Consider the following 576,716-nt stretch of genomic DNA (forward strand, 5'->3'; position numbering starts at 1 on the left):
AATGTGTGCTTATGTCTGTGTACCTGTATGTGCAGATGGATATGTGTGTGTATGCGAGTGCATACCTTTCCTTTTTTCACCCTACAGTAAGTCTTTCCGCTCCCGGGATTGGAATGACTCCTTATCCTCTCCCTTAAAACCCACATCCTTTCGTCTTTCCTTCTCCTTCCCTCTTTCCTGAAGAAGCAACCGTTGGTTGCGAAAGCTAGAAATTTTGTGTGTCTGTTTGTGTGTTATTTTATTGTGCATGTCTACCGGCGCTTTCCCACTTGGTAAGTCTTGGAATCTTTGTTTTTAATATATTTTTCCCATGTGGAAGTTTCTTTCTATTTTATTTACATCACAAATTAGTTATTTCATTATTTTTGAGATATTTATTTTCTGGCCATAACAGATGTACATTTTGTTACATGAGCATCAGAATCATTCAACCAAAATAAATGTCACAGTGGCACATGTTGCACACAAAACAACACTTTTACATACTGTTGGAATGCTCAGGGAAATAAATATTTCTGTGGTTGTTAGTCTTTATTGATATTTTATTTGGTTTTTTTTAAAAAAAAGGTCACGAGAATATGTCCCTGCAGCTGGAATAAAAGTTCTCAGCTGCAAGAAATGTTCAGTACATCTGAGGATAACAATTAGCTGCATATGAAGCAAGTAGGATGCAATTTCAGGAGATACCTGCCAGCTTTATCCTTCCCGTTGTGAAGTCTACCTTCCTCTCCATAATACAAGACAACAGTATGCTGCTCCAGCACAGCGAATACCCTTGTTTCTGTCTGAGCCATCAGTCTGTCTTCTTGCTACAATTTTTCAGTCTCAACTATGACATCGTCTGTTAAAAAAAAGAAAAGTAGAGTGTTATTACTGAGCCTGTAACAGAGATATGGTAGAAAATTTTGATGATAGTAAGTGGAAACATAAAACCTGTGCATGCTCCAAGGCAAGCTAAGTAACTATGTTTTAACTAGTTGATAGATAACTGTAACAGTGCCAGTGACAACACATTTTGCAGTGTCAGTTATTGGTTACTTTAATTTTTTCAATTATTTCATGAGATATTCTATGTATTTTAATTTTTAATACAGCTTATAACAAATGTGTGCAACTGCAAACTCAGTAGTTTACTTAAGTAAGTACCACTTGATGTAGCAAGATAATAATAATAATAATAATAATAATAAAATAATAAGAATAATAACAATAAGTGTGGTGACCATTGACAATAAGAACATTAACATTCATCTTTGATGTTATGATCTTTGACTCTGCTCACTTTGTCTTTGTGTCTGGACACTTTTAAGAGTTTTTCAGTTGTATTGTGCTTCTACATTTCATTACATTTTTACAACAAATTGTTTGTTGGTGATTACTACATCAGCTGGAATTACTACATCAGTGACCCCAACTTCACTCAGTTGGTTAATCATGCAAGCGTTTTAAGTCTCCTGGACTGCTGCAAGGCTTACCACTAAATAAGCCTACGTTCACTGATGACATTCCAAAAATCCCGCTGATTACTTCGGGCTTTACAGGTGCTGTGCAATGAATTACAGCCTCAAAAATGTGGTCCAAATATGGCAGAGATTTATTGATTCCCTCTTGTTCAACCTGCCATTCGCAAGCATTTATCTTGATATTTTTATTTTGCCATCTACCATTGAGGTGCATGGATAGTCAACACTATATCAAAATGGTGGCAAAACCAATCATGAAAAGTCAATGGTGTGAAAACCAATCATGAAAAGTCACAAATGACCCATGATAGCATCATTTACCTGGGTTATACCATTTTGTCGGACTGCACCCAACCAACATCTGATCGCATTGAGCTCATTTGCAACCTACCTTTTCCTACAGATTATCATGGACTGTGTAGATTCCTCCATATCATAAATTTAAACCTCCCACATTCCACCTCTATTCAGGCCCCCTCCTTAGCAATGCTCTCATTGTTTAGCACACGTCTGGTCCTAGGATAGTGCTTTGGCCAAACAATTTGATCACAGTTTTCGAGTCACTCAAGACTTCCCCCATCGACACTACCCAATGCTCATATCTCAGTTACTGCAGACATGAGTGACACATTGATTGGCGAAGTTTTGCAGCAGTATATCGGCGGCACAACTGAGCCTCTTTGTTTTTTTTTTCTAAGAAAATTTCACCTCCTCAGCACAAGTGGTCAGCATTCAGCAACAATTTTCCCATGGCAAACACTTCTATGACAATATCTAGGGACACATGTTCACCATCTTTATGGAACACATCCTGCTAGCTGATGCTATAGCCCTGGAATGGACATTCTTCCTTGACTGCTCCAGCACATGGACCTCATCTGGCAGCATGTATGGTATAAATGTGGGTCCAATAATGTTGTAATGGACAATTTCTTCCAACTCCCCTGGACATGAGAAAGTTGGCACACTTACAGACAGAGAATCCTGAGCTAACCAAAATGATGATGGACACAAAATGCTCTTTAACACTCAAGTGTTGCCTCCTCCTGGGCTCCCCCACACCCATCATGTGTGACACTTTGGCAAGCATACTCCACACATTCATGACTGCCTCTCTGTGCCAAGAGATCACCATATCCCTGCATGGACTGGCCCATCTGGGTATCAAAGCTACCATGAAAGTAATCACTAAACGTTTCATTTGGACAGGAATAAAAGATGATTGTCGCACTTGGTTATGCAGATTTATCCTGTGTCAGAGGAGTAAGGTGAGACAGAAAGCCCAGCCCCCTCTCGGACAACTGAGCATCACAAAGGGTCACCTACATCATGTCCATATTGACATGAGACCGCTATCACTCTCAGATGTTTATTGCTACATTTTGTCTATCATCGACCGAGTTACAATGTGGGTTGAAGCCATTTCTCTCTCTCTCTCTCTCTCTCTCTCTCTCTCTCTCTCTCTCTCTCTCTCTCTCTCTGACATTATGGCCAAAACAGCTGCCCAAGCTTTTGTTAATTCCTGGATTGCCCACTTCAGCTGTCCCTCCTCAGTTACAAGTGACCTGGGCTACAAACTTGAGTCCTTGCACTTCTCAAAACTTTGCGAGCTGTGGGCTGTCAACATATTTCACACTACCACATGTCATTCAGATCAATGGTCTCTTGGAGCGATGGTACCACACACTTAAAGTAACACTCATGTGCCATGGCAGTTCCTGGTTAGAAGTGACCATTTTAGGAATATGTGCTGCTTATAAGGAGGAGCTCCAGGCATCACTTGCAGATGTCTTATATGAGAGCCCCTCATCCTATCTGTCCCTTTTACTCCCCCACAGGATGATGAGCTTCCAACAATTGTTAATCACGTATGTACTCACATCAGGCATGTTTATACTCCACCTTCACAGCCACGTTCTCTACCCTGTGTTTTGTCCCTGAAGAACTGGCTATTCGCAACTATGTGTTGCTCTGCGATGACTCTGTTCACGCATCACTCCAGCCTCCTTGTTGAGGCCCTCACTCATGCACAGAACACCTTCAACATCATACTTAATAATAAACTTCAGACAGTCTCGGTGACTTGACTGAAAGCTGCCTTGTTACTCTCTGACAACTTTACTCAGGCCATACCTACCACCCTTCTGGACCCACACAATGACCCCTCCCCAATCCCTGCATCCTCAGCTTCATCTGTTAGTGATCTGACAAATGATATGTGTGTTGACAGTGAGACAATACCTTGTGATGTAACAGACGACCAATGGTCTTTTGCATGCGCCATCTATCGCCCCTGGCCTAGCACAAATTCTAATTAAATGATGAAATTGAGTTGCGGGCTAGGATTTGTTAGTTATGTGCATAAATACTGCAGAAGTATTTGGTTTTTATATGTGCAGATAATTCAAACACCGAGCCAGCAACTGGTGTGAACTTTAGTTGATGCGGCAAGTAGCGGGCCGCCATGGAGCAAACGCAATGAGGCTGATGACATTGCTCCATGGAGGTCCAGAGTTGCAGTGTCGGGATACTCTGAGGCGGTTGTTGGACTTCAGAGGAAAAAACGAAGAATGTATAATGAGGAACTTTGTGTATAACAGCGAAAGTAGGAAGAAGCAATTTCACGGCCAGTAATGCAGTAGGCGGTACCTCAAGAGCCGACTGTACATAGGTATCAGAAATAAATAGCTGTAACTATTGTAATAAAGGAGTTCTGAATAAGAGTTATTACGAGAAGCAGTCAGACAGCTCCAGTTACTGGTGAATGATCACCATAGGTGACATTTCCTTCATCAGCTGCGCCGTCCCCTCTTTCACTGGATGAATTTAGTCAACATTAAGACAGAGCCGAACTACCCAAACAATAAAACTCATCAGTGAGAGGGGGACAGTGCAACCTCTCAAGGATCCTACTTCACTGCCAATGCTTTGACTGACATGTGCGACGAGAGTGATGTACTATGTGTCGCCCCTACCTCCGCCTCTGCACACCCAACTCTCACTGTACAGTGACCTCTCTATCCAGGTCAGGAACTGCACAGCATTCGTCTTTGTCATCTCACCACTGCCTCAACATGTTTCCCCCACCATGCACATCCAACTCTTGAACTCTTTCGAGCTTCCTCCCAATGCTGATAAGAGTCTCATTTCAGCAAAAATGGCCAACTCTCCATCATCCCCTTTTGAGCCTTGAGTATGTATATTGCTCCAGCTAACAACCTCCCCTGCACTCACAAGGGATGTCCATTTCATCCATCTGAGTGGATGCGACATTTTATCATTGATAGCATCGCTTGCTGTGCATCTCACTCATGCTCCACACTTCTCAAGGGGTGCTCTGTGGTGATCGTCGTTCACCAGAACACTGTCATTCATCTTTGATGTTAAGACCTTTGACTCTGCATCCTCTGTCTTTATGTCTGTGCACCATTACAAGTTGTTCAACTGTACTGTGCTTCTATGTTTCATTAACATTTTTGGTAACTTTAGGTTATTGGTGATTTCTATCCACTACCATACAATTTTTAGGATTGGAATTACCATATAATAATAATAGTAGCACATTAGACATACATATGTAAATATTTGCCACCATTAATATACTGCAATATAGAAAAACAGTGCTATGAGTAAATGAGTTGAGAAATCTTTTAGTGAGTCTAAAAAACTTTTCATTAACAACTGTTTCAACTTGCCCTTAAAAAGATTTCCATAGAATTGCTTTATATTATTTGACAATCTTTTCTACAATTATTGTTTTACAACAGCATGTGGTCTGTGATCTGTAGCTCTTTTATTACTCTGTATCCCATGATAATCACACTTGCTTCTTCTACTATAGAGGTAAATGTCTTTGTTTGTTACACTTATTTCTTCATTCTCTTTTAGCAAAACAATTATCTTATGAACATAAAATGAGGACACAGTCAGTAAATTATACTTGTTGAAGTAGTATCTACAGAACTGTCAATTCCTCTATTACCAATTACCCTCACTGCTCTCTTCTGAAGCACGAATATCCCTTACATGTAGGCTGTGGTCCCATGTCCCAAATTTCAATCCTGTATTGAAAATGTGGTGTATTAATCCGTACTATTCCATAATATATTTATTTTAGGCCAGAGATGATGTTATATTTCTGAGGCGTTTTAAATACTACAGCAAATCATTTTACAGAGATAGCTGATACGCTCCTTCCATGTTATGTCTAAAACTTTATGATCATCAGAAGTTTCAGCTGTACATAGTGATTCAGTATTTATGTCCCCTTGAAGCTGGTTATGATTTAATAAGAACTTGATCATAACTGTCTTATCCTTATTGAGTTGAAGATTATTCTCTTTATTGTCCACAATGCTAGTAGTTAAGTACAACTCCAATTAGCAAATAATATATCAACAGCATAGTTCACTCTGTATATGTTCAACATCCTCTGTTAGTTGTATTTGGTGGGGCCCTCTACACTGGAGCAGTATTCTAGAATGGGTCACATGAGTGATTATGAGCAATCTCTTATGCATACTGGTTGCATTTCCTTAGTTTTCTACCAAGATCCAAAGTCTGCCACTTGCTTTACCTGTGACTGAGCCTACATGATAATTCAATTTCATATTGCTATGAAGCTCTACATGCAGGTATTTATATAAGTTGACCAATCGCAGTTGTAACTCCTTGATACTGTAGTCATAGAGTACTACATTTTTCATTTTGTGAAGTGTGATATTTTATTATTGTGAACATTTAAACCAAATTACAAGCCTTTGCATCACTTTGAAATCCTATAAAGATCTGACTGAATGTCTATCCAACTTATTACAGACTATATGCTTCATTATAGATAACTGAATCATCTGTTAAAAGTCTGAGGTTGCTATTAATATTGTTTGCAAAGTCATTAATATACAATGCGAACATCAAGGGCCCCAACACATTTCCATTGAGCATAAGCAAAGCTACTTCTACATTTGCTGATGACTCTCCATCCACAATCAGATGCTGCATCTTCCCTACCAAGAAATTCTCAATCCAGTCTCAAATTTTCCTTGATAACATAGATTAATGCTTTTCAGAACTCAAGAAATACTACAAGTACCTATTAGCTCCAATCCATGCTTTTCTGGATGTCATGTGAGAAAAGCATGAACTGGTTTCACAAGACCTTTGCTTTCGTAAACCAGGCTCGAAGGTATGGAGGAAGTCACTCTGTTCAAAAGACATTATTATATTTGAGGTCAGAACTTGATATAAGAATCTAAAACAGATGGATATCAATGATATTGGACAGTAGTTTTGTGTATCACTGCTGCTGCCCTTCTTGTAGATGTAGATGGATGTAATCTGTGCTTTCTTCCAATGACTGGGTATGGTTTTTTGTTTGATGAATCTATGGTAGATTATGGTTAAAAGAGGGACTAACTCAACTGCAAGTTCAGTATAGAATCTTACAGGGGTTCCATCAGGCCCTGGAGTCTTTCTCAATTTTTGCAGTTTTGACTGATTCCCAGTGCCACGGGCACTAATATTTATAGCACTCATCTCTGCATTGATACAAGAATTTAATTGTAGAAATACCTCTGGATATTCCTCTGTAAAGATACAACTGAAAATAAAGTTCAGCATTTCTGTTTTTGCTTTGCTACCTTCAATCTCAGTCCCTGTCTCAGTCACGAGTGTTTTGACACTAACTTTTGTACCACTGACCAGCCTTTATATATGACCAGAATTTGTTTGGGTTTTGTGAGAGAGCTGTTCATAATATTCTGCTGTGGTAGTTGTTGGTGGCTTCATGCATTGCCCTCTTCACAGCCAAACACACTTCTTTCATAATCTTCCTATGCATAGCTCCATGTTTCATTTTGTGCCTATTATGTACTAGCCTCTGTTTCTTTAGAAGTTTCTTTACAGTGACTCAACATAAACTATCCTAATGGCTACATACCCATCAAGTGCAGGATGACTGTTTTCCTAACTTGTGCCACAGTTCAACATGCTATTCACCACAGCTAAATGTTTGGAATTCCTTACTGAGGTATGACCACTACATCTGTATCTAGTTTTCTGAATATATAATCATTCTACCTGTTTCATGTGCCCTTGGTACTTTGGTAACCAATGTTACTATAATTGCCTTATAGTCACCGACATCAGTTTCTATGTGGTCATTCTCAAAGATGTTGCATCTTTTTACTGCTATTAGATCTAATATACTTCCACCATGAGTGATCTGTTCTAGGTGATTATCAGAGAATGCTTTACCGGATATCTTGTTACAGCCACCACTTACATAACTGTACTTGTCCTAATGCACAGCAAGCGATGCCATCGATGATAAAATGTCGTATCCACTCAGATGGATGAAATGGACATCCCTCTTGAGTGCAGGAGAGGTTGTTGGCTGGAGCAATATACATACTCAGCACTCAAATGGGAATGATGATAGAGAGTTGGCCATTTTTTGCTGAAATGAGACTCTTATCAGCATTGGGAGGAAGCTCAAAAGAGTTAAAGAGTAGCATATAAGGATCCAACTATAAGTTAATGCCCACCCTTAATACTGAGCCTTATATAGACAGTCTCACATGCAGTTTCAAATTATATCTTAGTGGATATTGTTCCTTGTCTACCGTGATAAATAAACCACCTCTGTTCATCATAAGCCCATCCCTTCAATAAAGACAAACACTTTTTCCCAAAAATCTCACTTATTTTTCGAATTTAAACCAGCTCGCTGTACCAGGCACAATGTACCTAGTATCATGTGACCTCTGCTGCTTTTCACTTCAAATACTGGTACTTTGTTATGTTTGATGTGGCAATTAATCACTTGGATTTTAATACTCTTACCTGTAGGGAGGAGATGGGACCTGGATAAACTGCAAGAACCAGAGGTTGTACAGAGTTTCAGGGAGAGCATTAGGGGACAATTGACAGGAATGGGAGAAAGAAATACAGTAGAAGAAGAATGGGTAGCTTTGAGAGATGAAGTAGTGAAGGCAGCAGAGGATCAAGTAGGTAACAAGACGAGGGATAGTAGAAATCCTTGGGTAACAGAAGAAATATTGAATTTAATTGATGAAAGGAGAAAATATAAAAATGCAGTAAATGAAGCAGTCAAAAAGGAATACAAACATCTCAAAAATGAGATCGACAGGAAGTGCAAAATAGCTAAGCAGGGACAGCTAGAGGACAAATGTAAGGATGTAGAGGCTTACCTCACTAGGGGTAAGATAGATACTGCCTACAGGAAAATTAAAGAGACCTTTGGAGATAAGAGAAGCACTTGTATGAACATCAATAGCTCAGATGGAAACCCAGTTCTAAGCAAAGAAGGGAAAGCAGAAAGGTGGAAGGAGTATATAGAGGGCCAATACAAGGGTGATGTACTTGAAGATAATATTATGGAAATGGAAGAGGATGTAGATGAAGATGAAATGGCACATACAATACTGCATGAAGAGTTTGACAGAGCACTGAAATACCTAAGTCGAAACAAGGCCCCGGAGTAGACAACATTCCATTGGAACTACTGATGTACTTGGGAGAGCCAGTGATGACAAAACTCTACCATCTGATGAGCAAGATGTATGAAACAGGCGAAATACCCTCAGACTTCAAGAAAAATATAATTATTCCAATCCCAAAGGAAGCAGGTGTTGACAGATGTGAAAATTACAGAACTATCAGTTTAATAAGTCCCAGGTGCAAAATACTAACGCAAATTCTTTACAGACGAATGGAAAAACTAGTAGAAGCCGACCTCGGGGAAGATCAGTTTGGATTCTGTAGAAATGTTGGAACACGTGAGGCAATACTGATCCGACGACTTATCTTAGAAGCTAGATTAAGGAAGGGCAAACCTACGTTTCTAGCATTTTGAGACTTAGAGAAAGCTTTTGGCAATGTTGACTGGAATACTCTCTCTCAAATTCTGAAGGTGGCAGGGGTAAAATACAGGGAGAGAAAGGCTATTTATAATTTGTACAGAAACCAGATGGCAGTTATAAGAGTCGAGGGACATGAAAGTGAAGCAGTGGTTGGGAAGGGAGTAATACAGGGTTGTAGCCTCTCCCCAATGTTATTAAATCTGTATATTGAGCAAGCAGTGAAGGAAACAAAAGAAAAATCCGGAGTAGGTGTTAAAATCCGTGGAGAAGAAATAAAAACTTTCAGGTTCGCTGATGACATCGTAATTCTGTCAGAGACAGCAAAGGACTTGGAAGAGCAGTTGAACGGAATGGATAGTGTCTTGAAAGAAGGATATAAGATGAACATCAATGAAAGCAAAACGAGGATAATGGAATGTAGTCAAATTAAGTCAGGTGATGCTGAGGGAATTAGATTAGGTAATGAGACACTTAAAGTATTAAAGGAGTTTTGCTATTTGGGGAGCAAAATAACTGATGATGGTCGAAGTAGAGAGGATATAAAATGTAGACTAGCAAAGGCAAGGAAAGCGTTTCTGAAGAAGAGAAATTTGTTAACATCAAATATAGATTTAAGTGTCAGGAAGTCGTTTCTGAAAGTATTTGTATGGAGTGTAGCCATGTATGGAAGTGAAACATGGACGATAAATAGTTTAGACAAGAAGAGAATAGAAGCTTTCAAAATGTGGTGCTAGAGAAGAATGCTGAAGATTAGATGGGTAGATCGCATAACTAATGAGGAAGTATTGAATAGGATTGGGGAGAAGAGAAGCTTGTGGCACAACTTGACCAGAAGAAGGGATCGGTTGGTAGGACATGTTCTGAGGCATCAAGGGGTCACCAGTTTAGTACTGGAGGGCAGCGTGGAGGGTAAAAATCGTAGAGGGAGACCAAGAGATGAATACACTAAGCAGATTCAGAAGGATGTAGGTTGCAGTAGGTACTGGGATATGAAGAAGCTTGCACAGGATAGAGTAGCATGGAGAGCTGCATCAAACCAGTCTCAGGACTGAAGACCACAACAACAACCTGTAAGGGACATTAATTTGGATCTGATACTGAAACTTCTGAATCCCTTATGGCTATCATTATCTGGACTGGATGGACAGTCTCCTAATCTAGAAAAAAAGTCCTTGCATTCACTCCACATATAGTCAGCTATCTGGGTAGGAGACTCTGATGTGTAGTGCACACTTACACATTTACAGGTACTCTACAACTGTTAAAAACTATGGTGCAAATCCAGGAGTTTGCACTAAAGCTTGTCATAGAACCTTCAAAGTCTCTTGTTCAAATTTTTCACCACTCAGCTGAGAATGAGGTGACCACAATCAGTTCTGGGGACAATACTGCAAATTGTGAGCTTCACTGAAACTCCATGAGTAAGGCTGGTTTTGTCAACCTCCTCTGCCAGTCACTGGAATGGTTCACGTATGACCATATAGCTTAGACATCAGGCACTGTCTGTTACAACATGTGACACATGTAGTTGGTAATATCCTGTTCTCTCAATGGCTGCCACAACAGATCCTTCAGTGTGCTGAGTGATTCTTCCAGGAATACACCCTGTGTGCACTTGGTGGCTCTTCCTATCCCTTGCTGCCATTCCCTTGCCATTATTCACCATATTTTTTAACAGCTGACAATTAATAGACCCCACCCTTTCGCATTTGCCTCCTTCTGACACAGTAAACAGTGGGTTTCTAAAAGATAAATGAGTCACTGGTACAGTTTTGGCTTCAGTAAAAGACAGCATTTCAAGCTTGTTGATTAGGGGGACGTTATAACACCAAGTGTTTTATCTCTTCCCTGTTCTTCCTTCTATAGGGGGTCTAGCCTTACCACTGACATGCCACTCACAGTCATGTGGATGAATAGTAAAAGATCCCATACCATTTGTAGAGAAGACAGAATTCACAGGAGTGAATTTTACTTGAGGTATCTTTGTTATCTTGTACACTATTCTCAGGAGCTCTCCCTACAAATCCATTCTACACCTACACCTACATCTACATCTATTCTCTGCAAACCACTGTGAAGTATGTGTCAGAGGGCACATTACATTGTATCAGTTACTAGGTGTTTTTTTTACATTCATGTATGGAGAGAAGGGAAGAATGCTTGTCTAAATGCCTCCATGCATGCTGTAATTGATCTAATCCTTTCTCGTGATCCCTGTGGGAGTGATGTGGAGTGGATTGTAGTAAATTCTTAGTCATAATTTAAAGCCAGTTCTTGAAACTTTGTAAGCAGGCTTTCTCAGAATAGTTTGTTTTCTTAATGTCTGTGGCAGCATCCTATGGATTAGACTAACTTGTGATCATCTGTGCTCTGTATATGTTCAATATCCTCTGTTAGTCCTGTTTGGTACAGGTCCCACACATTTGAGCAATATGATTTGTCAGCAATCCCCTTTGTAGAATGATAGAATTTCCTAGTATTCTACCAATAAACCAAAGTCTGCCACTTGCTTTACTCATGACTGAGAATATGTGGTCATTCCATTTCATAACTCTACAAAGGGTTACATCCAGTTATTCATATAGTTGACTGGTCCAACTGTGATTAATTGATATTATAGTCATAATATGCTACATTTTTGCATTTTGTGAAGTTGAAAATATTACTTTCCATAAAATTTCAAGCAAATTGCCAATTTTTGCACTACTTTGAGGCAGGAGCATCCTATCATTTGATAGTGGTCAGAGTGATTTCCAGATGATTACAAATGCTACCAATTGTGATGCATCCCATATAGAAATATTAGTGCTGTGGCACCTCTTGTGCCCCTCTCAGCTTGGCACACCAAATGGCTGCATGTGCCTCTTAGTTCTTGAAGTGGCCTGAGCACAAAAAAGCATATCTTCCACTTGGGGCAGCTAACAGTGCTAACAATGATCCTGCCTTTATCATTCTAACATAGCTTGGTAAATTGCTCTTTTTGGAATGTTTTCTGGGAGTTGTTTAGTAGGTTGTACTTACACGAGAAAGATTCCATTTCATCTAGGATTACTGTTTCAAGTGCTGAAGTTGCTAATTTTCATGTCAGTTGTTACTTGCTTCTTATACTCTGGTCGTACTTCTTAAAGTAAGTTGGTGATATGTCATCCCAGCTACTAGATGTTCCTCTTTTGAGTTTTGAGATTACTTTCATTACCTCATGTTCTATTACAATCATTTACTCATTTTAGCTGAGTTTGTTAATAATGTTGATTTGTCAATTTCTTCTCTACATGGCTCACTAAAATGTTCTATGGAGGCCTCACATAATGGCTTGGGCACACTCATCAACATTCATTTTTTTCCTAATGCTACATTACTGTAACCTTGATACACTCTCTTTTCACATTTATTGTTTATTATATCCAAGACTATTTTACTAATATTAGTGGATTTATCTATACATTCAGCTTAATAAAGTGCTTTTAGATACTTAGTGATTCCCTGCAATTTTTTCTGTTGCTTTATAGTTGCTACAAAATAGTACAATTTGGTGTCTCTTAAGAACACATATATATGTTTGTCATATTTTCCTTTAATTTGTGAATTCCTGGATGCATTTTGAGAGTCTTTGCACAGACTGATTGTCCTAATGTATTTACCATCAAACATTCCTGATTAAAACTATGGTTAAATATTTCATAGCAATGGCACCACTTTTCATTAATCATCTGTGTGTATATCTTGAGTCAGTCTTTATGTGCAGTGCTCTCCGTAAACTTGTTATAGTCAGTTTTTGGTTTGTAAGTGAGTAAACCACTATGCATAACTATTCATAGACCGTATTATTCTCTATGGATAGCGCTTTATGGTCTGAGAGTTAGTTTTCAATAGTTCTCACCACTCATTCTTTCATATTTAAATTCATAATAACATGGTGATTGCAAGTCTGTGTGTCAGTTTTGGTGAAATATTTAAATTGATATGGTTACAGCAATGTAACAAGTCATAACACATAACATAATTCACTTTATAGCTTAAAAAAATCTATATTCACATCTCATATTATTTCAAGCTGTTTTTTGTATGTTGAGAGTTCATGCAAAGTTGTTCTAAATGATGAAGAATTCGTCTACACCACTGTTTGGTAGCATATACAGACTGTTCTTATTAAGCTGTTTTTGCCTAGCTTTATTTATCTTTAATTTGTGCATATTCTCTTGATCAAAGGCCATTTCCACAGTGGTGCCACATCATACCAAATGATGTTTTCACATTGAACATTATTTCTAACATAACTGTCTACATCACTGTCCTTGTGTATTTTTGTGATCATAACTTAAAACCATGAGTTCTTTCAGTCTTGCATCCAGTTTCATTCACAATATTCATCAGCTTCTTCCATTTTGTTAGTGATATCCTGAACATGCAAGACAAAAAAGAGAAGAAAAAAAAAACACAAAGAACTCTACAGCCCTTCAAAGAAAAATGTTCTTAATTACTGATAAAAAAGTAGACTGTGGAAGGAATTAATGGCAATAAAAATGATTCTCTCTATTTCCATACTGTTAAGATAAACTTTTAATTGAAACTAATACATCATAAACCCATGCTTGATAGTGTGCTCAAAATTTAGAAAATAATGCAGAGACACAAATTCTGGAAAGAATCTTTTAAGTTGTGATTCAACCATTATGATCCATATTCATTCTCTGCCATATCCTGGGTCCTAGTGGTACTGGGCCTGCAAGAGAGGCTGCAGGTTCTTGATAGCATTTGCATGGCAGGAGAGAGGCACTAGCAGATTGCCATAATGAATCAGGTCACGATGCAAGTTCAGATAGCAGAAAATGGAAGAATATTGTCTGGTAAAGCTAAGGGCCTCATTAGAAGTCCTGTTAAGCCACGAAAATTTAATCAGTCACAAAATTTGACTGCGAGGCCTGATTTCTACAAAACCATGGCACAATAGGCATTATCAAAAAAAAAAAAATGCACCACAGTGAGCCTTTAGTTTCACAACAGGATGTAGTAACCCCACCAGACATACAAATGAATAATAAAGTACATCAGTATGTGTAATGGCAACATGTCTAGTGAGAGTGCCTGTGATGAGAATACAACCACTATTGCAAGCCGATCATGCAAATTTCCACTGCAGGCAAAGATAATAGTGTGGGATGGCAGTCTCTTCCAAGTTTGCTATATTCTGACTTACCTCGTCCTGCAGACTCTGTGATACTATTACTGTTTACTGTGTGTATTATCTACTGAATCATGAACTTGTGGTTTCCACCACCGCTTGTATATCTGGATCTTTGATTACAAAATACCAATTTATGCAGATAAATCTTGCTTGGACCTTATTGTACTAATGTGGAATGATTCAACAATAATTTTTATTTGTAGCTGTGATGAATAATTCTTCAATAACTATTACCATTTGGTTTCTCAGACTAATGGACAATTTATCGTGTTGTAAAAAAAATTTCTTATGTTCAGTAAATGTTGTGGCCTGAAGTGAGGGTTAGAACACAGACATATGTGATCTTAGGCTTTCCCAGTGAATTCTTCAATAACTATTACCATTTGGTTTCTCAGACTAATGGACAATTTATCGTGTTGTAAAAAAATTTCTTATGTTCAGTAAATGTTGTGGCCTGAAGTGAGGGTTAGAACACAGACATATGTGATCTTAGGCTTTCCCAGTGAATCAACTGTTTGTACTGTTGTTTGGTGTCGCGCCAGATGCAATCATCATTGTAATATGATATTTCGACAGCATACGTTGCCGTCATCTTCAGGTGATATCTGTACAATAAGCTTCTATGTTACATCCTGCCTCCTTTTTCCTCTTATTGCCCCCAACCTTCTTCCTCCACTACTGCCCAATTGCTGCAGTTGGTTGAGTGGTGGGAGATGGATGGGGGGGGGGGGGGGGGGGGGGATGCCACCAGAATCTGGGCACAAACTCTGGTCCCTCATTACTCCTTTCGCCTGTGTTGAGCACAGATATCGCTCTCAGCTGACACTGTGATTTTAGTAGGCTGTGTGCTGGGTCCCAAGCTATGCTGAGAGTGAAGCCATGCCCCTGTTGATCAGCCTCTCAGCCCCTTGTATTTCAATTGCCTCCTTCAGAATACAGTCCCAAAATGATGAGGTCTGTCTTAGAAGTTCTGTTTCTTCATATTTCATGGGGTCCTCTGTAGCCATTTAGTATCCTACAATTTTGATGGTTGCTTGAGTTTTGTGTGTCTTCTATGTCCTCTGCATCTTTCTTCAGTTGTCCATACAGTTTCCCCAATATACACCTTATTGCATTTACATACAATGCAGTAGACACCTGGTTTACATAGACTCAAGTCATCTTTCACTACATCCAATAGGGCAAACATTTTTGGAGGTAGATGGAAAACATATTTAATGTTATGTCAAGCCAAGATTCTGCCCATTTTGTTTGATACTTTGCCGGTGTGTGGCAGGTACGCCATTGTTTTTTCCTTGTCACTTTCTGTCTGCTGGGCTTGTACTTTCTGCCGGAAAGCATGTCAGATTTCCCTCTTGTCATATCCACTCTTCATGAAAACTTTCTTAAGGTCATTTAAGCTCCCTTGGTAGGCTTTCTTTGTCCACTATTGTATGGGCCCTGTGTACCAGTATATGTAGCACACTCTCACAGTGTGAAGGATGATGTCAGCTGGCACCATGGAGATACAGATCAGTGTGAGTGGCTTTCCTGTGCACACAGTCTCCTAGTGCCATTCATTTTGCACTTGACTAAGACATCTATTCTGTTATATCTCTGTTGTGAATATGATACTGGGGTACAGAGAGTTCAGATGTTGCACCAACTGTTGAAGTCTTTCACTCCCATGTGGCCACACCACAAATGTGTCATCAACGTATCTGAAGAAGCATGTGGGCTTCTTTGCAGCTGTTTCCCAAATTTTCACTTTGAAGTCCTCCATAAACAAATTTACTACAACTGGTGACAGAAGGCACTCCATGGTGATGCCATCTGTGTATTCATAATAGCCACCTCTGAAGAGAAAAAATGTTGATGTGAGGACAAATTTGAAGAGATTACGTATTGTCTGATTGAATTTCTCCCTGATCAACTTGAGGTTGTTTGTTCATAAAAGTTGCCACTAAAGAGCAAGAATTTTAATATGAGGACAGATTTGAAGAGATTAGTCATTGTTGGGTTGAATTTATCCATGATCAAGTTGAGTGAATCAGTGTGTGGCACTCTGGTGTAGGGGGATACCACATTAAAGCCTACCATACAGTCTTGATCATGGAGACGTAGTTCTTGCACCTACTGAACGAGGTGTGCAGAGTTCCTGATATGGTGGTGATATTTACCAGTGTAGGGGCTTAATATTGCTGTTAGATGTTTGACCAGCTGGTTTGTTGGTGTGCCTATGTTGCTTGCAATAGGAGCTAGAGAACCTTTGGTAAGCCACAGAGTATTGGTGGTGCAGCAGATTGTGGTTGAAGCTTCTTGATGATTTTCTTTGGCAAGGACTGGTGCAGTAGCTCACTCTGTTGGTTAGGTCTCCCTTCAGTTTTCTGCTTGAATGCCAGCACTTCTGCTTACATTATGTTCGTTTTTGATGGGGCACCTCTAGTGTCTGCACAACATGTTTCTTGACATATCTCTTCTGTATCATTACTATGCAGGGTGGAAATTACTTGTTCCGTACCACTGATGAAATCTGCAACATGTATAGCAGTTGGTGCTTTTCCAGAACTGATTTTTCTGTGTCCTCAATCTCCTTCCCCATGAGGTTGATTACAGTTCATCATTGTTGCTCTTTTTCCAACTGTTGTTCTCTTGCTGCCACATGTTCAAATTTGGAGACTTGTTTGGTATTAGCACTGCATCAAGATCAGTCCACATCAACCCAAGTAATGGTGTCAATCCACTCCCAAGAATCAGGCAAAAGTAAGCAAGTCATCTCTTAGTGGAGTGCAAGTAATTCTTTAGGTATTGCATCCAGTCATCGATGTATGTACTGGATCATTTCCCTTACAAGTGCCAGACTAGATCCTTATGATCTGGTGGGTGGCTGCAGTTTTTATGTGGTGAATGCCTGCAAATGTTGGTATTATGCTGTGGTCATGGGACCTCATCAGGAAGGCAAGAGAGCTGAGCAGACGCTCTTTTGGGTCGCAAAGTATATCCAGCTTCTTAAGTCTCTGATGAATCTCTTCCTCATAGAGGAATTAGATGTCTTATCGTAGGGTTTCCCAGTGAGTCACCTGTTTGTATTTTTGTTGGGTATCCAGCTGAATGCAGTCATTTTTGTAACATGATGTTTGGAGAGTGTACCTTGCCATCATTTTCAAGTAATACCTATAGAATGAGCATCTTTGCTACATCCCACCTCCTTTATACTGTTAACAATCCCCACCACTTCCTCCAATGGGTCAAGTAGTTGGGGGGGGGGGGGGGGGGGAGTTGGTGGTGGTACACCGCTATCGGAACCTGGACATAAGCACTGGTGCCTCAGTACTCCTGTAGCCTGCGTCCGACATGGAAGTCACTCTCAGCCAATGCTGTGATTTTAGTTGTCTGAGTGTTGGGTCCCAAGCTTTGCTGAGAGTGAACCCAGTGCCTCTGTTGATCAGCCTATCAGCCACTCATATTTCAATTGCCTCCTTCAGAACACAGTCCCAAAACAACAAAGTCTCTCTTAGCAGTTCTGTTTCTTCATATTTCATGGTGTCCTTACTGCCTTACATGGAATATAGTAAACACCTGGTTTACAGAGTTTGGAAGAGTATTCTGAATAAAATTCATGTAGACAACTCCCCTAAGTACTCTAGCACTGGCCTCTTACTTAGCTTGCATTTATTGTGAATCTGTTGCCCAGTGCAAAGTCCCAAGCAATTGGAAAAAAGCATAGGTAACTCCTGTCTACAATGTTATGCCTTTAATAACTGGTAAAAGTAATTACAATGATATATGCTTAACAAAGAATATTTATCACAAGGAGGTCATTGAAACTTTAGATTTTCAGTGACATATAAAGATTCCAAGAATTACTATGTAAAAGAGAGACACCATATTATTTTTCTCTTATCTCATGTCTTTATGATCTTGTTGCTTAGCCTTTGTATTGCACTCAAGGTATGTATCCAATTCGGTGTATAGAGGCTTGCTGCCTATTCATGTAAATTGAATATGGTCAAATAATAATTATTAGTGTTGAATTTTAAAAAATTGTTCTTGCTGTGAAACATAAACCTTTTTCTCTCCTTACCATTTACATAAATGTGGACATTGCTTTGTATGGGTGGAAGCTTGTGCGGTATGAAGGGCAACAGGCAGATTCCATATTCCTAGATTTCTGTAAAATGTTTGACGTAGTGCCACACTGCTGACTGTTAACAAAGGTACAAGCATATGGAATAGGTTCCCAGATATGTGAGTGTCTCATAGACTTTTTAAGAAACAGAACCCAGTTTATTGCCCTCGATGGCAAGTATTCATCAGGAGTGCCAAAGGAAGTGTGATAGGACTACTGTTATTTTCTATATACATAAATGATTTGGCAGGCAGGGTAAAGAGCAGTCTGTGGCTGTTTGGAGATGATGTTGTTGTGTATGGGAAGGTGTCATTGTTGAGTAACTGTAGAAGGATATAAGAAGACTTAGACAACATTTTTAGTTGGTGTGATGAATGGCAGCTTGCTCTAAATTCACAAAAATGTAAGTTATGTGGATGAGTAGGAAAAACAAACCCATTATGTTCAAGTACAGCATTAGTAGTGTGACATACAGCATTAATACTGTGCTGTTTGACACAGTCACCTCGATTAAATATCAAGGCATAATATTGGAAAGCAGTATCAAATGGAATGAGCAATGGAGGATTGTAGTGGAGAATGCAAATGGTCAACTTTGGTTTATTGGGAGAATTTTAGGAAAGTGTGGTTCATCTGTAAAAGAGACTACATATAGGACACTAGTGTGAGCCATTGTTTTGAGTACTGTTTGAGTGTTTGGGATCTGCAACAAGTCAGATTAAAGGAAGACAAAGAATCAATTCAAAGATGGGCTGCTAGATTTGGTACCAATAGGTTCAAACAACATGGAAGTATTATGGAGATGCCTCAGGAACTCAAATGGGAAACACTGGAGGGAAGACGATGTTCTTCTCAAGCAGCACTACTGTGAAACAGTAGAGAAGCAGCATTTTATGCTGACTGCAGAGCAATTCTACTGCCACCTATGTTTATTTTGCGTAAGGGCCATGAAGATAAGATTAGAGAGATTAGGGCTTGTACAGAGGCATGCAGACAGTAGTTTTTCCCTTGCTCTATTTGTGAATGGATCAGGAAAGGAAATGACTAATAGTGGCACAGAATATCTTCTGCCATGCACCATATAGTGGCTTGTGGAGTGTGTATATAGATGTAGATAGAGATGTTGATGTAAGACATACCAGGACCACATATGGAACTACCTGATAGCCCTCTATAATTTCAGTCTGTATTTCCGACAACAAGAGTACAATGTACACATTAAGATATATCAATACGTTATTTACCAAAATTTATTTTAGTTATGAGTGTCAAATTTCACCTGAATTTTACACTGAAATACATCTAACATAATCTATCAGTAATACCTGAAAGTACAGGTGTTTTTAGCAAAATTTCATAAGGACTTTTTTATTGTATTTGTCCCAATGTTTTGTAAAAGTATATGCTGTACACTATAAAAAAATTACATTGTGGTGTTACTGCCAGACACCACACTTTCTAGGTGGTAGCCTTTAAATTGGCTGCGGTCCATTAATATACGTTGGACCCACATGTCACCACTACCAGTGATTGCAGACCGAGCGCCGCCGCACGGCAGGTATAGAGAGACTTCCTAGCACTCGCCCCAGTTGTACAACCGACTTTGTTAGCGATGGTTCACTGACAAAATACGCTCTCATTTGTCGAGACGATAGTTTAGCATAGCCTTCAGCTATGTCATTTGCTACGACCTAGTAAGGCGCCATATTCAGTTACTATTGATGTTGTGGACCATGTACCGTCAAGGACGTCGTTCATAATTAATGGATTAAAGTTAAGTATTCCACCAGCTACGTCCGTTTTTCTAAATTCTAATTTCTTTGTCCTGTTCCAGACCTCACGCCAGCCTGCGTGAGCTAAAACGCATGCATTTCGGCCTCCTCTAGTAACACGGTGTTGGCTGCATCTTTGACTACTAACAAAGAGTACGAGGTATCATGTACTACTTGAGATTTTTTAAAGCATTTTAGTATCTTTTAAAGGTCAAAAATGGAATGGGATCAGGTGCCAAATTTTGTGCAATGATTTTACTAACTTCTCCCCCATACTGACACCATGAATACCACTCTGATACTTGCTGGACAGAAACAAATGAAATCAAAAACTAAATGGAATAGAAAAGTCTTATTTGAAAAAAAGTGTAATAAAAGATAACCAGACAACTTCATTTAATTATATTGTGGACAAGATTATCAACATAACTGTTCCTACATTTCTCTCTGTAAAATATAGAAAATAAATGACCAAAAATTATGTACCTTCATGCTTCTTTTTCATGAAGCTGGGATCATTCCAGGGCTGTACTTCTGCCTTCCCAAAGATAACAAATGTCAAGTTTCCTAGGAAGTAAATTCCAGCAGCCATAAGAAATATGTAACGCCATTCCTCCTGGGTCTGAAAAAAGTAATAATGTATGAGGTACTAATTCAAGAATGCCTATAGTTTCCTCCTCACACTGTCCTCTAAAGATATTTAATTCTCTGTTGTGTTGTTGTCCATTAATAGTAATAGTAGCATCTGTGCAGTTACATGTGAAAAGTACTGTTTGATGTCCAATAGATGAAAGAGCAGTCATATTTAACTGTGGTACAGAAGTTGTGAAGTTATTTGTTAACATAACTTTCAGCATGGAAAAGCAAGAAGTAAAGAGGCAGTAAGCTATCACATGCCATCATTATTTGTTCAATTCCATATTAGCTGATGTCTCAACACTATGTCATGAACATTCTGTCAACAGGAAAATGCTCATCTACACATGGCATGTATCTCTATGAAATGTCTGTGTGATCAGATACACTCATGACCAGCAAGAGCCCAAGATCTGTCCCCAATAGAACACAAGTGTGTGTGCCAGTATCTAGGATATCAGGAACCAGCCACAACAATTGTGGACCAGCTTGCCGTAGGTGAGAATACAATGGCTTTATGGGACACTTCCCACTTGAATCAGTGCTTGCATCCAGGCCAGAGGGGGCTATGTCATCGTACTAATAAGTGGGCTCATTTTTCCAAGTTCTTTTTAAATCTGATTCATTTCTGTAATTACTGAAATAAGATCAAGCACCCTTTCAACCCATGAAGTTTCACTTCATTTTGCCTCCTCATCTGGCTACTTGACTTTCTTTGTCAGGCAGCATATATTTGGAAAACAGCAACATATGAAATCATTAATGTTGCAACAAAACTTAAGGAAATGTCCTCAAAAACTGGCAGTATTACAGATTATTTGCATTACAAACATTTCAGTTCAATTTAAGATATAAAACCATCTTATCATACAGGCATATTTTCTGACTGTCTGAAAATTGCCAAAGTCTCTTCATAAGAATGGAGACAAATCAAATTCAGAAAACTAGAGCCCAGTTGGTTTATTATCAGGCTTCAACAAAGTCAAGAAAACGTCATGAATGACAGGTTAATAAAATGTATGGACAAAAAAAAAAAAACTCTTCACAGACAGTATGACTTCATGAAAAATTAACAGACAACTAGTGACATCTATAATACTGTACTAAATGCTCTAGAGACAGCAGACAAAAAAACACAACAGTAATGTTATTTTGTAGACCTCCAAGTAAATGGCATTAACACACTACATTAAAATGGTTCACCTTTTATTTGAAAATCACAAAACTAGAAATACAATTTTTTTTTAATATGTTGCATGTTATTATGATTATGGGCTAGTCCTGAACATCAATCATATAAGAAATAATCTGTATGCAGTTTGAGGATGTTGTTTAGGAAAATATAGTTAATTCAGTGCATATAATCTGTGGAGAACGATGCATCTGAAATGTACAATCACATAATTTATGGATTAACTGCATAATATGAAGCTATGAAAATGTCAGTGGCCAAACCCCTGGTTTTCCATTAGTCTTCTTACTGATTTGATTCTAACCACCTGGATTGCTTTCTTATGCTAAGCTCTTCCTTTCAGAGTAGCACTTGCACCCTACATCCTCAATCATTTGTCAGATGTATTCCAATATTCATTTTCCCCTACAGTTTACACCCCCTAGAACTCCCCCTAATACCATGGTAGTTATTCCCTGATCACTTAACATAAGTCCTTCTATAATATCCCTTTTTCTTGTCACTATTTTTCATAGGTTCCTTTGTTCATCAGCTGTTCTGAGAACCTCCTCATTCCTTATCTTATTTCTCCATCTAATATTCAATATCCTTTTGTAGCACTACAACTCACACATTTCAGTTCTCTTTCTTTCTTGTTGCCCCATGGTCCCAGTTCAATACCACACAAAGCTATGCTCCAAATGTACATTCTCAGAAATTTCTTCCTCAGATTAAGGCTGATTTTTGATCCTTTCAGACTTCTCTTGGCCAGGAGTGTCCTACTTCCCTGTGCCAATATGCTTTTTAGTCCTTCCTTTGTCTGTCATTTATTCTGCTTCCAAGACATCAGAATTCCTTCACTTCATTAATTTTATGGTCCTCAATTTGAATTTTAAGTTTATTGATAATCTCATTTTCACTAATCCTCATTACATTTGTCTTTCTTTGGTTTACTCTCAATTCATATTCTGTAAACATTAGGCTGTTTGTTCCATTCAGTACATTCTGTAATTTTTCTTCACTTTCACTGAGGATAGCAATACCATCAATGAATCTTATCATTGATATCCTTTCACCTCAAATTTTAATCCTACTCTTGAACATTTCTTTTATTCCCACCAATGCTTCTTTGATTTATAGATTGAACAGTAGTAGTGAAGGACTATATCCCTGTCTTACACCCCTTTTAGTCCAAATACTTCGTTCTTGGTCTTCCATTCTCATTGTTACCTCTTGATTCTCATACAAATTGTATATTATCCATCTTTCCCTAATTTACTCCTATTTTTCTAAAATTTCAAACTTCTCGCAGAATTTTATATTGTTGATTGCTTTTCTTAGGTTGACAAATCCTATGAAGGTGTCTTGATCTTTCTTAAATTTTGCTTCCATTATCAATCACAGCATCCGATCTGCCTCTAGGGTGTCCTTACTTTTTCAAAAGCCAGAGTGTTTGTCATCTAACAAATCATCAACTTTCTTCTCCATTCTTATATATATAATTCTTTTTGGCATCTTGGATGTCTGAGTCATTAATCTGATTGTACCCTTTCTATCTTCAGGATTGTGTAGAATATATTTTTACAGAGCCTGGTCATATGTCTCCAGACTCATAGATTCTGTGCAGCAACTTGAGTAATCGCTGGATTGCCTTTCCGAACCATTTCAGAAATTTTGAAGGAAGTTGTCCATCCCTTCTGCATTATTTCATCGCAGGTTTTCCAAAGCTCTCTTAATTTCTGACTCTAATACAAGTCCTCCCCCCCCCTGCCCCCTGCCCGCCCTCATAGAGGCCTTTAGTATACTCTGTCCACATATCCACAGTGGAATTCCCATTGCAATATTAATATTGCCATCCTCACTTTTAATTTTTTTTGTCTTTTCTATATGCTGAATCAGTCCTTCTGATTGTCATTTCTTTTTTTGATTCTTCATATTTTTCCTGCATACATTTCATCTTAGCTTCCCTGCACTTCCTACTTATTGATGACCTAAGTGGCTTATATTTCTGCCTTACTGAGTTTCCCTGAACATTGCAGTACTTCCTTCTTTTGTTGGTCAGTTGAAGTATTTCTTTCTGCTACCAAAGGCTTCTTTGCAGTTGCTGCCCTTGTACCTATGTTTTTCTTTGCAACTTCTGTGAAGGCTCTTTTTAGAAATGTCTTCTACAACTGAACCACCTACTAAGGTATTCATTATCACAATTTCCATAGCCTCAGAGAACTTCAAACATATCTCATTATTCCTTAACAATATTATGAAAAGAAAAGTTGTCACTCACCATATAGTGAAGATGCTGAGTCACAGATAGGAACAACAAAAAGACTGTCACAAATTCCACCCTGGAGTTTCTGTTGTTTCATTATTCCTAAGTATTTCACTATCCCAATTGTTTACTGTGGACTGGTCTCACAAACTTCAGTTTACTCTTCATCATTACTAAACTGTGATCTGGGTCTACATCTGCTTTTGGGTATGCCTTACAATCCAATATCTGATTTTGGAATCTGTGTCTCCCTAGGGTGTAATCCAATGGAATTTTCCTGTATCTCCAGTCCTATTCCACATATACATCCTGATCGTGTGATTTTTGAACAATTAATTTGCTATTACTAACTCAAATTGTTTGTAGCACTCAATCTTTCTTCTCTGTCGTTCCTACCACCAAGCCTATATTCTCTTTCAATTCTTTCAATTCCTTCTCCTAGTACCGCATTCCAATCCCCCCATGATTATTAGGTTATCATATCCTTTTATGCACTAAACTACCCATTCAATATCCTTGTGTACTTTCTGTCTCTTCATTTTCTGCTAGTGAAGCTGACACTTATGCCCAAACCATTGCTGTTAGTGTTGGTTTGTTGCTAATTCCGATGAGAACAACCCTGTTACCGTTTCCTATTCATAATGAATCTTATTCCTGTTATGTAAGTTTCTGCTGTTGTTGATATTATGCTATAGTCATCTGACCAGAAATCCTTATATTCTTTCCATTTTACTTCAATGGCCCCCTTTATATCTAGATTGAGCCTTTGCAGTTCCCTTTTCAGATGTTCTAGCTTTCCTACCACATTCAAACTTCTGGTATTCTACAATCTGTCTTCCAGTATGTTACCCTTTCATTGGGTCTTCAATTTTTTTCTCCTGATTAACTTGCCTTAACAGCCTCTTCTTGGAGATCCAAATGGGGGACTATTCTTGAATCTTCTGCCTGTGGAGGGATCATCATGACAATTTTTTCAATTACAAGCTACATGTCACGTGAATACACTCTGTCTGTCCTTAATGTAGAGTTTCCATTGCCTTCTGCATCTTCATGCCATTGATTTGTGCTGAATCTTCCACCTTATAGGGCAGTTTCCTATCCTATGAGTAAGAGGTTGCTCTGAAAATCTCTCTGCTCCTCTGCCCCCTTTTTCAAGCCCTTTCACAGAATAAGGAAAACACTTTGTACCAGGAGTCATCGGTCACCATTGCTTATGATTTTTATTCACAATTAAAGCAGTGGCTCGGTTCAAACCCAGGACTCAGAATTAATGGTCAAATACGTCATCCTTTGACCATGGGCTAGAGTCATTGTGTATATTCTTAATGTTTCTGCATTGTCACCAGTGTTTGATGGAGTCAATGAAAATTACATTATTGGTAGACATAAATCAGTTGTAGATGCTTAGGTCAGCAGGCTCCCTGATACTATTTGAGAGGAGTAGAATATGCTTTACACTGTTTTCCTGCTCTCCCTTCATCATCAAAACAAAACAAATAATGTAACTACAATCTACATACCTGTATTATGGCTAGAAATACTATACTGGTGTACAGGTGCCACATTTAATATGCAAAGTGCTGAAATGGTTTTTAGTAGAAATGCTGCTTAAGACATAAGCCATTTCAAACATGAAGTAAGTCAGTAGAACTGTTATATTGTTGGTAAATATGATTGTCTGAACACAATACTTTACAATAACTACTATGATTCATATTTATTTAAAATCAAACAATGGAAACTCCAGGATGGAATATCACCAATATAAGGAAAAGATAACTTGCTGCTCACAGTAAAGGTGACGTGTTGAGTTACAGAAAGGCACAACAAATAGACACTTGCACATTAGCTTAACCCTTCTTCAGAAAAGGAAACACAGATACATAAATTCACACCAGCAAGCGCTCCTGATGCGTACATGACTGCCATCTTGGACCTAAAAGCAATTGTCACGATGAACGGACACAGCAATCTGGAGGGGATGGGTAAAGGAAAGGGCTAGCAGTGTGTGGTTGGGGGAAGAGAAGAGCACTGTCTGGCACAGCATGCAAGGACTACATTGAAAACAGGTGCAGCATTGGGAGGCTGTGGGGCAGAGGGCTGCAATCATTGCACAGCTTTTTATATTGGTATGACTACCAACCAGCTGTCCACCAGGATGGATGGCCACTGCCAAACTGTATCCCATGGAACAACATACAACTGAGCATAACATGCTGAATAACAATGGCTGCTTCACTACTCAAGCCAACTATATACTCCCCTCCAACAGCAGCTTTTCTGAACTGTGCAAATTTGAGTTACCCTTACAACACATTCTCTATTCCCAAAATTATCCTGGCCTCAACCTATGATAACCTACTGCCCTCACACCATCTACCCAACAGTTTTCACCCCATCAGCTCCTCCTTATTCTGTGCCTCTCATCCTCTTTTCGTACTGCTCTCTGCCACCTGTCATTCCCCTTCCCAGCTATCCTGCTTTTCTGCTTTACATTTCCCACCCACCACCTGCCAGCCACACAGCCTCTCGATGCTGTGCCTATTGGCAGTCTTGTCATGCCTCCATCTAGCAACTTTTACACAATATGATGATGCCCCAAACTGGAGAAATGCATTACTGACATTAAATAATTTTGCAACCAAGACTGTTTCTATCCTGAATTAATTTTAAACTGGGTGCTGTAACACACTGCCACATTGGAATGGAATAATTTTTACAAAAAAATATTGATTTGCAAGATTCATTTTCTACATAATCAGGGCAGCATGGAATGATGTAAAAGACCAGAATTTGAATAAAACCTGGAATAAAATTTTGTATAGGGTGGAACGTTCTCTGAGTCTAATTGAAAATGACAAATAGAGTGATACACTCCTGGAAATTGAAATAAGAACACCGTGAATTCATTGTCCCAGGAAGGGGAAACTTTATTGACACATTCCTGGGGTCAGATACATCACATGATCACACTGACAGAACCACAGGCACATAGACACAGGCAACAGAGCATGCACAATGTCGGCACTAGTACAGTGTATATCCACCTTTCGCAGCAATGCAGGCTGCCATTCTCCCATGGAGACGATCGTAGAGATGCTGGATGTAGTCCTGTGGAATGGCTTGCCATGCCATTTCCACCTGGCGCCTCAGTTGGACCAGCGTTCGTGCTGGACGTGCAGACTGCGTGAGACGACGCTTCATCCAGTCCCAAACATGCTCAATGGGGGACAGATCCGGAGATCTTGCTGGCCAGGGTATTTGACTTACACCTTCTAGAGCACGTTGGGTGGCACGGGATACATGCGGACATGCATTGTCCTGTTGGAACAGCAAGTTCCCTTGCCGGTCTAGGAATGGTAGAACGATGGGTTCGATGACGGTTTGGATGTACCGTGCACTATTCAGTGTCCCCTCGATGATCACCAGAGGTGTACGGCCAGTGTAGGAGATCGCCCCCCCACACCATGATGCCGGGTGTTGGCCCTGTGTGCCTCGGTCGTATGCAGTCTTGATTGTGGCGCTCACCTGCACGGCGCCAAACATGCATACGACCATCATTGGCACCAAGGCAGAAGCGACTCTCATCGCTGAAGACGACACGTCTCCATTCGTCCCTCCATTCACGCCTGTCGCGACACCACTGGAGGCAGGCTGCACGATGTTGGGGCGTGAGCGGAAGACGGCCTAACGGTGTGCGGGACCGTAGCGCAGCTTCATGGAGATGGTTGCGAATGGTCCTCGCCGATACCCCAGGAGCAACAGTGTCCCTAATTTGCTGGGAAGTGGCGGTGCGGTCCCATATGGCACTGCGTAGGATCCTACGGTCTTGGCGTGCATCCGTACGTCGCTGCGGTCCGGTCACAGGTCAACGGGCACGTGCACCTTCTGCCGACCACTGTCGACAACATCGATGTACTGTGGAGACCTCACGCCCCACGTGTTGAGCAATTCGGCGGTACGTCCACCCGGCCTCCCGCATGCCCACTATACGCCCTCGCTCAAAGTCCGTCAACTGCACATACAGTTCACGTCCACGCTGTCGCGGCATGCTACCAGTGTTAAAGACTGCGATGGAGCTCCGTATGCCACAGCAAACTGGTTGACACTGACGGCGGCGGTGCACAAATGCTGCGCAGCTAGCGCCATTCAACGGCCAACACCGCGGTTCCTGGTGTGTCCGCTGTGCTGTGCGTGTTATCATTGCTTGTACAGCCCTCTCGCAGTGTCCGGAGCAAGTATGCTGGGTCTGACACACTGGTGACAATGTGTTCTTTTTTCCATTTCCTGGAGTGTATGTCAAAAATGCTTGGTATGCTAAAAGAACTCAGTTGCTTTGAATGTGATGAAGAAGATGTTCAAGAAATGCACAAGTGTCAATGAAGCAGATCCAGGCACCAAATCATGCGGGGTGGCAAAACTGTGAACCTCTTCACTGATAATGGTGATGCCTCCAGCATCTCATCAACTAGTGGTGCAGAAAATGAAGATGAATATATATCAGCTGCTTCTGAAGCATTTAGACATTTAGATACTGCCTTTTGATGGTATGAAGCTCATGATGAAAGTGACCAGTATCAGATATCTGTTTTGAAAGAAGTGTGTCACTTAGCTGCTCATAAGTATGCTTCTTTAGTTTGAAATAATTTAAAAGACACAAATAAAATCTTTAATATCCATAAACATAATACAAGACAAATGGGAAAGCTTCATGTCTGTCCAGTAAGGACTTCAGTTTTAAGACTTCCACTGAAAATAGTGCTATACAAATTTACAATAGTCTTCCACACAAGGTAAAAATTATATTATTATTCTCACTTTCTTCATAAAACAAAAAGGCCAATCTTATTAGATCATTGTTTCTATTCAGTAGCTGAATTCCTAGAACATGTTAAAAGCAAGAGAGCCGAAAAATGGCAGTGGAAAGAGTTTTTGAATGAATTCATAAATGATAACAGAAAGAGAGCACTTTATATCTATAATCCACTTTGCTACATCTCGAATGGCTTCAGTTTCATATGACATGGCTGCAGTAACTAATGGGGTCCATTTCTTGCCAAATTAAGGCTATTATAAAATACTAGATGCAATGTTACACAGTATCAATATGATACCTCCTGGAGGTGATTACAATCTGATGCATGAATGCACATGGCTTGAGAGATAGAAGAGGATTGCATTGTTGCTAGTTGCAAGTGACAGTCATGGTAAGCACTTACATGTGCTCTGCACTTGAAGAATGTATACTGAAAATTATGTCTCTCCCTTGCTTGTGCAGAATTTGTCGCTTACTGCCACCATTGCCTGTGACAACCCACAACAAATGGAATAAAAATTCACTAAATAACTTCAACAATCATGCCCAACAATTGCACTGGCTATGACATTCACACCAGAGTGCTGAGAACACTGCTGAATGCTCACTGGTTGTTCGAAAATGTGTGATATAGATGTGCAGAACAAGCCGAAACTTGACTGCTGCTGTTTGTGACTCCAACTATAATGTTTTATACAATGTGCTTAGTTTTACTTCATGTTTTTCTTACATTCTTAAAAAAAGAACTTGTATCAGAAAAAATTGAATCATGAACTAAATGACACACTCCAGTATTCAGTTAAGTCATTAATTAAGTATATGCATAAGATAACATAATTTCAGAGATGTTAATCATATTTATAAAAAGGTAAGTCATAGCAAAGGCATACTAAATAGTTCTCTAATCTTTTTCAGCTATTTTAACTAACCACATAATATGTAAGCTATTTTTGGAGCATATAGCTCATTTGCAACAGTAAATTCTTACCTTAAAGTTTTATAAATTAATATATATCTACTGAAATCATAAAATATCCTTTTGCCTGTCTCTAAATATTGCCCCCTCCCCAAAAATCTAGAATTCCAGCTTCACAGTAATAGTGCCAACATCATATACTGGTAGTACCTCACATTGTAATTTATTTGTGCCTTTCTGTGAGTCTGCACAAGTAACAACCTGGATAACATCTTCATGAAAGTTTGTGGTGCACATTATGGAAAATATATCAAAGCTTGCAAGCAATTACCAAGCTAAATTATCTGTGAGAGTTGGTGGCCACTCAGGTCTCATTATATAGCAAAATGTTTGAAAGTCAGTCTGCTGTCAGAACTGTTTCAACTAACATCTGTGTGTTATTTAGTATCTTTCTAAAGTTTTCTAGTTGATATGAACAAAAACTGTGTGTGTTAGTATGACCCTTACAGATGTATTATTGGCTTGTGCCATACTAAATGTCTGTAGAGCAGGGAATTGTCCTTATCTGATTATGTTTCTCTGAAGTGTGATAAGTTGGAGGATGAGTTCTATGATACATGTGTCACCACTGACTGGTCATTAACTGTGTGGGCTAGTCTAGTTTTTGTTTGATAAGTGAATAGAAGAGCTAAGAAGCTGGTCAATTTAAATTTAATAAATGTGTGAACACATGAAATTAAAAACAGTGATGTTGTGTCTGTGTTTTGACTCACCGATCTTTCAAAGTGCCACCGCACAGTTATGCGCATCCTCTACATGCGGCGCTGTCTGCCAGCCATGCAGCAGCAGCGCCACCTAAGCGGCCAGCCAGCCAGCGGCCGCTAGTCATGGATTCAGTTATGATTTGACTGTTAAAGTGACACACGTCTTACTCTGTTAACTTGATCTGTGACTTTCATGTACTGTGTTGTCCTTGAAATATATTTGTTCAACTTGAAGTTATAACAGCCTGTAATTTTTTAAAACCATTCAACACCTGAAAAAGTTTTCAGTTTTGAGGTGATAGGCATATGGTGCTAGCATAAGAAGAAGCTACAACCACACTAGTCCTTCACATATTCTTTTTGTTAGTCATCTTTTCTTCATGTGGATTATTACACAGCCATATGACCAGTAGAAATTTTCCCCTGTTTAGTAATTTTTCATGTGCTTTTTACCAAGTGTACAATAACTGAGTCCGATTTGTTTTTAAGAGGTGCACTTACATCATTCTTCACAAACAATCCAACCATAAGAGGTCCTATGATAGACATGATGTTAGCTGCACAGTTGGTTATGCCCATCATAGTTCCAGCAAAATTTGGAGACAGATCGATGTGATTTATCTGGTAGCCTACATAGACACCAGCATTGATGCCAACAGCCACTGTGAGTAGAACAACTGCAGCAGTGGGATCTGACACATGAGTATAGCTCAGCACAACAAGAGCAATTCCAGGACCCCAGTGGGCTGTAAAATATTACATTAATTTGTCAAACAATGGTAATAAATTTATAAAAATATTTGAAAATTTAATTTATTGAATAAGAAATACATTTTTCAGTATTTATTTGCAATTTATTTTAAAGCTAGATCATTACCAAAAAGTAAAACATTTTTCTGTTACATAATGCTTAGCTCTATTAGAATAACTGCCAAATGAACCAATATTACTGTGTTCCTAAATGATGTTTCACTTTGCTCTTTTAATGCTTTTGTAACTGCATACAGATATGATCCAGAAGTTGTTAAGTAAATAGCATAGTTACCTTCATAGTCACAGAATGTTTGTCAGAATAACAGTCACAGGCTGCTGCCTTCTTTTTCTTTTGTATTTTTGTAAAAACTGATATTTATACAAGTTATCTATATATTTGATAAAAACGTGACCTTTAATTGTTAAAAGGGCAAAAAACTTACAGAAATATATGAACAACACTGAATGGAGTATATCTTCAAGTTTTATTCCTACCTAACACTTTTAGCTCCTGATATTTCCACAAGACAGGGCATTAAACTCTACTCTTCCTCCCTAATTCTTAATATAACGAAAAATAGATGTCAGTTTAATGGTAGTTAACTGTTGATTCAGCCAACATAATTATGTTATGCTCTGTAGATTCCAACAATATTCAGTGATGTGGAATCAGCCTATTTACACTAATGAAGGGGCTGTCACTGTCGAGGAAAAAAAATCAGTACACTGTTTTCACAAAACACCAGCTCACTGCTAAGTAATGGTTATGCTTAAACAGGTTATATTTAAAATGCTGAAATTTATAGATAAGTAACTACTTTGAAATAAGCTACTGATTTCTGAGCTATAGTAAATAGCTACTAGACTCATTGTCATAGCATTACATTATCCATGGTAATGATAATTGAACTGTATGACTGTAGATTAAATTATTGAACAAATACAGCAACTGATGACCTTTTATGTAATATTATTTATGCCAAGAGACATTTAGGATTTTCACCCATCTTCAATTTGTGTAATCTTCATGAATACTATAACTTTGCTTGTTGCGGTTTGAACATTGCAGCTGCCTTTGTTCCTGCAACTTGCAGCTCCTTGTTTCACATTTATGTGCATATTACAAAGTTTTAGCTTCAGTGATGCACAGTTACAGTGCGGCATTCACCATGTGATGAATGCTGTACTGCATCAGTAAATCAGTGAATCTAAAAGGTAGTTACATGTAGAATAAGCACTGTCAGGAAAATTTTGTGAGAAATAACTCATAATTATTATACTACTCACGAAAGGAAGGACAGGTGGAAGCAATTACAAATAACATACCTTCGTAATAACTATCAGAGGTTAGAAAAGACTTAGAAAGTTAAAATTAATGAAGTGCACACACACACACACACACACACACACACACACACACACACACACACACACACACAGAGAGAGAGAGAGAGAGAGAGAGAGAGAGAGAGAGAGAGAAAATTAGTTTGTGTAGTTAACTATTTGACAGACAAAAACTTAACTATTTTTATTGTACTGTACCGATGGAATTGAAGAGCTTCCTGAGTGTTCCTAAGGATAGACACTTCTTCCGTTCCAAGACATAAGATACCCCACTAAACACAAAGCTGAGTCCCCACATCACAAGATATGGCAGAGCTGACAGCAAACTGTTCTGAAAAGATTTTTCATGATAGCACAAGACTCACTTTTGAGAGAAGCAGTAATTGTGAAGTTCTCTAGTGATGTGAACTTACTGATTGGATGTTGAAACCCAGTACTCTATCCATATATGTGGGCATCTGCGTCAGTAAAGTCCAGAAGCCCCAGTTTTGTGTGCAGTGGGCTATTATGAGAGATATCATTGGTGGAGAAGTGAATATGGCCTTCCATGGCGTGGGCAGCTTCTGTAAGCACATCAGAAATTTACAACATTATGCAATATTAAGCTGAATGTGAGATCTCCATTCTGTTGTGATTCTGTCTCTCTGCAGTAGAGAGTCTGAAAACAATAGTAAACAGATAAAAATCATCTGGACACAAATAAACAATAAAGGCTACTATGAAAATAAGAGTGAAACAATATTAGAAGTAGTGATGTAAAGGGTACTGAATATTAAATAAAAAAATAAAAGCAAATAAGAAACACGAAATCTATGGAGAAATAGAACTATGATACTGAAAGAAGGAAAATCTGTGTTATTTCTTTATTTCTTTATCATTTCAACAGATTTTTCAGAAATTAAAATATCATTTATTACTTTTTTGTGGCTACATACCTGAAAGAACTATGTGCAAACTAATGCATCTAAATCATAGTTTTTTGTATGTTCATTGTTTCTCTGCCAACTCCACTTGCAAATTTTGCAGTGGCATCTACATTGTTTTCATTGATCAATACTGTTGCATTTACCACACCATATTCCCAACCTAAACTGGATCCACTAGCACTTTTCTACAACTTGTCTGTTATTTTTTGTTTATTGGAAACACCATGAACAATGTACTTCTGTTTAGTCACCTTTGTAAAAAAACACAATAACAGCATGCTTGACTAAATGAACATTATACACAAACATGAAAAATATGCAAACAGACAGAGGGACTGGCCAGTATATACCTTAGCTCAGTACAGCTGACAGCTATAAAAAAAATCCAACAAAAATAAATAATAAACATAGCTTTTAGAAACTTATTCTTCATCAGGGAGGAGAGAACTGGGAAGAAGTAGAAAGAAAGGAAAGTTGATCTATGTCACTCAGAATATGTATTATGAGGTAACAAAGGGTAAGTAAGCAAAGATGAAATAAAGTGTCAAAGGGAAATCAAAGAAAGCACATCGTAAGTACTGTGCTAGTTTCAAAGCAAAGATAGCTGAGTAATACTAAGTAAGAAGTGAAAGAGACCAATGTAAATGGACATACAGTGACCACATGTCAGTTGATAAATGGCGTGTTGGTTCGCATGTGGCCCTGCCTTAAATGATATATGTTTTGCCAGTGGTGGGCTGGGGTAACTGGTTATGGGGGTACGCAGGTGGCAGGTTTTACTGTGGTTTCAGTTACAGTGGTAGGCACCTGCAGTTAGGGAAGGTGGTTTGGGAATGTCATAAGATTCGACAAGGATGTGGTCAGGCTGGTCCTCTTTATGGAATTTTGGTGATAGGTAGAAAGTACAGGTGTGTGGTTCAGGTGGAGTTAGTAGATCTGTGGAGGCAGTTGTCAGACCTTGTGAGAGGTGTAAGGTTTTTAGGATTTTCTCTATCTCAACCTACATCTACATCCATACTCTGCAAGCCACCTGATAGTGTGTGGTGGAGGGTACTTTGAGCACCTCTATCGGTCCTCCCTTCTATTCCAGTCTCGTATTGTCCGTGGAAAAAAAAATATTGTTGGTATGCCTCTGTGTGGGCTCTAATCTCTCTCATTTTATCCTCATGGTCTCTTCACGAGATATACATAGGAGGGAGAAATATATTGCTTGACTCCTCAGTGAAGGCATGTTCTTGAAACTTCAAGAAAAGCCCCTATCGAGCTACTGAGCATCTCTCTTGCAGAGTCTTCCACTGGAGTTTATCTATAATCTACGTAATGCTTTTGCAATTAATAAATGATCCTGTAACGAAGCACACTGCTCTCCGTTGTATCTTCCCTGTCTCTTCTATCACCCCTGTCTGGTATGGATCCCACACTGGTGAGCAGTATTCAAGCAGTGGGCAAACAAGTGTACTGTAACCTACTTCCTTTGTTTTTGGATTGCATTTCCTTAGGCTTCTTCCAATGAATCTCAGTCTGGCATCTGCTTTACCGACTATTAATTTTATATGGTCATTCCATTTTAATTACTCCTAATGCCTACTCCCAGATAATTTATGGAATTAACTGCTTCTAGTTGCTGACCTAGATGGAGGGAATGAGGTCTCGTGGAACAGCTGTGCAGGTTGAGTTTTCTCTCTATACAAACACCACACACATCATGGTCCTCTGCCTTTGAGCACTACCTCTCCCAACACCTACCTGAATGCCTTCTGATAACCTCATTTCTTTCATCACTTACAAACTTCATCTTCACCTTTAAATACTTCATTTTTGAGGATCAGACTTAGAAAAAAATTAGGAGGACAGCAATGGGAACTTTTTTATGGGCCTAATTGAAGAGGCACTCCTTAAGACCCAGCTGTTGCATCCCCTGGCTTGATATAGGTTTACTGATGACATGTTTGTGGTTTGGGATCATGGTGAAGAAAACTTCATTAACTTACTTCAAAATCTCAACTCCTTTTCTAACCTTAATTTCACATGGTCCTTCTCCAGAACCCAGGCCATCTTCTTGGATGTTGACCACCTCATTGAGGCTCATGTCCAATCCCTTGTGTATATCAAACCCACAAACAAACAACAGTAGCTCGACTTTGACAGCTACTATCTTTTCCACATCAAATTCTCCCTTCTTTACGGCCTAGGTATCTGTGTTAAACTTATCTGCTCCAGTCACAAATCCCTCAAAAGCTACATCAATTACCTTCCTAATGCCTTCCTCTCTGACAGTTACCCTGCAGGCCCTGTCCATAAGCAAATCTCCTGAGAAGTTTACTCCTCTCCTTCTGGCAACTATGTTCCTACCTCCAGGCCACACAGAAGTATCCCCTTCATCACCCAGTACCAACCTAGCCTCGAATGCCTCGACACATTGGTCTACCAGAGCTATAACTTTCTCAAGTTGAGCCTGAAATGAGATCATCCTTCCAAATATCCTACTCACATCACCCATAGTGGCCTTTCATAGTCCTCCTAACCTCTGCTACAGCCTTGTCAAAGTGTATGACATTTGCAAACCACCTTCCATACCTACAGGTTCCTATCCCTGTAACCTACCCAATGCAAAACCTGTCCCGTGCATCCCCCCCACAACCACCTACTCCAATCCCAGTATTGACGAAACACGTACAATTCAAGGCAGGGTCACATGTGGAACAACACATCATTTTTCAGCTGGTGTGTGTTCACTGCACAGTCTTCTACATAGTTATGACAACCCCAAAACTATCTGAGCTAATGAAAGGGGGATGATCAATACACAGTGGCAAAGCATGCCCTCCACTATAACTCTTGTGACCTAGGAGCCTGCTGCACCACAGGAACCATTTGGATCCTCCCAGTCAACATAAGTCCTCCAGAGCCACACAGATGGGAACTTGCTCTCCAACGTATCCTTTCATATTGCCACCCCCTGGACTCAACCTAAATAACCTACTCTATCCTTCTCTTTGGTCATTTACTCATTTATTTACTTTTCATTTTTCATCTTATTATTTTTCATCTTTTTCCATTAGTTATTTAATTTATCTCACTATCTTTCTCTTCTTACTTAGTATCATTCATCTATCTTCTGTGCTTTGAAGTTGGCACATTATTTATGATGCACTATATAACAATACAGCCCGACCCGTGGGTTAACTGAAATGACTGATACCAACTGTTTTTTGATATGTAACTGTGTAGTTATTGGACAATACAGTGCCCTAGGGATTTGTATGTGTACCTATGTGTATTTATATATCAGTCTGTCGCATTTACTAGTAATATTCTGTATTCGTTGTGAAAAGACTTATTGTCGTCATTAACGGAATTACATAATAAATGCCAAATTAAATGATTCATCAGCAGGGTGAGCTAAGAAATGTAAAGTAACGGATAATAAGATACTGTAGAAGTATTGGTATAAGTGGTCAGAGCCACTAATTACGATCATTTGGAACAAGAAATGTATTAGTATAGAAAAAGCTTCATTATCTTGAGAAACAGCTTTTTAAGTGATTACCAAGCAATGTATTCGTACTTGTTATTCATTTTATATCCTATTTTGAAATTAATGTACTTTGTAAACACATTTTGATTAACTCTCCAATTGTTTGCATCACACAATGTTCAGATTTTTCGTATTTCAGGGCGTATTTGTAACTTCCTTGTATACAGTCTGATAGAAAGCAGAATTTGTGATGTCATTAAATGTTAGTATCTGAAACCGAACTGTAATTAATTAAATAACTCAAAATTCACAAAAGACATTATTGTAATTAGAACCATATCGATTTTTAATATTTAAACCTAGTGATGACACTACAAAAATTACGTCAACTAATATTGTTAATTTTTCCTTATTCGGGTGTAATGTCTGTTCGCAAACATTTTGTACATTTTAATTGTAACTTTGAAATTCTTCAGAATTAATAATGCAATATTTTGTGAGTGATTGTTAAAATTCTATATAAGCAGAGATGATGCGAGGTCAAAGTCAGTCAGTTGTTTGTGATGATTTCGGCTGGAGAGTCTGTAAAAGTGACGCCTGTAAATAAATAATGTGAAGTGTGAAGAATTCTCCGATTTCTTCATCTAAAAATGAACCCCCAAAAGTTAAGTTTATAAATATAAAGCTGCTCGACGAACAAGTAGCTTTATAAGTGGTGGTGTGAGCTGGGATTTGATGATTGAAATCGGAACTGTTTTTAAAAAGTAATTGTTTCAGGTGACCGCAAGACGAATACTAAACATAAATTGTGAAGAAATTTTTGTGTTTATGGACGCACAGAACGAGTGGATGTTGCTGCATGAGAAGAGTTGGTGTGGAAAAGAAATACAAAGAAAATCATCACCTGCATGGGGAGATCGTAAATCATAACAACTGATCTGATGATAATGGACCAAATTCTCGGACTGCACCGCTGGAATTCAGATGAGTAACAGTTTTTTTTAATTAATTTGTGTTTTTTTTTTGTTTTTGTGAGGAAAAGATTTTACTATGGCTGATAAAAAGTGTGTAGGCGGTGAATCAATTGAAAACACTTCGGACCTAGGATCGAGTATCAGTGAACTAAGTGTAGATCGAGGTTTTGGTGGAGAGGGTTCCAGTGAAAATGTCGCCACAAGTACTCCAATTGCACAGGGAAGAGTAGGCGGAGACGATCTGTTAATGTTATTAATGCAACATATGAAAGAAGCGAAGAAACAGATGGGACAGATTAGGCAGGATACTAGTAAGATAAGGGAAATCCAGGATGGTTTGGCAGCACTAAAAATGACTGTCGAGACAGGGCAGGGTGAACTCAATACTCGTGTAGGAGCAGTGGAAGAACTGGTTGATGTATTAGAAACTAATTTCACACAAGAGTTGTCCAAAAATGAGGAAAGGTTCAAAAAACTAGATAAGCATGTAGAAGTAGAAAATTCAAAACTGAAAGTAGAGGTTGTTCAGACTAAGAGAATCTTAGAAGAAAAACTTGAATCCAATAAAAAGAATTCAGAGTTAAAATTTGCAGAAATTTCCAATCAAATAAGTAATGTAGATCTAAAGTGTGATGAAAAAATAGATTTGTGTAAAAATAATGTTGTAGGTTTAAGTAAGAAAGTTGTAGAGTTACAAGAAGGTGTAGCCCAAAGAAATTTTGTTAGCAATTTTAATTGTGTATGGGGTGGCATACCTTTAAAATGCTTTCCAGGAGATGGGAAATTGCATCCAGTTGATTTTTTACAGCATTGTCAGGATAATTTTAGTAATGACATGACAGATAATGTAAAAATTAAATTTGTTAAACGATTTTTGGATGGAGAAGCAATCTCGTGGGCAAATCAGAATGTTAATTCTACCATGTCATATAATGAATTTGAAAGAAAGTTTTTAAATAAGTTCTGGTCAGATTCTGAGCAAGCTAGGATTAAAAGTGAGTTTTTGAATGGTCGAATGTATAGGGAAAGTGATGGTAGCTTGAAGTGTTTTTGTGAAAGTCAGTTGAGGAAATTAGTACACCTCGACAAACCTTTTGATGAACTAATACAAATAGATGCATTAAAAAGAAGACTACCAAAAAGAGTACAGTGGGAGTTGATTTATGGACCAGATGATTCTGTAGATCAGTTCTTGAGGTATGTAGATAAGTTGGATAGAGCTTTTGAGAGAAATGAGAGGTTAAACAATGGCAGATTTGGCAATCAACCAACTGGGGGGTGGAACCAAAGCAGGAATCAAGGCAGGAGTAATAATAGTGATAACAGATGGATCAACCATAGTAATGGGGATGGAAACAGAGGGCACAATAGCAGGGAGAGACCTTGGGAAAATAATAACAGACAATTTGATAATCACCAATCAGGACAAGGCAATTTAAACTGACAGATGCCTCATTGGGAGCCTGTCAGTTTGGGGCAAGAAATGTGTACCGAAATCAGGCTAAACACCACTGGTCTAGAGACACCGAAAATAATTACAGAAGACAGAATAATCGAAGATGTTGGAGTGGAAGTGACAGTACTAATGTAAGACGAGTGCATCAAATTGGCAAATTGCAGTTTAACAGTAAACTCTGGAAATGTATGAATGAAAGTGTTGTAGATAGAAGTAATAGCATCTGTAAGAATGTTGAGGAAGTTCCGTTAGAGGAAGAAACTATTTCAAGTCTATATAATCAGTGTGGTAATGAAGTTTGCAAGGAAAATGTTGGTTCTGATAGTAATCTTGATGAGTTTGGATTAAGTAAATTAATGAAAGAAGAACCTATCCCTGTTAAGCACTTAAGTGATGATACCTGTACTAGTGTACATGTCAACAATTCTGATGGTCATAGTAAAGATGTTGTAGAAGTGTTCAGTGTTGGAAATGATAGCATATGTAGTAATATTGATAGTGAAAGTGTTGGAAGTAATGATGAATGTGAGGAAGAATTAGATGACATGGTGTATTTGGAGGTTAAAGAAGATTTAATTAGTAGTGAAGAAGATGATATCAGTAGTATTTGTGAAGAATATGAAGATCAGATTGTGCCAATGAAAACTGGGAAGGTATCATCAGATAAGGAACATGCAGAGAGCCATCATAATGTAGATGAGATGCTAGAAATGTTATGGGATACTTACAAGGATTATAGTGACAGTGACAGAATAAAAAGGGTCATCAAGATTATTTGTGAAGAATTGCATTCCAACTGGCAAGGTAGAACCAATCAACAGGCTTACAGTGGGATCAGTTCCGGGAAAAACAGACAGTGTGTTAAGGACAGACGTGACATCAAGCAATCATCTGATATAGCATTAAGTAAAATTCAGACAAGTAAGAGAAATTGTACAGGCAAAAATGGTACAAATTACTTGGACTTTAGAGATATTGAAGAAGATCTGTTGGATGAAAATGAGGACAGTAAGAAGGAAAAAGTTTTAGGTTGCCCGTATATACGTATAAAAGTTGCAAATTATGAAGGACTTTGCCTCTTAGACACGGGTAGTCCTGTCTGTGCTATTTCTGAAAAATTTAGAGACCAGATAAGACATAGTGATGACTTTGAAGAATATCCTGTTATTGGAATCAAAATTAAGGGAGCAACTGGTAGGCACAGCAAAGTTGTAAACAGGCAAGCCTTAATATCTTTCACTATTAATGATGTACAGTATAACCAAGGATGCTTTGTAGTACCTGATCTCAATGAGAATATTTTGTTTGGAATGAATTGGATACAAGGAGTAAATGCAGATTTTGACTGGAATAACAAAAAGTTAAAGCTCACCAAGCCAAAGGCAGATGGAACACATGTGACTGAACTAATTATCCAAAATTGCCTAGAGAATAATTTTCAGATTAGAAGAGTGATTTGTACAGATGAGAAGATCGACATTAACAAGGAAGACAATGAAGAAGACTGCAGTGAAGCCAAGTATGCTGAATTAGTGGCCACCAAACTAAAAGAAGCTGGTAATTTAAATGAAGAACAGACAGATCAACTAGGCAGTTTGTTGTGGGAATACAAAGATGTGTTTAGTGAGAAACCTGGGAAAGTGAAGAACTATGAATGTAGACTTAAACTAAAACCTCACGAACCATTTTTCATCAAACCCTATGGAGTACCCATTTCAAAAAGAAAAGCTGTGGAGGAAGAACTACAAAAGATGGAAGAGTGGAGAGTAATTGAAAGATGTAATAGTGCATACAATAACCCGTTGGTGGTGGTTTCCAAACGTGATGGTGGAGTAAGACTTGTGCTCGATTCAAGACATTTAAACAAATACCTTGAGAGGGAAACTGATCACCCTGAAAATATAGATGAGTTATTACATAAGTTTGAACATATGAAGTACATGTCTAGCTTAGACTTAACAGCTGGTTTCCATCAGATACCATTAGAGATTCAGTCTAGAAAATATACTGCGTTTTTATATAGAGGAAGATGTTATTGCTATTGTGTTGTACCATTTGGCCTTAATGTATCAATTGCAGAATTTATTCGAGCATTGGATTTTGTTCTAGGAAAAGAACTGTTAAGAAAACTAATCCTTTATGTTGATGACATACTTGTAACAGGAAAAAGTTGGGAAGAACATATACATTTGTTGGGTGAAGTGTGTTACAAATTAAGACAGGGAGGCATGTCATTAAAACTAGAGAAGTGCAAATTCGGAGTTAAACAGCTCAAATTTTTAGGCCATACCATATCAGAAGAAGGAATCTTACCTGATGAAGAAAAACTTGAAGCCATTGCAAAATTTCCTGCACCCAAGACTAAGAAACAACTTAAATCATTCTATGGAATTTGTGGCTACTACCGGAAGTTTGTCAGCAATCAAGCTTTAAATGTACCGTGTTTGAACAACTTGTTGAAGAAGAAGAACACCATTTGGGTATGGGACAAGGATTGTCAGGAAGCATTCGACAACATCAAGAAACAGATGTGCAACAGTAAAATGTTATACAGACCTGACCTTACAGAACCATTTTGTATCATGACCGACAGCAGTGACTATGGACTGGGAGCTCATTTGTTCCAAGAAAAGATTGTAGATGGTGTGACGGAGCACAGGTCAATAGCTTTTGCCAGTAGAACTTTACAGAAACATGAGAAGTCATACACTGTCACCGAAAAAGAAGTGTTAGCAGTCTATTGGGCTTTCATCAAGTTCAAGAATTACCTATTAGGACATCAAGTGGTAGTATACACAGACCATAAGGCTTTGATCTACATACAAGAGTGTACTTTGCATCACAGCAGGATAACCAGGTGGGCACTATTCCTCCAGCAGTTCGACTATACAGTAAAATATATAAAAGGTGAAGAAAATCAAATCGCAGATGCTCTATCAAGGTTGCCAATGGGAGGAGAAGGTGAAAATAACAGTGATGAGTGTGAAAGGGAGTTTCGGATTATGTATCTAAAAGGGGTGAAAGATGAGAATGAAATCAGGAAAATTTGTAATGACATCCGTAGATATCAAAACCATGATTCCAACTGGAAGTTAGTTAAAAGTTATCTAGGTAAAAGAGGATATGAGAAAGTAGAGCAGTATTACAAAGTGCATAAGGGTATACTATTCAGAAGATACAGTGCAGACAGTGACACTTGGAGATTGTGTTGGCCAGAACAGTATATTGAAGTGTTGATAAAGTATGTACATGAAAGTTTCGGGCATTGTGGGACACTGAAATGTATCCAAAAGATTCAAGAAAATGTGTACTTCTACAACATTGCTAGGAGAGTGAGAAAGCAAATATCTACATGTGACAGGTGTCAGAGAGTAAAAGTTAGCAATCAAACTTGCAGAGGATATATGCAAAACATCTTGCCAAAGGAACAACTACAACTTGTAGCAGTTGACCTTTATGGATCATTGCCTAAGGCTAAAGGAGGATTTTGTTACATATTTGTCATGGTGGATCTTTTTTCAAAATTCATTAAACTATATCCATTGAAGAAAGCAACAAGTAAGAACATCATTTTGAAAATTAGAAGAGACTATTTCACAAAGGTGGGAAAACCAAAGAGCATGCTCTCTGACAATGGAGCACAATTTACTTCTAAAATTTGGAAAACATTTGTGGAGGATGAGAACATAAACCATATTCTGATCTCTGCGTATCACCCGTCCAGCAATCCGGCTGAACGTTACATGAGAGAAATAGGGAGATTATTTAGAACTTATTGCAACAAAAATCATGTGAGTTGGATAGAGTACGTAGACAGCTTTGAAGATATACTGAACAGCTTACAACATTCGTCTACTGGGTTCTGCCCATATGAAATACTGTATCATAAGAAACCGCCAAATCTGATCAACGAATTAATTGAATTCCCAGCATGTAAAGCTATGAGTCCACAGGAAAGAGAAGAAATAGTCAAGAAAGTAATGGAACAACAGGGGAAACTAAGAAAAAACAAACATGACAAGAAGTTGAAACCTACAAATTTTAAAATTGATGATCTGGTCCTGGTGAAAACACATGAAAAATCCAAAGCGATAAGCAATGAATTAAAGAAATTCTTTGACATCTATATTGGCCCATTCAAAATTCAGTCTATGCCACACCCAAATGCATATAGATTAGTGTACCCAAAGTCAGGAAGACTATTTGGTTTACGTAACATAACTGAACTGAAACCTTATAAACAAGTGTCAAATACCAAGAAAAAATAAGATAATGTAAAAGCCCTCAGGAGGATACATCCTGTATCAAGTGCGTGCCGAGCACTAGGTCTCCGAGCTATGTAGCATTCTATTTTCTTCTTTTCGTTTTCGGATGATACATCTTTTACTCATCTATAAACCTATAACGAAGTTATCTCTCACTGAAAATACTAGCCATTCTTTTAGTATAAGTTTTTTTGTATGTCATATGATTATTGAGTGACATTGTTTGAAAATAAGTAAATAAATTTAACTGTGTATAAAATTTGAATCCTCCCTTGACTAATGACTAATAATTCTTTAAGCATTTCAGGCAATAGTTATTACTATAATTCCTGATTAATATGTGGTGTAAAACTTTTCCAGATCCATATGTGTGTGTGTACTCTATGTTATGTAATATTGTAAATAAATTACTGTTAGCATTTTCATTACAGAATAGAATCCAAGGGGATATAAGATAATGGAGGTCATTGTGGTTATGGTCTGTAGAGTATGTATTTGATTTGTGGGTGGTTCTTTGAAGATTATAGGCTTGGTCATGATTTTGTTAGTTTGCCAATGAGATATACAAATGGACAATGTTAAGGATGTACACGTGTTACTAAATGGACAAGTTGTACTGTGAAAAATGAGTAAGTTTGTCATTACAAGGTGGTGTGCTAATGAACAATCAGTGAGTTTGTGTTTGATATGATAAAGAGCTAAAGGATATCTGGGACATTTAATATGCTGTATAGTGTATTATGCTGAAATATTAATCAAAAAGAAAGGATACATAAATAATTCATTTTTGTTCATTAACTTTAAGTTGTATATAGCTAAATCCTTACAGTTTAGAGATGCTTAATTTTGTGTGATTTTGTCTATAAATATACTAATAGTGTAGGATAGTATGTTAATGATTTTGATACATTTATACCTGATGTGACCTTAATTGTAACCTGCACGAGTACCTTGCGAAATGAGTTCATCCCTGTTCCTACCTAGAGAACTGTATCAAAGATCCTTACCTGACCTGAAAAAAAATTAAGAAACTGAAAAACTAATAGTGGACTGTGCTATTGCAGTGTAGAGACTGCCAGAAGCAGAGGGGCTGCAGACACAAGATGGACAGCGCATTGGGACGGATGATTGTGAGCTGCCAATTCATTAAGATATGCAACATGCACCAGTGACTGGAGTAACAGCTAAGAAAAAAAAGAAATTCTATTTTGGAGGGTATTTGGCAGCCATTCATACAAGTTACACTTGTAAGAGTGGCTGGGGGGGTGTATAACAATACAGCCCGACCCGTGGGTCCCTCTCACACCCTTTACTCCATCTTTGCGTACCTTCCCCTTGTTACCTTATAAGCTAGGTTGTGAGTGACATACACCCACTTTCCCTTCTTTCCCTTTCTTCCCTCTCTCCTCTCCAATGAAGGAACAAGAGTCTGTAAGATAGATTTTATATATTTATTTTTGTCGGCTTCTTTGTGTGACTCTCAGCTGTTCTGAATCTTCCATAGGCAGAGATTCAGGTGTCAACATAGAAGAGCAATAATGATGTTGGCATGGACTGGGAAACTGCCAAACTACCAGCTGCATGGAGTGCATACAAATTTGAATTTGCTGACTGGAACTCTTTTAGTTAACTGATGTTTCAGCAGGTTTGATATTAAAACAGGGATTGTGTGCACATACATTATCTAAGAATATAATTAATTGTTTTGAGAAATGCATAGTACAATACTGTACAGTAATGTATTTTTTAGAAAGGTAGTTTGTAAAGTTCTTGGAATGGAATAGAAAAAAATACATACCTCAGTGAAACCTCAATTGTAGTCTTCCTAGACACTAATTCATGTTCTTGGAATGGAAAGGAAAGACACAACTTACCTCGGTGAAACTTCCACTGTAGTCTCCCTGTACACTAATTCATGTTGTCCAATGCCTTGATCCCATCTCGAAAATTAGATTCCTCCAGGCCTGCAAAAAACCCTTCAACTTCAGCTTTCAGTTATTTGTTTGAAGAGAATCTGCATCCACTGGGGATAATTTTGAGCCTTGGGAAGAAATGAAAGTCTGGTGGAGCGAAACCAGGTGAATAAAATGGGCATGGCAACAATTTTTCTTAGTTAATGTATTTTTGCTATGGTAATGATCCTTGTGTGCAAGTGCACATTGTCTTCAGAATGAGATTTTTCACTCTGCAGCAGAGTGTGCACTGATATGAAACTTACTGGCACATTAAAACTGTGTGCCGGACCGAGACTCAAACTCGGGACCTTTGCCTTTCGCAGACAAGTGCTCTACCATCTGAGATACCCAAGCATGACTCACGCCCCATCCTCACAGCTTTACTTCTGCCAGTATCTCATCCCCTACCTTCCAAACTTTACAGAAGCTCTCCTGTAAACCTTCCAGAACTAGCACTCCTGAAAGAAAAGATATTGCAGAGACATGGCTTTGCCACAGCCTAGGGGATGTTTCCAGAATGAGATTTTCACTCTGCAGCAGAGTGTGTGCTGATATGAAACTCCCTGGCAGATTAAAACTGTGTGCCCGACTGAGACTTGAACTTGGGACCTTTGCCTTTTGCGGGCAGGAGAGCTTCCATAAAGTTTGGAAGGTGGGAGACAAGATACTGGCAGAAGTAAAGCTGTGAGGACAGGGTGTGAGTCATGCTTGAGTAGCCTAGATGGTAGAGCACTTGCCTGCGAAAGGCAAAGGTCCCAAGTTCGAGTCTCGGTCCAACACACGGTTTTACTCTGCCAGTAAGTTTCACATTGTCTTAATGGAAGGTGACTTGCTTCCTTGCCAAATAGGGTATTTTTTTCAAATCTTTCATTGGAGTTGGTTCAGGAGATTAGCTCAGTATTGTGCCATAATTGGTTGACCAGTGAGAAAATAATCAATCAGGAGAATTCTTTTGGCACCGCAGGAAACTGACACCTTGACCTTTCAGGATGACCATATTAACTTCGTTTTCTTTGGTGGTGACGAATCAACTAATGTTTTGTCTCTGGGATATAGTAGTGGATCAGAGTTGCATGTGTGATCACAAACCAGCCCAAAAAATGTTTTTAGTTGCTCTGAAAATCATAAAACATTCTGATGTGTTTCCGACAGTTTCTCATATCCAATTCCACAGTTGAAATGTGGTATGTTCATTCACATGACATCCCTACAGCTTAATCAATTTCTCACACTTTCATCCAGTGATCCTCCACGACCATTTTGTGCACTTTTGCAATAATTTCTGGGATAGTGGCAGGTCTTGGCTGATCACTAAGCAGATCATCATCTAAGCTGTCCTGACCAAATTTAAACTCATTTGTTTACTTGGTAACAGCTGAATGTGAAAATGCAGAGCCCCAGTGTTTTCTAAAAATTGGCATTAATTTTCTTATCTTTTATAGCTTTCTTTATGAAGTACTTAATCACTGCTTGAATCTTGATTTTATTTTTTTTTTTTTCTACCAAGAAAGAAAAGAGAGGTGTTCACATCACAGATCTCTACCAGAGCACAGATGCATCCTGTATTTACTCATAAGGATGACATACTATTACATGGTAATCCCTTTGTGCTAATGCTGACTTCAGATAGTGATTCCATGAACTTTTCAAACTGCCCTCTTATTTTTAAAACCAGTTTTGATCCTCAATGACCATCTAGCTAAGAAGGAAAACAATGAAGACTCCTTATGTCATACATAACTCCATGTAAGACGAACTACTTGAGTTCAATCAAACTAATATAGTACATCAAAAAGAACTAATTTTTTTAGAAATAAATCACTGTGACCCATTCTGTGGCAAAGGAGCTATCCCCCTGCCATTGAATTGTCCACGTCATTACACTTTTAAAAATTTTGTTTGTTTTCTTGTACACTATAAATTTGACTGTACTTAAGTATTTCCTCTTATGTGGAATTATGCAGGACATGTGAAGTCTTTGTTGGTTTCTTTTTTTTACCTGCATGAGGGTCAAGGACTGAAATCAGTTGTAATAAATAACAAATACAATAAGCACTGTGGTATGCATTTCTCAAAATATATTACTACTGCTAAGTGTCACCTGAAAAATTGTATAATTAAGTTATTGGCTTACCTCTTTACCATGAGCAGTTTGTGCTAATGATTTTTCAATATAAATTCTCTCCACTCTGGAAATGTATTTGTGCTTTGCAGGAGTGTCTGCTCCCAAAATAAAATACAATAGTGACCATGCCACAGCCACTCCACCAAATACATAGAAAATGGATGGCCAGCCCATATTGCTATTTGCTAAGAGGCCAGATGCAGGCATTGCAATCACTGTTCCCAGTTGAGAACCTATGTGAAAAGAATCAGTCAGTTAAATTATATATAATACTATTAAGCTATAACAGTTAAACAGGAGAGTCATAGGAAAGATTTGGTAGGACACGCAATTTAGAATTTGTAGTATTTTCCTCAGCATTCTTTGATGTTAAAGGTTCCCAAATTGTACTTGTCTGGTTAATTTCTATTTATTTTTTTATTTACACAGAAGTGTCAAAGAAACTGGCATGGGCATGCATATTCTAGTACACAGATACATAAACAGGCAGAATATGGTACTGTGGTCAGCAACACCTATATAAGAGAACAGGTGTCTGGCACAGTTGTTAGATCAGTTACTGCTGCTACAATGGCAGGTTATCAAGATTTACCCATAAGTGAGTTTGAACGCGGTGATATAGTTGATGCATGAGCAATGAGAGACAGCATCTCCTAGGTAATGATGAAGTGGGGATTATCCAATGTGACCATTACACAAGTGTACCATGAATACCAGGAATCTAGTAAAACATCAAATCTCTGACATCGCTGCAACTGGAAAAAGATCCTGCAATAATGGGACAAACAACAACTGAAGAGAATCATTCAATGTGACAGAAGTGCAACCCTTCTGCAAATTGCTGTAGATTTCAATGTTGGGCTATCAACAAATGTCCATGTGTGAGCCATTCAATGAAACATCACTGATATGGGCTTTCGGAGCCAAAGGCCCACTCGTGTACCCTTGATGACTGCACGGCACAAAGCTTTATGCCTCACCTGGGCCCATCAGCACTGACATAGGACTGTAGGTGACTGGAAACATGGTCGGATGAGTCTTGTTTCAAACTGTGTTGAGTTGATGGATGTGTAAGAGTAAGGAGATAATCTCATGAATCCATTGGCCATGCATGTCAGCAAGGGGGGTGTTCAAGCTGGTGAAGGCTCTGTAATGGTGTGGAGCATGTGCAGTTGGAATGATATGAGACACATGATACATACAGATATCACTCCGACAGGTGACGTGTAGGCATTCTGTCTGATCAGCTGCATCCATTCATGTCCATTGTGCATTCCAACCGACTTGGGAAATTCCAGCAAGACAATGTAACGCCCCACATGCTAATAATTGCTACAGAGTGGCTCCAGGAACAATTTTCTGAATTTAAACACTTTTTCTGGCCACAAAACTCCCTAGACATGAACATTATTGAACATATCTGGGACACCATGCAATGTGCTGTTCAGAAGAGATCTCCACTACCTTGTACTCTGACAGATTTATGGACAGACCTGCAGGATTCATGACGACAGTTCCTTCCAGCACTATGTAAGACATTAGTTGAGTCCATGCCACATCATGTTGCAGCACTTCTGCATGGTCGCAGGGTCCCTACACACTATCAGGTAGGAGTACCAGGTTCTTTGGCTCTTCAGTGTATTATTAGTCTGCAGGCAGTTTTCAGGCTAAGTAGGACAATGTCCACAACTGCATCCATATATTATTGGTAAACAACAAAAAATTTATATTATTCCTTCAATGCTTGAATATTATTTGACATACATGAGATGGTAAAAATTCTTACAGTGATCTATACATACAGGTGAAAAAACACTTTTCAAATAACATGTGAATTTACAGTTAAACATCTCAGGACTTTTCAGAAACACAGGGAAAGAAGCTATTACATTAAACCTAAATTGTAAGATCAGTTGCAGTGTGGCTCAATGGCACAAGGAGTAAGTATCCAACTACATGTTCAAAAATCTAGAGTTCAGTCCTCTGTTAGTCTTGGATTGCTACTTCCTTCACCTTTGGCATTGTGTGAAATGCCAAACTGCTCCATGGTTCAGGGTCTATTTAAAACTATATTCCCTTATAACTGCATCAGAAAGCCAAGAGAACAGGAACATACCTAATAAAGCACAATATCAAACTAACCTTCAGACTGAAGACAGCTTTAGTTTACTTGCATGCAGGATGTTGTGATTTTCTTATTCTAACATTATAGTAAGGCATTTCATTTTAGCAATAGTACATCATCTCAGTCAGTCTCTCTCTCTCTCTCTCTCTCTCTCTCTCTCTCTCTCTCTCTTCTATTAAACTGTAACAGTCTAATGCCATATTGTGGTCTGTTAAGGAAAGTTAGTTCACTATTTAGAAATCTATTCAGTTATTTTTGTATTTTGTTCAGTTTTTTACATATTTATTCATTCTTCCAGGGATCACAATCAGAATGATATATGATTTGTCATCATAAGATGCCTCAGAACATGCCCTACCAACCAGTCCCTTCTTCTTGTCAAGTTGTGACACAAACTCCTCTTCTCCCCTATTCTATTCAATACCTCCTCATTAGTTATGAAACTGAGAATTTCCTGAAACAGATGAAAAGGGGAAAGCGGCTGGAGTAGATGAGCTGACAGCAGATGTGATTGAAACCTCAGGAATCCATAGAGTGCAATGGTTACACCAGATGCTGGGGGTGATATGGAAAGAAAACAAAGTGCCAGAAGAATGGAAAAATATACCATTGTTCAGGAAAGGTGACAGATGGAAATGCACCATCTATCGAGGAACCACACTGTTATCACACTGCCTTAAGATAATGGAAAAGGTCATAGAAAAAAGATTGTGGAAAATTCTAGAACACCAATTAGAGGACAACAGCATGGGTTCAAAAGCAATAGGGGAACAATAGATCTCATTTTCTCCCTTGTCACGCGGGGTAGCCATGCAGTCTTAGGCGCCTTGCCAAGGTTCGAGCAGCTGCCTCCGTCGTAGATTAGAGTCCTCCCTTGGGCATGGCTGTTTGTGTTGTGCTTAGCACAAGTTAGTTTAAGTTAGATTAAGTAGTGTGTAAGCCTAGAGACCGATGACCTCAGCAGTTTGGTCCCATAGAACTTACCACAAATTTCCAATTTTCTCCCTCTGTCAGTTAATGGAGAAGTATTGGGAGAAAGGAAAGGACTTGATAGAAGTATTCATGGATTTGGAAAAAGTACATGATAGTGTCCCAAGGGATAAAATATGGAAATGCTTGAGAAAACATAACGTTCCTTATTAATTAATGAAAGAAGTTCGGATGCTGTATGATGGTTGTGAGAGCAGTGTACAAGTAGGAGGTGGAAAATGGTTTAAGACAAAGAGAGGTGTTCAGCAAGGCAGTTCACTCTTCCTTTTATTCTTCATTACACTTATAGACACAATCATGAAAGAAATCAAGGAAGAAGAAAATGAAGATCTCAGTGCTTTTGTTTTTGCTGATGACATCGTCATTTGGAGAGAGACAGAAATGGAGGTTCAGAGGAGACTAGATTACTGGAACACAAAATTAAAAAAAAAAAATCAAGGTAACTGTGAATAGGAACAAGACAGTGGCAATGGATATGAACAGGACACCCATACCTTGTAACATCATACTGGAGGGGGAGAAGGTTGAATGTGTGAAAAGCTTTAATTATCTGGGTAGCTTCATATCATGTGATGGAAGTTCCAAACTAGAAGTTTTAAACAGAATAACAAAAGGATCCTTGCTTTCTCCACCAAGTACAAAATCTAATCTGGGACAAGGAAGTCCCTCTAAGAGCCAAATAGCCCATGTATAAAACTTATCTCCTGGCAATCGTGATGTATAGTCTAGAGGACTGTGACATAAATAAGAGAGCAGAGAGTCAAATACAAGCATGTGAAATGAAGTTCCTTAGATCATCTCTACAAAAAACTAGGAGAGACAGAGCCAGGAATGATTATATTAGGAGACACCTGCAGGTGACATTGACTACAGAGGAGAGGATGAGTGCTTTGAGATTGAAGTGGTTTGATCATGTGAAGCGAGTGCATGCAACTCAAACTCCATGCCAGTATTTTGAGATGGAGGTACCAGGAAGAAGACCAATTAGGCAGCCTAGAAGGGAATGGATACACCAGGTTAAGGAAGATCTCAAGATGAGAGGAGTAACATGGGATATAGTGGGTAAGGAAAAGCTATACCAGGACAGAAACCAATAGAGGCTTATCATTCACCAAGTTCATTGCTGGCTCACAGGAAGGTTCAAATGGCTCTGAGCGCTATGGGACTTAACATCTTAGGTAATCAGTCACCTAGAACTTAGAACTACTTAAACCTAACTAACCTAAGAACATCACACACATCCATGCCCGAGGCAGGATCCGAACCTGCGACCATAGCAGTCCCCGCGGTTCCGGACTGAAGTGCCTAGAACCGCACGGCCACCGCAGTCGGCTCACTGGAAGGAAATCCTGATGATGATGATGATGATGATGATGATGATGATGATGATGATGTCTTAACAGTTTCACTGTCTCATTTGGTTGGTCTCTGTCACATAGTGTTTCCTCAGTCACATAATTTATGCCAAATGTCATATCATCATTCATTTCTCCATGTCTTCTCTTCAGTTCATCTGGTATAATGTGTCAGCATCCTCCCTGATGAGAGGGGTGTTGAGCTTAGGGGAATAGCAAGACTTTACTATCATGTACTATTAATCTCAGAACATTTGCTTGTTAAAGCAAAACCATTGTGCTTATGTTCTGTAATGTGAAAAGGTGACGTGATTGTTCCCTTTGGTATCAATCCCTATTCTGAGCCAAGTAATATGAAATATGTTTTGGCTACCTTTTCAAATAGACGTATGGACAGTATATATATATATATTAAAAACAAAGATTCCAAGACGTACCAAGCGGGAAAGCGCCGGTAGACAGGCACAATAAAAAAACACACACACAAAATTTCGAGCTTTAGCAACCGGCGGTTGCTTCGTCAGGAAAGAGGGAAGGAGAAGGAAAGATGAAAGGATGTGGGTTTTAAGGGAGAGGGTAAGGAGTCATTCCAATCCCAGGAGCGGAAAGACTTACCTTTTGTCTTTACAAATGTCTGCTTGTGTTTGTGTATGTGCAGATGGACATGTGTGTGTGTGCGGGTGTATACCTATCCTTTATTTCCCCTTAGGTAAGTCTTTGCACTCCCGGGATTGGAATGACTCCTTACCCTCTCCCTTAAAACCCACATCCTTTCATTTTTCCCTCTCCTTCCCTCTTTCCCGACGAAGCAACCGCCGGTTGCGAAAGCTCGAATTTTGTGTGTATGTTTGTGTTTGTTTGTGTGTCTATTGACCTGCCAGCACTTTTGTTTGGTAGTCACATCATCTTTGTTTTTATATATATAGAGTGAAACATTCCATGTGGGAAAAATATATCAAAAAACAAAGTTGAAGTGACTTACCAAACAAAAGTGCTGGCAGGTCGATAGATACACAAACAAACACAAACATACATACAAAATTCAAGCTTTCGCAACCAACGGTTGCTTCTTCAGGAAAGAGGGACGGAGAGGGAAAGACAGAAGGATGTGCGTTTTAAGGGAGAGGGTAAGGAGTCATTCCAATCCCGGGAGCGGAAAGACTTACCTTAGGGGGGAAAAAAGGACAGGTATACACTCGCACACACACACACATCCATCCACACATATACAGACACAAGCAGACATTTGTAAAGGCAAAGAGCTTCTTTTTGCCACGAGGGCTGACTGGTCTGATGCACTCCCACGTATGCCACTGGGCATCCGCATGGCACATAAACAAGACCTCAATGCCTCACTAGCTGAGGTTTTATATTAGGAGACACTATCCTTCCCCAGTGATTTCACCTCTTTCAACCACCCCTGTTTGCAACCCTGCTTCCCATCTTGGTTGACAGTGTGTGGCATCACACTGCCAAACTCCCTCCTCCCTACTAAAATTTTCACCTCCAAAGACCTTCCCATGTATGACCATGTCTTTCTGCATGATGATACTGTCCACCCCACATTTCACCCCAATGCAGCCCCAACACCTATGACATTATGCTTAATGGCAAGCCAGTCATATGCCTCAGCAACTGACTGAAACCTGCCCCCTGTGATTGCATCCCCTCCGTTCAAGATGCTACTCAGTGTCTGCTGCTTCTGCCTGGAACATCTTAGCCTCACAGCTACAGGCAAGGAGCTGATAGTTACAGGGATCTATGAAGACTACATGGGATGAATTCGAAAGTAAAGTTCTATGTACTGACTTGGCAGAAAATCATAAGAAATTTTGGTCCTATGTCAAAGCGGTAGGTGGATCAAAACAAAATGTCCAGACACTCTGTGACCAAAATGGTACTGAAACAGAGGATGACAGACTAAAGGCCGAATTACTAAATGTCTTCTTCCAAAGCTGTTTCACAGAGGAAGACTGCACTGTGCTTCCTTCTCTAGATTGTCGCACAGTTGACAAAATAGTAGATATCGAAGTAGACGACAGAGGGATAGAGAGCAATTAAAATCGCTCAAAAGAGGAAAGGCCGCTGGTCCTGATGGAATACCAGTTCGATTTTACACAGAGTACGCGAAGGAACTTGCCCCCCTTCTTGCAGCGGTGTACCGTAGGTCTCTTGAAGAGCGAAGCGTTCCAAAGGATTGGAAAAGGGCACAGGTCATCCCCGTTTTCAAGAAGGGACGTCGAACAGATGTGCAGAACTATAGACCTATATCTCTAACGTCGATCAGTTGTAGAATTTTGGAACACGTATTATGTTCGAGTATAATGTCTTTTCTGGAGACTAGAAATCTACTCTGTAGGAATCAGCATGGGTTTCGAAAAAGACGGTCGTGTGAAACCCAGCTCGCGCTATTCGTCCACGAGACTCAGAGGGCCTTAGACACGGGTTCACAGGTAGATGCCGTGTTTCTTGACTTCCGCAAGGCGTTTGACACAGTTCCCCACAGTCGTTTAATGAACAAAGTAAGAGCATACGGACTATCAGATCAATTGTGTGATTGGATTGAGGAGTTCCTAGATAACAGAACGCAGCATGTCATTCTCAATGGAGAGAAGTCTTCCGAAGTAAGAGTGATTTCAGGTGTGCCGCAGGGGAGTGTCATAGGACCGTTGCTATTCACAATATACATAAATGACCTGGTGGATGACATCGGAAGTTCACTGAGGCTTTTTGCAGATGATGCTGTGGTGTATCGAGAGGTTACAACAATGGAAAATTGTACTGAAATGCAGGAGGATCTGCAGCGAATTGACGCATGGTGCACGGAATGGCAATTGAATCTCAATGTAGACAAGTGTAATGTGATGCGAATACATAGAAAGATAGGTCCCTTATCATTTAGCTACAAAATAGCAGGTCAGCAACTGGAAGCAGTTAATTCCATAAATTATCTGGGAGTACTCATTAGGAGTGATTTAAAATGGAATGATCATATAAAGATGATCGTCGGTAAAGCAGATGCCAGACTGAGATTCATTGGAAGAATCCTAAGGAAATGCAATCCGACAACAAAGGAAGTAGGTTACAGTACGCTTGTTCGCCCAATGCTTGAATACTGCTCAGCAGTGTGGGATCCGCACCAGGTAGGGTTGATAGAAGAGATAGAGAAGATCCAACGGAGAGCAGCGCACTTCGTTACAGGATCATTTAGTAATTGCGAAAGCGTTACGGAGATGATAGATAAACTTCAGTGGAAGACTCTGCAGGAGAGACGCTCAGTAGCTCGGTACGGGCTTTTGTTAAAGTTTCGAGAACATACCTTCACCGAAGAGTCAAGCAGTATATTGCTCCCTCCTACGTATATCTCGCGAAGAGACCATGAGGATAAAATCAGAGAGATTAGAGCCCACACAGAAGCATACCGACAATCCTTCTTTCCACGTACAATACGAGACTGGAATAGAAGGGAGAACCGATAGAGGTACTCAGGGTACCCTCCGCCACACACCGTCAGGTGGCTTGCGGAGTATGGACGTAGATGTAGATGTAGATGTAGATAACTGGAGTCCCAGGTACACTATTCCCGAGAAGTTCTCACCTCACTTGATAACATCAGTGTTGAAACAGTGCACACGCAGTTAACTGATGATGGCCACCTGACCATCACTATTATTTGCCTGCCCCTCCAGGCAACGAGCTCCTCACAGACCCACCAAATGCACAAGTACTGGGGGGAGACATTTTCCTCACCTCTCCCTCTCATGCTCACCCGCGTAAGCCATGCTATCCATGCACCCACCCATTTCCATATCAAGCATCTCTATACCCTGCGCCAGACCGCACTGGCCTGCACTACAGACCCATGGTCGTTGCCTCCACATCATGCTCTGCACTATCCGGGTCGGGTGGGGTACCTCTGTGGGAACTTAAGCATATCTGGCCAGAGAAAGTGACTCACAGTCTTATCTCTTATTGTTGATGGAAGCAGTGGAGTTCGCTCTGTGACTCGAGTGTGTTACGTTGTGTGCCTTGTATGTACTGTGTTTATATAAAAAAAAGTGTTTTGTGTACTCCATACCACTGCGCCATTTATCATTCACATCACTATGTACTGGAGTTCCGCACTGTGAAATTTACCCACCTTCACAACAATTTCTGAGTTACAGTATTGTCTAGTGATAGGAAAGACAGAGTCTAGAATGTCAGTGTGATTATTTTTGCAGACTAGGTAACAAGTGAATTAATAAAATAACAAATATGACCCTGTATCCTAGCATCCTTATATAAGAACCTCCACTTTCCAAGCCATGATGATACAAGTACTGAATGGTGTGGCACAGTAAAGGGCAGGATGCTGTGGATGGCAAGGGTCAAAGCACACTCATGATCATTATTATCAGCCATAGATCACCCATTGCCAAGTAAAGGCCCTCTGCAGACCACTCCAGGCCTTATGACCTTGAGATACGGTAAAGCTGCAAGCCATGGGTTTTATATGCATAAATTAATAAGAGAGAGCAAAGGCTGGGCTGAGTGACATCTAGCTGACACACATAGTGGCTGTATAAAGTGAGACGTATGCTGGAAGGAAGGCTGGGACAGCTGAGCCACGGTTGGCTGTCCAACTACTTACAGGAAATCCCCCATTGTTAAACACATCACATGCCCAATTGCTAGCAGGCAGCATGGTCACAGGATGAGTTTATGAGTGTATCTAACACTAAATTATATATTCCCAAAAAAGAAAAAGAAAAAATCACTATATAATGACAATCCCAATAAAGATCTCACTATCTATGTACTACACTGAATTTAGTAATGTTGTTGAGATTATATATGTTGTTTATCAAAAGAAATGCTCATGATGTCATTCTTTCTACAATCGAATGACATGTCATACAAAGGACAATGAAGATAGCTATAGAAAGAGACTATGTGACATACTGTTACTCTAAAAGAGGAATTAGTTATAAACAAAAATATCCCACTACAATAGTTGTGTCCATAACAGGAAGTCCATCACAATTACAAAACAAATTAGCATCTGAATAAATAGTTTATATTGTTGCCATTTATTAGTATAATGCAATTGTGCAGAGGTGTGTTACTTGTTGTGAGTTATCGTGAACAACTGTATTGATATTTATATGTGACTGTTACTCAACTGACTGTATGAACTAGATAAATGTGGGAAATTAAACTACATTAGTGAGTTAGAGTACTGGACTGAGACACTGCTCAAGTAAAATATTACCTGTGTAGAAACTGATTGTTTGCTTGGGCTGCTGTAACATTCATGTTTAATTATTTTGAATGTTAGTTTCAGTATGATCACCAAATGAGAGAATGTTTGTTGAATGTAATGAAACTTAGTTGAGTCAAAACTTGTATCAGGATACATCATTGTCCACATGGACCATTCCCAAATTCTCATTTGATGTTACATATTGTGCTTTAAATGGCTCGTTGACTGTTCAGGAGGCTGGAGCGTTGTTATTGAATTTATATTTGGCTCATACAAAAGCACGTGACTGGCCACTAGTCTAAAAGTTGAGCTACTGAATGTAGTAAATGGTTGTGTGCCTGCCCACTGGTAGTTGTACAGAGACATAGCTATTGGTTGCTCTCACCATAGTGTCATAAGCTGTCGAATGTAATGCTGCACTGCATTACTTTAGCCAAAGTGCATGTACCGGTAGTGCTGTGTAGTTATCATATAGGTGAATATAAACAATGTTTTCTGAAGTAATTTGTGACCCAATTCAGAATCAAATAACTCAAATAACTCAACACAATGACTCTCGCAATGCTATGAATGAATACTAAAGCTGTACCACCTAATGATGCATCATTATGTGAACTGAATTTGGTAATGAGAAATAAAAATTCTACCAACACAAAAAGTGACTGTTTGCAGTCATTACTCAAAACCTCAGTCCATTACAGTCACAATGTTCACCCTGCGTAATAGATGAAAGACCTCCCATTCTTACTGCCATTTTTATTATTTTTTTTTCCTCAACCGTAGTTTTCTATATTTGTTTCCATTTACTTTCCTTTTTTATCCACATTTTATGGTTAAACTGTCTAGAACTGTTCATGCTGGTAGCATTAATCATTCAGTAACTGACACATTTATTGCAATACTGCTAAGTCTGTTCCATGTATGAAACTCAGTTTTTACTTTCAAGCAGTTCGGACTATTATGTTTTGCTACAACCTATGTTTAGAGCAATACTCTACGGAACACTATGAAATGTGTGCAGCAGAGTATTTCCCACTTATCACATATTAAGATATTTTTCTTTCCATTTGCATATGGAATGTGGGAAGAATGGCTGCTTCACTGCCACTGGGCACACTGTAATAATTTTAATCTTGTCATCAAGGTTCTTACAGGAATTATATGTAAGGGGCTGTAGCACAAGTGCTCCCTATATGACATCTCATGGGAAAAGCCTTTAGTAACAATCCACAGACTGAAAGACTAGCTCAGATGATTGAAGTAGGCAGTTTGAAACATAAAAGTAATCTTCTGAGATATCACTTAATTCCTGATCTTTCCATGAACTCTCATGCATAGACATGATGTTTAAATGTAAGTATCTGAGGACTTCAACAAATGCTAACTGTCTTAGACAGCTTGTAACGCATTACATGATCACATTCTTTAATGAAGTGCCTGATACTGGGTGTATTTTTTGTATTTACATCATTTTTCTCACAGAATTTCATTGAGTTACAGTGAGCTGTAGTTAAATGTACTCAGAATATTTCATATTTATTTTCTGTTAATTTCAGGTTAGTTTTCATAACACATTGTGTTTCAGTAATAAGTTGTTGTCAACAGAAGAAATACATTGTTTCAATAGCCTTTTATTTAATATTTGATTTTAAATTTCTGCAGTATATGCAGAAATGTAAAAAATGATGTAAAATTACTGTGAAAACACTAGTACTAAATTTTTAATGGATTTGTATGTAAATCATCAGTATGGAACATTAGAAGTGTAGCTCCACAAACCTTTATATAATTTATTAGTTATTTTTGAATATTGTTTTGTTGAATATTAAGATTGAAATTAACTCACACAACAATCTTTCAGTAATGAAAGAGGACTGGTCGGTTGGCCTCTTCGGTTTGACTCCAGTGTCTGTGTTCAGTTAGCCAGACTGATTAATAAGGCCAGGTTCCATACATCCATTTTATTTATGAAAGTTGAAAAATTTTTTTTCACTAAAATCAATCTTGCATTTTCTCAGTCCAATAAAATGTTACTAAGATGAGAAGAGAAATGGAGTGCAAATTTTAATTTGAGCTGTCATTAATTTGATCATACAGGCTTTTCTGTCATCTTCGCCCCAACAACAAATGAAAAATATTTACCAGCATATACAATTGTTGCCGAGCGACCATTCTCATCTGGTGGAACCCACCTAGCCAGCAGTGCATGGACAGATGGGTAGATGCAACCCTGTAATTGGAGAAAAGAAACTGGATTACTTTTAATTAAATATCTAGAGAATTTCCATAATTATATCTCATAATTTTCATCAATAAATAAAGACAAAACAACACTCTTACTTGTTTTCCTGTAACACTGTTATACTTACAGGGCTTGAATATCTACACTGATACAGACTTTGTGAGGTTTCACAAATTCCAGAAATAGATGCAGCTAAAAAGAGATTTTTATTACTGAAAATTATGCAGACTTCATTTTATATTGATCATACTTCACCCAAGTCATTTAAGACACTTCCTAATAATAGTTTCTTGCCTGTGAATGTTTCTATATGAAATGAAATCTAAGAAGTAGAATAGCTTTCTTCACAGAGATGCTAATAAGGCTGTTGCAAACACATAAAATGTTTGTCAATAAGATCTGAACTTTATGAAATTTAGATTGAAACATCTAGATATCAAATGAAAGGCAATCTTTATTTAATATTTCAACTCATAAAACGATTTCAGTTTCGATAATGAAAAACATTTAAGCAATTTGTACCTCTGTGCATGTCTTCTGCTTTGGCGGAATTATGACACCTCGTTACAGTGCTTCCACTGTATGAGGCATGCATTTACCCCACAATGTTCTTCTCCCCATAAAGGTCTATGCTGGAGCCAGGCTTACTTCCCCTCCCCCTTTTTTATTTATTTTTATTTTTAAACATGGGGCAATAGTCTTCTCAATTTTCTCCTCACTTTCGCAACTAATTTAGGACATTATCCAGCGTAAATTAAACAGAGCACTGATTGCACATAGAAACAATGGAAACGAATCAAAATTGTCTGTTGCAGTTGGCACCTGAGGTAACAGAACAACGTGACAACTGTGAACAGAACGAAAGCTGTGACCAAATCCATTGTCTTACTGGTGTTTGCTATGGTAGCTGTCTTACAAACAACTAGCCGTCAATGACTTTGTTATTCTGATCCTGATATAGTTGTGCAGAATGCGATCATATAAAACAGAATGTTCCATAAAACTAAAGTCGTACTCCAAGCTTCCTCCTAATCACGATCTTGGAAATATGGACATCAGAAAATACCCCACGAAGTTTGTAAAACGATCGTTTTAAATGGGCTGTTGCTGTAACACTGTAACCCAACCAGGACCTCAGGTTACACTACGGGTCTGTCTATAACCATATCCACTTTTATCCATGCCTCTGTTTGTGCCATTAATTCGTACATATTCAACCCTTTTACTGTTCCTAACTTTCCTTCGGTCTAGATGAATATACAGGTTTAGTGCAACTCTAATGTAATGAAACGAAAGTAAAAGAGGGATCGCAAAAATATTACTAAGTGAGCTAGACTGTCACTAATCATAATTGAAATGAGTAGCTGTTAGACTTTGGGGGTATTCTGATTATCCGTTTTGCTAAAGCGACCTAAATCTTTTACAGGCCAATATCCTAATTTTGGTCTGCTGCAGAATCTCTGAACATATTCTCAGTTCGAATATAAAAAACTTTCTTGAGACTGAGGAGCTTAGTCCATGAAGCAGCGTGGTTTTAGAAAGCATCGCTCTGCGAAACTCAGCTTGCCCTTTTCTCACATGATTTACTCTGAACAATGGATGAAGGGCAAAAGCCAGATTCCATATTTCTAGACTTCCGGAAAGCATTTAACACCGTGTCCCATTGCAGACTGTTAACGAAGGTACGAGCATATGGAATAAGATCAAAGGTATGTGAGAGGCTCGAAGACTTCTTAAGTAATAGATATCAGTATGTTGTCCTCAACAGCGAGTGTTCAGAGACAAGAGTATCGCCAGGAGTGCTCGAGGGAAGTGTGGTAGGACCACTGTTCTCTATATACATAAATGATTCGGTGGACAATATGTGGTAGTTTGCTGATGATGCAGTGGTGTATGGAAAGGTGTCGAAGTTAAGTAGGAAGATACAAAATGACTTAGACAAAATTTCCAGCTGATGTGATGAATGTCAGCTAGCTCTAAATGTGGAAAAATGGACGTTAATGGGAATGAGTACTAGCGCCCTGCTTGACACAGTAAAGTCGCTTAAATATCTGGGCGAAACGTTGCAAAGCGATATAAAATGGAACGAGCATGTGAGAACTATGGTAGTGAAGGCGAATGGTAGACCTCGGTTTATTGACAGAATTTTAGGAAGGAGTGGTTCACCTGTAAAAGGAGACCGCATATAGGACACTAGTGCGACCTATTCTTGAGTTCTGTTCGAGTGTTTGGGATCTGCATCAGGACGGATTCAAGGAAGACATCGAAGAAATTCAGAGGCGGACTGCTTGATTTGTTACTTGTAGGCTAGAACAACAGGCAAGTGTTGTGGAGATGCTTTGGGAACTTAAAAAGGAATCCCTGGAGAGAAGGTGACGTTCTTTTCGAGAAACACTATTGACAAAATTTAGAGAAGTGGCATTTGAAACCGACTGCCAAACGATTCTACAAACTCTAATATACATTGTGCTTAAGGACAATGAAGATAAGATACGGGAAATTAGGGCGTATACGAAGGCATATAGATAGTTGTTTTTCCCTCGCTCTATTTGCGAGTGGAACAGGAAAGGAAATGACTATTAATGGTGCAGGCTACCCACCGCCACACACCGCAAGGTTGCTTGCGGAGTGATGTAGATATAGATAGGTACCAGAGTATATCAATACGCAGTTTTTTTTTAAATGAGCATTGTTGACCACGTAAATCAAGTTCTCTCTTATCAGTGGAATTATGGGGAAATTTGCAATAATGCACAGCAGACTGGAGTGGAACTGAACATGTAAATAATACTCTCATACAAACTTTTATTCGTCAAGTGTGGTGTAATGAAACAGGACACTGACAAACTTGCAGACTTTAGTCGAGAGATGCCCTTAGAATTTTTTGGACTTGAAGAGGCCTTTGATAAAGCCAACAGGGAAAAATGGTGGAGCATAATGAAGAAAAGAGGGTACGACACCCATCCCACTTTAAAAAAAATGCTTTACTAAACCTATACGAAAACTTAGCAATGACGTTAGATATAAATGGAGAGTGGGGTCACACGAGGATGTGTCATTTAGCCTAGGCTTATTAATATATGTACACAGGATAATAATTCCCAAGTGGTAAGTACAGGCCAAAAGCAGCTAAAATGCTTCAATTAACGTGGGTTCGCAAACCAACCGCAGCCGAGGTATTGCATTAATAGGAGTTAGGAACCAACTGAAAACGTCCTGGATACCGCGGTATTTACGTTGGTATCTCCAGGTTTGGGATGGACTATCTGTTTATTTACACACGCGAAACTACTTCCTTTTGCACCCTCGTGCACTGTGCCGTACCGACTTCACAATCAGTTACGAACATGAAGGCACCACAGACAGAGGTTACACCAATGAAGAGAACGGTCACAAGCACTTCATGTATGACGAAGCGAATGGCAGTGCCCTTGAGGCTGCACGATTGTATGAAGAAACTTTTCCTCTTCGCGGGCTGCCTTACAGGCGTACATTTAGCCAGTTACATCAGCGCCGGGAGATTCGCACACCATGTACGAGAAGATCGACCCAGATCCATAGCACCCGATGTTGAGAAAAAGGGTGTTACGCATTGCACACGAACGTCTGAGTACTTTCACAAGGAGGATCGCTACCCAAGTGCGTGTCCTGAGTCATAGCAGTGTGTGGCGGGTTTTACAACGGCAAGTACTTGATCCATATCATCTTCAACGAGTGCAAGCCCTCAACAATATAGACTTCTCTCCTAGAGAGAATTTCTGCCAATGGGTACAGCAAGAATGTACGCTGAATCTTCTATTTGTAAGCAGTACTCACTTCACGGATGCGGCTGAATTTACGCGTGACGGCATTTGTAACTACATTTGGTCCGATGTCAATCCTAACGCAATACACGTGATCACGACATCAGCAGAGTTATTTTTTGAACGCCTGGGCAGCGCTGCTCGGAGGCTTCCTACCACAGAGACTAACCGAGCAGCAGTACATGCTGTTTTGCGAACTGTATTTCCAAATGGTCCACAGCTCATGGCCTCCTGGGTTCGATTCCCAGCGGGGTCAGGGATTTTTCCCTGCCTCGAGATGTCTGGGTGTTGTTGTGTCGTCTTCATCATCATCTTTCATCCCCATTACGGTTGGAGGAAGGCCATGGCAAACCACCTCCGCTAGGACCTTGCCTAGTAGCAGTGCGGGTCTCCCACATCGTTCCCTACGCTCCACGGAGCATGGGACCTCATCATTATCACTTCCAAATGAACATGATGATGTCTCACCGAACCAACGCCTGAACGTGTGGTTCATGCATGACGGTGCTTCAGCACATTTTCATTTACGAGTGCGCCGGCTTATAACTCGAAGGTACGGTCAATATTGGGTAGGTAGAGAAGGGCCTGTGCCATGGCCTCCAAGGTCTCCGGATTTAAATCCCATGGATTTCTGTCTGTGGGGTCATGTCAAAAGCCTGGTCTATGCTACCAAGATCAACTCTCTTGAGGAATTACGCTTGCGGATTGAAGCAGCCTCCCATCATTTACGGAATTCTCCAGGAGTGCCTGAGAGGATTCACAACTCATTTCAGAGACGAGTTCAGCGTGGTATTCAGACGCATGGACAACATTTACAAAGCCTACTTTAAAGTGTAGAGAAGCCCTATGGCCCTACACACTGATGAACTGCAACAGAAAATGTGTTGTTTCTCGACAACGTTTGATTTGTGGACCCGTGTTTATTGGAGCTTTTTAGCTACTTTTCTCCTGTACTTTCCATGTGTCAATTATTGACTATCACTTCTAAACACCCTGTATACAAACATGGGCGAACGTAAGCGAATGGAAAAACAGATTTCGCAAAGGTATTAGAACAGACGAAGAGACTGAATTATGTTAAGCAGATAATGTCACAATTTTCACAGAGAAAGAATGAACAAAGTGACTATCCACAAAAAATTAAAACAATGGCTTTTACAATTTAAGAGCAAAAAAGGTGAACAATAGTTGAAAAGGTCACTGATTTTAATTATCTGCGATAAAATATGACATACGGGTGTCACAAAGAACGTAACTAAATTGAAGAACATGTGTGGAAAACAAACAGTTAGGCGTACTTTAGAAGAAAGACACAAAAATTACACTAATGCAGTTTTATAAAGTAACAGCTGTCCCCAGAGTCGCAGACTAGTCTACAGAAGCGAGTCGTATATTATTTACAAACTGATACAAAAGGAAGGTCCAGGCAATTGAAGTGAGATTTCTTAGGGCTACTAGACGATGCACCAGAATAGATCAATAAAGAAACAATCACACTGGGGACGAATTAAACACATTTAACGTAAGAATCAGAACTAACGAAAACAGGAGAAAATGCAGTGATCATTTTGACAGAACAAACAGAGGCAGTCTGCCGTACACAGACATAAATTATAATCCGGTACGGTAGTTCAAAGAAGTTGGGAAGGCCATCTGTCAGGAACCTTCAAAGGCCATTGTTTTCGCTGAAAGCGGTTGGATAAATATTCTGTATTCGGAGAAGACTGCAATCTATATGCTACCTCCAACCACACTTAGGAAGCATAAGAATAAGAGAAGTCAGGAGGCGTACCGAGACACATAGTCGTTTTACCGTCGCTCTATTCGCGAATAGAACGGAACAGAAGGTGCTAATGTTGGTAATAATTTACATCCGCCACTCACGATACAGTGGTCTCCAGACTATACACACTCAGGTAAATGTAGAATCGCATTGTTATTTTCCCCTCCGTGTAAATCAATGGGAAGCTACAGAACAAACCAGAGCTTTATCCAGAGCTCGCAATCTGAGAGCTTCCTGACCTAGGAACGGCGCTATTAGAAATACATCATTCGACAAAAAAGTTCAACGAAGCTTTCAACCAGAGCCATACCGAGGGGGTAGAGATATACGAGTACACGAAGTGCACAGTGCTTAATTTTTAAAATTATAGGTGCCGGAATGCAAATCTTCATCCACGTAACACCCACCCCCAGCCATTAAAATCACAAGTTTAGATTTTTAACTTCTGACAAAACTTGATTGTAGTCCCGAAGTATGTAGTTGAGTTTACAGCGTTTAGATTTATCGTGTAACGTGTATTTAGCGGATTCGTTTTAGTGCTCATGTGGATTACTTCACATTTTTCATGGTTTAGAGTGAATTGCCACTATTTGCACCCTACACATATCTTGTCTAAATAATTTTGCAATTCGTTTTGATCATCGGGTGACTTTACAATGCAGTGAGTGACAGCATCATCTGCAAACATTCTAAAGACTGCTCAGATAGTCTCCTAAGTCGTTTACGCAGATCAGGAACAACAGAGAGTTTGCAACACTTCCTTGGGGGAATGCCAGATTTTAGTTCCGTTTTGCTCTACATCAACATATACATAGATACTCCCCAAGCCACCTTACGGTGTGTGGCGGAGGGTATCCTGTACCACTACTTGTCACTTCCCTTCCTGTTCCACTCGCAAACAGAGCGAGGGAAAAACCACTGTCTATTTGTCTTCGTACGAGCCCTAATTTCTCGTATCTTATCTTCGTGGTCCTTATGCGCAATGTATGTGGGCGGCAGTAGAGTCGTTCGACAGTCAGCTTCAAGTACCGTTTCTCTAAATTTTCGCAATAGTTTTTTCTCGAAAAGAACGTCTCCTTCCCTCCAGAGATTGCCACTTGAGTTCCTGTAGAACCCCTGTAACACCTGCGTGTTATTTGAGCCTACCGGTAACAAATCTAGCAGCCCGCCTTTGAATTGCTTCGACGTCTTCCATCAATCCGACCTGGTACGGATCACAAACACTGGAGCAGTACTCAAGAATAGTTCGCACCAGCTTCTTTACAGCTGAACCACTCTTCCCTAAAATTCTCCCAATAAATTGAAGTCGACCATTCGCCTTCCCTACCACAGTGCCCACACGCTCGTTCCTCCTCATATCTCTTTGCAACGTTGCGCCCAGATATTCAAACGCCTTGACTGTGTCAAGGAGGACACTAGTAATACTGTATCCTAACATACAGGTTTGATCTTCCTATGTTGTTGTTGTGGTCTTCAGTCCTGAGACTGGCTTGATGCAACTCTCCATCCTACTCTATCCTGCGCAACCTTCTTCATCTCAAAGTACCTACTGCAACTTCCTTGCTTCTAAATCAGCTTAGTGTATTCATCTCTTGGTCTCCCACTACGATTTTTACCCTCCAAGCTGCCCTCCAGTACTAAACTGGTGATCCCTTTGATGCCTCAGAACGTGTCCTACCAACCAGTCCCTTCTTCTTGGCAAGTTGTGCCACAAACTCCTCTTCTCCCCAATTCTATTCAATACCTCCTCATTAGTTATGTCATCTACCTATCTAATCTTCAGCATTCTTCTGTAGCACCACATTTCAAAAGCTTCTATTCTCTTCCTGTCCAAACTATCTATCGTCCATGTTTCACTTCCATACATGCCTACACTCCATACAAATACACTCCTGGAAATGGAAAAAAGAACACATTGACACCGATGTGTCAGACCCACCATACTTGCTCCGGACACTGCGAGAGGGCTGTACAAGCAATGATCACACGCACGGCACAGCGGACACACCAGGAACCGCGGTGTTGGCCGTCGAATGGCGCTAGCTGCGCAGCATTTGTGCACCGCCGCCGTCAGTGTCAGCCAGTTTGCCGTGGCATACGGAGCTCCATCGCAGTCTTTAACACTGGTAGCATGCCGCGACAGCGTGGACGTGAACCGTATGTGCAGTTGACGGACTTTGAGCGAGAGCGTATAGTGGGCATGCGGGAGGCCGGGTGGACGTACCGCCGAATTGCTCAACACGTGGGGCGTGAGGTCCCCACAGTACATCGATGTTGTCGCCAGTGGTCGGCGGAAGGTGCACGTGCCCGTCGACCTGGGACCGGACCGCAGCGACGCACGGATGCACGCCAAGACCGTACGATCCTACGCAGTGCCGTAGGGGACCGCACCGCCACTTCCCAGCAAATTAGGGACACTGTTGCTCCTGGGGTATCGGCGAGGACCATTCGCAACCGTCTCCATGAAGCTGGGCTACGGTCCCGCACACCGTTAGGCCGTCTTCCGCTCACGCCCCAACATCGTGCAGCCCGCCTCCAGTGGTGTCGCGACAGGCGTGAATGGAGGAACGAATGGAGACGTGTCGTCTTCAGCGATGAGAGTCGCTTCTGCCTTGGTGCCAATGATGGTCGTATGCGTGTTTGGCGCCGTGCAGGTGAGCGCCACAATCAGGACTGCATACGACCGAGGCACACAGGGCCAACACCCGGCATCATGGTTTGGGGAGCGATCTCCTACACTGGCCGTACACCTCTGGTGATCGTCGAGGGGACACCGAATAGTGCACGGTACATCCAAACCGTCATCGAACCCATCGCTCTACCATTCCTAGACCGGCAAGGGAACTTGCTGTTCCAACAGGACAATGCACGTTCGCATGTATCCCGTGCCACCCAACGTGCTCTAGAAGGTGTAAGTCAACTACCCTGGCCAGCAAGATCTCCGGATCTGTCCCCCATTGAGCATGTTTGGGACTGGATGAGGCGTCGTCTCACGCGGTCTGCACGTCCAGCACGAACGCTGGTCCAACTGAGGCGCCAGGTGGAAATGGCATGGCAAGCCGTTCCACAGGACTACATCCAGCATCTCTACGATCGTCTCCATGGGAGAATAGCAGCCTGCATTGCTGCGAAAGGTGGATATACACTGTACTAGTGCCGACATTGTGCATGCTCTGTTGCCTGTGTCTATGTGCCTGTGGTTCTGTCAGTGTGATCATGTGATGTATCTGACCCCAGGAATGTGTCAATAAAGTTTCCCCTTCTTGGGACAATGAATTCACGGTGTTCTTATTTCAATTTCCAGAAGTGTACTTTCAGAAACGACTTCCTGACACTCAAATCTATACTCGATGTTAACAAATTTCTCTTCTTCAGAAACGCTTTCCTTGCCGTTACCAGTCTACATTTTATATCCTCTCTACTTCGACCATCATCAGTTATTTTGCTCCCCATATAGCAAAACTCCTTTACTACGTTAAGTGTCTCATTTCCTAATTTAATTCCCTCAGCATCACCCAACTTAATTCGACTACATTCCATTATCCTCGTTTTGCTTTTGTTGGTCTTCATCTTATGTCCTCCTTTCAAGACACTATTCATTCCGTTCAACTGCTCTTCCAAGTCCTTTGCTGTCTCTGACAGAATTACAATGTCATCGGAGAACCTCAAAGTTTTTATTTCTTCTCAATGGATTTTAATTCCTACTCCGAATATTTCTTTTGTTTTCTTCACTGCTTGCTCAGTATACAGCTTGAATAACATCGGGGAGAGGCTACAACCCTGTCTCACTCCCTTCCCAACCACTGCTTCCCTTTCATGTCCCTCGACTCTTATAACTGGCACCTGGTTTCTGTACAAATTGTAAATAGCCTTTCGCTCCCTGTATTTTACCCTTACCCTCATCCGCATAATCACGAATCCAGTCACACAACTGATGCTCCATAGGCACGCAATTTACATCGTTTGTGAGAAACAGTTTCAAAGTCCTTCTGGAAATCTATAAATATGGAACCAATTTGTCGTCCCCTGTCGATAGAACACATTACTTCATGGATAATAAAGAGCTAATATAGTTTCAAACAATCGATATTACAGTCGAAATTTAGCCCCGCAAGTGCAGAAGAAAAGAAGTTACAGAGTTCAGGCGGTGATCAGACCTAGAACTCCAGAATGAGATTTTCACTCTGCAGCGGGGTGCGCGCTGAGTTTTTTTATTACAGAGGCCAACCGGCTCTCTGAACGAACACGCTGAGGTACCGTGCCAGCACCATCTGAGCTACCCAAGCATGAGTCACGCCCCGTCCTCACAGCTTTACTTCTGCCAGTACCTCGTCTCCCACCTTCCAAACTTTACAGAACCTCTCATGCGAAACCTTGCAGAACTAGCACTCCTGAAAGATAGGGTATTGCGGAGACATGGATTAGTCACAGCCTGGGGGATGTTTCCAGAATGAGATTTTCACTCTGCGGCGGAGTGTGCGCTGATATGAAACTTCCAGGCAGATTAAAACTGTGTGCCGGAACGAGACTCGAACCCGGGATCTTTGCCTTTTGCGGGCAAGTGCTCTACCAACTGAGCTACCCAAGCACGACTCACGCCCCGTCCTCACAGCTTTACTTCTGCCAGTATCTCGTCTCGTACCTTCCAAACTTTACAGAAGCTCTCTTGAGAAACCTTGCAGAACTAGCACTCCTGAAAGATAGGGTATTGCGGAGACATGGCTTAGTCACAGCCTGGGGGATGTTTCCAGAATGAGATTTTCACTCTCCAGCGGAGTGTGCGCTGATATGAAACTTCCAGGCAGATTAAAACTGTGTGTCGGACCGAGACTCGAACTCTGGACTTTTACCTTTCGCGGGCAAGTGCTCTCTCGTCCCGAGCGAGTCTCTGTCCGGCACACAGTTTTAATCTGCCATGAAGTTTCAGACCTAGAGCTGTCACACTCACCTCCTCAAGGACAGTCCAGAAGGTTCAAATGGCTCGGAGCACTATGGGACTCAACTGCTGTGGTCATTAGTCCCCTAGAACTTACAACTACTTAAACCTAACTAACCTAAGGACATCACACACATCCATGCCCGAGGCAGGATTCGAACCTGCGATCGTAGCAGTCGCACGGTTCCGGACTGCGCGCCTAGAACCGCGAGACCACCGCGGCCGGCACTGTCCAGAAGAATGGACTTTCCAAGCTAGTTGGAAATTCAAACTGCACACCCAGACAAGCAGAGGCTACTCGAGTTCCTGATCCGGGCTCAGCGCAGGGCCTTACCTGGCGGTTCTAGGAGCGCAGTCCGGAACCGTGCGACTGCTACGGTCGCAGGTTCGAATCCTGCCTCGGGCATGGATGTGTGTGGTGTCCTTAGGTTAGTTAGGTTTAAGTAGTTCTAAGTTCTAGGGGACTGATGACCACAGCAGTTGAGTCCCATAGTGCTCAGAGCCATTTGAACCATTTGAACCTTACCTGGCAGAGCCCCTGCACGAGGCGCGAGGCGCAGACGAGCTGCCAGCCGCCGATGTCGGCCGCCAGGGGCGTTAGCGCCGTGAAGAAGCCGGTGAGGCAGATGGAGCCCGCGATGAAGCGCTTCCCGCCGAAGCGCTCGGCCAGCTGGCCGCCCGGCACCTGCGTCACCACGTAGCCCCAGAAGAACGAGCTCAGGATCGTGCTCGTCTCGGACGTCGTCCAACCGAAATCCTGCAACACACACGCGCGACCAGCCCCTTAAAGCCAGTGCTGCCTGATCTGAAGGCTTAAATAACTAAACAGAAACATATGAGACGTCATGGTCGAAAGTCACAGGAAGGATTGTTCAGAAGACGATGTGCTGTAGGACCTCTGAAGTTCGCACTTAGATTCGGTGCATGATACGAGGGTAGGCACAAAATTTGAACAGTCTGTCACAGGGAGGTATACAGGGTGTTACAAAAAGGTACGGCCAAACTTTCAGGGCCAGCCGGAGTGGCCATGCGTTTCTAGACGCTACAGTCTGGAGCCGAGCGACCGCTACGGTCGCAGGTTCGAATCCTGCCTCGGGCATGGATGTGTGTGATGTCCTTAGGTTAGTTAGGTCTAATTAGTTCTAAGTTCTAGGCGACTGATGACCTCAGAAGTTAAGTCCCATAGTGCTCAGAGCCATTTGAACCATTTGAACAAAATTGTCCTCTCCCCCTCCCCTCTCCACCCATTCTGGACCCTTCTGATAATTGTTGCAGGCTGTTTGCTTTCAGAAGTTTCGAGCTGTACACGCCAATGGGCATTTGTCTGATGGTGCATAAAACGTGATACATCTGGAAAGGCAACCTGTCGCCGTTGCGACACTGGCGTGCAAATTACAGCCTTCGCTAACGAACTGCAGTCAGCATGGGTGCATGACCTGCTGCAGAGCAACGTTCGCTGAACAATCTTTGAGAAGACAGGGTTGGTAATCCCTTGGTTCATCTTGGCGATTAGTTTCTGAACAGTTGCACAGCTGTTCTCCCGTACACGTCACCACAGCCGTCATCCACCCCTGTAATCTGTGGCTAGTGGTACTAAACATTTGCCTGAGCGCCGATTTTGGATAGCACCAATTTGCCTTGCACGGTATACTTTTACCTCGGCAGTGTGCGAACAATTTACAAACTTAGCCGTATCGTAAATGCTTCTACCCTTGGCGTGAAAGCCAACGATCAGGCCCTTTTGAACGTCAGAGAAATCGCACCATCCGTGCGGCTGCCCCCGTCGGAGGTTCGAGTCCTCCCTTGGGCATGGGTGTGTGTGTAGTCCACGGCGTAAGTTAGTTTAAGTTAGATTAAGTAGTGTGTAGGCTTAGGAATCGATGACCTCAGAAGTTTGGTCGCATAAGACCTTATCTTTTTTTTTTGGTCATCAGTCTACTGACTAGTTTGATGCGGCCCGCCACGAATTCCTTTCCTGTGCTAACCTCTTCATCTCAGAGTAGCACTTGCAACCTACGTCCTCAATTATTTGCTTGACGTATTCCAATCTCTGTCTTCCTTTACAGTTTTTGCCCTCTACAGCTCCCTCTAGTACCATGGAAGTCATTCCCTCATGTCTTAGCAGATGTCCTATCATACTGTCCCTTCTCCTTATCAGTGTTTTCCACATATTCCTTTCCTCTCCGATTCTGTGTAGAATCTCCTCATTCCTTACTTTATCAGTCCACCTAATTTTGAACATTCGTCTATAGCACCACATCTCAAATGCTTCGATTCTCTTCTGATCCGGTTTTCCCACAGACCATGTTTCACTACCATACAATGCTGTACTCCAGACGTACATCCTCAGAAATTTCTTCCTCAAATTAAGACCTTATCACAAATAGCTAAAAAAAAACGCACCATTTCCGCATCACGACAACGAATACACAGTTTTTCGCATCTCCCTGACCTGCTTTATATACCCTACCTGTTAGTGCTACCACCTGCCGTCTACGGGTGGTTACAGAACGCTGAATTGAAAGTGACTGCATCGTGTATGCGGAAACTCCGCGATACATACATACTTGAACATGCATGAATATGCTACCCAAGCCTGCAGGTCGCGCTGTTGTATTTGACCACGAACGGCACGGTCGAAATGCCCTCAATAAGTTGTGAATATCTGTCATAGTCAGAATAGTATTATGTGTAGTTGTGAGTGCATTGTGTCGGAGCTAAGTGAAGTCGAATGTTGGCTGGTTGTTGGCGCCCGTATGATCGGTGCTTCCATAATCAAGGTAGCTGAAGTGTTAGGTATTTCAAGAGGCACTGTATCTACGATTTGCACCTCGTACTGGGAAAGGAGAAAAACATCACCCGATCTGTTACTATTCGAACTAAAGTCTGTGTTGACAGATTGTGTCAGACGATCATTGAAGAGGATTGTGACGGAAAATAAGAGGACGACATTTGAAGTCACTAAAAAACTTAATGTTACACTAGCGAGCCTTGTCAGCATCAAAGCAACGCAAATGCCAGGATGGTTCCTTTTAAAGGACACGACCGATTTTCTTCTCATCCTTCCCTAACCCTATGAGAGCACAACTACGCTGTTTGGTCTCTTCCCCCAAACAACCAACCCACCAATCATCAAAGCAACATTAAGGGAGGTCAATAAGCAGAGAATTGCAGGGCGAGATGGAATTCCAAAGTCACACATGAGTGATGCCTGTTAACAGGAAAACCTGGTGCGGTAAAATCTGGACAATCGAACAATTGTAGAAAGTCATTTGGTCAGGTGAGTCTTGTTCAATTCTGTTTCCAACTTCTGGCAGAGTTTACATCTGGCATTAGCCACCCAAAGCCTATGATGCTCCTGAGAGTGAAACACAGCTGGGGTTCAGTGAAGAACTGGGCCAAAATATCGTACTATTCCATGTCCCCCAAGTTTTATCTGCAAGGCCTCATAACTACCAGGCAGTATGTGATAAGTTTGGTTGATCCGATAGATCTCATGGTACAATGCTCGTTCCTTAATGGTGAAGCTGTATTCCATGACGACAGGCCCCCTGTTACACATCTCGCATCGTCCAGGACTGGTTTTGTGAGCACAAAGATTAATTGCTGCACCTTCCCTGGTCATCACAGTCACCGGATATGTTGAACCTTTGTGGTGCACGTGGGAGAGAAGGGTGCATGTTCATTATCAAATGGTTCAAATGGCTCTGAGCACTATGGGACTTAACATCTGAGGTCATCAGTCCCCTAGAACTTAGAACTACTTAAACCTAACAAACCTAAGGACACCACACACATCCATGCCAGAGGCAGGATTCGCATCTGCGACCGTAGCGGTCTCACGGTTCCAGACTGAAGCGCATAGAACCGCTCGGCCACAACGCGGCCGGCTGTTCATTATCCACCTCCACCATCGTTACCTGAATTGCCACTATTTTGGAGGAAGAATGATATCAGATTCTCTTAGAAACCGTAGAGGACCTGTATTTAACCATTCCGAAACGACTGGAAGCTCTTTTGAACGTCAACGGCTTCCCTACATCGTATTTAGTACCGTTATGTGTTGTGTTTTTGGTATTTCCGGATTTTTGTCCACCCCTGTATAAGGATTGTACAGAGACAAATTTATTGCATGAACCTCACTAGACAACAACCGACTTCTACCCCTTACCTGACACCTCAACAAAGAAGTCAATGATTGGTAGGAACTCCCGGACATCATCACTGGATCAGGGAACATGGATGATCAGGGAGGGTACGTAACACGATCCAATAATCCCAGTTTCAGGTGCATTCCACTGATGGCTGCATGAGACTGTGGCGTATGCCCCATGAAACAGTAGTTCCTGCATCTGAACAAAATTGTTCCCAGGCAGGAAGTGGCTCAATTATGGTGTGGCTATGTTTGTATACTCGCAATTGTGCTCCATTGGCCGGCCAGTGTGGCCGAGCGGTTCTAGGCGCTTCAGTCTGGAACCGCGCGACCGCTACGGTCGCAGGTTCGAATCCTGCCTCGGGTATGGATGTGTGTGATGTCCTTAGGTTTAAGTAGTTCTAAGTTCTAGGGGACTGATGACCTCAGATGTTAAGTCCCTTAGTGCTCAGAGCCATTTTGTGCTCCATTGCCTAGCTGCAGGGACCAATGACAGTCGCGCATTACGTGAACATTCTTGCAGATCACTGTGTCCTTGTCTAGTGTTAGAGTGCTCTGGTGAAGATGGACAGTGCGAGATGCCACCACTCTTTGGTCGATCGCAGGTGGCTTGATGAACGCACTCGTGAATTCGCCTCCCCAGATCACCAGCGTTTTTGAGATGATATCTACACTCAAATATGTTCACTGATTCACTGATCTCAGCAATGCTTCACAGTACTATTTGTGGGTAGCACCGAAAGATGTGTAGGTCAGTATATCTATCCAGAACGATTCCAACGCCTCATAGAGCCCTGCCCTGAAGTGTTACTTCAGATTTTAGGGCCCAGAGAGGAGCGACGGGGTATTAACTTCACATTCAGAGCCTTCTCATGCGTTTTAGCCGATCAGAATAAATTTATGGTCCATGTATACCAAGGATACAAATCTATTATTGGGTAATCAGTGTGACAGACTTGCCAAGGATTTTTAATTCGTTGGGTGAAGAATGGATAGCACTCGAGGTCATGGAGATTAATGAGGAGATACTGTTCTATTACACAACACGTGAGATATTTATTTTTGTTAGTTTATTGTTTTTACGGCGAGATTGGGCTCTTTAGGTTCTCTCTTGGACCAGAATAGACACTATATAGCGTTGGCATACATATTTTACATAACAATTAAATAAATACACACATGGGTATATAAATGCATTACACAGTAGTAACTACGTATGGCTTAGTGGCTGGAATATTGTCAGCCTGCAGATCAAGGGCCATGGATTAAATACCCCTGTCAGTGCTAGGATTTTTTCTATTATTTATTAGTTCTTTGACATCTGAAAAGATCTGTATCTGCGAAAAGTGCTATGTTGCACTATGAGTCGGAGGCCACATTAAACTAGGGGAAGATTAGGATTTAACGTCTCATCGCTTACAAGATCATTAGAGAAGAAACACAAGCTCCAGTTACGGAAGGCTAACGAAGGAAATCGACCGTATCCTTTCCGAAAGAACCATCTTGTCATTTGTCTTGAGCAATTTAGGGAAATCATGGAAAATCTAAATCTTTATGTCTGGACAGGGATTTGAAACACCGTTCTCCTGAAGGGAGTGCCGTATGTTACCACTGTATCACTTCGTCTTTCGCCACTATAAATCCATCTGCAACAAGCTGTTGAAATCAGTTCAAAGGTCGGAGGAATGGCAAGGGATACCATCTCCAAAAGGCCCTTGCCTAGTAAAGTACTAGTTGCTCAAACCACCGTTAAGGTCGGCTATAGCAATGCATGGCAGTTGCCGCCTAATCCCGTTCCGTTGGCGTATCGAGCGCGGGAAGAATGATTTGTGAAATGTGTATGTGCACGCTGTAATCAGACTAAGCTTGTCTTCGTGTCTCTAAGGGAGCGTTACACAGAGGGATTTGATACAGATGTTTTGCATTAGCTTGTGTATGTGTTTTCTTGGTGTCAGTGGTGGAGCGGAGCGATTCTGATTAAGAGTCGATTAATTAGCTCGTATTAGTAATGATCTTATTTGTATTGTACCAGGTGATACACAATCAATACTTACAAAGATGAGAAAAAAGGAAATTGAAAAAAGTAGGGAAGAGAAAAGGGAGACAGGAAGTTAAAACGCGATTTAATACTTTATGTGATAATATGGAGACTAAGAACTACTCTTTAAGTGAACTCAACGAAAAGTAAAAGGAGAGCCACCATTATTTTCAGAGATAGGATGATACTGTATTTCTGAAGCAGAAGAAATCTGTAATTTGTCTCATGTTATGAGACAGGTTGTTCAATAGTCGAGTGTTTGGAGTTCAGAAGTACTTGACATAATCTCATGGAGGAAAGACTGAAAGTGTTTTAGAATATAATGATCAGGAAGGCCATGATTTTTGTTGGTGTATGAATGTTACGTTCGAGGGTATATATTTAGAGTTGTCATGAAGCAGTCGGTATAACTTGAATGTTAATTGTGTCTTCGGACTACCGCAACGAGGATAGTAGTTACTTGGAAGAGGTAATATGACTATACAGTGGTGTGTGCCAAATCTCACACGGGATCGTAAAAAGAGGTCCAAGAGATGGTAGATGTCACTGTTTGGGCCTTGTACTCGATTATGAACAAAACTAGTCCCTCAACCATTTTCTTTTCATGTCTCTGAAAAAACTTATTGTGGGTGATTATGAGTAAGTGTTAGTTACTTGGCCTTTTAGATTATTAAAATGGATCTATTAATCGTAACCTAATAATGGATTATTCAGTTAATTATTAAGTTAGGTCTTGTTTTTATGTCTAGAAAGCGGTACTCAAACAATTTTTTTTTAATGAAAAGGTCTGTTAGAAGAAAAGCAATGCTTTCACATTATATTTCTCTTTTTGTAACCAACAAAACTTGCTCTATTTTATGAAATACATGATTACCATATTTTATTTTCGCCGAAATACTTATATAACATTTATTAATAAAATTAATTAATATATTAGCTTCTACCACAAATACTGTTGTAAATACGCTTACGTGAGGCTCGGAAGGATAGCTGCTGCTGTTTCCGCTGTCTCAGAATACAGTCTTTCAAGGAGGCCATTATACCCAGATATTTACGAGCCATAATACACAGAACACGATACGTTACCTCATTGTATTCTCAGAATTGCAAAGATGATTTTCGATGGTTACGGGTTGGTTTAAATAGAGTCGAACTTCAGTGACTAAATCCTGGCTGTTTGCTGTTACTGTGATATTACCGGAATAATTGTGTTTAATCGGTTAATTGCAATTAATCGCCCATCGCTGGGGTCTACTGGAGGTACTAAGAATCTTGAAGTAAGACATTACATGAAATGCTGATGAATATAACATGTGAGATCAATTTAGATGACATTTAAGCACAGGAAACTTGATGAGAAGAAGAATACTAACTAGAAATAGAAGAAAAGGTGATGAGAAGGAGTTATTAAGGAAGCAGTGTTCAGATTTGAAGTGAGTGAAGTTAACAATAATGTGTGATTGACGAGAAAGCCTACAAAATTATATTTCTTAGCAAGTTCCATCAAGACCTTTGGAATTTCTGTGGGAAATATTCCAGAGTTACAGTAACCAGAGTGAAATAAGTATTGTAATAATGGTGCGACATGGAATTGTTAGAGTTGACGTATTTGTTTAAAAAACAGTGACTGTGTTTATATATTTCATTCGTCGTGAATTACTGAATACGAACCATGCACATTCTTTTATCAAACTGATTTGAAATTAATAATGATGACTCTACATTTAAATCTAACAGGGAAATGGGATGGGTACTAGGCACACGGCCACATCTCTCAACCTTCACGTGTCTACCAGTACGTGAGTGTGTGAGATCCCCCCTTTCGCAACTACCTAAATAATTTTACACCGACAATGACTAAACTGATCATGATCGTTAACGTTTATTGAAATGTTGGAGGTAGAAGAGAGGTTGGAAGCTTTGCAAGTGACTTACAGCACCCAGCGACGTCATTTTCAATTCACACGCTCGCCACTTTATACCGACATAGGCAATTGTGGAACTAAAAGGGCATTTTGTATTATTCAGAACGTCATATAGGAATGTTCCCCATAAACATGGACTGATGAGTCACTGATGCATTGCGAGGATAGCTTGTGAGTTAGTAAAGCTCAGCTCGGGTTCTGTTATGTTCACCCAGTGATAAGCTGCCTGGAGATCTTCGTTAATGAAGTTGGTAGCCGCTATTAGATTGTCTAATGTGGCACGCAGACAAGAGCAGATCATCCACTTACAGGCGGTAGTTATACTGTAAGAAGATTATAAGATATAGCACCGATACAGGAGGAAAGAAGAATAATGTAGGGAAGAAAGAACATTGAGGATCTGTTAGATGACGACCAGTTCGGCTTTAGGGATGGTAGAGGTACCAGAGAGACTTAACGCTGCACGTGATAATGGAAGGAAGAATTAAGAAACGTTCACAGGATTTATCGACCCAGGAAAAGCGCTCAACAATTTAAAATTGTGCAAGACGTTTAATATTCTCATAATGTAGGGAAGATAGGCAGTACACAATCTGTACAAGAACCAAGACAAAGAAAAAAGAATGAAAGTCCAAGAATGAAGCGCTAGGATTAAAATGGGTGTACGTCAGAGATGAAACCTTCCCCCCCCCCCCTCCCCCCCAGTGCTCAAACTGTACGTCAAACAAGGAACTGCGACAATAAAGATAGGTTCAGGAGCAGGATTACAATTCAAGGTGAAAGAATATCAGCGATAAGATTCGATGATGACACTGCTATCCGTAGTGAAAGCGAGAAATAATTATATTGAATGAAATTAACGGCCTACTAGCACAGCATTTGGGCTGAGAGAAAACCGGAAAAAGACAAAAGTGATGAGGAGAAGCACAAATAAGATTAGTGACAAAACCAACATGAAAGTTGGGGACCACGAAGTAGACGAAATGAAGGAATTCTGCTACCTTCTAAGCAAAATAACGAATGACAGATGAATCAAGGAGAACATTAAAAGCAGACTACCAGAGGAAAAGCAAGCATTTCTGCACAAAAAAAATCTGCAGTTATCAAACGACTTAATTTGAGGAAGAAATTTCTGGGAGCTTTGAACTGTATGGCAGTGAATCATGGAATGTAGGGGAAGTGAATAAGAAGAGAATCGAAGCGTTTGAGATGTGGTGCTATTGAAGGAAGCTACAAATTAGGTGGACTGGTAAGACAAGAAATGAGAAGGTTCTCTGAAGAATAGGCGAGGATAGAAGTATGGATAAAACCTCAACAAGAAAAAGGGACAGGATGAGAGCACATGTGTGAAGACATAGGATGTACCTTCCATAGCGCCAGAGGGAGCTGTAGACTGAAAAAACTGTAGTGAAGGACAGAGGTTGGAATATCCAACTAATGTTTGATGCCGTTGGTTGTAAGTAATACTCTGAGATGATGAGGTTGGTACAGGAGAGGAAGTCATTGCGTGACACATTAAATAGTCAGACAACTGAATGAAAAAAAAAGAAAAATAACAATGGCTCTAACACTGATCCTTGAGGGACACTTGATATATCTTCCATAGAGTGTTCTATATTCCTTTCGTTATGTACTGCGGACATTCTGTAAGATATGATTCAATCACTGCTGAGCCACGACACACAGTAATAAGTATTTCACATTCTTGCAATCAGTATGTCAAAATTGGCAGAGGCCATACCCGAATATCGGTGTTGGATGCGTTGTGGCTGGCCATGACGACGACCGCGACGGACATGTTGACCCTGAGGGCGTAGGCGATGGTCACTGCGCCGCACATGAGCGCCACCTGGACGTGCCGCACCATCATGCACGCCCCCTCTGCAACAGCGTATCACATACGTGAAGGTCTCACGAAATTACTAACTGGCCAAACAGAGCAATAAATCCCATGACCATCACATATACCTACAAGAGCCTTTGTCATCCTATCCTAGTCTGTGCAAATCCCAGAACGTCATGCACTCTGTCTCAATTTACCGTACCCTACTGTCCTTCCCTGTACCAGCTGATCAAATTCTTCATCTTCGTCAATCTTTTGCCTCCTGTGAAATCTAATCATAAACACAACTGTATTCCTCGTACTTGAGAACTATTGCCTGCTCTTGCATCTCATTTACAAAGTCTTATCTTCCTTTCTTACAACCTCATACACTGCTTGTCCTTTCCTAGAGTAATTTCAACCACCTAACCTTCTAGGCCATGAAATCGTTTCCAAAATCGATCCATCCTCTTTACTATAATCTTTCTTCTCTTTGAAATGAAGGGTCGACCCCATCCTCTCTCTGCATAGATGTTAAGTTATAAAAAAACAGATGGTGCCTCGGGACACAGTGTTCACCGAAAGCCGACACACAGAGATTGGTATCTGCACCCTAAGAGTTGTCATCCACCACACCAATGCAGTGGCGTCCTTAGGACTTTGGTACGGAGAGCATATGCCATTCCCGACACAGACAGCTTAACCCAAGAACTTGAGCATTTGATGGCTGTTTTTAAGGAAAATGGATACACCGAGAAGCAGATTCGTCGGGCTATGGAGTTTGGACCATCTACGGAGGTGTATGAAGAGGAACATACATCTGTGGCCTTTCTTCCTTATACTGGAGGCTTATCGTTTAAGATTGGACGAAGTTTAAGGAATTTTAACATCAAGAGTGTGTTCCGTCCACCTAAGATTAGGGCTCTGCTAGGCTCTGTGAAAGATGATTTGGGGCTTAGGAAACCCGGTGTGTACAAAATACAGGGTCAATGTGGGAAAGCTTACATTGGCCGTTCGATTCGCACAGTGCATGACAGGTGTGTGGAACATCGCCGTCATATGAGGCTACAACAGCCGGAAAAATCGGCTGTAGCAGAACACTGCCTAGATGAGGGACACAGTATGAAATTTGATGAAACTGTCGTAGTTACCAACATTTCCGGTTTTTGGAACAGTGTCTATAAAGAGGCGATTGAAATTAGGTTGGCTGATAATTTAATCAACAGAGACAATGGGTTTCCTCTTGGTAAGACATGGAATCCTGCATTATCTCGCTCAAAACTGAACGTTCTTCGGTGCAGCCTTGATTGCGATATATCGTTGCCAGCAGTGTTTCACTAAGGGCGGCGCCACCTCCCTGTCTTGGAAAGCAGAAACCGTGATGGGCGGCGCATGCGCCGTGTACTGAACGGTGGCCTATATAGGACGGCGATCTGCAACCTGGCGTCAGTTCTCAGCGGGACTCATCAGTAGAAGCAGCATTCTCCTGAAGATGACGACCAGTTGGATCGCCGAAATATCGAGTCAAGTTGGTTTTAGGATCCGGCAGCAAACCTAAAGACACTTTCATGTTAGGTTATGCTCTCGTGTTACCACATATGCTGCATCTCTTGGCCTTTCCCATTAGTCATCCTACATCCTTAGTGCATAATTATCGATACATCTCCGGTCCCATCTGCATCTCAATTCTATACCTATAAAATTTTACCAGAGCTTGCGCCACCATCGTCCTCACAGGATTCAGAATCACCAACAGCTCATCTAGCGTCATACAATCGTTTTCACTCTTATCAATGTCTTTTTAATTGTTTCATCCAACTTCTGAAGAGTAAAACTGTGGTGCTGCCAGGTCACCCCTACTTTGGATAACATAAAAACAAGTACAAAAATGTGTCGGTAAGTTGCTTCAGCAAGTTCGCTGCAAATGCAAAAGCATATGTAAAGATAGTAACTGTATGAGGAGACCCATAGACACGTGGCAGCATCACGTAGGCCCCCTCTGTAACAGTGCACAGTAGAATCTCGCGCACATGCCAGGAAATGAAATGAGAGGAACCGAAGGATATAAACGGAGATACCGCTCGCCTCTGGTACCAGTTTAATATCCTAAGGGACACTACGCTGCCGACTTCGATACGTGAGCGATCGCAGAAAGCTGCAATCATTCACTAAGACAGATTTTTTCTATTCTTTGTCTACATTTCTCCTTTAGTGAGCGGCTGGCAGTGCCCAAGTTACCTCAACAAGTAATTAATTATGTGGGATGAAACAGCGATGAATTCATGGCGTAGGTAATGATTGTGATATTAATTCTTCCCATTCTATGCAAATAGCGACTTTTAATTTTTGTAATTTTTATTATAATTTGAATGGTTATTGATGTTTATAAAATACTGTCTATTTTATAAGTGGCATGGTGTGGTTTGTTCATTTTGATCAATGAATAAAACTAGGGTGTTTGCACGTCCTTGTAAAAAAAAAAATCCTTTTCTTTTAAATAGGGTGTCATTTCTCTCCTCGCGGAGTTTGACGCTGGAGCACAAGTAAGTTCCCTATTGCGGTAAAGGGCGTTATCTAAAACGAGGACAGGGTGAGATTAAATGAAACATCATGTGGCGAGAGCCTCCCGGCCGGTAGGCCCGATCGCCTGGTGAAAGTCTTTTGAGGTGAGGCCACTTCAGCGACTTAAGCGTCGTTGAGGATGAAATGATGATGATGATGAAGACGACATGCCCAGTCTCTGAGCAGAGAACATCTACGATCCAGCTGGGAATCGAGCCCGGACAACCCGGCATAAAATACCGGCGCGCTGTTCACACAGCTACTGTGGTGGACTAGAGTGAGATAATAGAAGAAGTATTAATCTCTCCCTGAGCTATTTTTGTTAATTTGTCAAGCCCATGTCGTCGTGATAATTGGCTATTTTCTGGCCACATTCAAACCTTAAATAGGTATTCGCTACGAAACTGTCCTCCCAGCTAGCATGGACGATAATAATTCTCCTTTCCTTCGAAACAGGTTTTAACAGATCCTATAGTGACCTGTCAGTCCAGCCGTACGAGGCTGTGTGAAAAGTGTGAACATACACTATGTGATCAAAAGTATCCGGACACCTAGCCGAAAATGACTTACAAGTTTGTGGCGCCCTCCATCGGTAATGCTGAAATTCAATATGCTGTTGGCCCACCCTTAGCCTTGATGACAGCTTCCACTCTCGCAGGGACTGATGACCTTAGCTTAAACATACCAACAACCAACAAAAACCACTCTCGCAGGCAAACGTTCAATCACGTGCTGGAAGGTTTCTTGGGGAATGACAGCCCATTATTATGCACAGGTATCGATGTCGGTCGGTGAGGCCTGGCACGAAGTCGGAGTTCCAAAGCATCCCAAACGTGTTCTATAGGATTCAGGTCAGGACCCGGTGCAGGCCAATCCATTACAGGTATATTATTGTCGTGTGACCGCTCCGCCACAGGCCGTGCATTATGAAGAGGTGCTCGGTCGTGTTGAAAGATGCACTCTTCAACAGTGGGAAGCAAGAAGGCGCTTAAAACGTCAATGTAGGCCTATGCCACGATAGAGTCAGGCAAAAAAACAAGGGATGCAAGCCCCCTCCATGACACCACCACCTCCGAGTTTTACTGTTTGGCACCGCACACGCTGGCAGATAACGTTCACCGGGCATTCGCCATACCCACATCCTGCCATCGGATCGCCACATTGTGTACCGTGATTCGTCACTCCACACAACGTTTTTCACTGTTAAATCGTCAAATGTTTATGCTCCTTACACCAAGCGAGGCGTCGTTTGGCATTTACCAGCGTGATGTGTGGCTTATGAGCAGCCGCTCGATCGTGAAATCCAAGTTTTCTTACCTCCCACCTAACTGCCATAGTACTTGCGGTGGAGCCTGATGCAGTTTAGCATTGCTGTGTGATGGTCTGGATAGATGTCTGCCTATTACACATTGCGAACCTCTTCAACTGTCGGCAGTCTCTGTCAGTCAACAGATGAGGTCGGCCTGTACGCTTTTGTGCTGTTCTGCTCTCTCACGATGTCTCACTACTGATGTCGCTGATATGGAGTACCAAGCAGTAGGTGGCAGCACAATCCACCTAATATGAAAAACTATGTTTTTGGTGGTGTCCGGATAGGTTTGATCACATAGTGTTTGTCTCATCCATGTAGACAATTTGGACGACACACACGTCTGTACTATCAGAGGCTTTATAGGTAAGTAATTCTTTTGTAAAGATACTACTTTGTGCTGCATAAATTTTCGGTTATCCTTCCCCTCCTTTTTCCTGTATCCTAGAGTGAAAAGAATGTTACAAAGTTTGTTTATACATCCTTCAAAATTTGTTGAACTCTGTACCTTTTTATGAACTTCCTTTAAAGTGTGTCTCTCTTGCCTCTAATGTAGAAATTATTCACCATGCGGCATTGCTTATCAAAACTGTCTATACTGGCCTTTCAAGATCTTCTGGACTTCCTCTTATGAGACGTTGAATATGTCGGAGATTCACATACCTGGATTCTTCCCGGTTCCCTCTCTATTCGCCAAAACACTATTGGCTTCGGCCACTCGTTTCAATGTGGATTTTAGTTTCAACGGAGCACCTGGCATAGCTCCTTTGTTCATAACTGGTAGACGTTTTCAGCTACGCCGCCTATCTGGCTATGATGAAATTTGCCCTTTAACTTGCCTTGCCTGGTGGCATTTTCAACTGTAAATGTGTTCTCTAAGAGTATTTAGTAATGGAGTGCTCTGCCAGACTCGGTGACAACACGACGTCCGACGCTGTCGATCAATTGACGAGAAGAACACGGCAAGTTCCGTAAGTGGATTTCCCATAAACCTCGCTCAGTGGAAGAGGAGTCAGAATAAGCCAACGCAAGTCTCGGCTTATCCGTAGATACTCGACCGTTCCTGATAAACGTTGGTCAAAGTTTTAGAAGTAATTTGCTTGCTTTTTAGCGGAGGGTAGTATCAGCCGAAATGGTGGCACAGTGGCTAGCATTATAGCCACTTACTTTTGCACCCAGTTTTTGAAATCCGATCACTCTTTTAGTTTAATTTAATTTTTTTCAATTGACTACTCATGTGCGTAGAGTGTTACTACACGAATGTGTCTTATGAAGTTAGGGGATACAAGGACATAATATTAATCACAAATTTACCACTGGGTTTCACAATAAGTATCATGCGTTTATTATGTAATATACATATACGACCGGCCATTAAAATTGCTACACCAAGAATAAATGCAGATGATAAATGGGTATTCATTAGACAAATATATCATACTAGAACTGACGTGTGATTAGATTTTCACGCAGTTGGGTGCATAGATCCTGAGAAATCAGGCCCGTACAAGACCTCCAACGTGCGGTCGTGCATTATCCAGCTGAAATGTAAGGTTTCGCAGGGATCCAATGAAGAGTAGAGCCACGGGTCGCAACACATCTGAAATGTAACGTCCACTGTTCAAAGTGCCGTCAATGGGAACAAGAGGTGACCGAGGCGTCTAACCAATGGCACCCCATACCATCATGCCGGGTGATACGCCAGTATGGCGATGACGAATACACGCTTCCAATGTGCGTTCACTGCGATGTCACCAAACACGGATGCGACCATCATGATGCTGTAAACAGAACCAGAATTCATCCGAAAAATCGACGTTTTGCCATTCGTGCACCCAGGTTCGTCGTTGAGTACACCATCGCAGGCGCTCCTGTCTGTGATGCAGCGTCAAGGGTAACCGCAGTCATGGTCTCCGAGCTGATAGTCCATGCTGCTGCAAACGTCGTCGAACTGTTGGTGCAGATGGTTGTTGTCTTGCAAACGTCCCCATCTGTTGACTCAGGGATCGAGACGTGGCTGCACGATCCGTTACAGCCATGCGGATAAGATGCCTGTCATCTCGACTGCTAGTGATACGAGGCCGTTGGGATCCAGCACGTATTACTCCCCTGAACCCATCGATTCCATATTCTGCTAACAGTCATTGGATCTCGACCAACGCGAGCAGCAATGTCGCGACACGATAAACCGCAATCGCGATAGGCTACAATCCGACCTTTATCAAAGTCGGAAACGTGATGGTACGCATTTCTCCTCCTTACACGGGGCATCACAAGAACATATCACCAGGCAACGCCTGTTAACTGCTGTTTGTGTATGAGAAATCGGTTGGAAACTTTCCTCATGTCAGCACGTTGTAGGTGTCACCACCGGCGCCAACCTTGTGTGAATGCTCTGAAAAGCTAATAATTTGTATATGACAGCATCTTCTTCCTGTCGGTTAAATTTCGCGCCTGTAGCATTTCATATTCGTGGTGTAGCAATTTTAATGGCCAGTAGTGTATGTGCCAAGGTATTCTCCGGGGTTGCAATCTCTTTAAACTCTCATATTCTTACATACTTATTTCTACCGCCCACACAAAGCACAGCTGGTCCTTGGCCTCACTCATTCCAGCCTTCCACACCTTCCTGTCAGCTGCATCGTCATGTCCTAGACCCAGCATCTGCATGTCTCCCATGGTGTTATCCTTCCATCTCGTTCCCGGTCGTCACAGTGGTCTCATTCATTGAGCTTCTTCATCTGTTACAGTCTTTATTACCTTGTTCTCCCCTCCCCTCCACACATGTCCGTACTACATGAGTCTTTTAGTTTTCACTCTGCTACGGTAGTGTGTCTAATTGTTTGAGTTCTCTGTTTTTCCTTATTCTCCATTGTTCATCTTCTTTCACTGCTCCATATATTTTTCTCAGTACTTTATTTTTATAGGTGACGCGTTTATTTACTTATTGTCAGAGTCCATGTATCGCTTGCCTAGCACACTATTGGTCTGATGATGGTGGGATATATTCTTATTTTTGCCTGCCTGGATAATAACTTAGATCTTACGATGTTATGTACAGCAAATGGTTCAAATGGCTCTGACCACAATGGCATTTAACATCTCAGGTCATCAGTACCCTAGAACTTAGTACTACTTAAACCTAACTAACATAAGGACATCACACACATTCATGCCCGATGCAGGATTCGAACCTGCTACCGTAGCAGCAGCGTAGTTCCGGACTGAAGCGCCTAGAACCGCTCGGTCACTGAGGCTGTATGTATAGCTCCTTGACATATTTCCACTGCTTGAATTCTCATTACGATGTCTTGTTTTATAAGGTTTTGTTATTTGATGTGTCTGTCTTCTGTATTGTTAGAATTGATGTTCGATGGATTGGTCCTGCCGGCCGCGGTGGTCTCTCGGTTCTAGGCGCTCAGTCCGGAACCGCGCGACTGGTACGGTCGCAGGTTTGAATCCTGCCTCGGGCATGGATGTGTGTGATGTTCTTAGGTAAGTTAGGTTTAAGTATTTCTAAGTTCTAGGGGACTGATGACCACAGATGTTAAGTCCCATAGTGCTCAGAGCCATTTGAACCAGTTTTTTGGATTGGTCCTAAATGAGCTCTTCTTGCTATTACCATGAACTTTGTTTTATTTTCATTTATACTTAGACGTAATTTCTTAGCTGCTTCCATTATTATATTTCATTCTTATATTAATTCTTATATTTTATTCTAATGTTTATTCTTCATCAGTATTTTATTCTTCCCCTTGGATGATACTGATCATAGAAACGTTCGATACATAGAAATTCCGAACACCACGTGCATCGCCCGAAAGCATGTTTGTCACACTGACATTTCTTCGTATGAATCTCTCTCGGGAAAGAAGCCTCATTAACATTTCAGAACATTTCGCGCATTGACTATAATTTCGAGCCAGATCACGCGTAACGGGTCACTTTACCGTAATCTGGCGCTGCTATTGATTATGAATCAAGATACACCACAGGAATTTCAACGGAAACAATTTCAAATAATTTTCTAACTCATTTTTCTTTTTCAATTCATTCACCAGATGCAGTTAACAGACAAATAAGGACGCCTTCATTTTGGTATGTACTGGAAAACATTCCTGCACTGTCCTTCTATGGACACGGGGATATCAATCAAAAACAAAAATAACGATAATAGCCGGGTTTCGTTAAACGGGGGACAGAAGTGTGAAACCGCGACGTTAGCCACTGTTCCACAGCTTCGACTTAACACATAAGGTACTTCGAAAACTCTGACCGTCGTTCTCTCAGCAACGGTCGAGTATCTACGGATCAGGTGCCACACGTGTTAGCTTATTTTGTCCGCTCTTCCACTGAGCGAAGTTTCTGGGAAATCAGGTTATGGCGCTCACCGTGTTCTGCTCGTGAGCGGGGTCTGTTGTGTAACTGTTTACGGTGTTCATGTCTGTTTGCATTAACTGCAATTCACCTTCGAGATCCCTTCATCGACTGCACTGACTAAAACGTAAGGCGATTCTTGTCAGGCAGTTGTCAAGCAGGAGTTTTGAAGACGGTATTGCAACGGCCTCGTCCCGCACGGAATCCCCGTGGCTTGGCTACAACACTTAATGACGGAATCCCGCTTTTCCTGGTACTGCGGCCCAGGGGACTTTCCGATGACGTTGGGGAATAAATTGGAGTTTCCGCATAGCGCACCCCATCCGGTTGTCTTCGGCAATATCGTAGAAGGCGACGAGCAATCGCAGGCCTTCCGGAGCAAACGGAGCACAGAAGTTGGTCGTCTGACCGGAGCGGAGGCCGCCATCGGATGTGGAGTTACCGAGTAATGCGTTCCGGACTGGTGTCAATCGACAAAAGTGGGAATATTCGCACTCGTGCTAATAAGATTGTAATGTCAGAATAAATGGTGTTTACAGGATGACAATTATTGAACTTCGTGAAATAAGATCGTCATAACCTCTGAACGATTTGCGTTAGGACGTTCAAACTGCACGGTTGCGCTTACATGGTTTGGTTTAGCGTCGAAGCCCACTTTCATTAGGACGGGTTCGTCAATAAGCAAAATTGGCGTGTATGGGGGACTGAGAACCCCATTTTGCGATCGGGAAGTCTCTTCACCCTCAACAGGTGACTATGTGGTGTGCAATGTCCAGTCACGTAATAATCGGTGCCATATTCCTTGATGGTACAATGACTACCGAACGGCACGTGGAGGCTTTGGAAGATGATTTCATCCCCGTTAATTAAAGTGGCCCTGATTTCGACAAGATGTGGTTCATGCAAAACGGAGCGCGATCCCATAGAAGCAGGAAAGCGTTTGATGTCCTAGAGGAGCACTTTAGGGACCGCATTCTGGTCCTGGGGTTCCCAGAGTCTACAGGCATGGGCCTTGATAGGCTAACATATTTTCCTGGTCTCATCACATGCGACTCCTTTTTGTGGGGTTATATTAGAGACAAGGTGTACAGCAATAACGCCAAAACCATTTCTGAGCTGAAAGAAGCCATTCAGAAGGTCATCGACGGCATCGATGTTCCGACACTGCAGCGCGTCATGCAGTTTCGCTATTCGCCTGCACTACATCATCACCAACGATGGCGCCGGCCTCGGTGGCCGAGCGGTTCTAGGCGCTTCAGTCCGAAACTGCGCGACTGCTACGGCCGCAGGTTCGAATCCTGCCTCGGGCATGGTTGTATGTGATGTCCTTAGGTTAGTTAGGTTTAAGTAGTTATAAGTTCTAGGGGACTGATGACCTCCGATGTTAAGTCCCATACTGCGCAGAACCATTTGAACCAACGATGGCAGGCGTATCGAACATGTCATAATCTAAATTCGAATGTCTGTAGTGAAGTTTACATGTTAAATAAAGTGTGAGCACGCAGTAGTTTGTAACTAACTTACTTTTTTTCATACATTTCAGTAATTGTCACCCTGTAGATACGTACAAGCCGTGTGCCTAGAGACGCGAAAAAAAAGTATCGCTACTTCGATTTATCGAATTCTTTCATCTCGATACCGACATTTTTCAGCTGATACAGTCAAACCAGTACTTTATAAGAGGTATCGTGTTGTGGCCCACTCTCTCAGCTATATAGGGGGACATGTAGAGGGGACAGAGCCGATTACGTTTTGCACAGGAACTCATGTCCGGAGATGTACCGTTTTCCTGCTACACGCACAATATCACAACACGCGTTGCTCTCCGACTCCTGCTGCTTGTCATCTGCGTCATCCTACAAGTAGGTCTCGACAACATCACAGATATGGTACCTCCCTACCATGCTCCAGTACGCACGATCACCAGTCCCTGGTCCTCCAGCATCCGCTGCAGACGTAACCCGCGCCAGCAGGTCTTCCTCGGATGCTACAGGGGTTTCGTAAATCAAGGGTTTCACGTGACCACAAAAGGTGTACTCTAGCGGATTCGGAGTCGTGACATCAAGTGATCGGTGAATTATATACGAAACAGCCTAGAAAGTGGCACCGAAAACGCGGTAGAACTGAACGTGTTTTGTGGTATTTTGCCTGTGGCTGGAAAATGGTACGTTTCCGGACATGAGTTTCTATGTTACATTCAATCGTGTTGGTGCCCATTGCAAGTCCTCAACGTCTGTAAAGGGAATTTAATTACACTCTATAGAAATACAGAATGTGAAACTTTTACTTAATGTTTCCATGTCACCGGAGAGCTGTCTCGTGAGCCATTTTACCAATGGTCTGCTGCTTAAAAGTGCAGATACGTTGTTTAAGTCAGCACAGACAGCACAGACAGCAGTGTAGCAGAGGTAACAGAAGACGAGTTAGACAAGCCAACAGACCGTAGATTTGGACAAACTGAAGATAATCATTTGGCTGCAATATTCTGCTTGCTTGACCCAAGATTCAAATATATACATTTTCAGACTCACAGAGCATATGTTACAACAATATCTGCAACGAGATGTTTATCAGCAACTAATCTTGCTGCTAGCGCTTGCAGCAGCAGGAACGGACGAGAAATACATATATATCTACATCTATGATCTCTAAGCCACCTTACGGTGTATGGTGGAGAGCACTTTCTTTACCAGTCTCACTAGCCCCTTTTCCTGTTCCAGTCGCGTATGATTTGCATGAGGGACGATGGACGGCAAACCTCCGTGACGGCTTGGATCTCTGTAATTTTCTCTTGGTAGCCTTTTCATGAGATATTCGCAGGAAGGAGCGATATATTGGTGTGAGACACTGCTTTTCATGATGTATACCATGTTCTAATTACTTACGGGAATACAGCCAGGTGACGTCGTCGACAACTGCCGATATTTCTACAGGTGCACGCACTGTTGTTTTCAAAGCAAAGTTGGTAGTTTTCCCTTGAAAAGAACAGGGTGTGCATCTTACGATACATCGGCGGTTGCTGACGACGTCACCCAGTTGGAATATATTGGCTGACTATTCCAGGAACGTACGCTCTCGGAACTTTAATGGTAGAACATACCGCAATAAGGAACGCATCTCTTGCAGCGTCTGCCACTAGGATTGGCTGAGCATCTCCGTGACGCTTTCGCGCTTACTAAATGAATCTGTACGAAACGAGCTTCTCTTCTTTGTATCTTCTCTATCATTCCTATCTGGTACAGAACGCATACTGATGACAATATTGAAATATTGGGCGAACAAGTTTTTTATAAGCTGGAATGAGATTTCCACTCTGCAGTGGAGAGTGCGCTGATATGAAACTTCCTGGCAGATTAAAACTGTGTGCCGGACCGACTTCGAGTCTCGGTCCGGCACACAGTTTTGATCTGGCACGAAGTTTCAAGTTTTTATAAGGTATTTCCTTTCTGGATGAACATCTGCTGTGAACTTTTCCAACGAATCTCAGGCTGACACCTGTCTCATTCGGTTTTCCGTGATTTCCCTAAAATCGTTTCAGGCGAATGCCGGGATGGTTCCTTTGAAAGGGCACGGCCGATTACCTTCCCAATCCTTCCCTACCCCGAGCTTGCGCTCCGTCTCTAATGACCTCGTTGTCGACTGGACGTTAAACAATAACCACCACCATCTGTCTCACTTGCGATTAACCTCATGTCGGCGTTCCACTTCAAATCGCTTCGTACGTAAAATCCTAGATATTTTATGGAAGTAACTGCTCCCAGTGACTGTTCTGCAATCGTGTAATCATACGATAAAGGGTCTTTTTATGTTTTCGCAATCCGCTACATTTGTTTATATCAAGGGTAAATTGCCACTCCCTGATCCACTGCAGGTGTTTCTGCATTTTCTAGGTTGCGACTTCTCTGTACACAACAGCACCATCAACAAAAAGGCTGTTGGACCTACTAGGTCATTTATACATATTAAGAGAAGTATATACATTTCTTTGCTTTTAAGAACTACCTACATAATACCGTATATAAATGAGAACACATTGTTTTGTTACTGTGAAACCGCAGAGCATCTAATGTAATATGCTTGCTGTGATCTGGACTTATGAGGCATGGCTAAAGGAGTTTCTCAGTACGGTGTCCGTTCATAGTGAGACATGCTTCTGTCCGACATTTAAGGGAATCATGTACTGTCTGAAAATCTTCAGATTTCTCAGGGTTGCGATGGCAGCAACTGGTGACGCGTTCCTGCGTTGTTCATACATCATTATAGGGCTTGCATACGCTAAAGCTTTCAAATATTCCCACAACTAAAAATCCAGGGGATTCAGATCGAGTGAACGCGATGGCCAACGTTCTTGACCTTCCCGACTATGGTAACCCATTGCCCATTAAGTATATTTGTGAGATGTTGCTGGCCATTGCAGAGAAATGGGCTGGTGCTCTTACATACTACGAAATATGCTGATTGGTGTTAGATATCGGCATCATCTCTAATGAAAAACAGCCCACAGTTGCACTAATTATGTTTATTATAAATCTTGACCATGGTTTCAATTATAAGAATATATAGCCTTCTTCAGAAGTCATGTTGTTGTTTTTGTGGTCTTCAGTCCTAAGACTGGTTTGATGCAGCTCTCCATGCTACTCTATACTGTGCAAGCTTCTTCGTCTCCCAGTACCTGCTTAGTGTATTCATCTCTTGGTCTCCCTCTACGATTTTTACCCTCCACCCTGCCCTCCAGTACTAAATTGGTGATCCCTTGATGCCTCAGATCATGTCCTACAAACCGATTCCTCCTTCTAGTCAAGATCAACAAAATGAAAATAACTTCAACAGACATAAGCCTGTTTCGATCATAAGTAAAACTGCATATGGCACCGTATGTCCTCCGCCACTACATCTGTTGCACTCAAGTACTCAAGAGTATAACAGATATAGTGGCGGGGGACATACGGTGCCATATGCAGTTTTACTTATGATCGAAACAGGCTTATATCTGTTGAAGTTATTTTCATTTTGTTGATCTTGACGCAGCCGATGGCTAGGATGTTTTTCATTTTCAAAAGATTATGACTTCAGAAGAAGGCAATATTATTATAGTTGAAACCATGGTCAAGATTTAGAATAAACATAATTAGTGTAACTGTGGGCTGTTTTTCATTCAAGACAATTTGTAACGGTTGCTGGTGTTGCTGCCATGATGTAAATAATATATCCTCATCAGTTCCTATCAAACGACTTTCCTCTCCTGCTAGATGAGGTAACATTCCAACCACGGCTGGAGATGTGGTTCATGCATAATCGAGCAACAGACCATTTTCTGCAAGATGTTCGAGAACACCTGACACAGACGTTTAATGGGCAGTGGGTGGTCGGGGAGATCCATTACGTAGACCAGGTCATTCCGCGATTTTAATCCTTTGGATTTTTGGTTGCGAGAATATTTGAAATCTCTGGTGTACGCAAGCCTCGGAATGCTGCAGAAACACTGCAGGAACACGTCATCAGTGCCTGCCAGTCAGTAGGTAATAAACCTAGAATTTTCCTTGCTTGCCAATGTCTGCTGTCGACATCGGCTCACAACCACAGACTAAGGAAGCCGAGCGCGAAGACTGCGCCGTGTGATGCTGCAACTCCTCGCTAACACGACAGAAGTTACTACCTAGAAAGTGTTTACACATCTCGTACCCCACCTTTCTTGGATTGTCTGGTTTAACCTTTTCCCGTTTCCTACATTAAAATACGCTAAAAAACATCTTAAAATGAAACCTTTTTCGAGCATTGGCACAGAATTTCTTGAGCTGCGACCCAGAGACATTTTCAGGTGTCGAATGTAGGACATTTCGAATTATTCATGTATGAAAGAGGGCATGTCGTATGATGGCACGTTCCAGTCCTGTGGTATTCCTATGATTCATATGCCATGAACAGCTGAAGGAAATTAGCTCTGACATGAAGACAGAGATTATCCGGAACCATGTCCATATCACATACAGCTTACTCACGACAATACCAAATTCAAGGAACATCAGAAAAAGTTAGAATAACAAAGAGTTCGATTCGACGGAAGCTTGGCTGAGTAAGGTGGAATTATGATAAAGTCGAAATAAGAGTACCCCTCCAAAACCATTTAAAATGGGCTGGCGCTCATTGGCATTTCTTTGAACAGGAAAGCTGAACGTAACGTAGACCTCAAATTAAAAGAACTTTAACTTTTTATCTATGCTCTTAATTTTGGTTTATCATAACATTTCAGAAGAAAGGCACATACAAATTTCCGAAAATACATAACAAAACTTCACTTTTATTTTGTAAAGTAATTAATGATCTTCTTCTGCTTCGGCGACCTCTAGCGCCCTTGGCCAAGCGCTTTTTTTATTGAGACCATAACCGAAAGGGCTTCCGTTCTAAGGATGTAACGACAGACGACCTTCCTTTTTTGTATTCATTCTTGAGCTTCTTCATCGGGTTCGTCATCGTCTTCGTTCATATAACCTCGGACTGATACAGTGTAACGTCAGTCAGGGCAGGCAGACTGCCACTTGATCGTCAAAATGCGTGATGTCATCAAATTTTACATTAGCACCTAAGTCAGGAAGAAGACACAATGTAGGCGTATCGAGAAAATCCGAGTCTATTTATCCCTGTGCTGTTGTTTAGACGTAGGTTTCATGTCTTTCATGACACTGTCGACAAACTGCACCTTGCGGCGCTAGATAATCTACATTTACGTCTACATTTATATTCTGCAAACCAGTGTGAATTGCAAGGCAGGGCACGTCCCATTGTGTCGATTATTAGGGCTATTTCCCATTCCATTCACCTATGTAGCGGGGGAGGAATGATTGAATGCTTACGCGCTTGCCATAATTAACCTAATCTTGTTCTTACGAGGGTTGCAATATTTGTTGGTGCATAAGTCTCTGCCGATTTTCCACAAGTATAATAGCCAGCCACGGTGGCCGAGCAGTTCTAGGCTCTTCAGTCCAGAACCGCGCGACTGCTACGGTCGCAGGTTCGAATCCTGCCTCGGGCATGGGTGTGTGTGATGTCCTTAGGTTACTTAGGTGTAAGTAGTTCTAAGTTTTAGGGGACTGATAACCTGAGATGTTAAGTCCCATAGTGCTCAGAGCCACAAGTTTAATAAACACAACAGAAAACATTTAACAGACAGACACTTTAGTCATCAATAATATGTTCTCCTTCACTATTTACAATAGTCTGCCAACGCAAGAGTAACTTTCAGATTCCGCGACTGTAGAGATCACGTGGTTTCTTGGCGAGGAACTGGTCGAGCCATGTTTAAAAATGGTTCAAATGGCTCTGAGCACTATGTCAATTAACATCTGAGGTCATCAGTCCCCTAGAACTTAGAACTACTTAAACCTGACTAACCTAAAGACATCACACACATCCATGCCCAAGGCAGGATTGAAACCTGCGACCGTAGCAGTCACGCGGTTCCGGATTGAAGCGCCTAGAACCGCTCGGCCACCGCGACCGGCGAGCCATGTTCGGAGCGCATTTTCATACGGAAAGGAAGTTCCTTGAAGGTTGTTCAATATAGACCGAAAAAGGTGAACATTTGAGGGCGCAAGATCAGGTGAATAAAGTGGTTGCGGATTGACTTCCCAACACAACTCATGTGTAGTGTTTCTTGCCAGTCTAGCAGACTGCGGGCGGGCGTCATGGTGGAGTAGCATCACTGCACTTAGCCTTCCTGGTCGTTGTTCAGCGATTGCGTCAGTAAGATGTCTCAGTTGTCAACAGTACATGTCAACAGTGATGGTTAAATCTCGGAGAAGCAGATTGTAGTACACCACATCGTCGCTGTTCCTAGAGATGTATAGAATTATCTTATGTGGATGCGCGCATGTCTCTGTACGGGGAGATGCTGCTTTGTTAGGGCACAACCACTCCTTTCTTTTTGTTATGTTAGCATAAAGACACCATTTCTCGTCACCAGTAACGATACTGGATAGGATGGTAGGTGTTGCTCATGAGCCAATAGATGACGAGCAAGCACAGATGCACATATGGCCACCGACTGTTTACAGCATGAGGTTCCCGTACACCTGATTTTTGAACCTTCACCACTTCATGCAAGTATGGCATGATGGTGGAATGATAACACTTCATCACATTGGCCAGTTCTTCAGTAAACTGACATATGTCATTGTAGATTAATGGTTTTAAAAGATCTTCATCAAATCCCAAAGACCTTCCTGTGCGTAGAGAGTCAGTAATGTCAACATAACCCTCCTTAAAACGAATCCCCATACACGGCGCAAATGTTTCCAGCTTCATCCGCTGCTGTGACCCCTACAATGAATTCAAACAGAAGAACATGTCGGAAATGTTCCGATTTCTCCACTTGCCACTTCATTTTCTAGCGTCCACAGCTCCACTTACTACTTACAGATGACACAATGACAACATCTAAACTCAAATAACAACAGTTAACTGCAAATAAAAAGTAATCGATAAAGAGATCCATAGCAACCGTAACACCAACATGTAAAACAAAACCACAAAGAACTTATGCACCATCCTAATATATTCCTAGAGTCATCATTTAAAGCCGGTTCATGAAACTCTGTATGTAGGCTTTCTCGGGGTAGTTTCCGTCTGACTTCAAAAGTCTGCCAGTTCAGTTTCTTCAACATTTCTGTGAGACTCTTCTGCGCATCAAACAAACCTGTGACCATTTACGCTGCCCTTCTCTTCATACGTGCAATATCACCTGTTAATTCTAATTGGTAAGGGTCCCATACACTTAAGCAATATTCTAGGATGCGTCGCACGAGTGATTTGTATATTGATTGTATTTCCCCAGTATTCTACCAACCAACTGAAGTGGTTTACCCACGACTGTGACTATGTGCTCGTTCCATTTCATATTCTCATAAAGTGTTACAGCCCGTGATCTGTATGATTTGATCGGTTCCAACTGTCAGTTACTGATATTGTAGTTACAAGCATTCTCTTGTTGTGAAGTGCTCAATTTTACATCCCTGTACGTTTAAAACAAGTTTCCAAACTTCGGACAACTTTGAAATCTTATCAAGATATGACTAAGTGTGAAGCATATGCAGCTTCTTTTAAACAGTGCGTGATTAAAGATAGGTGCATCGTCTGCAAAAGTCTGAGGTTAATATTAATATTGTTTGCAGGGTCATTAATCTACAACATGAACAGCAAGGGTCCCAAAACACACTTCTCTGGGGCACACCCGAAGTTGCTTCTACATCTATTGATGACTCTTCATCCAAGATAACTTGCTGCGTCCCCTCTACCAAAACATCCTCAATACAGTCACAGATTTCGCTTGGTGCCCCATACGATCGTACTTTTGATAATAAGCGTACATGTAGTTCAAATGCTTTTCGGACGTCAAAAATTACTGCACCTACGTGACTGCCTTGATTCATAGCTTTCAGTACGCCGCGGGAGAAATATGTGAGTTGTGTTTCACATGAGCGATGTTCCTTGTCACTTCAGGCGCGATCTTTCTGCTGGGCTAATTAAGTTTTTCCAGTATTTCCAAGTATAGAAATTAAAAAAAGTAAGTGTTTGACAGCTACCTGGTCTGGATGGCATATACACTACTGGCCATTAAAATTGCTACACCAAGAAGAAATGTAGATGATAAACGGGTATTCATTGGACAAATATATTATACGAGAACTGACCTGTGATTACATTTTCAAGCAGTTTGGGTAATACAATCCTGAGAAAACAGTACCCAGAACAACGACCTCTGGCCGTAATAACGGCCTTGATACGCCTGGGCATTGAGTCAAAAAGAGCTTGGATGGCGTGTACAGGTACAGCTGCCCAAGCAGCTTCAACACGATACCACAGTCCATCAAGAATAGTGACTGGTGTATTGTGACGAGCCAGTTGCTCGGCCACCATTGACCAGACGTTTTCAATTGGTGAGAGATCTGGATATTGTGCTGTCCAGGGCAGCAGTCGAACATTTTCTGTATCCAGAAGGGCCCGTACAGGACCTGCAACATGCTGTCGTGCATTATACTGCTGAAATGTAGGGTTTCGCAGGGATCGAATGAAGGGTAGAGCCACGGGTCGTAACACATCTGAAATGTAACGTCCACTGTTCAAAGCGCCGTCAATGCGAACAAGAGGTGACCGAGACGAGTAACCAATGGCACCCCATACCATACCGCCGGGTGATACGCCAGTATGGCAATGACGAATACACGCTTCCAATGTGCATTCGCCGCGATGTCGCCAAACACGGATGCGACCATCATGATGCTGTAAACAGATCCTGGATTCACCCGAAAAAACTACGTTTTGCCATTCGTGCACCCAGGTTCGTCGTTGAGTACACCTACCTGTGATAGAGCGTCAAGGGCAACCGCAGCTATGGTCTCAGAGCTGATAGTCCATGCTGGTGCAAACGTCATCGAACTGTTCGTGCAGATGGCTGTCGTCTTGAAAACGTCCCCATCCGTTGACTCAGGGATCGAGACGTGGCTGCACGATTCGTTACAGCAATGCGGGTAAGATGCCTGTCATCTCGACTGCTAGTGATACCAGGCCGTTGGAATCCAGCATGGCGTTCCGTATAACCTTCCTGAACACACCGATTCCATAGTCTGCTAACAGTCATTGGATCTCGACCAACGCGAGCAGCAATGTCGCGATACGAAAAACCGCAATCGTGATAGACTACAATCGGACCCTTATCAAAGTCGGAAACGTGATGGCACGCATTTCTCCTCCTTGAACGAGATATCACAATAACGTTTCACCAGGCAACGCCGGTTTGTGTATGAGAAATCGGTTGGAAACTTTCCTCATGTCAGCACGTTGTAGGTGTCGCCACCAGCGCCAACCTTGTGTGAATGCTCTGAAAAGCTAACCATTTACATATCACGGCATCTTCTTCTTGTAGGTTAAATTTCGTGTCTGTAGCACGTCATCTTCGTAGTGCAGCAATTTTAATGGCCAGTAGTGTACTAAGCTTCTCGTGATTCTCAGAATGAATTTTCACTCTGCAGCGGGGTGCGCTGCTTTGAAAATTTTGGGAGATTAAAACTGTGTGCGGGACTGAGACTCGAAGTCATGACCTTTGCCTTTCGCGGGCAAGTGCTCTGTCGACTTATTTTCCTTTCTAGCTATCTGGTTTTTCGTCCTGTTTCTTCTTTAGGGGGATGAGTTCTGTACCGGAGTCGCATTACGTATCTCAAAGTATTAACGATGAAATCTTTACTTACTTTTTAATGGAGAGTGGTAATACCCTTGCCGAACACGCTGAGCTACCGTGTCGCACATATTACGACCCGTCCTCACGGTTTTACGTCCGCCAGTACATCTCCTACCTTCCAAAGGTCCCTGGTTCGAGTCCGAGTCCGACACACAGTTTTAATTCTCCATGAAGTTTCATATCAGCTCACACTCTGTTGCAGAGTGATAAATTCGTCCTGGAAACAGTCCTCCTGTCTGTGGCCAAAAGTTGTATCCGCCATATCCTTTCTTTCAGGAGTGCTAGTCCTGAAAGCTACTCAGGAGAACTGCAGTGAAGTTTGTAAGGTAGGAGACGAAGTACTAGCGGAAGAAGAGCTGTTAGAATGGGGTGCGAGTCGTGCTTGCGTAGCTTAGTCGGCAGAGCACTTGCTAGGAAAAGATACAGAGTTCGAATCTCCGAGCGGCATACAGTTTTATTCTGCCGGAAAGTTTCTTTTTTCCGTGATTCGTTTCGTTCGGCAAATGGTTAGCGGTTTGCCCTTTTTCTGACAATCACCAGCATTGAAACTTCATGGCAGATTAAAACTGTGTGCCCGACCGAGACTCGATCCGGGATCTTTGCCTTTCGCGTGCAAGTGCTCTACCATCTGAGCCACCGAAGCACGACTCACGCCAGGTACTCACAGCTTTACTTCTGCCAGTATCTCGTCTCCTACCTTCCAAACTTTACAGAAGCTCTCCAGCATTCTTGCATGGTCCCTTATCAATACATCTTTGTGTGCTTTTTATTTGTTCGTTGCAGTTTAGATTGTTCTAAGCGAGGTCTTGGGTCAGTTGATCACTGCATTTCCCACCAGGCGTCTCGAATTGCACTTTCGTTGCTGCTGGTGGTCACCTTAGCGGGTTGAGACGTCTGATTTTGCCTTAGGCTCACACTTAACGAACATGTAACACTGTGAAATACAAATAATTACAAATACGCAAAAGCATTTCCAAACATTACCACACTTCACATCTCGGTGCTTGATATAGATGGCGCGATAATTACACTATTTGTCGAAATCAGCCGATAGTGGAACAGAAATGGTTTAAAGTATATTATTTCTAACAGTCAACATCCAGTGCAGGAACATAATTTTACTGCGCTGTCCTCTCCGAACACCTTACCATCTCATCCCAAGACTACACAGCAGGTTTGTACTGTTGCCTCGTCTTTTTGAAAATATCCGCACGTCTGCACCTACGTCTGTGCTCCACAAGTCATCTTATCGCGTACGGAAGAGGGTACTCTGTTTACCAGTGCTATTTCCTTCCTTTTCTGTTCCAGTCGCGAACGGTCTGTGGGAATAATGATTGTTGGTAAGCCTCAGAATGTGCTCGGATCTCCCTCATTTTATACTCAAAGTCACTTTGCAAGACTTACGTAGGTCGAAGCAATGTTGTGTTCCACTCTTCCAGAAACGTACGCTCTCGGGATTATAACAGTGGATGCACAACGCCTCTCTTGCACTTTCTACCACTGCAGTTGGATGAGCATCACCGTAACGCTTTCATGATTACTATACGAACATTTAACGAAACTTGCTGCCCTTATTGACATCTGCTCTACTTCCTCTGTCAATAATATCGGGTATTTCATCTCCTTTCAGTTGTTTCAAACATGAATCAGAAAAAAACTCGGAGAAATGCCGAAAATATTTTTGGATCAGTTTAGTTTTCGCGACCAGCTGTTCACAAGTATTCTGTTTGTGGTCCGAGAATTTCATCTCAGCAAGTACACGAGGGTCACTCCAAAAGAAATGCACACTATTTTTTTAAAATCCATCTTTTATTCTATATGTTTAAAAATTTTACAGTGTAGATACATCCTTTAGAAACAATGTTTTCATTTCTCCACATTATTTCCATCCCTCTCAAGTGCCTTACGCCATCTTGGAACCAGCGCCTGTATACTCGCACGGTAAAATTCTGGACCAAACTGTTGGAGCCACTGTTTGGCGGCGTGCACAAGGGAGTCGTCATCTTCAAACCTTGTTCCACGAAGAGAGTCTTTCGGTTTCCCAAAGAGATGATAGTCACATAGAGCTAGGTCAGGACTGTAAGGCGGGTCGTTTCAGTGTTGTCCATCCCAGTTTTGTGATCGCTTCCATGGTTTCTTGCCTGACATGTGGCCGTGCATTGTCGTGCAACAGCAAAACATCCTGCTTTTGCCGATGTGACCGAACACGACTCAGTCGAGCTTGAAGTTTGTTCAGTGTCGTCACATATGCATCAGAATTTATGGTGGTTTCATTTGGAATGATGTCCACATGCATGAGGCCTTCGGCATCGAAAAAACACCTTAGCCATATTTTCAAATAACTTCCGGGAATTCAGCCAGGTAACACTTTCAGCGACCGCCGATATTTCGGCGGGAGAACACCCCGCCATTTTCAAGGCAAACAGCAACGGACACGCGGCGTACATGCAAATTTAAAACCTCGGTTCTCGGACTGAAGTAGGATAGATAACACACACACTGAACACTTGTGCCACCAAAGATGCCAAAGTCAGAGCTATCGATAGTGAGACTATGAATTCGCAGGTGAGGTAGCATTGACTCTGTCCCTCTGTTTTTTGACAAGGGAGAGAGCCGGATTCCAAACAGAGTTTAAACAGAAACCTCCATCCCTGTTAACGAGGTTGCTCGCTAATTTAATTTCACTTCCTCCTTAAGGAATGTACCCGTGGTCTAGGGGTGCCGGCACGGTAGCTCAGCGTGTTCGGTCAGAGGGTTAGCTGCCCTCTGTAATAAAAAAACTGAGTTCAACGATCAACAACGAACTGAAACGGATGTCTTACGGCGTCCGCCCCGAGACAATGCAACGAACAAAAGCGAACCAAATGAGATTATAAAAAAAAAAGTGGTAGCGCCTTTGATTCATAATCAAAACGTATTCGGTTCCGGGTTCGATCCCCGCCACTGCCTAAATTTTGATAAATAATCAGCATTGGCGGCCGAAGACTTCCGGCATAAGAAGTCGGCCTCATTCTACCAACGGCCTTGTCAAAGAGGGCGGAGGAGCGGATAGAGGTTCAGGGCACTCTCTTGTCCTAGGGGTGGGAAATTGCCCCTAAAGGCGGAAGAATCAGCAATGATCAACGACATGAGGATGCAGAAGGCAATGGAAACCACTGCATTAAAGACACGTAACGTGTATCCACAGGACATGTGGCCTGTAGTTGAAGAAGTGTCATGCTGATCTCTCCATTGGCAAAAGATTCCGGAATAGTCCTCCATTCGGATCTCCGGGAGGGGACTGCCAAGGGGGAGGTTACCATGAGAAAAAGATTGAATAATCAACGTAAGGATAATGTTCTACGAGTCGGGGCGTGGAATGTCAGAAGCTTGAACGTGGTACGGAAACTAGAAAATCTGAAAAAGGGAAATGCAAAGGCTCAATCTAGATATAGTAGGGGTCAGTGAAGTGAAGTGGAAGGAAGACAAGGATTTCTGGTCAGGTAAGTATCGGGTAATATCAACAGCAGCAGAAAATGGTATAACAGGTGTAGGATTCGTTATGAATAGGAAGGTAGGGCAGAGGGTGTGTTACTGTGAACAGTTCAGTGACCGGGTTGTTCTAATCAGAATCGACAGCAGATCAACACCGACAACGATAGTTCAGGTATACATGCCGACGTCGCAAGCTGAAGATGAACAGATAGAGAAGGTATATGAGGATATTGAAAGGATAATACAGTATGTAAAGGGGGACAAAAATCTAATAGTCATGGGCCACTGGAATGCAGTTGTAGTGGAAAGAGTAGAAGAAAAGGTTACAGGAGAATATGGGCTTGGGACAAGGAATGAAAGAGGAGAAAGACTAATTGACTTCTGTAACAAGTTTCAGCTAGTAATAGCGAATACCCTCCCATGTAGGCTTTCACGGCCGGCGTCTTCATCAGTAAACACTTCCGGGCTAAATTGCCGTGGTCGATCTGTAGAACTTCTTCTCCCTGACGTTTCGTTCTCAACTACGGAGAACATCTTCCGAGGTGAGTCGACGACTCTTACTGATGCAGCGAATACCCTGTTCAAGAATCACAAGAGGAGGAGGTATACTTGGAAAAGGCCGGGAGGTACGGGAAGATTTCAATTAGATTACATCATGGCCGGACAGAGATTCCGAAATCAGATACTGGATTGTAAGGCGTACCCAGGAGCAGATATAGACTCAGATCACAATATAGTAGTGATGAAGAGTAGGCTGAAGTTCAAGACATTAGTCAGGAAGAATCAATACGCTAAGAAGTGGGATACGGAAGTTCTAAGGAATGACGAGATACGTTTGAAGTTCTCTAACGCTACAGATACAGCAATAAGGAATAGCGCAGTAGGCAACAATGTTGAAGAGGAATGGACGTCTCTAAAAAGGGCCATCACAGAAGTTGGGAAGGAAAACATAGGTAAAAAGAAGGTAGCTGCGAAGAAACCATGGGTAACAGAAGAAATACTTCAGTTGATTGATGAAAGGAGGAAGTACAAACATGTTCCGGGAAAATCAGGAATACAGAAATACAAGTCGCTGAGGAATGAAATAAATAGGAAGTGCAGGGAAGCTAAGACGAAATGGCTGCATGAAAAATGTGAAGACATCGAAAAAGATATGATTGTCGGAAGGACAGACTCAGCATACAGGAAACTCAAAACAACCTTTGGTGACATTAAAAGCAACGGTGGTAACATTAAGAGTGCAACGGGAATTCCACTGTTAAATGCAGAGGAGAGAGCAGATAGGTGGAAAGAATACATTGAAAGCCTCTATGAGGGTGAAGATTTGTCTGATGTGATAGAAGAAGAAACAGGAGTCGATTTAGAAGAGATATGGGATCCAGTATTAGAATCGGAATTTAAAAGAGCTTTGGAGGACTTACGGTCAAACAAGGCAGAAGGGATAGATAACATTCCATCAGAATTTCAAAAATCATTAGGGGAAGTGGCAACAAAACGACTATTCACGTTGGTGTGTAGAATATATGAGTCTGGTGACATACCATCTGACTTTCGGAAAAGCATCATCCACACAATTCCGAAGACGGCAAGAGCTGACAAGTGCGAGAATTATCGCACAATCAGCTTAACAGCTCATGCATCGAAGCTGCTTACAAGAATAATATACAGAAGAATGAAAAGAAAATTGAGAATGCGCTAGGTGACGATCAGTTTGGCTTTAGGAAAAGTAAAGGCACGTGAGAGGCAATTCTGACGTTACGGCTAATAATGGAAACAAGGCTAAAGAAAAATCAAGAAACGTTCATAGGATTTGTCGACCTAGAAAAAGCGTTCGACAATATAAAATGGTGCAAGCTGTTCAAGATTCTGAAAAAAGTGGGGGTAAGCTATAGGGAGAGACGGGTCATATACAATATGTACAACAACCAAGAGGGAATAATAAGAGTGGACGATCAAGAACGAAGTGCTCGTATTAAGAAGGGAGTAAGACAAGGCTGTAGCCTTTCGCCCCTACTCTTCAATCTGTACATCGAGGAAGCAATGATGGAAATAAAAGAAAGGTTCAGGAGTGGAATTAAAATACAAGGTGAAAGGATATCAATGATACGATTCGCTGATGACATTGCTATCCTGAGTGAAAGTGAAGAAGAATTAAATGATCTGCTGAACGGAATGAACAGTCTAGTGAGTACACAGTATGGTTTGAGAGTAAATAGGAGAAAGACGAAGGTAATGAGAAGTAGTAGAAATGAGAACAGCGAAAAACTTAACATCAGGATTGATGGTCACGAAGTCAATGAAGTTGAGGAATTCTGCTACCTAGGCAGTAAAATAATCAATGACGGACGGAGCAAGGAGGACATCAAAAGCAGACTCGCTATCGCAAAAAAGGCATTTCTGGTCAAGAGAAGTCCACTAATATCAAATACCGGCCTTAATTTGAGAAAGAAATTTCTGAGGATGTATGTCTGGAGTACAGCATTGTATGGTCGTGAAACATGGACTGTGGGAAAACCGGAACAGAAGAGAATCGAAGCATTTGAGATGGGGTGCTATAGACGAATGTTGAAAATTAGGTGGACTGATAAGGTAAGGAATGAGGAGGTTCTACGCAGAATCGAAGAGGAAAGGAATATGTGGAAAACACTGATAAGGAGAAGGGACAGGATGATAGGACATCTGCTAAGACATGAGGGAATGACTTACTTCCATGGTACTAGAGAGAGCTGAAGAGGGCAAAAACTGTAGAGGAAGACAGAGATTGGAATACGTCAAGCAAAGAATTGAGGACGTAGGTTGCAAGGGCTACTCTGAGATGAAGAGGTTAGCACAGGAAAGGAATTCGTGGCGGGCCGCATCAAACCAGTCAGTAGACTGATGACAAAAAAAAACTCCCTAATAACACTGTCCCAATAGCTGGACTTGCATGCCAATATCGGCGGTCGCTGAAAGTGATACCTGGCTGAATTCCCGGAAGTTATTTGAAAGCTGTATACGCCAGGAGAAACTCAGGTCTCACCTTAGCCACAACATTTCAAGCGGAGGGTGTGGTTTTGAGTTTTTTTTTTTCTTGGGCGAATTTGCATGATGCCATTCCATTGATTGCCTCTTCGTCTCTGGTGAAAAATGATGGAGCCATGCTTCATCACGTGTCACGATTCTTCCAAGAAATTCATCTCTGCCATTATCGTACTGTTCCAAAAGTTCGCTGCATACCGTTTCTCTTGTTTCTTTGTGAGCCACTGTCAACATCCTGTGAACCCACCTGGCACAAACCTTTTTTAACGCGAGCACTTTCAGTATTCTGCAAACACTTCCTTACCCTATCCGAACGTAGCGTGACAATTCTTTCAGTGTGATGCGTTTGTCAGCAGTCTCCAATTCGTTAACTCTCTGCACGTGGTCTGGAGTGTGTGCAGTGCTAGGCCTGCCGCTGCGAGGACAGTCCTCAATATTACCGTGCCCGCTTTCAGCACGTAACCTGCTTGCCCACGGACTAACTGAATTGCGTTCGACAGCAGCATCTCCATACACCTTTTTTAACATCTTGTGGATCTTTCCCAGTGTCTCGTTTTCACAGCACAGGAATGCTATGACAGCACTTTGCTTCTGACGTACGTCAAGTGTAGCAGCCATCGAAGACTTGCTGTGACGGAGCCACTCACGGGAACAGGTTAGTTGAAAACAAACGGGAAGGATGTATCTACACACTGTAAAACTTTCAAACATGCAGAATGAAAACTGTATTTTTACAAAAATAGTGTGCATTTCTTTTGGAGTGACCTTCGTACATTGCGTCTAAGCCATTTCTCCGCGGTACCGATCCTTCCAAGAGTGCTAGTTCCGCAACGTATCCAGGAGAACTTCCATGAAGTTTGGATAGTGGGAAGATGGTGTTAGCAGAAATGCAATTGTGAGGGCGGGTCGAGAATCATACTTGGATATCTCAATTGGTAAGAGAATAACCATCCTAAGCAAGGTTCCGGGTGCAAGTCCCAATCCAGCACACAGTTTCAATTAGCTAAGAAGTTTGAAAACAGCGCACACTCCACTGTAGAGTGAAAGAACAATTCAAGTATACTATCAATACACTGTCAAAATACTGCAGGATTACAAACATCTAGCCGGCCGCTGTGGTCGAGTTGTTCTAGGCGCTTCAGTCTGGAACCGTGCGACCGCTACGGTCGCAGGTTCGAATCATGCCTCGGGCATGGATGTGTGTGATGTCCTTAGGTTAGTTAGGTTTAAGTAGTTGTAAGTTCTAGGGGACTGATGACCTTAGGTGTTAAGTCCCATAGTGCTCAGAACCATTTTTTACAAACTTCTCCGAACGAATACGCCGCCGACACACTAGAACTGCGAGGTGTTGAGTTATTTCCGCGAACGTGTGCAGGGGATAGGACGACACTGTGACGCAGAGTAACTATGAGGAAATGACCAGAGATGTTTTGTCACGGGCGTCCCACGTAGAGAGCCTGCTGCAATTCCAATGAGGCGTCACGTGAGTAAACAGTGGACAGGCGGCTGGGACTCTCCACGTCCTCGGCTACAAGACCTTGCGTCTAAGCACGTCAAAGCTGCAGCACCGCGGTGTATTGCGAAGAGTGACTAGCGAGCGTAACAGTTACATCTGCATGTACACTACTGGCCATTAAAATTGCTGCACCACGAAGATGACGTGCTACAGAAGCCAAATTTAACCGACAGGAAGAAGATGCTGTGATACGCAAATGATTAGCTTTTCAGAGCGTTCACACAAGGTTGGCGCCGGTGGCGACACCTACAACGTGTTGACATGAGGAAAGTTTCCAACCGATTTCTCATACACAAACAGCAGTTGACCGCCGTTGCCTGGTGAAACGTTGTTGTGATGCCTCGTGTAAGGAGGAAAAATGCGTACCATCACGTTTCCGACTTTGATAAAGGTCGGATTGTAGCCTATCGCGATTGCGGTTTATCGTATCGCGACATTGCTGCTCGCGTTGGTCGAGATCCAATGACTGTTAGCAGAAAATGGAATCGGTGGGTTCAGGACGGTAATACGGAACGCCGTGCAGGATACCAAAGGGCTCGTATCACTAGCAGTCGAGATGACAGGCATCTTATCCGCATGGCTGTAACGGATCGTGCAGCCACGTCTTGATCCCTGAGTCAACAGATGGGGACGTTTGCAAGACAACAACCATCTGCACCAACAGTTCGACGACGTTTGCAGCAGCATGGACTATCAGCTCGGAGACCGTGGCTGCGGTTACCCTTGACGCTGCATCACACACAGGAGCGCCTGCGATGGTGTACTCAACGACAGACGTTGGTGCACGAATGGCAAAACGTCATTTTTGCGGATGAATCCAGGTTCTGTTTACAGCATCATGATGGTCGCATCCGTGCTTGGCGACATCGCGGTGAACGCACATTAGAAGCGTGTATTCGTCATCGCCATACTGGCGTATCATCCGGCGTGATGGTATGGGGTGCCATTGGTTACACGTCTCGCTCACCTCTTGCTCGCATTCACGGCACTTTGAACAGTGTACGTTACATTTCACATGAGTTACGACCCGTGGCGCTACCCTTGATTCGATCCCTATGAAACTAAATTTTTCAGCAGGGTAATGCACACCCGCATGTTGCACGTCCTGTACGGGCCTTTCTGGATACAGAAAATGTTCGACTGCTGCCCTGGCCCGCACAGTCTCCAGATCTCTCACCAACGGAAAACGTCTGGTCAATGGTGGCGGAGCAACTGGCTCGTCACAATATGCCAGTCACTACTCTTGATGAACTGTTGTATCGTGTTGAAGCTGCATGGGCAGCTGCACCTGTACACGCCATCCAAGCTCTGTTTGATTCAATGCTCAGTCGTATCAAGGCCGTTATTTCGGCCACAGGTGGTTGTTCTGGGTACTGATTTCTCAGGATCTATGCACCCAAATTGCGTGAAAATGTAATCACATATCAGTTCTAGTATGATATATTTGTCCAATGAATACCCGTTTATCATCTGCATTTCTTCTCGGTGTAGCAATTGTAATGACCAGTAGTGTATATATAGAGACCAAGAGCGGTCCTATCATACTTCTATAGGGCACTCCTGACGATATCTCTGCCTCCGATGAATACTGACCTCCAGGACAAGGTACTGGGTCCTAGTATTTAAAAAAAACTAGTTATCTAGGTCAAAATAAAGCTAGTCCTCTGTGTTCATTCAGATACCCAGGAGACAGCAGACAGTCGGCTCAAGTTGAAGCTGCGTTTCTAGCGCAAAGGGGGGACACATCTCGAAGCCGCAGAGAAGGCAGTTCGTCTAACGCAGATCAGTTCTGAAATAAAACCAGCTGTTACGAAGCTTAATGTGCAGCCCCAACACTGTCCTTGCTCTACACCCCGTTTGCGACCCGGCCTGGGAACACACATAGATTCCTAAAAATCTAAAGAAAATTTCACTCTGGACTGATCATTATATGCCGACCACCAAAGAAATAAGATAAAGAGTAAGGACAAACTATGTCTATCATGTTGTTGTTGTTGTTGGCCGGCCGCGTTGGTCTCGCGGTTCTAGGCGCGTAGTCCGGAACCGTGCCACTGCTACGGTCGCAGGTTCGAATCCTGCCTCGAGCATGGATGTGTGTGATGTCCTTAGGTTAGATCGATTTAAGCAGTTCTAAGTTCTAGGGGACTGATGACCTCAGAAGTTAAGTCCCACAGTGCTCAGAGCCATTTGAACAATTTGAATAAACACACAAATCGTACCTCATTTACATGTTTGCTTACATTTGGTATAATAGGACTGATATTTATGGAACCTCTTCTCCTGTCGGGAGGGCGGTGGTTTGCGGCGCTATTATCTTGATACAATTTCATCAAGTCCCACACAAGTCGTGTTGCTAATGACGTCTTAGAAGCTTCTTTGAAATGCCACAGAGTAAAATACATAGCTCAGTAGAAAAAAAAAAAAAAAAAAAAAAACTAAGGCCGTGTTGGGCGACTACAAACGATTAAAATTACTTACGAACGTCAGAAAATTCGCCAAGTTGTCAGATGTAACTTTGAGAATGCTGCATCTCGTTATATTTATTATTTCTCAGATATATTTGTGGTGGCCTCTCTTAGTTGCCTCACTCCATGGATGGAGAAATAAGTGAGGTAGTAAGAGAGGCTAAATTTCGAGGATGTTATTTTAAATTTTCATTGTCAGATGATGTAGAGCTAAAATTGGCCAGCTTAAGACATTTCTGTGAAACCATACAACTTGCATTAAAACTAACGTACGAAAAACTCCTGCAACTGCCTGGATAAGTCAGTTCATAGTTGTGAGGAAGGAGCGGTACACCACCTCCCACACATACAGCACAAAAATGGGTAAAAAATAATGTTATAAGGCTGTGTCATTCTCGATGTTAGTATAGCAGTTCATGGCCATTATCGACTGTAGATTCGCATTGCTTTAAGGTAATGGATACTGACGAATCTTGTTTGAAAGAGCGGAAATCTTTATTTTTATTACTTAACTAAAAATGGAGAAAATTAAAGGTTTAATTTACTATTTAATGAAATTTTTAAACCTACTAGTTGTAAAGTGGGATGTTTGATGGGCCGTTTACAATCCACCCCCAGCACTCCTCCCCCCTTCTTCCACCCAATTGTACAATAAAAGAAAATACTTTAACATTCATATTTACAATTTTGAATAGATCACACACAACATTCGAAAGTACCGACACGAGGTCGAAATTTTTAAAAAATGGCTCTGAGCACTATGGGACTTAACATCTGTGGTCATCAGTCCCCTAGACCTTAGAACTACTTAAACCTAACTAACCTAAGGACATCACACACATCCATGCCCGAGGCAGGATTCGAACCTGCGACCGTAGCAGTCGCGCGGTTCCGGACTGAGCGCCTAGAACCGCTAGACCACCGCGGATGGCCGAAATTTTTAAACGTCCCCTGCTAAATGCAGGGTCTACACATCAAACTCAGCATCACCTCAGTTTCTCAATACATTGTTCAGCTTTACAGATTTTACAGGAAAACTCAGAGCATAGAAGAAATGCTGTTATTGTGGTCTTCAGTCCTGAGACTGGTTTGATGCAGCCCTCCGTGCTACTCTACCCTGTGCAAGCTTCTTCATCTCCCAGTACCTACTGCAACCTACATCCTTCTGAATCTGCTTAGTGTATTCATCTCTTAGTTTCCCTCTACGATTTTTACCCTCCACGCTGCCCTCCAATGCTAAACTGGTGATCCCTCGATGCCTCAGAACATGTCCTACCAACCGATCCCTTCTTCTTGTCAAGTTGTGACACAAACTCCTCTTCTCCCCAATTCTATTCAATACCTCCTCATCAGTTATGTGACCTACCCATCTAATCTTCAGCATTCTTCTGTAGCACCACATTTCGAAAGCTTCTATTCTCTTCTTGCCCAAATTATTTATCGTCCATGTTTCACTTCCATACATGGCTACACTCCATACAAATACTTTCAGAAACGACTTCCTGACACTTAAATCTATACTCGATGTTAACAAAGTTCTGTTCTTCAGAAACGATTTCCTTGCCATTGCCAGTCTACATTTTATATCCTCTCTACTTTGACAATCATCAGTTATTTTGCTCCCCAAATAGCAAAACTCCTTTACTACTTTAAGTGTCTCATTTCCTAATCTAATTCCCTCAGCATCACCTGACTGGATTCGACAACATTTCATTATTCGCGTATTGCTTTTGTTGATGTTCATCTTATACCCTCCTTTCAAGACACTGTTCATTCCGTTCAGCCGCTCTTCCCTTTGCTGTCTCTGACAGAATTACAATGTCATCGGCGAACATCAAAGTTTTTATTTCTTCTTAATGGATTTTAATACCTACGCAGAATTTTTCTTTTGTTTCCTTTACTGCTTGCTCAATATACAGATTGAATAACATCGGGGAGAGACTACAACCCTGTCTCACTCGCTTCCCAACAGATGCTTCCCTTTCATGCCCCTCGACTCTTATAACCGCCATCTCGTTTCTGTACAAATTGTAAATAGCTCTTCGCTCCCTGTATTTTACCCCTGCCACCTTTACAATTACAAAGAGAGTATTCCAGTCAACATTTTCTAAGATAAGTCGTAGGGTCAGTATTGCCTCACGTGTTCCAACATTTCTACGGAATCCAAACTAATCTTCCCCGAGGTTGGCTTCTACCAGTTTTTCCATTCGTCTGTAAAGGATTCGCGTTAGTATTTTGCACTTGGGACTTATTAAACTGATAGTTCGGTAATTTTCACATCTGTCAACACCTGCTTTCTTTGAGAACAGAAGAAAGACGCCATTTAAATTATGCACAATACATTGCTGTAATCACAGCAGCGAATTAACGCGAATCTTTTACAACTTCTATGTATAATAAACCAGTGCCAAGGCCCTTAACTTAACGGTTGTTATGTATCAGTAACTTGCTCCGCTGTGGTCATGCAAACAGCTATCGGCAACAGATAACAGGTTCCTTGAGGCGATACGCACCAAAATAGATGACCCCCGGGGCCTCTGTAGCATATAGGACGGGCTAAGCGCGTCTGACGCTGATTTCTTTTGGAGGCAAATCTCGCATTACCAACTTGCGAGACACTAGTGTAGATCGATTCCTGACTGAGCGACGGAAGCGGACGACCTCTGCGTGTGTGATTTAACGCAACAAGAAGCTACATTGACCTTGACAGTTAGGTATCCGACGCGGGGGCGACAGATTTCTCCTACAGGCTGAACTGTTCATCTGACTGATAATAGCGTTGAGTAACTCAAAAAAAATATTGTAACCGTATCTATATTACTAAACGGCTAACCCAGTGCACGGTCAACAAAAAAATGTTCAAATGTGTGTGAAATCTTATGGTACTTAACTGCTAAGGTCATCAGTCCCAAAGTTTACACACTACTTAACCTAAATTATCCTAAGAACAAACACGCACATCCATGCCCCAGGGAGGATTCGAACCTCCGCCGGGACCAGCCGCACAGTCCATGACTGCACCGCCATACACCGCTGTTTTTTTCTCTTATGTTTGTTCAAATGGTTCAAATGGCTCTGATCACTATGGGACTTAACATCTATGGTCATCATCCCCTATAACTTAGAACTACTTACACCTAACTAACCTAAGGACAACACACAACACCCAGTCATCACGAGGTAGAGAAAATCTCTGACCTAGCCGGGAATCGAACCCGGGAACCCCGGCGCGGGAAGCGAGAACGCTACCGCGCGAACACGAGCTGCGGACTCTGTTTGTTGCTCGGGGCGGACGTCGTTAAGACATCCGTTTAAGTTAATTGTTGATCGATTAACTCAGTTTTTTATTACAGAGGGTAGCTAACCCTCTGACCGAACACGCTGAGCTACCGTTCCGGCACCGTTCGGCTAATCCCGCACGGCCACGGTCAACAGTTCCTAACGGCTTCCAGAGGCAAAAAGTTGATTTCAAATATTTCATATAATTCCATGTAACATACGTTATAAACCGTCTTTTGTGACCGTAATAGAGAAATAAACCATACAGGATGCGCTTTATTTCACACCTCTAACGGTCGCTGTTACGATGTTGTTTTCCTACAAATGACACATTATGCAAACGAAAATACACTCCTGGAAATGGAAAAAAGAACACATTGACACCGGTGTGTCAGACCCACCATACTTGCTCCGGACACTGCGAGAGGGCTGTACAAGCAATGATCACACGCACGGCACAGCGGACACACCAGGAACCGCGGTGTTGGCCGTCGAATGGCGCTAGCTGCGCAGCATTTGTGCACCCAGGCCGTCAGTGTCAGCCAGCTTGCCGTGGCATACGGAGCTCCATCGCAGTCTTTAACACTGGTAGCATGCCGCGACAGCGTAGACGTGAACCGTATGTGCAGTTGACGGACTTTGAGCGAGAGCGTATAGTGGGCATGCGGGAGGCCGGGTGGACGTACCGCCGAATTGCTCAACACGTGGGGCGTGAGGTCCCCACAGTACATCGATGTTGTCGCCAGTGGTCGGCGGAAGGTGCACGTGCCCGTCGACCTGGGACCGGACCGCAGCGACGCACGGATGCACGCCAAGACCGTAGGATCCTACGCAGTGCCGTAGGGGACCGCACCGCCACTTCCCAGCAAATTAGGGACACTGTTGCTCCTGGGGTATCGGCGAGGACCATTCGCAACCGTCTCCATGAAGCTGGGCTACGGTCCCGCACACCATTAGGCCGTCTTCCGCTCACGCCCCAACATCGTGCAGCCCGCCTCCAGTGGTGTCGCGACAGGCGTGAATGGAGGGACGAATGGAGACGTGTTGTCTTCAGCGATGAGTCGCTTCTGCCTTGGTGCCAATGATGGTCGTATGCGTGTTTGGCGCCGTGCAGGTGAGCGCCACAATCAGGATTGCATACGACCGAGGCACACAGGGCCAACACCCGGCATCATGGTGTGGGGATCGATCTCCTACACTGGCCGTACACCTCTGGTGATCGTCGAGGGGACACTGAATAGTGACGGTACATCCAAACCGACATCGAACCCATCGTTCTACCATTCCTAGACCGGCAAGGGAACTTGCTGTTCCAACAGGACAATGCACGTCCGCATGTATCCCGTGCCACCCAACGTGCTCTAGAAGGTGTAAGTCAACTACCCTGGCCAGCAAGATCTCCGGATCTGTCCCCCATTGAGCATGTTTGGGACTGGATGAAGCGTCGTCTCACGCGGTCTGCACGTCCAGCACGAACGCTGGTCCAACTGAGGCGCCAGGTGCAAAGGGCATGGCAAGCCGTGCCACAGGACTACATACAGCATCTCTACGATCGTCTCCATGGGAGAATAGCAGCCTGCATTGCTGCGAAACGTGGATATACACTGTACTAGTGCCGACATTGTGCATGCTCTGTTGCCTGTGTCTATGTGCCTGTGGTTCTGTCAGTGTGATCATGTGATGTATCTGACCCCAGGAATGTCTCAATAAAGTTTCCCCTTCCTGGGACAATGAATTCACGGTGTTCTTATTTCAATTTCCAGGAGTGTATATCCAGTGTCAGTGAAGGGCAGTGTTCAAAAATCGAGCACCGAGAGATGGAAAAACATTAGTAATGAAGTAGGAAGCAAAAAACCTTGAGTAATAATTGCATTTAATATATGTTCACTAGTAGTAAAGTAAAAAAAAATAGCTCTGAGCACTATGGGACTTAACATCTGAGGTCATCAGTCCCCTAGAACTTAGAACTACTTAAACCTAACTAATCTAAGGACATCACACACATCCATGCCCGAGGCAGGATTCGAAACTGCGACCGTAGCGGTCACGCGGTTCCAGACTGAAGCGCCTAGAACCGCACGGCCACAACGGCTGGCAGTAATGTAAAACATGAGAAATTTTTCAGATATTGACATGCAGATTTGTCAGAAAACCAGATTGTTACAATGATCACTGAAGATGAAAGCGAACACCGTACGGTGTAAATAAGACTTTTATTACATTCTCAAAAGTCGGTATGTAAACCTATGATAAAATCTTCTCGGGTTGACAGCCGAGTCAATGTGTTGTTCTCCAGAAACGTTTCAGCAAGTTTCTTATTTGCCATCTTCAGGTATGTAAACCTGTATTACTAGTATAACTGGGATTGCGGAAAAAGGAGACAAAAAAACAAAAACAAAAAAGTGTCATATTATTATCGACCGAATTTGAAAATTTAAAATACTGTCGTAATCTACTCGTTAATAGTTATAATCTCATGTTAAAGGTTTAAGAGAATAAGGCAGGTATCAAATTTAGCAACTGTATATGTCTCTATGCACAGAACTCATGGCGCGCAAATAACCCAGACTATATTCATTCAGTATTTGAGAATAAGTGCAATCACCGATTTGCAGCAAACTTTACGCTAAATTTTAAACTTTTTCCAAGTTTTTTCTCACTGACACTCCTCACAGAGCAATGTGAGGAAAAGAGTTTATCCGTTACTTTCGCTGTTGATGCAGTAAAACGTGTGCTTCTGGCATGGCATTTCAATTTATTACTTTCTTGCTACTAATCCTACTCGCGACGCATTTTGCAGACAGTATGAATGCATACCACTGAATGTACGTGCAAAATCATATCATTGTACGACACATAGTTAAGGAGATATGACATCATAAACACTGAGATGCGTGAAAACTTACTTTTGGTTTAAACGGAGTGCAAATTATCCAGACTTACCCATCCATTGTTGGTTAATGAGAGCACTTGGCAACTTGCAACAATTATTAAATGTAAAACGGGGTGCAAATTACCCATACTGAACCCATGTGTTGTTTGTTAATGAGAGCACTTAGCAGCTTGCAGCAAATATTAAACGTGATTTCAAACCTCTTCTAAAAAAATGTTAGCTTGTTCATCTAACGTGAAATGTTAGATGAACTCATTTTTCAAATAATCAGACGTTTGAATCTGTTTTTCTCATGGGAGTTAGATTCTCTAAAGCAGAGTTCCGCGAACTATTCCATGGGACACCCATGTTGTGTAGAAAGTGAATAAGTGCTCCATGAGAAACCGTTAATAACATGACGTTTTTTCCGACATTTTAATGATACTATTCTTTTTATTTGATTACTATTTCTGTGCGATCACTTACAATATAAAATTGAAGTAATCACTGAATAAAACAAGTTTTTATCATACTTTAACCCTTAAAGTAAGCAATGTGTTCCGCTACAACACCTGTATAGTGTTCCGTCATAGGAAAAGTTTGGAAACCACTGATCTAAGGTTTCAGGGAAGGAAGCCATAGTGGTTCTGTAATTAAATGGCGTAAAAACATTTGTTTGCATGACCATCTTCCGCAGCAGCTGTTAAAATAAATTATTATTGGTTTTCTGTCTTGGCTTACTACAATTTAATTAAAGAGAATTACACCAGAAGCATTTATTTACAAAGCATCTTCCATGGTTATTTTCCAAATTGGACACATATGTTTGTACATTTTTGGTTGTTTTAGATCAAAAACAGCGTTTTGTTTTTGAAATTGAAGTGAAAATTACTCTCGGTGTTTCTTTACATATTCATTAAACCACTGCTTCTTCCCTCCTCCTTAATAGCAGCGGACGTGGAAAGACTTCTATCCGGCAGTTTTTGTCGTTCTGCAGTATTTCTTGCGCTGCATTTGGGTTATTTACAATTCTCAGACATGTAATCAGTCCAACGTGAGGTGTGGAAGTTGTTTTGAGCCAGTATCACGTATAGGTGCGAACGCTTCTCATCATTACCTAGGTGTATAGTAGCGAGGCAGGAGCGTCCCACCAATTATCCAGCCTTACATTCAACATTTCGATTATGCGTTTTGGCTTTTGAGATGATAATGCAAGACCACATAGCTCCCATCTCGTGAACACTTCCCGCCAGAAGCTGTGAATAAACAAAATGGAATGGCCTGCGGGGTCTCCAGACGTGAACCGGAATGAGTGTGCTTGGAACTAGGATTGTTGATATTTTTTAAAAATCTTGGGAATCTGATAAGTAACGGGCGTCGATATATGGACGGAAAGAATCGATTTATCTAAGGAGAAATATATCGACATATCGACCTAAAAAATGCTGACTGCACATTGTAAATATACCGCTGGTTTTAGAGTTGTATAGTGTAGTATCGATTTTGAAAATGTTTGAGCTAATAATGGGACTTTGTGCAGACAAAAAGCTTGTATGACAATACTTCTTTGGTTGACTGTAGTGCTGTTAATTAACAACTGTGTACATGACGCATTGTCATGCAATATTTCACACAGTTAACCTCTCATACCTTATTTTCTTAATTTGTCATTGACTACAAAGCGAAATAAAACATTTTTGACGCTGATGTAGGAATATTGTTTTATGAAGCTAAACGTTGCGGTTTCTGTTGGTATCGTCGAGCGCCGATCATGCCAGCATTTCCCCTCGCAGCGTCACAAAAACTAATCTTGTTATTTAGATTTTTGTTCATCATTTTCAGCTGCTTTTTTTGAAGAACGCCCATGCGAAGAAATAGCACACTAGTTGTGTTAAAAATTGTTATCTCAACACAACTGGTGTTCTGATTTTTAATATTGGAAATCTTTTTATTCCATTCACGCCGCCACCCCAAGTGCAATCGGACTCCCACCCCAAGTGCAATCGGACTCCCACCCCAAGTGCAATCGGACTACCATCCCAAGTGCAATCGGAATCCTTCTTTTGTGCCATCTGCGAGGGGCGTTTGAAAACTCCGAGCAAAAACAAAAACTATTTACGTTTTAGGGGTAAACCTTTTTTATTTCTCGATATAGTCTCCTATTACACTAATACACTTCGTCCAATGCTTTCCTAATATGTTGTTTCCTTCCGAATAATAGGAATTGTCCAAGTCTGAAAAACAGCTATTATTTGCTGCAATCACCTCCTCGTTTGAATAAAATCTTTGTCCTGCCAGCCATTTCTTCAAATTGAGGAACAAATAGCAGTCTGAGGAAGTGAAGTCTGGATAATAGGTAGGACGCGAAACGAACTGAAATCCTATTTCCATTATTTTTGCGACCACAACTGCTGAGGTGTGTGCTGGTGCATTGTTGTGATGGAAAGGTACTTTTTTGTGGTCCAATGGCCGGCGTTTTTCTTGCAGCTCGGTTTTATGACGGTCCAATAGCGATGAATAATATCCACCTGTAATAGGTTTACCCTTTTCCAGATAGTCGATGAGGATTATCCCTTGCGAATCCCAAAAAAAAAAAAAAAAAAAAACAGTCTCCATAACCTTTCTGGCCGAAGGAATGGTCTTCGCCTTTTTGGTGCAGATTCTCCCTTGGTAACCCATTGTTTAGATTCTTGTTCGGTCTCAGGAGTATAGTAATGTATCCGTGTTTCATCCACAGTGACCAAACGACGCTTAAAGTCCTGCAAATTCTTCCTGAACAACTGCAAATCATCCTTGCAACACTTCACACGATTCCGGTTTTGAGCAAGCATGAGCAATCGCGGAACCCATCTTGCAAATAGCTTTTTCATGTCCAAATGTCCATGCAAAATATTATGCACCCGTTCATTCGAGATGCCCACAGCATTATCAATCTCACGCACCTTATCTCTTCTGTCATCAATCACTGTATCATGGATTTTATCAATGATTTCTGGAGTCGTAACCTCCACAGGGCGTCCAGAACGTTCACCATCACTTGTGCCCATATGGCCACTCCGACAATTTTGAAAACCACTTAGAACTGTTCTAATTGAAGGTCCAGAGTCACCGTAATGTTTATCAAGCTTCCCTTTAGTCTTCCGAGGCGTTTTTCCTTTCATAAGTAATGTTTAATCACCAGACGAACTTCTTTTTCGTCCAGTTTTTGACAATCGCTCTACTTCCTTGATTTACTGATGCCAAACAGAATGAAGTATACCAATATGGTTGAAACTTGATGTGAGTTCTTTCCAAAGATGCTACTAACTAAACATGACCTCGATACACGCCTCTGGTGCCATCTCTCGGACTTTGCACACAGTCAAAGAGAAAGACTGGACGTATTGAACGCACAAAAAGTAGTAAGACTCCTTCACACATTGAAACTGAAATTATGTTCTACTACAGTTTCAGAAGAACAATTTCAAGTATTTACCGAAAATTGCGAGAAAATCATAATAAAAAATAAAAGTGTCATCACTCGATATTGCCATTTGGTATCGACATATCAATATCGGGGAAGAACATTCAAAGTTATACATAGATATTCTCTGGAAGGAATATCGAGAATCGATATTTTTATCAACAGCCCTACTTGGACACCGCTGAAACCTGAAGTGAGCTGCCCGATTCCCTCCTGACACAATATTTGGCAATCCTGAGCAGCGACGTACCGATCACCATATGGACAGCATGGCAAAGAGGATCCCAGTGTTTCAGTGCAGTGGCTGGAGTACCAAGGTACTGAATGTTACGCTACAGGAGATTTCTATTTCACAGATGTGGCAACATGCCACTTTCAAAATGACCATCTTGGTTCTAGTCTGCCTTTGTTTTGTTTTTATTTCACAGCAACGTTACTTTTCGGTTTTGATAAAACATATTCTTTCATTCCATGCCCCCCACACATGTTTGCAGATATGCAGCTGATGCAAAAGTTGTTTTGAGCAGTTTATACATCGTGTTGTGATCTCGACTTTAACAGTGGAGTATTTCGAGCTCCTACAGAATATTACCGACTACCATTCATTATGCTTGCTTGCGACATGTAGATACTGGCAGCGTGTCGTCGCAGGGATACCCCCCAATACACTGGATGATCTCGGAAGGGCCGCTCGCGAGGATAGGTTCAGGTTAGAGGATCACCGTCTCGGCTGTGTGCCAAGAAATATCCAAGCGTGTTACAGTACACGGCTGTAACAACATGTACTGATTGTGACCCAGTAACAGACTTCGATTTTGCTGATGTGCAGCAGGCGTGCACCTTCGAACAGATCACCTTTATTTCGGTAGCGTTTCGTTTTTATCTCATACTAAAGACAGTCTTATTTTCATATACCTTACTCTTTCATTGCCTGTTCCCTTTAACCATAAGCCCAAATGCATTTCCAGACTTGGAACTGGTTTGAAACTACTTCGAGCCGTTTGTATTAAAGAAGGAGCTTCTGCTCTGTTATATAAGAAGTTTAATATGAATAATACATGTCAACCACATGATTATTGAATGTCAGTAGTTTCGTGGTTAAAACTTCAAATAGGATAAGCAACATTTTAAAAGCAAAGGGTTTCTCTGTGTTGTCCTGTGTCCCATAGGCAGTAGCTGGGCCGTTTTTACGCTCAAGCGACACAAGATCCGTTTGGGGCTCCAAGGTGAAAGAGGCACCAGGGTCGTCACAACTTTAAGATTTCTGTACAGTGCGTAACACAGTTAGTAGCAAAAAACTGACAAAAGTGAAATTCGGTGCATATTGTGGAAGGTTTCGGTCGCGAACAACACTACTGGTCATTAAAATTACTACACCACGAAGATGACGTGATACAAACGCGAAATTTAACCGACAGGAAGGAGATGCTATGATATGCAAATGATAAGCTTTTCAGAGTATTCACACAAGGTTGGCGCCGGTGGCGACACCTACAACGTGCTGACATGAGGAAAGTGTCCAACCGATTTCTCATACACAAACAGCAGTTGACCAGCGTTGCCTGGTAAAACGTTGTTGTGATGCCTCGTGTAAGGGGGAGAAATGCGTACCATCACGTTTCCGACTTTCATAAAGGTCGAATTGTAGCCTATCGCGATTGCGGTTTATCGTATCGCGACATTGCTTCTCGCGTTGGTCGAGTTCCAATGACTGTTAGCAGAATATGGCATCGGTGTGTTCAGGAAGGTTATACGTGCTGGATCCCAACGGCCTCGTATCACTAGCAGTCGAGATGACAGGCATCTTATCCGAATGGCTGTAACGGATCGTGCAACCACGTCTTGATCCCTGAGTCAACAGATGGGGACGTTTGCAAAACAACAACCATCTGCAGGAACAGTTCGACAACGTTTGCCGCAGCATGGAGACCATGGCTGCGGTTACCCTTGACGCTGCATTACAGACAGGAGCTCCTACGATGGCGTACTCATAGACGAACCTGGGTGCACGAGTGGCAAAACGTCATTTTTTCGGATGAATCCAGGTTCTGTTTAGAGCATCATGATGATCGCATCCGTGTTTGGCGACATCGCGGTTAACGCACATTGGAAGCGTGTATTCGTCATCGCCATACTGGCGTATCATCCGGCTTGATGGTATGGGGTGCCATTGGTTACACGTCTTGGTCACCTCTTTTTCGCATTGACGGCACTTTGAACAGTGGACGTTACATTTCAGATGTGTTACGACCTGTGGCTCTACCCTTCATTCGATCCCTGTGAAACCCTACATTTCAGCAGGATAATGCACGACCGCATGTTGCATGTCCTGTACGGGCCTTTCTGGATACAGGAGATGTCCGACTGCTGCCCTGGCCAGCACATTCTCCAGATCTCTTACCAACTGGAAACGTCTGGTCAATGGTGGCGGAGCAACTGGCTGGTCACAATACGCCAGTCACTACTTTTGATGAATTGTGGTATCGTGTTGAAGCTGCATGGGCAGCTGTACCTGTACACGCCATCCAATCTCTGTTTGACTCAATGCCCAGGCGTGGTAGTTCTGGGTACTGATTTCTCAGGATCTGTGCACCCAAAGTGCGTGAAAATGTATCACATGTCAGTTCTAGTATAATATATTTGTCCAATTACTACCGGTTTACCATCTGCATTTCTTCTTGGTGCAGCAATTTTAATGACCAGTAGTGTAATATATTGACCCGTTTCAATACGTTATCGTTTGATGTAGCTGTGCTAAGAACAAAGAAATACAGTATAAAAGGCCCCTCGGGAAAAATATGTGCAACACTGGCGAACAATATCTATCAATACTTACAATGAAGTACAAAAACAGACAACACCAAAGTGGATACTTAAGGTACTGAAAATATAGCTCTCACGTATGTGGAACCAGGTGACAAACTCTCCGTACATCCAGAAGGTAGTGGTAATGAAAACAATTGCAGTCAAAAGATGGCGATAGTAACCACAGAGATAATAGTTGGCTGTCAAGGAACGCAAACAGTGGAAAGTATACAATTAATATGTCGATTATGTACTGTACGAACCTGAAAGGAATTCTGGAACCACGCAGACATTAAAAAATGCGAATTATATAATTTTGCCTTTGCAGAGGTTGCTACGATATGGAAATTATTAATTTCTTGTAATGGTGTGACACTGCACCATCATACGATTCGCTTCCGATTCAGGTCAGGAACGGCGTACCGGAATGGCATTTAGTCTACGTTGCGCTGCGTGTATGTTGCCATGGACACATAGCTCATACAATATTTCTGTTTGTACTTCTTCAAGGTCCACATAATTTTAGTTCATATTTTGACACTAGCTCATGATTACTTGTTGTTGTTGTGGTCTTCATCTCCCAGTACTTACTGCAAATTACATCCTTCTGAATTTGTTGAGTGTATTCATCTCTTGGTCTCCCTCTACGGTTTTTACCTTCCACGCTGCCCACCAATACTAAACTGGTGATCCGTTAATGCCTCAGAATATGCTCTACCCAACCGATCCCTTCTTCATGATTACTAATGTATTAAGTTTGTTTTATGTTTTCCCTGATTTTACAGTTGACACTACATGCATGTCATTTTATGGCAGGCTGATTTTTACTAACTGTACTTGGCCGACACACAATACTTCCTGCGCAATGGATTTAGCAAAGCTTCATATTTATGTTTTATCACAGTTTTTTGTGAGTTTTCTGTAAGCTACTTTATGTATATATACCGGGTGATCAAGAAGTCAGTATAAATTTGAAAACTGAATAAATCACGGAATAATGTAGATAGAGAGGAACAAATTGACACACATGCTTGGAATGACATGGGGTTTTATTAGAACCAAAAAATAGAAACGTTCAAAAAATGTCGGACAGATGGCGCTTCATTTGATCAGAATACCAACAATTAGCATAACAAAGTAAGACAAAGCAAAGATGATGTTCTTTACAGGAAATGCTCAATATGTCCACCATCGTTCCTCAACAATAGCTGCAGTCGAGGAATAATGTTGTGAACAGCACTGTAAAGCATGTCTGGAGTAATGGTAAGGCATTGGCGTCGGATGTTGTCTTTCAGCATCCCTAGAGATGTCAGTCGATCACTTGCGACTTCAGGTAACCCCACAGCCAATAATCGCACGAACTGAGGTCTGTGGACCTGGGAGGCCAAGCATGACGAAAGTGGCGGCTGAGCACACGATCATCACCAAACGACGCGCGCAAGAGATCTTTCACGCGTCTAGCAATAAGAGGTGTTTCTTTTTCTAATAAAACCCCATGTCATTCCAAGCATGTGTGTCAATTTTTTACTTCTCTATCTACATTATTCCGTTGTTTATTAAGTTTTCAAATTTATACTGACTTTTTGATCACCTGGTATTTGCATTTCTAATCGTTATTGTGTATGCTTCGGTAAATAATAAATAAATAAAACTCATGTTACGTTACCAGTGGCTATATTATAAATGTTTATGTAACTGCCTCGAATACCATGCTTATATAGTAATTATTAATAGATGTGACATGAGGTTTCTACATTTGTTTACTGCAATTTGTTTTAATTTATGGTTTTTAATAGTTCCTCTATGTTTTATAATTTTAACAGCTAATATTCTGCATCAAATTGTAAATTTTGTTGCCGGCCAGTGTGGTCGAACGGTTCTAGGCGCTTCAGTCTGGAACCGCGCGACCGCTACGGTCGCAGGTTCGAATCCTGCCTCGGGCATGGATGTGTGTGATGCCCTTAGGTTAAGTTAGGTTTAAGTAGTTCTAAGTTCTAGTGGACTGATGGCCTCAGATGTTCATTCTCATAGTGCTCGGAGCCATTTGAACCATTTTTTGTAAATTTTGTTGTTTTTATTTTCGTTCTGTACGTTACGTAATTCGCGTTTTTAAATTATGCCTGCACGAATTCCTCCATATCTTTCAGACTCGTGTAGTACGTAATGGATAAAATTAGACAATGTTACAACCCCTACAGAGGAGAAGAATCTTGGTGTCTTCATTGATGAGCAGATAATGATAAAATTTCCATTCCTGTACATAGCTCTGCTCCAATGTAAGGTTAGTCTTAGTTATTGTAAATCACGTCATAATTAATTTTGTAAATCCATATGTAATTGTGTCACAATTATCAACAGAGATAACTTATGCAGTTTAAATCAATAATTGACAGATTAAGAAAGTGACATGTTTATCTTTGCTTGGTTCTTGTCTTTGAGATCAGCTACGTACTAGTAAATGGGCTTGTAACCAGAAACCTAGATCGTACATTAATAATATAGGCTGTGAAACAAGGCTAAAAAGGTGTTTCATTTACTTAATACAAAAGTTTTAGCTGAAATATGGCAAAATACCTGTCAAATCACAATTCTACAACGCCACTTCTGATAATTTTTAAATACCTTTTAGTCTCTACCACAAAGGATGTAGCTGGCTGTTCGAGAGCCAGTTTATTATGGGACCAGTTTTTTTACTTCATCCAAATACTGGACGGGCTGACAGCAAGGCAGAGGAGATTTTACCTACGTTTAAACTTTTGTTTAGAGCCTTTTTGTGTTTGTTTATTTATGCAAGAGACTTAAGTTAATTGCTTCTACGGCTTGGGCCGTCCATCTACCTCGGTAAAGGTTATGGCTTTTAATAAAACAAAAATCTATTATGTTATTTTAATCTGTGTCTTGTCCCATAAAAGGCGCTACTTGGATGCATAATCTTTCGACATACGGCACAAAAAATTCAGTACTCTATTAATTTAAAGCTTTCTTGCCAAAGATTGTCATATGTGTTACAGCGATTACAGCGACAGCATTCTACAAAGTTTCAATTGAAACGTCGTCTGTTGCAGTGGAATATATGTAATGCTAAGAAGGACGCTGACGTAGGGCACTACCATAATTTCTGTTGTTTTCTTGATCGAAGGTACACTGTGCTATCGATGGCCCCCGTAGCTCAAGCAGGACGCGGCCGTATTTATTCTTTCCTTTCCAACTTTGTTAGAGAAACGTGTGGCCGAGGAAAGCGGGTGTTAGAAAAAAAAGAAAAAAAAAAAACGGGAGGAAGCGCAAACTCGGACTAGTCAAGGATGACAAAGACGATTTGCCGTGTAGTTTTCAAAGAAAATATTCTAGGAGGGAGCAGTCTTTTTTTATTTTTGTCATTAGTCTTCCAAGTGGTGCGGACCTCTTCTTCTCAGAGCATCACTTGCACCCAAACGCCTCGAATATTTGTTAGACATACAGTACTTCAATCTGTCTTCCACAGATTTCACCCCCTACAGCTCCCTCTAATATAATGGAAGTTATTTCTTGATGTCTTGACATGTCCTATCGTCTTGTCACTTGTGCGCGTCATTGTTTTCCACATACTGCTCTTCTCCCCGATTCTGCAGAGGTCCTCCTTGTTTATTACGTGAAGAGTCCACCTAATTTTTAGCATCCTTCTACAGCAACACATCCCTGTCACTTAGATTCTCTTCCTCTCCAGTACCCCCACAGTCCATGATTCACTTCGGTATAACACTGTGCTCCAGACGTATATTCTCGGAAATGTCGATACTAGCAGACCCCTTTTGGTCAGGAATGACCTCTTTGCCAGTGCTAGCTTGCTTAGCTCACTTCGAACGTCATGCGTTATTTTGCGTCCAAAGTGACAGAATATCTTCACTTTATGTACATCGCAGTCAACGATTTTGATGTTCAGTTTATCGCTAATCTCATTTTTGCTGCTCCTCATTATTTTCTTTTTCTCCGATTTATTGTTGAACCATATTGTTTGATCATTAGACTTTTCACTCCATTCATCAAGTTCTGTATCTCTTCCTCACTCTCACTGAGGATAGAAACATCATTACTGAGCCTTACGATTGAACTGCTTTTATCCTAGATATTAATTCCACTATTGAATCTTCCTTTAATTGCGGTCATTGCTTCTTAGATCGGTTGATTGAAAAGTAGGGGCGAAACGCTAGAGACATCTCTTATACAGTTTCTAAATCAAGCACTTCTTTCTTGGTATTCATTCCTTATATCCTTATTGCTCCTTCTTGTTTCTTTTACATATTGCATAAGCGGCACCCAGAAAGTTTTCTTTTGAAGGCGGTGCTGCAACGTATATGCAACGTAAGCGACATGTAGGCAAATAGGATCAAAGTGCTGTTATTCTTTCTTGGCTTCCGGAGGACAAACACCGTTAGACATCCATGAATGTGTATGGGGCAGCATGTCTGTCGAAAACCACCGTTCAAAATAGTTCGCCAAGCTCCGTACTGTTCGCCATTTGATACAAGGCGCCGGTTTCACTAGGAGGCCAGCAGAAATTAAAAGTGATAGATCTGTACCTACAGATTGGAAAATTGCTCAGGTCGCACCAGTGTTTAAGAAGGGTAATAGGAGTAATCCATCTAACTACAGACCTATATCATTGACGTCGGTTTGCAGTAGGGTTTTGGAGCATATACTGTATTCAAACATTATGAATCACCTCGAAGGGAACGATGTATTGATACGTAATCACCATGGCTTCAGAAAACATCGCTCTTGTGCAACGTAGCTAGCTCTTTATTCGCACGAAGTAATGGCCGCTATCGACAGGGGATCTCAAGTTGATTCCGTATTTCTAGATTTCCGGAAAGCTTTTGACACCGTTACCCACAAGCGACTTCTAATCAAGCTGTGGGCCTATGGGGTATCGTCTCAGTTGTGCGACTGGATTCGTGATTTTCTGTCAGGAAGGTCGCAATTCGTAGTAATAGACTCGAAGTGATATCAGGTGTTCCCCAGAGAAGCGTCCTCGGACCTCTGCTGTTCCTGATCTATATAAATGACCTGGGTGACAATCTGAGCAGTTCTCTCAAGTTGTTCGCAGATGATGCTGTAATTTACCGTCTAGTAAGGTCATCCGAAGACCAGTATCAGTTGCAAAGCGATTTAGAAAAGATTGCTGTATGGTGCGACAGGTGGCAGTTGACGCTAAATAACGAAAAGTGTGAGGTGATCCACATGAGTTCCAAAAGAAATCCGTTGGAATTCGATTACTCGATAAATAGTACAATTCTCAAGGCTGTCAATTCAACTAAGAACCTGGGTGTTAAAATTACGAACAACTTCAGTTGGAAAGACCACATAGATAATACTGTGGGGAAGGCGAGCCAAAGGTTGCGTTTCATTGGCAGGACACTTCGAAGATGCAAGTCCACTAAAGAGACAGCTTACACTACACTCGTTCGTCCTCTGTTAGAATATTGCTGCGCGGTGTGGGATCCTTACCAGGTGGGATTGACGGAGGACATCGAGAGGGTGCACAAGAGCGATGTTTTCTGAAGCCATGCTGATTACGTGTCAATAGATCGTTCCCTTCGGGGTGATTCATAATGTTTGAATACAGTATATGCTCCAAAACCCTACTGCAAACCGACGTCAATGATATAGGTCTGTAGTTAAATGGATTACTCCTACTACCCTTCTTGAACACTGGTGCGACCTGCGCAATTTTCCAATCTGTAGGTACAGATCTATCGGTGAGCGAGCGGTTGTATATGAGTGCTAAGTAGGGAGCTATAGTATCAGCGTAATCTGAAAGGAACCTAATCGGTATACAATCTGGACCTGAAGGCTTACCCGTATCAAGCGATTTGAGTTGCTTCGCAACCCCTAAGGTATCTACTTCTAAGAAACTCATGGTAGCAGATGTTCGTGTTTCAAATTCTGGAATATTCCATTCGTCTTCCCTGGTGAAGGAATTTCGGAAAACTGCGTTCAATAACTCCGCTTTAGCGGCACAGTCGTCGATAAGAGTACCATCGGCACTGCGCAGCGAAGGTATTGACTGCGTCTTGCCGCTTGTGTACTTTACATACGACCAGAATTTCTTCGGATTTTCTACCAAATTTCGAGACAATGTTTCGTTGTGGAACCTATTAAAGGCATCTCGCATCGAAGTACGTGCCAAATTTCGCGCGTCTGTAAATTTTAGCCCATCTTCAGGATTTCGCGTTCTTCTGAACTTCGCATGCTTTTTCCGTTGCCTCTGCAACAGCGTTCGGACCTTTTTTGTGTACCACGGGGGATCCGTTCCATCTCTTACCAATTTATGAGGTATGAATATCTCAATTGCTGTTGCTACTATATCTTTGAATTTGAGCCACATCTCGTCTACATTCGCATAGTCAGTTCGGAAGGAATGGAAATTGTCTTTTAGGAAGGCTTCTAGTGGCACTTTATCCGCTTTTTTAAATAAAATTATTTTGCGTTTGTTTCTGATGGATTTGGAAGAAATGGTATGAGCCTAGCTACAATAACCTTGTGATCACTAATCCCTGTATCAGTCATGATGCTCTCTATCAGCTCTGGATTGTTTGTGGCCAAGAGGTCAAGTGTGTTTTCGCAACCATTTACAATTGGCGTGGGTTCGTGGACTAACTGCTCGAAATAATTTTCGGAGAATGCATTTAGGACAATCTCGGAAGACGTTTTCTGCCTACCACCGGTTTTGAACAAGTATTTTTGCCAACATACCGAGGGTAGGTTGAAGTCCCCACCAACTATAACTGTATGAGTGGGGTATTTATTTGTTACGAGACTCAAACTTTCTCTGAACTGTTCCGCAACTGTATCATCGGAGTCTGGGGGACGGTAGAAGGAGCCAATTATTAACTTAATTCGGCTGTTAAGTATAACCTTCACCCACACCAATTCGCACGGAGTATCTACTTCGACTTCACTACAAGATAAACCACTACTGACAGACACCAACACTCCACCACCAATTCTGCCTAATCTATCTTTCCTGAACACCGTCTGAAACTTCGTAAAAATTTCTGCAGAACTTATTTCAGGCTTTAGCCAGCTTTCTGTACCCATAACGATATCAGCTTCTGTACTTTCTATTAGCGCTTGAAGCTCAGGGACTTTCCCAGCACAACTACAACAATTTACTACTATAATTCCGACTGTTCCTTGATCCAAGCACGTCCTGTATTTGCCATGCACCCTTTGACATTGCAACCCATCCCGTACTTTTAACCTAAAAAACCGCCCAGTCCATGCCACACAGCCTCCGCTACCCGTGTAGCCGCCAGCTGAGTGTAGTGAACTCCTGACCTATTCAGCGGAACCCGAAACCCCACCACCCTATGGCGCAAGTCAAGGAATCTGCAGCTAATACGGCCGCAAAACCGTCTGAGCCTCTGATTCAGACCCTCCACCCGGCTCTGCACCAAAGGTCCACAGTCGGTTCTGTCAACGATGCTGCAGATGGTGAGCTCTGCCTTCATCTCGTAAGCAAGACCGGCAGCCTTCACCAAATCAGATAGCCGCTGGAATCCAGAGAGAATTTCCTCAGATCCAAAGCGACACACGTCATTAGTGCCGACATGTGCCACCACCTGCAGCTGGCTGCACCCTGTGCTCTTCATGGCATCCGGAAGGTCCCTTTCCACATCAGGAATGACTCCTCCCGGAATGCACACGGAGTGCACACTGGATTTCTTCCCCTCCTTAGCCGCCGTATCCCTAAGGGGCCCCATTACGCGCCTAACATTGGAGCTGCGCGGTGTGGGATCCTTACCAGGTGGGATTGACGGAGGACATCGAAAGGGTACAAAAAAGGGCAGCTCGTTTTGTATTATCACGTAATAGGGGAGAGAGTGTGGCAGATATGATACGCGAATTGGGATGGAAGTCATTACAGCATAGACGTTTTTCGTCGCGGCGAGATCTTTTTACGAAATTTCAGTCACCAACTTTCTCTTCCGAATTCGAAAATATTTTGTTGAGACCAACCTACATAGGTAGGAATGATCATCAAAATAAAATAAGAGAAATCAGAACTCGAACAGAAAGGTTTAGGTGTTCGTTTTTCCCGCGCGTTTTAGGGAGTGAAATAGTAGAGAGATAGTATGATTGTGGTTCGATGAACCCTCTGCCAAGCACTTAAATGTGAATTGCAGAGTAGTCATGTAGATGTAGATGTAGACACCCGAGAACCACCGTCCTGTAGCCCTGATATCGCCCTATGAGAGAATCACGCATTCGGTCGCTTAAAAAAGGCCTTGAAGGGTCGCCGATACCCGTAGGACGATCATACGGACTTCGTCACGTACCAGGACACGCTGTTTTGTCAAACGAGTATTTTCAACCTGGTGCGTCAGTGGGAACGAAGAAGGTAGATTGGGTTTAACGTCGCGTCGACATCGAAGTCGTTGGAGACGGAGACTACTTCGGATTGTGTCAAGAATGGGGAAAGAAATCGGCCGTGCCTTTCGAAAGCGATCATCCCAGCATCTGCCTGGAGGATCTAGGGAGATCACAGAAAAACTGAATCTGACTGGCTGGTCGCAGGTTTGAACAGTCGTCCTGCCGAATGCGACTCCAGTGTGCTAACCACTGCGCCACCTCCTTCAACCCTCGGTGAGATGTTTGCCTCAGTGTTCAAGCACATTTTCCTTGATTGGCATACCGATTCTGGAATACACAGCCTAGAACAGAAACTTTATGGTTACCCCTTGTATATTTCCCGTCTTTCCCTATAACTTACGTGTATTTTCCTGAGAATATCGAACATTTTTCGCCATTTGACATCATCGAACACTTTTTATAGATCGACAAATCCTATGAACTTGTGACGATTTTACTTAAGGCTTGCTTCCAATATCAGTCATAACGCTGGAAATGCCTCTCTCTGGTGCCTTCCCTTTTCCTACAGCCAAATTGATTATCAACTAACAGATCTTCCATTTTTTTCATTCTTCTGAATATTTCTTTTTGTGAGGTTTCGCCTTGAGCAAAACATAATTTTTCATTTTCTTTGTGTCCCCCAGACATGTTTCGCTGAAGTTTAAGCATCATCATTGGGTTTTTGCTAATCTTACATAAAACAGAAAAAACCATTTTTTTACTACTTGTATGCATTTAACTTTGAGTTTTCAAACTAGCATTTATATATTTGAAAAACAGACAAAATTTTGTTTCTATATCTTGTTACCACACGCTATACATTTCCTAGATTTTACGTAACTTAATGCAGCTGTTTTTTTTTTTTCACAGGTTGTCATCTGCAACCATAAACAACTTAATGTAGAACAGTTATTTAGTTCGAAAATTTACGACTGGGCGTATTATAGTTATGCCTGCTATTAACTGATATTGTGTGGTAGTGTGTGTGTGTGTGTGTGTGTGTGTGTGTGTGTGTGTGTGTGTGTGTGTGTGGGTGTGTGGGTGGGTGGGTGTTTGAAATTTGGTTTCACTTACTTAATGGAGAAACCAGCAAAATTAAGTGAAACATATTGCAGCATTTAGAGTGTAGTTACGATGGCGTAAGGCTTCTGGTTTTATGTACGTCACATAAAAGAGTGTGAAGAGCACGATACACGACATATGTGCTTGATGATGGTTCACAGCCGAAATTAGCTAATACCACGATTTTAATAAAACGGATTCATCCTGCAACGGACAATGTATTCATTTGTTAAATAAAGTTTTAATTAGTATTTGTGTGTTCGCAGGTACACGTCTGCTGTGTTGATACGCACTGAAATTCCTGCGCTGCGGTACAGTACCAGGGCGTTAGAAGAGCCAAAACAAAATGGAGCAGCCCACCAATAACTTTCTTTTTTTCTCTAGTAGTTGTGTTGAGAAAATGGCTGATGAGAACCAATCAGCACAAGATACACACTCTTCTTTTAAAGTATCATGAGATACACGCTCATCGAAAAGTAGTCTTAGCTGATTCCCCTTACTGCATTCCCTATTCCAGTTCAACAAACACATTAAGTAAGAGATCGACCATACACTTCAACGCGTTCTTGCGTGTTGTCTGTGCAGTGGCCCGTAACTCGAAGGCTATCTATCGCTGGTGCTGATAGCGTGGCCAGAGAGACAGCCAACAGCTTTCGGCATAGACATTGCAGCAAACGAGGTTTGCACGCAACAGGAACAAGAATTTTTGGGCAGAGTTGCCCAAGTATCTCACATCAGCCAGAAATGTGAAAAGTCAGGTCGTGACTACAATTAGTCTTCTCTTAAATGTGACACCAACTAGAAGACGTTCAGTCACATTTCCCGGAATGACGAAATTCTACGTGAAAACACATCTGTCGCGTACGGTACAGTAACGCTGTCATGCCTTTTACAGCTTTGTTACAAAATACTTAACGTAAAGCCGATATTCTAATCTACTCTTGTTCCGTCCACTGCGCGTTTGGTCAGCTTATACTGTCAAAGAACCTGGCGCAACTCATAGACCCCATTAGCACACATGTTGAAGGCAAACCCAAATCTCTCTTCTCTAGGTTGAGATGATGCAGTACCTCCGCTGACTTGAGAGCGCCAAGCGACTGTGCCGGATCTTGTTGCCAATTCTTTCGTTAGAGGACAGGCAGCACAAACAACGTAATACATAGGGGCGATCTTCTCTTCGTTCAGGTTTAAATTCTAGGCAATGTCTTCTTAGGCGACGTTGATATGTGTCGCACGCCCACGCAAAAACAAAATTTCGGGCATCTGATGTACTACAGTCTTGGTGCCAAACTAACGCTGAAGGATGCTCTGGGTCATATAGTTTACAACGATAATCATGCCACTTGGTCCAGGGTGTGTGGCTCTGGAACCATCAAAGGATACCATTCATTCGGCATACACTGAGGCGACAAAAGTCACAGGAGACGTCCTAATATCGTGTCGTATCTCCTTTTGCCAGGCGCAGGACAGCATCGCGTTGTGGCATGGACTCAACATGTCGTTGGAACGCCACTGCAGAAATATCGAGCTATACTGCAACTATTCCCCCCAGCCCCCACCCCCACCCCCCACCCCCGAACCACGGACCTTGTCTTTGGTGGGGAGGCTTGCGTGCCTCAGCGATACAGATAGCGGCACAGTAAGTTCAACCACAATTTGTTGAGAGGCCAGACAGACGTATGGTTCCTGAAGAGGGGCAGCAGCCTTTTCAGTAGTTACAGGGGCAACAGTCTGCATGATTGACTGATCTGGCCTTGTAACAATAACCAAAACGGCCTTGCTGTGCTGGTACAGCGAATGGCCGAAAGCAAGGGGAAACTACAGCCGTAATTTTTCCCGAAGGCATGCGGCTTAAATGGTTAAATGATGATGGCGTCCACTTGGATAAAATATTCTGGAGGTAAAATAGTCCCCCATTCGGATCTCGTGGCGGGGATTACTGAGGAGGACGTCATTATCAAGAGAAAGGAAACTGGCGTTCTACGAATCGGAGCGTGGAATGTCAGATCCTTTAATCGGGCAAGTAGGCTAGAAAATTTAAAAAAGGAAATGGATAGGTTAAAGTTAGATATAGTGGGAATTAGTGAAGTTCGGTGGCAGGAGGAACAAGACTTCTGGTCAGGTGAATACGCGGTTATAAATACAAAATCAAATAGGAAGTAGGTTTAATAATGAATAAAAAAAAATAGGAGTACAGGTAAGCTACTACAAACAGCATCGTGAACGCATTATTGTGGTCAAGATAGACACGAAGCCCACGCCCACTACAGTAGTACAAGTTTATATGCCAACTAGCTCTGCAGATGATGAAATATATGATGAGATGAAAGAAATTATTCAGGTAGTGAACGGAGACGAAAATTTAATAGTCATGGGTGATTGGAATTCGACAGTAGGAAAAGGAACAGTAGGAAACACAGTAGGTGAATACGGATTGGGGCTGACAAATGAAAGAGGAAGCTGCCTGGTAGAATTTTGCACAGAGCATAACTTAATCATAGCTAACACTTGGTTCAAGAATCATGAAAGAAGGTTTATACATGGAAGAACCCTGGAGATACTAAAAGATTTCAGATAGATTATATAATGGTAAGACAGAGATTTAGGGACCGGATTTTAAATTGTAAGACATTTCCAGGGCAGATGTGGACTCTGGCCACAATCTATTGGTTAAGAACTGTAGATTAAAACTGAAGAAACTGCAAAAAGGTGGGAATTTAAGGAGATGGGACCTGCATAAACTGACTAAACCACAGATTGTACAGAGTTTCAGGGAAGCATAAGGGAACAATTGACAGGAATGGGGGAAAGAAATACAGTAGAAAAAGAATGGGTAGCTTTGAGGAATGAAATAGTGAAAGCAGCAGAGGATGAAGCAGGTAAAAAGACGAGGGCTAATACAAATCCTTGGGTAACAGAATATATAGTGAATTTAATTAATGAAAGGAGAAAATACAAAAATGCAGTAAATGAAGTAGGCAAAAAGGAATACAAACGTCTCACAAATGAGATCGACAGGAAGTGCAAAACGGCTAAGCAAGTATGGCTAGAGGACAAATGTAAGGATGTAGAGGCGTATATCACTAGAGGTAAGATAGATACTGCCTACAGGAAAATTAAAGAGACCTTTGGAGAAAAGAGAACTACTTGTATGAATATAAAGAGCTCAGACAGAAACCCGGATCTCAGCAAAGAAGGGAAAGCAGAAAGGTGGAAGGAGTATATAGAGGGCCTATACAAGGGTGATGTACTTGAGGACAATGTTATGGAAATGGAAGATGATGTACATGAAGATGAAATGGGAGATATGATACTGCGTGAAGAGTTTGACAGAGCACTGAAAGACCTGAGTCGAAACAAGGCCCCAGGCGTAGACAACATTCCATTAGAACTACTTACAGCATTGGGAGAGCCAGCACTGAAAAAAACTCTACCATTTGGTGAGCAAAATGTATGAGACAGGCGAAATACCCTTGGACTTTAAGAAGAATATAATAATTCCAATCCCAAAGAAAGCAAAAGGTGACAAATGTGAAAATAATCGAACCATCAGTTTAATAAGCCACGGCTACAAAACACTAACACGAATTCTTTACAGACGAATGGAAAAACTGGTAGAAGCCGACCTCGGGGAAGATCAGTTTGGATCCCGTAGAGATGTAAGAACACTTGAGGCAATATTGACCCTAAGACTTATCTTAGAAAATAGATTAAGTAAAGGCAAACCTACATTTCTAGCATTTGTAGACTTAGAGAAAGCCTTTTACAATGTTGACTGGAATACTCTCTTTCCAATTTTGAAGGTGGCAGGGGTAAAATACAGGGAGCGAAAGGCTATTTACAATTTGTACAGAAACTAGATGGCAGTTATAAGAGTCGAGGGGCATGAAAGGGAAGCAGTGATTGGGAAGGGAGTGAGACACGGTTGTGGCCTATCCCCGATGTTATTCAATCTGAATATTGAGCAAGCAGTAAAGGAAAGAAAAATTTGGAGTAGGAAAAAAAATCCATGAAGAAGGGATAAAAACTTTGAGGTTCGCCGATGACATTGAAATTTTGTCAGAGACAGCAGAGGACTTGGAAGAGCAGCTGAACAGAGTGTACAGTGTCTTGAAAAGAGGATATAAGATGAACATCAACAAAAGCCAAACGAGGATAATGGAAAGTAGTCAAATAAAATCGGGTGATGTTGCGGGAATTAGATTAGGATATCAGATGCTTAAAATAGTAAACGAGTTTTGATATTTGGAGAGCAAAATAACTGATGATGGTCGAAGTAGAGAGGATATAAAATGTAGAATGGCAATGGCAAGGAAAGCGTTTCTAGGGAAGAGAAATTTGTTAACATCGAGTATAGATTTAAGTGTCAGGAACTCGTTTCTAAAAGTATATGTTTGGAGTGTAGGCATGTATGGAAGTGAAACATGGACGATAGATAGTTTGGACAGGAAGAGAATATAAGCTTTCGAAATGTGGTGCTACAGAAGAATGCTGAAGATTAGATGGGTAGATCACATAACTAATGAGGAGGTACTGAATAGAATTGGGGAGAAGAGAAATTTGTGGCACTACTTGACTAGAAAAGGGATCGGTTGATAGGACATGTTCTGAGGCATCTAGGGATCACCAATTTAGTACTGGAGGGCAGCATGGAGGGTAAAAATCGTAGAGGGAGACCAAAAGGTGAATACACTAAGCAGATTCAGAAGGATGTAGGTTGCAGTGGGTACTGGGAGATGAAGAAGCTTGCACAGGATAGAGTATCATGGAGAGCTGCATCAAAGCTGGACTGAAGACCACAACAACAACAACATATCAAGTGACGGTGAAGTGCAGCCCGGAGGTAAAGATATATCATCTAACAGTCGTCCAAGTTCCTTCGACAGAAAAATTTTCGCGAAATGTGCACTTATTGCGAGTCAGTTGAAGCAAATATTTAGAGAGCGGTGCCCGTCGGTTACCAATCCCATTAATAACAGGACGTATAGGGAAATCCACCTTGTGAGTCTTTACTTGTCCATCCACGTTAGAGGCCTTAGGATTCATCATTGTAAAACTGGGTAAGAGGTCAAGGCGGATGATATATGTGCATCCCTCTAAGTAAGCTTTAAGCAGTTTAGCATAGATCTCGGTAGGATTTCGCCAATATCATTGTCCTGCAAACACTCTCGAGTTTTGTCAGTGTAGCCACTTCCATAATACGTGACCGTGGTATTCCCTTTGTAGTGCGGACTGTAATGCATCATCCGAGTGAAGCCGTTGACTTCGGGTACCAGAGCCATACGGCCATCATTATCATCCTTACAATGTGTCACATTCTCCACACGTTCACTGGCTTTTCAAGCAATTCTCGATTTATCAGATTTGTTAAAAGTTGAAGCACCAAGGGCGATTATAACGTCTGTCACCAAGGAAGCGGCAGTGACATGTCTAGCCTTGATTGGATGCTATACTTAAGGCCTTTGTTGAGCATGGTCAGAGTTGTCTTTCACTGAAAATAATATTCTTGAGGTTAACAACACACTCCGCAAAGGGAAAGTAGGCCTTGGGCCTCTTATCCTGGTCATATGCTGTATGACAAGAAATTTTCCGAAAATCTTGGCACCAATAATGACATGTTTAAAATTCTAAGCAGATCACCAAAACCGGCCTTAGTCATATGCAACACACCATTAAAGTATGCACTGAAAGCTAAAACATTAATCCTATTTTTGTACAATGTACAAGTGTCTAATTTCAAAAGACCAAAGTCTATGTGCTTATTTGCGTAAGTATGTTAGGATCCTCATTAATAGGGATATATCTAATGGCTGGCCGCAGCTGGTTGTCAAATGATGAAAATGCCCGCAAGGGTGTGCAACATTTGATACGATTAACATCACTGAGGCACAGAGTTGCTATGGTGGCTCCTACGGTGCAGTCGTTACGCTTCCAAGCGTCTCGCAACCTCCTCACGTAGATAATCAAACTCCTTACATCGCCGGCGGACTACATTATCAGATAACAAAACGTATCCTCGTACTCCAAGGCTCGCATTGTGCATAACTAGTAGTGAAGGTATTTATACACTCCTGGAGATGGAAAAAAGAACACATTGACACCGGTGTGTCAGACCCACCATACTTGCTCCGGACACTGTGAGAGGGCTGTACAAGCAATGATCACACGCACGGCACAGCGGACACACCAGGAACCGCGGTGTTTTCCGTCGAATGGCGCTAGCTGCGCAGCATTTGTGCACCGCCGCCGTCAGTGTCAGCCAGTTTGCCGTGGCATACGGAGCTCCATCGCAGTCTTTAACAGTGATAGCATGCCGCGACAGTGTGGACGTGAACCGTATGTGCAGTTGACGGACTTTGAGCGAGGGCGTATAGTGGGCATGCGGGAGGCCGGGTGGACGTACCGCCGAATTGCTCAACACGTGGGGCGTGGGGTCTCCACAGTACATCGATGTTGTCGCTAGTGGTCGGCGGAAGGTGCACGTGCCCGAGGCACACAGGGCCAACACCGGCATCATGGTGTGGGGAGCGATCTCCTACACTGGCCGTACACCTCTGGTGATCGTCGAGGGGACACTGAATAGTGCACGGTACATCCAAACCGTCATCGAACCCATCGTTCTACCATTCCTAGACCGGCAAGGGAACTTGCTGTTCCAACCGGACAATGCACGTCCGCATGTATCCCGTGCCACCCAACGTGCTCTAGAAGGTGTAAGTCAACTACCCTGGCCAGCAAGATCTCCGGATCTGTCCCCCATTGAGCATGTTTGGGACTGGATTAAGCGTCGTCTCACGCGGTCTACACGTCCAGCACGAACGCTGGTCCAACTGAGGCGCCAGGTGGAAATGGCATGGCAAGCCGTTCCACAGGACTACATCCAGCATCTCTACGATCGTCTCCATGGGAGAATAGCATCCTGCTTTGCTGCGAAAGGTGGATATACACTGTACTAGTGCCGACATTGTGCATGCTCTGTTGATGTATCTATGTGCCTGTGGTTCTGTCAGTGTGATCATGTGATGTATCTGACCCCAGGAATGTGTCAATAAAGTTTCCCCTTCCTGGGACAATGAATTCACGGTGTTCTTATTTCAATTTCCAGGAGTGTATATTTACACCTGTCAGGGAGTAAAGAATTTTTATACCAGGTTATTAATTTTGGTCAGAAAAAACTACCTACAGACCTGAGGATACACAATTTGCTAATTACACAGAGTCAGCTTATGTAAAAATGATACAGTGCAAACTAATAAGCCAAACAAATCCCGTCGTTTTTATATAAAACTACTAGACGTTTTGGCTCCATGAAGCATCTCATAAGACTCTTAACTCTAACAATTCAGTCAAGTTTGCGTCTAATAAAGCCTTTGCATCTCTCTGGGCTGAATGCATGCGCTGATGCGGTTGAGAAGGGTGTCATATCTTCTCCTAAGGCAAGCTTGTCCACGACTGTTATAGCTGATCCCTGATATCCTGGAAACTGGGAATGGAACGGAATTGACGGTCGAGTTGGCGCCACACTTGTTCTATTTGGGAAAGATATGGGTGAGTCCCGCAACAACACGCGAACAGTTCATGCAGACATGTGTCACGTGTGCTCAAGCATTGTTCTGTTGAAAAATGGCTTCACGATAATGATGAGTTAGAGGGAACAAATGAGGACACAGGATGTCTGTAGCGTATAACCGTACCATCAGAGTTCCCTTAGTCGCTGGCAGCCGTGACCTGAAATCGTATTGCCCCCCACACCGTGACGCAAGGGGTAACAATGCTGTGCCCCTCCAAAGCATAGCGAAAATAGGCCTTCTCCCTGGGTTCCCACCGTACTCGACAGCGACTGACGTGCGAAACCGTGATTGTTTGCTAAACACTATGTGATGCCATTCGTCAGCAATCCACGCTTCCCGGTCATGGCACCACAACAGAACCCGCCGTTTGTGTTGTGGTATTAACGGCACTGCCACATCTGTATGCTCCACAAACTGTATAGCTCACGATTTGACCAGACGTCGAAATGGAGACCCACAATGAGGGCCATTTCAAACTCTGTCATCTGTTGATAACACTGCCTGACAAGAGAACGGGGCATCTCCGTGTCATTCAGCCTTATGTACCCTACCACGCCTGGTAACAACTCTGAACATGAACAACACCAATATACTACGGTGGCCTTTGTACCTGTCATACAGAATTGCAACTCTAACCGTTTCCTCACCCACTTATGGTGAGAACATGTACGAAGTTATGTTGTTATCTGAGCACTCCTTCTGGGTGCTTCAGTCAGTTGACAAGCAGGTGTGTATGTTCGCAGGGGAGCTTCTGTGAAGTTTGGAAGGTAGGAGACGAGATACTAGCAGAAGTAAAGCTGTGAGGAGGGAGCGTGAGTCGTCCTTGGGTAGCTCAGTTGGTAGAGCACTTGCCCGCGAATGGCAAAGGTCCCGAGTTCAAGTCTCATCCGGCACACAGTTTTAATCTGCCAGGAAGTTTCAATATAATACCCTTTCCTACAACTTTAATGCGATTTAAAATGTATGTGGTATCAAAGGAAACGTATGTGCTACGATGAAAAATATCTGGCATGGAAATATATAACAAATATGTCAGATTTGTGCAACATATGCCAGCACTATTATGCGATTCTCGTATTGATTGTCAAATTGAGTTGGTTTTTGAACACAAAGCATAGTTTCCATATTTGTTCCATGTTAACTATGAGAGCTTGTATCTAAAAATAGGAAAGCTTATTATACACACATCAAAAATGGTTTTGCATCACCTAGATTCCGAGGATTCGGGAACCTATACTGAAAATTCGAATAGAGATCAACATAAACATCATTTCCGCCCTCTTTAATGCTCATGAAAACTACATAACGCATGTTGTACCACCATACAGCGAAATCTTCAGAGGTGATGGTCCAGACTGTTGTACACACCGATACCTCTAACACTCAGTAGCATGTCCTCTTGCACTTATGCATGCCCGTATTCGTAGTGGCATACTACTGACAAGTTCATTAAGGCACTGTTGGTCCAGATTGTCCCACTGCCAACGACGATTTGGTGTAGATCCCTCAGAGTGGTTGGTGGGTCCCGTCGTCCATAAGGAGCCCTTTTCAATCTATCCGAGGCAGGTTCGATAGGGTTCATGTCTGGAGACCATGCAGACCACTCTAGTCGAGCGTTATCGTTATCCTGAAGGAAGTTATTCACAAGATGTGCACGATGGCGGCGCGAATTGTTGTCCATGAAGACGAATGCCTGCCAAAATGCTGCCGATATGGTTGAACTATCGGTCGGACGATGGCATTAACGTATCGTACAACCGTTACGACGCCAGCGGCGTACGTCCACCCCACATAACACCACTCCAAAACAGCAGGGAGCATTCACTTTACTACGCTCAGCTGGACAGTGTGTCTAAGGCGTTCAGCCTGTCCGTGTTGCCTCCAAACACGTCTCCGTCGATTGTCTGGTTGAAGGCATATGCGACACTCATCAGTGAAGAGAACGTGATGCCAATCCTGAACGGTCCATTCGGCTTATTGTTGGGCCCATCTGTACCGCGCTGCATGGTGTCGTGGTTGCAAAGATGGACCTCGCCATGGACGTCGGGTGTGATGTTGCGCATCATGCAGTCTGTTGTGCACAGTTTGAGTCGTAATTTGGTGCCCTGTGGCTGCACGAAAAGCATTATTCAACATGGTGGCGTTTCTGTCGGGGTTCCTCCGATCCATAATCCGTAGATAGCGGTCATCCACTGCAGTAGTAAGCCTTGCGCGGCCTGAGCGAGGCATGTCATTGACAGTTCCTGTCTCTCTGTATCTTCTCCATGTCCGAACAACATCGCTTTGGTTCACTAAGAGATGCCTGGACACTTCTCTTGTAGAGAGCCCTTCCTAGCACAAAGTAACAATGCAGTGGCGATCGAACCGCGGTATTAGCCGTCTACGCGTGGTTCAACTACATACAACACGAGCAGTATACCTCCTTCCTGGTGGAATGACTGGAACTGATCTGCTGTCGGACACCCTTCGCCTAATAGGCGCTGTTCGTGCATGGTTGTTTACGTCTTTGGGCAGGTTTAGTGACATCTCCGAACAGTCAAAGGGACTGTGTCTGTGGTACAATATCCACAGTCAACGTCTATCTTTAGGAGTTCCAAGAACCAGGGTGATGCATAACTTTTTGGATTTGTGTAAATGAAAGCTTTTGTGTTAAATAAAAGCTTGTAATGACATTCGGTAATAACTGATGGTGTATTAAGGCATTTATTTGGAAAATTTATCGTTTCTCTTTACATCTGTATTTGATCTTATCTGCAAGTTAGTCAATGAAAAACCATGCAATTTCCATGTTTGGTCTTGTGTTCTAAATAACAATATTTATGTTCAAGACAAGCTTAAAATACACACGCTATAAATAGTTGCGTTACTTTAGCGGAGTTAAGTTTCGTTATTAAGAAGGTATCGATCCAATCTTAGGTACTGGCATCTAGTACTGGCAAGTCCCTAATAAGAATTCCTCCTCATTAGCGATTAAAACTCCTCCGATGGGGTTATCTAATTAAAAATTGTTGTAAGATCTATCAGTAAGTCACAAAAACTATGGATAATTTATAATTTGTTGGTATAGGTACTTTTAAGTTTCGGGCATTGCATCGTAAACACAAATGTAGCCTACTTTGGTGCAAAGCCTGTCAACTAATCCTCAACGTAGGAAATATAAACTACACTACTGGCCATTAAAATTGCAACAACAAGAAGAAATGCAGATGATAAACGGGCATTCATTGGACAAATATATTATACTAGAACTGACATGTGATTACATTTTCACGCAGTTTGGGTGCATAGATCCTGAGACATCAGTACCCAGAACAACCAACTCTAGCTGTAATAATGGCTTTGATACGCCTGGGCATTGAGTCAAACAGAGCTTGGATGGCGTGTACAGGTACAGTTGCCCATGCAACTTCAACACGATACCACAGTTCATCAAGAGTAGTGACTGACGTATTGTAACGAGCCAGTTGCTCGGCCACCATTGACGAGATGTTTTCAATTGCTGAGAGATCTGGAGAATGTGCTGGCTAGGGCAGCAGTCGAACATTTTCTGTATCCAGAAAGGCCCAAACAGGACCTGCAACATGCGGTCGTGCATTATCCTGCTGAAATGTAGGGTGTCGCAGGGATCGAATGAAGGGTAGAGCCACGGGTCGTAACACATCTCAAATGTAACGTCCACTGTTCAAAGTGCCGTCAATGCGAACAAGGGGTGACCGAGACTTGTAACCAATGGCACCCCATACCATCACGCCGGGTGATACGCCAGTATGGCGATGACGAAACTCGCTTCCAACGTGCGTTCACCGCGATGTCGCCAAACACGGATTCATCCGAAAAAATGACGTTTTGCCATTCGTGCACCCAGGTACGTCGTTGAGTACACCATCGCAGGCGCTCCTGTCTGTGTTGCAGCGTCAAGGGTAACCGCAGCCATAGTCTCCGAGTTGATAGTCCATGCTGCTGCAAACGTCGTCGAACTGTTAGTGCCGATGGTTGTTGTCTTGCAAAGTCCCCATCTGTTGACTCAGGGATCGAGACGTGGCTGGACGATCCGTTACAGCCAAGCGGATACGATGCCTGTCATCCTGACTGATACGAGGCCGTTGGAATCCATCATGGGTTTCAGCAATACCCTCCTGAACCCATATTCTGCTAACAGTCATTAGATGTGGACCAACGCGAGCAGCAATGTCGCGATGCGATAAACCGCAATCGCGATAGTCTACAATCCGACCTTTATCAAAGTTGAAAACGTAATGGTACGCATTTCTCCTCCTTAGACGAGGCATCACAACAACGATTCACCAGGCAACGCCGGTCAACTGCTGTTTGTATATGAGAAATCGGTTGGAAACTTTCCTCATGTCAGCACGTTGTAGGTGTCGCCACCGGCGCCAACCTTGTGTGAATGCTCTGAAATGCTAATCATTTGCATATTACAGCATCTTCTTCCTGACGGATAAATTTCGCGTCTGTAGCACGTCATCTTCGTGGTGTAGCAATTTTAATGGCCACTAGTGTATGTTATTTTATTAGATCATCTGAGATCAATCAAAGGAAATAATCGAAACCATCAAACATCAAGAGTTGTTCCATTTGTTTGGATAGAAATTGCCATATTCAGATGCACCCACTCCACGAGAAATTGGGGAGGGGTTTGGTATTCAATGCAGGATACTGGCGCAATGTCTGGCGGTCAGGAACTGTACGCCATAACCCCTCCTCCCTTTACCTGCCAAATATTGGTTACGAAAATGTCCTCCATCTGCTGGACTCAGACGAAATACCTCCGAGTCGGGCGCCATAACGCTATCGAGCGTAATCTCTGTTGAAATTTATGAGGAACAGAATAGAGTCAGGGAACATGCGCTTGCTATTTTCTGCGGCACTCTGGAGGGTCAGCCTGAGCCTTTGTCAACAGTAGCGGGTGAACGGATTAGTTAATTAGGAGATCGTCAGGCAACTGTAGCATATTATTCTTTCACTTGGCAGTGCTAATGAGACGCGCTAACAAACCGGAGGCTCGGCGTGCTGTTAAATGCCTCGCGGGGTCTTCCTAGTCCCTCAGCGTGTAGGAGCTGAGCTTATTTACTTTCCTCTCGGGAAATGGCTATCGTCATGTTTGGTTGTCGCTCGCTAGCCGTCTGAGTTTGCTTCGCAGCGATAACAACGCGTTAGTCGTGTTGCTGCATCGTCCAGTAGCAGCTGGTATTTCGGGTACCACATTATCAGTGCGAACAGGACGAGCAACCAAGCACTACGCCATACTAACCCAAGGAAGACCCTCATCTGTCCTTCGTTTCATTTGGCAGACAGCACTGGCCAAGGGTAACATAAAGAAAAGAACGGAAAGGTATCCGATACGTACATTGTTGAAACAAGCAGCTCAAATTAATATCGGTAGGAGTAAATGTTCGCACAATTAGTGTACTTGTTTCGGATTTTACGAACAAAGTAATGAACATGACCCGTATTAGTACCGCTACGCCGGCCGGAGTGGCCGAGCGGTCCTAGGCGCTACAGTCTGGAACCGCTCGACCGCTACGGTCGCAGGTTCGAATCCTGTCTCGGGCATGGATGTGTGTGATGTCTTTAGGTTAGTTAGGTTTAAGTAGTTCTAAGTTCTAGGGGACTGATGACCTCAGAAGTTAAGTCCCATAGTGCTCAGAGCCATTTGCAGCCAGTACCGCTACAACGATACCTAACGTCAGTGATAAGTACATGTTTCCAGCTCCACAGGCATTAGAAACATCCCAACCTCTTCGTGTGACTCAACACCAGATGGTGTTGTACATAAAACACTCATTTCGTGAGAGTGCTATCGTGACCAGCAAGTAGCTTTAGGCAAGAAACAAAGCAAATTTTGACCACAGTTTCCCAGTAAGATCAGCAGAAGACGCAACTGCTTGCATTATCTTCATGGACTTTTTAAGCTATTGTAACAAGAACATATAACGGAGCAGGTGCCCCGATGGAGAACCTAACATAGCATCTGTTAGGTGACAATACCTGACCTATAAGTAGTTTAATCTTTACATTTGTAAGACATCATAGGAGAGAGCGTTTTATCTTGAAACACTATTCAGACTTATGCTTGTAACAGAAGTTTAACATATTTTCTTATTCCGCTTTTAAACGATAGTATTCACTTTTGTATGTTACTGTTTTTTCTGAAATTACGAAAGTTGCACTGAAAAAGTAAGGCTTTTCCAAGTGTGAGAAAATATTCAAAGGAACAACATGATTAGATACCTAGGAACAAATAATCCATTGCAATTTAAAAGTAATGCAATCGATAAAAAATTTTCGGAGTATATTTAAAAATCTATCTACTACACATCAAGAAGCAGTAAATGAAATCAAATTAGTAGAAGTATTATCAAAACCCTGTTGCAAGTTAAATATGTTTTGAGCTGGAACCTCAAATTTTCACTTTCAAGACAGGTAAAGTTGCTGATCCCAGTTAATTTACAAACATCACAGGTTCCATGGTACAAGGAGTTTCTCCGTTTCGAAGTACAAGATGTAGAAGTATTATCAAAACCCTGTTGCAAGTTAAATATGTTTTGAGCTGGAACCTCAAATTTTCACTTTCAAGACAGGTAAAGTTGCTGATCCCAGTTAATTTACAAACATCACAGGTTCCATGGTACAAGGAGTTTCTCCGTTTCGAAGTACAAGATGATACACCGAGCGAGGTGGCGCAGTGGTTAGCACACTGGACTCGCATTCGGGAGGACGACGGTTCAATCCCGTCTCCGGCCATCCTGATTTAGGTTGTCCGTGATTTCCCTAAATCGTTTCAGGCATATGCCGGGATGGTTCCTTTGAAAGGGCACGGCCGATTTCCTTCCCAATCCTTCCCTAACCCGAGCTTGCGTTCCGTCTCTAATGACCTCGTTGTCGACGGGACGTTAAACACTAACCACCACCACCACCACAAGATGGTTCACAACCGCCGAAGTGATAACAAGCTTTATAAATATATAGAATTTTACCGATCATAAAATTCTGTAAGTGAAGATTTAATACTACAGTCCAAAAAGCTTTAACATATTATACAACGCTGAAATGTTCATAACTGAAAATATTTACAAATAATGCAAATGGTTCAAATGGCTCTGAGCACTATGGGACTTAACATCTGTGGTCCCCTAGAACTTAGAACTACTTAAACTTAACTAACCTAAGGACATCACACACATCCATGCCCGAGGCAGGATTCGAACCTGCGACCGTAGCAGTCGCGCGGTTCCGGACTGAGTGCCTTAACCGCGAGACCACCGGGGCTGGCTGCAAATGGTTCAAATGGAGCTGAGCACTATGGGACTTAACATCTGAGGTCATCAGTCCCCTAGAGCTTAGAACTACTTAAACCTAACTAACCTAAGGACTTCACACACATCCATGCCCGAGGCAGGATTCGAACCTGCGACCGTAGCGGTCGCGCGGTTCCAGACTGAAGCGCCTAGAACCGTTCGGCCACCTGCGGCCGGCACAAACAATGCACAAAACACAACCTCACGTCTCATAACAACGAAAACAGTAGAAATTTTCGAAAGTGCTTACGGCTGCCTCTAGTGCCCACTCCTTCATGTTATTCTAAAGTCAGTCATTAGGTTGAAACACTGACCAGAAAACATCTGTGTTCTCTAAGTAAACTACCCCTAAAGTAGAAATGAACGATAGTTTACTTGTTGTATATCCACAATATAGTGGGGAAAATACATGAATAAATTGGTAGGTGGCTTGCGGACCTAAGGGATGTAAAATTTAATACTCAGAGCTTCCTAGCTCTAAGATGGCGGGGCATAGAGTTGCAATGATCTTGGATGAGAAATACGGTTATGTCAAACATCAATTGTTCCAACAGTTGCATCATATACCTCCACAAAAAGGGTCCTCAATGTGTGGAACATGTTACGCAAGTGTAAACAGATGGGCAAATGTGCATCTTACTGTACATTGTGATTTTTAAGAATGAACAAATATCTATGAGCGCTACGTATATGGTCATGGCCATGTGCGCAAGATGCTTTTTAGCTCTGAATATTTTATTTCTGAGACACCTTTCTATAAGGTCTAACTCACAATGAACGCGTTTACTAACAACAATTTTTTGAAGATCAAAAGATGACAGTTATACCTGGCAAAATCGGTCATAAAAAAGAATGACAAATTTATGCGATTTTGGCTACTGAAATTTTTTACAAAGCTTAATTCAATATGATCATTTGTATTAAACAGGTGACGTAACAAAACACTTGTGTGCCATGTTAGATCCGCAGATTTTCTGGCCAACCCCACTGTACATTAGACAATACTCAGCGCAGCAGGGGATCATAACCTCTTTCTTTTGTTATTTCGCGCGCCATAATTGGGAATTCGTAGAGGGTCTACCGCTGAGGGCATTTAAGGCAAAACGGCCCTTCGTGCCTATCAGATTCTTCATCTGGACCAACGGCAAGAGGGGAAATGTGTCCACATTAGAGTGCCGCGTGGTGGGGCGCTAATGAGTACCCCAAACGGTAGCTCGCCCGGCTAGCCTTGCGTTCTAACGCGCTGCTTCCCGAATGGGAAGGCGTGCCGGTACCCCGGCACGTATCCGCCCGGCGGATTAGTGTCGAGGTCCGGTGTGCTGGCCAGCCTGTCGATGGTTTTTAAGGTGGTTTTCCATCTGCCTCTGCGAATGCGGGTTGGTGCCCCTTATCCTGCCTCAGTTACACTGTGCAAACACTGTCTCCACGCACGCGTACACCATAATTACTCTACCAAGCAAACATTTGGTATCACATCCGTCTGGTATGAGACGTTCTCGGGGGGTCCACTGGGGGCTGAACCGCACAATAACCCTGGGTTCAGTGTGGGGCTGCGGTGGGATGGGTTGACTGCTGTGGCCTGTTGTGGTGATGTGAACCACTGAGGGCTACGGCGGAACGAAGCCTCTGCGTCGTTTATAGGTCCCCAGTTCAATACACACAACACGCAAACACATCCCAAATGGTGGACGAGTGTATCAGCACTGCCAATAGAGACGTCCTGCTGAGCAGCGAAATGTTTCGTTGCGTCCGCACATTTCAACATTGCAGGAGTCACATATGAGTGAGGCCGGCCGGCGCCAGGAAGACTCGAGAGCCTTACACATTCTTGTTGCAGTAATGACAGATGCCACGCCCAACGACTCACCGTGCTTTTGCTCACCGCCAGGTCTCCGCAGACGTCTGGGAATATCTGCGATGGTCTGGTCTTCCGCCAAAAGAAACTTAGAGACAGTTTTCTGCTTGGAAGGCACTTCCGTTACAGATGCCAGTTTGAAGGCTACGTTTAGTGCCGCCACCTATCGTTAACTTCATGAAACTATACCGACTGAATCGGGAATGTTCCGCGATGTCCCATAACAAATTCCACATTCTTTCAACCGAAACTGATCGAGAAAAAAATGTTTTGCTTTACTTATTGAACGCTCCTCGTAGCTTGCGCTGTTATTACTCTGTGAGTTTTGGCTCAGGATTGGACCAGATGACTCTAAGGCCTTTGCACTAATTTCATTATCAGGGGCTACACGTGTAATAACTTCGCGGATTAATCATTCTGCATACGATGCACCACAGGAAAAATCACACTTCTGTGGTAAGCCTTGTCAAGCAGCAGCTCATTTTATGAATGTTTGCTTACATCGCTTAACGCAATGATTACATTTAAGCCTAGATGCAACTGTGTAGGTTAGGTGACAGTAATAGTAAACAAACCACAAATACCAGAAAATCTCACACTACAGGGGACTGTGGGCGGGCATAATTTTTGCACCACTTTGTACTATACAATACTTGAAGCCAGAAAGAATGAACTCTGACGTTCAGTGTTAGTTTTTCGACTTGCCTTGTAGCGAAGAACAAAATGACGTAAACAGACGTTCCAACTCTCATTTGTCTCGCCGGAGCGAGTGAATGACCGAGGAGGGCGCGATGGTGCTGCAACCGCATATTGTTGTTGATATTGCAGTAGCTGTAACAGCAATTCCTGCTTTTGCTGTTTTTGCTGTGGTATTCCCGCAGCTTGTTTTGCTGTTGCTGTCGCTGTTGCAGCTGCAACTGTTGCTGTCACAACTGCAGAAATTCAGGAATCATCCGTCGCAGTGTGTAGCTGCCCGGTGAGAAAGTCCTCATCGTCACTTTCCTATCTCACTCGTCACACGGCAGAACACAGTTTATCATCTCTCGAACTAGTGGTGACACAAAAATTAGTGGAACATACAGGCGGCTCCTGTAGTCGATGATGGAGGAGTTGACGAACTGAGTGGCTAGCCAGAAACAAACTCCAAAGTGTAGGAAAAGTCGTCACAGCCGTGCAATGCGAATCGCTCTGCTATCAATGGCGTGTGTCAAAGGCTTTAGAGAAATCGAGGACAGATGTGCATGCATGGTGCCGCTGTGTTTACGGACGGTTCCCGTTAGTTTGCGAGCTCACGTGACAAAACCGCAGCGGCGGCCTCGCTCTCCGCAGATGCGACTGTAGCCGTCGTATGAAAGCCTCTGACATCAATTTCGATACTTGAGCCGGGCAGGGGTTCCAATGATGGCTCTGAGCACTATGGGACTTAACATCTATGATCATCAGTCCCCTAGAACTTAGAACTACTTAAACCTAACTAACCTAAGAACATCGCACAACACCCAGTCATCACGAGGCAGGGAAAATCCCTGACCCCGCCGGAGAACGAACCCAGGAACCCGGGCGCGGGAAGCGAGAACGCTACCGCACGACCACGAGCTGCGGCCGCAGGGGTTGCGAATCACTGTCAGACACTAAAGCTTTCAGAGAAGTCATTTTGTAATTTTTCAAAGGAAACGCCCACCACTTCGTAATTATCCCAGTAATTGTTGGGTGGTTAAAGTTCCATCTGTATATGGGTGGTGATCGTACACGCTAGGGACCTGAGGTTTTCACTAGACTTTTCGGAAATCGTTAGGGAATTCGATATTCCGAGATCCGCAATGGCCGCGCGTTTTGAGGCGCCATGTCAGGGATTGCGTGGCCTCTCCCGCCGGAAGTCCGAGTTCTCCCTCGGATATGGGTGTGTGTGTGTTGTTCTTAGCACAAGTTAGTTTAAGTAGTGTATAAGTCTAGGGACCTATGACCCCATCAGTTTCGTCCCTTAGGAATTCACACACATTTGAACATTTTTTGATCCACAATGTCAAAATTTAGGGCATTACCTCTTACCACAAACTTCGCAGTGGCCAATGGCCTTCACTTAACGACCGGCAGCAGCGGCATTTGCATAGATTTGTCAGTGCTGACAGACAAGCAACGCTCCGTGAAATAACCGCAGAGATCGACGTGGGACGTACAAAGAACGTATCCGTTAGGACAGTGGGGCAAAATTTGGCGTTAATGGCCTATGGCAGCAGACGACAGATGCGGGTACCTTTTCTAACAGTACGACATCGCCTGCAGCGTCTCTCCTGGGCTCGTGACCATATCAGTTGGGCCCTAGCCGACCGGAACACCGTTTCCTTTTCAGAAGAGTCCGATTTCAGTTTGTATGAGCTGATGGTAGTGTCTGAGTGTGGCAGAGCCCCCAGGAAGCCACGCAACCAAATTGTCAAAAAGGCAAGCTGGTGGTGCCTCCGTAATGGTATGTGCTAGGTTTACATGATATGTACTGGGCCCTCTAGTCCAGCTGAACCGATCATCGCCCGGAAATAGTTATGTTTGGCTACTTCATTGCCAGGCATTCATGGACTTCATGTTCCCAAACAACGATGGATTTCTTATGGATGACATTGCGCCATGTCGCCAGGCTGCAGTAGTTCGCGGTTGGTTTGAAGAACATTCTGGATAATTCGAGCGAATGATTTGGCATCCCAGATCGCCCGATATGAGTCCCATGGAACATTTATGGGACATGACCAAGAGATGAATCCGTGCACCAAGTCCCGCACCAGCCACACTTTCGCAGTCCTAGACGCCTATAGAGGCAGCATAGCTCAAGTTTTTCTGCAGGAGACTTCCGACGACTTGAATCCATGTGATGCCGAGCAGCTGCACTATGCCAAGCAAAAGGAGGTCTGACACTATATTAGGAGGTACACCAAGACTTTTGTCACCTCAGTTTATTTTTATATGTGGTATCTTAATATGTACACACCCATGCCCGAGTGAAGAATCCAACCTCCTGCTGGAGAGGCCGCGCAATCACTCACATGGCGCCTCTAACCGCGCAGCCGGTTGCGTCTTCTCTGCTTCTAACATTTTTCCCACAAACACGTTACAAAATATACTGACCCAGAAGAAAATAGGCACTAATGGCTTGCTCTTTCCACACATAGTTGGAGGTACTAACAAACCTAAAAATGTATGACTCTTAATGGCTATAATTATTAGTCCGCAAATAACGTAAATGCTAATGTAATGTTGTTCAGTACACCATCCTTAGTCACCAATAGAAATATCTGCACATTTACTCATTACACCCTTTATACGTAAATTCCAGCAACTAAACGTGCAAAAGTATTGATTTTGTAGTTATCTGGTTTAATAACGTCATCTGCACTAGCATGTTAAAGATGAACACAGCAGCATTAGCATACCTGACTAACAAAACGTAAATTGAGAAGCATTACAAAGCACAACAGGTGCATGAGGCAGCAATTTCATTAATCTGTTATTTACATTCCCTCGTTAGAGACGAGTTGAAAACGACCACGATTTTCGCTCTTCACACTTTAAGTGAAACAAGAATACTATGATAATAATAAAAATATTATCTGACAGTATAATAATACAATTTAAAACTTAACTTCTAAGGTCATCAGTCCCCTAGAACGCAAAACTACTTAAACCTAACTAACCTAAGAACATCACACACATCCATGCCCGAGGCAGGATTCGAACCTGCGACCGTAGCGGTCGCGCGGTTCCAGACTGTAGCGCCTAGAACCGATCGGCCACTTCGGCCGGCAATTAGTTTCAAGCTACGGCGTGCACACACAGTATTCAACACGTAAACGTCACTACAGATATTCGGAATTCGGTTATGGCAGGTTCAATATGCCTGCCATCATAGGTGATGATGTGGCGCAGACGAATAGCGAAATACTGCATCACCCGCTTAAGTGTCGGAACGTCGATGTTGTCGATGACCTCCGGAATGGCTGTTTTCAGCTCAGCGATGGTATTGGAGTTATTGCTGTACACCTTGTCTTTAATGCAGCCCCACAAAAAGGAGTCACATTTATTCAGATCCAGAGAATATGGCGGCCTAATCGAGACCCATGCCAATCGCTTCTGGGTACCGCAGGACCCAAAGCGCTCTTCACAGACACCAAACACTCTCCTGCTTCGATGAAATCGAGCTCCGTCCTGCATGAACCATTCCTGTCGAAAATCAGGGCCACCTTGGATAATGGGGATGAAATCATCTTCCAAAACCTTCATGTACCGTTCGGTGGTCACCGTGCCATCAAGTAATATCGCACCGATTATTCCGTGACTGGACATGGCACACTACACAGTCACCAGTTGACGGTGAAGAGAATTCTCGATCGCGAAATAAAGGTTCTCAGTTCCCCAAATGCGCCAATTTTGGTTATTGACGAACACATCCAAATGAAAGTGGTTCGGTTCAAGTGGCTCTGAGCACCATGGGACTTAACTTCTGAGGTCATCAGTCCCCTAGAAATTAGAACTACTTAAAACTAACTAATCTAAGGACATCACACACACCCATGCCCGAGCCAGGATTCGAAACTGCGACCGAAGCGGTCGCGCGGTTGCAGACTGTAGCGCCTAGAACCTCTCGGCAGATGGTGGGCTTCGTCGCGTACGCGCATACTAATTCCCATCAAACTCCGCGACCAATCGTGCAGTTTGAACGTCCTAATGCAAACCTTTCAAGAGTTATGAAGATTTTATTTCATATAGTTCTATAATTGTCATACTGTAAATGAATGCTGATGTATTTCCTGAATTTGCAAAGTCGAAGTATTTAGCAACAGTCCTATAACTTGAGTAGCAGTATAATTTGTAAACAGCTGGACTCACTCTCGCTTTTAGTGACAATAGCTCAAATATGGGGTTAAGAACATGTCATTTCTCATTGGGAGGATTCCTAGCCATACCAAGTCTCCGAACGCTCGAATGCAGGAATGTTCGACCAGTTACAGCTTCGCGCCTTTTCTTTCACAGCGTGCGTGGTGTAGAGTGGTGTTATTGAATAATTTCGCACGCATTCATTAGCGTGGATAACATTTTCAAACACTTATTTTATCAGTTTACCCCTCCTCTTCTTTAAGAGTTTACTGACGTCCATTAGGAAATTGTACTTTCTCTTTGTTACAAATATTACGGAGATGTTGTGATAACCTCTCTTAATCGTGATGATGGAATTAGCACAGATGATTTAGAAACAAAGTCTGATAGCTGATGTCCGGACAACCGATATTTGATTGCGCTAGCAAGATCAATGCTGGGCTTAGGTGTAAACAGGACAGCGAAAATCGATTTCTGGAATCGGACTTTCGTCTTGCACAAATTGTGTCACTGTAAACTCAGTGGCAGCGCCACAGAGCATCGCACGCCGCTGGCTGTAACGTACTTGACTCGACGTATTCGGCGCCGGAGTCCCTCACATCGTCGACCTCCAGTTCCGTGGAGCTCTCTGCCTCCTTCTTGTGGTCCTCCATGTAGAGCGGTCACTTCTGCACTGCTCCACGGCCGAAGAACTACTGACTAGCAGGCTACCATCGCGTAGCAGCCGACCTCCCAAGGATGCGGCGCCGCCGACGCGTGCTGCCGTCTGCCGGCGGTACCGTACGAAGAACTGCGGGATCGCTCGTACGGAAATGCAATGCACCGCTAGGCAGCTTACCTGTATTCTGTAAGGCAGTGGTTCCCAACAGGTGGTCCGCGGACCCTCAGGGGTCCATGAGCTATGCCGGAGGGGTCCGTAAGATGCTATTAGAATAAAAAAAATATATTAAATATATTTCGTATGATAACAGATTTTTTGTTTTGGCCGCTACCTGCACGGGCAGAGCCTTAGCGAACGCTAACATCAGCGTCTAGCGTCTTCCTAGAGTGTAAAGAGATCGGCAGTGAGCATGAGGAACTTCTTATTCATACGGAAGTAATATGGATTTCTCAAGGTAGGATCTTGTCAAGATTTTTTGAACTTAGAGACGAGGTTCGTGTCTTCCTTCTTGGCACAAAGTACGCGGATTTTGTCACTAACGTCTCTTGGCTTTGCTCAGTTGCGTACTTAGCTGATGTCTTTGAACACTTGAATGTGTTAAACTTGAGTTTACAAGGAAAAAAATGTAGATATGTTCAAAGTTGAGGTTAAGATTAGTGCTATGGTCAAAAAGTGTCAGATCTGGGCGTCAAGGATAGAAATCGAGTCACAAATTAACTATTCTACTTTAAAACAATTCTTGCAATCATCAGAGAAGAGTTTGCCTGACCAGATCGAGATCAATGTAGCCGAGCATCTAAGCAGCCTGGCCACCACTTTTAGAGAGTATTTCCCTGAACCTGACCCTGACGACAGATGGATTCGAAATCCTTTCAGCTACGAAGAAATAGACAAAATCCAAGGCCTCACTGAAGAAGAGCAAGATCAACTTGTGGATCTGTCCAGCTGTGGTACTATGATAAACATTTTCATCGGTGATAAAATAAAAGACTTCTAGGCATCAGCATGCGAGGACTACAAGAAACTTGGAGATAAGGCAATGAAAAAGATCCTTCCATTTGCAACCACATATCGGTGTGAGCAACCATTCCCTTCCAAGTGTTTCATGAAAAACAAATATAGGAATCGGCTCGACATGCGGTCGGATTTCAGAGTAAAAGTTTCAAGTTTGGAACCTAACATTTCAGAAATAATGTACTCAAAGGTCAGATTGAACTCATTTCATTAAGAACTGAAAATTAAAACTGATTGTATACTGATGGAGTACTCTGTTATTGTATTTTTTCAAATAAATAATACCTTCTATGAAATTCGTGTTTTTTTATTTTTCACACATGTATACTCAATGCAATCTCAAGTGTAGTACACTTGAGAGACCAATACACTCAGTTTTAATTTTTTACTGTCATTTTCAGTTCATACTCAATTTTTATTTTTTTTAAGGAGTTTGTTATACTAAACACCCAGACTGGAAGACAAAGATTTTGAGCAATAATCAAAAATTTAACAATAACAATGATGGCTTAATTGAAAAAAGTTTTAAGCTCAATATTTTTTCAATAATGAATATGTCAATGTTTTTTCTAAGTATACGGTCGACCGGAGTAGCCAAGCGGTTCTAGGCGCTACAGTCTGGAACCATGCGACCGCTACGGTGGCAGGTTCGAATCCTGCCTCGGGTATGGATGTGTGTGGATGTCCTTAGGTTAATTACGTTTAAGTAGTTCTAAGTTCTAGGCGACTGATGACCTCAGGTACCAATCATGCTCGATGAAGGGGCCCTCGAGAAAATTTTGTTGAGAACCCCTGCTGTACGGTATCTGTATAGACTACTGATCAGCAGCATCGGAACCTCCTATGTAACACAGAATTTTGGAGAGGCTGACTCGCCAGTATTAGAGGAGGCAGGGAGTATTGGGTAAAGCAGTGACAGCTCACAAGGAACTCAGTGACTGCTACCGTGGACAAGTCATTGGATGTCACCTCAGTAACAAATCCATCAGGAAAGTTTCAATCAGAGAGAACAATTTCTTAATTCATGTCGTTTATTTTTTACAAGATTGTGTTTGTAAATCATCTGTGCCTCTTTCGTAACCATGGTTAAGCGCTGTTTTCAATACCTCCGTATATTTATAACCAGAGAGTTCAATTTGTTACTGCATGTCAGTGAAATTACGATGAGGAGAGAGGGATGGTACAAAATAAGTATGCAAATCTTATGTGCCTGCCGAAGTGGCCGAGCGGTTCTAGGTGCTACAGTATGGAACCGCGAGACCGCTACGGTCGCAGGTTCGAATCCTGCCTCGGGCATGGATGTGTGTGATGTCCTTAGGTTAGTTAGGTTAAAGTAGTTCTAAGTTCTAGGGGACTGATGACCACAGCAGTGAAGTCCCATAGTGCTCAGAGCCGAAAAGTTATGTACCCTAAATAATATGTGCGAAACTGTTCGGTAACAGCAGTCTAAATCACGCGCGTTGTGGAAAATGTGCGAAGCGATAACACAGGATTGCAAAAAAATATTTTTTGAAAGTTGTTTGAAATTTGATAACTGACTTTTATGTACTTTTCAGCGCTGATTTCAAAAATGCAGTCCATTTTTTTCTATCATGACAGGTTTTCTCACAAAAATGGGAGTATTTTTGGGAATAATAACAAAATTTAAGCAATTTATAACATTTTTTCCATCGTTATAAAATTTTATTTTATTTATAAATCATGTTTTAAACTATATTTCCAGTTTACTTCCATTTATCATTAAGCTCATAAGTTCTTATAATAACGATTACGCTTTCTGTCGATGCTTCTTTTATTGCTTTTCCGGCTGTGGACTAGTTGAGCATCATCTCTTTTTATCATCCAGCAGTAGTTAGCTATCATGATGACGTTCCATCTTCCTTGATATCGTCTTTCCATTTCTTTGATGTCTTGGTGGAATCTATTGAACTGCTCTTCACTTACATCACAAAGGTTTGCAGCGAAGTAGTCTAGATGTGAGGAGAATATTCGATTTTGAAACGTGCCATGGAACATCACTGCAAAACAACAGTAATAATATCCTTTTTGTTTTTCAAATTGAAACCTCGTACGCTGCAAGAACAAAACTAGCAGTCATCACTATGATTTTTAGGCTCCCTCCAAACCATTGGTATTCCACAACGTAAGTACTGCTTTTTACCTTGAAACCATTGCCTCAGTTCTTCAACACATACTGAACAAACTTTGCGTGGGGCCAAAGGCTTATCTTGATCGCCTAACTTTATACAAAAATAGACGAAATATACTTTTTCAACAAAATCGGAAATGTTTCTTTGTTGCATTTTAACGGTATAGTTGCCACAAATGTAGCAGAAGCAATCCGGCGAGTTAATACATCCTCTGGTACCAATTGTCCATTGTCCCTAAAACAACTTCACAACACGAGAAAACAGTCACTACTTTAAAGCACTAGTAGCAACAACACGTGAACAGCACAGAGTGAAGAGGTACTGTGTACTGAAGGACAACATCAGAAGCTCACTGCTTGGTGATGGTGGTGGATGGGGCAGCGTGACAGACAGGCACTGACATGAAAATATTACTGGTTTCTCCTAATTTCTCTTTATTTTACGTGTATTTAGTATTAAAACGGCTAAATAACAGTTTATGGACATCCTAAAAACCATAATTCAAACTCATTAGAGCGCTGAAATATCGAAAAAAGCTAAAACTAGACAAGCAGTTTGTGAAATAACTGTACGTGATGGAATTTCTTCACTATTTTTCCCGAAATCAGCGGTGAAAATACTATAAAAATCACTTAATAAATTTGAAACAATTTTTATGTCGCAGACCTGTGTAATTGGTGGAACATTGCTACGTTCCGACGTTTGGAGACTTGGAATGGCTAGAAAATGTACTAATGAGTGAAGACACATTCTTAACGCTGTAACCGAGCTTCGTCACTAAAAACGAGAGTGGGTCCAGCAGTTTACAAATTATCCTGCGACACAGGATACGGGACTGTTAATAAGCAGTTCGATTTTACAAACCCAGCAAATGTAGCAGCGTTCGTTCATCTCTTGCCACTCGATAAAAGGAGAACAGTGTTTTCGACAGTTAAATAGTGGACGTGAATAACTTCCTGATCATTCGAATATTTCTAAGCCCTCGTAACACACAAAAACAAATGGTCCACGTTAGCAAAAGTTTAAAAAGCAAGTAATAACCTAACGATCCGATCACGACTCATATGCGTCAGAGCGTTTATATGGAGCCGAAAATCGATTGTGGGAGCTCTACTAAACCAGTTACGAGAATTGATACTGGAGAACTTGCATTACAGTAGCAGGAATAGGGTATCACTTTACGGGAAAACATTTTGGGAGTCCTATGTGAACGTAATACGTGTAGGTTGCTGCGTGAGGAGGAAAAAGGTAAAAGCTAGAGGTGTAGTCACGTTTATTCCCTATACAATGAGGTACAGAAAGCATTAAGTAAATTAAACCTTCCTGGCAGATTAGAACTGTGTGTCGGACTGAGATTCGAACTCTGGATCTTTGCCTTTCACGGGCAAGTGCACTAACACTTAAAAAAAAAAAATTGTTCGGTATTGTTCATTTCGTTTGATCTAAGCGAGTCACATGACATCCGTTCAAGTTGATCGTTGATTCCTTTACTCAGTTTTTTTAGAGGGCAATCGGCCCTCTGACCGAACACGCTGAGCTACCGTGCCGTCTTTTTCCGTGCAGATCGCTCATATGCAACCACGCCCTTCAAAAATTGTTCCTATTGGTTATATTAACTCAACCACCTGTGTTGAGTAGCGCTCAACAAAGTTACCCAAGTGCCACTCACGCTGCGAGGACCGGTTATGAGTCGTGCTTGGGTAACTCAGTGGTAGACTACTTGCCCGCGAAAGGTAAAGGTCCCGACTTCGAGCTTCATTCCGGTACACAGTTTTAATCTGCCTGTAAGTTTCATAACAGCGCACATTCCGCTGCAGGGTGGAAGTCTCGTCCTGGATTAATTAAATTGTTTGTCGCCTAGAAGGCTCCAGACCAGAAAATTAAGACGCAGGCAGAAAAAATTAACGCGAAAAAAGAAGATGTGCTTCCCTAGTTGACTGTGTGTGATGAGATTGCCAAGTGGGAATGCGATGGAACAACAGCTAAACCAAGACTAGACAGAGCACATGTAGTAATGGACAGGAACCGTCGAACATTGCAGAGTGTGGCTGTAAGAAATTAAATGAAATCAACGGAAGGAATCACTCGTGGGTTCCGATGTGCTACCAGCTGTTCAGTTAGCACAATTACTGTGGGTAGGGAGTGTCAATGAATGGCGTACAACGGTCTAGTAGCTCCTCATAAGCCTCACATTTCTGTCGTCAGTGGTAAGCGACGCCACCGGACGGTGGATAACTTTAAACGAGTGATTTGGGCCGATGGGACAAGCTGTATCCTGTAGCAAGCCGATGGAACGGTTTGGATTTGAAGAAACACCCGGAGAACGTTACATTGCATTATACGAGGGTTGGAACTTTAATAGTGGCAACTATTTATTTACAGCTCGTACAAAATAGATAAGTGTTTCAATACAATGCTTGTGACCACTTTGAAGGTCAGTAAAACTTTGAAACACGTATCTATTTAGTACGAGCTCTAAATAAATAGTTGTCACTATTAAAGTTCCAACTCTAGTATGCACTGGCACCAATAAAGTACAGAGGAGGTAGCATTTCGGAATGGGTGAGTTTTTCTTGATTATAGTGTTGTCTCCCTCCCCCTATGAACCACGGACCTTGCCGTTGGTGGGGAGGCTTGCGTGCCTCAACGATACAGATAGCCGTACCGTAGGTGCAACCACAACAGAGGGGTATCTGTTAGGAGGCCAGACAGACGTGTGGTTCCTGAAGAGGGGCAGCGGCGTTTTCAGTAGTTACAGGGGCAACAGTCTGGATGATTGACTGATCTGGCCTTGTAACAATAACCAAAACGGCCTTGCTGTGCTGGTAGTGCGAACGGCTGAAAGCAAGGGCAAACTACAGCCGTAATTGTTCCCGAGGACATGCAGCTTTACTGTATGGTTAAATGATGATGGCATCCTCTTGGGTAAAATATTCCGGAGGTAAAATAGTCCCCCCATTCAGATCTCCGGGTGGGGACTACTCAAGAGGACATCGTTATCAGGAGAAAGAAAACTGGCATTCTACGGATCGGAGCGTGGAATGTCAGATCCCTTAATCGGGCAGAGAGGTTAGAAAATTTAAAAAGGGAAATGGATAGGTTAAAGTTAGATATAGTGGGAATTGGTGAAGTTTGGTGGCAGGAGGAACAAGACTTCTGGTCAGGTGAATACAGGGTTATAAACACAAAATCAAATAGGGGTACTGCAGGAGTAGGTTTAATAATGAATAGGAAAATAGGAATGCGGGTTAGCTACTACAGCCAGCATAGTGAACGCATTGTTGTGGCCAAGATAGACACGAAGCCCATGCCTGCTACAGTAGTACAAGTTTATATGCCAACTAGCTCTGCAGATGACGAAGAAATTGAAGAAATGTATGATGAGATAAAAGAATTTATTCAGGTTGTGAAGGGAGACGAAAATGTAATAGTCATGGGTGACTGGAATCCGAGTGTAGGAAAAGAAGAAAACGTAGTAGGTGAATATGGATTGGGGTAGAGAAATGAAAGAGGAAGCTACCTGGTAGAATTATGCACAGAGCACAATTTAATCATAGCTAACACTTGGTTCAAGAATCATAAAAGAAGGTTGTACACATGGAAGAATCACGGAGATACTAAAAGGTATCAGATAGATTATATAATGGTAAGACAGAGATTTAGGAACCAGGTTTTAAATTGTAGGACATTCCCAGGGGCAGATGTGGACTCTGACCACAATCTATTGGTTATGAACTGTAGATTAAAACTGAAGAAATTGCAAAAAGGTGCGGATTTAAGGATATGGGACCTGGATAAACTGACTAAACCAGAGGTTGTACAGAGTTTCAGAGAGAGCATAAGGGAACAATTGACAGGAATGGGGGACAGAAATACAGTAGAAGAAGAATGGGTAGCTCTGAGGGATGAAGTAGTGAAGTCAGCAGAGGATAAAGTGGGTAAAAAGACGAGGACTTGTAGAAATCCTTGGGTAACAGAAGAAATATTGAATTTAATTGATGAAAGGAGAAAATATAAAAATGCAGTAAATGAAGCAGTCAAAAAGGAATACAAACATCTCAAAAATGAGATCGACAGGAAGTGCAAAATGGCTAAGCAAGGATGGCTAGAGGACAAATGTAAGGAAGTGGAGGCTTATCTCACTAAGGGTAAGATACATACAGCCTACAGGAAAATTAAAGAGACTTTTGGAGAAAAGAGAGCCACTGGTATGAATATGAGGAGCTCAGATGGAAACCTGGTTCTAAGCAAACAGGGAAAAGCAGAAAGGTGGAACGAGTATATAGAAGGTCTACAATTTGTACAGAAACCAGATGGCAGTTATAAGAGTCGAGGGGCATGAAAGGGAAGCAGTGGTTGGGAAGGGAGTGAGACAGTGTTGTAGCCTCTCCCCGATGTCATTCAATCTGTATATTGAGCAAGCACTAAAGGAAACAAAAGAAAAATTCGGAGTAGGTATTAAAATCCATGGAGAAGAAATAAAAACTTTGAGGTTCGCCGATGACATTGTAATCTGTCAGAGACAGCAAAGGACTTGGAAGATCAGTTGAATGGAATGGACAGTGTCTTGAAAGGAGGATATAAGATGAACATGAACAAAAGCAAAACAAGGATAATGGACTGTAGTCGAATTAAGTCGGGTGATGCTGAGGGTATTAGATTAGGAAATGAGACACTTAAAGTAGTAAAGGAGTTTTGCTATTTGGGGAGCAAAATAACTGATGATGGTCGAAGTAGAGAGGATATAAAATGTAGACTGGCAATGGCAAGGAAAGCGTTTCTGAAGAAGAGAAGTTTGTTAACATCGAGTATAGATTTAAGTGTCAGGAAGTCGTTTCTGAAAGTATTTGTATGGAGTGTAGCCATGTATGGAAGTGAAACATGGACAATAAATAGTCTGGACAAGAAGAGAATAGAAGCTTTCGAAATGTGGTGCTACAGATGAATGTTGAAGATTAGGTGGGTATATCAGGTAACTAATGAGGAGGTATTGAATAGGATTGGGGAGAAGAGTAGTTTGTGCCACAACTTGGCTAGAAGAAGGGATCGGCTGGTAGGACATGTCCTGAGGCATGAATCACAAATTTAGCATTGGAGGGCAGTGTGGGGAGTAAAAATCGTAGAGGAAGACCAAGGGATGAATACAGTAAGCAGATTGAGAAGGATGTAGGTTGCAGTAGGTACTGGGAGATGAAGGAGCTTGCACAGGATAGATCAGCATGGAGAGCTGCATCAAACCATTCTCAGGACTGAAGACAACAACAACAACAGTGTTGTCCCGCTATTGCGCTCAAGAAAACGCTAACTGCGGTAGGATACGAACACATTTGACAGCATTCTGTCCGGCAGACAGTAAAAGAACATTTCGGAGACGTTGACTGTTTGCATCAGCACGACAATGCTCTATTCCATAAGGCAGCACCTGTGAGGCAATAGTTTGTGGACAACATTCCTGAAATGTACTGGCCTGCCTAGAGTTCCGACCTGAACGCAATGTAACACCTTTGGAATGAGTTAGAACTTCGGTTCCGATCCAGACTCCAGTGTCCAACATAACATATATTTACAACAGTGTCTTTTATTTCATGCAGATAATGGAGTATACTTTTTAGTGGAACTGACTCTATATATTTTACTTGCAGTTTGCGAAACACATCTAAGTTACAAGACTATTTTCTACATCTACATCTACCTACATCTACATCCATACTCCGCAAGCCACCCGACGGTGTGTGGCGGAGGGTACTTTGAGTACCTCTATCGGTTCTCCCTTCTATTCCAGTCTCGTGTAGTTCGGGGAAAGAAAGATTGTCGGTATGCCTCCGTGTGGGCTCTAATCTGTCTGATTTTATCCCTATGGTCTCTTCGCGAGATATACGTAGGAGGGAGCAATATACTGCTTGACTCCTCGGTGAAGGTATGTTCACGAAACTTCAACAAAAGCCTGTACCGAGCTACTGAGCGTCTCTCCTGCGAAGTCTTCCACTTTCAGTTCATCTATCATCTCCGTAACGTTTTCGCGATTAGTAAATGATCCTGTAACGAAGCGCGCTACTCTCCGTTGGATCTTCTGTATCTCCTCTCTGAACCCTATCTGGTACAGATCCCATACTGGTGAGCAATATTCAAGCAGTGGGCGAACAAGTCTACTGTAGCCTACTTCCTTTGTTATCGAATTGCATTTCCTTAGGATTCTTCCAATGAATCTCAGTCTGGCATTTGCTGTACTGACGATCAACTTTATATGATCATTCCATTTTAAATCACTTCTATTGCGTACTCCCAGATAATTTATGGAATTAACTGCTTCCAGCTGCTGACCTGCTATATTGTAGGTAAATCATAAGGATCTTTCCTTCTATGTATTCGCAGCACATTACACTTGTCTACATTGAGATTCAATTGCCATTCCCTGCACCACGCGTCAATTCGTTGCAGATCCTCCTCCATTTCAGTACAATTTTCCATTGTTACAACCTCTCGATATACCACAGCATCATCCGCAAAGAGCCTCAGTGAACTCCCGATGTTATCCACAAGCTCATTTATGTATATTCTGAATAGCAATGGTCCTGCGACACTCCCCTGCGGCACACCTTAAATCACTCTTACTTCGGAAGACTTCTCTCCATTGATAATGACACGCTGCGTTCTGTATTTTCAGTTGAGGCATTCTGTTCATTATAAGCAGTTCACTGAAAGAACATAAAATATCCATTAACACAATACGTACAATAACTACAAAAACTTTTTCCTGCTCCTTTATCAATTCAGGCATTTTAACCATATTTATTTTTCAGAAATATGCTGCCCATTTACAATGCTGGCTTTCATTACTGGCTTTCCATTTACATTGTTATTGCACATCACTATTCACTGTAGTCCTTTGATAATCATTCCATTTTACAGAATGTCCCATGCATTTCGTAGAATATCTTGTTACAACGTACATAGGTAGGAAACGTGGATGATTTACCGGACAGAGGACTAATCATCCACATTCTGAAACTTATACAGGGTAAGTCACTAACTATTGCTCCCTAGAATAACTCTCTAAGTATGATAGTGTCTGAAACGTTTCTGGGACAAATGTTGCATGCGACAATGGGGGCCATAATATGACGTTGGTTTTTCTTTGCTAGATGGAGTCGTCAGAGATATGAAGGTCCGCTTTTTTTTTTTAAAGGGATGCTTTAGTTTGGTACTTATTTTCTGATAGCACCTATCGAGACGAATCCAATGATGTGTAACAGTAAGGTTTTTGAAGGTCAACGAAGGTCAGAAAGGTGGCATGAACGTCCATTTACAGAAGGTGTTCGAAGTGATGACCGCTGGTATCAATGCAGTGCTGCAATCTTCTTGTCAAGGATTGACTGGTATTCCTTATCACTTAGGCACTTACCGATGCACATGGTCTGACAATTCTCTCTAGTATATCGTGCAAATAGTAAATATTCGCCGAATACTGCGTATCCATCTAAAGTGCCATTGACCTGTAAACACCATTTGGAGTTCTGGATTCGGCTCATGAGAAACGAGCTGCAACTTCGTCACAGCCTTCAGAGACCTCATTGAAAGTCGCTTATTAACGGCCAGTAATATATGCCCTTACACTGTACATCAGATAGTGTACTTTGTTCCCGTTTATTAATGTCACCGATCTGCTCTCTTCGCCGATTACGGCCTATGAAGGCACCATCGCACGTACGAAGAAGGTGCAAACCATTGTTCAGTAGCTCCTGTCGTTATTAAGACCAACAATGAAACGAACTCTGACTTTACCATGGACTCTCCTACGGCTACCTAATACTAAACTATAGTCTCTTTCAGACCCGCAAGATAAGCAGTCTGATCAAAAGTATGTGGACAGTGCTACAGAATGTGGAACTGGTCAACAGATGTCAAAAAAAATAAAAATAAAATACAAAAATGCTGCCGGCCGGAGTGACCGAGCGGTTCTAGGCGCTTCAGTCTGGAACCGCGCGACCGCTACGGTCGCAGGTTCGAATCGCCTCGGGCATGGATGTGTGTGATGTCCTTAGGTTAGTTAGGTTTAAGTAGTTCTAAATTCTAGGGGACTGATGACCTCAGATGTTAAGTCCCATAGTGCTCAGAGCCATTTTTGAACCAATTAAAAAGACTGGATTTCAATTGTCGGGAAGTTCCTCATAAACCACACATTCCTGCAGTCGGTGATCCGCTACACCTGAAGCGTTGTGACTTGGCTGGAAACAAGTGATATGGAGTGATGAATCACGCAATACTCTGTGGCAATTTGATGGAAGGATGCTGGTCTGGAGAAAGGCAGGAGGACGTAACCTGCCATCATGTGCAGTACAAGCGCCGGCTGGATTGGCCAGTGGTTCAAGGCGCAATACGCAATACGCAATCACGCAATACTCTGTGGCAATCTGATGGAAGGATGCTGGTCTGGAGAAAGACAGGAGGACGTAACCTGCCATCATGTGTAGTACAAGCGCCGGCTGGAGTGGCCGAACGGTTCAAGGCGCTACAGTCTGGAACCGCGCGACCGCTACAGTCGCAGGTTCGAATCCTGCCGCGGGCATGGATGTGTGTGATGTCCTTAGGTTTAAGTAGTTCTAAGTTCTAGGGGACTGATGACCTCAGAAGTTAAGTTCCATAGTGCTCAGAGCCATTTCGTAGTACAAGCAGTGGAGCAGTGGAGCGTGGTCCCCTTATTGTGCCCAAGAAAAAACTAAATGCGGGAGAATATGAACACATCTTACAGCATTGTATACTGCGTAATGCAGAGGAATAGGCCGGAGAGGACTATTGTTTGTATCAACTTGACAATGGAAACTGTCATAAAGCAGTACCAGTGGACAATAATATTGCTGAAACGCCCAGAGTCCCCACTTGAACACAGTCGAACACCTCTGGGATGTCGTAGAACGCAGACTTCCAACATTACTACCTTCTCTGGTTGCATCATTTGAGGGCAATGGGCTGTAGTTCCACCACAGACATTCATAAACGTCACTGGAAGAGTCTGCAGCAGAGTCCATGCTGTCATAAAGCGAAGGATGTAGACAACCCATGTTAATGACCAACCTACATAGGTAGGAATGATCAGCAAAATAAAATAAGAGAAATCAGAGCTCGAACAGAAAGATTTAGGTGTTCGTTTTTCACGCGCGCTGTTCGGGAGTGGAATAGTAGAGAGATAGTATGATTGCTGTTCGATGAACCCTCTGCCAAGCACTTAAATGTGAATTGCAGAGTAATCATGTAGATGTAGATGAGTGGCTGTCTCAATACTTTGCATCGGATAGTGTCCGGCCCTGGTAGGTGAGTGGTCAGCGTGACAGACTGTCAATCCTAGGGTCCCGGGTTCGATTCTCGGCTCGATCGGAGATTTTCTCCGCTCAGGGACTGGGTGTTGTGTTGTCCTAATCATCATCATTTCATCCCCATCGTCACGCAGGTCGCCGAAGTGGCGTCAACTCGAAAGACCTGCACCAGGCGAACGGTCTACCCGACGGGAGGCCCTAGCCACACGACATTTCATTTCATCGTATAGTGTACATAACGTAACACAAAATTTCTAGGAATGAATATTAACTGTCAGTCATAAGCACGAGAGCCGGGCGCGGTGGCCAAGCGGATCTAGGCGATTCAGTCTGGAACCGCGCGACTACTACGGTCGCAGGTTCGAATCCTGCCTCGGGCATGGATGTGTGTGATTTCCTTAGGTTCGTTAGGTTTAAGTAGTTTTACGATCTAGGGGACTGATGACCTCAGATGTTAAGTCCCATAGTGCTCAGAGGCATTTGAACCATAAGCACGGGAAGGAATCAAGGCAGCCAGGGAGACGCGATATTTCTTGACTTCAGAAGAGCCTTTGACTCAGTACCTCACAATGCTTATTATCGAAAGTTCGATCGTATGGGGTACCGAGCGATATGAGTGATTGGACTGAGGATTGTTAGTAGGGAGGACTAAGTACACGGGGAGTCATCTCGGATATGTACCATGGAAGTGTGTTGGGACCTTCACTACTCATATCCTGTATTAATCGCTTTGCAGACAATATTAATAGCAAGCTCAGAATTTTCGCAGATGATGCAGTTATTTATAATGAAGTAGAGACTGAAAAAATTTGCACAAATATTCAGTCGGATCTTGTTAATATTTTAACGTCGAAAGAAGATCGGAAACTTTCTTTAAATGGTCAGAAATACAAAATTGTGTCGTTTACAAAACGAAAACAAGTAGTGCCCTGTAACTACGATATCAGAGAATCACAGTTGGAGTTGGTCAACTCATACAAATATCTGTGCGTAGCAATTTGTGGGGATAAGAAATGGAACGATTACATACGTTCACTGGTAGAAGTCTAGGGGCGCGGGGTAGCCGTGCGGTCTCAGGCGCCTTGCTACGGTTCTCGTGGCTCGAGGTTCGAGTTCTCCCTCGGGCATGGGTGTGCGTGGTGTCCTTAGATAAGTTATTTTAAGTTAGATTAAATAGTGTCCAAGCCTAGGAAGCGATGACCTCAGCAGTTTGGTCCCATAGAACTTACCAAAAATAGAAGTCTACGCAAGATCTAATAACTAGTAAAACAGAAAGTACCCTCTGCCATACACTTCACAGTGGTTTGTAGACTGTGGGTGTAGGTAAAGATACAGACTTGCGAATAGAATGGGATCAGCAATTTGTGCCCTTAGAGTCTTGTTATCACCAATGCCTAGTGGCATTTAGTTACATACAACTATGTACACTCAGTTCTTAAAAGTGGAGATTTTTCTGGGGAATAAATCCGCAGAATGTGAAAACAGTTTCCAAGCTCCAGAAAAGGGGCAGAAGAATGGTAACCAAAAAAACAGTAATCGACCTCATTGTAAAGATCTGTTCAAAACATTGTGGGTTTTCAATAGACCATGTACGTTTCCGAATCCGTTACGAACACCGAAAATACCGTTGACGACTACCTCACGGGCAGCTCTGTCCATGAACATTAAAAAAAAGATATAGACTGAAGAAAGAATAAATATAAGACTCAAAACAGTATTTTCACCCAAGAAATAAAACTGTACAATAAATTTCCCAAGGAGATTAAAGAGAATCCTACATCAAAGTTATTTAAAAACACGGTTAAAAAGTTTGTGTTCATCATTAATGTCATATCTGACGGCCCGGGTTCGATTCTCGGCTGAGTCGGAGATTTTTTCCGCTCAGGGACTGGATGTTGTGTTGGCCTTATCACCATCGTTTCATCCCCATCGACACGCAAGTCGCCAAAGTGGCGTCAAATCGAAAGACTAGCACCAGGTGAACGGGCGATCCGACGGGAGTCCCTAGCCACAGGCCATTTCCTTTTTCATTATATTCTATACAGTGAAATATTAATTAGATAACACAGAGTAGGGGTAACAAAAGCAAATAATAATAATTAAACATTCTCTCATTTCTCACAATACTTTTGTACTATGTTCTTTCCTTTTCTGGAAAACGTTACTCCAAAAGTTCTGTAATATTTAATGCTAACAGCTTACCCTGTTTGTAAGCCCTACCTCTCATTCATTATGGAGGGAACCCAACTCGGCTTTTCGGCATCGTCGCCCTGGACCTAGGTCAGCTGATAGTGTATGTAGTGTGCGATGTAATGTGAGTGTAGTGTGTGTAGTGAACAGTAGTGAAAAATGAATGACTAATGTGGCATCACCTTTTTACGTTATTAAATACAGCGACGTGACAAAAACCATGGAATACCTCACAATATCTTGTCGGACACTTTTTGCCCGGCATAGTGCACATCTCGATCTGGTATGGACTCAACAAGTTGTTGAAGTTGTTGGAAGTCCATTGCAGAAATAATGAGCCGTGTTGTATCTATAGTCGGAAATAATTGCAAAAGTGTTGCCGGTACAGAATTTTGTGCACGAACTGGCCTCTCGATTTTGTGCTGTAAATAAACTACGGCGATCTGCGTGGCCAAATCATTCCCTCGAATTGTCCACAATGTTCTTTAAACAAATCGCGAAAGTGTGGCCCGGTGACAGGGCTCGTTATCATCCATAAAAATTCCATCGTCGTTTGGGGACATGGAATCCACGAATGGCTGCAAATTGTCTCAAGTAGTCGAACATAACCATTTAGAGTCAATGATAGCTTCAGTTGGACCCGAGGATCCAATCCATTCCATGTAAGCATTTCTCACACCATTATGGGGGCATCGCCGGCTTGCACAGTATCTTGTTGGCAATGGGTCCATGGCTTCGTGGGGTCTGCGCCACACTTGAACCCTACCATGTTCTCTTAGCGACTGAAATCGATATTCATCTTCCAAGGCCACGGCTTCAAGTCATCAAGGATCCAACAGATACGGTAACGAGCCGAGGAGAGAGGGTTTAGGCGATTTCGTGCTATCAGCAAAGGCACTCGCTTCAGTCGTCTGCTGACATAGGCTGTTAACGCCCGACTTCGCCGCGCAGAGCTAATGGATAGGTTCGTCGTACGTCCCACACTGATTTCTACAGTTATTTCACATAGTGGTACTTGTCTGTTAGGATTGAGAACGTTACGCAAACGCCGCTCCTCTCGGTGGTTAATAGAAGATCGTCGGTCACTGTGTTATCTGTGACGAGAGATAATGCTTGATCTTTGGTATTCCCAGTAGACTCTTGACACTGTGGATCGCGGAATATTGAATTCCCAAACGGTTTCCGAAATGAAGTGGCCCATGCGTTTAGCTCCAACTACCATCCCATGTTCAAACAAGTCAGACATCTTTTCAAATGAATCTCCTGATTGTACAGATGACAGCTCCACAAATGGATTGCCTATTTATACCTTCTGCGCGCGATAGTATTGTCTTCTGTGTATGTGCTATTTCATGACTTTTATCACGTCAGTGTAATTCCTTTGCAAAACAGTATTGTACATTAGGGATTAACCGAGTGAGGTAGCACTGTTTTGAACAGGCTTGCTCAGTTATCTGGAGAGCGGCGGCTCTGATCTCATGGTTTCTCATGGTTTCCCTAAATTATTCCCGAAATTACTTTAGGCAAGCGGCAGGTTGATTCCTACTATATCCATGATTTTTTTTGTTTTTTGTTTTGTTTTTGCTCTTAAAACTGTAATATCATGACGTGTCCAATATCCTTGTAAATCATTCCCAGGATGAATAAAATTAGTACTAAAACTACTAACTGACGTCTCCCCTAGTATCGGTTTACTATAGGGCAACGGATCAATGGAGTGACTAAGCAGGCTATATTTACGTTGACAGTTGATATACTAGAATCAATAAATCAGGAATTATTACCATTGGGAGCGTTTTGGGAGTTGGGATTTGGCTAAGGCTTTTGACTGTGTGAATCTCGATAGCCTCATGCACACGTTAAAATATTATGGAATAGCAGACACACCAGAGTCTTGGTTTTTTATGTCACGAAAGGACGAAAAGCAAAAAGTGTCAGTTCCATGTTAACTCACTTCTTCCTGAATTAATTTTCTCTTCTGAATTTTACAAATCAGAAATTTATTTCTTTGTTGTCATTAATGAAACGTACTACAACAAGCCAAACAAAAAAATTAATAATTTAAATAATTATTTAAAGAGAATGTATCATGTATGTCACACTAGACAGATCATACGTTTTAAGCACTATACGCACAAACCACTATCACATTTGCAGCACACTGTTCTTGGAGTTCCTTTGCAGTGTTCTGCAGCGCAGCGTCTTCTATTTTTCTGTGGCACCGTAGCTACCACATTTTTTTTTATCGTATCTGATGTGCAGCATTCTACCCTGATGTGGATTAACTGCAGGGCGACCAAGAACTCTAGAAATTGTTGCATTGGAAGTCAGGTAACATTTCAAAATGTAGCGCTGAAGCTGCGGTTGTGACATATTCATACCTGTCTTTTTGTAGAGAAGCCACGCGTTATTTACAGACACATCCAGTAGCCACGTAAAAATTGGTCACCACCTCTAATGCTCACTCTATACAATGCTATATTTTCACGATTTGGTCAGTTCGGCCAATATTTTTGCTGTATTCTCCAGCAACATTTGTACGCGGTATAAGTATTCTTTTCTTCTCTTGTCTTGAATATCAGCTCACAGAGCTCAATGCCCGTATCTCGTGGTCGAGCGGTAGCGTTCTCGCTTCCCGTGCCCGGGTTCCCGGGTTCGATTCCCGGCGTGGTCAGGGATTTTCTCTGCCTCGTGATGGCTGGGTGTTGTGTGTTGTCCTTAGGTTAGTTAGGTTTAAGTAGTTCTAAGTTCTAGGGGACTGATGACCATAGATGTTAAGTCCCATAGTGCTCAGAGCCATTTGAACCATTTGAACAGAGCTCAATCGATTGATGCCATGGCTCATCGACGCAATTCTTACTGCACGATTATCTAGCCGTCTGCTCATAATCATTCTACTTTTCTTGCTGCTCTTGTAATCGAAATCTCTTTCTTATTCCTTTTGGACATTGTCTTAGAGGGTATAAGTTGACATTCTGTAAGCAGACGATTCTCACGAATTGTGGCAGTTGCAGCATAACTTCGTTGTTTTAGAAGAACCATCAATGTTGGCGATGTAAACAGACTGTCAAAATAATACCTGTATGACAGATTTTTACCTTCACGAGGAAGTGAATCAATCATTTCAACCAGAGGTGCAGCACACTTTACAAATGCTTTCTCCTACACTTCGTTCCTGTGTGGATTAGTTCCTTGGTGTATTTGAAAATTCACTAGATAGCCCCTGTTTGTGTCTAGGCAGCATGCTTTGTACCCAAATCTAATGGGTTTACCTTCCAGAAATTGTTTGCAACCATGCCTGCCAAAATACTTTATCATACTCTCATCATAATCCAAATCTTACTCAGGCTGAAAGTGGAGAGAAAACATTTTTCTTAAGACATATGTTGATCAACGAACTTTCGACATTTTATCGTTTACATTGACTGTGTGTTATCACATGATTGAATAAATCTCATAATTGTTTCAAATCTGTCGCTTCTCACCAAGTTGTGCATCATTTCATTTCTCATATCCAACCCTGAATCCCAGTAACGTCTTATGCTAAGCAGAGGATTATAGCCCAAGAGAATTGGAATTGCTAGAAAATCTTTTATTACTTCATGACTTTTGGGGTCTGGGCAGTTCTAGAACTATTTTGTAGATTCAGTACTACAATTTTAATAATTCCCTCATTCCAAAACAGTTCAAAGCACTGAACTGGAGACAAGCATCTGTATGTACTGTCATCACTCTCAGGAAGCAGAGCATTATCACTTTGCAGATCCTCCCTTCTCCAATCTCTTATCACAGTTTTTGAGATCTGTAGCTTTTCTGTTTCATCTGAAATGAAATGTTATACGCAACAGGTTACACTTACCAACATTGAGAGATAACTGCCAGCATTACACCACGCATTTATTTTCTGCAATTCCTCCTTGATTTGTTCACAACTTTCGTCTGATACTACTTTCCTGTAGACTACAGCATCATCGACAAACAGTCTAATGCCGCTGTCAATACCATCAACCAGATCGTTTATGTAAATCGTAAAAAGCAGCGGACCTATTGCGATGCCCTGGGGCACACCTGAAGTTACACTTGTTTCTGTTGAAGTCACCCCCTTCAGGGCGACATACTAGCGTCTGTCTGTTAGAAAACTTTCTATCCAACCGCGTCTGTCGTCGGATAGACCGTAAGCGCGCACTTTTTGGAGCAAGCGACAGTGCGGAACTGAGTCGAACGCCTTTCGAAAGTCGAGAAATATGCATCAACCTGGGAGCCGGTATCTAGAGCACGTTGTACATCATGTACAAAGAGGGCCAGCTGTATCTGGCATGACCGCTGTTTCCTAAAACCATGCTGATTGCTGCAGATTGAAAGCGACCACAACCCATTTCTATCCTTCCCATTCCTGTGAGCAGATCCTAGTGTCTACTTTCTTTTTTATGCAAATTATGTGCAGATCTTAATTATGCATTTTACTATGTGCAGATCGTAGTGTTACTATCGGTTTTACGCCAATTGTTAATCAAATATTAATTATGCTTTTCTAGTGTGACAGATTGATATTAATTTTCGTGAAATTATTGATATTAATTTTAGTGGTTAAATCATTAATCTTCCATTTCCAAAGATGTTAATGTTTTGTAAATTGTTTGTTCTTTGGGGGAGATGTGTTTTGGGAGGGAAGTTGGAACGGCAGTTGAATGCACGTGGCGGGTGTGGATAGATCAGTTGGGAAAATGAAAATGTTTTGTATTTTTCGTGAATAAACGTCGATGACCCAATAAATCTGCATTTTATTATTGAAACGTACACACGTAGGAAGACAGCTGCAGGAAGACCAAGGATTCTCTTTCCTAGGAGAGAAACCTACATCCAAAGCAATTTAGGTTAAGTATTCCTTAACCAGCAACAAAGATCCGTGTACTTAATCCTATAAGTGCCGATATTACTATTCAATGCAATCTTTAACATCGATAGTAATTGGAATACTTCCCAAGGTAGCAGGAACATTTCAAGATGAGCTTCTCAGAGTCTAGAAAGGTCATTATGTCTTAACACAAAATACGTTCCATGATTCTACAACAAATCGACGTCAGTGAAATTGGCCGGTAATCATTTGGTTCCGATTTTCTACCCTTTTTATAGATTGGCATGACCTGGGCCTTCTTCCAGTCCCGTGATCTCTGACAGATGAGGATAAGAATGGTGCTATATTTGTAACATAGTCAACATAAAATCTTACGGGGATACCGTCTGGGCCAGATGCCTTCCTGGCGTCTAAGGATCTTAACTGTTTTACAATCTCAGATACTCTAACCGCTATGTCAGCCATCCTTGCGTTTTTTCGATAATTGAAAAGGGGGAATGGTGCTGCAGTCCTCTACCATAAACGAGTTTTTGAAAGCTAGGTTTAGAATTTCGGACTACTGTTTATCATCATCCGTTACATTAACCGTACTGTCAGAAAGAGAAGGTATTGAATTATTTGTAGCGTTAATAGATTTTACGTACGACCAAAATTTTGTAGGGTTATTGTTAGAATCTGCAGATAAAATATTGCTTTCAAATTCATTAAAGGAATCTGTCATTGACTTTTGACAGCTGCTTTCATTTCGCATAATTTCTGTTTGTCATCGTGGCAGTGACTACGTTTAAAACGACTGTGCAAAATTCTCTGCTTTCTCAGCAACTTCCTAATACGTTTGTTGTACCAAGGTGGATCCTTCCCCCCCCCCTATATTTTTGCTAAGCTAGGTTATTTTATAATTAGAATTAACCACTGTAATACTGTGGTTACTCCTAATGTTAAGTCTTTTCATTACATTGCACTTAAATTAATTTGTATTTACATATTTGACCGGCGGCCTCCGTAGCTGATTGTTAGTGGTCAGCCTAGACGATGCCAAGTGGAGGACCTGCGTTCGATTCCCGGTACAGCCAAGGATTTTTCCTCTGTGGGAGGACTGGAACAAGGTGTAGTTACCCTTGTGATCTTCGTTTGAGGAGCTACCTGAGTTGAAAGCAACGGCTGCGCGGCCTGAGAAGTCTGCAAAAGGACCGGGGGAGCGGTGGGCTGACCACATGCCACTCCATACTGCGTCCGCATGAGGCCACAGAAGCAGAGGATGACACGGCGGCCGGTCGACATCCTTTGGGCGTTCAAGGCCTTGACAATGGGCCATTTTACATCTGTAACTTCTTTCAGTACCGCAGAGATAATTCTCTGAAGCATGCATAACATTCGACTAAAGTAACATGAGCGTTTCTTGGACTATCAGAAGCTTGTGTCGTTCCAGTATGCCTTCATAACATTCAGCTTCACAAAGAAGGCTTTCCGCTTACTACTGCGATTGACGCCATATCTCGGCAGCGATAATTCTGACACCCTTGCAGCTAAAGCTCCACCAGCTGCGTTATCTTTTCGAGAATTCTGTTCTTTTAGGATTCTGTCTCACTGAGCAGTTGCGTCACATTTTCCTCCTTTGTGATGCTTAAATCACTCAGTCCCCTCTCGCCAAAATCCGAGCCACTTTCTCCTTTTCTCCCCTTCCCGATCATTTAGTTCTTCAGTTATCCCACCCATAAGCTGTTGCAGGTTCTTATTTTTTGTTTCCTCACCGCTTGGTACAACCAGATTCTTTAGACACTGTTCACGTATAGTTGATATCTCACTTTTGATATCTGCCACATCTCTGCTCATGCCCCCCAATTTCTGATTTACTGTCATTTAACATCAACAAAAGCAAAACAAGGATAATGGAATGTGGTCGAATTAAGTAGGGTGATGCTGAGCGAATTAGATTGGGAAATGAGACACTTAAAGTAGTATAGGAGTTTTGCTATTTGGGGAGCAAAATAACTGATGATGGTCGAAGTAGAGAGGATATAAAATGTAAACTGGCAATGGCAAGGAAAGCGTTTCTGAAGAAGAGAAATTTGTTAACATCGACTATAAATGAAAGTGTCAGGAAGTCGTTTCTGGAAGTATTTGTATGGAGTGTAGCCATGTATGGAAGTGAAACGTGGAAGATAAATAGTTTGGACACGAAAAGAATAGAAGCTTTCGAAATGTGGTGCTACAGAAGAATGCTGAAGATTAGATGAGTACATCACATAACTAATGAGGAGATATTGAATAGACTTGGGGAGAAGAGGAGTTTGTGGCACAACTTGAAAAGAAGAAGGGACAGGTTGGTAGGACATGTTCTGAGGCATCAAGGGATCACCAATATAGTACTGGAGGGCAGCGTGGAGGGTAAAAATCGTAGAGGGAGACCAAGAGATGAATACACTAAGCAAATTCAGAAGGATGTAGGCTGCAGTAGGTTCTGGGAGATGAAGAAGCTTGCACAGGATAGAGTAGCATGCAGAGCTGCATCAAACCAGTCTCAGGACTGAAGACCACAACAACAACAGTTTTTCCGGAGGTTCTTCATGTGCCTCGTCCAGCTTTCGAAAGAGCTGGCGCTGATACAAGGTGAGAAGGGGGTTCGTGGGGGTCATGAACAGCCGCCCCCCCCCCCCACGACTGATGTAAAAAAATTAGTATGACTAAATAAAAAGTATCTCATTTATTTATTTTTTTGTTACTGTTATTAAAATTCTAGGAATCTATGGGACATCATTGTGGATGATAGCAAGCTATACTGCGGGAAGGGGGACTAGGACAGTTAGTAAAAATCTGTCTCATCCTCCAGACCTTAAACTAGGATCAGTGCCTAGAAAAAGTATTATAACCCCCAAATCCATATCTCAAGCGTTTGTGAGTAATTATGCTAATCCGTCACCCTTTCCACATGACGTACTTGACCTTCCATGCTCCTGTCCATCATTTTCATCTATCTGAAGTGTTCCTTTTGATATATTAATTGCCTCTGAAACATCAGCTGTTTACCTGAACGTATCTGATTCCCTTGAATCTGCAGTGGTAATTTTCCAAATTTAATCGTGTATTCTTCCTATTATACTGTATATCCTTACCTTCCAGTGCTGGTGACATCATAAAAGGCTATAACGACTCAGAAAGAAGTTAAATCTCGAACAAGCTCAGAAAGCTCAATTTTTCAGACTGGCCATAGAAATTCAAAAGCTCAAAAACAACTTTAACAGAAAATAAGAAGGATTAAAATGAGACAAGTTGTGTGACTTATGGCCAACTGCACAAATCTCAGTTATATGTTAACTGAGTTAAAGTAGGCATTTAACCCTGTTAAATACAAAATCCTGGTCCACTGACATCAATAAAAGTGAAACGAGGGAGTTACTATGGTTAAATTTGACCATGGCTCATGTCCTGTATTCGGGAGGTGACCATGGCATTATAAGCTTACAGTATTACAGTATTAAGATGGCGGCGCGTTCTGATGTACTGAGACAGACTCAAGGAATTGTATCTCGTACACTTTATGCAAGATGAACCCAGAAAGTTTATTAATTTATGAATCAAATTACCAGGAGTAGGATTAAATTGTGCGTCTACGTGTGATTACATTGCTTGTTTTTCTCTAACAAGGGGACTACACAATACAATTTTTGTAATGTTTATACTTATTGTACATGAAGTTCCAAAACAGTTCGATGCAACTCGGCAAAATTCTAGAGAGAATCGCCTTCTAACTTTCCGCCCATGTTCAGCATGCTCAAATAAATTATACTTATAGCTTTTCGACATGCAGTGTGGCTGTGTAGTAGCGTGCTTACTCGCTGCGTAGAGGATCTGGATTTAATTCTAGGTGGATTCAAATGTTCTAAGAGCATAACGTGAAAATAAAATATAAAAACAAGAAAAAATTAATTTGTATTTTTTAATTATACAGTCCTGATTAACAATCTTTTATAAAATATAGATAATTTGTTTGCAACGAAAACTGGATTTCTGTGTGTGGCATATATTTAGCGATAAGAAGAGGTGCATTTTTCATAAAAATGAAACTAGATGTATTAATTAGCATACATATGACGAATTTTATATTTAAATGTCGTAAGTATTCGAACTGATGGGAAAAACGAAAAAATAATGACGGAAAAGAAACAATGTTTATTTCTTCTTTATGATGCAGGCGTCAGTTCTTTTATTTTCAGGAATTGATGTATTCGAACCACCCAGTTAGAGAAATGTATCAGTCTTGTACTTCGAAAAACTTAGTGTTCTTCTTTTGTTTTCCATTTCGCGGAACACAAACGAATGGACTGTTAGCGAGGCATAGACACACTTCTGTTTGTCGACGAAAGTGAGAGCATCTCACAGTGACGTCACTCAACAGCGATTGTATAAAAAAACTTATGTATATAGGCGACCATGTGCAAATTCATATCCCCTATTAACATCTTTGCATCTCCAGGGCGGCGTCCTTTGCAATACATGGAGTTAACCGCAGTCATACACAAAGGTGGCTTACGACGGTTTGCTGACCAGCGATTAACGTTGCTGCACCGCAGAGACATTTTAAACGCGGTTTACTTTTTAAACATGATCACATGACAATGGTTATCTTATTTTTTGAACCAAACTGGCGCTCTCGGCCATTAGTGCCGAATAATACAGACAGCGTCAACTCTTCCTTACTACAAGCTCCGTAACACCCGCTCGCGCGATTCCGCGACCTTAGTCAGCAATCTCAGGACGTCACGAACCAACCGTCGTTTTGATACGGGTCGTCAAACTGTGGCCCTCGGGTCACATGCGGCCCGAATCAAGTATTTGTTCAGCCGTATTGTACAATAAAATGCACGTAGAAAATAATGGCCGAATCCATAAACGTCAACTACCATTAAGAATTTGTTAACAGTGTAATTTTCTTGCTCAGTACCAAAGACAAAGATTTGCAGAGACAGTAATAAGCTTATTTTAAATAGATTTTGGTGAATTCGGCCACTTACATGTGTCAGAGGGTGACCACTGCGATGTTTTGCAATGTGAAAAGGAGGATCATTTATTGTTTGTCTTCCAGTACTACAAATTCATGCATAGGTGTGCATGACGCGTACTGGTCTGCTGCTACGGTATAAATTTCAAACGAAAGTTACATGCATTCGTGAATGCCCATTGTAGAGATGGCCGTCTTCAAAGCAGTACATATTTGTAGCAAAGAATGTGAAATAGAATTAACCCTAGCGATACAAATGCATTTTCGGCAACATATATTACAGCTGCCCGACCACCTTATCCAAAATATGCCAACCAGTTGTGCGGCCTGTGTACATGTGGATTGTGATCATATCCCATACTGATGTCGGGGTACATGCGCAGGAAACAGTGGCGTTTTGTAGCACATGTGTTTCGGGACGGTTTTCTCAACTTATCACGAATACTGTGGACTTACAGATCTGTGTCGTGTGTGTTCCCTATGTGCCTATGCTATTTGCGCCAGTTTTGTGTAGTGCCACGTTGTGTGACACCACATTCTGCAAGTATCTTTAATTTATGAGAATTAGTGTAGCAAGTCACAATGTGCCAGACCGTAAGAGCAATCACTCGTCGGATGTGCTCTCTACTCAGAGGTTTCAGTGGCGGATTTAAAAACAGCGCCCCTAGGAACACATGCGCCCCCCCCCCCCCCCAAAAAAAAAATACATGTTAAAATAATAACTATTACCCTATCACTTCACAATTGCCGTTTTGGGTGGGAGCAAAGCGTAATAAATGAAAATCAAATGAAGATTTCGGTTCACAAACTGATAACTAAATGCAGACAAACATACACAGGACTGGCTTTGCTATTACATAATTTTACAGACCTTTGTGGAAAAATCAAATCTGTTTTATAATCTAGTAGTTAACGTGTACAGCATTAGGGTCTGCGTAGCTAGATGCTGCATAATAAGTGTACACAATACCTTTAATCCATGTAAGGGCTGAATAGTTTTGTACTGCCGCTGCAGCTCTCACCATAGCTCTTTCCAACGGTATCAGCAAAGAGTTTACGTATTTCTCGACAGAACCGTACTACGTTATTTATTAACACTTTTTCATCTGAGTGTACTCTCTGACAATGTGCATTTCCGCGATAACTATACATTTCAGCAGACTCCAAGAATACGCATCAGTTGTAACATACTACAGTATCAGTATGACTTGACGGTACTGTGCCGAGCGGCCTGACTCATTCGGGTATTGTTTAGTATTGTTGGGCGCCTTCGGTCTCGTCTCCGCGTAAACGAGGTTTAGTTCCGCTTTCTGTCATCGGCAACTGTAAGGTAAACAGGTAATACGTGGTCTGCAAATCCAATGAATGTGCTCTAAGATATAATAAAATTCACATTACAATCTTAAATTTTTAAAACTGATATGAGTAAATAAACAAACTCACCAGTCAGCAAAGTTTGCATCTGGTTTTGACGGCAGAAAGCTCGTTATCATACGAGGTGTTCAAAAAGTCTCTCCGCGGTGTCGTATGATTGGTAGTTGAATGTCACGAATATCGTCAAATCTCTTTTCTTTCAAAGCGAGTTTGAGTCGATGGAGGACTGAGATATGGTGAATATGGTCAGGATGTTCAAGTTGCACCATCCCCGTATTTGCCAGGAACTGTTTGACGATATTGGCTGTGTGTGGTCGAACGTTGTTGGTTGTTGTAAACAAAAAACCGGGAATCTTGTTGTGCATACTGGGGTCGTACCCTGCGTAGACATTACATGAAAGGGGTCAAAATTTTAACGTACCGTGCAGCGTTCAACGTCGTTCCCTCAGTTAGAAATTCCTTGTAGATAATGCCTTGACTATCGAAACAGGTGATGAGCATCGTTTTGATGCGTGATTTTTCGGCTCTGACCTTTTCACGACGAGGTGATGTTGGAGAACGCCATTCCATGCTTTGCCATTTCCTTTCAGGGTCGTACAGGAGACACCAGGCTTCATCCTTAGTGACAATACGGTTCAAGAAATTGGGTGTGGCATCCACAGTTTCGACAAAATCCTGTGAAGCCTGTAAACAAGCCTGCTTCTGATCGTCAGTCAGGTGATTTGGCACAAGACGATAACGCGTTTTCCTCTTCCGTAATACCTGGGTAACGATCTGTCCCACAGATTCACGGTTCATCTGCTATCACAAAATATGGCTCTGAGCACCATGGGACTTAACATCTATGGTCATCAGTCCACAGAACTTAGAACTACTTAAACCTAACTAACCTAAGGACAACACGCAACACCCAGCCATCACGAGGCAGAGAAAATCCCTGACCCCGCCGGGAATCGAACCCGGAAACCCGGGCGCGGGAAAGGAGAAAGCTACCGCACGACCACGAGATGCGGGCATCTGCTATCACGCGCACAGTTTTCGACGGTAGTTCGTGATTAATGTCCCTGCTTTCTCAATGTTTTCGTCACTGACGGCGTCTCTGGTCATCCGCTACGAGGATTGTCAGAAACGCTTTCCCGACCTCCTCGAAAACGGGCGAACGACTCGTACACACACTTCATGGACAATACCTGATCCCTATAAACACGTACCAGCATTGCATGCGTTTCTTTCGTTGTCTTGCCAACTTAAATCAAAATTTTGATTGATCCTTTGTTCGGTCATTGTCCTTTTCACAGTTCAGGATCAACACACTAAACGAGCACTTCGTCCAACAGGTCTAACACGGAACACACACGATGCTCATCTCAACTACTGTGGGGGCAAGTTGTCCACACCGGCCGCTACACAAGCGGCAAGACACAGTCAATACCTTCGCTGCGCAGTGCCGATGGTACTGTTACCGATGACTGTGCCGCTGAAGCGGAGTTACTGAACGCAGTTTTCCGAAATTCCTTCACCAGGGAACACGAATGGATTATTCCGGAATTTGAAACACGAACAGCTGCTAGCATGAGTTTCTTAGAAGTAGATAACTTAGGGGTTGCGAAGCAACTCAAATCGCTTGATACGGGCAAGTCTTCAGGTCCAGATTGTATACCGATTAGGTTCCTTTCAGATTACCCTGATACAATAGCTCACCGATAGATCTGTACCTACAGATTGGAAAATTGCACAGGTCGCACCAGTCTTTAAGAAGGGTAGTAAGAGTAACCCATCGAACTACAGACCTATATCATTGACGTCGGTTTGCAGTAGGGTTTTGGAGCATATATTCTATTCAAACATTATGAATTACCACGAAGGGAACGATCTATTGATACGTAATCAGCATGGTTTCAGAAAACATCGTTATTGTGCAACGCAGCTAGCTCATTATTCGCACGAAGCAATGGCCGCTATCGACAGGGGATCTCAAGTTGATTCCGTGTTTCTGGATTTCCGGAAAGCTTTTGACACCGTTCTCTCACAAGCGACTTCTAATCAAGCTGCGGAGCTATGGGGTATCGTCTCAGTTGTGCGACTGGATTCGTGATTTCCTGCCAGGAAGGTCGCAGTTCGTAGTAATAGACGGCAAATCATCGAGTAAAACTGAAGTGATATCAGGTGTCCCCCAGGGAAGCGTCCTGGGACCTCTACTGTTCCTGATCTATATAAATGACCTGGGTGACAATCTGAGCAGTTCTCTTAGACTGTTCGCAGATGATGCTGCAATTTACCGTCTAGTAAGGTCATCCGAAGACCAGTTTCAGTTGCAAAGCGATTTAGAAAAGATTGCTGTATGGTGTGTCAGGTGGCGGTTGACGCTAAATAACGAAAAGTGTGAGATGATCCACATGAGTTCCAAAAGAAATCCGTTGGAATTCGATTACTCGATAAATAGTACAATTCTCAAGGCTGTCAATTCAACTAAGTACCTGGGTGTTAAAATTACGAACAACTTCAGTTGGAAGGACCACATAGATAATATTGTCGGGAAGGCGAGCCAAAGGTTGCGTTTCATTGGCAGGACACTTAGAAGATGCAACAAGTCCACTAAAGAGACAGCTTACACTACACTCGTTCGTCCTCTGTTAGAATATTGCTGCGCGGTGTGGGATCCTTACCAGGTTGGATTGACGAAGGACATCGAAAGGGTGCAAAAAAGGGTAGCTCGTTTTGTGTTATCACGTAATAGTGGAGAGAGTGTGGCAGATATGATACGCGAGTTGGGATGGAAGTCATTAAAGCAAAGACGTTTTTCGTCGTAGCGAGATCTATTTACGAAATTTCAGTCACCAACTTTCTCTTCCGAATATATTTTATTGAGCCCAACCTAGAAAGGTAGGAATGATCATCAAAATAAAATAAGAGAAATCAGAGCTCGAACAGAAAGGTTTAGGTGTTCTGGAGAAAGGCAGGAGGACGTAACCTGCCATCATGTGCAGTACAAGCGCCGGCTGGATTGGCCGAGTGGTTCAAGGCGCAATACGCAATACGCAATCACGCAATACTCTGTGGCAATCTGATGGAAGGATGCTGGTCTGGAGAAAGACAGGAGGACGTAACCTGCCATCATGTGTAGTACAAGCGCCGGCTGGAGTGGCCGAACGGTTCAAGGCGCTACAGTCTGGAACCGCGCGACCGCTACAGTCGCAGGTTCGAATCCTGCCGCGGGCATGGATGTGTGTGATGTCCTTAGGTTTAAGTAGTTCTAAGTTCTAGGGGACTGATGACCTCAGAAGTTAAGTTCCATAGTGCTCAGAGCCATTTCGTAGTACAAGCAGTGGAGCGTGGTCCCCTTATTGCGCCCAAGAAAAAACTAAATGCGGGAGAATATGAACACATCTTACAGCATTGTATACTGCGTAATGCAGAGGAATAGGCCGGAGAGGACTATTGTTTGTATCAACTTGACAATGGAAACTGTCATAAAGCAGTACCAGTGGACAATAATATTGCTGAAACGCCCAGAGTCCCCACTTGAACACAGTCGAACACCTCTGGGTTGTCGTAGAACACAGACTTCCAACATTACTACCTTCTCTGGTTGCATCATTTGAGGGCAATGGGCTGTAGTTCCACCACAGACATTCATAAACGTCACTGGAGTCTGCAGCAGAGTCCATGCTGTCATAAAGCGAAGGATGTAGACAACCCATGTTAATGCCCAACCTACATAGGTAGGAATGATCAGCAAAATAAAATAAGAGAAATCAGAGCTCGAACAGAAAGGTTTAGGTGTTCGTTTTTCCCGCGCGCTGTTAGGGAGTGGAATAGTAGAGAGATAGTATGCTTTCGGTTCGATGAACCCTCTGCCAAGCACTTAAATGTGAATTGCAGAGTAATCATGTAGATGTAGATGTACGCAGGTGCAGCGTTGTGAGTCGGTAGTGTTACCCGATCGACCGTTCTAACTTCATTCACCGAACCTTATTGTCAAAGGTTGTACAATGAGAAATCATTTTTTAGTACTGTTCTGACACTGAGTTTTGTGAAAGATAATTTCTTAACAGACAAAACAACAAAACCAGAAGATTTAATGTAAACAACAGGTACTACCGTCATTCCTCGTAGTAGTGTCACTTTGCTCTCTAGCTCTGCTGGGTACTATCGACACAGGTCGGTGGTCTTTGTGAATATGACGTCACGTTTTCAACTGCTGCCAGCTGCAACATTCACATGGTTGCGTTTTATCTGCGCGGTGAACGAGTGTTCAGTATACAGGCGTCCGCGAGAGGGGAAAGTGGAGTTGGGAAGAGAGGGGGTAATTAACACCTCCTGGAACCTGGGAACAAGCTTTTTAATCATTACAGAATTCCCTCACTTTCTAGAAATGGTTATCAGAGACACAACTGAACTGTAGGTTTAGAATTGCTAGTCAGATGGGAAATACTGTGACTTCAGCAGTCATTATTTATTTTGGATTTTTTGTTTGTGCCGCGCGGGGTAGCCGCACGATTTGAGGTGTCCTGTCACGGCCCATGCGGCTCCCCCCCTCGAGCATGGGTGTGTGTGATGTCCTTAGCGTATTTTAGTTAAGTTAGATTAAGTATTATGTAGGCTTAGGGACCGATGACCTCAGCAGTTTGGTCCCATAAGACCCTACCACAAACTTCCAAGTTTTTTTTTGTTTGCAACTGTTGTTGTTGTTGTGGTCTTCAGTCCTCAGACTGGTTTGATGCAGCTCTCCATGCTACTCTATCTTGTACAAGCTTCTTCATATCCCAGTACTTACTGCAACCTACATCCTTCTGAATCTGCTCAGTGTTTTCATCTCTTGGTCTCCCTCTACGATTTTTACCCTCCACGCTGCCCTCCAGTACTAAATTGGTGATCCCTTGATGCCTTAGAACATGTCCAACAACCGATCCCTTCTTCTAGTCAAGTTCTGCCACAAATTTCTCTTCTCCCCAATTCTATTCAATAACTCCTCATTAGTTATATGATCTACCCATCTAATCTTTAACATTATTCTCTAGCGCCACATTTCGAAAGCTTCTATTGTCTTCTTGTCCAAACTATGTATCGTCCATGATTCACTTCCATACATGGCTACACTCCATACAAATACTTTCAGAATATACTTCCTGACACTTAAATCTATACACGATGTTAACAAATTTCTCTTCTTCAGAAACGCATTCCTTGCCATTGCCAGTCTAAATTTTATATCCTCTCTACTTCGACCATCATCAGTTATTTTGCTCCCCAAATAGCAAAACTCCTTTACTACTCTAATTCCCTCAACCTCACCGGATTTAATTCGACTAAATTCCATTATCCACATTTTGCTTTTGTTGATGCTCATCTTATATCCACCTTTCAAGACACTGTCCATTCCGTTCAGCTGCTCTTCCAAGTCCTTTGCTGTCTGACAAAATTACAATGTCATCGGCAAATCTCAATTTTTTATTTCTTTTCCATAGATTTTAATTCCTACTCCGAATTTTTCTTTTGTTTCCTTTACTGCTTGTTCAAGAACGGAGAAACTGGTGAAGTCGACCTTGGGGAAGATCAGTTCGGATTCTGGAGAAACATATGAAGACGCAAGGCAATACTGATCCTACGATTTCTTATAGAAGATAGGTTAAGGAAAGGCAAACCTACGTTTATAGCATTTGTAGACTTAGAGAAAGCTTTTGACAATGTCAACTGCAAAAGTCTCTTTCAAATTCTAAAGGGGGCAAGGGTAAAATACCGGGAGCGAAGGGCTTTTTACAGTTTATACAGTAACAAGATAGCAGTTATAAGACTCGAGGGGCACTGAAGGGAAGCAGTGGTTGAGAATGTAGTGAGACAGGGTTGTAGCCTATCCCCGATATTATTCAATCTGTATATTGTGCAAGCAGCAAAGGAAACAAAAGAAATATTCGGAATAGGAATTAAAATCTATGGAAAAGATATAAAAACTTTGAGGTTCGCCGATGACATTGTAATTCTATCAGACAGCAGAGGACCTGGAAGAGCAGCTGAACGGAACGGACAGTGTCTTGAAAGGAGGATATAAGATGAACATCAACAAAAGCGAAATCAGGATAATGGAAAGTAGTCGAATTAAATCAGGTGATGCTGAGGCTATTAGATTAGTAAACGAAACACTTGACGTAGTAGATGAGTTTTGCTATTTGGGAAGAAAAATAAATGATCATGGACGATGTAGGGAGAATATAAAATGCAGACTGACAATGACAAGAAATGCGTTTCTGAAGAAGAGAAATTTGTTAACATCGAGATTAGATTTAAGTGTGAGGAAGTCTTTTCTGAAAGTATTTGTATGGAGTGTAGCATGTATGGAAGTGACAGATGGACACGAAAAGATTACACAAGAAGAGAATAGAAGCAATTGAAATGTGGCGCTACAGAAAAATGCTGAATATTGGATAGGTAGATCATGTAACTAAAGAGGAGGAACTGAATAGAATTGGGGAGAAGAGAAACTTGTGATACAACCTGACTAGAAGAAGGGATCAGTTGGTAGGACACAGTCTGAGGTATCAAAGGTATCACCAGTTTAGTTCTGGAGGGAATTGTGGGGGTTAAAAGTCTTTGGACTGAACACCACAACAACAACAACAACATGCTAGAAAATGGTGGCTCTTATCGATGGAACAGCCCCCCGCCCTCTTTTGCGTGTTTGTGCTTGACTACTATGGGGCCCCAGCTCATCTTTTCCCTTTTGTGCTGCATATCTCTCCTCTTGCTATTCTTTTCCCCCTCCTTTGGGGACTATGTCTGATGTGGTATTGGGAATGTTCCACATTGTCTGTCGCTGACATAAGAATAGTTGGCTAGTTGCAAACTCTGTGTTCTCCCGTCTGACTCCTATAGTTCTGTTCTTGTTACCCCTCGCTCCACAAAGGACATCGCTTCGCAGACACGCGACCTCCAATTCAGCTCTGAGGTTGTGAAACCGCCAGTGTCAAGGTAGCATCGCCATCCCCCCATCCAACTGTGCAATAAGCTGTCAAACTCTTGCCTCAAGGGGCAAAGCTTTTAGGTACACAACCAGTAGGCCGGAAAGGACAGAAAGAGTACTGCCATGAAGACTTTCTCTGTCCCTTCAGCCAAACAACACCCGAGTCTTCTTGTAACTGGAAAGGCTAAAAGAATTTCACCAAAGGCAAACGGTCTTCTCCTTCACCAACTCTAAAATCCTCTTTGATGGTGTCGCCACGTGATACATTAGCCCGGCCGGCCTGTATGTCGCTGGTGCGCCCCATCAACCAGTTTTCAGCGTCGGACTCCACAGGCCAACCGCACAAGCAAGCCAGTGCTTCTGTGGACCCCATGGAGCGGGATCCTCCTACTTCTGTGCCCTGTAGCAGCGACTCTTCACAGAGGTGACACCCCTACATCTCTTCCTCGTCGTGACTCTCCCACAATGGGACGTTCACTGCCTTTGGTACCACAAAGAGGATTGATGGCTGCTTTTAGCTTTGCAGCGTCCCCTTGCACTCTGCCTTCAGGAAACGAAACTGCATCCTCACGACCGCTTTCAGCTTTCACATTTCTTACCGATTGGTTTCGACCTTCCCTATGAGGCCAGCATTCCATCTCATGGAGGCGTCATGCTGCTCATACAGGATGACATTCATAGTCAACCCATCTCCCTGACTACCCACCTTCAAGCTGTTACAGTTCGCCTTTCCCTTCTCCACCTGCCCGCATCTCGTGGTCGTGCGGTAGCGTTCTCGCTTCCCATGCCCGGGTTCCCGGGTTCATTTCCCGGCAGGGTCAGGGATTTTCTCTGCCTCGTGATGGCTGGGTGTTGTGTGATGTCCTTAGGTTAGTTAGGTTTAAGTAGTTCTAAGTTCTAGGGGACTGATGACCATCGATGTTAAGTCCCATAGTGCTCAGAGCCATTTGAACCATTTGAACCTTCTCCACCTCACTTTCTCCCTCCGCCATTTGATGTCACCACGGCAGACTTCCTTCAGGTTATTGGACTGCTACCTCCCCCATTTTTGCTACTTCGTGACTTTAATGCACGTCACCCTTTTGGAATCCTCCCAGGACCTGTCAGAGACTGATCTTCTTAAGCAACTTAACCTCTTCCACCTTAACACTGGAGCACCCACAATCCTTTCGGACTCATTGCACACCTATTCCCATTTGGACCTATCCTTCTGCACTGCCCAACTTGTCCATTGTCTTGAGTGGTCCATTCTTTCTGACACCTACTCGAGTGACCATTTCCCGTGTGTTATCCACTTGCTGACTCGTACCCCATCTGCGTGCATACCCAAATGGCAGCTTACTAAGGCTGACTGGCAACTTTACTCCTCCCTGGCGACCTTCAAGGAACAGGATTTTCCCGTTTATGACGACCAGGTGGAGTATCTCACAAACATTATCGTTACTGCTGCAGAACATTCCATTCCTCGCACTTCCTCTTTATCAGGTCGTGTCCCGATCCCTTGGTGGACTAAGGCATGCCGCAATACAATTCGCGCATGGAGGCGTGCTCTCCACGTTTTTAACCGTCATCCTACGATGGTAAACTGTATTCATTATAAACAGATGCATGCAAAGTGTCGTCGCATTCTTCGGGATAGCAAAAGAGCTAGCTGGATTTCATTCACTAATTCTTTGAACAGTTCCATCCCTTCCTCTCTCGTGTGGGCCAACCTCCGACGGCTCTCGAGGACCAAGATCCATTCCCCACTTTCCGGCCTGACAATAGCAGACAATGTCATCGTGGACCCCATTGCTATCCCCAACATTTTGGGCAGGCATTTTGCGGACATTTCGAACTATTCCCACTATCACCCTGCCTTCGTCCATCGGAATCGAGCAGAGAAGGCTCAGGTGATACCCTTCTCTTCTCTGAATCGTGAGTGCTACGATGCCACCTTTACTATGAGGGAGTTATATCATGCTCTCAGTTCATCCCGATCATCCGCCACAGGGCCAGACGTCGTCCACATTCAGATGTTGCAGCACTTTCCTCTTGCGGGCAAGCACTTTCTGCTTAACACGTACAACCGCGTCTGGGCAGAGGGCACATTTCCCAGACGTTGGCGTGAAGACATCGTCATACCCATACCTAAGCACGGTAAGGACAAAAACTTTCCTTCTAGCTACTACCCCATCTCTCTCGCCAGCTGCGTTTGCAAGGTGATGGAACATATGATTCATGCCCGGCTGGTATGGTGGTTTGAGTCTTGCAGTTTACTGAAGAATGCACAGTGTATCCTCTGTACTCTTTCCACATGGGGCTTACGTTGCCACCTGTCCTGTTTCCTTCAGGATTTTTTAAAAGACCGAGTTTTCAAGATGTGTGTGGGTTCTAATTTGTCAGACACCTTTATCCAGGAAAACGGTGTGCCTCAGGGTTCTGTACTGAGCGTCGTCCTCTTTGCTATCGCCATTAACGCTATTATGGCCTGTCTCTCGCTGGAAATCTCTGGCTCCCTTGTTGTTGACGATTTTGCCATCTATTGCAGTTGCCCACGGACTTGTCTTCAAGCGAAGTCTTGATCGTCTTTATTCCTGGAGCATCGACAATGGCTTTCGCTTTTCCACTGACATAACAGTCTGTATGAATTTTTGCCACGCAGTTGGTTTTTCCCAGCATCGTTATATCTTGGGCCTGTTGCCCTTCCGTTCGTTGAAATTACGAAATTCTTAGGGCTCATGCTCGATAGGAAAATCACTTAGTCCTCTCATGTGTCTTAGCTGGCAGCCTGCTGTACGCGATTCCTCAGTGTCTTACATGTCCTCAATGGTGCTTCCTGGGGTCGCGATCGAACCACCGTCCCCCGTTTGTACCGGTCCCTTGTCCGTTCGAAACTCGACTACAGGTGCTTTGTTTATGCGTCTGCACGTCCATCCCTCTGACGCCGTCTCAACACTATCCACCATCGTGGCATCTGTTTGGCCACAAGCGCCTTTTACACTAGCCCAGTTGAGAGTCTGTACGCTGAATCTTCTGAATTACCACTGTCCTACCGCTGTGACTTTCTACTCAGCAGGCATGCATGCCGTTTGTCTGCCATGCGTGGCCACCCGTCCTATGCCTCCTTCTTCGATGATTCCTTTGATTGCTAGTATGGGACGCGTCTCTCTTCTCTGTTACTCCTGGAGTCTACTTTCGGCATTTGCTACGGCGGCTTAACTTCACAATACCTACAACTTTCGCGATAGGTGTGAACCCTTAACATCTTGACTTCATGAAGCGGCCCATGCTAACCTTGGACTTCATTCGCTTCCTAAGGACACTACTCCAGCCTCAGTCTATCGCCTTAAGTTTCACGACCTTCGCATGGAACTTCGCGATAGTACCTTTGTATACACTGACGGCTCTCGAACTGACTGTGAGGTCGGGTGTGCATTCGTCATTGGCACCCGTCTCTTTCAATATCGGCTTCTGGCACGCTGCTCAATATTTACATCCGAGCTCTTCGCATTGTATCAGGCCACGGAGTACATCCGGTGACATAGCCTTCTCAATTTTGTCCTCTGCTCACACTCACCCAGCGCCCTGTCATTTGCTCACTCTTGGTGGAGCCAGTGCGTTGTTTCTGTGGGTTCCTGGTCATGTCAGTCTGCCAGGAAACAAGGCTGCTGCCAAGGCTGCAGTGGTGTCCCTTTGGCATCGCCAATGGTCCTCACTTCACGGGAATAAGCTCCAACTTATTAAGCCTCTCTCAGCGGCTTGGACGGCGGGAAGGCCGAGAGAAGGTCATTTTAACTCGGCTGGGTATTGGGCACAGCCTTTTCAGCCATCGTCAGTTGATAAGTGGCGCTACCTCACACTTTGTTCACATTGCGCCCAAGTTTTAACTGTTCGCCACTTCCTGAGGGAAATCCCATTTTTCAACCGTTTACGTTCCCGCTTCGGTTTTCCATGTGAGTTAGCGGCCGTTTTAGCGAATGATGCGCGGTCTATCGACCGCATTTTACTCTTTACCCGCCAAATCGATATGGCGAAGGCCATTTAATTTTTAGTTTTGGACCTCCGTTTCTGTATGGTGTCTTTTTCAGCCCTTTCTCCACGTGCCTATTTTTACCTGTCTTCTCTTATGTCAACTGGGACTGACTTATAGTCTTTTTTTAACTCCTCTCTGTCTTCGTGTTCTACAGTTTTAACTTGGGCGTGTATGACTCCAGTTGTTTTTTGCGCCCTAAAGGAAAACAAAAACGAAAACGGAACAGCTCCGCGACGTATCGCAGTGCAAGTCATCAGTGTCCCAGAGATCAGTCCGACCCAAGAGACTGGCGACTAGGATCCCCAACATGACGGCAGACGCCGTCGTAGCGAGGAAGCAGACCGACCAACTGGCCTTCCTGATGGACCTCTGGGAGGAGAACAAGAGTGCCCAGCAGCACAGGCGCTTCCACGACAATTCCACTGCAGACAGCGATCGGTAGAGTCCTCCCCAGCCAGTGGCCAACACCACCGCTACCAACCATCCCACAACACTCATCACGAGAAAAAAGTGCGCAGTCAAAGTGAAAAAGTGCAATGGAGAAAACAGTGTTTCTCCTCTCAACCCAAATACCCTACCTCCGTCGAGTACAGAAGTGCGATGAGTCTTCTCAGTGAAAACAGTGTTTACAAAGTGTTTTTCTCTCTGTAACATCTGTTGTGTCTATAACAGCCATGTGGCTTTTCGCGGATGATGCTGCAGCACACAGAGAAGTTGCAGCAATAGAAAATTTCAGCGAAATGCAGGAAGATCTGCAGCAGATAGGCACTTGGTGCAGGATGTGGCAACTGACTCTTAACATGAACAAATGTAATGTATTGCGAATACATAGAAAGAAGGAGCCTTTATTGTATGATTATATGATAGCGGAACAAACACTGGTAGCAGTTACGTCTGTAAAATATCTGGGAGTATGCGTGCGGAACGATTTGAAGTGGAATGATCATATAAAATTAACTATTGGTAAGGCGGGTACCAGGTTGAGATTCATTGGGAGAGTCCTTAGAAAATGTAGTCCATCAACAAAGGAGATGGCTTACAAAACACTCGTTCGACCTATGCTTGAGTATTGCTCATCAGTGTGGGATCCGTACCAGGACGGGTTGGCCGAGGGGAGAGAGAAGATCCAAAGAAGAGCGGCGCGTTTCGTCACAGGGGTATTTGGTAAGCGTGATAGTGTTACGGAGATGTTTAGCAAACTCAAGTGGCAGACTCTGCAAGAGAGGCGCTCTGCATCGCGGTGTAGCTTGCTGTCCAGGTATCGAGAGGGTGCGTTTCTGGATGAGGTATCGAATATATTGCTTCCCCCTACTTATACCTCCCGAAGAGATCACGAATGAAAAATTAGAGAGATTCGAGCGCTCACGGAGGCTTTCCGGCAGTCGTTCTTCCCGCGAACCATACGCGACTGGAACAGGAAAGGGAGGTAATGACAGTGGCATGTAAAGTTCCCTCCCCCACGCACCGTTGGGTGGCTTGCGGAGTATAAATGTAGATGTAGATGTAGAAATTCAAACCACAGCGCGAAGTGCTTCTAAAAGTACTACCAGTGTTTTCTACATGTGTTTGTGTTAAAAAGACAACCTTTCCTTCCTGTTATGCGTTGTGGCATCCCATCCAGCTGTACTTGATTATATGTACCGTATTGTGTTGGGATATATGCTGTGCTTAGTGAATAAGGCCTAGTCTATATAAGTTTTTGACTGGTCTCCTAATGTTATGTGCTTCACTAGTTTTATGTAATGTATACTCTCATTCTCCTCACTGCTTCTTTTCTTTCCGATTTACTCTTTTGACTGTACTGAGAGAAAAAAAAAATCTTCCACTTCCGTTCCGTCCGTCATGTTAATGTTTTCTCTTATACTTTGATAACTCACAATGCTGACTAAAGACAGCAATTCAGACCAGAATGCACAACGTGCCTGACGAATCATAAAGTGCATCGATTAAATATTTGGGCGTAATATTGCAGAGGTGGGACAAGCATGTAATGGCAGTTGTAGGGAAGGCGGATAGTCGTCTTCGGTTCATTGGTAGAATTTTGGGAAGATGTGGTTCATCTGTAAAGGAGACCGCTTATTATAAAGCACTAATACGATCTATTCTTGAAAACTGCTCGAGCGTTTGGGATCCCGGATTGACGGAGGACATAGAAGCAATTCAGAGGCGGGCTGCTAGATTTGTTACTGGTAGGTTTGGTCATCAAGCGAGTGTTACGGAAATGCTTCAGGAACTCGGGTGGGAGTCTCTGGAGGAAAGGAGGCGTTCTTTTCGTGAATCGCTACTGAGGAAATTTAGAGAACCAGCATTTGAGGCTGACTGCAGTACAATTTTACTGCCGCCAACTTACATTTCGCGTAAAGACCACAAAGATAAGACAAGAGAGATTAGGGCTCGTACAGAGGCATATAGGCAGTCATTTTTCCCTCGTTCTGTTTGGGAGTGGAACAGGGAGAGAAGATGCTAGTCGTGGTACGAGGTACCCTCCGCCACGCACCGTATGGTGAATTGCGGAGTATGTATGTAGATGTAGACACACAAAAGCCGAATTGAGCAATCAGCTTGACGTTAGATATACGAATAATTAGACATGTCCTCCTATGGTTTATTTACAAAAACACGACAAATGGCCATGGAAGCGGACTTAAGGAAGAACAATAAGAGAGAAGCAAAAAGAAATGGAATATAGAAATGAAAACTACACTCCTGGAAATTGAAATAAGAACACCGTGAATTCATTGTCCCAGGAAGGGGAAACTTTATTGACACATTCCTGGGGTCAGATACGTCACATGATCACACTGTCAGAACCACAGGCACATAGACACAGGCAACAGAGCATGCACAATGTCGGCACTAGTACAGTGTATATCCACCTTTCGCAGCAATGCAGGCTGCTATTCTCCCATGGAGACGATCGTAGAGATGCTGGATGTAGTCCTGTGGAACGGCTTGCGATGCCATTTCCACCTGGCGCCTCAGTTGGACCAGCGTTCGTGCTGGACGTGCAGACCACGTGAGACGACGCTTCATCCAGTCCCAAACATGCTCAATGGGGGACAGATCCGGAAATCTTGCTGGCCAGGGTTGTTGACTTACACCTTCTAGAGCACGTTGGGTGGCACGGGATACATGCGGACGTGCATTGTCCTGTTGGAACAGCAAGTTCCCTTGCCCGTCTAGGAATGGTAGAACGATGGGTTCGATGACGGTTTGGATGTACCGTGCACTATTCAGTGTCCCCTCGACGATCACCAGAGGTGTACACCCAGTGTAGGAGATCGCTCCCCACACCATGATGCCGGGTGTTGGCCCTATGTGCCTCGGTCGTATGCAGTCCTGATTGTGGCGCTCACCTGCACGGCGCCAAACACGCATGAGACCATCATTGGCACCAAGGCAAAAGCGACTCTCATCGCTGAAGACGACACGTCTCCATTCGTCCCTCCATTCACGCCTGTCGCGACACCACTGGAGGCGGGCTGCACGATGTTGGGGCATGAGCGCAAGACGGCCTAACGGTGTGCGGCACCGTAGCCCAGCTTCATGGAGACGGTTGCGAATGGTCCTCGCCAATACCCAGGAGCAACAGTGTCCCTAATTTGCTGGGAAGTGGCAGTGCGGTCCCCTACGGCACTGCGTAGGATCCTACGGTCTTGGCGTGCATCCGTGCGTCACTGCGGTCTGGTCCCAGGTCGACGGGCACGTGCACCTTCCGCCGACCACTGGCGACAACATCGATGTACTGTGGAGACCTCACGCCCCACGTCTTGAGCAATTCAGCGGTACGTCCACCCGGCCTCCCGCATGCCCACTATACGCCCTCGCTCAAAGTCCGTCAACTGCACATACGGTTCACGTCCACGCTGTCGCGGCATGCTACCAGTGTTAAAGACTGCGGTGGAGCTTCGTATGCCACGGCAAACTGGCTGACACTGACGGCAGCGGTGCACAAATGCTGCGCAGCTAGCGCCATTCGACGGCCAACACCGCGGTTCCTGCTGTGTCCGCTGTGCCATGCGTGTGATCATTGCTTGTACAGCCCTCTCGCAGTGTCCGGAGCAAGTATGGTGGGTCTGACACACCGGTGTCAATGTGTTCTTTTTTCCATTTCCAGGAGTGTATAAAAACGGCAGTATTGTTACCTACTGCAGAAATCTACAACCTTGATAGATTAAAATGTTAACAATGTACCGTTGTTAATAATTTTAAACAAATGTATTGGTTACAAAAAAAAACTGCCAAATGGGCGAATCGTGTTGAAGCCTCCCTCGTGCTAATTTTTTTCCCCCGCTGTTCGCTGTATTCAGAGTTTGCAACAGCGAGGTGTAAGATAGGGATCTAAAATGACAGTTTATTCTGCACAACTACTCTTGGCAGCAGAAAGTAAGTGACTTCCGAATGAGAACCTCAAACGTTTGATGACAAGGCGACAAGTCAACCGAATCCTCCACATGAAAACGCGTGTGGTGTGTCACAAACGGCGTTAGTGACAGTACGTGTGTCATATGATAGGAACCTCTCATCGACGCATCTAATTTGTACGCCTGGTGAGTGAATGAGATGCACTGAAGAGCCAAAGAAACTGGTACACCTGCCTAATATCGTGTAGGGCCCCCGCGAAGACGCGGAAGTGCCTCAACACGGCGTTTCATGGGCTCGACTAATGTCTGAAGTGTGCTGTAGGGAATTCACACCATGAATCCTACAAGGCTGTCCATAAACCCGTAATGTTTCCTGTCATCAACAATCCAATGTCGGTGTTGACCGTCCCAAGTGAGGTGTAAAGCTTTGTGGCGTGCAGTCATTAAGGATATATGAGTAGGCCTCCGGCTCCGGAAGCCGGATGATGTTTCTTTGATTTGTTCGCACGCTGACACTTTTTGATGACCCAGCATTGAAATCTGCAGCAATTTGCGGATGGGTTGCACTTCTGTCAAGTTGAACGATTCTCTTCAGAGGTCGTTCGTCCCGTTCTAGCAGGATCTTTTTCCGGCCGCAGCGATGTCGGAGATTTGATGTTTTACCGGATCCCTGATATTCACGGCACACTCGTGAAATGGTCGTACGGGAAAATCCTCACCTCATCGCTACCTCGGAGATACTGTGCCCCAGCGCTCGTGCGCCGACTATAAAACCACGCTAAAACTCACTTACATCTTGATAATCTGCCATTGTAGCAGCAGACACTTGCTGTCTGACATAGGTTTTACCGACCGCAGCGCCGTATTCTGTATGTTTATGTATCTCTGTATTTGAATGTGAATGCCTATACCAGTTTCTTTGGCGCTTCAGTTTCCCGATTTAGGTTTTTCTGTGAATGTGATCACTCCCAAGGAAATGATGAAAACATAACAGTTTGTCACACACGCTACAATAAATGAACTTAACAGTTTCACAACTACACAGTTCCTCTGTGCTCTATCAAAATGTACGTTTTTAACGTTTTTGTAGTTGCATTCCATTTTGGAAGTTTTGTCTCTTGAATTCCTTGGATGTTGCATAGTTCACACCCGTTTATTTGTTGTTTTCATTTCATGACATTTACTTGCAACGGTAACGTATTCTTACCATATGACTCATATTCTATATACAGTGCATGGTACGACAACTGCCAATGCTACAGAAGGAGAACAAACATTTCAATGACCGGGCGGACAGTTCATCAATGTGAAAATTAAATAAATAAATCAATAAAACTGCGTGGCACGAGGGAGTTTTAAAGTCTGGTTCATAGCCCAACGTCTAGACCATTGCCCCCCCCCCCCTTTCCGTGAGGACTTTCTTGAATCATTCTTCATAATGAGCTGAGCTCATTTCGAAGTGGTAATCTCACGTACCTTTCTCCCCAATAAAAGAAGGTTCTGCGCCGTGGAAAAATCCTTCTTCATTTCCAATGTGTGAAATTATGATGCGTTTTCTAACTCCAGAAGGTGTCTTGATCCTTCAACGCCATCTATAAATTTACTGACTGTACCCTCAATATTGATAATAGAAGTCAAAGCTTTTTTCTAAAGACTCAGCTACGTTTTCTTGCCATCGACACTGCATTGGGTGATCCTATCCGCACCAGGTCTCGTCTGTTAAGAAGACCTTGCAGTCCTGTATTCGTAAATTGTCTCATTCTTCTAAGGAAGGTATCTTGGGATACAGCAGCTGTCACAGACTCCGTTTTAACTACTTTCAGAAGAGTAGAGAGAGAAATAACAGGAAAATCTGCCACATTTTCTATCAGTTTCAGTGGGAGTTTTCTAATTGTGGGGACTACTGTATTCATGTAAAAATCATACTGTGCACACAGTAAAAATAATCGAGTCTGATTTTCGAACCATCTGGACAAACGCACAGTGATTTTCTTGAGATGGGTGACGTACTTTCATCATTATGCCGCGTGTTTGGTAAAGATGTACATTGTTATTCTGCGCGCATGATTCATTACATGTAGTAAAGCACAGGAACAAATTACTGCAATACAAGTTATCGCAATGGCATGTATAGCGAACAGTCAGGCTGACAGTGTCGCCAACACGGGAGAAAATCGGGCGGTACAGCCAGTCTCAGGTGAGCGAATCGATCACTCGATTGAGTGAAGCAGCTCCTACACTTTTCACTGACGACAACTGTTATTCCAAGACAGCGTGGCACTTAATTTCTCCCCCTCACTTTGAAGGGAATAAATAGCACTTAAAATACAGCCAGTTCACACGCTAGTGACCTCAGAGGCATCTTCATGTGATTACAGCCGTGCGCGCTTCTAAACGCAAGATTCTACACGCACCCAATCACTCTTCAATTTAACTCTTTATAAAATCCACATCACACTATACGCTAACAGTGATGCAGTTTCCTACAACCACGGAAGTGAGCTCCAAAAGAAATCCACGCTTACTGTGATATGTTTATCCGGGCTGAGAATAGTTAAGAAAATTTCTTTGGGTGATTGAAAAATTCTGCAACTTGAGATTTCCACTACTAATGTATATATATGCCTATAACCTACTAAAATTGAATAAACATCGGATAAATAAGTTTCACGCTATGTGGTTTTAAAGTGAACATTTCCTAGCGAGAAATCCCAAAACCGAGCAGAACTTTAAAACAAAATTGCTCCATATAGGCTAATGCAAAATAAAACAATAAAAACATTGGTATAACTTACTTTATGGTAGGCCTGTTGGTTAACTTGTAATTAAAGCTTGAACTCGATCGCCATGACAAAAAATCCGTCACGAGGCAATGTTGTTGGCTACCACGGATCTGGTGGTTCCCCTACGCTTCCGATATCTGCAGCGGTACGTATTATGCCACGACGCAACGTGGAAAACATGTCTTTTCCGAAGGCGATAGGTTCAAAGAAAGGAAGTAAGCACCAAATAATTACTGTCTTTCGCTTAGATACGAAAGGTACTTTAAACTACAGAAACAAAACGGTATCCCATTTTTTAGCAGATACGCCTAATTCAGTTGAATAGTAGTAGTGAGCGTCTCGTGCTTCTGTCTGTTAACATTCCAGAGTAATGACTGCGCTGGTCGTTGTGAGAAAAAAGACCGTGTCTCATCTTACTGTAACATTCACGGTGAAATAGCAATATGTTTCGCTTTGTTAGTACCGTACCGATACCATGAAAGATAATGCTATAGAGACAAAACAAATATTCAAAGAGTCTTATAACGAACAATCCTTTCTTATTATTACGGGAGTTTGATCAACTGTTGTTTCTTGAGACGGTAATTAGTGTAGAATCAATTTCACATATGATATTCAAATGTTAATAAGATCAAGTGTTTATTCCAGTGGGTTACTTTCGTGCAAAGGACGTAAAGATTCAGTGACTGATGTCATCTATGCTCACCGAAAATGAAAATTAGTGAGAAAGCTACATGTTCAGCCAGCATGTAATATTCTTTGCTATGTTGGGCACGGCCATGCCATGAAAAGTCGAAAATTATACGCGTACGATGTAGGATGTTAAACGTAAAATCACATGAAGTGTAAACACATGTCTACTTATTTATGTAGGAAACATGTCTTTTCAGAAGCCGACAGTGAAAAGATTCAACGAAAGAGGAAGTAAGTACCAAGCTTCTACAGTCGTTCGCCGCGAACTGGTAAGGTATGAAAGATACTTTAAACTTTTGGTACAGAAATTACTGTCTCAAAAAGTTTTACTCGTCTTCGGTTGTATTATTCCGTACAGCTGATGCCATAAGAAACAAAAAATCATATTTTGGAAGTGTAAAATCAAAGTATTTCGATTTATCGGTACGGAGTTGTAAAATTTTGTCAAGAGTGTCACGGTCCTGTACACTGTTGACTGCCTCTTGCCATAGCTTATTGTTACAGACGCTCTCCAACACTCAAGTGCCATATAATGAAGACGGAAAGATGATGAACGTTAATGATTAAAACACGCAATGAGCATGAAACATCATACCTATTTTAAGAAACACTGGAACTTAGTTTCGAAAGGTGTTGCTCAGTCCTTATCAACGAAAGGAGATTAGGTCCTACAGAACTCAACAGTGGCTATTATACACAGTATTGTTTGATGTGAGACTACGACGGCACGTCTCTACACCTTAGGAATTCAGATACCAATATTAAGTTGCGCTCTTGGTGTTAATTTTCTTTGTCGAAATGGTTGGCGAAACTCCAGGTGTGAAAAGGATTACATTAACTTATCCGATGAATAGCAATTTTTCATTTAATTTTAGTTGACGTGTAGTAGTTTTACCTGTAATATACGTCTGGGGCATTTGATTGAAATGAAAGATTCGGTAACCTTACAATCGTTGGCTCTTATTTGATTTACAGTTTTACAACCGACGAATATATTCAGCGCCGTTATAAAGTGTAGGAAACGTTGTTTGCAAACCCTCCTATCGTTAATTACTGTGCTAGACTAATTTTTCTACAGATGCGGTAAATTTAAGATACTGGCACCAATTGTCAAGGCAGTACGCAATTTCATGTTTGCGTACTGTAGCCCCTATTGTTTTAAAATTATCTTCAACCGCACTGTGGATGTATGCAGTACGTCAATTCGGACTTGGTATGACCATTATTTTGTTGTATGTCTGCTGTCATTCCGTAATCAGTAAAGTATTATTATCAGAGGTCCGTCTGTGTGACCTAATAGAAGGCCTTTATTCTCAGGACAGGACCGTTAAGACATAACAATACAATTCGCTTTGCCAATTTGGGAAGTAAACAACGATTATGTATTTTTAATTGAATCCTTACATTTGATTTTCATGATTTTATTTGAACTTAAATAAACGAGTTAGGAGAAATATTAATTGAGTCAATTCTGTATGTTTTTGAGAAGTACAGTTATTTCTTGTATCTCCAGGCCAGACCTATTTGTATAATCTCAGTCCATCATCTGTAACCATTTTGTTGTGTTTAATAGGGGAAGCTCTTCTTGCTGTAGAGATATTTTACAGTGCAATACTGTAATATAGTAATCTGTTTTAAGTGGCTTTAGTGAATGAATTCATTCATGCACACATCACGTTCTGTACATTGAATAAGTCACGTTGAAAATAAAAATGCAGAATCAACTACTGCAGGCTCCTTTTGTAAAGATACTAGTAGCAAATTGTGACAAGTGCTAATCTGTTCACTCTGAAAATTAACTGAATTACTACTACTTTACTTTGTATTGTTATTGTGGTCTTCATTCTGAAGATTGATTTGATTCTGCTCTCCATGCAAGCCTTTCTTGTGCTAGTCTTTTCATCTCTGCATAACTACTCTAACCAGAATTCACTTAAGCTGCATACTGTAGTCAAGCCTTGTTCTCCCTCTAAAATTTTTACCTCCTTTCACTTGCTACTATTACAAGATTAGCTACTCTTTGATGCTTCAGAATGTGTACTATTGTCTTACCCCTCTTTTAGTCAAGTTATGCCATGAAAGTATTTTCCCCCCAATGCAGTACCATTTCATTAATTACTCAGTCTCTCCATCTAAACTCTAGCAATCTTCTGTAACACATTTTAACAGCTTCTGTTCTCTTCCTCTCTACTCTGTGTGTTGTCCTTGTTTTATTCACATAAGCCTAAACTCAAGTAGGTGTATGTTGAGAAAAGATTTTCCAAAACTCAAACTTAGGCCTATATTTGATATTAACAAATTTCTATTTTCTAGGAGTACTCTTATTGCTATTATGAGTCTACTTTTTATATCATCTCTACTTAATTCGTTATCAGTTATTTTGTTGCCCAAATGCTAAAACTCATACACTTCTTGTGATGTCTAATTCCAAATCTAATGTGCTCTGATGTCTAATTCCATAATCTAATGTGCTCTGATGTCTCATTCCCTAATCTACATTTAGCATTGTGTGGTCTAATTTGATATATTCCATTAACTCTGTTTTACTTTTGTTGAAGATGTTCTTATAGCCTGTTTTCAATGCACTATCCATCCCAAGTAACTGATCATGCAACTCATTTGCTGTCTCTGACGTAATTACATTCTCCTTGAGAAATCTCATAGTCTTATTTCTTCTTCTGGAACTTTAATACCCTTTCCAAATTTATTTTTGGTTTCCTTTATTGAAATTTCCGTGTACAGATTTAATTACATGGTGGCTAAGCTGCTACCTTGTCTCACCCCTTTCTCAGCAATGCTGCCCTCTTGTGTTCTTTGATTCATAACTGCAGTTTAGTTTCTCTACAAGCTATAGATAACTTTCAGCTCCCCGTAGTTTGTTCCTGCTGTCTTCAGAATTTTAGTATGTATTCCAGTCAACATTGTTCAAAGCTTTTGTAATTTTGCGAGTGCTTTAAATGTGAGTTTGTCTCTCTTACAATTAGCCTCTAAGTTAAGTTTTAGTGTTAGTATTTTATAGTGTGTACATACATTTATCCAGAACCAAAAATGACCTTCGTTAAGGTCCTCTAGAATATTCTCATCTTTCAACACATCAGTCTGGGGATATTTTATCTCTCTTGTGTGTCTTGCATACGTTGTAGAAAAGTTTTGTCATGGTACATTTTCTTAATGACATTAATATTTCTGAAGGAATGCTATTTAATTCAGGTACTTTGTTTCAAATTTCAGAGCTCTGTCAACTTATTCTTGCTGTATCACATTCCTGTCACACATCCACCCTTTTCCTCTTCATGTATAAACAGGTTTTTTGATATTGGTCTCAGTCATTTTCCCTTGTTAACTTGCTTAATTTACTTTTAATATTGCACATGTCTCCAGGAAGGACGTATTCATCAGGCAAAAAATTGCAATACAAAAACATATAACATCAGTACACAAATACATTAGTAGTTTTTTGTGTTGTTGTGGCCTCCTCATCTAACTTCATTGCATGCAACATTGATATGGTGTAATAGCGCACTAGTTGCCAAATATTCCAGTTTTCACAGAATGTGCCAAAGTATAAGATTAAGGTGTGTGAGTTAAAGGGACACAAATTGTTATTAATATATGTATGTTAGGAAAAGGAAGGGCTCAAGAATTGAGATATTATTATCATTTTTGCTGCTGTATTATTATCAATTTTATATAACAACATTATGAAAAGAAAAGTTGCTACTCACCATATAGCAGAGATGCAGAGTTACAGATAGGACAGTAAAAAGACTCGTCACAAATAAAGCTTTCGGCCAGTAAGGCCTTCGTCAAAAATAGAGGACACACACACACACACACACACACACACACACACACACAGGTAAATGCAGCTCACACACATTACTGCAGTCTCAGGCAACTGTGTGAGTTGCATTTGCCTGTGTGTGTGTGTGTGTGTGTGTGTGTGTGTGTGTGTGTGTGTGATTTTTTTTTTGATGAAGTGCCTTACTGGCCGAAAGGTTTATTTGTGACAGTCTTTTTGTTGTGCCTATCTGCGACTTAGCATCTCTGCTATATGATGTGTAGCAACTTTTCTTTTCATAATATTATCACACTACATTCTGAATTTTCCATTGTTTCGTCAATTTTATATGTAAATTTGGAACACTATTTCCAAAGTAGCTCCACTTAGATTTTTACTGTATCTATACACTTGATTCTACAAGTGTTTCATATGTTTAAAGAAGGTAGGTATCAGTGAATTGGTCTATAATTTGAAATTGCTTCATTACTTCCTTTATTATGCACTGGTTTAGTGACACTTACTTTGGAGCAACTTTAGCGTATATTTTCTCCAATACTACAATCAATCAGATAGGAAGGGTTTAGTGATTTCATTCACACAGCCCTTCACCACTTCATTGAAACCATTTTGTCAAGACCAGGATCATACTTGCCCAAAGCTTTATGTGTGACCACACTGTCAAGGGCAAGGCACTCATCAGATCCCAGATCAGTGATTCTGCGTGCAAAATGTTACAAGTGTGACATGTGAAATTGCACTTGCGTGTGAGGCCCTGCAAGTTGGCAGCCCAAGCTTCCTAAGACTGACCATGTTGTTTATGACACTAATAAAACTTTAGTGTACCTGCAGCAAGGTGTGTCTGCTGACCATACCAGTTTACTGGCTGCAGATGTCACTGAAAGACAAATCACTAGGATACGAGAGTGGTCGTAACTTTTCAACCACTTGGTATTAATGACTGCTTGAAGACAAGAGTAAATCATGTTACTCCTAACCAGAAATGTTATAAGCATGAAGGACTTGTTAGAGGCAGCGAATGATGGTAAGGGCACAGCTGTCACCATTGATAGATGGTGTCGTTGCTCTAGACATGACCTGTGGGAGAGTGACCTGCTGTTCTTGTTGCAGTGACAGTTGTTGCTGATGCTATTCCTTCTTTTTGAATGGCAAAGACCTGCTGTTCTTGTTGCAGTGACAGTTGCTGGTGCTGTTCCTTCTGAGTGGCAAATTGTTGATGCTGATGATGCTGCTGTTGGAGTCACAGTTGTTATTATCAAAATTTCATAAAATTGGGATTTATAACACTGACACAGAATGCAAACATCTTGCTAACAGAACAATAAGATAAGACATTGTTGTCACTTTACCCTCTGTTTCTGTCACAAATTTGTAATTTGTAAACAAGACCAACTTCATGAGAGGTACATGGAAGAAATGTTAATAATGATAGCTAGAAAGCAACAGCTAAGCATGAATGGTCATTATTGATGCACCATAGTAATAAGACTAACTCATGGGTGCTTACATAAATTCATGCTGCTAGATGCCACACCCACCCATCGTTAGCCGTAAAGCCTTCAGATTGCTGTCAATCTTGTATACTGGCACCAAAGAGTCTGAGGTACCAATTTTTCTGGCACTTATTTTTCTGAGAGGAGGTTTTAACTTATTGTACATGCTAAGTGAATTAGTAATTCTGTGAGTGGGAGTCTTTGTTGGGTGATGCCTAGGTCTTGCCTGGGAATTGCATGGACTAACATACAAGATCATGAATATGTGCTGCATGAATTCTGATGCAAGATTGTAAATACACGCAGAAATCATTTCTTCGAACGTCTTGTAAATATAACATGTAAAGTAGACCATGAGATGAAAGTCTTACCAGTAATTTGAATCTCCTACTGAAGGGGAAGAGTAAAACATGGCATACTGTCTGAAAAAGTTAACTTAATTAGATCCAGAGGGTGACTATATTTTGCTTGGGTTTAATGACGTACATGGTTCTCAAGTTCGGCCTTTCAGTAATTGATGTGCTAGAAAAAATTCACCAAGTAACGTGGCACAGTGGTTAATACACTCCTGGAAATGGAAAAAAGAACACATTGACACCGGTGTGTCAGACCCACCATACTTGCTCCGGACACTGCGAGAGGGCCGTACAAGCAATGATCACACGCACAGCACAGCGGACACACCAGGAACCGCGGTGTTGGCCGTCGAATGGCACTAGCTGCGCAGCATTTATGCACCGCCGCCGTCAGTGTCAGCCAGTTGCCGTGGCATACAGAGCTCCATCGCAGTCTTTAACACTGGTAGCATGCCGCGACAGCGTGGACGTGAACCGTATGTGCAGTTGACAGACTTTGAGCGAGGGCGTATAGTGGGCATGCGGGAGGCCGGGTGGACGTACCGCCGAATTGCTCAACACGTGGGGTGTGAGGTCTCCACAGTACATCGATGTTGTCGCCAGTGGTCGGCGGAAGGTGCACGTTCCCGTCGACCTGGGACCGGACCGCAGCGACGCACGGATGCACGCCAAGACCGTAGGATCCTACGCAGTGCCGTAGGGGACCGCACCGCCACTTCCCAGCAAATTAGGGACACTGTTGCTCCTGGGGTATCGGCGAGGACCATTCGCAACCATCTCCATGAAGCTGGGCTACGGTCCCGCACACCGTTAGGCCATCTTCCGCTCACGCCCCAACATCGTGCAGCCTGCCTCCAGTGGTGTCGCGACAGGCGTGAATGGAGGGACGAATGGAGACGTGTCGTCTTCAGCAATGAGAGTCGCTTCTGCCTTGGTGCCAATGATGGTTGTATGCGTGTTTGGCGCCGTGCAGGTGAGCGCCACAATCAGGACTGCATACGACCAAGGCACACAGGGCCAACACCCGGCATCATGGTGTGGGGAGCGATCTCCTACACTGGCCGTACACCTCTGGTGATCGTCGAGGGGACACTGAATAGTGCACGGTACATCCAAATCGTCATCGAACCCATCGTTCTACCATTCCTAGACGGGCAAGGGAACTTGCTGTTCCAACAGGACAATGCACGTCCGCATGTATCCCGTGCCACCCAATGTGCTCTAGAAGTGTAAGTCAACTACCCTGGCCAGCAAGATCTCCGGATCTGTCCCCCATTGAGCATGTTTGGGACTGGATGAAGCGTCGTCTCACGCGGTCTGCACGTCCAGCACGAACGCTGGTCCAACTGAGGCACTAGGTGGAAATGGCATGGCAAGCCGTTCCACAGGACTACATCCAGCATCTCTACGATCGTCTCCATGGGAGAATAGCAGCCTGCATTGCTTCGAAAGGTGGATATACACTGTACTAGTGCCGACATTGTGCATGCTCTGTTGCCTGTGTCTATGTGCCTGTGGTTCTGTCAGTGTGATCATGTGATGTATCTGACCCCAGGAATGTGTCAATAAAGTTTCCCCTTCCTGGGACAATGAATTCACGGTGTTCTTATTTCAATTTCGAGGAGTGTATATTGGTTCCATGTTTAGAAACGCAGGCATTCAGTTCCCTCTCTGACTATCATTAGTTACGATGATTCATGGGATGTATTATGAGGAACAGCTGGTTTGTTTTCAGATGTACAAAATATGTGAACAACAGAATGGATTGTCACTGGGGGAGGGGGGGCCCTCAGGCACACATTAGTCAGCCCATGCTCTGACCCATACCCCAGAGTAACAACTGGCTCACTGTTTTTATGTCCAGCATCCACAATATTTCCATATAAAAGGTGCTATTAATTTTTTCCTAACACTAATAGGTTGCACGTTGGAGTGGATGGAAACCTACAGATTATTGAAAATAGTGTTTTAATGGTATAAAATTAATGTTTATTGTTAAAAAAGTGGGTTAAGAACAAATATTAATTGTTTGTACTATATCAAAGTGCAGTAGATCGATATTTAAAGGATAAATTGTGTTCTGGTGGTGCAACAGAGTGGAAAGGACAGAGGGGAGGGAGGACGATGATGATCATGATATTTGGTTTGTGGGGCGCTCAATTATACGGTCATCAGCGTCCATGCAAAGTCCCAAGTTATACACAGTCCAATTTTTTCACACAGCCCAATCAAGCCACTGTCAGGAATGAAAATAATGGTGATGATGAAATGATGTGGTTAACACAAACACCCAGCCCCTGGACAGAGAAAATCCCCAACCCAGTGGGGAGGGAGGAAGGCAGAAGTTGGAAGTGTGAGGGAAAAGCAAGTAACTAGATTGTCACGCATTTCCTTCTTTCATAAGTTGGCAAACTGAATAGCGAGCAGATGGTTTCCTATCTTTTCTAGCCCACTGCCTCACAAAAAGTAACTACAGGGTGTTTATATGGACCCTACTACAGCTTACCTTATGAATCAGTGGTGATGCAATTTGCAGACATTCCTGGGGGGAGGGGGGTGCATTTATTTTTCTCAAAATGCATTGACACTGTGCGGAGTACAGATATGAGTTACTATTAATACTAATGCAAAAATGGAAAAGAACAAAATCTGCATAAATCTCCGCACACTGTTCTGCACTTCTGGAGGGCAGTTGATTCTTAGTCATTCTGTACAGCAGCTTTAGTTTTCTTCTAGAAAAGGCAACTTACCCCAGCCAAGGACACTGCTCAATTTTCAGTATACAGACAGACTATACCTCCCCAGTATTTCCTATCCAGATCTCGCATTTTGGTATACAAAATAAGTTCATTGATCTCGTGTTTATGTAGTGGAGTTATTTTTGCTTTATTTAGTGACTACTACTTACTTGTAGTTGTTGTGTTAGCTATTATGTAAAAAAAGCTGTACAGCCTATAGCTCTCACCTGTCAGCTACGCAAGAACTTGTCCCAAATGTGACATACTGGCAATATGTACTTGATGCTGTTGTTTCATTTTCTCCTCTATCAGGGTCTGGATTAGTTTTCACACCACGAGTATCAGCTCCCCAAACATCTGAAGAGGCCCAATGGGTTCCCTCTGTAACAGAAGTAGGCCACCAATGTGTTAATGGAAATTCAGATATTTCAACATAAGTCAGGCATTGCATCAGCACATTACTGTTCTAGTTTGAACGTGACGGCCCATGAATTGAGTGGTGAGTGGCTCTACTCTCCACAGCCCACTCTAAAAGAGCCAGCTGTTCGAGAATGGAAGAGATTTATGCAGTCTACTAGTAACACAGTAACTTTCTGGTCACTCGTTAATTCATCACCAAGTAACTATAAAATGGTTACACAGCTCTACAGTATGCGCTCAATGACACATAGCTGCAAAATGGCACATTTCCTAGTTCAATCCCCTTCCCATCAACACTGCATAGGTCATTGGCAACACAACACTTACAAATTAAGCCATTGTCTGCCATGTTTATAGGAATATATTTTACATAGTAGCTTGTTAACAACTGCAAATAAGTTCTCACTTAATAAACTGAAAATAATTTCACCACATAAAGACAAGCTCAGCAAAGTTATTTTGTCTTTTACGTAAGACAATTGGACAGGAACTGCAGGAGAGGTATAGCCTATATGTAACTGAAAAGTGAGCAGCACTTGTGGTTGGGGAAGCCACCTTTCCCAGAAGAATGCCACAACTGCCATACAGGATGATCAAGAATCAATTTCACTTCTAGCCGTGCAAAATGGCGTGCAGAGATTTATGTAGAATTTTTTCATGTCATTTCCTTGTGTTAGTATTGCTAGTAACACTTATCCATAACCTATGTAGAAGATAGTTGTCCCTCCACCCCCACCCTCTATCCCCCCAGAGTGTTTGTGCACTCATCGCCAGCGATTCATAAAGCAAACGGTGGAAGGGTCTCTAAAGCTTCGTGAAATACCGTATGTTAGCTTTTTGTAACATAGTGGGATTGGAGACAGTCCTGCTCACTCTCTTCAGTTCCAGACCTATGAAGGAGGAAATGCATGACTACAATCTGACGAGCTGCCTTCCCTCACATGTCTTACCTCCACCCCATCTGCCAACCCCTTTCCAGACTGTCACACACATAAAATACAATTTATATCTTAATACAGTTCTAATGCACTTAGATGTGGCACACATGTTTAATATTTGTTCTTGACCCATTTCATGTACCAACAAGCATTAATTTTATACCTCTAAAACACCTGCAAATAAGTTCTCACTTAATAAACTGAAAATAACTCCTCCACATAATTAACTGAGAATTTTCGAGTTTTCTCTGGGACTAATAGTTTCTGTGGTGCAGAAGACAGAAGAATCACAGATTTTTAACCCTAGGATCCATGGTGCCGAAAACACACATGAATGCATATGCAGTGCCTCCAAGGCCCTGCCCTAATTTAAAATTTCCCTCTTTTCATATAATGATTCTTTGGAGTTAAATTTATTTCTGTCAAATTTATTGTCATATTGAAAGATTTCTAAGATACAGTAACAGGATCTGGTGGGCCTGATTAACATTTTACTGGAAAAAAAAACTCTAAGAGTGAATTTTTATTAGTTACATCCATTTACATACAACATATACAAATAATTTTATTAATTCGCTTATAAGTTGCAGTATACATTTTATAACATTTATTACAACCAATTTCTTCAATTAAAACATACTCATTATTCACAATATTATGTATATAGGCAATATTTTGACAAAAAGTTATTATTCATTGTTCACATAAAATTGCATATTTCTTACTCTTCAACATGTGACAAACAATAAGCACAAAGAACGCCACTATGTTCCTTACAAATGTTGGTTTTACACTTAATGCATGTCATAGCACTTTTCCTGTGTTTATTATATGGACAATAATTGCATCTTCTTCTTTTCTCTGAAAGAACACCGCATCTTTGCATGGCATCAACAATTTTCTTTGTAACATTAGGGATCTGAATACGAAGGTCCATTATTGGTCTTACCATTTCCTCTGCTAAATCTCTAGGGAACAAACGCCTTTTATCACTTCTTCCACTACGGTATGTCAGATGTTGGGCGGAAAATAAAATTTCACTGTTCATTGCTGTGACCTCCATCATATTGATCCATAATGCAAATGGCCTTCTTCTTGTTTGTCTCTTGCAAATGTAATATTGAATTTTCTGGTCCATTTGATCTACTCCATCCTTCATAGAGTTATAGAACTTTATTATATCTGGTTTCTTTTTTGTATGAGTTTCATCAATGTTTCTGATGCATTGTGCATATAAGAGCTACAGACTTTTTCTTTTTGGGAACATAATTCACCATTTAATGTAACGTCTAAATGCAAACAAAGAGGAATGAATCGCTCGTGAGGCAGATGGTTTCATATTATTAGGAATTTCTGGTTTATTTTGTTTGATTGTTCCCACCACTGTAATTTGCTTCTGAAGCATCTCTTCTGCCAGCTGCACACTAGTAAAGAAGTTGTCAACAGTAATATTTTTTGATGATCCTTCAATGCTTTTAGCAAGATCTTTCACCACATTCTAGCCAAGATTTTTCTGAATAGGTTCATGGGGCTTCCTTCCCGTGTAAACAACTCTGTGTAAAGCATATGCAGAGATAGCATCACATAATCAAAATATTTTTATGCCATACTTGGCTGGTTTAGAGGGCATATACTGGGTGAAGCTGCATCTTCCACAGAATGGGACTAGCTGTTTGTCAACTGTGAGCGAATCATTGGAATCATTCTATTTCTACACTTGTCAAGGAATAGTTCCCATACATAGCGAACAGCTGCAAGTTTGTCATCTGCAGATCGAGCTTCACGGGTACACCTGTCATCAAATATAATCATTCTCCTTATGTCCTTGAATCTGTTTACTGACATGGTGGCCTGATATGTAGGATTTGCCTTTTCATCCAAGAATAATTCCCCAATAGGGACATCCCAACTCTTCTCAACACCAGAAAGCAGTAAAAGACCACGTTTTACCACGTAAAGCAGCCACTCTTCTGCCTTCAATATTTGTGCAGCTGATGATTTCCTCTAGTATTTCGTTGGAGGTGAAATAGTCCCAGGCATCCTTAGGTTTTCAAACCTCGGGCTGGACCAGGTGCCTTCCTTACGATATTATGGACAGGTGTAAGAAAAGTTTCAAGAGGATCTAATTTCCAAATCGTTCCATTCGGACTAATGTATGTGTGGTCTTCTATACCTTTTTGTGGTAGTTCTTCATTTTCAGATTCTGGTGAAGTAATATTATCGGAAGGACTGTCATCTGCCTCAATATTCACATCTGCAGATTCATTGGCTGATTCGTCACTACTTGCATCTTCAAAAGTATTTCCTTCCTCGCAAGAATTATCTTATTCAAACCACTGAGCCACAATAACCTCCAAAATCAGCTGCATTTGCATGTACTGACTCTCTGGCTTTCTGTGTCGAAGATATAGCAAAAGGCGTGTCTCTCAAACAGCAGCTTGTGCAGCACTAAACAAGTCCTACTCGTTACAATATGGGCATTGCAGCAACAAACAAACTACAGTAACAATGAGGCTGACAAGAGCAGCCCAGGATAACAATACTATGCAATAATAAAACATTTGATAGCAAAAGGATCAATAATACACCAACATCGCCAATAAAGTAGTGTGTATTATTTTTTAGTTATACTATTACTACTACAGCTACTGCTGCTGTTGGTACTCCTATTGCTGGAAATACCACTACAGTTATTGTTGAATTAATAACTGCTCCCAAACAAATAGCCAAAAGAACATTTATAAATGTGCGAGGGCTTCTGAAGCCCTGCTTATGCATTCATGGTGTATGGGTAAACATATTTAATTATACAAAAAATTTAAAAAGGTATCTCGTTCAGATTTGACAGGAGGAATGTCACAGTGTTAGTGAAAGAGTACTGGAAAGCAGTTTGAAATTAAACAAAAAATTACAGATTTAAAAAAAAAATGAAGACATACAAGGAACTCAGAGGCCCTGTATATGCATTTTAGTGTTAACATAACTATTCAGTTTTTTGTTGACTCGGCTAATATGCCGGGGAAAATTGAAAAATGACATCAACTGCCTGGATGGGAATAGATCAACCGCAGCATGAAGAAATATCAGAAGGTGCTTTAGTTGATTGTGTAGTGCTCCCTCCTTTTACCTGAGGCACCATGCCGAGCAAGTTATGCCAACCTTTGTGAAATTAACATACCCCCAAGAATAATGCAGCAACAGTTTGGTCAAGCTTAGAGTGACTAAAGCATTGTTAAACGAGAGAATATTTTATATTTGGTATGAACTTGACAAGAATTCCAGGAAACTGTTGTGCCCTCAGTATATTGTGATCAATGAATCCAGTCCCAAGACTTGTGAATGAGTGGATAGTGTCATAGGTTCCAAAGTTAAATCCAATAAAGAAGGCCACAGCTCAACAAAGCTCAACTTATTGTAGCTACTGTTTTTTTTTTTTTACCATGCAATGTAGAGAACCAAGTTGGTCATTCATCAACATAACCAATAAGGAAATTACACCATGATGCCCAATCAGTCCTCCAGAAGGAGCTCAACTTCGCCCTAAAGCTGATGGCAGCAGCTGTTCTCTTGTCTCATTAGCACAGTGGGACAAGCAATTTAACTTCGCCAACATGAACATGACACAGGTATAAAATTAAATTATAAAATTATTTATTAATGCTTGTTGTTACATGTTGTCTGCTTGTGTCTGTGTATGTGCGGATGGATATGTGTGTGTGTGCGAGTGTACACCTGTCCTTTTTTCCCCCTAAGGGAAATCTTTCAGCTCCCGGGATTGGAATGACTCCTTACCCTCTCCCTTAAAACCCACATCCTTTCGTCTTTCCCTCTCCTTCCTGAAGAAGCAACCATCGGTTGCGAAAGCTAGTAATTCTGTGTGTGTGTTTGTGTGTTTTGTTCATTGTGCCTGTCTGCCGGCGCTTTCCCGCTTGGTAAGTCTTGGAATCTTTGTTTTTAATATAGAATCAGTGGTATTATAGAAATAAAGGTTTGAAGCATATTCTGGCTGCCTGTCGAAATTAAATCTATAATGGGCTGTGTAAAAAATGTTAAGGATTCCGCAAGTTGAGAGTGTATGAGCCCACTCGCCAATACAGTTTGTTGTCTGTAGGTAACCTGTCAGAATCATGGAAGAACGCTGCCTTGAGCAGTGGTATACACACACTTAAGACAGGCAGGCAAGTCATTAATTACAGAACATCGCTCGAAAATGGAATATTCCCTGAATTTTAACCAAATGAAGGTAATGAAACAGACCTTTAACTTCCTGGAATGACAAACTCCACTGAAAATAAATCACAGAAAATGTTATTAACTGTGACTCAGGCACTACCTCAGTAAAGCCTGGGGTCCTGCTTTTGATCTGCTTAAGGAGCAATAGATACATAGACCACATAATGATAATGGAAGAGCAAAGGACAAACAGTGAGATAGACCAAGTATGCTAGACAATGATGATAGTGAGCCAAGTGCAGTGCTGAGACCAGGTGTGGAATGCCTGACCAGCCAACAGTTGTTGCAGTTACTAAGTATTTTCTGCACCAGCCTACTGTCATCAGACTATAAGCGTGCCTGATAACAACTCATTCTGTTGTTGAAGAAGTGTGCATCTCAGGTTTGAACTAGAGAGAGTTGACAACACAGAAATGATCTTCTTGACTGAATAACCAATCATACTGCACATATCTAACACAGTGATTGACTGTTCAGTAAAGACATTATCCCTAAGGTAGCATCTCTGTCATTTTTTGAAGCATCTTTGGGTGAATGCCAAGAGGGCTTCTTAAATAAGATGATTCCAGATTTCCTCTCTCTTCCTTGTCAAATTTAAGCTTGTGTTGTTGTTGTTGTTGCTGTTGTTGTGGTCTTCAGTCCTGAGACTGGTTTCATGCAGCTCTCCATGCTACCCTATCCTGTGCAAGTTTCTTCATCTCCCAGTACCTACTGCAACCTACATCCTTCTAAATCTGTTTAGTGTATTCATCTCTTGGTCTCCCTCTACGATTTTTACCCTCCACGCTGCCCTCCAATGCTAAATTGGTGATCCCTTGATGCCTCAAAACATGTCCTACCAACTGGTCCCTTCTTCTGGTCAAGTTGTGCCACAAACTCTTCTTCTCCCCAATTCTATTCAATACCTCCTCATTAGTTATGTGATTTACCCATCTAATCTTCAGCATTCTTGTGTAGCACCACATTTCGAAAGCTTCTATTCTTTTGCTGTCCAAACTATTTATCGTCCATGTTTCACTTCCACATGGCTACACTCCATACAAATACTTTCAGAAACGACATCCTCTCACCTAAATCTATACTCGATGTTAACAAATTTCTCTTCTTCAGAAACGCTTTCCTTTCCATTGCAAGTCTACATTTTATATCTACTCTACATTGAACATCATCAGTTATTTTGCTCCCCAATTAGCAAAACTCATTTACTACTTCATGCGCTTCATTTCCTAATCTAATTCCCTCAGCATCACACGGCTTAATTCGACTACATTCCATTATTATTGTTTTGCTTTTGTTGATGTTCATCTTATGTCCTCCTTTCAAGATACTGTCCATTCCGTTCAACTGCTCTTTCAAGTCCTTTGCTGTCTCTGACAGATTACAATGTCATCAGCGAACCTCAAAGTTTTTATTTCTTCTCCATGGATTTTAATACCTACTCCGAATTTTTCTTTTGTTTCCTTTACTGGTTGCTCAATATACAGACTGAATAAAATTAGGGAGAGGCTAAAACCCTGTCTCACTCCCTTCCCAACCACTGCTACCCTTTCATGCCCCTCGACTCTTATAACTGCCATCTGGTTTCTGTACAAATTGTAAATAGCCTTTCGCTCCCTGTATTTTACCCCTGCCACCTTTAGAATTTGAAAGAGGGTATTCCAGTCAACATTGTCAAAAGCTTTCTCTAAGTCTACTAATGCTAGAAGCGTAGGTTTGCCTTTCCTTAATCTTTCTTGTAAGATAAGTCGTAAGGTCAGTGCTGCCTCACGTGTTCCAATATTTCTATGGAATGAGTTATTAAACTGATAGTTCGGTAATTTTCACATCTGTCAACACCTGCTTTCTTTGGGATTGGAATTATTATATTATTCTTGAAGTCAGAGTATTTCGCCTGTCTCATTCATGTTGCTCACCAGATGGTAGAGTTTTGTCAGGACTGGCTCTCCCAAGCCCATCAGTAGTTCTAATGGAATGTTGTCTGCTCCTGGGGCCTTGTTTCAGCTCAGGTCTTTCAGTGCTCTGTCAAACTCTTCACGCAGTATCATATCTCCCATTTGATCTTCATTTACATCCTCTTCCATTTCCATAATATTGTCCAGAAGTACATCGCCCTTGTATGGACCCTCTATATACTCCTTCCACCTTTCTGCTTTCCCTTCTTTGCTTAGATCTGGGTTTCCATCTGAGCTCTTGATATTCATGGAAGTGGTTCTCTTTTCTCCAAAGGTGTCTTTAATTTTCCTGTTGGCAGTATCTATCTTACCCCTAGTGAGATACGCCTCTACATCCTTACATTTGTCCTCTAGTCATCCCTCCTTAGCCATTTTGCACTTCCTGTCGATCTCATTTTTGAGACGTTTGTATTCCTTTTTGCCTGCTTCTTTTACTGCATTTTTATATTTTCTCCTTTCATCAATTAAATTCAATATTTCTTCTGTTACCCAAGGATTTCTACTAGCCCTCATCTTTTTACCTACTTGATCCTCTGCTGCCTTCACTATTTCATCCCTCAGAGCTACCCATTCTTCTTCTGCTGTACTTCTTTCCCCCATTGCTGTCAATTGTTCCCTTATACTCTCCCTGAAACTCTGTACAACCTCTGGTTTAGTCAGTTTATTCAGGTACCACCTGTTTGCAGTTTCTTCAGTTTTTATCTACAGTTCAAAACCAATAGATTGTGGTCAGAGTCCACATCTGCCCCTGGAAATGTCTTACAATTAAAAAACTGGTTCCTAAATCTCTGTCTTACCATTATATAATCTATCTGATACCTTTTAGTATCTCCAGGATTCTTCCATGTATACAACCTTTTTTTATGATTCTTGAACAAAGTGTTAGCTATGATTAATTTATGCAAGCTTGTGTTCTGTTTTTAATTATGGTCACATTGACTGCACATTAAGTTTGTAAATTCCTGTGCTTTTACTTATCTTTATTTTCATGCTATTAAGCAGACAATATTCAAACACATGTATTGCACATTTAAGGACATCTAAAGTATTAAAGGAAATCCGGAATTTATATTAGTTTCACAAATGGGCTGTGAATTTGAGAACATTTCCTTCTGTGTTCACCTCACATGGAACAATTGTTATTTTCTGTTTTTAGAGAGGCCACAGACTGCTTCTAAGCTTTCCACTAAACAAAATTTGGATGTGAAAGATGAGAAAACGGAGAAAGTTCCTGCACCTTCATTACCACGTGACAGCATCAATGTCAAACCTGTGAGTTGTAATTATCATTCAATTACCATTTTAATACAGTTTTATGTTTTTGCATAGATAATTATAAATGATATTTATCTTTTGTTTATTAAACAAATTTTTTGAGCTTGCTTGCAGAAGAAAGTTATATTAACAGTTGCGTAACTATTGTTAGTAGTGTCCAAATCAATGCAGTTACCAGCAGTAGCCATACAAAGTTTATCCAAAATTATAAATAGCATCTCTGTTGAGAATTTGTTAATTGACTGTAACCACAGCTCATATTGTGAATACAAGTCATGCAATAGTGGCTAAAGTCTTATAGTACGAAAGTCACCCCTCTTTTAAAGTAAGGAAAATGAAAAAATTCGAGAGAGGTTCATATTACTGTTTCATCACACAAGGAACAAAACTGCCCATAAACTGAGCAGAACCATTACTGATTGATGGTGTATGAATGCAGCAGACTTTGAAAACTCTACATTAAAAAAATTCTTTCAGTAACTTATTAATTTACTTTGTGAATTGGTTTGTAAGTAATCTTCTTTGGAGAATTGCATGGGGTAGCCGCGCAGTCGGAGGTGCCTTGTCATGGTTTGCACGGCTCCCCTCGTTGGAGGTTCAAGTCCTCCATTGGGCATGGATGTGTGTGTGTTGTCCTTAGCGTAAGTTAGTGTAAGTTAGATTAAGTAGTGTGTAGGCTTAGGAACCTATGAACTTATCACAAATTTACAAATTTTTTTTGCTTTGTAGACTGACTGCATTTCACTAGTATTGTAATAAAGCCAAAGCCTGCCAGCTGCTTTAGTCATTCTCCTTGTACAATCCATACCTCTGGCAGTATCCTAGGACGGGTCCCACATATTTTCTGTAAGCAGTCTCCTTTGTAGACCAACTGCATTTCCCTAGTATTCTACTAATAAGCTGAGGCCTGCCACCTCCTTTAATGACTGGCTATTTGGTTGTTCTATTTCATATCCCTACAAAGTGTTACACCCAGGTATTTGTATGAGTTGATTGATCCAACTGTGACTCATTGATACTGGAATCAAAGGATATTACTTTTTTTTTCATTTTCTGAAGTGCGCAATTTTACATCTTTGAACATATAAAACAAGCTGCCAATTTTGCACCACATTCATATCTTATCAAGATCTGAGTGAATATTTGTGCAACTTGTAGAAAACTGCTGCACGGTGTGGGATCCATACCAGAGAGGATTGTCGGAGTACATTGAAAAAGTTCAACGAAAGCCAGCACATTTTGTATTATTGTGAAATAGGAGAGAGAGTGTCACTGAACTGATGCAGAGTTTTGGGTGGACATTATTAAAACAAAGGCATTTTTCGTCGCAGCGTAATCTTCTCATGAAATTCCAATCACCAACTTTATCCTCCTAATGCAAAATTATTTTGTTGACATTGACCTACATAGGGAGAAATGATCTCCATAATAAAATAAGGGAAATCAGAGCTCATACAGAAAGATATAGGTGTTCATTCTTTCCGGGCACTATATGAGATTGGAATAATAGAGAACTGTGAAGGTGGGTTCGATGAACTCTCTGCCATGCAGTTAAATGTGATTTTCAGAGTATCCTTGTAGGTGTAGGTGTATATGGTCATTTCTTGAAACTTCCTGGCAGATTAAAACTGTGTGCCGGACCGAGACTCAAACTCGGGACCTTTGCCTTACGTGAGCATGTGCTCTATTGACTGAGCTACCCCAACACGACTCACGCCCCATCCTCACAGCTTTAATTCCGCCAGTACCTCGTCTCCTACCTTCCAAAATCCACAGAGGCTATCCTGCGAACCTTGCAGAACTAGCACCCCTGGAAGAAAGGATATTGCGGAGACATGGCATAGGCATGTTTCTAGAATGAAATTTTCACTCTACAGTGGAACGTGCGCTGATATGAAACTTCCTGGCGGATTAAAACTGTGTGCCGGACCGAGACTCGAACTCGGGACCTTTGCCTTTCGCGGGCAAGTGCTCTACCAACTGAGCTACCCAAGCACGACTCATGCCCTGTCCTCACAGCTTTAATTCCACCATTACCTTGGCTCCTACCTTCCAAACTCCACAGATGCTCTCCTGTGAACTGGACTACGACCACTTATTAGGTCAGGAATTGACAATGAGATCATGTGTGTTGTATCGTCCTGCCTGCAGTGTGCCACCCATCAGGCAGCACCAAGGGCCCCTCTTTCCCCACAAACACAATATTAGAATTTGCACAAAGCAACTTTTAATTTGCTTACACATATAGGAAAATACACACACACACTGAATGACATTGTGATAGTTACCAAACACAAAATCAAGGGTTGTGTTAACGTACAGTTTAACAGTGAAGTGTTCGACATCCATGAAAATATTGGAGCAACCAAGAGCTGGCATGCTGGTTTATATTAAGCTGTATGCAAATAACACAGTACTTGTTGTGCCCTCGGTGACGACATGCGTCAGCGTCTTTGGCCGTCCCTCTCTCGTCCCGGCACCCCTGGGAGTGTATTCATGCTGATTTTGTGGGCTCCTTTCTTAATTTCTTTTGGCTTGTTGCAGTTGACACTTAAGTGGTTTGTTCCCCATCCACAACTACATTGCCTATGGTCTCAGCTCTCACAAATATTTTTTTCATGGAAGGATTACCTTATATGCTTGTGACGGATAATAGCCCACAATCTGTGTCTCAGCATTTTGAAGGTTTTTGTACAAAGTGTGGCATTCGTCATATTATGGCCCCTCAATTTCATATTCAGTAAAATGGTGAAGTGTGGAGTACTTTCAAAACTCAGACGAAAAACTACATCACACAATTTTCACCTGGGGACACCCTCAATAACTTCAATCCATTTGGTGACCATAGGCCCATGGAGCTGCTTCATGGCCACCAGACCTTATGCTGCTGCATCTGCTCTGACCAATGTCTGGCCGCTTGCCAGCACCTGCCTGACAGCTGTTCCATCTGGGCTCTGCTGTCTGGGCCTACAGGTTTGGCCAGTGCCTAAGTGGATACCGGTGGTCATCCATCACTGCTGGGGCTGCTGTCTCTGCGTCATGTGCACCTCCGATGGCTTGGTGGCCTGACACTATGACCAGCTTCAACCACCTGTCTGACCATGTGCTAGAGATCCATGTGGCCCCCTGCACTCTCTGTGCCAGCCTCTGCAGCATGGTCTGTTTTTCCATTGGCTCCTGCGCCGTCTTCATTATTGGTGCTGCTGCCTCCAGGTGGAGTAATTAGGGGCTGCCTCCGTTTATGTGGACCCTGTCTCAGACACCACCTGTATCTTTTCTGCTACCTTAATTGCCGAGCACCTGCCCAGATGTGGACATGGATAGTGCATCTCCATCACCAGTGCTCTCTCACGGTCTCTCATGAGGGAATGGACACCACGCCTGCTTACACTTACTCCGTTTTAACTGTTTTTTCCTGTGGTGGCACAACCCCTATTCCAGATGTCATACCTTTCTGAAGAAGACATGGACATCTGTGCTGTATGCAAACAGTTTAACAGCTTTATATAAACTGATATGCCAGGCTCTTGGGCACTTCATTGTTTTCATAAGATTAGACTGTGCATTAATGCATCCCGTGATTTCGTGTGTGGTATCTATTACAACGTCATTCAGTGTATGTGTATTTTCCTATACATGTAAGCAAATTAAAAGTTGCTTGGTGCGAATTCTAATACTGTGCTTGTGCAATGTTACAATATGTATGAATCAGTGAAGATTGGTAGAACAGAAGACACTGTCCTGAAGATTTGAAAGATCTCTGCTGTGTAGTGCACAAATTTACATGGGATGAATTGAAGTAAGGAAACAATAAGATGCAGGTTAGTTCAGATTATAAAGCAAGATTTCTTCAACGAAACCTTCTTGTGTTATGTAATGTACTAAAATTTAAAAAGATTTAAAAAATTAAATAGGTGGTTGCAAATTATTGGTTCAATTCAGTTTAGTTATTTGCATGTTCCATGAGTCAGCCTTCACTGTCTACGTGTGTTCTGCATAATATAATTGGATGAATAAAATATCTACTCATCAAGCAGTGGCAGGAGATGAGACATATAAATATTAAAGAAATATGCAAGCTTAGGGAGCCAGTGGTTCCTTATAATGGCAGAAGGGCTGAAGGGGAACAGGGATGAAGGTAAAAGACTGTCAAGGTGTAGGAAATCAGGAAGATTACCCATAACCGTGGATCTGGGACAACTTACCAGATGGGATAAAAAGGAAGATGGAATGAAAAGGAAAGATTCATCTTGCTCAGGGTTCTAGGTGACTTTACTGTAACTCTCCCCATTTCGTAAACCACAGCAGTCCTTTTCCTTCATTGAGTGTTCTTCCCCTTCAACCCTTCTGCCAGAAGGAGCCACTGGGATTTTTTTATCTGTCCAGTTTTATTATATTATCAAAAATTGATTACGAGAGCTGTTCAATAAAGAAAGATCATAATTGTTTTATGGTCATAATTTCTTGTGCTAAAATTTAGTCTTATGGTGTTCTGTTAGCTTGATGTGCAACAAACATGACGTAGTAGCTTCATTGTTGGGACTCCTGGTTTCTGCCTGTGAGAGGCAGGCAAGGGCATACATGTTCAGTATCGCCTACTGCTGCAATGGAGGTAACACGTGAGGGACAATATGCGGCTTTGAAATTCTGCTTTCATATGAAAAAAATTTCAGCTGAGGCCTATACAGTGTTACAGGTCTGTTCTTCCCTACAGCACAGCTCAAAGGTGTTTAAAATATTTAAAGAGGGGACACAATCAGTTTCAAAGGAAGGTGGACCTGGTGCTCCAGTTACTGCTCTTATGGAAGAAAAAATCAACACTGCTGCTGTCATTGTGAGAGAGCATCGACAAATTACCTTAAGATCACTTTCTGAAATACTGAACATTTCATTGGGTGCCACCCACACATTGGTGACAGAAAAATTACACAGGACACGTGTTTGTGCACGATGGGTTTCAAGACTTTTACAAAAGGACATTTGCATGCAGGTATGCATGCAGTTTAAGTTGATGTTAGAGAAAGATCTGTAGTTTCTTTCTGTAATCACTGCTGATGAAACTTGGCTACACCATTTTGATCCTGAGAGCAAACAGCGAAGGACAGTGTGGAAATGTTCTTAATCACCAACCCTCCCCCCTCCCCCCCTCCTCCCCTCCCCCCAGCCCCCAAGATTGCTTCTGCTGGAAAAGTTATGGTCATCTCACTCTTTGGTATTCATCGAGTGGTTTATCAGCATGTTGTACCTGCACACACATCAGTAACTGGACAGTACTACAGGGATGTCCTGAAAACATTGCAAGTCCATATCAGGCACAAAAGACCACATTTCTGTGAAGCAGGCTGGATGCTGCACCATGATAATGCGTGGCTGCATATTGTCAATGTTGTTGCTGAATATCTTGCAAAAACCGATGTGAAGTGCATCCCTCACCCTCCCTACAGTCCAGATTTAGTTCCGTTTGACTTTTTTCTATTCTCTAACATGAAGAAACGCCTTTGCGTGAGGCATTATCAATTGTCAGAATCAGTGGTGAAGGCTGCGGAGGCAATTTTGAAGGACCTCTCAAAAAATGGATTCCAGCATGTATTTGAAGACTGCCAGAAATGCTGGGATAAGTACATTGCATTCAGGGGAGACTACTTTGAGAAGGACCATCAAATTATGAGGATGAGGAAAGGTATGTAGTAAAAAAAAAATTATCATCATTCTTTGTTGAAAAGCCCTCGTATTTTCGTTGACGTGCATCAGCATTCCCCAAACCCCCTATCAATGTGTGGCAGAGGGCACTTTTGGTGTTACTATTTGTCCTCTCCTTCCCTGATCTATTTGTGAGTGATGTGTGGGAAGAATTGATCGTTGGTAAACTCCTGCAGTAGCTTTAATTTATTGAATTTTCTTGTGGTCGTTTTGTGAGACTATGTGGGGGGAAGTAATACAATGTTCAACTCTTCCCAGAATGCATTCTTTTGCATTTGCAAATGTAAACCTCCTCATGACACGCAACAACTATGATGTAGAATGAGTCAGCTTCTTTACAATTACAATAAAATTTTGCAGGAAAATGTATGGCAACATGTTGTCCATTTACACAATTGTCTTGTAAGTTAACCTCAAGCTATCACATACTTTTTATACAAGTTTATACTTAAAACTCTATGTGCAATCTGCTTCCCTCCTTCCCTCCCCCCCCCCCCCTCCCCTCTCTCTTTCTCCATGTCTCATGGGGCATTTGTAAGGCATCTACAAAATGTTAACTTGGCACTTACAGAACCAGTAGAAAGGAAAATGCTTATGCAGCAAGACCTTCAGAGGTGGTGGTCCAGATTGCTGTACACACCGGTATCTCTAATATCCAGTAGCACATCCTTTTGCATTGATGCATGTCTGTATTCATCGTGGCATACTATCCACATGTTCATCAAGGCACTGTTGGTCCAGGTTGTCCCACTCTTCAACAGTGATTCAGCATAGGCCCCTCAGAGTGGTTGGAGGGTCACGTCGTCCATAAATAGCCCTTTTCAATCTATCCCAGGCATCTTCGATAGGGTTCATGGTTTGGAGGACAAGCTGGCCACTCTAGTCGAACAGTGTTGTTATCCTGAAGGAAGTCATTCACTAGATATGAAAAATGAGGGAGTGAATTGTTGTCCATGAAGACGAATGCCTCACCAATATGCTGCCAATGTGGATGGCATTCACGTATCGTACAGTCATTATAGCGCCTTCCATGACACCAATGGCGTACGTCGGCCCCACATAATGCCACCCCAAAACAGCAGGGAACCTCCACCTGCTGCAGTCGCTGTCTAAGGCGTTTGTGCACTTGCTGTCTGAGGCGGTCAGCATGACTGGGTTGCCCCCAAACATGTCTCCGACGATTCTCTGGTTAAAGGCACATGCGACACTCATCGGTGAAGAGAACATGATGCCAATTCTGAGCAGTCCATTCAGTGTGTTGTTGCGCCCATCTGTACTGCGCTGCATGGTGTTGTGGTTGCAAAGATGGACCTCACCATGGACGTCGAGATTGAAGTTGCGCATCATGTAGCCTATCGCACACAGTTCGAGTTGTAACAAGAGATCCTGTGGCTGCAGGAAAAGCATTATTCAACATGGTGGCGTTGCTGTCAGGGTTCCTCTGAGCCATAATCCGTAGGTAGGGATCATCCACTGCAGTAGTAGCCCTTGGGTGACCTGAGTGAGTCATCAACAGTTCCTGTCTCTCTGTATCTCCTCCATGTCCGAACAACATCACTTTGGTACACTTTGAGACGGCTAGACACTTCTCTTGTTCAGAGCCCTTCCTGTCTCTAAGTAACAATGTGGACATGATCGACCATGGTATTGACCGTCTAGGCATGTTTGAACTGCAGACAACTCGAGCTGTGTACCCCCTTCCTGGTGGAATGACTGGAACTGATTGGCTGTCGGACCACCTTTGTCTAATAGGTGCTGCTCGTGCATGGCTGTTTACATCTTTGGGCAGGTTTAGTGATGTCTCTGAACAATCAAAGGGACTGTGTCTGTGATAGATTTTCCACAGTCAATGTCTATCTTCAGGTGTTCTGGGAACTGGGGTGATGCAAAACTTTTTTTGATGTGTGTACATTGCTTTAAAATCAAATGCATATAATTTAAATATAAGAATATAAATGTTTGATGATCATCTGACAACATATAAAGAAACCAATTCCCAGTACTTAAAGATCAGCATTTTCATTGAAATTTTTTTTTTCTAGTAGTCAAAAAATTTGCTGAAGTGCAGGAAAAAAATACATATTAAATGTCAAGTTATATGTGAATAACAGTATAAATTGAAATGATCAGTATCTTTCTACTCTTGTACTTGATCAAAACATTTTTTTAGAACTCTGTATTGTATTAATAGTTTAAAATCATGTTGTCACGTGCACTGAAGAGACAACCATTGTAAAAACACAAATGATCTGGGTCTTCTTTTTACAGGCAGCTTCCCCCCGAAGTACAGCTTCCCCACGAATTGCAGCTTCCACCCGAAACACAGCTGCCCAACGAACCACAGAAAGCAAGTCTACGAGCAAAGCACCGAGCACAAATTCTCGTCCTTTATCTGCCAGAAAGCCATTGACAAAAAGTATTCAGCCAACAGTATCATCTAGCCCCAGAAATACAAAAGGACAACTCAATGTGCAAAAGCAGAAATACAGTAAAATGAAGAAGGAACTGAAAGACAAGCAGGTATATGCAAATACTCTATGAACTTTACACACAACAGTATCAGCTGTCTATATACTGCCAAAGTTGAAAGTTGTTTGACACTGATATAAGAGATAAGCAGAATTTGGATCCCTGAGTCGAAACACTCTGATCAATTACAGAAGAAGCAGCTAGTAACATACTCTTTCACTTTGTCTTTGAACTTATCAAGATTTTCAGTTCACTTTGTGATTTTATTTGCTGGCAACTTCTTGTTATGTCAGAACTTAAAATTCAATTCTGGTCCCTAGATATGTATGAAGGTAAGTCTGTAATTTTACTTCTAATATGTGAATTGCAAGGTTTGTTCTAAATTCACTTCTGTTATCCATTTTAAATACCATTAAGGAGTATATTTTTTGGAACATAAACGTAAGAAGTCCTCGGTCCCTGGTGAGACTTCTGCATAATGTTTGATTATTAACTTCATACAGTATTTTTACTCTGTGCTTATGTAGAACAAATACTTTTTTGCGTATAGCTGCATTGCCTCAGATTATGCCTTAAGAAGGTACACAGTGAAAGTACGCAAATTCTGTTTACAATCCCAACTGCAGTTCAGTACAAAGAGAGAGAGATTTCTAAGTGCAAAGCAGGCAGAGTTGAATGTTTTCATTAATTTATCCACATGACTTATTTAACAGACTGACTGAAATTTCCACGAATGAATGTTTTTAATGAAATATCTTGTGGTTAATTCTTCTGATGTATTGCTACTAAAAATAATTATCCAATATGAGTTCTTAGGCCAGAAAGCATAGTTTTTCTTACATTTCTTAAACTTTTATTCGCTTTATCTTGGCTTCTGATACTAATCCCACTTTATAGTGTTACACTGTTGTAGAAGTGTTCATAAACTAATGCTGTGTTGAAATAAGCAAAATGTCTGCAACTGTCAATGAAACGAAATGAAAATTGTCAATCGTTGTGACCTACTTATAAATTCTTTGTCACTTGTAAACTCTTTGTTTGGTTTCATGTCAAAATACATTAATATTACCTTTACAACACTGTAGTAATAAAAAATGGGTACAAACCTAATACCTAGCTCACTTATACTAATAATAAGACTGCAAAACTGTTTTGTCTTTCTGTCTGTTTGAACATGTTACGATCCAAAACTACTAGATAAATTTTCATGGGGTTTTCACAGGTAGCTTGAGTATAGCTTGGGGCAACATAATAGACTTAACATCATCAAATCAGACCAGTATATACATTATTGTTATAACCTTCTGGTTGCTGGTATTTCTTGAATTTTTTACCATCTCCCCATACTTTGCACGTCACAATGCCAAGTACGGCTTCAGTGCTCTTGGGACTGAGTGGATCCAGTGCAGAATACCTCAGACAAATAATAGAATATACAAAACAAGACTTCTCCTTAATAAGTCCTCTTACATAACAATTAACCTTTTCATTCTGGATGATTTGGTTGGATAAACAAATGAACAGATCTGCTAGTAAATCTTCTTCATTTATATGCAAAATTAGTACAATATCTCACTTTCAATCAACAAAATGACTTATTTCAAAAAAACTTTGGCTACTAAACATTTGGAAAATCTTGTACCCTCACACCTGCTGCCCCTTTATAAATAAACAAGCATTTCACCACTAAACAATTTCCACCTGTAATACCCCAACCTGAGAATAATTTTAATTGATTATATTTTACTGTATTAACTGCACTCCAGCATAAGTCCTTTTTTTTCCTTTCCAGACTAATCAAAAGTCTTTATGCAGTGTATACAAAACCATTTATAGCCATAAGTTGGTTTATTGTTGTCTAGTATCACTGAAATAACCACGTAAATCATCAGTGCAACAGTTACAAGCATGTAGTCCTTTTTGTTCAGTATACTATAGTAGTTCCATACTATATCACAAGACACATAACCACACTTGATCTTAAAAGTTTTAGTAATGCTGTTCCCCTCTCTCCAAAGAGAAGTGAGGTTGTCCATTGTTATATCAATAAGTGCAAAGTACTATACTTTCCCCTTACAATTGTTTTCAAAAATACTACTATACTTTCCCCAGATTTAGGTTGCGACATGTTCAATGTGCCTGCCATCATTGGCGATGATGTGGCACAGACAAATAGCGAAATTCTGCAGACCCACTGAAGTGTTGGAACATCAATGCTGTCGATGACCTTCTGAATGGTAGTTTTCAGCTCATCAATGTTTTTATGGCTATTACTGAACACCTTGTCTTTAATATAGCCCCACAAAAAGGAATCATATATGTTCAAATCTGGAGAATATGGTGGCCAATCGAGGTCATGCCAGTGGCCTCTGGTACCTCAGAGCTAGAATGTGGTCGCCAAAGCACTCCTCCAGGACATCAAACGCTCTCTTGTTTTGATGGGGTTGATTTCCGTCTTGCATGAAACACATCTTGTTGAAATCATGGTCAATTTAGATAATGGGTATGAAACCATCTTCCAAAACCTTCAAGTACTGTTTGGTAGTCACTGCGCCAACAAGGAATGCCACACCATTTATTCTGTGATGGGATATTGTACATCACACAATCACTTGTTGAGGCTGAAGAGACTCCTTGATCACGAAATGAGGATTTTCAGTCCCCCAAATGCACCAGTTTTGCTTATTGATGAACGCATCAAAATGAAAGAGGGCTTCATTCCTAAACCAAACAATACTAATTCCCACCATGTCCCATGGCCAACCATGCAATTTGAACGTCCTGATGCAAATTGTTCAGAAATTATGATGATTTTATTTCATATAGTTCAATAATTTGTCATCCTGTATAAAGGTTGAAATTTACTGATAAATTTCCACTTTTTTACCCTTTTTGTGACTCTTAACTAAAACTAAATCACCTGTCTTTTACTGCATGGATGTATCTTTCTCCCATCACTTTTTCCTTCTTTCAGCCTCTGTCATTGGCTTATTTACGAGTCTGGAGTCAATTTCTGTCAGTCTGTTTTCAGCTTAGGTGAACTTGTCATTCATATGCATAACTGTAACTAATTGGATAGATAAAAAAAAATCTATTCACCAAGCAGCGGCAGGAGAAAACACATAGAAAAAGCTGTCACAGTTTGCAAGCTTTCGGAGCCAGTGGCCATTCCATAAGTCTACCCTGACTTGGGTTCTGGGTGACTTTTCTGAACTCTGTCCCTTTTCCTGAACCTCACCAGTCCTTTTCCTTCACCCCTCTTCCTTCCCCTTCAATCCTTCTGCCAGAAGAAGGAGCCACTGGCTCCAGAAGCTTGCAAATTGTGATACCTTTCTATATTTGTGTTCTCCTGCTGCTGCTCAGTGAGTAGATTTTTTATCTAAGCAATTATTTGTATTTTCAAAAACTGGTTATTATCGTTGACATGTGCATAACTGTATTATTTAAGTGAACCACTGTTGTAAAACTGACTTCATTAACTCTTCCATAGTCATGCTGTGGCTTATGTGGGCCATTGTATTGTCCCCAAACTGAAAAGTCTTTGTGTCCATGTATCATCATAATGTAGCTTTACTGAACAATATCCCAATGTAAATTGTTGTAATAAAAGCATGGATGTATGTATATTTGCTGTAATGATCAAGTTTTAACCACACTTAGCATGATACCAGAACATATGAATGTCACAGTGACCTGGTCGTTGTGAACTACTGTGCGTTCACTGAAGTCATTGTAATAAAATACATCACTTTAATTTTTGTATTCCTGTGATCACACCACTGCACTTTGAAAACAAGCAGAAAAAAATCTGAACCCACCAAGTTACGACATTTTGCAACCCCTTGTGGACGGCTACAAAGCTGCTCGCTGTTTGGTGTCATGTGCCATTTTTTGGATCTGGCGCTAAGTGCTGCCTCAGAGCGATTCATTGAACTGCAGCCTCACAGATAGCTGACAACCTTCTATGCTCTGAACAACATGTTCATTGGGTGGACTTTGGTTATCCATGTCTTGTTAGATGTAGCTGAAATTCTTGATTGTCGCTGGGTAACTCAGTTGAAATTGTCAATATAACCACTCTGAATATGTAAAGGAAAGTTGCTACTCACCATAAAATGGGTAAAACACACACATACACACACACACACACACACACACACACACACACACACACACACACACACAGGCAGTGTGGCTACAGTTGCCTGAGACTGCAGTTGTTTGTGTGAGTTGCGTGTGTATGTTTTTTGTCGTCTATTTTTGACGAAGGTCTTACTGGCCAAAAGATTTATTTGTGACAGTCTTTTTGTTGTGCCTATCTGTGACTCAGCATCTCTGATATATGCTGACTAACAACTTTCATTTTCATTATTGTTACATGCCATTCTGGATTTTCCATTCTTTGATTTTCACTCTGAAATTGTATTATTCGTTTTGGTTCACATTCCATCTTCACTGGATGTATGACGTATTATAATAATTTCATGGCTATTTAGTTGCTTAGCAACTGGATCCCAGTCATGTTGCTATAAGCAGATTTTTTCATGAACAGAATTCAAGTGTATTAAAAAGTCAGCTTAAAAGCCTGTGTTACTCTCATTTATTGTGTTTAGCTTTGTCTGCCTTTGGCCATTCTGCTTCTTGATGTTTCAGCATGATACAGTTGTTTATCTTGGATACTGAGTAATTATGTCAATATTGCGAGTTACTCCTTTTAACTGTTTCTTCTGGAAAGAAGAATGTATTCTTACACTACTTCAGTCTTGGCTAGTGAACAGCGGCTTGTTGTAATAGTACTGTTGCGTTTGTGCCAAAATCTTCCATTCACATTGAATCTTACTATTCGGATTTTAGTTTGTTGTACCAGTATTGCTTCCAGTTCAGCCCACACCAGGGTCACCACATGCGAAATTTCAGTTAATTTATGAATTATATCATTGCTGGTCTTCAGTTCTGAGAAGTCTGTGAACCCCTGACTTGCTGATAATTGTTATTATGTCTGCAGAAGGATTCAGCTTCTAGCAAAACCAGGACTCATCAACTCAGATTTATGGGAAGGCTTTTATTGTGCCATTAATTACAATATGTGATCAGAGGTTAATCATCTAAGTGCAACTAATTTTGAACAAACTCCTGTGCCTCTAATTAAAAACAACAGTATCAGTATATACATTATTGTCATAATCTTCTGATTGCTGGTATTCCTTAACCCCACGGTTTGTGCAGAAGATTCTTTGGTGCCTCCGATTGCTTTGCATGTCATGATGCCAAGTACAACTTAATGCCCTTGGGATGGCACGGAGCCCTTGCAGAATACCTCAGGCAAATAGGAGAACATACAAAACAAGACTTACTCCATAATAAATCCTCTTACATAAGAATCTTAACCTCTAGGGGTAAAATAGATACTGCCTACAGGAAAATTGAAGAGGCCTTTGGAGAAAAGAGAACCACTTGTATGAATATCAAGAGCTCAGATGGAAAGACCTGAGTTGAAACAAGGCCCCAGGAGTAGACAACATTACATTAGAACTACTGATAGCCTTGGGAGAGCCAGCCCTGACAAAACTCTACCATCTGGTGAGCAAGATGTATGAGACAGGCGAAATACCCGTAGACTTCAAGAAGAATATAATAATTCCAACCCCAAAGAAAGCAAGTGTCGACAGATGTGAAAATTACCGAACTACCAGTTTAATAAGTCACAGCTGCAAAATACTAATGCGAATTCTTTACAGATGAATGGAAAAATTTGTAAAAGCCAACATCAGAGAAGAGCAGTTTGGATTCCGTAGAAATATTGGAACATGTGAGGCAATACTAACCCTAAGACTTATCTTAGAAAATAAGTTAAGGAAAGGCAACTCTATGTTTCTAGCATTTGTAGACTTAGAGAACACTTTTGACAATGTTGACTGGAATACTCTCTTTCAAATTCTGAAGGTGGCAAGGGTAAAATACAGGGAGCGAAAGGCTGTTCACAATTTGTACAGAAACGAGTCGAGGGACATGATACGGAAGCAGTGGTTGCGAAGGGAGCGAGACAGGGATGTAGCCTCTCCCCGATGTTATTCAATCTGTATATTGAGCAAGCAGTAAAGGAAACAAAAGAAAAATTCGGAGTAGATATTAAAGTCCATGTAGAAGAAATAAAAACTTTGAGATTTGCCGATGGCATTGTAAATCTGTCAGAGACAGCAAAGGACCTGGAAGAGAAGCTGAACAGAATGCACAGGTCTTTAAAGGAGGATATAAGATGAACATCAACAAAAGCAAAACAAGAATAATGCAATGTAGTCGAATTAAATTGGGTGATGCTGTGGGAATTAGATTAGGAAATGAGACGCATGAAGTAGTAAATGAGTTTTGCTATTTGGGGAGCAAAATAACTGATGATGGTCGAAGTAGAGAGGATATAAAATGTAGACTGGCAATGACAAGGAAAGCATTTCTGAAGAAGAGAAATTTGTTAACATCAAGTATAGATTTAAGTGCCAGGAAGTCATTTCTGAAAGTATTTGTATGGAGTGTAGCCACGTATGGAAGTGAAACATGGACGATAAATAGTTTAGACAAGAAGAGAATAGTAGCTATTGAATGTGGTGCTACAGAAGAATGCTGAAGATTAGATGGGTAGATCACATAACTAATGAGGAGGTTTAGAATAGAATTGGAGAGAAGAGGAATTTGTGCCACAACTTGACTAGAAGAAGAGATCGGTTGGTAGGGCATATTCTGGGGCATCGAGGGATCACCAATTTAGTATTGGAGGGCAGTGCGGAGGGTAAAAATTGCAGAGGGGGACCAAGAGATGAATACTGTTAACAGATTCAGAAGGATGTAGGTTGCAGTTGATACTGGGAGATGAAGAACCTTGCACAGGATAGAGTGGCATGGAGAGCTGCATGAAACCAGTCTCAGGACTGAAGACCACAACAACATAAGAATAACCCTTCTAAGTTCTTGATGATCTGGTTAAACAAATGAATAAATATGCTTCTAATAAAGTTAATTCATTTACATTCAAAATCACCATGAGATTTCACTCTCAATCAACAAAATTATTTATTTACAAAAACTTTGGCCACAAAAGTCGGGAAAATCTCGTACCCTAACATCACGGATTATAGACTACAGGAAGAACTTGTACCCAATTCTTCTAAAGACTACAAATTACAGCACTTTTGTCAATGTGCCGTGTGTCCTATCTAGTGGCTTTGTTATCAAATCACAGGGCACTTGGTATCTTACTTGATGTTTCATTGAACATGGTTGCTCAAAATGTGTTCTGCCCAGTATACTTTATGCACAAAATTTTTGTAGATTCTCTGTGTGATTGGTATACACTGCAAGGAAAAAAGTCCTGTGTGTGTGTGTGTGTGTGTGTGTATGAAAAAGATCAATGTTTGTTCATTGTTGACCATAAACTCGCTGCCCCTCAATATTTGGCATCTCATTTCATTTTGAATTGCTATACAGAAGACTCAATTAGATTAACTTTTTACATCACTTATTCTGCTGGTTGCATACCTTGCAACTCCTGGAGCACTACTGATTACATTTGAAGCTGATATGCAGCCATGTTGTGCTGGTAGATCTAACTGCCATTCCATGTTCTCAGTTTTAGAAGTAAAGTATGTTCACTTTTTTTACAGGCTGTGGACTGTTGTCTATATCATTGGAACACTTTCAGGTACACTACTGACATGACATGCAAACTCAGAAAGTGTTAATTCATTTGTTAAGGAATTTTACTGATTCTTCCAACTCAACACCGGTCAATCAACTAATAGCCATGGTGTCACAATGCAGACTTAGTGGAAACAGTAAAGATTCAAATAAGGGAGATGCTGAGTCACAGATGCAGGGGATTGGCAAAATAATGTGAACACCTGTACTTACTTGGGAATGGTTTATTAATAAACTCCAGTGGAAGACTCTGCAGGAGAGACGCTCAGTAGCTCGGTACGGGCTTTTGGTGAAGTTTCGAGAACATACCTTCACCGAAGAGTCAAGCAGTATATTGCTCCCTCCTACGTATATCTCGCGAAGAGACCATGAGGATAAAATCAGAGAGATTAGAGCCCACACAGAAGCATACCGACAATCCTTCTTTCCACTTACAATACGAGACTGGAATAGAAGGGAGAACCGATAGAGGTACTCAGGGTACCCTCCGCCACACACCGTCAGGTGGCTTGCGGAGTACGGATGTAGATGTAGATGTAGATGAAGGGTTTGGACCCCCATTTGCCCATAATACAACTGTGATTCTTCTTGGAATACTGGCTCTGGAGTGTGTGCTCCAAAACTGCCTGTAAGGTTAGATAGTCCAGGAACTGTGCTGGCCAGGGAAGATGCTGCAGTTCAGTTGCCTGTTCCTCATACCACAATTATACTGTCCTGGCTATGTGAATGGGTGCATTATCATCCTGAAATGTGGCATCATAGTTGGGAAGCTACATTTCAATCATGAGGTGCACCTGATCACCTAAAATGTTCACATAATCTTTGCCTGTAACATAGCCTTTGAGAGATGGGACCATGATATGGCTGCCCATACATTCAAATTTCCACCTCCATGCTTAAACGTTGGGATCAAGCAATCAGGATTATTGGCTTCTTTTGGTATTCTCTAGATGTAAACCTGGCCCGATGTTGGGAGTAACGAAAACATTGACTCATTGGACCATATGACGTGTTTCCACTGATCAGCCATCCAGGATTTATGCTCCTGACACCATGTTCTATGCTTCTTTGTGTTGGTTGTCATCACTAATGGTTTTGGTATTGCAGCTCGTTGATGAATATTCCCTTGATGGAGTTCTCAGCAGACAGTGCCAATAGATACGGTGTCTTGAAGATGGCTATTGAGCTCTGCTGTCACTTTAGCTTATGTAGTTTTGTATCGTTTTGACACAATTTGTGTTAGTGTATGATGATCTCTGTCATTTGGTTTTTATTTTTTACATGGTGATGTCTTCCCATGTTTTGTGTAGGCTGTCATGACTATTGAAATAGTTGCTCGTGAAATATTCAATACGTTGGCCGTCTTGGTGTCTGATGCTCAAATCTGCCCTCTGTGTAACTCTGTTAGGTATTTCATAGGCACGTCAACCTCGGCCTCTGAATGCGAACATAAAGTGTGCACTACTCATAAACAACCTGCACTGATGCTAGTCCATACTGAACACAAACAGTCTAGGGCAATACGTGCCTTACCTGTGTTGTTGACCGTCAAACACAACCATCCCATTACTACCACTGTTCACGTTATTTAGTCCATCTTCTATAGGCACAACAAAAAGACTGACACAAAATGAGCTTTTGGCTAACGAAACCTTTGTCAAAAATATACACTCACACAAATGCAGCTTACACACAGAGGTGGAGAATGGATAGGGAAGCTAGGTGCAGTCAGGAGGTTAGACAGAGGGTGGGGGGGAGGGAGAGAGAGAGAGAGAGAGAGAGAGAGAGAGAGAGAGAGAGAGAGAGAGAGAGAGAGAGAGAGAAAGAGAGAGAATAGCAGGAAAAAGAAAAGTAAAAAGACTGGGTACGTTGGTGGAATAGAGGGCTGTGTAGCACTTGAGTGGGAACAGCGATGGGGCTAGATGAGTAAGGACAATGACTAACGAAGTTTGAGGCCAGAAATGTTAAGGGAATGTAGAATACACTGCAGGGAGTGTTACCACCTGCACAGTTCAGAAAAGCTGGTGTTCATGGGACGGATCCAGATCACATAGACTGTGAAGCAGTTATTGAATTGAAGAACACTGTGTTGGGCAGCCTGCTAAGCAACAGGGTGATCCAGCTGTTTCTTGGCCACAATTTGTCAGTGACCATTCACAAAGACAGGTAGCTTGTTGGTTGCCACATATACACAGAATGCAGCACAGTGGTTGCAACTTAGCTTGTAGGTCAAATTACTGGTTCACAGGTAGCCCTACCTTTGATTGGATAGGTGATGTATGTGACTGGAGCGGAGTAGATGGTGGTAGGAGGATGTATGGGACAGGTCTTGCATCTAGGCGTATTCCAGGGAAATGAGCCATGAGGCAAGGGGTTTGAGAGCAGAGGTTGTCTAGGGCCGGACGAGGATATTGTATAGGTTCGGTGGGCAGTGGAATACCACTGTTGGAGGGTGGTAAGGATAATGGGCAGGACATTTCTCATTTCAGGGCATGACAAGAGATAGTAGAATCCTGGAGGAGAATGTGGTTCAGTTGCTCCAGTCCTGGGTGGTACTGAGGCACGAGGTGAATGCTCCCCTGTGGCCAGATGGTGGGACTTGGGAGGTGGTGGGTGACTAGAGAGATAAGGAGCGGGACATCTGTTTTTGTTCAAAGTTTGGGAGTATAATTATGGTCCGTAAATGTGTCAGTGAGACCATCAGTATATTTATGAGAGGGACCACTTATCACTATAGTTGCGACGGCCATGGGTGGCTAGGCTGTATGGAAGGGACTTCTTGGTATGAATGCGTGGCAGCTGTCGAAGTGGAGGTATTTTGAGATTCTGGAGGAATTTGGGTAGGGTACCCTCACCCTCAATCCTGATCATGACGGTGTCATCAGTGAATATGAACCAGGTGAGGTATTGGGATTGTGGTTGTTTACGAAGGATTCTTCTAGATGGCCCATGAATAGGTTGGCACGGGATGGTGCCATGCATGTGTGCATAGCTGTATCCCAGATTTGATTGTATGTAATGCTTTTAAAAGAGAAGTATGTGTGGATGAGGATGTAGTTGGTCATGGCAACTAGGAAGTAGGTTGTTGGTTTGGAATCCATTGGGCTTTGGGAAAGGTAGTGTTCAGTAGCAGTTAGGCCATGGGCATTAGGGATGTTAGCGTAAAGGGAGAGGGCAGCAGTATGGACAAGCAGGAAAAGGAACAGGAATTGTGGAGATTTTGTGGGGGAAATGGTTGGTATCTTTTTATAGGAGGGTAGGTTGTCAGTAATAGACTGATGGTGTTGGTCTACAACAGGAGACATCTTTCAGTGGGGGCACAGTAACTGGCCATAATGATGTGTCCTGGGCAGTTGGGTTTATGGACTTTAGGGAGAATGTAGAAGTTAGGAGTCTGGGGAATGGTAGGGGTGAGGAGAGAGATGGACTCTGGGGAGAGGTTCTGGGATGAGCCTATGGATTTGAAGAGAGACTGGAGGTCGTGCTGGATTTATGGTGTGGAGTCACTGTGGCGGGGTTTGTAGGTTGATGAATGTGACAGCTGGCGGAGTCCTTCTGCAGGTAATCCTTGCAGTTCAAAACAGCATTGATGCAGCCTTTGTTAGCAGGAAGGATTAAGGTCAGAAACAATTTTTATTTGGTGGATTGCAGTTCTTTCTGTGGGTGTAAGATTACCTTGCATTTTGAGTGATTTTGGGAATGATAGTGAGGCAAGGTTCAAGGTTACGAAATTCGGGAAAGTTAGTAGGGGGTGATTTGGGGGTATTGGGGGTAGAACACAGATGGATGGAGGATTGAACTGAGTCAAGCAGGGTTCAGCATTGGTCTTTGGTTGAATCTGATATGTGAAAAATTGTTTCTGCTGTAGGGACCAGGAGAAGGAGAGAAGGTCTTGAACAAGTCCAGCGTGATTGAATTTTTCAGTGGGGCAAAAGGTGAGGCCTTTGGAAATCACTGATATTTCTGCAGGACTAGGGTTTTTGGGGAAAAGGTTCATGAAGTGTTTCAGGTCTGTTTAGCACCTGGATTTTTGTGTGGTGGTGGGAGGGAGTTTTGGATGGTGGGGTAATTGTTTTAAGTGTATGAGACAGGGTTGTCAGCTATGAGGTTTGGAGGTTGTTGCGGAGGTGGTGGACAGTGGTAGCCCAAGTGGGAGTAGGAAGTGAACTGGGTGGAGAGTTTTTTTCAGGTGGTGTTGTGTATGTTGCTCTAGTCCCTTGTGTGCAAGAGTTTCAGTATGTGTTATGGCAGGGTGTATACGAACCGGGAGATCTGGGAAAAACCCGGGAATTTTCTCATCCGGGAGAAAAGGGGAAAAACCCAGGAATTTTTTAGAATTCCGTGAATTTTTCATTGTTTTAGTTTTCAGTTAAATTTTTGTAATTTTGACTGGTAAGAACCGATACTCTAACGAAGGATATTACTGTATCCCACTACTGCAGTACAATACTTCAATAATAAAACATAAATGAGAAAAAAAAAAACGAAAATAACTTCAGTTGCAAATGAAATGCGCCATATGCTACAACGACACACAGTACTCATGCAAGCGTCTGCCAACAGCAAAACGTGTCAAAGGCTTTAGGAAGACTATGCAATGCTTCATAACAACAAATTGCCTCCGATGAGCGTGAAGTCACAACTGTTTACATTAGATTCGTTCTAGCAGTTACAAGCGGGCTCATGCGCATGCACAGTTGAGTCGCATTTGAGCAGTAGATTCTCCCACTTCAGGCTACAGAAATGTGGCTGTTGGCTGTGCAAGCAGTCGCTGAAGCAGCTAGTTGCTACCGGTAAAAGGGGGCGCCAAATTCATATTCTTGAGGAAAAAACTTGTTTCACAAAGCACCTAGCATCCAGCGCACATTTCTCTATCGGTTATTCATATGATTTTGAAACGCTTCCCCGTTGCTTTTTGATCACATTTTAAGTTGATTTCTGAATGAATCGTAAGTGGATTTTGCGAGCCTGCATACTGCAAGTGATGACTCTGTCAGGAGAATCCTCGTCGCATCTAGAAATAAACTTTCCACAGGCAAAAGGGAACGGGGCTATACGAGCTGAGCGGAGTAAAGCCGAACGGATGAATGCCAATCGCTGTCTGATTATGTGGTTGATTGGGTTTGCGAATGATCAGCATTGTTATAATTACTAGCGAAATCCATAGATTCAGACTATCAGAGTGGAAATAAACGACTGACAGGAATAACAGGTGATAAAGATTACATATTATTTTCTCGGTGTATCCAAGAAAACAAAATTTTGACAGAAAATTTTTGGCCAGGTGGCTACACTAGTAAGGACCAGTTGTACAGTCCCTGGCTAGCACCCGCTTAAGTTCTGTTCTGGAAGTGACGCAGAAAACATATTGTACGAACATTTATTAACGCTTAACCGGAAAATAATCGCGGTATACTAAACTTGTGATTCTGACAGGGTTAGTGAAATTAATCAGGGAACAAATTTTGACAATGGCAGGAATAGCTGCAGAATTGGTGATGACAAGATTGTTTGTTAAAATGAGGAAGGAGAAGAAACGGGGACATCAAACAAATTATGGAGGAATAAGACGATTCCAAATTTATATAAACATTTCTTAATACTACTTTTCGATCTCATGCTTGAGAAGCTGGTGTGTATGAATGAAATGTGAAACTATTTCCTAAGATAAAGCTTTTTGCTTGTACTAGGCATAATAGGCATTTGATATTGGCACTTCCTTGATTATATTCTGAAAAGTTATAAAAATGACCACTTGTGCCAAAACAGTCTTGTTTATTTGGTATGTCTTACAAAAGTGCTCCAATATTAGAAAGGCCTATTTTGTTTTGTGTAGCAGACAGTGACAAAATAGACGTAATCAGATCAAGAGACCGCACCAGTCTTGGGTATTATTTGTGTTACAGCTTTTCCAGTATTAGGTAACGACGTTTCGATTTTTCATGTAGCGAAACGTTTGACAAGCTTTGATGAGGTAATAGATTCTTTCGCAGAAAGGAGAGCACGCCGTGTAAAGTTGTAGCAAGATTAGAGAGAAAAAAATGCTAGGAGCCGAGGATTGAAGAAATGTGTACTTTCTTGCTTGTCTCTTTTCTTTACTGGTTTTATGTGTCCTATATTTAATTTTATGTCACACAACAGCAAGTTATCAGCTAATAGGCAATAACGAGTGCAAATTTTCTGAAGAGTTTCTGTTCTCCCGATTACAAATAATCTCACCCGTATTATATATATATATATATATATATATATATATATATATATATATATATATATATATATATATATATATAAAGATTCCAAGACTTACCAAGCGGGAAAGCGCCGGCAGACAGGCACATGAACAAAACACACAAACACACACACAGAATTACGAGCTTTCGCAACTGGCAGTTGCTTCGTCAGGAAAGAGGGAAGGAGAGGGAAAAATGAAAGGATGTGGGTTTTAAGGGAGAGGGTAAGGAGTCATTCCAATCCCGGGAGCGGAAAGACTTCCCTTGGGGAAAAAAAGGACAGGTGTACACTTGCACACACACACACACACACATCCACCCGCACATACACAGACACAAGCAGTTTTAAAACCGATGCACTGTGGGATAGGTGGGTCATGTTTGTTATTATGTTGTCAAGACATGTTTTACTATTGCCAATTTCTCTAGTGGGTTCCCGAATGAGTGGGGTCATTCATCACACAGGCGATGTAACTTTTTGGTGCTGACATCATCTGTTAATAAATCTATATTTATATATCCCCTGTTTCTATAATATTTACATGGCCATTTGGCCCAGGAAATGTTGTGTCTATATATACAAGCAAGTCGAAAAGATTTACAAAAAAGTCGAAAAGATTTGCTGCAGGTGGCCTGTGAACACCGCTAACTGTTATGTTATATCTACCCCATTTTAGGTTTATTGCAGCAAATTCTGAGACTCCTTCCAAGCAGAAGGCACTCACAGCAATAATATTAAAATTACTTTCATTTACAGTGAAAAGTGCTACATGTCCCCCAGTCTTGTCTTTCCTACTGAAGGCTGTGCAGAATTTCATACACAATGGTTGACTAATGCTAATCAGAGCTTCATTGTACCAATGTTCAGTTACAACTAATATATCTGGTTTGTCAATCTGTGAAATTACATCTAGATCATTATGCTTAGTTCTAATACTACTAAGATTCTGGTGTATGATTTTAAGGCTGAGTTTTACGTGCTGGACCTTAGAGGATAATTTTGGACAAGCAATGAGGCCAGCAGGCTTTACAAGTTTTCCTGGCTTGCCAGCGGTGGCTGGTGTTGTGGCAGATTTTGTTGAGGTGGGTTGTACCACCCCATGGCAATGGACTTCTTTTCATCACTTTGTGAACAATGTCGCCTGACTTCCTCAATAATTTTGCTACTAACAATCTTTTTGCTTCTTTTGTTCATGTGCAGACCGTGAGATGTGTGCAGCTCCCTTTCTAGGTAGCTGACATCTACTAGAGACACATTCTGAAATTTACTACATAGAGCTTTAATCCTGTCATTTGTTTTGTGAACTTCCCGGTTCACAATAGACTGTTTCATAAGATCATGCCTCTGTGGAATGTTGACAACAATTGTTTTAGTGTCATTTAACTTATCCAGCACCATTTTCATATGTCTAATTGCATAATTTGCTTGATTTCTTGCTACATCATATGAACCTCCCATAATAATGACACAGTCATTGGATGAGAAGGAGTCACAATCCTGCATGCATGGCTTCACTACAGCAGAAAGAGGGGCTCCAGGCTGGATGTGGCCTACTGCTGCAAAGTTGTCTTGCATATTTACGATGTTTTGCGTTATTTCACGTCCATGGCTGTCTCCATATAATAGAATCCGGCCCTGCTTGTGTTTCTGATTGTAGTCGTTCCTTCTGTTTTTCTCTAGGGACGATTTCTTGCGTGTAATTTCACAGATTCCATTTCCTTGGACGGTTTGTTTACGTTTAGTTTCACGTTTTGCACACTAGTTTAGGACTTGGTGTTTTCTGAATTTATCACTGACAGTTTTTTTTGCTGCTTGTAGGATTACTTCTAGTTTGCACGAACTGAACTTGTTCTTGTTCCACTATTTCGTCGAGAATTTGAAACCTGTTTCGAGTAATGACGGCAGGAAAGCTTTCCTTGGTTTTAAGTTTACGCCTACATTCGTTCATCAGGCGCTGTTGATCAAATTCGCACAACTTCTTATTTAAGAGAGTAAATTCAGCCTTTAGGCTCTGGATTTCACTTGCCATATCGCCGAATAGTACAGATAATTCACACCTACACTCACAAATTTTTGCTTTATGATAGTTATCTGAATTCTGAACACGGCACTGACTACGGTTCCAGCATGTTATAAATTCATTATTTTCTTTCACAGATGAGTCCACTTTTGCACATCGAAAATGATACGAGTTATTACATTCCTTGCACGTGATTCCAGTTTTCAGTAATTTTCCGCATTTTTTACACTTTTCCCCATCAAAACACGAGTTTTTACGTAAGCTAAGAACTTTACCATTACTATTTGCCGCCATCTTGTAGTAATATCTTCAGTGGTTCATACACTTTAGCTAAAGACTCTAGTGTGCAAAAATGTGATGGAGATAATTTCCACTTGCATCTATACAAATCTTGCATTTTCAGGGTGAGATGTTTCATCTGTATGATGCCATGGTTAAACTTAGAGAAGAAATGATAACTGCTGGAGTGAAAGATGTTGAAATTCCTGAACAGCCAAAAATTGTGGATGCAGGACCCCTGGGAGGAGGTGAAGATCTCAGTGCTGCTCACAAGAGAATTGCTCATGGTATGCCTAACGTATTTTGAGACTTTACTGTATGTTGCTATTCATTTGTTAGCTCTTTTTCAGAAGTAGCAAGCATGCTAATAGAAATAGGAAACTACCCTATAGTTAGAGAATGATATCAAATACAAAGTGGCATAAGAGTACAAGAGGCACAACAAACAAGTTTCAGAGTGAATAAAAGAAAGTGGTGCCAAATTGTTCTGGAAGAGAACAAAAATTATTGGATGAAAAATAAATGTCTTAGGTTTATGATGTGTGTAGTGATGAAAATGTGCCTCAAAGCAAGTGCACTATGTAGTTTTTTACACAAGAGAAAATGTTCTCATTATTCTTTCAACCAACATTTTCAAGGAAGGTGTCAGACCTGGTCTCCGAGCCTCATATGAGCGTACCTTCATTCAGAGAGGAATTTTTATTGGATCATTATTGTTAATGTTATGATACCTACCAATGTTTGGAACAATATATCTGATTTGTAATAATTGTGGAAATTGTAGCATTCCACCAAAACAGCATATCTTTTTAGCACATGTGGCTAATGCTCTTATTAACAGTATTTTATATTGGGTGCATTTATTATCATTTCCAGTCAATTTGTGTGTGTTGCACACATCATTAAGTTGCAGTATCCATTTACTTAGCAAGTCCTGTAGCCAACAGACCAAGGAAAAAATTCAAATTACACCCAGTTGTCAGATTGGAGCATACCCAGGCTTTAATATTAATTTGAAAAATAATGATAATCAGACTGAACATTAGAAAACTAAGGGAATGAGGCACATTGTGTTTCCACGATTACTTTTTTACAGTTTTATTTATTCACACCTGTATACTACATATCTTTCTCTGTAAGTTCGCATTGATAGCCATCAAATGCGATCTACTTATCAGTCCTGGGCATGCTTACATTAAAACACACATATGCACACGCACAAGCTGTGGGTACACTCGATAAATGATATCTGCATGAGACCAATAAAGTCTTTGAAATTTAACATTTCATTTGTATATGTTTGATGTCGAGGTGCTATTCCAGAATATGGAGAGCCCTGTCAATTCTGGCCGTTTGTAAGGAGGAATTTAAAGTAGACTGAGGCAGCTGTGAGAATTTGGATCAAGGAGCAAGGCATGCCAGGGTAATCCGTGCAGTTGTGCAAACCACTGTGCCGAGATGGCTTAGTGGCTAGTCTACCTGCCTAGTAAGCAGGAGACCCTGTTCGATTCCCAGAATTGGTAGAAATTTTCACTTGCTGCTTCCATCTGCATCTGTAAAATCATATGTGTATGAGATAAGTAAAGTCTCTGAAATGTGTCATTTCATTTGTATAACTATCACTAATGTTGATGAAAAAGTGATTATTTATGGGGTATCTGCTCATTTTTGGCAGATGTTGACAGTAAATCTTGCCAACCAGTCAGACATATTATCTAATACTAGGAAGAGAGAACTGTATCTAATTCAGAGGAAAAAGTCAAGAGTTAAAATGACATTATGCCATTATTAAAAACTGTATGTTATATAATGACATAAACATATCTCAAAGGAAGTGTTAGGAGCCGGGAGTCAAACTTGACCATATATAGGAGTGCAACACCAGTTATACCTCAGTCACAGGTGTGAGTACATGTTAAGACTGCTACTTGGCTCACCAGAAGATGGTGAGTAGGTCAGTTGTCAAGATATCTTACACAAAAACTAAATTTTCAGATTTCGCCAAAAATTTTAAAACGTACCATTCACATTTATGTATCTTGGTGAAATCTGATAAGTATGGTTTTCTTACGCTGTATTTACAGAAAATATGTGGATACTTACAAACAAATATATGTCATTCTGATTGCAGAATTTCTTGATTAAATATGTCATGTTTTGATGCAATAGTATGACTGTCATTTACTTTTCAGCCACAGGAAATAAATCTGCATACCTCTCGGCATTGGAAGAAAAGCTGAAGAGTGTTTCGTTTTGGTGTTTTGACTTATGCCAGAAGGCTGTTGCAGTAAACAATAGTGTTCTTACAGAACTTGGTCATATGGGACGTGACAAACTGAAAGTGTCTGATAGTGAAATGCATAAAACAATTGAAGGTTTGAAGAAGGAAAGTGAGTATAAAGCTATTAAACCTTTCTGCTTGCTGTTATTCAAAATTCATGTACAAAACATAATAATTTTAATTGAATCAACTGTGGGTTCTTGGTGAAACATTATAAATTAACCAAGCAAACACTGTTCTTTGTCTTTTCTCACAAATTTTATTATGGTTCCAGCATAACCTAGGTTTTGGGTTATAAGCCCATTTTGAAGTACATTCAGATTCTTTATTCACCATTGAGCACCTGAGGTGGAATAGGCAATTTACATGGATATCATATAACACTTTCCTTGAATAGTACCTTAAAGCTAAATGAGCATTTCAAATAGTGCCCATAGATGATAACATACACTATAGCATAAGATAAATACATTCAGTGACATCACATAATGAAATCCTTAAAAATTAATGTCAACTGATTTTATATTCATAAATTCTGTTATATTGTAAGAAGGATTGATTAGTAACCAGTTTAGTAGCTTGCTCCTGAAGCTACTTATATGAGCCGACCGAGAAGAAAATGGAAGTTTATTAAATATTTTTAGACTATTGATTAGCTGGGAATTTCCTGTTCTTTGTCAGCCTGTGCCTAGGTATGTCTCGTTTTGCCTCTGGTATTATGGCGGTGTATGTTTTCCCTCATTTCAAAATCTGCTATATTGTTTTTTGCATACAATGCTGAGGCGTATGTATAAAGATTAATAACTGTTAATATCTTCAGCTGAATGAACACTGGTCGGCAGTGCTCTGACCTACCAGAATTGCTCATTGCCTGTATCACTTCTGAATTTTTAGAACTTCAGTGATGTGAAGAGAGTGTCCCCATATCAGTAGTCCATACTCTATATGTGACTGAAAGAGTCCAAAATAAGTAAATCATAAATATTCTTTTGTCATCAGGTTTCTCAGTTTCCACATAAATATGTAACTTGAGACAATTTTGTGCAGGTATGGTGTTTCCCACATTAACTTAGAGTCTACATGAATTCCTAGAATTTTAACTGCTTTCATCTCTACCTCTTTTGACTATCCTAGTATAATCTGTTGGTTTTTATCAGGACTGCAAAGCACTGTATTTGATGAGAACCAATTTAGTGTTGCTTCCAGGCCATCTTGCATTATATCTTGCAGAACTGATATGTTCTCATGCTGATCAAGCAAAGTTGTGTCATCAGCACAACAAATAACAGTATTGGGGATACAATGGGGTAAATCATTGACAATTATAAAAAAGAAGGGCCCAAGGACAGAACCTTGTGGGACTCCTGTCTTAACTTCTAGCAATTGTGAGTCTTTGTTTCTGCCAGAGGCAAACTGTTTCCTATTGTTTAGGTATGATTCAATTACTGCCAATGCAGAGTCTTGTACACCATAGAATTTGAGTTTAACAAGTAAGATATTGTGAGATATGCAGTCAAATGCCTTACTTAAATCACATAAAAGAAGTGAGGCTTTATTTTTATTGTTGAAGGCTGGTATTACTTCATTCAGAATTGAAAGAACAGCAGTGGTGGTATTCTTCCCTTGCGGAAGCCAAATTGACTGTTAGACAGTAATTTATGCGACTCAAAGTAGTAGTTTGGTTGGTTATAAATAAGAGATTCAAAATATTTTCGAGAAAATGGGAACTGTTGAAACTGGTTGGTAATTTTTTAGATCATGTTTGTCCCCTTTTTTATACACTGGGATAACTTTCGATACTTTTAGAGTTGTAGGATAGACTCCAAACTCTAGACACCTATTAAACAGAAAGACCAATGGTTCACTAATTATATGCACTGTTTTTTTAATTATGTAATTGGACAACCAAGAATAGTCCATGCTCTTGGAGTTTGAGAACTTTGCCACTACCTTTGTAATCTCAGTGGGTGTGATTGTCCTCCATTTAAAGGTACTGTTTGCAGGTTGTTGTTGCTTAAGTAGATCACTTGCATTAGTGTTTGTTCTTTCAATTTTGTTCCTAATATCACTTACAGAGTCCATGAAAAAATAATTAACTTTATCCGGATCAAGAACTATGCTATGTTCACCATTCCTGCAATGCTCTTGTGCAACAACATTCCATGCAGCTTTGCACTTATTAGGAGTCCCTTCAATGTATCTTTCATATGCTGTTCTTTTTGCCATTCTAAGCTTAGTTCTGTAGGTTCTCTTTCATTCAAGATATGCTTTGTACAACTCATCTTTCTGTTCCGTTCCATACTTAAGAGAATTTTTCTACATGTGGTACAACGGTAACATATTTTCCCTCATATTGGTAAGTTCATGTGTGTACCACTTAATGTTTTTCTTTATAGGTTGGCTTTTATGATTGATTTTTATAAGAGGCGAACAAGAATACCACAAATCTAAATAAATTTTAATGAAGTTCTCAAAAGCAGTGTCAGTTTTATTTATTCCCACTTGACAGTTATATACCATATTTACTGGAATCTAAGCTACACTCGAATCTAAGCCACACCTGAAAAATGAGACTAGAAATCACGGAAAAAAAAATTCCTGAATCTAAGCCGCACTTGAAATTTGAGACTCAAAATTCAAGGGGAGGGAAAAGTTTTAGATTGCCCCTCCAAATAGAAACAAAGTTGGTCCATTGTAACATGACACACAATTGATGTCGAATGGATAAAGATACAGCTACAGTAGTTTGCCTCGAGTCGTAAGCTTAACAGTTAAGCTTTACCAAGTAGCCATTGCTGTGTGTCAGGTGCTCCGTCCGTATTTATACGAGTACCCTTCCATTTTCACATGCTTCATCTGGTTTGAAGCGATTGCTTATTTTGCTTTGATCTGATAAGTACCGTTCTCTTTGTTATAGGTGTTTATGTCTCTCTAAGCTGAAAATACATTATTGTACTGTGTCATGCATTGTTTGTCGCATTCTGATAATGAATGTTTACGACCTGTCGGCGCTCGCGGCATGCCTTGCTTTTGTGCACGCTGCCGCCACTTACAATAAAAAAAAGAGAGGAACTGTCTTATAAGCGAAACAATAGCAAGAGACTGCTATTTGTTTTTACTTACACTGCTGCTTTCTTTGATAATGATCAACAAGAACCAAATAATAGACTGCGTATGATAGAATTTATTCCAAATGAGAGTTTAGCAAAAATTTTTCTCCGTTTGAAAATATTTGTAGACGCCTCTTTAGTATGTTACATTCTGCACAGAAAATAGTCAGATTTGTGCTTCATTTCAGAAATTAGTCAGATTTGTTCTTCATTTCTGACTGTATCACTATTCAGCATAAGAATAACACGAATATAAACATGACATTATATGTATATTCTTCCTCGTTTGCTGTTGTCTCACTCTAGTTTTGTAGTTTATTAGGCAGACACGAGTTAAATGAGGTAGCAGCAATCACGAAAGAATACATGGCATAATGTTTACATTCTTCTACCTTTTCGTTTAATTTATTTACTGACGCATAGGTTTTGGTGCCAGTATTTATCTTTGTGACTGCAAAGCATGCCTGTGTAGTGCTACATATATTAGACGGCAGAAGTTAGTTGTGGTGGCACCTGCCAACATTTTTCAGAACTTCCGCTTACTTTGCACTCGACCAAGTCTATTTAAATGAACACCATCCTTATCCAGTCATTTGTCACTCAGGAATTTGTTTGGGACAATGAAAATTGCACCAACTTCATTGCACTGATCCCTAATGCCTCCTTTCAAATTGTTTATGTGAGTGTTATTCACCAATTGTCTTTGTAAAATTCCACTAATTACCAATCTTGAGCCTGTATAAACACTTTTGGCACAGCGAATTACATTTTGTGTTTCATTTATTATTTCTTCCTGGCTGTTGCTTTGTAATGAATTTGTCCCTGCATGTATTATAACAGCTTTGAAATTTGTATTAGTAACACTATTATTTCTGGAGTTAGAGTCATGCTTTTTGATATTTTTAAAATGGTTTGCGAGTTGTTGAGGTTGAATGCCAGGGTGAACATTGATATCACAGTTCGGAACTACCACATTTTTCAGTATGGAGTCGCCAATAACTAGAAATTCATTTTCGTCAGCCTGTTTTGATGAGATACCGGTATTTTCAAAGTTTGTTCTTTTTCTTGTATGTAACTATTTTCCAAGTGTACTTGTTTACAGATTTTCCACTCAGTAAGTCCTCTGCATCTTTTTTCACTGAAATTTGCACATGAGAATCATCCTTGTTTTTTATTGTACTTGACGAAGAATTTCCACATACACAAGAAACTGTTTCACTTGCCAACTTTGCATTTGCTTCTTTCAGAGATTTAATCTCCTTTTTCAGAAGTCCAATATCGCTTTTTAGCAATTTTATTATGTCATATTTCGACTTTATTGTACTTACCAGTTTGGCTGTTTCACACTGCAAACAGTCGGAGCAAGTCCATGGCAGATTGTCACTTACAAATCTTAGGTTCACTCTAGTGCACTTTTCATGAAGCCAATAGCTGCACTTTACACATAAGGTTGCTTTCATAACAAACTTTTTACACTGTTTATACAATGAACTGTTGTTTTACTATTTTTGTACACATGCAATGTGCCATTACACTGTACAGTCGGCGCCATATTTTATTTAAAAATACTGACTCTAAAGAAGATAAAGCATATACAGGTATAAACGTGAATCAAAGAATGGAATCTCCAGGTAGGAATATTAACAGACACATTGCTACTTACTGTAAGAAAAATGCAAGATGCATCAAGTTGCAGACAGGCACAATTAAAACACACTCACATATCAGCCACAGCCTTCATCAGTTAAAGACACACACACACACACACACACACACACACACACACACACACACACACACAAGCAAGCACATCTCACATTCTCACACACACATGACCAACAATTCAAGCATTCCAGCCTGACATACTGGAGTTGGCAGTCATGTGTATGAGGTGTACTTGCTTGTGTGTGTGTGTGTGTGTGTGTGTGTGTGTGTGTGTGTCTGTCTTCTATTGACAAAGGCTATGCTGAAAGCTATATGTGAGTGTCCTTTAATTGTGCCTATCCAACTAGACATGTTTTCTTTACGGTGTGTAGGAATCTGTCTTTTTCTACATTGTTTTAAAGATAAATATAATGATAAGGTAAAGATAAACATGTCAACTATGTAATGTATCAATCCTTGGCTTAATGTAAAATTACTTCATTGACCATGTTTTGACAAATTATATATGGAATTGCACAATTCAGCAATTACACTAACTTGACTAAACATACCTAGTAATAAAGTTATGCATCAGCAAAGAACTTTATATTTACTCATGGATTGAGGCCCAAAGTTTTACTTGTATCTAGATTTTGTGATATCATCTAAGAGAGGCGAATGGAAGAATTGGGTTTGCTCATTTTCTAGCAGGTGTGGGGGGGATATACATACCAGTTTTTTTTATTTCTAGAATTTCCAACTACCTGATATTTGCCCACTTTTCCTCTATGTGTAAGACCTCTACATCTTTTATATATTTGTGGTTTTTAAGGCAATGTTCTGCAAAGGCTGAATCAGGCTTCTTCAACTCCAGCTTATATGGTGTTCCTTAAGACTGGTGCAGATTAACCGCCTGGTCTGTCCAGTGTATTAAGATTGGTACTCCCAGCATAAGATCTTATAAACCCCCTTTTTGTAATGGTTGTTTGTTTTGTCTTTTGCATTAAACAAGCAACCACCTATTGTCTGAGGGACATAGAAAAGCACAGAGAAACCCTTTGCCTTCAAAATGTTACTTTTCCTGTTTGACATTTTCCCTATGAAAGGTAATTTGCATAATTTGTTTTCTAGTTTGTGTTGTTTATTGGGAACAGAAGGGTCCTGCCTTGCAAGATACTCTGCACTATTTCTTGTTCAGTTTGTCTATGTTGTTCATTGGGGACATTAGAGACCTGGCTTGCTTCTTCATCTTTTTACTTAGGATTTTTTCAATGATGTTTGTGAGAAATTCAATTTTTGTGGCTGCAAAACATAATGTTATCTTACTGTACAATATATATTATAAATACACAACAGAATTAAGCAGAAATTAAACTTATTTGAATCATGATGTGTAAGTTATCAAAAAGTCTAGATAACTTGAAACAATGATAATGTCCAGATATTAACAAAAATCCTGGTAAATTCTTTAGTTATCTGAAACATACTGGTAGCAGCAGTTGTGTGATTTTTAATACTTATTTTAATTTATTGATAAGCAACAACTGTTGTCATTGTTGGAACACCCTTCAAGTCTCTGATAAATGACACATTAATTAGTTAGTTGTTTATTCATTCACAGATCAGTTACAAAATTATATCAGACATGTCATCTTAATTGGAAAAGAAATTAAAAAATATTAACACATGCATACAGTAATATTATTTCATGTAGATATAGATTAACATGTTGCATTGTTAATTTATGTTGTGTGCAGTGTTTTTATACATATTTGCAAATGTTGAATTAAATAAAATGTAAAGAGCTTACAATTGCACATCAACACATCACAGATTCAGAGAACAGAATTGTACAGGAAGATTCATTAATCAATGATTGTTTACTTTAGAATTACTATCTAAATATTCCTTGCCTGTTTATTATGAATTATTTAAGAGATATGTTGTAACTGATTTGTTATATATTTGGATTTTAGTGTTCTATTTAATCTCTTTGGAAATTTTTTTGTAAAATTTTATTCTGTCTTAGAAAATCCTATTTTTTTTGTGTACTCTTGATCAGAATGAGTTTAGTCTAACTGTTGTTTCTTGATCATCACTGCTGTTTGCGAGATAATGGCTGATGTTATTCGTGATGTGCATAACAGATAAGTAAATATAAGCAGCATGGTGTAGTTATAATTCCCAGCTGTTTAAAGAGAACTTTTCTGAAATTTGAAGACTGTGGCCTGATTTGTGTATGTATTATGTGTTATTATCGTTATTAATTCCTTTAACTCCTTATTAATTCCTTTAGCTCCTTATGTGGAACATAGGGCTGCAACAAAGGATCACCATATTGTCCTGCCTTCTGCAGGTATGTTTGATCATCCAGATGGGGCGTTGTGTCTCATATGAATAGTGTTCTTGCAAAAAATGAAAATAATGATGGTAAAAGTGAAGTGTATGCGAATTGTAGGGCTGAAATTGTGAAATTATATGAGTGTATTTCTAGTCTTCAGTTTATCATTAGTGCACTGAGTAGTGATATGTCAAAACTTTGAAAAGAAATGAGTGAGCCTTCATGCAAACAAAGGTCCATTTACATTCTGTCTAAAAATTCAAATGAGTGGACTAGGATATCATGTAAGAACTAAAAGTTTGAACACAAAAATGCTGCCAGGAAGTGAAAAAAATGGACAATTGGTGGTTAAAACCAAATTTAAAGGTCTTTTTATGGGTAGAGACTAAATCAGTGCCAGCAAGTGTAGCTGAACATTGAAACCAGTTGTGTCCACTGATTGGTGAAACAATGTCTAAGCTCAGTGTTAGGAAAAATAGTGACGGTAAGAAGGTTAAAACCAAATTTAAAGTTCTTTTCATGAGTAAAGAGACAACCATTGCCAGTAAGTGGAAATGAACATTCAAACCAGTTGTGTCAACAGAATGGTGAAACAATGTCTCAAGCTCAGCATTAGGAAAAACAGTGGCGGTGAGAAGTTGTGCATACCACCCAGTGCACATAATGATGAAACGAATGTAAAACACAGTGTTAACAAAAATTTACACCACAAATACAACAGTTGTGTATTATTTTTAATGGACAGCCCTGGCAAAAATTTGACAAGACTTTTCAAAGAACATAGGAGATGTTATGCCACAGATATTGTTAAGCCAGTAACAGCAACAAAAAATGTTATTGGTGTCAGTATGCATTACAAAATGTTAACAAAAAATGATTATGTTGTGTGTATAGCTGGTGCAAATGATGTTGCAAGAAACAAAGCAGATAACAGCCTAGTAGAAATAAAGAAGTTTCTAGAACATATTAAACAGTGTAATACAATCGTTGCAACAGTACCACCTAAATTTGACTTCATGCATCACTTGTCTGTGAACAAAGAAATACGAAAAACTAACATTCAAATAAAACAGATGTGTTCTTTGTTCGGAAAATGCAGCATCCTCGATATTTGCAAATTGAACAGGCGCCAGCATACCAAGCACAGAATGCATCTGAATGATGAACGACAGAACTTTATATGTAAAATGATAAATGAAATCATTGCAAACAGAGAAAAGCAAACAGCATAATTCCATGTGTCAGACCAAAATCAACATTGGTAGAAACAGCACAAGAAATAGCTACAGAATCTCATAAATAAAACAGGAGACCTTCTTCACTGATCGCTCCTATGCAGAGGTGGTTTCTATGCAGAAATCTGATGATGAAGAGGCACCATCAAGGGGAGCTACAGAAACAGTATCACAAAACAAATCAGGAAGGACAGTAAAATCAAAGTTTGCTACAAGTAATGCAGGGACAACAATGACTCAAACAGCTCCATCACCAGTGAAGGTACCAGCAACAGCAATGGCACCCACAGCATCAGCCAAGTAAGTGTTAACTTATGGCCATGGTAGAGTACAACAAAGGAGGAGGATTTTTGCTATTCCCCCCTAAAAAAAGATCAGACATAACAACTTCAGTTAAAGTTCACACATATAGTAACGCTGTTAATAAATCCACACATTCAATTGTAATTTTAAAATGCCAGAATTTTCTCATGGGTGTGAAACATGACTCTGCCCCAAAAATCTATTTCAATTTGTACAGGGATTTAAGAGTAAGCTGAATGAGCTAGAACTTTTAAAGAGTATCAACAGTGAACTGTCAAATGCCCAAATACTGTGTATTACTGAACACTGGATGAAGTCTCTCGAAATAGAATCAGGTGTGTTACCACTATTCAAACTAGTGCATCACTTGTCAAGGAAAGTCTTCAGAGGTGGAGGGAGCTGCATATTTGTAAAAGACAGTGTTACAGCTTCACCACTGTACATACGCAACTCTCACTGTATAGAAAAAAGACATGGAATTGTCAGGTGTTGAAATCAAAGATATCAGCATGTATGTAATATCAGCTTATAGATCTCGTTTGGGCAGCTTGTGCTCCTTATAGAAATTTGACCCCCACATTAGAAAAAATGGTAAAAAAGAAACCTTTAAGGATCATAATGTGTGGTGATTTTAAAGTCAACATCCTTACAGAAGGTGATGATCAGTGTAATTTTAAACATTTCATGAACTGTTACAATCGTGATGTGAAATGTACATCCCCAACTGGGGTAACCAGCTAAGTGTAAGTGCTCATGACCAAGTAGTTAGCCACACAGATTGTTCTGTTAGGTCTGTAAATCTAAGGTTATCTGATCATAATGCATTGACTATACAGCCAGTCTTTCAGGGAATGGGAAGTAAACCTAAAAAAAAAAAAATACAATACAAAGCAAATTTGTTATGTAAAAGCAGTGTCCTTGATTATTTGTACGATATGCAGAGAGAAAACTGGGAGACTGCACACTACTTTCAAACAGTAGATGAAGAATTCGAAACCTTTTTAAACATTTTCTGTTACTATTTCAATTGCCAAAACAAAAAATGTGACAACAGGGTTTCCTCCAACTGGATTACAACAGATATTATAATCTCAGGAATTAGGAAGCGAGGGCTTTTCTTCGTCAGCAAGAATAACCTTGGCAAAAGTGAACAATTTGAGTACTTCACTGCACATGAAATAATATTTAGAAATGTGGTGAATGCTGCTAAAAACTACACAATGACATCCTTGTGAAGTCTTGATATAATAAAAGCAAATACATGTGTCAAATAAGTATTGCAAAAACATGTAGAAATAGGAATAGTGTTGTTGTTGTTGTTGTTGTTGTTGTGGTCTTCAGTCCTGAGACTGATTTGATGCAGCTCTCCATGCTACTCTATCCTGTGCAAGCCTCTTCATTTCCCAGTATGTACTGCAGCCTACCTCCTTCTGAATCTGCTTAGTGTATTCATCTCTTGGTCTCCCTCTACGATTTTCACCCTCCACGCTGCCCTCCAGTACTAAATTGGTGATCCCTTGATGCCTCAGAACATGTCCTACCAAGCGATCCCTTCTTCTAGTCAAGTTGTGCAACAAACTCCTCTTCTCCCTAATTTTTAGTTATGTGATCTACCCATCTAGTCTTTAGCATTCTACTGTAACACCACATTTCAAAACCTTCTATTCTCTTCTTGTCCAAACTATTTATCGTCCATGCTTCACTTCCATACATGGCTACACTCCATACAAATACTTTCAGAAACGACTTCCTGACACTTAAATCAATACCTGACGTTAACAAATTTCTCTTCTTCAGAAATGCTTTCCTTGCCATTGCCAGTCTACATTTTATATCCTGTCTACTTCGACCATCATCAGTTATTTTGCTCCCAAAATAACAAAACTCCTTCACTACTTTAAGTGTCTCATTTCCTAATCTAATTCCCTCTGCATCACCCAACTTAGTTCGACTACATTCCATTATCCTCATTTTGCTTTTGTTGATGTTCATATTATACTCTCCTTTCAAGACACTGTCCAGTCTGTTCAACTGCTCTTACAAGTCCTTTGCTGTCTCTGACAGACTTACAATGTCATCAGCAAACCTTGAAGTTTTTATTTCTTTTCTATGTGTTTTAATACCTACTCCGAAATTTTCTTTTTTTTTCCTTTACTGCTTACTCAATATGCAGATTGAATACCATCGGGGAGAGGCTACAACCCTGTCTCACTCCCTTGCCAACCACTGCTTCCCATTCATGCCACTAAACTCTTATAACTGCCATCTGCTTTCTGTACAAATTGTAAATAGCCTTTCACTCTCTGTATTTTACCCCTGCCACTTTCAAAATTTGAAAGAGAGTATTCCAGTCAACATTGTCAAAAGTCTACAAATGCTAGAAACATAGGCTTGCCTTTCCTTAATCTTTCTTCTCAGATGAGTCGTTGGGTCAGTATTGCCTCACGTGTTCCAACATTTTTATGGAATCCAAACTGATCTTTCCCGAGGTCGGCTTCTACCAGTTTTTCCATTCGTCTGTAAAGAATTCGCGTTAGTATTTTGCAGCTGTGACTTATTAAACTGATAGTTCGGTAATTTTCACATCTGTCAACACCTTCTTTCTTTGGGATTGTAATTATTATATTCTTCTTGAAGTCTGAGGGAATTTCGCCTGTATCATACATCTTGCTCACCAGATGGTAGAGTTTTGTCAGGACTGGCTCTCCCAATGCCGTCAGTAGTTCTAATGGAATGTTGTCTACTCCCGGGGCATTGTTTTGACTTAGGTCTTTCAGTGCTCTGTCAAACTCTTCAAGCAGTATCATATCTGGGTTTCCATCTGAGCTCTTGATATTCATGGAAGTGGTTCTCTTTTCTCCAAAGGTGTCTTTAATTTTCCTGTAGGCAGTATCTATCTTACCCCTCATGAGATAAGCCTCTACATCCTTACATTTGTCCTCTAGCTATCCCTGCTTAGCCATTTTGCATTTTCGAGACGTTTGTATTCCTTTTTGCCTGCTTCACTTACTGCAGTTTTATATTTTCTCCTTTCATCAATTAAATTCAGTATCTCTTCTGTTACCCAAGGATTTATACTAGTCCTCGTCTTTTTACCTAGTTGATCCTCTACTTCCTTCACTATTTCATCCCTCAAAGCTACCCATTCTTCTTCCACTGTATTTCTTTCCCCCATTCCTGTCAATTGTTCCCTTATGCTCTCCATGAAACTCTGTACAACCTCTGGTTCTTTCAGTTTATCCAGGTCCCATCTCTTTAAATTTCCAACTTTTTGCAGTTTATTCAGTTTTAATCTACAGTTCATAACCAATAGATTGTGGTCAGAGTCCAAATATGCCCCTGGAAATGTCTTACAATTTAAAACCTGGTTCCTAAATCTCTGTCTTACGATTGCATAATCTATCTGAAACCTTTTAGTATCTCCAGGGTTCTTCCATGTGTACAACCTTCTTTCATGATTCTTGAACCAAGTGTTAGCTATGATTAAGTTATGCTCTGTGCAAAATTCTACGAGGTGGCTTCCTCTTTTATTTCTTAGCCCCAATCCATATTCACCTACTACGTTTCCTTCTCTTCCTTTTCCTACACTCGAATTACAGTCACCCATGACTATTAAATTTTCGTCTCCCTCCACTATCTCAATAATTTCTTTTATTTCATCATACGTTTCTTCAATTTTTTTGTCATCTGCAGAGCTAGTTGGCATATAAACTTGTACTACTGTAGTAGGTGTCGGCTTAGTATCTATCTTGGCCACAATAATGCGTTCACTATGCTGTTAGTAGTAGCGTACCCACACTCCTATTTTTTATTCATTATTAAACCTACACCTGCATTACCCCTATTTGATTTTGTGTTTATAACCCTGTAGACACCTGACCAGAAGTCTTGTTCCTCCTGCCTCCGAACTTCACTAATTCCCACTATATCTAACTTCAACCTATCCATTTCCCTTTTTAAATTTTCTAACCTACCTGCCCGATTAAGGGATCTGACATTCCACACTCCGATCCGTAGAACGCCAGTTTTCTTTCTCCTGATAACGACATCCTCTTGAGTGGTCCCCGCTCGGAGATCCGAATGGGGAACTATTTTACCTCCGGAATATTTTACCCAAGAGGACGCCATCATCATTTAATCATACAGTAAAGCTGCATGCCCTCGGGAAAAATTACGGCTGTAGTTTCCCCTTGCTTTCAGCCGTTCCCAGTACCAACACAGCAAGGCCATTTTGGTAATTGTTACAAGGCCAGATCAGTCAATCATCCAGACTGTTGCCCTTTTAACTACTGAAAAGGCTGCTGCCCCTCTTCAGGAACCACACGTTTGTCTGGCCTCTCACAGATACCCCTCCAGTGTGGTTGTACCTACGGTACGGCTATCTGTATTGCTGAGGCATGCAAGCCTCCCCACCAACGGCAAGGTCCATGGTTCATGGGGAGGAGCTGATTGGTAGCCATACTAATATGAGAAGCTGTGTAATGACTGTGGCAGAGCTAGTATAAGACCTGGCTGCAATCACAGGTGGCCTGGCCTCTTATGGGGCAGGATAAGCCTCTGATAGGTCTGGAATAGGAATTGTTGATCAATTATATTGGACAGGACTTGCATCTGGCTCTTCCATGAGGATATGATCCCTGTGGCAAGGGTTTGGGACTGGGAGCAGTGTTGAGATGGGCTAGGATGTTGTGGAGATTTGGTGGGCAGCAGAAAAGGGAAGGACCTAGGGTAGGAGGGCCGCCCAGTTAGCCATGCATGTAGATCTACATATATACTCCGCTAGCCACCAAGCAGTGTGTGGCGGAGGGCACAATTCGCCCCAAAGTAATATTTACCCCCTCTGTTGCACTCGCAGATCGTGCGAGGGAAAAATGACTGAACGCCTCAGTACCAGCAGTATAATGCACCACTTTCTGGGTGGAAGGCTTGTCTGACCCTGGCACGAATCTGCCCGGTGGATTAGTGTCGAGGTCCAGTGTGATGGCCAGTCTGTGGATGGTTTTTAAAGTGGTTTTCTATCTATTTCGACAAATGCAGTCTGGTTCCCCTTATTTCATCTGAGTAGCATTGTGCCGATGATTGCTGTGCAATCACTTTCTCCAAATACGCGTACACCATAATTACTCTATCACACAAACATTGGGGTCACACTTGTTTGGTGTGAGACTGAAGCAAAGCAAGCGCTGTATCATGTATAAGATACAGAGGCGAGCGAGTGCACGGGACGTACCCTAGTTCACTGCTAGTAGCGTCACGTCATCGTAACGCGCCTGCATATAGTATTGCACCACATTTAACATAAAAGTAAAAATTAAGATTTGTGTGTAAAACTTTGTTAAAGTATAGTTCTATGTAATAATGTTTTAGGTAACAAATCTTAATGTTATAAAATTAGTAGTTTACGTAAAATTCACGTTTTGAAAGAAAAATAGGAGGCGCTAAATAATGACGCTAGGAAGCCAAAATTTGGTGAGAAGGTGCAATAAGAAGTCATTAATGAGTGGTGCTGGTTTCCAAAACCATAAAACTAAAATTGACTCCAGAATCCGCGTTTTTCGGAAAAATCAGAGGCGCGAAATAATAGAGCTACAATATTGAAAATTGGTAGGATGCTTCAGTTCACCCTAATAATAATAATGGAAATACCACAATCAGTTACCTCTTCTAGTTTTTTAGTAATTTAGTAAAAACTACTTTTGTGAGTAAAATGTACATAAGCATTATAGATTAAGTACTTTAAATTTTAATGATAAAACAAATTCTTTAAGACCAATGATCAGATAGGACAATTAACAAAGCTACACCAAGTTTTAGTCTTGTAGCATAATTAACAGCTGATACAAGTCTTGATAAAGCTATGGTTCAGAGGTAACAATCTACCGTTAGTTCCATTGTAAAAATTCTAGAGAGTAAAGTTTTAATTTTAGCGGGCTGAGATTTTCTACGTGCTTCTGTACTGCTCAGATGTATGTATACAAAAATTGAGAAGTTTGTAAAGCTATTATTAAATGTGATATTTAAGATTATGTGCCTGAGATAGCGATCATTTGGAGGCTGCAGGCATCTGCATACAACGGAAAGAACAGATGCTCTCTTGGCGGTACGCGCCGGAGCTATATAAAAAGAGCGGCAGAGGCAGTAGTAAGCTCACTCCGCATTAGACCAACGCCTAGTCCACGTGAGCTTAACGTCCGATCGCGCCTCGCCTCGGGTGACGTCATAGCGGGCTGTGACATGCGCGTACTTAGCAATGTAAACGGACATTGAAAATCGCGAGGACTGTACACCGTCCTGGATCGTTTAGACTTCGGTAACAAACTGTTATTGTGCCGTCCGTGTGAAGTATAATTCCGCGTGGCAAGTGGTGACTAACTCCACTTTTAAGGCGAGCATTAATTTTTTTTTTTTTAACATTATTGCGAACTATTAATAGAGCACCGTTAGTTAGAGTAATGAACTATTCGGGAGGAACTTGCTGTAGAAGTCGCTTCTGAACTATTAAACGATTGGCTGAATTAACAATATTTAATGTCTTTAGCATTTTCAGAAGTTTCGAGTAATTTGTGTGAGCCTTTAAGATAATAAAATCTTATTTGGAACTGTAAATTTTATTGAAGCAGCCCTAATCCCGTGAAGAACTATGGATATTTTTCGTTTAGCTGGGCAGACTGGGAACTAAGGTCAGTAAGTTTCCCTTCGCTTTCTGACTGGCCACCAAATTAGTTGCCAGGCTCGCGTGATTTAAGGTGGCAATGTTCAACTTTCATTCAACATTAAACAACGACTTCTTCGCCGTCCCACATATGTTGCATCGGCAATAGTCTGTTACGTGAAATGAACATTCAAACAACTCATTCGACGACTTCTTCGCCGCCCCACAAGACGTTCCCGGGAATGAGGAAGGGGAGGGTGGGGGGAGGGGGAGGGGGTCCACTGGGGGCTGAACCGCACAATAAGTTGTTCCAGGCTCGGGTGGTAATGGGTGGTGAAGCAGATATTCGAGGTGCCTCTCGGTGTGATGGGAAGATTGATGGTGTGTATGGGTATGGCATGGGAAATCTGTTTGTGAACTAGGATTGGGGGATACTGCCTGTCCACAAGAAAGTTCTTGTTACTGCAGATATGCAAGTACTGTTGGTGGCTGGTGGGTTTAATGTGAACAGAGATGTGCGTGGAGCCATTAGAGAGTGGGAGGTTAATGTCCAGGAAGGTGGCGCACTAGTTGAAGAGATGAAGCAGATGCGAGAAGTGTGGAGGTTGTGAAGAAATGGGGGTAGAATGTCTTGGCCCAGTGTCCAGATCATAAAGGTATCATCAGTGAACCTGAACCATACCAGGGGTTGGGGATCTGGGTGGCTGGGAAGCTTTCCTCCACATGGGCCAAAAACAGGTTGGTTCAGAAGGGTATCATGTTGGCGCCTATGGATGTGCCACATATTTGTTTTTGTACCTTTCCTTCAAAGGAGAAGTAGTTGTGTGTTGGGATAAAGTTAGTAAGGTGCATTAGAAATCAGGTAGTTGGTACCTTTCCTTCAAAGGGGAAGTAATTGTGTGTTGGGATAAAGTTAGTAAGAGATGAGGTAGTGCGTTTGGAATTTTGAAGGTCATTGGTTAGAGAGAGTGTTCAGTAGCAGCAAGTACATGTGCATGAGGGATGTTTGTGTATGGGGAAGTGGTATCAACAGTAATGAGTAGAGATCCAGGAGGTAAAATGGTGGAGATGGTAGAGAGTTAGTGAAAGAAGTGGTTTTGTATCTTTGACATGGAATGCTAGTTTTGGACAATTGGTTGGAGGTGTAGGTCAATGAATGCTGAAATTCTTTCAGGGAGGGCACAGTAACCAGCTGCAATGAAGTGTCCAGGATTGTTGAGTTTGTAGGTTTTGGGGAGCATGTAGAAGTTGGGTGTACAGGGTTGTCACAGGAATTAGGAGGGAAATGGATACAGGGAAGAAGTTCTGGGAAGAGCCTAAAGCTTTAAAAAGGGATTGGAGGTTATGTTGCTAAGTAATTATTGTCCTGTTAATCTGAGGAATTCTTCCCAGAGTAAGCATTAAGAATATGGTAATCATTGTAACAGAGTCATAGAAAATTCAATTTGTAAAGAACTATTGTCCATTTGGTTTTTGTCAGTTATTTACTGAATATTTAATAAATTTTGTAGTTGAAAACGTCCCCAGACAAATTGGTTTCAGACCCAAGGACTTCACTAATGTTTATGGAAAGGTAATTGTTAGTGGAGTACCTGATCATGATTTTCAGATGTTGACAGTAAATTATTCTAGCCAGTCAGATAGATTAATCTTGTACTAGGAGGAGAGAACTGTATTAATTCAGAGAAAAAAGTCAGGGGTTAAAATTACTTAAGGCATTATTAAAAACTAATCTTTTATGATGGCACAATCATATGTCAAAAGAGTTTTTGGGAGCTGGGATGATGACCAGGCAGTGGTTAGGTGGGAAGGGGTGGAGGATCAAGATGGGACGATGATATGAACTGGAAGAGGCAGGGTTCAATGTTGTGACTAGGTTGACTTTGGTTGGAGAGATTGGTAGCAAATAAGTGTTTCAATTGCAGGGATCAGTAGGTGAGTAGGCCCCTGACAAGTCTAACAAGGTTAAATTCAGGTGTAGGACTGAAGGTGAGGCTTTTGTATGGGACTGAAACATATGTGAGGCTGAGGATTGTGGAGGAAAGGGTAACAACACTGTTCTTGGGTTGTTTCAGATTCGGATTTAGCGGAGTGTTAATAGGGAGTTTTAGAGGACGTGTTAAGTTGAAAAGGTCAGCTAGGCAGCATCTGGGTGCTTTGAGTTTTTGACAAGGAGGAACATAGTGAGTTGGATAGGGTTTGGGTAGCAGTGCTCGTAGGCAGCAGTAGGATGTCAGCAGGTTGGATAACTTATGGAAGTGGTGTCTGGAATACTCTTCCAGGTCGTGGAGAGGAAGGGTGCAAGACCTGCCCAATCCATTCACCCTCCTGATCTCAAACTATGATAACTAACTATACCTCCACGCAGCAGCCCCCCCCCCCCCCCCCTCTCCCCCTCTGTCCCATCACCTCTTCCCGATTCATCTCCCTTCATTCTCATGCTGTCCCGAAAATTCAACCACCACTCTTTTCCCCTCTCTGCTCCTCTCCTTTTCCTCTCGCCATTCGGAACCCCCCCCCCCCCCCTCCCTCTCAGCCTCCCATTGCTGCATTTGGCAGCCCTGTCCTACCATCTTCTAGTTCCTGCATGCTCCACCAGACAGCGCTCTTCTCTCTTCCCACCTATATCTTGTTATTCCTCTCCCTTCCCTGCCTCACTCCAGATTGCTGCCTGCATTCAATGCAGCACTTGCAGTTTGACCAAAGCAGCTGGAGTAGATGTCATGTGTATGAGCTGTGCCTGCATGTGTCAATGTCTGTCTGTTTTCCTTTCTTTTCAGAAGAAGGCTTTAGCTGAAAACTTGGCATGTAACAGCCTTTTCATTGTGTCTGCCTGCAACTCAAATGTATCATATGGATTGTGAACAGCTATCTGTCCTGCTCATGATTGTTGATATTCAAGCCTAGATTTTTCATTGTTTGATGTATTCTGAAAGCTAGCAATATCTCCATTCTCTTTTGTATGTGCCTCTTGATGACCCAACACCCCTGCTGTTCAGTGAGTACCCTCCTTTGCTCATAAATATTTACATTCTACCAGAACTTTCCTACAAATTTTGACTAGAAATTTTGCTTTTCTGAAGCCTGTGCTACTTCTAACCTGTGAACCCTGTTTTTCACATATGATCAGAACCAGTCACTGGCAATTCCTCAAAGGGCTTTGATAAATCTAAACATTTTCTTGTGATGTACACATCCAGTGTAGTACACGAATTACTATTTTGGTAAACTCTATTATTGCTGATTAGAAACTGAACTGTGCTTCTCTGAGGCAGTTATATTTCTTCAAATAACTGCGTATAGATCCCGCATCTCGTGGTCGTGCGGTAGCGTTCTCGCTTCCCACGCCCGGGTTCCCGGGTTTGGTTCCCGGCGGGGTCAGGAATTTTCTCTGCCTCGTGATGGCTGGGTGTTGTGTGATGTCCTTAGGTTAGTTAGGTTTAAGTAGTTCTAAGTTCTAGGGGACTGATGACCATAGATGTTAAGTCCCATAGTGCTCAGAGCCATTTGAACCATTTTTGAACTGCGTATAGAACACAGTATATTTGTAACAGGATGATCAGTTACGATGCTGAGGTTTTCATTACACTTGTTGCACTGTTATCCAATTGTGATATGCCAAAATTACAGAGCATGTTTGTAAGATTGCTACAAGTTTCATTTGTAATATTTTTGTTTATTTTTATGTCTCCACATAAACTATCTTGTTCTTGAGCATTGAAACTTTGTTCAGAACCTCAGCTAATTTCTTATAAAAGATGTCTATATTGTTGCCTATGGCCTTGCCACAGTGGCAACATCGGTCCTTGTAAGATTACCGAAGTTAAGCACTGTCAGGGTTGGCCAGCACTTGGATGGGTGACCTATGTGGTCTGTCAAGTGCTGTTGGCATGCTTGGTGTACTCAGCCCTTGTGAGGCAAATTGAGGAGCTACTCGATTGAGAACCGAGGGACTGTAATGTGCTGGCCACATGCTCTTCCATATCCACATCCAGTGACACCTATAGGCTGAGGATGACATGGTGCTCAGTTAGCATCGTTGGGCCTTCCGAGGCCTTTTTGGATGGAGTTTACTATAGTTTTTACAACGTTCATCTCACTAAGCATTCAGTTACAACAATATTATGAAAAGGATAAATTGCTTCTCACCTTAGAGAACAGAAGTTAAATCAAAGACATACAGTTTATTCAGTTTATTCACCATTGATCACTTACAGCGGAATAGGTCTGAACATTAAATATACAATTAACAATAACTTTACTGTAACGTTTTTACAATTTAATTCCTTTTCTTTTAGTAATATTCTTATCTGGGAAAACTCCAGATTCTAAACACATATTAAAAATGAAAGAAAGAGGTTGACAGATAAGGTGTATTGTTTTTTCATTGCATAGTTAAAAAACCAATAACAGTCCATACTTTTGGAGTTGGTGAACCTTGCTACAGCTTTTACAATATCCTCTGAGGTGACAACATTACAGTGGAAAGTATACATCCTACGGGGAACAGCACCAAGATGATCTAGTGCACAAGTGCCATTTTGCTTGATTTTGTTTTTCAGCTCGCTCACTGAGGTTAGGAAGTAATTATTAACTTCTTCTGGGACCAGCATTGCATCTTGTGTATGGGTTTGTGAATTATATTGGTTGATGATATCTCATGCTGCTTTACATTTGTTGGGAGCACTTTCAATGTAATGTTCACGTGCTTGTTTTTTGGCCAAGGACAGTTTGTCTTTGTGGATTTTTTTACATTTTAGATAAGCTCTATAAGAAGTATTATCTAGCTCAGGTCCTTGTTTACAAGAATTTTTATATATTCTGTACAGTCTGAGCAGCATCTCCTCCCTAGTGAGAGCTAGCTCATCTGTATACCATTTTAGCTGTTTGTTTTTCTGTTTATGCTTAGGGCTACTTTTGGTTAATGGTGAGCAGGAGTACCATAACTCTATGAGTATTTCCAGGCAGTTGTTAAACACCATTTCACCAGCACCCTTCTCAGGTTGTGTGTTGTATACAAAGTCCCAGTTAACATCAGATATTCTGTCAATAAATAAATTAATATATTCATTTTTCTGCCCTCTCACCCATGTGGCATTAGACTTGATTCTGACTGATTTATCTGATTTAGGCTACTGATCACAGGAGAATGTTAAAATCAATGGTTCATGGTCAGCTAGGGCTCCACTGGCAAGTCTGACGTCATATGTACCTCTAGAAAAATTTACTATAATATTATCTAAACATGCCTTATCCCGTGTTGGTGTGTAATTTGTACATTATAAATTTAGTGAGGCACTCCGTCTTCAGGCATCAAGTGGCCCATCGGGACCATCTGACCGCTGTGTAATCCTCAGTTGAGGATGAGGATAGGAGGGTTGTGTGGTCAGCACACAGCTCTCCCTGTTGTTATGATGGTTTTCTTTGACCGGAGCCTCTACTATTCGGTCGAGTAGCTCCTCAGTTGGCATCACGAGGCTGAGTGCACCCCGAAAAATGGCAACGGCGCATGGCGGTTGGATGGTCACCCATCCAAGCACCGGCCACGCCTGACCGTTCTTAACTTCGGCGATCTCACGGGAACCGGTGTATCCACTGCGGCAAGGCCATTGCCAAATTTAGTGATCTTAAGATATTAAAAAATGTTTTAGTAACATGTTCATCACTGTTGGTCATTTCAATGTTGAAATCGCCACAGATAAGTAGTTTAATGTAAGATTTAGCATTTTCCTCATAACCATCTCAAATCTTTCTAAAAATGTATTTACATCTCCTCCTGGTGATCTATATAAGCTAACAATTATAGTATTCTCTACGTTTAGTCTTATACAGTTAAATTCTCCATCTAGTTCTGCTCAGTAAGAGCTAACATCTATTTTAGTAAACATTATACTATTTTTAACAAATATTAGGACACCTCCATTCTTTCTTTCACTTCTACACATAGAGTCTCCAACAGTATACCCTTGAGGAACAAAATATTGTACTTGATCTTCTGTCAGCCAATGTTCTGAGATACAAACATCAACATTTTCAATACTGCAAAAAATACTTTGTTCCTAATGCAGCGAATGTTCGTTTGCATCACAGTAACAGATTTATCTTTACTGTTTATTGTCTGTGAACACTCTCTCATTTGAATATCACTTTTAGCACCTAGTTCAAGTACAGGAGGTTTATTACCCGCCGATTGTTAGACTTTTATACTAAAAAATGATGTACATTCCAGGTATTACTCAAACCGCTACTTTCGTAGATTGAGTTTTTCTGTAATTATTTTATTGACACGTTCGCACACAAACTTTTTCCCTTCATAGTTTAGGTGGTGCCCATGTCTGGTGTGAAGACTATGCTGCAGTTTACTTATATCGACCACAGCACAATTTGCGTATTCAGAGCACAGTTTCTTTGTTTTAATATTCATTCTTCGAATTTATTTATTAACGCACGAACTATGGATTAGATCATGCCTATGAGGCACTGTAGCAACAACTGTATTCCGTAATTTATTTTTTTCGAGAAAGTTCTGAAGCACTTTTATGCAGACATCTGCTTCATTTTTCGCAACATCATTTGATCCCGTTATGCATACGACAAAGTCATTTTCTTGTGTGGATTTTGTTTGAATGCAAGGGTCCAAAACGTGTTTAGTTCCTGCTCCAGGTTTAACAACACTGGTCACTGCTAAGTCTCGTTTTATTTCTCGAAACATACTTGATAAATCCCTGCCGTGGCTGTCTGTTAGAAAAAGCACACTGTTCTTTTTACCTGTTGTTCCCCGTTTATCAACATTTTTCCCAGAGTGATTATTTGTTTTCAGCGCATTGTATTTTGAATGTTCTGTATCATTTACACCGTCTTTAACACCTTCACTTTTCTGCAGAACACCGTATTTCTTTTTATCCGTAAATGTAAGTGCTGTTACAAAGTACAACAAGAAGACAGATATAATTTTAGCTTTCAGCAAGAGGTCTTGTTCTAAAGTAGAAAACACACATACACACAAGCACAACTCACATGCATACGACCAGTGTCTCTGGTCTCTGAGGCTGGACTACATTCAACAACAGTGCGCAGATTTTTTTTTTTTTTTACCTCTACTTCTCTCCTTTCTCTCCCCCCTTCCCCTCAACTCTCCCAACAGCACTTGACTGCCATACCATGTCTACACCATTCCACTATACCTTCCCCTCTCCATACCCAGGTATCTGTCCCCCTCCCTATACTGGTATCTTCCGCCTCCCTACCCTGTGATCCATCCCTCTCTCCACTCCTGCCTCCTCCTTATACCTACTACCCATGGATTGCTTCTGCCATCAGGCACAGTTGCTGTGCATTGTCTGGCCTCAGTGGCAAGAGACAGTGGTCGTGTGTGGGAGTTGCACCTGTCTGAATCTGTGTGTGTTTTCTGCTTTAGAAGAAGGCCTTTTGGCTGAAAGCTCAAATGTTTAACAGTTTTTGTTGTGCTGTAGGGTGAGTAGCAGTCTATCCTTTTCATAATATTATCACTATTCCATTCTGGGTTTTCCATCTTTTAAGAATTTCGTTAATACTCTGAAATGATGTTGATAACCACTCTGTTCAAGTGCCATACCAAAAGCATCATTAGTAGCAACCTCATCATCAGCAGCAGCATCTGTAGTTACAAAAAAAGTCTGTCAGAAATTGGAATAAGGCTTGTGAGTATGAAATACGTAAGAAGGTAACTATTTAATGGAAAATGCAATAGAAAACTTCTCTTTCTTTGTATGCACAGTGTTGCAGCTCCTCCTTCCTATCCAAATCCTCTGTGATGCCATACATTTGGGTAACTGTTGACATTCAACTTTGCAAAGTTGTTATATTGGTTACAAGATATGCCTCAGTCATACATCACCCTTTATATTGAATGTTTTCAAAGCAACCCACTATTTAGAAGTCTTATGTTTAAGCTGTGCCTGTATTGAAACTTCAAACAGTTTACAAAATATATACTAGCAAGTGTGCTTTGTCTAGTTCTCTAAATCAGAAAACATGTATTCTGAAATAATTAAATGTTTAAAATAAAAAAAATATTTCAACAATTTGTATCTTTTGTGCTAATTTATAAGTTAGGATAAATAAAATACTTCAGTTATTTCATATCTTTATTACTAGCCACAGTTAATATTGGCAGGCCATTCACTTATGCAGTCTCTGGAGAAAAAAAGGCAGTCTCACAATGACACTGTGACAGAGGTTCTGCAAGAGATGAAGGCTCTGCTCCAGGAGAGGGACTCCCTGAAAGAAAGCCAGAAAACTAACTTTGAAGAGGAACTTGCACAAGTCCAGAGTGAAAGGAATGCTTTGGCTGAAAAACTTAAAGCAGAAATTTTGAAAGGAAAGGGAAGACAGGTATTTTGCTTACAATTTGTACCATTTTCCATTTTTTCGTAAGTGTAAGTAGTAATGGCAGTTAATTGACAAGTGCTGCTTGGACAGCTTTGTCTGAGAATGATAATTTAAGTAGTGTATCACAAAATAATAGCTATAAATTTAAGAAGGATTGTTATTTTTGTAAAAACCAGCATGCCATGCTTCCTACAACATCTGTGATTGTGAGTAACTGATGTGACTTCAGTTTGACTAATTTTCTGAATGTGTTATGAATTTGAAGTTGGACTCGTTCATTCATTCATTACACATTGCTCAGAGAAGTAAATGAGTAGAGGGTTTGTTCTACATGGGGTGGAGGTGTTAAGCTTTATTGATTGCCAGAGACAATGTAGTCTCTTTCCTCCCACCTCCCCACTTTGTGTCTGTATATGTGTGTTTGTGTTTTTATGTGTACCTAAAGAAAAAGAACAGCACAAGTTTGTAAGTATAGTGAGATTGTTTAATTTTTTCACTAATGTGCATATCTACTGCTCAGTGTACTCGCTCATACTATAGGAGATAGTCTTTGCTTATTCCATTGTTTGCATTCTACCCAGATTTAGCAGTACAGTTATACAGAGATATAATTTTAAACTGTTATTGCTATATCGAGAAGAGGGGAATGACCAGCAACAAACTGTCCATTCGCATGAATGGACACAGGCAGACAGTGTTTGTTGGTAATGAGGATCACCCTGTAGCTAAACATGCCCTGGTACACGACCAGCACGTCTTGGCACAGTGTTACACCGTCCGAGTTATCTGGATACTTCCCATTAACACCAACCTGTCAGAACTCCTGAGATGGGAACTTGCCCTTTGGTATATCCTCTCTTCTCGATATTCGCCAGGCCTCAACCTCCGCTAATTTCAAGTTGCCGCCGCTCATACCTCACCTGTCTTTCAACAACTTCTTTGCCTCTGTACTTCCGCCTCGACTGACATCTCTGCCGAAACTCTGTGTCTTTACAAATGTCTGCTTGTGTCTGTGTATGTGCAGATGGACATGTGTGTGTGTGCGAGTGTATACCTATCCTTTTTTCCCCCTAAGGTAAGTCTTTCCGCTCTCGGGATTGGAATGACTCCTTACCCTCTCCCTTAAAACCCACATCCTTTCTTCTTTCCCTCTCCTTCCCTCTTTCCTGACGAAGCAACCGCCGGTTGCGAAAGCTCGAATTTTGTGTGTATGTTTGTGTTTGTTTGTGTGTCTATTGACCTGCCAGCACTTTTGTTTGGTAATTCACATCATCTTTGCTTTTTGATATATTTTTCCCACGTGGAATGTTTCCCTCTATTATATTCATATCATTAAGTAATGTTCATATACTTAAGTATATTTCACAGTTATGTAACTACTTTGTTATTACTGAAGAATAAAACTGCATGACGTAGAAGAGTTTACAGACAAATTTGCCATGTGCAGTGCTAATAGTGATTACTCACAGACTGTAGTATTTATCATGGTGCCACATTGCAACGGCATGCATTCAAAATAAGGGAGTTGCAAGTAAGGTATACTTTTGGTATGGTTTTTAGCTTTTGTAGAGCCAGAGGTTCCCTTTATACATATCCAGGGAAATTGGTTTTCCCACTCATAGTTAACTCTTATTTTGTTCACTTTAAAGAGATGTGGTAAGCTGATGGACATGATCTCTTTACCTTACATTACAGTTACACATATATATAACATCATAAAGTAATCAATTTTCTGTGTTTCTGTAGGTTTAGCGCAAACAGTCCAAGTTTCAGATAGCTTTATATTCTGATGCTCACAATTCAACATACGTCTCTCCAAGTTTTCTGCTTTATCATACTTTGTAAATTCCACAATTATTTTTCTTAGTACCTACTCAACATTGTCAGGAGGTATCCACTGGTTACTGCTGACAAGTAGCAGCTGCCAGTGTCCACACTACAGTGATCTTTTGGTCTTGTTGTGGAGGTCTCATTTGAAGTCGAACATGTGTGTTTCAGTTGCTGACAGACTTATGACTGTAGCATGTTCAGAGCCCACTACTGGGAATTGATCTGTGGCCTTCCATGTGTACACCAGGTTACTGGTGCTGCTGCTGAGTGTCACTGTGGCCAGGAGCCAAACCAGAATTGGTAGCTAGGTAAATTTTTCATTATGTAGTGGTGTAACAATTTTCAGATACTCATGTTTTTCTTTATATCTGACAGCAAGTTCATGGTTCCTGGCTGCACTTACTTGAAATCCTGAGTCCTTTATTAGATAACTAACTGTGTGAATATGTATTGCCTCTATTATCACACAGGCCCAGAAAGTGTAAACTGAGGATATAGTCTTTTCCCTCTCAAACATCATGTGGTGTCCTACACCAAGGTATTGCTATTGCCAATTTATACAGTTCACACAGATGTGTATGACATTGGTGTTTCTCACATCAGTCTTGCACTGTACAACATGGATGACTGATGTATGTAATTCCACACTCACAACGAACCTCAGATACAGTCTGTTTCCCGAACCTGAGATAGTCTTTGTCAGGACCTAAAGAATTGCTTAGTTTTGCTGGGGGTGAACGGCACACCTGATATGACTGTAGAGTACTCTTAGATTATTTGAGTTTTTTTTGTTAGGGACAGGAAGAAATTGATTTATTTTCTGGCAAAGTTTGGTGCTATCTTTTGCCAAATTTGGTGTTATTTTTTATCAAATTCAGTATTATATTTGCCAGATTTTGTGCTCTTTTTCTCACATTCAGTACCATTTAGCTGCCAAATTCTGTGTTATTTTATTTTTTCTATTTTTGTTTAATTTTTTATTCTTTTTTGTGTTATTTTTTCCAATTTCAGTATTACTTTTCTCCAACTTAGATTTTTTTCTCAATTTCAGTGCTATTTTGTTTGTCAATCTTGGTGTTATTTTTATGTTGATTTTAGTCTTATTTTTCACCAAAGATGGAGTTATTTTTTTGTGAATATTGGAGTTATTTTTGAAAAATAGTGTTATTCTTTGACATATTTGCAGCTATTTTTGTCAAATTTTGTGTTACTTTTTGTCAAATTTGGTGTTATTTTTCCGAAATTTGATGTTACTATTTGGTAAATTATATTTTTTCAAATTCGGTAAGTTTATTCCCAGATTCACTGGTTTTCAATTTACGTGTTACTTTTTACCAATTTTGTTTGTTTTTTGTCTGTTTTGGTGCTATTTTTGACATCATATCATAGTTCATTAAGTGAGAAATGAAGTGTCATTTTATGATTAGAAAGGAACCTTGTCCTTGAGAAAGAAAGAAGACAAAATGCAATTTCACTGTTCAATAACTATCGGTTATGAATATTAGTAAACTACAGTCCTCAGATTTACACTCAACATACATGGGGAAATGTCAGATTCCATGATATTTCGTAAAAATCACCGATTTCATGTTATTTTGCTAAAACCTGCCAGTTCTACATTATTTTTTGTGTTAACCATTTTCGCAAAATCATCGTGTTCTTAGTGATGGTGTGCTGTACACACTGATTCACAGAGCACACATTATGTCCAGTGCTGATAACCTGCAGGGTGAACGGGACGACACTTTAGTACAGTTTTCTGACTGACTTGTCTGGGCCAAACTGATAAATCTAGAACAGCAAAGCATTGTATTACCACAGGACACAGTGTGGCGCACAAAAGGTGAAACACTATTTCCTCAGTTTTATCTTTCTGGGTGTGTATGGTAAAGGAAGCAGTACTTATTACCATGGCAGATAAACTAATAAATATAGTCAGGATTCCAGTTAAGTACAGCCTGGAACCCTGCCACCTTAAGATGTAGAGGAAAACAAGAATTTCTAATGACAGTTACACCACAACGTATTGGAATGACCATATATCTATCTGTCTGATTTTGCTTCTGGCCATAGTGACACTTGGCAGCAGCACGAGTAACCTGGTGCATGCGCATAAGGTGGCAGCTTGGTTCTCAGTAGAAGGCGCTGAACACACTACCATCCTCTCATCTGCATACAACTAAGTCTCACTTGTATGACTAACAACTCGGTCTCCGGTATATGACTTTCAAGGGAGACCTCTATTAGAGGACCATTGCCCTGCAGACATTGGCAGTTGCTTCTTGTCAGCAGTAACCAGAAGACACCACCTGTTGGTGATGAGCAGATGCATTGAAGATGTACTGTGAGATTTACAACATGTAAACCCAACAGCCATATCTTAACAGAGTGTATGCATCCCGGGACAGCTGGGAGATCCAGGAAAACCCGTGAATTTTTTCATCCAGGAGAAAACTGGGAAAAACCCAGGAATTTTTTAGAATTCTGGAAGTTTTTCATTGTTTTAGTTGTAAGTTAAATTTTCGTAACTTTGACTGGTAAGAACCAATACTGTAACAAAGGATATTACTCTATCTCACTACTGCAGAATAATACTGCAGCAATAAAACAACAACGGACAAAAAACGTGAGTTTCAAACGAAGTGTGGCATATTCAACAACAAAACACAGTGCTCATACAAGCGTCTGCCAACAGCAAAATGTGTCAAAGGCTTTAGGAAGACTATGCAATTCTTCATAACAACAAATTCCCTCCAATGAGCATGACGTCACAACTGCTTACATTAGATTCATTTGAGCAGGTGCGAGCGAGCTTATATGCATGCACTGTCGTTTTGTGTATGAGTAGTATCTTCTTCCGCTTCTGGCTACAGAAATGCGGCAGTTAGCTGTATAAGCAATAGGAGGAAGCAGCCAGATGCTACCTGTAAAAATTTTACTGTTGTGCCTAAGCTGCCAGATTCATGCATGGGCAACAGGCCTGATCTGGGGAGGGGGGGGGGGGGGGGGGGTGGCAAATTCATATTCTTGAGGAAAAATACCTTGTTTCACAAAGTGCCCAGCAGCACATGTTGGTCTATCGATTATTCGTATTATTTTGAAATGCATCCCTGTTGATTTTTGAATTGTGCATAGTGTTCATGACCTCTCTGCTAGGGGAATCCCTGTGCCATCCTGAAATAAACTTTCCTGCAGACAAAAGGGGACGGGGCTATACAAGCTGAGCAGAATGAAGCTGAACGGGTGAATGCCAATGTGGTTGACAGGGTTTGCGAATGATCATTGTTGTTGCACTTGGCTATGAGTGGCATATCTGTGGTAGAATTAACACTTTCAGATCCACTGATGGAGTATGTACATCATTATGATTTATTGCTATAGCTCCAATGTCAGACAATGTCCAACACATTTCCATTAGTTATAAAATAAAGAAGAGCTGGGGAGAAGCAATGAGTAGAAAAATTCTGTTGGAAAGGGAGGCAGGGACCAAGAAGAACTCAAGGATATTACATGTATCATCATAGCCAACAAGTCTGAGATTTTCTTCCACTGAAACGGTGCAGGCATCTTTAGATTAGTCAGCTCTCATCCAGTTCAGATAATGATAAATGTAGGAGACCCTGAGATTTCAGTGTGCCGTCAGAGGCACAGGTGGTAAATCTTAAAATTAATCTGCCAAACCATTCACAACAATGTGACACATTTTGAAGCACACTTAAGAAGTAGTCCAGCTCACATAACACTAGTTAAGAAAGCTGTTACAACCTGAAATTGATAGCAGTGAGATTTGTGCAGTAAATTTGAGTGTATATTGAAAAGATAGGCTACCAGGAAACAGAGATGGTGTATTTATCACATCAGACAAAAAACTGAAATTGAGCATTATAGAAATTCAAGCTGCATGCAAGATTGTTAGCATGAGACTCAGTAACAGTGGTGGACATAAATTTATAATAATTGGATCTTTCTATCTGCCATCAGGCTCACATCCTCCTCCCCCTTCCCCCCTCCCCATATGTAACAAAAGGATGTAGAAGAAAAATCCTTGTTTCACTAGTATTAATGTTTCACAATCTTCAGAGGAGACTTAAATCATTCCACAGTCAATTGGAATAACTGTAGTTTTGTGTGTCAAATGTGACAATACATCCTGCAAAACATTACCAAAAGCCTTCTCTGAAAACTATCTAAAAGAAATAGTTGGGAAGATAGACATATACTGGATATAAAGGCAACAAAAAGATGTTTGAAAGTGGTATCAATGAACATTAGGCAGTTAGTGCAACAGTTACTGTCAAAATGACAAAGGGCAGCTAAGGGAAGTAGAAAGAGTTATATCTCTAGGAAACTAAAGAGGCGTTAGTATCATATCTCAGTGAAGAACTTGAAACGTTTATTTTTGGACAGGAGCATATGTCAGAACTGTGGCTCAAGTTTAAAAGAATGGTTGACGATGCACTGGATTGGTATGTAACTAGTCAAACAATTCATGATTGGAAAGACCCTCCACGGTATATAGTCACTGTAGAGAAACAGAGACTACTACAAAATAAATGTCTAATAGACCTATAGTTATAGGTACGCTGCGTTTGGCTGTCAGGAGGGCGATGCATGAAGCATCAGGGAATATTGTAGGAGAATTGTACTGAAAGACTCCTCACAAAACCCAAAGAAATTCTGGACTTATGTGAAGGATGGCAGTGACACAAAAGATAATGTCCGGACATTTGTGAATGAGAATGCAACTGAAATTGATGGTAGCAAAGCGGAAACAAAAATACTGAACGCCATTTTCTGGTGCTCCATTACAAATGGGTATCACCTCAATTTGATTCTGTTCTCAATGCAATTTAACCTTCGTACCACTGTAAATGTGAATGAAATAAGTATCAGTGTCAGTGGTGTTGAGAAACAGCTGGAATCTTTAAAGCTGAACAAAGATCCAGGCCCAATGGTATCAGTCTCAGATTCTGTACTAAATTTTTGGCTGAGTTACCCCCTCTTCTAACTACAATCTATCGTACATGCCTTGAACAAAAAACCATGCCCAGTTCATGGAAAAAAGACACAGGTCACACCTATCTGCAAGAGTGATAGTAGAAGTGATCCACAAAACTACCATCCAGTATCCTTATCACTGATTTGTTGTAGAATCTTAGAACATATTCAGAGCTCAAATACAATGAGGTATCTGGAACAGATTTACCACCTCAATGCCAACCAGATTGGATTTCAAAAACATCGATCATGTGAAACCCAACTCACACTTTTCTCAAAGCTTTGGATCAAGGCAATCAAGTAGTTGCTGTCTTTCTTGATTTCTGTCATGGTTTACTTGATTTACTGTGTTTGAACAAATTTAATGATGTTATGTTGTATTTAGAAAACTTTTATCTTCAAATTTATATTCCCAGTCATATTTTTCTCTCTAAAGTGAAATTGATATGTTGACCAACTTTATGAGAAAAGTTCTTGTTAAGTACAAACAAATAAGAAAAATATTGTTTGTTGAATATGCTCCAATGTATTGACTGCTTCCTCAAATACCATATATCATGCATTTCGGAACTAAATGGTACCAAAAGTTCAAATCTAAAAGTGGTACTGAATGGGTCATTTTTTCTAATTAACCTGAATCTTGGTAAGTTATAATACCACTTCACAGAACCTCACTCATGGAATATGCAAGACATTTTGTGACCCCATGTAACACAATACCCCTAAAAACATAGTCATCACTTATTTAAAAAATCATAGAAAAATGTTACGTATCTTGTTCTTTTATATAAAAATTAATTTATACATTTATGAACCATGACAAAGATATGCAAACTAAGTACTGCATAAACAATTGTCAATTAAAGTATGAGATGTAGTGAGAGTCTTAACCCTATTGCTGCTGTGGACATACATAAACGTCATGCTCTGCTATTCCCTAGCTGCTGTGGACTTGTATACAATTGCCACTTGGGTTTTCATACAGTGCCATTGACTTCTGTATGTGTCCTGAGTTGCCAACGTCTCGCTGCTGTGCTCAGAGAATAAAAAAGTTTTGAGTATTCATTATACAACACGTGCATCTCTGCCTGCTATCATCTGCATAAAGCCCGATTTCATTATCTTGAACTTTTTATGAAATATGATTATTGTTACAACCACATAATTCCTGATCCACAGGTATGGAAATGTGTGTACCACGTTTGACTGTCTGTCAGATACAAATATCAATAACTCGAGATAAAATGGAATATTGTTCTCTTCTCAATTTTAAATATTGAATATCTAACCTACATTTTTCATACACTGCAGTGTGTGAGCTAAAATCAACCATAAGCAAAGTGTTTTTACCTCTGCAAACTCTTTAAAAATTTTTGCAGTGTTTTACTTAATTTGAAGCAGTACAGTAAGTAAGATGAGTAACAAAAAGAAATTTAGTCTCTTATGGAGCAAAGATATCAGACCAAGCTGCGCAAAAATCAGTTTTTTTCAGTGAATAATTTTTTTAAGATCACGTAATACGTATTTCATAGTGGTCGAAATGCTGTCTCATAAGCACATGTAGCAGCATTTGACGAGCATTACACCCACAACAAAGCCACACTCAGCACAGAATACAGAGAATACGGCTGTAGCAGCACAAGGGTTAATTATCACCCTGAAAACATCAAGCTGAGACTACGAGACTTGGTGATGGGTGTTAGTCCTTCTCTACACATTTACCTTTCAGTGTGACACTGTCTCCCAATGATGGATGGCTTGGCTAACTCCTTAGTTACAGAAGTCTGCCTGGCTGACTGTTCAGGAAACATTCAGCTTTGCATCATTCCAGAATTGTCTTTCCTAGTGTGACACTTTGTTCCAACGATGCATGACTTGGCAGAAACCTTAGTTATAGAATTCTGAATTTTGGCTGTTCAGGTGACATTCAACTCCAAACATAACTTTACCATCATTCTGGAATTGTCTTTCCTAGGATGGTTTCTTCATTCAAGGAAAAAGGAAGAACTTACTATGTGCCATGTCACTAGAATACAGAGGGTGGTAGCCCAAAGAAGCAGCACGTTTTGACTGTGATCTGCGAAGAATGTACCAGGGCACATACTTGGACAGCTGTGACAGTTGTATTGGCAACCTTCCATAACCTCATTAGGAGATTGCTTTACTTCTTTGTCTCAAGGTCAAGAGTGATACACCCCGCACTTGTCCATGTAGCTAAAGAAGTCAGCTGAATTAACCTGAGACAGCTGCAACATTTCTGTTTCTGGCTTGGTTCAGCAATATTTTTGAATGGGTGTTACATCGGCAACTGATCCATCTCTCAACTGCTTTCATCTCGATTTCGACACACTAGTTTTTGAGCACCAGGCATTCATTTCTCTTATGATTTCCAATTCATCACAAAGAGAGATATGTTTGACAATGCTAGAAGTGCCTGTACCAATTAACTACACACTTTTGTTGCTCTGTTGTTGGAATGCACTTCAACAGGGATTTCAGTACATAGCGGTATTGCAGATATGTACTTGCGAACAAACAAAGTATTCATTATGAAACGTTACTTTCTTAAATTTTATGGCTACCACTCTTATGATGATATGGGATACTGAATGAAATTTTTATTGTGTTGGAGTGTGAGCTGTTCCTGTTGTGTATTAATAACTTTGCACACAATATTGAGTGTAATCATTGACTTTTTGCAGATGATGTAGTTCCCATTATCTGTGAAAATCTGCACAGATATTTAGTCGGATCTTGAGAAAGTTTCAAACTGCTGTAAATATTGCCAACTTCCTTTAAATGTTCAGAAATATAAAATTGTACCCTTCACAAAACACATGAACATACCATCTTGTAACTAAGATATCAGTGAGCTACTGTTGTAATTAGTCAGTTCATGTAAATATCTGGGTGTAACAACTTGTGGGGATGTGAAATGGTTCAGTCAGAGTTGAAGCCATTTCCAGACTTCGGTTCACTGTAGGATTGTGGGAAAATACAGTCACTCTATAAAGGAGAATTTATATATAACACTTAAATGAGCAGTTCCAGAATATTGTATGGCACTGATCCCAATTTAGAAGTACTAGGAGATATTGAACATAATACTAGGAAGAGAAGTATAAGTGGTCACAGGTTTGTTTGCTTCATGCTAGAGTGTCAAGGAAGTGTGGAAAAACCTGAACTAGCAGACACTTGAAGGCAGACATCAAACATTCCACAAAATGTCCTTGCAGCACACACAGCCTAACTTGACAGTGTTTGCAGAGGATGCTGGGAGTATTGGACTAGGCAGAGTTCTTACCGTCCCTCACAACATCCCCTGTGCATAGTGGCATGTTATATTGAATGTATAACACAAAGTTTCAAGAACTGATATTGAGTTGGGAATCTAGAAACATATTATGGGTCCCACATATCACTCCAGACTTAAGACAAGATTAGACTACTGATAAAAAGCATTTGAGTTTAAAGCCAGACACTGTGATTGGGTGAGTGTAAGGGGTGCTTCACATTGAACTGATACGATATTCAATATGATACAGGAAGCTACTTGTAATGATGCAGCAGCAACCCACATTGACAGAGTGCATAGATACATGGTTGAAGTGACTTAATTGGTTCACACTGGGACAACACCAACATGTATCTCTGTCACATCACCAGATGCAACACAGTATGCTGGCTAATCTATGCCACTTGCGTTGTATGATATGTGACAAGGGAAATTGCAAGTCATCCATTGTGGCTCAAAAAAATTGTTTTGTGTAGTTGAGGCAAAGCTACATTCATCTCTGTAGTTAGTTACTCAGTAAAACTTTTAATTTTACTATAAAAGATGTAAAACAAAAACATGGTTTTGGAATTCACATTGCTCGCCACAATGCTGTTTTTCTTATTCAATTTTGAGAAAAATATTTGTTAAAAAAATTGATTTTTCTGCATCTTATAGCCTGACATCACTGCTTGTTAATGAACTTGTTGTCTATTCGTTATTGCTGACAGTTATTGTAATACCTCACAAATAAGCAAGTCACTAGGCATATTTTGAAAATTTTACGGTGAAGGATGTAGTAGATGGTCAGTTTACATTTGGTGCATTTTAGGTCATAAATTGCTGCATATGAATGAAATATTGCTAACATACTTTAATTGTTTGTAGTGGTGGAAGCAGAGTCATACCTCTTTCCATTCTTGACAAAATATGTGGGACACATTGGAGCTGTCTCATGTTTCTCCTTTTTGTGTGCTACCAATACAAGCTGAAGATGAAAATTAAAAACTTACTGAAATGTAAAGACACCAGGAGTCATCAGCTGTTGGTTGCTGACTGTACGTTTTGGAAGTGTATGCACACTGATTTCATGAAAATGTAAGGCAGGCATAAAAGGTATCTGAAAGCTTAATTCTTGTTACATCTGAAAAGGCAACTGGATGAAGCTGAAGAGGGCACATTGGGATTTCTTTTATCATCATGGGCTTTTTCCATTTCTTCAAGCACATCTCTGCCCCTACATAGAGTTTATCACCCACTGCTACACCACTGATGGTGACTGATCTCGCTTTAAATCCGGAAACATTTCTCCTGAATACTCTTCAACCTGAATCGCATACTACTATGTGCAACTGAACAGTTGTAGAAACACTATAATAGGTTTATTAATGTGTAATCTGTACTTATATTATGCACAACACTGAATTAAAATACCATGCAAGACAGTCTTACAAAAATAAACTTTTCATAGTGGAATTTTTAATGTCCTTCGCACACTTTTCCAACTTATCATATTGTAATGAGTTGCTTCTCAGCAGCAGAAATAGCAACTCAAAAACTTGTGTCCTGCTTTGTCAGAGTAGATGATACTGTTGTTGTTGTGATCTTCAGTCCTGAGACTGGTTTGATGCAGCTCTCCATGCTACTTTGTGATCCCCTGATGCCTCAGAACATGTCCTACCAACCTGTCCCTTCTTCTTGTCAAGTTGTGCCACAAACTCCTCTTCTCCCCAATTCTATTCAATACCTCTTCATTAGTTATGTGATCTACCCATCTGATCTTCAGCATTCTTCTGTAGCACCACATTTCAAAAGCTTCTATTCTCTTCTTGTCAAAACTATTTATCATCCGTGTTTCACTTCCATACATGGCTACACTCCATACAAATACTTTCAGAAACGACTTCCTGACATTTAAATCTATACTTGATGTTAACAAATTTCTCTTCTTCAGAAATGCTTCCCTTGCCATTGCCAATCTACATTTTATATCCTCTCTACTTTGACCATCATCATTTATTTTGCTCCCCAAATAGCAAAACTCATTCACTACTTTAAGCGTCTCATGTCCTAATACTGATACTAATTGCTCTAACAAGTGGAAACTGTTTGGACACATTTTGTGAATTGATAAAAAATTTCATGTTGAGAGATCTTACGAGAAACTACAGCTGAACTATGTTTTTCACATTTATAGTGTGGTACAGGTGCACCCAATAATTTCTTTCCCTTTTCAGTTGTTTGAGATATAAATACTGGTGAGCCAAAATAATGCGCTCTTCAGTAGAGCTCATGATTTGAACTGTGACTCATGGTGTCTTGTTGGTTGCTAAGTCACATTGCAATTGTATTGATCCAATGGGAGCTTGAGTGACATACTGATAAGTGTTGCATTTTGTGACCTTCTTTGCAATGTGTCTTATCACAAGTTGTATCTTCCCAGTGTGAACAGCACCTAATACTATCTTCTGGTGAACTGTCAAGATAGTTCAGATTCCCCATATTGAAGTACTGTGGGTGGCCGCTCCCTTCATTTGGTTGAGGATGCTCCAGTCTTGTGTGGCTACCAGGCAGGAAGAGGGGTGTGTGAATTGGGTTTGGACTGGAAGCTGTGTTCGAATATCTGAGAACACTCATGATCAGCCTTGTGTGCTGCCCATCAGCTATCAGCATAGCCACTCATGCCAAATTACCACATGGCACTTAGCTGAAAATCTTTATCCCTATTGACAGGGTACTTGTGGATCCTTATTTCTACAGATTCCTTTATGGCATTTTTCTGATATCCTTTGATTTGTCACAGCAAATTGGTGTTCTCAAAGTCAACATACCGAGCGGTTATAATTAAACTTTCCGTATAACATGAAAACTAACTACTGTACGAGGACCGAATTTGGTAGATTAATATCAAAGACATTGGGAAGAGAAATAATGCAGAATCAATTCAATTGAAACACTTTTATTGTGCTGCTATAGTATGTCATACCATTACATACTGGTGCCATTAATGCTTCAAAAAGGGGCTCAATATGGTGCTCATCAGTGTCCAGAAGAGTCTGAAAGTGCAGGATTGCATTTTGCACAACAGAATGAACCATGCCTATAGGTCTGCTGGCTACCTCTCCTGATATGCTGTGTTTCATCTCAGCACATGTGTGAATGCTCCCCTGGTAAACCTTGTTCTTCATGTTGCCCCACAACCAGAAATCACAGGGAGGGAGATCAGGTGATCATGGCGACAAAACATTTGGAAACAATCAGCTGATAATTTGATGATTTCCAAACATATTTTGGAGAAGCAGGTGAACCTCACGAGCAATGTGCAGGGGGGACCCATCTTGCATGAAAACTGTTGAGTTCAATATGTCTCTCTCCCGATCTTGCATGAAAACTGTTGAGTTCAATGTGTGTCTCTCCTGTAGTGTGGGTATGTTATGCTAGCAAAGCATATTGTAGTAATGCTGGCTAGTCACACTGCACATTTTTGGTCCTGGAAGATTTCCAATTGCTATCCCAGTTACCTGTTCAAATAAGAATGGGCCAATGATGAATGTAGCCATGAAGCTACACCATATAGTGACACATTCACCATACAGAGGAACTTCATGCACAGTGACTGGAGGTGAAGATCTCCACACTCGGCAATTCTCTGCGTTCACCTTACTTGTCAGAGAAAATTGAGCTTCGTCTGTCCATAGGATGGTCCAGAGCCAACCCTCGTCAACTTCAATCCTTGAGAGAAAGTAGAGAGCGAAGTCAACACATGGTTGTACCTCCTGTGGTGCAAGCTGCTGTATGATATGTATCTTGTTTGGATACCGTTTGAGAAAGGTTCGAAGCACCTTCCAGATGGTGGACCAAGGGATGTTCAACTGTCATGACACAGCAAGTGCACTGCCTGATGGTCAGGAATTGTGCATAGTGTTCTCTTCAACACATGGTTGTACCTCCTGTGGTGCAAGCTGCTGTATGATATGTATCTTGTTTGGATACCGTTTGAGAAAGGTTCGAAGCACCTTCCAGATGGTGGACCAAGGGATGTTTAATTGTCATGACACAGTAAGTGCACTGCTTGATGGTCAGGAATTGTGCATAGTGTTCTCTTCCATAGCAACAGTGATTTCATCAACCACCTGAAATGTTCCCTCTACCTTGGGAAGATTTCCAATTGCTATCCCAGTTACTATCGATGTGATGAGAGGGTCTTCACACATTAAGGATTACACCGAATAGTAATGTCTGCACTTACAGAATTAGGCACATATTTCTTTGTTTCCTCCACCACCAGAAAAACATCTGGAAAAACTAAAAGACTTATATTTGCAGAGTCAGTTCTCTGTTGCTGGCAAAAGCAATAGTTAACGTAAAATACTTGGAGCATAGGTTGCTCCACTAGGAAAGAGAATCCTAGGTCTTACTGCAGCTGGTCTTCGCGTATGTGTATGTTGCAATAATAATCTGAGGAATTTCTGAGTCGTCATTGTTTAGTCACAAAAAATACAAATCATTTCCACTGCCCAATTGTTCCATCAACACCAGCGATGTGCATTCAACTGCCATTGAAAACTTCCCTCCAAAACCCATCTCCTCAAAAGAACAAGCAATTGAGAAAACATTAACATCTTTGGATATGGAAGATTAATGAATTAACAACTAAAATTAATATCAACAATTATATTACCAGAAAATGGGTAATTAAGATGTGCACACAATATAAAACTTATTTGAATAACAATTAAAATTAATAATGCATAATTAAGATCTGCATGTAGTAATGGGAAGGATAGAAATGGGAAAGTGGTTCCATTTCACACCTGCCCAGTTCTCCCATTGATTCAAACTTCTTCATCATTCTCTGCACAACAGGTGGAGATAGAGGAACCTTCCGTAATACTTTCAGCTGGCAATATTCTCAAAGTGCAGCTGCAGCGTTACTGTTGTTTCGATAATAGAGCTTCACCAATAATGTCCTGCTCCTTTTCTCCAACCTCATGTTGACACGTCAACAAGTGCACTGCAAATGGTCAGGTGTGTGAGACTATGAATCACAGTGACTGATCACGGCACTTGATGTACATAGTTGGAACAGGATGGTGGCACTGTGACACATGGAAATCATGCACCCCCATACTCTGGACACTAATGCTACCAAGTTCGGTACTCGTATGGTAAATAGTTTCTATGCTATAACATGTTAAAAAGGGAAAGTTTAGTCACAATCACCTGGTATGTTCTACAATTAGGTTGTGCTGAACCATTGCTGATTTGACTGTGTCCCAAATGTACAGTACTAATGTGTTCCATACAGTGTTTCAAGGTAAATTTTTGTGTTTGCTCAATGCATTGGCAACTTCATTCATATGTATGAAGTTTCACTGGGTCCTTTATAAAGCAAACAATATCTTATGTCCTTATTGGTGGTTGGAAGATGGTTTTGATGTTGCAATTTTGCATGCAAATGAATTCGAGCAGTCATTGTCCCTGTGCTCCATATGTGAATGGAAGTGGAAGAAAGCCTATACTCATACTAGTACTATCTGCCATTCATTTCACAGTATTTTGCAGAGTGTGGATGTACATTTATGAGTAGTTGCCAGGTGTTACACAAATTGCATGTTATCTATCTATAACTATGAATGCTCTCCCAATTCACGGCTGTGTTTTCCATAATTTTTCTTATTCTCCTTAAAATAACAGATATTTGTAATGACTGATCTATATATTTCTTTATGATTTCGATGCTCATGACATTTACACATCATTTGCTTTATTATGTTATTTAAATTGATGTTAAATTTTTCTTACAGGTTGAAACAGATACTCTGTTGAATAATGCTCGCCAGAAAATAAAAGATGTAGAGTCGAAAGTTACATCACAGGAGAACAGAATTCAGGGCTTCCATTCTCAGATGAGAAAGTTTGAAAGTCAGATTCGATCTAGAGACCGTGCTCATGCTATGCGATTAAATGACGTGTCTGAGACAACAAAAATGTTAAAGGAAAGTAAACAGGCACTTGAGAAGCAAAAAGAAGCTTTGGAACAAAGGTAGCATTTTAATTCATAACAGGATTTGGTGAGTGTTGTGGTCACGTTTCTCCTATTGCTTTAAGTACTGATGACTGTGTTTATTTACTGTAGGGTGGAAGAATTAAAGAGAATTATGAACCAAAAAGAGCGAAAACACGAGGATACAATAAGCAAATTGAATTCTAAAATTAATGAGTTGACTGTCATGTTAAGTGCAGAGCAAGATGAAAAGTAAGTTCAGAAATATTTATGTACATATGTAATTAAAAATTTCTTAATATAATGTAAATGGATGGATAAAAACAGCTACTGACCAAGTAGCAGCAGGGGAACATACACACAAAAGAATATAACTTTTACTAGCTTTCGAAGCCAGTGGCTACTACTTCTGGCAGAAGAATGGAAGGGGAAGGAAGAGGGATGAAGGAAAAGGATTAGAGAGGTTTAGGGAAAGGGGTAAAGTTTAGAAAAGTCACCCAGAACCCCCAGGTCAGGGGAGGCTTGCCGGATGGTATGAGAAGGAAAGACTGATTGTTGGTGAAAACCTGAGAGAGGTATCCTACAGTGATGTGATTTGGAAGAATTTTAATGTTCTGTATACTTGACATTTGAAGCAGTTGATTATTCTGACAGCCAAAATTTTCACTAATTACACTGTCATCTAAAGAGATAATGAAATTAATTTCAAAACCAAAGTAAAAGCATACATCCTTGAATAATTAAGGATTGATGTATTCCACAGAATAATCTCTTAATATGTGATACTATAAGTGCGTTTTTGTGCAGTTAATCTAAAATTAAGTCCAGTTCATTATGATTGCGAGCTAAACATGCCGCATTAGAACTATGTAACTGCCCATAATACAGACACAGATACATGATTCTTTATTTGTGTAGTGGAAGCTGTATGTGATAGTGGCAGTTGAGTATCACCTCAGAAGAATGATCACGGGATAGATACAGGGGATAGGTAAAATAATGTGAACGCCTGTATTCACTTGGGAATGGTTTATTAAGAAGTGTTTGGACCCCTGTTTGCCTGTAATACAGCTTTGATTCTTCTTGGAATACAGACATATAATGATTGTATAGTCTCTAATGGAATTTACGCCACTCTTCAATCAGATTCTCTTTTAACTCCTGTAGTGATGAGAGAGGCAGAAATCTGCTCCGGAGTCTGTGCTACAATACCGCCCACAAGGATTCGATAATGTTCGAGTCCGGGGACTGTGCAGTCCAGGGAAGATGCTGCATTTCTGTTGCATGCTCCTCATACCACGATTGTACTGTTTTGGCTGTGTGAATGAGTGCATTATTGTCCTGAAATGTGGCTTCATTGTTGGGAAACTACATTTGAAACATAGGGTGCACCTGATCAGCTAAAATGTTCACATAATCGTTGGCTTTACATGGCCTTTGAGAGTAATGATGGGACCAGCAGAATACCATGATATGGGTGCCCACACCATCATACTTCCACCTCTGTGCTTAACTGTTGGAATCAAGCAATCAGTATTGCAGACTTCTTTTGGCATTCTCCAGACATAAATTCAGCCCAGTCTTGGAAATACTGAAAACGCTGATTCAGTGTCGATAGATATGGAGTCTCGAAGATGGCTATTGAGCACTGTAGTCACTTTAGCCGCCATAGTTTTGTATTGTTTTGATACAATTTGTGTTAGCATATGATTGCCATTTAGTTTTTATTTGCACCCATTATTATGTTTACGTCTTGATGTCCGTCCATGTATAGTGTAGGCTTCCAGGACTGTTAGTTTTGCTCTTGAAACATTCAATAAGCTTGCTGTCTTGGTTACTGATGCTCCAGCTAATTGAGCCCCTAGAATCTGCATTCTTTGGAACTCAGTTAGGTCTTTCATTGTACATCGACCTCATCCTCTGAATGCAAATAAGAAGTGTGCACTACTCGTAAACAACCTGCACTGATGCCTTGTCCATACTGAACATACACAGTCCAGTGGGACATGTGCCTTACCTGTGTTGTTGACCCTCAGACAACCATCCCATTACTACCACTGTTCACATTATTTTGCATACCCCTGGTATAATCCATAGACACAACCAAGTAAACTGAAATCCAAGCCACAAGGAAACACCCTACACATATGTGAAATTGCTACTGGCATGTACAATGCCGTTTAGACAAATTGGGTCCATGGCATCTTTTGCAATATTTGGATCTCTCTATCAGCTCAAAAAAAGTAGTTCTGTGTCTCACATGACTGAAAGGCTTTGTGAGTCTGGGTGTCTTACTGATTTTTGTGATGTCGCTTTCAGAAAAGTGCATTATAAAGTGAAGTGTCCCACAATGAGAAGCTACTGAATTTGTTCAGTTCATCAATAATCATCTTCAGATAATAACTACTGAAGATAATTCCTGATGCAGAGCAAACAAATACTTAGCATTTTCATCAAGTTCTTTGAGTGTGTAGTGAAACTTGTATCATCATTTTTATGAAACTGGCCTGTTGACTTAGCAATTTCCAACAGACATAGTTAAAATGGTAACCAGTCCTTGTAGATCAGATAAGGTAGTACATAGTGACAACTTTGCCTCACACAGATGAGGTATTTTAAAAACATAGTGTGGCATGTCTGTGTGATGAAGAACAAGTAAGCAGCAGTGACATTCATTCATTCATTCATAATTCATATTTCTTAAATGAAACAATGGAAAATCCAGGATGGAATGTAACAATATTATGAGAAGGAAAATTGCTACTCACCATATAGTGGAGATGCTGCGACTCAGCATAAAAAGTATAGTCGCTTCTTACCACGTAGTGGAGATGCTGAGTCACAGTTTAGGCACAACAAAAAGACTGTCAGAAAATAAGCTTTTCACCAACAAGGCCTTCATCAGAAATAGATAACTTACACAAATACACTGACATGTATGCAGTTCACATGCACATGACCACAGTTCTGGCTGCTGAGGCCAGGCTTAGCAGCCAGAGGCTGTGGTCATGTGTGAGTTATGTTTGCGTAAGTGCATGTGTGTGTGTCGTCTATTTTTGATGAAGGCCTTGTTGGCCAAATGCTTACTTTCTGATGGTCTTTTTATTGTGCCTACCTGCAATTCAGTATCTCCACTAGATGGTGAGTAACAAGTGTCCTTTTCATAATACTGACATTATACCATCATGGATTTTTCGTTGTTTCATATTACCATTTGGTACCACATATGTATTAATATTCACCTGTTATTACTGGGCAGACAGTGTCAGACTTACAATACAGGAATTCATACTGTTGTGAATATACATACAATGAAATAGAAGTACCTTGGTAACATATATAAGCAATTAATACTTCACTTAGTTTAAAGTACTACCTACTCAAATTAAGACAAATTTTATAGCTGAAAATGTAAAAGCACTGTATATTTTGGATAAATTTTCTTGCGATTTCAAAAGTCCATTAAGCAGTGTCAGTGTAAATAGATTTATCAACTGAACACAGAGATTGTATTTTTAGTGTATTCTGAATTCCCACTGTGATATTTTCCAGTGGTAATGACTGACTTTCAGAAGGTAACATATTATACATTTTCAGTGACATCAATAGATAGCTTACAACTGAAGCCTCACAATTACACATTTGTTATCAATTTGATCTTTCATCTTAAAAAAAAGACCTGAAACTGCATATGATTATTACATAACAGATTCAAAATACTGCTACTGGTATGTTTGGCATGACCATAACTTTTACACTGACCCATGCAAAACACAGTTCTGTAACTCATGCTGCTATGCATGAAAATGGCCACTTTATCAACTGGGTGCGTGGCCTTGGTGCACGACCTTGGCTACAAAATGTATTGTAGGTTTTGCTCTCACAACAGCCATTAGCAAATATGAAACATTTGTTGTACCACTCTTTGGAGTATAAGAATTGGTATTATGTTGGTAATCATGATACTAGTAGCAAATTTTATGAAATTTAAACTGTTGTATATCCTAAATTGAACTATCAAACATTGGAAAAACCAGGATGGAATGTGACTACGTTATGAAAGGAAATTTGCTTCTCACCATACAGTGGAGATGCTGAGTCACTGGTAGGCACAACAAACAGACTGTCAAATAAAGGACAGTGATTAACGAAGTTTGAGGCCAAGAGGGTTACGGAAAGTAGGATTATTGCAGGGAGAGTTACCACCTGTGTAATTCAGAAAAGCTGGTGCTGGTGGGAAGGATCCATATGGCACAGTCTGTGAAGCAGTCATTGAAATGAAGAATGTCATGTTTGGCAGCGTGTTCAGCAGCAGGGTGGACCACTTGTTTCTTCACCACAGTTTGTTGGTGGCCATTCATTCAGAAAGACAGCTTGTTGGTTGTCATGCCCACATAGAATGCAGCACAGTGGCTGCAGCTTAGCTTGTTGATCACATGTTTCACCGGTAGCCGTGCTTTTGATGGGATAGGTGATGTTTGTGACCGGACTGTAGTAGGCGGTGGTGGGAGGATGTATGGGACAGGTCTTGCATCTAGGTCTGTTACAGGGATATGAGCCATGAGGTAAGTGGTTGGGAGCAGGGGTTGTGTAAGGATGAATGAGTATATTGTGTAGATTTGGTGGACGGCAGAATAGCACTGTGGGAGGGGTGGCAAGGATAGTGGTCAGAACATTTCTCATTTCAGGGCATGGCAAAACGTAGTTGAAACCCTGGCAGAGAATGTAATTCAGTTGCTCCAGTCCTAGGTAGTACTGAGTTATGAGGGGAATGCTCCTTTGTGGCCACAAGGCTTACCTGGCAGAAGGACTCTACCAGCTGTCAGATACTTCCACCCACAAACCTTGCCCAGTGACTCCATTCCAGAAATCCAGCAGGATCTGCAGTCACTACTAAAAATCCTTCGGACCATCCCAGAACTTCTCCCTGGATTTCATCTCTCTGCTCGCCCCTACCACTTCCCGCACTTCTAACTTATACATGCTTCCTAAAGTCCATAAACTTAACCACCCAGGATGCTGCATTGTATCTGGTTACTTGCCCCCACTGAGAGAACCTCTGCTCTCGTAGATTAACACCTTCAACCTATTACTCGAACCTACCGTCCTACATTAAAGATACCAACCATTTTCTCCACCGACTCTCCACAGTTCCTGCACCTTTATTACACGGTGCCCTGCTCATCAGTATTTAGACTAACATTCCTAATACCCATGGCCTTTCCACTGTTGAACACTACCTTTCCCAGTGCCCGATGGATTCCAAACCAACTACTTCTTCTCTAGTCACCATGACCAACTATATCCTCACCCACAATTACTTCTTCTTTGAAGGCATTACCTAAAAACAAATCCAGGGTACGGCTATGGGTACCCGCATGGCACCACCCAATGCCAACCTATTCATGGGCAATCTAGAGGAATCCTTCCTAAAAACCCAGAATCCTAAACCCCTCACCTGGTTCAGATTCATCGATGACATCTTTGCGATATGAATCGATGGTGAGGACACCCTATCCACATTCCTCCAGAACCTCAACAACTTCTCCCCCATTCCTTTTACTTGGTCCTACTCAACCCAACAAGCCACCTTCCTAGATGTCGACCTGTACCTCAAAGATGGCTACATTTGTAACTCCATCCATATCAGACCTACTAACCACCAGCAATACTTCCACTTTGGCAGCTGCCACTCGTTTCATACCTAGAAATCCTTTCCACACAGCCAGCCACCCATGGTCATCGCATCTACAGTGATGAGCGGTCCCTCTTGAAATATACCACAGGTCTCACTGAAGCCTTCACAGACTGTAATTATCCTCCCAACCTTGTACAAAAACAAATCTCCCATTCCTTATCTTTCCACTCTCCCACCACCTCCCTAAGTCCCACCGTCCGGCCACAAAGGAGCTTTCCCCTCATAACTCAATACCACACAGGAGTGGAGCAACTGAATTACATCAAACGTACAAAAATCTGCCTTTACCATCATGTCTCTGTTTTCTCCTATTCCCCTGCTTTTTCACTACCAACTCTTACAACCAGGGCAACTCAACTGTACACCGTCGGTTATTTCGCGGCTAATTGACAATGATTTACGATCTGCGACAAGGATAACCTCTACTTTAGTAACTCCACAACGACCGAGTGTTATGCAGTTACCTCAAACAATGGATTCAGGTTTTGTTTTGCCGGATTATGTTTAACAACAAGTGAAAAGTGAAGTGAATGATCTACTAAATAGTGTGATGATCAATCGCTCGTACAAAGTTCAAAGGGACCGAAATTTGCACACATGCTTTGGTTCTCTACACGCCACATCAGTTACAGTAGTGCTGTGTGCAACACTGTCATTTGTGCAAAACACACACACATTCAACTATTACCAAGCTACGCCAGCCTCACCTTCCTTACAAATCAGTAAAGACATTTTTATGCATCCAGTTCTCCAGAACAAACCACCGGATCAGCGGCCCAGTTCTGTAACCACATGGGTACCAGTACACTCACTATAGCCTCTTCACCCAGCAATGTTGTACTACGACAGTGCGACCCCCAACAGATTTCACCAGTGTTTTATGGTCCTGCCATGAAGGGTGCGTGGCCAGTGTGCACAGCCAACTTTAGCGTCGTCTCATGTTACTCATGAGTGAACACACGATGCCAGACGTCACTCTGTGGGTGGTATGGTCTGCCAAGTTACCTACCGACCTACAGATACAACTACTGCCACATTCTTTCGAGTCTATCGGTTCTCGCCTTCGCATCTCAGATCAACTGTATGCTCTCCTGCACCAGAGACACCCAGCTCATCCCCCATCGCTGTGTGACACTACACCTCCTGTTTACCGGCCGTCTGCAGGCAGGGGCAGGGCGCATTCCACTTCCATGCCTTCAACACCGCCAGGCAGTACTCATTCGCTCTTTCCTCTTTCCGAGCACTTAAGACTCACCCACACTCCATACATCCCTGTTTATGTCCCAGAATAAATCAATGAGGACAAGCCTCCCCCCGCTATCACAGTCACCGCCACCGCCACATCCGGCTTATCCCTACTGTTGGTACCACAAGATTTTTGGGGCTGAGGTCAAGAAGTTCAGGTTACCTTGCCAACACTCAAATGCAGGCTGCAGGAATTGAGTGGCGCTGAGTCCTGCAGGGAACTTCAGAGGTGTCCCCTAACATTGCACTCCGTCCACTTGTCCCCCGGCTGAGAGGTCGTTTATATGTGACAGACATTTCATCGCAGTTTGTCTACCTAATTGATACTGGTGCTGAAGTGTCTATCATACCTCAATCATTGGCTCCTACTGACTATTCATCGACAAAGTCTCTCCTACGAGCTGTCAATGCATCAACATTACAAACTATCGGTTCTGTGTTTCCTGTGGACCTTCTACATCGCTGACATCGGCGAACCAATTCTCGGGATGGATTTTTTGTCACATTACAAGCTCTCCCTGAACGTAGTCCAGTGTTCAGTGTTACACCACCTGTCTAACACTCAGATACCGTGCTCTGGCACCCATTCTCCTCATTCTGTTTCCGCTGCAACTTTGGATTTAGTTTGCGAATGTTCTGCCTCGCAGGTAAGATTGTGACCTGTGTCACTAACTACTTTCTGAATATGACTCAGCAGTGCACCTCTGCCGGGAGAATGATGAGCTGAAACAGTGCATCGCTGACACTCACAATGAGCTCGCTGTGGCCTGCACCTCGCTGTTGAAACTGCAATCTGCACTTCTTTCACCGGATCGAACTTCATCACCCAGCATCAATTCGAACACTCATCAGGTTAGTTCAAAAACATTCATTGTGTGTGATGATTCGCGTTTAGTGATCTCCACACTGCCCAAGTGCCCATTATGAGCACTGCCTCATGTTTCAAACACTGTCTCTAATAACAGTCGCTCGCACAGCACGATCACACCCACTATGTAGGCACCCGCCCCGCTTGTTGATAAACATTCACCCTCTCCTGCGCGCCAGCCAAACAACTTTGCGGACATTGCTGTCCCTCGCGCGACACCAGTGGCTCTCTCGCCCGCGTCAGTTGCCCAAGGCAAAGTTAACAACAGACAGTCGATCCGCTCCATGCTGTGCACGCAACTGACCTCTACAAACAAGTGCAAGCCACGCTCACATAATAGGCATGTGATTTTGTGCTGCCTTTTCCCACTCATGCTAACGGCTACACCTCATCGCACCTCACTTGTCCCAAAACTTCACATCAGAATGTTAACTCAGCCTCGTGTGCAGTTCTCATTCTCTTCCATCACTGTCGGAATGACACACAAGATAATTACCACTGCTAGCCCTCCTATTAAACACAAGGTTAGACGCCTCAACCCCATTAAGTTGTGTGTGGCCTGGCAGCAAATTAACGAACTTCTGGAGGCATGCATCCTACAGCTGTCTGACAGCAATTGATCTTCACCAATTCACCTTGTCACCAAACACGATGGTTCTTATCGAATGTGTGGTGATTACAGACGTTTAAATGCTTGCACTACCATGGACAATTACCCCGAGCCAAACATAAACGATTTCACTCATGTGTTATCGGTGCCAGAATCTTCAGTGTGATTGACTCCAAACATGCTTATCACCAGATTTCCGTATTGCCAGAAGACATTCCAAAGACTGCGATCATCATTGCCACTCGGTTTGTTCCGGTACAGCTACATGCCATTCGGTTTGCAGAATGTGGCACAAATGTGGTAATGTTTCATTGGGTTGGGTTGTTTGGAGAAGGAGACCAGACAGCGAGGTCATCAGTCTCATCGGATTAGGGAAGGATGGGGAAGGAAGTCGGCCGTGCCCTTTTAAAGGAACCATCCCGGAATTTGCCTGGAGTGATTTGAGGAAATCACAGAAAACCTAAATCAGGATGGCCCGAATGCGAGTCCAGTGTCTAACCACTGCGCCACCTCACGCGGTAATGTTTCATTGATTCAATTTTATGACGATTCAAGTTCTGCTTCACATACCTGGATGACATACTCATTTTCTGAAAATCGACTGAAGATCATGAAGATCATTTATCCCAGGTCCTCCAGACTTTGGCATCCAACTGTGTTGATGTCAACAAAGAAAAATTCCAAATACATCAGTCTTTTGTGACATTTCTGGGTTACATTGTCTCCACAGATGGAATACAGCCTCCCAAATCCCGCATGGAGGCTATCACGTCACTGCCACCCCCAGCTATGTACAAAGAACTCAGACGCTTCCTAGGTACCATAAATTACTACCACTGTCATCTACCTTCTGCCATCGCTGTGAAGGCCCCGCTGACAGACGCACTCTCTGGCAAACAAACTTTGGGCGTTAAATCAGTCCGTTGGACTGAACCCGTGCTAGAAGCTTTCAGGGCTCTTAAAACAGTTTTAGCTGATGCAGTCGTACTCGCCCACCTTGATCCGACTGCCAATTTGTTCATCACTATGGACGCCAGCGACATTGTGGTCACGGCAGTATTACAACAGAGCAAAGGCGACACAGTTTCACCACTTCATTTCTTCTCCAAGCAATTGTCTACAGCACAGAAGAGATATTTCAATTTTGATAAGAGAGCTTTTGGCGGTGTACAAGGCCGTCAAACACTTCTGCACTGACATCGAGGGCCATCCTTTCTTCATTCTTACTGGTCACAATTGCTGGTGGACGCCTTCTGCATCCACCCGAGGTCTGCCACTTCAACCTGGTCTCTCAATTTACTACAGACGTATGCTAATTCAAAGGCACGGAGAACATCCCTGCTGATTTTCTCTCGCGGATCAATGCCGTTTCAAGTATTGTCGATTTATCCACTCACTGCTCTACAGGCTTCGGACAAGGATACTCAGGGTCTGCTCACGGAACCGCAGTCTTCACTCGTGTTTACCAAGGCTAAGTTCCCTGGCATTTTGGATGAAGTGTGGTGTGACTATCCTACGGGCATTCTGTTGCCTTTCCTCCCACCCACACTGTGCCGACATGTTTTCGACGCCTTGCATAATCTCGCCCACCCTGACATCCGAGCCACCACTTGCCTTGTCACCAAACATTTTCTGTGGGAAGATGTGAAACGGGACTGTCAAACATAGGCACACAGCTGCATTTCCTGTCAACGAAACAAAATAGGACATCACACCTCTTGGTAAGTTTGACATCCCTAAGGGACGTTTCCATCATGTACATATTGACATTATCAGTCCCCTGCCTCCGTTGACCGAATGCCTTGTTGGGTGGAAGCCACCTCCTTACCCAACATCACAGCAGAAACTGTGGCCAAAGGATTAGTTTCTTCCTGGATCACTAGGATTGGCTGTCGGTCTTCCATCACAGCCAACCAAGGTCGACAGTTCAAATCTGCACTTTTTATGATTCTCTGTATTCCTTGTGGTATTAAAAAGATCCGTAGGACAGCCTATCATCCACAAAGCAACGGGTTGAGGGAACGATGGCACCACATCCTTAAAACTGCATTCTGGTGCCATGACTGTCTCTGGTCCAAGGCACTTCGTTGTGTGTTGCTGGGCCCATGTTCTATATTTAAACCAGATTTACACGGGACGATTTCCGAATTCGTTTTCGGTGAAAACCCGGTTTTACCTAAGGAACTAACTCTCCCCCAAGATCCCAGGGATTCCCCCTCCTTCCCAGAGTTCATCGGAAGGACACGTGCACACTTTAGAAACACCCAGCTACACCCACCTGTCAGCCATTCCCCACCTGACACTTACGTGCCGACCACAATCAGCTCTTGCTCATACGCCATGCCCAGGGATGACTCTGTCAGACAACCCTTACAACCCCCTTACCTCGGCCCCTTCGAAGTACCCCAGAGGGGCAAGACGATGTTCGGCATTATGATAAAAGATTGCCTGCAAACCGTTTCTCTAAACAAGCTCAAGCCTGCCTTCGTAGACTCTTGACACCCCTCAGATATCCCAGTCGGACTGCCCGAGCACATGTTCTTTTGACGAACCTGCTAACGAGTCCGTTCAACCTATGGTTGGGTTTTCCCCATCCAATGATTCACCACCGCAGTTCGCGGGTTCCTCAGACATGTCACCATCATCCCCATTCACAGGTCTTGAAGACATTTCTGGTACTAGAGACGCAGACGTCCAGTCCTTCATTTTACGTTGCAATGTGCCACCTGACCACGTTGACGACGTGTCGATGTTGGTTTTAGAATATGCTTGTACTGTACTGTCACACATGAACTTTGTGCGAATCACAAAATGATATGTATGCTTGAGTGTTCTGATCAAAACAAGTAATTCTTGACAAAAGGTGAAAAAGAAAACTACAGCACATTTACAAAGTAATTTTGTTGCCTTATTTTTCAACTTTGATGTAAGGCTTACATGGCACTCATTAATGTCGTTCTACAATTTTAGTATTTGCTGTAGTCTATTTTCTCTTCTGTTTTCTTATCTGTGACTTGTGTCTTTCTTGATCCATTGCTTTGCCATGAGCTGATCATCCATGAAGGACTTGATCACCTTCTCTTTACCAAAATGGCATTAAAATAAAGAAAAATATCTGGTTGCTATGAAGCAGCAAAATGACAGGCACCTGAAAAATTTAACTATCATTTGGAACATGAGATGCTCTTATTAGCAAAAGAGGGGGAAAAGGGTCAGACAAATTGAAGCACAAGATTGAAACAAGATATTTTCCAGTTCTTTCCTTACTTGCTAATAAAGTTACAAATTAAGTTCCGTAATATGAAGTAATAAAAAATAATACAAATTATTATGAATATACAGATGAATTTTACAAATTAATTTCGTTAGTATGAAAGTGTGCTCTAGTATATTCCTTTCACACTCTTGCCTTCTGTGATTGGGTTGGTGTAAGATGATCATTGGCAGTATTTTGTAAACTTCTCTATGACAACTACTACACGTTATCACAGCTCTGTAGATGGCTACTGTTTTCGCTTGCTGTTGTTAGCGCTTCACAGTTTGCAACAGCTTTGTGTGCTGTCAAGGATCTTCTTATGCAGGCTGGAGTACAGCACATGAACATTCTTCTGTTTTGATCCATTGCATGATTAGACTCCTAAGTAACATTCCCTTCTAGTGAAGGAACTATTTTAGACATCAAGACATTTAGAATTCAACATCTGTTGTCTTTCATTTGTGTTGTTTTTCTCCTTTTGTGTGTCCTATTTGTTCTGGAATCAACAACAGGTAGGTATGCACTACTGTGTTAATAATCTTTTCTGGATTTGAATTTGCGTGTACCTACATTCAACTTAAAGTTGTTAATTCCTAAAACAGGCGAAAACTGGATAAAGAACTGGAAACTACAATCAGTCAGAAGATTGCAATGGAAAACCTGAAGAATGAATTAGAATTGCAGAAGAATGAAATCGAGAAGAAGCTAGATGAGACAAAGAGTGCTCTAAGCAATGCTAAAATGATGTCTGGTGACCGAGCTCAAGGTGAGTCATTCCTGTAGATTATATCTTTTTTTTTTCATTGCAAAAAAGTGAGTAATGGTAACTAATACTGTAGACATGGCTAAAACTTTTGAGTATGTCACACATTCATGTTATTTTGACTTCCACTAAGTTTTATGTATACTGATATCATCTGTAACATTATCATTTTATTAGACTAAGATTTCCCAAAATCTATTCTGCAGAGCACTGGTGTTCTGTGGGGAGTGAATAAGTGCTCCATGAAAACTGTTAATAACATGCAGTTTTTCTGAAATTTTGACAATACTAATAAATTTTTAAAATTTTGTAATAGTTTCTGTGTTATTAGTTATGATTTAGAACTGAAGTAATCACTGAATAAACCAAGTTTTTCTCATCTTCTAAAAATTTTACCAACCTTCAAAATGCAGGTGATTAATCAAAGCACAAGGATTCCCAAAGTGTTCCACCATGGAAAAAGTTTGACAACCCTGAATTAGACACTAGTTACAAGACATCAACATTAGAATTAACATAGTAAAGCTTTTAGTTTATTACTTTTTTGTCCAAGAAAGTATGTCACATTTGTGATGATCTATTAATTCATTTTAAACAAACATAGACTGTTTCACAACATTTGTCACTTTTTCATCCCTACATATTACAGGCCCTTACGTATTTGCTCAGGTACAATTGATTTTGGCGAAAAAATACAAATAGGCTATTCTTATCTCATTGAGTAAAATAGAAGTGGCATTCCCTAAGGTACTCTTGTAGGCCCACTGCTGTTCTTTCTCTTTGTAAATGATTTAGGAGAAAATCTGAGCAGCTGAATTAGGTTTATGCAGATAATGCTGACATTTATTCTGTAGCAAAGTCATCAGAAGATCAAAACTAATGGCAAAACAATTTGGATCAAATACACTCCTGGAAATTGAAATAAGAACACCATGAATTCATTGTCCCAGGAAGGGGAAGTTTTCTTGATAGTGCAAAAATCGTTTAAAAAAGACAGCTACTAGTTTCATCAGTGTCTATTGTCGCAATAAAAGTGTAATTAAACATTTCTAAATCGTATTTAACTAACACATTTCGTATTGTTTACTAGTTAGATAGACGCGATCTAGGTCTAAATTTTCCGAGTTATAAACGTTTAAAAACCTGACCAAACACGCCTGATAACTTAAATTCTCTAAAAGCAAAGTAATTACAAATTCTTTCTTCTGTTTTTGCACCTCTAAATCAGTAGAAAAACAACAACCACCGCACATAAGATCTTTGTGTCGTTATTTTTTGCTTGCAGACATACAATCTCGCGACCTTGACAAATTTAAAACATTCTTTAAACTTAACTATTCTTTCGAAACTGACCATGAGTGAGAAATGTGGGAGCTGTTATAGGGTAGTGAGTAGAGGGATTTGTTGCCAATCTTGTAGGAAATATTTTCACTGGGGGGGATGCAGTGGGGAGAATGTTGGGAGAACAGAAGAGGCTCTCTCCTGGAACTGCAGAGTATGCAGTAGGAACATTTTGATTGGGGAGCAGGAAAAGAAAATCTGTGCCCTTCAGGCACAGTTGGAGGAAGCAAGGAAGGAACTGATAAGGATCAAGGGAAATAGGGGGAGGAGGGTGGTTGGGAACTGGCAGCTGGTAGGAGGATAGGAAGAAAGAGAACGCGATCTGATAGTTTTATCATCAACACCAAAAACAGGTATCTGCCACTGCCAGAGTTAAGTGGAGAAGAGCCTCAGGTAGAACAAGGAGCAGGAAATGTGCAGCACACTTCAACCGAGGCCAAGAAGCCTAGCAATGTACAAAGTGTTAGGAAGAAGAAAGTGCTGCTGCTAGGTAGTAGCCATGGGCGAGGTGTAGGCCCTCAGTTACAGGAAAGTTTAGGGGCAGCGTACCAGGCCACCAGTATCTTCAAACCAAATGCAGGGCTAAGTCATGTGATAGAGGACCTAGGGTCTTTATGTAAGGATTTTACAAAAGAGGACCATGTAGTGATAGTGGGTGGGGCGGGAAACAGTTTGGACAGGGATGGGGCATATGAAATAGGTGGTGACCTGGACAAGATAGCTTCCCTGACTCATGGCACCAATGTACACTTTGTTGAGCTGTTCCGGCGTCATGATCAGCCACACCTTGATGGAGCTGTGAGGCGAATCAATGTGGGGCTGGGGATGGCTCTGAGGACGGCCAACTTTGCTCATGTTTCTCTGGTGCCCGTCGGGACTATCAACAGATGGGGTTTCACTAGGCATGGCCTACACCTAAACAGGACTGGGAAGGGAAGATTGGTACAGCTGATTCATGAAAGTATAGGGGGTGGATCTCGGGCCACACATGGTCAAATACCTGTTGTCATAGGTAGGAAAAGTAGGTCTTTTTTAGGATAAATCCAGACAACAGGTTCCCCTGCCTAAAGAGTATCTCTAGCAGTTCAAAAAATACTGAAACAATCACTCACAAGACAGATTATAACACTTCAAAAATCACACATACCAGATGTCACAAAGAAAAACAAACCATCGGAAAGAGTAACATGGGGCATTTCACAGACTTAACAATCCTCCATCAAAACATGCAATCAATAAAAAATAAAATACAAGCATTAGAAGTTGAGCTCCAATCTTTGAACTGCACAGTAGTTTGTATTACTGAGCACTGGTGTAGAGACACAGAAATCCAACATGTAGTATTATCATTGTATGAAAGGGCAAACTCTTACTGCAGAACTACTTCAAGGGGTGGAGGATCATGCATTTATATCAGAAAAGGAACACAGTTCAAATCTAGACATGACCTCAGTACAGTAAGTGAAGACAAACACATTGAAATATCAGCTATTGAATTATCAGGGCTCGATATCACCAAGAAATTAATCATTTTGTGTGTGTATAGATCTCCCAGTGGTAGTGTGGACACTTTTTTCAATAAATTAACAGAAGTTCTAGATAAAGTCCCAAGTACAAAGGTCAACATAATTCTGTGTGGGGACATAAACATCAACACTAATATCATAAATGAATCCAGCAGCACCTTCATAAATATCCTTCAAAGTTTTGGCATGTCCCTATTGGTCAATAGTGCAACAAGGGTTACTACAATGACTGCATCAGTAATTGACCATGTGGCCACAAATATAGACAGGGAAAAATGTGATGTAGCTGTAAAAGATCTCGGACTATCAGACCATCTCTGTCAAATAACAACAGTAAAATCAGGCATCGAATCATTCCCTAAACTACAAGCCTATAAACGACATCTATCAGAAATCAAAATAAAAGATTTTTCAAAAGAACTGGAAAAACAAAGCTGGGATGAAGTGTATAAGGAAACCAATGTGAATATGAAATTCTGCAAATTCTCCACATTGTTTAAATTGAACTTTGAAACAGCATTTCCAAAAGTATGCATGACTGTATCAACATCTCACAAAAACAGATGGATAACAGCAGGTATTAAGAAGTCCTCCCAAACACTTAAACACCTCAGTTCCATGAAAAAGATTCACAATGATCCAGAATTCTTAAATTTCTATCATAGATACAAAAAGATTTATAGAAAGGTGCTGATTGCTGCAAAAAAGTCATTTAATGACAAAATAATATATAATGCAGAGAATAAAAGCAAAGCAGTCTGGGATGTTATAAAAAAGGAAACGGGGAGAGGCAAACAAACGCAGAATAACATACTGCTAAGGGAGGGGGATAAGGTAATAAATGATCCACAACACTTAGCAAACTATGTAAACGAGCATTTTTCAAGTATTGCAGAGAAGTTACAGCAAAAATTCCCCAAAACACCTGCAAAAATAGTTGCACTAGATACAATGATGTTACTTCCAACCACAGAGAATGAAGTCAATAAAACTGTTCAAAAGCTAAAAAATAAAAAGTCAGAAGGCTTAGATGATGTACCAATGTGTGTACTGAAACAATGCATAGGGATTATACAAGGCCCATGAACAAATATAATAAATGAATCCTTCACATCAGGGACATTTCCAGAGCAGCTAAAACAGGCAAGAGTTGTACCTTTGCTTAAGAAAGGTAATGGAGAAGACATAGAAAATTACCGGCCCATTTCCCTGCTGTCAGCATTCTCAAAAATAATAGAAGCAATTATGAAAGACAGATTAATGAATTATCTGAATAAATACAATCTTTTAAGCAAATCACAGTTTGGTTTTCGAAGTGGCAAAAATACGGAGTCAGCCATAGTAGAATTCACAAAAGTTGTACTTAATGCTCTTGATAAAGATGAGTGTGTCACAGGCATATTTTTGGATCTTTCTAAGGCTTTTGATACAGTCGACCACAAGATTCTATTAAATAAATTAGAAGCATTAGGAATAAGAGGGGTAGCTAATGACTGGTTTCGATCATACCTAACAGATAGGGTACAAAGAGTAGAGATAACACATACTTCAAATAGATCTAAACATTTAGTAAAATACTTATCAGAACCAAAACATATTAATATAGGGGTTCCACAAGGTAGCATATTAGGACCAATACTATTCCTGATATACATCAATGACTTTCCCAGTAGTGTTACTCATGGTGAGAAAATTCTCTTCGCTGATGACAGCAATATTATAGTCACTGAGAGAACAAGAGAACTCCTTACCGAGAAAGCAAATGAAACTCTCAAGGAAGTTTACGATTGGTCAATAAGCAACAAATTGACATTAAACATAAAGAAAACTAATGCCATGAACTTCAGTTTGAAGAGGAAAAATGACAATGTTAAATTAAATGTAGATGGCACCTCTATAGACTGTGTAACAAATGCAAAATTTCTAGGAATGAATATTGACTCTCAGCTGAAGTGGTGCGAACACACAAAGGTACTTGCAAACAGAATGTCATCAGCATGTTATGCCCTTAGAATTCTATCATCTGTGTGTAACATGCAGTGTCTTTTAGTTACATATTATTCATATGTACACTCAATTCTTAGCTATGGCATTCTTTTTTTGGGGAACAAATCCACAAAATATGAACACAATTTTCAAACTCCAGAAAAGAGCCATAAGAATAATAACCAGAAATAGTAGTCGAGCTCATTGTAAAGATCTGTTCAAAACACTGGGAATTTTAACTGCTCCATGTGAACACATTTACCAGTCAGTTGTACACATCAAAAGTAACATTGGCAATTACTGCACAAACAGTTCTGTCCATGACCATGCAACAAGAGATAGACTCAACTTACATTTACCAAGAAAAAATAAACATAAAACTCAAAACAGCATTTTCTACCAAGGAATAAAACTGTACAATAAATTACCAAAAGAGATTTAAGAAATTTCAAAAATACACTTATTTAAGAAGGCAGCTAAAAAGTACCTGTTATGCAATACATTTTATACATTGAAGGATTACTTAGACAAAGCAGAGTAGGGGTTTGATAAAAAAAATGTTATACAAACAAATAATAATAATAATGATGATTATAAAACATCCAATATTCCACATAACACCTTCACTTTATTATTTTTCTTCTTTTTTCCTTTCTAGAGACACTCTCCCCTCAAGCTATGCATAGCACAATACTAACACCTCTTCCTCTTTCTGAGCTCAACATCTCACTCATTATGAAGGGATGCTGACTCAGTTTTTCAGGATAGCAAATGGGAACTTGCAGTACAGAAAATGGCCCAAGGATCACCTGTGTGTGTGTGTGTGTGTGTGTGTGTGTGTGTGTGTGTGTGTGTGTGTGTGTGTGTGTGTGTGTATGTAGTGAGTGAAGTGTTATGAAACAATGTGTGTATAGTGTGTGCAGTGACTGATAGTGAAATATGAGTGAATAGTGTGGCATTACATTATTTAATGAGTTAATTGTAAATAAATTATTGTATACCAGGAGTAAAATCTAATGATTGTCTCTAACTAGAAGTCTGTAAATATATGTGTATACGAATTAGCTTATTGTAAATTGATCTAAGCTTGTAAATACTTTGACATGTCCTATATCCTTGTAAAAAGAGATCTACGGATGAATAAAACTGCTACTACTACTTTATTGACACATTCCTGGGGTCAGATACATCACATGATCACACTGACAGAACCACAGGCACATAGACACAGGCAACAGAGCATGCACAATGTCGGCAATAGTACAGTGTATATCCACTTTTCTCAGCAATGCAGGCTGCTATTCTTCCATGGAGACGATCGTAGAGATGCTGGATGTAGTCCTGTGGAACGGCTTGCCATGCCATTTCCACCTGGCGCCTCAGTTGGACCAGCGTTCGTGCTGGACATGCAGACCGCGTGAGACGACGCTTCATCCAGTCCCAAACATGGTCAATGGGGGACAGATCCGGAGATCTTGCTGGCCAGGGTAGTTGACTTACACCTTCTAGAGCACGTTGGGTGGCACGGGATACATGCGGACACGTACATTGTCCTGTTGGAACAGCAAGTTCCCTTGCCGGTCTAGGAATGGTAGAACGATGGGTTCGATGACGGTTTGGATGTACCTTGCACTATTCAGTGTCCCCTCGACGATCACCAGAGGTGTACGGCCAGTGTAGGAGATCGCTCCCCACACCATGATGCCGGGTGTTGGCCCTGTGTGCCTCGGTCGTATGCAGTCCTGATTGTGGCGCTCACCTGCACGGTGCCAAACACGCATACGACCATCATTGGCACCAAGGCAGAAGCGACTCTCATCGCTGAAGACCACACGTCTCCATTCGTCCCTCCATTCACGCCTGTCGCGACACCACTGGAGGCGGGCTGCACGATGTTGGGGCGTGAGCGGAAGACGGCCTAACGGTGTGCGGGATCGTAGCTCAGCTTCATGGAGATGGTTGCGAATGGTCCTCGCTGATACCCCAGGAGCAACAGTGTCCCTAATTTGCTGGGAAATGGCGGTGCGGTCCCCTACGGCACTGCGTAGGATCCTACGGTCTTGGCGTGCATCCGTGCGTCGCTGCGGTCCGGTCCCATGTCGACGGGCACGTGCACCGTCCACCGACCACTGGCAACAACATCGATGTACTGTGGAGACCCCATGCCCCACGTGTTGAGCAATTCGGCAGTACGTCCACCCGGCCTCCCGCATGCCCACTATACGCCCTCGCTCAAAGTCCGTCAACTGCACATACGGTTCACGTCCACACTGTCGCGGCATGCTACCAGTGTTAAAGACTGCGATGGAGCTCCGTATGGCACGGCAAACTGGCTGACACTGACGGCGGCGGTGCACAAATGCTGCGCAGCTAGCGCCATTCGACGGCCAACACCGCGGTTCCTGGTGTGTCCGCTGTGGCGTGCGTGTGATCATTGCTTGTACAGTCCTCTCGCAGTGTCCGGAGCAAGTATGGTGAGTCTGACACACCGGTGTCAATGTGTTCTCTTTTTTCCATTTCCAGGAGTGTATCTGTATGGTGTGAAAATTGGCAATTGACTCTGAATAATGGAAAGTGTGACTCCATTCACATGAGTGCCCAAACAAATCCAGTAAACTTTGGTTACATGATAAATCAGTCAAATATAAAGGTTGTAAATGCAACTAAATGCCTCGGAATGTTTCTCAATGCAGTGGAATCTTCTTGTGAAATTTCATTCTCCAAATCATAATAAAATAAAGGAAATTGGAACATGCACGGAAAGATACAGGTTCAAGAATTGTATGATAGTGAACTATTGTGAAGTTGGTTCAGTCAATCTGTGACGAAGCAAGCTGGGATATTTTTACTTCCCCTCTTGTTTTGCCATCTGCCACTTAAAATTTAATTTTGGACTAATTATTACTAACATATATGGGTTTAATCTCATTTTTATACAAGAGAAAGGTTGGCCCTCAGTTTTGAAGAATGTAACATCAGATCTTATTTTGTGCGTAGTTTTATGTATGTAACTGATTTTCTAATTTATTTTTGACAATTCCTAGTTAGTATCTTTTGTTGTAGAGTGAAATCTGTAATTGTTTCGAAACTTAAATTGTATTGTTAATGTATAAACAAATAAATAATCTGTTCTAATTATAAACATTTGGAGGAACAACTAATAGTATTCTTAAAGGATCTACTTAGCTCTATTCGAAAACATGTTAGCAAAGCCAGCCCTTAATTAATTCCAGAGTAATTAACAGTTTTGTCAAAAGTATTGTTTGTGTAACAATATCTGTTTATTTCATCATTTAAACAAACAGTTTGGCCTAACCCTTGTAGCAGAAGAAACTGTTAAAAAGAATGAATTTTTAGATGTATCCACTTAATTCAATGAGTTATGTTTTAATTGTCATTTTTCTAACTTAAACATCAAACAAAGTGTAGTTTCAGCACCTATTATTGTGAGGATATATAGGGGCCCAATTTTTGGTCTTGGGATAGTCAGTCCACGGCCGAGTTTCAGGTGTGAAACCTGTGTTGCTTAGAACAGCAACAATGCATCAACTTAACTGTGAAATAAGTGTAACACCAATAGGTCGTGTATTAAAGCAGTGACAGTGTGTCTGTTAAATTTATTTGAAAGACTGTGAACTGTGTGGTTAGGTTGTTACTGCTTGTAGATGTTCAACAGAAAACTGTTGTAGCAGTATGTGGATGTTTGCCTGCAAACCATTAATGAGACTTATCGAAAGTTAAAACAATAGTGCAGTGGCCTTATAGCTGTTTATTATTGGGTGCTTGTGAACACTGATAGTAAAGAACTGTGAAATGCAAGTGTGCACCTGTCGGCTACATTATTTACTGTAGTCACTGTCGAAATTACAAATCTCATTTTTCAGCCAGTATAGCAGTACATTGACACTGAGGGCAATCAACAAAGAAATAAAACAGGCAAACATCACAAACCCTCTGCTGTGTACTTACATGTGATTTGCAGAGTAACCATGCAGATACAGATGTTAAGTGCACAACAAAATATAATGAATTTAAATTTCTGAAATAAGAGGAGTTACCCCTTGCGTTGAACTTTTAAATACGGCAAAGCCTCAATCTCACTGTGTTTCACAGCAACACACAAGGCAGGATGGGAGCTGCAACAATGGATGGACTGACCAGAGGCACTGTCAACTAAATGATGCTTCAATATTTTGGCTATTAGGCAGTAACTATGTAGAAAGTCAGAACCGGAATGGGGACAGTAATGACGACGACTGTGAAGGTCTATAAAAATATGTGTTGAAGGCCTAAGCCAAGATAATGGGTATGCACCCCATTAGTAGGGATAGCTGAATTGTTGGCAGCAGTGATTGGAGAGGAGAGGTGGAGCTAGGATTGAGGGAACAGGAAAACCAGTCTCATTCTAATCCTGGATGAATAGGTGCTTTGAACTGGTACAGCAACCGGGCCCATCTATTGCCAGTAGCTGCTGGCTTTTGGGGGCCAGGAGCAAGGGGGTTTAGAATTTGTAGTTTTCTTGCCAAATCTCTGATAGTACCATCAAGCTGCAGTAAGTTCATAGTGGCTGTCAGAGGGGCAGCTAGAACCATGCCAGAGATGTGGCTATTTTTGCCAGGTTTGTGTGACCCGAGGTGAAGTGAAGGTAGGTGACGCTATGGGGAGCTGAGATATGTCGAAATCTGGTAGATTTCATGGACCTGATAGCTGGATAGGAGATTGCTAGTATCACAGGCCAGGTTTCAGAGTAGTAGACAATTGCATCGCCTAATGATAAATCCTACCCCCATGAACCATGGACCTTGCCGTTGGTGGGGAAGCTTGCGTGCCTCAGGGATACAGATTGCCATGCCATAGGTGCAACCACAATGGAGGGGTTTCTGTTGAGAGGCCAGACAAATGTGTGGTTCCTGAAGAGGGGCAGCAGCCTTTTCAGTAGTTGCAGGGGCAGCAGTCTGGATGATTGACTGATCAGGCCTTGCAACACTAACCAAAACGGCCTTGCTATGCTGGTACTGCAAACAGATGAAAGCATGGGGAAACTACAGCTGTAACTTTTCCTGAGGGCATGCAGCTTTACTGTATGGTTAAATGATGATGGCATCCTCTTGGGTAAAATATTCCGTAGGTAAAATAGTCCCCCATTCGGATCTCCGGGTGGGGACTACTCAAGAGCACGTCGTTATCAAGAGAAAGAAAACTGGCGTTCTACAGATCGGAGCGTGGAATGTCAGATCCCTTAATCGGGCAGGTAGGTTAGAAAATTTGAAAAGGGAAATGGGTAGGTTGAAGTTAGATACAGTGGGAATTAGTGAAGTTGGGTGGCAGGAGGAACAAGACTTCTGGTCAGGTGAATACAGGGTTATAAATACAAAATCAAATAGGGGTAATGCAGGAGTAGGTTTAATAATGAATAAAAAAAAAATAGGAGTGCGGGTAAGCTACTACAAACAGCATAGTGAACGCATTATTGTGGCCAAGATAGACACGAAGCCCATGCCTACTGCAGCAGTACGAGTTTATATGCCAACTAGCTCTGCAGATGATGAAGTAGTTAATGGAACGTATGATGAGAGAGAAAAAAAAAAAAAAAACATTTTTCAGGTAGAGAAGGGAGATGAAAATTTAATAGTCATGGGTGACTAGAATTGGACAGTAGGAAAAGGAAGAGAAGGAAACGTAGTAGGTGAATATGGATTGGGGCTAAGAAATGAAAGAGGAAGCCCCCTGGTAGAATTTTGCACAGAGCATAACTTAATCATAGCTAACACTTGGTTCAAGAATCATGAAAGAAGGTTGTATATATGGAAAAACCCTGGAGATACTAAAAGGTTTCCGATAGATTATGTAATGGTAAGACAGAGATTTAGGAACCAGATTTTAAATTGTAAGACATTTCCAGGGTCAGATGTGGACTCTGACCACAATCGATTGGTTATGACCTGTAGATTAAAACTGAAGAAACTGCAAAAAAAGTGGGAATTTAAGGAGATGGGACCTGGATAAACTGAAAGAACCAGAGGTTGTTCAGAGTTTCAGGGAGAGCATAAGGGAACAATTGACAGGAATGGGGGAAAGAAATACAGTAGAAGAAGAATGGGTAGCTTTGAGAGATGAAATAGTGAAGGCAGCAGAGGATCAAGTAGGTACAAAGATGAGGGCTAGTAGAAATCCTTGGATAACAGAAGATATATTGAATTTAATTGATGAAAGGAGAAAATATAAAAATGCAGTGAATGAAGCAGGCAAAAAGGAATACAAACGTTTCAAAAATGAGATCGACAGGAAGTGCAAAATGGCTAAGCAGGGATGGCTAGAGGACAAATGTAAGGATGTAGAGGCTTATCTCACTAGGTGTAAGATAGATACTGCCTACAGGAAAATTAAAGAGACCTTTGGAGAAAAGAGAACCACTTGTATGAATATCAAGAGCTCAGATGGAAATCCAGTTCTAAGCAAAGAAGGGAAAGCAGAAAGGTGGAAGGAGTATATAGAGGGTCTATACAAGGGTGTACTGGAGGACAATATTATGGAAATGGAAGAGGATGTAGATGAAGATGAAATGGGAGATACAATATTGCGTGAAGAGAATGACAGAGCACTGAAAGACCTGAATCAAAACAAGGCCCCAGAAGTAGACAACATTCCATTAGAACTACTGACGGCCTTGGGAGAGCCAGTCTTGACAAAACTCTACCACCTGGTCAGCAAGATGTATGAGACAGGCGAAATACCCTCAGACTTCAAGAAGAATATAATAATTCCAATCCAAAAGAAAGCAGGTGTTGACAGATGTGAAAATTACCGAACTACATCTACATCTACATGACTACTCTGCAATTCACATTTAAGTGCTTGGCAGAGGGTTCATCGAACCACAATCATACTATCTCTCTACTATTCCACTCCCGAACAGCGAGCGGGAAAAACGAACACCTAAACCTTTCTGTTCGAGCTCTGATTTCCCCTATTTTATTTTGATGATCATTCCTACCTATGTAGGTTGGGCTCAACAAAATATTTTCGCATTCGGAAGAGAAAGTTGGTGACTGAAATTTCATAAAAAGGTCTCGCCGTGACGAAAAACGTCTATGCTGTAATGACTTCCATCCCAACTCGTGTATCATATCTGCCACACTCTCTCCCCTATAACGCGATAATACAAAACGAGCTGCCCTTCTTTGCACCCTCTCGATGTCCTCCGTCAATCCCACCTGGTAAGGATCCCACACCGCGCAGCAATATTCTAACAGAGGACAAACGAGTGTAGTGTAAGCTGTCTCTTTAGTGGACTTGTTGCATCTTCTAAGTGTCCTGCCAATGAAACGCAACCTTTGGCTCGCCTTCCCGACAATATTATCTATGTGGTCCTTCCAACTGAAGTTGTTCGTAATTTTAACACCCAGGTACTTAGTTGAATTGACAGCCTTGAGAATTGTACTATTTATCTAGTAATCGAATTCCAACGGATTTCTTTTGGAACTCATGTGGATCATCTCACACTTTTCGTTATTTAGCATCAACTGCCACCTGACACACCATACAGCAATCTTTTGTAAATCGCTTTGCAGCTGATACTGGTCTTCGGATGACCTTACTAGACGGTAAATTACAGCATCATCTGCGAACAGTCTAAGAGAACTGCTCAGATTGTCACCCAGGTCATTTATATAGATCAGGAACAGTAGAGGTCCCAGGACGCTTCCCTGGGGAACACCTGATATCACTTCAGTTTTACTCGACCATTTGCCGTCTATTACTACGAACTGCGACCTTCCTGACAGGAAATCACGAATCCAGTCGCACAACTGAGACGATACCCCATAGCTCCGCAGCTTGATTAGAAGTCGCTTGTGAGGAACGGTGTCAAGAGCTTTCCGGAAATCTAGAAATACGGAATCAACTTGAGATCCCCTGTCGATAGCGGCCATTGCTTCGTGCGAATAATGAGCTAGTTGCGTTGCACAAGAGCGATGTTTTCTGAAGCCATGCTGATTATGTGTCAATAGATCGTTCCCTTCGAGGTGATTCATAATGTTTGAATACAGTATATGCTCCAAAACCCTACTGCAAACCGACGTCAATGATATAGGTCTGTAGTTAAATGGATTACTCCTACTACCCTTCTTGAACACTGGTGCGACCTGCGCAATTTTCCAATCTGTAGGTACAGATCTATCGGTGAGCGAGCGGTTGTATATGAGTGCTAAGTAGGGAGCTATAGTATCAGCGTAATCTGAAAGGAACCTAATCGGTATACTATCTGGACCTGAAGACTTGCCCATATCAAGTGATTTGAGTTGCTTCGCAACCCCTAAGGTATCTACTTCTAAGAAACTATCAGTTTCATAAGTCACAGCTGCAAAATACTAACGCGAATTCTTTACAGACGAATGGAAAAACTGGTAGAAGCCGACCTTGGCGAAGATCAGTTTGGATTCTGCAAAAATGTTGGAACACGTGAGGCAATACTGACCCTACGACTTATCTTAGAAAATAGATTAAGGAAAGGCAAACCTACATTTCTGGCATTTGTAGACTTAGAGAAAGCTTTTGACAATGTTGACTGGAATACTCTCTTTCAAATTCTAAAGGTAGCAGGGGTAAAATACAGGGAGCGAATGGCTATTTACAATTTCTACAGAAATCAGATGGCCGTTATAAGAATCGAGGGGGCATGAAAGGGAAGCAGCGGTTGGGAAGGTAGTGAGACAGGGTTGTAGGCTGTCCCCGATGTTATTCAATCTGTATATTGAGCAAGCAGTAAAGGAAACAAAAGAAAAATTCGGAGTAGGTATTAAAGTCCATGGAGAAGAAATAAAAACTTTGAGGTTTGCCGATGACATTGTAATTCTGTCAGAGACAGCAAAGGACTTGGACGAGCAGTTGAATGGAATAGACAGTGTCTTGAAAGGAGGATATAAGATGAACATCAACAACAGCAAAATGATGATAATGGAATGTAGTCGAATTAAGTCGGATGATTCTGAGGGAATTAGATTAGGAAATGAGACACTTAAAGTAGTAAAGGAGTTTTGCTATTTGGGGAGTAAAATAACTGATGATGGTCGAAGTAGACAGGATATAAAATGTAGACTGGCAATGGCAAGGAAAGCGTTTCTGAAGAAGAGAAATTTGTTAACATCGGGTATAGATTTAAGTGAGAGGAAGTCATTTCTGAAAGTATTTGTATGGAGTGTAGCCATGTATGGAAGTGAAACATGGATGATAAATAGTTTGGACAAGAAGAGGATAGAAGCTTTTGAAATGTGGTGCTACAGAAGAATACTGAAAATTAGATAGGTACATCATATAACTAATGAGGTGGTATTGAATAGAATTGGGGAGAAGAGGAGGTTGTGGCACAACTTGACAAGAAGAAGGGACCAGTTGGTAGGACATGTTCTGAGGCATCACGGGATCACAAATTTAGCATTGGAGGGCAGCGTGGAGGGTAAAAATCGTAGAGGGAGACCAAGAGACGAATACACTAAGCAGATTCAGAAGGATGTAGGTTGCAGTAAGTACTGGGAGATGAAGAAGCTTGCACAGGATAGAGTAGGATGGAGAGCTGCATCAAACCAGTCTCAGGACTGAAGACAACAACAACAACAATGATAAATGGGCATGCGAGGCCAGGGCAGCCTGTATGGAGGCAGGAAGGTGCAATTTAGAAACTGTCCTTCAGGGAGGGTGTGCAGTTCAGCAAGTGCTCTGCTATTATCCAGCAACAGAGATGGGCATGTTTTGCTGCATTGCTCATATGCCATCAAATTGCATGCTCATTGCAACTCCAATGATTTTAAACTGGAAATGATGCATTCTTTTCGTTATTGTAGCTGCCGTAGGAGGGCTAGTTGTTAAATAATGTCACGGGCCTGGGCATTGGTGCTCAGATTGAGGTGGCCGATTACTACACCAAACTTTGTTGCATCACTCATGATAGAGCATCATAAAAAAACTGCCTTAATGGAAGCAAATCACAAGTGTGTGTTCCATGGATTGAAGGGGGGCAGCCACACAAGCGGGAGGAGATTCCTTAGGGTTTGATAGTGCTAGGCTCGTGGCTCTAATGCTCAGCTGAGCCCTACTGATCTGTAGTGCTAGCCATACTGTTCTGTAGTGCTGACCGTTGTGTACTGAGTTCTGAAACCTTGGAAGTGTTAATGAGCACTGGGGTGGGAGGGTTAATGAGAGTTTGTTGCTAGGACAGCCTATTAGACATGACCGATTGACTGCTGCAGTGGTGAGGATGTGTGGCACTTAACAGTGCTTGCAGCATGTCACAGTATGTGGTATGGTGCTGGCAAAAAAATATTACAGGAGACAAAGTGGGTAGGACAAACACAAAAGTACAGAACATCATACAGTAAAGTAGTTACTGATCTGAGTGTGTGGTACCGAAGTGTTGGATGGCATGCACAGCCCACTCAGCAACTGGTTAGGCTGAGGGAGGGTTGGGGGGGTGGGGGGGGGGGGGGGACAAGAGCACAAGCTGAGGGGTGTCATGGGCAGGGAGAGTGTTAGGTCGCAGTTAGGGTGCAGTGCGCAAATGGAGGGTGGTGAGTAGGGTGGTAGGCAGAGAGTGGGGGAATCAGCAGAATGTGTCCTGTTGACCTAACAGAAACTAACTACCCTTGTGATCATGTGGAGTGCGCCAATCAAATAAAATAAAAATAAGTGTGTTTTGGTAGCGAGACTTGGCACTTGTTTTTAGACTGGTTCACCAGTGAAGGAACGACTTAATGTCCCTGCTACTCTTAAGGGCATGCACATTTCTAGGCATACACAAATTTGGTAAGAATAAATAACCGTTAATGAAACATACTGAAGAGAACATGTGAGCCAGTTTCATGATATTTTTTTCTCAAAACTAACTGATACAACAAAATATTCAAATTTTGAAATTAAAAGATTCCATTGCTCATTGGGGTGTCTTTTAAACAGGGCAAAGCTATACATAGGCTACAATGTTTTGCACAGCAATGTGATGAATCGGATGAGCAATTACTGAAGGGGAAATGTTACTACACTACATTGTTGGAACGACATTCAATTGTGTAAAATAGGTACAAAGAAAAATAAGGAGGAAATCGGGATAAAGACAAACTTGCCTGCAGGTGAAGGGTGCCAGCAGAATTCAACAAAATAAACTTGTTTCTCAGCACACTTGCCTGTGAAGAGATATCAGTATGGTAAGGAATGAAACAGTAATTTAAGTCTCTTGGTGCTTCTGGTACTCACTAAACTTCACTGCACTTTACTGCACTTGGTTATCCAGGTGCTGTTACATGGGGCAGATGAACCAGGCATCCAGCATCAGACTTTGCAGAACCACAAATAGATCCTGTGAGGAAACGCAGCTCGACAATGGGGCATGGGAAATGTGGTAGATTCTCTCTCATTTGCTGGGCACTGTGGAAACATGAATAGAATAGAATAGAATAGAATAGAATAGAATAGAATAGAATATTTTTATTCGCCTTTCAGTATTTTTCATACAATTGGCTTCGTCAAAGTTTACAATGGAGTACAGTTAGGTCAATAAACACTTATATACACAGAATTATTTAGCTTATTTAAGAATTGAAAACATTTATCACTTATCAAAAGCTTATATTATAATGAGTATTTCCTAGGAATTCTTCAATTGTATAGAATTCACTGCATTTTAACCAATTTTGCAATACACTCTTGAATTTATTAAATGGGGCTGTACGAGCTGAGTATGGTAACTTATTGAAAAATTTTATGCCCAAATGTTTATAGTTATTATGTATAGCAGCTAGCCTCGAGAAAGGAAAATCCAACAAGCGACTATTTCTAGTATTGTGTGTGTGTACATCACATCTCGTGCTAAATTTGTCCAGATTTTCTTTAGCATACATTAAACAGTTATATATGTACATGCTAGGTACTGTCATTACATTGAGATATTTAAAGTGGTTTCTGCAGGAATCTCTGGGTGCTAATCCTAGTATACATCTGATGGCCTTCTATTGCCATCTGAAAATACATTTAGCCCCCGAGGAATTACCCCAGAGCAAAATTCCATACTCCAGATGGGAATGGAAGAAAGCAAAATATGACTGGAGTAACAGCTGTTTGCTCACACTGTTTCTCAATTTGTACTGTAAAAAAAAGTAGACGGGCTAGGTTGCTGCACAGGTGATTGGTGTGTTCTTCCCAGAAAAGTTTTTGGTCTATGTGCAATCCAAGTAGTTTCACTGCTTTATTTTTACTTTTTGTAGCTTTTAGGTTAAAAATTATTTCTTCTGTTTTTGTATTGTCTATGCACAGTTGATTGGCCTGACACCAGTGACTAGTCATTTGCATTATTTCTCTGTTGTTATCCAGCATAGATTGTAAATTGTCACCTGAGATTATTAGTGTTATATCGTCAGTGTACAGTATATTCTTACATGGAATATAATTTGAGAAATCATTAATATAGACAATGAACAGGAAAGGCCCAAGAACCGAGCCTTGGGGTATTCCTCTTTTTATAGGGAGTATTGCTGATCTCTGTTTATTTGCATATACAAGCTGTAACCTATTGCTTAAATAAGATTTGAATAAGGTGAGTGGTATATCTTCAACACCATAGTATTCTAATTTTTTAATGATTATGTCATGAGACACTGAATCAAATGCTTTGCTTAAATCAATAAGTGTTCCAGATATATGCAGCCTCTTTTCATATGCTTCATATACGTTGTTCACCAAAGCTTCAATTGCTTTTACAGTTGATAGGTGAGACCTGAATCCGAATTGCTGTCCATTTAGTAGTTTGTTGCTTTCAAAATAGCTGTATAGCTGTATATGCATACAATTTTCTATTGTTTTGGATATGATTGGTACTATTGATATGGGTCTGTAGTTGTTTGGGAGGTTTTTATCACCTTTTTTATACATAGGTAGTGTAACTGTGAGCTTAAGACATTCTGGAAAAATTCCTTCATCTAGTACTCTGTTTGACAGTGAGAGAAGTGGCATTTTGATTTCCTTTGCTATACGCTTTATGATGAAATTACTGAGTCCATAATAGTCTTCTGTTTTGGAATTGCTTAGTTTGTTTATCGATTTGCAAATTTCATTTAGGGTGATAGGGGTCCAAGTAAATTTCTCACTAGTCTGTTTTGTATGAATGAGTAGTGTTTCTGCATCTGTGGTAGAATTATTGAGTGGAGTGGTAGTGGCACCATTTACAAAATAATCATTGAGTGTATCGCAGTCTATAGGGATGTTGTTTTCTTTATTGATGTTATTAATTTCCTGTTTTATGACTTTCCAAGCTGCTTTACATTTATTTTTGGAATTCAAAATACACTCCTGGAAATTGAAATAAGAACACCGTGAATTCATTGTCCCAGGAAGGGGAAATTTTATTGACAAATTCCTGGGGTCAGATACATCACATGATCACACTGACAGAACCACAGGCACATAGACACAGGCAACAGAGCATGCACAATGTCGGCACTAGTACAGTGTATATCCACCTTTCGCAGCAATGCAGGCTGCTATTCTCCCATGGAGACGATCGTAGAGATGCTGGATGTAGTCCTGTGGATCAGCTTGCCATGCCATTTCCACCTGGCGCCTCAGTTGGACCAGCATTCGTGCTGGACGTGCAAACTGCGTGAGACGACGCTTCATCCAGTCCCAAACATGCTCAATGGGGGACAGATCCGGAGATCTTGCTGGCCAGGGTAGTTGACTTACACCTTCTAGAGCACGTTGGGTGGCACGGGATACATGCGGACGTGCATTGTCCTGTTGGAACAGCAAGTTCCCTTGCCGGTCTAGGAATGGTAGAACGATGGGTTCGATGACGGTTTGGATGTACCGTGCACTATTCAGTGTCCCCTCGACGATCACCAGAGGTGTACGGCCAGTGTAGGAGATCGCTCCCCACACCATGATGCCGGGTGTTGGCCCTGTGTGCCTCGGTTGTATGCAGTCCTGATTGTGGCGCTCACCTGCATGACGCCAAACACGCATATGACCATCATTGGCACCAAGGCAGAAGCGACTCTCATCGCTGAAGACGACACGTCTCCATTCCTCCCTCCATTCACGCCTGTCGCGACACCACTGGAGGCGGGCTGCACGATGTTGGGGCATGAGCCGAAGACGGCCTAACGGTGTGCGGGACCGTAGCCCAGCTTCATGGAGACGGTTGCGAATGGTCCTCACCGATACCCCAGGAGCAACAGTGTCCCTAATTTGCTGGGAAGTGGCGGTGTGGTCCCCTACGGCACTGCCTAGGATCCTACGGTCTTGGCGTGCATCCGTGCGTCGCTGTGCTCCTGTCCCATGTCAACGGGCATGTGCACCTTCCACCGACCACTGGCGACAACATCGATCTACTGTGGAGACCTCACGCCCCACGTGTTGAACAATTTGGCGGTACGTCCACCCGGCCTCCCGCATGCCCACTATATACACCCTCGCTCAAAGTCCGTCAACTGCACATACGGTTCACGTCCACGCTGTCGCGGCATGCTACCAGTGTTAAAGACTGCGATGGAGCTCCGTATGGCACGGCAAACTGGCTGACACTGACGGCGGCGGTGCACAAATGCTGCGCAGCTAGCGCCATTCGACGGCCAACACCGCGGTTCCTGGTGTGTCCGCTGTGGCGTGCGTGTGATCATTGCTTGTACAGCCCTCTCGCATTGTCCGGAGCAAGTATGGTGAGTCTGACACACCGATGTCAATGTGTTCTTTTTTACATTTCCTGGAGTGTATATTCATCATTTGCATTGCACTTAGCCCCTTTTATTTCTGATTTGTAAAGTTTTCTTATATTTATGTAATTTGCCTTGTCTTGATCACTTTTTCCAGACTTATCCTTCAGAATTAGGAGTAGTATCCTAAGTTTGTTAAGTTTTGGAGTGTACCACTTGTTAGTAGGTCACTGCTTATGTGTATTATTAGGATGTTGTCTTTTTGTTACAGTCGGGCACGTCTTTTCTACAATGTGCTTAATTTCTGTGAGGAAAATAGTAAAGCATTTGTCAGTTGTTTTATTATTATTAATTTTATGAGACCAATCAATTTCCTGTAATTCATTAATCATGTTATTTACATTGGATTCTCCTAGAAGTCTATATGTTACTTGTCTTTCTTTAGGGTTGAGTTTTGTATTTTCTATTCGAAGCCATAGTCCTGCATGATCTGATATTCCTAATTCTATTACATCACATTCAAGAGTATCTTTATATACATTACTAATTATGTTATCAAGACATGCATACTGTCTGGTGTGCTTTTCATTAAGACAATAATAGTTCAGTGATTTCAGAGAATTAACCATATAGATAACATTTTTCTTCTTTGCCCTTATATCTATGTTAATATCCCCTACAATTATAATTTTATGTTGTTTATATTTGGACAACTGCAAAATTAGAGTGTTAATTTTTTCTATAAATACTATTTTATCAGATCTTGGAGTTCGATACACTGACACAATTACAATTTTTTGTGTGTGCATTACCATACCAGCTACTTCAAATATGCCTTCAAGGCACATTTTGCTAAGGTCTACTACTGAATAATCTAAATCTAGTTTGCTTCTAACATAGATTGACACTCCACATGTGAAATGCTTCTTCTGCAATAGCTAGTAACTAGCAAATATCCTGGAGGAACACACAAGCCTATTTCAGACTCTTTCATCCAGTGTTCATTGATACACAATATACTGCAGTTAATTTTATCAAGCCAGTACTGCAGTTCATTGATTTTACCACGAAGTGATTGTACATTTATATGTAAAAGGAGAACATTGTTATCTGCACAGAAAGGTATTTTGATGTCACAAGGTCTTGTATGTTCATTTATTTTCACCGATTGATCTAAAACAACACAGTTATCTGAATTAATTACTTTTCTGCATTTTTCCCTTATTGTGGTTTCTACCCTTCCTTCCCCTGTAACGTTGTATTGCCTAAAAAAGGAGGTCAATAAGTGTCCATAGAAATAGTGTCTTTTAAAACTAGACAGTTGCGTTCGTGAATTTCGTTTATAATTTTGCTTATCTCGTGACAGTAATTTTTTACCCTGGTAATTCAGATGCTCATCGTGTTCAGTGTGCAGATTTTTCGCCAGTCTGTTAATATCTACTACATTGCATTTTGCGTAAGTAGAGCATAATTGTTTTATTCTACCATTGGTTTTACGAATTTCTTTATTCACACACGCATTATACACGAGGTCGTGTCTATGAGGTATCGTCACAACAACAGTGTTTTTCATCATATTTACATTTAAAAAATCGCTCAAACCTGTTATGCACTTTCCGGCTTCGTTATGAGCTACGTCGTTGGCACCAGTCACACAAACAACGATGTCACTGTTCCTCAGTGTATTCCCGTGTTCTGAGACACCTTCAATAATGTTTTTGGTCTTCGCGCCGGGTTTCACGATGCCAGTTGCACACAGATCCATATTCACTTCTTGTAAAATACTGGCTAGCTTTCTCCCGTGATTGTCAGCTAGAAAAAGCACATTGCATTTCTTTGCCTGCTGCCTATGATTCCCGGTGGTTTTGATTTTACCGTTTGCAATTTTAATTTGATTTTCCTGTTGGATGTAATGTTTATTTTCAATGTTTACGAAGTTGCTGCTGTCTTCTGATAAAACACTGAACCTAATTGTGCATACGAGACCGGTTTTGTGTGATGAATTTTGTTGAGAGAAGGTTACTTTTTTACGCGCTTTGGTAGGCAGTTCTTGAGAAACAGGGAAAATGTTTGAATGGTTTACGCACTTTTGATCAGTATTTTCACTTGGAACTGTGTTTGAATTATTAACGCACTTTAGGCCGTTATAGGCATTATTTTCCACTATTGCACTGTGACGGTTTGTGTACAGGAGCTTCAAATCGTTAGTAGTTTTCCGTATTACATTTTTACCTGGTATTTTGCTTGATGCCGTTGTTTGTAACTCGCGGTTTTCGTTTTTGAGATTATTGAGTTCTCGTGTCAAAGTGCTTATAACTTTCTGGAGACTTATTAAGCGTTCATTTATCTTCTCGATTTCACCTTTACACTTTTTGCAGGCACCACTTTTTACAACGTAACTGTAACTTTTAGGAGCGCTAATATTGTTCACATGTTCACTGGACGCCATCTTTGAGTGTGGGAACTGAATACTGGATTCAATGACAAAAAGTCCTTCTAAGAGACTCCAGTTGGTCAATACTGTCTGTGCTACCCACCCACATATTTTAAGCACTTCAAAAATGTATGTCTTGAGAGTGAACCTATGAGAGAATCCTGGCCACCTACTGGTAGGCATGCCGGAATGAGAGATGTAAAGCAGTTGCCTACCAGCAGGCATCTAGGACTCTCGTCACGGGTTTTCTTTGTACCAGTACATTTGGGGGCAGGTGGCACTGTGAAGAATATTAGTGTGCATCCAATATCCTTGTAGAAGTGATCTAAGGATGAATAAAACTACTACTAATAATTTCCTCAGATCATGAAATCTAGTCAGTCAGTCAACCTTTATAAGTCCTCATCAGCTTCCTGGCATATGGTGAGCGTACAGTTTCTTCATCAAACAATTGCTTCCGTGTAAGGTAAAAAGGTGAGGTTGTATGATGTTTTTGTTATATATTTTTTAATGATTTTATAGCAAAGCACATTTATTGGCTGTGTTTGATTTTCACAGTTCAAGACTGCTGTGAACTTCTGTCCAGCCTCTTCCCTCTTTATCAGCAGTAGCACTGGAATTGCTGAATATCTCTGCTACTTTCTGTAGGTTTTCATCGTCCCTAGTGCATTGAGGAGTTTCAGTTTTCTTTATCTGAATAAAAAGTAAGTGATATTGCAGCCACTGAAGGCTTATAGGAACAGAATGTTGTCTTTTGATAATTGAGACAACTTGCAATTTACGGGGCTGTGGGCTGTGTTGCCTTGTAGGTCTTTGCCTGGCTTCAGTAGGAAAAAAGCTGGGCTACAATGGGGTTGAAATGGTCAGAATTACAAAAGATCTGTGTCCTCACCAACAACAACATATGTTGTAATAATAAATAAATAAATAAATAAAGTAACAAGTATTACTAAATATTATTAAATATGAACATAAAAACACTTTTTAAATTGATGTAACATGATTGTGTTGTTATAAATGTTCTGTAGGCTATCAGGCTTTGTTTCTTACTTCTTCAATTGAAGCTGCAGGCAGCGGACTCCAAGTACACCAGTGCTTGTCATAATTAAGAAAATCTTCCTTACTTGGTTTCAGTTGAATAAGAAATACTTATTACTGGTATCAAATTTCCTTCTTATTTGAGACGTGTGATAAAAAATACTTGTAGCCCCTCATCCTCCACACGACACTACGTAACAGAACTTATACATACAAGAGAGTGTGCAAAAACAAAATCATGTACAAAATATTCAAAGCTTTTTTTTTTTCATTTGTCTACGCCTTACCGCGCATTCATAATTAATGTCTTTGCTAATGCTTATGATCGATTGGTGTTACATTTTTTTGTTTGTTAATAAATATTAATTTTATGATATCCTGTTGTATTTCACCATGTACTTATACAATTGCCCCACCGCTGTACATTGACATGGTATGGAGACATACAGTGTTGTTTTTGTTTACATATATTTGCCGATAGGGGTCAAAGCCCTTTATTTATCAGCTTCCCTTTCATTTAATGGAATGGATATGTCAGCTTATCTTGTGTATGTTAAATTTCTACAAGAAATTAAAAGATTATATACATAATATGATAGTCCATTACATATTTGAATTCAGCACACTAACAATAATGTTCAGTTCACTTCATTCTCGCTGCCGGGTTTCGCGCTGGCGTACTGTCCGATCTTGCGGTTAGGAGCTAGACACTAACGGTCAACATGCTAGATGCTAACATCACACGTGTGCACTTGCTTTCTTAGTTTTGATTTCACATTGAATGTCACACTTTCACCTGAATATCACATATCGAAGAATTGCCGTGGCATTCATCTTCATTCTGGGTGCAATGGGTGTGCGCTTATTGTTCAAAATCCGATGCTGTGGCAGAAAATCTCAATTTTTATGGCCCAGATGTCATTATTACCCTTTGTACTTGCATTTTCAGCAGAGAGAATCCCAACCAACAGCATCCGTTGATGAGGTAAGTACCTGCTCGAACAACTATAGTTCAATTATTAAAATGTCAAGTGTTGTGAGCCACAATACTCAGAAATTATTTCATTGCACATGCATGTTCATGTCACCACACTTGACCATCCACTTGTTGAAAGACACTTATAGGCATTCAAAACATAGTATAAATTTTTGCCCTTAAAGTTCATTTTTTCGTATGGAATTTGGTTTCCAATGAAAATTCATACAAGTGTTGAGTTACAGCAATATGCATAACATGATAGCTTATACCTATGGCTGACATTTCATCCATCACTTATATTACGAACATGAATTTCTTAAGTTTTAAAACGTCATAAAATTTTCATTAACTGGGTATAATTTTCATTTGCTTACAAAGCTTATGGTAATCAGACTTGTGTTGTACCTTGCATTAATAATGTTTTTATTTCTGCATCTTGCTCTGTTAATTCAACAGATTACTCTAAACCTGTGGTAACCTAAACAGGGCATCTGCAATAACATTTTGACTTCTTTTAATATAAATGATTTCAAAATTGAATTCTTGTAAATATAGACACCACCTAGCTAATGAACACTGCAATAGTTTACATGTTAAAAGAAATGACAGTGACTGATTGTCACAGTAAACTTTAGTATTCTTGCCCACAAAAAATATTCATACTTTTTAAATGCCAATATTACCAGTAAAATTTCCAATTCTGACACAGAGTAAGATCTTTCTGCTTTAAAGTGTGACTAGCAAAACTAATAACCTTGGGTACTTTCTTACTATCTTCCTCTCGCATCTGTAACAAGTATGCCCCTAGCCCTTGAGATAATGCATTGTGCATAGACAAAAATCCTTGGACATGTCAGGGTGACTAAGAATGTTTGCATCGAGTAATAAGTGCTTAATGTTATTAAAGTTATCATCCCATAGCTAAGGCCTGTCTTTTCGTAACAAGTTGAGTTATGCATCACTGTTTATCAGTTGCTGTGGTATGAATTTACGAAAAAAGGATGCTAGCCCTAAAAAAGCTTTTAGTTGTTTTTTATTCCTTGGAGTTGGACAGTTGCGTATGGCATCAATTTTTGTCAGATCACATAATATACCTTGTTCTGACAGAACATGTCCTAAAAATGTGACTTGCTCCTTTCCAAAACTAGACCTTTTGAAATTGACTGTTACTCCAAATTGTTACTGCAAATTGTTGAAGCATCTGTTTAATGAGCCTAATGTGTCCTAACCAAGTGGGTGTGGCTATTAGCATGTCATCTACATAAACAGTGACTTTGCTAAACAATTCTGGTCCCAAAACCTTGTCCAAGGCAGATATAAACATTCTTGCACTATTGTTCAGACCAAAAGGTAGAATACGGAATTCGTAACTTCTGCCACCATAAATAAATGCTGTATGTTTTCGACTTTCTTCATGGAGCTTTATTTGTGAGTAGGACACCTTGATATTGAGTATACTGAAATATTTTGTATTGTAAAACTTTAGAAGCTGTTCGTCCAAGTTGTCTGGTCTTATGCGTACTTGCAATAGAACCATCTGGTTTGCTTACTGGGAATATTGGACTACAACAGGGTGAAAATGAAGGTTGTACAATTCCCCATTAAATCAGGTGATTGATCTCTTTCCTTACTGTCTCTTGTTTTGCCCACAGAATAGTTTATGACATTGCACAAAATGTCTCATGTGAATAGACCTCAAATTTTTATTCATAGTCTTTGATTACTCCTGGCTCCTTACTGAAAACATTTGCATACTTAAATAACAAGTTAGAAAGTTCTTGTCATTGCATATCATGTAATAACTGTGATTCACTTAGTTTCTGCTCTACCATTTCATAATTAACCTCAGTGTTTGCTTCTTGTTCAGTATCAGATTTGTTTGTGAAATATGCAGGTGGAAAGGAATATAGTGACTCTGGTTTGTTTTTGTTACTTTCATCAGGTGTTTTGACTAAATCAATAGAAAAGATCTGATCCTTTACAAAAAAAAGTGGCATTTGCCATTACCTATGTCAATCTTTGTTTTGTATGTTCTAAATGTGTCCATGCCAATAAAACAATTAACTACAAGCTTGTAAATTATAAGAAAGTTGCACTGCATTCTATAGTGTTCAATTTGTAATGGAATAAGTGCCTTATGCTTTACCAATTTAGTCTTACTGCTTGTAGCAGCTTGCACCTTGCAATTTTGTACAGAAAAAAATATGCATACGACATTAGGTTGGTAGTTGAACCTGTAACTAAAAATAACTGCGTGTCAATATTAGCACCTTAATGATTACTGGTACTTGTTCTTCCTCGAATTTATCTACTATATCTAATTGGTGTTGATACAAATCATCCTAGATGTCACCTTGTTTGTCAAACCTTTGTGGTTTTACTTCGCCCCTATTCCCTGAGAGGTCAATAGCCTGGGGCTTAACTATGACTGGTTGGTGTTTTCCAATGGCATAGTGTGACTTAGTTCATTACCTGGAGAAATCTCAGTGAGTTGTACTGTGTATGTACTTTGCCAATTTGTATCATTAGTTGCTGTGCTGTTATTTTGCTTCCCCAAGGTTGGCTGTGGTGAAGTGTAAGGCATGGCACGTTGGCCACTACTGCGGCTGACTGTTTGTATTCATGGTCGGCAAAGGCCTTGTGATGGTGATTTGTAATTAGCTTGTGCATTGAAATTACCCCTGACGTTTAGAAAATTTCTTTTAAGTTGTTTGTTTTTTCCGTTCCCGTTACCCTACTCGTTACCTCTGGGTATGTGACTTTGCTGTTGTGTGTACCATCCTTGCTGTTTGTTTAGATCACATTTTACTGACTGGTTTACATAACTATGTTGTTGTTGTGCCTGATTTTCTGTTGCTCTATTGAGTACAGGTTTTTCCTAAGAGATTAAGTCGATAGAATCAAGTACTGACAGAAAATATTCAGTGTTGTGCTCTGGCATTGTGACTCATTTTTCTCTAATGTGCGAGGGTAAACAACTTTTCAAAATTTTTAACATGTCTACCTGTGAGTCCAGTAGTGTGTCTTGTTCAGATATTTATCAAAGTATCCATGTAAGCTACCGTATTTGTCATTGAAACGGTGCAGGATTGAAAAACTCGTGTCTTGAGTCTTTCTTGCACTGCCTCAGACAAGTATTTGTCAAAGAAAGCTCTTTCGAATTGGATTATAAGTGCTGCAACATTTGGCTACTTCAGTTGCCCTATAAAAGAATGTCACTTTGTGTACATCCCACAACAAATCTGATTTTCTGTGCTTTCGCCCAGTTGCGTGGAAATACATGATGAAAAGCACTGGTAAATACTACAGGATTCATTCTTTTACTTTCAGTAGTGAATGTAGGAAACTATCGATGTCTCAGCAAACCTTCGACTGCAAAAATAGTTGATAAGACACATTCTAATGTTTTCCAGACGACAAGAGACAGTGTGGTATTGGGTTGCAAGGTACACACATCTCTCAGTTCAGTTAACTTGCACTTTTTGTGTAGCCGATCCTCTTCTTTGAGTAATCAACTATGTCAATCTTCCAAAAGCTTCTTCTCCAAAGACTATAGCTAGTTAGAGGAATTTATTAAAATACTTCTCTATCCTTGAAATAATTTTGGTACTCGTAAAATACCTCTCAGTTCAATCCCTATATATTTTCTACTTTCACAGACAGTAATTTCTGCAAGCTAACTTATTCCTTAAACATTAGACTCATTTACACATATTCAAATAACATACATATGTCTTGCTTCGTTCATAGCCAAGACTTGAAGTAATTCAAAAGTCTCTAGTCTCAAACGTGTCCAATACATGAATGAACATAGAAATCTATATTCCATTGTTCATTGGTATTTTTACAATCAACACAGGCACTAAAGAGCACAGAATACTACATAAACTTTCCTTGTTCTTCTCAACCCATACACGGAAACTCTGTGGACGTACAGCAGGTACCCTCTGCCGCTGTTTGGCCACTGGGTCCATCTTTTTCTCATAACTGTTTTTAGACCAGCACATACAAATAGGCTATGCGCAGTAGGGCATATTTGTTTCTCCCACTCACCTCTAAAATACCGGGTGTTCAAAACGGTGGAAGGCCTAGTGGTTCTAGCTAATTTACTTTGAAATTCTCCAAGCAATACATATTCCCCCTCCTTATATCGCACATGCGATATTTTATACAATCTTTATGTAAATTTATGTCAAATATTGACATATCAACATAGATCTTTGTACTCATTTAGAATAAACTCTAGGTCATCTTTCATTTATTTTACTCTCACTCTGTTTTGACATCAAACTCGAATATTCTACGGTGACATGGTAAGTTTTCATAATATTTAGGATTCATTAGGACTCTGTCTCAATTTCCAATTGCAAACGCTAGGTGTGCATGACATTTAAGTACTTTATTCTAATTCTTTAGACTGCTTCTTCATTATGCAATGATCTTATTATTTATAAACTTTTTGTAATCTGGAGGAACTGTGGGCAAAATAAAAGTGTTCCTATTGACACTCATAAAACATAATAATGCCAGTGAAATGTAGAATTCAAACTTATCAGAATGATTTCTACAAAATTTTGTTACTTTTATCACGATACTGTCCTTTTCCCTCTAGAAACAGTACCTATACCTCACATACGCACTGATCCCATGAGTACCCTTTCTCCTTTCGTTGTGGTAGGTACACCCCATTTTTAATTACTATTTTCCTGTGGTACAGGTCAATCCCCTTCTTGGTGCTGCCGGCTGAGGTGGTCTAGCGGTTCAGGCACTCAGTCCGGAACCGGGCGACTACTACGGTCGCAGGTTCGAATCCTGCCCCGAGCATGGATGTGTGTGATGTCCTTAGGTTAGTTAGGTTTAAGTAGTTCTAAGTTCTAGGGGACTAATGACCACAGATGTTAAGTCCCATAGTGCTCAGAGCCATTTGAACCATTTTTTCTTGGTGCCCCTGTCCGCATAGTATAGGTCAGCCCCTATCCTTTATGAATAGGCCTCATTGTTCATTTCTCTAGTATATGTCTTTGTAAACACAGTAATTAGATGTTTTCTGGTAAATTAACAAATTTATTTTACACCTCACACCTCAAATCCATTTCTTGATTATTCATTTAGACCCCAGAGTCCTCCCCTTCTTTTCATCTTACACATACTTGGTATATACTATGCCTCTATTCACCATTAAATATATAATATGTTTACTTAGGTTATTAGAGTCCCAGAATCGTCAGAATATTTATTAGACTGACATTTCTTAACAATTTTCACAATTAGGATCTCCCTGACCTATGCTCATTAGTTATACTCCTTATCAACATGTTACAATGTAGAACCGTCACAATGAACAACCATAAGTGCCTATTTCTCTGTGTCCACATTCTTTCCCCCTACCTAGACAATGTGGAACTGTCACAATGAATAACCGTAAGTGCATATTTCTCTATGTGCTCATTCTTTCCCCTTACAACACTTGCCAGTCACACATCCTTTTTACCTGTATTTTCATTGTTTGCATATTTGTGTTATTGTGTGTGTATGTGGAAGTGTGTTTGTGTAGCCTGATTCTTTGGCCTACTTGTTTGAAATAAGTTGAAGGTTATTGAAAATAAATAAGGAGGACTTCAGCTGTAGATGTATATGCATATGGAAAGAGGGGAAGATAGACCGGTACTTAGATGAGAAGTAAGAAAGGAAAAAGTAGAAATGGTTGCTAAGATCAAAGAAGTGAAAGAAGATAGCACCAAAGACAGGAAACCCTTCCTATTCCCCTTCCCCAGGATCCCTACTTCGCCGGTACTTGAGTGAGAAACCAGAGGAGGTAATATGTTAAACGTCTGCTACAGAACAGACACTTCCACCTTCATCTTTGAAGTCCCCAAAGAAAAATCGTAGCAACGGCAAATGGTGAAGAACCAGTCACACTTGTCTGCGAGGGTTGTCTGAAATGTGTAGTGTGTGTTTAGTGTTAATAATGCTTGTACTTACACTACCCACCCCTTCCAAAACTAATATAAACCCTCCCTTATACATCCCATCTCATAAAAGGTATAAAATGTTCTATAAAAAATAGAAAATTATATATTACGATAGCATAGTTGTTTAGTCATTCAGTTTATACTATACTTTTATACACATGTAAAGTCCTCTATTCAGTTTATGTCGTCTCAACATCATTTGGTTTAAATAGTACCATCGTATTATACTTTCCATTAATATAACATTCTATTCATTTCATTTTGTGTCTAGACATCACTGTTCATCCGTGATTCTCTTAAAAAATTGAGGATCTGGACAGGTTAAAGAAGGTTAAGGGTGAACAGAGGTGGGAAGTGGCAACAGGTAATAGGGGGAACAGGCAAAGGAGAGCATCAGACAGCTGTGTGATAAATCTTGAAAATAGATTTGAGCTGTTGCCTCAGTCAGAATCGGATGAGCCTCATGTAGCTGAAGCTGTAGAAAGGGCACAACAAGCTTTCAAGGACTTAAGAAAGATAGGGAAATTTGTAAAGAGAAAGAAAGTTCTGTTAGGTAGTTCCCATGGTAGAGGTGTTGGCCAACTACTGCAGGAAAATCTAGGTCCAGAGTACCAGGTCACAAACTTTTTCAAGCCTAGTGGAGATCTGGGTCAGGTAACAGAGGATATAGGTTCTCTATGCAAGGATTTCATGAAGGAGGATGCAGTGGTTATAGTGGGTAGTCCGGGAAACAGCATTGACAGAGACTGAATATTCCGTAGAGAGTGACCTGGTGCTGGTGAAGATAGCATCAGCAACGAAGCATACTAGTGTGGGATTTGTGTCTGTGTTGAGACGCCATGATCGGCCTCATTTGAACTCTTCTGTAGGGAGGGTGAAGTTGGAGTTGGAGTGGCTGCTTAGGGTCCCATATTGGTTTGATTCCTGTGGATGCTATTGATAGGAGGGACTACACTAGGCATGGCCTTCACCTGAATAGTAAAGGGAAGGGGAAACTGTCTGGCTTGATTACAGAAAACTTAAGGGGGGACACTGTCACAAGTGGTAAAATTCCAGTGGTCACAAGTGACAGAGGGATGCCTTTTTTAGGATAGGGAAATGGGATAAAAACGAGTTTTAAGAGAGATTGGTAGACACACTCAGTTTGAGAAAATAGATGAACAGGAGTCAGATTTTAGCATACAGCCTCCATTTAAACAATGTTTAATAGAAAGTAATCAGAAACTGCCAGTTCATCTTCACCAAAGCAGTTATAATCCCATTAATATGCAGTATCAGTTATCTTTATTACACCAGAACATTCCGGGACTCAGAAATAAAGTTGATGAACTACTCATTTATATCGATGAAATGAATTCATCTAACGAAATTGACATAATCTGCCTCTCTGAACATCAAGTGACCACTGGTATAGATATGTTAGACATTTCAGGATTTAAGCTAGCTTCCTACTTCTGCAGAGTAGAAATGGATGGAGGAGGAGTTGCCACATTTATTTAAAAACTGTCATAAATTCAAGAACATTGACATTAATAAATTCTGTTTAGAGAAGCATCTAGAAGCATGTGCAGCAGAAGTAGAGTTCCATAACAGATCCTATATAATAGTAACTATTTACTGAGCACCTGCAGGAAATTATAATCTATTCATAAATCATCTAGGAGCTCTTTTGGGTTATGTAACAGTAAGAAACAAAGAAATTTTGATTGCTGGTGACTTTAATACAGATTTTCTAATTCAATCTTCCAGTAAACATTTACTGCAGTTAGTAATGTTGTCTTTCAATCTAACTCACACTGTAAACTTTCCAACTAGGATCACTAAATCCTCAAGGACAGCCATTGATAACATTTTTATAGACAAATCAAAGGAACAAAATCATATCATAAAACCTGTAATAAATGGACTATCAGATCATGACATGCAGCTCCTTGTTTTAGATGTAAATTCTAAGCAGATTATCAAGACTTCTAAATCTGAATACAGGAGAGTAGTCAATCAACCAAAAATTGAGTGTTTTAGAAAACTGCTCAAAGATATTAGCTGGAAAGATGTTTATAGTGCTCATGACATGAATGAAAAATATAACACATTCATGAACAATGTCCGTACCATGTTTGAAAACTGTTTTCCTCTAAAAGTTACTCAAATTAAACAGAAGTCTATAATAAAACCATGGATCACACAAGGAATAAAGATTTCCTGTAAGACAAAAAGGAAAATGTATCTGTCGACCAAGAATAGCTCCAATGCTGATGATTTAGCTAAATACAAGGAATACTGTAAAATATTTAAAAAAGTAATTCAGACATCTAAACAAATACACTACGAGAAGAAGATAGCAATGTCAGGAAACAAAATAAAAACAGTATGGGATATAGTGAAAGAGGAGACAGGTTGAACCAGAAAGGAACAGGAGCAAATGGCACTAAGGGTAGATGACACATTAGTAACCGATGGGCATAGTGTGGCAAACTATTTAACAAGTACTTTATATCCGTTACTGATAGAATGGGAATGTCAGGATCAGTAAATAATGTCATTGAATATCTGAAACTAGCCTTTAGAAATAGCTTCAGGTACATGAATATGTCACTCACTTCACCAAAAGAAATAACTTCCATAATAAAATCTTTAAAAACAAAGCATTCTAGTGGTTACAATGAAATATCAACATAGTTAATTGAGGCATGTTCTTGTGAGTTTAGTACAATTCTAAGTTACTTATGTAACCAGTCAATTATAACTGGGACATTTCCTGACTGGCTGAAATATGCAGATGTTAAGCCTCTATTCATAAAAGGGGATAAGGAGATGCCATCAAACTACAGACTGATTTCAATTTTGCCAGCATTCTCAAAAATTTTAGAAAAAGTAATCTACAGGCAGCTTCTCAACCATCTGACCAAAAATAACATATTATCAAGAACACAGTTTGGATTTCTGAAGGGTTCTAATATCGAAAAGGCTATTTACACCTACAGTGAAACTGTACTTAATTCATTAAATAACAAGTTACTAGCAGCAGGTATTTTCTGTGATTTGTCAAAGGCATTCGATTGTGTAAACCACAACATCCTTTTAAATAAATTAGAATTCTATGGTGTCACGGGCAGTGCTGCAAAATGGTTCAAGTCGTACCTCGCTAACAGGAAACAAAGGGTTTCAGTGCAAGGGACTAGTGAATTAAGTCATCAGTCATCATCAGAATGGGAAGTAATTACATGTGGTGTCCCACAATGATCCATCTTAGGGCCATTGCGTTTTCTTGTGTAGATTAATGATCTCTCATCAGTTACACTGCCAGAAGCAGAGTTCGTTTTGTTTGCAGTTGACACAAGTATTGCAATAAATAGTCTGTCGAGTGTAGTTCTAGAAAGATCTGCTAATGATATTTTCATGGATATTAATAAATGGTTTAAAGCCAACTCACTGACAAGAAAACTTCGAAAAGACTCACTATATGGAATTCAGAACCTGTAAGAGGTTTCCACCCAGCATATGCATAAAGTACGAAGAAGAGCAGATAGAAGAGGTTGACAGTCTTAAATTCCTGGGATTACAACTTGATAATAAATTCAGTTGGGAGGAGCACACCACAGAACTGCAGAAACGCCTTAAGAAATCTGTATTTGCAATTCGAGTGTTAGCAGACATAGGCGACATAAAAGTGAAAAAGCTTGCATACTTTGCCTACTTTCATTCCATAATGTCATATGGTATAATATTTTGGGGTAACTCTTCAAGTCAAACAAAAGTTTTCAGAGTCTAGGATAGTTTAAGAATTCAAGAATACATTACAGAATAGTTTAAGATTTGAAGGGAATTCGAAGCAGGAAAAATAGTACAGAAGAAACACCGAAAACAATTAAGAATCTGACGGTAATCACTCTGCCCATTAACATATAACCTTAACATCCCTGGGAGACAGATGTGAATCCGCCTAGATCTCATTAAATTTTGTATGAAAGCATCCCCACAACAAAACAATTACCACTTTGTTAGGAAACACAACATTAAGTGAAGTTATTGTATTTTCTACTCTGTCATGGACAAGTTTGAATTCTCCGCACAAGTCGTTTATAACAAGTTTGGAAGGTATTGGAGACATGTTGTCAGAAGGTACTCTCGCAGCAACTTTCTGTCTGTCATCTCTTCTGCTTGTTCCTCCAGACTGTTTATATTTATTGTGTCTGAAGTAGCTAGTTCCTCTTTAAACTTTCTTTCCATGTTGTCACCTAGCATGTTAATGCCTGCAATTTGTGATTGGACTATATGAATTAATTTGTCCCACTTTTCAACACTTTCCTTTAAAGTGTGTAACCTTTGTTTTACAGCATCAAATGTAACATTACACACACTTCGAAATTATCCTAGTTGTTTGCTCAGTTTAGACCCTATACTGTTACATTTATCTTCAATATAAAATTCTAGTTTCTTTGCCAAATCCTGAAATTGGTTATTCTGTGTCTGAATAAAGTCAGTGAACAGCTGATTGACGTGACTACTTATAGAGCTAGTTAATTCTCCTTTCAAAACTATCTTAAAATTTTCCAGTTTAGTGGTTAAAATATCAAATTCAGTCTTCAGATTTCCCATACCTTAACACAACTGGCTAAATTCCTTATTTTGTTCATCTACTTTTGCACTTAACAATCCTAAAGTCTTTTTCTGAACGCCCAATTTATTATTTACCTGATTATTCACTGTGTCAGTTTTTCCCTACTTAAATCAACACTCTGCGCATCCAGCTTTTCACTTAAAGTTATGCTTTGTGCTTCTAGTTTTTCACTTAAATTCGCACTCAGTTCATCTCTCAAGGAAGCATTTTGAGCATTTAAATTTTTACTTATAGTAATAATTTGAACATTTGACTCTGATCTTACTGAGTCTAAGTTTAGACTTAGTTCTTTGATTAAATTTGTTACTTCAGCCCAGGCTGGCATTTCCTTATTCACTGTCCTAGCCATGGCTGGTTCTGTTAGTTGCTGTTCTTGATGCATAACTTGATTGATTTTAGACCTAGTAATCATCTAAAAGAAAATTCACAGAGTACAATAACTACACTAACGATAAAAGTTCCTTCAACTTTACTAAACAATTATTGTTTTTCGCTCACCTGGTGTAGAGTTCTAGGTGCGTTGGTGAGTGGATGTGTAATCAACACCGGTGGACAGTACTGGGCCAGTGGTGTCGAATGTTGGTTTCAGCGTCGTCGTCGGAGAGCGGACGTGGAGTCAGCACCAGTGAGCAGCAGCTGGTGCAGTTGGAGTCGGTGGCTGGTTACTATGTCAGTGTTGGCGCAATGTACATGTGTGAAAACTGCTTACTCTCCACACCCAATCTTCTCAGTCAAAAGGTTGGAGTCTTCTCTCTGTTGTTGCTGTCCCCCCCCCCCCCCCCCCCCCCTACCCCCACCCCCTTGTTTCTTTTACTGCATTGCACTCGCAACTTTCTTCCATTGGTTTATTGAACTCAATACAATTACTGGAACCAGTTTTCACATCTTGTTAGGCCCGGTTGCTATGGCAACTTATAATATCTTCTTTCCGTTTCTGTCTTGAAGTTCCCGTTTTCTTCAGATCCTGTCACTTATGTCGCCACATTCTAACGTTTTTGGGACGACAAGAGACAGTACGGTATTGTGTTGCAAGGTATACATATCTCTCAATTCAGTTAACTTGCACATTGTGTGTATCCAGCTCTTCTCTGGGTAATCAACTACGTCGATCTCCCAAAAGCTTCTTCTCCAAAGACTATATCTGGTTAAAGAAATATGTTAAAATACTTCTCTATCCTTGAAATAATTTTGGTACCTGTAAAATACCTCTCAGTTCAATCAATATATATTTTCAACTTTCACAGACAGTAACTTCTGCAAGCTAACTTATTCCTTAAACATTAGACTCATTTACACATATTCAAATAGCCTACATGTGTCTTGCTTCATTCATAGCCAAGACTTGAAGTAATTCAAAAGTCTCTTGTCTGTTAACAAATCCAATACATGAATGAACATAGAAACCTATATTCAATTGTAGAAACGTATATTCAATTGTTCATTAGTCTTTTTACAATCAACACAGACACTAAAGAGCATAGAATACTACATAAACTTTCTTTGTTATTCTCGACCTGTACACACAAACTCTGTGGACAATACAGCAGGTAAATGTCTGTTGCTGTTTGGCCACCGGGTCCATCTTTTTCTCGTAACTGTTTTTAGACCAGCACTTACAAATAGGCGATGCGCAGTAGGGCGTATTCGTTTCTCCCACTCACCTCTAAAATATTGGGTGTTCGAAATGGTGGAAGGCCTAGTGGTTCTAGAATTTACTCAGAAATTCTCGAAGCACTACAACATGACATTTTTGGTCGTATTTATGTGGTTATTGTAGTTAACTGTAATTCTGGTTGGTAATTGCTCAGGTATTGAGTTGTGGGTAAGTTTACATTTTTCACTCTACAACTGTCGCTGGTACCTGCTGTGGGACTCGTGACAATTTGTGGATAAATACCAGCAGGTTGTTGTTTGTTCACTGTAGCCAGTGTAGTATTTACATGCATATTTTGAGATCCTGTAATATTTTCTTCTAAAAGATTGCGGATCCTAATTTCTGCAGCTTGTAGATTAATGGTTACCTTGTTCACTATTTAATGTTCTTTTTTCTGAATAGCAATTTGCAATCGGCTACTAACTTCTCTGTAATGGTATTAGCCTTGTCTAACGTACTTGCTTCAGTTTGACTAATAATATCACTCAGATTCTCATTGGGCTTCTCTCTCTCCTCTTAGCACATGCTAAGTTAACTTCTAATGTACCCTTTAAGTAAGCTCTTCTACAGTTAAGAGGTACACATTCATAGTCTCTGTTTAGTTTGTTAACGACAGTAGTTACCTTTTTTTACTGTCAAAAGCAACTGGTTTTGTATGGCTTCAATGTTTGTGTTTGCATCTGTGATTTTCTTTATCTGTTGCTCTACTTGATCATGATGGTCATCAAAAGAATCTACCTTCTGTTTTAACTCCATAATGTTACTGTTAACTTCAGAAAGTACTTCATGCTTTACTTGTTATTTCGTATCATTCAATCTTTCGTCGATTTCAGTACGAAAATTTTTGGCTAAGTCATAGAATTTCTGTGCGACCGTGTCTTGCAAATCCTTGAATTCTTGTTTTTGTTCATGTTTCATTGTCTTAGATCTTGTAGAACAGTGTTTTGTTTGTATGTTTCACTATGTTCGTATCTTGTTTCATATCATCGAAATTTGTATTAATACTATCAAATTTCACGTTTATACTGCAGATAATAACTGCCATAGCAGTGCATTAGTTGTACTACTGTGGCTGCTGTCAGCTGTACTTTCCAAGTTAATGTTTGTGTTGCCAACAAGTGATGTTTGTAACGTTTTGTCACACTTCATATTGGAATCACTCTTCAGTGTTTCATTCATGAGCGGTATGTCACTTTGGGAGATTGTAAACATTGTGTCGTCAAGGTCATTCTGCTGTGGAGTGTCGCTATCATTTGTCACACCTGCGACACTCGTCTCTGATCTACTTAAATTTTCTGCAGTAGGCATACATGGCGCCTGAACTTCAATTGGTCAGTCATGCAATTCTACTCCATCTTGGCTGATTGCGTTTTTGCTATTGCTATCAACAATGGACATATAATTTTCTGCCAAGTTGTATGAATAAGCATAATGTTCTGCAAAGTTGTATGAATAAGCAAAAATAGAAGTTTCACAAAACTGTTAAAATTTTATATGCTAATTATTATACTTGACAATTGTAATTTATGTGATATCAAAGCCTGTTTTACGTCAATTATGATGTGCAAACTTCTTTTACTGACAATGCATATCACACTGAAAAATTTCTGTAAATTTTTTGCAAATAAAATTCAAGGGAGGGAATAATGAGGAAAAGGTTTCTATCTACATCTAAAGAGGCGCTACCAAGTGTAACCATGCAAGCTACTTGCATAGCCATCCTACCTTTGCTGCACTGAACCAAACAGCTTACTATTGAAAATTTGTATGTGACCTGTGTCCAATTCTTATTCCTATCCAAAATTTCTCCTCAGTTTTTGCCTGTTTGAGATACTTGCTCCCCGTCATCATTTGTGCAAACAGAAAATACAGATAATTAGTTTTTATGACTCATGACAATGTCATAGAAATTTCTTACTATAACCATAATTAGCAACTCACAACCGGTGCCCTGAAGTTCTGGCAGACAGGTTGACAGTTGTGTTGTAATAATAAGAAATAAATAAAAGAGTAGAATATTATTAATAAATATTACTAAATATTCATATGAAAATATATTTTTGTAGGATATAATATGATTGCATTATTAGAAATGTTTGAGCTTATTTGAATTTTTCTTGGGTATTGGACTTCTCTTACATTTCAGTTGTAGTTGCAGGCAGCGGCCTCTGAGAACACCGGCACTTGTCATAATCACGAAAATCTGCTTACATGATTTTCACGTCACTTCAATAAATAAAACATACTTGATACTGTTGTTCAGTATACTATTATTCATGCACGCATATGATACATAGGACTCGTAATACTGCCTATTTAAAATCGCACATCTTCATCGTTCTTCTATGTACGAGAGAGTGTGTAAAGACAGAAAACTATACAAATAATTGAATGAATGTTTTTTCGTTTATCTGCACCTTACCGCACATTCATAATTAATATCTTTGCTAATGCTTATGATTGATCAGTGTTTCAAATTTATTTATTTTTTAGTAAATCTTAATTTTACAATATCCTGGGGGTCTTTCACTATGTACTTATACACAACCCTGATTGTGGATTACGTCAGCATTTCCTCTCACATGTCTCCCCTTTCTGCAACAGCCTAAAGTATTCCCTTAAATCCATCACCACCACTGTCTGTCTTTTGTGCCATGCAGAACTCGTTCAGTCATGTCAGATGTCAACAGGAAGAAAACGGTATTAAGTTAAGCAAGATGTTGAGTAAGAACATTGAATCTAGATAAACCTTACTAGGAAGAACATAAATTCTGTGATTTTTTAACATTGATGTTACATATTTTTTGTAGAGGCTATGAATTAATGGCACAGAACTGTGAAAAATTTAAAATAAGAGAATTTAAAATTGAAGTTCGAATGTACTTTACAACCACTGAAGAAAATAGGTCTTTTACCTACCATCCCACTCTGTGCAACAGAAATCCTCCATCTACAACAAACTCTAGCTTTTCGAAGTTAGTTGGTTTTTTAAAAGCATCAAACAACTTGTTAAACACAGCTTTTTGTGTTTTCTACAAGTCTACCTATGCAGAGAATGAGTTTACTAAAAAGTAAATGAACAAGAGTGAACATTGGAAGAAATCAGTCAACTGCAAATAGAAAGATGTTGTTGCCTGTTTAACCATGTGATTTACTTATAAGTGAATAATAGTGATATTTAGTTACCAGCTGGGTTTTTTGTTACTATATTTGACTTTTTGAAAACAATTTGATGCTCTACAACCTTTCTTATATAAAATTTTATGTCAAATTGGCCAAGTCTCAGATTTTGCTCATCCTGTAGTGATGAAACAAATGTTTTTCACGTGTGAAAAAATGTCATTTTCTGACAAAGCATTTCAATAGAAAAATTTAATGAAATAGCAACGTTTTGGTACTCAGTCAATGCAGAATGTAATGCTCAACATTTTTGTAACCTTGGCTTTTTTGATGAAACACCCAGGTTTGGAGGAATTGAGAAATAGCAGAAAATGTCCAAACTTTGTTGGTTTTCTTTTCTTCACAGATGAAGCTCCACTCTGAAATTGGGACAAACTCAGATTATCCACATCAAAGGCCTACTTGAGTAATTAAATCAGTTTCAAAAATTCCACTGATTTTTGGATGGAATCCCCATTATTGGAGCTGTGGTGTGAATTTGTGCCTATCAGAGAGCACGAGCCCATGTGTCCACACACACACACACACACACACACACACACACACACACACACACACACAGTAGACATCCTCTCTCCTAACTTTGTGATCTGCCTCAGCCCCAGACTGCTACAGTGGTGCTGAGAGAGAGGAGTTATTGTGTGTGCGTGCGCGCGTGCTTGTCTGTGTGTGCACATGCACAATTGTTTAAGTGCCTACTCACTGAAACATCTGTGTTACTGTTAGATTTTGTTCCTCATGCCCGTATGCATTTGATATAGAACTATAAGTTATGAGTATTTACTTTTCAGGTTCTAAACGGACTCCACATGAGGAAGAACTGTGGGTACAACTACAGGGTACCCAAGTACTACTCCAGTCAACACAACAAACACTTGCTGCAGTTCAGGAAGAAAAGGAAAAGATTGAAGCATCTCTGAAAAATATAATGGTAAGAAGCAAAAGACATCATATTATATGTGCACCTAATTTTCATATAATTTTGTAAAATAAGGAAATAAGGCGTGTGTGTGTGTGTGTGAGGGGAGGGGGGGGGGGGGGGCGATGCATATTCTCTTTTAGCAAGTGTGTAATGTGTATTTGCCCTTACTTGGCAAAATACAACAATCAGCTGCTTTTTTGTAGCTTTATTTATGCCAAGATGTGTTTTGAGCTTTAACCTTTTTTGAACTGGTGTACTACACTGCCGTTTGTGAAAAGGAATTATCTGAATTGCGCCACATTTGGTGGAAGTGGCAATGGGTGTTCAAGCAATACTTGATACATTTTGCAACGAGGTGGGGTACATGTAGGTCCTCTTGTGTTGGTCCGACAGGGTCAGTGTTGCGTCTAGTGTCGTCGGTGTAGAGCTGTCACACAAGGTGGAAACAATACAGTGAGTGCCAGTATGCCTCAACAACACGAAGGGAGCCATATCGGCATGTGCGTGAGTTCAAACGAGGCTGAATGATCGGTCTCTGGGAAATGGGGTTGTCATACCGTGGCATTTCGGCTTGCACAGGGCATGCTGCTATGACAGTTATGTGTGTGTGTGGAAGCAATGGGTAGAGGAATGTCGTATGCAGCAACGAGTAGGAACTGTATCACAGAACATGACCACAGAATGGGATGGCTGTCATCATGTCTGCATGGCCATTACGGACCATACAGCATCATCCACAGGGTTGGCTCACTGCTGGAGCACTGCAACAGGTGTGAACTTGTATCCATTGATGGTTCTTCACCGTCTGCTGCAGGTTGGACTGGTTGCATGTCTTCCATTACATTGGCTTCCATTATCCAGAATCCACAAGCTCCTCAGACTGCAAAGGGCATGTGAACACAATCACTGGGGTGCTGAGTTGCAAAATGTAACCTTTTTGGATGAGGCCTGCTTCAATGTGTCCTACAATGATGGCCGTATACATGTCCGCCGTACCATGGTGAGAGCAACCTAGAAGACTGCATTGTGGAGTGGCATAGTGGACAAACACTTGGTGTTATGGTCTGGGACGCCACTGGTTATAACAACTGATCTCGCCTCGTATGTATTGCACTTTGAACATCAGAGGTTGTGGAGCCTGAAGCACTCCCCCTGCTTCAGGCATCTTCACAGGCCACATTTCAACGGGACAATGCGCAGCCACATATTGTGAGGAATGTACAGGCTTTCTTCGAAGAGCAACGGGTACCATTTCTTCCCAGGCCTGCAAGTTCACCAGACATGTCGCCCATTGAACGTGTCTGGGATATGGTTGGTTGGCACCTGGTGCATCATGATCATCCAGGAACTGGTGTCACGGATTTCTGGGCTCGGATACAAACTGTGTGGAGGGAAATACCTCAGGAACATATTCAGAACCTTATTGATTCTATGCCACGGCATACAGCAGCTCTAATTGCAGTGCATGGTGGCCACACCGCATACTGAATAGTAGGGCTCAAAGGACATGTACAGATTTGAAAAGGTTATCATTTGTTATTTGTCCTGTACCTAACCTGTGGTATTAATTGAATTCGTGCGTTTCCTTCTTGGTGCTGCAATTTCCACAAATGGTAGAGTATATTCATTTGTTGGTCAATATAATATTTTTAAAATCTGCATTTTGAGCACTGAAACTGCCTTTTGTTGTGTAATTTGTGGCCTCTTTTCCACTTACATCCAGTGTTGTAGTTCAGCATTTGCCATATTGCTGACTAATGCATTCATGCTTATTGCAAATTTACTTTTTGTTGGTGTGCCTGTTAACCGTTTGATGCCTGAACAATTTTTCCATTATTTTTATTGCTTATAAGACTTTCCAGTACAATAAATATGTAGTAACCTTTGACGACAAAATTAGTGAGACATAACTTAAGTCAGCCATGATATACAGTAACTGGGAATAATGAAGTTTAGAGATATGAAGCTAGACAGCCGTACAAGCACAGTAGTAGGTGAGAGGCTTCAATTTATTGGTAGAATACCTAGAGACCACAGTTTATCTACAAAAGAGGCTGTTTGGAGAGTGTTTTTGCAACCTACACCATAATACAACTGACACCTGTGAAATCTCATCAGGTTGAACTAATAGGGTACACCAAGTGTGTACAGAGTAGGATGACATGAATGGATTTAGACTTCTTTGAGTGACAAGAGAATTTAACAAATTCTAAAATTCGTAAATAACTAACCTTCAGATAAAATTTATTTTATAGAGATAATGATAAAATTAGAGTGATAATGCTTTACAAGGAGTATTCATTTTATATTCCATTCATAAAAAAAGAAAAAAAAACCTTAATATGTGCTACATTAAAAAACACCTTCTGCTATACAATTTACAGTGAGTCACAGAAAATGAGATTACCTCAAACAATACATGAATTCTTTTAAGCTGCAACAGACCATTGGCTGCACTTACAGGTCACATTTTGTGCAATCTACATCAGATATGATCTTTCAGAGTGCAGCTTAACCTAAAACAAACACATAAAGGTCTGGGAGAGGATTTTAAGTACACATCATTCGTCATTTGGCAACCTTTATTACCATAAAAAGACACATTATATACACTAAGAGAAACTATTTCTTGAGATGAGCAATAAGTAAATTTAAAGTAAAAGGGAACAACAGTCTGGATATCAGCAACATTTATAAAATGAAACAGGTCCTTTTATCAATCACATCTCCTTATAAACAAGCCAGGAAAAATGGAAACCGCTAATGTCAAAACATAATGTTATCATTTAAACCACTCACTGTTTATACTTTAACAAAGGACACAGCTTGGAAGAACAGTAATGGGCACAAATAAGTTAAATGTAATTTTCCTTAACATTTCACAAGAACATTACAAACTTGGCTGACAGGGCTGACATAACATTCCTTGCACTGCTTATGGTAAATGTTACATGATATGATTTACTAAATATGTAAAATTCAAACCAAAGTGTCTTTGTGTAAAATGCAAACCAAAGTGTGCTTGATTAGTACACAAATTTTCTTTTAACTTTTATGATCCAACCTACAAACCATATATAGCTGTAGTACTGTTGGCAATAAAAATTGTAATAAAATAAAATGAATATCAATATATTCCCTCTGGAATACCATAATTAAGTTTGGCATACACATTAATAAACAGTGTAACTCAATCCAAACAGGCCTTGGAAGGCCCAACAGTACTGACTAGCTGTTAGTCATCCTCAGCTGATAGGAGCCATGTGTCATGTAATATTTTGTGTAGTGTAATATCTTGTATAGACACCTTTTATTAACCTGACACATTCCACATCATTATGAAGTGTCGTATTCGTGATCTGTGGAACAAGTACTAATCTAATCTAATCTAATCTGGATGTGGATATGGAAGGCCATGTGATCAGCTCACTGCTCTTTAGCCATTATGAATTTTTGTGACTGCAACTGCTACTTCTCAGTCAAGTAGCACCTCAATTGGCCTCACAAAGGCTGAGTACACAGCATTTTCCAACATCATTTGGCAGACCTGGGTGGTCACCCATCCAAGTGTTGGCAAAGACCAAAAGTGCTTAACTTCTTTGATCTGACTGAAATTGGTGTAACTTCTTTGATCTGACTGAAATTGGTGTTACCACTGTGGCAAGGCTATTGACAACAAATAGTGTATAACTAACATAATTCCTCCACTACCTCCTAAAAATATTAATACCTATAATTCCAACTTGTAATATTAAAAAGTTAAACAATTTTTGAGATACAGAGATTTTAAGATGTTAATGCACAGCAAAAATTGCACAATTTTGAAAGATCAAAAATTATTAACTGTAGAATGAAATGTACAAAAAATCTTCAGCTTAGGCTCCTACCTGATTTTGATGGGTAGAATAAAATAATAAAAAATTACATAAGTCTTAATTGTCAAGATTAAATTTTTTATTTGTTGGTTTTACACAGACTGTCACAGTAATGAAGCAGTAATTCAAAGATTTTTTAACTTTTTCCCTGTGTCTTATTAATGTTCTGTTTTATATTAAATGGAAAATTATTGTAAATTTGTGTACAGATGTTGGATTACTTCAAGTTTCTTTGACGTTCAGTGCCGTTCATTTCCAAATTTTATTATATTTTTAAATAAAATGAACATTTCTTGTTATTGGCCAGTAATAATTTGTTTATGCTATGGTAAGTACTTTGCAGTGTACAACAGGTGACCAAGTGCTGAATTTGTATCTTCCAGTTTTACGTACCATGTTTATGTTTTCATTCTCTGTTTCAGAAGAAAGCTGATATCTCTCCTCAGAAAACAGATGAACAATTTACAGAAAAGGAAAATACCATTAACAAACTTAATGAACGTATTAAGTCCATATCTGCTGAATCAGAACAAAAGTAAGAAAGAATTGCTTCTTAGGCATTGGGCAGAAGTAAACATTTAGTTAATAGCCATAAAGTAATTATGAGAAACACAATTAATTTATTAATTGTTTTTTACACTAACAGTGGCATTGCTGGGCTGAGCATCCATTGACAGCCTGGACCTAGCTGAGCCTAATCCCTTCCTGTTACAGGAATGCTTTTACTTTATTGATTAACTGAAAGCTTCAGCATATCACTATGACTCATCTCTTCCTAGGACACCGATTAAATGACGTAACGAAAGCTATGTGTTAGATGTTATATCCACTGGTAATAGATTCGTGCCTTGTATTCTGCAGATCCTTTCATAAACGATTAACTTTAGGGAAAAAGAAAGGATGACAAGCTGGCTCTCTGTGTTGTGGTGCTAGATACCATTAATGTAGGGCTGCTTATGTTAGAAAGAAAGAGCCTTAAATGTGATTGATCTAAATTTGCTAAAATATTTGCGTATTGGCATCCTATTTAGAAGATAGACTGATTTTTATTTATTTATTTATTTTATTTATTTATTTATCCATCCGTAGACAATCAGGATTGTCTGGATGTTGTCAACATGAGTATATACAATAGGTACACAAATTTATAATTGTCACAATCGGAATTCATGAATATTATAACAAGATGCATTTTTAAACCACTTAATGACACAGTTGCTAATTTTTACATATTTCTATGCATTCACATCATCTCAAGTAATCATTGACAGTATAAAAGCACTTTTCCGAGAGATATTTTTTTAGCGATTTCCTCAGGTTATCTATTTTGCTTATGTCTTTGATCCCTTGTGGAAGTTTATTGTATAATTTAATTCCATTATATAACATGCTATTTTGAGTTTTTGATTTGTTTTTCCTATAGAGGTGTAAGTGTTGTCTGTGTCTGGTGTCATGTGCATGTATGGAACTGTTTATCGGGAACTGGTCAATGTGTCTTTTTATGTATATTACTGTCTGCAAAATGTATTCACAAGGAACTGTCAATATACCCAAAGATTTAAATAACTCTGTGCAATGGGATCTACTGCTACTTTTTGTTATGATTCGTACGGCCCGTTTTTGCAACTTAAATATTGTTTGTCTGTTCTGCTCTGTTGATCCCCAGAAGGTTATGCCATAACTAATTATAGAGTGGACATACGCAAGATATGCAGTTCTAGTACACCGGCTACTACACACTGAATTTATAATCCTAAGTGCATAGCATGCTGAAGCTATTTGCTTTCCAAGTACCGCAGTGTGCTTGGTCCAATTTAGTTGAGAGTCGACATGCATGCCTAAAAATTTTGTGGATGGTACACATTCTATGTGCTCGTCATTAACTTTTAGCTTGCTACTGTTCGGTTTTCTGTTTAAGTGGAAGCTAATACTGTTGGTTTTTTTTACATTTAGGGTTAATTTATTAGTCTCTATCCATTGGCATACATGCTTAAGTGTTTCCTCAGCTTTTTCATTGAGTGCACTTGGCGACTCAGCTTTGATTAGGATGTTACTGTCATCAGCAAACAGTACTGATTCACCATGTTTGACACTTTGTGGAAAATCGTTTATGTATATTAAAAAGAGGATTGGGCCCAGCACACTTCCTTGGGGGACTCCTATGTTGATGTATTCTGGGTTTGAAAGGTGTGAAAAGGTGTGATTGGAGTTGGTTTGAGTGATCTCCACCTGTTGAACCCTGTTTTGCAGGTATGAATGAAACCACATGTTTGTTACTCCTCTTACTCCTAGTGCATTTAGTTTGTTTAGCAAAATTGTGTGGTCTACCGTGTCAAATGCTTTGGTCAAATCAAGGAAGATCCCTGTTATGTGGTCTCCTTTGTCTAGTGCTTCGAGGATAACATTTGAGAAGTGAGCTACAGCTGAATTTGTGCTTTTGCCAGCCCGGAAACCAAATTGCTCTTTACTCAGAAGATTGAACTTTGTTAAGTACCCCATGAGCCTGTTTTTCATTATGGTCTCTATGACTTTTGAAAAGGATGACAGTAATGAGATTGGTCTGTAGTTTTCTATGATTTCTGGGTCACCTTTCTTATATATAGGTAGGATTTTTGCATGCTTTAGTATTTCTGGGAAGCAACCCATGGAGAAGGATTCATTGATGATGTGCACTAATGGGTCTTTGATGTTGTCTATGCAGTCCTTCAGTAAGCACACAGGTATTTCATCTATGCCTGCTGAATTTTTACATTTTAGGTTACTCACAACATTGGATACTTCTTCTGCTGTGGTTGGTCGTAGCATCATTGTGTGTGCTATTTTGTTCAGAGTTTGTGATTGCTTTGTTTTGTTGAACTTCTGTTGCAGTCTGGTACCTATGTTACTGAAATATTGATTGGCAAAGTTTGCTAGTTTTTTGGGATCATTTATTTTGGTATCATTGTGCTGAAACTGTATGTTTACTGGCTTTAATTTTTTCCTATTAGTTTCTTGTTTGGTGATTTTCCATGCTGCTTTGATTTTATTACTGGCTTTTTCTATAAATTTGTCATTTTGGTACCTTTTAGCCGCTAACAATACTTTTCTATAGATCTTTCCGTATCTATGATAATAGTTATGAAATGCTGAATCATTACGGTAGCTTTTCATTGAGCTGAGGTGCTTGAGTGTTTCAGCAGATTTCCTTATCCCATTGGTTACCCAGCTGTTGTTGTTGCATGATTTAGTGATTCTTAGAACATTAGGGAACACTTCTTCAAACCTGAATTTAAATACTGACAGAAACTTTGAAAACTTCCCATTTATAGTAGGTTCTCTGTACACTTCCTCCCATGTTTCACTGTTAAGTAGTGCAGCAAATAGAGCTCTTTTTGACTTAGAGAAAACCCTACTGTACTTGTGTATTTTAGTGTTATTATCTAATTCTATACCCAATTTTAATAACTGACTGGAATGGTCTGCGATGCCAAGGTCATCTATGACAACGTCACATCTATCTTTCTCTATGTCTGTTAGCATATGGTCAATACTTGAAGCTGAATGTCTGGTTATCCTAGTGGCAGTGTTGATTAATGGTGATACACCATAGGCATACATAATGTTCAGAAAATTATTGTACAACATATCTGGGTTCATCATGTTAATGTTTAGATCTCCACAAATGATAATTTTGCCTTTGGGGCTGGAGACCATATCTAATGCTTGGGTTAACTTTGTAGTGAATGTGTCCATGTCACCACTGGGAGCACGATATAGTTTGATAAAAGCTTGTGCTTGATAATTATATTACTTATGTGCTGTAAGTGTAGATTTTGCATCTGTACTGCTAATTATTGTTAGAAAACTGTTATATACGCACTCGAGAAAAAGCAAGAATACCACTTTGTCAAGTTTATTTCATGCACCAACAAAAATTATTTTGTGTGAAAAGTGCCTCTACTTGTGTGTACAGGTATTAGTAATTTCCATGAGAAATATTTAGTCCAAGCTGTAATTGTACTGTTTGTTAATGTGTGTTGTGTAAACTTCATTGGAATTAACTCAAAGTCACACTCAGCTTGCAAGGAATGTGACCGACGTGCGTTAAAAGGAACCTTTCATGTAGAGCACAGTTACTGACTCCATGAAAAGAGTGCTAAAGTGAACTGGAAATTCATAAATATTGATTCACCATCAACATGTCATGACTGTGTTCAAAACAGGCAGTCAGAACTTTTAAGTACAATAAACACAGAAATCTAAATCATTAACTTACTAAATAATAAAACTGAAACAATTAAATGCAAAATAACGCCCCTGAAGAAAGAAAATGGAAAACTGCCCACTGAAAAACTTCAAGTGTGTGTGTGTGTGTGTGTGTGTGTGTGTGTGTGTGTGTGTGTGTGTGCGTGTGTGTGTGTGTGCGCGCGCGCGCTCTCGATTTGTGCACCAGAAAGTGATCATAACCACAAAAATCTGCATTGTCAAAGTTTGGTGAAAAATGTAAATAAGACTAAGAGTTATTTTAGCAACAAATAGGGACATCAGTCACACTGGGTAATCACTCACACTGTATGGAAAAATAAATGAATACAAATGAACAGCTGTAAAATGATTTTTAAATAATTCGTGGTTCAGTGCTCCAAGATACCACAACTTGAAGTTGCAAAGTTGATGTTTGCTCAGCAATAAAGGATAAAGACACACCAGCTAAACAAGCACCCTAAAAACGTGCTGCAAGCCAAAAAAAATGCTTCTGAAAATTTAATTTTCATTGAAAAAAACAAAGATTCATGAAGAAGAACATTATTCCACGAGAGCATGATTTAAATTATTTTATTTGCATTACTAGTTTTGGGCACTGCCCATTCTCAAGCGCATCAATAAAACATATTGATACACCATAAAAAAAAGAGAGCTAAAACATGAAATTCACACAGCTACACTAGATGTAGCTTTATACAAGTATAGTAATTACTAGAGACCGGACTATATGCATCATAAAAGCCTTAAAATATACATGCAAATATTCATGAAAAATGCTTAAAAATGCATGGAAAGTGTCGAAATATGCCAGATCAAATAATAAACGTGGTAGTTACTGTGTGCATTGCCGGTATATCTCAAAGTCTAACCTGTGCATATCAATCACAAGGAAGAGAGATGGCCATCAAAAAATCGGTACATTTAGAATGCTGATATCATTTTCTGAATACTTCCTGGTAGAGGTTAGGAAGGGGGCCTTTCTGGGACTATTTTCTAAAAATTTGCAAAATGGGGATGCATAGCATATTTCAAGAGTTGTTCCTTGTTTGCTATTGTTGTCAGTAATAACCAGATGCAATGCGAGTGAGTCACAATGAAACAGTCGATATGTACAGGACCAACTTTGAGATATTTCACACACAGAGGGGCATACTTGAAAACTCCGTAATATTTTATTTAAAAAACAACATACAATCATGAATTTTTTTGAACAGCATTAACTTTTAGTTAATACTGTTGGACCAAAGCGTCATTTACAATTTATTTTACATTTCCCTACTTTTGTAAATGTAAAGGACCAAGATAATGTTTAGTAGTAAGATTGTGTCTTTGATCATGCAAAACATTTTTATAAGTAGAAATTGACCGTTCTACATCAACTGAGGTATTTGGCCAGTATTTGAATTTGAGTGCTATGTTGACACTTATTGTTTCTGGTAAAAGTTAAGCCATCCCATTAATAAAACTATCAATTTGGCACAAGGGTTCAACGCCTGGCTTATTGTTTAAAATGTTTTCAAACTTTTCTTTAAGTTTTCTTGGGAATATCTCCAGCAATGAGGAGGTCACTAGAACAATTTTATTAATTAACTGAATAGATTCACTCAGCACCAAACCATGAGTTTCAAGCTTTTTAATACTTGCAGATATATGGGGAAAATGAGTGCTAATCACAGCAATGTCTCTCTTTAATACTGGAATCACTAAAAGCTTCCTTGCACTGGGAAACTGCCAAAGCCTCTGCATTTACTACTCCTCTAATGGCCTCGAAATGTTCATTGTAAAACTACACAGCATCAACCCACATACCCCAATGAGTTACCACTGTTTCAGGAGGTAAGGGCACATTTGGTAGTTTTTATTTGTTGGTCTTGATGCGAGCAGGACCCTTTAGAAACACTTTCTTTGTGGATGAAATCAGTTTATTTATATTCACAAATGTGGATCGAATGTACTCCTTCAGAAAGGCAATGTACTCCATGAGCAAAGCACATCACATGAATCAAATTGGGATAAAATACTTGGACAGCTTTTCCTGCTTTGATCATATAGGGGGCAGCATCAGAAATAAACACAAACACCCTTTCATCTGCAGAAGACTCTGGAAATATTTTCCGAGTACCCGCATTCACAAATCTGGTGATCGTTGAATGATTTACTTTGTCAAGTTCTTTGCAGGCTGCTAAATGAGAAGAAGAAGGCACTTCTTTTAAAGCACCAACAATTAAATTGCAGTGTAATGGCCACAAGTGTACGTAGTTTCATCAGCTGAAATTCAGATAATGCTGTCCTTGAGTTCATTGCATATTTATTTCAGAACATTTACATATGTTGTCAGAATGTAATTTTTATGCACTTTTAATTCATCTGGTTTGTTTTCGATTTAAGCAATATTTGTGCAGGAAGCCTTTGAGGATTGGGTTTGTAAGCTTGTGAAGAGGAATATTGCTTGCAATGAATGTTACACATAGATCACTGTTAAACTGACTTTTTTGGTTACCTTTGGCCAATCCCTGCTACTGAATCTTGCTGTTGTCAGTAGTTGTTGTTGTGGTCCTTTCTTCTGCATTCCTGTGATATGAAAACCTGTCTTAACATGCTGGTCTATTTGAAATTTTTTGCATGAAATATTTTTCCCGTGAACTCGACAATGTAAAACAGTTCTGTCCTATGCAAATGTTCCAGGGTGGTCAGCTATCCATGAAATTATGTTTCTTTTTTCAGCACACAACACGTTACATACAACATGTCATAAACATGTTCAACTGTGTACAAGTAAATAGAGAGCTAAACTCAAACAATAGGCATGTGACTAAATGCTTGTGTAGTTTAGTTTAATTGTTGCTGGCATCATTGGTATGACAGTGGAGGAGCTTAACCAGGGATACGGGTGCAGGAGCATTGACCCTCTCTGCCAGTTCCTGTCCTCCTTCTGTAATGATTTTGCTAGGCAGTTGCCTCTCGGTTAGCAATTGCACACAGTTCTAGGTTGTGGTCAATCTGAGACACATCAAAAGTAGATCTACTAGAGACTGCTCATCTAAATTTTTAAAATATTGCAAACATAGAGTGAAAATATGCATCGTCACTAGTTTTTAGTTAGAATATGCAATAACCTGTGAAAAGGTGTCAAATATGCAACATGCAAATGCATATAATCTGCTCTCTAGTAATTACCTGTAGTTATAGATGTGAATGTAGCTTTATAAAAGTATAGTAATTGCCTGTAGTAGCAGATGTGGATACATTGTCATCATTTCATTAAAAAGATCATATTGATTCACATATTTCCTTATCATTCACGTTGGTACAAATTCAGTTCATAGCTGTAGCTAAAGTGAGTTCGTAAAGAAACACAGAACTTAATTTGGATGACAAGAAATGTTTTTGCAATTTATAGTAAGCGGTATAATACACAAAATATCAGCAAGTGAAAAATACATGGAAGTGATGTAATTCACACCTGCCCAAAAGTAGCTAAAAAGCTCCAATAAACATGGTTCAGCAAATCAACCATTGCCTATGTATCACATTAATTTGAGTTGGGAACCAACAGTAAAAGCCCATGGATACCACAGTACTTATGTTGATATCTCAAGGTTTGGAAGTGACTATCTGTTTGTTTACTATTCTTTCCCCTCTGTGCACTGTGCTGTACCAGCCTCATAATCAGTTACAAACTTCAAGGCACCATGGACAGAGGCTACACCAATGAAGAGTTCACTGACAGGCACTTTATATATGGCAAAATCAATGGCAGTCCCCTCAAGGCTGAATGATTGTATGAAGAAGCTTTTCCTCTGTGACAGATGTATTATTTAACTGGTTACATTAGTGCCTTAGAGAAACTGGAAGTTTCACACACCATGTATCAGAAGGTCGACCCAGATCAATAATACCCAATTTGAGGAAAGGATGTTATGCATTGTACAAGTACTTCAAACAAGAAAGATTGGTACCCAAGAATGTGTCCTGAGTCTTAGCAGTGTGTAGTGGATTTTACATCAGCAAGTACTCTATCCGTATCATCTCCAGTGAGTGCAAGCCTCAACAGTACAGACTTCCCTCCTAGAGAGAATTTCTGCCAATGGGTGCAACAGCAGTGCACCCTGAATCCCTGTTTCTGTTCACGGATGAGGCTGGATTTCCTCGTGACAATATTTGTAACTATGATAACTGTCACATTTGCGCTGATGTCAGTCCTAATGATGTATCACAATGTCAGCAGCATTATTCAATGTCAGAAGCATTATTCTTTGAATGCTTGGGCAGAACTGCTTGGGGGCCACAGCAACTGGACCACACTTCCTACCACATAGACGAACTGGACAACAGTACATGTGGTTTCTGCTTCCAGATGTACATCATGATGTCCCACTGAACCAATGCCTGAACATGTGGTTCATGTGTGACAGTGCTCCAATACATTTTAATTTATGAGTTCGTCAGCTTCGAACTTGGTCGTAAGGTTGACACTGGCCTGTGCGATGGCCTCCAAGGTCTCCAGATTTAAATCCCATGGACTTCTGTGTGTGGGGTCATGTCAAAGGCATGGTCTACACTGCTGAGGTTAACACTCTTGAGGAATTACACTTGCAGATTGGAACAGCCTTCCAGGATTCAGAGAGTCCCTCCAGGTCTGCCTGACAGGATTCGCAACTCATTCCAGAGACAAGTTCAGTGTTGCATTCAGATGCATGGACAACATTTCAAACACCAACTTTCATGTTTAGGGATGCCATGTACACTGGTGAACCTTTACAGAAAATGTGTTGTATCTCAACAGTGGCAGATTTGTGGACCCATGTTTATTGACCATCACTTCTGAAACATCACGTATAGACAGAATAAATAGCTGTATACGTAAAGAACATGACATTCCTGGGGTAACATTTAAGGATTCAGTTAAGTTTATTAATAACAATTATACAGCAGAGAATACCATGCACTTAAATAGATTTGGTTCAGTAACTTGTGGCAATTTGTTCACTGGTGTTTGAAGAATTATGTAGCAGAGGATAGTATGCCTTAAATGTATTTGGATCAGTAACTTGTGCCAATATGTTCACTGATATCTGTAATATTATGTAACACAAGGGGCACCGATATGTAAAGATGGAGATTGTGTTGTTGTGGTCTTCAGCCCAGAGACTGGTTTGATGCAGCTCTCCATGCTACTCCATCCTGTGCAAGCCTCTTCATCTACGAATAACTACTGCAACCTTCATCCTTCTGAATCTAGTTAGTGTATTCATCTCTTGGTCTCCCTCTATGATTTTTACCCTCCAAGCTTCCCTCCAATTCTAAATTTGTGATCCCTTGATGCCTTAGAACATGTCCCACCAACCGATCCCTTCTTCTAGTCAAGTTGTGCCACAAATTCCTCTTCTCTCTGATTATATTCAGTGCTTCCTCATTATTTATATGATCTATCCATCTAATCTTCAGCATTCTTCTGTTGTACCATGTTTCGAAAGCTTCTACTCTCTTCTTGTCTAAAGTATTTATCATCCATCTTTCACTCCCATACATGGCTGCACTCTGTACAAATACTTTCAGAAAAGAGATCCTGATTTTGAAATCTATACTCAGTGTTAACAAATTTTATCTTCTTAAGAAATGCTTGTCTTGCCATTGCCAGTATACATTTTATATCATCTCCACTTCAGCCATCTTCAGTCATTTTGCTTCCCAAATAGCAAAACTCATCTACAACGTTAAGTGACTCATTTCCCAATCTAATTTCCTCAGAATCACCTGCTTTAATTTGACTACATTCCATTATCCTTGTTTTGCTTTTGTTGATATATTGATATTCATCTTATATCATCCTTTCAAGACACTGTCCATTCTGTTCAGCTGCTCTTCCAGGTTCTTTGCTGTCTCTGACAGAAATATATTGACATTGGCAAACCTCAAAGTTTTATGAAACAAAATAATGCAGCTAACAGGACCTATAAAAGTATACCTCAAGAATAATATTTTTAAAAGTGTAAATGAATATAAGATTCCCTTCTTGATGCATTTACATACAGATTAATAGTCTGAAGGTAAAGGGTAAATATGATAAAACTTCAAAAATTGGTGAATTACACATTAATTTATCAGAACTGAGAAACGTCAAAGTTCACTGCCAAACAAACATTGGCTTAAAAAAGACTCTACTCTATCACAATTTTAAATAAATGAGGAACATTCAGAGTGGGCAGTAGCTTTGTAGAACTAGCAGAAATCATGGATGCTCCTGTATGGTTAGGACTATTGAAAATATGTTGGAATGTGTAAATTAAGACACGGGGTCAAGTCTCTGAATGGAGCACTTACAGTCGAAAGCTGCTGTTTGGAATTAGGGTGAAGCATTGTAGAGATCTGTACATACAGGCTTCTAGCATGCACATCAAATATGATTATAAATCAATCATTTGAAGATAAACTTTTCCAGGTATGCTGAAATATGTTGATGTCAAAAGGTTATTCAAAAAATATCTCCTAAAATTAGATGGGAAATTACTATTCTAGTTTCCTCCTTAGAGTTTTCCAGTACCTTTGAGGAGTTTCTTAAAATATGAGTTGGAAATTTTTTTGAAGAATTCAAGTCATTTCAGAAAATCTAAATATTTTTGAAAGAATCAAAAACACTGTGTTTGCTCTCAATGATTTCCTTTATTGATGAGTATGAGAAAAGTACAGGAATTTTATGTGAATTGTCAAATACCTTAGATGGTTTTAACCTCTTTTTCACATTTGCGTAACTCTGAAAAATGTGGAATGAGGGTTGCATTTTAAAATGATTGAAGTTTCGGTTGGCCGTCTGCTTCATGTCTGCTGTGCAGTGAGCTACGTTAATTTGAATATTAACTGTATTTTTTTTACTTTTCACATCTTCTTCCAAGTGTGTTTGCCTTTAGGAACCTTTAATTGTCAAGTGCTAGTAATAGTGTTCCATAGATTTCGTGTTTGTTTTGAATACAGTCAGAGAGAGTCCCTTTAGTCAGCCATAGTTCCAGTACTGTCAGTGTCATCGTAACTGCCGTCTGCTTCACGCCTGCTGTGCAGCAAGCTACGTTAATTTAAGTATTAGCTGTATTTTTTTTTACATGTCACTCCTTCTTCCGTGTGTTTTTGCTTTTAGGAAGCTTTAATTGTTGAGTGCCAGTAATAGTGTTCCATAGATTTCGTGTTGTTTTGAATACAGTCCAGAGACAGGTAGTGCTATTTTCATTGTTTTCTACAAGAAGTGTCTAGCAACCATAGTTTAGTCAACAATCAGCTGCCTTTAGTGAATTAGCAGTCTAGTTAAAAGTTGATTAACTGTTTAAAGTAAATTGATTTCTTAGGATGGATAGGATGTGTGACTGCTGTGTACGGACACAAGAGAAGCTGGCCACTGTTCGTGAACAGCTGAACATGTTGATGGCCGCAGTCAGCCGTCTCCAGGCTGCTGCCGCGGAGTGTAGCGGCAGGGGGGAGTTTGGTGCATCGCATCGTACACCCCAGGTGTTACATGCATCACCCACTGTCCCTGCTGTCGAGACATCTTCACAGGTACTGGGAGCAGTTGGGCCACCCTCTCCCGAAGGGTAGTGGCAGGTTCAGCGTCGTTCGCGGTGCACGAGGCGGAGGGTCAATGTGGAGGCTGGCCGTGTGGCATCGACCGCTCTGCCTGTGAGTGGACATGTGGCCGCTCCTTCAGAAAGGTCCGAGCAGGCACACGGGTTTATTAATTATTGGGAGCTCCAATGTTAGGCAGGTGATGGAGCCCCTTAGGGAAATAGCGGAAAGGTCGGGGAAGAAGGCCAGTGTTCATTCTGTCTGCTTGCCAGGGGGTCTCATCCGAGATGTGGAGGAGGCCCTGCCGGCGGCGATAGAGAGCAATGCTCATGTTGGCATCAATGACTCCTGCCGTTTGGGTTCAGAGATCATCCTCAGTTTGTATAGGCGGTTGGCGGAATTGGTGAAAGCGGAAAGCCTCGCTCGCGGGGTGGAATCTAAGCTAACTATTTGTATTATCATACCCAGAACTGATCGCAGTCCTTTGGTTTGGAGCCAAGTAGAAGTCTTAAACTAGAGGCTCAGGCGATTCTGTGGAGATCTGGGGTGCAAATTTCTCGACCTCTGCTATCGGGTGGAGAAATGTAGGGTCCCCCTGAATAGGTCAGGTGTGCACTACACGCAGGAAGCAGCTACTAGGGTAGCGGAGTACGTGTGGAGTGCACATGAGGCTTTTTAGGTTAGAGAATTCCCTCCCTAGGCCCGACAAGACACCTCCTGAGATGCAGCAAGGTAGGAGTAGGCAAAATGCAACAGGGAATAACAATATTAATGTGCTAATAGTAAACTGTAGGAGCGTTTATAGAAAGGTCCCAGAACTGCTCTCATTAATAAATGGTCACAACGCCCATATAGCACTTGGGACAGAAAGTTGGCTGAAACCAGACATAAACAGTAAAGAAATCCTAAACTCAGATTGGAATGTATATTGCAGAGACAGGCTGGACAGTGAAGGGGGAAAAGTGTTTATACCGATAAGAAGTGCAATAGTATTGAAGGAAATTGATGGAGATCCAAAATGTGAAATAATTTGGGTGAAGGTCATGGTTAAAGTAGGCTCAGACATAGTAATTGGATGTGTCTATAGGCCCCCTGGCTCAGCAGCTGTTATGGCTGAGCACCTGAAGAATAATTTGGAAAATATTTCGAGTAGATTTCCCCACCATGTTATAGTTCTGGGTGGAGATTTTAATTTGCCAGATATAGACTGGGAGACTCAAACGTTCATAAAACTACCTTGAGCAGTTAAACAGAGAACCGACTCATGACGATAACATATTAGACCTTCTGGTGACAAACAGACCCAAACTATTTGAAACAGTTAACGCAGAATAGGGAATCAGCGATCATAAAGCGGTTACTGCATCGATAATTTCAGCTGTAAATAGAAATATTAAAAAAAGGTAGGAAGATTTTTCTGTTTAGCAAAAGTGACAAAAAGCAGATTACAGAGTACCTGATGGCTCAACACAAAAGTTTTGTCTCAAGTACAGATAGTGTTGAGGATCAGTGGACAAAGTTCAAAACCATCGTGCAATATGCGTTAGATGAGTATGTGCCAAGCAAGATCGTAAGAGATGGAAAAGAGCCACTGTGGTACAACAACCGAGTTAGAAAACTGCTGTGGAAGCAAACTTCACAGCAAACATAAACATAGCCAAAGCCTTGCAGACAAACAAGAATTACGCGAAGCGAAATGTAGTATGAGGAGGGCTATGCGAGAGGCGTTCAATGAATTCAAAAGTAAAGTTCTATGTGCTGACTTGGCGGAAAATCCTAAGAAATTTTGGTCTTATGTCAAAGTGGTAGGTGCATCAAAACAAAATGCCCAGACACTCTGTGACCAAAATGGTACTGAAACAGAGGATGACAGACTAAAGGCCGAAATACTAAATGTCTTTTTCCAAAGCTGTTCCACAGAGGAAGACAGCACTGTGGTTCCTTCTCTAGATTGGTGCACAGATGACAAAATGGTAGATATTGAAATAGACGACAGAGGGATAGAGAAACAATTAAAATCGCTCAAAAGAGGAAAGGCCGCTGGGCCTGATGGGATACCAGTTCAATTTTGCACAGAGTATGTGAAGGAACTTGCCCCCCTTCTTGAAGCGGTGTACCGTAAGTCTCTAGAAGAGCGTATCATTCCAAAGGATTGGAAAAGGGCACAGGTCATCCCCGTTTTCAAGAAGGGACATCGAACAGATGTGCAGAACTATAGACCTATATCTCTAACGTCGATCAGTTGTAGAATTTTGGAACATGTGTTATGTTCGAGTATAATGACTTTTCTGGAGACTAGAAATCTACTCTTTAGGAATCAGCATGTGTTTCGAAAAAGACGGTCATGTGAAACCCAGCTCGCGCTACTCGTCCACGAGACTCAGAGGGCCATAGACACGGGTTCACAGGTAGATGCCGTGTTTGTTGACTTCCGCAAGGCGTTCGATACAGTTCCCCACAGTCATTTAATCAACTAACTAAGAGCACATGGACTGTCAGACCAATTGTGTGATTGGATTGAGGAGTTCCTAGATAACAGAACACAGCATGTCATTCTCAATGGAGAGAAGTCTTCCAAAGTAAGAGTGATTTCAGGTGTGCTACAGGGGAGTGTCATAGGACCATTGCTATTCACAATATGCATAAATGACCTTGTGGATGACATCAGAAGTTCACTGAGGCTTTTTGCAGATGATGCTGTGGTGTATCGAGAGGTTGTAACAATGGAAAATTGTACTGAAATGCAGGAGGATCTAAATAAAATTATGTGACAAAGAAATGGAATTAAAAATTTACATTTAAATCAATTAATGAAATTAAAATGATGATCAAGGTCATTTCAATCAAGATTTAAAATAGACGAAGCTGTTATCCTATTCATCATACCACGCAATGATACTATATAAGTCAACCTTTTAAAGCTATTGAGAATTTTAAAAAATTCCAATTTTTCTTCATTAATTGCTCGCAAATGAGGGCCCACCAGTATGAACAGCTGCAGAGTGTGATATGTGGGATCTTAACCCTACATCTCAATATAGATAATTTCAAAAAGTTGATCACTTTGCTGGGGACCTCTCCTTGTCAGCATTTCTTCTCAGTGACTATTCTTTTCTGCACCCCCTTACGCCCTTTTAGTTCTCTATATCTTTTTTTTTTCTAATTTGTCCATTTTTCTGCCCCTGCCCCTGCCCCCCTCCCCCAACCTCTGCCACATGTAATGCCCTTAGCTTTCCGCTCTTATTAACTTGTGTGATGTATTGTCAGTAATCTCTGTCTTGCTTATTATCCTATCTTCCTTGTTGAAGCACTCAGGCTTTCAAGTCTCATCTGATGCTTTCCCCATCATCAGTCTTTTATTCTCATCATGCCAGTCTCCCCTGTCCTACGGTTCTAGATGAATTTTTCAAACACTCCCCAATTCCTAAACTTCGCCAGTCTTTTTCTTTCATCCCTCTTCATTTCCCTACAACACTAGTGCCAGAAGAAGAAGCCATGGCCCTGAAAGCTTGCTCATTTCTTTAAGATATTTTATCTATTCCATTCTATTACATTTTCAGAAATGTATTATTTTCGTTGGTATATGTAAGAATTACAAGGTATTTGAAGGGACGTCTGCAAGATTTATGGTCATTTATTTTACAAAGTTTCCCTATTTGTCACTTTGGTTGAACAGTATTATTGGCTGCAGATGGGTTACCTCAATGAATGTTTGACTGTAACACCAATAATCCAGTTAGCACTCACACCCTTCTGCCTCTAAGGATGTCACTTACATCCCTTTGACTTCCTATTAATATCAGATTTGGAATTGTTGTAACAGGTGTATGTACAATGTGAGCAGTAGACTGAACAAAACTTTATTCCACTGAAGCATTAACTACTTGAACAAAGTATTTAAGTAACATTCAGCACGAACCAATTACATACACAAACAACTGTAGCAGTACACATAGAGAACTGAGTTCAAGCATAGCTCGGCTAGCCTCAAATTAATAGACTGGGCTCTGTGGCAGGCTCTGAAAGTGATTCTCTCTCTCTCTCTCTCTCTCTCTCTCTCTCTCACACACACACACACACACACACACACACACACACACACACAAGTCTGAGGCACCATGTGCAGATGCCGTAGCGCTACCACATGTGCAGCCTTTTGAAAGTATGAGCACATGTCACCAATTTCTTGAGACATTCATGGTGTCCTCCTTGTCCACTGGGCTCTGGCTAAGGTGACATGCTGTAACAGGAGCATACAGTCTTGAAGTGCTTCAGGTGCAGAAACATTCTGTGCCCACTTCACCATGTCAAGCCATAAGGCAACACTAGCGACGCTGGGGGTGTTTACATGTCAACCTCGGGCATCAGCTCTGGTAACAATGTTCTCTGTGCTGATGACACTGGTATCAGCAGTTGCTCAGGAATGGGTGATGGAATCCCTGACGATGGTGTTAGAAGCAACAGAGGAACTTCTGGTTTGGCCACTGAGGCTAGATGCCCTTGACCACACAGGAGTGCAGAATCTGCAGCAGCAAGTGATGTGACGCCCAATGTGGACAGGCTCGGAGGTGATGGTGTGACATCAGGGGTGCCCAGCTGTCCACATAAATGTGAAGCTAATCATGGTGCCTTGAGCATGGGCCATCCTCCGTGTAGATGTCACAGAGACAATGCCCCTGGCATCTGCCGATGACAGCTGGAATCCATTTAGGGCAACGCCTGAAAGTGTGTGACCAGATAACCAAACCCAGCAAAAATAGGCACAGTGGCTGCACAAGCTGACGTCCAGGTGGAGGATGCATGAGGTGTAGCAGTGTTCTTGGCTGGCGCCCATGTAGTGGCTCTGCCGGGTTGTTCTCACTGAACGGTGTGGAATGCTTTGGTGAGGGAAGCCGATCTAAGCCAATGCCGGACAAAGAGTTGGCAACATACTTTTTCATCTGAGCTATGAACATTCACACCAGGTGTTCCACCTCACCATTAGATTGTGAATGGAATGGCATGGCGAGTGTGTGACGTGTACCAAGCAATTAAAATTGTGGACCATTATTGGACACTTACATCATGGCAAATCTTTGACTGAAAAATTTTTGGTTAAGGTGGCAACAGTGGCATTTGCAGATGTGGAAACATAATGAATGATGTGTGTTGTTGTTGTTGTGGTCTTCAGTCCTGAGACTGGTTTAATGCAGCTCTCCATGCTACTCTATCCTGTGCAAACTTCTTCATCTCCCAGTACCTACTGCAGTCTACATACTTCTGAATCTGCTTAGTGTATTCATCTCTTGGTCTCCCTCTATGATTTTTACCCTCCACTCTGCCCTCCAATACTAAATTGGTGATTCCTTGATGCCTCAGAACATGTCCTAACAAACCGATTCTTTCTTCCAGTCAAGTTGTGCAACAAACTCCTCTTCTCCCCAATTCTGCTCAGTACCTCCTCATTAGTTATGTGATCTATCCATCTAAACTTCAGCATTCTTCTGTAGCACCACATTTCGAAAGCTTCTATTCTATTCTGGTCCAAACTATTTATCGTCCATGTTTCACTTCCGTACATGGCTACACTCCATACAAATACTTTCAGGAACATCTTTCTGACTCTTAAATATATACTCCATGTTAACAAATTTCTCTTCTTCAGAAACACTTTCCTTGCCATTGACAGTCTACATTTTATATCCTCTCTACTTCGACCATCTTCAGTTATTTTGCTCCCCAAATAGCAAAACTCCTTTACTACTTTAAGTGTCTCCTTTCCTAATCTAATTCCCTCAGCATCACCCGACTTAATTCAACTACATTCCATTATCCTACTTTTGCTTTTGTTGATGTTCATCTTATATCCTCCTTTCAAGACACTGTCCATTTCATTCAACTGCTCTTCCAAGTCCTTTGCTGTCTCTGACAGAATTACAATGTCATCGGAGAACCTTAAAGTTTTTATTTCTTCTCCATGGATTTTAATACCTACTCCGAGTTTTTCTTTTGTTTCGTTTACTGCTTGCTCAATATACAGATTGAACAACATCGGAGAGAGGCTACAACCCTGTCTCACTCCCTTCCCAAGCACTGCTTCCCTTTCATGTCCCTCGACTCTTATAACTGCCATCTGGTTTCTGTACAAATTGTAAATAGCCTTTCGTTCCCTGTATTTTACCCCTGCAACATTTAGAATTTGAAAGAGAGTATTCCAGTTAACATTGTCAAAAGCTTCCTCTAAGTCTACAAATGCTAGAAATGTAGGTTTGCCTTTTCTTAATCTAGCTTTTAAAATAAGTCATAGGGTCAGTATTGCCTCAAGTGTTCCCATATTTCTACAGAATCCAAACTGATCTTCCCCGAGGTCGACTTCTACCAGTTTTTCCATTCGTCTGTAAAGAATTTGCGTTAGTATTTTGCAGCCGCGGCTTATTAAACTGATAGTTCGGTAATTTTCACATCTGTCAATGCCTGCTTTCTTTGGGATTGGAATTATGATATTCTTCTTGAAGTCTGAGGTTATTTCGCCTGTCTCATACATCTTGCTCACCAGATGGTAGAGTTTTGTCAGGACTGGCTCTCCTAAGGCTGTCAGTAGTTCTAATGGAATGTTGTCTACTCCTGGGGCCTTGTTTCGACTCAGGTCTTTCAGTGCTCTGTCAAACTCTTCACGCAGTATCGTATCTCCCATTTCATCTTCATCTACACCCTCTTCCATTTCCATAATATTGTTCTCAAGTACATTGCTCTTGTATAGACCCTCTATATACTCCTTCCACCTTTCTGCTTTCCCTTCTTTGCTTAGAACTGGGTTTCCATCTGAGCTCTTGATGTTCATACAAGTGGTTCTCTTATCTCAAAAGGTCTCTTTAATATTCCTGTAGGCAGTATCTATCTTACCCCTAGTGAGATAAGCCTCTACATCCTTACATTTGTCCTCTAGCCATGCCTGCTTAGCCACATTGCACTTCCTGTTGATCTCATTTTGTAGACTTTTGTATTCCTTTTTGCCTGCTTCATTTACTGCATTTTTATATTTCCTCCTTTCGTCAATCAAATTCAGTATTTCTTCTGTCACCCAAGGATTTCTACTAGCCCTCGTCTTTTTACCTACTTGATTGTCTGCTGCCTTCACTACTTCATCCCTCAAAGCTACCCATTATTCTTCCACTGTATTTCTTTCCCCCATTCTTGTCAATTGTTTCCTCATGCTCTCCCAGAAACTCTATACAACCTCTGGTTCTTTCAGTTTATCCAGGTCGCATCTCCTTAGATTCCCAACTTTTTGCAGTTTCTTCAGTTTTAATCTGCAGTTCATAACCAATAGATTGTGGTCAGAGTCCACATCTGCACCAGGAAATGTCTTACAATTTAAAACCTGGTTCCTAAATCTCTGTCTTACCATTATATAATCTATCTGAAACCTGTCAGTATCTCCAGGCTTCTTCCATGTACAGAAAATGATAATATGCACTGAACGACAAACAGTTGATAAAAATTTAGAAAATGGGTCCCTTGCTTGTGATGGTGTTTGCCAAAGAGACAACGATTCCTATGGAGATGCTTGATGCATTGCACAATATGAACAGGAGGCAACCAAGTGAGTAACATCATCATCCAAGCCAGGCCAAAATATGTGTTGACGACCCAATGCTTATGTGCATGATACACCCCAAAGATCTGCAAGTAATAAGCGGAGAAGTCTCCCAACAAATTTGGGAGGTGATCACTACCTGAGAGACGATAAGATGTGTGTCTCACAACACACAATCTGTCTCACAACAGAGAACTGATGTCGAAATATATAATAATTACAGAATGGGCTGGTCATATAAGGAGGTGCTGAATCCCGTCAATCATGTTGTATGAAAGTTATGACCTTCTGCAGAATCGGATACAAAGAGGACCTCATCCATGGGTAGTTGCAGGAAAACCGTCAACCATCTGCTGTCTCATGACATCAATGTGGAAACAAAAAGCAATTCCTCCTGATCAAATCTTGGGTTTGGACCCACTGTGAGGCGGTACAAAGCATCGGCATTTGCATGTCGATTCGTAGGACGAAAATGAATCTTGTAGTTGTAATGTGAAAGGAAGAAAATGGATGCGGTGGTAGTGATGCAGAAGGACAGAATAAAGTCAGTGGTCTGTGAGTGGTGACCATATCGAATTTGGTACCACAGAGAAAGACATCGAATTTCTTCACAGCATACACAATGGCCAAAGTTTTTTTTTTCTGTCTGAGAGTACCTAGTTTGAGCAGGAGTCAGTGTTTTAGAGGCATAAGCAATGGGCAATGGGCCACTTGGAGTCAGGATATCTATGAGCCAGTACTGCCTCCAACCCACAGTGTGAAGTGTTCATTGGATGGACAAAGTGGAGGCCTGGTTGGTTCGTCACTAAGCAGAGCGCAGATCATAACATGATCTTATGGGTGGAAAATGTGGTTTCACAGATCACCACCCAGTGAAACTGAGTCCCTTTGCACTGTTGTGGCTTTGCCCTTTTGTAATGTTTTGTCGTTCCTGGCTGGATGAGGAGAGGGTGGTATGATAGGTGGGTGTCCGGTTTCCTCTCACTATGACGCAAACTGCTGATGTGGTGTCAGCATTGAGATGCTCTGCCATAGGTCTGTACACAGTTTTCTACTGATACAGTAATAAAAGCAAAGCCCAATGTTACAATTTGTGAGCAGTACACAGCAGGAACCAGCTTTGACGGATGAAACACAAGACTGCAAAGGCATGCGATCTGTCGCTAAGTATAACTTGCAACTTTTGTTGCACCTTACATAATAGCAAGAGCTTCTTTTTCAATTTGTGAATAACTGCACTCAGTTTGAGTTAATAACTTTGAGGCAAAAGCAATAGTTCTGTCTTGTACACCAGTTCTGTGCGAAAGCACACCACTGATTCGGTCTATTTGCAAAATCATTGGTTTGGCAGGATTAAAATGTACTAAACATCTGCCCCATGCAAGGCATTTCTGAGACCACACACTTCAGTCCGCACAAAAGGCACATTTTTCCAGTGTAAAAGATGCAATGGGGCCGCAATATTTGAAGAATTCAAAATGAAACAAATGCAGTGTATCAACTTGCCTAGCACTGACTGCAGTTCAGATATATTGTGAGGAACAGGCAGGTCACAGATTGCAAGAAAGTGGGATTTGAGGGGGTACACATCCTGACTGTGTATCAAATGACCTAAGTGCTGTGGTTCTATTTGAAAAAAGTCACACTTTTTGAGACAGCGCTTGAGTCCTGCATTTGACAACACTCGAAAAAGAGCACACAGATTGGGAATGTGTTGCTCTGGCATACGACCTGGGATGACAATATTGTCAAGGTAGTTTGAACAGAATGGCATCTGAGCACTCAGCTGTTCCAAGTATTGTTGAATAATGGCGGGTGTGGAGGTAGTGCCGAAGGGCATATGCAAATACTTGAACAGGCCTAAGTGCATATTAACAACAAACACATTCTGTGATTCTTCATCTAGTGGTATTTGCACTATGCATTACACAAATCTATCTTAGAAAAGTGAAGGCCTGCACCAAGCCTGTCCATAAGTTCTTCAGGGTGAAGCAGTGGATAAGTGTCAATTATTGTCTGTAGATTGACTGTAGTTTTGAAGTCAACACAAATGTGAATGCAACCAGAAGTTTGGGCATCAAAATTAATGGATTTGCCCACTGACTAGTTTATATTGGAGCAATCATGCCATTGTCTTGCAATTCTTTTAATTCACTGACTACTTTGGCTTGTGAAGCAATGCGAACAGCTTGACCAGAAACTTAGGCCATGCATTGTCTTTCAGGGTAATGTGTGCTACAAAATAGCTTATCCAAGCCCATCCGAAAAGAGTCCAGGAAATTTCTTAAGCAAACTAGCTACACTGTCTTTTGGATTAAAAGCAATCACTGAAAGTGTGTTGTCTTGAATGTTAAGGCTAAACAAGTCAAACAAACCTAAGCCAAAAATATTTTTAATGCATCTTGATTACAACACAGTAAATTTCACTGTCCTAGTGTGAGATTTGCAAGTGACGGTCAAAGACACTGTCCAAGTACTGGGATGTTTTGTCCATTGTATGGATTTTGACAGACATAGTGAGCCTAACTGTTTGTATGTGGCGTGATTAAGCAAAGTTACAGAAGCACATGTGTCTAGTTGAAAGTCAATAGGATGGCCAGCATTTTGTAGTGTTAAAAGTAATGTGTTGGCATGGCATCACACTGCACTGGAGCGATATGAGGACAAAACCTTACTTGAATTACTCCTAGAACCTGTACTCAGTTTTGGAAACACTGCATTCACAGAATGTGCACGAGACCTGTTGTTGTGAGAGTGGGCAGAATTGGCATTATTTTGCTATTGCAAGCAAAGTGCATGGACATGGCCTTTCTTTCGATGTGAGTAACATGTCGCATTGAGTGGTGGGCAATCTTGCCGCTTATGGAAAGCAAAACGGTGAGGGAAATACTTCACTAGATTTACAGACCACGCTACTTGTTTACTAGGCTATTTGCACATCTGTGTGTGTGCTCCTTGTGGGGGCTGAGTGGGCGAGTCACGGGCAAGAGGCAACTTGACCCGACAAATCAGGACCTGATCAAATTTATTGGCAGCTGTGGTGCTGGAATCAAATTGCTCTAATAGTTGCAATGCTTGATGGTGTGAAGGATCTGAGTACTGGAGAATCTGGTCTCTAATTCTGCTCTCAGGGACAGAGTACATGAGCGCATCATAGATCATCAAGTCAATATAAAAGTTGCCACATGGGAAAAATATATTAAAAAAAAAGATTTCAAGACTTACCAAGCGGGAAAGTGCCGGTAGATAGGCACAATAAATAAAACACACAAACACACACACACACACACACACACACACACAGAATTTCTAGCTTTCGCAACCGACGGTTGCTTCTCCAGGAAAGAGGGAACGAGAGGGAAAGACGAAAGGATGTGGGTTTTAAGGGAGAGGGTAAGGAGTCATTCCAGTCCCTTAGGGGGAAAAAAGGACAGGTGTACACTCGCGCACAAACACACATATCCATCTGCAGATACACAGATGTGCGGATGGATATGTGTGTGTGTGTGTGTGTGCGCGAGTGTACACCTGTCCTTTTTTCCCCCTAAGGGAAGTCTTTCCACTCCCGGGATTGGAATGACTCCTTACCCTCTCCCTTAAAACCCACATCCTTTTGTCTTTCCCTCTCCTTCCCTCTTTCCCGAAGAAGCAACTGTCGGTTGCGAAAGATAGAAATTCTGTGTGTGTGTGTGTTTGTGTGTTTTATTTATTGTGCCTATCTACCAGCGCTTTCCCGCTTGGTAAGTCTTGGAATCGTTGTTTTTAATAAAAGTTGCCACAACTACACATGATTTTACACTTCCTAGTGAAACCTTGTAAGTCAGTATATTGCTAACAGTACATCTGTTCTGGCTTTTTGTTAAGGCGAAAGAACTGAAATCTGTCTGCCACAACCTGAGTCTGTTGTTTGTAATACAGACTTAATGCACCTACTACTTCATCATAGGAGAGTGCATCAGGAGAGATGCAGGGAAGAGTTTTTGAATTAAGCGAAACACAGGGGTTCCCACAATGGACAGGAGATAATGAGACTTGACCGTGGGCCTGGAACCGGGTGAGATATTCGAGCCATTCCTCTTAAGTTTTCATGGAAGTGCTGAAATGGTGGAATGTTTTTTGGTGGCACTCATTGGATTGGTTGGTTGGTCAATTGGGCAGCTGATGCATCTTGTGAGGCAAGCAATTGCTGTACAGTAGGCAGCAATGTTGCTATTTGCTGGGTCTGAAGCTGAAAAATGTGATGTGGTTCCAGAGCAGAAGCAAACTGTGGTGGCTGAGGCACAGGAAGTGGAGAGGGTAGGGTAGTCATTCTAACACTGACAAATTACTGCAAAATATGAGAAGACAAATAGAAAAGCAATGTGCAGAGCCTTTGTAAAGAGAAATAGATTAGATCTGTGGTCCCCTCACCCCCAACCCCATCCCTGTAATAAATGCATCATCAAGAACAAATGAACAAATAGGATCACTGTAACAACAGCTCCCCTGCAGCAACCTAGAACACAGGAAAAGCAAACAAAACTTGTTGATCAGACTCATTGGCACTTGTTGTGTATATGCCTTCTTGTAACGTTTTGTGGTCCCTGGCTGGATGTGGAGAGACTGGTATGATAGGTGGATAGTCGTTTTCTTCTCACTACAACACAAAATGCACACTTGTTTAAAATACACTTTATTATAGCAACCAAATGAGTGCTTAACTTCAGTGATGTCCAATATGAAGTTCTGTGGTTAACAGCTATCTAATAACATGTACTAATTCTTGAATCCTTTCTTGCCCTTATCACAGCAATATTCAATGACTAATGTTCCCTCACTGCCAACTAAGGTGCAAGGTGGCTACTATCACTGTGGAAGACTAGAGCATAATGCGATGTATTATTGAGATGCAATGCAAACTGAGTCCCGATCAAACATACTGAGTTACTGAGATTGGGAGATTGAGACAGCTCGGTCGTTGGCGGCGGCCTATATGCATGCTGCCCAGGGGCCGTTATCAGTGTATTAGCCTGGGAGCATGTCTTGGTCTTCTCTTGTCATAGGTGCACCTGGTTCAGTGCATGCTATACAATGTTTCCTAGTGCTGACGGGTATGCCGGAAAAGGTGTATGTCTGCATATGCCCAGCAACGCTTGTAACAGGTGTGCGATTGTCATTGCTCCAGGCAAAAACGTATGGTAGTAATGACTTAACGTAGGTAAACGCGAAGTTCTTTGTCTGCCGAGAGGCATGGAAGTGACAAAATAGCAGAAACATGTTGATTCAGATGTTTGAGACTCTCACAAGGAACTTCAAACCCAAGATAAATTTTAGAAGTTTGAAAAAAATTGACATTTTTCTAAAATCAGGCCGCTTGTAGGAGAGAAAGAAGAATATGGAGATTTTGTAAATGGTCATCAGTGTAGGCACTGGAAACTCCTCTGTCATCCAACTAGTTTGCACAACCCAGCACAGACACTGTAAGTTGTTCTTAAAACATTGAAAAATAGCAGGAGCACTGGCAGTTCCAAAATACAACTGTAAGTATTGGTACAGTCCAAAAGGGGAATTGACAACTAACATATGTTGAGACTATACCTAAGGGGAGTTACAAATAGGCATCTGACAAGTCAATTTTTGAGAAATATTGACCACCTGATAACTTTGCAAAGAGTTTGTCTGGATGTGGTATCCACTATAAATTGTGCATTCACAGAAACTTTAAAATCGCCGATGAGGTGTAACTGGCCTCTCAGTTTCCTTACTGTAACTAGGGAGGTAGACCATTCACTTGATGTAATAGGCTGAACAATGCTGGAATCCACGAGGTGATCTAGTTCATCTTTGACTTGTTCCCTGAGAGACACTGGAACTATAAGGCCTTGAAAAAAGCAAGGCTGAGCAGAAGGATTCTTGGTAACGTGCACTTGAATATTGTTGGCACACCCCAATCTTCTTGGCACACCCCAATCCAGGAGAGAACACAGAGGAAAACACGGAACATGATGCATCAAAGTTTGTATAAAGCACTTGTTGGTAGCCCTGCGCCTGCTACACGGACGTTTGAGTCACAGCTCCCGTACAAGATATGTAATTTTAGTAGTAATAAACTGTTTCTAACACTTTAAACTAATTTATTATGTTAATTATAGTGCTCTTCAAGCGTACCATTAAAAGTTTTTGTCTTACTCGCGTATTTTCACAGTAATCAAGCAAAATTCGTTTTGTTTACATATCGAGGCCAGGCCGAACTTTTGAGCTTTCAGATTAAACTTCATACCGCAATTTTAAGTGCATTTACTGATAGTTTAGTGTGCCAAATACGTTTGCTGCCCCTTTATATCTGTAGAGTATCGTCATCTCTTAAGTAATTTCCAGTAAGAAACTTCTGAACGATTGTTTACATTGTCGCGAGTAGGCCTAATTTTTTGTACACGTATTTTCATTGTTTTCCGGTAACTTAATTGTCTTTCTGTCACTAAAATCGATTTGTACCATGAGTGTAAAGTGCCTGACGTGCCGTAGAATCGTTAGCTCCGGGGTCTGGTGTGATGGATGTAGTAACTTTTTTCGTTGGGGAGATTGTAGTGGCGTGGGAATTGGGAAAATGAGCAAGACTCATCAGTGGTTCTGTAGGCTATGCAGTAGAGATAGAAAGTTTGTGGAACAGGAGGGGAAAATTGCTGCCCTTCAGGCTGAGTTAGATGAGGCTACACGAGAACTGTGCAGGTTAAGGGGGGAGAAGGGTAAACAGGGGTGGGAAGTGGCAACAGGCATAAGGAACAGGCCAAGAAATTCTTCTGACAGCTTTGCATTAATGTACAAAATAGGTTTGATCTGTTGCCTCAGTCGGAAACTGATGAGTCTCGCACAGAAGTAGATGTAGACAGGGCTCAACAAGCTTTCAGCAGCAAATTGAATAAGAAGATAGGGAAGTGTGTAAAGAGAAAGAAAGTCTTGTTGCTAGGTAGTTCGCTTGCTAGGGGTGTGGGCCAACTTCTGCAGGATGAATTAGGGTCAGAATACCAGGTCACAAGTTTTTTCAAACCTAGTGCTGGACTGGGGCAGGTTACAGAGGATTTAGGTTCACTATGTTGAGGCTTTACTAAGGAAGATACCGTGGTTATTGTGGGTGGGCCGGGCAACAGTATTGACAGAGATCTGGGGTACAGCATAGAGTGTGACCTGGCAAATATTGCATTGGCATCGAGTCATACCAGTGTTGGGTTTGTGTCGGGTCTGGAGCGCCACGACAGGCCTCATTTGAGCTCTTCTGTCAGGAGAGTTAATTTGGAGTTGGAACGGCTACTTGGATCTGATGCGGGGTCACACATTGGTGTGGTTCCTGTTGATTCACTTTGTAGGTGGGACTATACTAGACATGGCCTACACCTCAACAAGAAGGGGAAGGGTAAACTGGCTGGGCTGGTAGCAGGAAATTTAAAGGGGGGAGGAACTACATCTCATGGTGGTAACTCTTTTTTAGTGTAAGATCAGTGTCCAGTGGGAAACTCAGCCAGGCAAGTACTAAAGCTGTTAAAAAAGTTCAAGATACCCACAAAAGTAAAGTGAAAAATAATGTTAGAATATTTCATCAAAATATTGGGGTATTGAAAAATAAAATTGATGAGCTTCTGCTTTGTTTAGAAGATATAGAAACTGAGAATGTAATAGATGTACTATGCCTGTCTGAGCATCACATTGTCACTGATATGCAAAAGGTTAGCATCAATGGGTACAAATTAGCTGCACATGTAAGTAGAGATAATATGATGAGAGGAGAAGTTGCCATATATGTCAAAAGCTTCCACAGCGCAAAACATTTAGAAACTAAAAAATTTTGTGTAGAGCAACATATGGAAGCATGTGCCACTGAACTAAAACTAAATGATGGCACTTTCATAATTGTAACAGTGTATAGGTCCCCCTCAGGGAATTTCCAGCTATTTCTAGAAAACTTGGATGCTTTGTTGTGCTATCTGTCAGTCAGGGGGAAGCAAATTATCATTTGTGGGGATTTCAATGTTGATTCCCTGAAAGAGTGTGATAGGAAGAATGACCTTGTAGTATTACTCAGTTCTTTCAATTTGAGCTCCGTCATTGATTTTCCTACTCGGATAACAAAGAACAGCAGGACATTGACAGATAACTTTTTTATAGACCAAGATAAGTTTAAGGACATAAATGCTTATCCTGTTGAGAATGGTCTTTCAGATCATGGTGCACAGCTGGTTACAGTACATGGCATAGCTCCATGCAGTATATCAAATCAGAATATCAAAGCAGTGAGTTCAATTAACAATATAAATACTGGAAACTTTAGGGAAAGACTAAAGGAGCTAGACTGGGATGAAGTGTATATGGAACCCGATGCAAACTTGAAATATAACTTATTTCACGATACATTTTTAAGGGTATTTGAAAATTGTTTTCCCAAGAAAACAGTGAAACATAATTCCAAGAAAACATATAAAAAAACCTTGGCTAACTAAAGGAATAAGAATATCTTGCAACCATAAAAGAGAACTGTATCTAACAGCAAGAGGGAGTACTGACCCCAAAATTGTTCAATATTATAAAAACTATTGTGCAGTACTAAGAAAAGTTATTAAAAAGTCCAGAAGCATGTGTATCATGTCTGAGATCAGTAACTCTGATAATAAAATTAAAGCAATTTGGAATATTATTGAAAGGGAAGCAGGGCAACCAAGAGCACAGGAAGACTTTAGTGCCATAAAACTGAATGACAAGTGTACTAACAAACAATCTGAAATTGGAAATATTTTCAATAATCATTTTTTAAATGTTGTGGAGAAAGTAGGATCTAGATCTTCACTAGAAGAGGCAAGGCTTCTAACAGAAGAGGCCATACCTATGCAGTTTGAAACAACTGTATTTCCACCAACCTCTCCCTCTGAAATCAGTAAAATAATAAACTCACTGAAAAGTAAAAGCTCTTACGGAATTGATGGCATTTCCAGCAAGATACTTAAAACTTGTTCCCCACAGATAAGTAGGATTCTCAGCCACGTATGTAATACCTCTTTGGAGCAGGGTGTTTTCCCCGATAGACTGAAATATGCCATTGTAAAACCATTGCATAAAAAGGGTGATACGTCGGATGTCAACAACTATCGCCCAATATCTCTTCTGACATCTCTATCAAAAAATTTTGAGAAAGTAATGTATTCAAGAGTAGCCTCCCATATATGTAAAAATAAAGTACTAACAAAATGTCAGTTTGGTTTTCAGAAAGGCTTTTCAACCGAAAATGCTATATACACTTTCACTGATCAAATATTAAATGCTCTGAATAACCGGACATCACCCATTGGTATATTTTGTGATCTCTCAAAGGCCTTTGACTGTGTAAATCATGGAATTCTTTTAGATAAGCTAAATCATTATGGTTTGAGGGAGGCAGTGCACAAATGGTTTAATTCATACTTAACTGGAAGAATGCAGAAAGTTGAAATAAGTGGTTCATGTAATGTTAATACAACAGCTGATTCCTCAAACTGGGGGGCTATCAAGCACGGGGTCCCACAGGGTTCGGTCTTAGGTCCTTTACTGTTCTTGATATACATTAATGACTTACCATTCTATATTGATGAGGATGCAAAGTTAGTTCTTTTTGCTGATGATGCAAGTATAGTAATAACATCCAAAAACCAAGAACTAAGTAATGTAATGGTAAATGACGTTTTTCACAAAATTATTAAGTGGTTCTCAGCTAACGGACTCTCTTTAAATTTTGATAAAACACAGTATATACAGTTCTGTACAGTAAATGGCACAACTCCAGTAATAAGTATAGACTTTGAACAGAAGTCTGTAGCTAAGGTAGAATTTTCAAAATTTTTACGTGTGTCCATTGATGAGAGGTTAAACTGGAAGCAACACATTGATGGTCTGATGAAACGTCTGAGTTCGGCTACGTATGCTGTTAGGGTTATTGCAAATTTTGGTGATAAGAATCTCAGTAAATTAGCTTACTATGCCTACTTTCATTCACTGCTTTCGTATGGTATCATATTCTGGGGTAATTCATCGTTGAGTAGAAAAGTATTCATTGCTCAAAAACGTGTAATCAGAATAATTGCTGGAGCCCACCCACGGTCATCTTGCAGACATCTATTTAAGGATCTAGGGATCCTCACAGTATATATATTCACTTATGAAATTTGTTGTTAATAATCCAGCCCAGTTCAAAAGTAATAGCAGTGTGCATGGCTATAACACCAGGAGAAAGGATGATCTTCACTATGCAGGGTTAAATCTGACTTTGGCACAGAAGGGGGTAAATTATGCTGCCACAAAAGTCTTTGGTCACCTACCAAACAGCATCAAAAGCCTGACAGATAGTCAACCAACATTTAAAAATAAATTAAAAGAATTTCTAGATGACAACTCCTTCTACTCATTGGCTGAATTTTTAGATATAAATTAAGGGAGGGAAAAAAACTAACTTAAGCATTAGTGTCATGCAATATTTTGTGTAATGTAATATCTTGTACAGACATCTTTCATTAACCTGACACGTTCCACATCATTACGAAGTGTCGTATTCATGATCTCCTTACTTGTGTTATCTACAGCAAGAAATGCAAAAATGTAAGTGACCTGACTACTGACTTTTAGGTTACTTGGGCAGAGAACTGACCAAGAATAGAAATGTTTATTCTAATTTACTAACTTAAACAAAACAGGAAGAAGTGGAGGGGAGCCCAGGTCCATATAAGTTCGTAAGTTTAGCAAGGTTACCACAGCACCTGTATCCACTTGCATGTGCAAAATTTTACAAAAAACACTAACATCAATGAAAAGAATGTTTGGCACAACCGAAACAGCTGATACAATTTTTACACCATCATTGTGCTAAATTTTTACATTACAAACAGAAGCATTGTGACCTTTTTTGTTGCAGCCATGACAGGTAGTCCACCATTTTGGGCAGTCTTGACACTCATGGCTAATGAAACAATAAGGACGGGATGGGGAGTGTGGAACATGTAGGTTGCTGTTCACTGGCCTGTTTACTTTGTTGGTGCAGGTGTTGCTGGGAGTGAGGCTCGCCATCTTGATGGTGTGATCGTGTGCCGACCTCTGCGTTCAGGTCTTCCCCCAGCTTGGTGTGGAGGAGAGGGTTGGATTGCTCTTACCTCACACCATGACTTGATTTGGTTACCTGCAGCTTGCAACACCTCGAACAATTGTGCAATAGCTAAAACTTCGTAGAGGGATGGATTTTTCCCACTCTCACACCTCATGATCCAGGGCTAAAAGAATGACAGCGTCTCTCACTATCTGATCGGCATATGGCTCTTTATGCATATTGGACACAAAATGACAATGACAACTCACGGAGTTCAGCTGCCCATGTTTGGTATGATTGATGTGGTTGCTTTGTGCAGCAGTAAAACTCAGTCTGGGATGCAAAACATGGGTGCACTTATACTAGTATTTTGAAAGAAGTTTACACATTTGGTCAAATATTAAAGAAGATGGATCCTGCATGGAAGTGAATTGATGTAGGACTTGATACATTCCTTACAATATCCATGAAAGGAACAAGACTTGATGTAATATAGCATCAGTAATCCCAAAAGCTTGAAAGCGTTGTTGCAGATATTTCTCATGTGTGTCCCATTCCTCAATGGACTCATCGTACGTAGGAAAGGGAGGTGGATAAACCTGGGGGGGGGGGGGGGGGGGGCTATTCCACACAAAACAGCAAGCAACATGAGCTGAGGAGCATGCCGACTTGACAAAACAGAAGCCAATGATTGAAGTACCTTAGTTTGACTGTCCAGCATCTGTGATTGGAGGTGCAACGCCATGACAAATGATTCTTCCTGTTTGACACCATCAGCCATTGTGAGAATAAACGGATGACCAACCAGAGGGGGACCGATGACCATAGCGGTCTGGTCCCTTCAATCCCACAAACCAATTAACCAATCAGAGTAGAAATTTGCCTGAAGAACAGGACCACATCCGTTGCCAATTGTGTTGTCATTGGTTTAAGTACAACACGACCATTAGACTGAACACAACTTTACTCCACAGAAGCATTAACAAATGAGTACAGCATTTAAGTAACATTCAGTACAAACCAATTACATACACAAAGACCTGCAGTAATATACATGGACAACTGAGGGATAATAAGTTACTTATGAGTTTCTTTTCACAATTCTAAGAATATATTATACTCAACCAGCTGTTATAAATCTGTCTTTATTCTACAGTAGCAATGGAAACATGTTGATAAACGTTTTACTTTTTCAATAATATCATTTAGACCATTTCTTTATGCTATTCATACCTTTTTTTTGCTATTGGCTTGAATTTGTGAGGGACTTGTTTTTCATTACTGAAATAGTTAAGCTTCATTGAACAGTAACCTACTAACATGGCTTCAGGGTGAAGTGGAATGATTGAATGACTGGATTATAAAACTAAATAACTTTAATACAGCAGGTGAATGACTCACATTATGTTAACATTCCAAATATACATTTATGGGGAAAAGAAGAAGTGGTGTGTGTGTGTGTGTGTGTGTGTGTGTGTGTGTGTGTGTGTGTGAGAGAGAGAGAGAGAGAGAGGGAGAGAGAGGGAGAGAGAGAGAGAGAGAGAGAGAGAGAGAGAGAGAGAGAGAGAGAGAGAGAGAGAGAGAGGTTGCTTGCTCAAAACCTAGAATAATTTTCCATGCCATTGTAGGTTTCTTTGCACCTCAGCTGTAGCTAAGTAGTTATCATTCTTTATTTTTGTTTATCTTCTGATGCATTGTCTCTATTCTTTGTGCAGGTCAAGAACCATAACAGAGCTGAAGAGAAAGGTGCATGAGGTAGAAAGACAGCTGGCTGTAAAATACTATTCTGACAGGAATAAGACGCATGGAGATTTGAAACATAAGGTATAACATTGATTAAGAAGATCCCTATAGCTCAAGTTTGAGTATGAAACTTCCACATGGGAAAAATATATTAAAAACAAAAATTCCAAGACTTACCAAGCGGGAAAGCGCCGGTAGATAGGCACAATAAATAAAACACACAAACACACACACAGATTTCTAGCTTTCGCAACCGACGGTTGCTTCTTCAGGAAAGAGGGAAGGAGAGGGAAAGACGAAAGAATGTGGGTTTTATGGGAGAGGGTAAGGAGTCATTCCAATCCCGAGAGCGGAAAGACTTACCTTAGGGGGAAAAAAGGACAGGTGTACACTCGCACACACACGTATCCATCTGCACATACACAGACACAAGCAGACATTTGTAAAGGCAAAGACAAATGTCTGCCTGTGCTGCCCGTGCACGCGCGGACGGACACGCATGCGCGTGCGAGCGTATAACCCCCCCCCCCCCCCCCCCGAAGAAGCAACTGTTGGTTGCAAAAGCCTGAACCTCGTGTGCATGCTTGTGTCTGACTGTGCATCCATCGACCCGCCAGCGCCTCTGCCATGCAACTCACATCAACTTTGTTTTCATACACACACACACACACACACACACACACACAGAGAGAGAGAGAGAGATATATATATATCCAAAAACAAAGTTGATGTGACCCACCAAACAAAAGCGATGGTAGGTTGATAGACACACAAATAAACACAAACACATACACAAAACTCAATCCCTCGCAACCAACGGTCGCCCCCCCCCCCCCCCCCCAGGAAAGAGGGAAGAAGAGGGAAAGACGAAAGGATGCGGGCTCCAAGGGAGAGGGCAAGGAGTCACTCCAATCCCGGAAGCGGAAAGACCCACCCCAAGGGGAAAAAAGGACAGGCATACACTCGCACACACACATACACATCCATCTGCACACACACAGACACAAGCAGACATTTGTAAAGGCAAAGAGTTTGGGCAGAGATGTCAGTCGAGGCGGAAGTACACAGGCAAAGATGTTGTTGAAAGACAGGTGAGGTATGAGCGGCGGGAACTTGAAATTAGCGGAGGTTGAGGCCTGGCGGATACCGAGAAGAGAGGATATACTGAAGGGCAAGTTCCCATCTCTGGAGTTCTGACAGGTTGGTGTTAGTGGGAAGTATCCAGATAACCTGGACGGTGTAACACTGTGCCAAGATGTGCTGGCTGTGCACCAAGGCATGTTTAGCCACTGGGTGACACTCATTACCAACAAATACTGTCTGCCTGTGTCCATTCATGTGATTGGACAGTTTGTTGCTGGTCATTCCCACATAGAAAGCTTCACATTGTAGGCAGGTCAGTTGGTAAATCACGTGGGTGCTTTCACACATGGCTCTGCCTTTGATCGTGTACACTTTCCAGGTTACAGGACTGGAGTAGGTGGTGGTGGGTGGGTGCATAGGACAGGTTTTACACTGGGGGCGGTTACAAGGGTAGGAGCCAGAGGGTAGGGAAGGTGGTTTGGGGATTTCATGGGGATGAACTAAGAGGTTACGAAGGTTAGGTGGATGGCGGAAAGACACTCTTGGTGGAGTGGGGAGGATTTCGTGAAGGATGGATCTCATTTCAGGGCAGGATTTGAGGAAGTCATATCCCTGCTGGAGAGCCACATTCAGAGTCTGATCCAGTCCCGGAAAGTATCCTGTCACAAGTGGGGCACTTTTATGGTTCTTCTGTGGGAGGTTCTGGGTTTGAGGGGATGAGGAAGTGGCTCTGGCTATTTGCATCTGTACCAGGTCGGGAGGGTAGTGTGTGGGATGCGAAAGGTGTTTTCAGGTTGTTGGTGTAATGGTTCAGGGATTCCTGACTGGAGCAGATTCGTTTGCCACGAAGGCCTAGGCTGTAGGGAAGGGACCATTTGATGTGGAATGGGTGGCAGCTGTCATAATGGAGGTACTGTTGCTTGTTGGTGGGTTTGATGGGGACGGACAAGTGAAGCTGGCCATGGGACAGATGGAGGTTAACATCAAGGAAAGTGGCATGGGATTTGGAGTAGGACCAGGTGAATCTGATGGAACCAAAAGAGTTGAGGTTGGAGAGAAAATTCTGGAGTTGTTCTTCACTGTGAGTCCAGATCATGAAGATGTCATCAATAAATCTGTACCAAACATGGGTAACCAAGAAGGCTTCCTCTAAGCGACCCATGAATATGTCTGCTTGTGTCTGTATATGTATGGATGGATATGTGTGTGTGTGTGCGAGTATATACCTATCCTTTTTTCCCCCTAAGGTAAGTCTTTCCGCTCCCGGGATTGGAATGACTCCTTACCCTCTCCCTTAAAACCCACATCCGTCCATCTTTCCTTTTCCTTCCCTCTTTCCTGACGAAGCAGCCGCCGGTTGCGAAAGCCGAAATTTTGTGTGTGTGTTTGTGTGTTATTATATTGTGCCTGTCTACCGGCTCTTTCCCGCTTGGTAAGTCTTGGAATCTTTGTTTTTAATATATTTTTCCCATGTGGAAGTTTCTTTCATTAAAAACAAAGATTCCAAGACTTACCAAGCGGGAAAGCGCCGGTAGACAGGCACAATAAAATAACACACAAACACACACACAAAATCTCGGCTTTCGCAACCAGCGGCTGCTTCGTCAGGAAAGAGGGAAGGAAAAGGAAAGATGAAAGGATGTGGGTTTTAAGGGAGAGGGTAAGGAGTCATTCCAATCCTGGGAGCGGGAAGACTTACCTTAGGGGGAAAAAATGATAGGTAGATACTCGTGAGATACTCGTGCACACACACACACACACACACACACACACACACACACACACACACACATACACAGACACAAGCAGACATTATATATATATATATATATATATATATATATATATATATATATATATATATGGCCTTACCAAGCGGGAAAGCGCCGGCAGACAGGCACATGATCAAAACACACAAACACACACAGAGAATTACGAGCTTTCGCAACTGGCAGTTGCTTCGTCAGGAAAGAGGGAAGGAGAGGGAAAAATGAAAAGATGTGGGTTTTAAGGGAGAGGGTAAGGAGTCATTCCAATCCCGGGAGCGGAAAGACTTCCCTTAGGGGAAAAAAAGGACAGGTGTACACTCGCACACACACACCCACACACATATCCATCCGCACATACACAGACACAAGCAGACATATTTAAAGGCAAAGAGTAAGGGCAGAGATGTCAGTCGAGGCGGAAGTACAGAGGCAAAGAAGTTGTTGAAAGACAGGTGAGGTATGAGCGGCGGCAACTTGAAATTAGCGGAGGTTGAGGCCTGGCGGATATCGAGAAGAGAGGATATACTGAAGGGCGAGTTCCCATCTCCGGAGTTTGGATAGGTTGGTGTTGGTGGGAAGTATCCAGATAACTCGGACGGTGTAACACTGTGCCAAGATGTGCTGGCCGTGCATCAAGGCATGTTTAGCCACAGGGTGATCCTCATTACCAACAAACACTGCCTGCCTGTGTCCATTCATGCGAATGGACAGTTTGTTGCTGGTCATTCCCACATAGAAAGCGTCACAGTGCAGGCAGGTCAGTTGGTAAATCACGTGGGTGCTTTCACATGTGGCTCTCCCTTTGATCGTGTACACCTTCCGGGTTACAGGACTGGAGTAGGTTGTGGTGGGAGGGTGCATAGGACAGGTTTTACACCGGGGGCGGTTGCAAGGGTAGGAGCCAGAGGGTAGGGAAGGTGGTTTGGGGATTTCATAGGGATGAACCAAGAGGTTACGAAGGTTAGGTGGACGGCGGAAAGACACTCTTGGTGGAGTGGGGAGGATTTCATGAAGGATGGATCTCATTTCGGGGCAGGATTTTAGGAAGTCGTATCCCTGGTGGAGAGCCACATTCAAGGTCTGATCCAGTCCCGGGAAGTATTCTGTCACAAGTGGGGCACTTTTGGGGTTCTTCTGTGAGAGGTTCTGGGTTTGAGGGGATGAGGAAGTGGCTCTGGTTATCTGCTTCTGTACCAGCTTTTGCAACCGACGGTTGCTTCTTCAGGAAAGAGGTAAGGAGAGCGAAAGATGAAAGGATGTGGGTTCTAAGGGAGAGGGTGAGGAGTTTCCTCCTAAGGTAAGTCTTTCCGCTCCCAGGACTGGAATGACTCCTCACCCTCTCCCTTAAAACCCACATCCTTTCGTCTTTCCATCTCCTTTCCTCTTTCGTGAAGAAGCAACTGTTGGTTGTGAAAGCTTGAGTTTTGTGTGTATATTTGTGTTTGTTTGTGTGTCTATCGACCTGCCAGCGCTATTATTTTCATTTTGTTCAGGTAGTATTAAATGCTATAGTGACATTCTTTCAACTTTTTGAATTATACAATAATTATAAAAAAAACAAAACAAAAACAAAACATATTTCTTTGCAGTACCAACAGTAAATAAACTCGAAATACTAGCAAATTTTATAGAAATACAAATATAAATAAGAATAGGTTGTAGAACTAAGACTCAAAAATGTTGAATCTTCATTATAAAAATAGAAATAATGAACCTAATGAATAGTTTGTGAGATATTGCCCTCTAAAATCATCATTTTTCAAAACAGTCACTGCAACCATTTCAGCATGCACCAAGCATAAACATTACTTGCAAATTTTGCAGAAGTGTTTAGTTTTACAGTCCTTGCATTTCTAGCATCCTCCCCTTATCCCTGGTTGTGGATCTTCAACTGTTCTTTGTTCCTGGGTGCCGGAGAGGTTATAGGGGCAAGCCTGTGAATTTTGTGCAAGAGATTTGGTTGGATCGAATGGATTGTCAGTATGGTGTTATAAGCGACTTTCCTATGGTTCTAAGGTATTCTCTTCTAACTGAAACTTTTCTGCTTTGAATACAATGTAGCCATTGAGAGCTGCAGTGTTCAACAACTGAAGAAAGAGACAGGGAGGCCACCGTCTTGTCCCTCTAGCAACAGTACGTCTACCATTCATAGCGTCAATGTCATCTCTGCCACCTTTTGTTTTGTTGTAGCACAATGTTATGCTCACACTTGGTTTTTTCTTTTCACTATTGTCACTGCCAGTTTCATCATTGTGATGCTTTGATGAAATAAGCAGTTCTGATATGTTTCGTTTTGGTACATAAGAAAGTTTTGTGACATCTTCCTGAAATCCAAACATACTTACTACTCTATTTTTAGATATTTTGGGAACAAACTTAACTGGAATTTCAGGCTGTTTTTTAATGTACCAACAACATTAATCTACATCTGCATTTACATAAATACTCCATGACCCATCGTAAGATGCATGGTGTAGGGTACACTGTACCGCTACTTGTCATTTCCCCTCCTGTTCCACTTGCAAATAGAGTGTGGAAAAACGACTGTCTGTACACCTCTGTTTGAGCTCTAATTTCTCGTATTGTATCTTCATGGTCCTTATGTGCTATGAATGTTGGTGCAGCAGAATCATTGGGCAGTCAGCTTCAAATACCAGTTCTCTAAATTTTCTCAATAATATTTCCCAAAAGGAGTGCCACCTTCCCTCCAAGGATTCCCACTTGAGTTCCCAAAGCATCTCTGTAACACTTAGGTTTTGTTAAAATATCCTGGTGACAAATCCAGCAGCCCTCTTCTGAATTGCTTCAGTGTCTTCCTTCAGTCCTAACTGTTATGAATCCCACACACTTGAGCAGTTTCTCCCAGTACGCTGAAGTTGACCATTTGCCTTCCCTACTACAGTTTTCACGGGCTCATTCCATCTCATATTGCTTTGCAACAATATGCCCAGATATTTAAATGACTTGACTGTGTCAATATGGACACTAGTAATACTGCATCCGAACATTACAGGTTTGTTATTCCTACTCATCCTGATTCACTTATATTTTTCCACATTTAGGGCTAGCTGCCATTCATCACACCAAAAGGAAATTTTGTGTAAGTCGTCCTGCATCTTCACACAGCCGCTCAGCTTTGACACCTTACTGTACACCATGGTTTCATCAGCAAACAACTGCAGACAGCTGCCCACCCTGTCCACCAAATCATTTATGTATATGGAGAACAACAGTGGTCCTATCACACTTCCCAGGGGCACTCCTGCTGATGTCCTAGTCTCTGATGAACACTCGCTGTTGAGACCAACATACTGGGTTCTATTATTTAAGAAGTCTTCGAGCCATTGACGTATCTGTGAACTTATTCCATATGCTTGTACCTTCATTAACAGCCTGCAATGGGGTACCGTGTCAAATGTTTTCTGGAAATCTAGAATTATGAAATCTGCCTGTTGTCCTTCTTCCATAGTTCTCAGTGTACCATGTAAGTAAAGGGCAGGCTGAGTTCCATGTGAGCGATGCTTTCTGGACATGGACACAAGCTTCTTAGCCTCAAGAAAGTTTATTATATTCGAACTGAGAATATGTTCAAGGATTTTGCAGCAAACAGAAGTTAGGGATATTGGTCTGTAATTTTGTAGGTCCGTTCTTTTACCTTCCTTATATGATGAAGTCACTTGCGCTTTTTTCCAGTTGTTGGGAAGTTGAGCGGGGTGTGAGAGTCATGAGAAATGCAAGCTAGGTAAGGGCCAGTGCTGTAGAGTATTCTTTGTAAAATTGAGCTGGGATTCCATCCGGACCTGGTGATTAATTTGTTTTCAAATCTATTAAGTTGCTGGGATTCCATCCGGACCTGGTGATTAATTTGTTTTCAAATCTATAAGTTGCTTCTCTATGCCAGGTATGCTTATTCCTATGTCGTCCATATGTGAGTCTTGGTATGTTTGTACAGTTCTCCTGCATGAATAGTTTCTTGAATGTGAAATTTAAAACTTTGGCTGTCTTCAACAAACACACCAGGCTGGTCAACAAGGGACTGAATGATAGATCTTTCCACAAATGTACTAATCTCTACTAACCTTTGCTTGTCTTTGTTTGTGCATTGTCATTTGGACCTAGAGTGCAACAGCCTCTGCTTTCTCAGCATCTTATGAATTCCATTATTAAACCATAGTGGGTCTTCCCATCCTTCATCCACTTACTAGGCAAATAACTTTCCAGACAACAATTTACAGGCTGTTTAAACTTTGCCCATAATATCTTCCTGGTATTAAGTGATGCCAATTCACCGTTTGAGTTAGACGTTAATAGCTTCTTATCTGCTCTGTGTAGTAGAAACACTGTCCTAACCTTCTTGACTGATTTATTAGCTTTCGTTAAAGACATCATGCTCACTAATCCCCATTTCTATACTGACATTGTCGATAAGGTCCAGCCTATTTGTAGCTAAAGGTCTAAGATATTTCCACTGCCTGTGGGCAGCCGAGCTAGCTGCTCAAGACAATTTTCAGAAAACATGTTTAAAAGTATTTTGCATGACTTTCTGTCTGTATCTGCCCTCAATGAATCCATAGACATCCCAGTCTATATTCAGCAGCCTTTTCTTGTAGTACTATTTTGATGACTGAGCAAGATCAGTTATCTGCTCTCAGATTTCTTCCAGACCTACAAGACACTAAACAACATCGTTTGCCTTATTACTGACTTTGTATGGTCCTTGTCGTTGTGCATCTGCATAGACTCCCAAATATTTTACATAATATATTTTAGAATAAGCCAGGATGAAGACCTTGATCATGTACTTCGCTAGTTTATTTGGGATATACAGCCTGAACCTGCATCTTCCTGTTTGTGGAACAAGCATATTGTGCGAAGTAATGTTTTCTGATGGAGCAAAATATGCATTGCACCTGGAGACAAATACATCAATAATGAATCTTACGGCAGCAAGATAATCTTGTGGTTTTCTTTCTTCTCTCATATGGATATTGTCAAACCTGATACAATGAGTCAAAAATCTGTATCTTTTCAATGACATACTTGTTTGTAAGATTTATATTATGGTCCCATATGTGTTCCAAAAGTCTTTAGGATTAATTTTACCACCATGCAATGTTCCAAATAAGTAAACTAGATCAAAATATGCCTTCAGTTCATCAAAAATTTTAGGCCTAGCCATATTTGTGTCACTTGTATATTTGTTTCAACTGAATCAGTATAGGTATTGGTTGATTCAAGAACTAAATCAAGCAATCGATTACTAAAAATTAACTGCCATGATTCTAATGCTGAATGTATGTCCATCGCAGCTCGAATATTTCCAGGCAAATGCATGGTAACCATGTTGTGACATCTTGTTTAAATGATTTGTGGTAAACAAGCTTTTCTCCATTTAGTTACTCTGTTCCTTCCTTTGTAAAAGTACACAGTTGTTGTACCTGAGCTAGTTACAAGAGTTGTACTTGAATGAACAACAGTTTAGAAGGATGGCAGAAGGCTGAACATCTTCTCCTTCACCTCCACTTATTTTACTATTACCATCATGATCACTTTTATTTCAAAGTCTGTTCTGCATCAGAATCGTCTACTTCACTCTCATCATTGTATAAAATTCTGTAAATTCCACTGTATGAAAGATTTTCCCTTGCCATTTTATATTGTAATCTGGTGACAGTGATAATTTGCTTTTGGGACATCACAAATAGTTCACAAAGTGACTCAATGATAGGCTTACACCAAAATAAAAATGAGGTTGCACTGGCAGAAATTAGTAACATAAATGGTCGGGCTGGGTCTGACAGACCTGAACACCTTTTGGAAGACTGCCAAACAATGACTAAACATAGCAATACCTCATTCAAGATGTGAACGCTTTCTCTTGGATGTTTCAGGAAGCTAGCAGAGCACTCGAGTCAAATCAGCAACTATAAGAAATTAAATTCAGTGAAACAGAAACAAGTGGGCCTCACAGACCCAGTCAGATCATTCTAGCGTAAAATTAGGAAATAAAACTTTTAAAAATATTCAGTACCTAAATTACTCAGTGAAAATAAGCTACTGTAAGTATTCATCATGAAACTGAAACATTTTCTCTTATTTTCTTTGGTTTTCAGTTTGGAGATCATCAGATAGAAAATCATGTGAAAACAATATGGTGAAATACTGCTGATTATGTTTTGCTTTGCTAACGTTTTGATGTAATAACAGTATGATAGGACATCATGTCAAAGGCATTTCATTTATGTTGTGAAATTGTCTTATATTAATCCTCTTGTTCCTTTTTTACAGTTAAATTGACAGAAATTGTGTGCAGTAGCAACTGGTTCCTTAAGATGTGGGGTATAGCAAACTTGATATGTTTTGCTACAGAGGTTCTGATGTGGAATTAACATCTAAATCTACAATATGTCAGTCACTATACTGTCAGTAAATGATAATACCTTTATTATATCAGACACTTCTCTTTGTCAATTCAGTATAAAAGTGTAAGCAAAATGAATGTTCATGTGGAAATTTCTCCTTGAGAAATGTGTTGCTTTTATTTTTCATTTTTTAGACATATCTTCCAGAAATTGTCTACTGTCATGACAGAGTACATCCTTTCAGAGCACATTACATTGAAATTGATGTATTCTGCAATTTTTTGTTTGACACAGTCACTAATATTTCACAGCGCAGCAGGTTTCAACTACATTGTGTTCATTTTCAAATGCTTTGTGGTTGAAATTGGTTGCATTGTGGAACATCCATGTGATTTTGTCAATAACAAAATAAAGAATGTGGTTACACTATTTCCGTTAGTATGCTAATCTGCAAATGTAGCTTTTCACTACACTCTTCCGTGTACTGAAAGCTTAGCTTTCAATTGCAATAACTCATAATTACATGGTCACTGGTATATATATTTAACTTTCTAATGAACTATAGAAAAATGGCTTTTTCTTCTGGTTGTTGTTATGTGTAAAACATCAGCTATGATTAGTACAGGCAATCTGCCAGTAAACTTATTTTACATATTTTAAATTTTTTCTGCCCTTTTTCTGAATGTTTATATTTGATTACAAACTACAGAATCAAAAACGGAAATTTATTCCTGAAATTCAGTTAACTGTAATAGGAAATCCACGTTGGAGTATTAACAATCCTTTTTGTCATGGACATATCTATTTCCTTTTATAGATTATTAATTCATTAATTCAACAGTCACACATTTCGTGATTCCCATGCAGGTTTTTAGACTTAAAATAAAAAGCTATAATAGACTATCATTGTCATTTTCATCACAGGTGTAGCTTCACCCTATATATATTTAGTTTTGTTGGTTGATTACAGTTGCAAATATTGAAATTTATTCCTGATATTCAACTACAGTGTAATTGGTAAAGATGTATTACCTAAAACAACATTAATAATCTACAATAAGTCCGCCCCCAGTAGCTGAGTGGTCAGCGTGACAGACTGTCAATCCTAAGGGCCCAGGTTTGATTCCCGGCTGGGTCGGAGATTTTCTCCGCTCAGGGACTGGGTGTTGTGTTGTCCTAATCATCATCATTTCATCCTCATCGACGCGCAGGTCGCCGAAGTGGCGTCAATTCGAAAGACTTGTACCAGGTGAACGGTCTACCTGACAGGAGGCCCTAGCCACACGACATTTCATTTCAGAAATAGATAGGAGGATGACATGTGGAAGTGTGGGTCAATCTGGGGAGCATGCTTGGGTGGGCTAAGTGGTAAGGATACCACTCACAATAAGTCGGAAATAAAGGTTTGAGTCCCTGACCAACATAAATTTTGTATGTCACTTTAGGCAGTACACCTATATCAATTACAATTTACCTTTTTCTGAATGATAGTTAATGTTTTAGTGTCATATATGAACAGTAGACCTGGAATAATACAATTGTTACTGCTTGCATGCAAAACAGTTAAATCTTCACTAACCCTTTTGTGTGCAGATGTTCCTTGCACACTATAACTTTGTCAGGATTTCTTTACAATGCAATGTATGTGGATCCAATTTTAACATAAAACCAGTGACAGTTTAAATTCCCATGCTTCCTTATTCTGTTAAATAATTATTTTTTTATTTTTCGAGTAGTGTAGTAAGCCTGTTTTGCCATTGATGATCTCTCATTTACTTTGGTGTCTTTAAAAACAAATTACACAGACAGAACAGTTTTCCTGAAAATTCCAGTGCGCCAGAATTTAAAAGTTTTCTCCGATCTGATATTTTACTAGGTTATTCATAATGTAACGGAACCTGATGTGTAGTTATACAGTTGTCCATATCATCATTTGAATATTTATTGTGAATGCTTTTCATCTTGTTTCAAGTAGACATTCCAGTCCCACTACATTTGGCATTGTATCCCTCCTTTAATATTTTACGAACTATGGCTTCCCCACTGCAACTGCCATTCCTGTATGCTTCTGATCATAGTTAAATTTAGTGTATTAATCAAATGTCTGTTTCCATGTTCATCATGTGAGGTAACAAGTGTAATACTTTGAACTGAAACGTGGCTATACTTAACCACACGATACACAAAATTGATTTTTGAGCTTCCTGGATCTTGGAATTCTTTCCAGTTTCTTCTTTAGTGCTACTGGTCCCCTCTGTATGCAGGTATCTTTGTTCCCAGGTATACTGAGGCTGCAGTTGATGTTATATAATCCAACAATTTTGCAGGTGTTTCCATAGTTGTACTGGTGACTTTTCTTTAAAATATATGCCAATAAATGGAGGTGTAGAGAAACTGATTTTAAGTGTATGCTAGAAGGTCTCTCACAACTTTTCTTTTCTTTAATTACTGAATTTTATCTTGTACAACAGCTTCTTAATGATGTCAGCTGTACAGTTTTCTTACGCCACTGTCTGTTTTACTCCAGGTGATGACAATTCATCTAAATTGAAGGTATATGTGTTGCAAAGTAATTGTGATGCCATCAGCATACCTGCTGCAAAACACTTGAAAATGTTGCATAAGGGAATTGAAAGTGACTGTGTAAATAAAACATAGCTTAACTGGTAGGTGAGGAACGAGACTTCTGGTCAGGTGAATACAGGTTTATTAATACAAAATCAAATAGAGGTAATGCAGGAGTAGGTTCAATAACGAACAAAAAAATAGGAGCATGGGTCAACTACTATGAACAGCATAGTGAATGCATTATTGTAGCCAAGATACACACAAAGCCCACATGTACCACAGTAGTACAAGTTTATATGCCAACTAGCTCCGCAGATAATGAAGAGATTGAAGAAATGTATGATGAGGTGAAAGAAATCATTCAGATGGTGAAGGGAGACAAAAATTTAATAGTCATGGGGGACTGAAATTCGATGGTAGGAAAAGAAAGAGAAGGGAAAGTGGTAGGTGAATATGGCATGGGGGTAAGTAATGAAAGAGGAATCCATCTGGTAGAATTTTGCACAGAGCATAACTCAATTATAGTAACACTTGGTTTAAGAATCATGAAAGAAGGTTGTATATGTGGAAAAGGCCTGGAGACACTGAAAGTTTTCAGATAGATTATATAATGGTAAGACAGAGATTTAGGAAGCAGGTTGTAAATTGTAAGACATTTCCTGGTGCAGATGTGGACTCTGACCACAATCTATTGATTATGAACTGTAGATTAAAACTGAAGAAACTGCAAAAAGGTGGGAATTTAAGGAGATGGGATCTGGATAAACTGACAGAACCAGAGGTTTTAGAGAGTTTCAGGAAGAGCATTAGGGAACCATTGACATGAATGGGGGAAAGAAATACAATAGAAGAATGGGTAGCTTTGAGAGATGAAATAGTGAAGGCAGCACAGTAGGTAAAAAGACGAGGGCTAATCCTTGGGTAAAAGAGGAGATACTGAATTTAACTGATGAAAGGAGAAAATACAAAAATTCACTAAATGAAGCAGGCAAAAATAGATACAATCATCTCAAAAATGAAATCAACAGGTAGTGCAAAATGGCTAAGCAGGAATGGCAAGAGGACAAATGTAAGGATGTAGAGGTGTATATCACTAGGGGTAAGATAGATAATGCCTACAGGGAAATTAAAGAAAACTTTGGAGAAAAGAGAACCACTTTTGTGAATATCAAGTGATCATATGAAAAAATCCATGGAGAAGTAATAAAAACTTTGAGGTTCACTCATGACATTGTAAATCTGCCAGAGAGAGCAAAGGACCTGGAAGAGCAGTTGAATGGAATGGACAGTGTCTTGGAAGAAGGGTATAAGATGAACATCAACAAAAGCAAAACGAGGATAATGGAATGTAGTCAAATTAAGTCAATTAGTCAATTTAAGTCGGGTGATGCTGAGGGAATTGGATTAGGTAATGAGACACTTAAAGTAGTAAATGAGTTTTGCTATTTGGGGAGCAAAATAACTGATGATGGTCGAAGTAGAGAGAATATAAAATGTATACTGGCTATGGCAGGGAAAGTGTTTCTGAAGAAGAGAAATTTGCTAACATCGAGTATAGATTTAAGTGTCAGAAAGATGTTCTTGAAAGTATTTGTATGAAGTTTAGCCATGTATAGAAGTGAAACATGGATGATAAATAGTTTGGACAAGAAAAGAATAGAAGCTTTCGAAATGTGCTACAGAAGAATGCTGAAGATTAAATGGGTAGATCACATAACTAATGTGGAGGTACTGAATAGAATTGGGGAGAAGAGAAATTTGTGTCACAACTTAACTAGAAGAAGGGATTGGTTGGTAGGACAGGTTCTGAGGTGTCAAGGCATCACCAATTTAGTATTGGAGGGCAGTGTGGAGGATAAAAATCATAGAGGGAGACCTGGAGATGAATACACTAAGCGGATTCAAAAGGATGTAGGTTGTAGTAGGCACTGGGAGATGAAGAATCTTGCACAGGATAGAGTAGCATAAAGAGCTGCATCAAACCAGTCTCTGGACTGAAGACCACAACAACAACAAGAGATGGAAAACCAGTTCTAAGCAAAGAAGGGAAAGCAGAAAGCTGGAAGGGGTCTATATAAGGGTCTGTATAATGGTAATGTATTTGAGGGCAATAGTATGGAAATAGAAGAGAATGTAAGTGAAGATGAAATGGGAGATGTTATGCTGCATGTTGAATTGGCAGAGTACTGAAGGCCCTGGGAGTGGACAACATTCCATTAGAGCTACTGATAGCCTTGGGAGAGCCAGCCCTGACAAAACTCTACCATCTGGTGAGCAAGATGTATGAGACAGGTAAAATACCCTCAGACTTCAAGAAGAATATAATATTTCCAATCCCAAACAAATCAGTTGTTGACAGGTGTGGACAGTGTCTTGAAAGAAGGATATAAAATGAACATTAACAAAAGCAAAGCGAGGATAAAGGAATGTAGTCAAATTAAATCAGGTGATGCTGAGGAAATTAGATTAGGAAATAAGACACATAAAGTAGTAGGTGAGTTTTGCTATTTGAGGGGCAAAATAACTGTGATGGTCAAAGTAGAGAGGATATAAAATGTAGACTGGCTGTGGCAAGAAAAGCGTTTTTGAATAAAAGAAATTTGTTAACATCGAGTATAGATTTAAGTGTCAGAAAGATGTTCTTGAAAGTATTTGTATGAAGTTTAGCCATGTATACAAGTGAAACATGGATGATAAATAGTTTGGACAAGAAAAGAATAGAAGCTTTCGAAATGTGATACAGAAGAATGCTGAAGATTAAAAGGGGTAGATCACATAACTAATGGGGAGGCACTGAAGTGAATTGGGGAGAAGAGGAATTTGTGGCACAACTTGGCTAGAAGAAAGGATCAGTTGGTATGACATGTTCTGAGGCATCAAGGGATTACCAGTTTAGTATAGGAGGGCAGTGCAGAGGGTAGAAACTGTAGAGAAAGACCAAGAGATGTGTATCAGAATGAAGTAGGGTGCAGTAGGTACTTGGAGATGAAGAGGCTTGCACAGGAAAGAGTTGCATGGAGAGCTGCATCAAACCAGTCTCTGGACTGAAGACAACAACAACGACAAAAATATATTGTTTTGACATGGGACGATGAGGACTTCATGAAAACACTACATATTTCCACAACGTAGTAGGCATTTACGGGCCAATAAAACTTTTCCTGAGAGAGACAATTTTTAAGTTCAAGACTTCAGTGAATTTTGTAGCTGTTTTATTGAACAGCAGCCTTTATGGTTATCTCACCTAAATGATGTGGAAGCTAGGTCTCTAAAAACACTGAACATGAATATCTTAGTCATGTGTATATGGTGGGTTATACAGAATGTATTCTACAACTTTATAAAGCCTTCATGTGGCCTGACTCAATTACAGTTCTAAGGTGTATGGAACAGCAAGATTTATATGTCTAAAGATGGAATAAGGCTGGCCACAGGTGTTGCAAGACCAGCTCCATTGCTAGTCACAGTGTTGATGCTAATGGGCTGGCACTACTAATTCTGGTTGTTTAACATATTATAAGAGATTAATTTTGTACTTCAAATAAATGCCACAAAGCCATTTTGGATTTGCATAAAGTATATCTTAAGTCACCTGGTGTGAACCAGATTCTAGTTGCTGCCTAGGGATGTTGCTGATCACCTTCCAGGATGCTCAAGAAGCTTAGAGTTTTTCTCAGTATTTTGGAATACAAGAAGGCGGCTAGTCTGAATTTCATGAATTAACTTTTCATTCATTCACTACATCAATTTGGCAGTTTTCATTAATAGGACAAAGCCAAGGGACAGCCTTGGCTGCTCAGTGTTTTACCATGATCATGTCCAAGTGCATACCCAGAAAATAGATGTGTCCAGTCCACCCAGGGCACCTTCCTTTGCCTACATCATTTGTGTTCATTGTTTATATTCTGCTGAATACCAGGGCATGTGGCAGTTTTGAAACAGTGATGTGGCAGATGAAGCAGCCAATGAGGCCTGAACAGTACTAATAGTGACAAAATGTGATGCCTAAACAGATGCTGTAACTTTGCTTTTGGGAAGCAGGATGTTGTATCGTAGGGAGAAGAAATGGCTGGAAGGTATTTTAGACAATCTACAGTTGATGAAACTGATAACCAGTCATGACATAGCTCCTTCAAGTTGCTGAGGAAGAACAAAATGCTGTTAATACACATCCAGTGGGACACAGTTCTTTTTATGCATAGATTCCTTCTCCAACAAAAGAACCAATGTTGTGTTTTGTTTTTGGCATTTAACAATCTATAAGCCACATTCTGGAAGAGTGCACTCTTCTTTCTAATGAGAGGATAGTGTAGTCATTTTGCTGACTCTGACTGCAGTTTATTACAGTTTTAGTGAACTTTTGATTTTGTGATTTCCACTAATTTAAATTTAATTGTTTTTCTTTTTCTTTTTGATTTATGGTAATTCAGTCTGACAATATACTATTTATTCGTACTCTCATGAACACAGTGTTGTTTCCTTAGTTCAGACAGCAATCATTATTTAAGCCTTTGTTTCCTGACACAAGAAAAAAATTACTTTTTAACATTTTCTTTGCAGAATTTATGCTTTTGTGGCCTCAAATGACAGTAGGATTTTTTGTAAAATTTTATTTTATTTTTCACAATTTTTTTCTCTCTTGGTACTCAGAAGTACTGTCAGACTCCATGGACAGAATCACAACCTGCGCAGAAAAATGCTCCAATTTATATAAGTTGAACTTTATTCCACATAAATATTAAATATTTTTACATAAGAAAATTAATTAACAGAAATATATTTCTGAATTTTTTAAAAAAATTCACATAAATTTATTCTAGAGCAACTTCACAATACATAGTAACTTAGCTATACATTTTTGACAGTATATACATATCACATATTTTGTGATACCTCATGAAATTGTAGGAAACAGTTCTTTTTCTCAGTGCAGCACAAATACACTTTACACGTACTACATTGTGAATGTGGTCTCGACTGAATTTTATTTTTCGCACACATTTCGCACTGTCCTCTTTTACAACTGAACACTACAAATATTTTCCTCGGTTTCCAAGACGTACGTTCTTCAGAACAGAAAAGTTATCTTTCCTTCTCTTTGGGAGAGTTATTTCATCTTTACCAGTTTCTCTTTTTGACATTTGGCACTTGCTGTTCATTCAATAGCCCTAGTGCCACAGCACGCCTGAATTCCAGCAGTGGCAGTGCCCCATGTAAATCACTGAAAATGACGTAAGCATTGACAAAAGCAATTTCTATTGCTCCCCAGAAGAGACGATTCCACCATTTCTTTGATCGCTTGTCAAGACCATAAGTTGAATGTAATCTCTCTGCATGATCCACACCACCCATGTTTTTATTGCAATCACATACAATAACTGGACATGGTATAGTCATACTAGTTCCATCTTTCTGTTTTCTTGTCACTGCGCTCTGTTCAGTGCCATGGAAGTTTGACGCAAAATACACTACTTCATTTTCCTTCCATTGAAATACTGTTAGGTCTAAAGATTGTGATTTAGACATTTTTCTTTAGGTAAATTCTCTGTCAAACCTTTCCTGTTTGTTCTAATTGTTCCACAGGCAAATGTATTTACCGATTTCTGTGTGAGAAAAAGTGGACAGAACAACTAGTGAGAGATAACGCATTGTTGCTACAATAAAGTGTTCGCACAACCTGACGGTACTAATAAGTCCGTCTTATACTTTCCACTTTATCTCATTCACTTGTAATGTAATGCTTCAAACTATTATAAAAAAAATAAAGAAGGTAAGTATGTACAATGGAAAACTCAACGGAAGTTTCAATAAACTGCGCACAAATTCAGGCAACACCATGGAAACAAGCACATACAGTCTTCTGTTTTCACAACAGGGCGTGAAAAACAATTTCAAGCTCTGACTGCCAGAGAGGTCTCTGTATTGCACAATAACATCTATGAAACAGTAGAGTAGAGTTACTGTTACTTAGCAACAGGCTCTCAGATCACGAAACTGCACCACAAGAAAATAATGAGAGTCAAAACTTACTGGTACTTTTAAATACCGTCAGGCAACAAAGGGTTAACATCCCACTGAGAAAACATTCATACAATAACAAGGACCATCCTGTCTGTTATTATTGAGCACTTTTAGACATTGCAGCACAAGAAAGGCTTATAAGATTTTGGTAGTGAACGACACAGTTGCAGTCTTTCCAAAACATTGATTTTGATGAACAAATTTTAAAAAAAAGGCATGTATTCAGATTTACATTTTGACCAGGTTCTTGACTCAATCTTAAACACATGGAATGGTTTTACTTTTAATTATACTGATGGTTCTAAGCAGTGTACATCCACAAACCTCCCAGTTCAGTTTACTGACTTGTTGCAGTACCATATGCTGTAATGGGACACTGATAGATATTGTTTGAAGAAATAAGTTCTATTTTATTATGATTTCCTGAATGTTGTACAGATTATTAAAGGAATGTACCAAAGGGAGAAAATTGTCTTGGTGTTCTCTGTTTACAACGACAAAGAAATGAAATCTCATTCTGTTAGGTACTAGGGTATCTGTAGAAACAATAATGGTTGAATACCATCTATCACTAATGTTCATATTGAGAATGGAGTGTTATTCTATAACTCCTTTTTCTTTCTGAATCTTAAACAAGGATTTATAGGCGACTTGAAAATTATTTCATGATAAATAACATCTTGTGTCAGAAATCTAATCTTACTTCAGATGTAGTGTATCCATACATTTCTTATGCATGTGTCCTACATTTATTTTCGTCATAAAACTGTCTAAAGTTCACTGAGAATATATTCATCTAAGTATTAACGTAATTGCGTTAAATTTATTCCAGGCAGCAGAAATGGAAAATGAGTTCTTAAGACTTCAAGAACAAAACTCTGAAATGGAAAAGCATATACGAGAACTGCATGCTGAACTGCAGCGTAAGGAAAATGAACACGTTAAATCTCTCAAAGACAGAGAAGAACTCATAAGAGTGTTGAAGAACAAAGAGAAGAAGCAGGCAGAACAGATAATGGATTTGTGGTCTCTTGTTCAAGAACACGAGTCTGCTGCATCAACAGTAGGTTTAAATATTTTTAATTTGATTTCATTGTGTATGTATGTTAGAAGTGGACAAAATCTGTTAATCATTCCATTGATTTCAGTAAATGATGTTCAGAAACAAATACAGGGAACTTCCATCAAAATGATAGTACAAATAAAAAGTCAGTTGCATAAAAAAGATTCAGTTGAGGAAACTACACTTGTCAACCAGAACATTAGGCCTCCAAGCTACTATCGATATAAACCACTCCAGGTAATAGCAGTGTCACCTGGTGAGGAATGATAGCTAGTCAGACACGAGCACAGTGCAAGCAGTATCAGTAAGAATGGTGTCTGTGTGTAGAAGAGAAAGGCACACAATCTATCTGAGTTTGAGTGAGGGCAGACTGTGATGGCCCAGAGGCTCAGCATGAATATTTTGGAAACTGCATGACTTGTTGGGTGTTTGAGTGCTGTGGTGAGTGTCTTCAACATGTGGAGAAACCAAGATGAATCCAGACTTTAATGCTGAGCAAACTACTTGCTCCTAGTGATGAGCCTTCGCAGCCGATGATCCCTGCATGTGCCAATGTTAACACCATGACATCAGCAATTATGACTGAAACGGGCACACAAGCATCAGCACTGGATGTTGGCACAGTGACAGAGTGGTCTAATGAATCCTGATATCTTATTCATCATGCTGATGGGAGGACGTGAACCTGTTGTCTTCCAGGGGAACAGCTTGACATCTGTGCTGTGGCATGGACACAAGCTGGCGGAGGCTCCATTATGCTCTGGGAAACATCCATGTGGGTATCCATGGGTCCAGTGGAGCTTGTGTAAGGCACCATGATAGTCAAGGAGTGTTGTGCACTGGTTACACACCACATACACCACTTCATGAAAATCATGTTTTCCTTTGGCAGTGGATTTTTCAACAAGATAATGCTCCTAGCACCAAGGCCAGAAGTGTGATGGAATAGTTCGAGGAACGTAGTGGTGAGTTCTGATTGATGTGCCAGCTCCCTCGCCCCAGACCTGCCACATCTGACCCTCATCGAATACATCTGGGATGTGATTGAATGTGTTAAGAGCTCATCACCTCCATCCCTGGAATTTATGGGAATTAGGTGACTTACGTGTGCAGACGTGTTGTTAACTCCCTCCGGCAACCTAGCAAGGCCTCATTGCTTGTGTGCCACGACCCGTCACTGCCGTTACCCATGCCAAAGGCGGACATACCAGCTGTTAGGTAGATGGTCATAATGTTCTAGCTGACCAGTGTAAAAGTATAAGGAGAAAGAGTGGCTTTCCAGTATTTAACATTCAGGAGGCAAAATCCTAAGTACTGCTGATGGGCAAACATGTTTGTCTTTGTCTCCCCTCGTCCTCACAACAGGCAGGCTGCTTTCATTCTGAAGTCAGAGTGACCTGCCACTTCTTTATAGCTGTCCTGAAACCATCTCTCTTTCTTCCTGAGGAAGAGACTAACAGTTCCAAAAGCTAGTGCAATTTTGCCTACTTCTGTATATATCTGTTGACAGTACTTCAAATTTTGCCTCCTGGAGGTAAGCACTAGGTAGCCAGTGTGTCCCCTTGTCATTTTGTAATTTCATTAATTATAAGTTAGAAAAACCTGGAAATCTAAGAAAAATATAAAATATAGATGAAGGCATAATTCAATAAGATGTAAGAGCTTAGGGGGGAAAAAGCAAATATTCTTATTAGCAATGGGGTGATGAAGGTGCAGTTTCGTACATATATTTGCCACCAGTTGATATCTAAATGATTTGTCACAGCTAGAATGGATACCAGAATGTATTAAGATTATTACTGCATGATCATGTTACAGATCTGCATCACATCAGATGTTAGTGAGTTTTGTGAAGGACTATGGAGAAGGCCACATTCTTGTGAGAGACAATGTTACCATCATAATTGTGTGTGTGTGTATGCATGCATGTGTGTGTGTGTGTGTGGGGGGGGGGGGGGGGCTGACTGATTCAATCCTATTTGATTTCTGTAAGGTGCGTTGATGTGACAGCAGCCCAGTGTTGGATTGAATGCGAGCATAAAGTGAACCACATACCCTCTCAGAGTGTTAGTCAACAAAATCTGGACATACCAATGGAAGATAACTGTACTGTGCATGTAGCAAATAATAATACCTTCACATATGTACCTATTGCATGAGCATACCATTTGTTAGTGACTAGGAGAAGAGGGCTACTCAATCACCATTCCAGATCTAGGCTGCTGGTTATGCAACACATGTGGATGCATGCAGGGTAGTGCTTGACTGATGTCTGCTGACAAGTGGTGTCACATCATTTTCAGTGGTGAATGTTAGTTCTGCACTATCACAGATTACAGTTGCCTGTTGAGGGGAGAGGATGCAGATGGCCAGTGTTTTGGAAGGGAATCAGCAGTGCTACATCTAATGCCATGTTATAGTGAGCCACCAGATGTGACTTCAGACCACTTTTGGCAGTGAGCCAGAAACTCTGGCAACACAGACACTTGGTAGCTTTAACAGGGCAATGCTTGTTCACCGGGGAGGGGGGGGGGGGGGTCATCATAAACTTCCTGTATGATTCTGAAGTACTCTTTTGGTTAGTAAGATCCAATTGTATACATCTGATAAAATAACACAGGTCAGACATCGGTGGCTGTATGACACAACTGAGTAAGCGAATACAGCGAAGTCCAATGGGTGTAGTATTTTATTGAGAAGGAACAAGCAGTGTACTCATACTCGAAAAATTTTGTATTAATTTAAATAAAACTACTTAAATTCTCAGTGCACAAGGTTGCTTCTCACCACCTATTCCCCTTTTAGGTGCATAAAGTTTTTATCAGTGAGTGTAGTATACAAACATTGTGCTAGACAACCACTCACATGGAGTGAGTGGCACATATACAAACCTTTTTTCTATTTTTTAAACATATGATGGAAAAAAAGATAGATCCAATAGAAAAGTGTGGCAACACGTCAACCTTGTCAGAAATGGAAAATTTAAACAGTTTGTCATGTAGAGCACACAATTTAAGTGAGTGATGAAAAGCACCTTTTGTACTAGATACAGTTAACAATTAACATGAAAAGTTCGCAAAATCACACCAGAGATTCATTTATATATCAAAACGACCAATCTTGCAAGTGTGATGAAGTCCAAAATTAAATTATTAAGTGGCTACAAAATGACACTGAGGTATTAAGTACTGAAATATCAACTCCAGACAAAAGAAATTATAGATTAATAAGAGAAAAACACTTCTGTGTGAGTGAAAACCATTAAAACAAAAATAAAAGAGACCACAAAATGCATGTGTACATAGTACTAACACCGAAAACAATAACATATACAGTACTCCTGGTGACAACACACTAAAGTGTATAAGTAAAAAATCTACAAATAAACAACAATTTAGAAAGAAGGTGTGAGTTGAAACAAGCTTCTAATAACCAGGAGCAACATATTTTTCTTTGCTCTGTGCGTTTTAATAAGCTGGAACCACTGTGCTGCTTTCTACATGGCCATGACAAGTAATAAGCAGCTGTCTTCATGAATGACTAGCAAAAAACACTGGCCAAGAGACAGCTGGACCATCTAGTTACTGAACATCATGGCCACTTCAATTCAATGACTGCTCCACAGCCTGCACAATTTGTATTCTTCCCACCAATACCAGCTTAACCTTCTCTAGTCCCTATCAATGTCAGTGAAACTCTCCAATAGCCATGTAACTTACGATGTTATTTTATTTTAATTTGAAGGCTACCAGTTTCAGCATTTTACTATGCCATCTTCAGGCCACACATGTGTCTCCAAATAACCGAAAATGTCACATAGTGCCATAAATCCCTGGTTGTTGTTCATTCAATTGTTTCACAAGTGCTTCATTCAAAGATTGATAGCAGAGGTTACTTCAAGTCTTTGAATGAAGCACCAACATGGCTGTTTGAGAATTTCATTGACTTTGACAGGTACTTAACCAGCCGATATCCCGTCCATGATGGATCAACAGTGTTCGCTAGCTCCTGTTGTTCATCTACATATCCCCTTCCCTGCTCCCACTCAAGCACTACACAGCCTTCTATTCCACCAATGCACCCAGTAGTCTCTTGCCCCCCCCCCCCCCCCCCCAATTTCACACACACAAACACAAACACTCCAAAAATTCTGGTCCCTGCTCACTTCCACAAGCAGCACTATGCCTCCCCTACCTGCTACTCCCCACCACCAATGGTTTGCTTTTCCCATTAGGCACAGTTGCAGTACACAGTCTGGCCTCTCAGTGGCCAGAGATAGATGTCATGTGTGTGAGCTGTGCTTGGGGATTTGTGAATGTGTGTGTTTTCTGCTTCAGAAGAAGGCCTTTTGGCTGAAAGCTTAAATGTATAGTCTTTTCATTGCACCTGTCTGTGGTTCAACATCTCCTCTGTATGGTGAATAATAATCTATCTTTTTTGTAATATTATTGTTGTTCCGTTCTGGACTTTCTATTGCTTGATTTTGTCTAGTGGCTTTTCTACCATCCCACAACCCAGTGCTGGTTTTCTTTGTTGTTATTCTCTAATGCATTACTTTACTAAATGTCTGTCCTCTTATATTTTTTTCCCGTGTTTTACCTGTTGCCTTCAAAACTGCACTCAGTGTCTTACAAGCCACACTGTATCAACAGCCTCGTTGGAACACACACATGGCTGTGCAACTGCACTAATTGTTGGTGCACCATCTCATGTCCCACATTATATCCGCCAAAATAATTAACCTTAGACAATCAAATTGATCACACTTCCTCTCTCGCTCTTGCATGTTTTCATGTGTTATCTTCTGTACCTTCCTTTGCCACACAAAGTTGTACTTTAATCTAGCAACCTCTTCTCCCTTCCTCCCACCCTCTCTTCGCTCATTCCAGCATGCACATACTAATATCAACTAATCCATTAAGATTTGTTGTCCCCTCTGTTTACACGTATCCATCTACCAAACTGCATCCCATGTTATCGTCTTTTTATTTGTTTTTCTTTTTAATCCCATTGTGTTTTCACATTGATTTTAGTTCTTATTCGTCTCTTGCCATCAGTCGTACTCCCTCAGGTTACACTTATTCTCCATACATCAGCCATTCCATCCTTCTTGTGACCTTTTCCCACATATTTTTATGAGTTTTCCTCCCCCACATTATTGTGTGTAATTTATGTATTTTTCTGCATTTTTTACTCCACTGTGCAGCCTTGCTTCTTCCATTCATTCCAATGCAGAAAGTTTCCCTATCCCTAACCATAACTCAGTCCTGCATACAGTTCTTGCATTGTTGCCTAGCCCATGGAGCCACTCCAAATGGCCATACCACTGAATTATCCATCTCTGGCTGCAGCCTCTCCTTCTATAGTGACTGCTGTCTATTCGGATTCCACCAGTCCAGGGTCCTAACTAATCTAGTCCTGCAAAATCATGTAAATCAGGCCCAAACCCCCTTGCAGTACCTCCTCTCCATCCATAAAATTCTTCTGCTCTGCAATCCCAGATTCTTCCATCCCATCTGCCACACTGAAACTCCTGCCCTCCACAAACTAGAGTAGCTCGTACACCCTCATCTCAAAAAACTCTCCAACCTGTTCACCTTCTACTCCTGCCTTCAGCTACCACTACCCATCACCTATACAAGAACCTCCATATATCCACATCATCCCCTCACAGCTGACAAGCCCTTCCTTGCAGACCTAAGGCATTTACCACACCCACAGAAACTCTCCCACCACCATACAGGACCCAGAATCTAAACAGATCTGGAATGCAGTCATGAGCCTTTCACCCAAAAGCCTTAGTCCCACAGAAGTATTTTTTGCTGCCACCCCTACCATTCATACTCACTCCAAAACCAATACAGAACTCTGTGTTAGCCGGTTCACTCTTCCATCCAACCCACTGCCCCCAAATCGCGCTCTGTTAAAATTCCTGAATTTCTTTACCTCCAATCTTGCCACACCATCATTCTCTAAATCTGTGAACATGGAAACTAACCTTACATCCAGAGAAAGAACTGCAATTCACCAACTAAAATCTGACTCTGATGTTACAATCCTACCTGCTGACCAAAACTCCACCACTGTGGTTTTGAACTGCAGCAGTTACCTGCTGGGGCGACTCCACCAGCTGTCAGATTTGCCCACCAAAAACCCCTGCCACAATGACCCCATTCCAGAAATCCGACAGGATCCCCAGTCCCTCCTCAAAGCCGTAGGCCCATACCAGAGCCTCTCAACTGAGTCTGTCTCTCTTCTCATCCACCCCTACCACTCCCCACACTCCTATAACTTACATGATTCCTAATGTCTATAACCCCAACCACTCAGGATGTCCCCATTGTGCCCTCACTAAGAGAATCTGTGCTCTTGTGTACAAACACCTTCAGCATAATGCATGTAACATATGCTTCCATGTAAAAGACACCAACCATTTCCTCCACTGACTTTCCACAGTTCCAGTTCCTTTCTGCCCTGGCAATGTGACGCTGTCAATGCCACCTCCCTCTACACTAACATCCCAAATTCCCATGGTCACTATACCAACTGTATCTTCACCCTCAGTTACTTCTCCTTATAAGGCATCACCTACAAACAAATGCATGACACAGCAATGGGCACCGACATAGCACCATCCTATGCCATCCTATTCATGGGTCATCTACAGAAATCCTTCCTAACCATGTAGAATCCCAAATCTCTCATCTGATATGGATTTATTCATGACATTTTTGTCTTCACGGAGGGTGAGGACTCCCTATCCACACTCCTTCAGTATCTCAGCATCTTCTGCCCCATTTCCTTCACGTGTTCCTCCTCAAGATCCAAGATGGCCACCCATTGAGATCACAGGTATTTTCTTCGGCCGCTAAAAGAACTTATTTAAGAGGAAATAGTTTCAAATTTAAATTTTCTTTGTTTTGTGTACTTGCTGTAGTGTCCATTCTTGTCACATAACTGAATATTAGCGTCCCTGCAGTGCTTGTTCTTGAAAAAACTTGTTCTTTAGCTGAAGTCCCAATAATCGTGACATAACCCGAAATTTTTCATGACATAAACACAAAAGATTCTATTAAAGTTTTTTCACAGTTCAAAACTCGTTTAAAAAATACTGCTACTAGCTTCATCAGTGTCTATTGTTGCAATAAAAGTGTAATTAAATGTTTCTAAATCGTATTTAACTAACACATTTCGTAACTGTTTACTAGTTAGACACGATCTAGGCCCAAATTTTCCAAGTTATAAACATTTAAAAACCTGACCAAACATGCATGATAACGTAAATTCTCTAAAAGCAAATTAATTACAAATTCATTCTTCTGTCATTGTACCTCTAAATTGGTACACAAAAAAAAAAAGCCAACCATCGCATGTAAGACCTAAAGACCTTCGTGTCGTTTTTTGTTTACACATGGCCAAGCTTGCGTCCTTGACTAATTTACAATAGTCCATAAACTTATTTATTCTTTTGAAACTGATCATGAGTGAGAAATATGGGAGCTGTTATAGGGTAGTGAGTAGAGGGATTTGTTGCCAATCTTGTAGGAAATATTTTCACTGGGGGGGGGGGGGGGGGGATGCAGTGGGGAGAATGTTGGGAGAACAGAAGAGGCTCTCTCCTGAACTGCAGAGTATGCAGTAGGAACATTTCGATTGGGGAACAGGAAAGGAAAATCTGTGCCCTTCAGGCACAGTTGGAGGAACCAAGAAAGGAACTCATAAGGATCAAGGGAGATAGGGGGGAGGAGGGCGGTTGGAAACTGGCAGCAGGAGGAGGAGGGTGGTTGGAAACTGGCAGCAGGTAGGAGGATAGGAAGAAAGAGAATGCAATCTGACAGTTTTCACATCAACACAAAAACCAGGTATCTACCACTTCCAGAGTTGAAGTGGAGAAGAGCCTCAGGTAGAACAAGGTGCAGGAAATGTGCAGCACACTTTAACTGAGGCCAAGAAGCTGTCACGAACCCGCTCTACAGTTCAGGAAAAGTTATCTCCATAAGGACACCGTTACGGTGTGGCTAATGGCTGCATTATACTTTAGTAGAGCTGGCCATGATGTCTCCTTTGTTGATGCTGCTGATTCTGTGTTGTCCATGTGGCTTCTCATTGTCTAGGCGATGATTCCTTTGCTGCTCTGGGTCCAAGAAGAGGTGTGGGTTTTTTAATTATTACTGGACTATCGAAAAATGATGCAGTACTCCACGGTTTCTTTGTATCAAAAACACATTTATTGCCAAAACTATATACACAACTACACTCAAGTGGCCATAAACCCATTGTAGACCAAAGATCACGGTCGTAAGCTACAAAGAACATACAATTCCAATATCGATTATTGATCGCAACACCTAACTTAGTATTATCTTAAGCAAAAGCTTTTTTAATATGACTTTAGTGTATAATAAAATAAAATGATGTCTATTTGTCAGTTCCATTACAATAGCCCCCCAAAAATTTTGTAAGTATGAAGATGCGAACAAAATTCTGACATCAGAATAATGGAACTGCCAAGAATATGATTTTAAATAAATTAAAATTTTTAATAGAATTGTTTCCTTTTAATTATGCCAACACAGAAATTGTTATACTAAGTAAAGGAAACATACAATTTTTAACCTTAGAGTAAATGAAATTCACAATTTTCACTTAGAAGAGTCCATAGTGTTGCAGCACTTCACATGAAACCATTGAAAACTTTTAACTGCAAGCTTATTTTCTTTTCTTTTGTTGCCCACTTTTTACACTACTCACAGTCTGTCCCACATTGACCATCTACACATAGGTGACTTCCGTTAAAGGTCTGATTTCTGCATGTCCTGCAGTGCGACTTTCCAAAGCTTAGCTGTGTGTATCACTTCATTGACTATAATGCCATGTTATCTAAACAAAATCACATACAGAGATCACCTTTTGGTTACATAATGTACATAAGTACATGGTTAGGATGCATAGTTAACCTTCTGGTAATGTTTAATCTAGTGGGAGAAGTTTACAGAATCTGTCTGAGTAACACTACAAAGTTATGAACTGGTCCAACACAGATCCTTTAAATAGTAACAAATTCAATAAACATGTAATACAAATGCAACATATTGGGTGTAAAATGTCTTATTACAGACTATAACACTTACTTCAAGGATAACAAAATTAGATTGTTTTCAAAAGTAAAGTTATAGGCAGTTTGTTACAAGGGTTGATATTCACTGTAAAAGTGCAAAGGCAAAAACATGGATGAAAGTTTTGGAATGGTATGTATCTATCAAAATTAAAAAATATTATTGCCTATGCTTTTGCAGTGGTTGAGAAAGAAATGTACAGTAATTCATGTGGTTTACTAAAAATGATTTTCTCCTAGTTTAGTTGGACATCTCAGGCACTTAAGTGTGTAGTAATTAGGACTCTGCCTTTAAGATTTAAAAAAAAATAAACTTAATTGTTGCAAGACAGATTTAGAGCTGATTAAAGGCTTGCATTATAAATGATGTCTCAAGTGTGGTGTGAGAAAGTTATTACACAAATTATCAAATATCAATCAAATTGCATAAACATACAGAAATATCAAGAATATGGCAAGCGTATTACACATAAAATCCATTGAAAACACTTCATACAATGAATACATATTAAACAAATAATAAACATTTTAAAGGGCACAAAACTGTAACAAAATCAGACAATTTTTTATATACAAAATTTCCAGTGAAAAACCTTTGTTGAGTCACCTTTTCACTTTCTCAGACTAGTCTTATCCCTTTTGTTTATACAATTTCAACGAGACAATATTCCTTAGCCCGAGGACTCTCCTGGATTTAGGATACACCAACGTACACTTTGTTGAGCTGTTCCGGTGTCATGATCGACTACACCTTGATGGAGCTGTGAGGCGAATCAATGTGGGGTTAGGGATGGCTCTGAGGACAGCCAACTTTGCTCATGTTTCTCTGGTGCCCGTTGGGAATATCAACAGATGGGGTTTCACTAGGCATAGCTTACACCTAAATAGGACTGGGAAGGGCAGATTGGTACAGCTGATCCATGAAAGTATAGGGGGTGGATCTTAGGCCACACACGGTTAAATACCTGTTGTCATAGGTAGGAAAAGTAGGACTTTTTTAGGATAAATCCAGACAACAGGTTCCCCTGCCTAAAGAGTATCTCCAACGCTTTAAAAAATACTGAAACAATTATTCACAAAACAGATTTTAACACCACAAACATCACATATACCAGATGTCACAAAGAAATACAAACCACTGAAAAGAGTAACATGGGGCATTTCACAGACTTCACAATCCTCCATCAAAACATGCAGTCAATAAAAAATAAAATACAACTATTAGAAGTTGAGCTCCAATCTTTGAATTGTACAGTAGTTGGTATTACTGAGCTCTGGTGTAGAGACACAGAAATCCAACATGTAATATTAACTTTGTATGAAGAAGCAAACTCGTAATTTAGAACTACTTCAAGGGGTGGAGGATCATCCATCTGAACACAGTTCAAATCAAGACATGCCCTCAGTACTGTAAGTGAAGAGAAACACTTTGTAATATCAGCTATTGAATTAATAGGGCTTGATATCACCAAGAAATTAATCATATTGTGTGTGTATAGATCTCCCATTGGTAGTGCAGCCACTTTTTTCAATAAGTTAACAGAAGTTCTAGATAAAGTCTGAAGTACAAAGGTCAACATAATTCTGTGTGGGGACATAAACATCAACACTAACATCATAAATGAATCCAGCAGCACCTACAAAAACATCCTTCAAAATTTTGGCATGTCCCTGTTGGTCAATAGTGCAACAAGGGTTACCACAACAACTTCATCAGTAATTGACCATGTGGTCACAAATATGGATAGGGAAAAATGTGTTGTAGCTGTAAATGATCTCAGACTATCAGACATCTCTGTCAAATTACAACAGTAAAGTCAGGCATCAAATCATTCCCTAAATTACGAGCCTACAAATGACATCTATCAGAAATCAAAATAAAAGATTTTTCAAAAGAAATAGAAAAACAAAGCTGGGATGAATTGTATAAGGAAACCAATGTGAACATGAAATTCTCTAAATCCTCCACATTGTTTAAATTGAACTTTGAAAAGGCATTTCCAAAAGTATGCATGTCTGTATCAACATCTAACAAAAACAGATGGATAACAGCAGGTATTAAGAAGTCCTCCTAAACACTTAAACACCTCAGTTCCATGAAAAAGATTTGCAGTGATCCAGAATTCTTAAATTTCTATCATAGATACAAAAAGATCTATAGGAAGGTGCTGATGACTGCAAAAAAAGTCATTTAATGACAAAATAATATATAATGCAGAAAATAAAAGCAAAGCAATCTAGAATGTTAAAAAAAGGAAATGGGGAGAGGCAAACAAATGCAGAACAACATACTACTAAGGGAGGGGTATAAAGTAATAAATGACCCACAGCACTTAGCAAACTAGGTAAATGAGCATTTTTCAAGTATTGCAGAGAAGTTACAACAAAAATTCCCCAAAACAAATATAACACCTGTAAATAATCTTGCACAAAATAAAATGATGTTACTTCCAATCACGGAGAATGACGTCAGTAAAACAATTCAAAAAATAAAAAATAAAAAGTCAGTAAGCTTAGATAAAGTACCAGTGTGTGTACTGAAACAATGCATAGGAATTATACAAGGCCCCTTAACAAATGTAATAAATGAATCCTTCACATCAGGGACATTTCCAGAGCAGTTAAAACAGGCATGAGTTGTACCTTTGCTTAAGAAATGTAATGCAGAAGACATAGAAAATTACTGGCTCTTTCCCTGCTGTCAGCATTCTCCAAAATAATAGAAGCAATTATGAAAGAAAGGTTAAAGAATTACCTGAATAAATACAATATTTTAAGAGAATCACAATTTGGTTTCCGAAGTGGCAAAAATACGGAATGAGCTTTAGTAGAATTCACAAACGTTGTACTAGATGCTCTTGATAAAGATGAGTGTGTCACAGGCATGTTTTTGGATCTTTGATAAAGATGAGTGTGTCACAGGTACATTTTTGGATCTTTCTAAGGCGTTTGATACAGTCGACCACAAGATTCTATTAAATAAATTAGAAGCATTAGGAATAAGAGGGGTAGCTAATGATTGGTTTTGATCATACCTAACAGATAGAGTACAAAGAGTAGAGATAACACATATTTCAAACAGATCCAAACATTTAGTAAAACACTTGTCAGAACCAAAATACATTAATATAGGGGTTCCACAAGGTAGCATATTAGGACCAATACTGTTCGTGATATACATCAGTGACTTTCGCAGCAGTGTTACTCGTGGTGAAAAAATTCTCTTCACTGATGACAGCAATATTATAGTCACTGAGAAAACAAGAGAACTCCTTGATGAGAAAGCAGATGAAACTCTCAAGGAAGTTTATGATTGGCCAATAAGTAATAAAGTGACATTGAACATAAAGAAAACTAATGCCATGAATTTCAGTTTGAAGAGGAAAAATGACAGTGTTAAATTAAATGTAGATGGCACCTCTATAGACTTTGTAACAAATGCAGAATTTCTAGGAATGAATATTGATTCTTAGTTGAAGTGGTGTGAACACACAAAGGTACTTGCAAACAGAATGTCATCAGCTTGTTATGCCCTTAGAATCCTATCATCAGTGTGTAACATGCAGTGTCTTTTAGTTACATGTTATTCATACATAAACTCAATTCTTAGCTATGGAATTCTTTTTTTGGGGAACAAATGCACAGAAATGAGCACAGTTTTGAAACTCCAGAAAAGAGCCATAAGAATAATAACCAAAAATACTACTTGAGCTCATTGTAAAGATCTTTTCAAAATACTGGGGATTTTAACTGTTCCATGTGAATAAATTTACCAGTCAGTTGTACACATCAAAACTGACATAGGTAATTACTGCACAAACAGCTCTGTCCATGACCATGCAACAAGAGATAGGCTCAACTTACATTTACCAAGAAAAAATAAACATAAAACTCAAAACAGCATTTTCTACCAAGGAATAAAACTGTACAATAAATGACCAAAAGAGATTAAAGAAATTGCCAAAATACACTTATATAAAAAGGCAGCTAAACAGTACCTGTTGTGCTATATTGAAGGATTACTCAGCTAAAACAGTGTAGGAGTTTTATAAAAAAATGTTATATAAATAAATAAATAATAATAATGATTATAAAAATGCAACATTCCACATAACACATTCACATTCCACATAACACCTTCACTTTATGTATGTTTTTTTTTTTTTTTACTTTCTAGAAATACTTGGCCACAAGCTATGCGTAACACAATACTAACACCTCTTCCTCTTTCTGAGCTCAACATCTCATTCATTATGGAGGGATGCTGACTCAGTTTTTCAGGATAGCAGATGGGAAGTTGCGGTACAGAAATTGGGCCAGAGATCACCAGTGTGTGTGTGTGTGTGTGTGTGTGTGTGTGTGTGTGTGTGTGTGTAGTGAGTGAAGTGATTTGAAACAATGTGTGTATAGTGTGTGCAGTGACTGATAGTGAGATATGAGTGAACAATGTGGCATTACATTATTTAATAAGTTATATATATATATATATATATATATATATATATATATATATATATATATATATATATATATAAAACAGAAAGAAACTTCCACATGGGAAAAATATATTAAAAACAAAGATTCCAAGACTTACCAAGCGGGAAAGCGCCGGCAGACAGGCACATGAACAAAACACACAAACACACACACAGAATTACGAGCTTTCGCAACTGGCAGTTGCTTCGTCAGGAAAGAGGGAAGGAGAGGGAAAAATGAAAGGATGTGGGTTTTAAGGGAGAGGGTAAGGAGTCATTCCAATCCCGGGAGCGGAAAGACTTCCCTTAGGGGAAAAAAAGGACAGGTGTACACTCGCACACACACACACATATCCATCCGCACATACACAGACACAAGCAGACATATTTAAAGGCAAAGAGTTAAGGGCAGAGATGTCAGTCGAGGCAGAAGTACAGAGGCAAAGAAGTTGTTGAAAGACAGGTGAGGTATGAGCGGCGGCAACTTGAAATTAGCGGAGGTTGAGGCCTGGCGGATATCGAGAAGAGAGGATATACTGAAGGGCGAGTTCCCATCTCCGGAGTTCGGATAGGTTGGTGTTGGTGGGAAGTATCCAGATAACTCGGACAGTGTAACATTGTGCCAAGATGTGCTGGCCGTGCATCAAGGCATGTTTAGCCACAGGGTGATCCTCATTACCAACAAACACTGTCTGCCTGTGTCCATTCATGCGAATGGACAGTTTGTTGCTGGTCATTCCCACATAGAAAGCATCACAGTGCAGGCAGGTCAGTTGGTAAATCACGTGGGTGCTTTCACATGTGGCTCTCCCTTTGATCGTGTACACCTTCCGGGTTACAGGACTGGAGTAGGTGGTGGTGGGAGGGTGCATAGGACAGGTTTTACACCGGGGGCGGTTGCAAGGGTAGGAGCCAGAGGGTAGGGGAGGTGGTTTGGGGATTTCATAGGGATGAACCAAGAGGTTACGAAGGTTAGGTGGACGGTGGAAAGACACTCTTGGTGGAGTGGGGAGGATTTCATGAAGGATGGATCTCATTTCGGGGCAGGATTTTAGGAAGTCGTATCCCTGCTGGAGAGCCACATTCAAGGTCTGATCCAGTCCCGGGAAGTATTCTGTTACAAGTGGGGCACTTTTGGGGTTCTTCTGTGAGAGGTTCTGGGTTTGAGGGGATGAGGAAGTGGCTCTGGTTATCTGCTTCTGTACCAGGTTGGGAGGGTAGTTGCGGGATGCGAAAGCTGTTTTCAGGTTGTTGGTGTAATGGTCGAGGGATTCAGGACTGGAGCAGATTCGTTTGCCACGAAGGCCTAGGCTGTAGGGAAGGGACCGTTTGATGTGGAATGGGTGGCAGCTGTCATAATGGAGGTATTGTTGCTTGTTGGTGGGTTTGATGTGGACGGATGTGTGCAGCTGGCCATTGGACAGATGGAGGTCAACATCTAGGAAAGTGGCATGGGATTTGGAGTAGGACCAGGTGAATCTGATGGAACCAAAGGAGTTGAGGTTGGAGAGGAAATTCTGGAGTTGTTCTTCACTGTGAGTCCAGATCATGAAGATGTCATCAATAAATCTGTACCAAACTTTGGGTTGGCAGGCTTGGGTAACCAAGAAGGCTTCCTCTAAGCGACCCATAAATAGGTTGGCATACGAGGGGGCCATCCTGGTACCCATGGCTGTTCCCTTTAATTGTTGGTATGTCTGGCCTTCAAAAGTGAAGAAGTTGTGGGTCAGGATGAAGCTGGCTAAGGAGACGAGGAAAGAGGTTTTAGGTAGGGTGGCAGGTGATCGGCGTGAAAGGAAGTGCTCCATTGCAGCGAGGCCCTGGACGTGCGGGATATTTGTGTATAGGGAAGTGGCATCAATGGTTACCAGGATGGTTTCTGGGGGTAACAGACTGGGTACGGATTCCAGGCGTTCGAGAAAGTGGTTGGTGTCTTTGATGAAGGATGGGAGACTGCATGTAATGGGTTGAAGGTGTTGATCTACGTAGGCAGAGATACGTTCTGTGGGGGCTTGGTAACCAGATTGGTAACCAGATTGGAACCACAACACCCCAATTCAGTAGTTAACCTTTCCTCCAAACCCCTCTCCCAATCCGAAACCTCTGTCCCATCCAAAGGCCTCACCTTCAGCCCCACTCCCAGGTTCAATCAAACTGCCCTTGTCAAGGATTTACTGTCCTACACTCGTAGTCTCTGCTGGAAATATCACTTTGCCACGAAGAAAAACAATCCTGATCCCACTCCTAATGATCCAACTCCCCAAGACACTATCCAAATTGAACCCTGCCTGCAACAGTTCCGTCCTCCATCACAGCGGGACCCACCTCCTCTTCCTCAAAATCACCCTCTCCAAACCTTCCAGGAATTTCTCACTTCCAGCCTTGCCTCTCAATCTTTCTTGAAAAACCTTAATCCTACTCCCAACATCACCACAGCCGAATCCCAGGCTATCCGTGATCTGAAAGCTGACCGATCCATCATCATTCTTCCGGCTGACAAGGGTTCCACGACTGTGGTACTTGATCGTCGGGAGTATGTGGCTGAGGGACTGCGTCAGCTTTCAGACAACTCTACATACAAAGTTTGCAGAAGTAATCCCATTCCTGATGTCCAGGCGGAGCTTCAAGGAATCCTCAGAACCTTAGGCCCCCTACAAAACCTTTCACCTGACTCCATCAAACTCCTCACCCCACCGTCACCTCGCACTCCTACCTTCTACCTACTTCCTAAAATTCACAAACCCAAACATCCTGGCCGCCCCATTGTAGCTGGTTACCAAGCCCCCACAGAACGTATCTCTGCCTACGTAGATCAACACCTTCAACCCATTACATGCAGTCTCCCATCCTTCATCAAAGACACCAACCACTTTCTCGAACACCTGGAATCCGTACCCAGTCTGTTACCCCCAGAAACCATCCTGGTAACCATTGATGCTACTTCCCTATACACAAATATCCCGCACGTCCAGGGCCTCGCTGCAATGGAGCACTTCCTTTCACGCCGATCACCTGCCACCCTACCTAAAACCTCTTTCCTCGTCACCTTAGCCAGCTTCATCCTGACCCACAACTTCTTCACTTTTGAAGGCCAGACATACCAACAATTAAAGGGAACAGCCATGGGTACCAGGATGGCCCCCTCGTATGCCAACCTATTTATGGGTCGCTTAGAGGAAGCCTTCTTGGTTACCCAAGCCTGCCAACCCAAAGTTTGGTACAGATTTATTGATGACATCTTCATGATCTGGACTCACAGTGAAGAACAACTCCAGAATTTCCTCTCCAACCTCAACTCCTTTGGTTCCATCAGATTCACCTGGTCCTACTCCAAATCCCATGCCACTTTCCTAGATGTTGACCTCCATCTGTCCAATGGCCAGCTGCACACATCCGTCCACCTCAAACCCACCAACAAGCAACAATACCTCCATTATGACAGCTGCCACCCATTCCACATCAAACGGTCCCTTCCCTACAGCCTAGGCCTTCGTGGCAAACGAATCTGCTCCAGTCCTGAATCCCTCGACCATTACACCAACAACCTGAAAACAGCTTTCGCATCCCGCAACTACCCTCCCAACCTGGTACAGAAGCAGATAACCAGAGCCACTTCCTCATCCCCTCAAACCCAGAACCTCTCACAGAAGAACCCCAAAAGTGCCCCACTTGTAACAGAATACTTCCCGGGACTGGATCAGACCTTGAATGTGGCTCTCCAGCAGGGATACGACTTCCTAAAATCCTGCCCCGAAATGAGATCCATCCTTCATGAAATCCTCCCCACTCCACCAAGAGTGTCTTTCCACCGTCCACCTAACCTTCGTAACCTCTTGGTTCATCCCTATGAAATCCCCAAACCACCTCCCCTACCCTCTGGCTCCTACCCTTGCAACCGCCCCCGGTGTAAAACCTGTCCTATGCACCCTCCCACCACCACCTACTCCAGTCCTGTAACCCGGAAGGTGTACACGATCAAAGGGAGAGTCACATGTGAAAGCACCCACGTGATTTACCAACTGACCTGCCTGCACTGTGATGCTTTCTATGTGGGAATGACCAGCAACAAACTGTCCATTCGCATGAATGGACACAGGCAGACAGTGTTTGTTGGTAATGAGGATCACCCTGTGGCTAAACATGCCTTGATGCACGGCCAGCACATCTTGGCACAATGTTACACCGTCCGAGTTATCTGGATACTTCCCACCAACACCAACCTATCCGAACTCCGGAGATGGGAACTCGCCCTTCAGTATATCCTCTCTTCTCGATATCCGCCAGGCCTCAACCTCCGCTAATTTCAAGTTGCCGCCGCTCATACCTCACCTGTCTTTCAACAACTTCTTTGCCTCTGTACTTCCGCCTCGACTGACATCTCTGCCCTTAACTCTTTGCCTTTAAATATGTCTGCTTGTGTCTGTGTATGTGCGGATGGATATGTGTGTGTGTGTGCGAGTGTACACCTGTCCTTTTTTTCCCCTAAGGGAAGTCTTTCCGCTCCCGGGATTGGAATGACTCCTTACCCTCTCCCTTAAAACCCACATCCTTTCATTTTTCCCTCTCCTTCCCTCTTTCCTGACGAAGCAACTGCCAGTTGCGAAAGCTCGTAATTCTGTGTGTGTGTTTTGTTCATGTGCCTGTCTGCCGGCGCTTTCCCGCTTGGTAAGTCTTGGAATCTTTGTTTTTAATATATATATATATATATATATATATATATATATATATATATATATATATATATATATATATATATATATATACCAGGAGTAAATCTAATCATTGTCTCTAACTAGACATCTGTATATACGTGTGTGTACGAATTAGCTTATTTTAAATTGATCTAAATTTATAAATACTTTGATATGTCCTATATTCCTATATCCTTGTAAAAAGAGATCTGTGGATGAGTAAAGCTACTACTACTACTGCTAAAACCCAACAAACCACCTTTCTTGGTGTTGACCTCCATCTCAAGAATGAATACGTCAGTACCTCCATCCAATCAGACCTACAAACCACCAATAATACCTCCACATTGACAACACCCACCCATTCTATGCCAAGAAGTCCATTACATATAGCCTAGCAACCTTGTGGTCATCACATCCATGGTTATGAGCAGTCCCTGTCCTAATATACAAAGGGTCTCTCTGAGGCATTCACAGACTGAAATAACACACCCAGTCTTGTGCAAAACAGATCTTCTGTGCTGTGTCACTCAGAAATTCAACTCCCATCTTCCAAGTAACCATCATCCATCCAGAAAAGAGCACTTCCCTTATGACTCAGTGCCATTCAGACTGGAGCAACTGAATCACATTCCCCACCAGAGTTCTGACTGTCTCTTGTTCTGCCCCGAAGTAAGGAATATCCTACCCATAAACTGAGCTACATCCACTGTGCTGCTTTCTATGTGAGTATGATAACCAACAAGCTGTCTGCCTGCTTGAATGGCTGCTGATAAACTGCAGCCAAGAGACAGATGACCATTCAGTTGCTGAAGAAGCTACCCAACTCAGTGTGCTTCACTTCAGTGATTACTTTACAGCCTGTGTCACCTGGATCTTTTCTATCAACACCCGATTTTCTGAATTGCAAAGGTAGGAGGTCTCCCTAAAACATACTTAATGTTTCTCTAAGCCCCCTGGCCTCAACTGCCTTCACTAGTCTATGTCCTTCACCCATGTAATCCCCTTCCCTGCTCCCACTGTAGCACTGCACAGCTTTCTATTCTGCCAACACAACCACTGGTCTTTTTCCTCTTATCTACTTTACGCCAAGCAGCACTCCTGCCCTGTTATCCCTCCCCTTCCCCACTCCAGCCTCCTTCTTATCCCTACCACCCACGGAATTCTTCTCCCATCAGGTGTAGTTATAGTATGCAGTCTCTCCTCAGGAGTTAGAGACAGTGGTTGTGTGTGTGTGTGTGTGTGTGTGTGTGTGTGTGTGAGAGAGAGAGAGAGAGAGAGAGAGAGAGAGAGAGAGAGAGAGAGAGAGAGTGGGGGGGGGGGGGGGGGGAGTTGTGCTTGTGTGAATGTGTGTGTGCTGTTTTGTTCTTCAGAAGGAGGCTGTTTGGCCGAAAGTTAAATGCATTTAATCTTTTCATTGTGTCTGTCTGCGACTCTACATCTGCTCTATATGTTGAGTAGCAATCTATTTTTTGGTAATATTGTTGTTAGTCTAAGTCCTTCATTTTTTGTATGTTTATGTATCTAGTAACCACAGTTCTCTATTTTAATAACTGTGTAATTGGTCAAACACATTATCTGGGCAGCAGCTCCTGTCTCATCAACAGCAGCATGTTTGTACCTACAATTCTGCATTTCAGTAACTGTGTAGTCTATAGTTTATGACGAAAGAAACTTCCTCTCTTGTTTTGCCATATGGCTTCCTAAATTTATTTTTTTTTTAGTTTTGACTAATTACCATTAACATATAGGAGCAAAATCTGAATTTTCATAAAAGAGAAAGGTCGGCGCTCAGTCTTAAAGAATATGGTACCAGATCTAATTGTGTGCTTAGTTTTATGTATATACAGACGTCTAGTTAGAGACAATCATTAGATTTACTCCTGGTATAATTCCCTAAGTTATTTTGTCTATCCCTAGTTAATCCTTTGTTATAGGGTGAAATCAGTAATTGTTTCATGACTTAGAGTCTGTTGTTGACTTACAAATATATATAAATTCAGTAATAATTACAAACATTTGGAAGAACTTCTACTATGATTCTTAAAGTATTTGTTTGGGACTGTTTGAAAACATGTTAGCAAAGCCAGGTCTTATTTAATTCCAAAGTAATTACCAGGTTTGTCAGAAGCATTGTTTGCATAACTATATCTGTTAATTTCATTATTTAAACAAATAATCTGGCCTAACCTTTGTGGTAGAAGAAACTGTTAAAAAGAAGGATTTTTTCTATACATTCAATTAATTTAATGAGTTACATTTTAATTGTAATTTCTGTAACTGAAACATCAGACAATGTATAGTTTCAGCGCCTACTATTGTGAAGATATATAAAGGCCTTATTTTTGGTCCTGAGGCTGTCAGTCCATGGCCGACTTTCACGTGAGAAACCTGTTTTGGTTGGATCACCAACAATGCATCAACTTAACCATGAAATGAGTCTAACACAAATAGGCCATAAGTTAAAATAATGACAATGTCTGTTCAATAGTATCACATATACAGTATTATTCTGCAAGAACTGTCTCATTAGGTTTTTTCTTCTCATAGATGTTTAACAGTAAACTATTGTAGCAGTAAGCTGATGTTAGCCTGCAAACTATTAATGAGACTCATCAAAAATTAACCAATAGTGAACTGGCCATATTAACTGTGTAATATGTAATATTGGGGCGGGAGGGTTTGAACAGTGAAAGTAAAGAACTGTGGCACTCAAATGTGCAAATGTCGGCTACACTATTTACAAAAGTGAGTGTTGAAGTTCCCCCCCATCCCCCACTGCCATTTTTCATCCAGTATAACAACGCAGTACATCGACACTGAAGACTATCAATGAAGAAATAAAGCAGGTGAATGTCACATATGATGCCCATTCTGGTGAGAACTATTGTATTTGGGCATAATAAACTGGGACTTGTGAACTTTAAACAATGAATTCAAGAACAATTTACAATACAGTGGTTCTAATGAAGGAAGTGCAACAGCCAATTAGTGCATGGGTTTTAATGGCCACAGTATGACAGCAGCCAATCAGCGAGTGGATTCTATGCATGCAGCTATTGAGTACAGGAGCAGCTAATCAGCACACAAGTGGATGTAGCTGACTGGGATAAACAACATGCATCACTGAGAAAAATACAACTTGCAGCAGCCATGCAGACGATGAATTGAGACAACCGCAGCAGCAGCAGGAGAAGAATGAATAAGAATAAGGTAATTCATGAAAATTGTTTTATATTATGTGATACATAATGAGTGGCCTTAACAAACAAGACGGTGTGATGGGGGGAAATGGACAACAGCGGAGTGATGTGATTGATAACAAAGCTGTAGAGGTTAAGTTTTTAAATGAAAAAAAAAAAAGACTTAATGGGGAATGATTCAGAGGACGATAGTGGTTACAGAAAATTGGAAGTGATGTTAAGGTAAATTATGAGTAGTATGAGTATGAAAGAAGACATTAATAGATTGAAAAAAGACATCAGTAGTTTGGGAAATAGTATAAAGAAAGTAGTACATAATACTAATGAGAAATTAACATTAATGAGTAGTAAATGTGAAGAAGAGAGAATGAAGCTTTGTGATGACTATAGTAGGAGGGTGGAGGCTTTCGAGAAACAGTGTTAAGATGAAGCCCAAGCACCCAGGAAATATTGTGCTGAAAATAGGGTTAAACTTGAGAACCAAGTTGATTAGATTAAAAATGATTTATAAACGGAGGTAGAAACAAAGCGTGCAGTAGTGGTAGAGGAAAAACTGGTAAAAGTAAGTAAAAATGTAGATTCAAAATTGTCTGAAATGGAGAAAAGGGGGGAATAGGTGCAAAATCTAAATCATAGAGAAAAGTGATGGCAATGTCATAAGTAAACAAAGAATGGAGGAGGATAATATTAGGCCTAATGAAGAGTTGGAGTTTGAGAGGGGTAATGAGGAAGAGGACCATGCTAACTGTCATGGGACTGTGTCTGATAATTGTTTTGATAAGCAGGATGATAGTTTTGCCAGGAAAAGGATTAATGAGGATTTGTGGTATGAAGAAGATTGCAGGGTAATTAAAAAGAAAGTGTGGGACCTTATAAAAATAGAAAGTGTACACGGTATACATGTTAAGTGTTTACTGGACAGTGGTAGTGATTTGAATGGCATTTTACAGGCATTTTTGAATCTATTAAGCACACAGATAATAGGGTAGTGATGCATGTTTCTGGAATAAAAATTATTGGTGCTACTTGTAAGCTATGAAAGAATGTGAAACGAGAGGTACTACTAACTGTGGAATTGGCAGGACAGCTGTTAGAGTGCAATTTCTTGACGATTGAAAATCTCAACATTGATGTAATATTTGGAACTAATTTCCTGTGCAGTTAGCAAGTAGGGAGTTTAACATTCTGTGTTGGATTCATTAGGTGGCAATAATGCTTACCCCAGATGTATGTCCGATTTTTTCATGTACTGGGGCGGAGGAGAACCACCTCCAATGGAACTGATAGCAGTGCATTTCCTTACTAACTGCCACATGGACTTGTTGAAGGCATGGACGTCTCGGTGAGAAAATGTGTTAAGCCTCAGTGAAAGTGCTTGTGCAAAATACTAAACATTGAACAAGTTCTGAAAATGAACTGCAATTTAACCTTGTGGAACCCATAATGTCGTCTTCTTTTTTTTTTTTTTTTTTTTTTTTTTTTTGCATGACTTGTAAAAAGTAATTTGTATATTAGAATGTAATCTTTGCTTATCCAAGAAGGACATCACTTAGGGTGCATTTACACTGAGTTCGCAACACTGTTCACAGCATTGTTTGTGGCTATATAGTAATGGAATACTGATGTTCGCAACACAAAATCAGTGTTCTACGGCTGCGTCGGTAGAGATCAAAGAAACATTGTTTGTGACCTGTTACCACTAAATTTCACTATGCAACGCTAGTGTTCGTTTGCTCTGAGTGAGTGTTTTGGTGTTTGTTTTGCTGGAGTGTAGTGATGTGTTTATTTTATGTCCATTTTTATTTGAAATGGAGTGGTCATGAGACAAAATTTTCCAATTGATATCGCTCTATGAGGCAGAGGAGTGGCTGTGGAATGTATGTTGCACAGGTTACAAAAATACTAAAATCAAACATGATTCATTACAAAAAGTTACTGCGGTGCTTGGTACCAGCAGCAGTGAAGTGGACAAAAAATTAAATCTCTCTTGCCTCAGTACCGACGAGAGAAAAGAAAAATAGAGGAAAGTAAAAAATCTGGATGTGGTACTGACACACTTTACGAAATGAAGTGGTTTGGATTTAAATATCTACGTTTCCTGGATGATATCCAGGAACCAAAGGAGACCCAGGACACAACTGAAGAGGTAAACAAGGTTATACTTGCATATATTAATTTTATTCTCTTGTACAACAATTTTAACTGTAATCATTTTGCCATGGAACAGCTCCTTGTGGGCTCACAAAGTAGCTGGCAAATTTGTCGTGAATTTCCTTGGATGTTTGGAAAGTTCTCCATGGTATATTTGGGAGTGCAGTAATAGATGGTGCATTAGCATCTCATCTCCATGCCCCTGGTATGACTCTGTTTATGGGCAAAAAGAATCGTAGGTTCCTGGTGGGCTGTAATAACTTCTTGACTCCGAACTTCTTCTTAAAAAATTGTGCAGACACACTGCTGTCATTGTGATGGTTTGTGCCTTATGTGGTTGTAATAGTATCGGTTGGCCGAAGACACGAAATACTGAAGCCATAATACCAAATGTGTTTTCCACACTCATCCTTGCCCTTGACAATCTGTAGTTATAGACTCTCTCTTTCAAGCCTCTGTTGTGCCTACCTGGATATGGCTTCATGATGTTTTCCTGTAATGGAAAAACATCATCTGCCGTGAATACATATGGTAGTGGTTTTGTCCCTCCAGGTAAACACTTGTGAGGTGGCAAGTTCAGTTTGTTTTTGTGAATTAGCTCACTTATGGAGGCATTCTTGAAAACACCTCCATCAAAAATCCTCCCTTGGCAGCCAATGTCAGCATCTAAAAAATTGTAGTTGGTGTCAACTACAGCAAGCAACACTATGCTAAATGATCCTTTAAAGTTATAAAACTTGCTCCCACTACCAACAGGGCACTGTAGAACAATGTGTTTCCCATCAATTGCTCCCACACAGTGAAGTAAGTGAAGTGCCTGGCGAACACACTTTATTTTTAACGCCATTCTTCTTCAGTAGCTGGCATCTGAAACAAGTAAATTTGGCTTCAGGTTTCAGAAGAGCTACTTCAACATGCAGCAGCTGAAGCAGAGGAACCTGTAGAGAAAGGTAAAGAGAACAGCATACCACCTCCACAAAAACGGGTCGAGAGGGGGGGAGGGTGTGTGTGTGTGTGTGTGTGTAGAAGAAGTGACCCCATACTTAATGCAGCAGAAATGTTGCATAATATTATGCAGCAGCAACATCAAAGCCTACAGCAACAGGACTCGGCAACAGATTTTGGAAAATTTGTTGTCACTAAGTTGAAAGAGCTTCCACCCTATGAAAGGGCATTGGCTACAAAATGAAAAAGTGATGTTCTGTACAAGGAAGAACTGAATGCTCTGAGGAAGCAGCAGCATACAGTAATAAACATAGACACAGCAGGATCATCAGGGTCAACTTCAACTGCAGATTCCCCTGTCACATTCATGGATTCTGAAGAAATTATCTTCATGGAATGATGCAAATATGTAAATGCTAATATAAAAATAAATATGTAATCAATTAAATTTGTCGAAACCTGGAAAGAACAGTGACATAACTATTCATATTTTTCAGTGACATAAACTCAAAACTGCCATTTTGAGCTGTGTCACTTTTCTTGCTGGGGTATGTGTTTCAGTGCTGTTAACATAGCTTAATTACCTTTACATAATCCTTCAATCCTTCGACCAAAGCTTCAAAAACTTCCAAAACTGTTTGAAATAGGGCTGTCTTTGAAATGTAGAATAAATATGCAAGGCTCTGATAGGAGTCTCCTGATGCAAGAAAATGAAGAGTAACAGTAAGTCTTTGCTCCACAGAGATTGCTTTTCTGAAATTTGTGTCTTTGTTTGAAACGACTGGTCCTATAATATTCAACAACATTTCAAAATCTGACGGTGACATCCTAGTGAAGCCAGAACCATCTTCCAAATTCAGCTCACAAAGCATGTCATTCCCACCACGTCTTCTATAGTATGTTTTGGTCCACCAACGAAGACACATTTCAAAATCTGACGGTGACATCCTAGTGAAGCCAGAACCATCTTCCAAATTCAGCTCACAAAGCATGTCATTCTCACCACGTCTTCTATATTATGTTTTGGTCCACCAACGAAGACTACGTCGTTTTCTTCGTCTGTTCATTTAATTAAGTATTATTAATGCAGCACCAAATGTCATTAATTCTTCCTCTTCACTTGACATAGCGCATCTCTTGATGTGAATACAGAAAGTAACCTATCAGTTCACCACAGCAGACTATGCGAATATGTAGAAATGTTGGTCGCTAGTGTAAATGGGAATACGAACAATGAACAATGTTGCGAGCATGTTGAGGGACAAGTTGAATGTAATGTTTAATTAAAAAAAAAAAAAAAAAAAAAAAAAAAATGTTCTGAGCTCAGTGTAAACAGACCTATATGCAGAGGATGCCTAATTTTTATTAAAAATATTACTTTTGGATATTTTGTGCCATTGTACAATACATTATATGTAAATATTTTGTATGGGGATTTTCATACGGCCAGTTCATATAAGTAGAAATTTGGAAAACATATGTACTATAGTTTTTGATAAGGAAATTTCTTATATAATATTCTTTTGTGTGTAGAATGTTAAACCCACTTTCTGGTGTCACTTGTGGTCATTGAATTGCAATATCTATCTGGTCAACCCAATGAGGGGGATAATGTGACAAAGCAAGCTGGGATCTCTTTACTTCCTCTCTTGTTTTGCCATCTGCCTCCCTAAAATCATTTTTTCAGCTGTTGGCTAATTACCATTAACACATATGAGTATAATCTGTATTTTCATAAAAGAGAAATGTTGGCCCTCGGTCTTAAAGAGTGTAGTACCAGGTCTAATTTTGTGCTTAGTTTTGTGTATGTAATTAATTTCCTTATTTATTTTGTATATTCCTAGTTAATTTTTTGTTATAGTGTGCAATCAGAAATTGTTTTGTGACTTGTTGACTTACAAATAAATATAAATTCTGTAATAATTAAAAATGTTTGGAACAACTTCTACTAAGATTCTTATAGTATTTATTTGGCTCTGTTCAAAAACATGTTAGCAAAGCCAGCTCTTATTTAATTCCAAAATAATTACCAGGTTCATGAAAAGCATTGTTTGTGTGACTATATGTGCTAATGTAATTGTTTAAACAAATAATTCGGCCTAGCCTCTGTTAAAAACAAGGAATTTTTCTATGCATTCAGTTAACTGAATAAGTTATGTTTTACTTGGAATTTCTGTAATAGTTTCAGTACCTGTTATTGTGAGTATATATAAAGGGCTGATTTTTTGTTCTGAAGCATTGAGTCCACGGCCGATTTTCAGATGAGAAACCTGTACTGGTTGGCTCAACAACAATGGATCAACTTAACCATGAAATAAGTGTAACACAAATAGGCTGTGTGTTAAAATAATGACAGTGTCTGTTCAGTAGTATCACATGTACAATATTATTCTGCAAGAACTGTGTGGTTAGGTTTTTACTGCTCGTAGATGTTCAACGGTTAACTATTGTAGCAGTATGCTGACATTAGTCTGCAAACTATCACACATCAAAAAAAGTTTTTCCATCACCCCAGTTCCCAGAACTCCTGAAGGTGGACGTTGATTGTGGATATTGTATCACAGTCACAGTCCCTTTGACTGTTGAGAGATGTCATTAAATTCGCTCAAAGATATAAACAACCTTGCATGAGCAGGACCTATTAGACTTAGGGGATCCGACAGCCAATCAGTTCCAGTCATTCCACCAGCAAGGAGGCAGACAGCTCATGTTGTCTGTAGTTCACCCGTGTCTAGACAGTTAGTACCGCGGTTCGACCCTGACAGCAATGCCACCATGTTGAATAATACTTTTCGTGCAGCCACTGGACGTCGTGTTACGACTTAAACTGTGTGCAATAGGTTCCCGACATCCATAGTGAGGTCCATCTTTGCAACCACACGATGCAACTCGATATAGATGGGTCCAACAACATGCTGAATGGACCTCTCAGGATTGGCATCATGTTGTCTTCACTGATTAGTGTCAGATATGCCTTCAACCCAACAATCGTTAGAGACATGTTTGGAGGTAGCCCAGTCAGGCTGAGTGCCTTAGACACATTGTCCAGCAAGTTCGGGGCTCCCTGCTGTTTTGAGGTGGAATTATGTGGGGCTGACGTATGCCACTGGTGGTCATAGAAGGCACTATAATGGCTGTACGATACATGAATGCCATTCTCCAACCAGTACTGCAACCATATCGGCAGCATATTGGCGAGGCACTCGTCTTCATGGATGACAATTTGCGCCCTCCTATCATGCACATCTTGTGAATGACTTCCTTCAGGATAATGTCATAGCTCAACTAGAGTGGCCAGCATGTTCTTCAGATATGGACCCTATCGAACATGTCTGGGATAGATTGAAAAGGGCTGTTTATGGACGATGTGACCCACCAACCATTCTGAGGATTCTATGCCGAACTGGGGGGTGGAACAATCTGGACCAACAGCACCTTCGTGAACTTGTGGATAGTATGCCATGATGAATACAGGCATGCATTAATGCAAGAGGACCTGCTGCTGGATATTAGATGTACCAGTGTGTACAGCAGTCTGGACCACCACCTCTGAAGGTCTCACTGTATGGTGGTACAACACGCAATGTGTGGTTTTCATGAGCAATAAAAAGGGCGGAAATGATGTCTATGTTGATCTCTATTCCAATTTTCTATACAGGTTCCAGAACTCTCGGAACCAAGGTGATGCAAAACTTTTTTTGATGTGCACACTCCTGGAAATGGAAAAAAGAACATATTGACACTGGTGTGTCAGACCCACCATACTTGCTCCGGACACTGCGAGAGGGCTGTACAAGCAATGATCACACGCACGGCACAGCGGACACACCAGGAACCGCGCTGTTGGCCGTCGAATGGCGCTAGCTGCGCAGCATTTGTGCATCGCCGCCGTCAGTGTCAGCCAGTTTGCCGTGGCATACGGAGCTCCATCGCAGTCTTTAACACTGGTAGCATGCCGCGACAGCGTGGACGTGAACCGTATGTGCAGTTGACGGACTTTGAGCGAGGGCGTATAGTGGGCATGCGGGAGGCCGGGTGGACGTACCTCCGAATTGCTCAACACGTGGGGCGTGAGGTCTCCACAGTACATCGATGTCGTCGCCAGTGGTCGGCGGAAGGTGCACGTGCCCGTCGACCTGGGACCGGACCGCAGCAACGCACGGATGCACACCAAGACCGTATGATCCTACGCAGTGCCGTAGGGGACCGAACCACCACTTCCCAGCAAATTAGGGACACTGTTGCTCCTGGGGTATCGGCGAGGACCATTCGCAACCGTATCCATGAAGCTGGGCTACGGTCCCGCACACCTTTAGGCCGTCTTCCGCTCACGCCCCAACATCGTGCAGCCCGCCTCCAGTGGTGTCGCGACAGGCGTGAATGGAGGGACGATAGGAGATGTGTCATCTTCAGCGATGAGAGTTGCTTCTGCCTTGGTGCCAATGACGGTCATATGCGTGTTTGGCGCCGTGCAGGTGAGCGCCACAATCAGGACTGCATACGACCGAGGCACACAGGGCCAACACCCGGCATCATGGTGTGGGGAGTGATCTCCTACACTGGCCGTACACCTCTGGTGAACGTCGAGGGGACACTGAATACTGCACGGTACATCCAAACCGTCATCGAACCCATCGTTCTACCATTCCTAGACCGGCAAGGGAACTTGCTGTTCCAACAGGACAATGCACTTCCGCATGTATCCCGTGCTACCCAACGTGCTCTAGAAGGTGTAAGTCAACTACCCTGGCCAGCAAGATCTCCGGATCTGTCCCCCATTGAGCATGTTTGGGACTGGATGAAGCGTCGTCTCACGTGGTCTGCACGTCCAGCACAACTGAGGCGCCAGGTGGAAATGGCATGGCAAGCCGTTCCACAGGACTACATCCAACATCTCTACGATCGTCTCCATGGGAGAATAGCAGCCTGCATTGCTACGAAAGGTGGATATACACTGTACTAGTGCCTACATTGTGCATGCTCTGTTGCCTGTGTCTATGTGCCTGTGGTTCTGTCAGTGTGATCATGTGATGTATCTGACCCCAGGAATGTGTCAATAAAGTTTCCCCTTCCTGGGACAATGAATTCACGGTGTTCTTATTTCAATTTCCAGGAGTGTATATTATCTTATCAAAAGTTAGCCAATAGTGAAATGAAGCAGGTGAATGTCACAAGTTCCGAATCTTTAATATAGATAGGGATTGTAATTGCTACATTCAGATGCCAGCTGAGTTGGAGAGCCTTCACACACACACACACACACACACACACACACACACACACACACACACACACACATACACTCAGGCAGTGCTGTCTTTAGTCATAGAGCTTGAGACTGTTATCAATGGGCACTGCTGTGGGGGAGGGGGGCTGGACATTGGGGTGTAAGGTACAGCCATCACAGCCCTCATGTCCTCTGTTTGGTCCACCACTGTGATTGCCCTGAAATCACTGCTCACATTAAGGATGTCATCTCACCTGTGATCAAGAGTGAGGTTGTTTCGACATGTGGCAGGCAGTGACTTTCTGGGGGACTGATGGAAAGGCCTCCCCATTTCATCTGAAAAATTGGTTTTGGTGGTTCCTTTGGCTGATATGTATCCTGAGCCATATGCAGTCTCTTGAACTGTTCTGGGGGAAGACCCTTGGCCCACAAGATCTGAGCGTTCACAGGATATGGGATTATTGGTAGTTGGGAGTTCTAATGTCAGGGTGTAATGGGGCCCCTTAGGGATATGGCTGCCAAGGAGGGGAAGGAATCCATTGTGCATTCTGTATGTGTACCTGGAGGCATCATTCCACCTGTGGAATGAGTGCTTCTGGATACCATGAAGAGCACAGGGTGCAGCCGACTCTTAAGTGGTGGCTCATATCAGTACTAATGATGTGAGTTGCTTCGGATCAGAAGAGGTTCTCTTTGGCTTCAGGCAGCTAGCTGAAATGGTAAAAGTTTGCCAGTCTTGCTTGTGAGATGAAGGCAAAGCTCACCATGTGTAGCATTATCAACAGGACTAATTGCAGACCTTTGGCACAGAGCAGGTGGAGTGTTTGAATCAGAGGTTCAGACAGTTCTCTGCTCATGTAGTTTTCACATTTGTTGGGTGGTGGAGTTTCAGGTTTCACTTAATAGGTCAGGTACCCACTACATGCAGGAGGCAGTTACATAGGTAGTGAAGGCTGTGTGGAATGGACTGGGAAAGAGAGCTTCAGTCTAAAAGGGTGCAGAAAATACACAGGAAGCCCAGAGATGAGTTCAGCTGCAGTTTTTATAAAGGACTGAATGGTATTCAGAAAGAACAGATTAAATACGGTTGATGGAGACATGCTTGTTGCTGTTAGAATTAGTTTAGTAGACTGTGAGGTAGTATGGATGGAGGCTATACTTAATAACCAGAATGAATTGTTGATTGGTTCCTTTTACTGACCCCCTGACTCAATGATTCAGTTGATGAACAATTCAAAGAAAACTTCAGTTTCATCTTAAATAGGTAGCTCACTATACAATTGCAGTTGTAGTGTCTTCTGACTGTCCTCAACATGTACACAAAAATACCTGTTCAAAATCAGTGGTAGGCATAAAACATTATCAAATGTTGTAATACTCACTATTCTGCAAAAATTGTTTTGAACAATTAATTCAGGATTTAACTTGAAGTGTGAATGGTTTTGGAAACATGTTTGACCTGTTGTTGTTGTTATTATTGTTGTTGTTGTGGTCTTCAGTCTGAAGACTGGTTTCGTGCTGCTCTCCACACTGTTCTGTCCTGTGCAAGCCTCTTCATCTCCGAATAGCTATTGCAAATTACATTCTATTGAATCTGTTTACTGTATTCCTTCCAGTACTAAATTGGTGATCCTTTGATGTCTCAGAATATATCACATAAACAGATCCCTTCTTTTAGTCAAGTTATGACACAAATTTATTTTCTACTCTATTCTGTTCGGTACCTCCTTATTGATTAAATGATCAATCCATCTGATCTTCAGCATTCTTCTATAGCACAACATTTCAAAAGTTTCTATTCTCTTCTACGCTGAACTATTTCACTTCTATGCGACACTACACTCCATACAAATACCTTGAGAAAAGTCTTTCTAACATTTATATCTGTTTAATGTTAGCAAATTTCTCGTCTTCAAAATGCTTTTCTTGCCTTTGTCAGTGTATGTTTAAAATCCTCTCTATGTTGGCTGTTGTTTTTTAATTTACTACCCAAATAGCAAAACTCATTTACTTCATTACCTTGTTTTAATCTAATTCTGTCAGCATTGCCTGATTTAATTCAACTTCATTCCATTACCCTTACTTTGCTTTTTTTGATGTTCATCTTTTATTCTCCTTTAAAGACACTGTCCATTCCAATCAGCTACTCTTCCAAGTCCTTCGCTGTTTCTGACAGAATTACAGTGTAATTAGCAAACCTCACACTTTTTGTTTCTTCTACCTGAACTTTAATTACTTTTCCAATTTTTTCTTTAGTTTCCTTTACTACTTACTCAATGTACAATTGAATTATGTTGGTGATAGGCTACAACCCCCCACTCTCTTCTCAACTACTGCTTCCCTTCCGTTCCCCTTGTCTCGTATAACAGTCATCTAGTTCCTGTACAAGTTGTATGTAGTCTTTTTCTCCCTGTATTTTACTACTGCTGGCTTCATAATTTCAAAGAGTGTAATCCTTTTGGCATTGGTCAATGATTCCCCAAAAATCTAGCTATAAACATAGGTTTGCCTTTCCTTAACCTAACTTTTAAGCTAAGTCACAGCATCACTATTGCTTTGCATGTTCAAACATTTCTCTGTAATCCAAACTGATCTTTCCTGAGGTCACCTTCTATCAATTCTCCATTCTTCTGTAAATAATTTGTATTAGTATTTTGCAACCATGACCTATTACAATGATAATTTGGTAATTTTCCCACCTCCCAGCACCTGTTTTCTTTGGATCTTGAATTATTACATACTTCTTAAGTCTGAGGCTATAAAAGGTGAAATAGTTTCCTCATGGTTGGTTCTCCCAAGATCTTGGGTAGTACTGACAGAATATCTTCAGCTCCAGGAACCTTATTTCAACTTACACTAATGCTCATAAATTAAGTATAATTGCAGAATGTTGTACCACACAACATGACACTACACAAAACTGGCGCTAATAGCATAGGCACATAGTGAACACCACATGACACAGATCTGTACGTCCACAGTATTGGTGATAAGTTGAGAAAACCATCCCGAAACATATGTTCTACAAAACGCCACTGTTTCATGTGCATGTACCCCGACATCAATATGGGATATAATCACCACGAACATGTAAACTAGCCGCACAATGGGTTGGCACACTCTGGATCAGATGTTTGAGCAGGTTCTGGAGTATAGCCTCCCATTCTTGCTCCAGTGCCTGTCGAAGCTCCTTAAGTGTCCTAGGGGTTTGAAGATGTGCAGCGATACGTCAACTGAGAGCATCCCAGACGTGCTCGATGGGGTTTAGGTCTGGAGAACAGGCAGGCCGCTCCATTCGCCTGATATCTTCTGTTTCAAGGTACTGCTCCACGATGGCAACTCAGTGGGGCAGTGCATTATCATACATCAGGAGGAAGGTGGGACTCACTGCACCCCTGAAAAGGCGGACATACTGGTGCAAAATGATGTCCCAATACATCTGACCTGTTAAACAGTTCATCTGTCAAAGACATGCAGGGGTGTACGTGCACCCCACACCATCAAGCCATGACCTCCATACAGATCCCTTTCAAGGACATTAAGGCGTTGGTATCTGGTTCCTGGTTCATGCCAGGTGAAAACCTGTTGATAATCACTGTTCAGACTATACCTGGACTTGTCCGTGAACACAACCTGGGACCTCTGTTCCAATGACAATTTACTGTGTTCTTGACACCAGGCTTTATGGGCTCTCCTGTGACCAGGGCTCAGTGAAATACACCTTGCAGGTCTCCATGTGAATAAACCATGTCTGTTCAGTCGTCTGTAGACTGTGTGTCTGGAGACAACTGTTCCAGTGGCTGCGGTAAGGTCCCGAGCAGGGGCTACATGCAATACTCCATGGCCGCCTGTGGGCACTGATGGTGAGATATCGGTTTTCTTGTGGTGTTATACATTGGACGTGCCGTACTGTAGCGTGTGAACACGTTTCCTGTCTGCTGGAATCGTTGCCATAATCTTCAGATCACACTTTGTGGCACACGGAGGGCTCGTGCTGTGACCAGCCTCCACTCGCCCTAGTATTCTACCCTTCATAACGTCATCAATGTGTGTTCTTTGAGCCATTTTCAACACACAGTCACCATTAGTATGGCTGGAAACGTGTGTACACTTACCCGCTGCACCAACACACCTCTGCGTACGTGGACTACTGCCAGCGCCACTGTGCAACGACTGCTGGTCAAATGCACCGCATGGCCATACCCTGTGGTGATTTAAACCCGCAAACCGCCCACCACAGCATTGTTTCACCAAGTATCAGCATTATCGTTAATTTGTGAGCATGAGTGTAGATTGTTCAGCACTCTGTCAAATTCTTCTGTCAGTATCATCTCTTTTATGTCATCTTTGTCAATGTTCTCGTTTCTCCAAAGGCCAAATCAATTTTTTTGTAGTTAGCATCTGTCTCTCTCTCTCTCTCTCTTACAATTAGAGGTCCCAGCAGTGAGATGGCCTTTTTGAAACCATCTATAAGGTTATGTAGGTTAGCATCCCAGGTATCACACCTGCAGCCTTTTACACTGGAGGGCCCTCATTTGCAAGTAAATGACAAAAATATTTGGAATTTTGTATGCCTCTCAGTAGCATTGAAAGAGCACTGCCTCAGCAACTGGTTGTGTGGCGCAGAGGATAGGGTAAGGTCTTCATGTGCAGGTTATGGGTTCAGATTTTGTCAGGTACTTTAATTTTTTTATTCTAAAATTTTTATCAAAATGACATTGAAGATTATCCAATAATTGTTTTAAATGTAATTTTTCTTTATGTTTCTTTGTCAGATTACTTTCATCATCATATGAAATTCATTTGCTCATATTTTCTTCCCGTCATCCTTTTTCTGCTTGTAATCTCTATATTTCTATGTAATTTCTTTCATTTTATCGTCCTATTTTTCACCATGTTAGCAATCATTACTTCTGTTTCTCATTTTGCTTGAATTTCATTTAAATGTTCATCTGCAATTTTTTGTCCATAGTGCAATAGGAATTTAGGCTGTCTTTTAAATATTTGTATGACTATTACCAGCCAAAAAAACACTTACTTAATACAGTTCTGATAGCATTGTAAAGTCAATATAAATAGATTATTTCATCTTTTGTTTATTAACTGATAGGCTGGTATTTTCAGTCATTTAAATATTACAGTAGATATACACAAAGTCATATTAACAAAAATTGGCAGTGGAGAAAGAATGATATAAAGAAAAAATGAGAACAAATTAGAAATTCATACTGTGGTTAAAATGTGCCAAAGGAAAAGAAGAAAAAAATTATATTTAAACCAATTAATTGAATAAAAGTAATGATCAAAGTCATTTCAATAAAGATTTAAAAACAAAAAAAAAATTATAACCCCTATTGAGATTTCAACTCGTGACCTCTGCACATGAAAGCCTTATCCTATCCATTACCCCACACAAGCAATCTACAAATGCTCTTTTATTAACAGTATTGACTGTTACCTAAAATTCAATTTCTTTCGTTCTTCCTCTCTCTCTCTCTCTCTCTCTCTCTCTCTCTCTCTCTCTCTCTCTCTCTCTCTCTCTCTCCCTCCCCCCTCCTGCAAACGAGGATGTGTTATACCTGAAATCTTAACCTACATCACCATATAGATGGTTTCAAATGTCAGCCCCACCAATGAGGATCTCTCTTTGTTAGTGGAATATGCTTCTAAATGATTATGAGAATGCAGCCAGGTGACATCATCGACAACCACTGATATTTTGACAGGAGCACACCCTGCCACCTTTAAGTCATAACTGCAGCAAGTAAGCATTGTGCATGGCCATTTTGGTGGCACCATCACACAAAACAGAGATGACCAATATCATAAGTTAACAATAGTGAAATTAATAATGAACAGAAAGGGTAACATTAAATCAGTCTCCCTGTTTTGTGACAAGGGATAGAGCAGGATTCCACACAGAATTTAAACGAAAATCACTTTCTCTATTTGCAAGGGTAGTTGCTAATTTAATTTCAACTTCTTCTTTAATAACTCTATCCCAATAGCTGAAAGTGCATGGCAGAATCTCCCTGTTGTATTCCATAGGATGACCAGCATCAAGACAATGTTTTGCGATGACGGATTTATTCAGCTGTTGTAAGCATGCATGATGCTTATGATCAGTACACTGGTCTTCCCCAGTCCTGATAGTCTGACCAGTATATGACATGCCACAACTGAAAGGATTACGGTAGTCACCTGCCTTACACTAACCAAGATATCCTTTATGGAACCTGAAAGAAATCTATTTGCGAAATTTCAGTCACCAACTTTCTCTTCCGAATGCGAAAATATTTTGTTGAGCCCAACCTACATAGGTAGGAATGATCATCAGAATAAAAGGACCTGTGATCTTAGATGGTGGTAAAAAGCACATTTCACATGATATTTCTGCAAAATATGACCAATCATGTTTGAAATTCTCCTTATGTAAGGCAAAAAAACTATAGGCTTTGATACCACCTTGGTATTGTCATCATCCACCTGAAGCACAGTTGGTCAATAGCATATCTCACATCTGACCTGTCTTTCACTGTAACGATTCTGACGAAAGATGACCTTGAGATGGGCAAACTCTGCTGACAAACTGTCAGGGCCCAATAGAACATGGCCATGTGAACAAAGGTACGAAGTGTCCCTTCACACTGCAGATAAAAGTCAATATGTGTAGTTTTCTTATAAATGGTATGTCCCAATATACACTCCTGGAAATGGAAAAAAGAACACATTGACACCAGTGTGTCAGACTCACCATACTTGCTCCGGACACTGCGAGAGGGCTGTACAAGCAATGATCACACGCACGGCACAGCGGACACACCAGGAACCGCGGTGTTGGCCGTCGAATGGCGCTAGCTGCACAGCATTTGTGCACCGCCGCCGTCAGTGTCAGCCAGTTTGCCGTGGCATACGGAGCTCCATCGCAGTCTTTAACACTGGTAGCATGCCGCGACAGCGTGGACGTGAACCGTATGTGCAGTTGACGGACTTTGAGCGAGGGCGTATAGTGGGCATGTGGGAGGCCGGGTGGACGTACCTCCGAATTGCTCAACACGTGGGGCGTGAGGTCTCCACAGTACATCGATGTCGTCGCCAGTGGTCGGCGGAAGGTGCACGTGCCCGTCGACCTGGGACCGGACCGCAGCAACGCACGGATGCACACCAAGACCGTATGATCCTACGCAGTGCCGTAGGGGACCGAACCACCACTTCCCAGCAAATTAGGGACACTGTTGCTCCTGGGGTATCGGCGAGGACCATTCGCAACCGTATCCATGAAGCTGGGCTACGGTCCCGCACACCTTTAGGCCGTCTTCCGCTCACGCCCCAACATCGTGCAGCCCGCCTCCAGTGGTGTCGCGACAGGCGTGAATGGAGGGACGATAGGAGATGTGTCATCTTCAGCGATGAGAGTCGCTTCTGCCTTGGTGCCAATGACGGTCGTATGCGTGTTTGGCGCCGTGGAGGTGAGCGCCACAATCAGGGCTGCATACGACCGAGGCACACAGGGCCAACACCCGGCATCATGGTGTGGGGAGCGATCTCCTACACTGGCCGTACACCTCTGGTGAACGTCGAGGGGACACTGAATACTGCACGGTACATCCAAACCGTCATCGAACCCATCGTTCTACCATTCCTAGACCGGCAAGGGAACTTGCTGTTCCAACAGGACAATGCACTTCCGCATGTATCCCGTGCTACCCAACGTGCTCTAGAAGGTGTAAGTCAACTACCCTGGCCAGCAAGATCTCCGGATCTGTCCCCCATTGAGCATGTTTGGGACTGGATGAAGCGTCGTCTCACGCGGTCTGCACGTCCAGCACAAACGCTGCTCCAACTGAGGCGCCAGGTGGAAATGGCATGGGAAGCCGTTCCACAGGACTACATCCAGCATCTCTACGATCGTCTTCATGGGAGAATAGCAGCCTGCATTGCTGCGAAAGGTGGATATACACTGTACTAGTGCCGACATTGTGCATGCTCTGTTGCCTGTGTCTATGTGCCTGTGGTTCTGTCAGTGTGATCATGTGATGTATCTGACCCCAGGAATGTGTCAATAAAGTTCCCCTTCCTGGGACAATGAATTCACAGTGTTCTTATTTCAATTTCCAGGAGTGTACTATCAACCTCCCTACTGACCAACACATCAAGGAAGGGAAGACAGCCATCCTATGCCATCACCATCATGAAACAAATATTTAAATGATTGAATTCAGGTATTTTGAGAAGTCATTCTGATTCTCTCTGCCATGTAATTAAACAACAAATGTATTGTCTACATATCTGAAAAAACACACAGGTTTGAAAGTCACTGACTCCAAAGCATATTCCTCGAAATGTTCCACAACAAACTGACATTGACAGGAGACAATGGGATAGCCATCACTACTCCATCTGTATTCTCATATTATTGGTCATTGAATAAAAAGCAAGTGGAAGTCAACACATTTCAAAATAGGTTTGTTAATTCCAAACCATAATGAATCAGACAGGGGAACCAAGTGGAGAAAGAGACAATATCAAACTTACTAGAATATCAGAGTCAACTAGAATATCAGAATCATTCAACTGCATTCCCTCTAATCAGTGTACGAAATCTGCTGAGTTCTTAATGTGGTGCCCACACGGGTCTACTGTAGGGCTCAACAGAGTAGCAAGATGTTTTGCTGAATGATGTTACAGAGCACCAAAGTTCCCACAATTGGATGAAGAAGAACCCCTTCCATGGGACCTTAGGAAGGCCATGTAACATAGGGAAATAGCCCAACAAGAAATAAGACTATTGATAGTGTCTTGCGACAAGGAAATTTTCTTCAGGGCAAAATAGTTTAAAAGCAGCCCCAGTGTGATCGTGAAGCACAGTCCAGCCAGTCCCAAGAAAAAGCTGAAATTTTTGGAGCAATCATTAAATGAAACTGGAACAGTTCATCGGAATTGAAATCAAACTGTTGATGAGTGTAGTGGATGCTTTCATGAAGAAGAGCTAGGCTAATATGTTGCTTGATGCAGTCAGCAGCAGGAGAATTAATATGATGCATAACTTTGGCAAACAGAACATTATTTTGTTCATGACACCTCAGAAAAGATGGCAACACACATTGCAATCTTACTCTCCCGCTACAAAGTTTATCCATCCTCCATAAGCAATGATACACTGTCTTCCCATAAAGATGAACACTGTGAGACCTGAGTTTCTCCTGGTCTGTACAATGTTTGAATAAATATTTGAACAGATTGCAGGATTTACTACTGAAATTGCTACTTGTTCGAAACCTCATCAGAACATACCCTGTTTTAGTAATGCCCCACATGCCACAATATAAAATCAGCTGCTTCACACTGAAACTTTTAAGATCATGAAAATGCGATATCAACAGCTAGAACAAAAATATTACATGAGAACTCATGTCTCAAGTATCTGCATTTAGCGAGTGCAGCTGACCATCTCAAATGCCCCAGTTCCAGCTGACTGCTCATGAACTATGCCAAGCACTGAATGACAAGACAATAAAAATTTGAGCTGCTTTGGCAGTGGGAAAAGATTAAGTCCTAGAGGTGGCTTAACCAGATGTAGCTGCAGTAATGTAAGAATCAGTATGCAGTAACACTAAAGAGTAATTTTAAAAAAATGTAAAAAAAATATAGCAAATATTCCATCATGTGAAGATACAGAATCCTCACAAACTATCCTGTCAATTTACATAGAGACCTGAGTCAAGATGCCCTGGACAGAGTTGATACGTTGCCCTCCTGAACACCAGTCCAGTGTGCTAACCATTGTGCCATTGAGCTGCCCAATTTGTTAGTACATTCTTAATGAGAATTCATACCCCACTCTCATTTTGAAAACATGCCTCAGATACTCAGTTTATGACACAACACTTCAGTCATACATAAAATTGATTTGAATATGCTACTATGGGTCATTTGGGTCTGACTGTGGTGAAAAAACTTCATGAAATTCATCCTTAATTTTTGTGCAGCCATGACACTTATGAATCATGTTCAGGAATAGAGGTTAAAAGTCCATCCAATATACGTGAGTGGGCAAGACATTTGTATATATTATCTCCCAGTATTGTTTGTATCCCCCAGCAATATTTGTGAAGGAGTGCAAAATATTTTGGCAAAGAACCTGAGGGGACAGTACCATACGCATTATCTTACAGTATATGTTCCTGAGCACAAAAAAGGTGTGTCTAATTTAGATCCGTTAATAATTTTGTTAGACCACACTTTTCTCATGCAATGCAGTGTATCTTTTAATAAAGAGCTCTGTTTTGTAAATTATGCAATAATTTGGGCCATAATAAGACAAAAGCCAACCACCAAGTTAAGTTCATTATCAAGCTAGAAACATGTTAGATCTACTTTGTCAAATTCTTAGTCTGGGCCCATTGGGCATTGATAAATGTTCTCTTAACTGTAGAGTGCTGCTGTGTATGCCAAAAGTTGTGACTAATGGTGTATGGCCAGACACAAAATCAAATTTAAAGACATACAACATCTTTAATAGCAAATGGCTTTTTTAGTTTGTGAATAGTCAGTCAGATCTGAATTTAGTTTTTTAGATGTGTACGCAATACAGTGTTTGATAAAAACTGCATTTTTGTGTGATTTGTACTGGAATATGTCTGTTAGCAGCAACTGCTGTTTGACTGAGAATGTTAAGAGACATAAAGCAGAATATAACTTCCCTTTAAGAGTTTTAAATGCTTCTGTGGCTTCTTGAGCATCTCATCTATGGGAAGCAAAATCTCTAATGACTGGCTGGCTTATTTGAATGGTTATTGCTTAATTTACTTATCAAGGGCATAGCATAAGATAACACCACACGTTAGCAAGTCACCCTAAGATGCATGATTCTTCACAGTTGAATTACATATATGGCTAGAACAAGAAAGATCGGTAATCTATGAGTGATGTGACTACTTTGTGTAGTTCATGGAGTGTTGCCCAGGACACGAAGAGATGCAGCAAAACTGGTTTTCCAAGAACTCGTGCATTTACTGAAACTGCAAATTTATTGCTTCCACTTAGGAAGATAGTTTGCAAAAGAGGCAAAGAATTTCTTGATTAAACCTTGACAATAAAGACATTTGAAGTTGTGAATGGTGCACACTTTGAGTAATGTCATTGTCAATGAATTTATCACAGTGAAATTCATTCTTGAATTGTAGCATGTGGAATACAGTAAAGCCACAGTGTGGCAGTCTAGAATTAGACTCCAAGCACAGTCTGTAATGTAAGCAAAATCCAGAATTTACACTACTGCTTTTTCCATGAATATTTACTATTATCCAGTTAAATTTCACATGCAAATCACTGTTTTGGAGCATCATGTTCCAAGATCACACTATTTGTTGGAAAGGAATAGCAAATGCATGTAGAAAATTAAACAAGAGGGCTATTCTGAAAAGTTCTAAATTATTTTGAGCCAAGATTTGATATGGGATACATCTGCAACTGAGAACCATGATAATTAATTTAGAGAGATCTGTTTCAATTGTACTAATTGTTTATTCAAACCTCAACTGGTTCTGGGATTTTAAAATCCCAATTTAAGGTGTTTGAAATTATTGTATTTGGTAGCACATAACGCACAATCAGCCAGTCAGTGCAAGAGCACTGAACCACTTTACATGATTCCCCCTCCCCCCCCCCCCCTTCCTCCCATACTATTGCTTTAAACATGGCAAATTAAGATGAACTGATAAAGTTTACTTTGGCATTTTGGATACTTCAAGTTGCCATTTGCTCAACTATAATTCCAGTGAAAGACTAACAAGTGTAAAGGCTTTTCTTCTGGATGAAATGAACTGTTGGCTGTTCTGGTCTAAGGTTCACAAATCATCCTGAAATTCGTCTTTTTTAAAAAGCCATTTTCCTGACCAGAAGTGAATCTCTGCAAAGGTTAAGCTGTAATTCATTTTCAGTGAAAGTTCTAAAAATATCTATGAAAAGAAAAACATTTATGACTCTCCCATATCAAATAAAAGAAATCAGTCTGCAAAAATGTGTTTAGACAAAAACCTGTCATGTTGGAACTCTACAAGTAATTGACTTGAAGAAAAAAAAATTTTTTTGACATCGCTAAGACAGTATCATAACTTAGTGAAGTCTGGCATTGTCAGGAAGGAGATGGTGGGCTTATCGTAATACATTAAACAATTTTTTAACAGTTAAAAAACTTTAAATGCCTATACTGCAATTTCCCTAATACAATTAAAGTACAATACCTTATTTCAGTTGCTTTCTGCTGTCACTTTCAGATCTATAAACAATTGGGAGAAACATAGCCTAAGAAAACTTCGTACAATCAAGTAGGATATAAAAACAATGTATAAAAGCTGACCAAAAAAATATAATGGGGACCCAATTCCAATTGTGAAACTGAACATTTGACAAATCATTTAACAGTGTAGTGCAAAATACGTTAATGCTTACAAGATAAAATACCATTCAAAATGTAAAAAAGGGGTGAATATGCATTGGAAAGCATCATTAGCTGTAGTCATGTGATTAAATGCATTCATGACTACCAAGACAATGACAGTAGGTAATTAAAAGTTATCACCATGAGCAAGCCAGGTTGTACCAAAAGAATTTTTGACCGGAATTCTTATAAATATTATACTTACTTAAAAATTAGAAAGATAACAATGGAATGAAGTTAAGACCACAATGTAGAGATGCACATCGTATGCCATATGTAGAAAGAAAACCATAAGTAATTGCCAATAATTCAAGAATAAAATCCAAGAAGATTGTACCTAAATCCAAACAATTTTAAAACTATAAAAATAATAGAGAACTGAAGTTAAAAAGTGTGAAACAGGAAGCTATAATGTAAATGGACAGAATAAAAACACTTACCAAGTTGCAGTAGGGGGACACACACACAAAAGGAAACTTTTACAAGATTTCAGAGCCAGTGGTTTTTTCTTCTGGCAGAAGAGTTGGATGGGAAGGAAGAGGGGTGAAAGAAAAGGTATGGAGAGGTTTAGGGAAAGGGGTACAGTTTAGAGAAGTCACCCAGAAACCCAGGTCAGGGGATGCTTTCTGGATGGGTTGAGAAAGAAAGACTGATTGTTGGGGACTGCATCGATCATGATTTGAAGACCTTAGAGCTTAAAGGTGGAAGACAGGATAGTATGCAAGACAGAGATTACTACCAAAACATTGTACATGAGTTAATAAGAGGGAGAAGCTATATGCATTGTATGTAACAAAGGTGGGAGGGGTATGGCGAATAATAGACAAGTCAAAAAATGAAAGATGTAGGAAACTGAAGTGGGGGGAAGAAAGGAGTAGTTACTGTGAATAAATGCTGAGACGGAAGGTATTAACGTAAATTAAGGCCAGATAGGTGGCGAAAACTGAGGACATATTGCTGTGCTAGTTCCCACTTTCAGAGTTCTCAGAAACTGGTGTCTTGGAGAAGAATCCAGATGGCACCTGTGGTGAAACAAGCAATGAGGTCATGATCGTAATGTTGTGCAGCATGCTGTGCAACAGGATATTGTGTGTGGCCTGTATACAACCTCTGCCTATGCCCATTCATCCTGACTGATGACTGGGTGGTAGTCATACTGATGTAAAAGGCCAGCCCAGTGTTTACATAACAGCTGTTATATGATGTATCATTTCACAGGTGACTTTCCCTGTGATAGTATATGTTTTCCTAGTTACAGACATGGAATATGTGGTGGTAGGAGGGTGCAGTGCACAGGGAAAGTCTGAAAGCGGGGACGGTCACAAGGTTAGAAGCCTTAGGGTAGGGAGTTGGGTCCAGAAAGAGGATGGTGTCTGACAAGGGTATTGCAGATTGGGAGGGTGATGAAAAGCTATTCTAGATGTGATGGGCAAAATTTCAGACAGAATGGATCTCATTCTGGAAACATCCCTCAGGCTGTGGCTAAGCCATGTCTCCGCAATATCCTTTCTTTCAGGGGTACTATTTCTGCAGGGTTCGGAGGAGAGCTTCTGTAAAGTTTGGAAGGTAGGAGACGAGATACTGGCAGAAGTAAAGCTGTGAGGATGGCGTGTGAGTTGTGCTTGGGTAGCTCAGTTGGTAGAGCACTTGCCCGCGAAAGGCAGAGGTCCCGAGTTCGAGTCTCGGTCTGGCACACAGTTTTAATCTGCCAGGAAGTTTCATGTCAGCGCACACTCCACTGCAGAGTGAAAATCTCATTCTGGATCTCAACAATTTGCACATGCTCTTTTCAGTGTTAGAGGCGGCCACCAGGTTAAAATGCAATTGGGAAAAGTGCCACTTCTTTCTCTCTGCCATTGTGGCTCGTCTGTGTCCTACGTCAGTAAGGAACTCCAGGTGTTTTTAGGTAAGATTGCTTATTATCATCAGTTTTTGCCTCGAGCAGCATTGGTTGCACAACCATTACATGCCTTGTTGGATATGGGTATGTCTTTCCACTTGTAACAGGCATGTGAAGCAGCATTTTCCAAACTGAAGTCCTCGTTACAGTCCGCACTTTGCCTCGTAACCTACCAACTGGGTCAACATCTAGTGTTGGCAACAGATGCATCCCAGCACTGCTGGGAACGGTGTTAGCTCACATATATTCTGATGGCTCCACGCTGCCTATTGCATATGCGTCAATGATGCTTAATTCAACTCAAATGAGATATTCACAAATAGAGAAAGAAGTCCTCGCCATTGTTTATACCTATTAAAGAAGTAGTTTCATGTTTCCTGTGTTGTGTGAAATCACAAGCAGCAGTTTCGCTGTTTACCCCTGAGAATCATTGCTGGACAAAGCAGCAGATCGCCTTCAACATTGGGCATTGTTCCTCTCTGGGTATAAATAAAAGATTCACTTCTACCCCATGGCTAAATATGCAAATGCTGACACTGTCTCCCTTCTTCCATCCAGCCTGGACCCAGTTTTTGATCAGGTGAAGTTACTTTGCTTCCACATTGATGAATGTGCTTAACAAACTGTTGATAGATTTTCAATCACTAGCACTTAGGCTAGTGCTACTGATCCAATTTTACAGATAGTGATACAATGTGTTTAACATGGCTGGCCTGAGGTGCCTCCATAACTACTATGTGTTACGGCATCATTTCTCTATTGTTGATTGCGTTCTACTCCGTGGTATGGACTATTCAGCTCCTCACGTAGTGACTCCCTTGGCTCCCCATTTGGAGGTCCTGCAATTGCTGAATGCTGATCACTGGGGTTGTCACTCACCAAGGCATTAGCTCGACATGTTTTTGGCATGGTTTGGAAGGGACATCACTCATTTGATTACGGCATGTTCTCAATGCGCATCACAATAACTGCTCTGCGGGCAACAATGTCTGTGTTCCCACAGCCTTCGCAGGCCTGGGACTATCTCCACATTGATTTCACTAGCTTATAGGACATTCTCTTGGTTCCCATATGTCGTCTATTGCTCGTGAATTTCGGCCTTCCATGTCTGCCCCGTCAAAAATTTTTTACATCAAAGAACTTCCGGCGATGTTGGTCTGTGATCACAGCCCTCAGTTTGTGTCACAGGAGTTTAACTCTGTGGGATTCTCCACATTTTCACCATGCTCTTCCACCCATAGTCAAATGGTGAGGCTCAAAGGATAGTTAGAGCTTTCAAAACACAAATGAAAAAAATATGTGACTTGGACCAAAAGAAACAGCCCCACCGAACTGCTCCATGGGCGTCTACCCTGGAAGCTCCTGTGTCTCCTGCAGCCTAGTCAGGGACAGCAACCTATGTAGCCATCATCCTGCTTCTGGTCTGGGGCGGCTGGCTGGGCATATGGGTTTGCCATCATCTCCCATGCTTAGGCCACCATCTCTGCTATGTCTGTATGGAGGAAGGCCTCTGTGCATGTCATTAGGACAGTTGTGTTTGCGTATGGATGGCCAGACAACCCCAGCCTGGACACCAGCATCGCCAAAACAGTCTCTGTTGCTCGACGGATTACCTGATACGACTGGGTCCTTGCCACGACGTATGAGGGGTGCCCCATCATGGTGGACGAACCTGGTGCAGCCACCATCCACACTGGAGCCATCTCCTCCACCAAAGCCACCAACTACAGTGGCATCACCATGACCAGGGACCTGATGTGGTTATGGAGCTTGTATGCACATCACCCATCTTACCGCACAGGTTGACACAAGAAGATAGACTGCGACACTGCCCGTGCCCCAGATATTTCTGACCATATGCCCCAGCATCAGCACATTACCTCAGTCAGAACCTTGTGAAGGAAAACATCATGGACATCTCATGAATCCGAGCTGTTCCTAAGGGAAGAGGACTGAAGTAATGCATGCATACTTGAAAGCTGCATGCTTTATCAGTGTGTTGTCATCCATGAGAGAGTGCCAGAAAATAGCAATAGTGTGAACTTCCAATAGAGGTCTCAATAGGCGAGTGCTTATTTAAACCCTGCTGTGCTATGCTCATGCTCAATTATCATGTTATTACTGTTTGCTTACATTTGCCTTATCTTATAGCGTTCAATGTATGTTATGGTGATTGGTGTTCACGCCACAGTCTAATGAAGTTGTACTAACTTTCTTGGCAGTATCCAAGTTACAACAAGTAGTATATCTCCTAGTGACAAAAGAGAACCAAAATTTAAATTATTGGTCTCACAAAATTCTACTCATTATGACCAAAATTGGTAAACTCTCAAAAAAGTGAATGAAGTATGCACTTGCATTTACTGCACTAATTTGAGGTTTATTCGTTTCACTATATTCAGGTATCTGGGAAGAAGTGCTTAGAGATCGATCTGATGCTTTTAGGTATATGTAAAGAGCCAAAAGGTAAATGTGTTTCAGGAGTGTGCAGGTGAAGTGTGACCTGGTACTGAAGGGATGACCATTGAAGCATTACACTTACACAATATAACATATGCATTGTGGAAATGAAGAGTGTTGATGTGTAAAACAGGGGAGCCAGAGAGCTTTGTTACCAAGGTCACACATTAGCTCATGAAAGGAGGAGCTCACCAACATATCCACTGCATTGAGAGACAAGCCACATTCCAGAATACTGACATGAGTTTTCTGTTTCAATTTTCCTGAGAAATGTTCTGTTGCTTTGTGGAATGAAGTACTTAGTTACCACTAGCAGACATAACAAGTGTCACTATTCTCAAGTGTTGTTCACATCCTTGTAACCTCAACTGTTTGTTATTGACACTGATCATATCATTCATAAATATGAATGTGCATGCTATGCTGTGAACATGACTGATGATGTAGCATACATTTCTGAAATATGAGTATATAGAGCATCTCATTTTAAAAATCTGTATCAACTTCATGAACTTAGGAAACATTGTATGGGAAATACGATAAGAAAATGGATAATTTCAGCAACAGGACGTGATAAAAATGTGTGTGATTGGGTAGGAGGTCTCAGTAAAAATATTGCAACAAAGTGTGCATTTTCAGCTTTTCACAGTGTAATGAATAAGCCAGGTATGCGTTGTGATGCTGGCTGAAAAAAGAGGGGGTGGAAGTGCAGTATGACTACTGTAAATGATGTAGCCGACAGGTGCACAGTTGGGTTTCACAGTTCTTTACTTTCACTGTTCACAAACCCCCAAGTGTTACACAGTTATATGGCCAGTACACTATTGTTTAACTTTTGATAAGCTTTATTAATAGGTTGCAGGCAAACATCCACATACTGCTACAATAGCTTATTGTTAAAAATCTACGAGCAGTAAAAACCTAACCACACAGTTCACAGTCTTTCAAATAAATTGAAACAGACACTGTCATTGTTTTAACACAAGGCTTATTGGTTGTAATATCTACTTCACAGTTACGTGGATACATTGTTGTTGATCTAACCAATATAAGTTCTTCGTCTGAAACTCGGCCGTGGACTGACAGTCTCGGGACCGAAAATCAGGTCCTTATATATCCTCACAATAATAGGCACTTTAAAAAGCTCCTGGACTGTCAGCTGATTGCCTAGTAAAGTTTTCAGACTTTTTGTCTTACATTTCAAACTGTGAAACAGTGTAGACAATTCTAATTCATAACATGTGATAAAGAAGTAAAATCAAGACAGAAAAGGGCCATTCCTCATCCCACCTCTGCATGCACTTCCTGTGTAGTGCAGGAAATGACAGAGTGCAAGGGAATAGGACACAGTGCCACATCCTGTGCTCTGCAGGCCTTCTTGTCAGCCTGTTCATTTCCCCGTATCCCTACATGACCTGGCTCCCAGCATAATGACACCTGGTTGCCCTGCCGTTGGAACAAGTAATAGTTGGTCATAGATCAAATGGGCCAACTTCTCAGCTGAGTACAGGTTCTATAATAATTGTAAAGCACTAAGGGAACTGTAGCAGATGAGAAACCATTTGGACCAAATGTGATTCATCTCCTCCAGTGTCTTCAGAATCATGTGGATTTCCACTGTGAAAACAGTATACTCTCCAGGAAGGTGAATCCTGGTGACATATTCAGGAAACACCACAGAGCAGCCGAAGTAATTCCCTTGTTTGGAGCCATCATTGTAAGCTACTGTGAAACTGTGATGTGTATTTAAAATGTTAAAAAACAGAGACTGGAATGTAAAATTTGGTGTACTATCTTTCTTAAAATTAGTCAAGTCTTAAATAAGTCTGTGTCTGTGGAATAGCCAAGGTGTAAATCTGCTCCAACCTTGACATAAAACATTGAGAATGGCCACACCAATCTCTAAATCCTGTGTGTGAATCCCATAGGACCTGGTTGCTTGTTGGCAGTTATGAAAAAGCTGTGCCATTAGAAGTTGACCCGGTATGGTATGCAGGTGTGTATGGTGTGGACAGTGTTTTATTTGCCTGATGCACCATAAGTAGCTCTTGCCTGATGTGAAGTGGTGGTTCACCAGCTTCTGCATACAGCCTGGTTATGGGACTTGTTCTGAATGCCCCAGTGGCCAGTTGGAATCCCCTCATGGTGCACCGTGTTCAACATATTTAAATAAGAGAGTCTTGCAGACCCATACACCACGCACCCATAATTGAGCCAAGATTGCACAGATGCCCTTTAAAACTGGAGCAGACAAGTCCTGTCTGCTCCCCATGTACTGTGGCTAAGACATTTTAAAATACTTAGAGCCTAAGAGACCATTTTTTTCAGGTCCTTAAGATGTGGTAACCATGTAAGCTTAGAGTTAAATATGAGGCCCAGAAACCTCATTGTGTCTTTAAAATTAAGTAGTGTTCCTTTTTCTCAACTCAGGAAAGTTTAAAATGGAACGATAATGGTTAAAAAGAAAACTTAAAACCACTCTTCTGTGCCCATTTATCCAAACGTCAAAGAGTTAGTTGCAACTGATGTGTTGTCATTGCAAGACTTGAATAGCAAAATACAGAGAAGTTGTCAACAGATTAGAGATTAGATTAGTTTTTCGTTCCATAGATCCGTGTTGAGGAGATCCTCGTGGATGTGGAACATGTCACTTTTTTTTTTTTTTTTTTTTTTTTTTTTTTTTTTTTTTTTTTTTTTTTTTTTTAAAGCTGGAATAACAATACTAATAGTATAAATATATACAACACATCATTTGTTTCTATTAAAAAATTCGTCAATTGAGTAGAAGGAGTTGCCCACTGGGAAGTCTTTCAGCCTCCTTTTAAACTGATTTTTATTTGTAACTAAATTTTTTATGTTTTGTTGGCAAATTATTGAAGATGAGTGTTCCTGAGTAGTGGACCCCTTTTTGAACTAAAGTAAGTGCTTTTAAGTCCTTGTGCAGATCATTTTTGTTCCTGGTATTGTATGTATGAACTGAACTGTTTGTTGGAAAAAGAGATATATTATTTAGGACAAATTTCATTAAGGAGTAAATATACAGAGAGGCAGTAGTTAGTACCCAGTTCTTTGAAGAGGTTTCTACAAGACGTCTGTGAGTTTACTCCACAAATAATACGTATTACACGCTTTTGGACTCTGAAAACTTTTGTTTGACTTGAAGAGTTACCCCAAAATATTATACCATATGACATTATGGAATGAAAGTAGGCAAAGTATGCAAGCTTTTTCACTTTTATGTTGCCTATGTCTGCTAACACTCGAATTGCAAATACAGATTTGTTAAGGCGTTTCTGCAGTTCTGTGGTGTGCTCCTCCCAACTGAATTTATTATCAAGTTGTAATCACAGGAATTTAAGACTGTCAACCTCTTCTATCTGCTCTTCTTCATACTTTATGCGTATGCTGGGTGGAAACGTCTTACAGGTTCTGAATTGCATGTAGTGAGTCTTTTCAAAGTTTAATGTCAATGAGTTGGCTTTAAACCATTTGTTAATATCCATGAAAATATCATTAGCAGATTTTACTAGAACTACACTCGACATACTATTTATTGCAATACTTGTGTCATCTGCAAACAAAACGAACTCTGCTTCTGGCAGTGTAACTGATGAGAGATCTTTAATGTACACAAGAAAAGCAATGGCCCTAAGATGGATCCTTGTGGGACACCACATGTAATTACTTCCCATTCTGAGGATGACTGTTGACTTAATTCACTAGTCCCTTGCACTGACACCCTTTGTTTCCTGTTAGCGAGGTATGACTTGAACCATTTTGCAGCACTGCCCGTGACACCATAGAATTCTAATTTATTTAAAAGGATGTTGTGGTTTACACAATCTAATGCCTTCGACAAATCACAAAAAATACCTGCTGCTTGTAACAAACAAACAAAGAACACTGGAGATGACTTTTCACTATGGACATAATGCTATTAATAGCCATGGCAAGGACAGTTACAGTTAAAATGTTGTCTTCAGGGGCACTGTTCTCCTGCTCAGAGCAATCAGACAGCACGTCACCAACTCAGTTTCGAAAATAACCTGGGGAGAGGAAGGACTGAATGAAAATGGGAAGACAACCATGAAAACTCCATTTGTGAATATGCTCAAGGATAAGATGCCTCCAAGTAGTGTCGTACGCTAGCTTGATGTCAAAAAATATACCTAGAAGATGACACCAGTGCAGGAAAGCCTGCTTTATAGCTTCCTTCAGTAGGGCCAGGTTATCAAAGGTGGAGGGTTCCTGAAGCCACTAAGGAGTTGCCCAGATTCTAAGATCCAGATGAGGTGGTGCTTGACCATCACCTCCAAGGTCTTTCCCACTGAGCTAGTGAGGGCAACACTACAGTAATTACTTGTGCATGTACAGTCTTTCCAAGGTTTTAAAAGAGGAATTAAAATTGTCTCACATCATGAGTCGTGAGATTGACCCAACACCCAAATGGCATCAAAAAGTGTGAGGATGATATCTTTGTTCCACCTTGTGAGGTGCCACTGCGTACTGTAATGAATTCTGTCATGACCAGGTGATGTATCACGAGCCGCAGACAATGGAGAATCCAGCTCCCATATGGAAAATGGGTAGTTGTAATCTTCATCAGTGGTGGACCGGAAGTCCAACCTGCTCCTCTCAGCAATCACTCTACGATGTTGAAAATCTGGATCTTGACTAGTGGTTGCAGTCACTGTGGCAAAATAGGCTGCCATAGTCTGGGCAATGTCTTGGGGTTGGGTTGTTTGGGGAAGGAGACCAGACAGCGAGGTCATCGGTCTCTTCGGAGTAGGGAAGGATGGGGAAGGAAATTGGCCATGCCCTTTGAAATTAACCATCCCGGCACTTGCCTGGAGCGATTTAGGGAAATCATGGAAAACCTAAATCAGGATGGCCGGACGCGGGATTGAACCGTCGTCCTCCCGAATGCGAGTCCAGTGTCGAACCACGGTGCCACCCCGCTCGGTGGGCAATGTCTGATGGATTGGGTTGATGAGTACTTTCCCCATTACAACAGCCATGGGGTACCTCCCCCCTCTCCCAGAAATTCTCCTGATAGTCTTCCATACAAAAGAACTCTTCATGGAGCAATTAATGGTGTTCAAGAACTGTTGCCATGAGCTCTTCTTGCTCTCTTGAATAATCTTGTGACATTTAAAGCTGCTAGATTATCTGCAGTTGGCTGACACTTGATCTGACATAGAGCTGCATGCCTAGTCCTCTGACATAGAGCTGCATGCCTAGTCCTGATTGCAGATAGGCATTTGTCATTCCTCTAAGGGACAGGCTGCCTCTTCAGTTGTCCTGTGGATGGTGGAATGGAAGCTTCAGCAGTGTAATGGATCACTTTGGTAATATGATCCACCCATTCCTCAACATTGACATGATGGTCAAACTGGGTTAGACGCCTGTGAAGTGTCCAGTCTGCCCTACTGAGCACCCAATGCGGTGGTTTCCTTTCAGGTTCCACTCTACCTGGCAGGTGACTCTAGACTGGGAAGTGATAACATCCATGCAAGTTGTTGACCTCCCGTTGAGCTGTGTGAGCAAGAGCTGGAGAGCAAAGCAAGATATTGATGAAAGAGACTGACCCAGTTGCAGTGCAGGCGTGAGTGCTCTGTCTGTATTTAGCAAATATGCATATGATGACATGAGAAGCCTCTCAAATGCCCTGCCTCTGGGACAAATAGGTGCAGAGCCCCAAAGCATATTGTGTGCATTAAAATCACCACGGAGGATGAAGAGGTGGGTGACCTGTGTAGAGCCTCTTCATCAGGTGCATCATGTGGTGGCAGGTAAAGGGAGCATAATGACAACAGATGACGCATGTGCACTAATATGTCAAGTGCTTGTAAATTTGTTGTAAATGAGAGATGCGATGAGTGGTAGTCAGTAGTAATGAAGAAAATACCGAATCCTCCTCTAGTTCTCCCTCCACTCACGTTTTCCTTCTCATGGAGTACATAGTTTGGAGCTCAGGTCCATATGATTGAGTGAAATTATATTCCACGTGTGTCCTGAACCCCTGCAAGTTCCACTGAAGTATGGAAGTGGTTGGGAAGACTGTGGCAAGTGGTTGTTTAGCGGTGGGGCGACGGCTTACCACTTGATTTTACATGCTGTTGCTGATTTTCAGTAGCTTTTCACTGTCTTGAGGGCTTTACTGGAGCTCGAGTAGGAGTGGTAATAGCTGTGCTGGGCTTCTGAACAGCCTCAGTTGTTGGAAGTGCCTAGGACTGTCCTACGTTGGTCACTGTACCTTTATCTGGTGTTCTAGGGGACTCTATTGGCTCTCAGACACTTGCTACCTTGCAAGTGCACTGACACATGCAAGTGTTAGTGCTGACATTTGCCACCCCTGTTTGTGTGTAGGCATTAGCTTTGAGAGTAGTCTTTCTTCCCAAGCATTAATGCAAAAGATGTAGCAAATGTGGGAATGTACATGGACTTGTAGATATTTTTGGCCTCACCTTAGGAAACACACTTGGTTGATTTTATTTCCTGTACTTTGCATTCCTCTAGAAACATTTTGCAGTCCCTCTTCCAACAAGGTGGTTTACAGAACAGCTGTTGCATTTGGCAGGAGACGAGCTCGTTCATGAGCGGCCTTACTGCAGTTGCCACATGTTGCTTCTCCCTTACACCCAAGGGTTGTATGCCCAAACTGCTGGCATTTAAAACAGCACATTGGGTTTGGGAAATAAGGCCTTACGCTAAGGCGTAGGAAGCCAACCATAACATGCTCAGGAAGTTTCGTGCTGCTGAATATCAGGATAAAGAAGTCGGATTCGATAAGATTTCCATCCACCCTCTTCATGATGATTTGCACATTGGTAATACCTTCTGGAGCCCACTCACATTGTAATTCCTACTTGGGAGTGTTGACTAACTTCCTGCATGTCACAACACCTTTGCTATAAGGTGCTGTGCAGTTCAGTGTCTGTTGCATGCTTCCCAAGGCATTTAGTCATTTGTGGGTTAGTGGCTTGCTGGGAAGTTTCCTCTTGCAGGGTCCCATTGCGCAAATGTTTCATAGGTTTTAAGGAGCTACAGATTCCCTCCAATCACTTTTGTATACAGAAGGGCAAAACCTTCTCAAAACTACCCTCCTGTTTCATTATGTAAAACACATTCTCCTTAGCGTGCACTCTGTTACTGGAGATTGTAATTTTCGAATAAACTCCTGAGTCAGGAGACTGACTACACGAGCCTCTTGTTAGATTGAGTGTTAGTACTGTACAGCAACCCACCCCTTTCTGCCGGAAGGATGAAAAGAAAATTTTGGAAGATCCATTTCGGACCCACGAGCACCTAGGTAAATAAGAGTCCACTCAGACAGAGCCCTGTGTGCCTGTGTAAACCTTTTACAGCTGAGGTGAAGAAGATTCCCCAGAGGTTGTTCACTAGTTACTGTTCCACCTCATCAGCCACACATCTAATCAGTGCACAGCACACATTGAGATTGAGGGTTTTTTATAGACTTAACCATTCTCGAGATCCAGGCGGTCAAGCCAAGATCCCCATTCCATGTGACATGCAGCTTTCCAATACTGTGCCGCCAGAGCTTATGGTGACAGAGGACTTATGACGCTGATCAGTCCCCAGCTCAGGAATCCTGGGGTTGCCAAGCCTGTGTCCAGCAAGTGAATGCTGAGCCCCTAAGAGCTAGTATGAAAAGGATAGAGTGTTACTCAAAATATACAACAGACACTGAGTTGGCAGACAGACTTAATGAAAAGAGTGCTGTACATTTTAGCTTTTGGATGACTACTGTCTGTGGCCGGAACAACTGTCATTAGTCGGACTGTGAGCAGCAACTCACCTGATGGGAACAACAGTCAGATATGGGTGTTGGGGGTAAGAAGGAGATTTGGGATGTTAGGGGGAGGGATAGCAGGAGGGAGTTGGGGAAAGATTTAATGCTGCTTGTGGAAGTGAATAGGGACATAGTAGGTACATTGCAGTGCTGCTAGGTGCAGTCAGGACAACCACATTCCCGCAGAGCCTCAACACCTTCTCTCCCATCCATGTCAGCTGTTTCTCCTAAACCCAAGAAGCCACCTTCTTCAGTGTTGACCTATCTCAAAAAAAAGTCATCAGTCTTCCAACTGGTTTGACGCAGCCCACAACAAATTCATCTCCTGTGCCAACCCCTTCATCTCATCATCTTAGAGTAGCACTTGCAACTTACATCCTCAATTATTTGCGGGATGTATTCTAGTCTGTGTTGTCCCTACAGATTTTGCCCTGTACAGCTCTCTTTAGTATCACGGAAGTCATTTCCTGATGTCTTAACAGATCTCCTGTTATACTGCCCCCTCTCATTGTCAGTGTTTTCCACATATTCCTTTCCTCTCTGATTCTGTGCAGAGCCTCCTCATTCCTTACCTTATCAGTCCACCTAATTTTCAACATTTGTCTGTAGCACCACATCTCAAATGCTTCAATTATCTTCTGTTCTGGTTTTCTGACAGTCCATGTGTCACTACTGTGCTTCATACGTACATTCTGAGAAATTTCTTGCACAAATTAAGGCCTATGTGTGATCCTAGCAGTCTTCTCCTGGCCAGGAATGCCCTTTTTGGTAGTGCTAGTCTGCTTTTGATGTTCTCCTTGCTCAGTCCATCATTGGTTATTTTGCTGCCTAGGGAGCAGAACTCCATAACTTTATCTACTGCATGACTGTCAATCCTGATGTTATGTTTCTTTTTGTTCTAATTTCTGCTACTTCTCATTACTTTCATCTTTCTTCAATTTACTCTCAGCCCATATTCTCTACTCATTAGACTGTTCATTCTATTCAGCTGATCATGTAGTTCTTCTTCACATTCACTTAAAGCAAATCATATCATTGGCATCCTTTCACCTTGAATTTAATTCAAGTCCTGCACTTTTCTTTTATTTCCATCATTGCTTCTTCGATATACTGATTGAGCAGTAGGGGTGAAAAACTACATCCCTGTCTTACATTTTTTTTTATTATTATTTTTTTTAAATTCAAGCGCTTTGTTCTTGGTCATCCACTCTCATTATTCCTACTTGGCTCTTGTACATATTGTGTAGTCCTGTTTCTCCCTATAGCTTGCCACTATTTTTCTCAAAATTTTGAATATCTTGCACCATTTCACACTTTTTCCAGGTCCACAAATCCTATGAAAATGTCTTTATTTTTATTTAGTCTTGCCTCCACTATCAACCACAACATCAGAATTGCCTCTCTGGTGCCTTTACCTTTCCTAATGTCGAAGTGATTGTCATTTGAAACATCCTCCATTTTCTTTTCCATTCTTCTGTGTATTATTCTTGTCAACAACTTAGATACATGCACTGTTAAGCTTATTGTGCGGTAATCCTCACATTTTTCAACTCTTTTTGTCTTTGGAATTGTACGGATGATATTTTTCCAAAAATCAGAGGGTGCATACAATACTCACACATGCTACACACCATTGTGAATAGTCATTTCGTTGCCACTTCCCCCAATGAGTTTAGAAATTATGATGGAAAGCGAATGTGCACTCAGTGTGCATACCGGGGGGAGTCATCCGAGATGTGGAAAGGATCCTTCCGGATGCCATGAAGGATACATGGTGCAGCCAACTGCAGGTGGTTGCTCATGTTGGCACTAATGACGTGTGTTGCTGTGGATCAGAAGGGATTCTCTCTGGTTTCCGGCAGCTATCTGAGTTGGTGAAAACAGCCAGTCTTGCTAGTGAGATGAAGGCAGAGCTCACCATCTGCAGCATTGTCAACAGGACCGACTGCGGGCCTTTGGTATAGAGCTGAGTGGAGGGTTTGAATCAGAGGCTCAGATGGTTCTGCGACTGTGTAGGCTGCAGATTCCTTGACTTGCACCATAGGGTGGTGGTATTTCGAGTTCTGCTAAATAGGTCAGATGTCCATTACACACAGGAGGCAGCTACATGGGTAGCAGGGGCTGTGTTGCGTGGACTGGGCAGTTTTTTAGGTTAGACACTCTCGGGAAAGATCAAAAAGGGCTCCAGTCTCAAAGGGTACAGGGCAAAGAAATGACAAGAATCGACCAAGCAACAGTCGGTATTGTAGTTCTAAATTGCCATAGCTGTGTTGGAAAAGATCAGAGCTTCAAGGGCTGATAGAAAACACTGAAGCTGAAATGGTTATAGGAACAGAAAGCTGGCTAAAGCCGGAGACAAATTTTGCCGAAATTTTTACAGAGATGCAAACAGTATTCAGAAAGGATAGATTAAATAATGTAGGTGGTGGTGTGTTTGTGTCTGTTGGTAGTAGTTTATCTCGTAGTGAAGTTGAAATAATAGTTCCTGCAAATTACTATGGGTAGAGGCTATACTCAACAGCCGTACCAAAATAATAATTGGTTCCTTCTACCGACCCCCCAACTCAGATGATATAATAGCTGAACGGTTCAAAGAAAACTTGAATCTCATTACAAATGAATACTCCACTCATACAGTTACAATTGGTGGAGACTTCAATCTACCCTCGATTTGTTGGCAAAAATACATGTTCAAAGCTGGTGGTAGACAGAAAACATATTTCTCTGAGAATTACTTTGAACAATAAGTTCATGAGCCCACACAAATTGTAAATGGTTGCAAAATGCCCTTGACCTCTTAGCCATAAATAATTCTGATCTAATAGAGAGTGTCATGATGGACACAGGGATTAGTGAACACAAGGCCATTGTAGCAAGGCCCAAAACCATATCAACCCAAACTACTAAAAATAAAAGCAAAATATATTTATTTAAAACAGCAGATAAAAATTCACTTGATGCCTGCCTAAGAGAGAGTCTCCATCCCTTCCAAGCTAATTATGTAAGTGTAGAACAGATATGGCTCAAATTCAAAAATACAGTATCAACAGCAATAGATAGATTCATAACGTATAAGGTAGTAAGAGACGGGACTGATCCACCATGGTACTTAAAACACATCAGAACACTGTTGCAGAAGCAATGAAAAAAGAATGTCATATTCAGAAGAATGCAAAATCCCCAAGACTGTCTAAGTTTCATGGAAGCTCAAACTTTAGTGCGGACATCAATGTGACATGCATTTAATATTTTCCACAATGAAACATTGTCTCAAAATATGGTAGAAAACCCAAAGAGATTCTGGTCATATGTAAAGTACACCAGTGGCAAAAAACAACCAATACCGTCACTGCGTGATAGCAATGGAAATGTTACTGATGATAGTGCCACTAAAGCGGAGTTAGTGAATACAGTTTTCCATAATTCCTTCACGAAAGAAGACCAAGTAAATATTCCAGAATTCAAAACTAGAACAGCTCTTAGCATGAGTCACATAAAAGTAGATATCTTAGGGGTTGCGAAACAACTCAAATCACTTAAGAAAGGCAAGTCTTCCGGTCCAGATGGAACGCCTTTCTTAGCTATAATATACAACTGCTCACTTGACGAAAGGTCTGCTGCTCCTAAAGACTGGAAAGTAGAAGAGGTCATACCAATATTCAAGAAAGGAAATAGGAGTAACCCATTGAATTACAGACCCATATCACAGACCTGAATTTGCAGTAGGATTTTCGAGCATATACTGCATTCAAACATTATGAATCACCTTTACAAAAATGACTTATTAATACATGACCAACACGGATTCAGAAAATATCATTCTTGTGCAACTCAGCTAGCTCTTTATTCCCATGAAGTAATGAGTGCTGTCGACAAGGGATCTCAGATCGATTCCATATTCCTAGATTTCCAGAAGGATTTTGATACCATTTCTCACAAGTGACTATTAATCAAATTTCGTGCATATGGAGTATTGTCTCAGTTGTGTGACTGAATTTGTGATTTCCTCTCAGAGAGGTCACAGATCATAGTAAATCATCAAGTAGAACAGAAGTGATAACTGGCATTCCGCAGGGTAGTGTCATAGGTCCTCTGCTGTTCCTGATTTACATAAATGATCTGGGTGATGATCTGAGCAGCCCCCTAAGATTGTTAGCAGATGGCGCTGTAATTTACTGTCTAGTAAAATCATCAGACGATCAATTCTGTTTACAAAATGATCTAGACAGAATTTCTGTGTGATGCGAAAAGTGGCTATTGGCACTAAACAAAGAAAAGTACGAGGTCATCCACATGAGTACTAAAAGAAATCTGATAACTTTTGGGTACACGATAAATCACACAAATCTGAGGGCTGGTTCAAATGGCTCTGAGCACTATGGGACTTAACTTCTGTGGTCATCAGTCCCCTAGAACTTAGAACTACTTAAACCTAACTAACCTAAGGACTTCACACACATCCATGCCCGAGGCTCGATTTGAACCTGCGACCGTAGCAGTCCCGCAGTTCCGGACTGACTGAGGGCTGTCAATTTAACTAAATACCTAGGAATTACAACTTAAATTGGGAAGACCACATAGATAATATTGTGAGGAAGGTGAAACAAAGACTGTGCTTTGTTGGCAGAACACTTAGAAGATGCGACATACCCACTAAAGAGACAGCCTACATTACACTTGCTCATCCTCTTCTGGAATATTGCTGCACAGTGTGGGATTCTTACCAGGTGGGATTGACAGAGGACATCGATAAAGTGCAAAGAAGGGTACAGGGCGAATACGACCCAGGACAAACAGGAGATCCGGGAAAAACCTGGGAATTGTTTAGAATTCTGGGAATTTTTCATTGTTTTTGTTTTCAGTTAAGTTTTTGTGATTTTTGACTGGAAAGAACAATACCCTAACTAAGGATATTACTGTATCCCGCTACTGCAGAATAATACTGCAGGGGGAAGAAGAAGGAAAAAAAAAAAAAAAAAAAAAAAAAAAAAAAAAAAAAAAAAAAAAAAAAAACTTTTGTTCAAAGGAAATGCGTCGTATACAGCAACAAAACACAGTGTACATTATCACCTCCTCCTATATCAAATCTGCCAACCACCAGCGTTACCTCCTCTTGAACAATTGTCGCCCTTTTCATACCAAGAAATCCTCTGCATACAGCCTAGCCAACTATGTTGGATCTGCAGTGCCAAGCAGTCCCTCAGTCCCTCTCTATATATACCAGAGGTCTCAATGAGACCTTCATGGGCAGAAATTACCATCCTATCCTTTTATGGAAACAGATCGCATGTGCCTCATTTCTACCACTGCCCACATACCCACCGTCTTGTCACAAAGGAGCACTCCCCTCATGGTTCAGCACCACCTAGGATTAGAGCAATCCCCACCAATGCTCCCACCCGCTAGCCTCAAGGCTCATACCCCTGCAATAGACCTAGGTGCAAAACCTCCCTGACATTGTCCCACCACTACATACTCCAGTCCAGTCACAGGGATCTCCTGTCCCATAAAAGGCAGGATTACCTGAAAGCAGTCATGTGATCTCCAAACTTAGTGCAAACCACATGATGTGTTTCGTTTCAGTGGGAGCTTCAGTGCCTGCACCATCTTGATCTTTCCTACAAGTACCAGATTTTGTGAACTGTACAGGTGGGAATTCTCCCTACAATGTGACCTGTATTCACATAACCCTCCTGGCCTCAACTTTCACTTGTCCCTGTTCTTCACCTACCTATCTCCTTTCCGGCACCCACTCCAGTACCACACGTTACACCTTCCCCCACACCTATCCTGCTATCCCTCTACCTCCCAACCCCATGCCTCTTCCTTACTCTCACCACCAACATCAGATAGCTGTTCCTATCATGTGCAGTTGTTTTCCACAACCAAGTATCAGTGGCCGGAGACAGTAATCATGAGTGTGTGAGTTGTGCTTATAAATGTGGTTGTGTTTTTCACTTCAGAAGAATGTCTTTTGTCCAGAAGCTAAACTGCATACACCATTTTTGTTTTGCTTGTCTCTCTCTGGGTGTCTTCTCTATATGGTGAGTAGTAAACTAATCACCTCTTAATATTGTTATTGTACTTTGAACTTTCAATTGTTTGACAACCCTAAGATTTGAATGCATATTGTGTCACAGTTATCAGCAGCCTCTTGGGCTGCTAAACTGAGAAGGGATGCTAAGATTTGTGTGGGGGGAAAGGGGGGGGGGAGCAGAGGTACCAAATGATAAGTTGCCTGCCTGTAAAAATGTTCTGAAACCAGCCCTGGAGACAGCACCAATTTTTTTCAATCTTTGTGACCTTCTCAGTTTAACTATTGAATGAAGTACGCGAGCTGATTTTAGAAGTAGAAAGGGATTTGGAAAAGAATGAAAACGGGGAGTGACAACCAATCAAATTGCCTCAGCAATAAGAGCACATCACACAAAGAGATTTAGGGAGGGACTAGTCTAGGTTGCGGCCAGAAGATCTGATAGGCCAAAAGGTATGCAACATTTTCTCCAGCACATCCTTTGGTCTTCAAGACCTTTTGATTTCAAATTCCCCAGTCTTTAACTTCTGCTTATCTTTGTTCTCTCTCTTGTCCCATACTCTGATTCTCACATGCTTATCTCCTTACCTCTGTTCTTTTCCTTGTCCCATACTCTGGTTCTCATCTGATTTTCCTGAACAGCTTCATAACTGTATTTGCATAACATATTTACTCTAGGATTTTAATTTTTTGCTACTTTTTCTGATGTCCGAATAAAATTTTATGGATTAGGTCAGCAATTATTTGCACATGTGACAAGATCTGATAGCAGAAATTATGTATGCAGATCATGAATTTTTTGTGCATCACCAGGAACTACTGGCGTCTGGATGCACAACAGTTAATGCCAATTTCATAAATTTTTTACAGTGTATTTTCCTGTGTCTCTGGGGTACATCTTTGATTGTTTCCAATATGCAAATGTGATTCAAAGTCTGATTTACTTTTGTCATGTCATACATTTACCTGCCTTAGTGCATAAAAACTGAATGGTGAGAAAATTCAAGAACACAGAGGCTTATATGATAGTGAGTAGTAACAGCTGATCAGTTTCAATATTAACTTTGATAGTTTTATATCCTTTCATATGAGCTTTCTATGTGCTTCTTGCAAGGATTATTGCTTATCTCGCCATGCAGAAAGCAGGAAGAATTTTGAAATGTATGTCTCACCTCAAAGTTTTTCTATATTTTCTGTACAGTGTTTCTTCATTTAGTCTTTTCACTTCCATATTTATTATGTCTAGTTATACAGTACAATATTTTTATCATTTTGATTATTGTTGTAAGCAAAGCATTTTGATGTATCTTGCAGGTATGCCAAGATATGTCTGGCAAAGATGCTGAGATAAAGGATTTACAAAAAATCCTTGAAATCAAACAGTTGCAAATATTACGTCTTGAAAAGCTAGTGAGGAAGCAAGAAGAGCAGCTGGATCGGTGGGGGCTGCAGAGGACAAGACAGGAGGCACGCATAGCAGAATTAGAGAACAACTTGCGGGAAAAGCAACGGTACAGTGATTATCTGTTTCGGAATGACAATTCTTCATTTCCAAGACAGGAGAAATCATCGAATATGGTGGAGAAGCACACATGTAGAGACTGTGTGAGTCCTTGGGGAAAACAACAAGACTACAGATATCTGGATGGGAAGAAGAATGGCACAGAGATGCTGCCCAGAGAACAATTTCAGAGACAAACACCTGAAGATAAAACAATCACATCATCCTACATTGATTCTGATTGGTCCCACAGTCATTTGACACCACATTCAGATAACAAATGGTCCTTCATTGAATCTGACTGGTCCCATAGTCACTTGCTACCACATTCAGTTCACAATCAAACCTCTAGAAATTCAAAAAAATTGATGAATTACCATATTTTAGGATCACGCAATAATAAGAATATAGATCACATTTCTTTTACAAGCCCCAAGACATTTAAAAAAATGCAACATCCATATAAAAATACTCTTCAACCAGTTAGGTCACTCAGTAAAAGGAGAAACCACATTATAGATCAGGGAAGCATTCCAGGACATCACAAGTCTGAAAATGTATCTTCAAATTATTCCTCTGAATACAATGATGTGCTTGTCCCTGAGCAGTGTACAATGATATACGAAAATGGAAAGGAAGCTTGGCAATTTCAAGATGTCACTAGTGAGGAAGGACAGATTTATCATGCTTATGATGGTGACTCATCCACTGAACCTTATAAGCCAAGTTTTGAGCATAATAAAGGTGTTTCAAAATCACATCGGTTTTACCCTTATAGACACAATGTTGGTACAAATAAAAAACAGGTATCAAAAAGTGATCCCACTGCTCTGAATAAAGCTGTGCCTCCATATTACAGTTTCCAAGGACAACTGGGTGCCATAGGTGATAATATCATGATTAAAAATGATGACAGAGTCCCAAACTATAATGTTGGTTTCTGTAAGGTGTGCAATGGTAGGTTTGCATCAGATGTTATTAATGTTCATCATAATTACAGTGAACCTTATAGAGAAATTACGACGTGTCACCCAAAACCGAATGCAATTGAAACCAATGAAATGTTTTGTAACTTATCAACTAATGCATACCCGCATCCACAGCAGAAGTATAGGACCTTTCCAATTGCTGAGGTTTATGAAGCAGGGGAAATGAGCAGTTACTTTCCACATTTTCGTGATCAAAGTGTAAATATAGTAAACAAGAACGGAAAAAAAAATTTAAATTGTGGGATACATATGTCTGAGGGAATGGGACAGGGGTGCAGGAACGGACTAAATGATTTGCTTAAATCTCCTGTCATTTTGTGTGCTTCTCCATCTGCTGTGTTGTTGTTAAACTGTCCATACATTACAAACTATTTGCTCCATAGTCCTCAGCTTTTAAAAAACAAACCAATAAAATATGGAAACAGTATATTTTTTGACAGCATAGGTAATTAGTGTATTTTCCTGATTTAATTCGAAAAAAAGTCTTATCTACCAAAAAAGGTAAACATGATTATAACGAAAGTTTAAGAAGCATTGTACCACTCTTTGTTATTTAGTCTCGTGTACGACATATGTGATTTAATTTAGATTAAGTGTAAATTTAACAATGCATATGTCATGTGGTAGAAATACATGTCATTTGATGGTGTCTGTTTTAAACTTGATATTTATTTCTGGTTGGCTCTAGTTATATGTAGACATAAATGCTGGCTTGATTTTATTTGATTTGAATTATTTGCATGTGAGAGTAGATGAATTTTGTGCATTCACAAAAATGGGGACAGAAGATGCTGCCTTGTGCAACTAGCTAAAGTGATGAAATCAAAATGGTGCTAACCACCAGTCTTGTACCCATAGTAAGTTGTTGATTTAGAAAGTTATGCTGTCACAAAAGTAATATTTCACATGATATCCAGGGTAAGTAGAATGTAGACCAGCAGATAAAGTTGGATATGGTTCATAGACAGACAAATGATAAATGCAGGAACTAAATGCATTTTTGGGGATAAGCAAAGGCTCTGAATAGACAATGGCTGATGAGATACTTCTTACAAGAGGCTTAATATTTGTATTGTGGTAGGGATGTCACACAAACAGAAGCAAAAGCGCTGAACTCTGTATTCTGTACAACAATATTTTACAATACAAACAAGTGAGGTGGTGCAGTGGAAAAGATAATGGAATCATAATCAGGAAGGAAAACATTTGAATTCCCCGTATTTTAAGATTTTCATTTTTTTCCCAATATCATTGTAAGAGGATTGTATATGGTTCTTGCAACAATGCCAAATTTGTTTTCATCATCAGTTACTAACCAGCAGACATAATGCTACTGTTTAATCCTCTCAATACCAGTGGGGCAATAACAGCAGTATTCCTGAAGAAGAGACAAGAGATCAGTGTGACTCAAACCAACTGCCTGCAGAGCAAAGAAGTTGGGCCTAAATTCTCACTACAGTATTGGAGTGCCTGTGTTATTCTGATTACAGTACATAGTTTCTTTGGACATGCATGCGTGTTGAAAGGAAAATGCATTGCAGCAACTACAGCTGCATGGTTGATGACATATGAGATATGAATATTTGGGTCTGGTCGGGAGTTGTTCATGGATAGCGAAACGGTAAGGCAGCCGCTGGCGATAAGTGGGAAATCCAGGTTCAAGTCCCTGTCTGAAACAAATTTTCATTGTCGTCATTCCATCCTACAGCTTATCATTGTGCTTATTCACAATAGCAAATACATTTGATGTATAATTTCTCAGTGGTTCAAAGTTTCAGATAGTAATTTCGGTGCAGCACTGTATCAATTCAGCAACATACTGATAGAGCGTAATTAATCAAAAATTTTTATTAGAATAAACATTACCACAGTAAATCTACTCTAAATGGAAATTGTAGGCAACATAAGAGAAGGTACTGATAAAATGAAGGAAAAGTGAGTTGTTAACAATACCATTTTATGTGCAATAAAAGTGTAAAACATGTTATGGGGATCTTTCAACACAACTGGACTACAACAATGAAGCATCTACACGAGTAAGGTATGTGAAAACGTGTATTGTGAAGGTAAATTCTTATAATAAGAACATTAACATGCATTAATCTTTAAAGATAAATGTTGGTTCTGTTCCTGTGTGTGTGTGTGTATGTGAGCGTGTGTGTGTGTGTGTGTGTGTGTGTGTGTGTGTGTGTGTGTGTGTGTGTGATTCTTGACCCGATGATCTCTTTATAAGAAAAATAATGAATGTGTTCCTTTTATTATTTGTTGACATGTCAATGATGAAGTTTATAATTTTCTACAGTTATATTAGTAATCAATACCTTGTGTCCAATAATAACAAGGAATATAATGTACATAGGCACACTAGTATTTGAAGCCGTTATAGTATTAAACACATTTGGAATACTTTTTCATAATTTCTGCTTCTGATGGTTAGCAACATTTTGAGTTCAACACTTACACATGAGTAGCTAAAAATTTTATATTGTGTGGTACCAGTACTCCAGCTACTGCAGAAAATGTCTTTCAGAATGTATCATAAGAGTGCTGCTAAATAAGTCACTTATACTGCAAAAATCTTCAATTTATTAGCTGGAGGGAAAACTCAACCATTATGTGGAATAACAATATAAAAATAAAATGGTTAGTGGTACAAAATAAAATGGCTGATTGTATATTTGGCTATGGGGGGATGTTTGACGTTTTTATGTCTCCGAGTCATTTGAAGTTTACTAGTCATTTACAGGCGATTTAAATAAGCTCCTTGACTGAATAACTGGTATAGTGTATGAGGGAAGTAGATGAAGCATGTTCAAATAGTTAGTTTCGTATATCATGTCTTATAAAAAAATATTGATTTGTCTTTGGAGCTAGGTGTGGAATTAATTTTGGCACAGTCATTTCATTTCAGTAATTAAAGTTAAGCTATCACAGATCAATGTTTTATGCAGTTCAGTGGTATTACATTTTTTTGGAAATAGGTCATCACTAATTTTCTCTTGTGGAAATCGAAGCCTTTTCTATTTAAGTCATCATAGTGTTGCTTCCAAGTTATTTTCTGCAACTAGCACATGCTCTGATGAAGGACTTGGTCTTCCACATTTCTGTAGCATTCACTCAGTTTTATTCTTTTCCTGTTTCCTGGTGCTTCTTGGGGTTCACAGGAAGCTGTGTTCCAGATGGCACGTAAGAGTATTCACATAACAGCAGTGCCATCTGACTGTAATGACTGTACTCCATATTTGCCTATTACTATGTAATTCTTGTCAACATAATACTAGGAATTTTATTTAAAGTCCTATCATACAAACAATGAATAATTACAAGGTGAGTGTAATCAATTTTCAACGTTTAAGCCCTCCCCCCCATCTCCTCTGCTCTCACCCATCTGCTCAGGCTTTTCATGTGTTTCCCTTTATTTCTCTCTTTGTGTGTTTCCTGTGTAATATTCAGAGTAATTTTTCGTGCTTCTAGGACCTGGACATCTTTGCATTACCACTTTCCTCTTCCCCCCTTTTCCTTAAAAAATTAATTACATCGAATATTCTCAAAACGAAATCTTGAATTGCATTGTTTCATTTTTGTATTTTCATATCCTACTTCAGTTCCTGTGTTGGAAAGTTAATATTCCTTTTCTGTGTCATTCATTTCTTACTCACACATTTTGAACTATCGCATCACATAGAACAACATTGTTCCTCCAGTCTCTATTTTAAAATACTTTATTCTGGACAGCCAGTTTCAGGCATTTCCCATTCAATAGCAACAGATGTGCAAACATAGCCCTCATCTTGTCAAAAAATTGCAGGCCTTGTGCATTTGTGTACAGCATGGTCTTCATCTTGAAATGCATAGCTATAAAATGCACTTACACACACGTTTTCATGGAACTGACACATGAGTATGACTTTAGGCACTTCAACTTCAACTACAAAGGGAGCAGACAGCAGTGGTCCCATTACCAATGCCTATGGCACTCCATATTTCATTGCTTTGGTTTCCGACCGGTATGAGTTCTGTGTTGATACGTACTGCTTCCCCATCCCCTTCTAAGGCGTATCTAATAGATTCTTTTCAGATTGAGAATTGCTGATTCTGTAGGTTTACCATTTCTGAAAATATGCTGTGATGGGACAAGAGTGTTATGTTTGTCCAGATAATCAACTAATTACCATATATAAGAATTTCCAGGATTTTTTGAGAAACCTGATTTTTGTTGAAGCTGGTCTTTAGTTGCTGGGGCCATCCTTATACCATTTTTGACACTGACCCACCTCTGCCTATCATCAGTTTTCCTTTTATAGGAGAGGTCATTGCTGTCCCCAGCAGTGGTGTGATTAGTTGGTTACTTACTATCTCTATTATGTTATTTGATATTTTATCATTACCATCTGATTTCTTGAACTTTAGTGTCTTATGGTTTTCCTCAGCTTTGATTTCTCTTATTTTATCATGATGATCATTTCATCGTTTTTAGGTGGGCATTAATGAAACATTTTTGTGTGAAGGAATGGTTGGTGATGGAAATTTGATGAAAAGATCTCACTGCAGTGAGAAATATCTTTGTTTTAATGATTGCCACCACACATCTATCATATTGTTATCCCCTATTTTGGAATAATACAAAATGAGCTGCCCTATTTTTGAAATTTTTCACTTTCCTCTGTCAATCCTATCAGACAAGTATCATATACAGCAAGGGATTACTGTAGGAGAGAATGGACAAGCTTAGTGTAGGCAGTCTCGTTAGTGGATTTTTGCATCTTGTCAAGTGTCCTGCCAATAGAATGCACTCTGTGGTTCACTGTACCCACAGTGTTATCTGTGTGATTGTTCCAATTTCAGTTGTTCATAATCGTAATTACTAGGTATTTATGTAGTTCAATTAACAGCCCTTAGATTGTGTGATTTGTATTGTTAATGAAATTTAACATATTTCTTTTAGTACACATGTGTGTTACTTCACACTTTTCATGGTTTAAGATCAATTGCCACTTTTTACATCCTACAGACATCTCATCTAAATAATTTTACAATTGGTTTTGATCTTCTGAAGACTTTATTAGACGGTAAATGATAGCATCATCTGTAAGAAATCTAAGGGGGCTGTACAGATTATCTCATTTATCATTTATATAGATTAGGAACATCAGAGGGCCTGTTATATTTCCTTGGGGGATGCTAGAAATAATTAGTGTTTCGTTCAATGACTTTCCATCAATTACTGGGCTCTGTGACCTTTATGACAGAAACTCACAAATTCAGTTGCACAACTGAAGCGATACTACATAGGCACATAACTTGATTAGAAGTCTCTTGTGACCTCCTTTCTTGGGTAGTGGTGTGACTTGCGCATTTTTCCAGTCTTTAGGTATAGATCTTTCGCAAAGTGAGTAGTTGTGTATGATTGCTAAGTACAGGGCTATATTCCACAGGCTCACAATTGATCAGAAGTCTCTTGTGTCTTCCTTTCTTGAGTACTGGTGTGACCTATGCATTTTTTTAGTCTTTGGGTACAACCCTTTCTTCAAGCAAGTGATTGTATATGACTGATAAGTATGGGGCTGTTGTATCAGCATACTCTGAAAGAAACCTAATTTGTATACTATCTGGACTGGAAGACTTGCCTTTGGTAAGTGATTTAAGCTGCTTCACTACACCGAGGCCATCTACTAAGTTACTCATGTTGGCAGCTGTTCTTGATCCAACTTCTGGAATATTTGCCTTATCTTCTTTGATAAGGAATTTCAGGTAACTGTGTTTAATAACTTTGCTTCAGTGATGATACTGTCATTGATAATATTGCCATTGATATCAAGTGGTGATCCTCCTCCTCTTCCACCCAGTCATCCCTTGGTAATCTTTAAGAAATTCCTCACCTTTTACTAACTTGGCTTCACCGTCCTTCCCTGAATCCCTTCCCTGTGAGTCCAACATCACTCCTATGGAACACTGCAGACAAAGACTCCAACAGAATGGTCATGAATGATAGTGACTATGTGGTTGAAGGCCTCTGCCAACTTTTTGATACTTTTGCATACAGACATTACAACAATGATCCCAGGTGTCTAGCAAGGCCTCAAGTATCTCTTTGAGGCCTTACGTCTGTCCCAAAACCTGACACCTGAAGCCACCTCTCTTCTCCTACCAAGAACCCCCTGCACTTCTACCTTTTATGTACTCCCAAAACCCCAAAAACACCCCACTGTTCTGTCTGGCTAGGTGCAGTGCTCCCACACAATGAAACCTGTGCCTTTTTTGGTCTACATGTCCAAACTGTTGTCTCTAACCTCCCATCTTACATTCAAGACTTTGCACACTTCCTTCACCATATCTCCACAGTTCCTGTCGCGTTGCTACTAGACTCGTTGGTTGCTGTGGATGTGACATTAGTGTCCACCAACATCCCCTATGTCCATGATCCTGCAGCCATGGAATACTGTCTTTCCCAATGTCCTCCTGATACCAAACCAACCACCCCCATTCTAATCCTCCTAGCCAACTATTACATCCTGAGTTACAGTTATTTGACTTTTGAAGGCCAAATCTGTGGCACTGGCATGGATACTTGCATAGTGTCATCCTATGCCAACTTATCTATTGGACCATCTGAAGGAATCCTTCCTATCCAGTGAATACCTAAAACCTCTTGTCTGGTTGAAATTCATTGGTGACATTTTCATTATTGAACGGCCTTCCTAGATGTCAATTTCTGCCTCTCAGGTGGCTACATAAATATGTCTCTCCATATCAAGTGTACCAACCACCAACAGTACCCGTACTTTGACAGCTGTTGCCCTTCACTGACAGACAGTGTCCTATACAGCTCATCCATAAACAAATCTCCCATGCCATCTGCTCCTCAGACACCAGTAAACCCACTAACCAGCCACCAACCAGCACTCCTCTGATCACTTAGTGTCACCCTGGCTTTGGGAAGCCCACCCAGATCCTCCTCCACATGAGGAGAACCTACTCAACATGATATCCTACTCAAAATGCTATCTCCCCCCACCCCCTCCCCCAAAGCAGTGTTCTGCCACCCACCCAACCTACAGAATATCCTTGTTCATACCTGTTCCAGTCCTACTCTAAATCCTGTATCTCGTGGGTCATTCCCTTCTGATCAGTCCAGATACAAGACCTGTCCCCATACACCCCCCCCCCCCCTCCCCCACTACCTCCTACTGACGTTCAGTCACGAGCATTTGCTACCCAATAAAATGCAGGGCCACATGTAAAAATAGCTGTGTTACATATCAGCTTTGCTTCATTTACTGTATTGCATTCTGTGTGGGCATGACAAGTAATCAGCTGTCTGTCTGCATGAATAGGGACCACCAAACTGTGATAAACCACAAATTTCACCATCAATTTGCCAAATATGCTGCACACCACAACACAAATGACTTCAACAGCTGCTTCACTATGTGGCCCATACTCCATTCCAGTACTAGTTTCTCAGAAGAACATGGGTGGGAATTGTATCTCCAACATACCTGTGCTCTCACAATGCCCCTGGTTGAAACCTTTGCTACCTGTTCCCACTGCCACACCTCTCCTTTTCTCCTCTCTTTCCTGTCTGCACCACTCCTTGTTTGTCCAGATTGTGCATTGCCCTCTCTCACCACTCAGCACTCTCTCCCATGTGGGCATTCTCCCTCACCCCCATCTCCTCAACCACTCCCTCCTCTTACCACTTTTCAATTTTTCTCCCTTCGTTCTCCCCTCTCTTTCTCCCTCTTTGTCTTCACCTTTCTCTCTTTTTTTGCCCCTCTTTTTTCCCCTCTCCCTCCCCCCCCCCCCTCTCCCTCTGCCTACATCTCTTTTTTGCTCTAATCTTTGCACTCTTTTTGTCTTATTGTGCAGTTATGAGGCCATTTGTCTAAAGACCTGCCACTTTCCTGCTACCCCGTCCTTGCGTCCACCTGTATGCCCTCTCCATCTCTATCGGCTCAGGCAACTGCTTTCAATAATCAAGTATCAGTAATAAGTCTAGCCATGGCTGTGGACTTTTATATGTGAGCGTCTGTGTCGTAGTGTGTGTGAATGCATGTACTTTGTTAGAAATAGAGCTAGTGCTTGAAAACTAGCATGTGCTTTTTTATATTATGTATTTCTGAGCTCCACAAACTGATCCATTAGAGGTAAGTGGTTGCCTTTCTGTTCTTTCATGTGTTTATCTTCATATTCATTTTAGTAAGTTTGCCATTCTTTTTGAAAATCTTAATCTTGCCACCTTGGGATCTGTGTACACAAAAACGTTTGCGTGCCATTCCCATTCTAACAGTTGTGTTTCAGACTACTGTCAGTTACATAATTTCAATCATATGTCACAAGTACATGTTTCAAACTCATCTGTTACGTCATCTGTCATTACACAAGGAATTTCAAAGTTTTAATCTGCCAGGAAGTTTCATTTCACTTCACACTCTGCTGCAGAGTGAAAATCTCATTCTGGAAACAACCCCCAGGCTGTGGCTAAGCCATGTCTCCGCAATATCCTTTCTTTCAGGAGTGCTAGTTCTGCAAGGCTTGCAGGAGAGCTTCTGTAAAGTTTGGAAGGTAGGAGACGAGGTAGTGGCAGAAGTAAAGCTGTGAGGTCGGGGCGTGAGTCGTGCTTGGGTAGCTCAGTTGGTAGAGCACTTGCCCACGAAAGGCATAGGTCCCGAGTTCGATTCTCGGTCCAGCGCAAAGATTTAATCTCCCAGGAAGTTTCATATCAGTGCACATTCTGTTGCAGAGTGAAAATCTCATTTTGGAACTTTACACCTTAACTGTTTACAGCCTTTAGGAGCTTTCTTGTTTCAAGGTAGGCAGAAACTCCACTGCCTTTGTGTTTAGATCTATGGAAGTAACTGTATAAGAAATAGTTTTTTATTGTCAGATTACCTATATTACTTTCATTTAGCCCATGCTCACTGATTGTATTTTACTTTGGAGTACTTCAGTTTCTAGTTTCTTGTTACCAGTGTACTGGATATTCCTGTGTTGCACTCTTATGTAATTATTCTTTTGCTGACTTACATGTTCTTAGAACATGTTGTGTAGTGCTTCCAGTACAGTTATAAAAGGGAGCATATAAATTCTGACAAACTTTGTTAAATTCAGTTACTGGCCACATTAGCTAACCACCAAATATTAGGGTCGTGATTGCAACTGATTTGAACTGTGTTCAACTAAACAGTCTTGCTTGCAGTGGTGTTTGCTTGACTGTCAAATTGACTATTGTTATTTGTATTTATCACCTTATAACAGAAATTACAAAATGAGCCATGAGCTCAATGGGTCACAGTTGAAAAACCCTATCTCCTCTACATCTTTAAGCTGGCTTTGAAGATGAACTGCTACTGGTGGAAGATTTTTCATAAAATTCCAATAGCACCTTCTGTCAAGCTATTTCAACTTTAAACAACTCCCAAATAGAAGTCTTATTTCATAAACAGATGCCCAGTTAACGATATTGATCATAATGTGAATGGGCAAACATGTTGTTGATAACGTAATAAAACAGTTCACAACAAAAGGATAAAAGACAAGCTAAGGCTCTGGTACATATCTACCTTTTTTCCTTCTCTGCCATGAGAAATTTGAACTCAGTGTAGCAAATGGAAAACATTTAGGAAATGTATGAAACATCATCAGTGTCACTATGGGTGAAATTAGTATATATCAAAATATTTCTGAGCAAGGGATGTGGTCTTTACTACTGACATGTTTAGTAATTTATATTGCAGTTAAATTATTTAAAGTACATGTGAACATGTAAAGTGAACATGACCGCAACTCTGCAACAAGAAATTTGAACTTGACACAACAAACAGATGAGGAACTTATTATTGTCACTGTTTGTATCAGAATATTCCAAAATGAAATTTTTAAAATTTATCTTGCAGTTAACTACAGTAGTAACTACAAATAATGAAAACTAAAAGTGACTGCAATTCGTAACAAATAAAACAGTCTAGTCATTCACTCATTATATCATTCGATCACATCACTGATGAATGATGGTGCCTGAATGTACCCAAATCCACCTGATCATCCTTATGTGGCCTTCACAGGTTCACTCAGACCTATACATTATGAAATATTTGGTGGTGATGTTTGACCAAATACCTGGTTGCAAGAATCTGACTTATAGGATGGTTTAACACCTGGTATCTGGAGAAACAGCTATCCATTCCACTTTTGCTGTTACGTACAGCTTGTTCCACACAATGGATTGATTGTAGTTGGAGTGAATTAATGGGCCCATGTATCATCTGTAGTAACAAACACAGTAAAGCATTATTTTTCCATTCCCGAATTTTACATTTTCCCACTTTTTTTGCTCCAAACACTTTCCTGTCATTAACAATTTTGTTTTCTTTGACATTATTGTAACCTTTAACACTGGTTATTGTGCAGATTCCTGCCAAAATTGCATTGTATTCCTGCTCAGTGTCAGCCTTGGAACAAAGCAGAAAACACTGGCCACGAGGTCTGTTCTAAAAATTCCTTAATTTTGTCCACAAAATTTTTCTGCACTTACATTTTATTTATTGTGCATAGTGTCCTTTGAAATACTCTCCACCACCATTGATAGTCTGCTCCCAATGCTGTTTCCACTTCTGGAAGCAGTCTTTCTACACCTCTTGCTGGATTGTGTGAAGTGTCATCTTTTATCTTGTCTGTCATTGCAAATCTTCGTACTTTCAGTGGGGTTTTAGACTTTGGGAATAAAAAAAAAGTGTCCACAGGGGCCAGGTCTGGAGAGTTCGGAGGATGAGGCAGCAGAGTGATTTGGTTTTATGTGCAATAGTCATGCGCCAATAGGGATGAATGTGCAGATGTGTTATCTTGATGCAAGAGCCTTGAATTGTCTTGCCACGTTTCAGGCTATTCCCTTCTCACATTTTCTTGTATGCATTGCAATACGTCCCAACAGTACCATCAGTTAACAGTTTGTCCCTGTGGCATGAGTTGATGATGAATTAGTCCTTCAAAGTCAAAGAAAACTGTTAGCATGGCTTTGGCATTTGACCTGACCTGACGAGCTTTGTTTTGGTCTTGCAGAACCTTTCCTGACCCATTGTGAAGACTGAACCTTGGTCTCAACATCATAACTGTAGACCCACATCTCATAACCAGTTATGATTCTCTTTAGGAACATATTGTTCTCATTTTCATGATTCAAAAACTCTGCACAGATTGTGAGGTGAAGATATTTCTGGTCTTGACTGATGAGTTGTGGGATGAACTTGGTGGTAACACAATGCATTTCAAGGTGCTCTATCAGGATTTCATGAACTGAAATATTATGTTCTTCTGCAATTTCTTGGATAGCCAGTCTTTGATTGGCACACAAAATTTCATTGATGTTCCTGATATGAGCATTTTCAGTAGACATTGAAGGGCATCCTGAATGAGAGACATCTTTGACTTCCGTCCGGCCATGTTTAAAATGTGTTAACCATTTGTAACACTGAGTATGGCTTAAGCACTCGTGAATGTAGCCATCTCGCATTATTTGGTGCATCTCTGTAAAGGTTTACTTGAGTTTCACATACAATTTTTAAGGCAGATGCATTGCTCCTCTTAACTCAGCCACCTCAAAACTTTTAAACTGTGCAGGCACAAAGTTCTACTCAATACAGCACTGAACAATAACTAACAGACATACAAGTATGAAACTTCCTGCAGTTACACATTAAACATAAGCATATGCAGGGATACCAACTGAATTTTGCTGCAACACATCGTTGGCATGAAATTATGAATGTTCCAGAATTTTTTGAACAGACCTCATATATGCAAAGTTATTGACCATGTAACATAATGTCAGTGTGGTAAGCAAGATTTTCATTGTCAGCATTTTGGGTCATGACTGTCTGTATTATAAGTTTGCAGTGTTTGGAAGGGTGTATGCTAGGTCACTGCCTTAATGATGATAGTAACTCTGTCAGCAACCTTGCTTCTTCCCATTGTGTTGTTTTACAACGGCTTTAATTTAATTCCACAATCATTTATGTAAATGAGCACTGGTTTTGAAGATGGCTGTCTGTCTCTGTCATGGGCTTTCACAAATTGTTGTTACTTCTGTGGGAAATACGTTAATCCATAATATGCAAGCAGTCTTAGGTTGGTATGACTTGATGTCAGATGTAGACACTCGTCTTCAAGATGATTCTTAACATGATAATAGTTTCTGCCCTCTTTCTCACCTGGATGTCCCTGAACCAAGTCACCTCCTTGTTGGCAACAAGCTGTAGATTTTGTGGGTATGGCTGTCTGTTTATGAAGACTGCCAACGTCAGTGTTTTAGCCAATATTTTGTTACAAGTTTTATTTACTGTAATTTTATAGTCCTTATTAACAAGTCTCATATTAGAAAATGAGTATTAGTAGAGCTAATAACTATTAAAAAGAAATAAAAACAATTGCTTATTTTAGATTTTTTAAGTAGGGAAAATTTAAAGTGTTTTAATTTCTTATTTTAAACAATATAAAGAAGATGAGAGTCAGAGTATTTATCCATTTTTGCTTGTTGTGTTTCCTATGCTTTCCTTTGTTTTGTACTCTCCTGCATTTTACTCTTTTTGGGTCAGTCCACTGAAATGTGAAAAAAAAAGAGGTTGTACTGTTAAGTGCACAAAATTAGTTTAAAATAAAAACACCCCACACATTTCTTTTCACATTTTCTTCTGGTTAGCATTCATTTTACAGAAAGCTTCCTTAATGTAAAATGTAATGTATCCCATGACCTTCCCAAGAATTCTTGGTGAGATTTCTATGTAAAATCATAGCTGATACTAGTTCAGCACCAGAAATTCAGTGTTACCCAAGAGATTTGGAGGCACATCTGCTCCCAATGATGTAACTTGTTCTTCCAGGTTCAGTAGAGAAGTGTATTTATATGATGCTTCTACAAACAAACAAATAATAACTTTTTAAATGGCGTGAGTTTCAGTTGAAAAATTTACTTTCTCTGTTTTTGAATTCATTCTGCAATTGAGTAAACATTTTGTTATCTTTCTGAATTTACCAGATATTCCTCACAACATGACATGACATGAAATATGTTGCATGTTAGCAGAGTGAATGCACTTTTCATATATTAATTTTGTTAGCAACATAACATGTAGTCATCTAAGTGTAATAAAAAATAGTCAGTAACTTTAGTATCAACATCTACATTTATACTCTCCAAACCACCATGAGGTGCATGGCAGAGGGTACATTTTATTGTACCAGTTACTAGGTTTTCTTCCTTTCCCATTCAAGTATGGAACATGGGAAGAACGATTGTTTGAATGCCTCTATGGGTGCAGTAATTATTCTAATCTTATCCTGACGATCCCCGTGGAAGTGATATGTAGAGGGTTGTAATATGTCTCTATAGTAATCATTTAAAGCTGGTTCTTGAAACTTTGTTAATAGACTTTCTTGGGATAATTTATGTCTGCCATTTAAGTTCCTTCAGTATCTCTGTGACGCTCTCCCATGGATTAAACAAACCTGTGACCATTTGTGCTGCCCTTCTCTGTATACATTCAATATCCCCTGTTAGTCCTATCTGGTACAGGCCCCACATACTTTAGCATCATTCTAGGACGGGTTGCACATGTGATTTGTAAGCAATCTCTTTAGTAGTATTCTACCAATAACCTGAAATCTACCACCTGCTTTACCCATGACTGAACCTATGTGATCATTCCATGTCATATCCCTGCAAAGTGTTACACGCAGGTATTTGTACGAGTTGGTCAATTCCGACAGTGACTCATTGATGTTATAGACATGTATTTGTACGAGTTGGTCAATCCCAACAGTGACTCATTGGCGTTATAGTGTTATAGACATAGGTTTCTACAATTTTTTTCACTTTGTGAAGTACTCAGTTTTAGCTTAGCTTAACATTTCCTTATTCTCTCTCTCTCTCTCTCTCTCTCTCTCTCTCTCTCTCTCTCTCTCTATATATATATATATATATATATATATATATATATATATATATATATATAGAAACTTCCACATGGGAAAAATATATTAAAAACAAAGATTCCAAGACTTACCAAGCGGGAAAGCGCCGGCAGACAGGCACAGATATATATATATATATATATATATATATATATATATATATATATATATATATATATATATATATATATATATATATTAAAAACAAAGATTCCAAGACTTACCAAGCGGGAAAGCGCCGGCAGACAGGCACATGAACAAAACACACAAACACACACACAGAATTACGAGCTTTCGCAACTGGCAGTTGCTTCGTCAGGAAAGAGGGAAGGAGAGGGAAAAATGAAAGGATGTGGGTTTTAAGGGAGAGGGTAAGGAGTCATTCCAATCCTGGGAGCGGAAAGACTTCCCTTAGGGGAAAAAAAGGACAGGTGTACACTCGCACACACACACACACATATCCATCCGCACATACACAGACACAAGCAGACATATTTAAAGGCAAAGAGTAAGGGCAGAGATGTCAGTCGAGGTGGAAGTACAGAGGCAAAGAAGTTGTTGAAAGACAGGTGAGGTATGAGTGGCGGCAACTTGAAATTAGCGGAGGTTGAGGCCTGGCGGATATCGAGAAGAGAGGATATACTGAAGGGCGAGTTCCCATCTCCGGAGTTCGGATAGGTTGGTGTTGGTGGGAAGTATCCAAATAACTTGGACGGTGTAACACTGTGCCAAGATGTGCTGGCCGTGCATCAAGGCATGTTTAGCCACAGGGTGATCCTCATTACCAACAAACACTGTCTGCCTGTGTCCATTCATGCGAATGGACAGTTTGTTGCTGGTCATTTCCACATAGAAAGCATCACAGTGCAGGCAGGTCAGTTGGTAAATCATGTGGGTGCTTTCACATGTGGCTCTCCCTTTGATCGTGTACACCTTCCGGGTTACAGGACTGGAGTAGGTGGTGGTGGGAGGGTGCATAGGACAGGTTTTACACTGGGGGCGGTTGCAAGGGTAGGAGCCAGAGGGTAGGGGAGGTGGTTTGGGGATTTCATAGGGATGAACCAAGAGGTTACGAAGGTTAGGTGGACGGCGGAAAGACACTCTTGGTGGAGTGGGGAGGATTTCATGAAGGATGGATCTCATTTCGGGGCAGGATTTTAGGAAGTCGTATCCCTGCTGGAGAGCCACATTCAAGGTCTGATCCAGTCCCGGGAAGTATTCTGTTACAAGTGGGGCACTTCTGGGGTTCTTCTGTGAGAGGTTCTGGGTTTGAGGGGATGAGGAAGTGGCTCTGGTTATCTGCTTCTGTACCAGGTTGGGAGGGTAGTTGCGGGATACTCCAGTCCTGTAACCCGGAAGGTGTACACGATCAAAGGGGGAGCCACATGTGAAAGCACCCACGTGATTTACCAACTGACCTGCCTGCACTGTGATGCTTTCTATGTGGGAATGACCAGCAACAAACTGTCCATTCGCATGAATGGACACAGGCAGACAGTGTTTGTTGGTAATGAGGATCACCCTGTGGCTAAACATGCCTTGATGCACGGCCAGCACATCTTGGCACAGTGTTACACCGTCCGAGTTATCTGGATACTTCCCACCAACACCAACCTATCCGAACTCCGGAGATGGGAACTCGCCCTTCAGTATATCCTCTCTTCTCGATATCCGCCAGGCCTCAACCCCCGCTAATTTCAAGTTGCCGCCACTCATACCTCACCTGTCTTTTAACAACTTCTTTGCCTCTGTACTTCCGCCTCGACTGACATCTCTGCCCTTACTCTTTGCCTTTAAATATGTCTGCTTGTGTCTGTGTATGTGCGGATGGATATGTGTGTGTGTGTGCGAGTGTACACCTGTCCTTTTTTTCCCCTAAGGGAAGTCTTTCCGCTCCCGGGATTGGAATGACTCCTTACCCTCTCCCTTAAAACCCACATCCTTTCATTTTTCCCTCTCCTTCCCTCTTTCCTGACGAAGCAACTGCCAGTTGCGAAAGCTCGTAATTCTGTGTGTGTGTTTGTGTGTTTTGTTCATGTGCCTGTCTGCCGGCGCTTTCCCGCTTGGTAAGTCTTGGAATCTTTGTTTTTAATATATTTTTCCCATGTGGAAGTTTCTTTCTATTATATATATATATATATATATATATATATATATATATATATATATATATATATATATATATATATTTCCCATGTGGAAGTTTCTTTCTATTTTAGAAAGAAACTTCCACATGGGAAAAATATATTAAAAACAAAGATTCCAAGACTTACCAAGCGGGAAAGCGCCGGCAGACAGGCACATGAACAAAACACACAAACACACACACAGAATTACGAGCTTTCGCAACCGATGGTTGTCTGTCACATCCTTTCGTCTTTCCTTCTCCTTCCTGAAGAAGCAACCATCGGTTGCAAAAGCTAATAATTCTGTGTGTGTGTTTGTGTGTTTTGTTAATGTGCCTATATATATATATATATATATATATATATAGAAGCGGGAAAGCGCCGGCAGACAGGCACAATGAACAAAACACACAAACACACACTCAGAATTACGAGCTTTCGCAACCGGCGGCTGCTTCGTCAGGAAAGAGGGAAGGAAAAGGGAAAGATGAAAGGATGTGGGTTTTAAGGGAGAGGGTAAGGAGTCATTCCAATCCCGGGAGCGGAAAGACTTACCTTAGGGGGGACAAAGGATAGGTATATACTCGCACACACACACACACACACACACACACACACACACACACACACACACACACACGCATATCCATCCATACGTACACAGACACAAGTAGATATATATATATATAAACACACACACAGAGTTACTAGCTTTCGCAATCGATGGTTGCTTCTTCAGGAAGGAGAGGGAAAGACGAAAGGATGTGGGTTTTAAGGGAGAGGGTAAGGAGTCATTCCAATCCCGGGAGCGGAAAGACTTCCCTTAGGGAAAAAAAGGACAGGTGTACACTCGCACACACACACACACACATATATCCATCCGCACATACACAGACACAAGCTTGTGACTGTTGCCCATCCTTATGGCCTAACAACCAGGAGTGATGGTGTGGTGTGCCATTTGCTTTCTTAGCAGGATCTCTTTGGTTCTTGTCAATTACAACCTTACAGCACAGATATTCATCTGTGATATGCTACACCACATTTTGTTACCCTTCATGGCAGGCCATCCTTGGTTGCATTTCAGCAAGATAATACTCGCCTGCACATGGTGAGAATTTCTACTACTTGTCTTCATGTTTTCCAAACCCTACCTTGGCCTGCAAGATCACCAGATCTCTCCCCAGTTGTGAATGTTTGGAGGATTATGGGCCATGCCCTTCAATCAACTTGGGACTTTTACAATCTAAAGAGCCAGTTGGACAGAATTAGGCTGATATCTCTAAGGAACACATCCCACAACTCTTTATCAGTCAATGCCCTGTCAAATAACTACTTACATAAGGGACAGAGGTGGACCAATGCTGTATTGACTTGCTCAATTTGTGAAGCTCTTTCTTTTCAACAAATCACCCATTTTTTTTCTGAAATAGTAATCATTTATTTGTCTGTACAGGTACAACACCTACTGCTTTCCGTCCCATTCGGATGCTGTATTTACCCAATTATAAGGTGTGTTTTTTTCCCAAATTCATCATGCAAAAAAATTGGGGTCATCTTATTTTTGCTGCTGAGATCAATATTTTTATATTGTTTACTATATATAGAGGTCGTCTTACATTTACTGGTGAAGCTCTGGCTATTTACGTTGTGTGCAAATTTATTTTGAACAATCACGAAGGGTAGGACACTTCAAGCAATACTTGCGTTTGAATAGACTTGAGATTTCCTGATATGCAGAAGCACTCGATACAGCATCGATCTTGCTCAGACAATCAGGTAACATCTGACTCGTAGTGCTAGTGCAAGAGATATATGAGAAACTATGAATTACTAGCTGCTGTAACAATGTAATGATCTAGATAAAAATTGACAATTTTGTGAAACACAAGAGAAAATAAGATTAAATTCTATCGACTTACAAACTCTTGTTGTATTTGAACAACAGGTTTACAATAAAACATCTCATTCATGTATTGATACCATGTACATACATTTATGTGGCTTTTTAAGTAAAGGTAATCAGTCTTGCTTAATGTCCTGTACCAACTTATCAAATTCCCCAGCCTACTCTTCCATCTTGAACGCCTCCGAATATCCTATGTTACCCATAAACTTGACACTACTAAGCTCTTATTTCCCAATTGCTCACTGTTCTGATACTCTGTCGGCCTCTGCCACCACATTCTGTCAACACTGGACGTCCTTACCCTCCACTTCATCTCCCAATGATAATTCAATCGCATTCCCTTAACCAAACATCAAATCTGCCCTGATATATAACCATACTACCAGATCTAGGAGATCCCTACTACCCACTGCTTGTCAAGGCTGCCTTCCCCTCCAATCCTCTCCACTCATTAAGTCTTGGTTCAGAACTGCATCCCTCTCCATTATTTCCCCATCCCTTCTCCAAACACCCACCTACACAAACCCCCTCCTACACACTGCCTTTATATGCTACGTTCCCCTGATACCCTTCTCCCTGGCAGTCTGTTTCCACTTATCTCTTCACACATTTATGTACCTCTTTTAATAAATCAAACATGAGCATTTCCATTTTTACTTTTTGCAGCTGTGTAGCTGTTTTTATATCTTTGTGTGTGACACTCATTTTCCATTCATTTCTCTCTATATTTTATTTAATTACCAAATCAACCTTTTATATTTTAACATATACAACTGATGGCCTGTCTTTTTACTGTATGAAACATTTATTTTTGTCAAGCACAATGTCCAGTTTTCGTATCATAATTTTTAAAATTTTGCTCTCAGGTGGCTGAAGAGCAGCAAATTGTATCTACTGTCAGCCCCTCCCATGCCCCTGTGGGGTGGGGGAATGAAACAACAACAACAACAACAACAACATTCAAAGGCAAAAACATTGTCCCTCAAAAACCATTACTTGATTCCGAAGCCAAGTCAACATCTTGTAAAGTAATTATTTATCAACTGGGTTACAAATGAGAAATTCAGTCGCTGTGCATATAATGTACTAAAATACTGGAGAAAATTGTTACCAGCTTTTAATCAAGTTTAGAACAAGGTGATGACATTCAGTTGAAATGAGAAGTGAAATTAATCCAGATTGAAATGTCTAACAAACAAAATAAACCATGTTAAATGTACTGTAATTGCTGTCACGAGAATAAATTACGGTGAAAAGACCTCTTATGAAGATAGTATGAACAGATGTCGCTAGACCACAGGATGAGGAAAGTTTGAGAATTGGACTGAATATTGCTTAAAATGTTTTATTTATATGCACTATGTGATCAAAACAGTGTCGTCAAACTGACATACGGCTAGGAGAGCAATGTGCTAACCAAATGCCCCTCCATATCCACATCCAGTGAAAAATGTGGGCTAAAGATGACACGGTGGCTGGTTGGTACTGTTGGGCCTTCCAAGGCCTGTTCAGATGAGTTTAGTTTAGTATGTGATCAAAAGTATCTGGACACCTGGCTGAAAATAACTTGAAAGTTCGTGGTGCCCTCCATTGGTAACGCTGGAATTCAGTATGGTGTTGGGGCACCCTTAGCCATGATGACAGCTTCCAATCTCGCAGACATATGTTCATTCAGGTGCTGAGAGGTTTCTTGGGGAATGGCAGCCCATTCTTCACGGAGTGTGTGCTGAGGAGAAGTATCAATGTTGGTTGGTGAGCCCTGGCATGAAGTCAGGATTCCAAAACATCCCAAAGGTGTTCTATAGGTTTCAGGTGAGGACTCTGTGCAGGCCAGTCCATTACAGGGATGTTATTGTCATGTAAGCACTCTGCCACAGGCCATGCATTATGAACAGGTGCTCGATCGTGTTGAAAGATGCAGTCACCATCCCCGAATTGCTCTTCGACAGTGGGAAGCAAGAAGGTGCTTAAAACATCAATGTATACCTGTGTGCCATGCAAAACAAGGGGTGCAAGCTCCCTCCATGGAAAACATGACCACATCGTAACACCACTGCCTCTGAATTTTACTGTGGTCACTACACATGCAGGCATGTGACGTTCACCAGCCATTTGCCATACCCACACCCTGTCATTGGATCGCAAGTTTGTGTACCACAATTCATCACTTCACACAACATTTTTTCACTGTTCAGTTATCCAATGTTTATGCTCCTTACACCAGGTGAGGCATCATTTGGCATTTACCAGCATGATGTGTGGCGTATGAGCAGCCACATGACCATGAAATCCAAGTTTTCTCACCTCCTGCCTAACTGTCATAGTACTTGCAGTGGATTCTGATGCAGTTTGGAATTCCTGTGTGATGGTCTGGATAGATGTCTGCCTATTACACAGTACGATCCTCTTCAGCTGTCGGTGGTCTTTGTCAGTCAACAGAGAAGGTCGGCCTGTAAGTTTTTGTGCTGTATGTGTCCCTTCATATTTCCACTCACTATCACATCAGAAACAGTGGATCTAGGGATGTTTAGGAGTGTGGAGATCTTCCTTACAGACATATGACACAAGTGACACCCAATCACCTGACCACATTTGAAGTCCATGAGTTCCGCGGCATGCCCCATTCTGCTTTTAGACGATGTCTAATGACACACTGATATGCAGTACGTGGCATGCGCCTAATATGAAACACATATGTTTTTGGGGATGTCTGGATACTTTTTATCCCATAGTGTATTTGTTGCTGTTGTTACATATGCCCTGCACCCTAGAATATCTTGTTGTCCATGTTTCACTGTTGCTCAAACACAACACTACAGAAAGCTGGAGGGGGGAACAGCTACACAGCTTGGTTGAGAACTACGAGTGGTGGGGAGGAGAGTGTTGAGCAGGCAGAAGTTTCATTGCGCAGTCAACCATGGGAATCTACACTGCATACTTTGGCTTTTTATGAACATCTAACGTGTTTAGACTGCAGTTTTCTAGAGTTCTTTTATACTAGAAATCGAATTGACTTTAAAATTGGACAACTACTCAACAATAGCGTACATTTCTGCAGGAAACACTAAATGTCTAAATATGGTATACTCACATGTTTCCTGCATCAATGTTGTTGCCACCTACCATGAGGTATGAGGGGAACAATTGAAGGTTTGTCAACTGCTGGTTCTGTAAAACCAATGAGAGAGTGGAGGACAGAATATATGTTTGGAAGCAAGAGACATTGTAACATTTTCATGTCAACATAGGAGTGAAATCTGCTATGTGTTCAGAAAGAAAATAGCTGTATTCTTGGGTCCCACCATAATCACAACTTTAGAAATCGCAACTCAGTCAGTATTTTGTGGTAACGGTGATATAAATTTCAAAGCTGTCCTGTTAGGATGATGAAAATGATGATTAAAAATAGTGATACCACAGAAAACACTAGACAACACTCTAAGTAAGCAAAATGAGCAGTGAAGGTAAAAATTAATGTAAACAATTTCTTTTGTTTATTTTATTTATCTTTGTATTATCAAAATGTTGACAATCAATAAATGTCATAAATTTAAAATACCAATAGGTATAATGTTAACATTTTAGACAGATCCCTTACATCAATAAAAGTTTGTAATTTTGATCAGTCAAATATGTTAAAAATAATTTTTTCTCAATGAGGCTCTTACATATTGTTAACTTATATCACAGTGCAAAATTTGCATTACAGAGTATATGAATACATTACAGCTTCTGTTGAAATTGGTGAGCATGGTATTTTATATACTCAGCACTGCAAACTTTGCACTGTGGTATAAATAATTTGTAAATTTTGCAAAGATATAAAATTTAAAACCATCTGCTGACAGGTCTATCATCAGCTATTCTATACAACACCAACCGTAATATAGTACTGATGGCAAGGTCATAAGAGGTGAAGGATAGTCGTTATTCGGGAGGGAGGAGAGGTCATCTCTATTGCAAAGGATCCATCTCAGTATTTTCTGTAAGCAGTTTGGGTAAAATAAGGTCAAACTACATTAAAATGACTGGATTGGGAATTGTACTCTGGTCCTCCTGAATGCAATACTATTGTTCTAAGCACTTACATGCACTTGGAATTAGTGTAATAGTTCCAAGACCTTGCAGTTTTGGTATTGGCTTATCAAAGTCTAAAATAAGAAAATCTTGAACTAAAATTACATGATTCTTTGGGTTGGCAGATGATGTAGTAGGTCAACTCACTGTTCTCCAAAACAATTATTTTGTTAAAAAGCCTACAAGAAAATATGATTCTGCAAATTACTTACTTTGCCATTGGTGTCTGTAGAATTGATTGAAGAATTGTTAAACATTCTTAGAACATGAATACAAAGAAATGGAGGCTGAAGGACAAGAAGCTTTAGAACTGATAGAGTGATAGGTCAACAATTAATTAGATTTTGGATATCACAAATTATTGGTCAGAAAATCACAGTAACTTCATTTGGGTTTTGTAGAGATAGAAACAACCTATGGTAGTATACCTGTAGCCAGTCTGTGGAAGCATTTAAAATCAGTGGGGGCGAATCCAAGAATAACAAACACAATTCAAACATTACACAAAAATTCTATATTAAAAATCCAAATTGGCAAATATTTGCCTTCTGAAATTCAAGTTGCAGAAGGATTGTATCAGGGATGTTGAATTTAACCCTAAATATGCAAAAAATGAAGTTTTAGTGTGGTGAAGAAAGGATGGGAACAGTAGCAGCTATTGACAGATACAAATGAAAGGGAGTGAAAATTATAGCTGATGGGAACAAGACAAAGAAATCTGATCAAGAATAATTTGTGATACATCACTATTTTTTATTAAATGTAGTTCTGTGGGGTAAGCATATAAGAACTAAAACTAAACAAAAAACTTTAAACCATAGTTAGGAGTTTCACCACAGACAGTTCGGAAGTTTGAGCAATGTAGAGGAACTAAATGATTACTGGTTTCGTTCATATTCTGAACACCTCCAGAGCCGTTAAAACTAAATAAAAGTCAAGCAAAGTTTAGTCTCAGATAAGTAATCTGAAACCCACATATGATAAATATAATAGTTTATGTGGTACCTGCTGAAATTGCAGAGCAACCTCTTAGTTTTATGTGCTGTGTGCAGCCTCCAGAAGTTAATAATGTATGTAAGTTATGTTCTCATAAATTATAAAGGAGTTTGGGAAAGCATATTAGGCACTGTTGCCCTCTGGATGATAATGTCTTGTGTTAAAACAGTTGCGAAATTGTGGTTGATGTGTAAAAATAAAACTGAATGAAAGAGGGTCCTGCAACTGAGCTTCATTTCTTAGTATTCCACTAAAGAGCATCATTTTTCATGGATCAGGAATATGTGCAGCTTACATTTCAACTTCACAGCTTTATTGATTAGATATACCAGAGTGTGTGTGTGTGTGTGTGTGTGTGTGTGTTGTGTGTGTGTGTGTGCGCGCGCGCGCGTACGCGAGCGTGCGTGCATGCTTGGATGGTAGAAGAGGGAGGTAGCAATGCTTGCTTAACATATGATAATATGATTTGGGTGCAGAAAAGTATATAGCAATATAAAAATATATCAAATGAGAGACTGCAGTATACAGTTTTCATGGAATGATGGATGTGCCCTTTGTCAGACACCCCTTGAAAAAAAGTTGTTCAGTCTTGTATTTATAAGAATGTGGATATGCACTGAGGGAAGTGAAGCTTTCCTAGTGTTCTTCATATTGTGGAAAGCCTTCTGTCATATCTTGTCTTCCTGATGGTCTTAGAACAAAGTGCTGCCTCAAATGTATTCTCACTCATGGATGTATATCATCAGTTTCTGTGGATTTGAAGAATGACTCAATTGTAATATAGTTTTGTCTATGGTTGTTATAGCAAGACTACGCACACTCAACTAAAATAATTTTTATGGGTACTTTAATGTTGATTTTATGTCATATAAAATTTATCAAGGACAACTAGGGTTATTGATTTTCAACTTTGAATTATTTGCAAGAGTAAAATTCCCATTTGTACCTCCATTCATTTCATTTCATTGAAGACTTGTATAATGAAGTTTCAGTACTGAAAGAGAATATAGCAGTTACCCTGTCTAACAACATATGTTGACTCCCTAAATTAATGAGGCTTTTAAAATAGAACTGAACATTCACATAAATATTGTTGTTGCAACATAATTTTGTGAGGTAATTGAAGAAAATATTTTCAGAATATTTGCAATGCTATGTAGAAAATAATGGTATGATTTTGTTGCCAGTATAAATCGTTCTACATTAAAAAAAAGGTTTTTAGTTAATGTCTCTAAAAGGTGTAACATGAATATAAGAATGCTTGCCATGATGTAGAAGGTATGAAAGTGGTTACAGATGACAAAGATAAAAGTGGTGTTAAATAATAGGTAAATTCCTATGACCAAGCAGAGATTAAACTTGAAATCTTTTAATTTACTGTGGAGCCACTGTTCCTATGACCAACCAGAGATTAAACATGGAATCTTTTAATTTATTGTGGAGCCACTGTATTAGCAGTGATTCTATTTTGAAAGTGATGGTTTTTTGTACAACATTAAGGTAAAACTAGTTCTCCATACCCTTAAAATTACTGTCTCACTTTTGGTGCTTCTTTTCTTTTTTAAGGGCCTGTGTGCAAGTCTGAGAGAGAAGAGAAGATGGTACACAGCATTTAGAATGTAAAATACAAAGGGCTTCTTTTCAGGAAGGATGCTGATTGCATGAATCACACACTAACCACAGTAACATACAAGAAATTGGATGAATGTCTGTGGCTTACAAAACAGTTTTATTAAAGTATTATATGGACTCTACAAAATATAAAGCTTGAAACTTTAAACATAACTGTATTCTTTATCTAATGCCTTTTATGTTTTCTTTGTGTTATTGTATGACAGGTGACTTTATTTTATTGTACACATGTTTCTGCTACTGGTATTACAGTTACATGTTTTGTAGCAATATGGAGTAAAAATTTTATTGTTTCCTGAGTCAACCTCTATAGTACCACAGCGCGAGAAACTGAGACAGTTCATATAATTGGTGCCTACCTAATTATAAAATCATGATTTCTTTTTGTACTTAACCAGCTTAATGACTGACAATATTCACCAGATTCCAGGTAAGACTGTGACTGTATGCTGTCGAGCCTCTCAAACTACATTTGCACGCAGTTTAAAACAAAGAGTTTGACACCTATTTTTTGCTGACTTTGTGAAGGATATAATTTTAACACTCTTCTAGAGTTTTGTAAGATTTTTGACATATTGAGCTGCAGTTACCATGACAAGTGGACAATTTTTCTTTGTGTATAAATGAGTCTGTTTGCTACTTAGAGCCTTCATGTAGCTAATTTCCTTACAAAAGAAGGCAATGTGCCACAGTTGTCACTTTTGAGATGGAATTACAATGGTCTACAACAGTGTGTCCTTTTTTTCTGCTGTTATGTGATAGCCACACCCTGATGAAAACAACTTGGGTTGTTGCTGGATATGTTTTGAATCATATGGCCACTTTTTAGCCACATGTTCAAAATGGTATTATAATGCATCAGAGTAATCTAAATCTTGAATGATATAAAAATGTACGACCATAAACACAATGGGTAGATGAAGATACAACCTGTATTATTAAAACCACAACATTAACTTATCAGAAGAATAGAAGTAACTTGTATTACTGAAACCACATCACTAACATACCAGAAGAAAACAAGGAACAATTGTTAGGATTGGTAGTCTGCCTTTATTTTTTTGATGAAACTATCACCATATTTGGCTAAAACCATGTATGGAAAATGTGAATCAGTCTAGCAGAATCAAGATTTGAAACGTGTGTATCTGAATATGAATCCATTTTCTTAACCACTGCACCACTATTTTTTGGAGCTGAAAACTAATGGGGTGGGGGTGGGATATTATGAAATTCAATGTTATTGCTTCATTAAATGAAAAGTGTACTTATTCTAAAAACTACTACAATGTGCAGATACCTATTGTTTTCCAGGTAGATGAAGCCGTGCTACCTTTACAATTCTTGCCCTTTAATGAAGAAAAAAAAATTAGAAAATTGTTAGAGTAGAAACTGGATTTGAAACAAAAAAATGGTTTGACAGGAAGGTAACTTTCAAAAAAGGGAAAAAGAATGAAATAATTTTTAAAAGTAACTATTTACTGGCATAGTCAAAAGATATTTCACAGAGCTACTTTCATCTAATATCAGCCATCTTCATTAATCACAAACCTATTATGTGAGACTATTAGAGACATAGACAGCAATCAGGTATCCAGAATAAAACTCATGGATGACAGATCAAAACTGTGATATTTATTACAATTAGTGTAGACAGACACACAGATATGTTTTTAAATCAGATACAAAGAACAGACTAAAACAAGCAGCTTTTCTGTGGAGGGCACATTTTGAATAATAATAAAAACACTCAATAACAATTCAGATTATCCTAAAACTGAAAACAATTAAAAAGTCGAGATTGATGAGATATTTCTAAAAGCCGCATAACTGTGTGAAGTTGCTTTATTCCCAAAACTATAAATGCATCTTCAGGTCTATCTATCAAAAGTACAAATCAAATGGTTATATTTTCATAATGTAGATGGACAGTTATGGAGTCACAGCATTCAGGAATTTATACTTGTTAAAGAGTCAAACCACATTGGCGAGTTGTCATTATAAACTTGAGAACACCCAAAATGTGTTTGTCAGAATATACAGAGCATGACTGCTGAGTAAGCCAGGCCAGATAACATCCCGTAATATACAGATTTAACATTAATAAAAATGACAAACTTCAGGGACAGATTTCTGACTAGAAATGGAGGAAAATGGGCCCTATGAACATGTGTGTGGGAATGGATGGTGTGCATGCAATGGCAACAAATCATCCTGGAACACAGTACAAAGCTGCATCACAATCACATTACAACAAATGTTCAAAGTGGTGTCCATGGAATGAAATGCATGCAGGATATACATAGTCATGCTTTGGCTTGCACAATGTTGGCGGGCCTGGGGCTTGTACTAGTGTTTGTCCCAATATCCTGTAGAACCCAGTCCTCCAACTCTGGTGTATGTGCAGTCCACCACCTCCCTGCATGTTCATCTGTTTGAAAGGACCCATGATCACACAAACGCCCAAAAAGGGTCTGAAATGGTGTGTGATGTGGTTGATGTCAGTGAGGGTACTTGTTTGCTTTATCTGTACTGCCTCTCGGCCATTTCCATCTGCTTGGCTATACACAAACACCATCTCAGCTGTTCCCAACATGAATACCAGACCATTTTGCTGCTTACAGTATGCTGCATCTGTCACACAGCATGAAACACACAAGGAACGCACAACATGTTGTCAGAGGCACTTCCATTTGTCTGTGCCATCTACTGTGTCAAAGAGGCATTTACAGACACATATTCATAGGACCTTTCTTCTTCCATTCCCAATCAGGAATCCATCGCTGCAGTGTGCCATTTTTATTAATGTTCAACCTGTATATCACAGGATCTGTTAGATTCCAGCTGCATAAAAACAATGCAAGGTATTTCTTATCTTCATGGTCTGCTTACACCACAATGACCTGTTAGCAGTGTGGTGTAATTACAGTGATCTAAGTTTCACTTACGTTGCTTTTATATGGCTGGAGGCTGTTGGACACTGTAACATATCCTACGGGGTTGTATTCAGCCTGGGATACTTTGTCATGCTTTGTACATTTTGATAAGCATCTTTTGGGTGTACTTAATTTTGTTATGACAACTCACCAATGTTGTTTGACTCTTAACGTGGATAACATCCCAAATGCTCAGTTATTGTTCACCTACATGATAAAAATATAACCATTTGATTTTGTATTCTTGATAAATAAACCTGAAGATGTGTCTATACTGATGTAAAACCAGTAGTTGCAAATGTAGCACTTACATACTGCTATATGGCTTTTGGAGACTCTTCATCATTCTCAACTTTTTAATTTTTATAATTTAGATAATGTGGATGGTTATTGAATGTTTAGTGTTTCTTATTATTATTCACAGACAAAGCACCCTTTCATAACAAAGATGAAACATCACACCAAAGAAAGCTAGTCACTCTAAGACAGATGTGTGATCGCTACAAAGGCTCTGCAGAACTAACCCCTCCTCCCCTCTCATCCTTCAGTGCAGCAGTGCAGAGAAGTGGTGGACAGGCTCAGCAGTAGCAGCAGCACTTCCCAACCAGATTGTTGCTGGACCATTTCTGCATGGTCGACTCTAAGGCAATACCAGTGCTACTGCAAGTACTCACTCAGATAGGGTGGGGCCCTAAGAAACCAGCTGTAGTGAGAATGAGGGGTGTCGTCAGCATAGTCCTATTGTGAGAGTGGTATTTTAATGTTGACACTTTCCATGATAGGATAACTATCTTGAAACTCTTTGGGGGGTTGTGTTGGTTAGTGGCAGTTGTACTTCGGATGGAGTGTCATGCCTGTTATCCTCCTCTGGGTTCTGTAGTGTCCAGGCTGGTATCAGACAGTGGGCAGAAACCATTGAAGTTTCCCCATTATAAGTATTTGGAGTATCTGTTCTCCTCATTGTACTATCCTGTATTGTCCAGTGTATCAGATGTAGAAGTTTGAAACTGGAATTACCCCATAAATGGTGCTAACCATCAGTATAGGGGCCAAGAGACTGCATCTGCAGCACCATCTGCTTCTTGTAACGGCTGACAACAAATGTCAACATGCAGTAACCTAAGTTCCAAACATCAGTATCTGTTTCAAACACGTAAACATGTCGAGTTTTGTGCCTAAGAACTACAATTTGTAGACAGCATTGGTTTTCTGTTATCATTTGAAGAAAAGTGCTGCAGAATCTTATAGAATGTTTGGTGAACCTTTTGGCAATCATGCTCTAGCAAAAACACAGTGGTGTTTTAAGCAGTTCAAAAAATTCAAAAGTGATAATTTTGGCGTGAGAAATGAAAAGCGTGATACCACTGAAAAAGTTCGAAGACAACGAATTGCAGGCCTTATTGGATGAAGAGGATCCTCAAACTCTAACAAGAATTCACAGAAAAATTGGATGTGATGCAGAAAAACATTTCTCTTCAGTTAAAAGCTATGGGAAAGGTGCAGGAAGTGGTAAAATGGGTTCCACATGAACTGGATGAAAGACAGCAAGCAACTTGAAAGACCACTTGTGAAATGATGCTCACCAGATACAAAAGAAAGTCATTTCTCCATCGAATAGTGCCAGGTGATGAAAAATGGATCCTAAGTGTCGTAAATCATGGGTGAATCCAGGCAAACTAATGACATGCATTGCAAGACCAAACTGCTTTGGAAAGAAGACAATGCTCTTTGTTTGGTGGGATCAGAAGCATGGCATCTATTATGAACTGCTAAAACCTGGTGAAACCATTAACAGTGATCACTATCAACAGCAGATGATCAATTTAAACAGAGCATTATGTGTAAAACTACCAGAATATGGAAAAAGGCAATACAAAGCCATATTGCTCCATGGTAACGCCTCATCACACACAGCAAAATGGCTCAGGGAAACAACTGGGGCATTCAGTTGGGAAATACTAGGACATGCAGCTTATTCTCCAGACTTGGCTCTGTCCAGTTATCATCTTTTTGCAACACTGGAACATGCTCTCATTGAATAATGCCCCAATTCATATGACAATGGCTCGCTGAACGGTTCGGTTCAAAAGAATAACTGTGTTTTTGGCATGGCATTCATAGCCTGCAGGAGAGGTGGAATAAATGTGTAAACATCAATGGAGATTATTTTGAATAAAATATCTTTTATCAGTTTCAAACAACAGACATATGATTATTGTGACCAAATTCCAGTTTCATACTTCTTCAGCTGGTAAGGTGATTGGCAGTACTGCATGGATTTGTTGTCACAAAGAATTACATATTGACAATCTATCAATGCTTTACGGATGAATACTCATTGCTTGCCATGAGTTTTGGAGGAGGTGTACAGAAACAGGCAATATCTTGCTTGATTCACCTGACCAGTTGGGTCACTCAGTATTAGCAGGTAATCAACCAGGAGCCATAAAACCCACTGGGATAACGAACCATTTACCATACAAAATCTCTGTGAAGGGAGCTTGTGAATCTTCTTTGTATGCTAAACATATTAGAATGTGTCTTTCATAAACGAATGAGTCCAAAGGAATGGTTCCCTAAAGTGAACAGAAAGATGGTGAAACAACTTATCAGGAAGGATCTTTGACTGTCAGTCTTGTTTCCAGGAATGGTAGTTCACTTCATTTGCAGTTGGTCTCATACCCTGGAATGGTCGTTCACCAGTCACCTTGGCTAATCTTGTAATCTTGTTCCTTAGTCTAGTTCCCTCCATTCCTTGTTCTCACCTCAGTTGCATTCTTTTTTGTGTAGCCACTCATTCCCTGTTCCAGTTGAATATTTTTACAACTATATCCATACAAATTATAAAAATGCATGTAGCCTTCATGTATATGTATGTGTGTTCCATATCTCCTAAATCACTGGACTGATCCCAACCAAGCTTGGTACACATCTCATTTACTATCCCGAAAGAATCACTGTGGTGTAAAAACCACCCACCTTTCAAATGGGAGGTGATGCTGGTGAAAAAGCAGTGTAACCCATAAAGTGTGAGAGCACTTAGAGATTTGCAGTAAACTTTACACATAATATTAAACCTTAACAAAACTTTTTCTTACTGATGACCTCCACAAAATGATGAAAGGAAAAAAGTTTGTCACTTATTACATTTTTGCTCCTCATATACTAAAACTGCCCCATGAAGCATGACGTTTTAATTTTACTAACTGTATTTGTGACACATTTTGCAGATAGTATTTACATATACCACTGAATATACCAAGGCGTCATAAACACTGAATGCATGAAAAATTACTTCATTCTCTTAGATACTTAAATTTATTACTTTATTCTATTAACTCAATTTGCAGTGTTTTTTTGCAGAAAGTGTCTACATTTGCCACTGAATGAACCTACAAAAATATTGTTCGGGCCGTAGTTCAGGAGATATGACGTTGTAAACACTGAGATGCATGAGAAACTAGAGCATGATGCATGACATTTTAATTTATTACTTCTTCAGTACTAGTTATAATCACAATACATTCAACAGATAGTAGGCAAATATACAGTGGATGTACCTGCAAAATTATATTATTGTACAGCACATAGTTCGAGAAACATCATAAACATTAAACTATATGAAAATGTAAGTACAGGACAAAATGTGCTAGACATACAGGCGAAATATGTATACAGATACATGTGAAATACGTTAAACGTGTGAAATATATTTGACATGTGGGTATGTGACCACAGTCATGGGAAAAAAGTTCATCCTGAAACCCTGGAATGATTTCAGTCAAATTCAGTAGACATGTTAGCTATGATGTGGAAAGAAATGCTGTAGGAGTAAGAATACCAGCCTCCTATTGGTGTGATAACATGAAGAAAAAAGGGAGGACCAGGAGGTGGACAGACACCAATGGGGAAGGAGGAAATAGGTAGAGATAGGAAGAAGAGTGGAAGATGACCAGAGATGGGGAGGAACAAATAGACAGAGAAAGGGAGGGGAGGAGATAGACAGAGAAAGAAAGGAAGAGGAGATGGACAGAGACAGGGGAGGAAGAGACATGTAGAGAGATGGGGAAGGAGGACATGGACAGAGAATGGGGGTGGAAGAGATAGGCAAAGAGAAAGCGTGATGGAGATGGGTAGAGGTGATGGACAGCAACTGGGGGAATTGATAGAGAGAGGAATGTATGTTGTGTCAGCTCCTTTAACATGATGAATATCTGTTGTGAACTGTCCTATAACATTGATGTGACAGAACCAGTGGGATGTACTATCCCTTTCGGGATTGAGTATAGCCTGCACCAGAAGCCAGCGATATATGAAAATTGTTTAGGGTCATCCTTCAACATTCTCATGAAAATGTTTTGCTTGTTCGTAGAGGACCAATAACTCTTGTCATAAGCCAACCATTTTCATTGCGATTCCAAGTGTTTCCCAGAAAAGAATCAGAGTGGTAGTTGTTGGCCACCTATTTTCTGTTGCAAATGTCACTAGTGGCCAAGATAGGTCATTTTCTTTAGAGTAAATTTTCACTCTTCACTGGATTAAGCACTGATATGAATCTTTCTGATCTATTAAAACTGTGTGCCTGATTGGGATGTGAACCAGGGACCTTTGCCTTTCACAGTCAAATGCACTACCGTCTGAGCTACCTGAGCACAACTCATGACCCACCCTTACACCTTTACTTCCATCAGTACCTCATTCCCTACATTTCAAACTTCACGTAAGTTCTCTGTGTTTCTCACAGGACTAGCACATCTTGAAGATAAGATCTTGCAGAAACATGGCATAGCCAGAGCATGGGGAATTGTTTACTAGAGTGAATATTCACTCTGAGTAGATTGTGTGCTGATATGAAACTACTTGACAGGTCAAAATTGTGTGCTGGACCAGCACTAGAAACTGGGAAGGTAAGTGCTCCACCAACTGAGGACCCGAGCATATGCTCCAGCCAGTGGTTAAGCTATGTCTCCACAATATCCTTTATTCCAGGAGTGCTAGTTCTATAAGTTATGCAGAAGAACTTTTGTGAAGTTTGGAAGGTAGGAGATGATGTATTTGTGTAAGTACAGCTGTGAGAGAGCAAGTCATGAGTGGTCCTCAGGAAGCTCATTTGGTAGAGCACTTGCCTGCAAAAGGCAATGGTCCTGGGTTGGAGGCCCAGACTGGCACACAGTTTTGATTTGTCAGGAAGCTTCAGGTGACTTTCTGCCTGTAGTTGGCACTTTTTTTCTTTTACAACTATTCTGAATGCCGCCAGTGCTTCAAAGATTTTCTTCAGAAGCTCTGATTTTCTGCAGATGCTCTTCTTGCTCTTCCAAAGGAGCTAAGACTATGAGAATCTAAGGGAAGTAGACAGGAAACTTATGGAGGACCTTGTTAATGAAACACTGCCACATCTGGGGAGCATTCTTTAATGCAAATGGCATAAAAAGAAATTCGTACAGTCGATAATGTCTTTTAATGGCTGTTTTGGGCATGTCTTCTGTGGTTATAGAAATCTGGAAAAATGCCTTCTGACAGTTGAGGACACTGAAAACTGACGTGTTGATCAGTGTGTGTGTGAAATCCTAAATGTTGGGTATTGGGTATGTACATGGCACTGCCCTTTTTTAAAACCAGGTGCATGGGGTAACATCATGCTATCTGAAGGTCTCACAATAACTGATTGCAATAATTCATCGATTACCATCTTAGAAGCAGATAAATTGTCTGTTGCCGGCTATTGGGCCTCATGGAAGACAGTGGTCCCAGTGTAGTATTGATTTTATACACAGTATTGCTTCTTGACACCTCTCATTGCTGTAGGATGAATCATAAAAGACAGAGCACTGTTAAACTAGTGGGAAGGAGTGTCGAACTGATGTCATCATCACTGATCTTTAGTTGCTTGAAATGTATTTGTTGAAGGCCATGCATGGGACATTGTGAGGAACCGCAAGATTTCTGTGTTCCTGTGACGGCGACTGACCACTCCACCTGATTGATACAATCCTGAATGTTTCTTTCACATCCTCTTTTCCTCCCCATACTCTCCCCCCCCCCCCCCCCCCCCCACCTCCACCCCCACCCCCATCACTGTGTTGACTGTATCAAAATTCAACAAAGTCTTAATTAGCAGCTAAAGAAACTATTTGTCCTCCTTGGAGGAACCACAAAAATCATTTGTCAAATGCTGCATCTCCTACACATTCAGGAGGGGTGCTGGGACATGTTGGTTCGGCACTGGTGGCAGTTGTGCAGAGCATGCCTATTATCTTCAGCTGTAGCAGTTAATGCATAGTGTGTTCTGACTATTTTCTCACTGTACTCAATGTTGCATGTGCAGTACAGTTCCCTTTGAATGAAGATGTATGATTTGCCTTCATATCTTCATACTGCAATTTCCTGTCAGTCAGATTTGATTTCAAGGGATGGTAGGTAAGCCATAACCCTTTGGCTGTTGTAGTGCTGGAAAATGCTGAAATGAGAATGCATTGCCAATTTACCTATAATACCAGAAATTGCAACTTTACCTTTGGTTTGGCAAAGTTTGACCTATGTCAAATAAGGAGAAAGGTTGATATTCTGCAAGGAGTCCGCACAAAGCAACACTCATTTACCTCAGCAACAATGAACGTCCAAATGAAAGAAACATGTACACTCGAATCCACTGAGCAAACAGTTGAGCCATTCACTGTAATGGGTACGTTGTTTGCAGCTCACAACTATAGTGGAGATTCTGAAATTTGAGACATAGCTGCTGTCTGTGAAATGGTGCTTACTTCTGAGCCTGTGTATACATTGAAATACTGATATGTAGTTTTGTTGAAAACAAATAATCTCAGCTCAATGCATGAACAATCACTATTGTTTGGTACAAAGTGCTCCATTCATCTATTTAGAAATATTCATAGCCGAGGAAGATATATCACATATACAGTGTATACATAATTAAGATATTTTCTCAAATACTAACATCAGAAATGTATGTAATATCATAGCAGATTACTGCGTACAGGCAGGTGATAGATGCTTCATGTTAATGACACAGTGTTGCCAATGAAGCTCAGTTACTTGTGATGTAGTCAGTGTCAAGGTGCTTATGTTGCTGCTGTCACCTTTATACAGAATGCATTAGAAGTAACAGATCCATAGTCTAACCTCTTCCCTTTCTTTAGAGATTCGTCACTTAATCATTGAATTTTAGCAGCAGACCCACTGGCATGGATTAGTGTTTATTACATATGACAGAATACGAAGGTGAGGCAAATGCTTATAATGTTACAAAAAAGAACTATTTGAAAAGCTATGAGTTGCTAAGCTTGTCTCCTCGGTGTAGTCTTTTCCAAGATTTAGACATTATCCCAGTATCCATTTGAGTGGATTCCTATTTTACAAGGAGAAATCCAGGTTTAGCAGTCATGTGTTCTATATTGAATGAAATGATGCAAATCCTTTCTGTTTTATTACTTTTATTACTTTTTTAAGTTCAACAGAACTCATCACACAAATAAAGATATAAAACTTTCAAGATAAATGTCTTTCCGCAGTTTTGCAACAAACAACTTTCAACACAGAATGTCACAGAAGTGGTCGTACAGAAAAAAACTTCTAGAACACAACTCCACTGATATGCTCCAAAAGGATAAACAAGATGTCCAGTGATGTAAAGAAATTACAAGATATCAATCTGTACATCCAGAGAAAGTCATATGTTATTAATCATTTACTTTACAAATATTTTCAAATTATTGTTCAAAACAAATTATAGAAATAATAATTTCAAATGTATTTTCAAAGAAGAGTAAGTAGGTTTAGCACAGATTTTCAGAGTTTTAATTTTCAGTTTGTAATAATTTCTCTTTATGCATTTTTGAAGCTGACTATAAATAAAATAATCATCTATTGTTTGTTTATTCATACACAGAACATGAAAACTTTGAGATCTGTTATGAATATCAGTGGATTGTGTGGAATATTTATTTGAATGTATCGAGAGGCATATTGAAGAGAAAGTGTGTTATTGAGAAGTTCCATTACAACAGCTCGCCAAAGATTTTTCCTAGCCTGAAATATGAGCAATATACCAATATAATGGAGCTAATGGTTACTTAATCTTGGCAAACAGAAAATAACAAAGTTTTTTTCTGACACATTATTTTTTGGAAAATACCCACATATTTTTTGAGTACTATAAAATGTAGCTGAAAAAAACTACATAAATATTGAAATAATTAGTGATGAACATTTTTTTCTAACATTTCAGTCAAAAAACTTTCAAAATAATAAATACATTTGCAAACTACACAGTAAATAGTTCAATCCTTCGTTGTAACACATTTGAGTGTTTAATTTGCAAGTAGCAAAAGCTGACAATTAGCTGGTCAGTAGATGTGCATCCGGCCGCAGTGCGCCACAGGAGAGTAAGCCACTGGCCGCTGTCGGCAGCACACCATATAATAAGCATGGCCTCGGGTGTGAATATGTCACTTTTCTTAGCTCACCATGGAGCCTTTTGATATGACCGTAATTAGCCGGTGTTAGGATGTAAAACACAGTGATGATGGATGCACGTGTGTTTTACAATCAGCCTTTTGTTAGTAAACTGTTTAAACTTACTACTTGGTGTTTGCGTATTCCTGTACCTCAAAGACCCACTGCTTACAAATCCTGACAAATATTTTGTGTAATTATCATCTGGGGGCAACAACACAAACAACCCCCTGATAGAAGTGGTGTCAGTGTGGGGATAATTATGGAAAACCTACAGACCGGAAGAGGTGCAGCACAATGTGAACTTCGAGCAGCAGCAGCATGAACATCTTCTGACTATGCGGGGGCATCCAACGCTGGCATTCAGGTTGGTCTACTCCAGTGTGGCTAGAATACGAAAGGCAGTGAAGGATTTTTATTGTACTCTTGAGTGACTCAGAACTGCAAGAAGTGATTCGGCTGTTAAAAGCAGAAAGAAGCGAGTGTAACATTCCAAAAGACTTGTCAGATGATAGTTCATGCAGTACCAGTACAAATGCAATAAAGAATTTTTCATTACTCCCACCAGTACCAGTGTTTAGCAGGAAACCCAAAGATGATGTGAACGTGTTTTTTCGTAAACTTGAAGGTGCCACCCTGTTGGGATCATGGGCAGATTCCGATAAGCTAGTAGTTGCTAAATTAAGAATTCAGGGAGCAGCACAAGATTCCATTGGCGCGGAGCCTACTTGCGTGAAAACAGAAGATTACAATTAATATAGAATGGTTGTTACTCAGAGATTTAAACATAAAAACACGATCAGATTTAACAGAGAGTAGCTTTTCAGTTTACGAATGCGACAAGACAAGTCTATCGAGCAGTTTGCCAACGGAATACAAAATGTCAACGCTCAAACAACGAGTTAGTAGAAGGTGAAAATGAAAATTGCATTCAGTTGTTCGAAGCCGACCAGAGAGCCTTGGACACATTTATTCATGGGTTGTATGGGAGGAAGTAAGCAAAGCTGTTAGATTGGCATGATGTAAAACGTTTCAGGAAGTAATAGAATCAGCTGTTGGTTTCGTTGAAGCACTAAGACGACCAAATGAGATGCAGAAACAAGAACGCAGAGTTTTCAACACAACAGTACAATGCTACAGATGCAATAAGCTGGATCACAAGCACAAGGATAGTAAAGAGAATCGAGTCTGCTATCATTGCGGGAGGCAGGGGCATGTTTCGAGAGATCGTTCCAACAAAAAAGAAGGTAATACGAAAAACAGACAATCTTCCAGATCTTTACACGAGTACAGGGGCGTATGGGCCAATACTTCATCTGCCCCCTGCCAGAGACAGTGATTCCTGATAGTTACAGTGAAAATCACACAGAAAATGACATCGTGAAAGGTGCTGTATATCGTGGGAGAAACATCAAACTACTTATTGACACAGGTGCACAGACCTCATTAATGTCACGTTGCATGGATAAACAGGATAAATTGAAACCCCCGCTATTAAAAGTGCTACGGTTAAACGGAGGAAAACTACGAAACTATGGAGAAGTTAACGTAGAATTAATTCTTGGCCAAGGCCAAGATGAAGGTGGAAATAGAGATAAATACACAATAAGGGTGCAGGTAGTTTCAAATAATGAAACGCGCTACGACAGTGTACTTGGATCTGATTTTTTCTCCGCTAATGAGGCGGAGATATTAGTTGCAGAAAGAAAGATCAGACTATGCCGTGGCAACTACAACCTAGGAAATCGTTCTTCAGATCGTACTCATAGGAGCCGCAATACTGACGTCGTGGGAATGGACCACCCAAACGATGCATCAGTTCAAACTGTCTGAGTGGATTTCAAATTGATCAGCCCCAGCAAATTCCCAAGGGAGCAGGAAAGACAATTATGTTGAAGTTAAGTCACCCCAATGCAAGAAAGGAACTTTGTTATTAATTGAGCAATCCAAGAAAAGTGAGTTACTGGATACGATGCATTGTTATGTTGCTAGAAGTGTAGGTGTCGCTACAATGGTGAGACTGAATGACACAAAAGTCCCGGTTACAATAATGAATATGAGCAATGAGGATGTTGTTTTTCCACGAGGAACAAAAGTAGCTTAAGTTTCGAGCATAAGTAAAAGTGACATAATACAGATTCCAGATGAGGTAACAAACGCTGCAGTTATAAACACAGAGTTTTTGTAACAGTACCACAAAACTGCAACAAGGAGATGAAGTTAATAATGAACTGAAGCACAAGATTTGGAAGAAGATAGAACATTTGATAGCTGATGAAAAGGAGACTTTAGCGCCTGTTTTGTTGGAGTATGAAGATTTATTCTTAGAACGTGCAAATTTGCCTGTCACTCATTTAGTTCAGCATCGTATTCATACAACGAATGCAGCCTCAATCACACAGAAACCTTACCGAATACCATTCAGTCTAAGAGTTGGTAGAAAACATGCTTAAAGAACAATTAGAAGCTGGAATTATAAAACCGAGATATCCTTCAGACGCACTGTGGTGTTCGCCTGTTGTAATTGTTAAGAAGAAACCCATTTCTGGAGAACGACAATTCCATTTTTGTGTTGATTACCGATCTTTGAGTGTTGTGACCACACCCGACACTTACCCCTTACCAAATTTATTGGAAACCTCGGATTACTTGGGCAGATGTCGAATTTTTTCAATATGTGATTTAACTAGTGTTTATCACCAGTTAACAGTGCATCCAGATGATCAAACAAAAATTTCATTTGTAACTGCAACAGGAGTATACAAGTATCTTCGTATGACATTTGGACTTCGTAATGCTCCAGCTACATTTCAACGCCTGATGGATTCAGATTTTTGAGGAATCACCCCAACACAAGCACTTGTTTACCTTGATGATGTAATAATTTTTGGTGAAAACATGAAGCAGCATAATGAGAAACTAAAAGCTATTTTTGAGCATATAAGAAGTGCAAACCTGTCTTTATCAATAGATAAATGTCATTTTGCACAAAGTAAAATTAACTACCTTGGTCATGTTATAACCAATGAAGGTGTTCGACCTGATCCAAAATCAATTGAAGATGTAAAGAATTTTCCTGAACCACTGAATTTGAAAGAACTACAGTCATTCCTGGGATTGTCAAATTTGTACAGACAATTTATATCCAGTTACAGAAATACAGCACATCCAATGACACAGCTACCAAAGAAAGGAACCACATTTAATTGGTCAACAGAATGCAAAAAGGCAATGGAAGATCTTAAAACTGCTTTAACCACAGCCCCCATGTTAGCCTATCCAGATTTCAGTAAACCTTTTATTCCTTCAACAGATGCATCCAATTTTGCCATAGATGCAATCTTGTCTCAAGAAGTTGATGGTCATGAACATCCAATCTCATTTGCTACCAGACAATTAAAGAAAGCAGAATGTAATTATACTACTACTAATGAGAAGGAGCTTTGTGCTTTGGTTTTTGGTGTAACACATAACAGATGTTTCGTAACAGGAAGAGAATTTACAGTTATTACAGATCATGCCGCACTTAAATGGTTATTGAGCTTAAAGGATCCAAGTTCCAGATCAACAAGATGGGCATTAAGACTGAGTGAGTACCAATTTAAGGTTATTCACTGACCTGGTAAACAACATGTGAATGCTGATGGAATAAGTTGAAAAGTTAATGTTTGTGTTACAATAAGTCAAGAAGAAGAGTTAAGGGCAGCTCAAGAAGAAGATCCACAATGCAAGTTATGGAAGAATTATCAACTTTTTGTCGAAATTGGTGGATTATTGTACAAAATCACTAGTAAAGGAAACCGCTTAGTTATTCTTGAAAGCATGAAAGATCAAATCATGAGAGAACAACACGATTCTTTATTGTCAGGACATTGTGGTAAAAAAGCAACAAACATTAAAATAGCTCATGTTTTCGAGTTTCTTTCACAATGTGATTCCTGTAACAGACGGAATAATGTAGGAAAAAGTAGAGCACTATTACAAGAACTGCCAGAGACAAGTGAACTGTTTGAAAGAGTAGGACTAGATGTTGCAGGACCATTGCCTAAGACTAAAGGTGGAAACAAATACATATTGACAATGTTAGATCATTTCTCTAGATACCTTCTCATGATACCAATACCTGATCAGGTCACTGAGACTATAGCTAAAGTTTTTGTAAAAGAATGGATTCTTAAGTTTGGATCACCATTAAGTATAATTAGTGATCAAGGAACGAATTTTAATAGTGAATTACTTAAACAGACTCGTAAGCTCATGCAAATAACTCAGTTAAAGACTACACCAGCACACCCTGAAAGAAATGGAAGAGTAGAGTGAGTCCACAGAACAATTGTTAAAATGGTTAGCCATTATGTGGGCAGCAAACACGGCAATTGGGATGTCTGTTTACCGTTCTTGGTAAGTTGTTACAATGCCAAAATGCACAGTTCAGCTGTCCTAAGTCCATATGAGATCGTTTACAAAAGAAGTTTAATGCATTCACTCTTGGACTTTGCATGATTGAATGTTGGAATCAGCAATGAACATGTAAGGGATCTAGCTCGCAAACCAAAGGAAGCATGGAGTGGAGTGAAACAGCTAAATCATCAATCTTTTCTTCAGCAAGCAAGACAATGCGACCACCAAGCATCAGTGCCACAGTATCAAGTTGGAGAGCTTGTATATCTGGGGAACATGGTGTTAAAGAAGAGTCAAGTCAAAAAGTTTAGGAAGTTTTGGAAAGGACCATATCCAATCTTGGAGGTGTTGTCGCCAGTCACTCTTAAGCTCCAACTGACCTTTCATTCAACTGTCGTTCATGTCAATTGTCTAAAACCATTTCTGGGTAGATCTCCTGTTGCATCACATGACAACAAGGACTTACCAAGAGGCAGACCTGCTGTTGTCAAACCCAGGAAGCGGGGTCAGAGTCCAGACTTCAAGGCCGAGGCATCGCCGTGTTCAGAGCGATCCTGCTCCAGACGACCCTACAATCTGCGTCAACGTGTGTAGTGTGTGAGAGTGCAATGCGTGTGTTTCTTTCAGCCATTTGCTTATGTGAATGTGTTGTGAAATCTAGTATTGAAGCTATTACATGAGTGCACAAGTGAAACTAAACCTTTTATTCCACATGTTACCACAGGAAACTCATTTATTTTATGTTCATTGTTAACTCTAGTATTTAGAAATAATTAACCATGTTCATTTTTATTCTAATGTTTGCTATGATATCATATTCTACCATGCTGTAGTAATAGTATCACAGAGTACAGATGTTTTGTTTGAACCATGATCAGATATGGTAGTTTCAACAAGTAATGCAAAACTTGTACCCAAGTACAATCTGAGTGAAATCCAACAACAGTTCAATTCTGTAAAGAAGCAAATTAATCTAATTCCTTCTGTTAAGGGTAATGATACAATTTGGAAATGGGTACATCTTGATATAATAACTGGATCAAAGCCAAAATTCAGGTAGAGTCTACATTTGCTAATTATGAACAAGAGATTTGCTGTCTTTCAAAGCTTTTGCTACACAAAACTTTAATTAGGTGTAAACATGCATGGTTTCATTTTGGACAGAGTGTCCTTCATACTGTATTTGGTGCTTTAACTAGTCGAGATCTACTGGAAGTTAAAGACAAAATATTAGCTCTTGGACAACAGTCCAGTACAAATTCAACTAACCTCTCTAATGAAGTTATCATATTAAAGAATATGCAAAGAACAATTACTAACCACACAGTTTTCATTGAACAGATTCTAAAGCAATTTCTCACACTTCCACTTAATTGAATGCAAATGAATGCAAATGCAAAAATCCAAGAACTATTCCAAGAATTAAATTCTGCGAGTGCACACTTAGATTTAAACACTCGTTTGTTAAGGCTGGTATTTCACTATCAAATATCTTTGTCCAATATCTTTTTCAAAGATATTTGATGCTGTAATAGGGAACTTTGTCAAATGTCATCCAATATTTGATGAAATCTAGGCCCTCGCTGTAGATTTGATCAAAGAAGTCTCTTGTCTTTTGTTCACTGCGATGTGACATGTTACCACATGGAGGGCTACCATCGCTGCATTCTGTCGTCTGTAGTGCTTTTATAAACATTGTGGGTAAATACAATTGGTGTGTGCCAACAACTACGAAATTAATAGAGATGTATGAAGCTGATGAGGTGCTTTGCAACGTGAGGCGCGCTGAATACAAAAATAGATTTCAAACATTGGAGACCTAACCAAACCTAACGCTCTCCTGTAGCAAGAAATCGGAGTGTTACAGTGAGCCTGTCTTCTGCAGATGTAGCAGTTCTTAAGTGAATTTTGTGCTTTGTGATATGAGGATACACTTCATTGAGCACATACAGAAATGTATGCTCATCCATTCTTAAGTAATTGATGTACGATTTGACATCCTCCATTATAAGCTCACGTAACAAGTTTTGTTGAATGCTTTTATTGTGTCGTCGTAAAACCCACGGCTTCACCCAGGTACGTTTTCTTTTTTTCCCCCGCTTCTCTTCCACATATTCACACAGTGCAATTGTGGTACTTGCAACTGCTGTGGTTAATAACAAGTTGTTGTCAGCCATCTTGAACTTTGACGAAAAATATGATGACAGTGTAATACCCCTTCTAGCGCTACATAAAAGATCTTTGTCAAATGTATTTGACGGAATATTTGATCACATCTTTGATCAAATCTCTCACAAAGAAATTTGATAGTGTAATATTGGCCTAAGGATTACTGATAGATTATCAAATGCTAGAATTGATGTCCTTAACTTAAGAACAGCTTAAAAAGTAGTTCAAATGATTGTTTGAGCAGTGTACTACTACATCCAGAACAATTTTTACAGATCCTACTATCAGTTGAACAAAAGCTAGATGCAACATACACTATGATTTACCCTGTTAACTCTTACACTTTATATGCTTACTACACTCTCTTTAATGATGTTAACAATGTCCTGAAGGTATAATTTTCTCATTTAACTACACCCTTGATGTCACATGTACATGTAACAATTATGATACACCTGAGCTACCCTTTACACTCAAATTGAATAATAGTGGATTAATCTTGACTGCCACATATTGTGACTTATCATGTGAACTATTTGATATGCCTAGTGTTTTGCCAGCTACTTTTCATGCAACTGGACATTTGCTATTAATGAGAATATTATCTGTTTATTACAATGATTCATACATATTAACATATGGAAAGCATTCCTTATCAAGTTTTTCCGAAGACAATGATTTAATTATGGATACCCATTAAAATGTAATTTCTTCCAATAATGAGTTAAACTTCATTGAAGCAGCAAATAGAAATAAGTCCTTCGATTCATCCAGTAATGTTAATGTGCACTTGATTGTCAGTATTGTGTTTTTATTGCTTTTATTAATTTGTCTTTTGTCAACAATATTTGTCATGTATGAAATTGTCATCCTGAAAGCTCACTTCTCTGTACCAAATGTTGCTGTGTCTGCAAATGGAATACATATTGCAATGCCTTCTGCTGCCACAAATGGTGAAATATATTCATAAGTCTCAGGAGGTCGTTTTGAGCCACCTGTGGTTGCTCTTTTTCTAATGTAGGAGTCTATGGATTAGTATGTAGTCGTACAGTATGTAACACATGCTTTCCAGCCGACCTATCTTAGAATGCTGACAATTTGATTGATCAGTAGATGTGTGTCCAGCCGCAGTGCGCCACAGGAGAGTAAGCCACCATCGGCAGCGTGCCATATTACTAGCGCGGCCTTGGGTATGAATAATCACTTTTCTTAGCTCACCAAGGAGCGTTTCGATATGACCATTGCTAGCCAGTGTTAGAATGTAGAACACAGTGATGATGAGTACACATAGCGTGCATGTTTTACAATCAGTCTTTTGTTAGTAATCTGTTTAAATTTACTTCTCGTTGTTCACATATTCCTGTACCTGAAGGACAAATCATGACAAATATTTCACGTAATTATCATCTGGGGGCAACAACACAAACAACCCCCTTATAATGTCCACACAATATGAAAAATAACTACTGTATGCTTATCATTTAACGTAAATGCAAAAAATAGCAAAATTACAAAATTTCTGGGCAAACTACTACAAAAATAAAGTGAAAATGAAAATGATTTCAGAGTTAAAGATACGTTGAACAAACTAATAATAATATTTGTCAATACAAAATTAGTAATGCAATAACTGCAAAATATAGGTGTAAAAAACTTACTTCATCCTAACTAATAAAACAGTATCACGTACTTCAAAATGAGATATTTCAAGAGCAACATAAGAAAATGGCAATTAATTAGACACAAGGATCAAAAAATTAAGTTACATACAAAGTAGTCATATTTTCATTACTGAGTCATTCCATGTCAAATCAACACACTTATTATACTTATAGTGGGCACTGAGACTAAGAAAAATACCAAATTTCAATTTTTAATCTCAAACCATACCTGAAATATGGCTATGTAAACTTTTCAAAAACCAGCCAAAAATGTGTGAACAGACTTTTTTTAAATTGTCCTAGGAGCTGCCCTAATTGAGCTAGAGAACTGGGAAAGGTGTCATTTTGCAGCATTTTTCATGCTCTTTCCTGTGGCAGACAAAAAACATAGCTTCTAATTAATAACCTTTTTCAAAATGATAATTAATATTTTGATTTAATTTTTTTACAAAAAGTATATAATTGAAAATTTTCAAAATATTTCCATAACTACTTCATACTATTGTAAATCACGTGGCAAAATATAAATCTGGGATGATGATGGGTTCATTGTTGAAAAAAATTATTCCAGACTCTTGTTTTTCACTAACGGCCCTAGTTTGACCAAATTGACCTTTAACAAACAGGAATTTCTTTAAAATATAGTGAAAGGTAAGTAAAAAAAAGTATTATAAATATGAAAACATCACCTTATTAAACAAAAAGTAATCAGCATATTTTATAATTAAGTTGATTGCTTATTATAATTTCATACAACTTCACTAACAGTATATTAACTGATATAAAAGAAACAAGAAACTGAGCATTTAACTTCAAACTGAAATAAAGTATGAATACGTACAAGTATTTACATAACAGTTCTGGTCCATGATGTTTGAAATGGAACTATTAAACAAATTAAATACGTAATGCTTGTTTTTGAGTGACAGGTATCTGTACATAGTTAAATTTAACACAATAGGTACTAAAAATAATTTTGAAACAACTTTCTATAAATTAACGCTAACCTGAGACAAAAATTAAGTTTTGAGTTGAAAGCAGTTTTCCAATTAATTGTCTTGGAACTTCACATATTACATTTTAATAAAGCTGACTGGGTTTGGTTTACGTCACTTTCATTAAGAATGTATGTTCTTCCTGTCGGAGTAAATGGATTCACTTTTGTGAAAACATCCACAACTGACACCCACAGGACTTCTGCATGTGCAGGATAAGAGAATGACTTAGCTGGTCCACATGGATGAAGAAAAGTTCTTTGTTTTTATTCTAAAATGCACCCAAGCTACCAGTTTCTGCCATATACAGTGGTGACATAGCCTGATACATCTTGTAACTTCAGTTTGTCTGGTGATGTAGTTACTTCCCCCTCCCAACTCTGCGTATCACCTGAGAAGTATTTGACTATTAATTTTGATGTAGTGTTGGGAATGAAAGCGTGAAATTGCTGTGTAACTTTGATTGTCAATGCCTCTTCAAGTCGGCTTTTTAAGAATATTTTGGAAGCAGCGTAGTCTTCTTGAGTGGAATATCCAAAATCAACATTTGTAATATTATCTACTGCCCACTCAAATAAATCTTGTGCGGTTTGGATCTGATTTTGGTATGGCCTTTGCAAACTTGCACGAGCTGCCAGTCTCTTTACTGAACCCCCTACTCCATCACAATGCCCTCCCCCACGTGCTGTGGCTGAAAAGTGCCACTCAGCTTTTATGTTGAAGTCTTCCTCATGAAGCCAAAGGTTAAGGAAGTTTTTCTTCTTTTTGTACTGAGCAGCAGAACTGTCAGAATAGTAGTATATCTTTTTTTGGAATCTTTTGAACTTTATTTGTTAGATATGAAATTAGCTTCTTTTGAAAGGTGTAAACCACAGTTGTATTGTGCTCCAGGCAATCAGAAACAATGAAAAAGCTCATATGCTCAATTTTGTCTTCCTGTTTGTAATATACACTCCTGGAAATTGAAATAAGAACACCGTGAATTCATTGTCCCAGGAAGGGGAAACTTTATTGACACATTCCTGGGGTCAGATACATCACATGATCACACTGACAGAACCACAAGCACATAGACACAGGCAACAGAGCATACACAATGTCGGCACTAGTACAGTGTATATCCACCTTTCGCAGCAATGCAGGCTGCTATTCTCCCATGGAGACGATCGTAGAGATGCTGGATGTAGTCCTGTGGAACGGCTTGCCATGCCATTTCCACCTGGCGCCTCAGTTGAACCAGCGTTCGTGCTGGACGTGCAGACCGCGTGAGACGAAGCTTCATCCAGTCCCAAACATGCTCAATGGGGGACAGATCCGGAGATCTTGCTGGCCAGGGTAGTTGACTTACACCTTCTAGAGCACGTTGGGTGGCACGGGATACATGCGGACGTGCATTGTCCTGTTGGAACAGCAAGTTCCCTTGCCGGTCTAGGAATGGTAGAACGATGGGTTCGATGACGGTTTGGATGTACCGTGCACTATTCAGTGTCCCCTCGACGATCACCAGAGGTGTACGGCCAGTGTAGGAGATCGCTCCCCACACCATGATGCAGGGTGTTGGCCCTGTGTGCCTCGGTCGTATGCAGTCCTGATTGTGGCGCTCACCTGCACGGTGCCAAACACGCATACGACCATCATTGACACCAAGGCAGAAGCGACTCTCATCGCTGAAGACGACACGTCTCCATTCGTCCCTCCATTCACGCCAGTCGCGACACCACTGGAGGTGGGCTACACGATGTTGGGGCGTGAGCGGAAGACGGCCTAACGGTGTGCGGGACCGTAGCCCAGCTTCATGGAGACGGTTACGAATGGTCCTCGCCGATACCCCAGGAGCAACAGTGTCCCTAATTTGCTGGGAAGTGAGGGTGCGGTCCCCTACGGCACTGCGTAGGATCCTACGGTCTTGGCGTGTATCCGTGCGTCGCTGCGGTCCGGTCCCAGGTCGACGGGCACGTGCACCTTCCGCCGACCACTGGCGACAACATCGATGTACTGTGGAGACCTCACGCCCCACGTGTTGAGCATTTCGGCGGTACGTCCACCCGGCCTCCCGCATGCCCACAATACGCCCTCGCCCAAAGTCCGTCAACTGCACATACGGTTCACGACCACGCTGTCGTGGCATGCTACCAGTGTTAAAGACTGCGATGGAGCTCCGTATGCCACGGCAAACTGTCTGACACTGACGGCGGCGATGCACAAATGCTGTGCAGCTAGCGCCATTCGACGGCCAACACCGTGGTTCCTGGTGTGTCCGCTGTGCCGTGCGTGTGATCATTGCTTGTACAGCCCTCTCGCAGTGTCCGGAGCAAGTATGGTGGGTCTGACACACCGGTGTCAATGTGTTCTTTTTTCCATTTCCAGGAGTGTATAACAAAGGAATGAATGGTAATCTGTTGTCTTGTCCAGTGGAAACTCTGAGCTTCATCCTGTAGAAATATACTATAATTTTCTGAAAAATCACATATGACAACAAATTCAGATTCCCTAAGGTTTTCTCTTGTGGAGTTCAGGAATGTTCGTTGTTGCTTGGCAATGAAGTCATGCCGAATCAAAGTCGACATCTTACTACCAAATAAATCTATGAATTCTTCAGAAGTTTTCTGAACAATTTCCAGATTACATTGGTCAACTGACATCTACTGTCGGAAGTGAACTTGTTCATTTAAGTTTTCATGAAAAGTGTCTTTTAAAATTTTACGTATGACAGTTTCACCTGGGCAGTATTCACAGTTTCCCATGTTGCAGTCAACTGGTGATGGGTTGCAAAGCACTGACGTACTACCTTAAAGGTCAGTTTGGTCAAACTAGGGCCGTTAGTGAAACACAAGAGTCCGGAATAATTTTTTTTAACAATGAACCCATCAACATCCCAGATTTATATTTTGCCACGTGATTTACAACAGTATGAAGTAGTTATGGAAATATTTTTAAAATTTTCAATTATGTACTTTTTGTAAAAAAATTAAATCAAAATTTTAATTACAATTTTGAAAAAGGTTATTAATTAGAAGCTATGTTTTTTTGTCTATCACTGGAAAGAGCATGAAAAATGCTGCAAAATGACACCTTTCCCAGTTCTCTAGCTCAATTAGGGCAGCTCCTAGGACAATTTAAAAAAAGTCCGTTCACACGTTTTTAGCCAGTTTTTGAAAAGTTTACATGACCATATTTCAAGAATGGTTTGAGGTAAAAAATTGAAATTTGGTATTTTTCTTAGTTTCAACACCCACTGTAAGTATACTAACTTTCAGCAAAATCTAGGAGGGTGAGGTAAAATTTTTATTTAAAGTGTGTTGATTTGACATGGAATGACTCTACTATTTAGATATAAGATTTTATATGTAAGGTTGTTCCTCTATAACTCCTTCTTCAGAGCTATTTGATATCTTCATGATCTGAGGTATTTTTTTTAAAAATCAGCACATAAAATTGCATCACACATAGTAGGCCATATTTTACTAATTGCAAACAGTGTCCAATATCCTGTAATACTCATGTGAAGTAGCGATTAGAAGTTTAATTTTATTGTGAATTAGTTAATTAATTGTTAAGTGAGTGTTGGGTTTTTGTTCGAAGTGGAAATAATTAATTTTTTATGTTTGAACATAATCACTTACCTGTAGGCCTGATTTTTGTGCCACATATATCATGTTGTGTAAAGTGTTTTAAGCTATTTTAATTCTATTTTTAAAAGTTTAATCAGTGTTGCAGTGCTTGAGAAGTGTGGTCGTTGCCATAGAGCAGACAGACAGGTAGAGTGTGGCCTGGAATTCACTTGGGTGAATGCAGTGGAGAATTGAATGGGAGCTCAATGAGGCACTCCCATGAAACTGTAGGTCCTACAAAAAAGACAGGAGAAATGCTGAACAGGAGGCAAAAGTGTTGCCTGCTTCAGGCTGAATTAGATTGCATGAAATTTGAACTAGATAAGTTGGAGTGGGGAAAAGATCATGGAAATGGGTAAAGGTAACAAGTAATGGGCAATAAGGGAACAGTTCTGTAACTTCATCTAGATGTGAGCTTTCAGAATCCATTAAGTTTCAGTTGTCTGAAGTAGAATGGGAAGAGACTCGTCCAACTGTTCGCCTCAGTAGGGTGCAGCAGACTTACAGTGGATAAATTAAGTGTAGATTGGTAACGAAAGGGAGTAGGAAGAAAAGAGTTTTGCTGCTGGTTAGTAGCCTGGGAGGGGTAAAGGCTAAATCAGTCATTACAAACCTTTCTTCGACTATTACATCTGAGTGCAATAATCAGACACTAATATTACCCACCCACATCTCTCCCCAGCCATCTGTTGACCCTCCCCTAACCCACATTATCACCAACTTTAGCACTTAACTAAACAGTAGCATGAAAAACTTTTACTGCAACACTTTTATTTTTAAAATGATAAAAGATGAATCATATTCAGTTTGTTTGCATGTGTGTGTGTGTGTGTGTGTGTGTGTGTGTGTGTGTGTGTGTGTGTGTGTGTGTGTGTTTGTTAGAATGAATGATGATGGAATTTGTGGCACAAAACAAGTGCTACTCACAATTCCTTCTCAGATAAGAGAACTAACTACTCACAGTGAGGGTAAAACACTTGTTACAAAACATAGTTATCCATTGTTACTCCTCTCCCATTGGGGCACTTACTTGTCCCACAGACTTCAATCCCATTTAAGATCAAACACATTCAAATGTGTGCACTATACTGACTGTTTGTAAATCACTTGATTGCTGCACTGCTTGCTTCTGAGTTGGCAGAAATTGGATGACTTCAGGCTATTAATGCTTTGTGTCTTATCTCTCTAAGAATAGTACTCTGTGCAGCACTATAGTAGCCCTTACATTGTTGCGGCTGTATAGTGCTGCCAATTCATTTCGTTTATCTGTTTCAAAGCGAGTAATGAAGCAATTTTTGGACTACTGCAAGAACTGTCTAAAACTTCGAGAAGGTGTTTTCTTGTGATATTTAGCGTTTGTTACATATATGTCTCACTTCTATATCAACGTTGTACTGGACAAATCACAAGATATGTGTGAGTAACCTGTATACCCTTCATTGTATTAATGCTAGTAATTGAGAAAAAATAATTATTGATACTTACATAATCAATATTGTAGTCTTACATAATTGTGAAAATAGTAATGATCTTTTTAAAATAATTCACTGAAATACAATAAATCAATTAGTTTTCATCCCTTACAAAAATTTGTTTTACCCCTCGGGGGTTAGTTACCCTCAGGTTGGAAACGATTGCAGTAGATGGTACAGGACAAATTAGGAATAGAGTACCAGGTCAAAAGTATTGTGAAACTGAGTGCTAGACAGAGGACATACGGGATCTTTATAAACTTTCCGAAAAGGAGGATCAGGTTATCATAGCAGATGGAACAGGTGAAGCGTGGCTAAAGGCAGAAATTATAGCATTAGGGCTGATCTGGATGAAATAGGAATAGCAACTACACAACACAAGTTTGAGTTTTATGGAGGTCCTGCACCACTTCTGCAAGCTGTGTGAACGCAGAGGTAGCAGGCTGCTGCTAACTGAAATGAAATTGCAGAGTGCTTTGCCTGTTGCTACAATTTGGAGATGGAGCTGTATTGGACATGGTCAACACATGAATAAGAGAGGGAAAGATAGGTTGGCTGAATGGGGGGCCCACCATCAGATAGTGCAAGACATCTATGGTTGATGGTGGCAGAGAAGTACCTTTTCAGCTTAGAATCAGCAGTCAGGCTACGTATTATAAAATAAGTTAAAGTAACTGAAGAGTCACAAAAATGATTAATAATGTAAAGAAAAGTAAGGTTTGGTTATTTCATCAGTATGGTAGATGATTGGCAAGGACACATTCCCAGGTATAAATAAACAATCTTGATGAAACTTGTCGAGATGTGGAGGTATCAAATTGATGCAATATGTGTTATTTTATTTTTGCCCAATTTCACATTTAAGTGGTAAAACACAATCTGAAAAGTAATTTGGCATGTTAATTTTAGAGGGATCATCTTTAAAATCTATGTATAAAAAATGTGTTTCATATAAAAGTTGAAATGTAATTAAAGTTCTTGCAAACTATAAAATCACCTTTTTTGTAATATTTAGAAATTTTGCAAAATAACCTACTACCATGATTTATTTTGAAAAATCTAAACTTTTGTCATAACATAAATTAAAGAAGCCTTGGCACCACATTCATCTGTCTGGTTTCTGAAATACAATTTTTGGAAAGTAAGCTGTAGACACTGTGTTGTCAGAGTATATTCAGCATGCCTAAGTAAAATATGTGAACATTCGTGATTTTTGTCATTGTTTGTTTTTCTTATTTGTTTATGTCTTAAATTGTATTTTACGTTTTAAATATATTTTTCTTTCTACCATTTCACATGTGTGTATTTTATTTATTGAAAATTGTAAGTAACTCATTATTATGGTGACAAAATAACTACAATAATGATTATATGTAAGACAAAGCTTAAAAGATAACTTTCTTTACACAATGTACATAAAATAAGCGAAGTTTCTTTGTACACTACACACAATAGACAACACAATTTAAAACGAAATCATCACAGGCATCCTCTAAATATCCTGATTAGTATCACTACAAACAACTCTGCATGTGTTATTCAGAAGTACAATGCAATGTTCCTTTGGACATGATGAATGTGATGACAGTGAAAATTTGTGTGGGGCCAGGGTTTCCCACTTTACATGAGTGGTCACATTAAATACAGAGAAATATGGCGCCGATAAGACTAGTGGGTGTAAATGGTTCTGATAAAAGGAAGAAAAGTGAAGTGAAAAATGGTGGTAATTGCGAGTTACGTAACAAAAAAGTTAGGAAAGGTATCCAGTGCAAATAATGTAAATGATGGTTTCATGAAACCTGTGGCAAAATAAACATAAAATTAATAACTGTGGACTACTCGTGGTTGTGTAATGTGTAACAGAAATGTGTGAAAAGAAGTATATAAACATTATCAGAGACAAGGATTCAATAACTTAAATGTTGCAAAGTGATATTGAAGCGCAACAAATAAAGTGTGCTGCTATAGAACAGAAATGCAAAATCTTGGGGAGCAGCAATAACTTAAAAGAAATGAAAAATATAGTGTGACTGTTAAATCATGTGAACCCATGAAATGTGCTGCAGCTGAAAAAACAGAACACGAAAATTCGGGTAAAAAAAAGGACGAGCACCATCGTTCCATAAATATTCAAAACCCGAACAAAGAAAAAGCTTATGTCTGACAATATTGAAGACTGTTCTGCAGTGTTCAAAATAACAAAAACAAACACGAAATCTCCAAAGAACAATTCTTCTGTCATGGAAAAACAAATACATCATGGATTCAAATTAAAAATATTCAGAGACATCCATGCACGCAATGTTTCAAACTTTGTATCAAACTCTGCTAAGGAGAACGTAAGTGTGTCAGCCTGGAGCGAAATTCAGAAATGTAACCAGCAATATACAAAAAGAATGTGCCAGTTCCACTAAAAGTTATTGTGTTGTTCTGATAGCGGGATCAAACAATGTTTACTGCAATGAGGCTTTTTTTTAATTGTAATTTTAATCACCTCAATACAAGGTGGGCTGACAGCAGCATATTACCCTGCTCTTCAGCCTTGAGTGGTACAATAACATGACATATAGGTGGCACAGACAATACAATAAAAACGGCGGGCAAAAAATGTAGATAGAAAAAAAAAACAGTAAACATGAAGCAGTTCACGCTGGATGAGAAAAACACTACCACTTGGTGACACAGCGCACATAACATGGATGACTGCGACGGCACACGTGAATGGTGGTGGCGTGACGGCGAAGGGACACTGAACACAAAACGAAGGCACACACACGAGACACTGATGGCGATGATCTCCGGCGCACGAATGTTCACTGAGCGTGTGCGAGTCCGGGGACCTGCCAAGGGAGGGGGAGGAGGAAGGGGAGTGGGACAGGGAGAGGGGAGGGCAGATGCCATGGGCAAGGGAGACAGGGGGAGGGGAGGAAAAAAGGGGGGAGCCCGGGGGAAGAGGGGTGGAGGAAGGGGATGGGGGAAAAGGAGAGAGAAGGGAGGGAGGGTGCCAAGTGAAGAGGCCACAGGAAGTGGGGGCGAGTAGGATCAAAGTTGATAGGAGGGGTAGATGGAGGGGAGGAGGACTTCATCAGGGAGGGGGAGCTGCCGGAAGCCACCTTGGGAGAGGGTAAGGAGGGTGGAGAGATGGAGAACGGGTGGTACGTGGGAATACAGGCGCGGCAGCGGGCGTGGGTGGGAGAGGATGGGCGAGACAAGAGGGTGAGGAGGGTCGAGTTTGCGGGAGGTGTACAGGATCCGTATCCTTTGAAGGAAAAGTAGGAGGTGGGGGAAAGGAATGAGATCGTACAGGATCCGCGTGGGGGAGGGGAGACGGATGCGATAGGCGAGGCGGAGAGCTTGGTGTTCAAGGATTTCAAGGGATTTATAAAAGGTATGGGGGGCAGAGATCTACGCCGGATGGGCTTAGCAGAGGATACGGTGGATGAGGGATTTATAGGTGTGGAGGATGGTGGAGGGGTCCAGACCCCACGTACGGCCTGAAAGGAGCTTGAGGAGGCGGAGTCGGGAGTGTGCCTTGGCTTGGATTGTCCGGAGATGGGGGATCCAGGAGAGGCGACGGTCAAGGGTGACGCCAAGGTACTTGAGGGTGGGGGTGAGGGCGATAGGACGGCCATAGATGGTGAGATAGAAATCAAGGAGGCGGAAGGAAGGGGTGGTTTTGCCTACAATGATCGCCTGTGTTTTGGAGGGATTGACCTTGAGCAACCACTGGTTGCACCAAGTGGTGAACCTGTCAAGATGGGATTGGAGAAGGTGTTGGGAGCGCTGCAGGGTGGGGGCAAGAACAAGGAAGGCGGTGTCATCGGCAAACTGGAGAAGGTGGACAGGGGGTGACGGCGGCAGCATGTCCGCCGTATACAAAAGGTACAGAAGGGGGGAGAGGACGGAGCCTTGGGGCACACCAGCGGAGGGAAAAAAGGTGTAGGAATCTGTGTTATGGATGGTGACGTAGGAAGGACGGCGGGAGAGAAAGGAGCCGATCAGATGGACGTAATTAATGGGAAGGGCGAAGGTTTGGAGCTTGAAGAGGAGACCGGAATGCCATACGCAGTCATAAGCACGTTCAAGGTCCAGGGAGAGGAAGATTGCAGAGCGACAGGAATTACGCTGTTCAGAAAGGAGATGAGTGAGGTGAAGGAGAAGGTCGTTGGAAGAGAAGGATGGCCGAAAGCCACACTGGGTGATGGGAAGGAGGTGGTGCTGGCGGAGATGCTGGTGGATGTGGTGGGTGAGGATAGATTCCAGGACCTTGCTGAAGACCGGGGTAAGGCTGATGGGACGGTAGGAAGAGACGGCAGACGGCGGTTTGCCAGGTTTAAGGAACACCAGGATACGGGAGGTTTTCCACAGGTCGGGGTAGTAACCGGTGGACAGGACTACATTGTAGAGCCTGGCCAAGGTGGAGAGGAAAGAGGCAGGAGCTTCGCGAAGGTGACGATAGGTGACACGATCGTGACCAGGAGAGGTGTTGCGTTTCATGCGGAGTGTAGCGATGAGATCCTGTGTAGTGATTGGGGCATTGAGTTCTGTGTGTGTAATGTTGTCCAAGTACTGGAAACCAGGTGAAAGGGAAGGGATAGAGGTGTCAGTTCGATTGCGGACATCCGGGAAGAGGGAGTAATCGAACTGGGGATCATCGGGGATGGAAAAGACATCAGACAGATAGGAGGCAAAGTGATTGGCCTTACTGAGGGTGTCAGGGAAGTGGTGATCATCATGGAGAAGAGGATAGTAGGGGGAGGGTTTAGTTCTGGTAAGGCGACGGAAGGTGGACCAGAACTGTTGATAGGGAGGGTAGCATTTAAACGGGTGCATGTCTGTCGCCAGTCCCGGCGTTTCTTGGCCACGAGCAAATTACGAATGTGTCGTTGGAGTTGCCGGTGGCGTCGTAGTGTGTCCGGGTCACGAGTGTGGAGGAAGGCACGGTAGAGACGGCGGGATTCACGGAGGAGGAGGACGGCCTGTGGGGGTAAGGTAGGACCGTGGGGGTGGATAGCGACAGTAGGGACGTGGGCCTCCACGGCCTCAGACAAGGTCTGCTGGAGAAAGGTGGCGGCATGGGTTACATCGGCAGGGCGACGGAAAGTGAAGGGGTGGCTATCGACCTGGGTGGAGAGGGTATCCCGGTAGGCATTCCAGTTGGCACGCGAATAGTTATGGACATACTTAGGGGGAGGGTCATGATGAGGGCTGGGGCGGGGGCGACGACCGTCTGAAACAGTGAGGAGAACAGGGAGATGGTCGCTACCAATGGGGTCCAGGACATCCACCGTTATGCGGCCAAGGAGGTTGGCGGGGGAAAGGACAACATCAGGAGTGGAGTTGGATCCGGGACGGGTGTGCTGGGGGATGGGGATGAGGTCGCCTTGAAGGGAGGAGAGGAACCGATGCCACCGCCGTAGCTGGGTGGCGGAACGACTGTGGATGTTGAGGTCGGCGGCGATCACGTAGGAGGAGAAGGTACGGTCAACGTGGGAGAGGAAGTCGAAGGGAATAGGGACGTTAGGGCGGACATAGATGGTGGCAGACGTAATGGTAAGGCCGGGGAAGAAGAGACTAAGGATCAGGTGTTCGGTGGAGTCGGGAAGGAGAGGTTGGAGCCGAACAGGGATCTGGCGGTGGTGACCAATGGCAACTCCGCCACGCGCAATCGGGAGGGGATTATCAGAACGTTGAAGAAGGTATGGCGAAGTGTGGACGGTGTGGTGGGGTTGGAGGAAGGTTTCATTGAGGAGGAAGGCATCCACGCGGTGGGTGGCAAGGGTGTGCAGGAAGAGGTTCTTGTTGGCAGGAAGGGAGTGGATGTTGTTGAAAAGGATACGGTATTGTCGCGCCATGATAGGGATTTAGACAAGGGTGTCAAGGCGGGAGAAGGTGAAATGGGCATGGTTGTTGGAGTAGGTGGCGTACATTTTCAGGTGGAAAACGGAACGGGCGGCGAGGGATACCTGTTGCAGGGTGTGGGGGCGCTGAAAAGGATGAACAGTCTGAAGGACTATGGTGAGGAATCTGATGATGTCCTCAGCGGTAGGGGGTGGACGAAGGGAATTGCTGGGAGGGGTGGGGGCGTCCAGAGGGCAGACAGGAACGGTGAGCTCAGGAATGGTAGGAGGGGGTCGGGCTTTACATTTCTGGGAGTAAGTGGGGTGAGGGAGGTTACAGGTATTACAGGAGGGGGGGGACTGGAGATTGGGGCACTGCCTGAGAAAGTGGGCTTGCCTACAGTGCGGGCAGGTGGGGGCCTCGTGGCACTCAGATGTAGGGTGCGCATTATACCGCAAGCACCTATGGCAGCGGAGGGATTGAGGAGGGGAATGGGAAGGGTCAACTGGGTAGCGGCGGTGAAAGAGAAGGGCACCCTCCTTCAGGAGACGGTCGATGGAGGGGGCGTGCTCGGAAAAGACCCGCATAAGGCAGGTGGGGCCAGCGGAGTTATGAATGCGGCGAACTGCACGCACCTCTAGATGAGGATGCGCCTTGAGCTCTGCCAACACCTCCTCCTCCGTGTTCGCCCGAATAAGCTGAGTGATCACGACGGTGAGGGTCGGCGGGCGACGCGGGGGTTGGGGTTGGCGGGAGGGAGATGGGTGAGGGAGGCATTAGGCCCAAAGCGGGTGACAGGGATGTGGGAAAGGAGGTCCGTGTGGAGGGTAGGGCTGGGGGAGGAGATGAGCACCGAATCACGGTGAGGAGTAAGGAGGGAGATGGGGGCACCAGGAAAATTCTGGCGAAGGAAGAGGGTGAGGTTCCGGGCCTCAACGAAGGAGGGATCAGGACGGGAGAGGAGGTAGCAATAGCAGGGGGTGGAGGAGGATGAGGAGGGGGGGGCAGGCGGGGAGACATCCATGGCATCATGAGTTGGGGAAGGGGAACGAGGTAGAGCCTTTTTGGGAGTACAGGAGGCAGGGGTGCCACTGGGGCGCTTGACGGCGGCGGAGGAGGTGTGGAGGATGGGAATGACTGGAATGTGGCTGGGAGTGGCAGGTCCCGGTGCTGGAGTCGGCACCGGAGACGCTGAGGGTGACGGCGAAGGCGACGGTGATGATGATGACGACGAGGGCGAAGGGGAGAGTCAAGCATGAGCTGTAGCTCTCCGGGCAACCACCCTTAGTGGGGGCCGCAGAAACGGAAGGAGCAGATGGAGGGAGGGGAGGGAAGGGATCGGAGGAGGCACGGGAGGGAGGAGCCGGGGGTGGGGTGACAAATAGGGAGGGAGATGGGACAGTGAGGAGTGGGGGGATGGACTGAGGGGGGAGTGATGCGGCACACCATGTGATAGTGGTGGCAGCAGCTGAGGGGGAGGTGTAGATGATGGCAGTGGTGGTGGCTGTAGAGGAGCTGGTGGGGTTTGACATCAGAATGAGAGGAGAAACACAGCACAAGACAAGGAAATAAATGAGAGACGGGCAGGGCGACGAGAGACACAGAGTACACGGTGACGAAGAACGAAGGAGACTGGGGCCGAAGTCCCACTCCGCTGTCGCTGGCGGTGGGGGCGACCTGGTTGGCTGGCTGGTGGTGACGTCTCCGCTGCTGCTGCTGCTGCTGGAGGCAACTAGGACCACCGCTGGCTGCTGGCGGCGACCAGGGCTGCCGGGGACTGGAACTGGCGGGGACCGGCGCTGGTGGGCTGCTGGCGAGCTGCTGGTGGGAACTGGCGCTGGCGGGAACCGGCGCTGGCGAGACCGCTACTGGCAGGGACCGCTGTTACCGAGAACCGCTTTTACCAGGAACCGCTGCTGGCTGCCGGCCACTCGCTGCTGGTGGTGACCGCTGCACGGCGACGGATGGGCTGGCTGGCTGGCTGGCTGGCACCTGCAACACCTATCACTTCGATTGGTACCGCAACAGCACAATCGAAGGGCGGTATGCAAGCGAATTACCGCCGGAGAATGCAATGAGGCTAGTGCTGAGTGCATTTATAAGAAATCTGATCGTTATCTTGCAGTTGCTATCGACTAAAATATGATAGTAGTGAATTTACCTCTGAGATTTGATCTGGCGGACTGGACTTGTGTAAATAGTGAAATTCGATGAACAACTCATAAACTACAACACTACGCTAAGAAAACACTAGTTTCACAACACATGGTCAACATTCAAATCTATCTGGTAGAAAGAGACTTTCATCAGACATTAACAAAGCTGTTCACGTAATAATTCGTGAAAATAGACAGGCTATCGCCCTAAATCCCAACACGCAGGGAACCTAGTGGAAAGTGCCAGATTTGGCTCAGTATAAACAATCCAGAACAGGAGGAAATTCAAATGATGTACCATTAAGGCTCATGCACTTAAATATACAATATCTTAGAAATAAGCTCAAAGTTTTGCAGATTTTTGTAAATGATCATTCACCTCATGTTGTTGTGTTAACTTAGTATGGACTGAAATCTGAGGAAATTATTTACTTTAACCTAGATGGCTGTTTCCCACGAAATAGCTACTGTAGACAGCATCTTACAGGTGGAGGAGTAGCAGTATTTGTTAGAGAGCAGCTCAAAGTAAATAAATTAAACCATCTAGATCTGTATAATAATGAAGGCTTGACTGAAGTGACTTGCGTTCAACTCCATATCAAAGGTTGAGGAAAGGGTACGGTGGAATAGAAAATTATTGGGATTTATCGTCCACCTAAATCAGTGGTAGGGGGTTTCATAGATATTTTTAGTAGAATCGTGGGACACTGTAACCCAGACGAGGTAACAATACTTGGTGACTTGAATATAGAGCCAACATCTTGCGATAACCATAACAGCAGGCTTATAGATACCCTTAACTCCTATGATCTTATGAATGCAGTTAATTCAGATACAAGAGTAACTCAGTCTACTTCTAGTAGAACAGACTACATAATACTAAGTAAAGAGGTAAAAGATAGTATTAGATAATGGTATGTGGACTTCCACTACTCAGACCACAAATGACAAGTTGTAGACCATGAACACACAAGCATCCAAAAAAGGACTCAAGTCGTAGAATATAAAAGAGTGCTTAAAGAAAAAAACATTAATGCTCTTAAAAGTAAACAACAATCTGAGAAATGGCAACTAGTTCTTCAGCAAAAAGGGTCCAATGCAAATGGGCCAAATTTTATGATATTATTTTACAATATCTTAATTTTTTGTGCCCAGTGAAAGAAATTAAGAAAGTAGTAACTCAAAACGATAATGTAAAAAACAACAGATTGACTCTTCCAGCTTACATGATTAAATTTAGGTAAAATATCGAGGATCTAAGTGTGCTTCATAAGTCAACTAAGTTGCAAATATTTAAGGATAAGTACAATCAAGCTAAACAACAATTTCAGGAATAGCTCTCAAATGTAAGAAAAGAGATCCTAGATAAGGAAATAGCTCATTCATCAAATACAGGGAAGACTTCTTGAAATGTAATATTATAGATATCGCAAAGTCACCCATAAGTTAGACGCTCAGATTGACAGAATCCAACATGAAGGAAACCATATTAATGATCCAGATAAAATCTGTAATATATTTAATGAATATTTTATATCTTCAGCTGTGAATCCAGTTAATAACACTGGTCTGACTCAGATGGTAAAGCCTTACCGTAGACTGGATACTGCTTTGGAATTTAATGAAGTGAATGTGGAGGAAATAGGAAAAATTATAAATTACTTAAAGAATAAGACCTCATCTGGCTGGGATGGACTGAGTAGTACTATAATTTAAAAATGCAATAATGAATTAGTTGGAATAATTACCCATATGATCAACAGTAGTATCAGGGAGCACATGTTTCCAAATATATTGAAGAAAAGTACAGTTAAACATGTGCATAAAAAAGGATTGAAAGAAGAGCTATCAAACTTCAGGTCCATATCACTATTACCAATTTTCAGTAAAATATTTGAAATTGTTTTATTGACACAACTTATCGATAATTTCACAAAGAATATTTTACTAGCAGAAACAAACATGTCTTCAGAAAGCATCACAGTAACATTACGGCAATTACCAAATTTTTCCACAAGGTATGATGCCCTGGATGAGGGAATGCAGACAGCAGGGTTATTTCTAGACCTTAATAAAGCATTTGACTCAGTGAACCATGATCTACTACTAAGCAAACTGGAAACTTACAATATAAATGCCACATCCATACAACTACTGATCACTTATCTAACCAATCGTAAGCATTGTACAAATCTGAGTTATGAAATTAATGGTCAGATCAAACATTTCCAATCCAGCTATGAAACAGTAAATCAAGGTGTACCTCAGGGCTCCATATTGGGCCCCTTCCTTTTCCTGGTCTACATTAATGATTTAGAAGCACCTCTGTACACCCAACTAGTAAGTTATGCAGATGATACCTCACTTTTGTTCTTTTGCAAACAAACTAATGACTTGACATTGGCTGCAACTGATAGCTTAAGTCAAATAACTACTTACTTCTATGATCAAGGACTAAAAGTCAATGTTAGCAAATCCCAGCTATTACCATTTAAACTTGGTAATTCATACCAAACCTGTATTGATAATGTAAATGGCATCAAAAAGTAGACACTGACAAATGTAAATTTTTGGGGATATACCTAGACGAAAATCTTAGATGGGTAGAACATATCAATGTTGTATGCAATAAAATCAGCAGTTCACTGCACTTAATTAGCAAACTATCAAAATCACTCTCTGAACAAACATTAAAAACTGCTAAGTATTGGACTACATTTGCATATATTAATTATGGAATAGAGGTGTGGGAATGTGCTGCTGATAGACACATGAACAGAATTCTAACACTGCAGAAAAGAGCAATCAGGACCATGCATGGATTAGGATACAGAGATTTATGTCGGGAAACCTTTGTACAACATAAATATCTAACAGTATACTCCTTGTATCTGTACAAAGTAATAACATTCTTTGTGGACCATAAAAATAATGAAGTGCTCTGATGTGCATACCCATAACACAAGACCTAAAGATTGCTTCTTCAGAAACAGAACTAAACTAAAGACAAATAATCATAGTCCTTGGATAAATGGCCAATTATGGTTTAACAAACTGCCAAGTGCTATAAGGTGTCACATCATTAAAGTATTCAAAAGGGAATTATCATCATTCTTAACTCTTAAATGTTTGTACTCACTGAATGAATACTGATATTAATATGTAGCTATTCTTAAATGTAGGCCTAACTCTTCTATCTATACAGTGTACTATTCTGAGGTGATTGTAATATATATTATTTTTGTAACAACATGCTGTAAATTCAGATACCTATACTATGTAACAACTGTATGTTGCATTGTGAAGTACTGTACCATATGCATCACCCTTAAGTGGCTTCTTGTAAATGTGAATTGTAGATTCCTAATGTTTGTACAAAAATTGTATACAAATGCTACGACATTTGCAAAAGTCACCAGTTGGTGACTACATGCAAAATAGACAATAAATAAATAAGGTATCCATGCACTAATGACAGCCAGATCCAAACTTCCATATGTTGTTGTCTATATGACACAACCTGCACTATCATATATTCCTGACAAGGAAGGAAATGTTTATCGATAGTTGAGTTCCTCATGTTGGCAAATAAATACAAAATAGCGGTGCCTGTGTTACATGTCCAAAGGAACATTGTGTTATGCTTTGTAATAAAACAGGCACTGCTGTTTCATATTTATTGACCTATAGCAGGCCCTGACACATGGAAGTTTGGGCCTGTCTGTGATTTGTACATGGATACCTAAAGCATCTAATGTGACCTCTGCATAAAGCGAGAAATCTAGGTTTGAGCCCCAGTCTGGAACAAAGTCTCAAAGCATCTAATGTGACCTCTCCATAAAGTGAGAAACCCAGGTTTGAGCCCCAGTCTGGTACAGTCTCATCATCATCATTCTAATTTAAACCTGAAGGTGGTTCATATTCACAATTGTGAGCACATTTACGATCTTTCAGTATATTGGAAATCCTTGGCAAAGTGTAGTGATTATGTACTTGAGCCTGTAGCTTGATTATATTGTTACTCAAGTGGAGATTGACATCATAATCATTCAGCAGAACTAGATCTGGAAAATCAGCTCACAAATTTCTTTCAATATTGAAAGTCATATACGTCCAGAGGATGTACCTGTCCTGTCAAGCCCTTGAACAAGTTCCTTTACTTCGGGTATGATGCTCAAAACATTTCTTTCACATTTACCACCTGAAAAACCTAACAGTAACACAGATTTTTCTCCCACAGTGGGACAAGAACATCTGTCAGATATCTTTTGATATGGACAAGCATCAGTTTACAAGATTTTATGCTGTCACAAGAACATTTGGGGCTTCAAAAAGTGAGTTTCAAATTCTCATTTCAAACATTCCAATAGTTTCTTTTAAAACTATGATAAGGCTAGTGATAAGTGTGAAAAAACTGTCTACTAGTGGTCCCAAAATACTCAAAGGGACAGGTACAGCCGTTGGCCATATATGGTATTCGATGTTGGAAGAACTATGTGAAATGGTTTTCAGATACAGTTCTGCTGAATGATTATGATGTCAATCTCTACTAGAGAAACAATATAATCAAGCTGCAATCACTAGTATATAATCAGTTCTTCTCACTCAGGTTTTCCAAAGTGCTGAAATATGCCAGATACAAATCAGGGTATTTAGAGAACATTCTGTTAGAATTGTTCCTGCTGAATTTTGTTTTATACTGTGCTGTCCATCAGATGTCCTATGTGAAGAAATATTGTTCATTTTATGTGAATAGTTTATAAAAAGTGATATGTTTTAAGTATGTCTTTGCAGATATTTATTATTTTTATGATTATCTATCATAATAATGAGTTACTTGTTATTTGAAATTAACAAACTACATAGATGTGAAACAGTAAACTAAAAAAAACACATGAATTTAAATTGTAATATAACAGTTGAAAACTTAAGACAAAAGTAAGTTAAGTACAAAATTGGAAGAATAATAACATTTGGATATTCAACTACAAATGTTCAAAATACTCTAACTACAAAATTGTTTTTAAGAAATATGCTTTATTGAAGCTTCTTTAATACGTGCTAGAACAAAAATTTTCATTTTCCAAATTTAATTGATGTTGATGGGATAGTTTGAAAAATTTCAAATTATTATGAAAGTTGATTATGCCATTTTCAAGAGCTTTAATTGGGTTTAACTTGTACATGATACATATTTTTTATGTATCATGGTTTTGAAGATACATGTAGACATAATACACCAAATTATCTTTTGGGGAACGTTTCATCCATTGAAAGTGAAGTTGAACAAAAATTCAAAAAATTATATAGTGCACTATTTTGACCCCTCTATACACTGTTCAGCCAGAACATTATGACCGCTGATTTCCTATCTGTATAAACCCATCCAGACAACAGCAGTGTCAACTGGCAAGGAATGACTGCTAGTCAGATACACAACAGTGCATGTAGTATCAGTGAGCATGCTGTCTTTGTGTAGGGTGGGGAAGGTGTACGATTTATCTGAGTTTGACCAAGGGCAGATTGTGATGGCCCAGAGGCTCGGCATAAGTATTTCAGAAACTACATGACTTGCCGGGTATTGAGGAGTGCTGTGGTAAGTGTCTTCACCACATGGCAAAACCAAGGTGAAACTACGTCCAGGTGTCGTGGGGTTGGATGGTCATCCATCATTACAGATGTTGGACATCGTAGGGTGGGTTGACAGTTAAACAGGACAGGCGGTGAATTGTGGTGGAACTAACATCAGACTTGAATGCTGGATAGAATACATGTGTGTCTGAACACACAGTGCACCAAGCACTCCTAACGATGGTGCTCTATAGCTGATGACCCATGCAACTGCCAATGTTAACACCACGACATTGGCAACTATGAATGAAATGGGTGCATGATCATTGGCACTAGATGTTGGCGCAGTGACAGAGCATTGCATGGTCTGATGAATCCCAACGCCTTCTTCATCATGCTGATGGGAGAGCATAAGTCCGTCATGTTCCAGGGAACAGCACCTTGACACCTGTACTGTGGGACCGAGACAAGCTGGTAGCAGCTTCATTATGTTTTGAGGAACATTCACTCGGGCATCTATGAGTTCAGTGGAGCTCGTGCAAGGCACCATAATGGCCAAGGAGTATCATACAGTGGTTGCAGACCACATTGCAGACCACATACACCCCTTCATGACAATCAGGTTTCCCGACAGCAGTGGCATTTTTCAGCAAGATAATGCACCATGACACAAATCCAGGAGTGTGATGGAGTGGTTTGAGGGATACAGTGGCGAGTTTTAATTAATGTGCTGGCACCCCCAACCTGTCAGATCTGAATCCAATAGAACACATCAGGGATGTGATTGTATGTGGTGTCAGAGCTAATCGCCCCCTCCCCGGAATTGACGGGAATCACATGAATTGTGTGTGCAGATGTGTTGCCAGCTCCCTCAAGTGACCTACCAAGGCCTCACTGCTCCCATAGCATGACACATTCCCACTGCTATTTGTGCTAAAAATTGGAAATACTGCCTATTAAGTTGGTGGTAGTCATAATCTTTTGGCTGATCAGTGCACTTGCCAAGTTTCATCAAGATTGTTTACTTACACCTTGCAATATTCCCCTGTGAGTAATATGGTGGAAGAGCTTCATGTCTCTGAGCCCCACGTACTCATGGGCTACAAAAGTTAAATATAAAAGATTACACTCTGGTACCTTACTCATGTAGAACCAGCATGAGGAAAGGAGGGATTGGAGCATATACTAAGACAGACCACAAGTTCAAAACATGAACACAAGAAGATTTTGTAGTTATTGTTTCTCCATGTGTTCCTCAGCTGTTTGTTTGATTAATAAAAAGGCCATTTCAGTTGCTCTGCAGGGCTTTATTGATTCCATTAGCAGTTTTGGATTTGTTGTGAAGCCATTCTGAAGTGGATCTGAAAAGTAGCGAAGTAAAAACATTCAAATAAAGCACAGGTGAAACAGAGTTTGAAAGACTTTTTGTTCAGCTACTTGTTCTACTCTACGGACGAATATCTTAACAGGTTTTGTTAGACCATCTTAAATAAAAATGCCCTTTAGATTTCTGTTTCAACCACACTTGGTCACAACAATTGATATTAGGTATTTTGTGTATGACAAATGTATTAAAAGTGCATAACTGTGTTTCATTTTGACAGTGTCTTAATTCTGTAAATATTAGCAGTTCCAGTTTACTGTAAAGTATTCACATATCTTAACAATCTCCTGATAAATGATCAGGGAAGTGAGTAGTATATTCTAAATGTATTATGGTTTTTATGTTATACTTTCTGACATGCTCCACATTTTGTTTTTGGGTCTGTGGTACAAAAATTGAATCTAATTCAAGATATATAGATACAGTTCTGGTAGGTTTAAAATATTGCTTGTGTAATGATGTGATAATATTGTCATCTGAAGACAATACTGTCATGACATCATTAGGCAAGCAAGATTTTAAACCCACCAGACTTGTACTTATATCTTTTGGATATTACTTCCTCCCTTTTCAGGTCTACAAAATAGCTGAAACGGGTGGTGGACTCAAAATGTTCTACAGAGCAACTGCAGCAACCTTTTCATTGAGATTTTGTGTGTCTTATCATGAATTAATATTGAAAAACTGTTAACACTTAATTGTAACTGATATAGACCCCCCAACTGGCAAATTCTGAACTGTTTATGACAAATGTGGATTTCTTACTATGCTATCAGTCAGCCAAACAGCAAGAATTTGTAATTGGTAATTTCAATATAGATGTTCTGAAGGATTATGTCAGTAATGAACCTTCCAACATGGGTGGATAAAAACAATATAGAATAATATATTCTCTGATGAAACATAAAGCAAGAAACAACTGAGTTTCCAGTAACAAGTGCATTCTCTGATTGCAATGCACAGTTAGTTAGGATAAACGAGATAATGCCTTACAGTAGAGGTACTCCGCAGTGATAATCCATTAGAATAATGATTGGCTCCAGAAATAAAGTTTTTAAAGAACTGTTTACAGGGGATAATCTAGGATGAAATTTTTAATGAACCAAATGCTGACATAAAATTGAATTGTTCCATGATAAATTCAAATCATTATTTGTAAAAAGCTTCATGCATAAGCTAATGAGAAAAGACATTAAATGGCCACATAAAAAATTGTGGATCACTATAGGGATTAAAGTGTCTGGTGCCAGGAACAACTAAAGATCCTGCAGTAGTTACACACTACAAAAACTACTCAAAATTACCAAGAATCGTTATCAAAAAATTGAGGAGCACATAGTGTCGGAAATCAGAAATTCCAACAGAATAAAGGCTATATGGAATGAAGAGAAACAAGAGAGTGGAAAATTGGACAAATAACAGGATAAAACCACTGACTTAAATGAAAGGGCTATGAATTATTAGTCACAGGTGGCAAATGCATTTAATAACCATTTCTAATCACAGTAGAAAATGGAGGAACAAACAATTTAAGAGAAAAAATACAATATGTTGAAAAAGTAAATCTCATAAAATTTGAGTGTTTCTAAAAGAGTACAAAAGATTTGTTGCTATGTAATGAGCCCTGTGTTATTTGAAACAGTAATGTATCACTTACTCAAGGCTTTTTTCCATAGAGATTGAATTATGTGATTGTAAAATCACTGTAAAGAAAGGTGACAGAGATGTCAATAACTACTGACCTGTTTCACAACTGAAATAATTTTAAAATTTTTTGAGAATATGACATATTCTAAAATAGCATTGCTTATGAGCAATTGAAATATCCTCTACAAATATCAGTTTGGTTTTCAGAAGAGTTGCTCTGCTGAGGATGCTATTTACACGTTCACTCACAAAATTTTACAAGTATTAAATAATATTGCTTGTTGGTAATTTCTGTGACCTACCTATGTAAACTGCTATATCCTCTTAGACAAATTGAGGTTTTATGGTACTGATGGTATAACCAATCAGTGGATAATATTAAATGTAGCAAAAAGAATACAGGAAGTTGTACTTGATAATTTAACCACTGTAATCAGGGGAAATGACTCTGACTGGAGAGAAATTGTATGAATTTCCCCAAGGCTTAGTCTTGGGTCTGTCATTATTCCTCACATGTGCAAACGATCTTCCATCTAAAATACAACAAGCAGAAATAGTTCTTTCCATGGATGGGACTAGTGTTGCAATCAGCCCAGAAGAAACAAAACAGAAGAAATGGTAGACAATGTTCTTAACAGTGCCATTAACTGGTTTTATATGAATGGTCTCACTATCAATTTGAAGAAGACACAACATATTCAGTTCTGCACATCATGAAGTACTTCGCCAATGATATATGGTCAGAAAATAATAATAGAGTGGAAACTTCAATGAGAATATATTAATTAGGATAAAACCTCAAAAATTTTTAGTGTCCATACTAACGAAAATTTTGAACTGGAGACAGCACATTTTGGAAATTCTTTAAAAAATCTATCCAAACTGAAAAGGTCACTACTACAGGAGAACTTAGATGCTTCTTACTAGATGGAAACAACCAGCCACTGTGGCTGAGTGGTTCTAGGCACTTCAGTCCGGAACAGTGTTGTTACTGTGGTTGCGGTTACGAATCCTGCCTCGGGCATATATGTGTGTGATATGCTTAAGTTAGTTAGGGGTAAGTAGTTCCAAGTCTAGGGGACTGATGACTTCAGATGTTAAGTCCCATAGTGCTTAGAGCCATTTGAACCATTTTGAACTAGATGGAAGCAGTCATCAAACCAGGTGCACCCTTAAAGGAAATCAATCAAAATATGCTAAACTTCTCAAAAACGTTTACAGTGGATGATTCATTATTGATAATAGGATGTACAAATGAGACTGGAAACCCAAAAGTAAGTGCACAAAGTATTAAAGACCGTATGGAAACTTGGTCATAAAATGAATGTAATAATCCATAATATCACAAAACTAAATGACTTACAACATTTAAAGTAAATAATTGAAGCAATGAAACACCATATAGTACAAACAGTGCATGAATTAAGAAATGCAAACAAAAGAAAAATTGTTGTTAGCTTTGAAGTGGGAAGATTGGGTCAAAGCTAATTTACTGTGCAAGGTTTCCATCTAAACACAGAAGGAAAAAAGGGATACATGAAATAATAAAGGTGTGACAAAGTTACATAGGAGGCTGGTGACCATTCTCGTAAGTATGCATAGCTCTGTAGTAAAGCTGTCTATGTTGCATAAGAAGTTAAGCAGCAGGCAAAGAATGAGTGTTGATTACAAAGTATGCATGACATGTTATGGAATTATTTCCATTTTCAGAAGCCCAAGTTCAAAAAGGTAGCACAAGGTACCATTACCAATTGTGTATGAAACATGAGGTGACAAGTAGCCTGTCATCTCACATTACGTATACAACTGATTACACTCTTGTCTGTGTGCTATCCTTTCACTTATATTTCTGAAGATCGAAATAATTCCGAAACACAACATGCAAAAGTCATTCTTCACCTGCTGTAAGACTTTTTATGTGACCTTGGCAGATTACCTACAGATCTACGCATATTTATATAGAAAAGTGAAAGACTGGGCTTTTCTCATAAGCAAGAATAAGGTAAAAATCTCAAGTTTTTTTTATTGTTAAGTCTCAGAAAACTACAGACAGGAGAAAACAGATGGCCTAGGAAAAATGCAACTGATCTGTAGTTTCAGTTTTCGTTTCATAAACCCAAAAAGACCTGATTGTCATGGGTGTGGAACACATTAGACAGCAGAACATAAAAAGATTAAAACAACTGAATGTAATACTCACAATCATGATCGTTTGTCACAAAATTGTGAAAATAGGTGAGTAAATTACAGTGAACTGGAACTGCTAATTTTTAGGGAATTAATACACTGTCATAATGAAATATAGTTATGCAGTTTAATAAAGTTATCATACACAAAATACCTAATCATGACTGTTGTGGCCAAATGCTGTCAAAATGGAAATCTAACAGATGTTTTTACTTATGCTGGACTAACAGTCCCTGTTAAGATTTCATTTAAAGAGTAGAAACAGCAGCCTATCAAAAACTCTTTCGAACTCTATTTAAACTATGCTTTATCTGAAATCAAGTTTTCAATTGTTGTTTTGGACCAAGGTAAGTGATTTTAGGTCTTTATGTGGATTGTTATTATTTCTAGTATGCCCTTCTCAACTGAATTTATAATCAAGTTGTGATCCCAGAAAGTTTAAACACTTAACCTCTTCAATCTTAATATCTTCACATGTTATACATGTGCTTGAAGGAAAACACTCAGGTTTTGAACAGCATATAGTGGGTCTTTTCAAAGCTTAATGACAATGAATTAGGTTTAAACTGTTTATTAATGTCAGTGAAAATTTGATTGACAGCCATTTATAAATCTACCAACTTCAATTGAGCAGTGGTGCAGGGTAACAGAAAAGAAGAAAGATAATGTCTGAGGAATTAACAATGATGTGGACCAAACAAACTGTGCAGAAGGGAAAAGAGATGAACATGTCAATCAGTGTAATTGGGAGTGTGTTTCATTTTTCAAAAATGTTGTCTGAGTGACTGAAAAATCTTATACTGTTGCAAGACCTGCAGTCTCAGTGGAAACAACCACTTGAGAATCAGCACTACCCACTGTGACAACAGAAGGAACTACAACAGGGTCAACACCAATCTCAGCAACTGTAACCACCTTAGCATTGGCACCAATCTCCCCAGCAGGAGAAGGTGGTTGAGCATGCCCAGTTAGAAGGAATATGAGGCAGACGAGTCACCTGAAGAATTTTTATTGCAGAAAACAACATTTATAGCAGTTTCAAGTAAGCAGCATTTAAATTGGAGGTAAGTGGTATTGCAGATATTCCACCAAATTCAGTATCAAAGATATTTCAACAGAATGTTCATTCACCATATGCTGAGCTGACAAAGCTCATGGGATATCTTGTAATATTGTGTTAGACCTCATTTTACCTGACGTAGTGCAGCAACTCAACATGGCATAGACTCATCAAGTCGTTGGAAGTTCCCTGCAGAAATAATCAGCCATGCTGCCTCTACAGTGTGAGAGTGTTGCAGATGCAAGATGATCAGTGTGAAATGACGTCTTAATTATGGGTCATAAATGTTCAATGGGACTCATGTTGGGTAGTCTGGGTGGCCAAATCATTCGCCCAAATTATCCAAAATGGTCTTCCAACCAACTGCGAACAATTGTGACCCTGTGACGTTGTTGTTTGGGAATGTGAAGTCCATGAATAATTGCAAATGGTCTCCAAGTAGCTGAAAGTAACCATTTCCAGTCCATGATCAGTTCAGTTGGACCAGAGGACTCCTCCATTTCATGTAAACACAACCCACACCATTAAGAACCATATGCAACTCGCACAGTGGTTTGTTGATAACTTGGTTTCATGGCTTTATAGGATCTCCACCAAGCTCGGATGCTGACATCGGCTCTTACCAACTGAAATCTGGACTCATCTGACAAGACTGGTTTTCTAATCGTGTAGGAACCAAATGATATGGTCATGAGTCCAGGAGAGGCGCTGCATGTGATGTCGTGATGTTAGTAAAGGCTCTCATGTCATTTATATGCTGCTACAGCCCATTAACGTCCGCTATTGCTGCACTGTCCTATTGGATACATTCGTTGTATATCCCACATTGAATTCCTCAGTTATTTCACACCATGTCACTTGTCTGTTAGCGCTCACAAGTGGAGGCTGTCAGCCAGTGCATTGTCGATGGCGAGAGAGATTTGATAATCTCAGCATACTCTTGACACTGTGTATCTTGAAATATTGAATTCCTGAATGATTTACAAAATGGAATGTCCCATGCATCTAGTTCCAATTACCATTCCGTGTTCATAGTCTGTTAATTTTTGTTGTGTGCCATGATCATGTTGGAAACCTCCTCACACGAATTACCTGAGTACAAATGACATCTCCACGAATGCTCTACCATTTCATACCTTGTAGATTAGATTAGATTAGATTAATACTTGTTCCACAGATCATGAATACGACACTTCGTAATGATGTGGAACATGTCAGGTTAATAAAAGATGCCAATACAAGAAATTACATTACACAAAATATTGCATGACACTAATGATTAAGTTGTTTTTTTACTTAGTTTATATCTAAAAATTCAGCCAATGAGTAGAAGGAGTTGCCATCTAGAAATTCTTTTAATTTATTTTTAAATGTTAGTTGGCTATCTGTCAGGCTTTTGATGCTGTTTGGTAGGTGCCCAAAGACTTTTGTGGCAGCATAATTTACCCCTTTCTGTGCCAAAGTCAGATTTAACCCTGCATAGTGAAGATCATCCTTTCTCCTGGTGTTATAGGTATGCACACTGCTATTACTTTTGAATTGGGTTGGATTATTATCAACAAATTTCATAAGGGAATATATATACTGTGAGGTTACTGTGAGGATCCCTAGATCCTTAAATAGATGTCTGCAGGATGACCGTGGGTGGGCTCCAGCAACTATTCTGATTACACGTTTTTGTGCAATGAATACTTTTCTACTCAACGATGAATTACCCCAGAATATGATGCCATACGAAAGCAGTGAATGAAAGTAGGCATAGTAAGCTAATTTACTGAGATTCTTATCACCAAAATTTGCAATAACCCTAATAGCATACGTAGCTGAACTCAGACGTTTCAGCAGACCATCAATGTGTTGCTTCCAGTTTAACCTCTCATCAATGGACACACCTAAAAATTTTGAAAATTCTACCTTAGCTACAGACTTCTGTTCAAATTCTATATTTATTACTGGAGTTGTGCCATTTACTGTACGGAACTGTATATACTGTGTTTTATCAAAATTTAAAGAGAGTCCGTTTACTGAGAACCACTTAATAATTTTGTGAAAAACATCATTTACAATTACATCACTTAGTTCTTGGTTTTTGGATGTTATTACTATACTTGTATCATCAGCAAAAAAAACTAACTTCGCATCTTCATCAATGTGGAATGGTAAGTCATTAATGTATATCAAGAACAGTAAAGGACCTAAGACCGAACCCTGTGGGACCCCGTGCTTGATAGCACCCCAGTTTGAGGAATCAGCTGTCGTTTTAACATTACACGAACCACTTATTTCAACTTTCTGCATTCTTCCAGTTAAGTATGAATTAAACCATTTGTGCACTGCCCCACTCAAACCATAATGATTTAGCTTATCTAAAAGAATTCCATGATTTACACAATCAAAGGCCTTTGAGAGATCACAAAAAATACAAATGGGTGATGTCCGGTTATTCAGAGCATTTAATATTTGATCAGTGAAAGCATATATAGCATTTTCTGTTGAAAAGCCTTTCTGAAAACCAAACTGACATTTTGTTAGTACTTTATTTTTACAAATATGGGAGGCTACTCTTGAATACATTACTTTCCCAAAAATTTTTGATAGAGCTGTCAGAAGAGAGATTGGGTGGTAGTTGTTGACATCCGACGTATCCCCCTTTTTATGCAATGGTTTTACAATGCATATTTCAGTCTATCAGGGAAAACACCCTGCTCCAAAGAGCTATTACATACGTGGCTGAGAATCCTACTTATCTGTGGGGAACAAGCTTTAAGTACTTTGCTGGAAATGCCATCAATTCCGTAAGAGCTTTTACTTTTCAGTGAGTTTATTATTTTACTGATTTCAGAGGGAGAGGTTGGTGGAATTACAGTTGTTTCAAACTGCACAGGTATGGCCTCTTCTATTAATAGCCTTGCCTCTTCTAGTGAAGATCTAGATCCTATTTTCTCCACAACATTTAAAAAATGATTATTCAAAATATTTTCAATTTCTGATTGTTTGTTAGTGCACTTGTCATTCAGTTTTATTGCACTAAAGTCTTCCTGTGCTCTTGGTGTACACAACACTACCGCCATCTAATTGTGTGGATGTTGCTGTCCTATGACCTTTGTCACCTCAGTGTACAACGAAGCTGAAGATTTAAATATACTAATAATGCATAAATTAACAAATATTCCTGTAACGTGTCTTTCAGAACAACGGCATTGTTAGACCGTTATGAAACGTCTCTCTGGCTGACTACTATTATAGACCTGGGAGTCACTATTTGGGAATAGCTATAGTTGCCAAGGATGATATAGAAATTATTAGTATGGCTAATATTACCCATCAATGCTGTGAAAAAGGCTCTGATGTGGCAATGATACGAAGTTCGAAACTACATTTGATAATAGCAGCTGTGTCCATTCTCCATTAAGGAAAGTTTCAAGTATTTTTGGAAAAAATGGAATTGTTTTTAAATAAAGTGACTGCAGCAAGATGTGATGTTAGAGCTTGGGGTGACTTTGACATGAGCTATCTTAGTAAATGTAAACAGAGAGCTGCTTCAATCAGTCTCATCCAATCACTTTATCATACTGTCACAGTAGACCTTTCAACAAGAAAAACACCAATCAGACTGCCTTGGATAAAATCCTGATCAATAAAGAAAAATTTAAAGGGGGTATGATGTCAAATATTTAAAAAATTGGTTTTTTGAACAATATGCCTATTTTGTAGTGCACATTTTTGAATAGTTTGATGTATAAAGCATATATCTGAGAGATAATACGGCTCGTTTTTCAGTGTTAAGAGTACCAAGATGCAGCGCCTCACCCCTTTACACAACACTCTTCCGACCTACGTAAGTGTATTTCGCTCTGTATTCTTCGAATCACAGGAATTCTCTACCAACTAATGTAAGAGAAGCTATCAAACCTATATTCAGGGACCTTGCAAATGAAAACTTATTGAAGAAATGTGTTCATGGCGGTATCCAAAACACAAATGAAAGTTTTAACCAATGTGTATGGGAGAAGAAATGCAATTGCTATTGGTGTTTATGATGCAGTTTCATGTTTTAATGAGGATGTGCAAAGTAGGAAATATGTTTTAGAGAAAATGAGAATTAAGCCCAGAGTGAATCACATCAAAGCTTTGTATGCTGTAGACAGAAAGTGTGTAGTGAAAGCAGATAAATCATTTTTGGAGCTGATAACATCAAGAAGAGTGCATCATAGGAATGTGAAAAGGAAGAAAAGTGATTTAGAAAATGAAAAAGAAGCTACTTATGGTGCTGGGCAGTTCTAAAAGAATGCCAAATACAAGCAGAATCTTTAACGGTCATTATCAGCAAAACACAAATTTCTGTACTTACGTACATGCAACATCCAAAGTATATATACTATTACTTTCAGACTTGGTATACTTAACAAACACAAACTCCTTAATGCAAAACTAGAATTTCCCAAATCTATTAAAAACTGAGAAAATTAACCATAAAATTTGAGTTTTTTCTAATCATGAAGTTTAAAATGTAGCAGCACATACATTTTGTCATAAATTAAATAAATTCTAGAAATCATACATCTGTAAGTATGGTTTGTTTTCTGTGGAAAATTCGTCGAAGAATCTCTCTTATGAAGAAAAGTGTACCTTTAGCAACAAGCGCAGCCAACAGTAAGTGAAAAAATAATGAAATTTCACATGTAAAAGGGGATTTATTTTATTATGATTCTGAACTTTCACTGCTATAGGTACGAGTCCTGAATCCTTCCTAGTTATGCTGACAACGTTTTATGAATTTATTTGTAAACGTGTAGACAGTGGAAATTAAAATGTTATGTGGTGCCTCTCCTTTACCATGTCGGCTCGTTTCACATCCTACAGCAAACGACGATATACAAAATCAGTTCAAAAACTTCCGGTACATTCGTGATTTCGCACCAGTGGTGTGTTGGAATGAAATGCGGTTGGCATCCCTATACATTCCTGTGTTTAATGTGTAACTGCAGAAAGTTTCATTGCTGTATGTCTGTTAGTCATTTTCAGTGCTGTATTGAGTAGAACGTAGTGTCGCGCTGTTTGCGAATTTGGATATGGCAGAGTTAGATGAGTAACACGTCTGCTTTAAACTGGAGAAAACCTTTACACAGACACACGAAATGATACAGGAAGCCTACAGTGCTGAGAGTTCAAGCCATACTCGGTGTTTCGAATCGTTCAGACAGTTTTAAATTGGCTGGGCGGAACTTAAAGATGTTTCTCATCCAGGACGCCCTTTAACATCTACGAACAGCGCTCATGTCAGGAACATCAACGAAACAGTGCAGCCCAGTTGAAGACTGACTGTCCAAGAGATTGTAGCATTTCCGTCCGATCATGTCACGAAATCTTGACATATCATCTTGGAATGCATTGTGTTGCCTCCAAGTCCTTATCATAGCCCATGAGTCAAGACCAGAAAGATCTTTGCCTCGCCTCGCAATGTGTGAAGAGCTCTTGGATTGCACAAATGAGGAGGAGATTTCCTAAGAAATTCGTAACCCTGGTGATGAGACGTGTGTCTAGGGTTATGATTTGAGTCCGGAAAGGTTCTGCAAGACCAAACAAAACTCGTCAGGTCAGGTCAAATGCCAACGCGAACCTGATAGTTTTCTTTGACTTAGGAGGACTATGTCATCATGTATTCATTCCACAGGGACAAACTGTTAATCAGTGGTACCGGCGGGACTTGTAGAGATGTCTGTGAGAAAAAGTGAGAAGGAAATAGCCTGAAATGTGGCGAGACAATTCACGGTACTTGCATCATGACAATGCACTTGCACATTCATCCCTGTTGGTGTGTGACTATTGCACAAAAAATATAATCACTGTGCTGCTTTAGCCTCCGTACGTTTCCAAACCTGTCCCCTGTGGACTTAGTTTTGCAACGATAGACGAGATAAAAGAAAATTGCAGACGGCAAGAGGCGCAACGAGACTGCTTCTGGACGTGAAAACGGCATTGGGAGCGGTGTTTCGATTGTAGAGCAGAGTATTTCGAAGGAGACCATGCACAAGGTAAACGCAGAAAATTTTTGTAAATAAAGTTTTGAATTTTATGAACAGACTTCATACTACAGGTCAAATGTACGACCTTCAGTCAAGAAAACATTAACCACTTTATTTCATCCTACTCATCGTAGAGAGGAGATGTTGAGTCACAGACAGACACAACAGAAAGTAAAAGGGTAAATGGCCTTTCATATCATGATGCACAAATTTTAACACTAAAAGGCTTTTGTACTTAAACAAATGTCACAAATATAATTACAATCTATGTAGGAAAGTTCATGCAATGGCAATAGCGAGTTTTCTAAACCTCATCATGGAACAATAGTGGCAGGATGTTTATAGTGCTGATAACATAGATTACAAATATACCGGTAATGCTTTCCTTAACACATTTCTCATGCTCTTTGAGAGTAGCTTTCCATTAGAACGTTCTAAACGAAGTACTAGCAGTTAAAGGCAGCCTGTGTGGGTGACTAATGGGATAAGGATATCATGTAGAACAAAGCGGGAATTTTATCAAAATGTAAGAAGTAGTCACAATAAAGCTACAGTAGCCCTTTACAGACAGTACTGTAAGGTACTTAAAAATATTATTAGGGACATACAGAGTATGTGGTGCGCAAATAAAATAGCTAATTCACAAGATAAAATTAAAACCATGTGGTGAGTTGTGAAGGAAGTGTCCGCTCAGCAGTACAAGGTTGACAATATAAAGTCAGTTCGTAGGAAAAACATCTCCGTTACTGATAAATCAGACATATGCACAGTGATTTAACTAAGGCGTTTGATTGTCTCAATTACAAAATATTGCTCTAGAAGTTGGATCTTTACGCAATACGGGGAGCAGCTCACAGTTGGTTCACCTCTTACTTTAGCAACAGACAGCAAAAGATCATTATTCACAGTGTTGAGAATGACTGTGGAGGGGGGGGGGGGGGGGGTCTGAGTGGGGTACCGTCAAATGGGGATCAGTGTTGGGGCCACTCCTGTTCCTTATTTATCAAAATGATATCCTCTCTAATATTATGGGTAACTAAAATATTACTGTTTGCTGATGACACTAGCCTGGTAGTCAAGGATGTTGTGTGCAACATTGGATAGGTTTCAAATAGTGCAGTTCATGACGTAAGTTCATGGCTTGTGGGAAATAAACTAACGCTAAATCACAGTAAGATTCAGTTATTATAGTTTCTAACACACAATTCAACAAAACCCGACGTTTTAATTTCACAATGGGCATATGATTAATGAAACTGAACGGTTCAAATTTCTAGGTATTCAAATAGACAGTATACTGTTGTCGAAAGCCCATGTTCAGGATCTTGTTCATAGACTTAGTGCAGCCATTTTTGCTATTCCAATGGCATCTGAAGTAAGTGATCGTTCGAAACGAAAGTTAGTCTACTTTGCTTATTTTCATTCTTTTATGTCGTGTGGTATTACATTTTGGGGTAACTCTTCCCATTCTAAAAAGATATTTTTGGCTCAGAAACGGGCAGTTCGAGAAATAAGTGGTGTAAGTTTGCGAACCTCTTGTAGACCCCTGTTCACTAGTCTGGGTCTTTTCACATTGGCCTCTCACTATATATATGTTCTTAAGTGTAATTTTTTGTTAACAGTATTAGCTCACTCCCAAGAATAAGCAACTTACTACTCGACAGAAATCAAGTCTGTATTTTGATCGAACTTCCTTAACTCTTGCTAAGAAAGGTGTGCAGCATACTGCTGCATCCACTTTCAATAAGCTACCACAAGAATTCAAAAATCTTAGCAGTAATCCACGCACTTTGAAATCGAAACTGAAGAGTTGCCTCATACGTCTCTCCTTGTTCTGGCGAGGCGTTTCTTGAAAAATTAAGCTGATTCTTGTGATATTGTTAATCGTGTTTATGTAAAGTTACGGCTTGATTTTTTTTTTTTGGATTCATAAACATTTTATTTTTATCTGTTGTTACTTTTATGTTGCGATTTAATGTACTGACATGTTCCCTGATCTTGGAGATTTGCTCCTCAATTTGGTCCTACGGAACTTGATGTGTAAATAAAAACAAAACTGCTAAATATGCGAGTTTTTGGCAAAAACGCTTTCTTCTAAAATAAATAAAACACACGCATCCACTGTGTGACAGTGGTGATCTATGTATGTGGCTGTGTGTGTGTGTGTGTGTGTGTGTGTGTGTGTGTGTGTGTGTGTGTGTGTGTTCGTTGTCTACTCCAGAAGAAGACCTGTTGACCTAAGGCTCTTGTGTCTAACAGTCTTTTGTTGTGCCTGTCTGCAACTCGGCTTCTCCTCTGTTTGGCGACAAGAAATCTATAATCCTTTCATAATACTGTTACTGTTTTGTTTCCATTGTTTAATTCATTATTACTCTGTGCAGTCTGGTCTGAAGTCTGTGAAACTCGAAGTCTGGATAAGAATTAGAACTTCTTGCTGGAAAGAAAGAGAACTGCACCAAAACTGCAAGGAAAACAAAGACACAGCAGGCATGCTCGCTGCAAAACATACACTGAAGTTTTACAAAAGGTCATAAAAGAAGCGAAAAGAATGCATAGTGATGGTATACGAGGTGTGTTCAAAAAGTAAGGTGACTGTGTTTTTATGAAAAAATATTGCTTTATTCATCAATATTCATGTTGTCCTCTCCCCATGAACCATGGACCTTGCCGGTGGTGGGGATAGTCGTACCGTAGGTTCAACCACAACGGAGGGGTATTTGTTGAGAGGCCAGACAAACGTGTGGTTCTTGAAGAGGGGCAGCAGCCTTTTCAGTAGTTGCAGGGGCAACAGTCTGGATGATTGACTGATCTGGCCTTGTAACAATAAGCAAAACGGCGTTGTTCTGCTGGTACTGCGAACGGCGGAAAGCAAGGGGAAACTACGGCCGTAATTTTTCCCGAGGGCATGCAGGTTTACTGTATGATTAAATGATGATGTCGTCCTCTTGGGTAAAATATTCCGGAGGTAAAATAGTCCCCCATTCGGATCTCCGGGCGGGGACTACTCAAAAGGATGTCGTTATCAGGAGAAAGAAAACTGGCATTCTACGGATCGGAGCATGGAATGTCAGATCCCTTAATCGGGCTGGTAGGTTAGAAAATTTAAAAAGGGAAATGGATAGGTTAAGGTTAGATATAGTGGGAATTAGTGACGTTTGGTGGCAGGAGGAACAAGACTTCTGGTCAGGTGACTACAGGGTTATAAACACAAAATCAAATAGGGGTAATGCAGGAGTAGGTTTAATAATGACTAGGAAAATAGGAATGCGGGTAAGCTACTACAAACAGCATAGTGAACGCATTATTGTGGCCAAGATAGATACGAAGCCCACACCTACTACAGTAGTACAAGTTTATATGCCAAATAGCTCTGCAGATGATGAAGAAATTGATAAAATGTATGATCAAATCAAAGAAATTATTCAGATAGTGAAGGGAGACGAAAATTTAATAGTCATGGGTGACTGGAATTCGGTAGTAGGAAAAGGGAGAGAAGGAAACATAGTAGGTGAATATGGACTGGGGCAAAGAAATGAAAGAGGAAGCCGCCTGGTAGAATTTTCCACAGAGCACAACCTAATCATAGCTACACTTGGTTCAAGAATCATAAAAGAAGGCTGTATACATGGAAGAAGCCTGGAGATACTAAAAGGTTTCAGATAGATTATATAATGGTACGACAGAGATTTAGGAACCAGATTTTAAACTGTAAGACATTTCCAGGGTCAGATGTGAACTCTGACCACAATCTATTGGTTATGACCTGTAGATTAAAACTGAAGAAACTGCAAAAAGGTGGGAATTTAAGGAGATGGGACCTGGGTAAACTGAAAGAACCAGAGGTTGTACAGAGTTTCAGGGAGAGCATAAGGGAGAAATTGACAGGAATAGGGGAAAGAAATACAGTGGAAGAAGAATGGATAGCTTTGAGGGATGAAGTAGTGAAGGCAGCAGAGGATCAAGTAGGTAAAAAGACGAGGGATAGAAGAAATCCTTGGGTAACAGAAGAAATATTGAATTGAATTGATGAAAGGAGAAAATATAAAAATGCAGTAAATGAAGCAGGCAAAAAGGAATACAGACGTCTCAAAAATGAGATCGACAGGAAGCGCAAAATGGCTAAACAGGGATGGCTAGAGGACAAATGTAAGGATGTAGAAGCTTATCTCAATAGGGGTAAGATAGATACTGCCTACAGGAAAATTAAAGAGACCTTTGGAGAGAAGAGAACCACGTGTATGAATATCAAGAGCTCAGATGGCAACCCAGTTCTAAGCAAAGAAGGGAAGGCAGAAAGGTGGAAGGAGTATATAGAAGGTTTATACAAGGGTGATGTACTTGAGGACAATATTATGGAAATGGAAGAGGATGTAGATGAAGACGAAATGGGAGATACGATACTGCGTGAAGAGTTTGACAGAGCACTGAAAGACCTGAGTCGAAACAAGGTCCCTGGAGTAGATAAGATTCCATTGGAACTACTGACAGCCTTGGGAGAGCCAGTCCTGACAAAACTCTACCATCTGGTGAGCAAGATGTATGAGACAGGTGAAATACCCTCAGACTTCAAGAAGACTATAATAATTTCAATCCCAAAGAAAGCAGGTGTTGACAGATGTGAAAATTACCGAACTATCAGTTTAATAAGTCACAGCTGCAAAATACTAACGCGAATTCTTTACAGACGAATGGAAAAACTAGTAGAATCAGACCTCAGGGAAGATCACTTTGGATTCCGTAGAAATGTTGGAACACGTGACGCAATACTGGCCCTACGACTTGTCTTAGAAGCTAGATTAAGGAAGGGCAAACCTACGTTTCTAGCATTTGTAGACTTAGAGAAGCTTTTGACATTGTTGACTGGAATACTCTCTTTCAAATTTTAAGGTGGCGGGGGTAAAATACAGGGAGCGAAAGGCTATTTACAACTTGTACAGAAATCAGATGGCAGTTATAAGAGTCGAGGGACATGAAAGGGAAGCAGTGGTTGGGAAGGGAGTGAGACAGGTTTGTAGCCTCTCCCCAATGTTATTCAATCTGTATATTGAACAAGCAGTGAAGGAAACAAAAGAAAAGTTCGGAGTAGGATTAACATCCATGGAGAAGAAATAAAAACTTTGAGGTTCGCCGATGACATTGTAGTTCTGTCAGAGACAACAAAGAACTTGGAAGAGCAGTTGAACGGAATGGATAGTGTCTTGAAAGGAGGATATAAGATGAACATCAACGAAAGCAAAACGAGGATAATGGAATGTAGTCGAATTAAGTCGAATGATGTTGAGGGTATTAGATTAGGAAATGAGACACTTAAAGTAGTAATGGAGTTTTGCTATTTGGGGAGCAAAATAACTGATGATGGTCGAAGTGGAGAGGATATAAAATGTAGACTGGCAATGGCAACGAAAGCGTTTCTAAAGAAGAGAAATTTGTTAACATCGAGTATAGTTTTAAGTGTCAGGAAGACATTTCTGAAAGTATTTGTATGGAATGTAGCCATGTATGGAAGTGAAACATGGACGATAAATAGTTTGGACAAGAAGAGAATAGAAGCTTTCGAAATGTGGTGCTACAGAAGAATGCTGAAGATTAGATGAGTAGATCACATAACTAATGAGGAAGTATTGAATAGGATTGGGGAGAAGAGAAGTTTGTGGCACAACTTGACCAGAAGAAGGGACCGGTTGGTAGGACATGTTCTGAGGAATCAAGGGATCACCAATTTAGTATTGGAGGGTAGCGTGGAGGGTAAAAATCGTAGAGGGAGACCAAGATATGACTACACTACGCAGATTCAGAAGCATGTAGGTTGCAGTGGGTACTGGGAGATGAAGAGGCTTGCACAAGATAGAGTGGCATGGAGAGCTGCATCAAACCAGTCTCAGGACCGAAGACCACAACAACAACAACAACAACAACATTCATGTTGTCTCCTTCAAAGCAATCCCCCTCGGATGCAGTACACGTCTGCCAATACTTCTTCTAATCCTTGGAGAACTACTCATAACCACTTTTTGGTACAGCTGTGAGTACTTCCAGCAATGCAGTTATTTTCTCAGCTGTTGAAAATCTTCGTCGTTTCCTAGGTCTCTTCAGTTTTGGGAACAGGAAAAAGTCTCAGCGGCCAATCCCGGTAAATATGGTGCCAAGGCATGACTTTTGTGTTGTTTTTGGCCAAAAAACGTCCCACGAGCAACGATGAATGAACAGTTGCATTGTCGTTATGCAAAAGCCATGAATTGTTTTTCTAGAATTCCGGACGTTTTTTGCTTATAGCTTCTTGGAAATGGCGCATAACGTCAAGGTAATACCCTTTATTGACCGTCCTTGAGGCAAGAATTCCTGACGCACTACGCCACGGTAATTGAAAAAAGCGGTGAGCAAAACTTCAACATATAATCAAACTTGGCGTGCTTTTTTCGGTCTTGCCTCTCCGGAATGCTTTCAATCGGGACGACTGGGCTTTGGTTTCGACGTTATAACCGTAAACCAATGTTTCGTCGCCAGTTATGAGCCTTTTGGGCAAATCAGGATCGTCATTGACGTCATTCGAGAGCTCATGAGGCTTGCTCATGCGACGGTTCTTTTGATCAAAATTGAGAAGTTTTGGAATAAGCTTCACGCCTGATATGCCAACAATTTTCTTCACAGCTTCGACGTTGTTCTGGGGCATCCAGAGCGAGGTTTGTTATTGGCATCTTCTCGACCATCTTAGAAGAGCTTATACCACTTGTAATTTTTTTTTACCTAGCCCAAAGTCACTGTATGCCACCATCAAGTGTTGAGTCCAATTTTTACACAAAATTTTATGCAAATTCTTTGCTCCATTTTTTATAATAATCGAAAATCGGAGAGCACAGTATGCTAGCGTCTAACCTTTCTATCTGCCAAAAACAAACGAAAGATGCTGTACACTTGGAACTGCGAACATGTTTGGGACATGTGTACCAATATAACAAAAAACAAGATCGATAATCGAAAGTATGTCGCCTGCACAATTTGAAAAGTCACATTAATTTTGAACAACCCTTGTAATAAACTCAGTAAAAGATAGGTGGGACACCATAAAAAAGGATACTAGCAAAACCAAGAAAACCAATGAGGACATTACATGACAATAAAAAGATTACAGAGTCGAGTGGAACAACTACTTCAAAGGAATAACCTAAAATTTAATAAAAACTAATTTTTTGGGATATCAGCAGCCAGTGGAAAATGAGATCAAAAGCTGTAAATTATCAATGTTTGTGGATCATGGAAGCAGAGAGGAAACAGTCAAGGCTCATACTTAACAGGACTGATGACATATCCAGCAGTATTTTAAAGCTCTCCCTCCAAAATATAATTTACCCTTTCACTCATAAAATTAACTCCTCATTAGAGTTTGGCAATTTTCCCGATCACCTAAAAACATTTAAAGCTATTCCTGTATTCTATCCTGATGACAAGTAATAAAAAATCTCCTGATCACAATAATATCCTGGTTTTAAAAGTAATGAAAAATAGTAATGTACAATAAATCAATAAAGTTTATGAACAAAAATGTATCATTAGCTAGTTTAGAAGGTACCAATCTTAAAGTAAGAAATGATCTGCGATGGCAATCTATGAATGCAAGATCACAGTTTTAAAGGCCATTGACGAGAAACAGTGAACAGCTGGTATATTTTTAGACTGTATTAAAGATTGCAACATGGTAAACCATAGACCTCTTCTAAACAAGGTTGAGTATTGAGGCATTATGGAATTACCAATGAATGGATTCGCTCAGTTCTCAGTGACGATAAGCTAAAAGAGTGCATTAGAAATATAGATGAAAATGCACAGATAGTTTCTTAATACCTGTCGAAAGAACTTCCAGGCGCCTTTGGGGTACCTCAGACGTTAGTAATGGGACCTCTTCTTTTCTTGATATACACTCCTGGAAATTGAAATAAGAACACCGTGAATTCATTGTCCCAGGAAGGGGAAACGTTATTGACACATTCCTGGGGTCAGATACATCACATGATCACACTGACAGAACCACAGGCACATAGACACAGGCAACAGAGCATGCACAATGTCGGCACTAGTACAGTGTATATCCACCTTTCGCAGCAATGCAGGCTGCTATTCTCCCATGGAGACGATCGTAGAGATGCTGGATGTAGTCCTGTGGAACGGCTTGCCATGCCATTTCCACCTGGCGCCTCAGTTGGACCAGCGTTCGTGCTGGACGTGCAGATCGCGTGAGACGACGCTTCATCCAGTCCCAAACATGCTCAATGGGGGACAGATCCGGAGATCTTGCTGGCCAGGGTAGTTGACTTACACCTTCTAGAGCACGTTGGGTGGCACGGGATACATGCGGACGTGCATTGTCCTGTTGGAACAGCAAGTTCCCTTGCCGGTCTAGGAATGGTAGAACGATGGGTTCGATGACGGTTTGGATGTACTGTGCACTATTCAGTGTCCCCTCGACGATCACCAGAGGTGTACGGCCAGTGTAGGAGATCGCTCCCCACACCATGATGCCGGGTGTTGGCCCTGTGTGCATCGGTCGTATGCAGTCCTGATTGTGGCGCTCACCTGCACGGCGCCAAACACGCATACGACCATCATTGGCACCAAGGCAGAAGCGACTCTCATCGCTGAAGACGACATGTCTCCATTCGTCCCTCCATTCACGCCTGTCGCGACACCACTGGAGGCGGGCTGCACGATGTTGGGGCGTGAGCGGAAGACGGCCTAACGGTGTGCGGGACCGTAGCCCAGCTTCATGGAGACGGTTGCGAATGGTCCTCGCCGATACCCCAGGAGCAACAGTGTCCCTAATTTGCTGGGAAGTGGCGGTGCGGTCACCTACGGCACTGCGTAGGACCCTACGGTCTTGGCGTGCATCCGTGCGTCGCTGCGGTCCGGTCCCAGGTCGACGGGCACGTGCACCTTCCGCCGACCACTGGCGACAACATCGATGTACTGTGGAGACCTCACGCCCCACGTGTTGAGCAATTCGGCGGTACGTCCACCCGGCCTCCCGCAAGCCCACTATACGCCCTCGCTCAAAGTCCGTCAACTGCACATATTGTTCACGTCCACGCTGTCGCGGCATGCTACCAGTGTTAAAGACTGCGATGGAGCTCCGTATGCCACGGCAAACTGGCTGACACTGACGGCGGCGGTGCACAAATGCTGCGCAGCTAGCGCCATTCGACGGCCAACACCGCGGTTCCTGGTGTGTCCGCTGTGCCGTGCGTGTGATTATTGCTTGTACAGCCCTCTCGCAGTGTCCGGAGCAAGTATGGTGGGTCTGACACACCGGTGTCAATGTGTTCTTTTTTCCATTTCCAGGAGTGTATATCAACAATCTGAATGTACATGTTGAATCACACAAAATGATTCTGTTTTGTCGATGACACAACAATATTAATAAAATCAGCTAAAACGAACATACCCCACAAGAAGTAAACTCGATTACAAATCATCTAAGTAAATGGTCAACAAAGATTCAGCGTATCGAACATGGAGTCCATTATAGATCAACTAAGTTTAATAGTATGTCCACACACCCAACGTCGGCGTCATCACGACTGCACAGATATCACTTCGCCGTTTCACCTGGCAGCAGAGCTGATCTCAAAAGTTTGTGTATATATTGTCCCGGCTAGTTAAGAACCATTCCCTGCCATGTGGGTTGGGCATGAAACATCTCTGAATCACGTTGTGAATCTAATTGTGTGAAATAGCAGTTGAAAATTGATATCGTTTTCTATTTCCAGAGATATTCCATACACTTTCAACCACGATGGATCCACAGACAGTGGTTTTATTTATTATTCAGGAATAACATAGCAATCGGGTTCCAGTTAATTTTTTCTAACTTTTGTTTCCCAAACAATTTGATTTAGTTAGCTTCATAGTCCATACACCTTCGTTAAATCCTATTATCTTTTTGTAACACGTTGATCAGCTTTTCTCGATAACCCTTGAATATTTACATATATAATTGTCTATGTACTAGCTGATTTTTGAGATTTAGAAAACAAGGAGAAAGTCTCGTATATATTCTGTTTTATTGACGCAATTCACTACTTAAATTAATGAGAGGTGGCACTGGGGTCTCAATGAAGAAGAGTTGATCCTAGTGTGTATCGTTTCGTTGTAGTAAGTCAGTCCATATCACGTTCCTTCGCTTTCCAATCACCAAACATATGATTTCTCATGAAACTGACCTATACCATTAATATGTGATAAATCGTAAATATGTCTCTGGCTTTCAATACCTAAGCTTCTTAATTCTCACGACACGATATTAATTATAAGTTCGAGTTCTTTTCATGTCCGTTCAGCACAAATTTAGTCTTTTGACGTGCACTATATCTCACGTCTCGTTTATTGGCAGAATTACCTTGACAACCATCGGCAAAGATATTAGTATGGTAAGGTCCAACTATTTTCTGTCTCAATATTTCAAAATAATCTATTATCCATCCCTCCAATGTCTAATCCATTTACCAGAATGATATTTAATTAGGCTTATAATCCCTAACTTCCTACTGCCACGGAAGACTGCCAACATGCACCACTGAAAACAGAGACTCAAGAGAGCTAACAATGCTGCACATTGGTTTATATGTTATATTCAGAACAAAATTTTTCTAATGTGAACTGTGAGGTGGGGCTACTGCTTAGATTTTTCATGCACTGAAGTGCAGCATCAATTTGGGTGAATTACGGAAAATGGTACATCGATCATTTTTTATGCTAGAACCCATAATATTTTAAAGTCCTTAAATATTTCATAGCTATGTTAATGCAGATTAAGTCCGCCTGTCATAAATAAGATTTCATTATTTATAAAGTATAGAGTTTCATCAGGTTATTTCATATAATATTTCGCAATCTTCTTCATTGTTGTCTTCACTGATATGCAGCAGATCTCCAAACCGGCAGACCAGCGAATTTCCGAACCCGCCGAACAGCGACTCTCCAAATTTGAAGTTTTTCGAGGCATCTCTTGAATAACTAGCGACTCGACTTGATGAATCCTGGTATTCTTGTTTAGTCTCTGCTTCAGATGTTTGCTGCTGAAGTCAGCTTTGGTGAGATTGTTGCCTGTTGTTGTACTCGCCTCTTCTTTTGGCTAGCAGTGTATAATCATTCATAAATGACATCACATTATTGCTTGTCATCTCCATGCAATTGATTGTAAGTTCAAAATGCAACTTTTCTCATCACTCTGCAGATAAGATGTCCACAGCCCTGCAGCTCTTGTATCCGTTTACCATCTTCATAAATCTGACAGCTGGGTCTTTTGATGATCTACTGGCTGGTGTTTTCTACTCCGTCAGTTGAGGCAACGTCGACTGCATCCCATCACGCTCAGCCAGGGCGTATCTGCAGCGCTCGCCTAAAGCAGTGGCACCCATCTGGTTGTTTGGGCGGCGACAGCATGTTGCCTCAGGATGGTACATGAACAGTTGTTTATCACAACTCAGTATGGAGAATATGAAACATAAAGAAGTGCATATATTTTGGCAATGGCTGGGTATCACCTCTGGCCTAAGAATAAACAATATTGTATTAACAACACACACACACACACACACAGATATATATATATATATATATATATATATATATATATATATATATATATATATATATATGTGTGTGTGTGTGTGTGTGTGTGTGTGTGTGTGTGTGTGTGTGTGTGTGTGTTGTTTATAATAATATTCTTTACCTCTTTATATATAACTCCTGTGACACTTTTAGAGATTTCCTACGATGTCCTCGTCAACACTGATTGCTTCACTTACTCAGTTCATTCTTATTTATCATTCATCACTAGTAAAATCATACTAACGATATTTTTATGAATTATTACGTTTTGTTCCATGTAAATAGTTAGATATTTATATTGTCGTAACTTTTAAGTTTTCCCTACAAGCTCAGATTCTGTCTTTAGCAGTTCCGAACCAGTAATGCGATCACATGATACATAATCACAATCAGCATCAAGTCCAGATTCCATCCATTGTCAGTTCCGAACACGTAACGCACTCTTTAAATGCAAAGATTAATTGTTAAACATCAAGTCCTGACTCTGTCAATTTATCAGTTCCGAATCATGAAACCTACTTACAACTACAACCTTTATCATCATGCATATAAATTTTTCATTTTCACTTAAACACTGGTATTTTCCAGTCCACACGATCGTGCACGTCAGTGCCTATATCTGTTACTTTTTTTACGATCAACTCAATATTGTGGCTCGGAAATAGTTAACTTCCCATTGTAGGGTAACATTCTTCTATGCTATACTCTTGTGAAACCCCCAGTCCATCATAGTGATTTTACAAAAACGCGCCTTGTGAAGTGACTTTACAAAAGAGGCATACTTAAAACTATAATACATAAATTCCAGGAGAACTTATTACTACAAAACAACAACGTTGAAAAGACACTCTTATCTACATAGACTTGAAAATAACAACCCTTGAATAGAATCTTATTCATAGATTTTTTTCAAATCTTTATGAGGAAATAATCCCCTCATGTTAGCAGTATTATCAGTATCTCGTAGCTCATTTCTTGTTCAGTCTTTTTACAGCTGACGATTTTGTATGTTTTCTTAGCAAGACCTTATCGCCGATGTTTTAAGTACATATACTTATTAGTTTTTTGTCACATTTCATTTTGTGTAATTCAGCGGCTTTAGCTAAAGCTAATCGAACCTGGTCGAGAAGAATTGGTCGATCAATATCCGGTTCCACTATCTTTGGCAGATGTTTAATCCATCGTCGTTTGGTTTTTGGTTAAACATAACTTCTACCGGACTAAAACCCGTGGATGAGCGAGGCAGTTCATTATATATGTTTTCAAAGAAACCTACAAATTCTATCTAGCAATAATGATTTTTCTCAAGATACGTTCGAAGAAAGCGATTGAACTCACGAAGAACTCTCTTGACAGACGAGGCTTCGGCATGATATTTAGACACGAATATGTGTTTGATTGCGGGCCGGGGTAGCCGAGCGGTTCTAGGCGTTAGGGTCTGGAACCCCGCGACCGCTGCGGTCGTAGCAGCGAATCCGCCTCGGGCATGGATGTGTGTAATGTCCTTAGGTTAGTTAGGTTTAAGTAGTTCTAAGTTCTAGGGGACTAATGACCTCAGAAGTTAAGTCCCATAGTGCTCAGAGCCATTTGTGTTTGATGCTTAATTTTTCCATACAGTCACACCATGCTTTACCAGTATAATATGACACCTTGTCTCTTAGTAAAGCCAAAGGTTTCCTGACGTTTGGAATGAAGTCCTTAATCAACTTCGTTATCATTGGCCTTGCGTTCACCGACCTCAACGGATACATTTTGACATATTTGGAAAAACAGTCATAGAAAGCAACAAGCTATTTAAATCTACCTTTTGCTGGCGGCAGAGGTCCCACCACATCGCAGGACACCAATTCCAAAGGTTTGGAAGGAAGAATTTAGCCATATCGTAGTAGAATAGTTGACAGGTTTTACTTTTTGATATAATTTACATTTACGCAACAGATCGCGTATCTTCCTTCTCATATTGAAGACAAAACAATATTCCTTTAATTTTTCTGTGCACTTATCAGTACTGAAATTTCCGCAAGAGTAATGCGTGTACCAAATAATTTCACGAAACATTTTCGCGGGGATGCAAACTTTCCATCTCTCGTTTCCACATTTTACCTTACGAAATAGAACATCTAAGTTCAACTTATAACTAACCAACTGAGGTTCGCAAACATTATTTCTTAAGTTATTTCTAATTTTACCCCAGTATGGGTCTTGTTGTTGAAGTTTAGCCGTATTTTTTTCCAAGCTGTTCCACTTCTTTTCTAAACGCACATTACAAATTAACATGATTCTGAAGTTTTTATTGGTTTCCATTAGTTGAGTATTTAAATCTGCACCTCGCGGAAATCTCGATAATGCATCCGCCACAACATTGCCCCTTCCTTTGATATACTTAATACTTACTTGATATTCTTGCAGGATTAAAGCCCATCGCATTAATCAGGCGTGCATGATCTGGCAAGTCATTAAAAAGGTCAAAGCCTTATGATCACAATAAGTATTTACTTTTCTAGCATGCACAAAATATCTAAACTTGTGCAGAGCCCACTCAATGGCCAAGATTTCAAGTTCTGTTTTCGTATACGCTCCCTCGCAATTGGACAACATACGACTTGCAAACGATATTACACAAATGTCATCCAAATTATCAGGCTCTTTGACTTGGAACAATACCAAGCCCATGCCAGTGCTGGATGCATCCTGCATAATACAAAATTCCTTATTGATATCAGGATGGGACAACGAATCAGCATTTAACAAGGCATGTCGAATTTCATCAAAAGCTTTACAACGCTGCTCGTCCCATTTCCATGGCGCATTCTTCTTCAATAGACATAAAAGAAGATCGTTGTTCAACAATCCATTAGGTAGAAATTTAAAAAAAGGCCGTACTTAAGACCGATTTTAATTTTTTATTTTTGTTTTTTGAGTGTGTGGACAGCTCCGTATGGCTTCTAATTTCTTCGGACTGGGCGTGATACCATCTAGCTAAATTATTTGGCCCAAAAACTTAATTTTGTCACGATCAAGCTCAGACTTAGCTACATTCACCGTAACACCATATTCATGAAATCGAGTCAATATTTCCTTTATTATATTTACATGTTTTTCCCAGGTCGTCGTGGCTATTAATAAATCATCATTACATGACGAGACCTTTTTTCGGAGATCGTGTCCCAACACCGTATCTGAAGCTGTTACGAAGACTCCACCACTAATGTTCAGTCCAAAGGACATAACCCTGAATTGATAGCTTCTTCCCACAAATATGAAGGCCGTATTCTTTCTAGATTCTTCAGATTTGCCAATGTGAACATTTGAAATCCAATGAGGTAAGGTAACATACCCCATGAAAACTTTGGACCAATTTTCTAAATTCTTCTAAATTCTCAGGTTTTGTACGCACAGGCTTTATGATTTTATGTATATCACATGCGTCCAAAACTAGGCGTAAACTACCATCTGCCTTTCCCACTGCTACCAAGCTGTACTACTGTATGGTAAAGTAGATGGTTCAATTATGCCCAAATCCAACATCTTTTTTTAATTTTTTTGGTCACTTTTTCCTAATGTGCCCAAGGCATTGAGTATGAGGGTTTACAATAGGTTTGATGCGAGTAGACATCCATATGATATTCATAATCTTTAATAACGTCAGGCTTAGTATCAAATACATTAATATACGCATTAAGTACAGCTACTAGTTTACTTCTCTGTTCATCCAACAAATATTCGGACTATAATGTTTTTTGAGATACTATTTCTTTTATTTCCGACACAGAATTCTCAATAAATGAACAAAGGTGATAATTAGTATTCAATTAAAGTAATTTTACTTATTTACTCTGAACTCTTATTCTATTACATATGTTTTGCACATATTCAAGCTTCCATACTAGATGCAACGTAACTAACTTACCCTGATTGTTCAGAATACACTTTTCTTTCGCGATGTCGAGCATTACGTCTCCACGCATAAAGTCAATCCCCCAAATACAAGAAAAAGATAGCTGAGGAGCTAACAAGAAAGTACATTCTATTATTTCTCCTTGAGCTTCTACATCCACTAATACTTGGGCTTTAATGATGACGGAATGTGATCCCAACGCTCCAAATAAGGTGCAGTTAGTTACAGGCTATACAGATAACTTTTATTTTTGTGGCTAAATATTTAAACAACCCAATATTCATCACACTGAAGGCAGCGCCAGTAACTAACAGAATTGCAACATCTTCCACAGGTCTATTACGTAGTTTTTCCGGGTTCGTCTTGAATGTCTACTCTCTCATTATACCTTAAAACACACAGATTAATATTATCATGGCCTCCCAACACTCTACCAGCCACACTGGGAAGGCTCAGAGCACCAGGTTCTAGTTTGTTGTATTATTTGGCTGAGGGCTACCCGTCTCGTCGAGCACCACCACCTGAACTCCCGAACCTTGCCCGCTCCATTCCTCGTTATTATTGTATTACACTCTGGTCTAGGGAGCACCGGTGTTGGCACGTATTGGTTATTTGCCGTTATCACTTTCGTAGGAGCCCCCAACTGTACATTCTGGCTCTTTCCCCAATTAACATCCCTATCGTTAAATGGTCCATGACTTTCCTGCTGTTCGTCATAATTCTCTTTTCTATTAATTCCTTCGGAGCTGTCTCTCGGAAAATTTCTGTTGTTACGTTCGTAAGTATATTTTATACTCTCATCTTTATTTTGACCACATTTATCAGACCAATAATTTCGACTTCCCGGATCATTATTTTTACGATAATTGTGGATTTCATCACGATTCCTCCTACCATGGTTTCCATTCCCACCAGTTTTCGGTTTCCCGTTGCTACTTTTACCGTTACCCTGTTGCGAATAGCAGGCCTCATTTGTATAAAATTGGTTTCCCATGCTTTTTGCGTCTTCCATAATGACATCCAATGAATCAATTACTGATAGAAAGTTATCTACGTCATCTACCGGTACATTTACCAACTTTTCTCTTAAATGTATGGGTGATTTTCTGGTCTGCATTCTAAGGACCACACTATGGCTGACAGGATTATCCCGGTATCTGGTTTTGTTAACGTAGTTCTCAAAATATTTCCTGAGTGTACCCTTCTTGGGATTAAAAATTCTGGACTATAAATTTCATTCCTAAGCCTATTTTGTTTGCTTTGCGACCAATATTTGACTACAAATAACGTTTCAAAATCTTTACACGATATACATTTCTCAGCAGCTTCAGACGCCCACAAAGATACTTCACCACTGGTTTTTTATCAAATGAACTGAATTTGATCTCGATCTCCCCATGAAGGTGGGAATACATTTTTAAAACTTTTTATGAAAACCACGGAATGTATGGACGTCTTATCATTAGAAAACATCTGAAACTGTCTGGATTTATATATATACTATGTTCAACCTTTGATGACGTAGTAGCCCCCTGATACACATAGCTCTGTTCATCATCTTCCATTTCATCACTACTACGTTCATTATCATTATATCCTTCACGCCATTTATGGTTCCTTATAGGTGAATGATTATGATAATTGACATCTGAATAGTTGTTCGTATAATAATGTTTCCTACGTGGAATATCGCTTTTATTTAGTTGTCTATCCACACTTTCTTGCCAAATAGGCAGTTCAGACATAACGTTTTCCTTTATTAAATTGAATTCTTCTTTAAGCTCAGCTACCGTTTCAGATTCATCACACTTTGGTGCATCTGGTCTACATTGTTGCATCACATTATTAATCGCCCTATTAACCTGCATCTGAACATCTGCGGATTTTACTTCCAACCACTCAGATACATCGTCTTCTATTTTTTTGTTTGGTCAGATAGTCATCAGTATACTCCTGACCAACTACTTGCAACTTCTTAACCTGATCACAAACCTGTCCAATCTGTGTGGTCATTTTATCATGTTCCTTATGAATGTCATATACATTCTCTTCTAGATTAGCTACAGAAGTTTTCAAAGAATTGGTTACACATTGAGTTGATTCTGCAGTTAATGATAGCTTACTTAAAGTATCTGACAATTGCTTAGGCCGGTATTACACTATCAAATTTCTTTGTCAAATATCTTTGTCCAATATCTTTGTCAAAGATATTTGATGGTGTAATAGGGAACTTTGTCAAATGTCATCCAATATTTGATCAAATCTTGGGCCTCGCTGTAGATTTGATCAAAGAAGTCGCTTGTCTTCTGTTCACTGCAATGTGACATATTACCACAGTCTAACATAACATCGCGACACTCACTGCTGTAAAAGTTGTTGCCGTTTGACAGATGGAGCGACACTAGCGCTCCAAGCGGCAGGTAAGGTGAACGTCAGACGCGTCGTAAGCATAATGTTTGTTTGCATCCATTTCCTAAGTAATTAGAGTTATTTTCTTGCCTCCAAGAATTTGTTTAGTATCAGAAGACATATATGGTTCTATTAATGATTCTAAAATAAGCGCAAGTATGGACAAAAACCATGAATAAAGTGCCAAGCTACAACACATTCGTGAAGAAGCACTTGTGACATTGAACAGAATTGCAGCTTACCACTTTGATATCAAGGAAGATAAACACACAGATTCACACATAAGAAGCACAGACATGTACCTCTACATGCAAAGGCGATCGACAGCTCGTTTATCGTTCTGTAGGCCTACTGCGTGTGTCATTGTCACCTGTTGCCACAAGTACGACCTTAATCTTTATATTATTCTAAGTGGGTCAAGCAACTGCCAAACAGTGGCAGAAATATGCTGAAAACATTATAATGAGTTGATTACATTATATTTCACGAAAAACCAAATATTTGAACAATTTTCAAACAATCTGTCTGTAGGCACTTTCCTTGTCCCGTAATAGTTTCGCTCGATCTGCACATTCTGACACTTCACACGCTTTTGTAAGACAAGAACAGCTGCACTTAATCTAACCATTTTATCGTCAAAGCACGTCTGTGGTGACGATTCGCATGAATCTGGCACTGATACATGGAGAGCTGAACTGGCTACTCCTGTGTCATACGACTGTTTTACAGCTTTAGATTGACTGTCGAATCTTTGTGACAGTTTCCTCTGCATCGTCAGTTGAGGTGGCTTATTTGGGATGTCAAACAGTGTGGGTACTGCATTCCACACGAGTTTGTTATTGTCTGCGTTCATGAACTGGTTTTCTTCGAAATGTAGCGGACAAAACCTAATATTATTATACAGGTAAACTGGGTCTTTCTTCATAAGGTCTTCTCGTCTGCTATTAACAAGCCATTTTCTGCTCCTAAAAAGAAACATTCATCATTTATACACATGTAGTTTGCAAGTGAATCCTGACGATACAATTTAGTAACATGATTGGTATATCCCTCTCAGGATCCTTAGGAAACCTAATAAGAGACAGCTGTGGTGTCTTCTTCCTATTGTTGCTGCAATTTATTGCGCTACAAACGCTCCCAATGGTAAAAACCATTGCATAAATCAAAATAAACCATCACTATTCGCTTTCACGATCACGCCGAACTCACAGTTCAACCCACCAGCCGCTCGGGGCGCTGCGGGCGCTATCGGCAACAAAATCGAGGCGAAGTGTTGCGACTGTTATGTTAGACTGTGATATTACCATGGTGGTAGAATAAGGGGAGATGGCGCTACAGAGTAGACGAGTGTCTACAACTGCTTCTCGTTTGTCATTTCTGTCGTGTGCAGGCGATATTTGTTTTATATAGTTAATGTTGCACTGTTTTAGTGAACAATACAGCATAAGGAATGCAACTTCAAACGTTTTTCTGGTCTTAAATGCGTATTCGATGCAATAATACGACACGAAAATATGACGCTTCTTGCCTCAGTACTGTAATTCCTTTTTGATTACACACTTCGAATAACCGAGAAGAGAAGTATGTGCTATGAAAAGCGTGCTTTCGTAATCCATTTCTATTCTCTTTCATTGTGTTTGTGTCGATAATTGATAAAGCCAGAACTCCAAAAGCAATTATTGATAGTTTAGAGGCACCGATTTGTATTCGTTGCATTTTCAAGTCAAATGCAAATTTCAAATGTTCAAGTTTGCAAGAAACTTACCTTATTCCCATTGGTGTCCCATAGATGTACGCAGGCGTGATACAAACAAGCCAGTTCTCATGTCAACAAAGTGAAAAGTTCGTTAAATTACGAAGGAAAAGAACTGAATTTAAGATTGTCAGGCCCATTGTAGTTTACACGTCTGCTTTGTTTTTAAATTGTACCTACAAAGTGAAATTCAGTGCGGCAAATAACAGTAATTTACAAGGTACCACGACAACACAGTGATTAATGTAATGACTAAATAGCCTCGACTTAGATAGGGAACTTTGCTTTAACAAATATGTAACCCTTGAAGTACTTATAATTAAACCACTGTAACAGGTGTGCCACACATGTAGTTACATTACTTTTGAATTAAGTCACTGCATTTTAAAACATTAGCCCCCATTTCCAGGATATTTCTTGCCAGGGCTTTTCAGTTACTTGGGAATAACCAAACAATGAAAACCAAGTGTATTGCTCATCTCCAGAGAGCTCTTCGCGTTGTATTGATCGGAAATCTAACGTCGAATCACAGAAATAAAACCATGCGGTAAAACTTTACAGTGCATCAGAATTTCGAGTATATATATATATAAGAAAATAGCGCTTAAATAAGTCCACTTACGAATGAAATGTGATTTGTTTAAACATTACACTACAATAAGAACGGTTAGTACACCAACAAGCGACGCAAGCCGGCATTTTTTATCAAAACACTTCACGACTATGCGGAATCAAACCACCAGAAGCGAATGTTTTGGGGTAGCTAATATGGCGGATCTTCACTTGGGTCGGCTTCTTCGACCATAGATATTTATGGTCGAAGGTCGGCTTCAGGTTTGTGACGTCATGACAACTCTCCTTATTTTTGCCTCCATGGATATTACCACATGGAGCACTAGCATAGCTGCATTCTGTCGTCTGTAGTGTTTTTTATAAACATTGTGGGTAAATGCAATTGCTGTGTGCCGACAACTACAAAAATAATGGAGATGTATGAAGCTGATGAGGCGCTTTACAACGTGAGGCACGTTGAATACAAAAATAGATTACGAAGGTTGGAGACCTGACCTAACTTAACCTAACCTAACCCTCTCTTGTAGCAAGGAATCGGAGTGTTACAGTGGGCCTCTCTTCTGCAGATGTAGCAGTTCTTAAGTGAATATTGTGCTTTGTGATATGAGGATACACTTCATTGAGCACATACAGAAACGTATGCTCATCCATTCTTAAGTAATTGATGTACGGCTTGACGTTCTCCACTATAAGCTCACATAACAAGTTTTGTTGAATGCTTTTATCGTATTGTCGTAAAACTCACGGCTTCACCCAGGTTTCTTTCCTTTTTTTCTCCCGCTTCTCTTCCGCATATGCACTCAGTGCAATTGTGGTACATGCAACTGCTGCGGTTAATAACAAGTTCTTGTCAGCCGTCTTGAGTTTTGACGAAAAACATGATGGCAGTATAATACCCCTTCTAGCGCTACATCAAAGATCTTTGTCAAATACATTTGACGGGCTACTTAATCACATCTTTGATCAAATTTTTGACAAAGAAATTTGATAGTGTAATACCGGCCTTATCTCTTTCCCGATTGGCATATTCAAACTTATTAACTAACGCCGAACCTCTATTAACCAATTCAGATTCCTCAATCCCCATGTTATTCTGTTTAGTCACATTTTCTACACAGCGTTCATCACTATGAGCCTCGTCGAATTCGACATCTGACGTGTTGACGTCAAGATTGGACCTCAGCTGATAAGTACGCTTCATTTTGATGGGTTATTTTACATAGAACACAAATATGAAAACCACTATTACTAATCACTAACTACTTATGACATTCCCGAGCCGCAGATCTACCTCGCTCAAACACAGTACTATGACCAAATGAGCACTATGAAGAATTGCTTTATAGATCAAAATGATTCTATTAAGGTCGGGACACACATGTCCGGAAAGTGTCCGTGTCGAGACACGTCCGAGTATCGGCCATCACGCGGACAACGAAATACATCATTAGAACAAATGTAGCGGGGCCCAGGTGACCGGGCCGTGCACGGGGAACGTCAACGGGCCGGGCCCGGGCCGGGCGGGATTCGCCGTGTTTAATTTTTCACGTGGCGGACACGGCTTGATGGGAGAATTGTCTTGTGAGCAGTGCAACTGCGCAAGACTGTTCTGTGTACAAAACACGTATGTGGAACAACTAATAGAAGAAGTTCGTAACTTTCCTGTTCTTTACGATCGGGGAAGTGAAAACTACAGGAATATCGAGTACAAAGACAGAGTTTGGAAGATAATTGCAACAGATCTACGAGCCAAAGGTAAGATAAAAACTATACAAGTTTTAATACCCGAAAGATATTTATTTACTTTTGATTTTACAAACAGATGTTTGTTTCATGTCATCGTTACATTGCCAAGGCGACATGTTCTTGCCATTCCACAGTCCCTTGTGGAGAATTCAGGAATTTTTGGAGTTGTTCTCGTACATCAAATGCAGCATCTGTTGATCTCCCACGAATTCGAGGTAGGTTTCGAAGATATGATGATCTTCCGGATCCCTCAGCAGTTTCCTTTTGATCCATCCTCTGTTCGGGCACCCTTAACCTTCCATTTTTGGACTGAAGTTGTACAGGACACACGCAACCGTCACAATCGTCATAAAGTTATTAGGATCTCCCTGAAGGATTCTTCTAAATAATCGAAATTTCTGTTGCAATATACCGAATGCATTTTAGGATATTCTTCTTGCCCGACTCAAACAATAGTTAAATATAGCCTTATCATTTGTTAAGTTCCTGTCAGGATATGGTCGCATCAAGTATGTTTTGAGAGGAAAAGATTCATCGCCTACAATTACCGTTGGAAGTTCAACATCAGTTCCGAGCAAAGTTTTACTCTTTGGGACGCTAAAGCGTATTGTTTTCCAAAGACTTTCCAAAGTTTGAATTTACTAGAATGCCTCCATCAGAGTTTTTTCCGTACGCTCCCACGTCTATTGCAATAAAATTATAGCATGGGTCAACCAGAGCAAGAAGCACAATGGAATATGTTTTTTTTTGTAATTCCAATAGAGACTTTCTGAGTTGTTTGGAGCCTGTATTGTCACGTGCTTTCCATCTAAAGATCCAATGCAGTTTGGAAACTGCCATTTTGTCCAAAACTCCTCAGCTATAAAATTCCATTTTTCTTCATTGGGCACAGGCATCACCTCTTCTAACAATAAATCGGTAACTGCTCTAGAGGTGTCATGGACGATAGCTGCAACTATATATTTTCCCACCCTGTAGCTGAAGGAAATAGTTTTAAAGGAATCTCGTGTAGCAAGGAACCTGAAAAAAATTGAACTGTATAAGATGAGAAATACTGTATAATCTATAAAATATTTCCAGCATTTTAAAACTTGTAATATAAATACGCGATTTAAAATACTTTTGTTACAGGTTGAATAGAGAAAAGGAAAAAAAAAATGTTCGTGACCAACTAAGGAAGACCCTGCAGAAAAGGAAAACTGTTTCATCAACATAAATATAAGAATGAAGATCTCTTAAAGTTCCTGCTACCTTACATGGTAGAACGAGAAACAATTTCCAATGTTACTTACACGCAAGACAATAATGAGCATCAACAAGAATCACCTACAGACTCCCAAGAGGAGCAGTTTATTGTTGAAAACGAAAAAGAGTCTACACAAGAATACATTGCAGATGAAGAATGGATCATTAAAACCCAGGGTATGAAACAGAGAATTTGATAGAGCGCACTCGGCATTCCCAGATGTCCTCAGCTCATTCGTCCGTCACTTCAAATAAGAACACGAGAATCTGTATCAAGCCAGCTCATGGCTTACATTTTGGCAGAAAAAATGCTGAAAAACAAAGAGAAATACAAAACCCAGTTGATGCTTCTTTGGCTGGTATAGCACCAGCTCTAAAATCGTTGCATCCGCTACTTTTTCATTATGCTAAAAGTAGGATTTTTTAAATTGTACAAGACTTTCAACCGAAGCAACTCGTGGATGACGTATCAGTCCATCAATTCACTCCACCCTCCTCCAATTCCTCAGCAAAATCTGTTTCAACACCATATCCTTCACCTGTGGAAAACGAGTCAACAGAACCTACACAGCAGCTTTTGGATCTGCAGAGGGATTCCCACAATTCGTATACAAATAACCAAAGCCATCATCCTCCAAGTTCCCTTGCATCCTCATCAGCTTCAGAAACTAATTAACTGCATAGTTCTCATTTATTTTTCTTAGGGTAGTAGAAATTTAACTGTATTATTTACTAACTTATGTATTTATCTTTCAATTACTAAAGCAATAAAATAAAAATGCTGTCCTTAAAACTTCTTATTTATTTGCGTGTACTTTTCTTCAACCTACCTTAAAAAAAAACAGCCAGTCGTTCTTTGGGTGAAACTGATACTCTCCAGAAAGTGTCGTTTTTTCTCAGTCTTGGTTCTAGTTTCTTTAAAAGTTCACAGAAGGTGTACTGCGTCATCCTAAAATATTGATAAAACTTAGTCTCATCATCTATGAGATGAGAAAATAGTGTTCGAAATTCTCCCTGTACTGGTCTTGTTTCCCAGGTACTGTGGATCCATAATTTTCTTCTTCTTGTTTGCCTTCGTACTTTTTCCTCTTCGCCTAAAGCAAGTGCTATAAGTCCTAATTCACTATTACGAAAATTAGTGAACATGTTTTACAGCTTTCACAAACAGAAACACAGATGACCGCGTCCGAGTCACTACAAGGAACAACAAAGACACGGACGTGCCCCGGTCCTGTGTGGCCCCTGCAGGAACGGACCGGAGCACGCCGTCACTCGTCCGACGCTCCGCCCTGACACGGCCCGGACGTGTGTGTCCCGACCTTTACTCAACCCAAAATCCGTGCCACAGGAAGTGAAGTAAACTGTTTCATACCTGAGTTTCTTCATGGCTTCCGACGTCACTTAGCGACGACTCGAGAGACAGCGCCGCTTCGTCAGCGACACCTTACAGAGACGACAGCGCCAAGAGAAGACAGCACGCTGGTTCGTGGTCCTCCTTCAGGCTCGCTTCGATCGGCGTGCGTTATGACTGAGTCCCAACCACGCCGTGGAGTCGTCGTTAAACAGTAGGTGGAAATGATAGTAACTACAGTTACTTTCGTCGATAGTAACGTTGATATTCCTAGTTTTCACGTGCCTTTACATCCGTTTTCAGGCCCCACGTTGGCTGCGCCAGTTTATGCCCGCACATCCCCCGGCGTCGCGATTGCACAGATATCGCTTCGCCGTTTCACCACCGCAGCGAAGCTGATCTTAAAAGTTTGATTACATATTGTCCCGGCTAGTTAAGAACCATTCCCTGCCGTGTGGGTCGAGCGTAAAACATCTCCGAATCACGCTGTGAATCTAATTGTATGAACTAGCAGGTGAAAATTGATCTCGTTTTCTATTGCCAGGATTTTGGTTCAAATGGCTCTGAGCACTATGGGTCTTAACTTCTGAGGTCATCAGTCCCCTAGAACTTAGAACTACTTAAGCGTAACTAACCTAAGGACATCACACACATCCATGACCGAGGCAGGATTCGAACCTGCGACCGTAGTGCTCGGCCACCCCGGACGGCTCCAGGATATTCCATACACTTACAACCACGACGGATCCAAAGACAGTGATTTTATTTATTACTCGAGAATAACACAGCAATCGGGTTCCAGTTTATTTTTCTAACTTTTGTTTCCCAAATAATTTGATTTAGTCACCTTCGTAGTCCATACGCCTTCGTAAATCTTTTTGTAACAGGTTGATCAGCTTTTCTCAATAACCCTTGATTATTCATAGGTATAATTGTATATGTACTAGCTGGTTTTTGAGGTTTAGAAAACACGGAGAAAGTCTCGTATATATTCTGTTTTATTCACACAATTCACTTCTTAAATTAATGAGAGATGGCACTGCGGAGTCAATGAAGAAGGAGCTGATTCTAGTGTGTATCGTTTCGGTATAATAACAGTCAGTCCGTACCACATTCCTTCGCTTTCCTATCACCAAAGATATGATTTCCCATGAAACTGACCTTTACCATTAATATCTGATAAATCATAAATATGTATCTGGCTTTGCAATGCCTAAGCTTCTTGATTCTCATAGCAGTTTGACAGGCATGATAGGGATTTGCCTGAAAGTAGCACTACCCCCCCCCCTACCCCCCCCCCCCCCCCCCAGTAAATTGCATGCTGTTGTCTGTTATATACGATGGTTCATTATAGACCACAGTAACCGCTCTTTAGAGAGTGGCTATTCAGAAACGAATATTAGATTAAATTCTGTTTTATGAAATGACCCAAGAGCCAAAAAACGGTAGTTGTGTGGGAGAACGCAGACGAATAGTTGCGTGTGCACAGTACAGGGGCAGCGGCAAAGACTCTAGAGTGCACATACTCATTTACTCTTTGTTTTGTGTTTGTTTTTGTCTTAGATGTTCTATGTTAATGCCTGGCTCGTTGCTTCACAAATAAAGTTCAGCATTAAGAATACAAACGAGTCTATCACTAATAGAATGAAGCTGCGTAGTGGCTACAGTTGTATTTCGAAGAAATAGTTAAAATTTCACAAAGAGTAGATATTTGAAATAGAGTAACACAAAGCAGTACAAAAGGAATCCAAGGAAGACATAACAGAGCTGCGTTTTGTTTTGAATATAATACACTCCTGGAAATGGAAAAAAGAACACATTGACACCGGTGTGTCAGACCCACCATACTTGCTCCGGACACGGCGAGAGGGCTGTACAAGCAATGATCACACGCACGGCACAGCTGACACGCCAGGAACCGCGTTGTTGGCCGTCGAATGGCGCTAGCTGCGAAGCATTTGTGCACCGCCGCCTTCAGTGTCAGCCAGTTTGCCGTGGCATACGGAGTTCCATCGCAGTCTTTAACACTGGTAGCATGCCGCGACAGCGTGGACGTGAACCGTATGTGCAGTTGACGGACTTTGAGCGAGGGCGTATAGTGGGCATGCGGGAGGCCGGGTGGACGTACCGCCGAATTGCTCAACACGTGAGGCGTAAGGTCTCCACAGTACATCGATGTTGTCGCCAGTGGTCGGCGGAAAGTGCACGTGCCCGTCGACCTGGGACCGGACCGCAGCGACGCACGGATGCACGCCAAGACCGTAGGATCCTACGCAGTGCCGTAGGGGACCGCACCGCCACTTCCCAGCAAATTAGGGACACTGTTGTTCCTGGGGTATCGGCGAGGACCATTCGCAACCGTCTCCATGAAGCTGGGCAACGGTCCCGCACACCGTTAGGCCGTCTTCCGCTCACGCCCCAACATCGTGCAGCCCGCCTTCAGTGGTGTCGCGACAGGCGTGAATGGAGGGACGAATGGAGACGTGTCGTCTTCAGCGATGAGAGTCGCTTCTGCCTTGGTGCCAATGATGGTCGTATGCGTGTTTGGCGCCGTGCAGGTGAGCGCCACAATCAGGACTGCATACGACCGAGGCACACAGGGCCAACACCCGGCATCATGGTGTGGGGAGCGATCTCCTACACTGGCCGTACACCTCTGGTGATCGTCGAGGGGACACTGAATAGTGCACGGTACATCCAAACCGTCATCGAACCCATCGTTCTACCATTCCTAGACCGGCAAGGGAACTTGCTGTTCCAACAGGACAATGCACGTCCGCATGTATCCCGTGCCACCCAACGTGCTCTAGAAGGTGTAAGTCAACTACCCTGGCCAGCAAGATCTCCGGATCTGTCCCCCACTGAGCATGTTTGCGACTGGATGAAGCGTCGTCTCACGCGGTCTGCACGTCCAGCACGAACGCTGGTCCAACAGAGGCGCCAGGTGGAAATGGCATGGCAAGCCGTTCCACAGGACTACATCCAGCATCTCTACGATCGTCTCCATGGGAGAATAGCAGCCTGCATTGCTGCGAAAGGTGGATATACACTGTACTAGTGCCGACATTGTGCATGCTCTGTTGCCTGTGTCTGTGTGCCTGTGGTTCTGTCAGTATGATCATGTGATATATCTGACCCCAGGAATGTGTCAATAAAGTTTCCCCTTCCTGGGACAATGAATTCACGGTGTTCTTATTTCAATTTCCAGGAGTGTATATAGTTACTAAGATGGTATCTGTTCTTTCGGACATGGCACGTCTGAGATAAATCCCTGCAGTCGCGCTATCCTCTGTGTCCTCGGTGGCTCAGATGGAGCCGGCACGGTAGCTCAGCGTGTTCGGTCAGAGAGTTAGCTGCCCTCTATAATAAAAAAACTGAGTTAATCGATCAACAACGAACTTAAATGGATGTCGTACGACGTCCGCCCCGAGCAGATGCAACGAACGAAACCGAACAAAATGAGATAGAAAGAAAGATGTATAGAGCGTCTGTCATGTAAGCGGGAGATTCCGGGTTCGAATCCCGGTCGAGGCACACATTTCATGTGTCCCCGTTGACGTATGTCAACGCCTTTAAGCAGCTAAGGGTGTTCATTTCATCGTAATTTCATTCTAACGAGTTACATGGTCACCGATAGTATCTGTTCTGCCATCTTAGTATATATTTTGCAACCTTGTTGCGATGACGACAGATGTCTCGCCCAACTATTCTTCGATCTTGTATTCACTGCCTCCATTGACATTCTGCAAGTGCGTATGAACATCTGTGGAGCTCTGGTTTTCCACTAAAGAAACTCAGCGACAGCTCTTTCCTTGAAACACACATCTGTTACAAGACTACGTCTAGTGCCACCACCGATTAGAACTTCATGAAACTTCAGGGGCTGAAGTGTGTTTATTTCTCAATGTTTCACAGCAAATTCCGCGTTTCTGCAACCGAAAGTGGCCGAAAAGGCTAATGCATTGCATTACTTATCGAAACATCTTCCATGTTTTTTGTTTGTGGCAAATTAATTTAATTTATTCTATTGCCGAGATATTCAGAAGTTTCCGAGTACCTTACATTCATAGTTGTGATTTGAACAGCATTGGCAACATATTGTACTGAGACTTATAATTACATTTTCAAATATGTAGAAAATTCTTGGAAAAATTCCACATGGTACACATGTTTGGCTGACAACACTGTACCACAGCTGTGATATCTGTGTTATTTTGTGACAGTGTTACCTGCTGTCTTACAGTAACTCAACTTCATGAAGAAAGTACCTTGCTAATGGCTGCACGAAGTCCGTAGCACATAGCACAATGCCACTTTCTGAGTATCCAACAACACATCTAATTTTCTGGGTTTCGGTCCAGGTACGAGGTATAACATTTCGGAATGCTCTGATAAAGACCACAGGGAGTTTCCTTTCATTAGAAAATGTCGGGAATTGCCGATGTCTAAGTAATCCATCCTCCCCACGAGCCATGGACCTTACCGTTGGTGGGGAGGCTTGCGTGCCTCAGCGATACAGATGGCTGTACCGTAGGTGCAACCACAACGGAGGGGTATCTGTTAAGAGACCAGACAAACGTATGGTTTCTGAAGAGAGGCAGCAGCCTTTTCAGTAGTTGCAGGGGCGACGGTCTGGTTGATTGACTGACCTGGCCTTGTAACAATAACCAAAACGGCCTTGCTATGCTGGTACAGCGAACGGATGAAAGCAAGGGGAAACTACAGCTGTAATTTTTCCCGAGGGCATGCAGCTTTACTGTATGGTTAAATGATGATGGCGTCCTCTTGGGTAAAATATTCCGGAGGTAAAATAGTCCACCATTTGGGTCTCCGGGAGGGGACTACTCAGGAGGACGTTGTTATCTGGAGAAAGAAAACTGGTGTTCAACAGATTGGAGTGTGAAATGTCAGATCCCTTAATCGGGCAGGTAGGATATAAAATTTAAAAAGGGAAATGGATAGGTTAAAGTTAGATATAGTGGGAATTAGTGAAGTGCGGTGGCAGGAGGAACAAGACTTTTGGTCAGGTGAATACTGGGCTATAAATACAAAATCAAATAGGGGTAATGCAGGAGTATGTTTAATAACGAATAGAAAATAGGAGTGCGGGTAAGTTACTACAAACAGCATAGTGAACGCATTATTGTAGCCAAAATAGACACAAAGCCCATGCTTACTACAGTAGTGCAAATTCATATGCCAACTAGCTCTGCAAATGATGAAGAAATTGATGAAATATATGAGTTAAAAAAATTATTCAGGTAGTGAAGGGAGACGAAAATTTAATAGTCACTGGTGACTGGAATTCGAGAGTAGGGAAAGGGAGAGAAGGAAACATAGTAGGTGAATATGGATTGGGTGTAAGGAATGAAAGAGGAAGCCGTCTGGTAGAATTTTGCATTGAGCATAACTTAATCATAGCTAACACTAGGTTCAAGAATCATAACAGAAGGTTGCATACATGGAAGAATCCTGGAGATACTAAAAGGTATCAGACAGATTATATAATGGTAAGACAGAGATTTAGGAACCAGGTTTTAAACTGTAAGACATTTCCAGGGGCAGATGTGGACTCTGACCACAATCTGTTGGTTATGAACTGTAGATTAAAACTGAAGAAACTGCAAAAAGGTGGGACCTGGGTAAACTGAAAGAACCAGAGGTTGTACAGAGTTTCAGGGAGAGCATAAGGGAACAATTGACAGGAATGGGGGAAATAAATACAGCAGAAGAAGAATGGGTAGCTCTGAGGGATGAAGTAGTGAAGGCAGCAGAGGATCAAGTAGGTAAAAAGACGAGGGCCAGTAGAAATCCTTGGGTAGCAGAAGAAATATTGAATTGAATTGATGAAAGGAGAAAATATAAAAATGCAGTAAATGAAGCAGGCAAAAAGGAATACAAACGTCTCAACAACGAGATCGACAGGAAGTGTAAATTGGCTAAGCCTTCGCTGCGCAGAGCCGATGGTACTGTTACCGACGACTGTGCCGCTAAAGCGGAGTTATTGAACGTAGTTTTCCAAAATTCCTTCACCAGGGAAGACGAATGGAATATTCCAGAATTTGAAACACGAACAGCTGCTTGCATGAGTTTCTTAGAAGTAGATACCTTAGGGGTTGCGAAGCAACTCAAATCCCTTGATAAGGGCAAGTCTTCAGGACCAGATTGTATACCGATTAGGTTCCTTTCAGATTACCTTGATACAATAGCTCACCGATAGATCTGTACCTACAGATTGGAAAATTGCGCAAGTCGCACCAGTGTTTAAGAAGGGTAGTAGGAGTAATCCATCGAACTACAGACCTATATCATTGACGTCGGTTTGCAGTAGGGTTTTGGAGCATGTACTGTATTCAAACATTATGAATCACATCGAAGAGAACGATCTATTGATACGTAATCAGCATGGTTTCAGAAAACATCGTTCTTGTGCAACGCAGCTAGCTCATTATTCGCATGAAGTAATGGCCGCTATCGACAGGGGATCTCAAGTTGATTCCGTATTTCTAGATTTCCGGAAAGCTTTTGACACCGTTCCTCACAAGCGACTTCTAAACAAGCTGCGGGACTTTGGGGTATCGTCTCAGTTGTGCGACTGGATTAGTGATTTCCTGTCAGTAAGGTCGCCGTTCGTAGTAATAGACGGTAAATCATCGAGTAAAACTGAAGTTATATCAGGTGGTCCCCAGGGAAGCGTCCTGGGACCTCTGCTGTTCCTGATCTATATAAATGACCTGGGTCACAATCTGAGCAGTTCGCTTAGGTTGTTCGCAGATGATGCTGTAATTTACCGTCTAGTAAGGTCATCCGAAGACCAGTATCAGTTACAAAGCGATTTAGAAAACATTACTGTATGGTGTGGCAGGTGGCAGTTGACGCTAAATAACGAAAAGTGTTAAGTGATCCACATGAGTTCCAAAAGAAATCCGTTGGAATTAGATTACTCGATAAATAGTACAATTCTGAAGGCTGTCAATTCAACTAAATACCTGGGTGTAAAAATTACGGCCAACTTCAGTTGGAAAGACCACATAGATAAAATTGTGGGAAAGGCGAGCCAAAGGTCGCTTTTCATTGGCAGGACACTTAGAAGATGCAACAAGTCCACTAAAGAGACAGCTTACAATACATTCGTTCGTCCTCTGTTAGAATATTGCTGCGCTGTGTGGGATCCTTACCATGTGGGATTGACGGAGGACATCGAAAGGATGCAAAAAAGGGCAGCTCGTTTTGTATTATCACGTAATAGGGAAGAGAGTGTGGCACATGTAATAGGTCAGTTGGGATGGAAGTCATTAAAGCAAAGACATTTTTCGTCGCGGCGAGATCTGTTTACGAAATTTCAGTCACCAACTTTCTCTTCCGAATGCGAAAATATTTTGTTGAGCCCAACCTACATAGTTAGGAATTATCATCAAAATAAAATAAGAGAAATCGGAGCTCGAACAGAAAGGTTTAGGTGTTCGTTTTTCCCGCGCGATGTTGGGGAGTGGAATGGTAGGGAGATAGTATGATTGTGGTTCGATGAACCCTCTGCCAAGCACTTAAATGTGAATTGCAGAGTAATCATGTAGATATAGATGTAGATGTAAGCAGGGATGGCTAGAGGAGAAACGTAAGGTTGTAGAGGCTTATCTCACTAGGGGTAAGGTAGATACTACCTATAGGAAAATTAAAGAGACCTTTGGAGAAAAGAGAACCACTTGTAGAAAAATCAAGAGCTCAGATGGAAACACAGTTCTAAGCAAAGAAGGGAAAGCAGAAAAGTGGAAGGAGAATGTAGAGGGTCTATACAAGGGCGATGTACTTAAGGACAATATTATGGAAATGGAAGAGGATGTAGATGAAAATGAAATGGGAGATATGATACTGCGTGAAGAGTTTGGCAGTGTACTGAAGGACCTGAGTCGAAACAAGGCCCCGAGAGTAGACAATATTCCATTGGAACTACTGACGGCCTTGGGAGAGCCAGTCCTGACAAAACTCTACCATCTGTTGAGAAAGATGTATGAGACAGGCGAAATACCCTCAGACTTCAAGAAGAATATAATAATTCCAATCCCAAAGAAACCAGGTGTTGACACATGTGAAAATTACCCAACAATCAGTATAATAAGCCACAGCTGCAAAATACTAACGCGAATTCTTTACAGACGAATGGAAAAACTGGTAGATGCCGACCTCGGGGAAGATCAGTTTGTATACCGTAGAAACACGAACACTTGAGGCAATACTGACCCTACGACTCATCTTAGGAGCTAGATTAAGGAAGGGCAAACCTACCTTTCTAGCATTTGTAGACTTAGAGAAAGCTTCTGACAATGTTGACTGTAATACTCTCTTTCAGCCGGCCGGTGTGGCCGAGCGGTTCTAGGCGCTTCAGTCTGGATCCGCGCGGCCTCTACGGTCGCAGGTTCGAATCCTGCCTCGGGCATGGATACGTGTGATGTCCTTAGGTTAGTTAGGTTTAAGTAGTTATAAGTTCTAGGGGACTGGTGACCTCAGATGTTAAGTACCATAGTGCTCATAGCCATTTGAACCATTTGAATACTCTCTTTCAAATTCTGAAGGTGGCAGGGGTCAAATACAGGGAGCGAAAGGCTATTTACAATTTGTACAGAAACCAGATGGCGGTTATAAGAGTCGAGGGGCATGAAAGGGAAGCAGAAGTTGTGAAGGGAGTGAGACAGGGTTTTAGCCTCTCCCCGATGTTATTCAATCTGTATATTGAGCAAGCAGTAAAGGAAACAAAAGAAAAATTCAGAGTAGGTATTAAAATCCATGTAGAAGAAATAAAAACTTTGAGGTTCGCCAATGACATTGTAATTCTGTCAGAGACAGCAAAGGACTTGGAAGAGCAGCTGAACGGAATGGACAGTGTCTTGAAAGGAGGATATAAGATGAACATCAACAAAAGGAAAACGAGGATAATGGAATGTAGTCGAATTAAGTCGGGTGATGCTGAGGGAATTAGATTAGGAAATGAGGCACTTAATGTAGTAGATGAGTTTTGCTGACGATGGCCAAAGTAGATAGGATATAAAATGTAGACTGGCAATGGCAAGAAAAGCGTTTCTGAAGAACAGAGATTTGTTAACATCGAGCATAGATGTGTCAGGAAATCGTTTCTGAAATTATTTGTATGGAGTATAGCCATGTATGGAAGTGAAACATGAACGATAAATAGTTTGGACAAGAAGAGAATAGAAGCTTTCGAAATGTGGTGCTACAGAATAATGCTGAAGATTAGATGGGTAGATCGCATGACTAATGAGGAGGTACTGAAACGAACTGGGGAGAAGAGGAGTTGATAGAACATGTTCTGAGGCATCAAGGGATCACAAATTTAGTATTGGAGGACAGTGTGGAGGGTAAAAATCGTAGAGGGAGACTAAGAGATGAATACACTAAGCAGATTCAGAAGAATGTAGGTTGCAGTAAGTACTGGGAGATGAAGAAGCTTGCACAGGATATAGTATCATGGAGAGGTGCATCAGAGGTGCATCAAACCAGTCTCAGGACTCAAGACCACAACAACAACAACAAAGTAATCCATGATCTGCAAGTAATGTTGACAAGCACGCCGCGCTGTTAGGACGGGCTTGTTTATGTTCGGTTGTGGGATAGCGCATGGCAGCTACACTTACAAATGGTTCAAATGGCTCTGAGCACTATGGGACTCTACTGCTGTGGTCATAAGTCCCCTAGAACTTAGAACTACTTAAACCTAACTAACCTAAGGACATCACATACATCCATGCCCGAGGCAGGATTCGAACCTGCGACCGGCTACACTTACTTGACAGGTGCAACTGCGGACAATTGTTGTCGCACTGTGCAACCTTCGCTATTTTCCTTCGACGTGCTAACCCCGTATTGAGGATAACCAGTGAAGGCATCTAAGCCGGCCGTTGTGGCCAAGCGGTTCTAGGCGCTTCAGTCTGGAACCGCGCGACCACTACGGTCGCAGGTTCGAATCCTGCCTCGGGCATGGATGTGTGTGATGTCCTTAGGTTAGTTAGGTTTAAGTAGTTCTAAGTTCTAGGGGACTGATGACCTCAGATGTTAAGTTCAAATGGTTCAAATGGCTCTGAGCACTATGGGACTTAACATCTATGGTCATTAGTCCCCTAGAACTTAGAACTACTTAAACCTAACTAACCTAAGGACATCATACAACACCCAGCCATCACGAGGCAGAGAAAATCCCCGACCCCGCCGGGAATCGAACCCGGGAACCCGGGCGTGGGAAGTGAGAACGCTACCGCACGGCCACGAGATGCGGGCGGACGTTAAGTTCCATAGCGCTCAGAGCCATTTGAAGGTATCTAACTTTTCTAAAAGCATAGGTTTGCTTTCTGTCATGTTGTTTTGGAATGGCAGTAGTTTTGGCAACACTGCCTCGTAAATTTTCCTCTGCTTCCTTTAATCCCGAGTCTATTTTAGCTAGACGTTGAATTCCTTTCTCTCTTAGAGCTTCTTCTACAGTACATGAATTTTGCATTCTGACAGTACCTTTTCAACAAGGATGCTGCCTTTATCCAGCATCCTGGCTTCACCTTTTTTAGTTATTTCCTTTACATCTTCAGACAACTTATCTCTCAGTTTTTTGACAAATTATGACTCTAAGCTTAAGTGATGTACTGACTCAACGTGTGTATTTCTGTAGGTAGGTGATTGCATACGTCTTGCATCTAGCTGATTGATTTCGCGACATTTTTTACCTAGGCATCCACTTTGGATTGCGTCTCATGAGTTTGAGAATATGCTTCACTGAGGTTTTGTAACTCACCTGCAAGTTGTTCCTGTTTACAATTTACGGGTGTTACCTTTTCCGTTAACATATATTGTCGGTAATTATTTCTAGTTTTGGTTGTTTACCGAGTTCTGTCAACTTCCCGGATAGTTCGTCAGATAATTCAGTGCGTATAGTTTTGCTCACTTCACTGAACTGGTGACTAATACTATTCTTGAACTCGTTGAATGCCTGATTTTGCTGTGTAAGCTGTTGCCCTATATTTTCCCGATGTCTTGTGAGCTGCTGTGTAAACTGTTGTGTTATTAGTTGCATTAGTTGTGTCAAACTGTATGTGTTTCCAGTATTTACATTGTTTTTATGAACTGTTTCCTGTTCTTGCGTTCGCGACATCTTGAGCAAATATCAAAAGAGTTTTCGCTGTCGCGCCCTTCAGTTTCACTATTTGAAAAAATGTTTCCCGGTGAGAACTGAGAAATTGTCTCATCGATCGTCATAAAAGTGACACCATGATTAGTTATATTACCAGTGTCATCATTTTTTAATAGTGGAATGCCAACCTGGTTGTTTTGGTAGCCATCGGGTAGTTCACGAGTTGGCGCGTTATCTTCAAGTGCTCTCAAGAGCGGCGCATTTCGTCACAGGGATGTTTTGGTAACCGTGATAGCGTTACGGAGATGTTTAGCAAATTCAAGTGGCAGACTCTGCAAGAGAGGCGCTCTGCATCGCGGTGTAGCTTGCTGTCCAGGTTTCGGGAGGGTGCGTTTCTTGATGAGGTATCGAATATATTGCTTCCCCCTACGGTATACCTCCGGAGGAGATCACGAATGTAAAATTAGAGAGTTTCGAGCGCGCACGGAGGCTTTCCGGCAGTCGTTCTTCCTGTGAACCATTCGCGACTGGAACAGGAAAGGGAGATAATGACAGTGGCACGTAAAGTGTCCTCCGCCACACACTGTTGGGTGGCTTGCGGAGTATAAATGTAGATGTAGATTTCCGACATCTTGGCATACTGCATTTTGTAAAGAGTTTTCAACAATGGCCATTTCCTTTGACTACAGTGTGAACAGTGTTTAACAAAATTAAGAAAAGAAAAACAAAAGGATTTTGTTTGTATCGGTACTTTTCAATTAAAGCAGATTTATGTGTGTATACATTGATGAACTTGATACTCTCTGAAACAGTCTTACAGAATTTGAATGAATTATTTTGCACTTTAATGTTGTCTTCACACGAATTTTCGCCTTTCCTATAGAAATGCACTTTCCGTGAAGGGTATTAACTGGAAGGAAAAGACATTACTTACTGCAAGAAAGACGGCGCCAAGCGTGGCCATATAAGCATGCAGCGTAGAATCTTCCTACCTTTAGTGCTGCAATCAGCATTCCCGGCGCATTATTTAATTTTAATTTGCTCCTTCAAGTTGTTAATAGTTCCAATCTCACGGACATGTAAAATATGCAACAATGATCTCATTAGTTCTCAAAAAAATTTATCTCAATAATTGAAAGGTCTGTTCATATTCCGCTCGGCGCCGTCCTTTGAACGGTCACCATTGAATAGTTGCGAAGGGAATAAAATGTAATATATAATGGAAAATGATTAATAATTGCTGCTTAAATAATTAAAAAAGGACATTTTGAAAGAATAAGTGAAAAAAATTGGAAGGTGCACATATCCTGAGTGAACTTTAACTGGCATTAATATCAACAGACCCTCAATATTCATGACATACGAGGGTCACTCCAAAAGAAATGCACACTATCTTTTTTAAAATCCATCTTTTATTCTGTATGTTTGAAAGTTTCACAGTGTGTAGATAATCCTCTAGGAACAATATTTTCATTTCTCCACGTAATTTCCATCCCTCTCAACTGCCTGTATACCCGCACGGTAAAATTCTTGACCAACCTGTTGGAGCCACTCTTTGGCAGCGTGTACAAGGGAGTCATCATCTTCAAACCTTGTTCTACGAAGAGAGTCTTTCAGTTTCCCAAAGAGATGACAGTCACATGGAGCCAGGTCAGGACTGTAAGGCGGTTGTTTCAGTGTTGTCCATCCGAGTTTTGTGATCGCTTCCATGGTTTTTTGACTGACATGTGGCCGTGCATTTTCGTGCAATGGGAATACATCCTTCTTTTGCCGATGTGGTCGAACACGACTCAGTCGAGCTTGAAGTTTCTTCAGTGTCGCCACATATGCATCAGAAGCCGGCCGGTGTGGCCGGGCGGTTCTATGCGTTTCAGTCTGCAACCGCGCGACCGCTACGGTCGCCGGATCGAATTCTGCCTCGGGCATGGATGTGTGTGATGCCCTTAGGTTAGCTAGGTTTAAGTAGTTCTAAGTCTAGGGAACTGGTGACCTCAGAAGTTAAGTCCCATAGTCCTCAGAGCCATTTGAGCCATTTGCATCAGAATTTATGGTGGTTCCACTTGGCATGATGTCCACAAGCAAGAGTCCTTCGCAATCGAAAAACACCGTACCCATAACTTTTACAGCATAAGGTGTGGTTTTGAATTATTTTGTTGGGTGAATTTGCATGATGCCCCTCCTTTGATTGCCTCTTCGTCTCTGGTGAAAAATGATGGAGCCATGTTTCATCACCTGTCACAATTCTTCCAAGAAATTCATCTCCACTATTCTCGAACTGTTCCAAAAGTTCTCACCGTTTTTCTTGTTTCTTTGTGAGCCACTGCCAACATCCTGAGAACCCACCTGGCACAAGCCTTTTTTAACGCTAACACTTTCAGTATCCTGAAAAGCCGGCCAGGGTGGCCGAGCGGTTCTAGGCGCTACAGTCTGGAACCGCGCGACCACTACGGTCGCAGGTTCGAATCCTGCTTCGGGCATGGATGTGTCTGATGTCCTTAGGTTAGTTAGGTTTAAGTAGTTCTAAGTTCTATGGACTGCCAGGAAGTTTCATATCAGCGCACACTCAGCTGTAGAGTGAAAATTTCATTCTAGGTTGAACTAAGTTTGAAAACTTTCACACATGCAGAATGAAAACCGTATTTTTACAAAAATAGTGTGCATTTAATTTGGAATGACCCTCGTATATTCAGCATTTAAATTTACGTACTTCTTTTTCTTGTTACCGCCATTTTTCATAGAGCTTGGTATAATAGTACTGGTTCCGGATCGTCCCTCTTCTGCTCACACCAATTACTCTTGTCTATTTCGATGCTCTTGATGCAGGATACTCAGCTCGTTGCGGAATGATGAACAGACGGGTATGGTCGTCATGAATGTACGAATAAACTCTGCCATCTCGATAACTTTCTGTAACACCTGTTAATGTACAATTGGAATGCACATTTTTTACCAATATTAACTCGGCAGAACTTGTCATACGTCCACCCACTACCACTTATAGTGACAAACAGATGAATATAAAGAAATTAAAAAATTGAAGAGCATACCTCTACTTGTTTTGTTTGTGACCCAATAGTATCGCTGGTAAGGGCGAACAAGCAGCACACTGTCAGTCACATCACTTGATAATGGCCAAGGAGTGCATGCCCGAAAGCTCTTGTGATTTTTGATTACTTGATATGGCTGGTAACCTGAGAACTTTTTATTCAAGTTGTGCGGTAGTTCTGATCTCTCCCATTCCATACCTTTTTTGTTGTGCTGAATCTGAGGTTTTGCTAACAAAATTTCGTGACGGACTTTTTGGGTTCAAATGCTAGTTGAAAACAGGCATATTTCAGGTGTCTCCGCAACAACCCACTTTCTCCTCTCCAAAACTCTATTATTAAAGGCTGTAATTCAGTGATTTACTCATAGTTGTAAGTTGAATGCAATGTAGCCTGGCTTCATTTTTATGCCAACTGCACTACTAAAAGTAGGATTTTCAGAACTACATTCTATTTAAATTCTCTGCAAATATAATTCCGTCTTTCCGTCTTCTCAGTTTATGTATTCTCGACCTTCAGAGATGAGCCAAGACCAACTACATCACCATGTACCTGCGTTCACATCTCGAGAGCCTTTGTGTTGTCCACGAGTTGTGTTCTCCTCTCCACAACACTAGGCATCTGGTTCACTGCCAAAGTCAGTGCGGAGAGAATAGTTTGGGATAGAATCCAACGAAAACACAATACAATGCGTTAGGTTTACATGTTATATTAAAAATGATGTGATACGCGTCTTTTATTTGTGTTGAAGTGTTGGATGATGATGTAGAGAAAGTGACAATGATGCGGGATAAAGGCTTGAAAACATTTATGGGGTCAAACACGAAGAGGAGGGATGATGAATATCTTCAACTAAGCAAAAAAATTACAGTTGAGGTTCACAAGCAACATCGCAAAACATACAGTAGTAAAAAAAATGATCGCCGCACTTTTAAAGAAGGTGGAGCAGTGTAGTGAGCAAGCGAAAAAACTACTGAAGCACTTTTCAGCTTAAAAACTCATTGCTTTATGTGAGGTCCCGTCATAACACCTGAGTTTATGGGGCAACAAGGGAAAAAGAAAACCAGTCGTAATATTGTGTATCAATTTCGACTTTTTAAAGTCAAGCAAATTTTATAAAAGGGGCAGAAGAAGGCGGTAATGTATATGGACAAGCCACAATCAAACGCCTTACGCCAGTCTCAGACTTAGTGGTCTATGATTGTCAGTATCATAGTTGAGGCATGAGAACACTGTACAAAAGCGGTCCATTCGCCAATGACGTTGAAGCAGCAATGGGCGATATAAGCATTATCTTGAGAATGCAACAGTCGGTTTAATAACGAATAAAAAAATAGGAGTGCGGGTAAGCTACTACAAACAGCATAGTGAACGCATTATTGTGGCCAAGATAGACACGAAGCCCACGCCTACCACAGTAGTACATGTTTATATGCCAACTAGCTCTGCAGATAAGGACTTGGAAGAGCAGTTGAACGAAATGGACAGTGCCATGACAGGAGGGTATAAGATGAACATCAACAAAAGCAAAACGAGGATAATGGAATGTAGTCGAATTAAGTCGGGTGATGCTGAGGGAGTTAGATTAGGAAATGAGACACTTAAGGAGTTTTGCTATTTGGGGAGCAAAATAACTGATAATGGTCGAAGTAGAGAGGATATTAAATTTAGACTGGCAATGGCAAGAAAAGCGTTTCTGAAGAAGAGAAATTTGTTAACATCGAGTATTGATTTAAGTGTCAGGAAGTCGTTTCTGAAGGTATTTGTATGGAGCGTAGTCATGTATGGAAGTGAAACATGGACGATAACTAGTTTGGACAAGAAGACAATAGAAGCTTTCGAAATGTGGTGCTACAGAAGAATACTGAAGATTAGATGGGTAGATCATATAACTAATGAGGACGCATAGAATACGATTGCGGAGAAGAGAAGCTTGTGGCACAACATAACTAGAAAAAGGGATCAGTTGGTAGGACATGTTCTGAGGCATCAAGGGATCACCAATTTAGTATTGGAGGGCAGCGTGGAGGGTAAAAATCGTAGAGGGAGACCAAGAGATGAATACACTAAACATATTTAGAAGGATGTAGGTTGCAGTAGGTACTGGGAGATGAAGAAGCTTGCACAGGATAGAGTAGCATGGAGAGCTGCATAAAACCAGTCTCAGGACTGAAGACCACAACAACAACAGTGATGGCGAGTGCCGGTTTTCGCTCAACGAGTTGATGGACTATGTCTAGGGTGATTACCGTCCTTACAAAAACAGAGTAAAAGCTCATGTACTCAAAAAGCATCAACGTGGTATAATAATTACATTTTCTCCAAAGAAGAAGCAGGTAGTGTTTGTTTCAAAAACACTGGGTACAAAATTTTGACTGACGCTAGGAGCAGGTAGGCGCTAAATAGTGAATAAGAAGGAAGACTCCAGAGTGTTAAGACGGTTGCGACAGTTATTGCAGCGCATGGCAGGAGCCAGGTTTATGAGACAGAACAGTACCCTCCCCCTAATAAGTGTCTAGAAGGAAATGGACTCATTCTTGAAATCTTCAGTACGTTCATAGAAACAGTTATACTAAACAAAAATCGTGGGGTCCATGATATGTGGAAGAAGAATAGTACAGTGCCGGCTCATAGTCTTACAGCGGCAGTGAGGCCCAGATCGTTCGTCCCAGCAGCGCTAGTAGGCTGGCAGTGCTCCTGTACAAGAAATATGCCCCAAGGGAAGTGGTCGATGTGGTTTTCTTCGTCTTATACAGAATCTGTATGCCTTCAGCATCAGCAGTAAACGGCTATCCTCTGAAAGTCAACCAGCCATGCTTCTCACGGGAAGTGTACTGTATGGTGATTTTAACACACTGTAGTGTAGCGGAATAGTAAAGAGTTGGAAACGTGTAATATTGTCAAAGTTTCGTTGCCTTTGCTGAGATGCAGAGGCAGTAGGTTAGCCAAGAGCTAAGAGGATTGCACATATATCCGAATGTGTCGTCATGCAAGGGCAGTGGCCTGGTTACACACAACAGGTGACAGAGAATTGCTTAGCACGCGGGTTTGTGTTAGACGGAGACTTTCGTAGAGTGTAAGACAGAGGTATAGCGTCAGCTGTACTGCATTTCAAACTTCGCGTATGTCTGCCGTAACAACACGTAACTACATCACAAGAACACCTAAGGGGCGAGTACGACAGATGAATCAGCAGTATAAGTGGAACGAATGCGTTCATTACAAACGAGCATGATGTTAGGACGTTCCTCGTGCTTCCTTTCAATACGCCAGCTTTGATAGCAACTAGACACTCGTAGTTAGACTTGTATTTAGATGTGTACTGGGTCGCTGTGTAGCGCTCAGCTCGGTGATCGACATGTTAATCTTTATTAAGGAGATGTTGCAGTAAGGGCGGCCCATCCAGCAGCAGATGTGAGGGGACAGTACCAGCTCTGGTCCTCTCTGCTGCCGCTGTCAATCATCAACCCAGGATTAGCAGACTCGCTCGCCGCCAATGATGGCCACATCAGTGATCCGTCGTCGAGATCGTGCGGGGCCTAGGCCCTGTGCATCCGCCGTCACAACTGGGTGAGCCGTCGACGCTGGGGGACTGCAGCCCGTTCCGCCCATCCACTGCGGACGAGCCACCAGGAGGAGCAGGGAAGAAGACGGGGTGGGATAGAGTACACCAGCACTACGAGAACGCCTCTCGTGTCGACAGCTTCGGGACTCCAACCCGGAGCCCCCACACGCAGCGGCTGCTGTCCGCAGGAGAGCCGACCGGTCAGCCGGACGCCGCCAGCCACGCGCAGCCGAAGTAAGGACATTCCTCCGCTACGTCACAGCACGCGGCGCTGCGAGCGGCCTGAGCTAGCGAGGCGAGCGCATCGCTGCCGTTGCGCGCTACGCTAAATCGGCCGTTGAGAGCTCGTGAAGAGGATTCTGTGCTGTGGGAGCCGCGCAGAGCAAATTGTCGTGCGTTGTTTTCACAACGCGTGCAGATTGTCGTGTTCCGCGCCTCACAGCATGGGAAAGAAGGGTGCGCAGAGGAAACCTGCCGTTACGAAGGGTCCTTCGGTTGCGCAACTCACTGAGTCTGCCGACCATGCAAGGAACTCCCGAGAAGACGAGTCGCGGCCTGTCCCCCCTTTATACATCAAGTGTAAAGGTGGGTGGACAGCGCTGTTCGACACCATGACGAACTGCGCTCGGAACGAAGTGGTCTACGAGTCTGTCGATACAGACTCGCTCATCTGCGTTCGAGCTGCAAACGTGGCCGACCACAGGGCGATCAAGGTCGCAGTGGCCGACCACATCGTCGACGCGCCGCCGTAGCGTGAGAAGGCACCTTCCGCAGGAAGGATGAAGACGACCAAGGCACTCCTCCGGGGGCTACCTTGGTGCTGTGACGAGGCAGCGGTCCGGGAAGGGCTGCTGCGAGCCGGGTTTGGTGGTGTAACCGCAAGGCTGCACAACCGGACCAACAAGAAGAGGGCGCCGCTCTATGCCGTGACCGTGCATACGGTCGACGGCGGGAGCGACATCTTCGACTTGCGGAAGCTGCTGGGCTTCCCGGTGACGTCGGAGGCTCTCCCGACCGCCATGGATCCCCAGCCCCAGTGCTTCAGGTGCCAGGGCGAGGGCCATGTTGCGAAGTATTGCCGCGCGGTACGGTGCGTCAAGTGCTCAGAGGAGCACGACAGCCGCGCCTGCAACCGCGGCAGCAACGTTCTGCCGACCTGTGCCCGGTGTGGCGGCCCGCACGTCGCCAGTTGGCGCGGTTGTGCGGCTTTCGCAAGCCGCAGCCGTGCCGGGGGCGGCGAGGCGGTCGCGGCCGCACCGACGCAGCGGAAGAAGCGAAGACGACGTCGGAAACGGCGTAGGGCGAAGAACAGCCCGGCGCAGCAGAGGGACGGCGCAGCAGCAGCTCCACCTGCCAGGAGCAGGGAAGACCGCTTGGAAACGAGCGGCCAGGACGCAGCCCGCGCTCCCGAGAAGATACGTGACCTTGAACTCGGCACCGCCGTGAAGGAGGCCACTGCAGCCCTCAGAGCCGTCTCCGCGGCAGAGAGGGCTGCCTTCGCAGCCGCCGTCGCTGCAGAGAAAGAAGAGGCCTTGAGGCAGCTGCGAGCAGTCTTCGCCCGAGTCCCCAGCGCAGTAGTACCTGCGAACACTCCTGCGACCTCGCAGAAGGACGTCCGCGCGCCTGAGCCAGCGGTTGCCCCAGCAGCACCGCAGGTGAAAGGTGCTAAGAAGAAAACCGCCGCCCCAGCTGAACCGCTGGCAACGCCGACCGCTACGGGAGCGGGTCCCGCAAGGGATCGAGAAGCCAAAAGGGCAGCCTTTATCGCCGAGTTGCGAGCGAACGGCAACACTTTCTCGGACGCTGAACAGACGCAGCTCTTCGAACAAGCGGAGCTCCTTGAAGCTACATTGGAAAAGGGCTGCGGCGTGCAGTAGAGGAGGACGCTAAACGGTAGCCACGCTGCCGTTCTGCACCAGCCTGATGAAGCTGCACCAAGTCCCCGACGACAAGGTGCAGCAGAGGGCATAACAGCGGCGCATGCGTTGCCGCGCCGAACTCTTATGTTGCAGGGAGGAAGCCACTGCGCCCGGCCCAGGAGACTACAAGCGAGCCCAGCCGCAGCACCCGGACTGACCCAGCTAACGGACACGCAGCACATAGGTAACGATGCACGATACCTCACGCTAACCGACCTCACCCTGCATGCTCTATCGCAGCTAGCAAGCCGCTACTGCCCTTACTACCCGTCCTACTGTCGCAGAGGTTTTTTTCCCTTGGCGCTGGCCTTGGCACTTTTTTCCCTCTGCCCTTACAACCGCTACCCTTCGATCGCTTTCGACCACTTCTATCTCCTGATGGACCATGTAAATGAGTAATCTTACCCAGACGCATGGACAACATCACAGCCTGCATCCTGTGACGCCTGATTCAAAACGAACATGCTTACGGAGGTGACAGTAGAACTTTTGGTTTGGTCACCACGTTGGTGCGGGTGTGGAGGGGCCCCATCCTATATATAAAAAAAAAGCTGCGCTAGCAAGACTGTGCGGCCTGGAGCTGGTGTCTTCGCTACGAGTCAGCGAGCAGTCGGGAAGGTCGTTGATATCACCAAGCCACATTGTACTCGGCAGTAATAAAGGCTGCGTTCACACTGCCGGCCGGGCCGAGCCGAGCCGAGCCTGGCCGGGCCGCCGCCCGCTTTGATATCAGACACATGGATTTGAATTGCGGCGTTCACACTGGCGGCCGGGCCGCGCCGACACGGCGTGAGCCTCCCGGAGCCGAGCCGGCGACATCCCGAGTGTTTAATATTGCCGGCGCGAGCCTGTGGAGCAGCACCACAGCTTCTGCAGTACACACATCACACGTCTCCCTTCTGCTTTCATCACAAGTGTGGCTGCACACGTCTTTTATTTTAAGATGTTACCTCACATTTCACAATCAGTGAGGAAAAATTACGATTATTATATTGATACATGCGAAATTACTTTTATTTCATTTATTTAATCTATCGTATTTACATGCTTGCCAGCGATCGCGGCATTGCAACCAGTGAATAGTTCGCATTTACTTGTAAACGGCGGCAGATGTGAGTGTCACTGAGGGACGGAAATGTGTCCCTACCAGATGACAATGAATTGTAAAGTCATGCTGTGGCGCGTTACTATTAACTGTTATCTGTGACATCTTTTTACGATGTTCTTACTTTAATGAATACAGAATAACATATACATGACATTAACTTGTGTCCATCAATTTGGTATCAGAAATTCGGCTAGTATGACAGTAATGATGCAGTTTCCAGATCATGGAACGAAGTAACCAAGGAGTGTGTTTCAGATAATACGCACAAATATAAATTATTTTCCTTTATAATTTTATTTGTTTTATTTACAGTGAAATGGGATACAGAAAAATACAGTAAATAGCTAAGTACTTTCAATTCCAAAATTTATTTTTTTAAGGTTTTTTAATTGTTTTAAGTTGCATTTTTAACGAAATATTCAACAAAAGTGTTCCTGACAGTTTTCGAACGTAATGTGGAATTTCTGTTGAATGTGGCACCAGCTGTCTGCATATCAGCATTGTTACAAAACTTTTCAGCTTCAACATTGCATCCGTCTCTGTCAATGACAATATTATGAAGTAGACAAATGCACTTGACTATGTGATCAGCTAAGTCAATGGATGTTTCATTTTCCTTCCTCAGTAGTCTCCATTTAGTGGTCATTATACCAAATGCACATTCAACAACTTTTCTTGCTCTGTAATGCATATCATTGTATAGAATCTTCTCGTTGTCCAAATTTCTGCGAGGAAAAGGTCTCATCAAATTCTCTAATAAGGGGTAAGCTTCATCTCCCAAAATGACGTACGGTAGTTCCTGACACATTTCTTCAAGTCTTGTTGGTGGCGATAATAACAGCTACCCTTTTGTAAGTTTATTATGTAACATGCTTTCTTTAAACACGCCTGCATCAGACTGTTTACCGTAGGCACCAACATCTACAGCTATAAATTTGTAATTTGCATCAGCAACTGTTTGGAGTACAATCGAATAATTCTGTTTGTAATTATAAAACATGCTGCCAGGAAGTTTAGGACATTGAACACGTATGTTCTTTCCGTCTATACATCCAACACAGTTTGGAAATCCCCATCTCGTATGCATTTCACTGCCAATTTCTTTAAATCGAGAAACAGTTGACGTTGGTAAATGAATGGGAGCAAGTGACTCCCATATGGCCATACAAACATCTTTCACCACCACTGATGCGTTGGACACTCGTAATCGGAACGACGATGGTAGTGCGTGAAAGGAGATGCCAGTGGACAGATACCTGAGAAAAAAAATAGTAAAATGTGTTACTCAAGTGTGGTATTGGGCGAAGTT

The 576,716-nt window shown here is 40.9% G+C and overlaps 2 protein-coding genes across 3 annotated transcripts; one reads left to right on the forward strand and one right to left on the reverse strand.

Moving 5' to 3' along the window:
* Nucleotides 1-363: 363 nt before the first annotated feature.
* Nucleotides 364-154,893, reverse strand: LOC126281644 (putative inorganic phosphate cotransporter). The gene is made up of 10 exons (XM_049980781.1): nucleotides 154,667-154,893; nucleotides 80,593-80,732; nucleotides 71,262-71,492; nucleotides 60,114-60,201; nucleotides 48,266-48,489; nucleotides 33,491-33,640; nucleotides 33,276-33,408; nucleotides 31,482-31,726; nucleotides 20,898-21,033; nucleotides 364-841 (listed from the first exon to the last, which is right to left on the reverse strand). Exons 1-10 carry the CDS (start codon nucleotides 154,752-154,754, stop codon nucleotides 810-812), a joined length of 1,467 nt encoding a protein of 488 aa, XP_049836738.1. The 5' UTR covers nucleotides 154,755-154,893; the 3' UTR covers nucleotides 364-809.
* Nucleotides 154,894-198,896: 44,003 nt separating this feature from the next.
* LOC126281632 (golgin subfamily A member 6-like protein 22) lies at nucleotides 198,897-478,782 on the forward strand. 2 transcript variants are annotated; one of them, XM_049980760.1, is made up of 16 exons: nucleotides 199,341-199,524; nucleotides 199,666-199,699; nucleotides 216,557-216,672; nucleotides 224,644-224,895; nucleotides 241,191-241,353; nucleotides 243,259-243,456; nucleotides 266,788-267,005; nucleotides 282,912-283,150; nucleotides 283,244-283,363; nucleotides 295,391-295,554; nucleotides 335,767-335,906; nucleotides 340,195-340,307; nucleotides 371,934-372,042; nucleotides 390,597-390,827; nucleotides 452,598-452,794; nucleotides 478,413-478,782. In XM_049980760.1, the coding sequence occupies exons 1-16, from the start codon at nucleotides 199,510-199,512 to the stop codon at nucleotides 478,429-478,431; spliced, it is 2,328 nt and encodes a 775-aa protein (XP_049836717.1). In that variant the 5' UTR covers nucleotides 199,341-199,509; the 3' UTR covers nucleotides 478,432-478,782. The 2 variants fall into 2 exon arrangements, with proteins under 2 accessions (XP_049836726.1, XP_049836717.1); XM_049980769.1 differs by lacking the exons at nucleotides 199,341-199,524; nucleotides 199,666-199,699 and adding an exon at nucleotides 198,897-198,990 and having other exon boundaries at nucleotides 478,413-478,679.
* The last annotated feature ends 97,934 nt before the right edge of the window (nucleotides 478,783-576,716 follow it).

Source organism: Schistocerca gregaria, chromosome 1 (genome assembly GCF_023897955.1).
Source record: "Schistocerca gregaria isolate iqSchGreg1 chromosome 1, iqSchGreg1.2, whole genome shotgun sequence".
In the NCBI taxonomy this organism is placed as follows: domain Eukaryota; kingdom Metazoa; phylum Arthropoda; class Insecta; order Orthoptera; family Acrididae; genus Schistocerca; species Schistocerca gregaria.

Bases quoted from the DNA above. Each gene is read 5' to 3' on its own strand.
- LOC126281644 (XM_049980781.1), bottom strand. From the start codon at position 154,754: ATGGAGGACCACAAGAAGGAGGCAGAGAGCTCCACGGAACTGGAGGTC. The intron at 80,733-154,666 runs GTACGTTACAGC...ACGCTGTTGCAG, and splicing joins CGCCGAATACGTCGAGTCAA to AGGGGGCGTGCATGATGGTG. The intron at 31,727-33,275 runs GTACAGTACAAT...AATATTTTACAG, and splicing joins GAAGCTCTTCAATTCCATCG to CCCACTGGGGTCCTGGAATT.
- LOC126281632 (XM_049980769.1), top strand. From the start codon at position 198,930: ATGCCACGACGCAACGTGGAAAACATGTCTTTTCCGAAGGCGATAGGT. The intron at 335,907-340,194 runs GTAAGAAGCAAA...TCTCTGTTTCAG, and splicing joins CATCTCTGAAAAATATAATG to AAGAAAGCTGATATCTCTCC. The intron at 372,043-390,596 runs GTATAACATTGA...AATTTATTCCAG, and splicing joins ATGGAGATTTGAAACATAAG to GCAGCAGAAATGGAAAATGA.